Raw genomic sequence first — 576,716 nt, 5'->3', positions numbered from 1 at the left:
AGTTATATAGCATTTCTGTTTCCTTAAAAACTGTGATATCACTCTAGGACTGTAGGAATAGACCTAAGCCACAGCAAGCTGATGTGATTTCATTGATGCTGAAGCTGTTTCTATCAAAGATGTAGCTCTGCATTCACACTTTTCATAATGTTTGGTGTCATGGAACTAATTTAAGTATTTTGGCTTTGTTGACTAAGGGTTAGCTCCTTGTTCTTCTTTCACATATTTATATTTACTATTTTCTTTGTAGTAAATGCCTATGCATAAAGTAAGTGAAGAAAAGATCAGGACAGGAAGAAGGGAGGGGTTTCCTGTAGGGATCTTTTTTTGCCAATACAAAAGAGAAGAATTTAAAATGTGTAAGTAAAAAACACACTGAGGCAGAAAGAAGGCAAAAGACTGTGAAAGAAATTGTTTCACTCATGAAAGGACAGACAGCAGTGAGAAAGCAAGAAATGGTGACACATCACCATCATTGTCACATAGCCCACTAATGTAAAGTTTTACGTATTTTTCTATGGAAAAAAACGAAAAAGGGGAATAAACAAAAGCATTCTTGGACTTTACTTAAAAAACCAGTGTAGAGCAAGTCCATTAAAACTGCCATACCTGAATGGAATTCAAACTGTTCCAAGCCTTTTGCAAATTTTTCACAAAATTTAAATAGACTTAAGCAAATTATACTTCAAACCCATTATTGGTCCTCCCTAACAACACTGTTAATTAACTAACATAAATTAAACTCACTGTAAAATCTTAATAAATCAGACTGCTATTAAAGTACAAGAGAAATTTCAGCTAAAACTCTAGAAGAACATGCCAGCCGATAATACAATTGTTTCATTGAAGTAATTAACACTGCCTAACATGTAACAAAAAAATTCACACCATAGAATCATTTAACATCTCATGTTGGAGGGAACCACAAGGATCATCAAGTCTAAATCCAAATACATACATCCATATATATATATATATATGTATATATATAATCTGCACATTCAGTAAAATAAATCATGTCCTAATGCTACAATGACTCAATCCATTTCCATTTCAAAGGTATTTCACACATCTGAATTTCACTGATTTATTCTGGTGCATTTGATTCCCTTTGAGACTGCTTGGATTCAGCCTTCAGGTACAAACACAATTGCTCAAATTGCATCAATATCAACATCCTCCTCCACTGGCATTCTCCCTGCACTGTTCCCACATCAGGGACGAACGGCACACATCTTTGCGAACTAATGAAGGATCCATCAAAGATGCCACTCCAGGGTTCGATCAGGAGTTCATTTTATTTAGATAATGGAGAAGAGCATCAAAGTCAGTTTGATGCAGTGCAGGATGAATTTGCTTAAAAAGTGCCTAGAGCTACAACAAAAGAACTAATTTCAAGATATCTACAGAAGTGGTAAATGTATTCACTTTGAAAAGAATTGTTTTGTTATTTATGTTTAGACTAAAATATTTAACTCTTTAAAGACCAACAGGTTTTTTAACTTGAATCCTTTTTTATTCAATAGTTTTTAATTGTGAAAGCATCTTGTTAGTTTTATCCAATTAATATTTTATTCACAAAAAAATTCTTTGTAGCTCACTTTTTTGGGCTCTCCATCCTATTGTAGCTCTCCCAGGGCTGTGGACAGATCTGGCTTCAGTGGTAGCTTGGGGGAATGGCCAGGAGCTCTACCAAGAGTGAAATGTCAATGTATGGCAATCAATCCTCAGGATGAGAAAAAAGGCTTCCTTCTCATCTTCTAAAACAGACCCAACTTTTGGTCCCATCTCCAGGCTTTTGAGAAAAATATCCCATTTTTTAACATCATTTCCACTTACCTCCTTGGTCTTGGCTCTGTTAATAGTAGATCTGCTTGTTCTAGATCGACTCACCATACAAATATAAAAGCCCTGTGTGAGAACACAATTGCATTTCATTCTGGTTAACCAGAACACACTGTGCAGTGTTCAGCTGCCTCTGTGTCAGCTGTATGAAGACAGATACCTGGTGCACTGTGGGACAAAGTTACCCCTTCAAAAATTTTACAGCAATTTCAGCTGGTAGAGTTAACTTGCACTAAGTCAGTTTTGTACATCATGTGAAGGCAGCATCCCAGATCTGGTATTTCTCACCCTAAAACTGAATTATTTTATTAAAAAACCACAGTGTCGGTGACCCCTGAAACATTATCTGATGCTGGGAAACAGACATTTTTTTTACACTTGCATGAAACTCAGGGTAGCACTGAGATCATCCCAAATAAAGCTCATTCCATAAAATAGAGGGCTGTTTTGTACACAAATACCTTGGGGATCTTTTTGTTGTGCAGCACACTATGATATTGTGTAGACATCCATGAAACTCCCTGTACCAAAACCACGCATATCTGAGACTTCCCATTTTTGGACAAGGCTAGGTGTGAATTTAAGCACATAAGGACCAGTTAGGAATGGGACATCTACAATTCACTAGCAAGCAACAAGGACATTTTGAAGGGTGATGGAAACAGTGTATGGAAAAGCTGTTATGATTCAATATTTTATATTTAGCAAAAACTATATGTAGGTGGTTTTATAAGTGTTAATGAGTTATTGTTGGCTAGGATACACATGCATTTATTGTAACAAAAGGAGCTTGGAGAAGAGGAGATAGCTAATCCAAAATGGGGACTTTGGTATTCCCAGCTCCTGTGGCTGGGCATACAGATGCACACAGACTAACAAGTTGTGTTAATGGAGGTGCAGGGATGGATACATCTCTTTGTACATCAAATAAAACATTTTTTCTGCTTATTGTGGTCTGGAAATGATTGCAAAATTTATCTGCAAAGCATCCTGATTTGGGGTTCTTGAAAATCTATGCTTTTACTTTCAATGTTTATAGTGAATTGGCTTTAAAGTTAATTCAGAAAAAAAAAAAAATAAATTGTTATTCCTAGAGAAAGGAAGTGTAGCCAAAGCTAGGGTTTCATCAGATATTTTCCTTCACATTCAAGTTTTGTCCTGTTTGGCTATTCATTTAGGATTCCCAGGCTCTTTTATTATTTCTGTAATCCTGTATGGGAGCTGTTATCTACAGGTTTTGAATTTATTATCTTAGGCTGCACAAAAGGACCAGAAGATAACCTCCTCCCCTACCCTTCTGTTGCAGTTGACAGTGATTTTAAACATTCCAATAACAAAAAAGATCAGAGCTAGGAGCCAGCTCCTAGCTTTTTTAAAGGGTATACACTAGTACTGTGACAACCCAGAGTTGGGAATGGAAGAGGAAAAGAGAATAGCTGGTGGAGGGGAGGGAAGAGAGAGCAAGGAAGGAAACAGGCAGGAACATCCTTTTAACATAGTACTGCACTTTGGTATATCAACCAAAGTCTAAAATAAAAAAAGGAAAATTCAAAGTGACTCTAAGATGTGAAGCTATTTCAATCCAAAGAATGCCTTGGAAGGCAAGCCAACATTTCTCGTGTTGACAGTGACTAAGGCAGGACTAGCTGTAAGCTTCCCTGCAGCTATGTTTGTCCTGTATCATATGCTTCAGGGCCACCCATGTCACAAAGAGCACGTGTCTCAGCCAAACAGTGCACCCTGATCTATAACTTACTGCACATGTTTTTTATTTCTCTCTCTGCAAATGAGAGAGATGGTTATAGAAGAAGAAAATTGTTCAGCAGCGGTGAAGGTCAGAAGCTGAACAGATTTGTTTAACAAACCATCTCAGTACCATCTCTTTAATCCTCTGAGAGAGGAATAGAGCAGAAGTGCTGGTAAAGTTCAGTCTACTTCATTATTAATTTGCCTTTTTTCTTCTCTATTAACTCATGTACTATAACACTTTCCATTTCTAAGCAACAGCCTGGGGCAAAGCCAGGGCCTGGCCTTAAGCGAGAAACAAGTGCTTGTCTTACAGGGGCTCTCCAGCAGGGTGAGGCCATTGAGATTCCAGCTGGAAACAACTGCACCTTCCCCCTCACCCTCACCCCTGCTGCCCCAAAAAAACTTACAGGAAATGCAGCACAGCACTACTACCTGCAGCATTAAATCCATTTCCCATTTCACACTTGGGAGCTGCTTACAGTGTTTACACAGATGTGTGTTTGCAGGTGGATGCACTTCGACATCTCCCTGACTCTGGAGATGAGTAGCACAGCTTTAGCATAATACAGTATAATCTGCAGAATTTTGCAAGTGCAAGTGGTTGTGCAAGGCACACCACCAGCTGGTACCTACTCTGAGCAAAGTCTGAGTGTAAGTGTTGGGATATAACCAGGACTAAATGAAAAAAAAACACCTTTTGGGCAACAGGATTGCAGGTGTTAAATTTGTTCTTCGATCCACAGGGCAGACCTATGTACATGATAATCCTCTAAGGATTCCACACACAGAGTGTATACATAAATCTAACCTGAGAAATCAGTAAAATGCCTCCATTACTGACAACAAAGCAAAACTGACAACAAAGTTGGAGAAGCACTATTATAAATAGTTAATAGCAAAATAACACACTGATTTGGTCTGTGTAGTACAACCACCAGCACATGTCAGCTAAGAATATCTGAAAACTGCAGTAGAATGCTTTGTTCTGATGAGTTGGAATGGAGGCCCGGCAGAAAATAAGGCAGCAGAAGTGCCCGGGTGTTCATGGGGTTTTAGGTGGGGTTATTTGGTGAGGGGCTTTTTTTGAGACAACAGGGGCTCCTAATATAGGCCAGCCAATCAGCTTCTGGAGATAAAATTTCTGCTCCACTGATTTCTGCTGTGTTTCTGGGGAAGTCTTTCCAAGTGGCCTTTTTTCACTGCAGCTGGCTGGTCTATCTACCTGCAAGCTCTGCCTCAAGCCTGAGGACACTTCCTCAGGTGACTTTTTTAGCTTCTCCTGTTTCAAGACTTTTACAATAGGTTTTCTCTTGTGAAGAATCCAATGCATCGCTGGAAAGAAAAAAACCCCACGTTTAATGGCATATTATTTTGCTAACTTCTGGGGAGCAGAAACCCTTGCTACTACTAGAGTAATAGACTGTGGGAGGTAAAAAGGAAAGCTCTTATCCCCCCAGAATTTCATTTGCAGCTCAGAGTCAGGGAGGCCCATTAAGGTGAGAACCTAGTGTGTCTCTCACTGTGCTGAGCTAGGCACTTAGGTGGTGTGTGATATGTGGTTCTCACTGTCCAAATCCTTCTCCTCAGCTCATGAACCTTGTGAGAGCTCACTCCTTAAAAAAAACCTACAGAGATAAACACAGCAAACATGAAAAATAGCATGCTCTCACTGGAAATACCCTGATGATGGCTGTTCACTGCAGCCATGGGTGGATTTCAGATTCAGAAACTCCTGTCTTCTGCTTGCAGGGTAAAAACTTAGCCACTATGTTAGCACTGATACACAAAGTATCTTGCAGCACACCTGCATAAAATCTTTCCAAAGTTAATATAAATTATGATTACTCTTCCAGAATAAACTAATTCTACCTTTCCCCCAGGCATATTATGAATTCTACAAAACAAAGACCATCCTACAGGCTAAAATGGATTCATAAGCCGAAATCGCATATTTTTGTTCAAGTAGCCTGAGATAAATTCTTAGAACCACATTCCTTTTTATACTAATGGATTCAATTCAGATTATTATTATTATTATTATTGCATGTTTCTACTTAATTTTTGCTTTTGCTTTTGTTCTCTGATTTCTAACTAGTCATCACACCTATAGGTGACTTCAAATATTTTAAAGAGGTTGAATGTCACCCTATTGTCTTTATTAACCTTATTTCTCATTAGCACATTGGCTGCAGTCACGTAGAACTGATGGAAAAGACAAACGCATAAATCTTTCTAAAACTAATTTCAGAATACAAAGTCTTTCCTGGGGACTGTTGGAATCTGGGTTTTATGCCTTGCTAGAAAAGATGCAGTGGCCTTTTGACACAAAAAGCCTCTCATTAAAACTCAGACATTAGTGAACTCTCTTGATCAGGATTGATTTCTATTTCATTGTGGTGTGATTAATGTATGAAAAAGAAGCAGTATTTGAGCAAACGAGCTAAGGGTTACCCATTCATGGGCAATAATATCTGCTCAATCAAGAGACCTCACAGAAGAGCTTTTTGTTCTGATTAAGATATATACCCAATTAAAGGTTCCAAAACAGTTCCCACTCAAATCAAAGAGAGCTTTCTCCACCAACGTTGCTTGGTGTTAAGCCTGCAGAGGGGATGTTTCTTCATATAGGAAAGTTTTCCCAGATCACTGTTTTCCTTGAGGTAACTTACTAGCTCAAACAGGAGGACCCTGAGAAAATACATTGCCTGAAAGATTTCTGAGGAAGGAAATTTGCAAAAAGACAGAGGTCAGAAGTTATTTATAATTATTTCTGCAAAAGATACATTTATTTAAGTCTTAGCTGTGAATCACACATAAGGTGTATATACACAAGGTGTACACTTAAGCATCCACTGAATAATCGAAAGATTGGCTCTTACTTATGTTTGAGAGTGCATTTAAATAAATAAATAATGTGGGCTGATAAAGATTTGTTTGTTTGTTTGTTTGGGTTTTTGGGTTTGTTTTGGTTTGAGTTTTTTTTTTTCCTACAAGTGCTGGTGAACTGAAGTATCACTAGAGAACTATCACACTAAAATACCCCTTGTAAGAATGCTTGAAAAATAATTAATTTTAAGAAATTTTGCAAGAGTTTTGGAAGGGAAGTAAAGCAGTTTATCTGAACAGACTTACATTGATAGAGGCATTAATAGAAAATACAGCTAGTGCCAATAGCTCTTTGGTACTGCAGAGCCTCCATCTGCAACATATTTACAGATGTCACAATGAGCTGGGATTTCTTTCACAATTAAATTAATTTTTTTTACATTAATGTGTCTATAAAATATTTAAGTCAAATGGATGAAGTGAAATTCAAATAATTTCAAGCATTAACAAACAAAACACATAAATATTTAAAACTAGTTAGAAAACTAATCATGGTAAGAGTTGTACACTTAGAATCAAGATCCATCCATCCATTGATTTTTACAAGACTGTAAATAGTGTGTAAACAGTGTGAAACTAAGGTCTGGGTCTAACTTTAAAAATTATTTTAACTTATACTGCTTACTGGAGCTGAGTCTTTCTGCTTAGTTGGTTTAATTCTGGTGAATTAAGACCCATCCTCTTCAAAAATATACAAGTCTTTCAATATTTAAAGGTGCACTTTTTTTTAAAAAGAAGTGTTTAAATTGTAAAGTAGTTAAAGGACAAACATTAGCCTTTAAGAAACAAATTAGCTAGGGTACTAGAAAATTCATAGGATTAAAGGAAATTAGCTTTTCCTAGGTTGCAAGTGATAAGAAAAGAGGAAATAACTTCAGGTTGTTCCACGAGAGGGCTAGATTGGATACTAGTAAAAATTTGTTTGCTGAAATTGTTGTCAAGCATTGGTCCAGGTTACCCAGGGAGGTGATGGAGTCCTTATATACCTCTGTGAGGTGTTTAGAGATGTGCAGATGTGGTGTTTAGAAACATGGTTAAGTGGTGGATTTGGCAGTGCTATGTTAACAGTTGAGAATGATGATCTTAAAGGTCTTTTCCAACCCAAATTATTTTATGGTTATTTTATTTTGGTTAGAACACTATACATGTTGCCAGTACATCCACTGCTACACCTACACTATGTGCCTACAACAAGTTTCTGGCTTCCAAGAGGGATTACAATGAATGAAGAATCTAACTATTAGGACCAGGTAGATCTGTACATACTTAAAGAAGGGACACCTTGGGCAATTTTCAGATTTGAAGTGAAGAACTACTGGCATTTAGAGACTTTTGGTGTAAAGCAGTTAATGAGTGAGAGAATTTGAGGCTTTGATTTTGGACTTTGGATATAAAACCCACTTAAATACGTTTCTGGACCTGGCCTGTAATTGCTAATGCCACATCTCTCTGTATATGTTTTTCTCAAACTGATCTTTTCTTTATTCAGACCATACCCAGTTTTTGAGTGAGTATTAAATGGCATAATGTTATTGTATCCAACTATTGTGCATGCTCATGCTTTTGAATGGAGAATTAATTTTAACACTGAATATCTTAAAGAATGCCAAGGAAATCTTGCATAATGCCAGCTTCAAAAGAATTAGTGGGCTATGGTGAAATGAAACATTCCTGGTATCTCACAGTTTTGATCCCCTTGGCTAAGCCCTGTTTGCATTTAATAATTTCTTAAAAAATTTAAACATTTCACTTATCTAACATTATACTCAGAAATTACTAGAAACCTTTAGTTAAATATAGCACATTAGCACATTTTCATTCCTACAATATTCATGCTTATTTTACAAATTTTGTCCACCCAATATTCCTGACACAAATAATCTAAAGTTGAAAGCATCATTTCAGCTGCATGTATCGTTAGAGTACCTATGGACATATCAGCACAGCATTTTAGGAGTGCTGCACTAAGAGAAAACCATAAAACAATCCCCATTTAAAAAAGACTGCTATCTAGGTAGAAAACAGAAGAACAACCAAAATCCTACAACAGTTTAATACAGACTAGTCAATACACAAACAGTAACCTTTTTTTCTTGTTTCTGGAGTGCAGAATTGTTCCCTAGTCTTTTGTCTGTCTTTCTGAGTGTATCCTTTAAAATATTTTCTCTCATTATCCTTACCTGCCTGAAGTGAACATTTTCAATCCTCTGTTCTCACCTCAGAAAGAAACAGTCAAACAGTGACCAGGTGTTATTGTCATGCAGTTGGCAAACTGAGATGAATAACATTCTTGAGTTCTATTTTTTCAGTATTTTAAAATTCTGTATGAAAGTAAAAGAACAAACAACATGCTCTTGTGTCTAGGTCTGCCTAGTTTGCTTCATGTTAGGCTAAGCTGGAGATGTCTGAGCTTAAAGAGGAAAATAGATGCAACTGACCTTCTCTGAGCAAGAATAATTTCATCTCTGTTAGCTTCCCAAAATATCTGTCATCTCAGTCTCCTCAGGTCTGAGTCAGCACCTCAATCATAGACTAGAATTATAGAATCATTAAAGCTGGAAAACACTTCCAAGATTATCAAGTCAAACCTGCGACTGAGTATCACCATGCCCACTATACCATATCACAAAATGTTACATCTACTCTTTCAGGGAAGAAATTTTTCCTAATATCCAACCTGAACCCCACCTGGCTCAACTTCAGGCCGTTTCTCCTGTTGTATTGCTTGTTGCCTGGGAAAAAAGGTCAATCCCCATCTTACTACGACCTTCTTTAGCATAACTGTAGAGAGCGATAAGGTCTCCCCTCAGCTTACTTTTCTCCAGGCTGAAAATTTCCAGCTCCTTCAGCCACTCTTCATAGGATTTATGCTCAAAAATGTCCCATATTAATCTTTTTCTGAATAAAGAATTACCATCAATCAGTCAGAGGTTCACCTGACTTAGGGGCTGTTTATATGCTTGTTCAGGTTAGAGGTTGGTGTAGTGAGACTTCTGATTGTCAGCTGGTTTTTATATTCAGACACATTTTAGGTACAAGGCAGTAAGAGCTGGATTCTTGCAGATGAAGTGCTATTTGCTGCCACTTACCCAGGGAAATTGTTACCTGTGCTGTGGAGTCACACTCTATTCCTGTCCAAAGGGGTGAATTTGAAGCACCCATGCCAATAATTAATTAATTACATCTTAAGCTCCCCTGCTTGCCTTTGCTTTAGAAGATCTGAAGATCAGTCTCCTCAAGGTGGAACTGGTGAACAGCAGAAATGCTTTTCAGCTGGTGAAAGTTGTGAGCTGAGCTCTGTTCACTGCTCGTGGCATTTCAGCCCACCACCAGAGCACCCTAATATGCTGTGGTGTTTTGCCCCAACTTCATCTATCAGGTAATATAGCTTAATAACCAGGTTTTGGTAAGACTTTGGAAACAAGGGTAAATAGTTATTCAAGTTTAGTGAACAAGAATTGTATTTTGGCTTCATGGTCCTCAAACTGTTCTCCCAGTTAGTCTACAGCCAGTCCTTTGCTGTATCTCTGGGTTTAGACTGAAACAATGGGTCCTGCTGCTCACAGAAAGTCTCCTTGTCAAGCTAGATGCAACACTGAATGCAGTGAAATACTCTACCTTGCAAGAGATGAAAGAAAAGGAATCAGAGAAAGTGACCATGACAATACCCTCAGGGAAGGAAGAAAAGAGGGAACCCAGCATGGAAGAACCAAAGTGGAAATAGAGACGATTTTCACATTTCCAAGGCTTTAAATAGTAATTCTCCTTTCCCTAATATTAATTTCTAAGGTATTATCTCATGTCAGTCTAAAAGTTCCTGGTGTTCAGACTGAAAACCACTCCAGACTCAACTGTTACATGACATTTTGGGTACTCTATTACATATATATCACATGCATCATTCATCCTGATTTTGCCAGCATTTTATTTACTGTTCTTGCCTCCTTCTTATTTGAAGAGGACGTCACTGTTTTATTTGCCATCTGTGAGCTCCATATGGTCATAGCTAATGAAAGCAAGTAGTCTAAAAAAGATGACACCATTAAATAACCTTTGTTTGATTAAATACACAGTCTACTTCTTTTAGACTATACTTGCCATCTCTAAATGTCAAGATAGATAGTTTTGTATTTTCTGTAGACCACAGCGTTTGGGATAGCTGAAAAAAATATTTGCTGTCATGTTACAGATGCAGTGAAATTTCCTAAACTCTCCAGAATTAAAGTTCTGATGAATCTTTCTCACTCACATAAGACACAGTCATATTAAAAGCTTTCCCTGGATCTCCAGTTCCATCAGAAAGAAAAAGAAAGCTGAAATAGGCCATCACTTTTTTTTTGTCTTGTCTTGGACGCTTGGGCCCCTCAATCCACAGGGCTTCTCTCTGATGCTGTGATCTCATTTATGAACCCACTCATCTTGTTGGGAAGAAGATCCTGGGGATCCCCTGGAGTGCTCTCAAGGACCACAAACGCCACTGTGTTCACCACTGAGCTGTGTCCCAGCATAATTCTCTGAGGAACATACATTTTCTGAAAACTCATGAGAGAAGAGGCCAGGATTTACACCTGATATTTTACACTTTAGGGATATAATTAAGGCTGGCTTACATCTGCAAAACCCCATTAAAGCTCTGGCAGCCAGAGTCAGGACCTTTTAAGCCTGTGGGTTTCCAAGTTTGATTTTTATAAATGAAGTTGAAATGGATGCCAGCTTTATGTGGCTACAGAACTGCTACTGTACACATGAATAGGGATTTTAATGATTAGTTGAAATCCCTATGGTGTTGAATGAGGTTTTAAATATTGTTTTAAAATGCATTAAATGAAAATAATTAAATAATGTCTTGCTTTTACAGTGCAACTAAAAGAGCTCTGTAATTAGAATAAGGGGTAATATACAATATTTAATTGTGGCCCTGGTGTTCTTTATAATGAAGTTTGAGTAATTAGTGGCACGATGACTGAGTACTTATTACTTAGTATGAGGTTTGTGTTCCATTACTCAAAACATCAATTACTGTTTCCCCATGACAGCTGTTATGGCAATGTCTCTTTTTTTCCTTTTCCTGTGACTCTTTTTGCAGATTTCTCAAGTTACCCCAAACTCTGTTTAAGCTTTTCACTGTCTGTCTTGATTATTTTGACATGTAAGGCCATAATCCATTGTCATCTATCTAATACAGCATGAATGGCTACCAAAAAGGAGTTTTATTTTTTCCTTTTGATAAAACTCCTTATAAAGGCATGCTGCAAAAATATCTGGTTCAACCATTTTTGTAGCATAACTGTCCATATATGAAGTTTTTATACCTATTTATTACAGATTTTAAAGGGCCTTTTTCTATAATCTGGAAAGCTCTTGTGCAAATTTGTTTTGATATGCTCTTTCCATGATTTTCTCTGCTCTTCAAGAATTGAGCCCATGGGAAAACACCACCTGAGATAGATTGATCTTCTAAAAGGTTTTGAAATGCAAAAAGTGAGTGTTAGGTGTTTAATTAGGAGCCAATACTGGGGAAATGTTTTTCCCATCACATTTTTGTTTGCAAGTATTCTATTATTCCCCTCAACACTGTCTCAAGCTTCTCCTATATCCATGAATAGTCTGAATTCTACTACAATGAGAGCAGGTTACTCATAAATGTCTGGGTTTTGTGACTGACATCGCAGTCCTTTGTTTTCTGTCTGGGGAAAAGGCTGAGAGTCTTTCTTGTTATATATTTCCCTATCTTAGACATGTAAGGGAACAGGCCAGAGTAGTATTAGTAACTGAAAAGCTGGAATTTTAATGGTAATGGGATGGTATTAATTGTCTCTTTAAAGGCTGAGCACTGCTGAGCATTTCCTGACTACATCTGAGACAGCTGTTCTTTGTTCAAGGCCTGGTACCACCCAGGCCTTGAGGACTGATGTAGTATTTAGGGTGAGCATGACAAATTACAGCCTCTTCTCAGCAAAACTGATGTGTAGGGTCATAGCACCTCCTAGCTAGCCAGCCACTCCACAGCATCCCACAGACCCTGCTGTCAGTTTGCTCTCAGGCTGTTTAATGGTCACATCCACAGGCATTCCCTTACGCCGTGCACTGTAAAGGACGGTCTACAACTCTGTGATTAGCAAAAAAAGCCTTTCTCAGGTGCCACAAGCAATGACCTGTCATGATAACTCATAAGTTGCAATGGCACATATTCCATTTCAATGACTGAGGTTCATATTGTGAGTTGAGGGAAAAACAGAGGTTACTGTGGTCTGGACTGAACTGACCAAGGCAGGGAACCCAGCGATGAGCTAAATATAACCAACAGCAAAAAGGCTTTTCTAAGATGAGCAGACTTAACTGTCTCCCATCATGGCAACCTCTTTCTAACACCCAAAAATGACAAGGGGGAAAGAGCCTTTTATATAGGTACAAACAGATTAAATACAGAAAATTGTTCTGCCCTGCATCTTTTTCTTCCCTTCTGCTGAAGAATCAAACTGATTAACATAAGAAGTGTAGTGGCTGTTAGATTATACACTCGATTATGCACTCTGCAGCATTTTTTTGTTCTTTTTTTTTAAATATATTTTTCATTTTGTTCTTTTTGTTTGCATGCTTTTATTATACATTTAAGAAGCAATGAGAGACAACTTTCTTGTACAAGAAGTCATTTTCATGAGAAAATTGAGACATGTAAATATTACAAGTTTGAGGCATAAAATCAATCCTGAAAAGATGCTGATTTGCACTTGCTAGCTTGTTTGAGCTGGGCAAATAAGTATAGAACCTTCTCTGACAAACACTGTTGCTTGTGCTCAGATTGACTCACACAGTCAATTTCATTGACTTCAGGCTAACTTTGCTGAATGCCATCAGTTCTTATTGATTTAAAATAGGTTTAAAATATATGGAATACATATATAAGATGAAGGCAGACTAGACCCAGGGAGAGCATTGGACGTGAAATGAAAAAGGGGAGTATTAAAAAGAGGAAAAGAGGATAAGGCATAGGGCAAGCTTAGTTTCACCCAAGTTGGGTTATACAAAAGCTTGATGTGTAGCCCATGTTAATTGTACAAATTTTCTTCATAGTCACAGAGAGGAAGTGACAACTCCACAGAGATATTAATTTCAGAAATCTTGGAAAATTATTTCAGGAATGAATGAATCACCCTTCGGGGCATCTGTGTCTCTGCACTGAGTTTAAAGGGAGGATAGGGAATGGTAGAGGAATTTTATCTGTGAAATAAATGCATTCATTTGAAAGAAAAAAATTCTACCATGGAGCAGAGGAGAGCGTATCACTATCCTAAAGACAAACCAATTACAAATTGTGAAGATTTGTTTTCTTCTAGATGCTTTATTGAGCTTTAAGGTATAAAAGATTTGAAAGGCTTTTTCATAGAGTAAGACTATTGAATTCTGTCTCTAGCTTCACTCATTTTTAATCAAATGGACTTAAGTGTTTTAAAGTACCTGAATGCCCATATACAGAAAATAAACCAGATGTTATGTGTCAGAAGCATCTTACATGCAATCATGAACATTTGCATTATCACCACTTGATCCACAGTGGGTGTATCCCATAAGACTGGTAAGTCCTTCAGTGTGGGCTATAATCACAGAAAAGATGAAGCATCTAAATGAGAATTTTGATCCCATATAATCTTACTTTGCAATCTTTAAACTTCCACCCCATTGTGGGCATATTTTCTGTTTGATTTCTAACAGCTTGCTCTGCAGGCATTACCCTGCAGAATTACTCTCCTCTGAAACATCAAGCACATCACTCATTACCCAGAGACATCTATAAATAGATGCCATGAAGCTGTCTGACCACTTGCTAATTAGGTGCTCCAATGTCTAACTTTTAAGTAGCTGGATACCAGCCTGGTATCAAAGACTCAGAGGTGGAAGCTTAAGAGCATTCATTCAGTAAGGAGACACATTAAACTAATGCCTAGGAAAGGACATGATATTGGGAGTAGGAGAGTGTGTGATTGGACAGAATAATGGTCAAGGAAGACAGAGACAGGACGCAGGGGAGAGCAAAATGTTCTGTCTGATGCTTGTGACCATAAGGTCACACTGGGAAGAAGTGTGATCAGTGGGCTTAGGAGGGAAGACAACCCTGCATCTGTCTTGGCCCAGCCAGCTGCTCTTCAGCTCTCTGGTCCTCACCAGTGATGGATTCCCAATGAGGACAACCTGCCTTCCCTTGGGACTTCCTCCTTCCTCTACTGACTGTGTAGCTAACATTGCTCACTTATTTAAAGGCATGTTCGAGTGCCACCTGAGCATCTTGGCCCTGTTGCTTCCAACATCTGAGCTCTTGATTGGCAGGAGGTGGGAGCCTGTTTCTGTTCCCATGTCAGACTGAGGAGTTTAAACCTTGGTCTCTCATCCCCACTGCCCTAGGAAGATACTTGTAGCTTAGAATGAGTGCAGGAATTCTTTTCCCCTCCTGTTCAAGTTTCAACACTGCCCGGGGGAAAATAAATCAATAATTCTATAATCAGAAACAGAGAGAACAAATATAGTCAGCTGAAAAAGGACAGTTATCTGCCTTGGAACTGTGTGCTTTTTTTGACTGAGGAAAAAAACAACCCAAACACCTATTTGCAATATCTTGAAACAGTTGCTGACTGCCTCACACAGTTCCTGCCTGGGTGAATGTCGCAATTCCTAGCTGGAGAATCAAGAGTTTTCTTCTCCTTTCTTTCTGAGCCTTGAATTTCTGAAATGAACCATTAACAGTCTAGTAATGTCTGCCTAACACTAGGAAAACCACTAAAATATATATGAATATTTTCTCATACATGGCTTCTTTTGTAACCCAGAAATCTCATCTGTGAGTGGTTTAAGAAACTGATTCTTCCAGATGTCCAGCAGCATGCTGTTCCTGTTCTCCAGAAACGGTACAGCCCTCCAGCAATAGCACTGTGAGTGCTCAGTGGGGAATGCTGGACTTGTGTAACAGCAGAAAATGTTAGAGTGCACTCTGGGATGGTAACACATCAGATCCAATGGGGTTTTTTGGAGGCATTAGGTTTATAGTTCACGTGTCATAGATATTCTGGCCATGTGCAGTAAGTACGAAGCCACCTGCAAGAATTTAACTTGCTGAGCACTTCCTAAATCTTAAAAATGCTCTGTACTGATCCTTGACACTCCATGCAAGAATAGACAGTGAGAGTTTGTTTTGGTTTCCATATCAAGGTACAAAATTCTCCCCATGAGGCAAATGGGCACAGACCACAGACGTCTGCCCCACCTTTGCAAAGCATTGTACTGTATAATCTCTATGCAACTCAGTCCTCTCCAAGATTTGGTCCCAGCTGTCAGTTCCTGTTTGCTAAATAGTAATATTCTTTACCTTGTGCGTGCATTATGCTTGCTGCATGAATGTAAAATTTTATTCTTATCTAATGATCTTTTGCATTAATTTTAGTCTGATATACACATGACAAAGGCTCAAGTCACTGGTTGCTGAGCCCCACTCTGCTTTTAGCTGCCCCTGAATTGTAGCTTTTACTTTCCTAGACTAGTTTGTGATAGTCAGGATTAGTTTCCCAGAAAATACAGCTTTCCTGTTTCACATGAATTCTGGGAATAGTACCAAGAAGTTATGCCATCACTAACGGCAATAAAAAAAGGAAAAGCAAAATTTCTCAGGTATATGATTGAAAAGCAGTTCATATTATCTCTGGTTACTAAAGGGTATTTTATCAACCTCCAACTTCCCAACTTTGATTTTTTTTGCTTTTGAGAAGTTTGTAACTTCAGAAGAAATCTTACTACATGTCATTTTCCTTCTCAGTGGTTCATCAGCATCAAAGATGCTGACGGTTTCTCTGACTTGACACATTCTCCATCCACCTCTTCTACAAATGCTTGTAAGATGAATTTAGCAATGTTTTTTGTACTCGCACAACTTGATGACAAGAGGGTATGAATGGTAACTCTGCTGTCATGATGTCTGCTTACTTCCCCAAGCCAAATTTAACCAAGCTGATTCCTCATATCCACCATATTAGGTTGTTCTGTTTGAACAGATCTCCAAACATGCATATCAATTTGGCTTTTAACCTCAGCTGAGACCCTCTTCAAACGTCCCTGAAGTATGAAAATAAACTTTTTAAAGAAAGGAACTTGAAAAGGTCAATATTTGACTATTTGTTATGCCGTAACAGTCATATCCACGTGGACACCTTGTTTATTCTACAGAATCTAAAATGTCATGAGACATATACATTCAGTTGCCATGACTGCTCACCACGTGTCCAGGTTGGTTGTCTGAGATAATTACCCTTAATAGCAAGTAGAGGCAGGCAGACAACCCCAGCAGGCCAATCAGTCAATCTGCTCCAGAAATTCTTTACTGGCAAATGAGCCTCTCTTAGTGGGCCTCTGCTGCTTTCCACTGACTGGAAAGAGAACATACAGTAGACAGGTCAGACCTTCCTGATGCCTGTCTTAGGAAAAATGAACCCCATTTCAAATCTTAGGTTGGGCCCATGCCTATTTGAGTAAAAACCTTGCTTGTGTGTAATGCAACAGAATTAACAACATCTGGGCTACCTGATTGTTAGAACTTCACTATGTATCTTATCCTGAAAGTTCTATGTAGATTCTGCTCCTACATGCACTGGGCCAAATAGAAATACAACTAGTGAGAACAGTGTAAGTCTCCAAAAATATTTAAGTTCCTAACTAATGCAACCTGCACAATGCAATGCAGAGGTTTATTTGCTGATCAGTCTGTTACATGGCTTCTTACTAAATGGGAGTGAAATTAAACAGTTTGCAATAATTTACTAAAGAATAAAATTGTTCCAAAAATTCCTTTGGGGACTGGAAACAGAAAACTTTTATTTGATTAATATGTGGATTGCATTAACATTTTAGTAGACGCCTCACCGAGCTAATCAGGAGAAAATCCAGGCCCAGTTTATGCCCTGAGCCAGAGAAGGGACTTTCCATCCCAAGACCACCGCAGATCAGGCAAAACACATTTGAGACACTGCTGATATCTCTGGCTTACTTCTTCTAGAGGTTTAAAACTCATCCACTCTACTGTAATCAATTAGTTCCACTTCATTCATGGTATTATAGGCAAAGAGAAAGTATTAATGGGAGGGTGTAGTTAAGATCAGGTTGTTTTTATGTAAAATGCAAGTTGCTTTTCACAGTAGGATTATACCTTTATAAAGGGTTTGTGTCCCTGAAGCAGATACAGAAAATGAATGGTACACTTTTGAGATTAAGAACAATGAAACTAACCAAAAATCTACCCAGAATAAAAGATGTTGATGGTTTGAATCAAAGTATCAGGATTCAGCTCTATCAAAGATAACCTGATGCTATAAAACTACTCAGGTAGAGGTTTGGGTTGGCACTTTTGCATCGAACTAGGAACATTGGCTATAAAGGTCTATGCAAAGCTCATTTGAGAAGTTAATGAGCTGATGGGCAGTTTGTAGGATGCTCAGCTATACATCAACTAGAAAGGAAGGTCAATACCTACCTTTCCAGGTTTTGACCTGCTCTGTGCTTCCTTGAACATATTTTCCTTTATTATAAGAGAAAGTATCTAATATTTTCCCAGCCTTTTGAATTAGTGTGATCTAAAGCGTAATAAATAAATTTGCAACACTCATACTCATTTAAATTGTTTACAGTCATTCCTTACTGGGCTTTTTCTGAGGCATCCTTCCCCAAGTATTGCTGTCAAATATGTTACCAGATTCAGAAATTTTACTTCACACCAATCAATTCACTTTTAGAAAAGAAACCACTATTTTTTTAACTTAACTTGCAAAAAATGCAGACATATGAAGATCCAGTTCAGCTCATTCTGAGATTTGAGATAGATACAGATGAATGCAAAGATCAATGTTACAGAAGTGTAACAAGCAACCACTCATGAGCTCTGCTGTGGTGTCTGTCAGGATGCATAGTCCTAGGCAATTTCAATAGTAAAATAAAACATTTTACCTTAAACTTCCCTGTGAGAATGTAAAGAGATCTCCCTGCATCTCAAGACCTGACAGGTAGGGTGCTGGGGACGTGTTAGATTCAGTTCAGAAGAGAACATCCTCTTATCCCCCTGAGTACAACAAGTTCATGACCACAGCTGGAAATCTGGGCCAGGCACTTTCACTGCCGCTTCTTTTATTTCTTTGGTTCATTAGTTGGTATAAAACTACCAAGCAATACTAATTAGGCTGCTAAAAAAAAAAAGAAAAAAAAAAAAAAGAGCAAGAGAAAGAGTAAGGAAAGATTAGGAGGGTACACTGCATCTTGTATCATGATCAGTTAACTGTGAAATTACTGCTTATCACCACTATACATTTTCTATTACCCTATAGACCTTTTCAAACTCAGTAGGTTGCTGGTGGAAAAATAAAATTTTTAAAACTTCAGGTTGAAGTCAATGTTAGGCAAATATGCATGTACGTATTACAAAGCAGGAAACAGAAAAACCCCACCAGAATTTAGTTATATTTTTATGTTTTAGGATAAAGTACTTATTTCAAGTAATTATTGGTAAAGATGGACATTTGGATAATCAGAAATTTGCATTAAGATATCCAGGCATTCTAAGCTCTGTACACATATTCAGGTCTGAGTGTCTTATCAACACTAGTAAACAATTCCTCCTGCACCATGCGCAGCTTCAGCAGACTCCAAATCCTGTCCCAAAGAGTGTATTTTGCACTGAACATAAAAGGATTGTGTTTCTCCTTTAAGAGATATGTTCTGCACATGATTAATTGCCACGGGGATGTGATATTGATCTAGTCAGAAAACTATTTTAGAACCAAGATTAGGAATTTAATTCACAGAAATTCCAGTAATTCATTAAAAATAAGATCCAGAGGTTCATGCATTTTTTGCAATCATATGATATCATGATAAAATTGATAACAGCCCAGATGACATGTACACATACACAGCTTGACTTGTACAGCACAACTAAGCCAATATTTCAGCACAGCACAATATCTTAAGTACAAGAAGCAAAGTAGTTTCCTACAGTAAACATTCCAGAGAAATGAGATAGCTAAATTTGAAAAACACATAACTATTCACTTTTTAAAAGCCATCTTATTTTAATAGCAGAGAATGTAATGGCACATTTAGTTTATATAGCTGTAGTCTTAATTTCTGAAATACTTTAAGAGTTGTGCTAGTTATATGAATTATAAAGATGTCTTGATGTTTCATTATAGGGATTAGCATATCAATACTGAAAAATAAAAGATCAAACAGCATCTCAAATTTTTCCATAAAATACCTTCCAATTCCCTCAAACAACTAATTTATTAAATTATATCTCAGAGCCCAGATCTTATAACAAAAGGTAGCAGTCTACAGGCAAGAAGAAAGATGTACAGAAATAGCATTTCTAACTAAAGAATATCAATTTAGGAATGGAATGTTGTCCTTGTCTATTACTGGTCTTCATTTTTGATCTGATTTAACTCCTACTGAACTTGTTGAAAAGATTTCCAATTACTTAAGTGAAAACTGGATCAGTAACTGTGTTCCTTAGTAGATGTGCAAACTAAAGCAGTTATTGGCATAAAACAAAATATTGAACAGTGACCTCAGTCTCAGGTGAGATTAAATGCTCAGAATCTCTCAATAATAGCTGTGACAGTTAATAATATGTTTATTAGGCTATCCAGAGCATTAAAGTTTAAAATTTAAGGTTCCCTTGCAAGTGAACTGCACAATGACATCCAGGTTCAGCAGTGCTGGACACTTCTGGGATGGGGGATCCTAAACTGGAGATCAGGCAACATGGACAGAGATGGAGGCTAAATGGACACTAAACTCTACCTGGGCAGGAGGCTTTCCCCCACAATAAAAGCTGATTAACTTTTCATAAAAAGAATCATGGCATGTAAGATGACAAACCAATATCAGAGGCATGTAGGCTTCTAAACAAATACCAGAGTTTGGTGGTTTTAGTCAGGATTTACAAGCTTGCTCTGCTAAGTCCCCAGACTGTCTCACAGGGGTGCCACATGCATCTGAGATGGGAAGCACGAGCACTGCTGATCTCTGGTATAGCTCACAGGTGTGAATAGGCCTATGGGGTTTTACCTTGTCTTTTATTGGTCAGATTTTATTTTATTGGGCTTTTTGTTGGCATCAAGATTAATTGTGGAACATAGAAAACCTTCAGCCACACATCGGGGCTTGGAGAAATGTGTCAAGGGGCCATGTGCTCTTTAAATGCAAATATTACATGGGAAAAAAAGTCTTCTGAGAAAGGTAAACAATGAGCACTTAAAAGCACTAAAGTACTAAAGGTACTTTAAGCAATGTAAAGGGTATAAGAGAAGATCAGCACTGTTAAAAATGACCCTGTTTTTATTTCTTTTGACATTTGTACCTGGTCACTCGTCTGAAATGGCAGACAGGACAAAAGCACTGCAAGCCGGTGTCTAGTGACTGTTATAGAGCTAGAACTCCACTGAAGACTTGCCAGCATGTATGAAAGGCTTAGGTATTTGAATGGGATTGTGTGATTTTATTTACTATAACCTAGGGAGGTCAGCGGTGGAATGACTTTGGATCAACAACTAGAAGATGAATTTGGCTACTATTGTCTTACTGCAAATCAGTATCCTCTTTTATGGGTGTCAAGGAAAAAAAAGCAGGCAGCACTTTAATGCTTAGTCCAAGTACAAACCTAACAGCTTACTTAATGTATCCGTTATCAAATGGTTTTCTCAACTATGAAGCATGATATTAGTATAGAACATTACTTTGGCCATAAAAAAGAAGTTTACATAAATGTAGGAGACCATGGGGAAAATGGCATTGATAAATATCTCTAAAAAATTGATATAAATGTACTATTCATGTACTCACAAGACAACTTTTTTTTTTTTTTTTTTTTTTTTTTTTGTAGAAATTTTGTAGATTCTAGAGGTGTATTTTGTAGAATAGCTTCTGAGGTGAGATATAAATTCTGCACTTCTGGCAAATATTTCACACTATGTGTTTGCACTTTTAGTCGTGGAGTGTATGATATTGCTCTTATCTTGTTTCAGTTATTTTGTTCTATATAGAAAGCAATATTTAAAGTAGTATACTTATAAAAATAGTTCCAAAATGGCTTCAGGAACATCTCTGATGCAAATTTCTTCTCTATTGCTTTGTGCAAGCAGTCATTGTGATTCTATTTTCTGCATATGAGCTCAATTATTGCAAGTTTACAACTAAACCCATATAAAAACTTATAAATACCAGAGTAGTAACTGTATGAGTTTTATTTTCAAAAATACTAAAGATCTTTTATTACATTAAACATAATGTCAATTTCACACGTACTACAAAAAATTGATGAACCTTCATGCATTTTGAGTTACTTCCAAATTTTAAAGGACTATCTGTAAAAGGTGCAATATGAAATGTGAAATCATACTAAATTTAGACAATGGCTCCAGAAAAATACTTTTTATCCTGCCCACCTCTAAGAAAGAGGCTAGGCCAGGGTTACTCCTAAAATTTTAAAGCAAAAAGCAGAGTCTAATTGGGACAGGATAATTGGTGTCAGATGGAAAATGTGACAGAGGACTAGTGAAAACCTGAGAAAATTACTTTAATATTTTGAGCATATATCTTGAAGACTTAAAGACAGTGGATAAACACATATTGACTTACGATTTTAATTATATTCAAGAGTTATAGGTAAATCCTGAGTTTCTTGCAAGGACTGGAACTTTTCCGTGACAAGGACATGCTCACAGCTGAACTGATTTCTTCTTCTTTTGTGTGACAGTAATGCCTCCATATGAAGGAATTAATTTTCATGAAGCTCTTTCCCAATTTTCCACAAAAATCCTAGGATGTCTTTCCCCTCTGTCCTCTCTCCTACCATCCTTTTCTGCTAAAAACCACCAGGAAAATACCAAGATAATGTTATAAATGCAATGGCAAAATAGGGTTAATACAAAAAACGATTTATTATAAAACAATTTCAATCACAAACAACGAGAGAAAAAAAACCACAATAAAATAAATCAGCCCAGCGCTGGGTGGACAGGGGTGGGGTCTATACCCAGAGGTACAGATTTACCCAAATCCACGAAGGAGGGTAGACTGTCCGAGGTTTTTATAGGGATTTTGTGTCCTGAGGCCAAAACTCCGATCAGTTACTGTTCAACAAAGAGTTTAGATGGTTGGTTGAATGAATTTCCTGGAACAGTGGAACTGAATCAATAGACGACTGGGCAGAGTCCATTCGCATATGAAAGGTTCTGAGTGCTTCTTGATTGTATCTTCGGTTGGACTCTCAGGGTGAAGTGTCCAAGTCCGGTGCGGAGTCGATGGATATCTCGGCTGGGCTCCTCTCATTGTCTGGCCTGATTGCATCTTCAGTCAGGGCTTGCAGGAAGGGGTGCCCAGGTGCGGTGTGGAGCCGATGGGCATCTCAGCCTGGCTCCTCTCATTGTTTAGCCTGATTGTCCGTGTCCTGCTCTTTCTTTCAGGCTGATGAACGTCGCCTAGGGTCATTACCGCCTGAATGGGTAGTTACTGCTGGGTTTGGGGGAAATCCTTAGGCCACACTATATTTTATATAATTTTTACATTGTTACAAATACAGTTATATACTTATTTATTCTTTCACGAATTTTTATCCAAGGTTACATTTATCACAATAATGTAAATGTAAAGCAGTATTTTTATGATGTCTCCAAAATGAAAATTCAATTTAAAAAAGAGTTCTTCAACGTCTTATCTTGTAAGCTTTTGGTAGTACCAAGACTATATTGTGCAAGTTAGGGTCAAACAGCCCAGTATGTTCCAGATCCAATCTAGACCACATCTGTAGTAGTAAACATAACTAGCCTCAGCCTCTTTCCTAGGTCTGACATCAAGTGATGTGATGTGACGTAAGCTGTAAAATCAAGAGAGTATTTTCATATCCAGTTCTCAGAGATGGAGGAAATTGAGCAACTGATGAATAGAAATTCATTAGGTTGACTCACTGCTTTTCTTTCTTAATATAGCTAGCTACTCAGCATGTATCACAGAGTCACAGAATTATGGAACTGTTTGGATTCCAAGACACCTTTAAGGATGATCAAGTTCAACTTCCTATGCCATGGGCAGGGACACCTTCCACTAGACTAGGCTGCTCAAAGCCCCAGCCTTGAATACTTCCAGGGACGAAGTATCCACATTTTCTTTGGGAAACCTGTTTCAGTGCCTCACTGCCCTCACAGAAAAGAATTTCTTCTCCTCTCACTCACTGCCCAGCCTATATCCATATTTGGGATTGTCCCAACCCAAGTGTAGGACATTGCACTTGGCCCTGTAGAACTTTTTCCCTCTGAATGGCATCCCAAGCTCCAGAGTACCTACCAGCAACACCACTCAGCTTGGTGGCAGTACTTTCCGAGAGTACATTCTCAGTATCTTCTGAGAGTACATTCTCAGTACCTTCTGAGAGTACATTCAATCTTACCATCCAGGGCCCTAACAAAGATATTAAATAATACTGGTCACAATACAGACCCCAAAGGACATAGATTGTAACTGACGGATTTTCCAATTTTACCAAATCATCTCAGAGCTGAGTAGAATTACAAGTGGCATGGAAAATACTGAATGCAATAAGCCTACACAGCAGGATTGCTATGTTTTTATTTTCTGCTTTCCCCCCAGTATTTTTCTAATAAAATTCCATTTCTTTTTCAGTGCTACTAAGCATTGAGATAGGAGTATTATTTTCTGCTTCTTTTTATTGGATTTTATTCAGCATTTTATTACACTGTGATTCACTATCTTTTGCCTTTTCTACAACCTTTGTTAGTCAATTCTCCTCTTGACATGTGTTTTTAAAACTTACTAATATCAGCAAACTGTCATCTAATTATTTTTTCTTGTTTACAGATAATCTGTGAATATACTGGGCAGTTGCAGTGAGGATCTCTGTTTCCAATGGGGAGTGATAGCTCAGTTTTTCCCTGTACTGTGAAAAGCATTTATTACTGCTCTGGATTCCTGTATTTAATCATGTTAGAACATTCCTTTTAATTCATATGAGTTATTTCTGTAAGAGTACTTGGTGAGTTCTTGACAAAGGAAATTATCGAGTCTGTTACCTTTTGTTATCAGAACTCTTTTAGGATGTCAGTTCTGTCTTGAGCATTTTCTGGGTCTCTCTAACATCTTAAGTAATATGAATTTTCTGTGAATATCCTGTATGTTGCCTATTTAATGCACTTTGCACATTGCCTCATGTAAACACATTTTACCCTGTGGGTCTCCTCTATATCTTCTTTCTAAACAAGAAACAACATCCTGTTATGGTTATGTGGTTTTCTTTTGGACATTAAATAGTAGGGTGGAAGACTGGGTGACAGGCTACAAAAATCCTGGATCTCAGTACTGTATAAAGAGCTTTTTTAGTGAAAAAAAAATTGTGTGCTGTGTGAAGGCAAGCCACAAGCTGCATCCCCTCCTACATGCCCTTACTTGCTGCTCTACAGATCAGCCAGTCACGTCTAAAATGTTAGTCTCCGCATCTACCTCCGTTGTGGCATGTACCCTTTCAACAAGAGCATGGGCAAACCTCCTCTGTTCCTCTTCTATTTTCTGGCCTTTTGGTTTGACGATTGCTCTGAGCAGGTCACATAAAATCATTGTCATCCTAGTTGTATAGTACTAGATGTTTCCTATTTAAAATGAAAATTGTGAACATCCAGCAGGGCATCAACATTTCCTGAAACACTGAAATTTTTTATTTGATTAGACTATTTCCATATTATCAAATACACTACATTCTGTGTGGTATTTCCCATATAGTTTCTGCTTATTTGTTAGTGTGTCTCTAATTAATCTTCCTCCCATTTCTTTATTTTTATTTTTATTTTTACATATTTATAGCAGAATATGCTAGATAAAAGCACACAATTTACCTCTTCTTATTTCTGGGCTTTTTATAATTCCCCCACAAAATTTTATTTTTCAGTGCCCTATCTAACTGGGTATTCATTTATTGAGAATTTTCCCTCATCACTACTGTCCTCTCCTTTTCATGAGGACACACAATTCATCAACTCAAACAGAACTGTCCATCTGCTTCTGCTGGATTCCTGTGCTCCCACCAAGACCATTTGTTCAACTTCCGTGTTTTTTTTGACTTTTCACCTTTCGTTACCTTGTTCTATTGGGAAGGCAGGCAGGCAGGCAGGCAGGCAGGCAGGAAGGCAGGAAGGAAGGAAGGAAGGCAGGAAGGAAGGCAGGAAGGAAGGAAGGAAGGCAGGAAGGAAAGCAGGAAGGAAGGCAGGAAGGCAGGCAGGAAGGAAGGAAGTGGCGGAAGGAAGGAGGTGGCGGAAGGAAGTGGCGGAAGTGGCGGAAGGAAGTGGCGGAAGGAAGTGGCGGAAGGAAGTGGCGGAAGGAAGTGGCGGAAGGAAGTGGCGGAAGGAAGTGGCGGAAGGAAGGAAGTGGCGGAAGAAAGGAAGGAAGGAAGTGGCGGAAGTGGCGGAAGGAAGTGGCGGAAGGAAGTGGCGGAAGGAAGTGGCGGAAGGAAGTGGCGGAAGGAAGTGGCGGAAGGAAGTGGCGGAAGGAAGTGGCGGAAGGAAGGAAGTGGCGGAAGGAAGTGGCGGAAGGAAGGAAGTGGCGGAAGGAAGGAAGGAAGTGGCGGAAGGAAGGAAGTGGCGGAAGGAAGGAAGTGGCGGAAGGAAGGAAGTGGCGGAAGGAAGGAAGGAAGTGGCGGAAGGAAGGAAGGAAGGAAGGAAGGAAGGAAGGAAGGAAGGAAGGGAGGGAAGGAAGGAAGGAAGGAAGGAAGGAAGGAAGGAAGGAAGGAAGGAAGGAAGGAAGGAAGGAAGGAAGGAAGGAAGGAAGGAAGGAAGGAAGGAAGGAAGGAAGGAAGGAAGGAAGGAAGGAAGGAAGGAAGGAAGGAAGGAAGGAAGGAAGGAAGGAAGGAAGGAAGGAAGTGGCAGAAGGAAGTGGCGGAAGGAAGGAAGTGGCGGAAGGAAGGAAGTGGCGGAAGGAAGGAAGTGGCGGAAGGAAGGAAGGAAGGAAGGAAGTGGCGGAAGGAAGGAAGTGGCGGAAGGAAGGAAGGAAGTGGCGGAAGGAAGTGGCGGAAGGAAGTGGCGGAAGGAAGGAAGGAAGGAAGGAAGGAAGGAAGGAAGGAAGGAAGGAAGGAAGGAAGGAAGGAAGGAAGGAAGGAAGGAAGGAAGGAAGGAAGGAAGGAAGGAAGGAAGGAAGGAAGGAAGGGGCGGAAGGAAGGAAGAAAGGAAGGAAGGAAGGAAGGAAGGAAGGAAGGAAGAGGCGGAAGGAAGGAAGGAAGGAAGGAAGGAAGGAAGGAAGGAAGGAAGGAAGGAAGGAAGGAAGGGGCGGAAGGAAGGAAGGAAGGAAGGAAGGAAGGAAGGAAGGAAGGAAGGGAGGGAGGGAGGGAGGGAGGGAGGAAGGAAGGAAGGAAGGAAGGAAGGAAGGAAGGAGGGAAGGAGGAAGGAGGGAAGGAAGGAAGGAAGGAAGGAAGGGAGTGGAGGAGGGAGGGAGGGAGGGAGGGAGGGAGGGAGGGAGGGAGGGAGGGAGGGAGGAAGACTACTTCTGTCCCAGAAGTTTTCACAATTTCCAAGAACCTAAAAGCCTTCTCCAATATTTTTCCTGATGTCTCAACAGGAAGGCTCTGAATTTCCCTTCCTTTATTTTCAACAGTGTGAGTGTTTCTAGCCTTGAGTTGGGATTTCTCAGCAGTGTCTTTAGAGGTACTGTGGAATAAACTTTCCTTCTCCCTGGAGGACCTAGCTCTGGATCCCAGAACCTGCCCAGAAGATTTTCTCTGCAGGAATTACTGTAATGTGACAGGAGAAAACTGAATAAAACTAATACAGCCTTAGACCATGAAAGCTTGATGATACAGAATCATCCTGGGGATCACAAGAAGTTTCTCATCCTTAAGTAAGCTCATGCCAAGGGTGCAGAGGGACTTGTCCGTGACACATGAAGAGAGTTGCATGCTCTAACAAGACTCATGGCTTCTGCAAAGTGAGTCTCCCCAGAGTGCATACAATAAGAAGGTGGAATAAACCCAGAGTAATTCTTTAATGTAAGTTGGAAAAACTAAAGGTTGAATACTGCAAGGTAAACAGTGAAATAAGGTGTTTTCAATCTGTATGTCTGAGTGTAATTTTAACTACAGATATTTTCGCAGCTCTGAAGAGGAAACACTTTCCAGTTCAGCAAAGGATCTGAATGAAGGGAACAAATGTGGCAAAACAGTGTGTGAACACAGTAGATTCTGCCAAAAGAGAAATCCTTGAGGGTAAAGGAGGATGAAGGTGAACTCTCAGAGTTTTTATTGGATTAGTTCCAGTATAGTGCTGCATGTTGAAATGAACAGCAGTGAGGCTTGAAACAATTTTTGGTCAGGAATCTGGATTTTTCTCCACAGATCCACAATGCTACAGAATATGGATTGCTTTTATGTCATGTTCATTAGCTGCACCTTGGGTTCTATAATAATTGCAAACTTAAGTAGCTTTATTGTATTTAAACTCTTTTAAACTTAACTGTCTTTGACAAAATACATAAAAACTCCATGATTTTTTTCCCTCATTGGAGCCTGGAACCATCAACAAATTAACAAGAATTGATTGATGACATTGAGACAACTGAGTCAGAACAAAATGTCAGAGAATGTAAAGGAAAGAGACAAGTGAAGACTGCTGTGGAGAGATGTGGAGAAATGTGTTTCTCCACCTTTTGGAGGCTCTGAGAGCTGGTGATGAACTAGGAAACCCAGGTTCTTTGGAATTGCCATCATCTTCTCATTCCTGTTACAATGCCAGATATCTGCAAACCACTGCAGAACTGACTTAACCTCAGTGTGAGCCAGAACTAGAAATCCAATTCAGTGTTTTAAATCAATGAGGAAGCCTTGCCAGAAGTCTTTGGCTCCAAACAACATTTCATTGTCAAGAGGAAATCCAAGTCCAAAGAATTGCACGAGTAAAATAAAAAATAGTGCTGACCAGTGTGACAGCAGATGTATATTTCTGTTAATAAAACAAACTTAAAATTTGTAGCAGCTCACATAAATATAAAATAGCATTTGTGAAAAAATATAATGAGGAACATTTTAATTGAATAGCCATATTAAGAAAGGAAAACTGTGAGTCGACCTAAAGCTTTTCCATTCATCAACTTCACAATTTCCTCTGTCTCTGAGAACAGGATATGAAAATATTCTCTTGCTTTTGCAGCTTACATCACATAACAAATTGGAATATTTGTAAAATATGTTCTAACAGAAATCTCAGTTTCTTTATCAAATTTCTAACTCAGCTATGGTATGTCTTTTTATCACTAAAAAAAAAGACTAAGATTGATGAGTCTTTGTCTATCAAAGAGCTACTATAAAGGGTAAAAAATGAAGAAGCTTTGTAGGATATGAATGAAAGTTTTCAAAGAAGGCTACAGCTTCATCACTATTTTTCAAATAACCACCCTATTTTAAGCTCATAGCTCATTCCTTGACCCTCATGAAGCCTCCCCTGAGCAAGAAAATTTAAACCACAGCACAATGTCTTAATGCAAGCCTGAAAAAAAACAATGTCCAGTTCAGCACACAGAGCCCCAAACAGAGCTCTTCAGCACTGAGTGCTGTGAACCCAGTCTACTGTTACCTAAGGAAGCATCATGTACAGGAAAGCATGGATTATGGGGTTCAGTGCATTTAAACTGCTCCAAGACAGTGTGTTGTAATCCAAGGAAATCTGTTGAGGAAAAATGCTGGGAATGTGCTACTTCTGCTCCTCTATTACAGGTACAGAAAGCCTGTAATATTTCTTTATATAAAAAATAACAAAGGATGGTGTTTGTAGAGGGGTAATTATACTCAGACAAATGTTTAACTGTATTATACAAAGCAGCTTAGCATGCTATTTGGGATCTCCTTAAAACTAGGACAATTTCCAGGCAGAACTTCATCTTTATTTCAACCTAGTTAGTGTATTGCAGGAAAGGGAGCTGTCTCCTGACACCCCTGAAAAGGAACAAACATCTCACACAGCAGGAAAACTGTGAATTGATTAGGTAGGAAAAGGATATGCTAATACAAGTGTATGCCCATGATTTGTGTAAGTGCACTGATCAATCACCTGAAGAATAATACTGCAGTTGTAGAACATATGAGACTGAAAACCTTTGTTGCTGCTGTGTAAGTTTCTATCCACATTGTCTAATCTCAGTCATTAACAACTTTCAGGAGTTATTATCCATCAGGCTTTTCAGGCTGCTTTACTGTTCCACAGTAATTTAAAGTTTGAAGCTAAATAATCCAATTACTTTTGAAAACTTGAAAAGTGGAGTAATAGAATCCCCATGGCAAATAATGAAAACCATTCCTAATTTTGTAAAAGCTCTAACTTCAACACCGTTATCAGACCATGAATGAAATTTCACATTTGTATCTGGAGAAACACAGCTCCCTTTTCTGTAGAGCAGGGGAAGAATCAAAATGTACTCAGTCAACAACTTATATTTTGTGCACCTTTACCCATAAAAGGGTGCACAAAAGGGTTACCTTTTGCCCCTCCTAAAATAAAAAGGAATATGTATTCTTTTAATTATTACGGACTTCAAATTAGACTGTTTTTCAAATAGACCAAAAAATAAATTGCAATTTTTTTAGATAAACTTCTTTTAGATATATATTTCCATACCAATGGCTACTCTGGTAGAGAAGCCACCAATGCAATGGTTAACACTTGAACTTTGAGGATGCTTGACAGAGCATCTTCTTGGCTAAGGTTCAGTTCTGTGCATCAGAGTGAGAGGCAGGGCAGCTGCCTGCAGCCAGGGCCTCTCAGGGATTTCACTCCAAAGGATGGCAGGTCCTTGCAATTAATTATAAAAAAAACACCTTAAAAGTAAAGCAATTTGCAATCTTGGGAAGGATTTCTGGTTGCTTTTAACATTTTGGAGCTTCTATTAGTTTGAAAGATTCTTTGAGTGAGCATCTGACTATCACAATGCTCCTGTGATCTGTACTGATTTCTTGCTTTTTTCCTAGGAACATGAGGCTGGGAAGGAAGTCTTCAGTCGCCAAGGACAACAGCTTGCTATTGCAGACAATTGCTTTATGTAGTAGGTCTTTGAAAACTCACCTTTCTCTGACTTAAATCAATCTTTTTCCTTGTTTTTAATAAATGGCCATGCAGAACATCATTACGTTCATATTTACAAGGCTCTTGACTTTTCTGACTCAATATACTTACTGAAAATCTACAATTTTATTTTTTTAATGTCCAATCTGTTATATTCTCATATTTAACTGGTAGACTTCTATGATTTCTGCCTGCATCATTAATAAACTGACAGAAAAAAACCCCTGAAACTATCCTTCAGGAACATTGGTGGGGATAATTCCCTAGATTCATGATTACTCTTTTGACAAAATCAGTCTCCTCATCCTCGTCTTCTTTAAACTTTCCTCTCCTGTGGTATTACTGTCTCAAATGCCACCATAGCACTGTAGTGAATGTGAGATACATTAGTTCCTTGTCTAAAAAAATACTTTTCTAAGAGAGTGTTATTCTAGCATGCATAATGTGTTATGCTCTTATAGCATTTATTTATGGGTTATTAATATATCTTCAAATTTATTGTAAAGTTTTGCTTACAGCTGAAATCAGCTGATGTTATTCCATATCTTCCTGTTTTGAAATAGGTAATTTTCCAGTCATAAAGCACCACTCAACAGTGACAGTAAATTTTAAAACTTCATATCAAGATTTGTGATCTTGCACAACAATTTTCCAGATTTTGTGATGATGATTTTCTGATAGAAGCATACCATGTTTCATAAATGAGATTTCTACACTGCTTGAGGTAATTTTTAAAAAAAAAAATTTATGCATAGGTCCATTATTTCCATTATTACTGTCTTCACTTGCTTAATCTATCCTATGGTTCTCATTTAACTGAAACAGCTAAGGGAGATGGCAGGAAGAAACAATTAAATCTTTTTGAACCTGGTTATTGTTTAGGATATCTCCTCTCATTTTCTTTCTTAGAAATACAGCAAAAAATATACCAGGCCAAAACGGAAATCCCTCTGCCTCAATATAATCTTTACAAGAATACATTAAGCATTTGCCATGATAAAGGTAATAACACAAAAGTATAGGTGCCACTATCAAGCTTTCAGGAACTGTCACTGTGCTCTTCATTTAAACAACTTGAAAAAAATTAACTCTGTTTATTCTAACTTTGAATGTAAAACCTAAACTTGTTTGACCCAGGGCAAGTCTGAACTGCCTCCTTCCTGATCTGTAAGATGTTTGCTGTCTTGTTTTGTCTCATTTCCTACTCCTGATTATTCCTCATGCTTTATCAGAGGAGCACTTGAGACTGTTAGAACTAGAACCCTCACCTTTTTTTCTTTACTTGAGATTCAAACTCTGAAGACTTTTTGAAACTTTGCTTTAAGGAAAGTCCAAACTACAGCACATTAGAGATCCTATTCTGTACCATTTAGGTCTTCAAAGATTGTTTGTTCCTTTGAGAATGAAAATCTTAGACGAAAAGCTAATTTTATGCCTACATAAATTTACAATAGAGTGAAGCCAACATATATTATTCCGTTCAAGATTGTACTCTAAAGTCAGTCTTTATATTCTCATGTGCTTTAGAAACCTCACCTTAACCAACAGCATTTCTTACTCATGTAATATTTATGTGACTAAATCTTTGAGCCAACATTTCTAGAAATACCTTGACCATGTAATTCACTTTTATTGTTTCTGCTCACCAGTTTGTATGTGGGAAGTTAAAAATCTTTCATTGCACAATTCCCTAGAGTATTTTTGTTTAGCAGTATTTCAGAGATGTCTGTTCCAGTTCCCATCCAGTCCTTGAATGCCACAAATTACCTCTAATCCTCAGAATACATTTTACAGTTTTCTTCAAAGCAATTTTTTACTCAAGAAGATTCTCTTCTGTCTGTATTTTATAACCATCATATTTCTCTCTCATCTGTTCAATATTTGAATTCTACCTTTTTCTTTTTAATTTTTTCTTTTTCCCCAAAACTTGCACAACCCACAGTGGTGGAAATCTTGAGCTGGCACATATTTCTAGCTGACAGAGGTACAGTCTAAAAACCTTTGATACTAATGTTAACTTACACAGCTTTTAAAACTTGAAAATCTCATAGTCTTAAGTGCTTTTTAGATACATCTTTTAAGAAATCTGAAAATACATGAATTATTCAATATATTATTTCGAAATTTAGTGTCAGGTTATAGGTTATTCAACTTTAAAACTTTTTTCTTTCGTCATGTATAGTGTCAAAGACATTTTTGCACACATTTCAGCAGGTGATGTTTTCCCTTTGAACAGATACTGACATAATAAAGAAAAAAAAATTAAAAATATGTACATGTTCATATGATGAGAATGATAAACAGCTATATGCCAAAACAATATTCATATGATAATCTAGCACCATTGGAAGGTGTCTGGAAATTCTGACACTATAAGGCACTCATACCTGAGAGTTCTAAACAGAGGCTTGGTGCATTTCAGAGGATGAGAACCTGTGAACTGTTTCACACACAGACAAATTCTCAGTGTATTTCTAAATTGGTTCTCTTTCAGGGTTCTCTTGCTTTAAGGTGCCTACAACAATGTCTGACAAGATTTCACCACTCTGTGGTGCAAAGTTGACGCTACTCAATGCATGCCTAGATATGCAGAAATTCTTTGCATTTCCTGTACCATGCCAGTACCTCATACTGATCAGCAAAATTCAGTCAGAACAAAGAACGTGTTTCAAACTGGAAGAAGTCATTCAGTTACCACCTAGGGCTTCCTACTCTTAAGATTTTAGTCCTGTGGTTGCACTGCCTGAGCCTGTATGTGTTGTGTTTTTACCAACTTCTCCTTTCACCAGTGTGTGCCTCCCATAACCCACACCAGATAAAGCTGCCACTTCATCAGTTCAGTGAATCAGTCATGTCTAGAAATCATGCAGAAAAGGAGAGTCCTGTGGTTAAGTGATTGGAATGACATCTTGGAACAACCACAAAATACATACAAGACCATAAAACTGTACATATATTATACACACCTGCAAGGATTTTTCACAGACATATGTAGCATTTGTTATCATTTTCTATTGAGCAATGAAACGAGTCCCCAGCAGGTAACTTCAGTCTGATGCCTGAAGTTAGATGGCCTTGACCTGAGAGACAGATTCCAGTTCAGAGTAGTCATAATGGGCATAAATACAGGTTCTTGAGGAATACTGTTGAAGTCAATGGGCTTTAAGAACATACTTAGGCCTAAATGTGTTGATGGTTGGCAGATTTTCCTTCTGAAGACTGATTTCTTATTTAGAAAGAAAAGCTACTCTTCTACCTTCTTTTGCTTCCTTTTAATCAGTTTGTGACAACTCTAGGGCAGATAGTGTCTCTGGGAGTGGAATTGAAGACTGGCTTCTCTGTGCCTCTGTATTTGCAATGTTTTTCTTACAGTCAAGACTTCTGAAATCTCCTGGATACTCTGTAATCCAGGCTTTTGTTTAAAAAATTGAAAGCTTCTGTGCGTCATAGATACAGAGAAAGTTTTGAATACGTGTTCAAATTTATCTTGACAGTTTAGCAATCAGGCAAAAAGAAAAAAAAAAAAAAAGGAATGAAAATCTTTAAAGCATAATTACTTTTAAATTGATCTGATGATAATTGGAGTTTCATTTAGAAGTTTTGAAATGTTGAAAGAGGCAATTCTGATCTCCATAGTGCAATGGGACAAAATTTTCACTGGAATCAAACACTGCAAAAAAAGACTTATTAACAAATGCATCCTTTAATTTCAAGAACTTATGTACAGACATTTCTGCCCTGACTTTAGCTGGAAATATGATTTGGCCCAGGCAGGAAGCTATACTATTCCATCTCTCCCTGTCATCCTCCTTAGCTGAGGCAATTGCCAAAGAATAGGTAATGAATAAGAAGAATACTGAGGAAGAGGGGTTCTGACATTCAAAGTGAGCTAGAAGAGTTATCTCAAAGTGGAAGCAACGTTTTTCAAATATTCAGAGTTGTGGGCAACTTAAACAGAAAAGTCAGACACTTCAGGTACAAGATGCTCATTCCCTTATTTTTCCTTTTCATGTTTTCTTATGCTAGCTTATTCCAAAAGAATATAAATTTCTAGATTTGCTTGTCTATTCTCCTCTTTTATGAAGAACACAATTAATAAAAGTACTGAGCAATCAGAAGAATCTTTTTCAAAATTCACCAAGTTTACACAAAATCTGGACACACTTTCAGTGATTGCTATTTGCTGTACATAAAAATATCCCATCAATCTTTCTCACCTGCTGAAAGTTTGAATAGAATCTTATTTTTTTATGGATGCATTTGCCCTCTGCCAATTGTTTGTATTCTGTAGGGATGTCTGGTCCCTAAGGCAGCTTCAGGTCTTAAATAGACTATGTCTCAGCAGGTTAGCTACTTACAACTGCAGCCACTTGAAAACAGTAGCAGTAGGAGAGCCAAGTGAGATTATCATACACGTTTGAGAACAGAACAAGAAGTCAAGGAAAACAAAAGTCTCTCACAGAAATAAATACTAGAAAAAGAGTCCAACTACTGAACATGTACATTTTAAGTTCTTTTTCTTCCTCCAAACAATAAGAACAATGCTGCAGAAATGGGAACTTTAAAGACTAAGTACTTTTCAATTACACCAAATTGAAGCTTGATCAAGATAAGGATTTTCTTCTTAGTGCATGTACTTCATATTAATATTAGTGAGGGTGAAGAAGGAGATTTTACAAAACACATGGTAAGTAAGATATGTACTAATATCCCCAGTGTAATAGATTTCACCCAAGTCATTCATTTGGCAGAGTAATTCCTGATGTTTTATTTGCTTAGCTCATGTCTAGATTGTTATTCAAAATTTAAATCACTAACACCCAGGTAGGCTATCCATAAACCAACCAAATTAGGGAAAAAAAAGTAAAGAAGGGAAGGTTTGTGAGCAGAAATGCTCTCCAGAGATGTTGAGTTCACTCCAGACAACCAACAAGGGAAAAATAGCAACTTTTTTATAGCAGCTACTGAAGTCTTCAAATAGATAAGGTTAGGTGAGCAAAGATAATAGCAATGATATAGCATGGTCAAAATATATTTCTTATTGGAAAACATGCTCCATGTACTTGATTTAGTAAATTATTTATCAATAGGAATATCAATTGAAAATTAATTGATATTTCTGTCTGATAGGAATCATCCAAAGGGTCTTTCATTAAGAGATCTTACTCTACTTTTTATAAAAATTGTTTTTCATGAGTGTATGTTGGTCCTTTTTATGCTTGTAGAAGAGATTCCATTTCTTTTACAAGTATTGTACTATTTAGCTGTCTAGCAGTGAGGAAAACATTTGGTTTTTTTTCTAATTCCAATTACATATATTTTAATATAGAATATCTAATTGCATTATACATATATAATACTAATTACAATATGTGACTTTGTGATTCTGTCATTTAAATAGTTTAGTATCCAAATTTTTTTCTCCTGAATCTTTGAGGGGAGTTTTGATTTGTGAAAACAGTATATTTGAGCTCATGCTTTCACTTTAATTAGAGTCCTCATCAAGAAATTCTATCTTCCTGGTAAGGAAAAAATTTAAAAACAGGACCAGTGTTTAAAAAAAAAATGGGGTTTTTTTTGTAATTCTAAACCTAAATTTAAGCAGAGTTTCTCTGCAGTGAAGCAGGAAAGTTGGATCATCAAACGTTCTTTGACTTGAAGGAGTTACATTTCTTTCAATACAGTGCAAGGAAAATGTTATCAGTAGTGCAAGCAGATACCAAAGCAGGAGGCATAAATGTTGCTGCCTGTGTTGACCCTTGCATTTACCCAAAATTCAGGGTCCTGCAGTTTATTTCTGTGAGAAGGAGGAATAAGTGGAGCCACATAGCTTTGTTGCTCTCCTGTTTTATTACGAACAGAAAAGACTAAGGTCTTTTACTCTCAAAACAGCAGGAATGAAAAGGCCAGGGTTTCCTTGCTTGCAGTTCCAACCCTCTTCTAGACTCAACACCCTTTAATAAATAGCTTCATTTCATAGCAGACAGCTGAGGAAAGGTATGAGTGTTTCTCTCTTTTTATCTTGGCTTCCTGTTTGTTTTATTTGTGGTGAACTATGGCACTTTTAGTAATTATCTTCAAGTTATCCCAGCAGTCTGCCTTCCTGTCCTTGGCTGTTATCTGACACTTGAGAAAATCCTGGAGCCACAACACCTAAGTTGACATTAGGGTGCTCACATTATTACAAACCTAATAAATGTCTCTAAAAGTTAAGGGAAATAATTAAACATGAAACTTTGCTTGTAGCTAAATTGAAAACATTTCATTTATTTTTTTCTTTGAGCCTCTCTCAGAAAGAAGAATATCTGGTCAGGAACCAATTCATCCACTTAGCCTTGGTGACAGACAGCAATCACATTCAACTAATTTCCATGAATGAAATAGCTGTACCATTGATTTATGTGCCATATGGGGGCACTTTTTTTTCTGCTTGACAATATTATTTCCTCTATGATAGTCAATATATACAGCGATTTTGAATGTCAGGTGTCTGAGCACATTGTCCCACAGCTGGGAATTTGTCTGCTTGGGCTTAGGGCCGACTGAGATAATGTGCGGGTGCCCAGCCTTGGAGAGTTGTTGGCAGAATCTCTGCTAAAAAAGCCTCAGTGGAGGCTCCTCCTGAACGTGTCTGCTAAGATACCCCAGTGAGGAATCCCCCTCCTAGTCCAGGAGCTGGTTTAAGATGAGGCTTGCCCCCAAGGTATGGCAGTGGCTGGACAGCTGGCTGATGTGGCAGTGCCCTGCTGCCCCTCGGGGTCCCCTGGGGGTGTCTGCACTCTCCTGGCCCCCAAGGAGCAGGCAGCCCACACTAAAGGTTCAGTAAAAGGCAAGAAATCCACCGTCAAAGGAAATAAACAGCTTCCAGGCACCAGCACTGGACGGGAGAGCACAAGTTCAAACAGCAGCCAGAACAAATGATTGCTCTGATGGAGAATTCGGGTAAATTAAAAAAATACAGGAATGCATGTCCTGAAAATTGTGTGTACCACCATCTTTCTTTTCAAGTGTACCCCAAAACATTACATGCTTACAACATACACTACTGCATGCTCTACAAACTTTGCCAATCCCTGAAACACATAATAAGGTGATGTATATGAGGATTTGACCCTGAAAAAAAAAAAAGTAAATAGAATCTTACATTGTATCTCCTTATAATGGATGGCATATTAATTTTAATGCCATTTTTTAAGATGCCTGACTTAGTTCATTTAGCAAGCCACAGATTTTAATGAAAAAAGTATTTTACTGTCTCCAATAAGAATAATAATTGAAATTATTTCAACTACATTATTGTTAGAGGCCTCAGGTTTAATGAATTCACATCAGCTTCTAACACATTTACACACATCATAAATCCTCTGTCTTTTTTCTGTGCCTTGTTCAATAATACTTCTTGAAATATTCAGCTTAAGGGGAAACGCAGTCTCAGAGACTCTTTTTTCTACATATATATTTATAAAGAATCAACTCTTTCTGATCAAAGGGTGATTTATTAACAGAAGTGCATAACAAAAGGAATAATCCTCCAGGTACTTGATAACTGCTTACTTAGCATGTAAACTAGATGTACATTGTATTTTTTACATTTTAAGTACAATTCAGATCCTGTTCCTGTTAGTGATACCTTACTCCGCAATTTTTTTTATTAAATCGGTAAGAGTGCTTACATGGCAACATGACACGTGTTGTAAAAAAGTAACATAGAATCTGATCAACATTGATAAAAAAATATGTTAAGACTGAAAAACACTATTAGCTTTGAGGAACATTTTCAAGACGAAAATGAAAGTAATGATGAAAAACCCTACAGTACATAAAACTCTGCTGGTGGGCTAAGTCAGAAATTAGTTATATTGAGCAAGATCAGAATGAAATGCAGCCAAACTGAATGACCATGAAGACTGAATCAGTGAATGGTAGATTCATGTACAACATGAAGTGCCATGTTGACAGAGATAGCTCTGAGAAATTATTTGTAAATTTGGAATTTGTAAACTTGGTGTTTATACTTGGAAAGTGCAGGTGGATTTCAGGGAAGAGCATGACACACAAGAAATATGTCCAACAATATGAGGACATAGAAAAATTAAACTTTAAATCTAGAGTGTACAAAGAGAGAGAGACAGAGAGAGAGAAAGGAACAATATACTTCTCTGGAGATCCTATCAACTAAATCATAGACTTCTGGTTACCTGTTAACTCAGGTAAGCTAAACTCAGGGAAGATTGACCAAATTGTTCTAGACAATGCAAAACACATTTTATTAGCTGAGATAGAGATGTGTGGCTTGCTTAGACAAGCAGGAGGAAAGCTGAGTGAGGGTGTCATAGCTGTCTATAAGTATCTAAATCTGAGAAGAACAAGAGAGATTCAGATCTATTTATGCTAAAGCGACACTTTGGCAGAGGTATGAATGAACCATGGCTACATTAACTGTAGATTATATTATTTTCAAGATTAGATTATTTTCAAGCAGCACAGTGAAGTGCTGAAGAGGTTTCAAGCTTAAGAGAGAACACCTTCCAGGTTTTTTTCAGCTTCTCAGTTCTATAAAAAGGTTAATTGATACATACATAATATGAGACGATCCTTTGGAAGCTGGTCACCCAAGAGTTCCCTTGTTCTCTTGAGGTACCTGGAGTAGCTTGGAGGAGATAACAAAGAGTTGCAAAAAACAGAAATCTACTAGGATGAGGTCATTAGACACCAAACTACAATTATTTTACTAATCTATTTCTTCGCTATATTGCTCTGAAATATGAGATCATTTACTGTTGGTGGAATTATTACCATTTTTGTACAGAAAATTATATACTACTTCTATTGTAAAAAAACCCCTGAACAATTGTAACAGTATAAAAATCTGTTACAGGAACAATTATTGTAATGTCACCCTTCATAGAGTCATGCCTGATCTGAGTCATATTCTGTATTTACCATTTAAAATGGACACAGAATGGATTAGTGCAGAAGGGCAAAGGAGTTGTGCAGATTTTCCAAGCCCTGTAGACAACATCGGAGGAAAGTGAATGCTCTAATACACTGCTTCTCAAATTGACAGAGCTTACTGGAAACAAGACCTTTTAACTGATGACATACAAGTGAAAAGCTAATTCAGTTCCTTAATGACTTTCCAGCTCCTTCATTGGCCCACTGAAACTCACATGGTTCTTGCCACTGCAGTTGGTGAACATTTCCCTATGTACTGTTCTGTCAGGCATCTTCTCTGCTACATTGCTAGTTCTGGAAATTACACTGAGCTGCAGACAATCAGAGATTTATAATGCTCTTGTTACATTCACTTCGATGACTGATGTGACATTTTGGATGTTCTCATGCACAGCATTTACAATGAGGGAACTCTGAAACCAAAGTGCTGTCAAAAAGCTGGAGCACGAGCAAGGCTTGTGAAGCTGCAAGTGACCAGGTTCTGTGGCAGCTGCAGTTATGGATTTTCTAAGGATGTTTTTTCAGAGAGGGAGACTTTCTATTCAGGTCCATAACAAGGGGTGGGAGAACTTCTCTAAAATAACCCTAGATTCTTTGTGCCTTGCTCTGCATCCTGCACTTCTGAGGCTCTGTCTAAAACCACAGCTCACAAAATCCAGTAACCATGTCACATATCTCGATCAGTATGCCAGTGATTCTCCATACATTTCTCTAAGCTATTGCTGTCTTGCATATGGCTACAACACTTCACACACATTGAAAGGCCAGAAGTTATAATGTTTTGTTGCTGTTGAGTCTGAGGAGAGCTGTGTCCCCAAGTATAGACAATGAACAGCAAACTGTAGAGTCTGATGGGGAAGTGCTTTCCAACCCTTTATCTGTGCTACCTTCTGCTAGATTGTTCCCAAGGGACATGCCAATAAAGAAGGCTAAGCCTGACCTTCCTCACTCATTTCAGGCTCATATAGTGCCTTCTGGCCTTAACAGCCATCTCTATGTTGCATATCATATGGGGAGTTTTTAGGAATACCTGTTATCCTGCAGGACTTGGGTTATGTTTGGCAAGGCCATTTCAGGTCTTAGGTCATAGGTCATACCCCAGGACCCTTAGTTCATGTGCTCTTTTAATCCTGCTTTCCTTCCTCTGTAAGGGAGCTGCCTCCTATTTTGTCTCAGCACCCACACCTAATCTCTCTGAAGCACACTAGTACCCTGGTTGCACAGATGTTGGTTTATTCCTGGGACTAGATTTCTCTAAAGCAGAACTAGGGCATGATTCTGATAAATGATATCTGGTATCAAAATGCAGCAATGGCAAGAATGGACCAGATTTGCTCCCTATCATTCTGTGAGTACCTCTCAAAAAGCTTCTTTCTTGTGCACTTCCAAAAGCCTTCACACAACTGTATTCCTGTTCTCACGCCACACTCCAGGCATATAGTCTGTGTCTAAGAGCACTGTGCAATTTGGAAACAAAAATGAGTATACAAAGCAGGTACATAAAAAGAACAGCTGCCTTCTGGAGCCAGCATTCCAAAGAAAAAATACTCAGATGTAAAGGATAAAAATAGGATTTCATTTGTATTGAGAACATTGTGCACTACTGGGAATCAATTGCTCAAAACATTTTATTCCTAGGTCTGCTTCTTTTACTTGAGCCAGCTTCAATTAGGCCAAGCACTGTCACAGAGCACTGACATTTCAAATATCTTTATTTACTTGAGTCCCCAGGAATCCCTCAGTGTCCCTTCAGACAAAACACGCAGGTTAAATACCAGCTGTGGCAGGTTATTTAAAGAAAGGCAAGGAACTGGAACACACTGCTTTCTGAAAAGCAAGAGTTACATGGCAGCAGTGGTATCATATCAGCCAGGTGCACAGAGGAAGTGTGGCTTAGATGGTGCAGTGAGGACCAAGGAACAATGATAGCCCTATTCCAGGTGTTCCACAAGAGCTCTTCAGCAACTACCTGCCAGGTTTGCATCCCAACAGATGAGGTTTAGCTTCATGCCCAGGATGATCATCAGTCTGCTCCTTGTTGTTGTCCATTGTTGGCTCAGGAATTGGCCTCAAGTAAATAGTAGTTCTTTGGATGTCTGTGGTTAGTGGAGGCAGTCTCATATATGTCTTTAGTTTTAATAACTCCTTTAGGGTATCCTTAGTTTGAAAGCCTTCCTCTTCCTTCCCCACATTCTCACTGGTAATGATAATTTTCGCTATCAAGGCTGGGCTGAGCATTCCCAAGGGCCATATAGCAGCTTTCAGAGAACCATAGGATTGATAAAGTTGGAAAAGGTCTTTGAGATCACTACTTACAACTTTGCTGCTGAAGACTTTCTTTAAAATCTTTTAACTGCAACAGCCAGGACAGCCAGGGCACAGGATTATAAGCACTCAGTCTGCTTGTGGAAATTTTAAAAATTCAACTCAAAGTTCATTCTTAAATGTTTTTCTTTTCTTTTTATACATGAAAATTCATAGTAAGATTATTTTGATATTTAAAAAATATATTTGTTTTAGTATTCTGCCTCTATAGTATTTCCCAGTGTTACATTAATGTACAATGGATACTTTTCTTATGACTATACAAAAGTAAAGATGCCACAGTGTGAATTGTAACCAGCCCTACAGATTTGCTTGATCTTTTTCCTTTGGAAAACTCCTTTGTTCTATTCTATTCTATTCTATTCTATTCTATTCTATTCTATTCTATTCTATTCTATTCTATTCTATTCTATTCTATTCTATTCTATTCTAATTTTTTTATCTTTAATTTTCATCATTTTTACTGTAGAATGTTTTTGAAAGGCTTGGATAAAATTATTTATTTTAGTTTGTTTCCCTGGGTAAAGGAGTTAAACTAACTGTCTAAAGGACTGCACTTGACTAGCACCACATATGATTGTTGGAAACCTATCATTTAGGTTTTTATGGAAAGAATGAGGAGCATAATGACTATTCCTGCTGCACCAAGGCAAAATATCACTACATCTGAAAGTTAAGAAAAGCATCAAGGGGAAGAGTCTCATCATTTTCTACCTTGATATACCATTTGCTGTTTCCACAATGATCTACATTTAATAGGAAAAACCTGTAACCCTTCAAAAAGAAAAACAGCCAAAGGAAAACAGTGTCTTTCAGTATACAGCAGACAAAGTCACTAAAGGTATAGCAGAATACTTTAACAAATACAAGGTCATATGAGTTAATTAGGCTTTTTTCCTCTTCTATTTAATAAGAAACAAAGTTACCATGGAGACTCACTGGATAATGCATTCTATTTTGGTATAAAAACACCTTTTAAAAAGAACATATTAGTGAGGAATTTTCAAAGTGAATGCTCTGGAAAAAAAACCTCACATGAACCCTTTACTTATTCATTTTCTTTCTCGTTCTTGTCTGCTGTAGTTGTTCTGTCTCCATTGTCTGGTGGTTGTCTGGGAAGAGTTCTCTGTTCTGTCCATAGAACAAATAATTGGAAACTGGTGAGGCAACAGCCCTGCTTGGTTAAATTGCAACACAGCAGGACAGGTTATCTGTGAATCTGGTACTCCTGGGACCCCTGGACTCTGTGAACCTCCCTCTGCTGAATTACTTTCTAATGCCATGGACCCTAAATTCCCTGTGTCTAAATTGCTCTATGTTGTACTATTGTCCCTAATCTAGCAGCCAGGTTCACAGGACAGAGAGGAGACTCCTCCTGGAGTTCTCTGTGTTGGCAGAACCAGGCTAGAAGAAAAGGTGTGAAGAAGAGTAGTTTCCCTTCTGTTTTTTTTTGTATGGCATAGATGCCTAAAACCTGCCTCTGACAGAGCTTCTAATGAGACAATTTTTTCAATACTATTTTTATCTTGATAGATGTTGTGAAGTGTGGTTCTTGGGCATAAATTTCCTCTTCTACAGATCATGCTTTGAAAAAGTGGCTGACTCAAGGCTCACTACATTAGTTGAAAGGTTCAACAAGTTTCCATAAACCAAAGGGATCACCATTATCATTTATAGTTATTTTGATATGAAAAGAAGCTTCTCTCATGGAATATTTGGAGACTGTGACTATAATTCTAAGACTTTGAGTTTTAATGTTGTAGGTTTATATTTCTGTAGTTTTTTGTTTGAGTTATTGAATGATATATCTTTTTCACCCGAAGGAACAATCCCAAAAAAAATTCTGATTTGTAATTAAGTTTACCTTGACAACAGATTTTTTTATGTGAACTTTCATATTAACACAGATAAATTTCCTTCTCCAGTCACAGAAAAGCAATGTGAACAGATAATAATAATAATAAATTATATCATATTTAGAAGTGCTGAAATGCTACTGATTTTTTTTCATTATTCATTGTTTCAGAATACTAGTGTTTAGCAAAAATAGATTAATCTTTCTCAAAACCATGCCTATAAATGAATTATAAAATTCATATGGCAAGAATATTTTGAAGGACAATCAGTACCTGTAAACTAGGCTAAGTACATGTTGAAATGTAAATAGCATATGTATCCTAATAGATGTGAAACACTCCATAATGCTAAAGATACTTTTTCTCATTCATTACCAATTCCTTGTTTTTCTTTGCACCTAAAGTAATTTAAAGAAATATACACTCATACTTCTACTTAAATGTTTTGTTAAAATAGTGTACCACTCTCAGCTTTTCAAGACAAGCATAAGACCTTGAATGTAAATTGGTTATTTTGAAATTTATCACAAAAGGTCCTTATCAAGCAGGCAAGGAGGCCAAAACCTCTAGACAAACCTGATTGCCATCTCCAAACGAAGCAGGTAGAAGTTCCATGGAACCAAGCATAATCTATCACAGAAAAGGCTTCCTTGGGGCACTTGGCAGAAGTGAGACCATTCAGAGGGGAAGTATTTTTTCTTAAATTTATTCCCTGAAGGACAAAAAGGAAATATTAAATAATACTTAATGACGGCACAGAAAAATAAAATTGCCCACTTTAACTAAATTTTCAAGTCTGATTGATGCTGTATTATTTCCAAAGCTGCATAGAAGACTGAGAACTAGATATATGCCCATAGTTTCTTAGAAAAATGCAAAATAGCAAGTAAAACATTGAAAATATTACTATCTTTGATGGACTTGGTAATTGACTAGAAGAATTTCTCTAACACACAAACCAGATAGAAACTTTCAAGATAACACACTCAAGTTATTAATAGTTATAATGGAAAATTTTAAGAAAGTGTTAAGAACTTAAAGTATCTATAAAATAAAATTAAAATAAAATTCAGGAAGGAAAAACATCAAAAAGAGTAAAATTAGCTGCATGTACAAGAGATGACTAGAAACTCTATGGGAAACTAAAGAGAGTTCATTTGTGCAAGAAAGGTTATCCAAAGACTTGAATTCATTTCATATGTGCCTTAGGATCAAGTGACAACTAGTGCCCCTCACGTTTTTCCTAAAGCATGACTGATTAACACTTGTAAACACTTGTAAAGGATAACAGTGCCACTGTAGCACTCTTGTACAAAGTAATTCTTATACAAGATTCCAGGCAAAGATGTCCTCTTTTGCAATCAGATCCATGTATATGAGAACCACTTCCAAGAAATATTCCAACTGATAGTGATCCAGACAGGAAACAAAACAAAACAAAAAAGCATCAAAATTGCTTTAGATGCAGTATAAAAATATTGGCTTTTTCAGCATCAGTCTTCATTTAAATCAAGCTCTTTAGCTCTATTATGAGGCTGAACACGCTTCTGTCAGGGTTGACTTCTCACAATTGATTTAACAATACAACCTTGGATATCTGTAACAAAATCATTTAGTACTGTTCATTTTACCAGAGAAATAGGAATTCCTCAGCTACACTGCTGGTAATAAAACATGCACCAGATATGGTGCAAGTCATCCAGTGAGAATGTCTTCAGTTGTTTAATTTTCTTATTCTTTTAATCCCCAAAGAACTGGCAGACATATGGCTCTCTGAGGTACCCAGTACTTGCATGTTACTGACATTTTTTTATTTTGCTTGTTTTGTTTTAATCTCTGTCTTCTTTTACAGGGTCATTGCAATCCCTCCTATGATTTGCTGAAGAAAGTTTGTTGTTAGACTTCCCATACTTGCACTACTTGTCTTCCTAGATAAAATGTTTTTCTCTTCCTCTGCACAGTAAACAACTTCAATTACATTGTAGATGAGCAAGGAGGGACGTGACAAGATACCTAGCTCAAACTGCCAATTTTTGGGGATGTGGTTTTTCTATCATGATCAGCAGCCTGAGAACACAGGGTTTGATTTTCAGTATTTTAATAGTTTTTCTAATTTCAGTAATTTTTAGTCATTTACAGAATTTACAAATGCATCGATAACTTTAGTGTGAGTTAAAATATGAAGTAAGAAGATATTTTGTAGGGAATCAGCATGTGATGAACCATTTCAGTCTGTTAGGGTAGGAGAGTGCTTTTCTTTAGCAAAAAATTTTGAGAATTTTACTGGGATTAGCTGGGAGTCTTTGACAAAAACAACTGTAATTTTATAGATGGGCATGTACCTATACATCCAACAGAGAATCACTTTGTGGCATTTTAAGGATTTGCATTATATATTTATATATCCATATTTGTATATATTTTTCTTTTTCCAAGGGTTTATCCTGCAGACTCACACTGAAGTTCACAAGTGAACTAAAGCAACAATTTCAAAATAGCAAGTTATTCTGACAGAAATAGCAATTTAAAAGAATCACGAACACAAAAAGCCATGACACAGCTCAAAATTCCACACCATTTAATATTAGTAGTGGATTGTGACATAGCACCCAGATCCTCTGAAAGCCTGACTGCACTGTTCTGCTGTATGCTGGAGATGGGGGTAGAAATTCTACTTCAGCAACAACCACATTGTATTTCTCCTCTATTTTCTTCAAAACCCATGATCAAGTGTCCAAACTGTTCTTGTAAATAGTTTAAATTAAGTTCGAGTTCTGATTGCCTTCAACTCCACCTGCCCTTGTGGCTTGGTACATCAAAGTGCTCCTAGGAAAGGTCATGGCTTCTTTTCAAAAGGAACCAAAGCATTTGTTATACCTGACATCCTCACTGCAAGGTTTCCTAAAAGATTGCCAGATATGTGTGCATGAGTTTATATATATCTATATATCTATATATCTCTACATATATATATATCTGCACCTCCTCTTCCTATTATAATTGTTACCACTAATAATAACTACAATATAGGCAATACTATGATTACTAACTACTTAATTAATATGAATTAATTGGGGCTTGGGTCTTCCCTGTGGCAGTGAAGGCACAGTTATCCTTTCTTGTAGAATAGCAGCAGGATTTTTCCAGTCTGCATACCCACATGTGCAAAGCAGAACCCCAGGCCAATGAAAAATAGGATACATATTTAACCAAAATCACAAACAATTTCCTCACAGATCCTTTTAGTGATTAAAGTAATTTACAGTATTCCTTTTCACTTGAGCTTCTTTCTAGTTCATCTGGAATGCAATCACTTTTCAGTGCTGTGATTTAGAAATTTGAATTTTGTTTTTCCATTTTGAGTTTATTTTGCTTTAAAACAAATTCTTTGAGCACTGATTGGAGTAATTTTAGGCATTAAGTGTGTTTTTTATGAAGTATGTCCTCATTGGAAGCACTTTATAAAAACAAATCAAATACAAAATAAATACACATTGAAAAAAAAAATAATATCAAAAAGAAATACAACTCAGAAGTGAATGATTACACCCTAAGTGGAAACAAACCATTCAAGATTTGTTGATATGAAAGGAAAAACCCTAAATTCCACAATGTGTACCCAAATTCAAAATTGAGCAGTCAGAGGGTCTATTTCCAAATGAATTATAGTCTGTTCTGTGGCTTGCTTTTGAACTTTTAGTTAAATAGAATATATTCTCTAAGCACCAATAAAATAGTAAAAACATATGTCAATTTCCCATGAAGGGAAAGCCACCATTAGAAATTTGGCAAATATAGTGCATTTCATTTAGTGTTCAGAATGACAGCATAAAAAGTCAGTACAGCATGTTGAGGCGAAGAGATAAAACACTCAGCAGCTTCATCCATTTAGAGAAAAATAAATGGAATATTGGCAGATTGGGAAGGAAATCCATTGAATAGGGAAAGAAGAAGCTGCTGTGCCCTTCAAAATGTGTCTTGCTCTGTGTCACTAAGGCAGGAGGATACACGCTGTAGTTAAGATGCAAACATATCATAAATCTTTTGTATGATGCTTAAGTTATGCTCTTTCTGTATTGCGAAATACGTTTGAATTCTCATTAGAATAATTCAGCTACTTGTAAGAATCCAACCTGACAGTATTTGTTGTTAACTGTTTTCTATGAGTAAATCACAGGAATTTAAAAGTTGATGAAGGAATTTCTCAGAAAAAGATATTTCAATAAAACTGAATGTAGCCCATTAAAGATCATCAACTCCAGACAGTAGTGCAGAGTTTTGTAGTTTTAGACTTATGTAACTATTTTGAAAAATGTTACACATTTCATTTTTCTTATCTAATTGCCACTTCCACACACCAATGTGATGAAAAGAACTCACCATTTTCTTGTTTCAAAGTAAGTGTCTTGGTATTAGAACTTGACCACCTGTGTGTGTCTGTGCCGAAGTATAAGAATAAGCCACTGTGTTCTTGGGTTGATCCATTTCCTTCATTCCTTCATGGGCCTATCCAAAATCATTCACAGTACAAGGAGAGAGGCCACTGCTCCAAGGGAAACCACAGACAAGTGGCAACCTAACAGTAAACTACAATTGTTTGCAGCCCTCAGAAGAAATATCTGCAAGAATTCCTGGAAAACAGTGGTTGCTAATTCTACAATAAGGAGAATGGTTTTCTATGAGAATTGAAATACATGTTTACGTGGTTCTCTTTTTTTCATTATTTTCCTCTTGTGCTGAAGGACACATCTAGAATTTTTTTTCCATAGCAGTCAGTATTAAATGTTTGAAAATCTGGTTCTGTATTTGCACAGTATGCAGAGAATGTCAGCTACATTATAACCCAAGCTTTCTACATTACTACATTGCCATTCATATCCTAGCCCATGCAAGTAAATGGTCATGGGCAGTGGGCCATGCCCAGGGCATACAGGTGGGACAGGACACAAGCTTCTGGAAACAGAAATGGAGCAATTGCACAAGATCCCCCAGACCATCCCCATCTGCACGCCCTGCCTGGCACCACTACAGAGTTTAGCTGGTAGAGGTGGGCATTGTAAGAGGCTGATCTTATTCTGTGCACATCATGGTGATTCAGAGACAACAAGAAAAGAATGAGTACCCTGTGGAGATTCTGTGTGCAATTCTACCCCCTAAGTTCATGCCTGAATTCATTCAAATTAATGGCTCTTTCCTGTTTATAAGGTTTATGCAGCTATTAAACCCTGGAGGCCTGAACTGACAGCAGCGAACTGAGGAAATCTGTGTGCTACTACAAAGTTCTATCATTGTATTGTTATGTTTTACTACAAAGTTTTAGCATTGTATTGTTATGTTTTACTTGTAGTCATTTCATATCTGCTGGTGATTTACATCCTTACAATAGAAAATTCTGTTACATAGCTCACCTCAGGACTGGCATGATGGCAGAGTTTTATTGCTATGTTGGTCAGAGAAGTCCATATTTGAGCACAGCTTGGAAAAGTTTGCTCTCAGACAATGGAAGACCACCATACAAGAGATACAATCAAAGCTGTATGTGGTTAGATTAAATATGATTGGAGAAATCAATTGATTTTTGTCTTGAATGAAGCCATATAATAACTTCCATGTTTTTATTGCCTGATGCAAGAAGGTAACTAAAGAATTGAATCATGTTTAACTAGATGTTGATGATTATCCTATGAGAATGGAACCATAGTTCATAGAGAAGATTGAAGATTGGTTCTAGTTTTTCTATTTTTGTTCCCATGCATGCTGTCACAATGTTCTGATAATGGATTTTGTAGGTTACTTGTCTTGAGCAGGACTTCAATTGTCATAAAGCCAAAGAGTCCTTCCTTTGGGGCTTAGGTCAGACTATATCAGAAGTTGATAATCCCAAAGTCACATCGAAAATACCTTGATAATGTGGAACATGTTTTATATAACAGTTAAGACCACATAGTAGAGAGGTAATCTTTTCTTATCTTGACAAGTTGTCCAAAGGAAGAAGGGCTGAAAGATACAGTAGTTTGCTATATTTAGTCCCTCACTGCATGGAAGATTGATTGTAATAAATAATCATACTTGTAATATACATTCACATAAAGCAGAGAGACAAGGAAAATCTAGTAGTCTCCTGCTTTATTTTGGGAGAGATGTTACTTTGCTCTCTTTATATGTGGTCAGGCCTTTTGCATGCTAGTGCAAATGTATGGACAGAAAAGAATATTTATACAACACTAAAAGATCAAGTTGTGAAATCTGTCATTCCTGCCTGTCTTCTCAAAAGAAGAAACCAAGCGGCAGTATTCCAAAGCATCCAATGAATTTTAAGTTTCTTAAATTTTCTATTTTTATGTATGAAGCAAACTGAGCAGAAGAAATAAAATGACTTCTTTAGCAGCTGTGAGTACTAACCAGTAGAGGTGAGTAGTAAAAGAGTCACTTGAGTCTCTATACTTCTGTAAAACTGGTAAAACCTAGTTCTTGCCTGTCTTGCTAAATTTTCCATCATAAAATTTTATTAGTGCTCATTATAAAGATGGAGCAGTAGGCAATACTCACATGAAAGAAAACAACTTTTCCTTCAGCTACTAAGGCAGAAGTAAAGGAAAAAAAAAACCAAAACCCTTTCTGCTGCTGCTATCTGACCTGATAATTTGATGCAATTTATTTATTGATTCAATTTCAATTATTACCTTGATTGTTTTTGCATTAGTCCATTACTAATTAATCTTTGACAGTAATAGTAGCTTTAGTAGTAACTTTAGTAGCGTTAATCAATGATGTATATATTTCATTCTAGATTAGCTTATCTTTTTAATAAAATTAATAAAAAAATCTGTTTTCATACATCAATTTTGCTTCCATCATGGATCAGTTCCTCTGAAGCAAAGTTGTTCAGATGAGGTATTTGAAGTTTTATTTCTAAATTCATACTTTTGTCTCTGACAAGTATGGCATGCTAGTCACTGATAGAACTGTGATTTGTTCAATGAATTGCTGTTTACGTCACTCCCAAAAAGTGGTTGCCTTAGGTATGGTATTGCTACCAACAGCAGACACAGAATAAGCAACTGGACACCTGATTTAAAAGAAACTAAACTGGTACAATATTATAACCTGAGTGCCTTTTGTCTCAAAATAAAACACTCAGTGCTTCACCCCTGGCAGGGTAAACATCATTTTATCATCCATTTCCTCTGTAAACAAAATAAAGTATTTTTATTGAAAATGAAACAATGAAATATATCAACAATTATGTAAAAAGAAACAAGAGTAGTAGTTTATTCAATTCTAAAGCAATAATGATGCAAATAGCCAATCAACATTGGATTTTAATATCTAGTCCACAGGCTGGGCAGATCTGTCCCACCAGCACGTGCCCTTGGAGCTGGTCAGGGAAAGCATGGCAACAATGCAGAGAGGCAGCAAGTGTGCCTGTCCTGCCACATGAAGGCTGAAGCCAGGGGTGTTTCAAGGCAGACAATAATGTGACAGAACAGTATCCATCTAGGGATTACCTTATGTTTTCACCTGCACCATTTGCTACCTACAATATGTGGTACATACATACCAATACTCGTGTGCATGAACAGACCCAGCCACTCAACAGCACCCTTCAGACACACCAGTGCTTTCTTCTGTGTGCTTTCTAGGAGTGACAGTTTGTTGATGACATCAGAGCTGATAAGGCATCTCAGCTTTTTCCATAACAGCCACACCCAACCCTGAAGCTGGGCATTGGGATTTTGCCTCCACATAAAGGACGATATTACCTTGAAGTGTTTCCCGGCCCATCTGCAACAATGTGAATGGTCAGTCTGCATAAGGTCCTCTAAGTTTTCCTTCAAATATTGGGCCAACCATTCTGCTACATTATCATCACCAGTTCTGCCAGAATTTCACGTAGGTGATGTGCTCCATCAGAAAACTAGGAAGATGTTACTCACCCCAGACTGAGAGCACAGTGCAGTCCTATGGGTCTTGCCATTTCATTTACCAGGGAGACATTCAGCCAGTCTCTCATGTTGTACTTGTGAGATATCCTCCCCTCCATTACCCTTCATTGAGTCAGGGTATAGCAGAGTAATCCATATTCCCTGGTGCTGCAGTTGTTTTTGACAAGTTTTGATATAATTACCTAATAGCCAGAAAAATCTGGTTTAAATATTACACTGAAGAATCCGTACTAACTAACATCAGAAATTATAAATCTATAATAAATCAGTGGTCTCTGTTGTTGAAGGGGAATTCATGCTCAATAAGCTTTCTACCCTTTGGAAGGTCCTAGAGGACTTAGAGGATTTAGTACATAAAGGAATTTATAAGAATCTGATTTCTTCCCCGATAATGCTGTGAGAAGCCCACAGGGCACCCAGAAAAAATTGTCATCATCTACTAGGCATAAATTTGGATTAATGCTGGAAATGTGTGCCTAGGAAATAGCTGTTTTAAAGCAGTTAATCACTCATATAAATGTAGACTGCAAATATAAACAAATAATATATATGAATCTTTGTTACTGCTCAAAGACACAATGTATAATTAAGAATACTGTCAACAGATGTACCAAATTCACCAAACTCTATTTTCCACTGCAAAAATCTTTCTTCAGTGGCACAAATTGGGCAAATAAGATTTACGAAAAATTGAAGTGAAACCTATGGAACCAATGAACAGCTTTGTAAAAAAATCCTCTTCATTTTAAAGATAAAAAATATGGGGGTTTTGAGATGTTATTTTCTTATATTGCAAATATCTGTGTACTCTGAGTGTTTGACAGCTTAACGCAGAGTCTTTTTCTCAGGCATTAAATACCTTATGAATAAAGGGGATGAGTAAAACATGGAAAAAGTTCACCTCTTGCCTCATAGCAAAGGAAGACAAACAAAATAAATTGTTCTTGTTTTAAACATTGAATGAGCTAGGTTATTTTAAACCTAGCACTCAGCTGGTGCTAGGCCAAACTAATGTGACTGATGTCTTTCATATGTTAACAACAGGGAAATGTAAGTTTACATGCTGGCTGCAGAGCTACCTTGAACACAAGTTACATTATGTAGACCCCAAGTCAAAAATTTAGCCTGGATCATAACTTGATGCGATTTATTTAAGATTTGATATTCACCTATCTGACAAATTTTCTCCTTTCCCTGAAATCAAATTTTCCATTAATATTTGAGGGACAGGACTTGAAACAAAATGTTGAAAAAAAAATAAAGAAAATTTTTATTTAGAAGACTGTGGAATGCCAAAGTATTAGGGGAATGCTGTCTTAGAGAGTTGTAAATATTTAAAGTATTTGTGCAGAGCATAGAAACTGATGTGAAAAGTATGTGAGCAGTATGAGGTCCATAGCTTTGCATCCCCTGGGTTTAGACATTACAAATGCAGCACAATATACCGGGGAATGCAGCCATCAAGTCTCAAATAGAGGTGGCTGCTGGTGTGCAGCACAGAAAACTGTCTCCAAAAATAGGCTGAGAGGAGCAACCCCGTGTATCTGAGCCAGTGGACACACAAACAAGGTCAAACACATAGTCTGGATGTTACCCCAACTCAGAGACTTTTTTCCCCGAATATTATCCTCATGGGAAAAAAGAGCTACTCTTTGTAGGAATGCATCTTCTGGCTGTGCCCTCCCAATAACAAGATCCCACCACTGTGATCACCATGCAAGGATGAGCTGGCCACCTTCAGGGCAAAACATAAGATACGTTTTTGTTATACTTCATGCCACATGCATATTCTTCCACATCTCAGAGACCCTCTTGAAACAGAAAGGAAAACCTTGGAACTATCAAATAGGTCAAACACGGGAAAGAATTAGTTTTGGGAGAAACACAGTTTACCTATCTAGACTGCATGACTTGTGAAGGCACCAGCAGCTAGTTTTGAAGATGGCTTAAAGGCATTAGTAATAAAGATATATCCAGCTCAGATTCTAGCACAGTCACTAGTTTTTATTGTGCTGAAACCAGTATTTTACCTGATATTCTTACATGGGAAAGATTACAATATTGATGTAATTATTTCTTGGAAATGAAGGACATTCTATAAGGTAGAAAATTCATTAAAATATATAAGCTATCAGTCTGAGAGATCATGTTCATGTACAAATACAATTTGTTCCTAAAATTTTATGGATTCATAATTCTTGACATACTGCAGCTGATGCTATTTATGGTTAGTGTTTCTTAAATCTTGGAAAGCCTATCCATGTTTCCCAAGAAAAATCTTTATGGGTCTTTCATAGACCAGGTTTCCAATTGACTAACAGAGGTGACTATGTATAGAAGGCTCATTGACATTCTACCAGTTCAAAGAGCTGTCAGTGCCAAGAAAGTTGTTGACATTAGCAGCTCTCCTTTCTGTAGTCAAAGTAACTCAGAGTAGAGGAACAAGTTTTATACAAATACCTGTATACATTGACATTGGTGATACATCTTTCTGTGGGTGGACATGCAATGCACAATCGATGTCATAAAAAATTATTTCATGTTTCCCATTTCCACATCATCTCAAGCTGTTTTGAAGCTGCTCCACTAATCCATACTGTTTTCGCCATTTCAGTGGTAAGAAATTGACTGAAGAAAGCAAGTAGGATCCATGTACTACTTTTATTTAAATTCTCATTGTATAGAGGCACATTCTGCCAAGAAACAGTACAGTCAATATTATATAGTAAGAAGACAGTAGTTTTTGTGTTAATGCATTATGATGAATACTTAGGAAAGTAATCGAGAATGTAGATAAATTTGAATGTAGGTAAGTTTAATTTCATATATTTTGGTTTCATTACAAAGCTGGACATTAATTCTTAGAGAAAAAACTAAACAAATGTTTAGAAGTGTTACTCTGTAAGTTGTAAGTCTAAGAAATTTTTATAACTTATCATTTGGTGTAGCTGGAACATGCCTGAAAGAGACTCCTGAAATCTGTCAAACCTTGTTTTCATGATTTTGCAATCTGTGCTCCTCTTTAACACATAAAGTAAGGAGTAATTTTAGTGTCACATAAAGTTTTAGAATTTTTTGTAAATAATTAAAATAATTTTAATTCATAAATTAAGAATATTGTTTGAAAGTTAATATACAGTTTCACCATATTGCTTCCACTTCAGAAACAGAATTTTATGTAGTGCCTGCTGTGATTGTATAGGCTCCCCACCAGGACTCAAAAGGAACAAAAGGGCCACCCACTGAGAAGAGGCACTACAGCTGTGAAGCCTAGCTGGTTTAAGGAGCAATTATGAAAGCTGACTGGAAAGGGAATAAAACACTTGAAACTGACTCCTACTATAAGGAGTGTGGCATTTTTCTTTCCCTTCCTTGAAAAAGGTGGGAATTAGGAGCCTTGTTTGACTTGAGAAAGGAGTTACTTGAATGCACAGATCTGAAAATGCTTAAAATGGACTTTCCCTATGCGAATACCAGACTTTCTCCACTTTATGCTCAATATGATTTTAATATCTGGAGACTTCAGAAGAAAACTCTGATATGCACCTGTAACACCTACCTTTTTAAAACCCTTTTTGGATTTACCAATGGTTATTTGTACACATAGGCCTCATTGTTGTCTTACATGCAAAAAGGGTCATCAATTTGATTACTGAAAATTAAACACTGTGGATGTGAAAGTGAAACTACAACTCCACTCTTTCTATGTTTTTTTCTTGAAACAAAATAGTTTGAAATCTTTTAAGGCTCATCTGCCTTACCTGAGATATTTTTAAAACAGGATGAGCTACTGAATGATGAAAAGAACAACTTTTCCAGCATTTCAGATTATGAAAAAATTTTTGTACCACCCTCTGTTAGAATGTTTTTCTACCCATTGAATTACTCATCTCTAAGTTGTCACAATCCATGGACTGTGAATGGTGTGAAAATCCATACTACTATAAAGTTCCTTCCAAGTACTTTAACGCATTAGATTGCCTGCAAAACTTGAAACAGACTTTTGAGTGTGGTTTTTCAAATATGTTGCTCCAAGACTTTGTACATAAAGTACATAGAGAATAAATCTTTTCAAGTTGTTCCTTATTTCTCTTCAAGCAATCACTAGGAAAAGTTTAATCCCAAGTATATCAAGCTTACCCTTAGGAGATGATGATTCATAGTCAATCAAAAACATTTAATTAATGCATGCTGTTCAGTACTTTAGAGAACTACTAACACACTCAAGAGATATGCACTATATCCAGTCACATTCTCACATAAGAGATTTCTTAAAGAAGAAGAAAAGTTTTGGCACCAGAACAATCTGAAAAATGGAAGCAATGTATGGGCAGGCTATTGAAGCCTTTCACTGTTGTCATGGTTTAACCCCAGCCAGCGGCCAAGCGCCACATTGATGCTCGCTCAGTACCCCACCAGTGGCATGGAGGAGAGCATCAGGAGGGTTAAAGATGGAGAGCTCATGGGTTGAGATACAGACAGTTTAAGGGAAAGCAAAAACTCTGAATGCAAGCAAAGCAAAACAAGGAATCAATTCACTGCTCCCTGTGGGAAGGCAGGTGTTCAGCCATCTCCAGGAGAAGACCAGGGCCCCATCATGCATAACAGTGACTTTGAAGACAAAAGCCATTTCCCCAAACATCCCCACTTCCTCCTTTTCCCACCAAGGTCTGGAATCTCCCTTTGATTAGTTTAGGTCACCTGTCCTGGCTGTGTCTCCTCCCAGCCTCCAAAACACCCCCAGCATCCTCACAAGTGTGGCAGCATAAAAAGCAAAAATGGCTCTGTGCAAGCTCAGCTCAGTATTAACAAGAATATCTATTATCAACCCTGTTCTCAGCACAAATCAAAACACAGCTCCATACTATCTATGAACTATGAAGAAAATTAACCCTATTCCAGCCAAAACCACCAAAACTGTCTTCTCATTTATTACTGATAAAAGCTCTCTGGCCCTGTAAGTGTGATTTGCCTTTAAAAGAATGGAGGTGGAATGGTGTGGAAACAAATATCTATTAACCTTAACTAAAAAATTCTGAATAAAAAACAATATCCATCAATTATAACTTATGGTGCTTCAGTTTTCAAAGCCCTGTGCAGACACCAGTTCAGCGTTGTAATATGAATTCATTTGCTATATACTACAATTTGATTAAGTTCTAATCCTCATTCTTGTTCAGTCTGTAGAAAACATACTAGAAAATATCAATTTTTCAAACACCACAGAATGCCTGTTTTCTGTATCACCTTTTTTTTAAATAGTATTCACATAAATAGACTTCTCAGTGTCTTGAAGATTTCCTCCAGAATTATTACATGCTTCAAATGAAATTAATATTTGTCCTAACTTTGTGGATGACTTCTGATTTGTTTCCACTTCTTAGCCTCACTCTGCCTCCCTTGAATTGCACTGGTTTTAATTCAATTGTCATCCCCCATCCTCTGATATTTAGGCTAAGCCATTTATTTTTGCATGAATAACTTTCTTAAGAGCAAAGAAGACAAATGCATAAAATAATAAAAGCAAAATTCTTGTAGAATTTATAGTATATGTTGGGTTTTTTTTCTGTACCATGCTGCATCACTTTGAGCAATGAATTACTTTCATCATTAAATAAAGTCCCACCCAATGACACTAAATTCTAATAAAATCATGAGCTAATTCCCCTTCAAAAAAAAAATTCTTTGGTAATATGTCCCTTAAACTTCATACACTGGTAAAAGCTCTGTCTAATGACTTGCACTGTCTGTCAGCTCAGAAACTTTTTAGTTTCACTATGAAAATAGATCCTTGTTAAGTTGCACCATGAACTTGAATATTTCCAAAGAACAAATTTCTCTGATCCATCAGGAAGGATATATGCTTCACACTTACAGAGCTTTCTTCATCGGAGGTCAAAACTCTTGTGCAAATGACCATAAACAGACTATTCTCTCCTTTGTTTAGCCAGTTAAACTAGTCACCTTAGCTGCCCTTGTGTTACTGGAAAAAGGCATTTAACTCCTACATGCATTGACATTTTTCTTAGGATGAGCTGAATTGTTTCTCTTTTTCACATCTCTTCCCATAAGTGTTTGTGGTGTGTTTTATTATCTTCAATAAAGGAGGGCTTTCAGCAAGGTTAAATTCAATGAAGTTAATGTCCACCTTTTTGTGTTTATTCTGTTGCTGTCTCTGTAAAACTCATGCTATTCTCTTCCCTGTGTTATTCAAGGGAGAAGGTTCCTTGACAAGTGCTCCAGTCTAGCCTTGTCCTACACATTCTAAATTGTGATTCAACAGTTTTCTAGAAATGTGCAGATGTTGTGTACAAACTGGAACTGCTTGCTCACTTTTCTAAAATCCCTAGAACCACCATGACCTTTTGATACATTTGATGCTTGAGACCTTTCTTGGCCTACTGTGTATACATGCTGATTTGGAGATTCAAAACAAAATGGAAGACAACATGAAAACATTCATTCTTCTGAAATCTTAGAATTAAAATTATGTATACACAAGAAAATGGAATACATCAAAACAGTCCACCACAGGAGGATAGTGTTTTGCTATACCACTGAAAAAGAAATAGAGAATTTTTGAGGTAGAAAACTCAGTCTATGTGAGTATAAACAGCAGACTGTGCTGCATATATAAACAAAAGCACTGCATTTAATCAGAAAAAAACATATACAAAACCTCTGCATTAGAGTAATCAAAGTATTTTTGTTACAGTCAGCTCACTGTGACTCCGAGTCCGGTCTGGCTGGGTGAGTGTGGCAGAATAGAGGGACTGGAACGATGGCGTTGCCAAAAAAAAGTCAGTGATGGTAAAATAACAAACTGCAGAAATTGCACATTCTGGGGGCAAGCTCCAAAGACCAAGGGATGTGGCAAACTTAACAATAGATAAGGGTACCTGAGGGTCCAATTGCAAACACAGACCAGGGACATGACCTATTATGGAATGGTCCCCGTAGCATCCTAATTTCCATCCTTTCAGTATCCCGTATCCCAGGTTTCAGGTTTATGCCTTCTGTACAAGTCACCTGATCTAAGCTACTATCCATCTCAGCCAGTTGATATGTTTTATATGAAAATTTTACCTTTATGAACAACAAGAAAGCAAATAAGCACAGATCATAAGTCATTTAGTTTCATCAACTGAATGAAACTCCTCCACAGATAATTACTTTCCCTTCAGTCTCATATTTCTCTGAAAACTTGGTGTGTTAAAAAGTATAGATCAGGGTTTTTTTCTATTTACACAAGGTTTATCATGGTAATACAGTCTGCCATTCTCTAGACAGTCACATAGCCAGATAGGAAACAGTTGGCTAAAAAAAGCCTGATTCCAAGCTTTCCTTATATGGCACATCATTGGCAAATGCCTCTCATGGATATCACAAAAATGTAATTATAATGTCATGGGGTTTTATCATTCAGATACAGTCAGTATTAGTCTGTTCAAGTCTACTGCATGGGACTTTGAGTCTAGACAAAGCATGAAAGCAAAGCATTGGCTGACAATGCTTTTTGCTGTTTCAGTTATCCTCATCAGTCATATGTTAGTGTGTCTGTATCATCTCCCTGATCCTCTGTTTTATCGTGAACAAAAATGTATTTTCAAACTGACTAGTCTTTGATATGGTGCCAATGCTGAGAATTTCTGGGACTTCCAAATAACAAGTTTCTACCCTGTTGTTACAGATATATTGGTAATATAAACGAATATGCCACAATATCTCTGTAAGCAGCAGCAGAAGAAATGAATTAGAAGTATATTCAAGGGAGTAAAGAACAAAACATACTGCCTGGAATTTTGGGAATTTCCTTTAGTGTGACCACTATGTCAAAGATGTGCACAATATAGACACTAGAATGTTAATGATAAGGATAATTTAATGATCTGTGACATTATGACTAGGAGCCTGTGTAAATAGCAGGACATACTAGGGAGAATTTGGAGTATAAAGAAATTACTGTGCTTGGTTTACTGTGGACGCAAAGTCAATATTGATGAAAATGCAGATACATTTTATAGTAAACTGTGTTCAGGGAATGAGGCCATAGCTTACAAGACCTTTAGTCAGTGGGAAGAAAGGACAGTAGTCACTAAACTCCAGGAACAGAATTATCCTTGTGCCCTTGTTTCACTTCTGGAAATCTTTGTTTCTCAGATTTAAGTACTATGATGCTATGGAACATAAAATGTAAATATTAACCCAATTCTGCCAGAGGAAACATAGCAGAATTTCTACTCTCAATAAAGCCTAGCTTTACCAAAGTCGTATATATAAAAGCCCATCATGAGACTCTGTTTCTTGCAAGCCTCTAGTCTGCCTTCAAATAAGAGAAAACTTACATGTTGAATTTGATACATTCTAAGTCAGTTAAAACACCTTAAACTTTATATAATACCTTATGTGTATTATAATTTCTATATGCATATAATATCTAAAAATAACTTCCACCAAAAATTTTATGATAGTCTTAGGAAGAGAGGCTACTTCATACCAGTTACTGAGGCTATCTGTTGCAGTTTAACTTCACAGATCATTTCAATATATCATATTTAAGATGGAAATATAATAAAAGACAGCAATAAGTTATGTGTAATACTTAGCAATCAAGTGCAGACAAATGAAGTAGGCATTCATGGTCTCAATTTTCTAAGAAGCTGAATACTTGCTAATTACAGAAGACAACATTCTATCCCATTTCAAATACCTTTTTCTTTATCTTTGTTTCTAGGAAACAATTAGCACATTATAGGGAACATGAAATACTTAAGTAATGCATATTTTGTTATTTAGCCTTCCTTTTTACATATTAACCCTTTAAATGTATATTTTCTGTGCTTAGTGAAGAGAGGAAATATTTTCTAGCATCCATGAAAGATATTATGTTTAAGATAAAAATCCTTTCCATATTCACACAGTTGAAAATGCATTGGCAGTCCAATCTACACAAGCTAATTTGTTATTATGTCTCACAACATAGAATGAGCCTTTTAAGCATTCAGGATTTCTCTGAAACTATAAGGATTGATATTAGCTATCCATGGGTGCATTTTATGTGGTGGTACCACATTTGCTGGAAAATAATTTAAATATGCATAACATGTTAGGTTTATGAGGTTTATTTAAGTATGTGTAGTGGTTTAAGTTCGCCAGTTTGAGTTTCCCAGACAATGCAGCAAATAATGTTGTGTGTTTAGTGCTGTCTAAAATCACCAGTGTGCCTACTAAAATTGTTTACTCATTTCCCACTGTGAGATATGAATTAGGAGGAAGGCGAAGCAGGCTCAAAACTTTAAAAGTATAAAGAAAACTTTATTAACAGAACTAAAAGAATAATAAGAATCAGAATAAAACCTTCAGAACACTTCTTCTCACCTCCCCACAACCTCTTTTCTTTCACACTGACAACATAGAGACAAAACCTGGGATTTTCAATCAGTTACTACTTCTACAATAGTTTTTCATCAGTTCTTGTGGGGAGAGGAGTTGCTTTTACCATGCCATGGAGACTTCTCCACAAGAAACTGTTCTCTCGTTCTCTCTCTTAGCTTTTAATTTCCACAAATAACAGCCACCCAGAAATCTGCAATCGTGAAGTTCCCCCCATTTTCACAGCCTTCCTACAGCCAAGTCCATGGGCCATGTCAAGTTATGGGGTACTATTTTAAGGATGAGCTGTTCAAAAGCAAAGGTTCTCTTCATCTATCTCTGAGATCATCTTCATCTCTGCAAACAGAGGTCTTCTTCTGTCCCTTGGGTAAAAGGGTTTTTATCACTTTCATCTCTCTGTTAAGAGTTTCTCACGGGATCACAGCTACTTTAACATGTCTTTGCTTCATTATGGATGCCTCTGCTCATATCTACAGTTTGAACACTCCATCCCCCCATACTTTTTCATGAATTAAAGGGGATATTCCAGTGTATCATATCCATGACCTTACTAGAAGAATTCAAGCCCAATACTAGGGCATCTCCTCATTCTCCTTCCATCTGGGACTTGACTCCTTTACTGACATTGGTGTCTTCCTGTTCTACAGGTCTTCATTTGTCCTTTTCTCGAGAGAGAGGATTGACGCCTGCAGGCCTCATCTGTGCACTGAAAGAGTTAATACCTCACCTGGGGCCTGTGATGGTCATGATCATTTCTGCTGGGCAGTGGCCAAAGCAGTCACGGTGATGGATTTCAGGCTGCACTGGGGGCTCTGCCAAGATCTCAGGGGGCCCAGCCAGAACGGTGGGCTCTGGCCACATGGCTGGACTCCAGCCTCTGCTTCCTTCAATTTCAGCTGTGGGCCAATGGTTTCCCCTCCCTCTGCCCGGCAGCTGCTCCTCTGCCCTCTGTCCTCTGCCCTGGGCTCCTGGGGCCCAGAGGACCCTGGCTCGGCTCAGGCGAGCAGCACGGACAGCGCTTGATGCCAGCGAGATGCTTCAGCCATGGCCCAGCCCAGCTTCAGCCGGGGCCCTGTGGCCTCCCGTCCCCTGCCCAGCCACCACTGGGGTCTGGCCCAGCCCCACCAGGCCGTGTAGGCCATGGTGGAGTGCGGCTGGCCCCACTGGGGAGCTCTGTTACCTCTTCAAGGCTGGAAGCAAGAGAGAGGTTTCCTGTGCCTGCCTGTCTTTAAAATGTGAATCTCACAGAGGTGGACCCAGTTTCTAAACGGTTTAATAGGTTGTCAGTTCTCAGAGCTAGCCAGCTATTGGTTTTTGCCAGGCATAGAGCTCTTAGCAGCTTCTCTCAGAAAAAATCATTTCCGTGGGTGGCTTCTTCCCTTCTCACCAAATGTCAATTAACGCAAAACCAGCATGGTATGAAATATCAATAATTCATTTGTTAAAGGAACTGGCGATTCCACAATAAAAAAAAAACTTTGGCAGGAAGGTCAGCTTAAGAAGTTCTTGCTGCCTGCTTTAGTCATGTTCCTGTGTTCAAAAAATGGGTTGAGTAACCTTAAGCCCATATTAATTCACTGATAAAATGGACACAACGAAAAGAGCAGCTTGTTCCTGCACAGTGTTGGAAAATACAGGCGTACAGGACGTAAAAACGTCTTAAGTCAACATTGTTGATTAACTCCTTAAACTATCAAACTGAGGCCCCACCACTCAGAATTGTCTTCAGCCTCTGCAGACATTACTAAATGTAAGGTGCAAATCTGTGCTTTCAGAAATGAATGTGAACATTTCATATAATATCATAGATAGAATTTTCAAATTATTATATACAATTAAGATTGGTAAATAGTGGTGGAATTACATTCCCTTGTTATTTAACAAAGAGTATGCTTCTAGGGAAAACATTTTTGACAAAGCGATAGACTGAGGACTATATACCAGAAAGCAACAGCTCAGAAAGGGGAGTCTGTCAGTGGACAAGCAGCTCAGAATATTACAGCATACCTTGTAAATGTAAATGCAGAGGATTATTTGAGAAGAGTTCAGTGATTACATTTTCCCTCATTATACACCATGAACAAAGCAGAATATTACACATAGTTCTTGTATTTACACTGAAGAAAGTCATAGAAAAATTGCACTAGAAACAAGAAATATAACTCAAATTATTCAGAGCTAGGAAAATCCTCTTCATTTGCACACTGAAGGTGTTCAGCTTATCAAAAAGAAGTGTAAATTATTTGTGCACATATAAACTGATATTTCTATGAGATAAAATATTAGATGTGAAAGTGATCTGTTTGGAAAAAGTCTTAAAAATCCAGTTCCATAAGTTGCTTACACACTTCAGCTTCTAAAGGCACTACTTCTTGCAAATAATTTCACTCTTACACAATAAGAATTATTTGTATAAAAATATCTAAAGTAGTCTCAGAAGCATAAGAAATAAGAATCTAGGTGTCTTGGATTTTGAATTATTTTTTTCTCATTTCTAAATAAAAAAGAAATAAAAAGGTGTGGCTTTATGAATGTACTTGGAGAAGAGGGGGTGTTAAATATCTATAACCTCATGAAGAAAAAATAGTGAAAAAATGACATAGTATTCAGAAAAGGATGATCATATAAAATTCTATGCCATTTTTTAAAATAACATCTTCTTTCTCCCTCTATATGTCCAGGTTTTTAAATTGCTACCAAAAAAAAAAGAAAACGCAGAGAAAGGTTTTCCAGTATTTCATTAATCAAAGCTGTCTGAAGTTCAGACTGTTTTAGCAGCAAAATGTATCATCAATTTTTTAGGAAGTACATTATTATCATAAACAATAAAGTGTTATTCTAACACTAAAAAAAACACAAAAACCAGCACACATCTAAGAGGTGCTTATTCTTAGGCGAGGGCTGTTTTCTCAGATTTGCTGGTGTGAGTAGTGTCAGTGAAGATTCACTTTGGTAAAAAACAGGAAAATGTGTACAAACATGCAGTGCTCAGTTTCTCAATGTTGTCCATTTGAATTTGAATTATGAATGACTATTTCCTGATGATTCATTATTCATTTATGTTTGTTTAAGTAAAAAAATCCCCAACCTAAGAGTACAGGTGCAGAACAACACCACCGTATTATTCATCCTGAACTTCCTTTAGAAAAATTATTTAAGCAGCATGTCATATTTATGACTTTCAGGAGAAAGGACCAGTGTAATAAAGCTGCTACACAGAGCTGTGGCAGGAGACTGATTGTTTTTTTTTCTGGCACCACTCACACAATCTGGATAATGGCCACCATATTGACTTTCACAGTGTAGGCTGTGAGAGGACAGGATGCTAATCTTATAATGCTTGTACAGTGACTCATCCTCCACATAAGTAATAGAGGCAGAGGACACTACTGTCTTTGTAGTATGGCTTTTCACAGGAGGCATTACCAGAATCTGTAGGGTGAAATATAGGTGGCATTGGGGAAGGAAAGAAAATTAGAAAATATGAGTAAAGAGGGAGGTTGTGTAGAATTGCTGGGTTTAGCAGTTTCAGCTCTGTACTTCCTCAAAAATGAAGATTATTAATTACCTGTTCTCTTAGCCTGGTAAATTATTAGAGTGGAGATTTAAGGACACTAAATCTGCACATTCCAGAAAAATAAATGCTGCTATGGCCTTCACAATTTCAACTTTTATTTTAAAAAATGGGGAGGAATATAGGAAGATGAGCCTGGATCATGCAGGAGATTGAGAGGATAATTGGGGAAGGAAGGGTGAGAGAAGCTGATTTAGTTGCAGTAGACAGTAGCATAGGACAGAAGAACTGTCTGGTTTATGGAATGCCTCAGTGCATTAGGCAGGCTTGAGCAATTTCAGAGTGGCAAGAATTGCAATAGGACACCTGCAGCTGCTGTAGGGGTTTCGCATGAGTACATATATGATATTGGGTAGTGCATTTGTTTTTAAGACCTGGGCTGCCTATATAATAGGATTAAAAGGCAAAGCCTGCTACCAGAGGCGGTCATGTTCTTTGCCTTTCTCTATCACTGCTGTTCATCTGTGTGTCATTTCCCCATGGTTGCTCACTGTAAGATCGGTGAAAGAGAAAGCAGGAAAAAACACAAGACTGGATGAAAAGAGGATGTTAAAGGAAAGGAAGGACTATTGAGTAATGTCAGCAGCCCTGATGAATGTCTAACATTCCAGAAAGGCTGCTAGAGACGTGAAATGCATGTGATTTGGAAGATTAGAAAATAAATCTAAGCGTGAAAAATGCTTTTGCCTGTTGCAGTCTTTCTCCTTTTCCATAGAAGTCTTTTAAGATTAGCTGTTGATGCAAGAAATGAGTACGGACAAAACAAAAAGAGCTATATGTCTTTAGAAGGAGGAGCTCAAATGAAATACATTTAGCTTCAGTCCTGAATACAGTGATTAAGAGAAGTAGTAAAGAGCCAGTGTCCAAAAGAATGAGAGTAAAAGTGAAAAAGACTGCTCATTGGATATTTTGGACAGAAAAGCAGGCTTGCTATTGATAATACCAAAACTGAACTTTTCATGACCTTTAAAGCACATGCCCATTTCCTCTTTAGAAGGCACTTGGGAGACATAGGGAAAGCACAAACCAATGAGGGAACATTAGATTACTAAGAGGGTTCTGTGTAATGACAATGAATGGGAGTAAATACCCGATCTGCTGGGATGGCCAGCACAGAAGAAAGAAGGGAGCAGCATAGTGCTACAGAGAAGCACTTCACTTCAAGGGTAGGAATGGTTTGGAGGTGGCCTGCATAACTGCATGCTGTCATCAGAGCGAGAACTTTGGAGAACATTTCAGAGACAGGGAGAGATATGCAAAGCATCATTTCTAGGAAAATGGAATTAATCAGTTACCATGCACCTTAGTCTGTGGAAAAGCCTAGACAGCAGCAGGAGACACTGAAGAAGAACAGCAAAATATACCAGAAGAATGTGAACAGAAGGAGAGCTAGAGTAGGAAATAACCTTGAGATCAGCAGAAAAGCTATTAAACAAAATGCAAGAAGAAATCAGGAAGAAGAACAGGAAAAAATTGCTGAAAATTGCAAAAATTGCTCAAATTAAAATGAATAAAATAAGCAAGGGACACATGGACTTTGCTTTTGTCTAAAACATTTAGTAAAGGATTTATGTGAGAAATATTTGGGGCTTTGCGCTTACCTGAATGCATATGATTTTTAAGGAATAGGAATTGGATGTTGATTTGTCTTTCAAAGAGTATCTGCTACTCTGAGTTCCTCATCTTGACTGAGGCTTCTGAAGGTTACAGTACTATGCCTACTGTACTATACCAAAATTATATGACAGTAATTTTATTACTTGTCTACAACAACTAGCATGGATATAATGTAGCTTTGGGACATTCTTTGTATTTGTGCATGAAAAATCATTTAAGACAGACATACGCAAACTTAATTCATTTGGATCTGGAAAATACACCTAGGGTGCTTTGGGCACCCTGCCACCAGGGCTGTATGCAAGCCAGAGCAAATCTGCTGACAGTTATCTTTCTGGTTGCTATAACAGAGGCACAGAAGGGCTTTGCCTCCCTCATAGCTATGACACAACATTTAGTAAACTGTCAGAATGATCTGAATAGTGGGTCTTTTATCTTCGGTATTTCTAGGTTCATTTTGTTTCCTGAATGTCTCTTAAAAAGTGAAGAGGTTCATGAAGGACAAGTTACTAAGAGCATTCAGGATTAAAGCAGATTTGATTTGCTGAACTTTTGGACTAAAATTGTTCTGCTTTAGTCTTTTTAACTTGACTCTTGATTTCTGTATGCACAAAATCAAGAAAAACTAAACCTTATTATTCCTGGCCATGACATTAATGCTAAACAAATAATTATTAACAAAAATTTCATTAGGCAAAGAATATAAAAATAAGAGGATTACTTTTGTATGCAGAGGGGGAAAAAAAGAGCAACTAGAGCAAAAGAGTCTAATTAAAAAATGAAGAGGAAGAAAATTAGCGATGATGACATTGCTGAGATGCTGACTACTCAGTTTTTAATGAGGAAAAAAAAATGGGGGAAGTAAGTATAATTAAGAAATAATGAAGCTTCTCTAAATACACCTGTTTATAAAACAGAGGTAAGAAGGTGCTAGAATGTACAATGGCTATATTTACCATCATATTGCTTTGTACAGAAAGTACTGACTGAGGTCAGATTTTCTTCTGCTTAGACTGCTCAGACTAGCTATTCAAGGAATACAAGCGTTATATGGGGATTTCTAGAGAAGTTATAAAATTTAACCTAAAATAATCTAAAACAAATTGTCTAATTCACTATGTTCATAAAGAAATGAGAGAACAACACAGACATTTTTCTGGCGTTACACATTCATAATTTTTTTTCCTGGTAATTAATGTTTTCTTGCCTCGATATTTGTCTTCTAAAAGAGCAAATGGGTAGATATTCAAAATTTGGAAACAATGATTGCTGGGGTGTGTCAAACACAGCATCACCAGCCAGAAAAAAGAAGTGATAATTGTGATGTGTTTAGCAGTGGTACTGCCTCACCTTAAGCACTAAGTATAATTCTTGGCCCCAAAAATTAAAAAGGGTGTGAAGGTCCTTGAATATATCCAGGGGAAAGCATCAAATCTGGTGAAAGGGCTGGAAGTAATGTCTTATGGGAAGCAGAAAAGTACTCTGGGCTTGTCTAGTTAGAAAAAAGGGAGTCTGAACCTTGTTGCTCTCTACAGCTTTCTGAGGAAAGGAAGCAGAGAGGGCATTTATGAACTCTTCTTTCTGGTACTTAGTGCCAGGACACATGGGAATGCTTCAAGGCTGTTTTGGGCAGGGTCAGATTTGAAATTAGAAAACATTAGTTTATTGAAGGGTAGTCAGACACTGGAACAGACTTCCTAGTCAGGTAGATAATGCCCCAAGCCTGTCAGGGATGAGGAGGTGTTTAGACAATGCCTTTAACAACCAGCCCTGGAGTAATCAGGCAGCTGGACTGGATGATCACTGCAGATCCCTTCCAACTGGAGTATTCTATTCTATTCTATTCTATTCTATTCTATTCTATTCTATTCTATTCTATTCTATTCTATTCTATTCTATTCTATTCTCACCTAAAGAAGTCAATCTCTGATTTCAGACTTAATTCACAGATTAAGACTGTGAATTAACTCTACAAAGAAATTTTGCATTTCTACATATAAAAATTTTGCATTTCTACATATAAAACATGTGAATTCATGAGGGATATAAACAAAAATAATCTTGTACATAATAAAGTGCAAGGATCAAATTAAGACGGGATATTACCTTCAGTACTCTAAAATTTCACTGGGAAAATGAACAGTCATATAAATGGATGGTGGTATCAACTTTTACAGGATATTTAGGAATTAAAGGTAACTTGGTATAAATTGAAAATTACTTGACTGTATTGTCTTGATAGCCAGTAAACAAGTCAAACATCAAGTTTCATATGGAAGAAAATCTAAAGGGAGTGGGTAAGACCTCTGTACCTGTTCATCTACAAAAAAATTAGATCTATGTTCTATAGTAAAAAAGATGATTTACATTTCAGAACTTTTTTTTGTTTGTTTTTGGTTATTTGTTGGGTTCTTTTTCAGTTTTTTGTGGTTTTTTTCAAATGAAGCATAGATAGTTCCAGGTTTATTTTACATAGCCAGGTCTCAAAAGCCAAATTCAGTTCTCATGTCACCCAAAACTCCCAATGTGCCTAAGATCTGCTCTCTGTGTTCAAGACTACAACTATAAAGAATACTAGGATTTTCTCTTGCAAATAAAAACCATTTATTCTAGGAAGTAATGTTTGCACAGTGCCTATTATGACAGGATGTATCTCTAATTGGTGTCACTGGTAACATTTAAAACACAAACGCATTAAGTGTACCAAATGAAAACAGTATTGAGTCTTTCTAATTCAGTATCAAATAAACAAAAAAGGAGCAGTAGCACTATTTGTTCTCTTCTTTTATAATTCATTGAACTAATCAATAAAACTTAATACATTTATATCAACAATTATATCATTTATATCAACTATGGAATAACAGTGAATGAAAATCAACGATATGAATTGAGCTGAACCTAAATAAGTTAAACTGAAATCCAGCTCTAAATACCTTGACCTTGCATTGTACCCAGATCCAAGCATTGCCTTGTTCTCTCTTCCCTGCGTATACATTTTGCAACATGATATGTTAAAGCATGAAAGTTGGTATGGTTTGTGAGTTCTGCTGTAATTGAAAACCTCTTAAACGTTTTTCATGCTTCAGCCCCACACAGTCATTAAGGACCACCCACTGACTCCACTCCTCACAGTGGGGTGGGGGAGAGAATTGGAAGGGTTAAAGTGAGAAATCTCATTGGTGGAGATAAAAACATTTTAATAGGAAAAAGAAAAGATTCACAAACTAAGCAAGACAAGGAATTCAGTCCCATGGGCAGACAGGTTTTCAGCCATCTCCAGGAGAGCAGGGGCCCATCACACTTAACTGTAACTTAAGTAGTTAAACATCATAAGTTTACATGTCCTCCTTCCTGCTTCTTCTCCCAGTTTTGATGTGAAAGATTGGATTGTCCCATTGGTCACCGAGGGTCAGCTGTCCCAGCTGTGTCCCCCCCCACCTCCTCTTGTACCCCCAACCTTCTCATTGACAGAGTGGGGTGAGAAACTGTAAACCCTTCTCAGGAGTAACTAAAATATCCTTCCATTATCAATGCTGGTTTAAGCCCAGATGAAATCTCATGGAATAATAAATACTGTGCGCTTCATTTTTTTATTTTTTTTTTCATAATTTTGAATTGGGTTTTTAACTACTCCTGGTTATTGTGCTAATACCTCTGCTGCCACACTCCTAAACAAGAAGACCCTGCTGCCAGCCTTCTTCAGGCCTCACAGCTCATGGAGATGACACTTTAGACAGCTCTTCTCTGGCCAGACAAACACCATTTCTGAGCTCTTCCAAGGACCACCTTGCCACATACTGATGATGCCTACCCTGTAATGCACATCATGGACATTTTTTGCCATCCCTTCTCAGCATTTCTGGCCCTTCAGTGGACAATGGTAGATAAAGAAGATCTGTCCTTCTGAAGTCCTCAGGGAATGCTAGGTTGTTCAAGGATATTTCTTGCTGGTGACTCATCAGCAAAGGCAACCCCATAATGGCATGCTTCAGTTCATCAGGTTTGAATATTTGACAGAATTTGTGATGTGTGCCAATAAAGTGTATGGTAAGAAAAATAAGACTTTTCTTTTACAATTGGTTTTCAGTTTAAGCATTCTGCTTTCACAGTAACAAGTTTTTCTTGATTATCAAGAACAAGCAAGCAAAGACTATCCCAACTAATCGTCATTCTAGGCGACTACATCCTCTTTGGCAGTCATATAGTGCAAATAAAGAGTGGGCAAGCTTACCTTTTTTTGATGTATTACTGTAAACTGTAATTCTCAAATGACAGGTGAATAAATTTTACATACTTGTGTTTATCTTCATTTATCTCAACTATGATTCATAAAAGTGAAAAATAAAATGTTCTTAAAAGATTGTCTCACTAGAGTAACTCTTTCGATCTTACAAGAAACATATTTATTAAAGGTGGAGCTTCATAGGCATGGCAAGGTAAATAAGCTGCAGACAACTATTTATCACAGGAACTGTCCAGCAATTATCCTGGAATCAACAGTCAGCTATAATATTTTACATATTACTGGGGGTGTGAAGCAAGAGGTGCAACTATTGTTCTTTGCATTGCTCTTTTTTGCTGAACTTATGGTGTGCATCTCCTTCCTGTAACTCTTTCTTTCTTGCTTTTCCTCGCAACACTCAGCAGTGTCCAGCCTTTACTTTCTCAGGGTGCTCTTCATGAATGTGTTATCCCCTCCCAAACATTCTACCTGACCCACTCCATTTCTTCATAAAACCAAGTAGCAGACTAGCCAAGATAATCGGTGATAAGAACACACACGATGTATCATGGGTGAACATGTTGCAACTTGATGCCAATTAGGTTCACCTTGCCCTTCTGTATGACAACTGAAGCTAGTAGAAGGGATGGTGACTAGAAGATCATCTGTCATGCATTTAAAGTTAGTTTAACCAGCGTAACATTCAAATTAACATTTTGAGAATTAGGATCGGTGATTTCTGTCTGTAACCTCTCAGTAAGTCCACCCTCCATATAATTTATACCTTGATGTTTATTTCCATTCCATTCTAAGGAACCATGGGAAGATTGTATAGGTGGAGCCTAAAAGGTATGTTACAGAGTGTTTAACTATCCACAATAGTAGAAAAAAAAATGTATATAATATGTATAACAACTTTAATCAATCTTATTTCTTACAAAAGAATAAAATTAACCTCTCTCTTTTCCTCCTGGGAAACTAATGCCAAAAGTGCTAACATGGTTTTCCATCCTGCAGTTCTATGATCCAGTCTATCTCTTTTCAGAAGTAAGGCTTTATTCATCTCACCTATATTTGGATTTTTAACTGAAATTCTAAGTGCATGGTGGTGTACATGCACTAAAATGATTCTGTATTTAACAAAGAGAGATATTTGCAAAGGGTGACCCAGAACTTCAGTGGGCATTTCACTCTGTGTGGATTAGAAATGGATGTGCAAACACTTGGCTTCTGGCCTAGGTAATTCAGTTAAGTCTAACATTAGCTGGAAAGAATCCTTGATGGAATCTGAAACTTGTGGAGGCACATGGCTGTTTTCTGGCTCAAAAAGTATTAGTGAGAACAGTTAGCAAAGCCTGCAATGGAATCAGGGTATTAGAGCTCCTCCTTTAACTATTCTCTCAATTCTATATATTACCTGCAAAAACTAAAAAAAAATTAAACAATGTAGGGTTTGTTTTTTGTTTTGGGTAGTTTTCTTTTTTTTTTTTTTTTCATTCATTGGAAGAAAAACTTAAATTTGCATTTGCCTGTTTCTCAGCTGCATTCCTCTGGTTACTTACAGTTCTGAATTTGCTACCCTCTGGAAAGGTGTAACACCAGGAAACATTAACTTGGCATTAGCAGTAATTCCTTCCACTGAATACAGATATCACACACAAAAAAAGGACTACATAGTTTTGTTGATTTTTTTTTTGTTTTTTTTTTTTTCTGGAAGTAGTGAAGAAGCAAAAATGTAACCATACTCAGAAAATACAGAAATGTGTAAATACAGGATATAGCTGAAGTAGCCGAAGTTGTTCCACAAGCTTCTGGCTTTGTGAAACAGGAAAGCTGTATAAAATGAACATAACTGAACAGTGAGAACAAACAAATCAAATAGTGAGAGCAAATACATGATGAATAGATCATTAAAAAGGGTAGTGCATGTTTCATTGTGAGTAATTTCAAATGGCACTAAGAAGCATGTGATGGTGCTATAGGAAACAATGTCATTATATCAGACATAGTCTTCTTAACCTGACTATTCAGAGCTGTTGAATGTGTCCAGCCGTGGAGAGGTCAGAATACTTAACTTCTATAAAATCTACGCTGTCTGCTATAGGTCACAGTAATCTGTTCTAGTTTTAGCAACCAAGCTAACTAATTTAGATGCCTAAGTCAGAGTTAGTAAGAGCAGATGTTCTCCATAGCTAATTAACGGAAATGGGCATCTTCAGTGAACAGATCAACTCATCCTGGGGCATCTAAGCATCCTTGACAATCCATGACCTGGATGATGTGACACAGCGTACCCTCAGTGAGACTGCATGACACAGAGTTGGAAGAAGTTGCTGATGCACCCGAGGCTTGTGCTGCCATCCAGAGACACACCAAAAGGCTAGAGAAATGGGCTGACAGCAACCTCATGTTGCTCATCAATGAGAAGTACAAAGCCCTGCAGGAATCCCAGAAGGAGCAATCCTAGGCACCCATACAAGCTGGCAACCACCTGGCAGAAAAGTACCATTGCATTTAAGGTCCCAGGGATCCAGACGGACACCAAGCTGGACATGAGCTAGCAATGTGCCCTTATGGAAAATGGGAATGGTGTCCTGGGTTGAACTGGAAGCACTGTTGCCATCAAGTTGAGGGAAATGATCCTTTCCTGCTCCTCAGCACAGGTGAGGCCACACCTGGAGTGCTGTGCCTACTTCTGGGCTGGTCATTATGGCAGGGATATGAACATAATGGAGAGACTCCAGCAAATGACCACAAGGAAAACTGAGGGACCAGATCAACTGAAAAGAGGAAAGGCTGACATAGCTAGGACTGTTCAGCCAGGAGAATAAAAGGCTCAGGAGGGAATTTTATTATTGTATATAAATGCAAGTAGTGATAAAGCAAAAAAAAAAATGGAACCAGAACCTATTTGGTGCTGCCCATTGACAAGATCAGAGGAAATAGCCAAAAACAAACACAGGATATCTCCTCTGAATATAAGGAAATACTTTTTCTCAGTGAGAGTGATGGAGCACAGGTTGTCCAAGGATGTTGTGGAGTCTCCCTCTTTGGAGATACTCAAAAGCCGTTTGGACATGATTCTGGGAAACCAGTTCTGTGCTTGGGCAGGCCTGGCTTGGGCAGATGGGTTGGACCATATTATTTCCACTGGTCCCTGCCAAACTCAGACTTTGATTCTGTGAGGTAAGTTTGCATATTCCACACTCAACAAAAGCTTATTTCTCTCACTTCATTATGAACAGAAAAGATGGTGAACAGCCAGGTCTCAGAGGTTCCATTTCCAGACGTATGAAATTAAGTTAGATGGCTTTAATGATTTTCACTCACAGTTACCCAAATCCAGATTTAATTGCTTTACTAGACATCATTAGGACATATCGGCATAGGCAAGCCCTTAAGATGACTTCTGCTTTTCTTAAAATTTAACTTTCACCAGTTCAGTAAACTGTGAACAAGGTCAAAACTAGAATGTGGAGATTACACATTGCATAAATAGCTGTTCAGATATATTTACTGATCTGACTTATTATTTTTCTTATGAAAATGAATTCACAGGGGAAGTAAAATAAAATTGCACGGTGTAAGCACAGCAACTACAGCATAATTGTCATCAACAAAAGCTTCCACACTGTTGTAACATTAGCTTTCAAAACTTGTCCTTTGAATTACTCTTAGTAAATGTTATTCTGTAGGTAATTTCATTTCTAAGTGGAAATTTTGCAAACTTCCTTGAAGTAGCTTTAAAACAACCAAACAACACAGAAGTTAGTCAACATGAAGTGTAATTCTGCACTGGATTCTCTTCCTAAGGTATGAATATAACAAAGTATTTATTTGAAACCACTCACTAAACTGATATTACTTCAAGCTTTGTAAATATCAAACTAATGAAAAATTACTGTACATGTGAGTATCCTGAATTTTTAAAATACTTCCTCATTTTGTTCATGCAGATAGGATCAGACAGTGTAAAGAATTGTAATTCCTCAGCTGAAAGTTACCATTCCCATTTATCACCCTCCAGAGCTGAAATCCAGTCCTTGTCATTGAGACAAAGAATCATTCAGGTTGGCAGTGATCCTGGGAGGTCTTAAGTCCAACCTTCTGTTCAAAGCAGAGTCAACAGTGAATTCAGAGCAAGTTGTTCAGGGATTTGCCCACAGCAAATCCATGCTGACTCTTATGAATTACTTCATTTTTCTCTGTGCACCCAGAAGTGGCTTTCAAGCAGACTTTTTTAATGATTTTCTTAGGGAATAGACTGAAGTTCACTCTATCGTGCCTCTTTCTACTTTTGAGTACAGTACATTGTTTTCTTCAGTCATCAGGAGTTTCCCTACTCCAATCTCATTCAAAAATGATAAAGCTTCCACCCTCTGCATCCTTGAAGGTGTCCTGTTATTTCCCACAGATTTTGATGGGTCAAGATGTCTAAGGATCAATTATTTTCCACTACTGTTATTTCCTCTCCTCCTTTGACTCTAGGCACAAAGACACAAGCACAAACCAAGGCCCCAGCAATTAATATTTCCCAACTGTGCACACAGTAACTGTAAATTGAAGGAAGGCAACTTCTTATACACCATCATAAGACATCTAAGTATGTAATAGAGATGAGGTCCTTAGGCAGTTGTTCTCAGAAACTTATACTGAGAGTGATCTAATTTCATTCAGGCATCTAAAGTTTAACTGTATGCAAACATAGTCATGACAATTTGAACAACCTTATCACAGGATCAGAAACTTATAAAAAGGAAGGGAAGACCAGCTAAAAACAGTCAGAAATATTCACCTCTCACTTGGACTAAGCTGAGAGGCCTACTCAGCTGAACATCAGCACCCTTGGACAGTTTCACAACCCGTGGTACAAATACCTGCAATAAACAAGCCGTAACTCTAACCCAGAACCAACAAATAGTCTTGCGGGTGTTCTTGGTGACTATAGAAACAGCATGATGGTAACTGCCTTTGAGGCAATTTGTCTTTTGATGAATGTTGATTTCAAACGCAGTTTCAGCTTAAAAAGAGTCATAAGTGGCCCACAGTGTGGAAGATAAAGTGTGCAGTAAAGCTAGGACCTATTTCAGACAGCATTGCCAGCCAAATAAATGAGTGCCAGATTTAGTAAGATTTAGATACCTAACATCTGATCACAGACCCCATCTCCTTTGTGTACACAAGGTAACCCTGGAAATTTTTAATTGTATAATATTTGAAGATCTATTAAGAATAAAATGACACATCACTAATGTTTTCTGGGGTTTTTTAACTCTTATGTAGAGATAATAAACTTGTGAGAAGCTTATTGTAGCTAGTGGTAAGTGATTTTCAAATACAGATATAGAAAGTTAGAACCAAAGATATAAGCATTCCCAGGTATGCTCCAAATACATAGTTATGGGATAATACTTGAAGACTCATATCTTTTGGATGAGAATTTTGGCTTAACTAATTTTCTTATTTTTCTGTTTTCACTTTGTGGGAAATTCATCATTCATTTCTGTAATTTTTTTTTCTAAACCTAATATTATGGAGAATTTGGATGAAATTAATATTAATCCTTGGTGGAATAAACAAGTACTATTTTAAAAAGTCTTAGTTCATGAATAAATATTTCAAGTATGTTGAGTTTTCTTTATAAGCAATTCTTAGCTTGCTGGTTTTGTCACAGAAACATTTACACTCCACTAGATGTGCTGAAGTAACTTAATGATTCACTAAATAAATGCATTCATTACTTATTTAGCATAGTACCAGATGAAAAGAAATCAGCCAGTGTAACCCACAGATTTTCCATTTTGTTAAAAATTATCACAATAGTATCAACACAGAAAAGGAAGCAAGATATATTTCTGGAGTTTGCAAAGTGAAGGGGTGAAATTTTGTATTGCTCCTTGTGCTGAAGCTGGTGATGGAACTTTCTTCCTGTCATAAATGATCTGGCCTAAGAATTTCCACTCTAGTGTCACTCACAGAAACATTAATGACTTTTCAGTCCTACTTTTCTATTTTGTGTCAGTGTGCTGCCTAAGTTCAAGGCACCGTCTTGGAATATATGTATGCTCATAAATTAAATCAGCAGGTGATCCATGTTTAATATTTACACTGCAAACAACTCGAGATACTTTAACACCAAATTACATTTGTATTATCAGATTACTGTAGAAAACCTCTTGGACCAGTTTCTTATCTAAAGCAATACATGTTATGACTTTGATTTCAGTGGTGACCCACTGAAATGAAAATTTTACTGAATTAAGAATCTAGCTTTTAATGGAAGAGAGGTAAATGTTGGGCACGAATAAGAGCAGAAGAATGCTCTTTTGACATTTTTATCAGACTTTATTTACTTTCTAAAGATGGATTACAGAAGAAGAAAACCTTCCAAGGTTTGTATTAATCTATCACATGTGTAGTCTTTTATATTACAAGGAGTTGCAACATCACTACAAGCAATAAATAAGAATATTTAGGTGACTAGTTGCACAGCACAACCACTCAGTTTCCATTAGGAAGAGGCTGTTTGGATGCTTTATTGCACAATTTCCAACATAAAATCTAAAAAAACATGGGTTCATATATTTTAATTTTCCTCTATACCTTCCATTTTTATTTTAATATAAGAAAAGAACAGTGATATAGCAGAAATTCTCAGTCACATAAGCAAGCTTTCCTCTTCTGTTTTCTTCGGGATTCATTAAGGGTGGTATTCACACAGTAGGCATAAGAAATATGATAAGAAATCGTCTTCTCCCATAGGACTTCTTGTCTCATTGTATTAGTGCATCATTTGTTTTACAGCTTGATTAAAAATAAGTGTTGAAAATCTTGTATTAGTTATTTTGAAGTGCTAAGAAACTGTAGTTTAAATTTGGTTTCTATTGCATCTAATTTATTTGAATAAGCAAAAATAATCATATTTTTGTGGCTATCCTAAATTCTGGTCAAAGAACAAAAACTATAATCAGACACTATGAACACTGAAAAGATGAAGAAAAAAGGGTGAATAGTGAAATATAATGTAGCCACATGAAGAGTTTGAGTGGTTCAGAATCATATTTATAAAATAATTATTTTTATAAATACAACAGAGATCAGTAAAGTATGTGAAATTTCTTTGTTGCAATATGTATAAAAGCCACAAAATAAGACATATTTTTGAAATCACATTAACATTCAGATTATATGATAAACAAGAGTCATAAATCTGAAAAAAATTCACAGGAATAAATATGTACAAGCCAAACAGAAGTTGAAAATGAATACAGTTATTTTTATTCCAGGAAGAATTTTTAGTACTTTTATGGCAGTGAAGACTTCTTTATGTTCTGATGAAAATTATTACATATAATGTATTTTTATGTGTTTTTTAAAGTTCTTTCCTCAGTTGTGTTGTGTCTAAACAAGTAAATCACATAAAGCACTATCACAAATAATTGTCTCAAACATAGGCAATACCTGAAAATCTCTCCTTAAATTTGTTTATGATAGCTATGTAGAGAATACTATCTATTTAGATATGCCTAGTAATGCTTGAAAAGGCAAGTAATTGCTCACCTCGCAGTAACCAGCTCCGTAGGATGCAGGATTTACAAAGATTCCATTTTCTTGTGTATCTGTATTCCAGGTATGAGACATGTAATTCTTTCCTAATAAACTAGTAAAAGACATGACAACTTTATGAGCTTCCCATTTTGCTCGTTAATAAAGACACCTCATTGTCAGGAATCCAAATTTGTCAAAACAGAAAACATGCTTAAGAAGCTTAGCTACAATAATATGAACAGCATTCTTCCTTTTTTTACGTGGTAGAAACTTGGTGAGTTGCACAGAAGTACCTTATTTGTTGAGATAAATAGGAAGCATACTGCAATGTAAACAGAAAGAGCTATCTATCAAATCTTTTGTATCTAAGTAAAGTATTTCACAATAGCACAGTATGGTATCAAAATACAGATTGAACTCCACAGCAGACATTTGCAAGTTCAGTCCATAGAAATTGGCACAGGTTCTAGATCTTCTTCATTATTAAAATGAGCGCCATTTGAAACCCAGTCAGACTCTTTGAAGGCAGCCACTTTTCTGAAGATGTTAAAAACATTTCAGTGGAAATGTAATTATTGGCCTATTCCAGACCTCTTGAGGAATTAAAAAAATCAGTATAAACATATCCATTGCATTGACTTGAGAAGGAGCATCTAAGAAGAGAAATGTAGAAGGAGATATATTAATTTGAGAGTAAATAAGTTTAGTGGAGAACCTAAGCTGAACGCTTTCAAATAAACCTGTCTATGAGGAGCTCAGGAATTATTTTATTTTCTATTAAATAACTCTTAAACAAAGAAATCTCCAAGAAAAAGTGAAAATCAGAATAGATACTGAGAATCTACTAAACCGGGAGCTCAGCACGTAGCATGAGAAGCACAGATATAAATTTTGTCCCATAAGTAACCTTGATAAATAAACCTTGACCTATTACAGAGTGAAAGGTAGTGCTCTACCTCTTGGTGTAGAGCATCCACACCGATGCCAGGAAAAATTGTTTTTATTCTACAGTGTAAGGATGGAACAGTTAGAAAGTAGAGGACCAGTTCAAAGGATTAAAAGAGAGGACAGAAATATTTATTTCATGTTGTAAAGTCATATCATGAAAATTATTTCCAAAGGGAATTTTTTTAAAAGCTGCAATATTCGGATTATCTGGAATAATAAGTTACTGGGACTTCTAAATTTGTCAAGTTCCTATATTGTGAGACTGAGTAATCTCAACTATGGTTCTTTCTTCTTAAGGAACAAAGTTATTTGTACTCCCTACAGGATACTATACAGCAGTTGTATCTATTTTATTTTTAAATTTTATCTATTTTAATAAAAGAAGCAGGGACCATTCCCTGATTCTGAGGTCAACATTTCAGCTTCAGCTGCTGCACATCTAAACTTCACATTGAAGGTTATAGAACTCTACAATGCACGAGATACCTATCATCTAAATACCTAACTGAGTTGAATTTATGAGGTGGTACACTGATGACTGCATCCATCACCAACAGGTAAGATTGAGCTCATTTTACATCAGACACCAAAGAGGATACAGTAGAAACTGTTTTTTATATCCTACGCAGACAGCTGTGTTAGCACTACTCAGTTTTATCCTAGTAATCTACTTAACAGTGTGTGTAATCTCTTAATCTGAGTGGTTTTGAACCCTTGGTTTCCAGTTGCAAGGATACTGTCCCAGCCAGGCTGGAATGATAATATATTGAGACAGTTGGACCTTTAAGAAGTGCAAAATTGATGGAAAGTCATACAACAAAAGAAATTGACTTTCCAGTTGAAGGATAAGAATACTCCCAAGGAAGGCAGATCCCCAAAGATGCTGAATAGAGTTTCATGGCAAATTTCATGGAGATGCTTACTATGCAGTCCTGATTTAAGCTCTTATTCAATCACACCCTCTTATTCACTGTTTCATCAGTCAGCTCAAGGCTGTTCTTGACCCAGGAGATGAGAATATTTGCCAGTGCTGGAGGAAAAGATATACAGGGATAGTTGCTTCAGTGAAAACCAGAGAAAAAAGAGTGCCTCATTTATATCTTCCAAGGCAGACTTTGTTAGGAGACATCTTTTCTCTACAGAGAGACAAAGCCCACAGATAAGACAAACCACACTGGTGCAATCACTAGGTTTAACAGCAGACAAAGAATAACACAAAGTCTGGCCAGTCAACCAGACCATTACTCTGAAAACACAGGGGGGAAAAAAAAATAGATGTATGTGTCCCTCCACACAGTATTTGTGCTGAGAATGCAAATGGATGCTGGAACAAAATTATATTGTGGGAGGGCAGCTATCTGAGAGAAGAAGGCAGAGCAAACAGAAATATTTTTCAGAGTGTCTTTGATCACCAGAAGGTCCAAGCAGGATTTTATCAATTTTTCTAAAGACACATTTAGCCAGAAATTTATAAGGTAATGTCTCTCTTTTTGTTTTCAAATAAAAGAATGAAAGTCCAATCAATAACACAAACCAGTCACAAACTGAACCAACTATGCCTGAAAAGAAAGCCTTAGGCTGAGTTTAAGCAGAGCTTAACTTAAGCGTAACTTCAAATGAACCTACCCAGAATATGAGCAAGCAGAATACTCTTGTAAGTAGGGAACAGACAGTATCTAACCTTTTAAAGTGTCTTAAAAAAAAAATAAAGGAAAAAGTCAGCATTTTGAGAAAAAGAAGATATGAGGAAGATATCTTACTTATAATTTTGCTTGCCTTCACATAAAATAAAAAGGTACAGGTTAGCCAGCCCTGCCCACTTCTCATGATAACAGCTCTCACAGACAGTGGTGGGTGCAAAGAAAGCTGTCAAGAATAGGGAAAATATGAAGAATCTTTACAGATTAAAAAAGAAATGAAAGCAAAAATATGATACTGTGGTAAGATCTGTTTGGCTCTTCTGTTAAACAGTGGAGAAAAGCTCCATGAAAGAAGAAATTATATATGTGAACTTTATCTATACCCAACACAAGTTAAAGTCAAGACTGTCCTTCTTCCCTCACATCTACATCAAAACCAAACAACTTGCAAGCTATCTATAAAGAAATTAAATATAGCATTGATGTGTCTGCCTGAAGTTGGAAACTGCGAGTAATTGAACTGTGCAGAGGTTAATAAAAACACAATGGGTATCCAAGGAAATAAGTCAGAGCTGTGAGTCTTGATGAGCCTTTTTTTTTTAAACATGCAAACCTTTGGGATGCAATGTGTACGTGGCACAGCGAGACTGACAGCTCTGATCAAATATAACATAAGCACTGTTCAAACATTGTAATTTAGTTATTACTCACCAGGTCTGTATAACCTGTAGAGAAAATAGTCTGATGCTATACTACATCGTATTATTATAAACAGGAAGAGATACAAGTTATTTCAATGTAAGAAAAAAAAGAAAATAAATGGAAGTCGATGAACCTCTATGCAAAATATATTGTATTAATGCATTCTTTAAAAATAACTTCTATTTACTCAGTGAAAATAAAAAAGGTGTAGAATGGACAAACTTGGATCCCATAAATGCCAGAGTTTCCATATGCAATTACAGCTGTTCCCTTGTGTCTACATGTTATGACAATGTAATTGCTTGATCGCCTACTAATTTTCAAATGATACATTAGAAAATCTTGCAATAACTTTTAAAGCTCTTATGAGGCATATTTTATAAAGAATGTTTTTTCTGGGGAACTTTCCCTATTTACCAGGTATCTTGTAAATAAAGGTTATTCATGGTCTTTCCCATACAAAAAATTTGTGCATTGATAAAAAGATTTCTGAAAAAGTGTATTATATACTTTCATCACAAAAAATTACATGTAAATGTGAAATTGAAGACAAATTTGTCACCCTACAAAAGTCTGTAAATAGCTTCAGTGAAGCTCAGTATTCATTAACAACTTCCCACCCTCTTTCTCTCTCTAACTGTTGTCTTTATTGTTGTCCAAGGAAGATTGACTACAGATTGATAATACCAATGAAACCCATAACTTCAGCTGGGGATGTATCTGCTGAAGAAGTTTTCAAAATTTCTTCCTATAAAACACTATTTTATTTGTCTTGTTCTATGGAACAAATGCAAAACGCCCTTAAGTAGTGTGTTTTTTTCCCTTCACCTGTATGTAGGAGTAACATCTAAAGAATGACTTATCATTCATACAGTGAAGATATCATGGCCAGCAGCCAAAAAAATATTAGAAGTTGCCTGCTAGGCAGGTAATCTAGTATGTGTGGGAGGGAAACAGGGTTGTGCTAAGCTTCTTATTTAACCAACTCCTAGGGACTGCTACTGACCAGGAACGCCACAAATTACATGGAAACAGGAACTCTGCAGTCAGTGAAGCAGTTCATCTTAGAGAAAAAAAAACAAAGAAGCTTGCAGTCCTTTTCTCAGCACAGGTCAGCAAGAGTCAGCACAATGATGTTGGCTTTCCACAACATGTGGTCCCCAGAAGGAGTCAGATTGACTCCTCCTGGTACAGAAGTCTTGACAGAGATTAAGCTCCTGGAAGGGATCTTAATCATCCAGGTCTCAGAGAGTGTCTGCTGCTTCTCTCCAAGACTGCGCTGGAAGAGATGGTGTCCTCAGCTGTATCACATGTGCTCTACTCAAATCATTGAGCTACCAGGTGAAGCTGCTAAGACTGCGTAATGTTGGAGAGAGGGAATGGGAAGAAGTCTACAAGTTCTTAAAGAATATTTGTCAAAGGTCATCCAGAAGCTACATTTGAGTGGGTGGTGGCTGGAAACATGTGACTTCCATCAACAGAAAGTTCTTTCTGTTTCTGTGCATGTGGAACTGAAGGACACTTGCCCCAGTGAACAATAAACGTCTATTATTTTCTGCCTCACCAAGAATAGGACTTGAGAAAGAAGCCTCATGATGGCAGGGACACGTTTTTAGTGAGAAGGTGGGGGGAGGGAAGGCTTTAATCACTCCAAGATCTACTTCAGGGGTAGCACAGTGGTGTGTGAGTCCAGGAGTTTTCTGGAATCCAAGAGGACAGTCTTTCAACACAGGAATACATGAAATTAGCTGCAAAGGTGATCTGGTAAGTCTTCTACAAACAAATAAGGAAAAATTGATTGTTGACATAAATATCAATGGTAACTTGAGCTGCAGTGAGCACGTGGTGATGGGAATTCAAGATCCTGAAAGAATCAATGAAGGCAAGAATTACCATAAAGACCTTTGATCTCAGAAAAGATTTTGACCTGTTCAGGGATCTGCTTGGCAGGATTTCATCAGAGGCTGCCCTGAAGAACAAAAAGAAACCAGGAAAGCTGACTGATCTTCAAAGACATCTTCCTTAAAATGCAAGAATGGCTCCATTATGGTGTTCTAGAACTTAAGCAGATACAATAGAATGTCAGTCTGAATTAATGGAGAACTCCTGATTGATCTCAAATACAAAATAGCAAGAGTACAGAAGGTGGAAGTAAAGACAAGGTATCTAGAATGAGGACAAGCTATACCAGAGGATTACTGCTACAGGGAAGAAACAGGGAAATCAAAAGCTCAGTTGGGATTCAAATTGGCAAGGGACCTGAAGGACAAGAGCTTTTAAAGGTAAAACAAAAGCAAGAGTAAGTAATATGTGAATTCATTGCTGGATAACTTGAGGGGAAAGTGACAAAGGATATAGAAAATGCTTAAGTACTCAGTGCTTTCTTTGTCTCAGACTTCACTGGCAATGTTCCCAGTCCCTGGTCCCTCCCAGGACCCTGGGCCCAGTTGCAGAGTTTGTGGCAGTCAAGTACTACTCATGCTAGAGGAAGAGTGAGATTATGATAATTTAAACAAGCATGCCATCCACATGCATTCAGTACTGATGAGGGAGCTGGCTACTCTTACTACAGGGCTGTTCTATACAATCTTTGGTCTTGATGATCAGGGAAAATTCCCGATGACTAGAAAAATGCAAATATCACAATAATCTTCAGGAAGGCTGAGAAAGAAGATTGTAGGAACAATAGGCTAGTCAGCCTCACACCAGTTTCCAGGAAAACTGCAGAACAAGTCCTCCCAGAAATAATTTCTGGCACATGAAGGAGATCAACATGTTTAGGAACAGTCAGTGTGGTTTTTCAAAGTAAAACATGTCTGACTAATCTGTTTGCCTTCTGGGGACAAGGGGAGAACGCTGAATGCTGTTTAACTTTGTTTTAGGAAAACTTTTGACATAATCTCCCATACTAGCTTCATAGAGAGGAAACAGAGGTACTGCATGGGTGGACTACAAAGTGCATGCAGAGCTGGCTGTAGCCAGCACCTCAAACTCCACCTGGCAGTTGTGGCAATCCTGAAGGATGGGCAGATACCTGGGATTATTGTAAGGAAGCAGCAAAAGTCCCCTGTTCCACAAGTAAGGGGGAGCCAGGAGCAGAGTACTACAACACAGGCAGCAGGGCAGGAGCCTGGACATAAAGAACTCAGTCCACCAGCACCAAAATGAGGCTAGTTGGGTCTGGCTGTGGTATCCAGCCTCAGATATTGTGCAGTGATCAAAGCAGTCTGTAGTGAAGAGGAACAGGTCAAGCCAGGAGTACAGTGCACAGATTAGGGGCCAAATTTGGACCGTCAGGGCTCATGATCAGGCACAGGTATGGCTGCAATGCAGTGGGAAATGTAGCTCAGTTGGGAGCCAAACAGTTGAGCTGCAGCTCTGAGTAGCTCTCAATGCAAGGGAGACAGCCTTTTCTGAGGCGTTTTTTCAGAGTTGTCTGGGACCATTCTGTCCAAGGACACCAAAGGAAGGGGAACAACCCTCCAGCCCTGTGCTATCCCTAAGTTGACCCTGAGCCCAGTGACCCAGACCTCCAGAAGGGAGGATTTTCTCAGGGCCTTCACATTGATACTACTGCTGTCTTTATTAAAGACTAGAATGACAGGATGGATCTCACTTTCAGTTTTGTGAATGATGTCACCAAGAGGAACAGTTGATAAGGTGGAAGGCTGGACTTCCATTTGGAGTGACTCAAGAGGCAGGGGCACTTGTTGACAGGTAGAGCAGGAAGCAGCGGAAGCTGGCTGCCCAGCAAGGGAAAACTAACTGGTAGCAAGGCAGGCAGGGGCAGACCTCACTAACAAAGATCCAGAAGGCTGTCATTAAATCTGGATCAGGATCAGGACTGGACAGAGCAAACAGGTGTAGCTCAAAAGTCTGCTCTCACAAGGCAGGCCCAATGCCATGTTAGATAGGCCCAAAGTCAAACCAGAGATTCTGGGCTGGGGTCAGGATTAAAAAGGTACAAGATCAGGCACAGATGTAAATGCTACACAATAGCAATGTAGCACAGGCAAGGCACAGCAATACACCCTCTGCTGAAAAGCAGTTCCCAAGGGAATGGAAGGGTGTGCTCTCATTTCTGTCTTTCTTTGCAACAGCTCTTTCAATGAGGGAGCTGACCTCAGTCTGAGCCAGCTAGATTCCTCAGCTCAGCCAAGTAAGTTGCTAGAAGTGGGGAAATGTGCTCAGGAACCTGGCAGCATCTTATGAAATTCAGCAAAGGAAAATGCAAAATCCTGTATCTGGGATATAATATTGTAATGGCACAGGCTGACTAGAATGCAGATTCGTAGAAAGGAACCTAGATTCAGGATGATGAGTATGAATAAGCAGTGCAGTTCTGCAGCAATGCAGGCTTAAACACAAATAGGTTGCATTAGTAAGAACCTAACCAGCGGGTTAGTTGAAGTGCTTATTCTCCTCTCCCTGGCACTTGCCAGACTACATTTGGACAGTCGTGTCAAGTTTGGGTGTCTGCAGTATAACAAACACATTAACAAACTGGCAGAGTCCATCAGAGGCCATCAAGATAGTTAGGAAATGAGAGCACATGCCATACAAATAGAGCTTGAGAGTGCTGGGCTTATTCGTTTGTAATAAAAGAAGGGTGGGTGACAGCTAATTGCTGTCTTCAACTATGCAGTAGGTGAAGACAGAGTAGATGGAGCCAGATGGCTTGGATATACAGAGTGAAAATAGGAGAGGCAATGAACAAAAATTGCAGGAGAGAAAATTACTGTTAAGTACAAGGAGAGAAAAAGTCACCGTGAGTATGGCCTAACACTGGAAGAAGATTGCCAGAGAAACTTCAACTCTGAAGATACACAAAACTTGGCTGGATAAAAGTTCTTCAGCAACCTAAATTACTCATGGTGTTGAGGATTGGAGAAGTCTGAGAAGGGAGATTTAGAATAGGTCAATTTCCAAGGACCCTGACAGCCTAAATCTATGTCATGCACCTCATTGTCAGCTTGCATTCTAGGAATGCCTTAGAACATATTTTGAAAACAAGACTTGGAATGGTCAGACTCATGGTCTGTATGTAATTTTTATGATAATGTTATAATAAGCCTGTAACTACTGTTCACTATGATGAAGAATAGATATTGATGTCTCACTGTCCACATAGAAAATAGTGCCATGTGGGCTTCTGCAGGGTTGACCAAGGTTTGATACTATACAATAATGTCATTAATGATCTGGATGATGGAATGCAGTGTGTGCTTATTAAATCTGCAAACAATACTCAGCTGGAAGCAACGGTGTACCTTGCAGGACAAGATTAGAATTCAAAATTATCTTGACAAACTGTAGGAAGGGTCTGAGAAAAACAGGATGTTATTGAACAGACACAAGTGTGGGGCATTACTTTTAGTAGACATACTAAATTGCACAAATACAGGATGTGCCTCATCCAGCTTGTTTGTACTTTTGCTGAACATGATCCAGGGGTAACAGAGGATCACAAGCTCAGTAAGAGTCAACAATGTCATGTTGCAGCAATAAAAGCAAACAGCACTGGCATTTTTTTTCTTTAAATGTTGTAATCTGCAAGACATGAGAAATAATCTTTCCCCTCTTCACAGTACTGTAGGGTCTCAGCTGTACTAGCCAGCCCAGCTTTAAGCACTACCTCAGTAAAGATGCTGAACAAGTAATGCAAGATCATGACTTTAAGCCCTATTTGGATTCTGATGATGGTAATAATTTTGACTTACTTTCCTGGTAAACATCCTGTAAACTGTAAAACTGTAAACATCCAGAAATGCATGCTTTTCCCAGGTATCGCATCCCTTCTTTTACAGTCATAGATGGAAATTATTAAGCCATTATCAATAAAATATCCAGAAAGGTAATGAATTCAACAGCATTCTACAGAATGACTAAGTTGGAAGAGACCTCCAAGATCATCGAGTCCAACCCATGCCCTAACACCAAGCAAGGTAAAATAAATAATGCTTGGAAATTGAGGAAGAAGTGTTTCATAGCTCTTTCTTTTCTCGGTGATAGATGGCTTTTGTTTCTGGTGGTCATGGTTTTTGGGGTTTTTTTGGCAGTAATGTCAGAAAACAAAACAACTATCCTAAGTAACACCTTCTTTTCATTTTAGTGAAAGAAAACAAAAAATGAAACTATTTCCTTTGGATAAATCCTGCATGCATTTTCACACAGAAAACTTCTTGAAAATCAGTTGCTTTGCAGGAATGTAACAAATATGTTTACTAGGTTTTTTTGGGGGTTTTTTTGTTGTTGTTTTGTTTTGGTTTGGTTTGGGTTTTTTTTGGTTTTTTTTTTGTAAACTATTTCCAGAGTTACAGATATAACAGCTAAATACATAAACTGGGAAGATAATCATAGAATCCTTAATTCATAGAATAGCCCAGGTAGGATGGGACAGGGTGTGTTCTTTAGCCTGTGACCATCTTTGCAGCCCTGGTTTGGACCCTCTTCAGTCTGTCCATACCTTTCTTGAGTTGTGGTGCCTAGAGTGGGACTCTGGCTGCATCCTGACAAGCACTGCATAGAGTGTGAAATAATGTCAAATAATACTCATAGTTACTGTAGGTTACTCCAGATAATATCAATGATCTATCAATAAATTGTTCGGTGTTCCCTGCTAATAAAATTTGGCCATCATTCACATATACATTGTTGAGATAAACTAGCCTATCTATTTTAACCCTTCCATCCATCTCCTCCTTGGTGGATTATAAATGTTAAGTCCTTAAAGATATAATTTAATGGTATGAGGTTGGAAATATGCTTCTAATAACATAAAAGAGCTTGGGATCCTTTTTGTCTCCTATTGTTGTTCATACTGCAGCATATAGACAAAGTGAACAACATTTTTTCTGTCTAAGCATTTATTTGGTTTCAAGTAGCTAAAGTGAAAGCATGCAGAGCACATAAAATAAACATAATTTGTTGATGAATTAGGTCTCTTTTCTTCAACAAATATATGCTTCATAGCAACAATTAGTTCATTGCATTATGGCAGTGTTTCCACCAAAAGTTAATTTCTATCATCCGTTACTGTCTAGAAACACGCTAAAAGAAGCATGTCAGAAGTAACAAAAATTTACATGTTTCAACCCAAATTAGAGTTCAGCACATCATGCTACATTAAAAAAAAAAAAAGAAAAGAGTGCTTGAAAAAGAGTAGAGAATGTAAGGGGAGGAGAGAAGATCAGCACAGCTTTTCTTAAGACCCTAGCTGTTGTCCTGAAAAGAGATTTTTATGGGCCCTCATGTTACCACATTCCCATTATGCAAGAGCCAACAGCATACACTGAGGCATTTACAGATCAAGGAGTTGAGCTATCAATATCAATGGAACAAAAAACAGTTATGGAGAACCAACAGAGAGGTCAATATTAAAAATTGACCTTTATAATAACTATTCTAATAATAATGTCAATACTAAAAATTATTGTATTAATTTCACTACTAAAAAGGCTGTCATGGTTATGCTCGCAAAGTATAAGAAAGATAAGAGTAAGATGTCCAAATGGAATATGCAGCTCAAACTCGTAGTTTTAAAGCATGTTTTGTGGAACAATCACAGAAAAAACTCTTTCAAAGCCAAGAACCTAAGCTATGCATGCAACAAATTGTGCTGTATGTTTTCTGTAATAAAACATACAAATCCTGCTATTTACATCCATGCAACTTTTACTGTGATTATACACTAATAAAAACAATTTAAAAAAGGAACACTTGAATACATATGAACATATATAATATGTCATATATATATCTTCACTTCTGTTTTATGTAGATTTGGTTGTTGTTCAACTAATTCTCGGACTATTAACTCTTTTTACTCTAAAAGCTTATATTTAATGAATTCTTCTCAATAGAATTTATAACCATCAGAACAAACATAATGTCTATTCTATTTTTAGTACTCTGAGTGTAAAAATCTGAGAGATTAATATAATTAATGTGTATTTTTTATAGATAATAACTATATTTTTCAAAATTTCTACTGAATTATTTGGATAACCTATTGCAATAAAACTAAAATAACTACTTGAAATCATACCATCTTAATCTGCTTCACTATGATTGAAATGTAGAGAATCTCACTTGGAAGGTCTGTTAGAGTGTTTCTCAAATTGCACAGGGTATAACAAGACTTGCCTCAAGAAATACATACAAGTTATTTTTTTAATATTACTCTTTTTCAAGACTAAAGTAAGAAATTGAATAAAAAGCATGTAGAAATTATTTACAGTTAGAGTAGCAAAAGATTCTTACCGATTATTTTTACCTCTGTTTTCATGCACCCTGTCACATGTAAGTTAAAAACAGTGAATGAAACACCTCTGAGCTGTGTGGTGTGAGTGACGTTCTGGAGGGACAGGAAGCAATCCAGAGGGACCTTGACAGGCTTGAGAGTTGGGCCTGTACCAAATGTGAATTTCAACAAGGCCCAGTGCAAGGTCCTGCAGCTGACTCAGAGCAATACCAAGCACAAATACAGGCTCAGCAGAGAATGGATTGAGGACAGCACTGAGGGGAGGGGCTTGGGGATGCTAGTGGATGAGAGGTTGCATATGAGCCAGCAATGTACACTTGCAGCTGAGAAAGCCAAATATATCCTGGTCTGTACTTAAAGCACTGTGATCAGCAGGTCAAGGGAGAGGATTCTCTGCCTCCACTTTGCTTGGGTGAGATCACATCTGCAGTACTGCATCCACCTCTGGTGGCCCAAACATGGACCTGTTGGAGCAAGACCAGAGGAGGGTCATGATGATGATCAAATGACTGGAGCACCTCTCCTACAACAACAGGCTGAGAGAGCTGGGGTCATTCAACCTGGAGGAAAGAAAGCTCCAAGGGAGACCTTATAGCACCTTCCAGAACCTTAAGGGGGTCTGCAGGAAAGCCAGAGAGGGACAATTCAAGAGGGCATCTAATCATAGGACAAGGGGGAATGGCTTTAACCTGAAAAAGGGTAGGTTTAGGTTAGATGTTAGGAAGGCAGTCCACTCTGAGGGTGGTGAGACACTGAAATGGGTTGCCAAGAGAAATTGTGGATGCCCCATCCCTGGAAATGTTCAAGGCCAGGCGGGGTGGGGTCCTTGGCAATCTGGTGTAGTGGGTGGTATCCCTGTCCATGGAAGGGGCTTGGAAGTATATGATCTTTAAGGTCCCTTCCAACTCAAACCTTTCCATGATTCTATTTGGTGCAGACCATTCCTATAGTTTGTCAAGATCATATGCATAGCAGAGAAAATTTAGATGCTGTGATGGCCTTTCTGTTTACATTTGCCAGGGGTTTTTTTGCACTTACAAGAAATCCTGGTTTTCAAGAGAAAGGGGCTAATAGCACTTTCTGATCCTGGCACAGGAACAAATCACATTATCCTTACTCATGAGAATAATCTAATTAAACACAACAGGAGTCCTCATGTGGACACAGTAAAGCAAGCATTATTTTGATGCCACAGTGGCAGACAAATGAAAATCCTCTTCTTCTTTCAAACATGGTTCAGTTCTGATCTATATAATTTCATTATTAAAAAACCCACTTATTTTCTAAGAGACAGTGTAAATATATGCCTGTACAGAACAGCCCCTATTTACTGAAACAGTTACATGTTTTGTAGCCAAGAGTCTGTCTTCTAAAGCATGTTCTTTCAAGCTTTCACAGTTGAATGATTACATAATCTTTTTACCCCAAAAATGAAGTAGTATTGCTAGAATTTATTTTAGAACTGAAATAAAAATTAAGCTAAAACTTTAAAACTTTAAACTTTATTTGTCAGTTTTATCTTCTTCCCCATCTGCTTGTGGCAAACATTGGAACATGGATAAAGGCATTTTTCTTTGTTTTTTGATATTATATTTGAGACCACCTTCTGGCATTTATGGACAATGGAATCAGAGAAAACTTGAAGAATATCACAGAAAAAAAAAAAAAAAAATCCTTCCTGTCAACTATTACAGCTGAGAGCAAATTATGCTCTGGAAGCAAAGGGATTGCTTTCTCTCATTTCAGTGGGGAGCAAGTGTTGTAAGAGGTACAGAAAGAGAAAGGATCGGATCCTGTCATCATCTTGCTTTTGTGAAGGATGAAGGAATGCATAGCATCCTTTTACTCCTGCTACACCTAGTCTGGGCCTGTGTCAATGACTGATCTTGCATGCTGACCTAAATATGGCTACAATTATACAAATTCTACAATTTGCTAATGCAGAACACCTTGCTGGACTGAGATCCAACTAAACATCTCATGAATGAAATTGTCACTGAGAAATTCACAGTCTTTGGAATGAAAATGTCAATATCAAGAAGATGAGACAAACAATATTTTTAAAGGAAAGATATGAATCATGTTCTATAGCTGTAAGTATTCTTTAATTTTCAGTCTGATGAGGTGCTGGAATGGAAGCAAATGAACACCAGAGCTACAATTACTAAAGGGCTGAGATTAATGTTTCAAATTTGTTTTTCTTTCAGAATGCAAGTGCTACAATAATGTTCACATGAGCTGATGAATGGCTTACCTCAATGAAAGTTTACTTATCAAAAACAAACACTGTTGATTAGAGAAGACAGCTACTTCTTAACAATGCTCCAGCTTATAAAAATAAGAACACAATTTTGAAAAATTTATTTGTAAAACCAAATATGAGTTTACGAACTAAAGAAAGTCTCTCCTATTAAACATAATGTTGGGAATTAGCCTTCTTTTAATGTTTTTTTCCCCTAATACTATATATAGTATATTATGCCATTTCACCAGTGAAAATGTTAACCAGTTCAAACAGAATATTATATAATAAAGGATTTGACTAATACAACTTTTAAAGAAACTCATGATTGCAGCTTTATCAGAAATTCAATGTGGAGGAAAAACACTGATAGTTGTATATGGAACAAGCTGTAGTCAGGAGTTACTGCAGCAGTTGTACATAGGCAAATGATGGAGTCTTCCATGAAGAATAGCATGAAGTGTGGAATGGAAAATAAAATGTATAAAACCATATTTTGTTATCCTTCTTTTCTTGTGAAAAAAGTTTATGTGGTTATGTGGTTAGTTCATCTGTTTCACCACAAAGATGAAGAAGTCATTGACAAATTTTAAGCAAATTTAACAATGGACCACAAAGCTTCAAAGTTATTTTGGGATTTTTCAAAGTCAGTAAGTCAACAGAGATACAATTTAATATACCTACCAGTAGAAAAGCAATTATAACTTAGCCTCCTACCCGTTTGGCAAGGACAGGCAGTAACCATGAGATGAATCAGAACAAGAAAAACGGTCAACCCATCATCCAACATGAAGTTTCACCCAACAATGCTATTTGTAGCAACATGTCTCACCATACAGATGTAGATGTGAGAATAATCAAGACGACTGACTGTCATGGGTTAGCTCCTAAAGGTATTACAATTTTTAGTAATGGTTACAGAGTCCCAGGCTTAGGTTTCAGTTTTGCAAAAGCAGTCATGTATTCCTGAAAGCAATTTAGTGAGTGTGTATTCAGCTTTTCTAGTTCTGCTGTGGGGCCGGTGAGAATGGAACCTTTGGCACCTCCATGAATATAAAAAATGAAAGTACACCTTTATTATGAATCAGACAGGACTGCTTGTGGCTGGTGCAAATTGTAAAGGAATTTCTTCCAAGAAAGTGTTGTGCTTTCTTATCTCTCATTAATGACCTTTTGGATTTTCTTCTCATCTTTTGCAGCTTCCTGAAACAATGTTGGTTCTGTGTTTCACAGCTAACCACTGTTTTAGTCATGTCTACATATCCGAAACACATACTGACAAGCACCTATGAACTTTGGCAAAAAGTAAATGTATCTCTAAGATAGAGCAAATGCATCTTAGTACAGAGCTGAAGTATCCTCCTTCCTTTGGTGGAGCTTACAGCAGCTGCAGTAAGTAAGGATGTACTGATCCAGTTTTGCTGATTCATCGTGTTTTTGCAGTTTATTACCTAGAGACGGCTGTAAGGAGGACCAGCAATCCAGCCAAAACCCCAAGTTTGGGGCTACAGAAGAGTCAGGATAAAAGGTATTCTATGACCAAGGGCATGCTTTGTTCTAAAATCAAACTTTGTGATGTGAGTCACTATGAAACCATGACCATCTTTCCTTAATAGTATGGATTAACCCCAATATACATAGAGCAAATATATACAACTTTATTCAACACATACAACAACTATTAAAATAATTTGAGTATCCTCAAGGCGCCGGGGGTACTTCTATATCTCCAGCACTAGAGAGTCCTGACAAAAAAGCTCATTGCCATGAGCATCACTGCAACCAAAGGGCTTGGGAAAACTGATGTTGATTGGACATCACCGCATGGACCACCATCACCACCACCGCTAAGGAAGAACAGTGTCCGAGGGGCGCGGCACGGCCGTGCCCGTGGGGCCGGGGGCAGCGCACCCGAGGAGGCGGCACCTGCCGTCACCGCAGCCCCGGCCGTGCGGCGCCGCCACCCGCCCCGCCCGCAGGGGGCGCCCTGGGGCGGCGGGGCGCGGCCGGGCGGGCGCACGGGGGGCTCCACCCCGTCCCTTCCTTGCGAGATCTCCCCGAGCGGGAGGGCGGCGGCCCGCGGCGCACGGGCGGGAGGCGGCGGCCCCGCGCACCTGCTCACCTGTGCCCCGGCCGGCTGGGGGGGCCCGGCCCGGCCACTCCCCGACGGGCTCGGCGCAGGCGCCCTGGCGGCTACCGCAGGCAGGGGGCGGCAACATGGCGGCGTGAGCGGCGGCGGGTTCGGCTCCACAACAACAGCGGCAGCGGCATCGCTCGCGCCGCCGTCCGCCCCGCGCGCCGCTCGCCCCCGCCGGGCCGCACCGCGCTCGGCGCCGCCCGCGCTCCCGGCCCCGCGGCGGGGGGGCGGGCCCGGCCGGGCCGCCCTCCGCTAACGGGGCATCGGCGCCCATAAAAATTCCTCATTATGGGGGAGCGGGGGAGCGGCTCCTGGCACGGTGCCGGCGCCCCGGGCCGGCTCCCTGCGGCCCCGCCGGGTGCGACTGCGGTGGATGCGCGGCTCGGCCCGGCCGGGCGGGGAGGCGGCGGCGGCAGGTGCCCGTAACGGCGGGGGGTAAATGGCGAGCGAGAAGCCGGTGTCGGGGCCGGACCCGCAGCCCGCGGGACTCATCTCCGTCGGGGCCGGCGGTGGAGGCGGTGGAGGCGGCGGCGGCAGCAGCAGCAGCGTCGCGGTGATGGGGGAGCTGAGGGCGTCGGGCTCCGGGTCCGTGGTGCTCCCAGCGGGGATGATTAACCCGTCGGTGCCGATCCGCAATATCCGGATGAAATTCGCCGTCCTCATCGGACTCATCCAGGTTGGGGAGGTCAGCAACCGGGACATCGTGGAGACGGTGCTGAACCTGGTAAGCGGCCGGGCACCCCGCCCCGGTGACGCCCCGGCGGGCACCGGCCCGCGCAGCCCACCTCCTGCCGGGGCTGCCCCCGCGCCCCACCCGACAGGGACCTGCATCCTCCTAGCCCCGTGTCCCTCCTACACGTACGGCCCTTCTCCGGCCATCCTTCCTTCCCAAACTCCTCGCTAATCCCGCGACCTGCTCATCTCCTCGTCCGTCGTGCGTGTGACAAAAGCCCCCTCAGCGCTCCCTAAACTCCAGGCAGGACCCTACCTAGAACAGACAGGCCACTCTTCCCCTTCCCAGTGCCTCGTCCCGGCCGCCTCCTGCAGAAGTGTAATGTGTGCAATTTACAGTGTGAAAAATTAGGAGATTAAGTAATTTACAATTTCGTGTTATGGACGTTGCCCTTTAACCTGGTAGCTTCGTTTTGGGAAGAAGAGTGGCATGCATGTAGTATCTGTTTTTAATTGAGAAACGTTTAAGAAACCCAGCCTGAGCTGGTATCTTTTCTTGGTGGCTGAAACATGTGAAAGGTTTAACCCTGTTAGATCAGAGCTAGTTGAGCATTTTATGTAGAGAGAGGGGGAGGAGGGAGATTTTTGCAAGGATTTAATACGCTTTAATATCTGTAATAAAGAGTTAGTTGTATTGCAGTATTGTATTGGGTTGCCCATGTCTTAATAACCTGCCCTGCTTTCCCAGACACGTTCTTGTCTGAAAAGTAAGTGTTGCTACTTCGGTCCAAGGTCTGTGCATTGCAAAATACTATTGTACAGAGGTAAATAGCTGAAACAAGGAGAAGATGCTAAAATGTAGCTCCTTAGTCAGCTGCTCACTTCATGGAGTGAAAGAGTTACTGCAGGACTGTATGACTTAATGTTTTTGCGCTACCTACACCAAAGCCTGAGGAACCTACAGAAGCCAAGCGAGTGCATCTAAAAATGAATCACTTTCAATTATGTGCAATTTGGTGCTGTTCCTGAATGCAAGATTTGCTGCAGCAAAGCTTTTGAAGCAGTTCAGTCAATGAAATACCCTCAAATTTTGCACATAGAATAGGATTAGAAAAATGACTGCTCAAAACTGAATGGCACTTAATTGAAACTGCCTTTGTTTCAAATGAGTTTAATGCTTCTAACCTCCAATCATTTTATACAAAGTCGTGTAAATAATATATTTTGTTTCAAACACTTTAAAAAGATGTATTCTTCTGTATCACAGTTATTTGCATTTGACCTAGCACAGACTGAATGGAAAAGCTGCAGCATGCAGGGAAGGATGTTATTTGGTCAGCTCATTTTAATATTTATGGCTTGTCTGAACACACAGGGTTAAAACTGATAGTTCTGTGAATATGCCAAAACAGTTATCCGGTATATTTCCCGTTCCTTTCTACAAGCTGTTTGACAGCTTGAAATGTGACTTGTAAATTTTATTTTTGTTCTTTGTACAAGTATGGTACAAGTCATCATAACTTCATTGGTTTATTACCCATTTCTTTAAAGGTAGCACTCAAAATAAGTTAATGACGTGCACTTATTTTATTAACTGCCTTAGTACAGATCATGACAGATACAAAGATGTTTAATAATTTTCTGGTTTTCTTTCTTCTTTCATTCTTACTGATATTTAAGCTCATTTTAATTCTGGCTGTTAGTGCACCAGCAACTGGATTAACATTGACTGGAGAGGTTAAGCATATGTTGTGGTGTCTATGTGGAGGACATCCATTGCTCTATATAAGATAGACCTACTAATCAGTTCCACTTGCTGAAAACATTGTTTATCTTTTAGAATAAACACAAGAGTGTTTAACACTTCTCTCAGCACTGGGAGACATATAAGAATGTGAAACTGCTTGTGAGTCTGCTGCAGCAGCGTTGCATCCTGGATCAGTCATTACTTAACAGATGGACTCTAATATACAACAGTCAGTACTCCCAAAGCAGAGAGAGGCTGTATTGTATTTGTAATTGTTTTCTACTCAAAGCAGTAGATGTTTCAAAATTATGTTTTTATATTTTAAACTTAATTTCCTAACATGCTAAACAAGCAGTGAATATGGCAGAAACAAAGTAAAGCTGATGGCATTTACCTAAACTATTAAACATTGTCTCCATTAGTATTAAGTATTATTTTAGTAGCAACTTGAAATAAAGCGCAGTTTTCTATTTTAGAAGCATTATTTGGAGGGTAGCTGGGGGCAGAGAGAACTATTTGGTTAGGTAATTTTGTTATTTTGTTTTTCTCCAGTCTTTACTTGTACTACTCCTGAATGACTTTTGATGCAAGTGGGATAATGAGTGAACAGTGATCTTGTTTTGCTTCATTAGTTGATATGTTAAGTCTCTGAGAGAAATATAGCCTATACTGTGCCATATTGGGTTGCTATAAGCCATTTGGTAATAGCTTTTTTAGTATAAGGATTCTGCATAGCTGAGACATTTTATTATCAGAGAGAATCAGAAGTTAAAGATGGAGATGCTTTTTAAATTTTCTTATCTGAGATTATTGCTGTCTTTTGTGTAAAGCTTAAATAAGTCTATTTATTCTTCCTGCATCTGCATGGAAGCAGCAGTAAATGTCCAAGACAAAACTTTTTTCTGGTGTGCCCTTGTTACAGAGGTCATCACTCTTCTTTCTTCTTGTGCTTTTAGGGTTTCTCTTGAAGAGTTTTTACCTTTAAATTTTTGTTTTGGTGGCCACACACTCTGATCCCTAATGTTGCATTTTGGACTTAACTCATGTTAGTGCTTTCTGATACTGATAGCCATAGTGATTTATTGCATATATGAGGTGGGGAAGTGTATTTTTTACAGTGTTGATAATCTTTCTGGTCTAATATCTTGTTGGATTTTTAGCTTTGCCAAATTTTGACAGTGAACTTTCAGTTCAGACAGTGTTTTGTTCTTGGGCATGCCTCCATTGTTTGAGATTAGTTGTTTCTCATGATGCTTTTCTTAGTGTTTTCTCAGAGCTTGCTGTGTTTAAAGTTCTGTTAAACTGGTGAACTTGTTTAATGTAGTATCACTTCGTACTGTGTTATTTTTCAGTGTTTAACATTATAGTAAAATATGTAATGGAGAGAGGGTTCAGCCTTTTATATGCCAATGCCTAGGGAGGACTCAGTTATCCTTAGAAAGACCTGCTGGTGTTAGTACTGTGAAGGTCAGAAGATCTTACAAATCTATGAGCTGAAGGCTTTTTTAGAATGATTTTTCAGAATACTGTATTCTTTTTACATTTATGGAAATAAGAGGGAGTGCCTTGTTGTATCACGTGCATTCTTCTGTGATGGTACTTATTTTGGTTTTGGTTCGTGGGTTTAATATGAATTCCCAGCTCAGCATGCTCCCTCTGAGATGTGTGTTCAATGACCCTTGTGTACTGCAAAGCACCAGACTAGAAAGGGCTTTCCTTAAAAACAGTGTAATCCTCTAATTGCTCTAAGGGATTTCTCTTTGGGGATATTTTGACACCAGTTCTATGCTTCTATTGATGAGGAGGTCTTTCCCCTTTGGACAGCTCTATTAGTTTTCTTAAGGTGCTGACAAGGATGTTTTTATTGCATGGTAGATGTGCTTGTTGCTGTTAGACTGATGTTTATGATAAAATTCTACACCATGTACTCCAGATAATCTGATATTAAAGTGGAACTGGGTCAGTCTGTCTACCTGTATTCTTCTAATTTGTCTACTTTTGTTTTTCTTATTTCCTAGTGCAAAGTTTCCACATATGGCTTTAATTAATTTTCTTTAATTTACCTTGACTGGTCTTTCCTACGATTATTTTACTGACCTGCTTTCTCAATTCTCTGCTTTTCCAGTATTTTAATGGTCTTGGAAATTTTTTCTTCAGTGTATGTTTTGAACTGATGCTTGATTGGCTTTCTCTGATCAAACACAACTATTTGAGTTGCATTGTTTCTTAGCTTTTAGGGACCTTTCTCTGTTCCAGTTTGAATTTCCTAGCATTTGTGATTTTGGGTTTTATAGTGCTGATTCTATGGCAGTGCACAATCAGCAAGGTGAACAGGAAGCTGAATGATACTAAAAAGTTGTGACTGGTGCTGAAACATGCTGCTCGTTTTGCCTGTGCGTCTTGAACAGATGATGTGATGGAGATTTGAGCAGATTTCAATCTGATACAGGTGTAGCTGACCAGGGTTCTCCTTGTGCAATCTGGAAAGCTTTTATATATGTTTTGTCAGGCTAGAGAGTGCTTTTAAGAAGTAGGTCAAACACCAGGCTTAGTTCAAAAAGTCTTTTTCTGTTCTTGTTGACTGCAGCCCACGCTTCTGCCTAGCTCTTCTCGTTTTCTTGGCTGTTCCATCCTACTTCAGTGTTAGTCACCCATCACAAGAGGTAAGCCGTTTCTTAGTGCTCTGTCACATTGTGTACTCGTAGGAGTGGCATTTGCAGCTTCAGAGCAAATGGGTTGAATTACGTGAGAGATCCTTCTCTCCCTGTGGGCTTTCTGTAGTAGTGGTCATAAGGAAAAATGTAAAGGGAGGCCTGTGTAAGAAAGGGGGTTTTTGTTTTTTTTTTTTTTTTTCTTTGGTACTTCTTTTCTTCAGAGGTTGGTTGAGGATTTTCTTAAGTTGTAGTTGGCTTTGGTGTTTGAGCTCTTTGAATCAATTTACAGTTTTGGTTGTTTCCCATGGCACAGTTCTACTTTTATGTAGGGAGAAAGAAATACTTTTGTTCATTGGACACTGTTGTAGTCTGAGAAAGTATGAGCTGTAGCTCCTGAGCTGTAGCTTCTGTCATACGACTTCCGTTTTTCTTGTGGAACCAGCTTTGCTGGCTTGAGAACCTTATTCCATTTTCTTGGTGAAAGCTTTCTCATTTTGAGTATAATTCTTTGCTGATAGATAGTACTAATCAAAAAAGTGAAGTCTGGGGAAATTTTGAAGTTGGGATTTTTGAGGGGATTTTTTTTGCTTTATGTGTGAATTTTGGTTTAGGTAATACTTAACTGAAGGTGGCAGTCCTAGTCCAAGTTACTGTCTGTTCCACTGGCCTCTTGGTATCCTGCTCATCTCTCCAACTAATCTGTGTTTGGACATACAAGCTACCAGAGCCATATCTAAAAAGAATATCTAATGTGAGAATTTGTCATAACATTCCACGGGCAGCTATTTTAGAGTACTGTAGCTCTTGTCATTCTTTAATCCTTCTGTGGAAAACTTAGTTTTGGCTACAGAAAATCTTGGAATGACTGAATGTTCTTTTAATTATTTTATTAGAACTGATTTTTTGGGGGGCTTTTTTAATCTAATCTTTGATAGTAGGTTTTTATGGCTGAAAAGTTTTTTCAGTCCTTTATCAGTCAGAAAGCACTAATGGTATCTCAGCAGGTGGCTTGGAATCTGCTGTGGTTCTTGTATGATGGGTTGATACATTTCTATAGGTGATAACTTTTAAAAATCTGTCATGTTGGCATGTAACTGAGTGTTCCTTAATGCTTAACTCTGAATAGCTATTTTCTTCTTAGCTTTACATCTTTATTTTACTTCTCACTTGTCTTTACAGGACTCAGTTCATGGATTATAAGAGAGATGAATACCTAGAGGCTTTTTTTTTTTTGTCACACTGAAATAATAGTTGTGAGACTGGTATTGAAAAAACACCTGCAATCCTTGGTCTTTCCTCCTTCTTCCTGAGACCCTACCTGTGTTTTATCCCTTTGCACCAAGCAAAGGGTTAGCACCTTTCTCTATCAAGATGCTATTTTTATGAAATTGTGACCTGATTCCCCATTTAAGCCATGTGTTTTACAAGACTAAGCATTTAGCTGTGTATTCAGTTATACACTAACCTTTCTTTCCGGCCTCCATATTTTCCCCTGTCCCTGCTTTCAGATGAGCACTCAGAGGGGTAGAAATTGGGGGCATGGCCCATAACACTGGTCTAAGAAGCTGTGGTGCAGTTTTTTCTTTCATGTCAATGCTTTTCAGTGTGTGTTTACTCATACATCTCAAATATATTAAACACTTTATATAGTTCATCTTTAAAAAAAAAAACAACTGAAAACTAACACCCAAAACCTGCGTAATCATCTCTGAATTCCTACCAAAAAATTTGTTCCCCTTTTGCATTGTATGGAATTTAGTCAAAGTGAAGTGAAATCCGTGACTGGGTTAGTACCAATACAGAATCTTTTCTGATAAATGCTGTGCACAGTATTAACACAATGTTAACTTAAGCTATCTAAGCTATTTTAAATTAACCTCTTAGTCTTACCTGTTCATTATTTGGTTCTGCACCTTTTTAATTTAGTATTTTGTCCTGTCTCAGTAAATCTATTTCAGATTAATTTGTGTTGCTCTTCCATTAGTGTACCCTGTTTTATTGTACTTTCCACAAAAGAGTATCAGCTGCCTCATTATATATGTAATGTGCCTGGTGGCCAGAGGATCACTGTAGTAGTGTGTGTTTATGATGATGAAGTTCCATTTATTTTTTAGTGAAATTTGATCATTTGTTATTATTTATTTTTTTTTATGGAAACACCCCATTGTGGAGCTTTATTAATTCTTGCATAGACAGAATCTTTAAGCTTTCTTTAAGTCTGAATCAAATTTAGAACTTGCTTTTATAATCAGAGGCAGCAGTTCTGTTGAAACATCAGTTTTGAATTTGATGACCTACCTCCCACATCTGTCTTGTGAGAGTTTGGCGTAGATGTACTACAATGTACTCCAATGATACAGTATGATGATACATGATCATCAGCATAGAGATAATGAAAAAATTTAAAATATTTTTTTTGTGGAGAGTCACATATTGCTTCCTTAATGATAGAAACATCCACTTCAACTATAGGATTAATATGGATTTCATCTATTTGAACTATAACTTCATAACTTCCAGTTTAAGAAGATAGTTAATGACATTAATATCTAAGAGAAGGATTATCTGTTATTTCCAATAGAGAAGCACCTTGACTTCTGACCAACTAGTGATTGTCTGCTAAATAATTTTCACATTTTAGCATTTTTTTGTACTTTTGACATAGATGGAAAATAATAACCTTTGGTAATTAAGTAAGTCTAAGTAGTTTTGGTGTTAGTGAGGTTTACACCAGCAATGTCAATTCATTTATTTTAATGCAACCCTATAATATGACTACCCTGCTTTGCTTTAAAATTGGGTTGCATCACTGAAATTGTTCCAACATGACAATTCAGTGAAAGCTTGTATAAATGTGAGTACTGCTAATGCTGCTCAACAGCTTACAAATGCTTGGCATCTGTCTTTGCAAAATGATGTTTCTTTCACTGCCCTTTTGTTTCACAGTTGAAAGCCTTAACTATGCAGAATAAGTATTAAGTTTTGGAATTAGCTGGAAGTGAGATACAGCAAAATACTCATAAGTGAAGTTGTTATTCATACCATGCTTTTTGTTACCTCATGGCTTTTGTAGTACTGGGACAGTGTAGACAGAAGGATGAAAATCATCATTCTTTCAGCAGATTCTTCTAAACCAGTGAGGCATTGTAATCAGTTTTATGTGATCTCACTTCTCTTTTTGCTTTATAAGCCTTCATATTCTGTGACAAATACTAAATTACATAAAGTTTTCCAACTTTTATTGAATTTTGATTGCCTGCTTTAAGAGCCACTATAGCAGGTTTGGTTTTTTTAATTTTGTTTCATAAAAAGAAAATAGTTTGAATATAAACACAAATATGAATTTGAAAACCTGTGCTTTGACTGAGAAAGGATCCTATACAAACCTGTGGCAACAGACTCCTGCTACAGAGTTGTAGAGAACAATAAAATGTGCTTTCATTAAATACAGAATAGTAGCCATGAAATATGCGTTCAAGCTAGTAATGAACCAGCTGAAGCCAAGTTGTTTCATATTGCTCATGTCTGACTAGTCAGAGTTTACCCTTAATTTTCAACAATATTTAGTGTAGCTTGCTGCATAGCAAAAACAAATAAAAAATAAATTCTTGGTTTATTTGGGAGCAAAAAAATCTCCCTATGTCACTGTTAATGTTAGAAAGTAATTAAAAAGAAAGAAAAAATAAAAAAAAGATTACTTTGAAATCAGGGTTGCATTCCTGCTTAAAGTCAAATGTATGTTTTTTATGCCTGGAAGAACAGAAAAGCTGTCTGCCCCTTCCAATAGGACACACACATCAGAATTGAGCCACACAGCTATGTCAGCTCCAGTTGCATAGCATCCTCATAATGAGAGCAAACCTCCACTAGTAGTTGTGAAAATGCAGGGAGAATGAGCTTCCTGTCAGTCTGGAGTATGGACTTGGGGATTCAGCATCTTTGCAAAAGGACATTAACTGCATTTGTTTAATTGCAGGAACTGGAATGTTGAGAGGATGGGTAAAGAGTTTGTGCCTGTAAAGAAAAGAAAGCCTATTTTATAGGGAAAAAATAAGCTTCATCACTCTTCAAATCGTAATTTTTATGTCAATAATGAAACTTAATGAGGGACATCTGAAAGCTGCATCTTTGGCTATGTTAAGTTATGGAATAAGGAAGAAGGTAAAGAACCTTACTAAGTGCTGTGGTGCACTTTCAAGTCTGGTGGCTTTTGCTGTTTTCTTGTGAATTTGAGAGCTCAGATAAAAGCTCAGCACCCTCTCTTTCCCTTCTGTTGTTCCAGTGAAATAAATTACCTGTTTTTGTAAATGGCAAGATGTGTGCAGTATTTATGAGTCATATCTGTGACTGATGGCTTCTTGGCTGTTAATATTCGTCTACTGAATAGCTGAAACTTAGGGAAACGTTGGTGTAAGGCTGCATTGGATTGAATAAGGTGTTCCAAGCAATATGCTCAGGAGATAGGAGCTATGTCATTCCTATGTTTCCCCTCAAGAAACTTGTGGAGCCCTTGGCCCATATTTTAGTCTTTGGGGTTCTGAAAATCTTCTTTGCTGCTGCTTCTGTATCTTCAGCTATGGCATACATACCTTCAAAGAACCTGCAGAAGTCTGTCTTTTGTTTGTTTTGTTTTGTTTTACGTGGCTTATTAAGTGATTTGAAAGACTTCCTCACTCTATTTCTCATGGAAATGTTGCAGTCTCCATTGCATCTTTTGATACCTTAGAGAGCAATTTGTGAATGCAGAAGTAAACTTACAAGACCTTGTTAAGAGTTCAGTCTACTATCCAAGGGTGAAGTGAATTGAGTCCATCTGAAAATAAACTTTATCATGCTATCCTGGGCTCACAGAGACCACTGAGATGGGTCTGGCACCCTTATGTGTACTCCCTGCCCACCTTACCCCCCCTACAAATACACATTTCTAAGATCTCTTCAAACCTTCTCTTCTTAAGGCTAAATAATCCCTCTTCAGGGATATAAGAGATAAGGCTCTCTTCAGCCTTTCTTTGTATGTCAGATGTTCCAATCCCTTAATCATTCACACATTTAGATCTTTATTCTCCTTGTGTAGATAAGAAAAAGTGGGAGGTGGAGTCTGAGAAGCCTTTTAATTATAGGAATCCTCTTCCTCATCTCCCAGTATGAGCTGCAGTATCTACCACAAATAATCCAATGTAGCAATGCCTAGCTCAGCAAAGGACAATTTGCACCACATGCAGCCAAGGAAGAAAACAGACCTTGGTGAGCCACAGCAGTGTGCATTTGCTTTTCATCTGTGGATGAAACACAAACCCAAGTCTGTCTGTTAGTTCTGCAAATCACTGTTATGGTTGTATGTAAGCTTATTTCTTGGATTTCAGAAATATAAAATATAGCTGCATTTAATATTTTTCTGAGAAAGTACGAAGATAATGGCATAATCCTGAGTTAATGAAACTTTGTGGCTCTTTACGTATACTATAAATACTGCCTTATTCAACAAATTAACATGAAATGAAATTCAACTAGAAGAGCTGTTAGCATAGTTTTCAAAGCTATAGATGCTTGATGTTAGAAGGAAAAATAGAAATACAAAATTCAGTATAGAACCAAGGCTGTTGAAATTCTACAATGGGTTTGTTGAAAATAATAGATTCATGACTATATATAGTCTAAGATTTATATATTAAATATTCAATAGCACTTCATGTGCATATAACTGTATGCAAGTTAGAAACTGTAATATATGAAACAAAGATGATTGTGTAACAGAATTTTTATAGTTCATGTTTCATTTCAAGCATTTATTCAAAGTAACTTATAATGTACAGTAATAAACACATTGTAACTAGAACAATGTGTAGGCTTAGTCACTGAGAGGTAGTCAGTCTTTCATACTTGATACAGTACAGTATTTGACATTTTTAAACATAGTGCTCACTGAATAGGAGCTGATGCAGTCTTTAAAATGGGTAGTTGTTCAGTGAAGTTGATAATTGCAGGTATTTTCTAAAACCCAGAAACAGGTTATTCCCAGTGCTCACAATTGCGATTATTTCCCATATTATTAGTGTAGGGTTTTTTTATACTTTCATGGCGAGATTGGATGGGGCTTGAGCAACCTACTGGAAGATGTGCTTTCCCATGGTAGGGGGATTGGAATTAGATGATCCTGTTCTGTAGTTCTGTAGTTCTGTGATGCTTCTATAATGGGAAGATGAACTATAGTAAAATTGTTTGTTTGTTTGCAATTTTTTCCTTAGTAAAATGTGATTGAATTCCATTGAGTTCTCTATTAATTCTGTTTGTTCTCTATTGAGAACAAATTTGCATCTACCCACTCGTTGCATGTCCTGTCTTAGTTAAAAAAGTAGTTTTCAAGTCTGTAATCCGTTTTGTCACTTGAAGTTGTAGTTTAAACTTTCCTTTTTTCAGAAACCCAATAGTTCAAACTAATACAAATACATTTATAATGTATTAAGAGCCTTTAGTGTACCTAAGCACCTAATCAAGAAGGATGGGAAAGGGGGAAGCAGAGGTTTCAGCTGAGTGAGGCTGATTTTAGGCTGTTGAAGGTGATACTTTTTTCCAGCTGAGTTGTAAAAAAAAAACAAAACAGAAATGTATCAAACTTACCAAACTTGTTAGTTGTTTAGATGGTACTGTTAAAGGGAAGATTTACATTAAAAAATAAAAACCTAACAACATGATGGGAAAATCCTGAGTACAACAGGTTATCTTCTTTCAGTGATGCAGTGTCTGTCTGGATTTACAGAGACCTTGAAATGACTTGTTACATGATGTTTTATTAATTTTTGAGGTGTCTGAGGGAATTATCACCATCTGTTAATACAAGAGTCTAAACTGGCATGTGGATTTCAAAGTGCTTTGTGTTGAAATTTTTTAAGTAAGAAATAGTCTCTTAAAATTAAATGCACTTAAGAGGTTTCACAGTGTAGATAGAGAATACCTTTTATAGTCTAGATTTAAGCTGTTGGATCATTTGTCACAGCTTTGGTTTGTGGTCCTAGCCTGAAGTTAGGATGGCTGCAAGTACTTGTATTGCAGTTTTCCTCATGCAGGATTTAGGACATAACTGTCTTTTCAACTTGCTTTAAGTTAGCAGAGCTATGTTTTATCCAGAAGTTACTCCACTATGAAAAGAAAGCAGCACATATATTGTATTTTATTCTGTCTGAGATCATTGCTACATTGTGTCTTGTACCAGAAATCTGGTATTATCCAGAAGTGCAGAAGAAACAGTAAAAGTCTTGAAGTGTCATTACAATCTAAATCCTTTGTGGAAGTCAGAGAAATCTTGGAAACACCTTGTTTAAATTATTACTTCAAAATTCCTCTCTCATATGATCCTTGTGGAGTTGTAGTATATTTTACGCTTCCCTTAATAAGAAGCTGATGAAGCAACCTAAACGTGTTTGAGGATAAGCACTGGGTTGTTTTTGTTTAGGCAGCCCATCTGAAATGTCCATGTATATTTGTTGCATTAGTTTTTGAAAAGCCACGGATTTAAAAATTTTCTTATGTTTGCATTCTGTAGAGCATGAATGGTTGAGGAGACCACATAGTTCGTACTACAAGCAGGATATGGCCTAGCTGCAGCTGTCAGTACAGCCAACGTGAATTTTGATTTAAAATTCCTTTAAGAAATCCTGAAGATTGCCTGAGAGATAGGGAGATTTGTGGTCTAAAAGCAATCCTAACTTAAGAAAAACTCTTTGGCATTTCTGTTTATTTAGAAAATGGAAATACAGCTAAACAGTCTATACTTAGTGTAGCAAAATGAGATCTTTAAAACACCATAATTAAAGGCTACTCGAGCATTATTAAAAATTAATACAGCCAAGAGAGTTATTGAGAAAAGTGGCATTTAGCAGTAATTGTTAATACATTTTGGTACTGCTATATGGTAAGAAGCTTCCAGCTTCATAGTTTGTGTTCTGTTTCTCTTGTAATATTTTTCATAATTTTTCAATGGTCTTTTTCTTCTCATATATTTTTAAGAATAACTATTCTAGGTCAATAGGTTTGTAAAAGCAAAGACCTGCCCAAAGTCTTTTATTGTATAAGTATCAAAATAAGCTGTAGAACAAAAATAGTTTAAGTAATAAAACTGATCTTTGGGGAATAAAATTTCATATTAAAAAACTGTATTATGATGCTTCATGGGGATAATGTCTGGGATAATGCTCAGTTTTTGAGGGTGTGGGTTTTGGGGATTGGAATGGATAATCCTGGTCTCAGAGGATGTAGTGGGTTTATGTGTCCAGGCTTTGGTATTGAAGGGGCTACAGGGGTGGTTTCTGTGAGAACCTGCCAGAAGCTTCTGTGTCTGATAGAGCCAGTGCCAGCCAGCTCCAAGACAAACCCATCAGCAATGGTGGCAGTGACTGGGCAACAGATTTAGAAAGAAGTTACTTCAGAGGAGCGATTGCAGCTGGAGAGAGGAGTGAAAATATGTGAGGAGAACAGCCAAGTACACAGCAAGGTTTGAGCAAAGAGAGGGAGAAGGTGGTCCAGTTGCTGGAGCAGACATTCCCCTGCAGCCTGTGGTGCAGCCTATGGTGTGGCAGCTATTCCTCTGCAGCCCATGGAAGTCTGTGAGGGGTCAGAGATCCACCTGAAACCTGTGGTGACCAGGAAGCAGAAGGATGCCCAAAGAGGGAGTGGCCCTATGGAGAGCCTGTGGTGGAGCAGGTTTTTTGGCAGAACTTGTGACCTCATGGAGGACCCATTCTGGAGCAGTCTATTCCTGAAGGACTGCACCCTATGCAAGGGACCCACTGGAGCTGTTTGTGTAAGAACTGTAGCTTGTGGAAGGGACCTATGTTGGAGAAGACCACAGAGGAATGTGTCCCGTGGGAGAGGCACTATGATGGAGCCTGGGAAGAGAACAAGGAGAAAGAAGTGATGGAGAGAATGTGAAACAGACAAATGACAGCCCCTATTTCTTGACCCTCTTTGTCATTTGGGGGTGAAGTTGAGCTTGGGAAAAAGGGAGAGGGATGGAGGAAGTGTTTTAAGGTTTGAATTTTTTGCTCTTGATTTTTAATAAATTTGTTTCCTCAAGTCATGTGTGTTTTTCCCATGATACTAATTGCTGAGTGATCTCTCTTCTTGCTCTTATCTTGACCCATGAGCCTTTTGTTGTATTTTTCTCCCCCTGTGCAGCCAAAGAGGGCAGTGATGGAGTGGCTTGGTATAAGCCACCAGGTATAAGGAGACTGTAAACCTGTAGCTTAAATACTTTCATTTGTAGTTGTAAACAGAATTAAGGTTCTACACAGGGATTGATCATTATACACTACTATTAAATTGTCTGTATTTCAACAAACAGCTGCTTTTCAACTTTTGAAATGTGGACATTCCTAATTGCATTGACATTTGCAGTGGTGAGGTATAATTAAAAAAGGTGATTGATACTTTTGAGTGATGAATAAGGCTTATGCCTAGTGGTTGTCCTAGGTGCATAGGTGATACCTCCAATAGAATCTGATTAGTTATGTGAACTGCCAGTGGCATGTGGCTCTTTAGTAAATCCACTGCTACCTCTGACAACCCCTCTTGTTTGACAGAGATTAATCAGCCTGTTCTCTTATGCAGATTGCTGAATTTCTCTCTTCATACATGTGAAACTATTAAAAGGCTTCTTGGAGGACAGTGATACTAGTAAACAGTTTGTATTAAATTAAATTTTGTCACTAATTCCACATTCCACTACATGTGATATGGATGGAAATGCTTACATTTACTCTATAGATTTTATTTACACATCTTGGGATTATTTCTTACTATCTAGCACCCCTTGTATGACGCACCTGCTGGAAACGCTAGCCCAATTTTCACAGAGAAGTCTCAGAATGTGCGTCTTGTAGGATTTGTATCCTGTAGCTACAGTGTGCTTTTAAAGCCCCTAGGTGAACAGAAAGAAAACTGTGTAACTTGTTCTCATTATGACAAGTTCATAGTGGGTGACAAGTTTAACCCTGACTTGTAATATTACAAGTCAATTAAGTGTGTTAAAGAGGAAATTAAATGTTTTCTTTTTCAAGCCTTACCAGGCAGCTACTGCTATTTAAAATTGTCTTGTATAGCAGAAAACTGTCATTTATTTGTTATGGTGGTAGACTAGTAAGTTACAATTTAAATTAAAGAAATGGATGGGAATTTTTTAAGTTTGTCGGTTCTGGGTATATTCAAAATGCACCCAACTAATTTAAAGTTAAGCATTACACTGCCATGGCATAGTTACTGGGGGATTTCTATTTTAAAGAGGAAGCCTAAAAGATTTTTCTTTTTTCATGGAAGAAAAGATCAGGGTCATGTTTGAATGCCTTCCTTCTTATCACTGTCAAATAGTATTTTCTGTTTTGGTTAACTGCCAAGAGTCTAGTATATATGTGTGTGTGTGTGTTCTACCCAGAAATGTTTGATTGTCTTCATCTATATTTGGTAGTTATACCATGGATGCTTACATAATATTTTCTTTGTGTAGGTGAGATTAACATTGTTTAATTTTGTGTGCTTTTAATTTTTAATTGTGTGCTTTTAAAATTGCAGAGCCATTCCTTTTCCTTTGTCCAGGACCAGTTAAGTCACAGATGTCTGGCACATTTAATTGCAAACTACCACTGAACTGCGCACACACAGTTTAGTTGGATCATATTTTCTGTTTTAAAAATTCATGTCAAAAATGAAAGAAAATGGAGTGTCTAGTGAGCATCAGTAAATTATAAATGTAAATATGAGTATTTGGAGGCAGTTCTGTGGTACGAATAAACTATTAATGTAGATGTTATTACCCAGTTTTGAATCACAGGATTCTGAAGTCTTAAGAGATAAACTACAAAGATTGGTTAAAATGATTTTAAAAAATAGCTTTGGATCAATTACAGAATGGTAAATCATGGCTCACAGAACAATTTGAAATGGAAGGCCTCTTATTATTGTTGGTCAAAACTGAGGAAGCATGTATTCAGCTGTAGGCTCTGGGGGAGGGCATGATGGAACACATGCAGATCTAATTTAATGCCTTCCAGGTACAGGGGTTTTCTTTTGTTTTTCTGTTCACATACTTTAAAAGATTTGGATTTACTTTCAAGAATGTGAGGAGGTTGCTTGTTTTTAAAAATGTTGCATTATTGGATCTCTTGTATTCAACAAGTGGTTCTTTGTGGTTGGCTGTGTTGGTGACATTACTTACAGGTGGAGAAAATTTTCTCCTTTGAGAGGAAGGAGCTCTACAGAACTGTTTACAGTCAAAGCATCTAAAAAAGCTACATATCTGTCCTAAATAAGATAAAACTGGATAAAAAAGTGGACATGTCTGTTTAGTGAAGCACTGTTAGTTGTTCTAGACATTTGCTGGCCAGTGATTCCTTTATCATTGTTCACCTAGTTGGACTTTACTTTCTTTAGAATGGAAATTTGAAATAATTCACTTTTTAAGTCCCATCCCATCTTCACTGTTTAAATAAGATATAATTTTTAAATCTCCTTTTGATCTTCAGTAGTAATAGTCAGTATAATCCTTATAAATGTATCAAATAGTGGTTTATGACTTTGCTTGCAAATTAAGTAAAAATTGAATTGTCATGAAAAACAAGTATTGAAGATGCATTGCAATAACTCTTTGTGGACTGTGGGGTAGATATTAGCAAGGGAAACAGAAACTAAGTATCTGATACAAGCTTTCAGTCCTATTTTATTTTTGTCTTTGTAGGCCAATTCAGTTTCCATAGCTTCACTGTTACAGTTTATCAGTAGTTAAAATTATTTTTTCTCAAAATTCTGATTTTAAATCATTCTTGAAAGTTGTTATCATTGCTTATTGAATGAAAGTAAGGCTACTGTAGTCTTTTATCCTGAGTAAATATTACATTATTCTGTACTTTAATTTTCATGAGCGTCAAAGCTGTATCTGTTCTTACAGGATTTTGTGATAATTGTTTGGTTGGATTTTTTTCTTAATGGATTTAAAATGAAAAATATGCAACCATTTCTAACTGTGCATCCCTTAAAATAAAAACCATACTTTTCAAATAATCTCAGCAATATCAGAAACATTAAGTATTTCTTCTGGCTGGAATATTTCAGCAGAACATTCTTTCATGAAAATTGATGTGCTTACGTTGATTTTACTGAACGACTTGTCATATAGAACAGTGAAAAATCAGTTTCAGGGTTGTGGGCTGATTTTGTTCATTGTTTGATTTTTGTTTTAATTTCCTTAAAATAAATATTTTTATGAAAATGGTGGTGACAAACTAAAAAAACTCCAAAATTGCAAACGCTAACAGGTAATGAAACAATCTCACTTGACTGGAAATCAAGTAATTATTTTTAAACTACTTTTAAATTAACTTTCTTTGAACTAAAATTTAAAGCCAGTTGTTGGTACAGTGGGTTAATAACGGGGTATCAGGAAGTCTCAGCTCTATTTATGGTCTATTGAAGTTTCCTTTTCATATGGCTTTGGAATTGGCCTTTAAAGGAGGAAGCGGATTTGCAGGTGTTGGACAATAAGCTTGCTCTGTCCCAGCAAAATGCTCTTACAGTCCAGAACAGCCATATCCTGGGCTACATTACAAGGAGTGTGGCCAGCAGGTCAATTCCTCTCTACACTCATGAGACCCCTCCAGAAATACTGGGGCCTCCAGCATAAGCAAGATTGAAACCTGTTGGAGCAAGTCCACAGGAGGGACATGAAGATGATTGGGGGCTGGAGCATCTCTCCTGTGAGGGCAGGCTGAGAGAGCTGGATTTGTTCAGCCAGGTGAAGAGAAGGCTCCAGGGTGATCTCAGCAGCCTTCCTGACACTAAATGAAGCTTACAGGAGAGCTGGAGAGAGACTTCTTAGAAGGGCGTGGACAAGGGGCAATGATTTAATTAGATATTATGCAGAAAGTCTTTACTATGATGCTAATGAGATACTGAAACAGGTTGCCCAGAGAAGCTGTGGATGTCACATCACTGGAAGAATTCCAGGCCAGGTTGGGTGGGCCTTTGAGCAGGCTGGTCTATTGGAAGATGTCCCTGCTTATGGCACACAGGGGTTGAACTTAATAATCTTTCAAGGTATCTTCCAATCCAAACCATTCCATATTTATATGAGCACTCTCTGGCAGATGAGAAATGGATATTTAATTTGCTGAGAGGCTATAAATAGAAGCTGCAGTCTGTCCTTCATGTCCCTCTTGAGATGTTTCTCTGGGATCAATTTTTTGTTGAGAACTCAAGTGGAGTATGCAGTCAGTCTACTTGAGGTCCTTAGTTAGCGATCTCTTTTACATTTTTCCCAATTCCTTGGTGAGTGAGATTTAAATGTAGTTGAAGTAGGTAGTGGAGGAGAGGAGTACCTGTGACCCTGTGTAGGACTGTGTAGGGAAGTGCGTTATTGTTGTTTCAGTCAGTTAAGCCTATTAGCTAGGATTTGTAAATACTAGATTTACAAATCTAGAATCCTAAATTTCGGGTGTTTCTGAAATACCTGCTCAGTCATAAGATGAAGGGCTATCTTTAATCTGAGCCTCATATTTCTTGTAAAATGGAGTTTATGTGCTAGTTACCTTCCTTTTCTGAACTTGCTCAAAGTCTGGGAAGGGTTGCATGAGTTCCAGATTCAAGCATGAGTTGTGTTTGTGGGTGATGGTTGTCATCAGATTGAGATTCTTCTTCAGCTGTGAACTGCATTAAGGTTGGCTGTGTTGAAGCTTCTCAACATGAGCTCTGTCTTGATCTGCTGTGTTCTCTCTTTCTCCACACTCCTTCCATGCCAGCATAGTAAGTTTGCTTGCGTTTTCAAGTAGGTTGTACCTCCATGGGATCTGAACTTCACAGTAGATTGTTGCCAATCCATTTTTTGTTTCACCTTTTCAGAGAACTGCTGTCTCCACTGGAAAAAATCCTAGCTTTAATGGTAGGTTACTCTTAAGCTGGCTTTTTCTCTAGTAAGAATGGAAGATCAGATCACTCATTCACAGTGGGGGTCATGACTGAATTTCTCCCCAGATGAGTTTAATTCATTTCTGTTTTGTTCACTGCCTGTCAGAGGCATTCATCTGTATTCTAAATCTGAGGAAAATACCTTCTTGTTAGGACAAACTAACGTGTTGAAATTATCATGTGTTTTTAAAGTTGCAGCTGTATTTGTTTAGAAGATACCAAAATTGTGTTCTGTTGTGTCAAGACTTCATACAAAGCCATGAAAATGGATTCTATTCAAAGTTGTAAAATTTTCCTTATTGGACATCAAAAGGTTGCCTGGAGGTTTTTTATCTTTTCTATCAGGCTGTGTGTAGTCAAAAAATACCCAATAACAATGCTTTTTTGAGAAAGCAGTTTTACTTTTTGCATGCATTCTGAAAGATACTTCCAGTGAAATCATGTGATACTGCACAAGGATTACTATTTCACTTGGTACAAACTCTTGTTTGTACTTTACAGATTTAAAAATAAATAATTAAGACTTACAAAAAGTTGCTCCTTTGAATATCTTAGTATATGACTGTCAAGTTGGAAAATTCAAATTTCGTTCTATGAAACTTACAGCATGACAAGACCCAAGATATTTTGCAGGATTAATTTTAATTTTTAATTTTTTTTTCATTTTGCTGAATTAATTTAGTGCATTGGCTAATGCAGATGAGCTGTTGGAAACCCAGTGATGTGAAACTATTAGAGGAAGAGTGCTGGACATGATAGGATCCTACAAGTCTTTGTTGATACTTAGCTATGGCTATGCTTTGATTGCTTCTTTGAAATGGAGTTGTCTTGTTTTTCAGATAACCTGTATCAGAAAGAGGAAAGATCCCACATCAGCTATTAGTGCTGGTACCAGGGACTCAGAAGACCACCACAAGTGTCCACATGGTTTGAATTTTAGAGGAAGTTAGTTCAGATTAATTTTAGCCTAGTCCTGTTAGCAACTAAAACATATTTTATTGTTGAAGATCTGCTTCAACTTGATTTTTGTGACTACTCCTAGAGAGCATCTTTTATTTTAGTCATCTAAAATATAATTTGGACACTCCAAGTTCACATTGTGATATGAAGATGAATGCAGCTTAATGAAGCAAAGGCTGCATGTGGAAAGAAAGGAAAATAGAAAATTTATTCTCTCCTTCCCATCAGCAGGCAATGTCCTGCCACTTCTTGGGAGCAGCACATATGGCAGTGGCTCTGGAAGGCTAACACCATTATAACAAAGACCCCCCTCTTCCTTTCTTGTAGCTTTTATTGCTGAACTGTTGTTATATGTCATGGAATATCTCTTTGGACAGTTTGGGTCACACTGTCCTGTCTGTCCCGTCCCAAGATCTTGACTATCCCCAGCCCACTGGCTGTTGGGGTGGAGAGAGGGGACAATGTTGAAGAGAGAACCTTGATGCTGTGCCAGCTCTGCTCAGCAGTAGCGAAAACATTTATTGTCAGCACCTTTGTAGCTACAAATATGGAGTACAGCACTCTGAGGGCTGCTAAGAGAAAAATTAACTTGCTCTCAGCCAGACCAAAACCATAATTTTATATCACAGAATAGTTAATATTGAAAGAGACCACTGGAGGTCACCTCATCCAGCCCCCCAGCTCTGGCAGGGTCCCCTTGAGCATGTTAATCAGGATTGTGTCCACATGGCTTTTGAATACCTCCAGGGAAGGAGACTCCGCAGCCTCTCTGTGCAGCCTGTTCAGTGCTTTGCCACCCTCACAGGAGTTTCATTCTCATGTTCAGGTAGAACTCCATGTATTTCAGTTTTTTTGTCTGTTGCGTCTCATCACACACATGTAACTTCACGTGCATGGCCTTCTGTAGTCTTCCTCAGGAGGTGCTGACTGTGACTCCTGTCTGAAGTAAGGTTCTGTTCATTTGAGTGTGCTTTGCTATGCATTTAAACCCATGCATTAGAGTCTGCTACAAGAAGATAAATGGTAGGAAATTGGTGCTGCCTTTACCAAATGAAGTTTGTATGTGTTCTGCAAAACTGAGTAGCCTGAGTCTGTCAGTACGGCTGTTAATTCCTCGACAGAGTGCCTCTTTTCACTGCAGATCTTACTTTGTTATTTCGAGACTGTAAGCATTTCCTTTCACCTGACAATCCTAATTTTTTTCGTCAAAAAATACTAGCTTAGAACTCACTGTTTATGCCAAAATGCACTAAAGATTCATCTAACCCACTGCACTATTTTTCAAGAGTGGGTGCATTGATAAGAGTTAAAGAGCAGGGAGAGCTTGTAATAAAGACCTTTTCAATTGCTGCTCTAGCCACTAGCAAAACATGGCTCTGAGACTTTTTATTGGTCACCTTTGCACAGGCATTGGTTGATGCATTTCTTCTTTCTTCCTTCATTTAATTTTTTTTCTGCTTTGGAACATATATAAAATATGTGTTAGCCTGTATAAAATATATTTAACATGTTTTTAGTGGGAAGAAGTTACAAATGTGCTTGTGTTGCATTTATTTTAAAACCTACCTTCTCCACTTTAATGTGATATGCCTTAGCTCTTAAGTTTCAAGAGCTATTGATTTTTTGATTGTACTACCCATTATTTAAGAGTCTTTCATTTTCTTTTCCTCAGATGCTGCCTTCTAGCCAAGGAGTCCTGATTTAGTTAGATCTTCTAGTAGACTACTCCGTATTTAAGCAAAAAAACAATAAAAATGGTGAATTGAAAAATGTTTTACATCCAGCATTTCGGTTCTTAACTGGAGTGAAAAGTGTTTTCTAGAATTACGCCTTTCAGTCTTAGCTACTGTTGGGATTTTGGGTTTCTTATTCATGAGCTTTCTGGAGCAGGCTGAAGTCATAATCCCTGAGTTTTAAATCCCCTAGTTTTGAAAGCATACTGTTTGGTCCTGTGAGTTGTGATTCGCTCCCCCTGCTTCCTTCTTTAGTGTGTGATACATGGAACAAAACCTTATATGTGTGGTTTACTTTTTCCTTCTGTCTTACTGGGCCTTGCAGCCCTGCTGACACTGGATAGATCTCTTTGTCAAAAATGATTGTAGTAATGATGTAGGGATGCAAGAGAGAGTATTTTACTAGAACTAAATTTTATGACTGATAATTTTTTTCAGTAGAAAGAGAATCCTGTGGAGTTTGCAAAGGCCATTACTAAAATTAGATTGGAAGACTTGCACAAGCCTGATGTAGATGACATTGGTTGCTTGCACTTAGCTGAGATTGTAGCTACAGTGACATCCCCGGAATCTAGTAGTGGTACTACATTAATTCTTTCGGCTGGATTTAGCTACCTGTAACTTTGTTACCATGACATTGTTTATCAGATGTTACTGAACTTCAGTGATTTATCAGAAGTTTTTTATTTAAGTGGAATTCTTTTCCTGATGTTTGTGTAGCAATCACTATTAGAAAGTAAGATAGATAGAACTCCTTTCTTGGCCTTGTACAGGGCATGAGAATCTCTATACTCAATTACCACTTCACAATAGGCTTATTTTTTTTATTCTGAAAGTTAAAATACTTTAAATGTTAGATTGCCTATTCTTTTCTGTGACTGTATCGTAAGGACATTTGGAAACACAAAGCTACTAATGTGTTGTTTCTGGTATTTTTAAACAACATCTCAAGATGCTGCTATTTTTTCATATTCCCTTGGTTCGTGGCAGGAGGAGAAGTACGGCTTTTTTTGCCTAGGTATGTCAAATTCCCAGGTTTTAATGGTTCAACCTTGAGTGTAGTCAAAATGTGGCCGTTTTTCAGTGTGTTCAGTTTGCATGTGGATCTGGTCAGATGATTGTATAAGTCTTCACTGGTTTAGCTTCTCCTAATTTGGGGAACTTTTTTCAATCTTTTTGGTTCAATTGTTTGTAATAGCCTAACATGCATTTATGAATTGCTTTGAAAATTTACTGTTTTTTTCACACTTTTAGACTAATCCTGCTACTAAGCAGTGTGTTAACATAGGTCTTAACTGATCAGTGCTCACAGTGATGTCACCAATTAAGATGGATTTAGATTGCACCACATGACAGAATGGGGAAATACCATAGTTTTCTGTGTTTCAGCAAAACCTAAATGAAGCAAAGTAAAAAACAAAACTACCATCCTGTAAAAGAGAAGATGGCATCTCTTGTCCTGTGATCAAAGCACTCTGCTGAAGGGCTGTGGAAAGAGTAATTAAAGATACTTTGGAGTAGCTCGTCTTTTCCTGAAGCTGAGTCATACACCTGTTACCAGATTGTGAGATTGTGTAGTTTGAAGCATATCAAGCCACATCATGGATTCTCTGACAGCCCTTATACTGAGACTCTGATAACTTGAAATGTATCATCAGGGGATGATAAAATGAAGTTGGAGTTGGTGACGATTAGAGTATGTAATAGGTACCTCATCTGAGGCTGTCATCTCTACAGATGTATTTTATAGCTTTTCAAAGAAGGGAAGGGATGGAGAAGGACTGTCATATAGATGGGAAAATGCATGAGTTAGAATCTTTCAGTTGACCTTAGAAAAGCTTTTTTTTCCATTTCCCTTGTCGCAAGAGATTAGTCATTTATTTAGGAACCAAATTAGATCTCTTCAAGTTGGTGATGCACATATTTTCCTAATCAACTAGTGATTAATTTTCAGTTAATCTGAGATCCATTGTTGTGTAGTCAACATTGCCTCTCTTCTTGTAGTATTAGTGGTACTGACATATTCAGATCAAATCTGGGATTTGAACTTTGTTGTTTTCTTCTTAGAGCTTTACAACAGTTTTGGATTTTTTTCACCCAGACTTTTCTATTACAATCTTATTTTTGATTGGCTATGCAAATTATACTGGTTTAGCTGAGCAATTTTGCTATACTTGATTTAAAACATATATTTAATTTTCTAATAGAAAAACTATGAATAGATATGATTTCAAACTCTGTTTAGAATAAAATCAGTGAAACGTCAAGTTCGTTATTTTTCCTCTTTAGGCATTGTGCATATTTTTGCATTGTGCAACTGTCTCCTGGGTACTGTTTCTTGTTACAGGACAGTTGCCTAGTTAAAATCAGAGGGTGTATTCTTGGTTAATTTTTTGACCCACATGCAATCATTTTTGAGTGGGTGGGTTTTTTTCTTGGTCAATTGGGTTTTTTTCTAGCTTTGCTTAAATAATAAAGCTTTTATTGCAAAATAATTCTGTTTAGGCAAAAAGTAAGCTTGTTCTCTTATTTTCATAGAGTTACTAACAGTGATATCCTTCCTTGGAGACTGAAGACTGTATCAACTGGAAGTCCATTTCATTTATTACATTATCCTTAGAGGTCATAGTGCTTTTAAAAAGATAGAAGTAATAATCTGTTCTTGCATCTTTCAAAAAACTGCCATTTGCTATGCGTGAATCTGAGTAATGGCTTTTAAGCATGAGTAATGGATTTGTACAGTTAAGTGTTGTCAAAGCTGTAACTTGAAAAGCTTTATAAAATAACTTTTTGGTACCAAAAGCCAAGTAGGATATGCTATGTATTCTTATGGTAGTTTTATAGGAAAAAACACTCTTTAAACAACAACAAAAGTTTTAAATCCTTGTCTTTAATTGTTTGTCTGTTCTGCACTGAATACCTAGCCTGAGGCTTATATTTTGTTCGCTGCTTCAGTGATGTTATGATTGAGCATGTCTAAGGAGACTGATGGAGATATTAATTAGGAGTGATTCCTAAAAGAAAGTGTTGAACACTGGAGGGCAACATTACTGTTTGCTGGAAGCAGTCAACCTCTGCATGTAGGATAAGCTGTGCTCACACTCAGTGCTCTATGCTGGCTACCTTTTCTATTTCTTGCCCTGTTTTAGAGTTTGTCACATGTAAGTTAGAATTAATGTGACTTTTAGAGTTGATTGCTAATGTGGCCTTTGCTTTGCTGTTTCCTGCAGTGTAGTGATTTAATGAAATTGAGTACTCAATTTTAGTCAAACTTTAAATTACATCCAGAAGTGTAATCTTTTAATTTATCATTTATGTCTGCTTAATAATTGAAAAGTTATTTTCCATTCCATAGTAGCTACGGGGTTTTATCATTGATTCACTGAGTATTTTCAGAATGCATATCAGAAGTGTAAATTCCTTTACTAGACAGCTGAGATGTGTGTCAAACTGGATTTGGATGGCAATTGAGTTTCATTCAAATATATGAAACAGCATTTTTACAAATTCTAAAAATAATATTGCTTGTTTTATGAAATTTTAAAAATAGGAGTCATATTCCCAATAGTTTAGTATTTTTCAACATATTGATTGGAAATTTGAAAAATCAGTGAGGTCAGTGTTTTAAAGCAATTTACACATACCTGTAGTATCAATTAGATACCTGTGTGCCTCTGAAACAGTGACTCCACATCTCCTAAAGATTTTTTTTTTTATGTGTATGTCACTTATAAACTTATTATCTTATAAACTGTTTTTTGGTGTGCAGACTTTGTGTTATTTGCAGCTTCTTCAGATAAAAATTTCTGCTTTCCATGAAATAGGATAAGCCATTATCCTTTTGCCTTCTTTAAAAATATAATGCTTAGCTTGTGTTGTAGCTTCTGTCTCTGCTTGCTTTGACATACTTGTCTTTTAATTAGTAAATTCTAGTTTCTGATGCAAACATGTTTTTTGCAAAGATGCTGCCAAATAGCATTTTCTTACTGATGTATCTTTAAAGTTAGCTGTTTGTTCATGGAGCTGCTTCAGCATATCCAAAATTATCTTTTGCAGGTAGAGAATTGTTTGTTTCTTTACCTGAAGTCACGTGGGATATCTTCTTGTTTATGTGTAGATTTGGTCTAAAAGTTTGCATACACCAGATTTTTACAGCATATCAATATATGTGTAGTTATTGAAATCAGTGAGGGATTTGCATTCAAATTTTTTGACTAGGTATGCATGCATGTGCAGGAGTTAGAGCTGTGAAATTCCTTTGCAAAAGTTAGATGTCGAGGTGTTCATCTCCAGCTGACTGCTGAAACAGTTGTCTGACCTAGAGCTTCAGTCTGTGATTAAAGGAGACTGCCACGGGTAATTCAGTTCTGAGACGGATTCAGTCTCTGACATAAAACTCTATGGGCAGTACAAGGTGTGTGCTTTTTAGATGCTGCCCATTGAAAGTGCGTTATGGTGTATCATAAGGGTGAGATTTGCCTTGGCCACATTTAAGGATTGTCAGGAATAATGTGCTCAATTCTTCTGCTGCAATAAATATTTAAAAGACCCTGATGTTCCCATCTCTTCATAAATATATTCTAATAACATTGCTATTGAAGGTTTGGGAAAAAGGCATTGTGTGAAGTATGAATGAGCAGCTGATGGGTAAAAAAAAAAATCTATTTTGGTAGAAATGGGTAGAGAGGAAGAGAGCAAAGAGAAATAAGGTGACATTTGAGTGACAGTGCAAAGAAAGGATTTGGAACACAGGAGATTTAAGAGGCATGATTTCATCAAAAGGAAAGATTAATATGCTTGGAAATATGGATGATGTGCAAGAAATTATATAAACCACAAAAACAGCAAATAAAAATAAGGATAGTTCTAAAATTTGAGGAGTGGGAGGAGGAAAGAGGAGAAACACAGTTTTCTAAGGAAGGGGCAGTTAAACACTAAGCTTTGTTTTTGACTGAAAAAAATACTATCTTGAGCAGTTTCTTTAGTCTGAGGATATGATCTTGACACTGTTTTAATATCCTTGGTTTACAGTTTAATTTTATGCATGCAATTCTGAAAAATAACAGAGGAATCTGGATAGAGTATGGGTAAGAGTAGAGTATTTGTGAAAGGTATTCCAGTCTACTTGCATTTCCTTTCTTTAGATCAGTGAACCACTTAAACTGGAATCATGCTGTGAGTTCTTCCATTGTTGTCCAGTGTGCAATTGGAGCAAAGGAAGCTCTTATTTTTTCTACAGATCTAATCAGGTTTGACTCTGCGTCCTTCTCTTCACTCTGTCAAATTCTTTGTGCACTTCTGGAGTCACTTTTTCCTTTATTTCTGCATGGGCTACCCATTGCAACTCCTCTGAGAACATTTGCCTGTTTGGCTCCACTTTGCACACACATCAAGACCCACTGCCATAATATCATGATGAAAAGTGAAATTTCCCAAATCCAGGAAATAACAGCAGTTAAACAAGAGGTAGCTTGTTGTATTAGAAAGCTGATATATCTTAATCTTCTGCTTGGTAGAATTACACATCTAAAAACTGGTTGAAGGAAAATACGGTTTTTGTGGTTTGGCTGATTTGCATAGATTTGAAAAATAATGCTTATACTTTTAATGGTTATCTTATTATTTTTTTTAATAAGCTGTCCTTATTTAATACCTGCAAATAATGGCTTTTTTAAAGATTAGCTGTAGTTTACCTCTGCATGTCCTGCAAGAATAAAATATGATTAGGACAAGTGTTTGTTTTACAGGTGTCATTTAAATGACACACACTTCATTTATAGAGTGTGATTGTATGCCTTCAAAAACCTCAGTAACATAATTAAAAGACTGATAAATCTGTAAAGGTTACAAACTTAGCTTTAATTATTCTTATAGAGTGTTTTTTTTAACAAGTAAGCTTTGTTCTCGAGGGATTTGATTCCCTAAAAATAAGGTGTTTTTACTTCAAATGATAGTGTAAATGCTTGAATTTTAGCAAGGTATGTATGCTCAACATAGATGCTGAAAGCTATGTTTGTACAGGTTCAGTTAGTTGCCAGTTAAGAAATTTGAGTTGTTGACCTGGTATTCTATTTTAAATGTCTTACTTGTCCATTTTCTTTTGGAACATTTCAGAAATGTTTCTCAAGACTCTTCTCAAGGAAGACTATTGCTTTTGACTGGAGTCTAAGAACCACTTTAAAGAACAATGAAACTAGGATGTTAGTTCTTCAGGGGTTTTTTTATAGTCCCACATGTATAGGATAAAGAAGCTCGTGGCATTAACTTCAGAAATTTGTTCCTGAACTGTATCTGCTAATCGAGTCAATGCTTATCCTCACACAGAGCTTAGAAGCAAGGAAGACTGTCTTTTTTCATTCTTTCTAACTCCTAGAGTTGTAAACTTACATTACCTTCAGAGTTTGAATTACTTTCTTTTGCTATTTCTGTAAGACTTTCATATAGGGGAAGAAAAAGGTTATGTGCCACCTGCAGGGTACATACCTTATCTCTGTCAGCAAAGGTGGAAGCATTGCCTTTGGCTGTTCTTAAGGAGCAGTCAGCCAGGATCAAAATCCAGCCGCAGTTACAGTGGTGGAGCTTTAAGAGCTTGTAACACAGGATGATCGCATTGTATTTCTGTTACAGAATCACCCTTATGTCCTACTTTGTCCATCATCTTTTTTGAATCTTTCTTCATCCATGTATCAGTTGTTGTACAGCACATAGCCACTTTCTGCCTGGTGAGCTGCAGGGCTTTATTTACCTAGTGGTAACTGAAGAAACTTCTTTCAGCTTAAAAAAAGTAGAAAAAAAATCACTATACTGCTAGATTTTAGAAAATGTACTTTACTGTGTAAATTTAAAAAATATTAAGATGAGGAAGAACTAGATCTAGCCACTGATGAACAGGTCTTTGGACTGAACAAATTGGTATTTAGATAAAGTGTTGAACATTTCAAAAGTAAAAAAATTTTTTTTGGGGGGTTATGGGGGAGAGGGAAGGTTTGTCATTTACTCTTACTCTGTGTCACTTTTTACTCTAAGAATTGCCTAATTTCTAAAGTTACACTGTAAAGATAAAGTAGGCACAAAAAGTTCTTGCTTCTTCCCTGGACATGAGTGACTGTAAATTAAACATGAAATTACATTTGCTTGGGAATAAGGTGTTTAAAGAAGGATTTTAATTTACTGATAAGATTATTAAAGATTTTCTGTTAGAAATGAGATTGAACTATAATTGGGGACTGTGGGGATTATTTACATATACTGAGCATCCAGAGAAAGAGCACTGATTTGCCCATACTCATTTCTTTTCAGATTTTATTTATTTTCTTCTCAACAGATAGCTAATAAGTAATAAAATTAACAATGAAAATCTAGATAGGGAATGAAGGTTTTTTTGGCTAGAAGACAGAACAGATATGGGTGGTGTAAAATTAGAAAGGTAAGTGCAAATAATCCTGAAGAACTGTATCAAAGCAGTCTTGCATCAGTGTAATAGATTTGTTGTGATGAACATAAAAGTTGGAACATCCAGAGTCTTCTAAATTTTAAAAGATTATGATGCTTCAGAATATCACAATTGCATCTAAAAATTTCTGTGAGAGAACATACTTATTGTTACTGTAATGGTATGAAGCTGAAGGAATCAGACATGTCTCTATGATGCTGCAGTTGAAAAGTCTGGTTGAGACTTAATTTTACCTACTTGAGGTGATAATGATTTGCCCAAGGTCACTCTGGGTATTGGCATTTATGAGGAAGGCATGATCTTATTTGACTAGCAGTGAAGAACAGTTACTTATAAGGATTTATGTTAGGAAAGCATATAATTTATATATTTATGAGTGTTGCAATTTACAGTTCATGAAGTTGTATTAAACTTTATATGTAAAGTTATAAATAGTAAACCAACTGTGTTCAAGTATTCAATATAATGACTGTTAAAAGATGCCTAAAACCAAAATGTTTGTTTTCATGTACATATTCTGAAGGTTGTTGTCCAAGGAGATTGATATTCAGTCTTTAAGTATCAGATTCTATTTCGTTCCTTTTTCTTCACTTTAGTGATAGAATATGTGAAGTGATTTTGAAATAATTATTTTAAAAATACAGCTCCTGTACATGACATTCTAATTCTTGTTCTAAACAGGTTCAATGCTGGCTTTTTTTTGAGTCAAAGGTTGATTAAATAAAAACTTTCTAAAGCTTTATGAATCTAATACAGGCTCCAACTAATGTGGTACTAGGCCTTGGTAGTTCTTCAACAGCAGTCTGGTGTTTCAGTGTTGCCTGCAGTCTGCTCAGTGCAGTATGATGTCACAAAATAAGATTGGAAATAGTCCAAACAGTGCCTGTAATGTCCTCCTCTGCGGTAACTAGTGACAGATAAAATCATCAGTCTGTTGTTTCCACTTGCTGATAAATGAAAGCAACATCTGTTACTTAATGAGTATCTTAGGGAGCTGAGAAAAAGAGGGAATGTTAAAGACTTTCTTCTTCCTCAGCCCACATTGACCTGTATATTAACCTAGTATGCTTCATTTAATTTTTATCAAGGGAATGTGTAGTTTCATTTGGGGAGATGGGTGTCTGTTCTTGGGCTTTTTTCTAAATAAAGTAGGACGTGTCCTACAACATGAAGAAGTTTAATTGTTGGGAAGCAAATGTGCAAGCAAAACTGTGGACCTGATTCCATAGCAGTTGCCTGACTTTTGAGGGAGCTGTTACTTGCATCACCCTCCTCTCTTGTGGAGAGCTGCTTGGCATGTAGCATGGATTGACCTTCCAGCAGTCCTTCAACAGTGTGACAGGTGTGTGATGTGTGCATTTTCTCCCAGGGATAAATAACTTAATCAGAACAGACTCCCTCATTTGAACTATTATCTTAAAAATAAACAAATAAAGAAATTCCTTGACCTAAACTATTATCTTGAGGTCTTTGTTGCTCCCAGTTCAATATTTGCAGCATTATTCCAATTTCAGGGTGATTCCATTGAAGGTGAGTGTGTGTTACTGAGCACCCACTGGCTGCATGAGTCAGCTGGGATTTGCAGTGCGGTGTTCCTTGCTGCGTGAGTGAGTCAGCAGCATGCTCAGCAGCACGAGACCATTCTTTATTCAGCATTTACCTGTTGTGCTGCTTGCTTGATCCCAGTCCACTGGCCCTTGCAGGAACTGTACATGTTGTGCCGTTAGCAGCAGCTAGGAAGTACAAGTCATCTTCACCAGCCTTCCTAAGGAGTTTAAATATGAAGACATGCATTTATAGTATATAATAATGAATATGGGTCTGAGGACCTCAGTGGAGTTTCAGGTCAGTATATCTGCTAAGTATACTGGCAAGCAGCTAGAAATCATTGTTCAAAATAAGAAAGCATGTGGGTGAACACTGAAAACATTTCAGTGTGTTTTAAGGAGCAGCATTTTCTGAAGGAAACTGTGTACATGAACACTTAATATCATACGGTGTTTTCAGCTTGATTTTTCGCCAGAAGCTGTCGTTCTAATTGGGAACGGCGGGAAAGAACGACACGGACTCTCAAGGGAGTGTCACAACAGGAGAAATCTCCTAGTTTATTGCTCTAGGCTTGTTATATAGATTAGTTCGTGGAAAGTACTGAAAGGAAACTCTTATTGGTCAGTAAATCACCACATCACCATCATTGGTCAGTGGGATTCACCACCCCCTGACTTTCTCCTGCAAGGAAAACAAGAGGACAGACAAACAGCACCTGGCAGTTGTTTTCTGTTTCTGAGGATTGTTTTGAAATCCTCCTATGAATTCTCAGGCTAGCTTCTCAGGCAGGACTGAGAGGCCATGGGGCCTGCAGCCTGCTCCAAAGCTAGCATCCATAAGAAGCTCTTAAAAAATTTGAGATACCATGATATAATGAGAAATTCTTACACGTGTAAAGACTGCTTAAAATGTACAATGAAAAGAACAAAAATAAGTGCCCTGATATCGTGCTGAAGTGAGGTCATCAATGAAATTCCATAAGGATCTGAACTGAGGCCTGTGCTCTTAATGTATTGATAAATTATTTAGAAGAATGAATAATGAGGTGTCAAAGTTTGCAGATACTACAGAATAATTCAGGATAAGTAAAAAAGTTCAACTGATATAATGCAGTTCAATGTAAATAAGTATGTATATGGAGAGGGAATAATCCTAATACTACATATTGATCTAATCTTCAGTTGATCATTACTATACAGAGAAGGAAACCTTGTAATTGAGAGAAATTAATAAAAATGTTAGTTCAATCCTCAGTCACAGAAAGGGAAGTTTAAGGAATCGTTACAAATGTAGTTGAAAGGAGAAGATCAGAACAGCATGCCGGTAGGGTAGAGTTCTGCTGAAATAATCATACAGAATTGAACAGATTTGCTCTTGCTTCTAACTAGGAGTTATGTTAATCTAACAAGTAAAAAGCATTCAAAATTCAAGATGCTTTTCAACATCATGTGTAGTTAAGTTCTGAGACAATTTGCTATAGGCTTTTGCAGCAGAAGCCATCACATACAAATATATATACCCACTAGCTCAGGAAGTTTCAATAAAATACTGGAGGTTCTGGAGAGGAAATTAGGCCAAGTGATGTATACACTTACCCTATGCTTATATTTTTTCCATGGTATCTTTTGATAGCTTGTTAATAAACAGGTATTTTACTAGATAGTTTTTTGTTTTTTTTTGTCTGATCTTGCATGGCAGTTTTTATGAACTCTTTCAGTATGAAAACCTTTATTCTGGCCTCAGGCTTTAATTAAACCTCTAATTAAATTCTTCTGTGAGGGAGAGGTGAGAGGAAATACAGAAGTAATATCTTCGATACATCTTCTCCTATGTGCAGTTTTCTACTACTCCTGCTGACACTGGTGATCTGACATTAGCTCTGATATTCTTTTTGTCATACAGCTCTATGTAGGTGGGAAGTGTTCTGTTTGCTTTCCTGTTAGCATGCTAATCCTGTTCTCCCACTATAGCACTACAGTTCCAGCATGCATAGTACTTCTTTAATTCTTTAGCTCCTTTTATCAGATTGAAGAAGCTGAAGGGGAGCTGTAATGGCCTGCTAGAAACAGAAGTTTGCTTCCAACTTTGCTGTGGAGCAGGACAAAAGGCTTGAAGCTTTACTTATTTTAAGGTCTATCTAATATATAAATTAGCCAGTTTGTAAGTATTATTCCCCCTCCTCTAAACTAATTTATATTGGAGCAGGATAACCAAACTGGTTAATGAAACATTATTATCCTAAATGGGAACTTCAACTAGGAGAACTTAACTGTAGCTGTCCCTGTACCGAGGAAGGAGGCTGTTCTGTGTCATGGCTCATTAGCTTTGGAGACAGTATCTGTGAAGTTGGGATTGTTTGGGGCTTGCTAAGAAACAGTTTGGTGTTAAATAAGATTAAGTCAGAGACATGCCTTGTGTGAAAACTGCAGAGATTTTTGATGATCTTTGGTTTTGATGACATTCATTCATCTTGACCTGACTCTTCTAGAAATCTGTCTGCAATACAGTAAGGGAAAGGCTTCATTGTTATGCTTCAAAAATTGTTGGCTGCAACTTTAAGCACAAAATTGTAGGTGATCTTTTTAAAATAAAAAAAATAAAAAAAAAAAAAGAAAAAGAAACTCTAGAATATCACTAATATAAATAATCAATCTTAAATTTTTAGTGTAATATTGTGAGAAGGCTGCAATGGAAGGGCAAGGTCAGTCATTATATGCTTATAGCATTTGTTTTCTAGGCCCTGAAGAGTGTGCCGTAGCATGTTCTGCTTTTGTGTAGCTAGACAAGGGCAATTTATCATGTGCTTAGATACATCTACTTCATTATCTGAATTTGAGATATTGTAGGTATTGTAGATAGTTAGGCTGAAGTATAGGCTGAATTTTCCTTTTTTCAGCCATTTAGATTTTCAGCATAGACTGAAAACCCCTCATGATCCTTTCCTAATTCTGTGAGACAAACTCCTATGTTAGCAGAAGATGACTTCTTGTAGTTCCTGATCAGTTTTGGAAAATTCAATTTAATTGCCATGATGTATTCATAAATACGTTAATAACGAAAGGAAATCTTGGGACAGTCTCCATGCTTTCTTGGATAGTGGTGAAGGATGAGGAAGAGGTTGAGGTACTTAATGCCATCTTTGACTCAGCCTTTAATAGTAAGACCGGTTGTTCTCAGGGTACTCGGACCCCTGAGCTGGATGACAGGGAGCAGAATGAATGATCGAAAAGGAAATAGTCAGCAACCTGCTGCAACACTTAACCCATGTGTAAGTCTATGGAACGGATAGGATCCATCCCAAGGCTACTGAGGGAGCTGGCAGAAGTGCTCACTGAGCTACTTTACATCATTCACCAGCAGCTCTGACTAGATGGGCAGGCCCCAGTCAGCTGGAGTTTAGCAAATGGGATACCCATTTAACAGGATGGTCAGAAGGAGGATCTGGGGAACTGCAGGCCTGTCGACCTGACCATGATGCCAGGGAAGATCATGCCAGGAACAGATCATGTTGAGTACCATCACAGGGCATGCACAGGGCAACCAGGACATCAGGCTTAGCCAACAGAGGTTTGCGAAAGACAAGTCCTGCTTGACCAAGCTAATCTCCTTCTGTGGCAGGGTGACCCACTTACTGGATGAGGGAAAAGCTGTGGATGCTGTCTACCTAGACTTCAGTAAAGCTTTACAAACACTTTCTCACAGCATTATCCTGGAGACACTGGCTGATCATGGCTTGGACAAGTGCACTCTTTGCTGGGCAAAAAACTGATTGAATGGGCAAAGTCCTTGAGAAAGCCTGGTGGCCAGACACCAATGGTGTGCCCTAGGGAACAGTGCTGGCACCAACCCTATTTAATGTCCTTTCAAGGATGTGAACAAGGGGATTGAGTGCACCCTCAGTCAGTTTACAAGTGAGACCAAGCTGGGTGGGAATGTTGATCTGCTGGAGGGCAGGAAGGCTCTCCAGAGATCTGGATAGAATGGATCAAAGGGTTGATGTCAATTGTATGAAGTTCAGCAAGGAGAAGCTCAGTGTCCTGCACTTGGGTCTAAACAACCCCATGCAGCACTACTGGCTGGGGGCAGAGTGGCTGGGAAGCAAAAAAGGACCTGGAGGTGCTGGTCCTTTTTCCTGGCTGTTGGCCAAGAACAGTCCAAGTTCTTGGCCAACAGGACCAGGGCAGTGATTGTCCCCCTGTACTCGGCACTGGTGAGGCCACACCTTGAATCCTGTATCCAGTTCTTGTCCTGTCACTGCAAGAAGGATGTTGAGGAGCTGGAGTGTGTCCAGAGAAGGGCAGTAGAGCTGGGGAAGGGTCTGGAGTGCAAGGCCTATGAGGAGTGGCTGAGGGAGCTGGGGTTGTTTAGCCTGGAGAAAAGGAGGCTCAGGGAAGACATCATTCTCTACAACTACCTGAAAGGAGGGATTAGTCTCTTCTCCCAGGTAGCAAGTGATAGGATTGTGAGGAAGCATCCTTAAGTTGTACCAGTGGAAGTTTAGACTGGATAGTAGGAAAAAATTCCTTACAAGAAAGCTTGTCAAGCATTGGAACATGCTGCTGAGGGAAATGGTTGAGTCTCTGTCCTTGGAGGTATTTAAAAGATAGGTAGATGTGGCACTGAGGGATATGGTTTAGTGGTGGACTTGACAGTACTGGGTTAACAGATGAATTTGGTGATCTCAAAGGTTTTTCACAACCTAAATGATTCTACATTACATATTTGTAGAAATCTACTTAAAATAATTTAACAAGCTTGTTAGTCATTCTTAAGACTGAAGTATTTAGAACTGCACTATATGACTGAGCAAAGGAAATGACTGATTATTTTATCTGCACTTTTTTTCTGAATTTTGAAGAGTGCAAATAATACAATGCACATGAGTATGCAAATTGAAAACATCCTTGAAATCATGTGAAACCATGTCTAGGTCTAAAGTGGATTTTATGTATTTTGAGGTGTGCATCTCTCAAGCATTCCAGTGTTGCTAATACAACAAAAGTAAATTTTGCCTTTAGTATAACTGTTTCTACTCAAGTATGTGTACACCTGAGGCAATTAGAGCCTGTCTGAAGAAGTGACACTTCTGAGTAGCTGAAGTCCATGGACAATTTATACCAGAGCAGGGACAGCCCTGAGTTTTTATTACTTAATGAGCCATTTACTGACGGACATAAAATGCATAATATGAATAATATTTTTCCTAGATTCTTAAAAAACTGCTTGATCTAAGATCTAAGTAAAACAAACAAACAAACAAAACAGCAGCAACAACAAATATTAGACATGTCTTTCATGCAGCCCAAATTAGGCAGTTTAACCCCTCATGTCTAGACAAGCAATATGTTGTTCTAAAATGAACTTAATCTGCTGAACAGACCAGAAATTTATTCTAGTTAATGTTTCATTTAATTTCTATACCTTTTTACAGTATTAAATTGTGGATGGTGTGGCACTTGTGGGTATGGCTAAGAGATGTTTGTGAGGTGCTGTGTTGATGTTTGGCCTAGATGAAAGGTCTCTTCCAACCTTGATGATTTTGTGTTTTGTTGCGTTTTGTTTGCTGTTGTGTAACTTCTTCATCTGGTATGTCTTTGACTTAAAGACAAGGACATATTACATGTATTAAGAGCATAATATGTTAAAATATCATCCAGTCACCCAAAGTTTAGTGTTTAGTTCTAAAAGAACATTTATTTTTGGAATGACAAAGTTGGCTGTTTTCTTAGACTATCTTGGCTTATGTTAGCTTAGATATATCAGTGTTGCAAAATACTTGAAGGATTTTTTGTAGGGTCATGCAAACACATGCCATATGTATTTCCTAATTTCTGTAGATGTTTTTACAGGAGACTCATTATCCTGATTTAAGAAAAAGCAGATAATATACTTGATTTATAGTGTTCACATAAGAATGCCATTGATGAAAAGTTTTCATTAACTTTTAATATTTGTACTAAGTCACCCCATCCTACTCTGGGGTTCACATTTCATATTATGGATACCTGAGCAGTCAAGGGGATAGCTATATGAGTGATTTAGCAAGCAGTGGTGTAGTATCAATAAATAATCTAGAATTTAAAGCTTACTAGCCATGATTTTCATCATGTACCACAGTGTACTATGGTGCAACTATTATCAGCATTAAGTGGTTGTATATTTATGACACATCATTAAAAAGCACGTGACTAATTGTCCATGAAAATATGTATATATACACATTTAAATATATTGTTCACTACCTTCATTGTGTTCAGTGTGTATATGTGCTATTTTTGTACCTGTTCTGACTCTTTTGTTTGAATTAGAAAGCATGTGTGTAATACAAATCAGCAGTGTAGCTGTTCTTGCTAGCAATCAACAGTTTTCATGTTAATTGTTCTAGAATATGGTTTTTCCAGTCTTTTAAACTTCACCTTTACTTTGCTTCAAAATGAATCAGTATTTAATCAGGACTATTTTTCATTTTCTAAGAACAGATTCAGTATTGTTATTTTATACTAGGCAGGCTGCAGAGCCTACAGTGTGAAGTATAGGAGTGGCATTCAGAATTGAGAAGAGGATGCCAAATGAAGGGGGTACTATGCATGCTTATGCAGTATTGTTGCATAAAAGTGTAGCAATGCAGTGAAATCAGTGATAAAGAAGTTCTGTATCATCGTAGTCATCCCAGTTTGCACAGAAGAACCACCTCCTCAGGTTTTTTCATAGATGCTTTTACTCAGCTAGATCTCTCATTTCTTCCATACTTCTCTTTTTTGGGTTCCCCACTGGAAGTATGGGAAAACAAAATTATAGAATGTGCTAAGCTGGAAGGGGCCCATCAGGGTCATTGAGTCCAGCTCCTGGCCCTGCACAGGCCACCCTGAGTCACACCATGTGCCTGAGAGCATTGTTCAAACCTATCTTGAACTCTGTTAGGCTTGGTGCTGTGACCTCCTCCCTAGGGAGCCTGTTCCAGTGCCCAAACACCCTGAGTAAAAAAACTTTCCTCATATCCAACCTAAACCTCCCCTGATTCAACTTCATGCTGTTTCCTTGAGTCCTGTCACCAGTTACAAGAGGGAAGAGATCGGTGCCTGCCCCTCCAGTTCTCCTCATGAGGATGCTGAAGATCACAATGAGGTCTCCCCTCAGTCTCCTCCAGGCTGAACAGACCCAGTGACCTCTGACACTCCTCATACAGCTTTCCCTCCACATCCTTCACCATCCTCATGGCCCTCCTTCAGATGCTTTCTAATAGCTCAGTGTCTTTTTAATATTTTGGTGCCCAAAACTGCACACAGGACTCATGATGAGGCTGCCCCACAATAGAGCAGGGTGGGACACTCCCCTCCCTTGCCAAGCTGGCAATGCTGTGCCTGACAGGACGCACCTGGACCACCTGGCTGCCAGGGCACTGCTGACTTACATTCAGCTTGTCATTGAGCAGGACCCTCAGGTCCCTTTAGACAGTGCTGCTTTCCAGCTACTCATTCTCCAGTCTATACACACAGCCAAGGTTTTGCCATTCCAGGTGTAGAATCTGGCAGTTTTCCTTGCTAAACCTTGTATGGTTTGTCATTGCCCATTTCTCTGATTTCTCAAGGTCTCTGCAGGGCCTCTGCCTGCTAGGGATTCGACAGCTCTACCCAATGTGGTGTTGTTGGCAAACTTAGTATTCCTCTAGGTCCTGTGTCCAAGCCATTAATAAAGGTGTTGAAGAGAATGGGGCTGAGGATGGGGCCCTGCAAAACTACACTAGTGACCAGTCATTAGCCTGATGTCACCCCATCCACTAAAACTCTTTGTGCCTGACTTGTGAACCAGTTGCTCACTGTTCCTGTAACATAGCTATCCAGCTGAATGTGGACACTTTGTCCAGAGGGTTACTGTGAGAAAAACAGTATCAAAAGCTTTTCTGTAATCCAAAAAGATAGCATCTACTGGCCTTCCAAGATCAAGTAGGTGGGTTACATGGTTATAAAAGGAAATCGGTTTTGACAAGCAGAACAAGCAGGACAGCTGGAAATTCTCCAGATTCCCAAGACCATCACAAGTCATCAAGAGAGGCTTTTCAGTGGCACCGGTGAGCTGTTTGAGGATTCTTTGATGAATCCCACCAGGCCCCATAAATGTGTAGGGATCCAGCTGGAGCAGCAGATCCTGGACAAGGTCAGGGTCAACTGAGAGTTGACCATTCTCTCCGTCTTACAGCAAGGGGTCATATTTTCATGGTTTCATTCTGGTCATCCTTTAATTTGCCAGCACTATTTTCAGACTACTCCCAGGCAACACTGATAAATACTATTAATAAAGTTGTTACCATGTGAGTTTTTTCCTAGATGAATATGATTTTTCCCTTTTTGGGAGAAAGGGGGGATAAGCACTATTTAACACACTTCACTGTTTCATATGATGGATGAACTGTTTGCCTCTGCATCTTTTGTCTGAAGACATTTCCTCTGAGCACAAGATACTTCTGACAAGGAAGTTTGCCTTTTCTGTCAATTCAATAGGTATCCTCAATTCTTGCTTGCCACCAGAGAATGCTCAAAAGAGGTGCAGGATGAGTTGCATTCAATCAAGCTTTTTTTTCCTGTTCAGACCTTTTGATTACTCTTTTGCACAGATGTTCATGTCTTGCTGGACTACAGTTTCTTGTATGTAGGTGCAGGGCTATTAACATATCTTTCATACAGACTGCATGCCTCACTTAATATAGCTGGTCATTTATCAGTGCCACGTGGATGTGGATGTAGAGGCATCTTACTAAAGGATTTAATAATTTCTAACTTGTTATACCACCTCACTTAATGAGGATATGAAGATGAAGCATAATTTTATTTAATGGATACTGCTCAGGAGACTCCTCTAGGATCTGCCTGTGCCGTAACGTAGGCAATAAGCACAACAATAATCTGATAAACACAACAGCTTAGAACAGTTTTATTCTAGTCAAAAGCCTTTAACTGGTAGCAGCTCCATCCTTCATAAACTTGTCAACAGTAGCAGGCATTTTGTCTGTTAAGAGATTATTTCCATGCAATTACTGGTAAGATTGTACAAGATATTTATCACCTGTATAACATATGGAATGTTCAAGTCTCCTTCTGAAAGAGTATCTTTCCATTATTGGTCAGCAGAGAAAGACTCCACTTTTCTGTAGCAGTTGCATTTTTGCTCTTCTTGTATAAAATGGACAGTAAATAAAGCCTTAGACCTGCTGGGAAAATTCTTTAATTCCAAATTCAACACAAAAGATGTCATAATGGCTCACATAGTCTTTTAGTGGACCTCAAAGATTTTAGAACAGATAGATGCAATGTCTTTTATGGTATCAGCTCTTCATTGACAGCAAAGCTCATCCATGATAACTATTCATTTTGAAAGAGAAGCAATTTAGTGGTTGGTGTGTCTTATGTGGAGGCGAGGTGAAAAAGAAATACTAAGTATCAAACAGTTTCAAAAGAACAGCTATTTTTTTTTGTGGCAGTGCTTGTTCTAAAATAGAGTACTGCTTTTAGATTCCCTGCTGGCATTTACAGATCAACATAAATTATTCTATGAAACTAGCAGAAGTCTTTGGTGATTATTTTTAAAGATGTAAGAGTTCATACTCTCTTAAAATGCGCATTTTGATTTGGGCCATTTAGCTTGTGAAGTTTCACATTAGCTAAAATCTGAACATGTTTTAAAAGAATCTGTAAGCTAGCATAGGCCATTTTTTGATTATTTCATCTCTGTATTTGTTTCTGCAATAAAAACAATGAATTTTGTAAGATTTTTACTCTTGTAACGCTTATCTTGTGAGCAATGCAGGGAATTCAAGTCAGTATCTGGGAACATGAAACATGCAGGAGTAGCTCTGAGTTTTAATGCAATGGGATATGAATATGCATATCTAATGCAGATCTTAGCACAATATGATTAAGTGTCTAAATTTTGTAGCAGGTGAAAAGAGATTTTTTTCATTTGCCTAGCATCCAGATGGTACATGGAGGAAAATAGGTTAATCCCTATTTTGTATACAGAACTAGTACATACTGATTAGCAGATTTCTTTTCCATGGAAATTTCAGTCTGGTTACAGTAGAGCTCTGTTCTATTGTTGCTCCAGCATTTCTGTTTTTATAAGGATATTGCATAACATCTAGATCTCTGTGATCCCAAAAGTCTTGAATGCTATGATACAGCTTTTCTTAATTAAATCCTTCATAAGAAGCACAGTATTAAAGGTTGTTTTGAATGTAGTTCACTCTGTCATGGATGTTCTGCTGTGGACTATCAAAAAGAATATTCTCCTTCACTGAAAATGGTATTTGCAAAAATAAGATCCTTCATTCATGGTAGAAAAGAAACAAGGGAAGTTTGAAGGTAATCATGCTTGAAAGCACTGTCCTGATCCCTTATCTTAAATATTTATATCTACTTTGCTTTGATTTAATAGCAGTTGTAGAATTTGCTTTGGAAATTTGTGTGTGCATCTATCCAAAGTTTTTTCCCCACAGACTGTATGTGCTTGAGAGAAACCAGTCCACATAAAGAGGTCTACAGTGACTTACAGAGAGTTACGTAGGGCAAAGTAGATACTTTTCAGCTTGTGAATTGGGAATCACTCTCTAATACTGAGATGATGTTGCCAGCAAGGCTACAAATACAGAAGAGGCTTCAACCAGTCTTTTCCCAGAGCAGTGGTTGGATAATTGGTAGACACCAGACATGGAATAATTTTGTTGTGAGGCAGCTGGAATAATTCCAGAAGAGTCAGGAATGTCTGTCTTAGTTGAAAGCAGTCACAATCCTTTTCCAAAGAGATAGTCAGACTTTCCATGATACAGTCAGTTTAATCGAAAAAGTAAGTTTTAGAAGTGTGGAGGGATTTTTTCTTGGTTAGATTTGTTGGGTTTTTTTTCCTGTTCTGTTTGGTTTTTTTTTTTAAGTAAGTCTTACCACATTACATTGATGGTCCTAAGCTCTTGGTTTGTAAGAGCTTTCAAGTCTTTACAAACTGTCATACTTACTGCAAGTATCAAAGGTGGCTTCTTTTTCCCCCCATATTGTTAGAATGCACTCTTATGATTTTTTAATCTTTTTTTGTCAACAGCTTGACTATTTAAACTTATACTGTGAAATTACTATGCATTCCATATACAGATAATGCAATGGTAATTCTAAATGTTTAAAATGGCTTTCAGTAAGAGGAGTTCAAATTAACTTTTTCACTTAAAATATACAGACAGGAAATATTTCTAGGTCAAATGAAGTGATAGCTTAAACAACCATAATGGCAGGTTTCCAAAACAGAAAACTTGCCTTTAAAAAAATAATACTTTTTTGCATTAAATATTTTAATATTAAATTTCATTTCTTAAATGGCTTAAATTCTAATTCTAGAATATTAAATGCGGGCCTAAGAAGGGGCTGATAGTGTCTATGGAGGAAAAAAGTCACTGTTTCTTTTGTTTAGAAGTCAGAAATGTAACAAACTTCACTGTTCTCCAGTAATCCTACTGGTAAAGCCTGTTTCTTGGATTTACATCAAAATCCATGGTTGTTTTCAGGGCCTAGTTTTTAGAACCTTACTTGTTTTTCTTGTCTTTTCTCACAGGAGATTTGGAAAAGGCCATAGAGAAGTTTTTCTAGCCTATAAAATCACATCAGTGCTTACAATTAGTTGTCTGATTAGTTGTCACTGAGGCAAACTGCAACCCTAGACAGAAACCACAGGGATTTCTAATGTTCCTGCCCCTTTTTTTTTTTTTTGTTTGTTTGTTTTTCCTGAATGTTGATGGCTTTCAAATAAAAAAAAACAACCCATAGATTCTTCTTGGATTATGTGACTTCAGAAATCAGAGCTAATTTGAATATAACCATTTAGTGGTATACTTTCCTGAAATCTCTAATTGAGTAAGACTTTTTTTGTGGGGTGGGATGTGGTAAGAGGGGTAGGTACATATCTAAGCCTTTGGGAGTTTGATAAAGAATTTTCTAAAATTAAGTCATAATCCTAATTCAAATAATTTATTAAAGTGATACATGTGTATTTTCAGAGTATCAGAACTGTATTAATTTTATGGTGTTTCAGCTATCACTGTATCTTCTACTTCTGTGCTTTTTCAGCTGCATTTCGAAAGGAAAGTTCAGTGCTTTTTGCCATTAAGATGTTTTAATATACTCCTAAATAAAGCCTCATTCTGACCTTGAAGCTGCCTTTCTGTCAGCGAGCATCTAAAAGCTAGGATTTTAGAACTGCTTTTGTTGGTAAATATGTGTAATTTTAGGTGTTCTAATTGCAGTTCCTCAAAATCTTTTCATTTAAAACAGCTACTGAAATAGTGCAGGCAGTTTGAGACTCAGTTAACTGAGTTCCTAGTTCTTCGTGACGTTAGAACATGTATGTCTGCCTTTTCACTTATATTCATTGATTAAAAAGGGATGTGGGGTTTGGGTTTTTTTGTGTCCTAGGCTATTTCAGCAATTTGAATGAGCTGATAATGATGAAAATACTACTAAACTTTAATAACGAATGGACTAAAAGTCTAGTTGAGACTTCTTTGTTGAGTAATGGTTTAGTCCTTCAGCAAACAGATTTTAATACTTAAGCAATGACTTTATTCTGTTTAGCTGAATTTATTTGTTAGAAGCCTTAATCAGACCATGCATTACTACAGCAGGTTTACAGTTTATATGGTAATTTCAAACGTAATTTAAAATTTAGTTTAATTAATCTTTATTATTAAAGAATAAATTTCTCAATTATTTAAGCAGTTTTAGACATGAGGAATTGAACTGACTTAGAGACATGTTATTTTCTTGGTTTAGTCTTGAATGACTTACAGATATGGGACATTCTCTCTTTTTGCCGGCGTGGTGAAATTCAAGCCAGGCTCTCTAAAGGCAGGGACAATTTTTCTTGTGTATTCACAATGCTGCTGGTTTGAGTTCCTTCTGTAACTGTTCTGATAGAAGAAAAATATTTGTTAAGCATCTAAATACAGGCAGTTATTTTACAGTAATAGAAAGGGGACATTTGTTACAATAAGTAATAAGAAAAAACAAAAAAAAGGTCAGTTGGTGTTTGCTGTTTGGTTTTTGTCTGTCTCTAGAGCAATTACTATGCTGCTTTATATACAGAGAATCATACTCTGCTGGAAGTCTTGGTAATGATCCTTCAGGGCACAGCATCTGTAGATCTTCTCAGAAATGTTGCTGCATTTTTGCAAGCAAGTGTAAGCTGCTGCTTTGTCTCCCGTCCTCTTTCTTCCTGCAAGGACAAGTACTAGGTGTCTGGGGAGAGAGGAAAAAGGAGGAAGACCCAGCAAGGTACTAGGGTTCTGCAAGACATGCAGGATGGAAACTTTAGTGTAGTCCAACCATGTTTTTCTTTTTAGCAGAAAGAAAAGGAAGTCTTAATATGTATAAAGAATACTCACTTTAATCAAGCAAAATCTGCATCTTGTGGAGAAGGTAAATTGTGCTAATCCTCTCCATACATTGCGCATTAGAGGCAGAATTTTTGTAGTCTTTTCTTTAGAGAAATGACTCAACAATTAGTTTTGCTTTGATATTTCAGAGTTATGTTTTTGTTTTTGGTATATGGTTGTTTTTTTTAAATCTGACTTGCTAATAAAGGGAAATTCACTGGCTGCAATCTTTGTTAATTAGGAGTTTGTGCTGTGTGTGATTGTGCTTTCCCGTGCTTACTGAAGGAAACTTGAGAAGTACTTCTCTAATGACTTGGCATTGGAAAGTTCTAACACTGGTCATTGCCATTGGGTAGGAGTAAACCATCCCTGTCCTCTCCTAAACTGTATCTGCATTGGCAAATACTGTTTTCTTAGAGAGCAAACAGTGCAGTGTTTGAGACTGTAACATCCTGAGAAAAAGTGTGGTCTATACCCATCAAACTTCCTTACTGTAACAGTAAGAATAGGAGGATGGGAAGTTTGTTTTAGAAAAATAAAATACTCTTTTCTGGATTGCAACATTGGAAATAGAGTTTGAAAAGACAAGATAGAATATGAATCATGCTTTGTCTTTCAGATTAGTAATTGAGTCATTGATTCATTATCTGACCCACCAACTGAAAAGAACCATTGATGAAATTAGTTGGTTTGAGCTTTTTTGTTTTGTTTGGGGTTTTTTGTTTGTTTTTGTTTGGTTTTTTTGTTTTTTGTTTTGATTTTTGTTTTTGTTTTGGATTGTCATGCCATAAATTCCATGTTTGGTGCAAAACCAGCATTTCACTTTCAGATTTATATCATGTCTGGCTATGAAAACCTATTTTTTATTCTTAATTTCATGACAAAGTGAAAAAAAAATGAAAAATAATTTAAAAAACTGATACAATACACAGAACATTTCCATCCTTTTATCTTGAGATAATACTTTTCCCCTTCTTTCAGAGAATTTTTTTTAAAAATAGCATTTCAAATGTATTTAATTAGCTAGAAAATATAGTTTCTATCCAGTCATGAAATCTTCAAGAGCATGGACAATTAAAAAAAAAATAAACATTGAATGGCAAAATATTTACTCTAGATACATCTTACTGAACCTGAAAATTATGGTGTCTTCCCACACTGACCACAACAAGCAGTTAAACTTGTTTGACTACTTTTTTCCTAGACCATACTGTCCTGCTGTAATGTCATTTGGAAGTCCAGCTATCACAGTTGTTTAAAGACTTAAATTGAAGGGTTAGATTAATTAGATGAAGAAAAGCAAGTGGCTATGAAATTAGTAATAAGTCCAAGAAGTGTAACTGCTGAAGACATTAAGTGAAATATGCAAATTTATCATTATTATTTTATTTTGCTCCTGAAAGTCATTAAACTCTCGTATATTGTGATAGCTCAATTTTAATCTCTGTGTTTTGTTTCAAATTAAAAAACAAAAAGGCGAGTCTAGTTCAAATAATTGGTACAGACTTTGTTTTTACTGGGGTTCTCAGGAATTTGGAACTAAAAGTAGTAATTTTGGCCAAAAGAGATTGTCATTAGTTTATTCCAACTTGAATAAATACTTAAATATTTATACAATCTTGAATCCTTTGAATGGGTTCCTGCAGTGATGCTGCAAGTTCCTTCTCAGTGATTGGAGCAGGAATGAAAGCTAGAGAGGACTGCAAAAGTGGAACAGCACAGTCAGCCCAGAGAAGTAGGTTGCTCCAAATATCCCAGCATTTTGCTGTGGTCTCCACTGATCAGCAATCACTCCTCGTTCTGGTGTTTTTCTAGACATTACCATGTGCTTCAACATCAGTATTATCCTGTAATCTGTGTGCCTCTCTACTAAAGCATTGTCATTCCAATAACCCCAGACCTCTGACTGTTTCCAGAATTGAGGCAGGTTCTGAAGAGGTAACTTAATCCTTCTTGCCACTCTGAATTCCCTTTGAGTATTGGTGTCACTAAGATGAAGGGGAGAAATGATTGCTCCAGCTAACATCATGGGAATTGCCGAATACTGAACAAGCATGAAGCTATTTGAAGGAGAGGAGGGCTGTGTGAGCAAGGATGGGGGGAGAATTCTAGTCTGGTAAAATTTTCAATACTCTACTTTATGGAAACAACTTCTCAGTGACTCTGTTGCAGGAAAATGTACTGCATTAAGAGCAAGAAAATGCATTCTGTTATATCTGTTTACATAGTATTAAACTAGTTTACACCATTAATAGCTTTTGCTTAAATAGAAACGATGTCTCTATGCTTTCTCTAGATTGCATTAATTTTACAGTAAACTAGCAGGATGAAAGAGCTGAATTCATTCAGAATAGTTGAATAGGCAGAAATTTCAGGGCCAGAATGAATGTAGTAAACAAGGATGAAATATATAGCTAAAGAAGAAATGCTGTCTGTTCAGTTTGAATGACATATATAGGTAAAGTTTTAGCTGAGTAAGCTTCTAGAAAATGATGCATGTGCAAAAGGCAGTTTGAATGCTTGACATGTTGCTTTTTTAAAAAAATGAAACTTTCATGATGCATGTTTTCAGTCTTTTCTTTGTTCTTTAAGATTAGAAATCTTTCCCAGGGCAATTTATTTTATTTTTTTTTTCAATATTACTTTCTTCAGTTTAATCTAAGGAAAAAGATTAAATAATCCCAGTCTAAGCAATGGTATTGTAAATACTCTTTTAATTTATAGAAAGGAAGGGGTGGGTTGCATGACTGCAAGAGAATGTAAGCAATATTTATCTTTCATTTTGTTCTCTAGTACATATGTCAGTCTGCTAGACATTCTACTTTATAGAGGAAAGGGAAGTCTAGTTGTGGACTAGTGTGTTTATGCAACTTTGTTTCATTGTGGTGATAATTACTGTGGCTTTCATGTCCATTTGTTATTAGACAGAAAAAATGGTTTGAGTTTAGCTGTATGTCAGCTATACTTGGTGTTTAACAGATTGTGACCTTGAAAGAGAAGTAATTATTAGATGTTACGTAGGCAGATTTTTTTCATAAGCTGCAGCCTGAACACCCTGAGTACAATGCTAGAGTTGTTCTACTGAAACTGATCTTTTGTGTGCATGCTTGCACATGCACCAATCAAAACAGCAAAGATTTCTGTTCAAGAAAGATTTACAATAAAAAGTATAGTATTAAAAAATGTGTAATAGTGCCATCTGCTGACCCCTGTCATAGAATAACTAAGCTGTATGAGTGGGCACTGGAAATGTCGCTGTTGAGGGTTGACCTAAACTGAGAAATGAGCCAAATCTGATGAGAGGAGTTGATAAATTTTGAGCTTATGCTAATGAATGAAAATCAAAGCCGGATAAAACTGGAAGTGAACATTGAACACAATGAGAATTTACTTAGGAATTTTTGTGTGTGTTGACAAATGATGAAATTTCACAATAATTAAGGTCAACCTGATGCTTTCTTGCTGTTCAGAAATTTTTGATTTTGTTGTGACTGTCAACAAAGAGATTTTCTGTCATTGATGAAACAGATGCATCTAGAAAATTCATCCAGCATGACGGCATATAGAAATTTATGGCTAGAAGAGAAGAAGCTGGTAAGACTTTGTTTCAATGGCAGTGCATTCTTCGACTGTCTTAAGTTGGTCACATGGCTGCCTTTATTAAAGACTCATTTGAATTTACTGAACCAACATAAGAAAGATGTTGCAGTGGGTCCAGAAAAGGGTCATAATGATGATCAGAAGGCTGGAGTACCTCTCCTCTGAAGACGGGCTAAGAGAGTTGGGGTTGTTCAGCCTGGGTGAGAAAAGTCTCAAGGACACCTGGAGCAGCCTTCCCGCATGTAAAGGGGCCTGAAAGAGAGCTGGAGAGGGACTTTTTACAAAGACATGCAGTGATAGGACAATTCTATTTAAAGAGGGCAGCTTTTAGATTAAATATTAGAAAGAAAATCTTTACTGTGAGGGTGATGAGACACTGGTACAGGTTACCCAAAGAATTGCCCCATCCTTGGAAGTGTTCAAGGCCAGGTTAGATGGGGCTTTGAGCAACCTGGTCTTGTGGAAGGGGTCCCTGCCCATGGCAGGGTATTAGAACACTTAAAGACTAGCTGGTCTTTAAGGTGCCCTCCAACCCAAACAGTTCTATGATTCCGTGATTGTCAACATCTTGTGGCCATATTCCCTCTGTCCTGCTTCTATCCTGAGCACTTTTCCTGAGGTTTTCATTGTAGTATGCCTGCTCTTAGAGGAACTTCATGTAAAGATTGCTTTCACAGTTATAAAGAAATGTATTTACCACTTTGGTTGAGTTGAGGAATAAAATGGAGGGTGATTCTTAAAAGTATTTGGGTGCAATATCTGAAAGAACAAGGGTCTTGGAAGTGAAGTTGATCACAGAAGATTGTTTTGAAGTCCTGCAAACTGACTAGAAGCCTGGACTGTGAAGGTTATTGCAGGTCTTTTTGTACATGTTTGGAAAGAGAGGCAATATTCAGTATTAGGTTAAACATTTGTGTGGGCATTGTTTTTATTCAACATGTAGCAATAAACGGTTATAGTTGCAATCTTTCATGTAATTAGAAAAGTGTTTGAGAGAGAATTATACTAGCCTAAGTTGATCTTCCTTTATATTGCACTATAGTAAAACCAGTAGAGCGCTGTAGTACTCTAAAAAATGAGCAAAGTGAAAAAAATTACAAACTTACTGATTTTTAAAATTACTTCAAAAAATTCATTGTTTAGGATACTTCTATTCCAACATAAGACAAGAATTTCCTCAAAATAATTTTGGATAAGAAAACCTGAATCTGTAATATACCAGTAACTTGTGCCTTTCAGCAATATCCATTTTATTTTGTTACTGGTTTCATGACTGTTCTTTTTATTCCAAATATGAGAGGTTTTATGTTTAATTTTTACTTTGCATGCTTTAGACATTGGATCTTTTACTTAGGTTCTAAGACAAAGAGTTGTATTTTCCTCCAGTCTTAAGGAATGGCAAGAAGGATCCATGGGTCTACATCTTCACCTCAGTCCCTGAGGGTGATGGAGGAGCTAACCCTGGAAACCATTTCCAGGCACATGAAGGTTGAGAAAGTCATCAGGAGCAGTCAGCATGGTTTAACCAAGGTGAAGTCATGTTCATCCTACCCAATAACATTCTAGGACTAAATCAATAGGTGAGGGAAGAGCAATGAATATTATCTGTATCTGAACTTCAGTGAGGCTTTCAACACTGTCTCCTGCAAGATCCTCATAGGAAAGCTGTTGATACGCAAACTGGGTGAGCAATGAGGTAGCTTGAAACCCCACTGAATGGCTGTCCCAGAGAGTGGAGATCAGTGGCTTGCAGGTTATCATAAAGCCAGTTACCAGCAGTGTCAATATTGGGTCAATATTGGGTCCAGTCCAGTTCAACATTTTCGTGAATGATCTTGATGATGGGACAGAATGTACCCTTAGAAAGTCTGCAGATGACAGACACCCAGCTAGAAGGAGTGGCTGATACCCCAGTAGGTCATGCTGCCATCGATAAGCTGAAATGGGCTGACAGGAGCCTCGTGGTGTTCAACAAGGGGAACTGCAAAATAATGCACCTGTGGAAGAACAACCCCATGCACCAATACCTTGCAGGGGGAAATCAAATGGAAATCAGCTTTTGAAAAAAGGCCCTGAGGCTTCTGGTGAACACCAAGTTGAACATGAGCCAGCAATGTGACCTTGCAGCAAAGAAAGTAAATGCTACCCTGAGCTGCATTAAGTAAATTACTGCCAGCAGGTCAAGGCTGTTGATCCTTCTCCATTATTCAGCACTGGTGAGGTCACACCTCGAGTTCTGTGTCTGGTGATGGACACCCCAGTGTAGAAGAGAATTGGAGATGCTGGAGAGAGTCTAATAAGTCAATAAAATAATGAAGGAACTAGAATCTCTTTCTTGTGAGTAAAATCTGAGACAGCTGGTATCTTTCATCCTGGAGAAGGCTGAGGAGGGGTCTTATTAATGTATATAAATACCTGATTAGAGAGTGTATAGAGGATGCAGCAAGTATTTTTTCAGTGGTGCTCAGTGACAGGTCCAGAGGCAATGAGCACAACTGGAACACAGGTTCCTCCTGAACATCAAGAAATATTTTAATTTTGAGGCTGACAGGCCACTGGCACGGATGCTCCAGAGTGGTGGTAGAGTCTCTCACCTCATGGATAGTCAGAAACTATCTGAACATTATCCTGGCCAACCTGTTCTAGGTGGCCTTGCTTGATCAGGGGACCTGGCTGTCCAACTTCCAACCTTAGTCATTTTGTGATTCTGTGATATACCATTGAATTTTTAATAATGAACTAACAAAATAGGCATAACTTGAAACCATGCTACTTATAGCAGCTCAGAAGTAAAACTTCTATTGGATTACATTGCTTCTTGCTTAATTGTTTTTTAACCAAGTCATTGAGGTGTTATTTTGTTTTAATTTTTTGGCTTTTGGTGGTATTAATCTGGGATGTAGCTGTAAAACAAATATAACAACTCACTCCCCTAACCACCCCCTAATCCAGTAGTCCTAACAAACCTTGAAAAGATGCTTTGCAAAAGAACACTTTACATTCTCACTGAAGTCCTTAAGTCATAGCCTTGTGGCTGTGAAAAATTGTAAAAGATTGGTGAAGGCCAGTTGTCTGGGTGACAGTGTCTCTTCCTGTCCCTGTGATCACTGAACACTTCTGTGTATCTTCGTAACATACAACTCTATATGTGATGGACTGAATAGTTCTTTGGATTTCACTGACTGAGTTGCCAAGATTTTTACTGTCAGGAAGGAGTACTTACATAGACAGCTGACATGTAGATATTTAAATTAAGAGCGTGTTTAAGCTGTGCTGAAGTTCCAGCTGGCATACCTATAAGTCCTCAAAGTTCTTCCATATTGCTTCTCTTCTGGAAGATGAAGACCATCCAGGTTTCTGAGCTATCTCCAGTTGACTTTGCCTAACAGGCCCATTTTTAAAGAACTTCTTTTTTTGGTATGCCTGGATACTGTTCAGAGTTTTTTTCTGTTTATCTTTTCCAAGTTCTTCTTTTACATTTCTGGAGAATCACAGATTTCCTTTTCACTTCAACTGCACATAACTATTTTTTTTTTCTTTTAGTACATATTTTTTATAGTAAAGAGGGTAAAATTTGTCTCCCTGTTCTTTTTCTTCCTTCTTGTTTAACAATTTATGCTCATGTATTTTTTCTCTTTTTTTGCTCTTTTGAATTCTTTTTATCTTTTGCTCTTTAACATTGTTAAAATTATTTTAATTAACTGTCTTTCTATTTTCTTTCTTAATCAAAGTGCCAAGACACCTTTGTAAACTCATCTCTGAGGTGTTAAAGTACATTCTTCAAACTTCACTGCTTTGTCCAAATTTGTTTCACTTATTCTGGCCATATTTTACACTATTTTATGTCCATTTAGTGGCCTTATTTTGATTTTTCTCTTTGAATGTAAACTCAGTTTAATAAGAAATCAGTTGATGATGAACCCCCTTGTTCATTGACTGTATGTCTGGCATGCTGCTATTAATACAACTGGGCTTTTATTCTTATTAGCCCCTTCTGGTTTTTTTAGAGTACTGTGTTATTTTCTTCCCAGTATTGTAAAAGCAGGACTGACTTCTATTATACTATTGATATCTGGCTTGCAGAATACTTCTTAGGGAAACTTGAGGTCTGTCCTTTAGTCTAAACTATATTTTAAGATTTAAATATAGTTTTATGTTCTCATTCAATTAAAAAAAAACAACAAAACCCAACAACAAAACAACTAAACAACAAAATCTCAGCATATATTTGATTATCTTGGAGGTTTTGTGGTAAAGGCCTCAGCTATCAGATAAAGGCTAGTTAAATTCATTATAGGTGATAATAAAGAAATTTGCCTATCTTTACCAATACCTATCTGAAAGGGCAGTCTGATGTGAGTTATAAAAATGTGATTTCCTCTTCCCTGCTCCCTGCTACTTTTTCTCTTATTTTTGACAGCAGTAAGCTTAGTTTCCTGGTGGCAAGGATATGCTGACTTGGGGCCCCGATACATTTGTTGGAGAGAAGACTTTAAAGGCTGATGTGCTTCAGTTTTGGGGGGTAGATGGGTGGTATTTGAGGGGCTTCTTTTTGTAATGCTCTCAGTAATGGTCATTGTTTGATACTTGCTTTGTAATTTGTGTTTAGCTTTGGCTTGTGGCTCTGGTATGGCTGCTTTTCTGCCTTCAGGTTTGCCTTTCTCTGCACTTAATTTTCAGTTATAATTCTTTGTTGTTGCTAGGGGAATCTGGGACTGTAGTAGCTCTTGCTATTTTACAATCTTACAATAGGTCTAAGTGCTCGCAACACAGTAGGTTTTCTAAGTTATTTACTTTTGCTCTCCAGTGAATTTTTAGGTGTTAAAACTTAATTTTCCTGTCTTCTAAAATCCAATAGCTAGCTAGAACTCTAAAATTTTCATGTATTATTACATTTTATTACTCATTTTTAAAGCTATTTCTTTTTGGAACATGGCCTTAAAGATTATGAGTGCATATTATTTATAAAGATGGAAGTTATGTTTTTTCAAGGAATTTTAACATGTGGTAGCTGCTCTGTGTGAGTTTTTTTAATGTTAACTGAGGTCAGACGCTTGAGGGGAATTGCATCAGAACGTGAAGGGATTTCACACTTGTATAGCTTAAAGAATAGTGCAAACTTTGTTGCTCCCAAATTTTTCAAGTATTTGTTTTTGTGTTTCTTATTTCACTAGGTATTACTGAATACTTCTAAACTGTTTTGTATTGCTAGAGAGAAAGAGAAGCAACATAAAATTAAAAAAAAAAAAAAAATAGGATTGGACCTCTTTCGGTTTGTTACAGATTTATTTTTCCTTGTCTCTTACATATTTTCCAAGCACTTCACTAAATCTAGTCAAAGAGCTTTAGTCCTAAATAGTTTTGTCACTGCCTGGTATGCCAGAAATATGAGAAGAGGGCTGGTCATGCATGGTAGAATGTGAAAACTAATAGGGTTAACTACCAGTGTCTAACTATTGCGTAATGCCTTCACCGTTGTCATGCTGTGGTTGGATGGTCTTGCCTACTCATGGAGGTGCCTTTTACAATTCTCTGACTCTCTGGGTTTTTTTGGGCTTTTTTTTGGTAATATTAAAAATGAAAGATTATATGTTTTTTTCAATGCCCTTGTATTTGACAAGTGTTTATGAGCTGCTTAGAGCTTCCAAAAGACTCAGACTTTCGAGTTCTGATTGATGAAATTTGCGCTCCTATTTATTGGTGTAGGAACTTCTTAAGGAACCACTGTAAGAATATAGATTCAAAACTTTTCATGTGCACAGTTGCCAGATGGATAGTTTTTACAGGAGAAAAGGACAAAATCTTGAATACCTTATGAAGTGTGTTCTTCTTTAAGGGAATCTTCATTTCTTTCTTTAGGCAATTTCTTTGAATAAATGCCTGGTTCCTCAGTAATGTGGTAGGCTAAGCAAAAGTTTTTTTTAATATAGTTGGAATCTTGAAAAGACAGTATTAATTTTGCTTTTTCAATACAGAAATATATTGAAGTTAAATGAAATTCAAAGTTGACTCAAAAATCTGTTTAATGGAAATGTTTTGAAAATAGTATTTCTAATATAAAGCTACACTAATAAATTTTAATTGTGCAATCAAAATGATTGATGGTTTGACATTAAAAAATCTTTCATCCTTGAAGTGTTTCTCTTTCCAGATCTGTTAAAAGTTATTACAAAGGAAATATTTGTAATAATTTTGTTTAGTGATGTGTGACAGTCTCTATGTAAATATTTTTCTTACCTATGAAAATTTGTTGAGTGCATAAAAATTTTATTTTTTTCAGAATTACATGTGCACAGAGAAGGGAGTCAAAAGGAAGCTAGCTGGGCCTTGGGAAAAGGCACATTGTGTATCTCTGGTTGCATTACAGCAAGGTCATTTGGAATAGGCACAGAGAAATGAGACACAAAAGCCTGTGGGATACTGGAGGGTCTTTTGTTAATGCTTAATAAGCATAATGTAAGGGCAACTGACAGTAGAAGCAGGTGGAAATGCTGAACGTAATTATAAACACTGATCTGAGAACTGCCATTGGTAAAAGTGAGTGAATATGCTGAGAGCATGAATATTTTACTTTATAGGTTTTACCATGAGATTTTTAAAGTCTACTTTGGAGAAAATAGAGGGAATGCTAAAACAACAAATCTTTATGTCCTTCAGCTAAAATCACTTAGTATCTAGGATATGTGTATGCAGTGTTGAGTGTGCTTTGTAGTTATATATGGTACACAAACAGCTTTACTATAATTTACGAATTCCTAGCAAATACATGACAAATAAGTCACACATTATTATAATAGCACAGACTGGTTTTGTGTCTAAAAAATCTACCATTAGTTCCTTAAATAAACCCAAGAAACCAGTCTCAATAGTTAAATCTTTATGCCAGCAGTTTCTGCCATCAGCAGTTTAAAATGTCTTTCAATGAAAAAATGGTTTACTTTGATATGACATTTCTCTAAATAAAATAGAATCGCTATGTGATCATAACTGAAAATAGTTTTAGACAAGATTATGTGATTCTCTCTAATTTTTGAAGACAAAAATTAACCATCTCAGTTCTGGTCCTCTGGACATGTCTCTACAAATAGTCATAGTACTTTTTCTACCTTTTTTCCTTTACTTGTTTATTAGCTTCAGAGAGCGTTCTCACTTGGTGCCTTCACTTGATTTCCTTTTTCCTCCAAGTATTATATCTCTAATGCAGAAAAGTATTTGAGGTGAGGTGAGCCAGCTTGCATAGAGGGATTGGCTCAAGTCCTTGTCCCATTAATCAACCACACCTTCAAATCTGTTACTGCATACTGATTTACAGTTAGTATGAAAATGGGTTATGCACTGCTGAGATTTAAAGGCGGCTATTTTCTCCATTGCTAATCCAGTTTTTCTTGTAGTTAAAAAGTCAAAGCCTTAGGTGCCCTTGTATGGTGCATCTTATGATCTGGTGGGTTTTTATCCTTACAGAAGCCTGAGTAAATGGCATTGATCTCCTAATAAGTGAGCAAAACAGTCTTCATTTGTTTTTTTTTGTTTGTTTGTTTTTTACTTAATTCATTGCCAGTTTGTGGATGCTAACTCTGAAACAGAGAGCCTGTAGAAATTACAGGCCACATAGCTTTCTCAGTCCAGCCTGAGAAAGTAGCCTGGGAATTCATAAGGGGGATTCAAAACAATCCTCAAAGACAGAAAACAGCCTTGCAGGTGTTGTTTCTCTGTTGCTTGTTTTCTTTGCAGGAGAAGGTCAGGGGGTGTGTGCCCCACTGACCAATGATGGTGATGTAGTAGTTTACTAACCAATAAGAGTTTCCTTTCTGTACTTTCCACGTATCAGTCTATAAAACAGAGCTGAAGTAATAAACTACGAGACATTCTCCTAATCGACTCCATGAGAGTGTGTTGCTCAATCTCGCTGTTCCTAATAGAGCGACACCAGTTAGCACAACCTTTGGTAGCTGATTTGAGTTCTGGGGAGAACTAAATAATCAAACACTTAGCCAAGCACTTTGTTCCATCTGCCCCAGGCTGGAGACTAGCGGAAAGTTCCTCCAGCCCCAGGTTGCCTTATTGTCCCCGTGTGTGGCTGTGGGTTCACCCCAGCTCGTCCAGCAGGCAGCACAGTTGGGGTCACTTGCATTGCAGTACCCATCTGACATTTCTTGCTTCTCAGCTACCTCCTCCACTGTGTTTAACTTGCTCATTTTTTTCCTGCAGCTCGTTGCTTATTAGTAGTTTCCCCCTGCTACACAGGGCTTCTTCAGGCTTTTCCTCAGTGGCAGTCGCTTGGGGTGCTGCTGCTGTGGAGGGACTCACCTGCAGCTGCTGTCCCTGGGGGAGGCACACGCTCGCTGGGGTGAGCTGCTCCTCACCCCAAGAGCATATTGGTGTCCTCTGCCCCTGTGGCTGCTGCCTCAGACAGCAGAGCAGAGGATCAGCATCCTGCTCAGGGGTGTCTCTCTGGGGTGCTACAGGTTAGTCACAGCAGTTTGGGGTTGGCTGGAAATGGCAGTGACCAGGGTAGCTCACATCCACTCCCACCTTTCGATACAAAAACTTGGAGAACCTGTAGTGGATGTATAGGAAAAATAGCTTCCTGTGAAGCAGCAACACTTCCTTTAGGTCCTAAATTTCTGAACTAGGTAACTTTAGGTGATAGACTGAAGGACATGTATTGTGTTTTCATTCAAAATTCTAATAATTATTTTGTGGTAAATCTTGAGAATTATATATTGATATAGGCATTGGAGACCAGAAGCAAGATTTTGACTAATTTAACTGTATTTATTTGTAAAAAGGTGAAAATAAGAATAAAGGGAAAAAAGCAGAAAAAAAAAAACCAAACCTATGTGCTGAAAGAGTAGCCTAGACATAACTATTTTTCAGATAAGTGCCTGAGGATTTCTTTTGTATTGGGAATAAAAAGTAAGTTCATGAACAAGGTATAGCTAATGAAGGAGCACTTAGAAAGCAATGTATGGATAAAACCTAGCATTAATATAGGACAGTCCACATAAATCTCCCTATTTCTTACTTGTAGTTCCATGCATATTTTTATACACTGCTTTTACATTCATGTTCAACAATTAGAGTAATTTCAGTGATTTTTCTTCTGGTGCATCTTTAGAAAAACTCTTCCCAGTTAAACAAGTGAATACAAAAAGAACCTATTTTAGCATTCATTCAGAAAATAATAGAAGTGAAAGCATTATATTTAGGTTTATAAACAAATTTTGAATACTATCATTTAGCTGTAGTCACAGAACAAAAAACTTGCATAATTAAAGAGAAATGGAAGAATAATGTGAAGAACAGTGAATTAGGAAGGAAGAAGATAAGGACATTTTTAAGTATGAGCAAGGGGAGGAGAGACTAAAAAAAGGATCTCCTTTGTATGTTTGTTGAGATTACATGAAAGAAAAATACTTGAGTCACTTAACAATTTGTCAGAATTAAATGGGATTAAGCCTTTGTATTTGCTGGGCTCAGATGCATGGGGAACTCTGGAATGCAATTGTTTTGCTAAAGACTTCAAAAAGTGTGATTGAGAGGTTTTTTTCATATTTATTTTCTTGGAAGCTGTCTTGAGTGCTGCTTAGGAGAAAAAGTTTTTTCAATATGAATTTGTTTAGGTTTATTTGTGATTAAAAGAATGATAAAGTTCTAAAAGTAAGTGGTTGTTCACTTTCTCCCAGCTCCTCCTTTCTTTTTCACCTCCTGTTTTCTAATATTTTTGCATAAATTCTTTTAAAATGTATGCTCATGTAAGTTTCTCTGTAACAATACATATATTGCACATTTTTAACTTTAATTTTAGTTTTATTCCCTGGTATGCATAAAACTTTTTATTTTTTTTCTCATGTCTACTTGCCTTCAAAAGTAATTTGTTTTATATCTGTGAGAGAACATCTTGCAGAAAATGACATAAAGCTCAGTCAAATGAATTTATCAAAAGAGATGAGGTGTGACTTGATCTGAAGTGTGTAAGGACTTCTTTGTGGTAAGATTTTCTGCAATAGAAGTCTTGTTAATTTAGTGACAAGAAACATCAGAAGAACAAATGGTCAAAAGCTGCATGGGCAAATTAAAAATGAGGTGTACATTTTAAATAGAATGAAAATCACTGCAAGAATTTACTCAGGAGTTAGTAAAGTATCCGTGGACTTCTTGTTACACATTTTTAAATAAAGATTTTGGATCTGTTTATATGGTCTTTACCAGATCTAAGCACAAGCAATCTCATGTTTATTTTGGAAGAACTTTATAACTTGCTTAAATTTAAATGTAACATCAAAAATGTATTCTGACAACTACTGCATTATGGAGCACCATTCAGAGAAGAGCAGGCTAGCATTTTGCAAGGAAGCAGCTTAGGGGAAGTAAACACTTCTTTTTCCATTGTCTTTTTTTCAGTATCATAGTTATTTAGTCCAGAGTAGATGCTTGGTGAAAAAACCTGTATTTAATATCAGCATCACGTTCCTTAACCCAGGGTCCCAAATCCCATTTGAACAGGAGTTTTCTGAGCATTGCAGTGTAACCATCATGTAAGTGAATGTCTGAGTATGTTTGTAATCAAGCTCTCATGTGGAAGTAAACATCACGTTACAATAATTACTTTTGTTAGGTGCATGCATCTGACTGTGTAAACTTTTGCTCACTGTCTCTGCTTTTGTTCTTGTCTTTTTTTGTAGAATAGTAGAACATAAGTCTTGTTTTTCCTTCAATTGTAGATATAAGCGCCATATTTTGACATAAGGTATTTTTGCTTTGTGTCCTCCCATCTGATAAAGCCATGACCTCAGTGAGCAATTTTGTATTATAAGTGCCATGGTATTCCCTCTTCTGTATGCAGGAATTAGAGGAAATATTTTTTTTACAGTGGATAGGCTTTTTAATCACTTAAGATTAATACCCTTCTAGTCAGAAGCCTCTTTCTTGTCAAAAGGGCATAAATCAAAATAAAGGGATAAAAGAATGTTATCTTAATCTTTCAAGGTGGAAGACACATAACAAAATGTGCTTGTATGGGTGCTCTTGATATGGAGGGGCATTAGTTATATTTAGATAAAATTTCATCACTAAGAAAGCTTTAATATATTTTTCTTACAAACATGGCATAAAAATACCTAATTATTAATGATTTCTACTAATTTTGTAAAACCATTTTATAGTTTAAGAATTTAATTACCAAATTTGTGATCAAATTTGATCAAAAGTGAATCAAATGTATTTTGATATGTTTCTATTTGAGTGTTTCTTCAGTGTGATGATTGACACAGCAAATAGCCTAAAAATTTAAAAGATAACTGGAGAAAACTGGACTTCTTAATTGCACCAAGTTTGCTAAGCTTCGTCAGAATTGATTTTTTTTACTGTAGTGGTAGCATTGGTTGAATCTGTACACAAGTCTCTGAAGCTTGCATTTAAGTAGAGAAAGTAATCTAGTTTCTCATCTCCCTCTCATAATGAAAACACAAAGTAAAGGCCTTTTATAAGCGTATTTTGTAATGGAAATTTTAGCAGCCTTTTGAATGAACAATTATGTCTTTGTTTCCATGGAGCTAGCACTAAATTAGCTCAAAATCAGTGTGGTGGTATTAAGAATCTTATGTTAGGCTTCTTTGGGGAACTTTCCACTTATCTTGGTCAAGGCAATTTCAATTAGAGAAATGGTCAGAAAAATTTTAACTGATCAAAAGTAAAATTCTGGAGTGTATTTGTTTTATTGAAGCTTTATTTTCTAAATATTTTCTGTGCTCCTCCTTTCCTTGAAGCCTTCCCATCAGCAATAGGAAATGTTTCACTTTTGTGTATAAACACTGCAGTGGTAACTTCACTCACAGTCTCTCACCCACAGGAGTTATGTGATGAAACCCAGGATTCTGGGGAAGTATATTTCTCTGTTTACTGAGAATTTTACTTGAACTCTTTAAAAAATTTTGGTTTCACCTTGTGAAATTGGTCTGGGAATGGGATAGTGGTGTGGTGAGTTTATTTGTTTAAAGTTTGGGGTGGTTAAACTGGGTTTTTTTTAGCTCTCTATATGACTGTTTAGGATGTCTCCAAGTGTAGAATCATAGAATAATTTAGATTGGGAAAGACCTCTAAGATTATCGAGTCCAAACATTAACCCAGCACTGCCAAGTTCACCACTAAATCATGTCCTTCAGTTCCACACCTTGTAAATAACTTGAGTCTTGTAAATAACTCTAAGGGTGGGGACTCAACCACATCCCTGAGTAGCCTGTTTCAATGCTCAGTAACCTTTCTGAGAACTTTTTCTAAAGAGTTTAGTGCTTCAAATCTCCTAGTTTTCCAGGTGTAGAGCCTGAAACTGAAATCCTGAACCTAAAATAATACAGATTATTTTAGGATAGATTTGTAGTCGTTGTTTTTCAGTGTAAGAGTAATTCCAAGTGACTAGTAGATACAGAGAGTGTTATGTATTTTCATGTGTGGGAGTCAGTTCAGGGATTTGAAATATCATCTGTTGTTTTGTGGTCACTAATGATTGTGAAGGTATGTATTTCTCTCATGGGACCTCTTGTTTGTTAAGGAAGAAGTTTCTTACTCTCTCTCTTCCCACCCTGTTAAAATTTTTTCCTAGCACCAGCCCAGGCATTGCTGAATCTTTTCTGTAATGGAAGGAGAGCCCTTAACACAGATGTCACTCCTTATTACCAGATTCTGATCTGTTTTTAAGAAAGTGTGAAGTTTGTATCACAGCAGGGGATTTCAGAAGAAAACAAAATGGAATTTGCATTTTTTTTTCCTCTTCCATTTTAACCACAGACTGGTAGCACTAATGCATCATGTTAGAATATGTAATCAGATTATTAAACACAGTAGCAGGTAAAAAAAAAACCGTCCAAACAAAAAAGCAAAACAAAACTTCAGGAAATCTGAGGAAATAGCAGATGGATGCCAGACATACCCTTTATAGCTTGCAGAATAAAAGCAATGTATGTTTAGTGTCAGATGTTTAACTAGTTATTTCAAAGGACTTTAAAAAATGTTACAGAGTGGGTATCCCAAACACTATAAAATGGCTGATTTTTTTCTAGCTGAGTCACTGTAGACTTCTTAATCTGGCCAATCTGTAGTTTCTTTGTTTTCAGACAGTCTGGTACATGTGTATTTGGGAGATACCTGGGGCTTCAGCATCTGTGACTCTTGAAAAGCCTTTCTAAGATTTTTGTTCTGTAGATGAGTAAGACTATTACACAAGTAATAACACTTGTGTGCTGTGAATACTTGCTAAAGCACCTGGTTCTCTGCTGACCTTCATCCAGACATCTTTTTTTTTTTCTTTTTTTTTCCCCACTTGTTTGGTGCAGCCAAACTTTTCTCACTACCTGACATTCAGCTCAAACCTTGACCATGTTCCACCTTTGTTTAGCAAATAGTGAAAAGAGGATAGTTACAACTATCACGTATTTATCAACTATATTTTTATACCAAGTCAAAATCCTTAAGAATCAGATACCCATCTGATAAGCATCTATGAGTCAAACCATTTTACCTACCCATTAAACATCTTGAGGAGGCTGTGTGTACTTCTATAACTTTCCTAGAATCTTCCCTGTGCCTGAACTTGGCAATATGCATCCCTTATGTATGCCATCTTCAGTTACTGAGTGTTGACTGTATTCCCATTTTCAGTGTGATGAATTCTACACATCTTCAGGAAATAAATATTTGTGGAAAGAAAATATTTGTAGAAAGAAATTGAGAGGTGTGCTTAGTATCTGCAGTTAAGGTCATATCTGCATATTATAAATCACTATTTAATGAAGAGCTGAGAGGTTCATGTAGCTTATACTTCTAGTAGATCAGAACAGATTTGACAGCATGTTTGATTTTCAGTATGTACTTTCAGAATTTTCTCAGATTGGATCATGTCTTTCACAACCATTAGGAAGACTGCTAATGTATGGGCAGTACTTTTGTAAAGGCATCTTAATAGCTTTACTTAGTAACTATGTAGAATATTCTGCTTTCTGTGATTTGAAGCTGCCTGAGTTGTTGTTGTTGATTTTTGCCCTTTGAGAGGATGGAATTACTTTACTCTTTAGTTTTTTTTCTGGATTTGGCAATTTCAAAAGAAAAGGAAGGAAAAATACCCTGTCATACTCCAGTAGCCTAAAGTTTTTGTGTGAAACTGTAAGCATCTGAGTGTAGTGACTTTTATTATAATATGTGATTGATAAGGCATTTGCTTATTCATGTCTTTTGTCACATGATTTCTTCATGTTTTCACATATTGTGAATGCTAAGTCTAGTTTGGTTGTGACCACATAAATCTTAAAATGCCTTTTCTAAAGACTATCATATTTTCATTACTTTCACAGCAACTTTTAATCCTGGACATTTTATTATTTATTAAACATGATTACAAATTGATATTTATTGTCTTGTAATTGTGGTTGCTATTGATGTAACAGTAAATGATTTTGTGCTGCATGAAAGAATAAATAGCATTTAAAATATGAAGTACAATTTAAGTGCTCAGACTGTGAAAAGATTTCAACAGCTTTTGCTAATGTCCAGTCTGAGATTCCCCTGATGCAGCTTCATTCTGTTTCCTCATGGGCTATCACTGGTCATCACAGAAAAAGATCAAATCTCCCCACTCTGCTGCCTGCTTTCAGGAAGGTGTATAATGCCATGAGGTCACCTCTTGTTGATGAGGTCACCCCTCAGCCTTCTGTCCTTCAAGCTGAACAAACCAAATGACCTCAGCCACTCCTTGTAAGGCTTTGCCCTCGAGACCTTTCACTGTCTCGGTTGCCCTTCACTGGACACACTCTAAGAGTGTGATGTGCTTCTGTTGTGGTGCCCAAAGCTGCATTCTCAAGTTGAGGCTGCCCCAGTGCAGAGCAGTGGGACATTCCCCACCCTTGCCTGGCTGGCCATGCTGTGCCTGATGCACCTGAGGATATCTCTGGTCCTTTTGGCTGGCAGGGCATTCTGTTGAGTTCAGTTTGCATCAGCCAGGATCCCTGAATTCCTTTCTGCAGGGCAGTTCTTCAGTCTCTCGTCCCCTACTTTGTACATGTGACCAGGGTGACACCCATCTCACAGGTGGAGAACTTGCTCTTGTGAAATTTCAAGCTGTTGTTCATGGCCCAGCTCTTTAATCTATCCATATATCTCTGTAAGGCCTCTCTACTCGCAAGGGAGTTGATAACTCCTCCTAATTTAATATCATCACCAAAGTTTTACTGTACATTCAATTCCTGCATCAATATCATTTATAAAAGCATTGCAGAGCACTGACCCTAAAATTGAGCCCCAGAGAGCCCCACTAATGGCTGGCCACTACCCTTACCTGACTAACTACAAACCTTTGAGCCCTACCTGTCAGCCAGTTGCTCATCCAGCATATTATGAACTTGTCTAGCCATGCCATGGACATTTAGTCCAGAAGGGGATGGTAAGAGATGATACCAAAATCTTGGCTAAATTAAAAACAAAAGCCACAATGACTGACTTCCCTTGGTCAACTAGTTGGATGACCTTGTCATGAAAGGATATTAAGTTTGTAAAGCATGAATACATAATTAATGAACTGCCATGTAATGAAGTATTAGAAAATGTACTAAGCATGAAACACCTGTACTGCACCTGGTGGCACACCTTTTGAAATAGAAAATACTCATTCAGCTAATTCACAGTAACAGTCAGTCTTCATGTGTCTGTGCTCCTGGCTTTTATGGTTTGAGATAAAATTTGGGTTATTTATTTCAGGGAAAATATGTTTTATGTCATTGATTAAATAACTTTGTTAGTGGGTTTAATATTTATTAATTGAAAAAGACAGATTATCAAATATGTATGCTTTAAGGGAATGGTGGTGTCTCAGATATTAAGACAATTGTTTCAAAAAGCTGGGCATTATAAAATAATAAAAGAAAAATTGAGAAAAAAAAATCAACTTTCTTGTAACATTTTGTAGGATTTGTAAAAATTCCATTCTACCAGTGATCTGAAATAAGCTTCAAATATTACTTAGGATATTTAATTATGCATTAAATGCATGCAGTCAAAAATGTAAATATTTTTATTACATTATTTTTATGCTGCTAGTAAGACTATCACTATTAAGGCTGAGCATGATAAATCCTCTTTATAAAACACATTTTCATGCATTTTTAAGAATCCTGTAGGTTCATTTTTTGGAAGAAATTTATGCAGTTTAAAAATAATTGACAATGAAGTAATATTTAAAAGGAGCTATATAATGTCTTTTGAAAATTATATTGTAAATGTGATTTGGTCAGGAATCTGGAATACCAAGAAATTATTAGATGAGAGAGCTTTGTTGAAATTGCTGTTTAGTCTTCTTAGATATTTTAAATGCCTTGAGCTGAGAGTGCAAGGGTTATGGGAATTTTGATATTAGGGTATTCTACAACAACTTGGTTTCCTTCTGCATACTTGCTGTGTTGTTGTATATTGTTAAGATAGTTTGGTTAACTGTTTTGTTCTGTTTTTATCACCTATGAGCATTAATGAATAGAGTGGTTGACATGGCCCTTCAATTAGAGTGAAACTGGACAAGGAAGTATTTATCCCTCTCTCCCACCACATGAATTCTCCCCGTGGTGTCTCTGGTTGGACTGAGGGCTGGCACAGCCTCCTTCAGCATGGCCACTGCTACCAAAACCTTGGGGTGGAAATTGTGCATGTGTCAAGATGCTCTTGCATGGCAGTAATTGTTTAGCTTGGACCGACAATCAGGTTAGGAGGGAGGCTGGTAAAAAAGCATCTTTATTAATGAGGGAAAAAAAAAATTTAAATTTCTCGATGTCAGTCAAACCTGCAGTTAGCAAAATGTGGATCTGAGTCATCAGTAAAAGGAGGAGGAAGTGTCTAGGCTAGAATCAAATTTGCATCAGTATTGAAAATGGTATTATTTACACTGCCAGCGGTTACTTTTCAGCACAGAAGAGGCATTTGGAAGTTGTGTGACCATACCTCAATGGATGATTCTTTCCACATGGAATTCCATAGGAGAAGCAGAAGGAGGGTTCAGAAGTGAACCCTCGTCTCTGCAGGACTGAGGAGGAAGTGACATATACTGCTTAAGGTTAAAGTCAAATTTGACACCAGAAATTTCACTGGGACTTCTTGGAGGACAAATTGATACAGATTCAGGCGCTTTAAAGTGATAAATGTTTTTGACACTGCCATACTTCATTTGTAAACATTTTGGTTCTGAGTAGGTGTAATTACCTTGTTACAAAAAAGTTAGAGAATACTCTGTTTTTCTTTGGGAGCCATGCCCACTTTATGATTGAGCTTTCAGTTGTGTTCTGGTTGTTAAGAGCAGTCACAATTTTGCAACTTTTCACAAGTTTTAATTCTATTCAGCTAGTTATGATCCATTAGATACATTTTATTTTGTAGATTTTCCTGCTGCCTAGACAAACAAAAAATGTACAGGAAATACAGAAATTAAGAGTAATTGGTAAATTGCGTAGACCTTCAGAATCAGATCAAAGCTATCTTTTGTTTAAATGATACGAAAAGTAGAACTTAATCTGGCTACTGCGTTCAAAGTCTTGGTAGTGCTATGGTTGGAAAAAAGGTAGGTTTTTTTTTTTTCCTCCCTCTTGTATTTAACTTCTGTCACTTCTGCTATGGAGAGGATTTAAAATGTGACCTTTTTTGAGGAGGTAAACCCCAACTATATCTTAAATGGAAGTTTCCCAAGAAGAACTAATGGAATAATTAGTTGTTTTGTTAACTGAAACAACTGAAAGAGAAGTAGTTTATTTGGAGAACACAATTATGGTTATTGCCTGTATTCAGTAAGTTAAGAATATCATCAAATTTTCCATGTAATAAAACCTGGGAAGAGTACTGGAAGGAGACATGCTTGAACTTTTGATCAAGATTTTACAGTCATTGTACTGACTATGTTCTTGCAAAGTTGTTCTCATCTGTTTACACACAGGATGAATTGGCATTCTGCTTCTGATTATTATATATTTGATGAAAGAGCACGGGAATAAATTTTCTATTTTGCCAGTCGATAATTGTTTCTGAAGACCCCACTTATGGAAGAGCTTTTATGGATTATGATTATTTAAATAGCTGTGCTTTTCCCATTTATATAACTCTTCCATTTCCTCTGAAGTAGTATTTTCACCTGACTTAAGCAATGATTCTGTTTTATACCAGACAAAAGGGGAAAAACACACTCTCCTTGTTAATCATTATGAAGTAAGACATAGGCCTCTGGATTTATTTGTAAAAATTTTAATGTAAATTAAGATTTTGTCTTGGTTTTAAACCAGTAACTAACAAAACAATGACTTACTTTTTGCTGTGAGACATGGATTAGAACAAGAGCAAAACAGGCATAAAACTTAAAAGGAATAAAGAAAGTTTATTGACAAACTACAATAATAAGAACACCAGAATAAACTTCCAGAAAAACCTTTTCATCTCTTATCTACCCACTATTCCCTTGTTCACATGACAACAGAGACAAAAACTTTGGAACTTTGGTGGTTAAAACAGTCCCATTTCCTGCTACAGTCTTTTCACCAGTCTTTGTAGAGAAACAGAAGTTTCTTCCTGTTAATTTATGGAGTTTCTCCCAAGAAAACTATTTTTGTTATAGTTGTCCATTGCTCTGATGTTAGTTTCTCAGAACTGCTGTTATCAGAGCTCACTCCTCCCATTTCACATCACTCTGAAGTGTGTATGGGCCATGAGTCTAGGGATGGCATTTTAAGGATGAGTTATTCAAAGGCAAAAAGTCTTCTTCATCTGTTTCTGTGAGCTTCACTAGAAAACAGTTTTCTCATTGCCCCCCAAGGCTTCAAAATCTTCTAGCACTTCACTGTATCACAATTACTCTACTTTTTACTCAAAATTTACACTTTGAACACTCCATTTCTCCCTGTATACTCTATCATGAATTAAAGGAGTTCTTTTCAGGACTTCATTGTCCATCTCCATAGTTTTAACAGAAAGATATTTCAGCTAAATTAAAGCATCTCCTTATTCTGTACCTTTTCTGAAGCTTCTTTTCTTTCCTGTCACTGGTAGTTTATAAAGTCTCTTTTCATGTTGATCACTTTCTTTTTTTCTCTCTGGATAAAAAGATTAATCCGCAAGTCTCATCTGGGTAATGAAAGAGTTAAAATCTTGCCCAGGCTTTTGTAGATGATTCTGTGGCCTCGGCCGGTGCAGGAGCTGGAGCCGTCTGCGATGGAAAGTTCTTCATAGCTGCTCTGGAGAGTGCAGTCGCCGCACCCAGCCCGCTGCAGGTCCAGAGCCTCTCTCCTTCTTCACCCAGCAGTTTCTAGTGAATTTAGTTACAGCAAAACCTGCAGCCGAGCCAGAGATCAGCTCGGCCCGGCCTGGCCAGAGCCCAGGGAAAACCTTCCGCAGGGCCCGCATCTCCCGGCCGGGAGACGCTGGGCCCAGCCCAGTCCCTGCCCGGCCGCATGGCCTGGGCAGGGAACGGGAGGCCTGGAGCTCTGCCACCCTTCACAGCCAGGAAACAAAGAGAGCAAGAGAGCTCTGGTTTTACATATTAAGGTAGGGTTCACAAGTTGATCTCCCTTTTCAATGGTTAAAATTGCTGTCAATCCCCAGTAATGACCAATAATTGGTCAGGAGAAGAGACTCCTTTCAGTCCCCAGCAACTTTAACTTCCTTAGCTCTCACAGCTACCTTGAAGGTAAAGTCACCTCATGGCATACTTTATTAATTAGTTATAAATAGTATAATTTAATGTTAAATATTCATTGAAATAAAATAATGCATTTTGTAAGGTAAAAATACAGACTAGAAAAATAATCCTTTCATATTGCTTTTCTCAAAGTATCTTTGTTGCTCTTTAAAATTGACATGCATATTTCAATTTGAGTGTTTTACATGAGATCTGAAAAGTCTTTTTGATAGATTCTGCTGGACTTATGGCATTAGATATTTTTAAAGGGTGAACTGTAACCATAGACCCTTATGTTTTAATCCCCTTTCTAAATTGTGTAAGTTGAAAATTGAATCCAGCCATTTGAGAAGACATTGTTTAGAAGTTCTTTCCTTTTATTTACTGCTTAATATTTTATACTTTTGCCTAAAACAAAAATGTGTTTAAGTTCTTTTGAAATGGTACAAAAACAGTCAAATATCAAGTTTGACTGGTGTCTCATTTGAATAACTTCTAATTTGATTTGGGTTTTTTTCTTTCTCATTTAAGTGTGACTGGAATGCTGGTTTTTGGAGGTTTGTTTTTTTTTTTTGCATTTTTGAATAAGTTAGGTATATTAAGTCATTTGTGTTCTAATTTCTTCTTATAAATATGATTGAAGAATATTTTAGGCATCACCAAACATAATTACTTCAAATGACAACTGATTATTTTAGAACTTTGTTAATAAAACATGGCTACATAGAAGGACTGTGATTGGAAATGTGTTTTATTGTGATTAAAACCCTCTTTTCTTATGACTCCTCCTTCTATTTTTTTTTTTTCAATTCTTCTTATTAATAAGTTAGTATTTGCATCTGATGAGTAGAGGTAAATCTTATTTATGTACTGAGAAAATAAAATTATGATAAAATTTTTTGTACTTTGGCAATTTTTGAGGATTTTTAACTATACAGAATATGAATTTATCTTTTAATGCAATTAAGAACCCTTGAATTTCCTTCACTATGTAAGACCTAACCCTGTAATTATTGACACTGCATCTGTAGTTGTCTTGTAATCCAATCAAATTATATGTGATTTTGGTTTTACTCAGTTGCATGATGCCATGAAAGGAATTCTTAGTACAGATGGAGCTCTGTAATTAGATTTGCAGACGGAGGTTTTGAAACTCAGTCCACAGTGATATTGTTTTCAAAATCTGGGTCTGAGTCTTAGATAATAAAAGTGTATCCTGAAGTGTTCCCAAGCTTCATTAGTTGAGTGAATGATGGACAGGACTAGTATCAAAACATGAACAAAAGGTTAAGGTGTGATGGAGTATTTTTCTGAAAAAATATTGTTGCCTGTTCACCATATTTTTTGTAAGCATTTCTTTTGGTTGATCTTTTTTTTTTTTTTTTCAAGTGGAGCAGCCATGAGATAATGTGCTGATGAAAGGATACCTTTTCCTTTTGGAGTGAGCAGAGAGTTTATTATCCTAATTCTTTTTAGTAGAACTATCCTTTAATTTGAAATTTTGTTTAGCAATTATGTTTAAATGTAGCTTATGATGTGAATCATGAATGGGAAGGGTTTGGTGTTGTTTATAGAGAACTATGGTGCTTATGTTACTGCATTTATATTGTGTAGATATTTTTAAGAAGGTTTTTCAGAAGTCTATTTTCCCCTTATCTCATATGGCAGTAATAGAAGTTCTAATTTCATTTCATATCTGCTACCCTATATTAACTATGCACTCTCAAAGACATTATTGTAAATGGCTTGGCAGTGACGTTAGCTTTGTGGAAAATGTTTTGTTTCTTAGTAGCAATCAGAAAAGAAAATTAAATATAAGAAAACATTAATAAGGAAAAATGAGCAATACAATAGTCATTTTTTTGAAACTCTATAAATTAATGATATGTCTGTATTTTGAATGTTGAGTATGAAGTTCTGGTGATTTCCAGTCTCAATATATTAGGAATAGCAAAAAATATGAAGGGTAAGAAGTGTGATTAATTATGGATTTCATAAGAGGAGTGACTTGACAAAGTAGGATTGTTTTGCTTGGAAAAGAGCTGACCAAGTGTATTTGACATATAAGTAAATAAAGGAAAGAATGTGATAGAAAACACCTGATTTCTGCTTTTCAAAATGCAAATAACAGAGGGCTGAAATTAAATAATCCTATGGCAGATGTAAAACAAGATATTTTTACACAAATCATGGGGAAAATGTGGGATTTCTTACTATGGGCTGTGAAGATTCCAACAAGTTGAGGGTTCAGAAACTAATTAATTACTAGAAGAAAATCTCTTGGCCTGTTGAAACAATGACATTATTGCTGGAACAAGAGATTCCTGTGTCAGAAATAATGGGAGGTTGAGAGAAAATTCAGTATACACAGCCTATACTGCTACCCATTTTGTAGATACTTGGACTCTTGTCACTGAGTTTCAAGTACTGAGATACTTCCTGTAATGAAGATCCAACAAGCTTCTTACATAAGACAAACTCTGATTACTAATAAATTGTTTCTTACACTTATTTATCTGCCTTTCTGTTTCCTCCTCTGAATAATTCTTTGTGATTAGAGTTGCACCTCCTATATAATTCTGGCCTTTGATAACTGTGTTATCATCTGTAAGTTAAAGAAAAGATTTTATTGGGTGAAAAGCTGCATAATAAATTAAGAAGAAGCTTGGGGGAAGGCAATTAGGATGCACTTAAAGGCTTGTAAAACAATTCATTATGGTCTGTGTGGTGCCTCCTTTAGCAATTGAGGTTTTGGGTTTTATCATTGCACAAAAAAGATCTTAAATCATTAATGACAGCTAAAACCCTGTGGGAGTCCAGTCACAAACGAGAACAATTTTCTTACACTATTTGAGAGTTATTTAGAGAAGCAAAGGAGACAAATATTGACAAACCTGGTTAAAAAATCCTAGGCTTACAAATCTTAGTATCAGAAATTGCCCTTATAATCAAAGGGAGCTACTTCTTGTAAAGATTTGAAAAAAAATAAATTGGATTAGAAAAATTTTAAGAGTTTTTAAAGGACAATTCCTGTCTTTTATCTTGTGCACTTCTGAGGACAAGAAAAATGTAACAAATAATATAACTTGTATTGATTTTCTTATAAAAACACAGAACCTTAAAGAATGTATGGACTGCTTGAAAATTTAACAAACTTCAGGCTACCAAAACTGAAAAGCATCAGTAATTATATGGCTATTTTTAAGGACTCTGACTATAGATTTTTCCAACCCTGACATCTTAAAGTCATGTATATATATTCTGCATTTTTTTCACGTACTAGACAGCATTGTGCTGTTGCAAATTATGGTATTTCCTGAAAAATTATTATTTTTTCAAGAATTAGTTACATTTGGAAGGGTTCTGCTAGTTATGAATTAAAATTTATATGGGGACATGGGAACAAAGTAAGGTTTGATGTAAAACTATGGTTGTTTATACATTTGACTGTGCTTATTTATAAAATATAGTCAATGGTTATTTGAGTCTTGACAAGAATTAGGTAGATTCTACAGGAAGCATTTGTTCAAGCTCCATAAATAAATCTAACTATAATAGATACTGTTTGGTTATTATTTCCTGAAATCTACATATCTTTTTAAATGGAAAAATTCTGCTTGGCACTTCCACATTTACTGTTGGCTTTAACCTAGTTATGTTACATGCACAGAATTAAATGGAACTATAGCACAAGTCCAGTATTAGTTCTATAGTCATTAAAGAGTCGATAAAGAGTCACAGTTCAGGAATGAATGAGGGCTTTTTACTGTGCCAAACATGGGGTTGTTTTCACCCATGTTAACTTTTTGGAGCAGAGGACTGCATGATAAGTAGTTAACTAAAAATGAAAGATTGATGAAAATTAGCATATTGAAATTGAATGTAGAGCTTCTCTAGTTGGTGATTAACGTTGCCACTGGAAAGTTTCAGAATGCTGACACCAACCAAAATGTTTCTACATATCTCAAAATTATTGATGTAAGCAGGCAGCAGGATGCTGAGAATTAAGGACACAGTTCTGCCCACTGAGCTCCTGCTTTTCAGCCAAATAAAGTGAAGGCCAGTGCTGTGCACATCTCAAATGTTGTGAGATCATTTATACCTGGCATTGTGGTTTACCAGGTTACTACTCTGCTGTTGATCTTTAATGTATGTCTATAGGTATCAGCTGGGAAATGGCACTGTCATAACTAAGTTAATTGGAATTGTTTTGGTTTTAAATATTGCATAGCTATGATTTGTAGTTTCTGGGCTTTTAAGAGTTGTAGAGTGTTTTGTGACAAGAGGGAAATGAAAGCAGTGAAAGACCCTAAAGAAAACCAAAATTTATGAGAGAGGTGGACATGAGAATAGGACACTTTAAAAGTTCATTATTTAATTTTTAGAACTTAAATTAGGTAATCAATAGTTTAATCTAATGGAGAAATGTAAGTATTTCCTTTTCTTACCAAACAACAGTGATATAAAAAGAGCAAGCTGGGTTTATGTTAACTGGTATTTAACAAGATAAGTGGCACATAACAGAGCTCCTGAATAGTGAGGAAAAACAGGTAATGATCTCAGAGAAACCACTTTGCCTTCCTGATTTTACCTCATAGGAAAAGAGGCAGCAGTAAGAGAGCCTGCAGACTATTTGTTTTGGGTTTACAGACTAAGGGGGAATATATGGTGGCTACTTAGAAGAAGATGGTGGGCTAGTACTTGGGGCTAGTGGGCTTTGTCCTGATGGTAGGTGGCTATTTTTTGATCTTTTGATAATCCTGACAATCAACGTTCTTTGTCATGTTTTTCTTCTTGAATTGTTATATGTCCTTTAAGTACCTGGGAACAATCCCACAGACTATTCTGAAATAAACCTTATCATTTTCAAAGACTGAAATTCCATTAACTGTATTGTTGCAATTTGTTCTAGTCACAGGATGCATCTGTGAGTTAACCTGCAGAAGAAAAAATTGCTTTGACAAGTATGTTTGAAAAATAAAAAACTTACAAAATTAACAAACAAATTTTAAAAAAACCAATTTTTCTGAGTTATTGGTAACTTCTGTTGACTAAAACTTTCTATTAGTATTTACTGCAAATACATTCTCTTTGCTCCTGAATGTGAAGTTTGGGAAACAGGTATGTGTGCACTGAGGGATTTTCTAGTTGTTTTCTTTTACAAACAGACATTGCTGTTTGCACAAATATGTTGTGTGATAGTGTTTGCTGTGGAATACAAATCAGATTTAAATCAATGTGTAATTGTTGAAAGTTTCATGTTTCTTAGAGTTTCAATTTTTTTTGGTAATGTTCTCTGATAACCATGTTAAACTTCGGCAAGAGATAACGTATCATTCAAATTACCTAAGAAAAACCCAAAAAGCTACATATAGTTTATGACTGTTGAAAAATAAATAAGGAATGCTGCTGACCTATTAGATTTGGCTGTGCAAGTTTCAGCAGTGAAGCTATAGTCTTATTAGTAGAAAAGGCTACAAAAGTAGTTGCAAAAACCACTTTTTTCAGAGTACATTTAATTTATGACTTTGGTAACTTGCTGTTATTTCACTTTCTTTTGCTTCTCTTCTGGCTTGGAAACAGAGAAGATACCTTAAAGGAAAAAAAAAAAACAACACAAAAACAAGCAAACAAACAAACAAAAAACAGGAAAAAACCCTAACAGAAAAACCTCAAAACCCTACAAATCATACCTAAGAAAAACTCCAAAAAAGCACAATTCCAAGCCACCACCAAATGACTTGCTTTAAAATATATCTGTTTTTTGAAACCAGGAAATTAGAAGCATTGGCTTATACTGTACTAGCATCTGTACCTTGATCTTAAAGTTATTCTTGAAAGTGAGAGAAGACAGGCAAGAATGGGCTATGAAGTATTACAAGCAAAATGAACCAGAAATATCTGTTTAGTGATGCTATTTTTCATACCCTTTAAGCTGTGTTCATTTATCAACTTCTTTATAGTCCTTGAAAATCAATTTTGAATTTTTGCTTTTAGACATGTGGCAAACCTAAGCTACTTGGTTTTATTTATTAAAATAAATGCCAGTAATCATTCCCTTTCTTGAGGTAAGAAATTCCCTTATCTAACTGGCTGATCTCTTTGGTGATTAAGTCAAGATCAGAAGTAATTTGTAAGAGAAACTGAGCTAGATAAACTGAAAACAGATTAGGTACAAGTGTGAGAATGGTTTTAATTTTACTTTATTGAAAATAAACCTGCAACTTTTGCTTCTTTAATTACTTTAATTACTCAGGTTCTTTAATTACTCAGGTTCAACATCTTGAAGTCAAAGTTCATATTCTGCTTTGGCTAAAAATGGTTTTGTGGAGATCAAAATAATAAATAGGAACAGTGTCTCCTTCTAGCGACACATGAAGAATAGACCACAAGAACTTTTGGGTTTGTGTTTTGGATTAGGTACTTCTACATAAAATACTTTTATCAGTCTTCATTTCTGTCAGAAGTGGTTGGATTGTGCTATAAATTTTTCTAAGTGGGTAAGATTTGTCCTGTGTCACACTTTAAAACTTTTTTTTGCATTCCTTCAAAGGTAGGACTTTTTATTTCAAAGAATCTGACACTTTAAAAGCTAAAGAAGCTTTTATGAAGGCAGGCATTTGAACTTTATTAAACTAATTCCTGTCCTACCCCAAAATAATGATTTTTTTTGCAATTGGTAAAGAACAGCTTTAGAAGTTTGTGCCAAATAGCCCATTTTTTGTTTTGTGGCGTGTTTTTTTATCTTTTTTCTCTTTAAGCCTCCACAATACATAGAAAAGGTCTGACATTTTCAAGTATGTTATACAGCCTTTTGATCTCTCTGAGCGTAATTGATAGTTGTCTCACTAAATCATATGTATAGTGGCAGTTGATCTGCCACTGGAGTTATCTGCCTACGGAAGTATCCTCCTCCCTCAAAGGAAAATATAAGAAAATAAAGGTAAATCTGTGGGATATTTTCAAGCTTGGGTAATAACAAGCATATTCTTGTAAGTACTAAAAGCTGACCATGTTACTTCATTCATATAGTCTCAGGAAGTATAAAAAACATTTAAATTAATTTCTCAGATTTCTTTAATATTCTCAATAAACTTACTAGGTAGCATTCCCTTAGTGACAAACTGTCAAGTATGTGCAGTATATTATTCAGAGTAAAAATGGTTTTGAAGTTAAAATGAGAAAGGCTCATTTAAGAGGGGTATGTTAATGTGCAATTTTACATTGCAACATCCTGTTGCAATGATTCACATGAGAATCAGTCTTTTTAGTGCTGCCATTTGGTTATAAATGATATTGTAAGGACATTGGTTAAGATTTATCTGAGATAACTTTAGATGTACCTGTCTGAACGAGTTGTCCTTTTATAGTCAGTAAAAAGTACTACATTCCCTGAGAAAGATTTATTTCATTTTGATGTTGCATCTAAAACCACTGAGATAATCACTTCCCTGAAGCATCTTTTACTTTCCAATGATGGTAAAGAGAATTGTGAAAATTAGCCCAGATACGCATAGCTGTAATTCAAATCTCTAAGGACTACCATTCACCAATTTAAATTTACCATTTAAGAATAAATAATGTGTACCAGTTATGAAACATACTTTCTTAAATTTTTTTTGGCTGTGATTTTCTCTGTAGTTGTATTGATATATTTAGGTTAACAAATGCATATGATCAGCACACATTTCTGTCACCAAACAATTTAATTTATTCTATTTAGCATTCTAAATAGTTTTGCCTAAAGAAATCTTTCATGCAGTTGAAGAAGAATCTTCCTAAAAATCTGAATTAGTTGTTTAGAAATTTAATGTTTTAGTTAACGACCATAAAATAGTAACCTGTTTTCTTCCTGCCTGGTTCCCCTACTGCTTTTTTCAGAAAACTGTGTTTTAATGCTCATAATGCCTGTCAAAAAAAAGTAGCAGTCTGATTCCACATATTTTGAATTCTCACTGGTGATTATGAAATCAGTTCAGTGTTTTTTTCTAGAAAAGATGTTCCGGTTTTGAAAAATTTCAATGCTATATGATGGCTTTAGTTATCAAGAGTTAAATGTTTACTAATTTTCCTTTCAAAACAACTGATTGATTTGGGATTTTAAGAGATTTTCAATCTCATTTGAGTAGGTTATTCTCAGCATTTTTTCCTGTGGAAAGTTGTGCCATATGCCAGATCAGCTGTTTTGTAATGCCTAAAATGAGAGGTGAGTGTCAGGGAGAGGAAGAGAATAATTTTGTTTACCTCCTATATAGCTACAAGGAAAGTTGTTGGGTTTTTGGTTGTTTTTTTTTTTTTAATTCTGGTTGTATTTGTATATGCTTGAACCTAAAATGCTTCAGTTCAAAACAGATGAGGGTTGTTGTCATGTTGACTGTGTTATACCTTCATTTATTTTTGCCTTTAGAAAAAGCAGAGCAGATGTGATAGTAGTTAAAAAAGAGAGAATGTAGGAGTGACTTGGTGCAGATTAGGCCTGGATGTGGTTAGGGCTTTGGTAATTATACTATTGTGATACTTGAATTTTTCAGTGGCAATGTTTCTCTAGTATTAGAATTTATATTATTGATTTTTGTTTAAATAAATGCAGATAGACTCCAACTTGAAGGAAGTTAGAAAATGCTTCTTTGACAGCAATGAACTGCAAACTTAGAGATTTAAATGCATAAAGACTTTGATTTTTATAGTTCTAATATGCTGTCTTTCATGATTGCTGTCTAGAGTTTCCTGAGGAAAGGAAGTGGAGAGGGAAGTTTTGAGCTCTTCTCCCTGGTACGAATGCCAGCTTGCATGGGAATGGTTCAAAGCTGCATCAGGGGAGCTTTATTGAATGTTAGGAAGCATTTGTTTGTGAAGAAGGTGGTCAAATACTGGGACAGACTTTCTAAAAATGTGTTTGGTGCCCCAAGCCTGTCAGTGTTTAAGAAGCATTCAGATAATGCCCCGGAGAGGTCAGACACTTGGACCAGGTGATTCTTCTAGGTCCCTTCCAACTGAAATACTCTGTTCACTTTTAATTTCAATCCATTCTTCCAAACTTTGTTTGAAGAATCTGATACTAAAAAATTCCAATTTTCAAAAGTCAGGAATGTAATTCCAGATGTTCAGTAGCACATGTTTTATTGCATTTTAAGAACTGGTATGAATATATTATCTGAGATATTTAGACAACTTTTATTTGGGGTAGTATTTCTTCTCTGTTCTAGACCAGAAGGGTGTAAAAGACCAGCCTAAGTTCTGCAGAGATGTGACAATTTAGGAAGAAACCCATTTATTGCATAGCATGATGAATGGTAGAAACTTACTGAGGAATGGCCACAATATTCAGAAAAATGGAGATTCCAAGTAAAGCAGCTGCATTTGAGAATGGTGGTGTAGGTTAAGGTAGGAAAATTTTGCAGGGAGTGTCAACCTGTTGTTATAAGCAATCTCAGCATGGGGAATACAGTCTAACTTGCTTATTGCTGGCAGTTCAGTATCACTTTGGGAATTGTTTGTTGACCACAGTCACCATACCTGTAACCATTTTCTGAACATTAGATTGCTGCTTCATTTCTTACAGCTGCATTGTGAAAGATGCAGAATATGACAAAGTACAAACAATATTTCAGGATACTTAATCACAGTGAAAGTGCAATCTTTACTAAATATTAAATATTTCCTTGAAGAATGCGAAGACTTAGTGTTTGACATAAAAAAAGATTGTATTTGAGATGTATGATATGGAAAGAGCACTGATTTATGGTATGGTGTACTGGCTTCTGTAAGGATTTCTATTAAAATGTTCATGTTGTACTCTAGTGGAAATTTGTCTTATTACAGAAGTCTGTTACGGGAGCTATATTAAAAATAAGTTACCTTTTGGAAGTATGATTTAACTTTTTGGTATGTGGTGTTCCATCCACAGTTTTACCCAACTTAGAAAGCTACAAATTAATTATGAATATTTAGTTGTAATTTGGAAGTTTCTAATATGGCATAGTTTTTTGAAGCAGCACCCTCAGGGGCTCCAAGATCTCTTTTCTGGATGATAATATCAGACTTTGGAGCCTGTTGTCTTGTACACATGAGGAAAACTGTAATAATGTTGAATTGCTTTGCATTTACCAATTTTTAATTTTTAAGCATTGTTTCCTGGACAGTTGATATCAGAAGAAACTTTGCAGCTCTCAGCAGTTGGTGGTTTTTAACTGCATTTAATGATTTCTGGCTCCTTAGAAAAGTTTGTCCTTTCATTAGTGTCAGCACGTTACCAGCTCATTGTCACTGTGCTTCTGGTTATTCCTCTTTACCTACTGTCTTCCTTGGGAAATCCAGGTGCAAAAATATTGTTAGAGGATACTTCTTTTGTAGTGAATGTTCTCTTATTGGCTGAATTCCATTTGATTGTGCACATTTTAAAGCAGAGGTGCCTGCTTTATTTCTTGAACAGGAATTAAGCATGTTCATTTATTTCTGTATACTTGCTTCATTTTGTTTAGCTTTTCCTTGTCATCTGGGACTTCTTTTTTATCAAGACTATTAATATTTTTAATTCATGATGAATTTAAGATGACTACTTGAAAGAAGTCACCTCCCCCTACCTTCCTAAATTTTTGCTATCATCGCCAATTAGTTCATTAATTTATTTCCTTTATTAAGGAAGTTGATTTTAATGATAATTATGATAATTTTTACTGACTGAAATATGCTTAAACTGAAGTTAAGGGCAAGCAGGAGCATTTTAATGTTTTCTTTGGTGAAATAAGCAGTCACCTTGATGGGGTGTAAATTTCTTGTTGCAAATTGTACAAGTGAAATAATTGTAATGCCTGCTGAATAGTCTGTAGCCCAGGAGAAGATTCTCCATAGAACCAATTCTATTAGCATTCAGGGTATTTTTTGATGCGGAAACGTCTTGGTCTTGTGTTAATAGTACTGAAATATCCTGTCACTGCAGACTGGTACAGGAGCTTCATTTCAGTCTCTTAAATGTTACATATTAGTATATTGATTTACATTACAAGGCAAATACAGTTTGAATTTTTTTAGTCTGTAGTGAATTATTTCAATCGGTTTTACTGATTCTTTATTAGTTTATTAATTTAAATTAACTAGAATTTTACAATGAATATTGTTTGAGGAAAGGGGATCAGTCTGTATTGCACCTCTTCATTCCAATGGAGGCAGTAGTGGATTTTTTCCTTGTTTTTAAGTCCAACTTATCAAAACCAAATGGTGGGTAGTATATCTAGTCTAGTCTGTCTAAATATTATCACAGAATTTTTGAGGTAGAAGCAAAAGTCTGGAAGTTCTCTGATCCTCTTGCAAAAGCCAGGCCAGCTGAGGCCGGTTGTCCAGATCTGTAACCACATGGCTTTTGGATGTATCCAGTGATGAAGACTCAGCAGATACAATTTTTCATCCTAGATTTCCTCCATGGAAAGAAATGGAGGAAAGTAGACACTTCCAGGAGGTGTTTAATTTCATCTTGGGATAGTCATCTAAGAGAATTCAATTGAATGTCTTCTAGAGGTGGCTGTTTTACTTCTGGCTGTTTTCACCATAATCTCAGAGGGGCTTATCCTGGTGAAAACACAACAACCCAGATTGCTGATGAAGTATGCACAACTTGCTGCTGTTTTCAGAAATAAAAACTCTGCCTGGATTTTTTTAAAAGAGAGTAAAAACTCTGTGAAACTATTTCATGATTCTAAAGAATGGCCATAGAAATACTGTGCTTCTAATCATGAAAATTTTTTTGCCTTCCTTTGGTACACATTGTGTGTTTACCAAATATGCAAATATATGATATGCAGTCACAGGTTTTAAATTAAAGTACTAATTATAATTAGGATAATAGTTTTTATTTGAATGTAATTAAATGTCTCAGGAGAACTAAGGAGGTAGTCTCTTTATATATTTAGCATATTAGAAGCTTTTATGTTACAAAATTATAATCTGGTTATTAGCAATTAATTGATAGAGGAAAAAGTAATTTGAGAGTGAATGAAAAATATGAATTAGGGTGGAAGCCAAAGCTAGTCCTTGCTTACTTGTATTAATTGTCTGAAAATGGGGTATGAAAGAAGTCTTTGAATGATTGGATAGGTTTAGCCACCAAAAAAAGTTTGCATAGTATTTCAACTTGCTTATTTTTTAGAGTTTAATTTGAAGTCAATACCAACTGCTTTTAAATAGGCCACAGAATTGCCTTCTATTAAATTTGAGTGTTGAAATTATGCACTTATAAGAGATAATTCTTTGAATATCTTTAAACCATGTTATTCAAATTTTAATTATATAACTCCATTAAACAAATAGAACAAAAAAATCTTAGAATTATTTTAATATTAATTTATTTCATCATTTTGTCTAATATATTTACAGTTACTGAAATTAGTGTTAACTGCCAGGCTGAGAGAATTAGGTTTGATCAGCCTGGAGAAGGGTCCAGGGAGACCTTATAGCACTTAAAGGAAACCTAAAAGAGAGCTGGACAGGGAGTTTTTACAAGGGCATGTACTGATAGGTTGAGGGGGGGAAGGCCATAAATTGAAGGAGGGAAGGACTAGATTAGATATTATTATTAGATATTATTAGATATTAGATATACTAGAGAGTGGTGAAGCACCTGTAACAGGTTGCCCAGAGAGACTGACCAAGGCTGGATGAGACTCTGAGTAACCTGGAAGGTTTCTGCCTGTGGCAGTTGGAACTAGATGGTCTAGCTGATGAATGAGATGATCTTTAATGTCTCTTCCAACCCAAGCCATTCTGTGATTCCATGGTTCTATGAAATTTCACACTGGTACTTTCAAAGTTCGTCAAAGTTACTAGGGTAAAGTAGGATGCGTGAGAGGCTGTTACCTTCAGAACTGAAAGATATTTATGCCAATTAAAAGGGGTTTTTTTTTTAAAACTAAATTTCATATTTGGTTTAGTAGATTGTCTTGAGATCAGCTTTTTTAAGTTACACAAATGACTGATCAAAATTGTTGAATTCCATTCCTGAAGATATATTTGGTCTTGACTATATCTTTTTTTTATTGGTTTTCTTTTCCCTCCCTCCTAATACATGCCTGGTAGTTGTGCTACTTACTTGTTTAGGACTAGTTTAGGACTTTGGATAGTGTTTTGCCAGTACCTGGATAGACAGGAGTCAGACTGTCAGTACTGCTGTTAACTCACTACTTAATTGAGTGTTTGTTCCTTTCCTGGTGCAGTCTCTTCCTTGCAGCAGCCAGTAGGTTTCCTTGACCACACAATGAGCTGATGTGTGGTATAATAATGTAATTTTTCTATGTTTCTCTTACTCCAGAGCAGATGTGTGGTTCTTTTTCCAGGCATGACTGCATTACTGTTTGGCTTGGACAATGGAAAAGGCAGTAAGGTCTTCCAAACTCATAACTAAGGGCAAATGTTGTCTTATATCGGGAGAAAAAGCTAAGTTAGTTCTAGTGTCTTTTTATTTTTGAGTAGGCAAATTTCAGAGAATGGTGGAAAAGCCTCAATTGCTTCTTGAGCTTTTCGGGTTCTGCACTACATCTGTCAGAGCCAGGCTACCATTTCAATTACTTCATTGGAAGAAATAGTTCAAATACATTTTGATTTTATATTATTGAGATGCTGTATTCAGTGACAAAATGGAAGGTAGTGTTTAATGATATTACTGTGTATATTTTTTACAAGTTTTGTTTTACATAACATGATTGCTAATTTTCTGTTGTAAAGTGCAACTGTGTCTTTCTCTTATCAAAATTACTTCTCTAACCATGTAAAACATATTCTGTATTGGTCACAAAGAAGGTATGAGACACTAAACTATGTATTCCACATTGTAATGCTGCTCTTGTTTTCTTTTTTAGCTGGTTGGTGGCGAATTTGATCTAGAGATGAACTTTATAATCCAGGATGCAGAGAGCATTACGTGCATGTCAGAGCTTTTGGAGCACTGTGATGTAACGTGCCAAGCAGAAATCTGGAGTATGTTCACTGCAATTCTTCGTAAAAGTGTCCGTAATTTACAGACTAGCACGGAAGTTGGCTTGATTGAACAGGTACTGCTGAAGATGAGTACTGTGGACGACATGATTGCAGGTATAAAGTGCCAGCTGATAAAATAATTATTGCATTCTTGACCTGCCAATGTTTTGTGATTATGGAAGGGTGTGGGATGCTTTGGCTTTTAGTTAAAGTGATGTTTTCATTAGTACTGCTATCGAGTCAGAAATATTTTTTTATTAATTTCAGGAAAATGACAAAAATACATTCTTAGTTTGAAATCTCTGTAGATAAATTGTGTAAAGTAACTGATTGTTAATTCATTTGAGAAAATATTGTTATCTTAGTGCAAAAAAAAAAATTAAAATAATTAAAGCCAGTATGTTAGACTTCTTAAGTACAAGGCAATAAGTTAATAATTTAGTTTTTATATACATTGGTCATTTTCAATCATGATATCGGAATTGCTAGATCCATTTTAAACATAACCTCATCTGACAGCATAACAGATATTATTTGCAGGTTTGAATGCTGGACATATGGATTGTATTAAACAATCATTCCATAATGTATTCCTGTGATCCCTAGCACATATTTTCATTTTTTACATTTGTGGGGCTTAGCATCCTGTAACATTTTACAGCATAACAAAAATAGCATGCTTTGTTGTTTACTGAAAATAAGTGATGAAGCTGTTTCCCAGTTAATGTTTTCATAGTGTGTTTGAAGGAGTTTATGATATTCCACACTACATCCTCTCCATTTATGATATCCTCACACTACATCAGTATAATCCTGATTACTTGGATAAAGAACAGGTTTGCTCATCACATTTAAATATAGCATCTGAAGATGGATATATATATGATTACTATCTCTTTTCCCTGAGGTAGCTTAGGCAGTTTCTTTCAACACAGTGTGAAAGGAGTCCTTTAATTCTCTTATAGTTTGTGACTGATGGTAGGATACTTTTAGATTATGCTATATGCTATACTGTACAGTGAAATTCAGACTGAAGTATAACAGACCAATAGATTGATAAATGATGGTTTTCAGCAAATATGTTTTGTTTTACAGTATTTGTAAGTAAGGTATGTCAGAATAGTGTAAGTGTCTTTATTCCATGTTAAATATAACACATTATATGAAGAGAACAAAAATTTCTGTCCTTAAATTTTTCAGGGTTTTACTCATGGAAATAATGTTCTTAGATGAGTAGTCACACCAATGTGTCCAATTTAAGCTTCCATAAGTGGTACTTGTATATATGGTATACAAAACTGTAATGGTGCCTCCATTAGAGAACTCTTTTTTTGTTTTTAAGCTGCCTAGCTAATTGTAGAAGTCAGAAATCAAGAGCATAGGATCTGACTTTTAGGAGCATTTGGGAATTGTAAAATCATTCGGAATTTACAGATATTAGTATAAAGCAGTGGTAGTAAATTAAAAGAAAAAAAAAAAACAGCATAATGGATCTTCTACCTCAGTAATCTTTTTTCTGAGAGTGGTCACACAGTGCTTCAGAAAAAGACCTGCAGAAAAATCTTCAGTAAGCTTGTTCTTTGCTATGCATATATGAATGAGGGGAGTACATATTAATTTAAAATAAATACTGAAAATTAGAATTCTGATGACATTTTAGCTTGGTGGTGTGTTTCAAATTATCTGAGTATTCATCTATATTTCATGAGCAGGGATTGAACAGAATTATACTTCCTAGGGTTTTTCTCTGATAACTGTAAATAGATTGTTTTTGAGAGTTGTTTTTTTTTTTTTAACAAGACATGGAAGCAACCAAATTGATCATTTTGCTTTTATATCTTGATTTCTGTAAGCACCTTAGTCTCCTTTTATAGGTGGTAATAATACTGGTAATATGTCAGAAGTAACAAAAAAGGTCACGTAATGTCGCTCTATTAGGAACGGCGAGAAGAGCGACACAGACTCTCTCAGGAGTCAAACAGGAGAATTTTTCTTAGTTTATTACTCTAGGTCTCTTTATAGACCGATACCTGGAAAGTACAGAAAGGAAACTCTTATTGGTTAGTGAACTACTACATCACCATCATTGGTCAGTGGGGCACACACCCCCTGACCTTCTCCTGCAAAGAAAACAAGGAACAGACAAACAGCACCTGCAAGGCTGTTTTCTGTCTCTGAGGATTGTTTTAAATCCTCCCTGTGAATTCTCAGGCTACTTTCTCAGGCAAGACTGAGAAAGCTATGTGGCCTGTAATTTCTACAGGCTCTCTGTTTCAGAGTTAGCATCCACAATGTAATAACTATTTTGATATTATAAAATCAGTGACAACTAGTGCAGTATCTGAGTTCCCTAACATCCTATGCAGCTGGTGAGGTCCTAACTGTAGAATTTTTTTTGCCTCAAATATTTCTATGAACTTCCCAAAGCCAGGGAATAAAGTAACAAACTTTGTGTTAAAATTGTTTTAATTAAAGCATTAAAGCATTTTACTCCTAGGAAGTTAGTACCACTTTTTTCCCAAAACTAATGCTAATACCCTGTCAGCCCAATGTTTTGAAATTGGCTTTTATCGTCTGTACTGGGTAGAGGTTTTCTGAGTTTTTTGAGGTTTTTTTTTTGTAATTTGCTTCTCTGGAGGTTGCTTGTTTGTTTTTAGGTCATCTCAGTTATTCCTTTTAGAAGCATTTTGATTAGACCAAGAGAGGGTTTAAATAGACAAGACAGGCAATAATGTCTGTTTTATGTTCTGACAGCACACTTTCAGGGCCAGTCTAAGTCTGAAGGCATTCTTCTCCGATTTAATGATAGTAAGAAAGCAGCAAATAAACATGTACCCAAACTGTTGCAATGAGAACTTTTCTCTCTGTTTAGATGAAGACTCTCAGATTCATGAGGTTCTGAGTACTTTAAAACTTCATGTGATTTTACAGATTCTGTGGTGAAGAATAGAATTTTAATCACTTTGAAAGCCTCAGTGCAATCTAAATGGGCTTAATTTGCTTTTCAGAAGCAATTTTTTAAAAAAAAAAAATCATCTTTGTATTGTGACTATCTATTATGTTATACTAATATAGGGAATGGTCAGCCATTTTATCAATTTTATCAATAGTTAAGGAGAAAATATTTTCATAGATGATAGGTGCTTTTTAGTTTTTTTTTTAACAACTGCACAAGGTCTTCCTTGAGGGACTCACTTTTTACAGTTCTCTGTTTCCAGGTGATGAGTAGTGAAGCAGATCATCTGCTCTGAGGGACTCTTTGGGATAATGTGTCTGTAGTCCCATCTGAGAAGTCTGAACAATGGATGAAAAAGTAGCCTGAACTCATAGAGAATAGATATGTCTCACCCAAGTCCCATTTTTTCCCCAGTTCCACTGATGATACAGGCAATTGTTCTAAAATGACTGGGACTGAATTCTTAAGCACTGAAACAATTCCTAGTTTTCAAGCAACAACGTTGGGTTTTGACTGCCCTGTCTTTAATGGGCTCTTGACAAGCTTTCCTCTTTTAACTCATTTCATAAGAAAAACTACAAAATTATCACATTCTCTATTTACAACCTGTAGAAATTAATTTACATCACCAACAAGGGTTAAAATCCACAATTTCATGGCCATGTAATATTAAGAGGTTAAGGAGGCATGAGGGTAGTTTCATGAAGTTTTCTTTCAAATGCTATTTCAGTCCAAAGTTAATGCCAGACCTTTTGTTTTATGTGTATTGTTACTTGAAAGGCAGGCAGGCATTTCTCTATTGTATTTTCATATCAAGTGACTGAATTAAGCATTCCTTCAAGGTTGCTGGTTAATTTATAGATGATATGAAAACTGCTTAGTATGAAAGTATTCAGAAGGTGCCATTAATAGAAATTAGAAATGCATTAAAAATGAGAAGCTGCCTGTTTTCTCCTTCTGGACTTAATATTATTACATACAATCTTGTTTCTGAAATGAGATCATGAAATCCAGTTATATATGTAATCTTATTTAATACTAAAAAAAAGAAGTAGACATTAAAAAAATCTACTTGCAATATGCTTTCTGACCTTTGTCCATTTATAGATGAGTGGATTATTCAGATTAATAAACCAGATGGGACTGATTCTTTCATGAGATTTCTAATAAGTATGAATAAAGTTATGTAACAGTTATTTTTAAGTCTTTATATTGAAACAAGACACAAACCTTCTTATGAGGAGTTTACAGAAATACCTTTAAATAGCCTTAAGTGCTTCAACTTCCAGAGATGTTGTTTGCTTTATCTTTCCTTGTTATCTACTGGGCTTCAATCTTCCAGGTCATTATTTTACCCAGAGTTACATAATTAGGGAGCTTATGTTTGCTTCTCTCCATCAATGTTTAATTCATTACTTATAAATATGTATGTCTAATGCCTGTAGGTTATCCACATCTTCAGTAGAAATAAGAATTTTTCTGTGCCATAAGGTAGTACAGGGCTATAACAATGTTAAAAAGGAAGCACATGTTCAGTGATTTTTAAAACTTGCCAATCATTTCTGTGTTTGACTGTATTAATTTGCACTTTTTTCCTCTATGTAACAAGATTTTTTATTTTTAATGGTGTTCTGATTTTCACCAGACAACTTTGCTTCTACATGATGTTTTTTCTTCTACAAAGGAAGCAAAATTTGCAGTCTCTTCATCTTGAAAGATAGCTGAAACTACAAAATAGGAATTTGAAAATTCTCAGCCAAAGATTAATATTCACTTGTGCTTATCTCCTTTTCTGAGTGTTCAGTGTGACTGCTCCCAGTTTCTGATCATGTATAAGACATGCCGGCTTCACCTTGCAGGCTGGAGGCTACAGCAAAGGGGGCAGGTACTAGGGGAGCTGAGTCATAGGATTCACCACCATCAATTCTTAGTTTTCTTAGGTGTATTTTGTTTTCCCTAGTTCTCTCACAAATGTATGTGGCACTCTTTTTAAAGGGAGATTAAAGAAATGAGCTGGGGGGAAAAAAATCTATTTTGGAGATTAGGACTATACTCAGAATTTATGGTGAAAATGTCTGCTTTTGCCTTTCCTGATACGCAGTTTCGTTCACCAGTTTACTATGTCTTCTGTAAATTAAATGATATTTCATTCTTCACACATGCTAAGGATCAGAGGCTAGTTTCATTGTGGGAAAAGCTAAATAAATAGTAATTCTTTTTGCTCAAAAGCACATATGTATGGATTTGCGAAGAGTAAATTTGTTTTAAAACAATATGAATGTGAAATGTGTTTGGAAAGAATTGTTTCTCTTGAAAACTACTCTTTGTCAGCACCTGTAAGAGTCATCCTTTCACTAATGAAAAAGGATAACGTGCAGTTCTACAAATAAAATGTGACTTACATGTAGAAAGTTATGTCTTCTACAAGTTTAGCTTGGAGGCAGGAGGGGGGTGGGGAATTCTGTGATTGTTGAACAGACTGGGAAAGTGTGTCAGTGCTGATTCTGTTGTGTCATAGCTCTTTTGTTTTTAAAGCTCTGGACTTCACTGCTTGATCTTTGGATTAAATTCTTATGCCTTATCTCTGAATATGAGCTAGTTGGTTTAGCTAAAGGAAGTTGTAATTCTTATTAGTCCATTTTGTTCCAGAAAAAAAATCTGGAGTATAAGGAAAGGCTCAACATCCAACATACTAAATAATTAAAAATTTACTTTAAAAAGTAAATTTTAATAGTCTTTGAAAGGAAGACTGTTTAATGTTCTTACTGTAAAACTTTATGGGTTTTGAGATGTTGTAATGAAAGCTGTATTCCATAAACCTGTTAGCAATTTTGATATCTTCTTTTTATTGTGCTCTGTAATTGTTTTCTTGCTATGATTTTTGTTAGTTCTTTTGTTTTCCTTATGGTTGTTTTATTTTGCTGTTATTTGTTTTGATTGATGGGTTTTTGTTTGGCTGGTTTTGTGAGGATTTTGTTGGTTTGGGTTTTATTGCAGGGGCCAGAGGGAGGTGTTTTATTTTCCCCTGGCTTTCATTACAGTAAAGATCTGAAGCATTATCACTGTAACAAAAATGGGGGAATGATTTTATAGTATAAAATGCTGGGTTTAGGTTAATGTAAAGCATCTTTTAGGTCAACATTTTTTGAAAAATGCTAACTTCAGAGGCATTACTCTTATCCCAAAAATACACAGCAGGAAGGACAAGTTTATAATATGTGATGCATGTTATGAAATGGGGAGAATTAATGCCCCATAAATGTAATACTTTTTTCAAAGTGTGATGCAAAGTTTAACATTAAATCCTTTGTAAAATATTCAATACAAGTAAGCTGGATTTTTAGAATATGTGAATATATTTTAATGGTATTAGTTTTTTCAGCTTTTTTTTTGTGTGTGTGTGTGTATCAAAGCAATGAAATTCAGAGTTCAGAATAACTTTATTTTCCTTTGAAGATCTCCTAGTTGATATGTTGGGGGTTCTTGCCAGCTACAGCATCACTGTCAAGGAGTTGAAGCTTTTGTTCAGCATGCTTCGAGGCGAAAATGGAATCTGGGTAAGCTGTGATCAGATAAAGCATTAAGTGTCATTCCATTAGAGACTGAAGTTAACATAAACTGTCTCCTGGGACATATAAACTTGAATTTGTTTTCTCGTGTTGACTGAACATATGTTCGAGAAGTATTTTTGCTAACTATTTTAGAGTTAATTTGCTCTGGTGTTTGAAAACTGTCCACTTTCCACTGTAGCCTAGAGATTACAAAAATGATTGTATTGATTTTTGTGCAATTTTCTTCTTTTCACAGCCAAGACATGCAGTTAAATTATTATCAGTCCTTAATCAGATGCCACAGAGACATGGGCCTGATACCTTTTTCAACTTCCCAGGCTGTAGTGCTGCAGTAAGTTTTCAACCAAAATTCTACAATTTCACGAACAAATAAATAGCTCCTCATTTGCATTTCCCTTCATTTGGATTCAGAAATTCTTGAAAAGGAAATGAGAGGGGAAATACATGGAAATGAGCAGTGTAGGCATTGCCTTCCAAGATAGCTGTGTTGTTGAGAAGTTGGACTTGTGAGGATGGAATGACAAGCAAAAAGTTTTGTTCTGGGGAATTTACTGTGAAAGGGAAACTTGAAAATTCCAAAGAATAGTGTTGTTTTATTAGAATAATGTAATCAATATTATATAAAGGAGAGAATTGAGGAAAATCAAGCAATTAACTTGTCCATATCATCACAGTTTACAGTGACTGCTTAGTCAAAAATTTTATTATGAAGTTTTCATTTTGTCTAAGTTCCATCTGCTGCTTCCTTTCCATCAGGGCAGTGGAGATAGTTTATAATGGTGAAATTGTATTCCTTTCCAAACCTTCCCAAAGTAGATATTCTCTTCCATTCACTGCATGTACTTTCAAAAAACACCCCTACAAATAAATTGAAGCATTGTATACAGATTAATAGATTATTGAGAGAGTAAATATAAATGGTTAGTACTGGGAAATAGAAATCTGAGCTACAGTTCCCTTTTGGTATGGAATTGTATATGCTCAGGTAGAACGTGGAATCTTCTAACAGAAAATAATCCTGGGATTCATGTTTTCTCATGCCAGTGCATGAAGGCTATTCTAACTGCATTTCATCCATCAATGGCACTGATAATTTTCTTTAAGCCCAAACCACTACATCCATTCCTTGTGTACAGACTTGTCAGGGCGGCAGATTGCAGCAGGGAAGTAAACTGGCTGATAATCACTGTTTTACACCTGGGTTATTTTTTGCTAGATTACTTCTTTGATCTTGTTTGATATGCAGCCTTATAAACAAATGTGTCAGCAAAATGCATAGGGTGGATTGTGTAAAGAATTAATTACTAAGTTTTGAGAGGGAAAGTTCCATTATCTCCTGCTAAATTAAAACCACAGTTAACCTCTTCTACAAGTACATGCACCGGCAAGACAGCTGTTGCAGAATATGAATGTCAACACTGACACATACTGCTTTGACACTTCTGGGCTTCAGAGGCAAACCCTGATGAAATTTCTCTCTTAAATTTAATTTTTTTATCAGAGGTTCAAAAAAGGTTTTGCAGAAGAATTTCAAATTTCCCTTCCTGTCCAAAGATGTGCATCAATAACAGGAGTTCTTGACTGAAATGCAGAGTCTCTTTTCTTCATTTGGATCCTTTCAGGATCTTGTTTCAAATACTAGTCATGATGGACTGAACACCTGTAAATAAAGAAATATGAGTTTCAAATATACACTTCTTTATTAGTGCATGTTGGATTACCCTATGAAGTTCTGGAGAGGGATACATCCTCTGAAGTGGACGATGGGCAGGAATTTATAAAATGACCCAAAAAACAAAGCACTTCACTAGAATAAAGAAACTGGACAGGACCTAGTTCACTAGCACTGAGTTTGTTTTCAGATGTGATGCACAATGTTGACATCAGACAGAGAAACAGCATAACCTTTAATCAGCATGATAAATATCAGGTTGGCCCTCTTTAAAGTTAAGTGCATGCTCCCTTTACATCCAGGACTTCAGTGGCAGTATGAAGGAGCCAAGAGTCTACTGAACCAATCTACGGCTATGCTGCTGAGAATTGCTTCATTTTCCCAGCTGCAGGGCACTTCCCAGTACTGGACTTCCCAGTGTATCTCTAGCAGTCTGTGCAGGTGGCATGTTAGTCACTGCAGCTGGAGGACACCTTGTGCTGGTGGTAGTACTACACCCAGCTGTTGTTGCCGCTTGTCATCAAGCAGCTCTTCTGCTTTAGGCAGGAAACTGGCTCTCAGAAGGCAGGAGCCATATCCCAAAGGTGTTCCTTGAAATGTTCAGTTTTAGTTTTAACGATGAATCTCTATTTTATGATATGTTGATTAATTAGATTTTATAATTAATTTTATTAATGAGATTAATAATTATTAAAAGCTGAATTTATAGTTTAATTTCTGCAGAAGTAATTTTTCTATTTTTGTTCTCTTAATATTGCCCATTCACTAATTTAATTTTGTGTCTTCTGTTGATAAAATCTATGTAGTTAAAAGTTTTAGTATATTAAAATAGATAGAAAAGTAATGCATTAATTCAAAAACACTATTTAAAAGGTTTTTTTCTATATTTCATATTTGAAAGTTAAAGCAAATCTACAGCTCTAGAATGACACAGGATTTTAGAAAGGCATTACTTTTAACAGTATTTCTCGAAAAGCTAATTATTTGGCTTTTTTTTCCTTCCCTCCTTCCAGGCAATTGCATTGCCTCCTATTGCTAAGTGGCCTTATCAAAATGGGTTTACTCTTAACACCTGGTTTCGTATGGATCCACTAAACAATATCAATGTAGATAAGGATAAACCCTATCTCTATTGGTAAGTAACTTATAATGCTGCAATTATGGTTTGTTCTGGCCTCCTAACAACAGTTAATCCTTCTCATTTTTTTTGGTCCCTGACATACTTTCCCCCCGCCCCTTGCCAATTATCTCCAGATTTTAATGGCTGCTCAATGTATACAAACTCTTAGAAAACCATCTGTCCTTTTCACTTTGCAATTCATAAATCCATGGATTCAAGACATGTGCCTTGTAGATAGACCATAAAATCTAGTGTTGTGGTTTCTTTAGGAATTCTAAAATGTATTATTTCTTAGAGCTTTAAATGGAGAATGTTGTATTTTCTCTTTGGTGATAAAGATTCTCAGCTGATGGCAGTACTACAAAATAAATCTGTTAAACTCAGAGTGCACAATTTAAACATTAGCTAAAGGTAATAGCAAATAGATCTATGAATATAAAAATGGCTTCCTGATCACTGCTTCCCCAAAAATGTTAAAATTTAATGTGAATGTAATGCGCATAAAAGCAGCTGAATATACTGATCTCAGAAAGAAATCATAGAATCAAAGAATATGTTGAGTTGGAAGGGACCCATGAGCATCACTGAGTCCAACTCAGCCCTGCACAGGACCATCCCCATCCCAAGAGTCACACCATGTGCCTGATAGAATTGTCCAAATATTTCTTGAACTTCATCAGGCTTGGTGCGGTGACCACTTCCCTGGGGAGTTGTTTCAGTGCCCAGCCACCCTCTGGGTGATGAACCTTTTCCTAATATCCAACCTAAACCTTCCCCAACACAACTTCAAGCCATTCCCTTGGGTCCTGTCACTGGTCACCAGAGAGTTTAGATCAGTGCCTGCTTCTCCGCTTCCCCTCACGAGGAAGTTGTAACTCCAATGAGGTCTCCCCTCAGTTTCCTTCAGGCTGAACAGACCAAGTGACCTCAGCTGCTCCTTGTACAGCTTCCCCTCCAGGCCCTTCATCATTCTCATGGCCCTCCTTCAGGCACTCTCCAATAGTTTAATGTCTTTCTTATATTGTGGCACCCAGAACAGTGCCCAGCACTGGAGGTGAGGCTGCCCCAGTGCAGAGAAGGGCAGGACAATCCCTCCCTTGCCCGGCTGTGATGCTGTGCCTGATGCACCCCAGGACAGGATTGACTCTCCTGGCTGCTAGGGCGCTGCTGGCTCATGTTCAACTTGCTCCCAATCAGGACCCCCAGGTCCCTTTCCAGGGCACTGCTTTCCATCATCTCATTCCCCAGTTTGTTTTTCCAACCAGGGTTTCCCCATCCCCATTGCAGAATCCAGCACTTGTCCTTCTTGAACTTCATATGGTTGGTGATTTCCCAGTTCTCTTATTTGTCAAAAGCTCCTCCCAGTTTTCTACCATCTGCAAACTTGCTTTTATCCCTTCCAGTACTAGATCCAAGTCATTCATGAAAATGTTGAAAAACACAGGGCCTAAGATGTAGCCCTGGAGACTTTGCCATGACAGGACCAATTTATATTATTATTATTATTATTTTTATATAGTAGATTAAACCAAGCTCAAATTATTAAATCAAAACAGGAAAAATTTCCATCTAAACTTTATGCAAGTTTCAGACTTGGCCACATGAAATCTTGTTTCACACACAACCATCACCAAGGGAAAGATACCAAAGCAAATGTTTATTTTCCTTCCACATGCTTTTTAGTCACGTAATATCTTTTTCAGTTTAACTAGGTGAAAAATGTGTCATAAATAACTCAAGGCTTTAAGTGAGTGCAGTGCCTTTGTGGTGTGAGACAGCAGTTGCATCAGCTCAACCATGATGTGAAAACTGATTCTTAAAACTGGAGAAGGGAAGCAAAGAAATGCTTTCACATCTACCAGATGTGAGGGAAATTTTCCACTGTTCTTAGGGACATGCTATTAGGAACCCTGTTTCAAGAACTGTAAGCCAGTTTGTTTTTTTCTAAAAAAGATAATTTTAATTATCTCTGTGGATGATGTTGGGCAGCTGCTGACAGTCTATTAACACTTGTATATTGGAACAGTATTGTAGCTATCTTACCAATATAAACTGAGTGTGACAACCGGTATGGAAGAAAATTAGAAGTCTGGCATTTGCATGAGCAATAAATGACAACAAGGCAGAGCAGTCAAATTCCAAGGATAAGGTTCAGAATTCTGTAGCAGAAATTTTAGTATAAGCCAACCAACATCACATACCTAGGTGCCATGCTTATCGAATGAGTAGTCATATGTTAGAAAGCAGGAATTACAGCAGGATGTTAAAGATTGTTGTAGGTTATCAACTGACCATAAAATCCGTTTTACTTGCTGTAGCTGAAAGAGCTAATGTGATCCTTTTAAGGATAGTCTGAACAAACAGAGATGATAATAAAGTTGATGTGAGCCCTTCCTGAAATCATGGCAAAAGCATTACTGGAATGTCATTCACAGTTAAGAATTGCTACTTCTTTTAAGAGACCATAGGAAAAACTGGAACCATTTGGAAGACACTTGGGAGTGAACTGTCCCTTGGAAAACACATTTTATAATGAATGAATTTTTTTTAATCTGAGATCCAGTGAGTAGACTGCAAAAGAGGAAAATTCAAACTTTTAGATACACAGTACTATGGGCACTATCACAATTATAAGGCATATTAAAATAATAATAATACTTATCATAGTTTAATAGATTTTTGGAAATGTTTCTTTAAAAATTAAGTGTAGATTCTTTGTCATAAGGACACTGCAAATTTAGATATTTAGGGCTAACCTTAAGCACGCTTAACTGGGAAGTTTCCATCCTCTAAATCACTTTACTTGTTCCTGCTAAAAAAAGGGGTGGGTGACATAAATATTAAGTAAGGCTTGGAATTAGATATGATCAATCCAGATGCTAAGATTAATTTCTAGAGGGGTTTTTTGGTGTTGTTTTATTTTTTTTTTTTTTATTTTTTAAGAGGCGCTTTCTTTCAGGTAATATATCAAGTTCTGTAAAAGAATTAGAAGGTAAACTGGGGCTGAATTGTCATAACGATTTTTGTCCATAGAACATCCCAAGTGCTTCCACAGTCATTAAATGGAAGAATGGCTAAAACTTCTGAAAGTGCATTCTACATTTTAGTTTTACAGATGTAGAGACAGGGAGGAAAGGAAAAAGAAAACCCAACAAAAAATCAAGCCGTCTAGTATTTTCAGACTTTCTCTGGGACTTTTGGTAATAGAGATAATGCAGAACAGTTACAAAAGCATATAGTGAAATTTCAAAGTTAGTAGAAAGCAGATTTCATCCACACCTTTCAGGCAAGAATGAATTATTATCTTCTTAATATCAATACTATGATCATATGTTAAATTGCTCATAAAATCCTAAGCTAAAGAAGCAGAAATCCCAAAACAGTTCCACTGGTGAATGGAAGAGTGCTCTCTTGCTATGCAAGTGTAATAACATTCAGTACCTGCTTTGAGAAACTGGCTAAAATGAAACATAATTGTAAAGACTATATGAACAAACTGTAGTGAAATTGTGTTCCAGCTGTTATGGGAAGTAATTTAAGGCTCATAAAACCATATGGCTGTTGATGGTATGGCTCTTGTTGTCTCTATGCATTTTATCTTTGGATGTGGCAAGTTCTGCACATGTAGAATTTCTTTGCAATCTTCTAGAGAGCAGTCCTAGCCTACATTACCTTTGGCAAGAAAGAAAATGTCAAGACTAATATTACATAGTATTGTGCTGAGGTAAACAGAACACATTTGAGTATTCAGTTTAACTACTTTTGTATTAGAATTCTAATTAGTTTGGAGGAAAAAAAAAAAAGTAGAATCTTGGCTAAGTTTCGTGTTTATAAAATCATTTATTCTATTCCAAGGCAAAGAGCCCTGATAAGAAAAGAACAGTTTTTTCATAATTTCATTGCTTTCTCATGTTTGTGTGCTGAACTCAAAGACAACTCAGTGTTTAAAATTTCAGGAAAAGTCTGATTTGACCATAATAGGGATAAAATCAGCCCAGGAATCAGGAAGGAAAGGAATGAGGAAAAAATTTATTGATGTAGACATTTCTTCAAGAGAGATTCATTATTTCAAAATGCTTTCTAGCTCTTGTTCAAAGTAGTAAGATGCATTTCACACAGTGATAATAATGTTTTATCAGGTAAAAAAATGATGATATTTACAATGGTTGGATGTTGGTAATTTAAAAGAAATTATTATATTTGACATCTCTAATCAAATAATACTACGTCATATGTCAGAACATAGTGAATCTCTGTATTATTTTAATATCCTTCAGAGTGGGATTCTGTTAAATGAAGACATTTCAGACTGTAAAGATGACTTATATTGCTGAGAAACAAATTTGGCGTTGTGAGAGTTGCAGTTACCTGCTGAAAAGTTCTTTGAATGGCATAAGGCCCTAAGGAGATAAATCAGAATCTCAAACTCTCACAACACATTCAATTTCTCTTATTGTAAGGGCTGTATTTTAAGGTTTTTAACATTCATTTTATTGCACAAAATTGAGCACTGTGGTGGTGCAGGTTGTGTATGTGGGTAATGCAGATTTATGTGTGTATGAGTGATGCTCTTCCATGAGACTTCTCCTTTCATTGAGGGGTTTAGCTGCCTGTGGGGTCATTGTGGAAGCCAGATCATTGGCATGATCCAGGTTAAAAATAGTCTTCAAAAGGTGCAAGTGAATGGCAGTGTTATAAAGTCTTTCACTACTGAAGTCAGTGGTAATGGACAGCATGTCATCTTTCTCTTCATTCTTCGGCTACATCTTAGGTTTATTTAGACAGAACATTTTATGTTTATTAAAGAAATGTTTTTTTTTTTCTTTTCTGCAAAGTGAGTTTTATGAAAGCCCTTATTAAAGGCAGTGGCAGGGAATAATGCTCCTTTTCAGCACAGCAGCTTACCTTGGAGAGGGGAGAGAGAAATGTGTACAATGTAGAGAAGCAGATGAATGAATGAGGAAGACACAGCCTGAATTTGGATAAAAGATATGTATATACTATATATACTTCAAGACTGGAAGTAGGAACTTCTGTGCAAGGATTCGTTAGGGTGCAGAAAAATCATCTATAGCTATTATTACACCTGTTCTATTTACTGTTTTCAAAATTAAAGTATTCTTATTCATTACAACAAAAGTGGCTTTCTAGAATTTGAATGTCTCTTTCTTCCTCCTTTACAAATACCTTCACAGGAGATAAGTGTCTAAGCTCTTTTTCTTTTACCAGTTACCTTTGCAAAGTGGTTTCTTTTTTTTTTTAAGAAGTCCAGAATTGGTCTTTAAAATGCTTTTGATTTCAAATATAAGTGGAGAAATGAGCTTTCTGCATTATCTGTCTTTATGATATTTGTCACAAGAAGGTTTGGAAATCCTTAATTCATAAAATTGCAGTCCTTTATCCATTTGGCAAATGGAAAGAAATCCACAACTCAGATGATTAACACTTCATATATCATTAGCATAATTTATTCATATCTTGAAAAATAATTCTTGTGCATGATAATTATCTTGAATCTAAATTTATGTGTCATACCAGCTGCACTGTTCTCTGAACATCCCCAAAATTGCAAGGCATCTCACAATTGTTTTGTCATGGATATTTCTTCAAAACTTTAATCAGATGTGTTATTTTAAATGATGATTAATTAAGAAACTGAGGGTTAAACGTGATAGATATAATACTTACTGTCTTGGATTTTATGAAAAAAACAAAAGTACTGATTTTTAAAATGTAGCCTGGATTCAATTAAGTGCTGACAGTGAGTAGCTCCCCAAAAAGAATGGTGAAAGAAAATTAGATTCACTGTTCTGGGTACAAAGTTATTTTCTTTTTCATGGAAGTTTAAAGTGGTATTTGAACCTTTTTATTATAAAATGATTCTCCTTTTCTCAATTTCATTCATAATTCTTTCTTTTCAGTTTCCGCACTAGCAAAGGTGTTGGGTATTCTGCTCATTTTGTTGGCAACTGCTTAATAGTTACATCGTTGAAGTCAAAAGGCAAAGGTTTCCAGCACTGTGTGAAGTACGACTTTCAGCCACGGAAGGTAAGCAAGGTTATAATTACACTAAAGAATAACACTGATGATGTGACAATGTGCTTCTGGGAGGAGGGCTAAAATCCCTTCAGTGTTAATCATAATTCCTTATTTATAGGTAGCTGCTCTAGTGTTCATGTGAAGTTACAGTTCAGAATCAATTCAAGAAAAATGTGATAATTTATAGTGTAACACTTCTCTAAAGTCAGCTTGTTTTTCAAAACTACTGCTAAATTGGCTTCAGATAGAGAAGGATTTTGAGTACTTGTAAAATGGCTACATTTAATTACTTAAAAAATAAAATAATCATTCTGTTTCTGAAAATTTTGTGCTTGGTAACTTTGATGCCAATGCCTTGAAAAATTCTGTTGGCAATGCTAGTTTCATTAACTGGCGCTGTATGATATAAGACTCTGAACTTCCTTCCATTTCAGTGCTGTTTTAGGATTTCTCATTTTTCATAGTAAATCTTGATTACATCTCTAGATCATTTTAATGTTTATTTCTACGCTATGCCTACTAGTCCTAGGGGAATGATGATTTTGTGGCCTTCAGTGTTGCAGTTAGTTGACTGAAGCATTGACTTTTTGGTTGTATAAAGCCTTATAAACACATATCTGCTGAGTCTGCTGGAGTGAATCAATTCTGTTTTTCACGTTTTTCCAATTATATGGCCAGAAAAGTATTTTGATGACAGTTCAATTTTCATTTAAAGTAGAATGTCTGAATCTCGGAAAAAAAGTAATTGCTAATTTTTTTTATTATGTTATTGTTAATCAGCTTTTGGGATCTAGCAGATCTTTACTTGTTGATGAGGAAGTAACCTTTCATATTTTACCAAGATATGTTTTTGGTAATTTTTAATACAAATGACTAGTTTTCTTAATGCCAACTCTGGAAAATTTTAGCTTTTACTGTTGCTACTCAAAATAACTAATTCTGAAATACTAGTACCTCTGTACCTCATTATATGAATACCAGTTTCAAATCAAAATTAGCTGATCTGAAGCACATAAAAATATAACTCCCATGTTAGTTTTACATATCTCAAAATTGATGCTTCATACACCTTTGATCACATGTCAGATTTAGAAATTATTTTAAATAAATATTTTAGAATATATTTTTGACTTGTTTAATATATTTTTCCATTGTTAACTTGTGTTCACATGCATATGTTAAAGCACATAATGCATAGTGGAGGAAATATATTTCTGTGAAATATAATTCCTGGCCCTAACAAGTCAAAATTTGTCCTGTTTAACATGCAAATTGATTTTCTTCATATTGTTTAGATATGACATTGGTTTCACTTTGGTACAAGATTTGAATGTGTAGATACAGATTCAAAAAAAATGTGTACTCATTTATAAAGCAGCTAATTGTCCTAATGCTAACTTGAGAAGTGTGATTTTTGCCATCAGATGTACCATTCCCTAGACATTTACTTACAGACACAGGCATTTCAGATTTTGTCAGAAGCATCATCCTCAATAAACTTCTAAATAATGTGGTTTTAGGGTTTTTAATATTTTTTGGTGAATCACAGTACAGTAATAAATTCAAGTCATCTGGTCAAAAGCTTTATGTAGGCAGATCAGAGTTGCTGTGTTCATGTGAAGATCTTCCTGCTATGGCATATGATGCCTTTCACAGTATAATATATAGTCTTAATTTGTAACTTTATCATGTGCCAAGTGGTTACTTTAGGTCTCAACTGGTGTATTTTATAATATTGTAAAAGCAAGCATTTATAAATATATATGGAGAAATTTGGTTATCATACCCCCAAATAGAAAATGTGGGTGTAGTATAATAGCCTGACACCTCAACAGAGCTAAACTAGCTTTGACAATGTTATGTTTAATACGTCTATACTGGTTTTCTGGGACTCCAAATTGATATTTTTGGTAAGTAATCCTCAGTGTTTTTGCTCCCTTGAGTTTGAGCCTCAGCATCAATCCCTGTAAGCCTGTAACAGGAAAGCAGTGTAGTCAAGAGCAAACAGCTTTTTTGTGTGTCTGTGTGTGTGTTTCTAATCCTGAACACCTTTACTAAGTGTAGGAGAGACAGAAATAAGTTCCACATCCTGGAAATCCTTAGTGTGTGACGCCTCATTTCTCTGATTGTACTGTCCTATGGAGTAGGAATATGACTCAGCAGTTGGTGACTAAGCTTGACAGGTTTCAGCAGTAAACAAAAAATTCATAGTGAAGGGTCTTTTAGTACTACTCTCTGCTCTTGTTACAGCAGAGAGGCATGGCCTTTGTGCATTTTTGAGAAAATAATATGTGGAAGGAAACTGCAGGATGAATGTGAAACAAAATTGTATTGTTGACTTCGAATATTAAAGACAGAAAAGGATTTTTTCAACTAAAAGTTGAAGAAAAATTGTGTGTGAGATCATACAACTTGGTTTGGTTCATTGGGTAGTAGTAAAGTGCTGCCTTTCCCTCTTAAAAAAATGTTTGCTAGTGCTAGAGAAACGGCCTAAATGCAGAAATACAAAAGACTATGAGCAAATATACTATTAATCACAAAATCCAATAGGCCGTTTAAAAGCTCCCTACAATGTACCTAAGCACAGATAAATAGCAATGTACAAACCACTGTTCGTAAAATAAAGTTCTTCAGGAAGCTGAGGTTGAAAGCAAATGAGCAATACTTAAAAAAATACAATTTATGGCAAATTCCATGCAAAATTATTAGACATTTTTTTTTTCCTGTTCAGAGGGCAAATTAGATGACTGAGGCTTAATAGGAACCCTTGAAGAATATATAAACATGGTAAAAAGCTAAATTGTTTAATTTCATCATTGTTTATGAGTAAATGGGTATGAGTCAGAGGAAGTGTCTCAAATTTAACCTTAGATTAGGCATCCCTTAGTTCCAAAGGAAGTTGAATTCTAAATTTTCCAAACTTTCATTTGGGGTATATAGTATTTTTTTTCCAAATATATTTTAGATGAAAAATAATACGGATTTTAGAAAATGGATTTTCTCATATTTAGAATGAAATATTACCACGCTTGACTTCTTTGCTATCAAATTGTGATAGAAGCTAGGAAAATTCAAAGGAAGGATTAGAAAAAACATGGAAAAACATATCTGAAACAAAGTAATGCTCTGCTGCAGTGGTATTTTTTCCCCCGTTTCCGTTGAATTATTTTAAAGATTCTCACTTTGCATAAGAACAGATTTGTGAGCCAGTTGATACACACTATGTGGATTTCTGAAGACCTTTAGGCATTATAATCATCTGAAAACATTAAAAGAATTACTATGTGATAAGAGAATTATATTCATTAAAATACAGTGATGGGAGGATATGAATCAAGTGAGCAAGCAGAAATCTCAGAAGAACTTTTATTTTCTTGTTGCTAAGAATGCATCATGGACTTGGTGGAGTTTGTCATCCTCTGTTTAGGAATTAGCTTTGAAAACTTGTATTACTTAGTTTTTCTAGATTGATAGAGAAAAATGCGAGACAAATAGTAAACCATTTTTTTAATACTTGAATGCTTTCCTGGCTAAAGAGAAATTGCCATTTAAGATGTAAATTTAGTTAATTCAAAGGTAGAAGGACAAAAATAAAAGCAGTATTTTACTGGTTTAGCTATGGAGGTGAGCTGGGATAGGCTTTGTGTGCATGTGTGTGTATGCATGTGTATTCAAGAAGATCAGACCTGAGGAGTTGTTTTAGAACTTGCCTTGTGGTTCAGAGTAACAGACAGAGGTAGTGGTCTAACACAGCAGCAGTGCTAAAGATTCAGGAAAGTTGCATGAAAGTTGGCGTGACCTAAAAGAAGCTGCATGTGCATGTATGGGGGTTAACATGGAGGAAGAAAGGATTATAAAATTAGTTTATATAATTTCCCTAAAGTTTAATGTGAGCACCAAAGCTCTCCCAAGGTAGCATTGCTCATTTTAGCTCCTTGTGGGCTCTGTGGACAGTGTTTTAACAAAAGTAATGAATTATTTGTTTTCAAATGAATGAGTCATCTATTAAGCTTTAGCTGCACACAGAGACAGTCTTATAAATTGGTGTTTTCAGAAATGGTTTGAATGGTGCCTTTTGAAAGAAAAATCACAGAAGATAAATAGATAAAACCTGGGGCTTTGGGGTTGTCAGCTGATTTCTGCTACAAATTGCCATACCTGGAAATATGAATAAATACACAAAAGGCACAACTTTGAACAGTACCAGCGCAAAGAATGCCTGCTGTTGGGATGGAAATTTTTAAAATCATCATCACTTGGTGGAGATTATTGGTTAATTAACCACTGAAGGAATGAGAAAATGTGAATATTTTTCTGAGATTTATATTTGGTTGTGTGGGGCTTTGGAAGAGAAGTAATGATGGAAGGAAAAGTCTACTCATGTGGTTTGTACATAGTTTCTGATTAGCAGTTACATGCATAGATATTGAGTTATGAATATTTTGTTGAATTATGGTAGGTCCTCCCTTAAATAGAATCTGATTACGAAATGGGAAATAAAATTTGCTAAGTGAGTTTTGAGTTAGGTTTTTTGGGTTTTTTTTCTGAGGTTGATAGTGACTCACAAAAATTACTTTGTTCATGGTTCCTGGACGTTTCCATACATGACTTCAGAAGCCAAAGCTGGAGCAGTACTTCTTTATTCCAGTATTGCCCAATAAATCTGTTTGCTTAGAAATGCAAGAAATGAGATACTCTAAAGTATCATTGTATGATAAGCAGCATTTTTCTACCTTCTGTTTGTTGTATGTTTAAAGAAAGGCAAAATGAAAAAAAAAATTTAGTACCTGGAAACAGATGTGTAAAAATATATGTTCCTGTATTTAGAGCTATTATAGACTTGTAATAGAATACAGCTCAATTTGATGACTACTGTAATGCTTATTGTCAAAATGTATTTTGCTGCATGCTGTTTTGTTCATAACTCTGTGCTTTTTCTGATTTCAAAATCAACATGTGGAAACATCTATTTTTGTTTTCTCTGACAGAAAGACAGAATTTTATATTAGTAGGCTCTGTTTCTACTATCCCAGCTCAGGAAGAGAGTCAACAAGCCCCAAGGGCTGCAGAAGTTCTCTACTTTGGAACAAAGGGGCTTATCTGAACATGGAAATCAAAATATAGTAATTGAAAAGATACCAAGAAAGGGATAATGATGAAAATGTCAATTATTATTACAAATTATTAGAATACAAAAGGCTATTTTTAAGACAAGCTGACATTTTCACAGAGTCAATTAGACTGGAAGGGGATGTGTTGAGACCCTGTTTCAAAAAGGGACACCTAGATCAAGTTGCTCCTGGACAAAACCTGGATTTTGTCCAGTTATGTTTTGAATGTCTCCAAGAAAAAAGACTCCAGAATTCTTGAATTTATTTGTCATGGACATAATGATTCCTGTTAAATAATTTATGGGAAGGATCACCATAGTAGTATGTGGAAGCACTAAATTGTGGTGTCTTCTCTGTTTTTTTAATGTATTTTTAATGATATGACAGTTGTCCAAAAATTGGTGAAATTATAAATAGAGGAACAATATCACAGCAAGCAATCAGGATCTTAACATGGGCTTTAAAATTTGCTATTGTGATTTTTTTCTGTTTATTTAATAATTTCTAGACAGCTGTGATGCAAAGACAGAGGTTGTGTGGTACAAATTTGTTAAGGTAAGAGCACAGAGCTCTGGATTTCGTGTCAAAACTCAGCTGTGTTTTTTTTACAGAATAGTGTTAAAATTAAATTGAACTATGAAAATTATATTGTGTGTATGCATTTTTGCCTCTAATCCCATAAAGGACTGTAGGTAGGTACATCATTACGTTTAGGCACAGTTCTATTGACTGGAGTTGAAGTCCCACTGACTTGAATTTAATTTTACCTGTTTGCAAGGATTCGTGTTTTTGTGTTAAGTTTATGATATTGGTCACTCTTTTTTTATGCCATTCATTAACTTTATATTTTATAGCATTAAATGTGCCCCTGTGTACTGATTTTTCATGTCTTTCCAGTGGTACATGATAAGCATTGTACACATCTACAACCGGTGGAGAAACAGTGAAATCCGCTGTTACGTGAATGGTCAGCTGGTATCCTATGGTGACATGGCCTGGCATGTTAACACAAATGATGTAAGATTTTATTGGTTTTCCTTTCTCTTCACTTTCCATTTTAAGGTTAATTCAAAAAGAAAAAAAAAAAGTGTTACATTTATTTCTAAAGATCTTTTCAAGTTTTCTTTTTTAAATGTCTCTTTTCTTCTTACTTATTCATCTACTTAATAAAATGTAATATTATTGACTTCTTGGGTTTTTGTATACATGTGCTCTTTTTCTGTACCTTTGACTTTGGAGTGTTTGAGAGCCTAGACTTAATGAAGCAGCAAATATTGCTGTTTCTGGCTCAAAGTTCTGTCTGGAAGGCAGACAAATTTTTTTTTTTGTGCTTTGCCTTCAGTTAAATCTGTGACAGAATTTCAGAGGTTCTTGATTCCTCAACCTGCTGCGCTCTTGTTATTTTTTATTTAAAATATGGTCCTCATTTCTTTATGATTGCTATAAGGATAAAGAAGCCTTAGGGAAATGACCTGTCTTTTGCTAAATTCTAGAGGCAAAATAGGATTTGAAAGGGAGAGTTTAAATATTACATGTTAATTAAAGTAGGAGAGCTCTGCCTTCCAAAGGTTCTGATTTCCATTTTTATTTGGTAGCATTTCTACTTGCAAGAAAAGGCCAGCCTTTCAGTTTTTGCAGAGCGGTTTCTCCTTGGTAATATAAATATTTTCATGATAAGTGAAATGCAATGACTGAAAAACCAGCTGAGGTCTCAGAAGATCTGGTCTGGATTATTGGTTATGTGGTGTGGGGATCTGCAATCCTTAGTGACAAATGCTTAGCAGGAGGAGCTGCTTCTTCTGTTTGTATTTTCTTCACTGAATTCTTTTCTACTTTCTCATGCAAGAAAAGTACAATTTTTTCTTAAGGTGAAATTGGTTTACCAAGCTTTAGATATTTTGATACAAGTCTTAAATATGTGCTGAGGTTTTATTTTCTCCACTGGTTAATAGTAGAAGCTATGAAAGGCACTACTTATCGTTAACTCTCCATTTTTTAACAACAGAAGTCTGTTCTGTCAATAGTAGGAAGTAGAATAGAAAGAGCAAGAAATTCAGGAAAGCTGTATGAATGCAAATGTATAAAATACATAAAAGAGAAAATAGGGGAGTGTGTGCGTATGTTTCTTACTATTTTGCATTACCTAGGAAGGGAAGCTCTTGTTTTAACTATATTAGAACTTTCTTGTTTCATATAAAGTTTGAGTTGTTAGAAGTATTCCCTTGAAAATTCTTGAGCAATTATCCAGCTTATTTGTTGACATCTACCTTCATACCCTTACACTTGGATATAACTTTAGTCTCTTGCAAGATGTCAATAAAATAATTTACTTTAATAGTTTTGGGGAAAAACACTACATAAGTCAGCCGATTATTCTTCTTTCTTTACATTTATGTTGAGCATAAGTATTTGTGTAGTTTACACTGATAGATTTAACAGTACAAGTTGTGAAAACAGAAAGGGTCAGGAGCTGCATATTGTTGAATAAATGATCTGTCTTTCCTATGGACGAGCATTGTAAAATAATCAAGATGTAGTTTTAAAAGCACTAAATGTACTTCTGACAAGATTTTTCATTTGCTCACTGTGTCAAATCTACCACTGAACAATATACATTATGATTAAACATTTTTAGACTAGTAAAACATTCATTACATTTATATTATTTGATTTAACATTAAGGAACTGAGTTGAATATAATTTTTTTAAGCATAGGTTTTGTCTTGGTAGAGATTGTGAATTTATTTTCTTTTTTTCCCCAGATTCATTTTGCATTACCATTCTTTAGTATTTTTATGAGGTTTTTTTGGATATCTGAAGTTTTCTTCTTGTATCCAAGCAAGAACTGTTGAAAACCTTAGTCTACCATTTTCATATGTAGCCTGTGAGACATGGAAGTAAAGACAGAGGGGGCAAAAACAGTGAAACCCTAAAAAAATTGCTTATTTATTTATTTTCTTGTATTTGTTACAATTCATTCCTATTTATAAAAGGCCAAGAATTTACTGGGTTCTTAACTATTTCTGTAATACGGCCAGGCAGATATAGGAAATACATGATGTGCCCATTATGGGTTCAGATCTGCACTCTTCACAAATATATGTTGAATTAAGAGATATGTTTTCATTTTATTGAGCCTCCATATATTGAATATTTGCAGTATGTTTCACCCAAATGTTAGAGGTAAAATATTAATTTGGATGAAAAAGAGGAAGACATTATAAACTTCTTTGTATTAGCTGTTTCTGTTTTAAATGCTGCTAATACTCTGTTTTCAATGAGCCTTTTTTTGGCTCCAAATTCATTATTACTATTTAATGAAATACAAAAACCGTAGCAGTGCCAGTATTTATTGTGTTCATGTCGTATACAACATACCATGGGCAGTGATAAAGGACTCACTGAGCTTATATTCCAAGGGGTATATATAGCTGGGGATTATGGCAAAAAGGTGAAGTGACATGCATGGCACAGTATAACATAATCAAATGTGTGCAGACACAAGCTCCTCAGTAGTCATGATCAGCTCCATAGGCTTTATAGGGTTTATTATTTATAAGATATAGATATCAAATGCAATTTGAGATGTAAGTTAAAGTGAAGAGTTTGACTATTACAGCTGTATGATTAGGAATTTCTCCAGGTGTGGGAAGTGACAAAAGAAACATAGAACTTCTCTTCAAGGTGTGGGGATATGGAGGTTTGGTGGAAGATTTTTATTCAGATGGTTGGATGAAGATGAATTGATGATGCCTTGATATCTTTCACAGAACTTTGCATTTCCAGTGTAGAATAAGGAAGCTGTAGAAGGATCTAAAAACTTTACTTAAGTGATGAAAAGCCAACACACCGATAACATCATAGCACTTGTACTGCATTTGAGAAAAGGCTTCTAATTATCGAGATTATTAAGGTTTAAGTTCAGTCCTTAAATAACAAGATCCATAAGTCCCAATAATTTAATTTTTTTATTTAAATAAAATAGGAGGTTTTGGGCCAAGGGACTGAGTGAAGTAGATCTGTCAATCACTTTGTCTTGGAGTTATTAATGACATACTACCAGGGATGTACAGAAATAGGCAAGCAAACTAGGTGTCTGTCAGGTTAAAAACTGTGGAAATGTGCAATAGTTGGAGGGAGACCAACTGAGCTATGAGTATTGGGTGCTGATTTCTAAATAAATCAGTTAATTAATAACTCAGGTTTACAGATTGCTTGGCATCTGGAACAGAAGTGGATAAAATTACCAGGAAATCAGGAGTTAGCCCACCCCTCCAATTAAAAATAATGGAAATGCGAATGATACAAGAATGAAGTGAAGAATGAAGTGTCAGAAATGGGAAAGTGTAAACTGGGAAGAATGAAAAAAGACAGAAAAGGAAATTACTAGAGGATAACAAACCTAGAACTTTACTTTAATTAGAACTTAGAATCTGTTGTGAGCTACAATAGCTGTACAATAGTTGTACAATTAATGCTTACTTGAGGAATTCAGGAAAATACCCTTATAATAGGCAGGAATGTAGTCACAGAATATTTAAGTATCAACTAGGAAAAAAGTGGCATCAGTATCTCAGACAAGTTCCTCAAATAACCATTGAAAATGGTAATTACTCAACATTGATTGATGTAACACTTTCTGACAGTAGTGGCACAGTGTCAGGAAAGCCTTCAAGGCTAAGCAAGACTTGAATAAAGTAATTGAATTTTTTTATAAAATTTTGCCATTAGGTTTACCAGGAGTTGAAGGGGTGTGATTAACTCAGGTAAATCAAGGAAGGATAAATGAGACAAAATCCTGGATACTTCTTCCCTCACCTGTTCTTAAAGCTGAGCTCCAGATCTTTGTCTGTCCTTACACCTGAGTCTCCTTTTCCTTGTTAACAGCCTGTCCATCTAGCCTATCTAGACCAGTTGATGTAACAGTTCACCATATTTGATTTCATTCCCTAGACTGACAAGTTTTCCTTCAGGTAAAACTCAGCAGTTAAGCAGATGAAAAAGCAGGTTTCCTAATGCAGGTTCTACTGGTTTGCTTATTCAGCTCAAAAAGTGATGCCAGATCCTTGTTTCCATTCAATTAAGTACATATGACTCAAGGAAGCTCAGAGAATAACCTTCAGAGATCCTTGAGCTTCATCCTGTTGTCCTTTTGTGCTTCATCATGTTTTCTGAGATCCTTGAGCTTCATCCTGTTGTCCTTTTGTGCTTCATCATGTTTTCTGGTTTCTCAGGTTCTAGAAAGCTTTTCTGCAAACACCTGAAAAACTTAACCAAATCCTTGCAAAATAGCCACCAAAAAATCACTTCTAATCTGAAATAATATGATGTGGACAGGTGGAGAGCAGCAGAAGGGGGAGATAGTTTTTGGAAGAAGGCATAGAAAATAACTCCTGCGAGTATAGAAGAAGGCAGAAGAAGATTTAAGGTCAAACCAAATCATTATAGGCTGCAGTCAGAGAGGGACACTGTGCAACAGCTGCAAACTAGAAAAATCTATATTTGTTTCTCTTTTTCCTTTCAGAGGTGTTTAGCTCTATTTGCACAACAGTGAAAGAAGGTATTGCAGTGTGTGTTCTTGTGTATTAGCAGTAGGAGTTCTGAGTACAATTACAAGGAAGTTCAAGTGTGTCATATTCCTAGAAGGCAGTAGGGGGGATTATTTTGTACTTGAATGTACTATTCTAATTTTCTTTGTTGTATGTTGACCAATTAATAGAAAACAAATCCTAGCAGCCAGTCATATGGACCTCTAAAACAATTAATGATACAATATTCAAAATTGAGTTGTTCATCACAGGGTAGTAATAAAAGATTGATGATGTCTGGTTTATTTTTTTAATTCCAGCCTCCCTTTATTTGTGGCTTTAGTAGCTGTGCATTAATATTATTTCATTATTAACTGCCTCTTTCTGATACAGAGCTATGATAAATGTTTTCTTGGATCTTCGGAGACTGCTGATGCAAATAGAGTGTTCTGTGGCCAGCTTGGAGCAGTATATGTATTCACTGAAGCACTCAACCCGGCACAGATTTTTGCAATACATCAGTTAGGACCTGGATATAAGGTAATACCAGATCTGAAGAAGCATAAAACTAGAAAAAGAAAATGATTGACAGATATAGTTGGAAGATATGTGAAGCATGTGAATATTCCTCCTAGAATCATCCAGATTTTTTCATGTGATTTGTTTTCAGCAACATAAGACTATTTTGTCAAGTATCTAACTAACCCTAATTTTCTACTATATTTTTGAAAGATGAAAGTTTAGTTTTAAGCATAGCCAAAATATGTTTGTATGTGAAATTAATTACTTTGGGTCATAATCAGATTAGAGAAATTTTGTATTTGGTGCACTAAATACCAGAGGAATAACTTTCTTCTCTACTGTTTGTGTTTAAAAACCTGAGTTAAGGCAGATTAACATTCAACAAGGCATAATAAACCAATTCTTCAAATGCATGGTTTCAGACAGTCCTGTTAAAGTAAAAGGTGAGCTTCTTACTCATGCTTTTGTCACTGAAATTGAGGGGACAGATTGGACAAATTAATGGTGCATGCATAAACTTGGATGTCTATTCAGACATGTCTTGGAATGGCTGTGTATTGTACTATTGCATCAAGAAAAACAATACAGATACTTCACAGAAATCTGCAGAAACTACTTAGTGAATAAAAACTAATATAACCCTAGGTAAACTATAATGAATTTCAGTTTATGCTATCAGTTATTCCCAAGTTTTCTTTTTTCTAATTTTTGAAATTTGTGATTCCTTCCAAAGTAGATTTTCAGTTTTTCAATATATATAATATACTCTGAAAATAAAAACTTTTAAAAGCTATAAGTAAAAATCTACATTTAGATTATAATAGTATTAATTTTGTGTGTTGAAAATGCACACTCTTAGTTATTTGATTACATCTAGCACCTGAATGACAGAGGCAGTTGGAAATGTCTTTTATGGTATGTATCTATGTAGTGTAAATAACCACATATATATATCAGGATTACTTGGAGAAGAAGTGGTCTATTGCATATGTAGTTGATGGTTAAAATCTGCCTTGAAACTAAAAATATTTAGTCAGTTAGGAAAAGTCCATCACCTGTGCAAAAGAGGAGTATTTTATTCTAAACCTTAAACAGTATTTTCTGTGGACAAATATTTCTGCAAGTATTTCTTGGTCATAAAAGAGAAATTAATGTAGCCTTATACTTCTTAATAATAAATGTTGTAAACCTTTATGAATTTATTAAATTATTGGATTCCAGTATGCAGAAGCATACTGAGGTGATATCAAACATGAATAAGGCTTTAGTGTGTTTCAAAAGTGCAAATTATTATGTAATATTTTTGAGTGTTGAAGGGGTCGATAAGGATATGAGCTTTCATGCTAAATGACATTTTCAATAGTTGCTGCACTAACCTTATTACAGTTGTCAAGTTGCCCTGCTTGATTCATAGGCTTCCCTTAAACTACATTTCTGCACAACTGTAGCTTCTTAGTGATTTTTTTAAAATGTCAGCTATATTTAATATTTTGGGGAAATTCTTCCTTCATGTGTCATGGTTTTAGATTTGGGTCATGTACACAGAGCAGTTAATGCCCCCTTGCTCTCTGAAGGAGTTTTCTTCCTTGTCTAAAAATCTGGAAGTATATTTTACTATTTAATACCAGTTAAAAAGAGTAGGCTCCCAGAGCAGTATCTTAGAAATAGCAACATTTGTTTCTTATTCCCCTCAAAAATAAGACAAAACAGAAGACTTTTTTTTTCCCCTTTTTTCAGCGCAAGATCTACTCACAACCAAAAGAGGAACCATGTCTTATAGTTTAGAGATTTCAGGGTGCCAATGATAGCTCTCACTCAAAGTCTACCTGTTTCATATATCATTTAAGTTTATTTCTGTAAATCCTTTCAGATTCTGTGCTGGTGCAAAGGCCCACCAGTTCAGAATTCTTCTGTATGGAATTTAATAATCTAAGAGAGCCTCAATTAATATGTAGCTTGTATTCCTGAGCATTAGAGGTCATGTTCTTGCTCTTACCCAACTTGCTGAAGCAAACTGGCCTTTCAGAAACTTTTCTTAAGTAGTTTACATTTCCTGTTCATTCTAATTGTTGGTACTGTTAGCCAATGGGGAAAATCACCTGATCAACTTTTCCTAAAAAGACCCTAGATGAATTGTGCACTCCAGTTGTGCCAAACATTTTCTGCCAAAGTAGGATTATTCAAAATAATTGAGATTTTTTTTGAAAACGTTTTTATGCAGATCTTTTTTCCTTCTTATGACAGTATGTGGTGGTTCCTTTGATTTTAAATTCATACTTTGGTCCATTATGTCTGAGGATCTGATTCTTTAGAGGAAGCAACCATTCCTCTACCTTCTTTGCTCATGAGAAGAGACTATGATTTTGCCTCTCATTCAGCTGCCCTCACAATCATTCATAATGCACCTAGGCTATCATGACTGCCATTAAGACCTCTGGAAAACAGAGAAATCTGCATAATCTACCAGCACACAGGACAGTCTGTTCACACAAACAGTAAATAATGTTGCAAATGACACCAAAGCCACAAAGTTCAGGAAAAGTGAGAGCTTGATCTACAAATATAAATGAATCTGTTGCACCGTGTCCCACTCCTGTTCTGTAGTACAGGTAGAAGCAACAGGTTTTAGGATTGACTAGTGAAGTAATTAAAATAAGTATTACTTATTATGTATATCAAATAATTATGTAATTATGTATAATTTTTATATTATTTATTGCACATTACATGCTTGTACAGAGTGCAGTAATATAGAAACAATTCATTGTCCTTCCGTGCTGATCTTGCTCAGCATGTTCTTATGAGTTCATTTGGTTATAACCAGCATGCCCTAATATAAAAATTTATTTGTTGAGCAAATGTTTTAGTTTGAAATATTATATTTTCACTTGTAGCAAAAGATTTTTTTTTAAAAAAAAGTTACATTGTGAGTAGAAATATTAAGAAACTGGCACTCTTTGTAGCTATTGCAAAGTAGTTACTCATAATCAAATTTTTAAGGGGAAGAGAGGCAAACATACTGGCAATAGAACCATGTGATTTGTCTCTTCCCCATTATGTCTTCCCAAAGCAATCTGTAACATACCTTGAAATTTGAAGCTATATTTAGTGGAAACATTACAATTCAGTATTTGCATTCCCAGGTTTTATCTGTAATAAGGCATACTCATTTTGAGTCTTGCCATTGTTGAACAGGACTTTTACCTACTCTGTGGACCTTTTCAGTTGTTGGAGATTGAAGAAAGAAAAAGGAAATGATAGTAGCATCCTTGTTTTCCCTGTGCTTTCCCTGCTTCCCATCCTTGTTCCCAAGCAGCAAAGAGAGGAAAGCCTGTCTGTGCTGGGTTCCCGAGGGGCTGATAAACACAATGGAGGGGCAGGGGAGGTAATGTGAGAGGAAGATATGCATTTGATACCAGTGTTTGGCACTGTTTATAAAAGGATGTTCCTCAAAGCTCTGTTCTAATAGCCCTGTCAAATCTGTGCCACTCCTCCTAACGTTCCCATAGTCATTTTAAAGCAGTTTATCAGGTTATTCCATATGTTGCTTCTGAGTTTATTTTTGATCAGTGCTGCAATACCAATCTTTTTGTCATGTAGGGTTGGAGTAAGACTACACTCATTCATGCAGACACAGAACAGAATAGTACCAAAAATTCAAATTTGCCTAAACCAATTATATAGTACAAGAAAATATTTTATGTATGATTGCTGAACCTACAGGGGCAAAATGCAGTGAACAGTAAATCAAAATCTGCAGTCTTTCTGCTAAATGAAAGGGAAGAGCTGCTGGTATTCAAGCTGTTCCTGATCAAGCACAGGTTCTTTTACTGGAGAATACAGTGCTGGAGTAATTCTCATGTCTCTCTGTTACTTCCTATTCCTGTAGGAGCAACAGACGTACTTTATATGGATCCTGTATATGTATTTTACCTTATATAGAATATGTTAAATCCGAGGCTCGGTCTTTCTGTCTTGATACCCTCATGCTGTTTGTGCCAGGTCAGAGTTGCATGTGCATAATAGCCTCTACTACCCTCCTGTGGATGTATCTTCGCATGTCCCCAGTACAGTATGAATATACTGAATTTCTTTTCTCTTTCTGTGGATCAATGCTAGTAATAAAGGAGTATCATATATCAGAATTTTTAGCTTCTCTTTACATTCTGTTATAATTTTTAGGTTAGGAGACAGAAATTTCCAGTTTATGATCACTTTTGTTAAGTTTTGATGGCAGAATATTCCTTTAATTCTTGTTTTTTCTTCAAAAAGTGTGAAGCAGTATTCTGTTGATTCATAACTTATTTGTATCTGAATTTCAAATAGTGATCTCTTATAAATTATTTTGGCATATTAAACACTGACAATGACAAGGCATAATAATGTCAAAATTTGTGTATGAAATTGATTTAACTTAAGCAGTTTAGAACATTGGTAATGAAATGATAAGATTTTGTGTTAAAACACTTTGACTTATTTAAACAGAAAAGTTATGAAAAACTGTATAGTGGAAAAACCTTATGAATTTTGGAATCTGAAAAAGCTGAGAGGTATGAAAGATTTTCAGGGTACTAGGTGTTCTAATGTGGTAAAACATTAAAATACAGTACAAGCATCAAGGAGATATCTTTGGAAATCAATTAAATCACTAAATTATTTTTCCTCTGCAGAAACTGCACAGAGATTTCTATGTATAGTTAAAATGCCCTCTGGGGTGGAATTTATGTCACCTTCCTCAGGACAAATCTGTAATTTGTAGCAGTCATTTCCTGATAAGTGAGATGTAGGCAGCCATATCAACAGAGAGCCAGCTCTCAAGTTCTAAGCATAATATTTCTTCTTTGGGAATTTCTACTTCAGTAAGTAGTGTAACACAATATGAACACATTTCTAGATTAAAACATTTAGTGCTGAGGACTGAATACTCACAGTGTGTTATATTGGTGTTTTTACTTTGGATTGGTTGTAGTCTCATCCTGTGGGCTGAATGAATATCACCAATTCAGGATATTTGAGTTTCAGCCTGAAAGAAATCTCTGGTTCTGAACAGCTTTGCAGTATGAGTGTAATAAGTGAGGCCACTGGGAGTTTCCCTGCAAAAAGGACTCGTAACCCAAATGCAAATCACAGAATCACAGAGAGGTTGAAGATGTAAGAAGCAACTGGAAGCTGCAGGTCCTCTGGTCCAACCTCCCTGCTCAAAAAGGGTCACCTAGATACAGTTGCCCAGGACTATCTCCTGACAGTATTTTAACAAGTCCCAGGATAGAGACCCTGTCACCTTGCTGAGCAGCTTCACAGTGAAAAAATGTTTTCTGATGTTCAGAGGGAGCCTTCTTTGTTTCTGTTTTGCCCATAACTTGTGTCCTTCCACTGGTCACCACTGAGAAGAGCCTGACTCCATCATCTTTTCAACCTCCCTTCTGTTTTTTATATATGAGATCCCCTCTGCCACTTTTCTGCAGGTTGAAGAGACACAACTCTCTCACCCTTTCCTCATGTGAGAGATTCTTCTATCCCTTCATGTTTAGTGGCCATTCATTGCACTCTCTGCAGTAAGTGCATGGCTCCCAGTGGAAGCCCAGCACTCCAGGTGTGGCCTCACCAAGGCTAGTTAGAAGGGAAGCAGCACCTTCCTCCACCTACTAGCAGCACCCCTCCCAGTGCAGCTGAAGGTATTATCCTCCATTGTCAAATGCAGACTGAACCATAGACTTGCTATTTACATGCATTGGCCCTTCCTGCTTGTGTTTTCTGTTATGGTACCTGTGTCTGGTACCTTTTCATCATTGCAGCCTCCCTTCTGCTGGGCGTCACTAAGGTTGGGATAGTGCTGACTGACAGATGTGCTCGGAGTGTTCTCCAGCAGCTCCAGTCTGTTCAGCTTATGGCCCACATGCAAAGGGGTGCTGGTCAGCAGACCTTCTATTGCTGTGTGTCAGTCACTTGAGCAGATGTGCTTTCCCATTGTTTGGCTGTAATCAAAAGAATATTGGAAAATTGAAAATTTTTTGGTCAGAAGAATTTTTTCAGGGTTTCCAGCAGCTCTGAGAGCTCTGAGAAGGACAGATGAGGTTTATGGGGTTACATAAATAGTAGGAACTTCTAATTTGTTTGGAAAGAGCAGCTGATAGCCTATAAATTGACTGTTTTAATTCTAAGATGGATAACCCCAGTGCTGGTGCTTTCAGTAGTTTCATTGATAGAGGATTTCATTCTGGGGGGGAAAGGGGAGATTTGGTAGAACCGAAGGGATAAGGAAAATTATGATCACTAGTGATCATAACATCACAGTGAAAGAAATGACTTGTATTATCTCAGAAATAAATTATTTTAAACTCTGTAAATATTTTAGCAATAATTATATATATATACACACATATTTATATCTTAATTTATAATAAAATGGTGGTCATTGCTAACAAATTTGCTTTCCTTGTATCAGTACAGCACGTTACTGTGTTACTACTAGTTGTCTTTTTGCCACTGTTAAGTGATTGTTATATGCAATTGTTATATGCAAAATAAATCTGACAATGCTTTGCAGAAAGACAGAAATCTATCTTGTGCTTTATTGATTTGTCAGTGTTGCCAAAAAACTTAATTTTAAATCAGATATGAATCATGATATGTTTAAAATAATAAAACTCTTCAGTCTTCATTGGAAAAGTTCTGAATTTGAGAATCATTAATTTGAAATGTGGAATTTATTATTTATTTTGGATTTTATTTTGTTATAAGTGGTTTGTTTATATATACTCCTGACTGTTAATGAAGCATAGATTTTAATGTTGTTCAAAAATAACTATTCCTTTAATCTACGTGATATAGCATTTTATATTCTAATTTGAGTGAGTTCATATAAACTAAAATGCAGCACATTTAATTTGTGCTCTATTTTTAATGTGTTTTATGCTTAAATTTTATTTTAACTTATTTATGGCTGGTTAATGTGACGTTTTTTAAGATCAGTGTAAACACTGATGCTGAAAGGAGAGATAATACATAAAATACCAAATAATGTATTGACACATTGATGTGGTGTAGAATAAATAAAAATAAAAAAAAAAATCTTTCTGATCATTCAGTAGCACTAGGCTACTGGTAAATGCAAGCCAAGTTTAGTAGTTTATTTATTCCCTTTCAAGTCCAATGTAGTTTTTTGCAAATTTTGTGGTGAGGAATTTGTCTAAGTTAATTACTTGGTAAAACTTTTGTTTTTTTTCAGAGCACGTTCAAGTTTAAATCCGAGAGTGACATTCATCTGGCTGAACACCATAAACAAGTGCTGTATGATGGGAAACTCGCAAGTAGCATCGCTTTTACCTATAATGCAAAGGCCACCGACGCTCAGCTATGCCTTGAATCCTCACCAAAGGAGAATCCTTCAATTTTTGTACATTCCCCCCATGCTCTCATGCTTCAGGTTAGTGCTGTCAAATTGATGTTCTGTGACTACTGTTGGCTGAACACCACTCAGAGGTTTTGTCTGCTAGTGTACAGAGATTGTTCTTTTGTGCTGTCAGCTCTTAATATAACTTTCACTTGAACTGTTACTTCTTTGCTCCCATTCTATAGCAAGGAAAAGAATGTTCCATAATGAATACAGACTTCATACTATAAGGCAGAGTTTGCCATAATACTGAAAATTTTCTGTTTAAAGTTTGACTTTAAATATAGTGATTATAATTGAAGTATAAGTATCAAAACAAAATTTTTAAAAGTCTGCACTCAAATTGGTGTTAAAGTGCTCCAAAATTAACCGTCCTTTAAAACTGAGATTAATTATGGTTTTTCCTTTATTTTATATATTTAGGATGTGAAAGCTATTGTAACCCACTCCATTCACAGCGCAATTCATTCCATCGGAGGGATCCAGGTTCTTTTTCCTCTCTTTGCCCAGTTAGACAATCGACAGCTGCATGACAGTCAGGTGGAAACAACAGTTTGGTAAGCCTCTTTTAACCAAGATAGAAACTAAATTAAGCTAAATTTTTCCTCTTTTTTTTTGTGGGAATGTTCTCTAATTTTTTTCTACATTTTATCTTTTTTTCTTTTAATAAAATATTATTTTTAAAAGAAGTAGTTTACTGTACAAAACTGATATGATTAACTGATGAATTCAAATCACTCTAGAGTATTTAAGTTTAATTTTATGACAGTTCATCCAACTTCTGAAAGAAATCAATATGCTTTTACTTGAGAGTGCAATGTTGTTTACCTTCTCAAAGTCTTGTCATTTGAATTCATATTTTATAACATTCAAAAATTAATTAATATGTGGTAAGAAAGTCATAGAGCTATGATCAGGCATTTTGTGACCATATTACAATTGCAATAGTGACTGGGGACATGCCAAGAGAATTTTTAGCTGAAAGTGAAGTTTCTCCTCTGATACTATGGAAGACATCTCTAAGTTGAAAAGCCTTCACAAGTGCTAATGATTCTACTGGAAGCCTAAAAAGGACTACCTAGGAGTCTGTTAATACCCATGCTGACTTGGAATCATAGAATCCTTTAGGAAAGGACCTCTAAGATCATGGAGTCCAACCATTAACCTAGGACTGCAAAGTCCCCCACTAAACCACATCCCTAAATGACACATCTGCACGTCTTTTAAGTATCTCCAGGCATGGTGACTCCTTTCTCAGCACCAGCTCAGCTATGGCTACTTCTGATAAGATCTCTTGCCATGTCCTTGTCGCTGTGCAGGCTCCTGTCCTAGAGGAAACACAGGATAGCTAAACTTCTCCAGAATAATGTGTGGCCTAAATCTTTGGGGTAGCAGATCTGAAAAGGTAATGCTGAACGACTGGTACAGTGTTTCCCTGGAGGATTATTTGTAACCAAGGCCTGCTAGAAAGCCGTGTTTAGGGGCAAGATAAGCTGGCTTTTCTATTTGAATTAGGTGACAAAATAAGTTTGTAATGCAGAGCACGTGGCTTATTTTCTTGCCTATAATATTCTTCTATTAATTATTCTGGATATTTTTTATTACATTGGATAGTTAAAAAATAGTTAACTGAGAAAACAATTATCTAATACTAAAAGTGACAACAAATTTGGAAGACAGAAAAGCTGGTTGTGTATTGGCTAATGTGGAATATTTATTTTTTTAAATCTCTTTTACGGGATGTCCTTTCCCTTGAAGCATTGTAAAGTAAGGGAAATAGAAAAATAAATGCTTGGTTTGAAATAAGCTTGGGGGAAAAAAAAAAACCTGTATGTTTTTATTTACTGGCAAAGCAGAAGACAAAAATGCTTTATTCTAGTTTAAGGAAGGTTATGTGTGTATGTATCTTCACATAGGAATAAAATCTATGTTAAATTCTTTAATGAGCTGAACCTGTATTAGATAGCAAAGCAATAACTAGATCTGTTTAAAAATGAAAAGCTAATGTAATGTAAGCTTTAGAAGTTGAGATAAAGACTGATTCTTCCCAAGTGTGTGGTCTACCCAGCAAGTGAGAACATTCATAATGTTTAATTGAAAATGTACAGAACATTTCTGGAGTTAGTTGAACTGTAAGTAGAAAAAAGATTGTTCTTGAATAAGTCAATGCAATTCTTCTATAATTAGATTATATTCTAAAAAGAGATCTAATTCTTTGTGCTATATGATTGTAAAGTGCATAATACAAGAATATGTGATCCTAACTCAAGAACACATTGAACAAAAATTTAAGCAAATGTCTGCTTGATGAGGTGTAATTCATATGTTGAATTAACATGGTTTTGGTTTATGTACATTATTTCCTCATATTTTATTTAATGGTATATAGGTTTCAAGAAAAATAATGCTGAAAGTGAACAAGGAAGTAGGCAAATAAGAGAATAAAATATTTTTGGGATCAAAGAAAGAAGGTAGTGGGGAAAGAATGCTAAACATGAAAGGGTTCATTTGAGAAATGGAATAAGGAAAGTGATGGACTTAATGAGTTCTTTCCTTTTTCCCCCTTATTTATTAGATTAGTGTCTCTCTATGTATCTGATGCTCAGTTTTACCTGTCTTACCTATAAAAGTGTACCTACAGCAACAGAGGGCTGTCCCAGTTCTACTGCTTTTTGAATCCTTCTCACCTCTCTCTCCTGTAAATATGAAAATCTATTTAATAAGCTCAGTGTTCTCTATTATTTGATTTGCTAATTGGATTTTTTTAATATTAGAGGGGCTTTATTGGCAGAAAAAAAACCCACCAAACCATCTGAACATAAAAAAAAGAATTATTAAAACTATCTGTATTTCCTAAGTAAGACAGGTACAACTGTGCATCTAATTTTTAAGATTTATAGTTTGATAAGAAATAGGCAGGCTTCCTATCATTTTCTGCAGATACGAAACAGCCCATCTTGACAGGAATTAGTTTGATGTATTGACTTTATTTATTAGCTTAATATGAAAAATCTGCAAGTTTTCAGTATGTTATTAATGTCTTCATTTTAATTAAACATGTAGTATCCTATCTTCCAAACCTCTCCTCTCACATTGTCTTTCAATAATTTTCTTGTCATAGATAACACAGATGTTTAAACTCAAGAGTAGATCTGGAGGTAATCCTTCCTGAGGTTGTTGCATTTGCCTTTATGCCTCTCATGGAGAGCCAAGGTCCCGGTCCATTGCTGCCTCCAGTGTAAAATTCAGAATTTGCATTGTTGAGTGCTGGTAACCCTCTCCCTCTCCATTTTGAAGAGCAGAATGCTGGATATTGCTCCTAAAATTTCACATCACTAGTGTGAGCTAGCTGTGGTCAGATAAAATCTTGTCTACTTGAATTTTCCCAAGCTGTGACAGCTGGAATGTGACTTGTCAAATTGGTCTGCCTGGACAAGAGTTTATAATGAAAACAAAGCCACTGCATTGTGCAGCAGCGATCTGTTGTAAACTCCTGAACTGCTGTACCTCTGCATATGCCAGAAAATCCAGGGACTATTAAGGGTGGCTAATTTATTACTGGAGTCTGTGTCCCAAAATGTTTTGCCTGTAAGCAGAGGTCTCTTGCATCTCTAGTTCTCTCACATAGCACCTATTCAACTGACTCATGTTTGTGAATGAAACCTCATTAGCAGTCTTATTAGCTTTATCATATGTTATGAGAAAAGAATTGAAAAGGCGTAAGAAAGAAATCACTTCCCCTTTCTCTTCAACAGTCTTACAGAAGGAAAAAAATATTTTTAAACTGGCAGCTAAGGAAGCACTTTAGAGAGATGCCATAGCTGTAGCCCATGGAAACATTAATTGTTGATGTATGATTTTCCTTAATACCACTTTATGCTAAGATTAATTTTCAATAGTTATCATGCTAACCACCTGTGATGGAGTTATTCATGCAATCTTTTTGTATTTCTTTTGAGTAGTTGAAAATAAAGGATTTTTATCTTTATAAAGGATTCTTTCCCAAAGAGAATCAGACAAAACAAATACTGGCATCATTTTCTTTTATATATATTCTTCAAGTTAAATGGTGTGTAATTAATAATCATACTTAGGTCTCCAAAGCAACATGCCTGCCTTAACTAAAGGTGTCTTTTGTAAAACTGAATCTAGATAACTTTGTAATACACAATCCAAGATAAAGGCAAATCTCACAGGGAAAATTATCATAGGAATGAGTAGTCTAGAGAACCTGATATGTGTAGTGGTTTAAAAATAAAATAGAATAAAATAACTGCAACAGAAACAAAACAAAACAAACAAAAAGCCAAAGCAAATTTCACTTTAATCCTAGGAGTGCAAATTCCTGACTTCTAAGGTACTTCTAAACAGTATCATAACCGTTGGAGGTACTGCATCATCGTGCTTTGGTCTATCACCTTTTTTTTTCTCTGTTTTTTTAATAATGGAAAACTACTAATTTTTTTTTGGTTTTTTTGAAATTAGTTATGTTTTCAGTAATTGTCATAGTTCTCTGATTTAGTGTTGGTTGACACATATAGTTTCATTTTCGATCTGTATCTTGGCTCCACTGCAGACAACTGATCTCTTCTAGGAAAGGCATAATATAGAAGAGATGTAGGAATGGGCTGATGTATCTTTTATATCTAGGAGTGTTGAAAGTAGGAAAGAATGGAGAGAAATTTTGTGTGACAGTGCACAGAATTTTGCAAGTTTAATGTCTAATGTCAATTACTGTGCAGCAAGCTGATTCATGTTAGTTGCTGGCAAGTTTGTTAAATTCTGTTTGTAAAATTGTTCAACTTAGATGACAGTCTTCTCATCAACATTATTTTCCCTCTGTCAACAACAACCTTTTTAAAAGAATGATTTTGGCAATGTTTCTATGATAACTAATGATATTTGATATATGATAATGATGTTTCTATGATTTCTAATGATAAATATTTTCATATTTCATATATTCAGGTTTAATTTGTGTTCAGCTGCCAAGGTGAATAAAGTGAGCATCACTAGAAATTGTTAAAACTTCTGGATACAGTCCTCCGAATTAGGCAGATTAAGTTCTTAGAATGCAATATTGAGGGGGGAAATGCATTACTTCAGTATAGATTTTTGTATCTAGATACACATTTCTTTGAGGGCAGTCTGACAATGTGGGGAAAGAGAAGTTTTGAAGAGGCTGGGAAAATTTATCTGAGAATTCAAGCAGATCAGATGCTCTCTCTCATAAAGGATGTAGGGTGAAGAATGTTACATGTGAAACCTGTATTGTATGCAATAGCTGCTACTTAGTGCGGTTTCATTCCTCCCTCCTCCTCCAAAAAGGAAGTTTCATCTAAAAGAAGTCTAAGCAACTTCTCTGAGGGAAAAAGTCCAGAAAACAAAGCCCAAGCCATAAATACTGTACAGTTTCTCCCCACCCTCCAAAAAAAAATTATCCCCCCCCAACCCCACAGACAGCATGTAGTCTGTTTTCTGCCTCTGATCATTTTCAGGTAGTAATATCCTTCAGTACTGTACATGCAATGAGAATTTTAAAAACTTCCATTTTGATTTCATAGTTCTTCTATGAGTTAAAATATTACAGATCTTTTACTTCATTTCTTGCATAATAATATGAGCAAACTGCTATTTAAATTCAATTATTATGTTAATTTTTATCAATACTGTGGTCCTATACAGTATTCATCTCAAACTTCATCGTGCCTCTTTATGCCTGCCAGATGGTTCTCCTTAACTGCTGCATTTTCTGGTACTTGGATTTTTTTAATGTGCTTGAAGGTGTAATGATGCATTCATGTGTGCTATCCCAAGATTTGAATTACTATATACTGCAGTCAACTCTATTATTTATGATGGCAATCTTGGATAATGCAGAAGGATTAGAAGTTAGAGTTCCTGCCTGCAGACCTGAGCTGACTCTGTAGAGCTGGATTGAGGTATCATTATGTGTCTGGATCAATAGATGTTAAAAGCCCTTTTGGAATTGAGTAAAAGCATAGCTCATTCACAAAGGCATTGGCCAAATTAATACATTTCCCTGAAACTAGAAACACTGGCACCACTCTGCAGCTAAGGTAGATCTGTGCAGAGGTAATGTGGGCAGGCAGGATTAATTAGTTCAGCTATAGCCAGCATAAAGATGGTTAATATCTAAAAAGTGATACTTGGGCACCTGAATCACTACACTTTTTTTGAGTCCATCTTTCTTACATAGAACCAGCTTGTCTGTTTCTGTGTCTGTGGCATGGTTAGGTATAAACTGGTCACTTATGGTTTCTGAGTTGGCTTGTGATTTATGTGTGCTTAAATAGAGGGAAAGAGGAAAAAATATATTTATCGTTATGGTGTCAATGTGTCTTAAAACTTGCATTCAGAGTCTGTCATAATTTCTAAAAGTTGTATAGAGATTGTACTGATATCAGGTAAATAACTCTAGCCCATGAGTTTACATCTAAATTCATAGAATGAACAAGTATACTGTGATACAAATTTAAAGGCTTTTAACAAAGTACTTCTGAGTATAGAAAATAAACTTAAGTCTGCTCATGGTACAAAAATCTTTACAATCCATTTTAAGGATATTTTTTGATATTTCAATGTGATATTAATGGTATTTGCTATTGTAATTTAAATTCTAATTCTGCAAAGATGTATGCTGTTTCTTGACTTCATGCATAATGGCTTGTTGTCCTAAGGTTATTCATAGAGGATGGTAGTAAGCACCGTCTATCTAAATGGAATTTTCTTTCACCTATTCAATTTTTTTAAAAAATCTAAATTTATATCTTCAACACTATGTGAGCTGCTTATGAACTTTCATGTTATAAAAATGATTAGATTCTTATTTTAGATGACAAATACAGTAGACACTTTTGGTTGGGGTAAGAAAAAATTGATGCATATAATCTGAAGTTGATGTGACAAGCTTGACAAGCTGTTTTGATAAAAGCTTTGGAATACTGTAAATACATATTATCTGTGTACTTTTATTCCTGACACTCTGTAGAGCATTTTGTATGTGCTTTTAGATGGATTATTATGACCATTCAACAATGAACAGAGACAAGACACTATTTCATGCTCCCAGCATGTGCTTTGGCTTCTCTGTCCTTTTGCACTGGCAGCTTTACTCATCAAATAGAATAAATCTTGTTTTCCTCAGCACTTTGATTATTTTTTGGTGCTGTTGTGGATTAACCAACTCAACTTTTATTTCAAAGTAAGAGATTCAATTTGAAGAGCAAGTGAACATTTAGATGACTAGATACTCTGAGAAAAGTTGCAATGTATCAAATGCAGATTGGACATTTTCTTTAAGTCCCTTTTTCATACCTGCAAAATCCACAGTTGTCACTCTTGCCTGTGCCCACTACCTATGCAAGAACTTTTGTAGTTGCAGACACTTGTCTGTACAGCTAGGAACTGTTACATCTATTTAATTTTTAGAAAAGGAATAATGATTTTATATATGAATTGTATATGCACTACAATATATTCTGTCATTTACCTTTTTGAGATATTTGAAAAGTAATTTTAAATACTTTCTGTCACAATTTTTTTTCTTTCCCCCTTTCCTCTGGGTTTTTCAGCAACAGATGAGTGTATTTTTGTTTTATTCTCATCACCCAAGAGTCAATTATGATTTATTTTCCCTGTGGTGGGTTGATCTGTCATATGTTTCCACTGCTGGTTTTCATAACATAGTTTCACTTTCTTGCCAATTCCATCCCATGAAGTCTTTCTTATCTCTTGTGTTTCTATACTGTAACCTTTTCTGAACACTTTCCCTCCCTGTACTTTCTAAACACTTCACTTGAAGATACTGCTGGGATGGGCTGTTGGGTGATTTCCTTGTAGCCTCTGGAGTCTCTCTTCCTTTCTAGTCAGAAGTTAGACTTTCCTCACTGGATGAAAAACAATCCTTAACCTTTATTTGGTCAGGCAAATACTATTCTCATGTTTGGCCTTTAGAAAGTTCAAAGGAAGCTCTCCTCCCTGCTGTTCCACTGTGGTTTGTGGGCATCATTGCCTGTATTTATGTTCAAACATTTTATGCCTCATTTGTGTGTTAATAGTGACTCTAGGGACTGAAAGTGTGGAATGAGGACATACCTAGTGGCCACAAACTTTGCTGTTTAGAATAGTTAGTCTGAATAGTGAAATGTTTGACACAGCCCCTGCCTGCGTCGTTCTAGCACTGTCAACGGGACTCCACTCAGCATCTTCTGCCTCTTTCAGCTGCCAAAACATTGGCTTGAACTGAAAGCTCCAGGACTATTTAAACATGGGATAGTCATGGTCAAACCAGGAGTACTGACTTGCTTGTGCTGGTGTACTGGTACTTGTTTGAGAATGAATTCCCACTCCCGCCATTGTAATATGTGAAAAATCACTGGAGAAATTTCTTGAGAGGAAAAATAAGATTTGTATTCTTTTAAGGAATTGTTCACCACCTTAAGCCTATTTCTGTTTACTTAATAGCTGGTGATTATTGAGAAAGCAACATTTTTAATCTGAAAAAAATCTTCTTTACATGCAGTGCTACCCTATTGGCTTTCTTGGTTGAGCTTCTTAAGAGTTCCGTAGCCATGCAAGAACAAATGCTTGGTGGAAAAGGCTTTCTAGTCATTGGCTATCTCCTTGAAAAGGTATGTTTGGAGGATTTTTATCTTTGTTCTTAGTATTTCCACTGTCATTGTGGTACTTTCAATCACTTGGCTTAAATGTCTGGTGGAATAAAATATATTTGTGATACACGTATTACAAATTAAAAATGTTTTATAAATTGTCTACAAGAGTCTGTTCATCTTCCTCATCCTCTTACATACCAGTATTGACCAGAATCAGTTTTCTCAAGGTGGTTCTGTTCTCTTATTTATGTTCTTACATTAAATCTGTTTGTGAATCACTTTAAAGTATTTTCATTTCTGCACTTTCTGTCCCCCCAAACTCACTTAGGAAATTCTCTTGGTTCTAGTTTGTACAGAAATAGCAGAAATGTCATAACTTAGATTTATTTTTTCATGTGTGAGTAGGTTAATAAAAGTTAAATTAATCTTCTGTGACTCAATTCTGAAATTCTTTAAATAGTTGCCCTGTGTTTTGAAGAAGAAAAACTGTAACAAAACCTAATTTCTGAAAGAAATAGTTGCAGAGGGCATTCCCTGTACTTGCTTGTTTTCAGGAGTGGTGAGCATTTATCACAAAACTGAGGTTCAGTTGTCTGGGGAACATCACCTGCCTCCCTGCCTCATGACACCCTGTTACTGGGGTTTAATAATCTCAATAATCTGAAAGCAAACTACTGCCAACTCTACTAATATACTGGTGGTCCTATGACTGGAGCTCATGGCTCTGGCATTCTTGGATGTCTACTACAGGGCTTTTATTACCATGAGGTCAGCATAGCAGTCTTTTAAGCAGAAGATAAAAATCATAGTATCACCTTTCAAAAATGCTCTGAATTTTGAAGAAGAATGAGAAGTAGTTTCTCTCATTCTGTTTACTTTGTTCTTTGTGGCTAGGGAAATACCTTCACTTAATACATAAAAGCAGATTTTCTGTGCTTCTGTTTTCACTACTAGGCAAGTGTGATTTAGAATTTCAAAGAATTAGCCTAAGGTGGTGTTTTTTTCCGAGGGTAGGTTTTCTTGTGCCATAACCAGAATGAATTTACAAAGTTGTTGGCTTTGGTTTGGTAAGTTACAGGCAGACCTGTGATCCCTCATGGGTGGCTTTCTCCTGAATAGAGCACTGTGGTTTACACACATGGAATACATCAATTAAGAATGTTATACACATTTATTTTTTTTAAAAGTTTGCATGCTCTTTTAATTAACACCTGCTATGTTCATTAGACTTGGGCATGTGAATAGTTAAAGGATTTCCTTTGATCACAGCATAATTCTTAAAACATATGTTGTTTTCTGGATGTTTTTTACATTATATTCACTTAGATGCAGTATTTTTGAAAGAATGTATTCTATTTTTTTCAATATATGCTTATATTCTGTTGGCACACATGGTGGGAAAAAATCATTTTGTTTCCTAGTCTCAATTTTATTATTTTTAAATTGTCTGTTGTATCTGTTGTTCATTTGCATGTCTTCAAATACTTCAGAGAAGACAAAGAGCTTTTTTTTCTTAAATCTCCATATTCCCAGACCATACTTACAGCATTAAAAATAATTGAAAAATATAATCATAGAATCATTTAGGTTAGAGAAGACCTTTAAAATCGAGTCCAATTGCTAACCCAGCACTACCAAGTCCACCACTAAACCTTGTCCCTCAGTGCCACATCTACACACCTTTTAAATACCTCAGGATAGTGACTCCATCACTTCCCTGAGCAGCCTGGTCCAGTGCTTGACATTTTGTGGAGAAGGCAAGGAGAAGGATGTTTAGAGTTTTTTGCTATTTATTAATCTGTTAATTAGTATAGAAAGAAGTAAAAGTCCTCATGCCACGCTACTACATAGGAGCAGGTCTCAACAGTGATTTTACAGCATATGCTATGAAACTGAAAGAGTACTGAAATTTGAGGAAACCATGAACCCAGCTCCTTCGAACACCTACTCAAGTTTAAGAAACAAATGCAAGTCTCTCAATAATGTGCGTTTGCACACTGAGACACCCAATTTCAATAAGACACTTCTTTAATTTAAGAAGAAATAAGGACTTCAGATGAAGTAGAAATGTAGGATCCTGACTGGATTCTAATCAAATGAAAACAAACCCAACTAAGCAAAATACCAAAAAACAAACAAACAAAAAAATAAAGTTATTCGTGAATATTTTAATGTGCTAAATATATCCATTAGAAAGACCATTAATAGTGTTAGAAAGTATAAAGCACAATCTGCCTTTATATTAAATGACATCAAAACATGCAAGGCTGCATGTACTTACTAATGATGAGCCAGGTGAAAATACTGCTTCGTAGTTCTGCTATAATTATATTAATGAAGAGTTTTTCTTTATCTTTTTATTCTTTCTGATTATTTTCTCCCAGTCATCTAGAGTTCATATAACCAGAGCAGTTCTGGAACAATTTTTGTCATTTGCAAAATATTTGGATGGATTATCTCATGGAGCACCTCTACTGAAGCAATTATGTGATCACATCCTTTTTAATCCTGCTATCTGGATACATACCCCTGCAAAGGTAATGGTATGCTTGAGTAATGTTATGACTTGCCTACAACAAAATTAAATGCCTGTATTCTTTTATAACATTCTACTTAGGTTTTTGGTTTTGCTCTTTTGGGTTTTCTTTTTATAAACATGTAACGGAAATGATTTTTAGATCATGAAGTCTGTACACTGCTTAACTATATACTCCAATGTCTTTTATAATTTTTTAAAAGCAGTTAAATTATTGCCTAAGGTCCTGTCTGATTCTATGAAAAGACTGCTTCAAGAAACCCAGTTCCTTTTTCAGTGATTGCATTACATTGTTTTCCTGCATATTAAGCATAAAATTTTGTATTTTTAATTGCAGGCAAAATGTGTTTTGTTACAAATTAACGTAAGCTCTCATTTTAATTCAAACCATGTATTCTAGTTTGATAAAATCTCTAAAATGTTATTGCTCATCTCTGGTAATAATGAATTACTTGTTTTCCTAAGTAATCATAGTTGAGATATGCAAACCAAAGTGAAAAGTGGCATTGTCCTAAAAACTGAAAATATATACTTCTCGTATAAAAAGTCAGAATAGAAAACAAGCCAGTATGTTTATCGTTACTTAAGTCATTCCTAGGTACCAGTGCAGGCCTTGTCCTAACCAGCGTTGTAATTAGTCTTCCAGTTTTTTATATCATATCCAGAGTCTATTCTAAAAAGACCCCTACAATTTACGGTTACTGATACAGAGATTTATGTGGGCGACTGTTTCATTCCTCAGGTGCAGCTGTCTTTGTACACCTACCTGTCAGCTGAATTCATTGGGACTGCTACAATCTATAATACCATCCGCAGAGTGGGCACGGTGCTGCAGTTAATGCACACGCTGAAATACTACTACTGGGTGGTCAATCCTGCTGATAGCAGCGGCATTACTCCAAAAGGATTGGGTAAGTGCCACACCTAAGGAGGAAAATAAAAGCATTTCTCTCATAGGAAGGTTTATGATGTAAATGTCTGAAAGCTCCTTGGATCTGTTTAGCAAGAAGGTAAATAATTGGCAATAGTTGATACCAGAGGTCATCAGTAGGAGGACTATGGAAGTACTTTTTGGTGTATCATAAACACATGCTGATAATTTATGTTTATATGTATTCCCAAAAGATTCCAACTCTGGTCTCCAGTCATGTACTATATACTTATGTGGGCATAACTTAGGAAATATATTAAAAAGATTGATTTTTTTCTTCCTCTGTAATGAAGAGGAAATATTACATGTATTTCATATGCCAAAGAAAGCTTTGTGAGGTTTGAGTCATTAGTAGTGTTAAGTGACCTTGAAAACAGAGTGGAAACTTCCAGTTCTCGCTGCAGAGGTCTCTGAAGCTGTATTTCCAGTTCAACAATATTTTTTCTCTGTCATTATAAAATAGAGATTTATTCAACTTTGCTTAAATTGATTCACTTAGCTTAGCAGAGGAGGTACTGAATGACAGCACCAACAAAATGCAATAATGGATACTGCTTGAGCACTGCATGTTACAGATGTGTATTAACCAGAACAAATCATTCTAATCCTATACATTCTGGCTGTAATGCCATTACGTTTAGCTAACTACTTGTGTAAAGCAGGAAGGATTTGGTTGAAAGTCCCTGAAGAAATACCTGATAAAGGTGAATTTATTAATTATTGTTATTGTGTAAATATTAATGTCATGCTGACAAACTGAATAACTGGGGAATGTTTCTAGTACTGCCACATATCCAAATATTCAGGAGTATTACATATCTAACACATTAGTTATTGGAGAATTCTTATTTGTAAGTGAGCTGCATGCATAGGGGTTTTCCTCAATATTGTTTTTTTTAATAAATAAAACCAGAAGTAACGATTCTTTTCCTAGATTAGGTATCCTAATGGGCAGTGAAGGTGTTGAAGGTCACAGAAAGAGCTGCTCTAGGATGTTGGAACACATTCATAGTTTTCTCAAAGTATTAATATTAGATGAAGAGTAGTCTTAAAAAATTATTAAAATTTATTTTAAAATACTTAACAAAAGCCTTCTGTTCTCTGTTCATTTACACTAAAGTTTGAAATCCTAGATAATGAAAATTACCTGTGGTAGGTAGTTAGTTAACTTGAAATCTATCAGTGATAAATTATATTATCCACTTACACTGATTCTGGATTCCTGCTGCCAAAATAGAATTAACTTCTTTTTTTGGTGCCTGCATTGAGGATGTCTCCTTCTGACCTAGATATCTGCTGATTATGTACAGTGGAGTGCAGGAGTCAGTTGCCTTAATACAGGTTTCTAGCATCATTTTAGTCTCGGTGGGGCATCTCACCTGCCTCTCGGAAGGATGCAGGTTTCCTGTGTATCCAACACCAAATCTGCTTGTTTTGGTAGATATTTTGTATACTTTATGGCATGACAACTTACAATGATAAGTATGTTTAGGAGGCTGTGTCTTACCTCTGTTGACAGGCACTTGAGAAATGCTTTGTTTGAAATGTAGTTGCTTCTTAGACTGCGTTGCCTCTATTGGTTAGATCTCCACTAACCTTGGTGGAAGGTTAGAAGCTGGTCTTGTGTGGGAACTGCACTTGATGTCTGAAATTAGGGTGAGCTGAATCCTACCCTGGGAGTGGCTTTATGCAGATTCATACTTTCAGAGATCTGCTCTGTTGAGGTTTACGCTGCTGTGCTCCTTTGGTACAGTTTTACCATCAGACAAGTTAACTGTATCTGAGATCAGTGAGGAATTGGGATGTTCAAAACTCAGATGATCAGCTAATGTACACTGTGTTTGTCACTGTTGAATACCCAGCTGTTATGAGGTGAAGTTTTCAGGTGTCAACATTTACAGCTAGATAGAGACTTGGAAAATTCCTCAACTAGCTAGAGAGTGGAAGTTTGAGAATACAGTCTACTTGTTATGGCTGATGTTTTTTTGTTTTTTTTTCTAGTATATTTATTTAAATTTTAAAAAAATCCTGTTCTTCTGTGTTGCAATGCTACTACCTAACAACACTTTGAAAATGTATTGCATATTACAGATTGCTTCCTTCTGGCTAGGTTTGCTCTTTGTGGAGTCAGTGACATTTCTTTCTGTAGGAAGCATGGATTGTTTTTATCTTGCCCAGATCTGTCTCTTTGCTGTTAGCTGTATTTTTTGAGTATTTGTTTGCGTAATGCTTTTGGATCTTTATTTATCAATAACGGAGGGGGCTGCAGGTAGGCACTCCTTGAGCTTTATTTCCAGTGTCAGCCTCAGGACAAGCTGAGACACAAAAGATGTTGAAAGCTCATGCCATTACAACAGCAGCCAAAATTCTCTTGGTTACAATGCCTTTTAAAAAACTTTCTAGCCAGTAGGGTAATGTTAAAAGCTTAGAAGTGTTTGCTTAAGTCAATCATTAAAACTGCACATACACTTTGCTTCTAACAATGTTTGCTTCTTGTAGCTTAAAAACAATGGATAAAGCTTCATTATTAAACTTACATTTTTTTATTATCTTGCTTATCATATGTCCTAAGGCCTGCCTTTACACAGCTCAAAAACACAGCCTTATTGTTTCCTGTCCTTGCAGGTCTGTATTCTTGCACTCTTCCATTCTGAAATCTGTTTTCACACAGCTTCTGAGAGTTTTCTACCTTTTTTATTTCCCACATAATACCAGTTGCATAGCCTCAAAAATATATAATGTATTCACCAAAATCTGAACAGAAGGCATGAGGTACAGGAGGATACAAAATTAGGAATGAGAAATGAATCAGTTAACTCTAAATTAAGTACAGATATGGCTGGTTTACATCCCTGCCTTTTCTTTCATTCAAAGTATAGTACATTCTCCTCTCATTTGTGTCGGTTCCAGACACAATTCTTTTTTTTTTTCATCTGGAAGGCAACCAGGTCAGTTCCTGAAAAGTAATCAGGCAGTGTAAATTAGTGACTGCTTGGTGTAGCAGTTTGAAAACAAAAATGAAAATTTCTAAGGCCTTCATGCAGTAGTTGGGAAGGTGTTTTATAAATTGAGGCCATGCATGTTTTTAAAAAACATGTGATCTACTATATCTTAATTTTCTCATTTTGTCTTTAGTTAGATTTATAGATAAATTTGACTTTTTGAAAGTTTAATGTCTTCTTTCTTCCTTGTTCTCTGTCCTCTTCTTCTTCCCTGCAGAAAGCCCTGTGTAATTGATAAAGCTACAAAGTAGTAGTACTTATTTTTCTGTTTTTAAGAGTGGCTTTTCTTGTGTTGCATTGAAGAATGTCAGCCTATCAGAGAGGTGGATCAGTGACTTAGCAACAGATATCCAAACCCAGCACAGCTATGGAGTTTTCTCCATGCAAATCAGCACTGGGGATTTTTTTGTTACTACGTCACAGATAGCTTCTGCTTCTGACTAACAGACCTGTAATAGCTGTGGTGATTTGCAAGCAAATGACTGTGAAGATGTAATAATTGCTGAAGTGATGGGTTGCTAAATTTAATTTCATATTAACTTCATTTCATAAAAGGTTTTTTTATGAAATCCACGTTAGTTGCTAACAATTGATAAAATTCCTGAAAATAATGTTTAATCACATAATTATCAATCAAATAATCAAATAATCAAATAATGTTAAAGATGCTTAATCACCTGGATATTGCATCACTTTTCATTACCAGATGGGTTTTTAACATTGATGCATGTCTGGCTGATTCAGACAGCTTATAGTAATAGAATACAGTCCTAGAAGTAGCTGTAGTTATTACTCTTAAGGCTTTTTTATTTTCACCTCTGTTTTCAGCATCCCATAACTTCACCAATCTCAATAGTTAAGAAAAAGTAACTCTTCCAGGATTTTGGCTTTGTGGTAATTTTTATTAGCCTGCCTGCAGCCCCTACTGCCAGAAAGTCTGTAATTTGTTGAAATGTAGAATAATGTATAAAAAATTTTGTTAAAGTAAGAAAGTTGCAGTGTAAGAATACAATTATGTGAAAGTTAAAGTTGCTGTGTTATAAGTAGTATTTGATATCTCAAAATGGAAGAATAGGACTAATTTTCTATAAACATTAATTTTAATGTATGAAACAGAAAAATGTCATCATGTGAGTAAATTACAGCTGAAATTCTAGGCTGACTTGACGTGAGACTTTTCATATTTGGAGAAGACTTTACTCATGCCATTATCTGAAATTTGACTGCATGTGCTAAAGTGCTTTCAAATAATTTGCTGTCGTATTAGGAAGTAAGCTTATTCATGCAGACATTTTAGTAGTGTGATGTTTTCTTGTCTTCTAGGCATGTCATCTTTTATGTGGAGATACTGAAACACTTTTTTATATTAGTAGTTTGATTTACTATTACATGCTGACAATTACTCTTCTTCAGGGTTTTATTGCCTTCCGCTGTCTTAATAAGGCACAAAGTGGGTGAGTTTTCTGCAGTGACAGTTTAGTCACCTTATTTTAAAGCCAAGGGAGCTCAATATTGAAGTCTACCATTTGGCAAATGCTGCTTTCTTTTAAAAGTGAAAGCTTTTCTTTTGCTTCTCCTAATATGGGAAGTATAAAAGCTTTTTAAAAAATTGATTTTAATAAAAATTTTAAGAGGCTCACATACGTATTTTAAATTTGGTTTTGTATCTTCTCTTACTGTTTTCTGTTTCATGCTGGTATTCCTTCTTAGATTCAGAATACTGAATTTATATTTGTGTTTTCATTTCCTTCTGAGGTACTGGAAACACTGTTTCAGAGTGTAAAAGTATCAACTTTTCCCATAATTATTCTTAGTAAGTTTTGTATTTTAGATGTAGATCCACACAGGGGACACAAGTTGTCTGTTTAAAATTACGAGTTACACTTTTCTTCTGGTGTTGTTTGTTTCAATTTTTTTTAAAAACAGCTTAAAAAGTCAAACTAATTTCCAAAGAAAAAAATCTAAATTTTATTATTTATTTTTCCATTTGGACTATGGTTATAGCTGTTACCTTGATTTGCCACATGCACGCCTTTAATATTTTGTTAAATCATACAGAATAAGGATAATAGGATTGCCCAGCTATTCCAGTATCATACACAAAACAAAGCAGACAATGTAGTGAAAATTATTTAAAATTTATAGCTGTTTTCTGTAATTATATTATTTTATTTTATGTTGAGTTGGAAGGGACCCATCCAGTCCAATTGCTGGCCCTGTATAGGACACCCCAAGAGTAGCATCTTGTGCCTGAGAGCATTGTCCCAGCTCTTGAAGTCAGGCAGGCTTGGTGCTGTGACCACTTCTCTGGGGTGTCTGTGTTGTATGAGGGAAATGTGCATTTAAGTTCCCAGCTACTGTGTGGTTTAGTTCATTCCTGAACTGAGTGGCCAATCATTTCTCTCTACTGCTGTTTCCTTCAGTGTTCTTCACACTCCAACTCTCCGTGAGTACTACCTTTATTAGTAGCATCATGTATCCTTACTGAGAATCTGTGGTGGTTAAAGTACAAGTTACGTCATGTTAAATAGTTTTGAAGAACGTTTTTCATGTCCAATATTTTTGAACATAATCTGTGGAAGTGGGAATTACAGAAATTATTGTGAGGAGAAAGTAGCTATAGTTTTTCTTTTTGTAGATAGAAAAAGTTCCATATAGTTATTTCAAGAGCTGGATTAGAGAGGAAATCAGTTCTTGTTAGATTTGCAGCAGAGAGAAAATCAGGTGCTCTGTGATCCACATATCATGTGATGTTATTTATGTGTGCATGGAGATGAGATTCTGCTATCTGTATCATGTTTTATTAATTTAAGGAGTAGAAAAATCATGCTTTTTACATACTAAAAAAAAATAAAAATCAAAACAGATGAAAAAATGTTATATTTGGCTGTTGGTAGAACTGATAATACAATTTTATTCCCAAAGACAGAATTGGAAATCCTTATTTTTGTTATTCAAAGCTCCCAATCGGTTGTGGTTTTTTGTTGTTGGTTTTTTGGGGTTTTTTTTGAGGGTGGATTTTGTTTTGGTTTGGTTTTTTGGTCTTTTTTTTTTGTTGTTTTTTTTTCACTGCAGTACTGTTTGTACTTAACTCTGTGAATATGTTTACTTATTTCCTCTTATTTATTTCTGGTTTATGGGCCTATAATTTCTCTATGCTTCAAGGATGAGCTGGATAAAATTATAATTTTTTTTTCATTTATTTTTGTCTGGGTAAAGCTGGCTAACTCTTATTATGAGTGTATATTTTAAAAAATCTGACGCAAATGATGGGCTCTGTGAAAAATACATACATAAAGAAATCTAAAAGCAGGAAATGCTTTAATGACTCATCCTTGTGTGGGATAAGGGAAGCATCCTTTCTCCTTGCCAATTAAAAAGAATGTTACTATTTTGTATTAGGGATTTATGGTTGCTGTACCAGATCTTGAAAGGATTATCTTCATAATTGATCTAATTTGAGATTGGTTTTAGTCTTTAGCAGCGCTGACTATCAGTGTCTGAGTGATGATGACACTGAATTGTCTATATGCAGTGATGGGCACAAAGATTAATAGACAGTAAAAAAAATCTACTTGTCTTTCTCTGCCTCAGTATATGTGTAGATAATGTATACTTTTTTAATTGTGTGATAAATGACATCATTGTTTGGTCAGTAATACATTTTTCAAAAAGTCTTCAACTAGGAATGAAGTAATTTAATTAGCAATGAAGTAAAAAAACTATAGTGGAAAATCTGATTTAGGTATCTTTAGAACTTCCTATTTAATTCTATTCAGTCTGTGTCAGATGATCATTGCATCATATTGCTGCAGTCGTTTCTTCCATTCTTTGTAGCTGTCTGGTGGTTACATAGCCTCCAGTTTCTCCAGCCTGTCCTATTTCTCTTTGCTAGTCCTATTTTAATTTCTGAAAACAGTGGAGTCTTTTGGGTAGCAGCTAGTCCCCTTTTTCTGATTCTAGAGCAGTGAAGCTTCCTGACCCAACTAAAAGGCAAGGAATAAATAGTACTAGCGGACTGAAGGGAAAATTGCACTTTACCTGCTTGGCATAGCCTGCAAGCAACAACTCCTTTGGTAGCCTTTGCATGTTGAAGAACCCTTTTCAAGGTTGTCACACCTCTCCAGGGAAATGAGTGGGTGGGTACATGAAGAAGGAGTAAAAAACTCATGTGTTTTTGAAGAGGTTCCCAGTTAAATTGGGATATCTTCTTTTTGACATGTCCTTACAATTTCTGTTACAGAAATGTTTTGCAGACCTCCCCATTGCCTATATTCTGTTTCCATAATTACAGTCTTTCAGAAAAGATAAAATGTCAATTTTTTTTTTAGTCTTGGTTTTCAGATATTGTCTGATATTGAATCCCAATTAGGTGTAGGAGGAAAGAGGGTGTAGAAAGAAAGAAACTTCTGTGATGCTGTTAGGGAAATTGAATCCGCATTTAAATTAAGGGGAAAAATAGCTAAATTATATAAAAATATTATATTTATATATTTATTAGATAAAAATAGCTTGTTGATAACAAACACTCCATTGCTAAAAGTTCATGCAGCAGTTAATATAATTGCATCTAGTACAAAAAAAAAAAACCCAAAAAATCCAACTGACTTCTGTTTTTACAGTGGAAAACAAATGTTTCATGGTGCCAGTAGAATTAATTAATATAAACTGTTCTTGTATCTTTGAAACTAATCTGTTAGAACATTTTACTACAATACCCTCAGTGTTTTTACAAACAGTGGGTGGAGGGCTTGAGATTTATTTGCTGTTTTTCTGAGGAGTACACAGTTCTTCTCTTTCCACTCCTAAACAGGGAAGAAAGCTTGAATGTATTAGCCATTCTTTTTGTTCCTCCTAGTGAAACAAATATACATTCCCTTAAGGTTTTCCTTTGTTGCAAAGTTGAGTTACTGTGTGTAAACCAGTGGCTTCACTTCAAAAAGTATCACCAAAGACAATTAGAAAAGATCTGGATTGGAAATAATAATGAGACGTAGACTGTTTTTAAACTTTGATCTGTGTTTATCAGTATAAGATGGAACAGTATAGGCTATTGGAAAAGTATAGGCTGATGGAAAAATAATTTAAGTAGCCTTTATTTTTACTGGTCAAAATTTAAGACTGTCTATGCCATGCATTGTCTGAAAAGCAGGAACTTAACAGAATTTCCAGTTCAAATTCAATATTTATGAAAAAGGAGAATGGGAAATACAACAGAAATAGTTTCAAATTACTATAGTTGTTCAAGTTCTGGCTTTTTTAGATATTTCTGTTTTCATAATACACTTCATCAAGCACAGTTGTTTAAAGTATTATGGATTACATTTTTTTTCCTGGTTTAAATTTAGTATTTTCTTTAGATAATAGTTTCTCTTTGGTTAAATGTCTTTAGTTTTCGCTACATGTAATGGTTACCACTATTATTTTATAAATCCTTTCTCTGTTGGTTTTCATTCAGATGATATTTAATGTAGTTAAATGTTTAACAACTAACAAGCTGCTTATCACATATTGCTGCCTATCTACTACTATCACCTCATTACTATCTTTCATCTTCCTGTTTCTTTTTAAAAGCTGTGTAAAATATAATGTGGATTTATTTTTTTCCAAATGGAACATGACTTAAATATATTGTGTTGAAAATGTGATTCTGAAAGGTTATAAATGATATAATTTGCAAATATGAACTTTTATATAAGAGTAGAGTACTAAATCTGTTGTAGGAACTGTGATTTCCTTAAGAAGCTGCAGTGATTAAAGGAATTAGTTTATATTTAAAAGTGCTATATTTTGTTTCTTCCAGATGGTCCTCGGCCCTCCCAGAAAGAAATCATATCATTAAGGGCATTTATGCTTCTGTTCTTGAAACAACTTATATTGAAGGTAAAATGGTCTATTCCAGAATGAAACATTGACATCTGTTGTATACTTGTAATAGTATCTTTCATAGTAGAAAATCAGTAATACCTGTCAAGTATTGTGTCTTTTCCTGGTTAATTTAATGTTCATGCACATCCTTCTAATCAACAGAGAAGTAGTAAATACACACAAAATTTTTTATTAACCTCACCAGACTCTGCCATGTATATTTTATTAAATGCTTAATATATTTATATTCCATATATAAAATATTTTAATTGTCATATTTATTATATTTTAATTAAAATATAATTGCAATTATCAAACTAATTATTGCTTTAACCTTCTCATACATTCTACCACCGGTAGAAATGATGTAGGACTCTTTCTCTCTGTTACAGCTGAATGCTGCTCTTTGAGGGGTAATCTGCCACTTGAGACTAGACAGAAAGCCAGTATTTTCTGTCCTGTCTCACAAACTGGAGGAGTAACAGTAATAGTTTGTAGTATCTGTGGGCCCACACTAGAAGAATCTGACCTCATTCTGTTTTAAACTGTAAATGCAATAAAGAAAAGCAGTAGAATGATAGAATTTGGTCTTGTAGGTTCAGATAAAAAAGCTGTAGGATTATTTGGCTAGGTCCAAGGTTTGTTTATCCAAACCTGAGGAATGTATTTACTCTGAATAATGGCCCTTTTTTTTTTTCCTTAGGATCGAGGAGTGAAAGAAGATGAACTGCAGAGCATATTAAATTACTTATTAACAATGCATGAGGTACATTTCTGTAATTACCTACCTTTTATTGTAACTATTTATACCAGCTCTGTGGGAAGCTTGTTGTTGAGGTTAGTTTGTAGAATAACGTTGGTGCTTGTCATACAGGATGAAAATATTCATGATGTGCTGCAGCTGCTAGTGGCACTAATGTCCGAACATCCAGCATCCATGATTCCTGCCTTTGATCAGAGAAATGGGATACGGTAAGACAGTGAAGTGAGAAAATACATTAAAAGTAGTTCCAGTATCATCACTCTCCAGTTTGCTTCTTTTTTCACATAAATATCACACTTGCTGATCTTTTAAACTTCAATTTCATTAACTTATGCTTTATTTTTTGACAAAGTGAGTGATTTCAATATGTTGGAGGAAAAAAAGAATTTCCACTTAAGATTACCATTATGATATCTCAAAGATACTGCACTGTTTTACTTGCTTCTCAATCTCAAATAGAATGTGTAATTAAAAAGATGCATCAAATAGCCATGTATCTATCTCAGAATAATTTTAAATATTCTTTCTTTGTATTTTTAACATTCTCCGGGGAGAGGAAGAGAAAAACAAGAAATCATGCCCTAGCCTCTCAAATTCTGTCTGAAAAAAGTAGAATTAATTTATTTATCTGTTTGGCTGTAAAATTAATAACTGATAATTCCCAAAGAAGTATTATTTTTGCAGGGGTTTGTCTAATTTGGAAATATAATTTTTTTCAGGGACTAATAATTTCCATGTTAATAATTTATTATTTACTATGACATTTTATTTTGTGCTGTTTTGAAAATATTTTTGAAAATGCCAGGGGTTTGTAAAACCCCATAACATCTACTACTTGTTAGATTCAAGCTCCGTTTTGCCTAAGTGCCAAGATCTTTGTACAAAGATATGTACTTAAAGATATGTACAAAGATATGTACTTAAAACTGTCTGAATGACAATGCTTGTTGAAGGGAAGACTCATGGTTAGGACTTTGCTTTCTGCCTATAGTTTGTATTCAAAGAGAGTTCTCTCCCTGTCATTTTTCGAAGAAAGGTAAGTCTGATCTGGAGGACTGGAGACATCTTTATGTAACTGATATTGAAAGTGTTTGATGGTGCATTCTTTATGTTTGAAAGTCTATGTTCAGGAACTGGGGAGAATGCACAGAATTACAACTTTTAATTGTTTAAAAAACAAAACAATACATTCCCAAATCCATACAAAAAGTTTGGTTTGCCTAAGATGCCAGAGGACGAAAGCTCCAGAGGCCATTTGATAATGATGATCTTTTCTGAAAAAGCACTCATTAGTGGAGAAAGATTAGAAAGTAGGGCTAAAAGCTGAAGCCAAGCTAATTCTAATGGAAAACTAAAATATAAATTAAAAAACTTGTTACAGAACAGTGCAGGGCAGAGGTAATGTTTTCTGTCTCTTAGCGACTTCAGATCAAGACTGGCTTCCTTTCTGAAAGACTGCATAATTTGTGTTTAAACTTAGAATATTAATTTTATTAATTAAATATTAATTAAATATTTAATAATTAGATCAGTTAATATATGAGGCACGGGGGTTTCTTTTATACAGGATTTAAAAGCAGAGGGTGTAATGAAAGGAGATTTTTACTAGCATCCAGGTACTCCAGGATATGACCTTATGTGTTCCAATTTGCTTCTCTTGTCCTAAGCTCAGACTGTCTTTTATTTGCTTGTTCCAAGAGAGAAGTATAGGATGTCACTTTCTGTTATAAAATGTTGAACTGAACCAAACTGCACCATGTCTCCAACCTGAAGAATTCATGATCAAACTCTTACGTTGCACTTGATCCCTTCAGTATATCCTATTTTGTGTAAATTGTTGTTTGTATTTATTTCTTTCTTTATAAATATCCTTGCTCAGTGAAATACAAGCTATATATGTGATGCTTATTAATGCAATCTATATATATGATGTTTGAGCTTGAATGTGTTTTTCTTTTTTAGAGTAATTTATAAGTTATTGGCTTCCAAAAGTGAAAGTATATGGGTGCAAGCTTTGAAGGTCCTTGGATATTTTCTTAAACATTTGGGTCATAAGTAAGTGTTGTTTTAAAATTTTTGTAGTAGTGTATTTAAATTCTTGTTCTTCATGTCTTTTTGTCATGATTACTGTGTATTTTTTGTTGGTTTTTAGAAATTACTTCAAATTATTAGTTTTTCTGAACAATAATTTGTACACTGTTAGCTTTAAAAATCAGATTTTTTTTTTTCCAGTTAACTTGCTATAACTATGATGTTTGAAACAATGCATTGGTTGTCTTTTAGATATATGATATGCTGAAACTTAAGTCTTAAAACAAGGGAAAAACAGTTTCCAGAAATACATCTTATAACTAAATATTGCATGTTCAGCTAAAGTTAACAGGAAACATATGAGTGCAATCTAAAATTTGCTTCTGGAATTATCAGTGTCATTGCAATAAAATTTTCAGGGCAGCACTTCTAAAAATAGTTTTAGAAGGATGGGAAAAATGAAATAGAATATTTCATTGACATGGGAATGTTTCAGAAGGAAAAGCAGATACATCAAGCAAGTGGTGTTTAAAAAAGGTGGTAAGGACATATCTCTGTGCAAGAGATACTCACACAGAAAATGTGGCAAGTTAAAAAGACCTGCTACAAAATGGTCTTACTTAGTCTAATCTTCCATATTATAGTGTCAAGAAAGCGCTAACAATCATGCAGTGCTGCATAGCCTGCTGTTGCCCATTTTTCCCCTTCTACGTGTGGTGTTAATATCCCTGCTGGGATTACCCCAAAATGGCATTTTAGCAGGAAGCTGTGTATTATAAAAATTAACCATGTGCTTCACAAGAGACTTCATCATGTAAGCCTCATTTGAAAGGGAAGGAGGTAGGAGTCCAGCCCGAGTGTGGTATTGCTAGAAATGCTTTTCTCGGTAAGATCAATAAAGTATGCCTGTATAATTGAGAGACAGTTAGCTGAGAATATGGTTCTAAATGGGATTTTTCCTTTGGGACCCAGCAAGTCAAATACTGTTCTGGGAATTAATAAAGCAAATTGATAGTCCACTCAAGAATCTCCAAGGACTTTTCAAACATTACTTAGTAAAAGTCATTCACATTGATAGGAGTTGAATTAAGTATGATACACCAGATGAAGGTTTGACTTGTCAGAAGCCTGGTTTTATCCAGATATTTATCTGGTTGTATCCAGATAAATACATTTGTTTAAAATATTTATCACTTATGCAGAAAATCGTGTAGCAGCCTATGTCCTGGATGCATCAGGCACAGCATGCATGGCCAGCCGGGCAAGGGAGGGGATGGTCGTGCTCTGCTCCGCACTGAGGCAGCCTCACCTTGAGTGCCAAGGACAGTTCTGGGTGCCACAGTATAAGGACATTAAACTATTAGAGAGTGTTCAAAAGAGGACCACAAGGATGGTGAAGGGCCTTGAGGGGAAGCCGTATGAGGAATGGCTGAGGGCACTTGGTCTGTTCAGTCTGGAGGAGACTGAGGGGAGATCTCACTGCAGTTGCAACTTCCTCAGGAGGGGAAGGAGAGGGGCAGGCACTGATCTCTTCTCTGTGGTGACCTGTGACAGGGCCCAAGGAAATGTCCTGGAGCTGATTCAGGGGAGGTTTTGGTTGGATATCAGGAAAAAGCTTTTCACCCAGGGAGTAGCGGGGCACTGTAACAGGCTCCCCAGGGAAGTGATCACAGCACCAAGCCTGACAGAGTTCAAGAAATACTTGGACATTGCTCTCGGACACAGGATATGACTCTTGGGGATGGTGCTGTGCAGGGCCAGGTGATCGGTGATCTTTGTGAGTCCCTCCTAACTCAGCATATTCTATAGTTACAAAAAAAAGAAAAGAAATTTTCCAGAAGCTGAAATTTTAATTTAACATCTACTTGCAATTATATAGATATATCAGTGTAGTTTCCATTGTTGAATGAACATATATACTTAGCAAAAAATTAACTTTATTTTTCATGTAATTGGAGTGATTGAAATCCCTTTGAATACTCTGTGTAACTTTCAAAGTTTTTTTTTAATTTTTAGACCTCTGAACATCTGCAAATGTGCATATTTTATGTAGATTTTAGCAAGTAAAAACACTCTTCCATTTCATGTTTTACAGCTAGTGCTTGTGCCTTTTTGTTCACATACATATGTGAGCATACACATGACTTTATGAAATGAAAGTCAACCACAAAAATTATAAAGTACTTGTATTCCTGTTTCACAGTACAGGAAACAGGCATTGCACTGTAATAGACTGAAGCAGAATTGTATAAAAAGATGTTACATGATTTATGAAGTCTAAACCAATACAGTATTACTACCAAATGTGTAGGTACTCAACCAGTCACTGTTGCTGTAGTTCTTATATTCCTATATGCATCACAGATCAAGCTATAGAGTAGAAGTAATTTATTCTCAGAAATAACCAGTAATGTGTTAGATGAGAGCCTGAATAACTAGATTGATTTTTCTTTATGATCTGTGATGATAGACTACTTTGACTAACCTTAGCATTTGACAAAATCCTTTTTTTTCCTCCTGTGTCATATTTGATTCTTTCTATGCCACCACATGAAATAATAGTCCATTGTTTACTTTTGGGTTTTACTCACACATTTAAACCTCCCAATGGATTTCTACTTCTATCTGCTAAATCATACCTTAAAAAGGTTGAATACGTGCAGGTTTTCTCATAACTCTCCCTTCTGTGCATAGAAAAGTACACACAGTTGTAAGTTGTTGCTACTCTCTTTTGTGGTACTTTGAAAATTATAAAATAATCTATTAATTTCAAAATTTCTAGAAAGAACACATTTAATTTATGTGGTATTTCACTGGTAATCAGGAAAACACAGTTTCTTAGCTTTTGAATTCATATAAGTTTTAGAAATGTTACTGTATCCTATTTAATTTTTTTCTGCTGCTTTAATATAGATTATTATTTATTTTGAAGGATGATTTTTATTTCATATCCATTATAGTAGTAGTTAAATTTAAATAGTACTAGGTGAATTTAGTGATGCAAAGTATAAGTGCTCTATTTATGATGTTATATTCCATTTTTAAAATAGGATATTTCAATATATTATTTATATATAAAATAATCATAGATTGTTATTTAATTATAATTAATTATATGTTAATTAATATAATAATAATTATCAAATTATTAGTTAAATATTGATGTTTATATTAATTAGTAATACATCATACAATTAATATTACATGTTTTTATTATATACTTAAAAGAGTGGGGTTTAGGGACAAAGGGAATTTATTGATGTGAACTGCTTCCTTCTCCACTTTTCAAAGATTTGAGTATCTTTGGATCTCAGATATGAAATACACTTCAATCATGTAGAATTCTGTAACTTTTCAGGATTCTTTTTTCTTTTTTGTTGCAACATGTGTTAGACGGGGATTGAATTATTTAGGCTTCTTGAGAGAATGATATAGAAAGAACAAAGGTGGTACTGAAAAGTCCCTATATACATATACATATATATACACACACACATACATATATATACACACATATACATATATATATATATATATGAATATGTATGCATTAGTGTTAAGACATACAGATTGCTTGAGCACTCTGAGGGAGGCTGGCCCAGATCACCCACTGTGGTTCCTCCAGCCTAACTAATTCTGTGATTCTGTGATTAATGCTGGAAAATATGAATGCTGGATTGTCCTGAGTTCTTGTGGCGTGACAAAAGGTGTGTTCTTCAATGATAACATTTTAACCAGCCTGTGCACATCTTGAACTTTCCTACCCTGAGTAAGATAGGAGTTGACTTTGAGAATGGTGTTTGATTTTATGCAAAAGCCCATCCTAAATACAGCATTGTTTTCTGAGAACCTTTGTATATTTGTACAATTGCTTTCATTGTGGAAAATATCTTAAATATATATAAAATAACACGTTGAGGGCTTTTTAGTACTGTGTCAAAATATTTGGCTTTTGGGTTTTTTCTTGCATTTACTTAAAATGCTCATCACGCTTGGCATGTGCCTGATATTTTTGTTTTCTCTTACAGGAGAAAGGTTGAAATCATGCATACTCACAGTCTTTTCACACTTCTTGGAGAAAGGTTGATGCTACACACAAATACAGTAACTGTTACAACATATAACACACTTTATGAGGTACAAATTATTAAATGTAAATATTGTTGTTTCTGCTGTAAGAAGTATGACTTAAAAATATCTGTGCTCTATAATATCCTGATTCTTAAGACTTTTGAGAAAAATTTTAGAAAGTTTGAGAAAGTATTTCTTGGTTCATAATGTATTTTGCCACATTTTAGATGTTTTTATTAACATTGTCGTAATTTTTACATAGGCCCTATAAAACTTCCCACTTCTGATAGAAGGGATCCTGTTACTTAGAATGTTCATTACTTTTAACAAAAAAAAGCTAAAACCACAACAGATACTGCAGACCTTCAATTGCTCATACTTCTCCATTGTTTGGAGAGTTTCTTTCCATTGAAATGGAAAGTGCTGAAGTCAGAAATGCCTCTTCTTTTTTCTTTTTCATGTCACTCATTTTAAGTTTACAAGATTTTGAAGAGTGCTGTTTTTCCTTTTTTAACCGTGACAAATGATAACTAACACAGCCACTTTAATGTAGCAGATACTGCTTGAGGTGAATAAGTATGGTTCTTGTAGAAGCTTCAGTTTCAATGGTGAACAATTTCGTAAAACCAAAATATTGAGAATGTCAAGTTGGTTGAAACGCATGTCTTCATGCCTGCACACTTAAAGCTCATACCCAATCTTCAATTATTGCTAAAATGGTGACTTAGAGTAGAATCTCTTGCAATTTCTGCAAATCTTACCCACTAAAAATATTTTTAATATATTTTCTAGTCACAAATAGATTTAATGACTAGATGCTCAGGGTAGGTTCCAGAAAAGAAAAAAGAGACTAGAGGAGTGCTTGGTTTTCAGGGTTCTAGGTCTGAGTAACATAGAAAATTTTTCTCCTATGATTGTAAAAACCTAGACATCATCTATTTGCCAATAACGTAGATCCAAATTCTTTGCTATTGCACATTACCTTTTATGGTTTGGCCACTTGAGCATCAGAGTCTAGTTCCTGCATTCAGTCTTCTGAGAGCTTCTGTGATTGGTATTCTCAGAAAATGCATAACTCACTGACAAAATCAAAGTCCTCATGGAGTTCAGCAACCACAGGCATTTACATTTGAAAAAATAGCCAGAGGAAAGGAGAAAAAAGAGGTTGAGCGCTGTAAGTACAGAAGATTTGCTGAGAAACTGATGCTAAGGAACAGATATTTTCCATAGTCTCTCATAAAAAGCAAGGGCATAATTGCCCTTTATTCTGTTTTAAATATCAGTATGTAAAGACCTATTCTAAGATACTGTTATGACTGATGTTAGTTTGATTATTTTCTAATGAGAGAGCAAAAGTTCTTCTTTAAAATAAATTTTACGATCAAAATTACTCTATTTTGAAATGCATTTTCTTGAATGTATTTACTGAGAATTCTGTGTTGATACCACTGAATTTTTAGTTTGTTCTTAAAAACAAAGTTGCATACACATGTCCAGTGACAGGTATCCCAATGTGAAAGATTTGCAGTGTTGCCTCAGTACAGATTAATTAGGTTGTCAGGTACAATTCAAGCGACAGGAGAATGCTCTGTCTTCATCATTATGTGAAGCCCCAGGATTATTCCTATGGAGTGCTATCTCTGACTCTTATTCTTTACTATCTGGAGGAAACCAAAGCCAGTTTTAAGGATTATTTGGTTTGGTTTTGATGAAATGTATGAGAATAACTGTTGGTGTATGTAGCTTGTGAAAGGTATTTTCATCTGTGAATGTATAACAGAATGAGAATATAAATGGAATATATTTAAAATACTGTTATTATGTATTGAGTTTAGCTAATCAGCTACAGTACAACCATTAAGGTCTTTATTCCTGCATAGAGGAATTGCTTTATTCCATTCTTCAAGATTTAAAATATTTTACCTAAATTTTTTATATGACATTGCATGTGACCACGGTAAATGTTCTTAACAAATTTTAAAATTAACAAAGAAATACTGTATTGTTTGATTAAAAATGGTAAAAGGAAGTTAATATTCTGTTTTAGATTTTGACAGAACAAGTATGCACCCAAGTTGTTCATAAACCTCATCCAGAGCCAGATTCGACAGTGAAAATTCAGAATCCAAGTAAGGACAATATATTATGTTTGTTTGATAAATGTGTCACCCAGAGGCTGTGGGGTTTTTGAAATGATGGGTCAGAAAGTGAACAATTCATTCATGTATTTTAGATACATATTGGTTTCAGTTGCCTTTTGCATTAATTGCTGTCAGCAACTATTTCTTTTTTTAAACATTGGTAAAGTGCTTTACATAACTAATTTATTCTTTCAAAGTGATTCTTAAGGTGGTGGCAACGCTGTTAAAAAACTCCACACCAAGTGCAGAGCTGATGGAAGTTCGACGCTTGTTCTTATCTGATATGATAAAACTCTTTAGTAATAGCCGTGAAAACAGAAGGTATGTCAATACAAATAGTATTTTCTCCTCGTTGATTTCTGGGTAATAACAATTTGTTGTACTCTGTGTAGAGTTTTATAGTCTGTAATAAATTAAATTTATTTAAAATAAATTTAATACATTTGTGGTAACCTTTCTTAGTTCAGTAACTAATACTGGATTCTGGTCTGTAGTATACTTTTTTTTTTCATACCTGAAGTATTTTTCTGGTTATTCCTAACATTGGATTGATGTTAAGTGATGATGTTCCTCCCATCTTAGCCATTGTAATGTTAAAATAAAGAAGCTTTGTTTGGATATATTTTGAACTAATTATTTCACTTTAGATGTTTACTTCAGTGTTCAGTGTGGCAGGACTGGATGTTTTCTCTGGGATACATTAACCCTAAGAACTCGGAAGAGCAGAAGATCACAGAGATGGTTTACAACATTTTCCGTATTCTCTTGTACCATGCAATAAAATATGAATGGGGAGGCTGGAGAGTGTGGGTGGATACTCTTTCTATAGCCCATTCCAAGGTAAGGAACAGCTCATAGATGTTTTTGTAAATGCTGATAACCCCCAAAGGCAGTAGCAATATAAGATGTAAAGTGATTTAGTGCCATCTGGTGGCTCTCGGTATTCATGTCAAGGTGGCTTTTTTCCTTGTCACTTTGTAAACTGTACTTAATATGTTCCTAAAAGTGTTGCTAGATTCTGCCCAGTTCATCTAGTGTATATTCCTCCACGTACTCTCTTTTCTTTTCAAGGTCACATATGAAGCTCACAAGGAATATCTAGCAAAAATGTATGAAGAGTATCAAAGGCAAGAGGAAGAAAACATAAAAAAGGGGAAGAAAGGGAATGTGAGCACAATCTCAGGTCTTTCCTCTCAGACAACAGGAGCAAAAGGTGGAATGGAAATTCGAGAGATAGAAGATCTTTCACAAAGTCAAAGCCCAGAAAGTGAAACAGATTACCCCGTCAATACAGATACGAGGGACTTGCTCATGGCTACAAAAGTGTCAGATGATGTGCTTGGAACTGCTGAGAGACCTGGAGGAGGAGGAGTGCATGTGGAAGTTCATGACCTTTTAGTTGATATAAAAGCTGAAAAAGTAGAAGCTACTGAAGTAAAACTTGATGATATGGATTTGTCACCAGAGACACTGGGAACTGGAGAAAATGGTGCACTGGTAGAAGTGGAATCTCTTCTAGATAATGTATATAGTGCAGCTGTTGAGAAGCTCCAAAACAATGTTCATGGAAGTGTGGGTATTATTAAGAAGAATGAGGAAAAAGATAATGGTCCATTAATAACTCTGGCTGATGAGAAAGATGAACCTTCTACTAATAATACCTCATTTCTCTTTGATAAAATACCTAGTCAGGAGGAAAAACTTCTTCCTGAACTTTCAAGTAATCACATTGCCATTCCAAATGTTCAAGAGACACAGATGCATCTTGGTGTAAATGATGATTTGGGATTGCTTGCACATATGACGGGAAGTGTAGATATAACTTGTGCTTCAAGTATAATAGAGGACAAAGAGTTCAAGATTCACACCACTTCAGATGGAATGAATAGCATTTCTGACAGGGAGTTGTCCTCATCATCTAAAGGATTAGAATATGCTGAGATGACTGCCACAACTCTCGAAACAGAGTCTTCTGGTAACAAAACTGTACCTAATGTTGATGCAGGCAGTATAATATCAGATACAGAAAGATCTGATGATGGTAAGGAGGCAGGGAAGGAGATACGGAAAATCCAGACTACTACCACAACCCAGGTAAATTTTAAGTAGCCATGTAGCCATGTCTGATGTAATCACTGCTCATTGCTAAGGGGGAGATTAATAGTATGAGATCTGAGAGATATTTTAAGTATAATTCTTTAATTATATGAAAAAAGTACATCTTCCTGGCCCATTTTCTTTGAAAATGCCATAATGTGAAATCTTTCATGACTTTATTGAAAATATATATTGCATATACTACTTAAATAGCAGTTATTTCCTACCAAATCAAAGATAAACCATTGACTTGGTTTAAATGTGTGGACATTAATCTCTTTATTAAATAATCTCCTCAAAAAGAATTATCAACTGAGCAACCAGCAGAAATTCATCTTCTAATCTCTTCTTTGGGTGCTATGAACTCTAAACTGTCCATGGTTAAATACTTTTTCTTAAATGAAGTTAACTGTAATAAAAAAATAAAGTCGTTATTAAATAAAATACAAATGGAAAATTATTGCTTTGTTGAATAATGAGAAATTTTATTTTAGCATGTTTACAGTGGAGCTGGCAGTTGGAGTTTTGATTGCTGTAGGTGTAGTAACTACCTCGTTAGATTTATCTCCTTGAGACCACTGAAAAAACAGGCTTACTTAAAGAGCAGCCACCTAAGTAGAGATACTTACATTCATGCTTATTTATGCAGCAGCAGCAATGCAGATCAAAGCCTGTTCTTGCAGACACAGTATTACTGGCTAGATAAAAGCTCCCCAGTTATATCACAGTTATGGTACCACTCTTGCTGCTGACATGAGGGTTACCTGCAGTTGTACCTTAAGGAGAATGTGTTTGACTGGAGTTGCTAACCTCAAATACTGTAAATACATGTCTACAATTGTCTCCCTGCCTTGCCAGTAACTGTCTTTCATTCAAATGGACTGAAAGAAAGCAAGCAAATTGTGCAACAGAGATAGGAAGTACTGCTTACTTCTAAAAGCAGTTAATACTTTTATTTATAGTAGATCAAATATTGAAGGGTATCAAATTCACTCTTTCCTATGTTTCTAACTAAAAACAAACTAATAATTTAAAGATAACTCTAAGAAAAACATAGGAAATGCAAGTAACTGTAATAATTTTATTCCCAGGAGGTCAGATTATATAAAGGAAACTTTTTCTGCTCTCATAATTCTGGCTACAGCAGATCAGTATCAGACTAAATAAACAAGAAACTTTTCAGCTCGAGTGCTATGTCTGTTTTTACTTTGCTAAAATAATTGTTTTGCAGAGTTCTCTTTTGTTTTAAAATTGACAAAATGGGATTTGGGAGACTAGGAGACTAGACGTAATTCTCTAATGATTCTGCTAAAAAGACCAGATAAATTAATCAGTTTTGAAAAATGAGGAGCTGTCCAAAATTACACATTCCTTGAAGCCACCACTATGTAGTTTGTCCATGTTTTCAGTCAAATCTTCAAAGAAAATTGTGTCTTTAGCCCAAAATGTAATTGTTACATATAAACAAAATCTTGTCATTGACCTTGAATGGACTACATTTGGTCTTTTCTGTGAGACTTCAAGTGAAGAAACTGAGATTAAAAACTTGGTGAGTAGCTGAAAAGGGGGCCAGCCACAGCCCCTCAGCACTGATTGGTTTGAGCAATTGGTTTGAGCAGCTCATTTACTGCCTGCCTTGGAACATCACTATCTCCTGTGGTTTTGTGGCCACATGGTTTTATCCTTCATTTCTCAGGTTCTGTATTGCGTTCAAAAGCACACTGCATAAAGCTAACATCATTTTTTAACCTCTTGTTGATGTAGGCAATACAGGGTCGATCTGTCACCCAGCAAGACCGGGATTTACGTGTTGACTTGGGATTTCGAGGAATGCCAATGACGGAAGAGCAGCGACGACAGTTTAGTCCAGGCCCACGCACAACTATGTTTCGTATTCCGGAGTTTAAATGGTCTCCCATGCACCAGCGGCTCCTGACAGACTTGCTTTTTGCACTAGAAACAGATGTACATGTTTGGAGAAGGTGGGTTGTTGTTTCTTCTTTAACTCCTGATCTGTGTTTCCATCAATAAGGAAAAATTAGGCGTGTTGGAGAGGGGATGGTGGGGAGGAAAAGAGTTGGTGTTAGCTGCAATGCCACTTCTACCTTCTCTTCTTACCCCTTTCCCAGTCTGGAACAGCTCTATTTCACAGGTATTAATTCCTGTTTTCTTGAGGAATTGTATAAATCCTGAAAACCTAAACAAGCTGAGCCATTTTTCCAGCTTACATTGAGCATTAGAATCTACTGCCCCTGTTCCAGACAGGATGACTTCTGCTAATGGCCATTTTCCTAACTGATCAATTAAAAGAGAGCTTCTCTGCCTGCAAGGTGTATACATAAAACCTCTTTCCTGTAACATTTTCCAAGGAAACACTCTATTGAAAAATTTTCTTTTGCATGTCAGCTTCTGGTTGGGTTTAGTCTTGGTGATCATATAATATTTTATGTGATTTCCTAGTGTTTTTGTACATTTTGTACATGTTAATAGAGGTACTCTGTAACTATAATATAAGAGAGACAATTTACTCTAATTTCCACTACAGAATAGTTCATTTTCACAAACCTTGAGCATAGTTTTATAAAAGGAGCAGTTTATATTTTATTTAATTTCCAGTCAGGTGAACTGTTCTGTGATATTCACTTGGAAATAGACAATTTTTGATGTTTTGCTTTGGACAAGTTTATGGGAGGAGGTTGTATTTTGTGTTCAGCTAATGCTTGAAGGTTAAAGTTCAGATTGTATCTTTTCAGTTGAAGTCTTTAATTTTTGTTGGCTGGCTAACAACAAATGTTGCTTTGGGGAAGGACCATACTTATAGACTGCATTCCTCAGTATTTTTACACAGGAGTTTTATATTTTTGGGGAGTGACTGTTTCATAGGACAATTGCTCACCAATTAGGAATTGCTGAGATTTCACCTACTCTTACACACATCCGTGGCTTCCAGAGCTATTATTAATGCTTGGTTTATTATCAGTTAACAAAGTTAATATGAAATCAAGTTATGGCCATGTTATCAAGTTTCTCCTTTAAAACCATAGTAGGTGTTATTACCCTTAGCTGTTATCAAGGGTTCTTCAAATGGCACTGGTGCAGCATGGTGAACTCAATATGAAATAGTTGCTTTCCTGCTGCAGAAACAACTCCACTGCTTTCAGCAGAACTGCCTGTGAAGTACTGGATGATAGGAATAAAAGGTTAGAAGATGTTCTCAGCTGAGTATTTGAATATAATCCTGTGAAAAAAGAGATAGCAATCAATTTGTTCATTAAACTAGCCTTGTTGATATTTTTAGGCAATTTACATGCAAAGTTTTTTAGACCAGATTTTTCCTTTTTATCAAAGAAACATTCACAATATGGTTGCAAAGAACGTATTTATCTAAAATTTATTTTAATTGTTTGTTTTTAATCCATCTTTTCTTCCATCCTTACAGTCACTCCACAAAGTCTGTGATGGACTTTGTCAATAGCAATGAAAATATTATTTTTGTACACAACACAATACACCTCATTTCCCAGATGGTAGACAATATTATTATTGCTTGTGGAGGAATTTTACCATTGCTGTCAGCAGCCACATCCCCAACTGTAAGTACAATATTTCCACCTAGTGGTCGTATTAGAAATTGTTGTTAATAATGCAAACCGCTATTTTCAGCTGACCCTTCTTTAGGGACTCCTGCCCCCTTTCTGCTAATTCCTTCAAAAATTTTAATTTATGATCAAACTGTTACACTGTGATATACAGAGTGTTTATAACATTTTGCATTTGAAGTGCTAATTTTATCAGAAAAGCAGTACATAGTGAGAATAATATCTCATTGTTATTTAATATTTCATTTAAAGGGATGACCATTAGGATAATGATTCCTGTAATAAAACAGCATGCTTTATGATGTCTACTCATTGATATTCATAAACATTTTTTGCATGGCCACTATTAGTTTGCATGCCAAATGAGTCATCCCCTCTCTGCTGTGTTTACTTCTTCCTTCAGTAGGTCCTTCCCCCTTTTTTTTTTTTAATCTTATATTGAAAATAACTGATACTTTTATCCCCTGAAAGGTGTAACTTCTTAGCAGATTAAAGCTCAGGCAGGCAGAGTATCATCACTAAAAAGGGAGGAATATTTTATAAATACTGCATTATTGACAAGAGTAATTATGTTATTCGAATGGGATGCCTTGTCTGTGCATTTAATATTTGTGACTATTTCTTTCATACTAAATGTCATCTTCACCATACTGCAAAAATTATCTTTGGTTAATATTGGTATTTGAAAGGGGAGACAATGAGACCCAGGAAAGACAAAGACACTCTTCTGAAAAAATGTAGGTAATAGGCACTGGAGACTGCAAATGAGATTTGCAATAAAATCTCAAATCATTTTTTCTAGACATTCAGCTATTGAGATTACTTTTTTCTTTACTGTTACTTCTAGTTAAATATTTTTTTGCAGATTTTGAGTGGTATGAATGTATATGCTGTCAATTTGCTAAGCATTAATGTGATTTTCAGACAGGCAATTAATGATAAAATGCTGTCTCTTTACTATTTTCAGTGTTAAATGGAAAAATATTTGCTATAAACAAATACATATAAGTTAAAAACTACAATTAATGTCTGTAGTCAGAAGAATAATATTAAGGTCCTGATTTTGCAGGTGCTTCACTGTAAATATTTACAAGTATGAGCAAGTTCATACTGAGCCATCTTGAAACACAGGCTGCACTATCATTCTTTAGAGGAAAGGACATTGGGGGATGTTTTCTTAAAGCAAACATTTTAGGCATCATTTGAAAATGATGGTGTTTTGACATTTTTATATAAAAATATAAAACAGGCATAACATCAATTAGGCTTCACTTCCACTGAATGCTATTTGTGGGTTTTAACTCTTGTCCTGGTTTATGATACTGCAGAACCATTTTATGGAATAATAATTTTGAGGTTCACCATTCCCCTCTATTTATTTTGGATAATATATATGTGTGTGTGTGTGTGTGTGTGTATAGACAGTTACCTGACACAGCTTTAATAATTACATATCCATTTGTTAAAATACTGTGTGTCAATACTGCCTTGCTCAGTAGCAATGATTTTTATGCACTGATACGAAAGACTACATTTTCAAATTTGGGTATTATGCCCACATTTCTCCACTATATGGGGACTGTGTGTCTTATGAACACTTGAATGCTTAATTTTACCATCTGTCTAGGTCAATAAAATAAAAATAAATTGTGAAATAGAGTAATTCACTTAAAGTTTGGTTTCTGGCTTCAAATTGAATGAATCTTACTATGTCAAACTAAAAAAAAAAAAAGGATTCTTCCTGACCATTCAACTCCATTCCTGTTCCTCATTGCCCATCCATAAAGATTAAAAAGAAGGTGGATTGATTCATCACTGTGACAGATATGAACAGTGCAGCTCATCTTCCCTTCTTAGAGCAGGTGCTCTCCCTCAGTCTTGTTCTGAATCACAGTTTCGAAGGGAGCAGATGTCCTGCTGGGTATCAGACCACTTGTGAATATCCATCATATGATGAATGAAAAGAAGTTTCACACTGATTCTCAGACTTCTAATGCTTGTGCATCCTTGAACTGCTATGCAGAAGTGGATGGATTGCTGTTTCAGAATGTATTTCTTCTCAGTCCTGAAAGGGCAAAGTAGGCCACTGAAAGCAATCAGTTACAAAAAGCTGTCTCGCCCTCCTCCTTCCAAAAGCTGCTAATGGGAAGAGAGAAGAGGTTTGAAATTGGAAGATTGATATGACATTTCCACTGCATAAAAACACTTACAGCAGGCCTGCTACTAGACACTTCCTGCCAGATTAACTCTTAAAAGGGGAAAGGACCTGTAAGCTTTCTCCCTCACTGATCCAAAGACACACAGAATCACAGAATGTCTGAGGCTGGAAAGGAGATGCGGGAGGTCACCTGCTCCAACACCCATGCTCAAGCAGGGCCATCTACATCCCGTTGTCCAGGACTGTGTTGAGACACCTTGTCTCTGAGGATGGAGACTCCATCACCTCCCTGAGCAATTTGTGCCAGTGCTCAGTCAACCTTTCCATGGCAATGTGTTTCTTGATTTCCATGTGGAACCTACTGTGTTGTAATTAATTACATTAATGAATAACTTTCTATCCACAAGGTACAGAGTTCATATCCCTTCCAACCCCAACCATTCTGTTAGTCTGTGTAGTTCTGTAATTGAAGCCAGGCGTTAGAAGTCCACTCAAGCCATATTGCACTGCTCTTCCAAAAAGAAGCTGTCTGCAGGCTACATAAGCTGCCTCCCTGGGTCAGCCCATGGGCCCATTTGCTTTAGGATTCAGCCACCAACAGTGACTGTTTGCAGCTTACATCAAAATTCAGAACTCTGAGCAAGCACATTGATTGCTCGAATAACACTGTTTCAGCATTTAGGACTTGAACAACTAGAGAGGATGTTTGAGCTGTCATATTTAATAACCACTGAGGAATTCATCCTTCTAGACTTTATCTAATCTTTTTGAAGCTACTTACGCTTTTAGCTTCCATAATATCCTATGGCATTGAGCCTGACAAAGCAATTATATAACCTTCAAAGCACTTCTTGTCTTTGTTTTACTTAAGCCTGCTTAAATGCATAAAGTCACTATGTACTTTACTGTTTATACTATGAAAAGAGTGGTTAATCATGTCTTTATTCAGTTCCATATCCTTTATGACTTTGTAGGATTGAGTCATACCCCCTGGTGTACCTGTTTGAATCCACACCATCTTCCTGTTGTTTAGTTTCTGATCCTCCATATCTCTGTTCTGAGGAGCTTTTCTGGGTTGTCAAAACCCTGACATTTTGTAGATCCTGTAGAATACATATATTCAATTTATCAACAAGTGTAAGCTCATTTTTACTGAATTTTACCCTTCTTCACTTTCATGAATGGTGGCACTGATATTCCCACTGAAGATCTTTTGGGGCCCATATTGAAATTTTAAAGTAGTAGTTCTTACTTATTTCATTTTAGTATCTTTTATTTGTGGTATAGGTCATGTATTTACATCTTCTTATAGAAAATTAATTTACTTTTTAGTCTGCAATAATGAAACATGAAAGCAAAAAAACTATAGAACAGACAGTAAAGGTCATTCCACCCTTTAACTTTGGGATGACTGAAACAGGGATAGAATTCATGAAGAGATTAGGGTGAATCTCAGTATTCACTTGAAGTACATATATGTGGCCTAGATTTCTAGCCAATGGAGATCTACCCAACAGAAGCAAATGATTCAGATATCTCAGATGTAGACATCTACCAGATCCCTGTAGGGTCTGGCTGGAATGATTGTTAGCTTGGAGCTCAATCCAGTCTCTTTTCATGAGATAGCTTGTTTTCTAATGGAGAAAGACAGAAGCACACAGTTCCATTTTCAACTGTCTCACAGTCCTGCCTGTGCACAGCTCCTTGATTTCAGTGAATCAGTGGGAGTTCAAGCAAATCTGAGTTCATTCTGGGCCACTCCATCTTAAGCAGTCCTAAATTCTGCTGCAAAACTCTCTTCTCAACAATCTGCTATAGATTTAGCTGCTATTACGTGTATCCCATTGCCTCTGATTTTTCTAAAGCACTTCACCTATTTCTTATTAGTAGAACAGATGCTGAATATTACATGCTTGAATTAATTAAGTCTATTTGAAGAACAGAGCCAAGCATAAATTTAGCAAAATGACTTTCAGAATGCTAGAGCAATTGCAGTTTTGGTTTGGTTTTTTTTTTCTTTTGTACAACAGATTCTATATTGTGTTCTCTCCCTTGCTAGAAAAAAGTAGGACTGTCACAATTTACTTAAAAAGATGAATATTTGAAAAACTTCCCATTTCAAAAGACTTTTTCCTTTGCATAGTTCAGATTTGGAGAGAAATGGCAATTCTTCTGGGCTGGGTGGAAGATTACTGCATGATTCCTTGCCTGCTGTAGAATGAGCAGTCTTAACTATAGAATTCCCTCACTCTTGGAACTCTTATAATAGAAATCTACCTTCTATCTTGTGGGGTTTCTTTTTGTTTTCTTTTTGGTGTGGTTTGGGTTTTTTATTTGTTAGGTTGGTTTTTGTTGCATTTGGGTGGTTTTTTTTGTTTGTTTGTTTTTTTGTTTGGTGGTTTGGTTTTTTTGATCCAGACTAGGATGATCTGAATAGAAAACTTTAAATGTAAATAAAAAAAATTAAAAAAAGAGAAAAGAAAAGGAAAAAAAGTCATCTTTCCTGTAAATAAACCACTGACAAATGGGGAACTCAAGAGTGCAGAGGTTATATGTTTGTATGGCATACAGGGCAAAGTTTACCAAAAAAAGTAATTCACAATAATCTATTCCCACAATTTTTAATATTTTACTCAATTTCATTTTTACACTACTCTTATCCCAGGGTCTGTACATGGGCTTGCTTTAAATGCTGGTGTTTTTAAAGTGTTGCCAATTGTATATATGAAACAATCTGAAATTGAATCAAATATTAACAAAAAATATGAGCAGATTTTTTGGTTTCAAATATAATCTGTAGTGTCTTCTAATTTTAATTCTGATGTCTAGTATATTAAATTGGGAATATTAGATAATTCTGCTACAATTATGGGGAGGTCATAAAATAAAAAATACTGATTTCCTTTTATTTTCTCCTTTCTGTTGGGGATGTCTTTGAGGCTTTCTAAAATTAGCTACAATCATAAGGAAGACATTATTAAGATGCTGTGGAAGTGTGAAAACCAGGACCTGTAAGGGAAAAGGTTTGCAGAAGATGATTTCTGTTAATAGAAGCAGGTTTACAGATAAAGCATTTTGTGTACAAGCTAGCAATTGGATGTAATCACTGCTTGATACAAGGATGGCAGCTGTGGCAAGGATGTGAGGACATTAAGCAAAGCAAAAGTAAATTTGAGGAGTTTAAATATAAGTGACAATTCAGAACAAACTTCCAGAATTCAAAATATCAGCTTTTGAATTGTGATCTGAGAGCTGCTGGTGTTACATGAACTGACCACAAAACTCCATTAAACATTTAATGATGGCCTCATTAGTTCTGTGGATTAGAAGCTGAGATGTATGACCTGTGTATAGCATTAGTATTAGTTCAGGACTTCCGTTGTTCCACGGGTACTGCGTGGTCTACAGCAATTCTGAGGATCAAAGGTGATAAAACTGATATGAGAATCGTCAGCTACTAATTGAGAGATAATAGTCACAGGTTAATTCCCCAGCTGCATCCAACTACGAAAAGATGAAGACACATTTAAAAGCTGGTTGAGTGTGGTATTTACTGGCCCAAGGAGGAAGAAAACAGTTTGTTTCAGCTTCTTTTTCTTTTTGTTAGGTTAGGTTCTTCCAATGTCTAAATTGTAGCAATGATAACTGACATACTCTGAAGTGTCTTTCTATTTTTAAAACAGAAGCAGTGAAAACTTAAGAATTAGTTCCTAGCCCACTGTGATAATAGAGAAAGTGGTTCTACCTAAAACCAAGCCATAAAAATTTAACACACTATCTAATTGTGAACAATGGAATTTGAAGGTCATCTGAGTGTCTAAGTAAATCCTGATATTTTTTTTTTCTTGTGGCTCAAAACCAATGTCATACCTAGTTTGATACTGGTTTAGGTTTAAGACACTCCCAAATGTAATATTATAATGATCTATCTTGTAATGTATCCAAGGGAAGAGCATTATGCATGAGGAAACAGGTTGTTTGTTGTAATTCATATTTGTTTTTTCAAAGCAATTTAAACATATTTGCCTCCTCATAAAAGGATTAACTACTTTATTACATTTCAGTTGAACGGCTTGTTGTAAAATGCTCATATCTGTATAATTAGTTTAAAATTACTTTATTTTGCATTGCTTCAAAAAATTATCTACTACATAGAAGATGTACATTGCTTTGGAAGGATCAGTGTTTACATGAACTCTATAATAGTACAAGATTTAAAGTTTTCCTTGTGCATAGCTATATTTGACAAGTCTTTATTTTCAAATGTTCATGCTGAGCTTAAATGTTTTGCTGTTTTTAAATAGAAAATAAAAAAATGTATAATTCCAAGATATTAATTTGTTTCAATTTACCTTGTATTTTTAGTTAACTTAAATAATTTTCTTTTTCTTTTATTGTTGTGATCTGTTGTCTGTTTTGTCTGTTGCATGTCCAGGGTTCTAAGGTTAGTATTGCTGCTGTAAGTTTCAGTTTTTTGCATTTTCAAAAATACCTTATTTTTGATCATTTGATATTTTGGCTTTTTTTACTATTATTATTCTTATTATTATTTTCCTATATCATACAGTGGGATGTGAATAGGAGTATATTAGGTGTAGCAATTAACTTTTCCTACCATATCTCCCGTAATAACCTAATGTGTTGTAAATTATGGTGCGTGCTGTTAGCTCCTGACCTGCATGTAGCCAGGTCTGTAAGCTAATTTAAGTTATAAATGCAGTTGTCAGTAGAGAAACTCTTTATGTCCTGAGTACATTCACTGTAAGGGAGACTCTGTACTGCTCTTAAATTACACTGAGTAGTTATGGAATGGTGATCAGTTCACTTTTAAATGAGTTTTAGAGACAACACTATCTAAAATATTGGTGATACTAGAAGGCAGCTTGATCAATAATGGAGTATATTTTAGACACTATTACAATGCCAATGTGCTGTAATTTAACAAGTAGAAGTGATGGTAAGTTTAATGTAAAAAATCTTAGTCATTTATTTTCGTCCACGTAGCAGAATTTTAGGGAGATTTGTAAAAAAAAAATTTAAAAAAAGTTTCTTTTTAATTCAAAGTTTCCTAAAATATTGCTAAAATACACTAAAGTCTTACAGTAAGTGAATTTCATACATAACCTGCAAAAACAAAAAAGCAGTAGGTATTCTGAGAGGTTTAAGACTGTGATTGGCACAATACAGTTGAAACTTGATAAAAATCAACATCAGGCAGTCAACTGGCTGCAAGTGAGACTGATATTATTTCAAGCATAAGTTCAAAGTTCAAGTTTCCACAACCACATAAGAGTTTTTCTAGCAGACTGTTATGGCTATAGATTTTTGCAAATATATTTTCTTTGGATGAGTGCTTTTGAAAAATCTTCTTCCAGTCTGTTATAAAAAACCCAGCAACCTATTTTTCAAAATAGTAGGAAAAAATTACAAACTAAACAGTGGAGCCCTGGCCAAAGAAGGTAGGAGATAGGCTGAAAATCTTTCTTCTGAGAGTTGTCATTTTACTATTTTTCTAATATTATTAGGCAGTTCAGATAGATGACATCCCTTCCCAAATCACTCATGTGACCAACATGCTATATCCTTAAGAGAAGTTAAATGAAGAGCTATCTATCATTATGGTGACACATGCCACTTTGTATCTTTCATCTTTCAAAACAATTGTTTCCTTAATACTGTTTGGCACAGTTTTGTTTGGCACAGCACTTTTATAATTTTGATGTAAAAATATTCTTAAAAGTAAGCCATAGTCCTAATGATGTTTTAGGAGTATGGAAGTAAAGGATTTTTTTTTGTTTTCTGTGGTTTTTTATTTCCTTTGCAAGGAAATGATCTTGAGAGCACTATATATATATATATTTTATAAATACTTCTAAGCAAATTAATAAAAGTAGAGAAGCACAATGAAAGTACTTTTCAAAAGGACTAAACTGTGTGCTCAGAAAGTCTTGCAACTGGAAAGTTTATTGACAATCAGTAAGAATCCTCCACCTTTAAACAAATTTTAAAATAGTATTTAGACATACAATTCTGGATGAAGACAAGTATCATGCATGCCTGTTTGCAGTTTGCCTAGCTCCAGAGGTAAAAGTGTTAAAATAGATATTTATTTTCTGGATTAAGCTGGCTGTTTCCTCACTTATCCTTGCTGTTAATTACTTGAAGGCATTTGAAAACATGACTCTGGACATCTAAGTGTCTTTTCAGAGAAAAATATTTTAGCTTTCAGAAATATTGAGCTCATTCAGAAATTTTCTGCTGATTCCCACTAAGGAGAGTCCAACAATACTATAGGAAATAGGAAAAGGAAAGAAACAGCAGCTCTTTGGGACATGTGAGCTGCATGCCATCCCTTTTAACTTCCCCTCTCTTGTTGTTGTGAGGTAGCAAACATAATTGGAGAATTGGACTCTGTCAGGATTCTATATGCTGAAAAAAATTTCAGGGAAAATCGATTCATGGAGACAGAGTGCAAAACTGTATGTTTTTCCCACTTCACTCTCCACATTTACTTGTTTATCTAAAGGAGCATAAAGAAGTAAAAGGTATACACTAAGTAATTCCTTTAATCTGTTACCTGTTTGCGTAGCCTATGGAAGAACATAAGAATATGTTGCACCCTCTTTACACCATGCATTGTTTTATTATCTGCCCTTACTTTGTCTTTATGTAATTGCTAATAACTTTCTCATTCATATTAGACTTTTTCTCGTCCATTACAGCATGTAAACATAAATAATTTTCCCACTTTTCATGAAGCCTTACTTTGAATTTCACTCACAGCTTATGTTAGTGGTGTCAGTAGGAGATTTTAAAATAACTTCTCAGTCTTTCTGCCATTAAGCATAACAATTTAGATTTCTATGTGTATGTGCTGTCTTTATATTTCAGTTGTGTTCAAACTGTTTAATTCAATTATCTCCTTTTAAAGACTGAATTGGAAAATATTGAAGTGACACAAGGAATGTCAGCAGAGACAGCAGTAACGTTTCTCAGCCGTCTGATGGCAATGGTTGATGTACTAGTATTTGCCAGTTCTCTAAATTTTAGTGAGATTGAAGCTGAAAAAAACATGTCTTCTGGAGGTCTAATGCGACAGTGCCTAAGGCTGGGTAAGTCAGCAGACAGGATGTATTAAATAGTTACTTACAGATCAATGAGTTGCGATGGATCAAATAGTGACGTGTAGGAAAGGACCTTGTAGGTAGTGTTTGATGTGATAAAGTAAAAATCGCATTTATTATCGATTTGATACGTTTTTAAGGCCGATTCAATTTAGTCATAAGAAAGATATATCTGAAAATGTTCTTCCTCATGTATTTCAAGTTGTAAAAATACTAAATTTAAGTCAGTAAACAGCCAATTTTTTTTCTTAAAGCTGCTTTGATACCTCCATGTTGCAGTTCTTCTTATCCAAGTCTCCATGGATTTGTAGGACTTTGTTGGCTACGTAAAATAAAGAGTGGGATACTTGTGCAGACACTGTAGACCTCAATATATTTTGCAACAGTATGGCATTTATCTTCACTGTTTACTATTATTCATACCACTTATTATGTTACTGATAATTTTACTGCTCCTGGTATAAAATTTGTGAGCTATTCTCAATTCTCAATTTTTTAATCAAATTTTCAATTACTGCCTACTAGTAATCAGTGCTAATTGATGTTCTACATATAATTTTGAAAAAATATTCTAATTTGTCTCATTTTCATTTCTTCTTTTAGTTTGTTGTGTGGCTGTGAGGAACTGTTTGGAATGCCGGCAAAGGCAAAGAGAGAGAGTAAACAAGACATCATTAATTGGAGGTAAAACTCAAGATGCTCTTCAGGGTGTAACAGCATCAGCAGCAACCAAGGTAACTGAGCCTTAAGTAACCAACAGCAATGATGAAAAGTCTGAAACACCACTTTCTTAGATCATAAAATAATTGTAACTGCCTTCTCAAATATTTGGCGAAAGCTTAGGTTTTTCCTGTTAACTGGTTTATGGTAAAAGTGTGTGAGGAGGCTTATTTGAAAGATGAAAATCTTGATGCAGGAGTATGACTGGAGAAATTCCAACCAGCTTTTGCAGTCTTGCTTGGCCTTCTTGGAAAAACAAGTCCCCTTACTCACCTCTGCCATTTATACCTGCATAGATTTTTTTATTCCATCAGGGTACTCTCCAATTCGGATGAAATCCTGCAATTGCAGCTCTGTTGGTGGAATATCTGAGTTCCAATAGCTTCAACAGACCTTTGAGTACATATTAGGCATCAGTATTTACTATCTGCTTTTAGAAGTGAATTTTATTGGTTATTCAGTTACCACTGAGTTTTTAGTGTCATTAATTCATTCTTCTATTTTTAATTTTTTTTTTAGCTTTTTCACAGCTTTAAGACTTTACGGATACAGAAATTAAAATCTGAAATAATTCAGCGGGGCCCATGACTAAAATACAATACATTGCATGCTGTAAAGGATCCCTTCTTTTTCTGCTATTATATTTTCATTACTAAATCAGTATTTTTTCATCTCTAAAAACTTTTTCAAACAGTTTTTACAAAATTAGCTCCTTTCACAACATTATTTCATTAAATCTCACAAAGACATTATATTTTTCAATATTATCACATTCAATGCAAGGAAAATCACTATAAGAAGACTTTTAGGTGTTCAGACCTCACATGTAATACATTTTATTTTTTAAAGGAAGCATGCCATTTTGTGTTTTTTAAATAGTAACAGTTATTTTATAAGTAGTCTGCAGTAAGTCTCAGTAAAATTAACATTTATTTTTATATTTCTCTTTAGCATTTTCAAACATAACATGCATTTTAGAAATAATTTATTGTTCTGCTATGAAGCAACTGTAATCTGAAACAGACTAGTGAAAATTACTATCTTAACTCTGTCTAGAGATACAGTCATTCCAAGCTACTGGAAAGATGTAACAATTTATATCTAAGTAGTATTAAGACAGTAATTCAAAGCATCACTTTATTTCTATTTTTATCTGAGTATTATGTGGAATACCATCTAAGATTGATGTACGAGCTAAAACATATGTCAAATTAAGGTTCTAACAGAAATGCTTTATATTTTGAGATAACAAAAATCTCACTACTTATTTTTAGACTCCCCTTGAAAATGTCCCTGGAAATCTTTCTCCCATAAAAGACCCTGATAGGCTTCTTCAGGATGTTGATATTAATCGTCTACGAGCAGTTGTTTTTCGTGATGTGGTGAGTAATATGTGCTGTAATTCTTTCTTTTGAAAAATCATCACTTCTGTTTTGAAAGAGATTTTGATTGTACCTGAATTAAAAATATCCTTAATGTGTGGCACTTCATAAATAATCTGCAAGCTATCTGCTTGGAACTTGGTAACTACCAGCCACCTTCTGCACTTAAAAATTATATTGATTAAGCTATTTGAGATTAATAGTTAACTGTAGTAGTTAAGTAGTAGCCTTAATCTTATACTAGCCAATCACAGCCAAGATAAACAATTTATGACTTATGTTGGTTAAAATTTTATTGCAAAAGGTGTCAACTATTCGTCTAATCGGGGTAGAAAGAAGAATTAGTATATATGTTACAGAAATGCAGCAAACTGGTTTGTAAACACAATTCTCACTGCTCCTGAACATATTTGTGTATGTAAACATATATAAAAATGCTTTTCAGATTTTTCTGCCATGGTTTTTAGCACAAAACTGTACCACAATGTACTTGTTTTTGAATGTAGTACATTAGGAATTATTACAGTATACCTGCAAGTACATATCTTACATTTAAATTCTCCAACCTGATTTCAAAGTGGCAATATTCTGTTACCTATTCTTTTCTTAACTAATTTAGAAAAGAATTAAAGAAAGCATGTTTCTGGAAGTTCTATGAAATAAATTAATAGGAGAATTTCTAGTTATTTTAAGACTTGTAAAAACATGTAGCCAGGTTAAATAACACCCAGAAAACATGGAAAACAAGCACTGGATTTGTAATAGAAAGTACATACTTATGGAATTGAGAAAAGATGAAACCACTATAGGAGTAGATAGAAACTAAAGTTTTCATTTTATCATGTTAAGTTTTACACTATAATAATAATAATAAAAGACATTTCAGTTGAACTAGAGTAATTTAATCTCAATCAGGGTAATATCTAAGCCATAGATGGCAGTTTTCCTTGAATAGTAGATTACATGGGATGAGAAGAAAGGAAGACAGTAAAGTTATAGTGGTCCTGGCTTTCACTTACCTCAGTCTCAGAAACCTAGGATTGCTGCTGACAGCTCCTGTGAAAGGGAAAACAGAATATACAAGCCGTAATTTATTTCTGGAAGAAAAACAGTGGTACATTCTCCCTGCTTCTATGTATTACCAGAAGCTGTTATGCCTGCTTATGCATCCAGTGTCAGCTAGAGAAACATAAGTGATCTTAGATTTCTCTCTCAGCAATTGTACCCTTTACCCCCTTCTGTCAGGGCCTTCACAGTCTCATCCTTGAGGCAGCAGAAGACAGTTGCCCCTGCTGCCAGAAAGTCTTTAAAGCACTCTCAGAGTAGAGTCAGGCCTCTGTTTTGAAAAGTCCAAGACTCCTGAGATTTGTGTAGTTGCCAGATCACCTCCAAAATTCAGGACTTATAAAGTGCTCTGTGTGTACTACTCCACTGAAAATCCACTCAGCCTTCAGTGTTATCCAATTGCTGCTATGCTGGCAGAAGCAGCATTTCAGAAAGGTATTATCTATTAAGCCTTGTGATGATCTTGTACGAAAATTCTATGAAAATATTCAATATTCTAGATGTGTTTCTTTTTCCCTGGCACAGGACGACAGCAAACAAGCTCAATTCCTAGCTTTGGCAGTAGTTTACTTCATCTCCGTCCTGATGGTCTCCAAGTACCGCGACATCCTGGAGCCACAGCGAGAAACGGCGAGGTCTGGGAGCCAGGCAGGTAGAAATATCAGACAAGAAATAAATTCACCAACAAGTACAGGTAAATTTGTTTTCTTCAAATGTTATGTAATTTATTTAATTTTTTTTTTAGTACTGTAATTCTTTCACTACGAAGTATTTTTAGTGAGTAGCTTAAGATCCTAATAAGAAATTATATATTACTTTCTTCCAGTATAATAATTTGGGGTTTTGAAATACATATTTCTGGTATTCTCTCTATTTTCTTATATGGTATTACTAATTTTCATTTGTATATTTTTTAATATTTTTATTTTTCTTAAATTGGAAAACAATTTTAAAGAAACAGGGTTCTTGCTGGAGTCAAAGATGTTAAGTGCAAGGTAGTTCACCAAAAATCTTACTGAATCTGTTACATGTTAGGAAGAACAGATATCTTTATACTAGGAAATGAATAAACAGAGAATACAGCTGCTTGTCCGTGTGAGCTCCTTTTGTTTGAGCGAGGAGGTTTGTAAAAGACGTAGTAGTGGAGGGCTGAGTACTTTCTGGGAGTCCTGCTGTATTGGTGCCTGCATTTAAAAGCTTATAGTAATAACAGAATAAAAAGAAAACATTGCTATTGCCTTCTTTGACTGAACTGTTTGTGATTTGTTTTAGTAGTAGTGGTTTTACTGGCACATGTTCTTCAGCCCGAAAGGAGGGAGTCTGTTAGGTGTCAGAACCTGTTAGAAATGAGGGATGCAAAACTTACACCACTTTGTTTCAAAAAGTTTGCACTCAATCCAGTATTTTATTTTTTCAAGACTGATTGGATTGATTATAACTGTACCTTCTGTGTTAAAAGAGTTGAAAACAGGAGCTTCATTTGTCCACAAATTTTTTTGGTGTTTTTGTTCTTGTATTGATCTTTAATTGCTTTCTTCATTTATGGAGTTTCTAATTTTCATTCTTCATAGAATTTTTCTTCCAATTTGTGTCATATTCACATTTAGTCATTATGATTCATCATGATGCTTTAATTTGCTAAGTTTACGTAATTTTCTGAGGTCAATGTGCTTGTAGGCTTCCCATTTTAAAACTACATGAACATAGTCAATTAAGAGAAATCATAATTCTTTTTGCCTTCCTGATTTAATGTTATGGTTCTGAACTAAGAAACTGCTGCTTTCATCCATGATTGTCTTGCCTATTTGCTTGTATATATCTATCTATCTATCTGTGTCTTTTTTTCCCTATAAATGTTGCTCTTGAAGTGCCCAAATAATAGGTATGCTGCTTCCTATCTCTTGATACAGAACTTGTTTTTTTTTCCTTTAGAAATGCCTTTTTTTGTGTTGTTGGTAATACCATATTTGCATGTTTCAATGAGATAGGATATCTGTCATGGATCCACAGTGGACCAGGCCACACATGAATACTAGCTGGCTCACATTTGATTCCATGATTTTCTCCACAGTTGTGGTCATACCATCTATCCCTCACCCAAGTTTGAACCATGGATTCCTTGCCAAGTTAATTCCTGAGCAGAGCTTTGCCCACTCATTTTACAAAGGTAATATTAACATCATCTCCTAACCTGTTTGGGTGTTCTTATTTAATGTAATGCACTTCAAGAACTAAATGTGATGTTACTGTTGATAAATAAGTATACGCCTCAGGTTACATGGAGATCAGACCTGATGATACCTTTAAAACTTTAACTTTCTGCCTACATTTTTCTAGAAAATCTCTCTCCCATTTTTACTACAACTTATTATATTTAATTATTATAAAATAAAAGGAAACAAACAAAAACAAAAAAAAAAAACCAAACAGTCAGGAGAAAGGAAAGGATATAGGAAAATTTAAATGCTTTTGGTTTGTGGTTATTCTGCTACAATTAGGTCCATAAAAATAAAAAAATAAAAATAAAATCAGTCCTGTTTTGAAAATATTGCATACCACATGAAGTATAAAGCAGATTTGTAGTATTCCCTTTCCCTGTATCTTTTCCTGTTCTTTTGCCTTCTTTTCTCGCTTTTTTTTCTCGCCTTCCTGATGGTATGTAAACCTCTGATATTGTATGTGAATTATTTTATGCTTGTTAGTTAATGTGCTGTGCTGTGTTTCTCTTGAAGGAAACCAATTTTTCTACCAAAGCAACTATTATATGTTTTGGGCCTGATTTGTTTTGTTTTGTTTGTTTGTCTGTTTTAATAGATACTCTCTCAGGTAGGAACATGGGGTTTTTTGTAATTTCGTGAAAAAGAGAGGGTTACCTGAATGTAACTTTAGCCAAGCTTGCATGTACATTTCCACAATTTGCATGCACTTTGCTGTAAACACAGAATGTAAAAGAATTTAAAAAATATAATCTGATGAAAATGTCCTTAGTATAATTTTGTAAAATCTCACTGGGTAGAAAGACCAATTTATAAAAAGCATAAGTGATTTAGAATGCATCCAATTTATAAAGAACAGAATAGCTAACATCCAACTTCAGTAATAAGGTGACTTATGCTTGTCATATGCTGTTCTGGGAGTATTATGTTAAGATACTTTTTACATCAACTTAAATTATCACTATGTTAACCTGGCATTTCTTTAGCTTTGATGTGTGCATGTATATTTATTATAAATTGCTTTGGTTTCTAACAGTGTGTAAGCAAGGGTTTGTGACTTTGATTCATAAGATTATTGTCTGCCATACAAAGAACAAGATATTTTGTATTGCTCAATATTATATTAATATATGATATTATTAGCTATTGTGCTTGTTTTACCTTGAGTTCAAGTAAAATAGTTTTGGTTTTGAAATAGTTCAATAGAGCTACATTAAAAGTGTGAGCAGGTTAGAAAAAAAAATGTTTTGGCTTAAAATATAAATTATTCAGTAAAGGAAATTTTATCTGTGGTTAGTTATTTTATTTGTTGATATCATCAGATCCTTAAGGGTTTTTACTCTGTAGGTCTCACTGTCATACTCTACAGCTTCACCCATTGGAGGAAAAATAATTCCACTTTTTATATTGTGAACACAGTTCTTCAGTGTTGAACATGAGCAAAAAGTAAAATGAAAAAGATTTACAAATGCTGTCGGAAAAGGCCAAAGGTCAAAACATATTTTGTCATTCCAAGAGAATCTTTCATTCCAGTGGATAAGCCAATTGGTTTCTTTTTAGTGATGTGACTTGCTTTCAGATGTTGTCAGGAAATGTAATTTTTGAATATTATTTTGCATTTTAAGGTATTTTTACTTAATACAGAGTGGTTTAGTGTATTGTTAAAATTAACAAGACATTTTTAAAGTAAAGTCCTACTTATTAAAAAATTGACAGAAATTAATTGTTAGCTGGAAGTGAAGACATATTTTATTAATTCCATATGGCACTAGTTGGATATAAAAAATTCTTTGTTTGTTTATCAAGCAAATTGTATCACAATTGTTAGAACTGTATAGGAAAAGATCTTTATGAATTCAGGAAGAGGGATTGATTCCTTAAAAGGAAACCATTTCTCCATTTTTAGTAGAATCTAAGTATCTGACCAGGAAGAAACTTACCAGGGAAAGGGTAAGGTAGAATTAGGTATATTACCAGTATTTAGGATAATGATTTTGTTCTTAGTGACACTTTTTTTCTTTTTTTTTTCCCTTTCCTTTACATGGGGCAATATCTTTAGTTAAAATCTATTTAGTGTGAGGCCCTACTTGTCTCAGGTGCATTACAGTATGTGATCAGCAAATGCTTCCCAAGAGTAACGGCAGCTGGTGTCAAGTGTGGATTATAAGAATTTTAACATCATTTTTTTTTTTATTTGAAACTTTTCCATTATCATAATAAAAAATATTAAACTTTGCCTTCTTTATTGATATTACTGTGTATGAATAAAAGTATTGAAATAAAAGGCCTTGAAGTATATTTTGCAGGGAAATATATTCTGCCCTTACTTACAAATGTTTGTAGATGGCAAAATTATGTTTCTTTTATTATTATTCAGATATTGCTCATAAACTAGGTGTTATGGTGCTTGAAAAAAAAACTTCATACCCAGGAAGGAAAAACTATTACGGTAGTGTCCATGACTACCATTTAACAATAAAAATATTTATTTCTTTATAATATTCTATACCTCTGTATTTATTTTTCCTTCTGACCTGATCCACGAGGAGACAAAAATATATCTGTATATGTAGATTTACTCTTATCATAAGTTTGTTGAAATTCCTTGTGTTTCTCCTGTTTGTTTCCAGTAACTTTAAAGGATCTCCAGTACTTCTAAATTAGTCAGGGTGTAGTCAGACAAAGCAGATCTTGCAAAATTAAGAGAAAGTTCTCTCTCTTCAATTTAGATGATATATAGCATTACCCTTTAAGTAATTCATTATCAGACTCTCAAGGGAAATGGCAGATCACAACTTTTCTCTGTCATCCGAAGGTTGTCTGAGAAACATAGTCCTACAAAAGTAAATGCTGCAGACTCACGTCTTCCTCTTCATAATACCAAAGAATTACTTAAATTAAAAATTAATTAATCAAATAAGCAAAATAGGGAGATTTAGTAAAGATGAAAACAGCATTAAAAATGATTGACCAAAATCTCTGTATGGGATTTTCAGGGTTTTGTCTCAAAATCTTCAGTCATTCATGCATGAATTCTACTTCCCGGAAAATATTAGTAGTGAATCACTATTTGAGCTAGTCATCTTCATCTCCCTTAAAAATAGGTGAAGAGAGGTTAGGGCATGTTTAGGGTACAGTTCATCTGACCTGCTTTGAGATTTACTGGTCACTAGAAATGCCTATCTTTCTTCATTCACTGTAGCTGTCATTGTATACCTCTGTCTTGGTCGGATCAATCCTGACTCCTGTGACATGGCTTAACCCAACTCCAGACACAAACACGGTATTATGACAAAAGCTGTAATCAAATTCTTTGATGATAGGCACTTAATCCAATAATGACATTATGTGTCTTAGTAATATCCCTGTCCATATCTATAATTTTTTACATATATGTTCATATGTCTTGACTGTGTTAGTCAAGACATCATTACTGGTTAGCAAGACCTACCCTTGTGAACTTAGCATAAAGAGCTAAAATTTTCATTTCTAACATGGGAGCAATTGGAATAGCTTAGAAAATACTGGCTTGTTCTCTGATGATTTCTCTGCTTAGATAAGGATATTTTCCCAAAATCAGTATGAAAAAATCTGTGTTATGTCTGGAACATGTGAACTAGAGACAGAAAAACTGAGAGCAGCCCTTTCTTTTATGAGGCAGAGGATAATCAGTACATACTTTGAGAGAGAAATACCTTTTCATCAGAATAAGAGGAGAGATAGAGGAACATGGTATCTTCTATTAATAAAAGCTAATCAGCCTTACCATGTAAAACCAAGTAATTTCTTCAAATTACAGCTGCCAATTTCAAGTAGATTTAGCTATAGTGGTAAGGATCACTTGAAATGAGTTTTTTCGCTTCTGGTTGTTATTGAAGCCGTCCTTGCTTACCTTGAAGGTTTAGTGGGATATCCCTTTCAACAGTGTTTCCACATCTCCAACAGTAGAAAAGTGTGAATCTTTTTTTTTCCCTTTTACACTTCAGCTGATACCCTGTTAATAACTGAAAACACAATTAATGTTAACCAAGAAATGAATAGATATTTGCAGTTGAAAATTGATGTTTCCATTTGCATTATTCAGGAGTTTTTCAGAAATGAAAGTGTGGCAATGGTGCAATTCAGCTTATAACATATTGTGTGAAGCAAATCAATATGTAGGGTATCAGAAACTTCTACCAAAAATTGATTGGCTTTTCCACTCCCTTGTTATCATTGCCTGTATTTTTCCCAAAGCACCGTAAAACAAAAGATTTCTTAAAGGTATGTGGTGTGGATAGACTGGAAGCTATTGATTTATTTTTCTTGACAGAATCAACTATATTAAAATGTTGCAGAAACAGCTTTCTCTTTGAAGACAAAAAAAGTATCCAGTTTTTCTGGTCTCCTAGGTATATAGTACTCTGGGAATTACATTTCTACACTGTTTGTATTTCTAATGCAGCAGCATAGAGACTTCGAGACTATTTTTAAACTATTTTGCATAAGGATAACAGCCTCAGTATGCAAAGTGGACTAAAGGACTAATTTCCATTGTCTTTGAAAATATTCTTTGCCTCAGGAAGTCCTGACAAAACTCACGTCTCCATCCTCCTCAAAATCCTGTTGTATATATATTTCCAAGAAAGGAGCATGCCATGAGGAACCTAGGTGATAATCATGATTATGATGAAATTCCAATTCTATTGAATTTCTGCCTCCTGCTCAAAATAATCATACTGCTCTTCTGATGAAACATATGCTCCTCATTCCAACTACATCCGAAAAGACAGGCATTTGAAGATCATGAGTTAGTAATGAATACATCTTAATCTATTATTTATTGCCCTTTACCCGCTATTTAAGGCATCATAGTAGATGTTTGCACATATATTTCATTATTAATTGATCAGTCATTATTTATGCATGAAGCAGTTCTAATGGGGACTTTTTGTAAGTTACATCAGTATTTATTTTCATTTGTCTGTACAAATTACAGATGTTTTAAAAGTGTTTCAAAAACTTTTATTTTTTAAAAAGCAGTGCTTAAACCAAAATGTTTTAATATGAGTTTCATTGTCTATATGGAACATACTCTGTGCTCCACTGCTAACTTCTGTTGCTGGATGCCGTAACCTACGTGAGAGATTTAAATTTCTTTCCTAAGAAACGTTTAATTACAAAACCACCATCTTTCTCGGCATGTGTCAGAAATACAGATATTATCAAAAGTACCGCTAAGGTAATTTATTTTTAAAATTTTGTAGGTTTGAGTTTACAAAGTAGAAAATAAATTAATAAAAATATAAACTGAAAAAATTAGAGAAATTCACCTAGAAAAAAAACAAAAACATATTACAATATTTTGTTTCAAAATGTAAGTACCTGGTTTACTCTAAAGCTAACATTTCTTTAATATGATTTCTCATTTTCTTATTTTTATTGTATCTTCTTAGTATTTTTTAGTTAACGTTTTGGTAATGCTTTGGTTTAAGATTGCTGACATTTTGTTTGGCAGCCAGGTAATCAATCAGACTGATGTCTTATCCATCCAACATTGAGTGAAAGACCTTTGATTAGTGGAGAAGAATTAAGACATTGATTAAAGACATTGGCGAAACAGATCAAGAGGTTGTGTCTGTCATATACAGCTCTTTCAATGTCCTTTGTATGGTCAAGGTAGAAAGAACTGTCCTGTGTGCCCACCTTAGTGACTGCAGGGAAAGAAACAAATTATAAGACTTCTGAGGAATTGAGCACATAGAAAATATTTCCAGTGAACAAAAAGAGAAGGCATGCACTTACGCATGTCCAGCTGTGAACAGGGGCTGATGATAACTGTCCTCTTCAATCACTTCCCAATCTTGGTTTGCCCACCCTAAGTCTCTCCTGCTCTATTCCTCTCCCATTTCAGTGCCTCTCTTCTTTTCTTGGTTGACCGCTACATCCCTTCTCCTCAAAAATCCCCTCTGGCTAACAGGAAAATTCCCAGCCTTCTGTCTTAAATCTCCTGTACCAAGATCTGTGCCCTTCCAATTGCCAACCCACCCTAGAGTATTTCCTATCTGACCTTCTTCGGTCCCCTCATTTTCAGCTGTGTTCCTTTGCCCTCAGCCACACATACGAGAGCCCTGAGGTATCGTACCTGTGGTTTTCCTCTTCCCAGCCAGAGGCTGCCATGGCGCGTGCTCTAGTTCCACCTCTTCGTGTGCACATGTAACAGCACGTTGGCATGCTGTTAGACAGCTGAAGCTGCACTGTTGCATTGCTGTCCTTGTGGAAGGAAAGGGACAGTGTTTGGTCTTGCAAGCATTTCAGAAACCTGGATAAAGATGTTGGCTAAATAACAGATGCAGGCTAAATGCGGGCTGCATTTATCAAATGTTTTTGTAGAGAAAAGACTGATAGTGAAAGAATGGAAAATTGTAATGCTAAGTAAGGCTCTTTTCCCTCACATTTTAATAATACAATTTACAAAGAAACTTGTTTAAAAGTACTTTAGAACGGCAAATGAGTTCTGCTGTGAGCATTGTTCATGTTGCTTTGCCTCAGAAATAACAGAACTCCATGAAGTCTGTTAGTGGGACATGACCAAATTTGCCTATTAATGCACAGTTACATGAAGATTAATACCAGCCAAGCTGCCAAAATGAGTAGAATCTACAGGGTTGGGCCATGACCAGGATCACTATAAGGGGAAATTTTACTCTGGTCTGCTTATAACTTTCACAGAGAAATAAAAATGCCAACAGAAAAGAAGGTCCTTAGTAGCAGATAGAGAGCAGATTGGAATTTTAATGCTTCTTTTAGGGGGATTCTCCTCACTGTTGCGCCTCAACCTCCAGGGGCATTTCTACTGCAAGTCAGTTCTTGCTTACTTCTCTCAATATACTTTTAAATCAGACCCTTATTTCTCTTTGATTCTGTTCCCATATTTAGTTTCTCATCTCAGTTTAATTGTGCTGCTTCTTACACGTGAAAATTAGTAGACTGATGTTGCAGGGAAGAATTTTTCCACTGTCTTTATGGCCTTGAGTTTAGGAATTGATTAGTTGACTCTTCCACCTATGGAGGAAGCTGTAAGATCACTGCCTACTTGGAATTAAAGCAAATTCAGCTTTTAGGCGCTGTTTCTTGAAGTTTGTAGAAGACTACAAAGGGTTTATAAAAGGCAACTATTAAGGTTATCACCAGTGCTTTAAGACAGCTATGCAGAAAATAACTCATAAATTTTTCAGAACAAATGCAGACAAAGCTGGCAGCAAGTCCTATATGAAGATTGCCTGAACCCTTCCACTCCCTAATGTTTCTCTATTGTTTACAGCAGAAATCTGACCATTATTTGGGATAGTACTACTTCCCAATATTTTTTGCAGCCATATTGTAAGCAATTAAAAGAAATTATTTTCATTCATCTTACTTTTGAATATTTCAGCAGATTTTTATCTAGTAGGGAGGTTTAACAATATTAAAAGGCAAGAAGATCACAGGAATATACACTTAATTTTTCCATCTTTTAAAAGTAAATAAATATTAAAATTGTGATTTGTAGAATAATTTTTTATAATGGCAAAATTGTGTGTATTTACCTTACATATGGAATGGCTCATTATTAGGTCAATAAACAGGGGGAGTGTGGGTTGTATATTTTAGCCATATGGAAGCAGTGCAAGAGCTATTTAGGTAACTCAGTAGGTTAAAACAATTACAATACACTTCATAAATCACAAGCAAACAAGATATTTTAGGGAAGGAGCGTGACGGATGAGGTCACCAGATATACAATATGTCATTTAGTTAACTTGAGCCCATATTTTTCCCATAATGTAGTAGATGAACTCATTAGTTAGAATGAAAAACAGTAAGGAGGAGGCATCTGGCTTCCAACTGCCTGTTTCTGACAGGGTTAAGATCACTAGATCTAGTAATGATTCTGCTTTGTCTACTGACATGGCCTTGTGCTGTAGAAAACTGATGAGGTTTGCTGAAAATTTAGTGTCTTACTGTCACAGTGTTAGAACGTGGACAGATGCAATCAGTTGTGGCTTTGTTTCTGTTCATGTTTATCATTTTGCTAAGTTTATTTAAGTATTTAGGATTTTTATAAAAGAATAGATGCTTCTGGTTTAAGATTTTTCTAAATCACTTCATGAAGTAGTATTTATTTCTGCATTTGCAAGGCAACAGAAATTCTAGGACATGGTGTAAAAGACTAGAGAACAGAACTTATGGATATGTAGTTTTATAACTAAAACTGGTCAGGTTTTGTGCCCTATGCTAATAACAGTAATAGTAATAATAATGTTGATCCAGAAGGTCTTATAATACATCTTTACGGCCATATTTATGTGGATTTCATATATCCTAATTTGCTAGGATTCTTATCTGAAAGGCATTTAAGAAGTCTTATCAGTTTTGAATTTATTTTTTCTGAAGACACAAAAATAAATTAAACCTTTTAAACGGTTATTCATTTAGCTTGTTTGATGTTTTAAAAATGAGAGTTAATGCACTAGTACACTTAGTAGTTTTTAGATATTGTTGTTCTTTGTCATAAATCAGGCTGAGCTGAATTGCCTTCGTGCAGCATATTTGTATTAAGTATTGGAGACGCAGTAAGAAAAGTAAAGATACAAATCTGAGTTTTGTGGAAATCAAGTATCCATACAATTTCCTGAATATAGAACAACTCCCTTTGGTATTTTTGCCCTAAATCCTTTCAATTAGCATTATGTATGTAGCTTTATAGTATATCATATTGAAGTGTTATGTCCACAAATACATAATTTTACTTCCATTTTTAGGGTCAAATGATGTAGGCCTCCCAGCATTTTATTTTCGTTTGGGAACAAAGGTTTGCAAGTCACCTGCTGAGTAATTAAGTACAGTTCTATTTATAGCATCTCAAAATTAGTTCTATTTTTTTTAACTTGCTATGCTGATTGGAAAACTTCTCCATAACCTTAGTTATATTTTGATGACTGTCACTTTCCAAAATAAAATTTATTTGGTGTGATTTTGCAGTGTTTTTCTCATGCCAACCCTGCCGTTTTTTTTTTTTTTAGCTTTCATCTACAGCTTGTTATAGCTGTTGTATAACTTCTCAGTATTAGTTTGGCCAGACTATGTCAGCCAAACTCATTTCTGCAACAGTAGATCGCTGTGTATCTCCATAATGGCACTTGCAGATTTCTCAAATATAAATGTGTACACAGTATTCCATAATGAATCCTTCCAGAGCCTTCTCTAATGCTGTTAATGCTTAGCTGTCACAGGAACTATTTATTCCAAAAAGTTTGGAGCCACATTTGCCTTTTCTGTGGGAGTATTGTATTGGTAGCTAAATAGTTACCGAGTAATTGATATATCCAAGTTCTGCTCTTCAGACATTTACAGAAGATGAATTCCATTTATAATGGGAAGCTCTGTCATCTTCTCTAGATACAAAGCTTTCCATTATTAAATGTAATTTTCAATACTGCCATAATACCTTCTTATAATTGTGCTTCTGTGACCATCAGTTGTACTTCATAATTTTGTCATCAGCAAATTTCACCACAATGTTTTTTTACCTGAAACCTATTAAAAATTTGAACAAAATATCTCCCATGGTAGTTTCTCTCAGTCTGATGAGTTTTTTTCCTTTTTGCTTGAAAGTAACTGATGGCTCCTTCTTATCCAGTTTTTTTTCCCACATTCTAATAATTTCCAGGGTCTCATGACTAAATTAAAATCTGTTGTGACAACCCCAGCTTTACTGAATTTACTATATTGACCCTTACTTACTCTGAAATATAGGTATTTAAAAAGCTCATTTAAGAAAATAATTTTTTAATCTCATTGCATTCCATTACTATTCTTTACTCCAAAAAAAATCCTGAAATCTTGTTTTCTGTTGAAGGTTTGCAGTTGTCCAGCTGATTTTTTTCCTATCTCTTAAAAAGAGAAACCTTGTATGGTTTTCTCTAGTGATGTGTTACTATCTCCAGTCATCTGTTTGGCAAAAGTGCCAGAAGTTTGGCTACTAGACCAGTAATATCATGCATGGTAATATCATGGATGTTTCTTTCAAAATTGGCTTGGAGTCAGTTAATTACAACAGATTTTAAAATCTTTCTTCTGGTTTACTCAAGGTAGTTGACTTTCCACAACTGCATTTCTATCAGGTTTTCTGTCTTTAGTTTTCTGTTCAGCACTGACCTTAATGAAAATTGAAGCTGGGTGTGACCTAGTTTCACCATGTAGTGGACCATCGTCTTTTTTCAGTGCCCCCTTTTCATTTGCATAATAATGGAGCCTTATGCCATTTTATTCACCATACATTTCGTGGGCAACAACCTGCTTTACTGGCTGTCCCAGTATAATCTTCCCTTCAGTTGAGAGGTGTTGTCTTTGTATGGATGGAGTTTAAAGAGACAAGCAGAAAATTCATTAGGATCATTCTGTGGATCAGATGTCTTTCTGTGCCAAATATAGGCAGTACTAAGTAGATACGGATCTTTTTGCTTCCTGACCTGGCAGATGCTAAATGCATTTGATGCAGTTCATAAATCCAGTTTTTACTTCCTGCTTCACAAAGAAGAGCTCATATCTATTTGATAAGATGTGTTTAAGGCACTTAAGAGAAAAAGGAGGAGGAAATGGCTTCAGTGTTTATGGCTGTTAAAAGAAGAAAACAATGCTCCTTTATAATGGCTGATTCTCCTTCACCTTTTTAAAAGCCTCTTCTGTTCTTTCTTAATACTTGTAAATAAGCAGAGGTTTGCATGACCATTAGTTCAAATGCATAAATAATCTCCTACAGATTTTTTTTTTTATGTGCAGATGCATGTACCCCCACTTATACCCATATGCTAAATATGTATTTTACCTGACTGTACCAAAAATCAATAGTGAGTTATGAGATTGTTATTAAAGTTACATTTCTGAAGTACATTTTTTTTGCAACAGAGCTTCATTCAAATACATGATAAAATATTTCCTATAATATCTAAACCACTATATCAGAGCCAATAAAAAAGTGTTCTTATTTCATACATAGGACAGCTAAATTTTATAATCAAGACAAGTAATTAATGAAAATAGTGTAGTTTTAAAATAAACTTAAAAAGCATTTTGTCAAAAAAAAATACCGTTTGTTTTTCTCTAACCAAAAGTATGAATGTATAATTTTCTCACAACTCTAGACTTTTGTCTAAGCATAGCGAATAATTCTTATTTAATAAAGATTTTCAATCTGTTTCACTGAAGTAATTAATAGAAGTACGGTCTTCTCGGTTACAAGATGTTGTAGAATCCTTTTCAATCTGGAAATGTTCCAAACTCAGCAGATTTCACATGCCTAGCTCTATGAAGCTATAGTTATTTTGTTCATTAATTTGTTCCTGAATTACAGAATTTTACCTTCTGAGGGAAAAGAAGAGGTATCTAAAAAGTCAATAATAACACTTTATTTTTCATGTATAAATTAATCTGTATTCAGTGCAATGATATGTATGTAGAAATGTGTGTAATACACATTTTAAACAAAACACAAAGCAAACAAATGGTCTAGCAGTTTTCTTTTGAATTGAAGCTTAATATTTAATGACACCAATACAAAAGAATAAATTTTAAAGTTAACTGAAAGCATAAATGATTGCAATTTTGCCTTCTAGTAGGCTCAAGGGTCAAACAATTCTTCAGTTGATAGGTTATAATTTTTAATGGTTTTTTTTTTTTGCTGGCAGTATTTTGCTGTTTGATTACTATGTGAGTAGTGGGCTGTAGTTTCTAAATGTCACTGAGTTTGTATAATGTGATTGTGGGCTTCCTTTTCCAAGCCTGTCTACATGCCAAACAGCTGTTGAAGGGAAAATGTTTTCTATGTAGAACTAGTTTTTAGCGTACATGGTAAAATACCATGATATGTGGTCTTTCTAACACATTTCTGTCATATAAAACCTTATGATCATATTTTTAGGGGAAAATACCAAACTAAATTTTGTTCATAATCTCTATTTTGCTGCAGAGACACCAACTGTATTTCCAGAAAATATCAAAGATAAAGAAACACCAACACCGGTTGAAGATATTCAGCTGGAAAGTTCTATTCCTCATACAGATTCTGGAATTGGAGATGAACAGATGCCCAGTATTTTGAATGGGACAGACTTAGAGACCAGCACAGGTCCTGATGCTATGAGTGAGCTGTTGTCTACTTTATCTTCAGAAGTGAAGAAATCTCAGGAGAGCTTAACAGAAAGCCCCAGTGAAATTCTGAAACCTGCATCTTCAATATCCAGTATCAGCCAAAGTAAAGGAATCAATGTCAAGGAAATACTGAAAAGTCTTGTGGCAGCCCCTGTTGAAATTGCAGAATGTGGCCCGGATCCAATCCCTTACCCAGATCCTGCACTGAAGAGAGAAGCTCAGGCTATTCTTCCCATGCAGTTTCACTCATTTGACAGGTATATAGTTGGACTCATTATTTTATATTGATGTAATTCAGAAGTTTGAAGGGCTTTTATTTCTTCAGGAAGGTTATTCTACTTTTGGTTTGTATTAAAGAATGTTAAAAACAACTGCACTGTGTCGCCCTTTCTGCATTACCAACAGATCATCAAGTATAAGACAGAAGTAATTCACCTTGTTTTTCTCTGTCAGTGAATAAAACTCTATGAAGTACTTGGAAAACAAGCCTGTTGCAAAGAAATATATGTGCAATAAAATCTTTTTTTTCTTTAAAACAGCATTTTAGTGAGAAGGAGGAGGGGTAATATCTGCTGATATAGAACAGATTGTGCAGAAATCCAGTTGAATATTCTTTCAAAGGCTTAAATCTAAATTGGATCCATCACTGAACTGTTTTCTGGTACTGAAATGCTTTGACCATGGCAAATTGTTTTCTTGGTCATGGTAGAAACCAGTTTCCTTTTAGGTCTTTAAAAAACAGAAGTTGTTAAAGCTCAAAAGTTAGCGCTTAAAACTAAACTCGTGAACATTTCCATGAAGAGTCTTTTGTTTTGTTCCTTGGGCTGTATCTTCCTAGTTTCTAATTAATATACTTGCCTTTAAAAGTCCAGTCCCTCTCAGTTATCCTGAGCATAGAAACTGTGATGTTGTGCAATTCTCAGCATCCTTCCAGAAGGTTAGTCCCATCCACTGGGAGTTTAGACCTAAGTCTTGTGAGTGTATTTTCCATCCTTTCAGTTTCTTCATAAAAATATTTTTAAAATGTTAAAAATAGAATCAAGACTTGAAGATAATTTAAGACATGTCTTGAAAAATCTAATATATTAGTTTATCAGGCAGTTACAGGAGATAAAATACTGAAGGAAATAAATAAGGCAGAAAAGAGTTATATTGTGATTTATTTGGAAAAAAATCTGTATTTACAGCACAGCCTAATGTCTTTTATGTAAGTACTAAGGCTGCTTTTCTGAAATAATTCAATTAACAATCAGATAGTATCTGTTGTAAGAAAGATGATTTTATCAGGATAGGAGAGGTGAAATATACTTTAGAAGCTATGAATATATCCCTTTTTAATAGTATTTTTAGGTCTTTTCTAGAGAAAGCTCATTTAAAGAGCTTTTTTACTAAGATGTTTTTTTTTTAGTTCATCAATCTGCATATTTTTATTTTAGATTGATTTCAATAAGAAGTGAAAAATATTTTTTTTCTATCTATATACAGTTAGGAACTTTTCCTTATCCTCTATGACAAACCACCATATTCCAGAACACATTCTTGTACATTAAGCAGTATTAAACATCATGCTACATGTAGAAATAATCAACTTAACTGTGATCACCAAAAAAAGGTTACTTTATCTTAAATTTCTACCTGGGTTAATAAGAAAACTATTTCACTAGAGAGCTCTGGTTGATTCACAAAATGCCAGACACCTAAATTAAAAGGAGCACATCACCTCATGAAATGTCTTTGTCACTGTTAGAGGGAACTTGACATCAAGGTGATTGAAGACATGGATTTTACTCTGCATTTCTAAATTATAGCTCCATAAGAAAGCATTATGAACTCTAAGGGCCTGCACTTGGTTGGCCATAACCTTTATTTAATGCGAGCACCTCCATTTAGTTGTTCTTGCAACAACGTGACTGCTTGTACCTTTTGAACATCATTTGTAGTAGTAGTAGATAATATAGAATTATGAAATTATTTAAGTGCCTCATGTCTAGGGCTTATAAGTTTTGATAGATATTTCATACTTAATAAGTTTAGCAGCTAATGAGTTTAGTGGTTTGCTTTTTCCCTGACCTGTTACTCTGCTGATCAAATTTCATTATTTCCTGTACGAATTGCACCACTCTTTGTATCTTAGTAGCCTACATTGTATATGTCAGCCTTTGGAATTGTTCACTTCTTCAGAAAAAAAGGAAGTGTTAATAGGTGTTAATTGTCTAATTTTTAGACAAAATACTTTACATAATTTTTTGGTGGGTTATTTTTTTTTTCATCTTAAATTAATGATCCTGCTGTCTGATTTTAGTTAATGAGGTAGATGATGGTTTTTAGTATAACCAGCAGCTATGAAGGGAAAAATGACAGGTTCAGGCAAGTCCAGCAGACTGGGAATGTTGCATTCTTTTATCCAACTAAATAAATGTTTTTGAACTGTGGGTATCTTGATAAAAATACAGATGTAGCCCACAGGACCTCAACTGACTGGTTACACTCTATGGCTGCATTATTGAATGATACCCTCTATTCAAGCAAGTATTCCTCTGTGCAGATTTTTCGTATTTCCAGAGTACTTACTTGACCACTGTGACAATCCTTGGATGGTCATGGTGTTACTTTTCCAAATTACAAAGGTGGAGCAGATTCAGATCCTGATCCTATAACTTTTCATGGGGGATGAAACAAGGGTTAGGGGGGGGAAAAACTTGAATAGTATATTGAAACAGTAACTGAACAAATTTAAGTATTAATTGAGAAAGCAGCATGAATTTTACCTAGTGATGATTTCTGAACATTTTATTTCCTGTAGTATCCCAATAACTTGGAAAAGTGAAAAAAAAAAAAAAATACAGCAGGATTGTCTTCCCATACTTGCTCATGTAAATGACATTTTGTTTACTAATATATCAGTTAAATAAGATAAACTGTTTTTTGGTTTTTTTTAAAGCTAAAACTATGCCTGTAAAGCATATTTCTGTAGGCTCTTGTGTTGCTGTAGTTTATGCAGCTTTTGGTACTTCACTGAGCAATGTGGCTGTTGGTCATCTTTATTGTCCCTGAGGAGAACCATGAGCAACGGAGTGTATTGTTTTGTCAGGTTCTATTTCTTTCAGGTTTTATAAAATAAGCACAGTGATTCCATATTTATAAGCAAATCTAGGTTAGAGAAATGTATTTTTCACATTAATCTGAAGATATCCCTTAGTCCTTATGAGGCTAGTTTTTTGGTTTTTTTGGGGTTTTTTTGCATTTGGATGTCTGAGTGCCTAGCAAAAGTTGAAGTAATTTTCTTTAATTGTGATCACGGATGAAGGTAAACACCATGTACAGTAAACTCCTGTCAAGAGACTTGAAATTAAGAACTGTATTTTAGCATTTACTATGACATGTTTTGCTCCCCATGTTCTTCTAATTACACATTGCTAATGTGTCTGTAAGAGTTATTTTGTAACAGGCTACCGCCTATTCTCCCGTGGAATTTGCACAGTTGTAAATGAAACATAAAAGCAGAAAAAGTGCCCAGCATGTTTTATCAAACGGGAGCTGTGTGTAGCTAATGTATGCAGCAGTTCAAGTGCTATCAAATGTAAATGATGAGGTGATATTGATGAAAGGAGGGGATTGAGGTCTCGGGGGGCGCTGATGACGGATTGAACAGAAGCGGCCTTGCGCCGCACGTAACTCAAGTCTGTCGTCTTCACCACTCAAAGCCGTAATGGGAGGTGGCAGTCTGAAATGAGTTGCCACGGCAAAGAGTATTATTTTTGAAATGCTTTCACACAAATCACTAGGCCCTGCATACAACTTAGTTTCATGCTTTAATGTCATCAGGAGGCACAAATTGGTGTGTCTAATTGTTTGCCACCTGCCAGCAAAATGAGCTGCCAGGCAGCCAGACGGGTTTGATTGTCTGTCAGCTCTTCAATAGATTGAGAGTGACAACATCAAAAATTTCACTTCAAACTCTGAAGCTTTGAGCAGCTTTTCAGAGACCTCTTCCCCACAAGTGCTTCTGGACAACTGCATTTTTCAATTAGTTTTCAATATATTGCTGCCTTCTGCCTCATCTGTCTTAAGGTAGCTATAATTACATTATGAGCTATATAAACAGATTTCTGGGACACAGGAGCCTGGATCCTCAAAGTTATGACATGTCTTTTAGCGTCAGACCGAATTTTTTGAAAATGGCATCCAGGTTGACATTTTTAGAAGCAAACACAAAGGGTTATTTCACCTAGATTTGCGACTAATGGAGCATAACTCACCAATAATACCTTTTTGCCTTCTCATCTTTTGTCTGACAAAATTCAGTCGCTTTTACTGATTTTTAGGGTTTGGGGATTTCTTGTTTCTTTTTCGTTGGTCAATTTGCATTGGTCCCACTAGATGCAACCTAGACCATTATGGTTTTTGAATTTGTTTGTGATTATACTCAGTTTTGCATTTTGAAGCTTACATTTGTTCATCTCTATTTTTTTTCTAGTAGAGATTTCTTAGATAGGCGCTATTATTGAGAGTGCTTGTGGCTTTGTGTCTCATTTTTTCAAACTGAGGTAGTTTACGTGTATATTTTCTCTTCTTAGAATTATTTCAATGGGAAGAATGCTGGCATAAGCAGAAAATCTTGAGTTCCTAGAAATTAAAAGATTAGTTATTTTTACTGCTATTAAAGATGTGTGTCCATTTTAATCCATTATCATTTCCTAAATGGGAAGAGTATAGGCTTGCTTAGTTTACTTCTTGGTGAAGTCTTTAGAAGGTATTTGAGAATATTTTGGAGAACACATCTTTGAAGTATTTTAGTTTTGATTTTTGCAGGTTTTTGGGGGTTTTTTCCCCCTGACAGAAGGACCTTGCAACCAGTTTTAAAGGTGCTAGAAGAGGTGGACAACTTGTGAGATCCAGTCAGGTCTCATACATGTCCTTCCCATTAATACAGAGACAGGTGGTCTTCAAAAATATGTTAAATTTTATGTAGGTATGCTATATTTAGATGGATAACTTAAGAGAATCTATGTGTTTTTCTAGAGTACAGCAGTGGGATGTTCTTTTTTCCTTTTTTTTTCTTTTTTTTTTATAGTAAATGATAGAATGGGAAAAGACAAGAATTGTGAGAGATGATGCACTGAAGGTTCAAATAGAGAAGGTTCAATGTCTATCTGTTATATGATTTCCCGCCTTTGGGAGGTCATTGGCATGCAGTAGTCTGCTAATTCATTTAAATAGGATGCCATATTCATGTTAGAGTCATTAGATTCTCTAAATTATGGCTTGCTGAAAAATAGATTTGATTTTCCTGAAATCTTATTAAAAATTAGTCATGTATAAATACATTTTAGTCTTCTCCCAGTAAAAATGGTTACTTTTTAAAGTGAATTACAAATAATTGAAGAAAAATAGAGCACCTTTCCCATGAATCAAGAAGGGACAGGTACAGGCATTGTCTGTTCTTAGGCACTGCATTCCCCATTACTTTAGGTGTCAAAGTAGCGTGTGAATGTATGAATGAAAAACCTAATCAGTAGTGTGGGAATTAAAGGACTCATCTGGTTCCAGTTCACTCAAGGTAATTTTCATTATCTTTGTGCAGTGGAGACTAGTCCAAAGAAAATACTTGACAGCTTCTCAAGAATATATTTTTCTAAGATAGCAGTAAAAATACACTCCAGAGAATGAGGTATGGTTTCAGATCCTGTTAGAGAAGAGGGCTGAAGTTAGATTGTCTGTATTCCTAGAGTCACTCATTTAGTAAATATAATAAAAGACAAAGGGAAAGCTCATTGTCACCTCAGCTGTTTGTTTAGAAAAACAATTATCCTAAATTTATGAATATATTCAAGTTCAACCAAAATAGAATTTTATTTGTTTATAAATAAATTCATTTATTTTCATCAAGCTGTAATTATATTCTCCATGTCTATCATTTTGCAATCTATACACAGGTAGCTCTTCCAAAACTCCTCTTATCACCTGTGTAATGTGAGTCTTTTCATATTCATGGGACTGTAGGTGTACGTGGCCTGAAGTTGCTGAGGAGAAACCAGCATCTCCCTACTCTCTAATATAATTCACTTGCTATATAGATGAGAATTATACTGCATTTTTGTCTTGCTCTTTATCCCTATCTGCCTTCTTTCACAGGACTGTTTGCAGGTTTTTAGCTTTTTTTTTTTTTTTTTTTAAACATACATAGAGGATTAGGTTCCTCACCCATACTTATTTATACCTCATATTGATTGTTTCTTTGGGTTTTTTTTCTATATTTAATTATGTTCCTGACATTTAATACATCACATGTTCACTTAGATTCTATTCACTTTCTTCAAACTTATTAAACTTCCGGTATTTCCCATTTCTTTGTTTAGCCATGACCATTAATCTTTCTTGATAATTAGCTTTTTTATCTTTTAAAGTTTTCCTTGTTTCTTGTCAGTATTTTAGAACATTTTAGATGCTTCAGGTAATTTATCCTGGATGCAAAGGATGAAATTTCTTTGTGAATAAGTACTTACTCCTCTGCTTGATCCAAGAGCGAGGATCAATGATCTGCAAATCCTTGTCCTAAAACCACACCTGAGATGATTTGCTTTCTTCTAGTTAGAAACAAGCAATTTTTGTTTAGTAGATTAGGATCGTTTCATGTACTTTAATATTTCGAGGTTTTGGTGAATGTGTGGTATCAAAATGATTGAAAGAATCTATAATAGATGGATATTCAGTGCTAATATTTCATTTGCGTAAGTCCCAACAATTATATCTTTCTGTGAGCCCTCCACATCTCTTCTACAACTCATGTGTATACCTCACAACTTTTTAATCTCCTTTTTTTTCTCCATGGCTGTTTACTCTGGGTTAAACCTTTCCTCCTGGGTATCACATGTGTCTTATCTTAATCTTATCTTAATGCAGTCAGCCTAATAAAAGGTTGTTTATAGCAGGATTCAGAATGTGTTGTTAGTGCGCATAGTAACATTGCAGGCTCAGGTCAGAGTCTGGGGGTGAAATCGGAAATGTATGTTTGATAGAGGACTAGATATGTACAGAGATATGGCCAATATAAATAACTTTCAGAGAATAAATATTAAGCTTTCTTTTCAGAGATTAAGTTAATCTAGCTGTACGAGCAAGGTAGCATGTAATATAGCAGACAAATTGCCCCCCACTTTCTAGTGTGATTTCTTCTGAAATCTCTGAAGTTGCTGTTTGACACAGAGCAATTCTGTGAAAAAATTGACTGAAGTCTGTGCTGCTTTTTGAAGAATGCTTGAAAAATCCTCATGCTTTCTGCTACTGTGGGGGAGAAGGAGCAAGAATATTAATTCAGCCTTAAGAGATTTCACATATCCCACAAGAGAGTAAAGTGATTCTAATTTAATTGCTGCTGCTCAGATAGGTAGCTCAAGACATCCAGTATTGAAGGCTTATCTCTGACCTTTATATTGACCACAGTGATTAAGTTGGAAAGCCTTTAAATTTTAAAATGGAAAAGAGATACAGAATGTGAATTGCAAAGAGAAAATATAGAGCTGTATAACCTGATTTGTCCATCACCAGCACTGTGTAGCTAAATATTTAAATAAAGTCAATTTGAGAAAGTGGTGGGGTTTTTTAATTTCCACTTTCTCTTTTTGCATTTCAATACATTAATGGTATTATTTTCTGTCTAGTTATTTCATGCAAATTTCTAAACCCCAGAAGAACCCTGGATCTATTTGCTGAGGTTATTTAATGAACCAGCAATGCATAAGTAGTATGTGGGTGGAATCAAAAACACTCATCGTAAGCATGATATGAATTATGATGACTTCAGGCTCAGGTTTAAGACTGGTAAAGGAACAGTGATTAGAAGCCACAGGTATGTTTAGAATTGTAAACCACCCAGTGAACACAGAAATAAAATCAATTGCTACAGACAATTACTACTAATTTTTTGCTGACTAAATCATTGGAAATCATTTGAGACAATGATGATGGGATTCAGGCAAATGTGGGCCAGTTTAAGATATTTAGGGAGTCTCAAACACGTTTTACAAAATGAGGCCTAAAATGAAAATACAGAAATGTGTATAACCTTTTCTTCTAGTCTGTAGATTTCTGTTCCTTCATGAAAGCAAAACCTGAATGCCTGACAGATACATGTAAGACATCTATCACAGTAAATTCATTCTTCAAATCATATTATGTTAAAGTATAATACCTCTTTCATAAGTCCGATTTGTTTTATTTGCCTATTTGCTCTGTATGTGCTGTTGGAGTAGTTAGATTGGTTAAAAGAAGACTTTCTTTACTTGAAGGGCAGTCATTCTCTTTCACCTTTCTTGTTGTGTTGTCCCTCTTACTGTTTTGCACATTTTTGACCACTCTATTGTATTTTTCATACAGCTTTTCTGTCTGCTCCATCTAGATGTCATTGTGTATTCACTCACTGTATTTTTTATCAGTAGGAATGAGACATTTTGACAAGGTCACCGTGTATGACATGTCAGAAAGCTGCATTTTCATTCAGTCTGGGATGATGTAATCTCACTGATTTTCCCTCTTCTAATGGTAGAGAGGTTTCTCTTGATAGCTCTTGATAATTTGTTATTTAATAACACCTGATCTATCCTAATGCAGTGATTTAGACATACAAAACAATGCCAACCATGTGTAGAGCATTATATCTGTGGGATTTTTGAAGGGTTGTCCTTCTTACTATAAAAGCTGTATTTCAGTCCTAATCTACACTCATTAGGAGTCCCTTCCAAATCAAACTGATCCTATTACATATGGGAAATAAAGCTGACACATATGGTCTTGGACACTGAAAAACCACTGAACTGTTTAAATATGAGGAGGAAGACCTCAAATTTAGCTTCGTCTTTTAGAAAAGTGGCAGGAGAATAGGAAATACCTCCACAGTGATTGTATTGCCAATTTAGCAGATACTAATACCAGGCTTTATATGAGGGGAAAATTGTTTTTCTTAAAATAAAATGCATGCCTTTCACTCACACTGTCTCACATTTGGGAACACTGGAATGAGTGTGTGTCTAAGGAGACTGTTCAGCAGCCAGGCATCCTTTAACTTGTATCCAGATATAAGGTCCAGGATATGTTCCAATGACATGGAGAGCATGGGATGACAGCTGACAAGTCTTCCTCACATCTCCCATGTTCTTCATATTTTGGCCACTCTTTCCAGGTTTTGGATATGCCATTTTTATCTTATGGACCTGCCAACAGCCTCTCTGACCTTCCCAAGCTCTTGGAGTCATCACTCTTTACAGTTTTTGTCAGCAAGGTCACCTTGTGAAGTTACACATTTGCCTGTTGTCTTGATGACCTGATAATCCATGTCCATTAGAACAGGCCAGTTCTAAAATGCCTTTTCCTCCTGTGTGTTTCCTTCTTGTGCTCCAACATAAAAATACTCCCATTCATTCTTCATTTGCTCTTTCTATTGCAATTCTCTACAAAGGTAGTGGGTAATGACAGTGGTTTCCTTTTGAAATTAATATAACTGGGAAACACTCCCACTTAAGAAACAAATTCTAATTTCTTCTTGTGTTTTTATGACACTACAAGGACTTTGCTTTTGAGTACTTATTCAGTATTATAACCCAAATTCAAATATTTGATTGAGTTATTAATTGAAATAGAGATCTTTGTATGTAGATTGGGGCTAACTCCAGGAAATTTTGTGGTGTTTTGCAGCAGATTAATCTAACCCCTGTAGACCCAGCTTTGTTCAGCTGTAGCTGCTGCTATGTAAACACTTCGTATGAGCAGTGATTGTAAGATTATTAACTACAGACAAAAGCAATTATTTTAGGGTCACTTATCTAAATCAATAGCTATTGCATTGTTCAAACTCATCTGCTCCTAATGTAAATGGGCTGAGACAAAAACCCATCGACATGCCTAGGCTTACCTCTCTAACAGTAGGTGCTTCAGCGTGGAGGCAAACTGGTGTTCCAAATGCAGACTTCAACTGCCAGTCCTCTAAAGAGAGTGAGGAAAAAAATGCTTATGGATTGTTATATACACTGTCACCACCAGTCTTTAAAATCCAGGGTGACATATAGGAACAAAGGACATCACTGTAAAACATGGTGCCACACCCTGTGATTCATTATATACCATCATATTACACAAAAATGTAACAAAACAGTTACTGAAGTAAGTTCTTGAGCAAAATGTGGCCTCATCACCCTAAATGATTGCCTTTACTTGCTCTTTTTATATCACAATGATTAATTTTAAAGAGTGTGTCTGCTTAAACAGAAAATATACACAATTATGAAAATATATTGCTCAATATTATACAAATATGCTTTCTTTCAGGTTTGTTTTTCTCTCAGGTTTGCCACTGAAACAGGGTTTTAGAGATAAATGGAAATATTTAAAAGAAAAATGTAAATGTAATTGCTTCCACTATGAGAGCTGCCCAGTGTTGAAAAAATATTGTCTCCAAGGAGCAAGTCTTTTGGTCTTCACACTTAAAAAACCTCAAAGTGTGCTTTCAAATTAGGTTAAAAAGTATTTGTCTGAGTGCAATGTTGTCTGCTTATATTTGATATTATGTTGGATTTTTGTATGAAAGCCATGTTCTCTTCTTAAAAGCTTTAAATTCTCAAGACTGCTTTTTAAACCTCAGCAATATCAATACTGTGAAAGCAAGTATTTATTGTGTTGCCTTTTTGCTGTTTAATGTACATCATGTGCTATTGATTAAGATGAAAGAAGGCTGAATCTAAAATTGTTTCTTAGTCATCTTTGTGAAAGACTGATACATTCATGGTGCTGAGGAAAACCTACTGTATTCAAACGTGCAGATGAAAGGCAAAAAATTGTTATCTTAGGTAACTTCATAAGGATCAACAAATTCAGTCTTTATGACTGCATGCATATAGACTTCTAGTCTGCTGGCATAATTTCTGTCAGCTAACATTATCTTTGCAAATCTAGAACACATTGCAGTGTTCTACTGATAGCAGTATATAGCAGTTGATAGCAGTGTTCTCAAGATATTGAGATGGTGGTCTTTCCATTTTTTGGGTGCTGGAAGACAAATTAGGTTCTTTGGAGTCACTTGAAGCTGCAGAATAAGGATAGGAGTATGGTTTTAGGGCCTGTTAACAGAGTTCTACACTATTTCAGGAAGATTAAGAAAATTTGCAGTATTTGTTATTTCTCAGCAGCAGCATCATACAACAGCCTAAACCCATCACAATCAAAACCTCTTCCTGGCTCGGTTGTGCAATTTTAGTAATCTGTTGTTTCTTTTTCCACAGGAGTGTGGTTGTACCAGTGAAGAAGCCCCCTCCAGGTAGTCTGGCTGTTACCACTGTTGGAGCTGCCACAGCTGGGAGTGGACTGCCGCCGGGTAGTACACCTAATATATTTGCTGCAACAGGAGCTACACCAAAAAGTATGATTAATACAACAGGTATTGTCCTTAAATATTCTTGTGACCCTCATTTTGTCCTTGTTTTTTGTTTTGTTACCTTCAGTGGTGCTTTGTTTTTTAATCATCTTCATGTTACTGTTCTTGTAGTTTCAAAATAAAACCTGGAAAGATTAAACCTTGGCCTTTATTGGATACAGTGTTTTCTCTTGGTCTATATTTATAATCTTTGATAGTGCACATTGGACTTGCACAGCCTTAAATAAATTAATAATTAGCCTCAATATTGTTTTATAACTGTAGTTTAGAATTGAAATGAGCTAACTTTTCTAGTGCTCTGCAGTAGAGGATGTTTATGTGATAAATACCAATTAATCCCTCTTTATAAAAGTAGAGACAAGTAGCTACTCAATAAACATACTATAGATTGTAGAGGTTGAATATTTTGGATGACTATTTGTCAGTAAAAATTTTGCTCATTTTGGAAGGTTTTTTAGTAAGAAACTACTTAATTTAACTGAATTCATGCCTTTTCTTATGACCTGTAGAAGGAAGACTAGACCTTCTTTTTAAATAATTTTTAATAGTAGTAGTGGGATTCTCTATCATGAAGGAGCCTGTTGACAATGGAGAGTGGTTTCCATTGAGAAATGAATCCTTACTGAGAGCAACTGATATTTAAATTAAAACTCCTTTGAAATATCTGGCTATAGTCTTTTTTCTTTCTAAAAGAAACAAAAACACTTGAGAGAAGAGCTCTCTTCAAGGATATCACAACTTCAGTCAAGGGTTGAGAATGTGAAAATCTCTCTGGGGTTGCAGCAAATAGAGGGGGATGCTTTTGGCATCCTTCTGCTTTATAGAGTAATATGAACTCATTTTTTTTTTTCCTCTTTCCTTTTGCAGATTACCTTAAATACCTGATAATAGAACTTTGATTTTTCTAAGGATAAAAAAAATAAATAAATATGATCTTAAAACCTAATTTTCCTGAGGCAGATGGGAGGAATGAAAAGACTGAATAATGTTATTGCTTCTCTGAGCAGTTCCATTTGTGTAGACACTTCTGTTAATCTAGAATGGATTTCCTTTTAGGTATTCTTATGTTGTGCAAAAAATGTCATGCACTGGAAACCTTGTTTTCCAAATGATGCTGAATAGTATCATTAAGCTTTTCAGTCCTCTTACTGATTAAATATCTGAACTATTTTGGCTGGAATGTAGTAGCACTTGTTTGTAAGTAATTGCATTTTAAAATCAGTCATTTCCCCACTACTGTTCTTCGTAGAGGGCAGTATTGCAAAAGCCATGGTACTATGGCACTGTGGATTAAAGGCTCCCTTTTTTGACAGAGCTTACAGTTTCTTTTTTCTTTTATGATTTTTTTTTTGATCCTAATCTATGGATTAGCTTGATTAAATGAGAAGTACTGATTGAATGGAATTTCAGCAAGTAGGAGGCTTAATTAGAACTATATATGTACGGAATTCTATAATAAAGCATTATATGAAGATTTGAATTTTTGAAGATTTAAGTTTTATATCAATGTTTTAGAAATGCTAAACATATTAATGACAGTTAAAAAAAGTAGTATCCCATTGAAAATACTTAAATAAATATTATTATATTAAAATGCTCATTTTGCCATTTTTAATTAAGCTATGCCTATGGTAGTCAGAACAGTGACTCATGTAAGTCAGTTTTTGAGACATACAGACTATCTAAAAACTTTCTGGTTTATATACTTCTAATCTATGAAATATGTATGTTATTAATTATTTAAAAATAGTGTATAGAATTTAATTGAACAGTACTTTGTTTGGTTTTTCTTTACTATGAGAAATAGAAAACAGAATGCAATTTTTTAGAAACACTAGATGTCCCCCCAAACCTATTTACAGTTGTTTTTACAGTATGTCACAGATACTCTAGAAATACAGTCATATCTATGTGATGGGTAGCACAATTTATAAGGTATATTCTGTGCTGGACTTAGGTGAAAGGTGTTTTTTTTCATTTATTCATGGGTTATAGTCGGTGTTTACATTCCATCTGCCATTGCTATCACAGTCAATGTCATGTCATGACTTAATGAGATGTATGTTACTCAAGTCCTTTAGTGCTGTGAACGCATCTATGGGGAGATAGGTTTTCTTCCTTCATGTTTTTATATAAGAAGCTGGCTTTATAGTTTCTTAGACTGGATTTCTGTAATTCATATCCCGATTCTTACTTTTATGCTAATCTAATAGTACTAGGTCTGTTCAATCTTCTGGAAGCCTAGCTGGTTGAATTTAGCAACTGCATTTTTAAACAACCTTAATGAAGGAAATTTCATTTCGGAAGGGAAAGGGAATAAACAATAAAAATCTGTATTCCCTATATATATGAATTTTAAAATTAATAAATACACAAATGCACACACAGAGACATATATATGTGAAGGCTTAATCTTTCTTAAGATATCCTATTCTCAGTTAAGTTGCTGTGATTTCTAGGTTGGCACAGATAGCCTACCTTATAGTTTTGTGTTTGTCAGTGTGTTTGGGTACATTTCAAATTTGTATTTAATCCAAGACAGAACACGCAGTGTAAGCCACAATCCATCTCCCAGTCCCATTATTAAAAAACTGCCTAAATCAGTTCCTAGTGTAAATCCTGAACCTCACCAGCTACACTTTAGTGTCAGCAAGCCCACTGAATCCTGCTTGCATTTTGATAGTGTGTTGAACTTAAATGTTCTTAAATGATCTAGTCAAAAATCCAATCTTTGCCTTCTTTTATTATTAGTAAAAAATATCTAAAGACAAATTTTATTATTTATTATTAGTAAAAAATATCTAAAGACAAATTCAATCAATCAATCAATTAATCATTCCTGCTGCCTGAGTATTTTTCACATTTACCAGCATTTACCCTTTACTTCACTGCTGGCTGGCTACTTAAGCAGTTAAGAAACCATAAATGCATTGTAGATCTCTGTAGGAACTGAAAAAATATAAAAAACTGAAAAATAATATACACCTGTGTAATGCAAAGGACAATGATGTAACAACTGCTAAAACTGACCATTAACAGGGCGTTAATAAATACTGGTTTTGAAAATGGCCAGAATAATGTCACTGATCTCTAAACTGGTCTTCCTCACTCTTCATTGCTAACTTGGATAAATCTTGTTGCCTGTCAGCTTCATCTCTGGTAGCATTGCAGTCCCTCAGGCTTTGAACTCCAAGTACGAGACTGTTTGTAGCTACCTCTCCTGCAGTGATATGTTGCAGAAGGACTGTGCAGAACAGGGACAGCATTTATCACAGCACTCTCACGTTCATGGCCTCTCTGAGCCTTTGCTGCTTTGCTTCAGAGAGGCTGAACTCACAGCACCATTTCAGCAAACATGATAGATTGGCATCCAGAGTCTAAGTTTAGCCCTTAGCTCTGACCCAGATCACTTAAAAGTATAAATGTATGCTCTGTGTGCATCTTTTTTTTTCTGGGCAGCTGTTCACAACCCATTGAAATGATGCCCCCATTGCCCTCCTTACTTTTAAGATCTTACAATTCTCCTTGACTCAAGGAAGGAAACAGAAAAATTGTAATTAGAATCTTCATACTCCTCAGACACCAATTTCCCCCATTACTTCCTGAAGTGATGTATATTTTCTATCTTCCCTGTATTTTTTTTAATTTCTATTTTAGTTTCTGCCTGTAGTTGCAACTGGGCAGCCAAGTGTGCATATATAAATATATTTTAAGAAATATTTAAAATTTTATTCTCAAGCTCATCTTAAGTACACCTTTATTTTGGAAAGATCTTGCTTTTACAGTATGATGTAAAATTATTTTGAATTTTGGAATATAATTTGGGAATAGTGGAAATGTGATAAGGATTTATTTTGCCTGATTTTCAATAGATTTCAAGTTTATTATTTTTATACCAGCAAAGTTAAGGTATTAATTTTTTGTTAACCATATAGAAAAGTTTTCACTATGTTAGAAAAAATAACATTTCCCTACTTAGGAGTAGATTAATAATACAAGGACTATTTTAAAAGTTTTCTTTCTTAAGACTGAATTAAGGTTTGTGTTTTTTGGGGGACAGGTGCAGTAGACTCAGGATCTTCTTCTTCCTCTTCGTCATCCAGCTTTGTGAATGGTGCTACCAGCAAAAATCTGCCAGCTGTCCAAACTGTTGCTCCAATGCCGGAGGATTCAGCTGAAAACATGAGGTACACAAGTTCTGTCTTTTAATATTAGTTACAATTTCTCTCCCCAAATTACTGTAAAAAAATAACTCATTTCATGTGCATTACTGTACCTGTACATGTGCTACCATGTATGTACTTTTTGGGTACCAAGGATGTGTATACTAAAATAACACTTCAGCAAAAAGTCTGAACTTTTCAACTGAAGGGTCTAGCTTGTTCAAACTATGCCAGCCACTAATACTTCATTAAAGTAATTTTTCATCTGGCTGGTTTATTTTCTTTATTCAATAATGCCAGTACATATTGGAAAGTAAGCAGTTTGGTAATGGAGCACTAGGAAGTGGAAGGAGACACATAACCTCTCCTGAGCAAACAAAGACCTGCGTTAAACTGGAGAGGACAAAACCAGACCTGTATTTGAAAATGATAAAAAAATTTTACTTGTTCTGGAGTACTCTGCAAATACTGTGGAATCTATGAGGCTGACACACTGCTGACTCTGACATGACATTTCCATTTACTTAAAGCCATTTAAAAACTGTAAAGATTAATCAAAATATGATCATCCTCTTTCCTAAAGAAGCATACAGAAACTTTTAAAAACAGGTGTGATTTGACATAATTTTACTTCTATTGTGAAGTGTACTTACAATCATGGTCTCTGTTTTTTCCACAGTATCACTGCAAAGCTTGAAAGAGCTTTAGAAAAGGTGGCCCCTCTCCTGCGAGAAATTTTTGTTGATTTTGCCCCTTTCCTATCTCGAACATTATTGGGTAGCCATGGACAAGAGCTGTTGATTGAAGGTACTGTTCTGTTATGAGATTGTGTTATTATAGGTATTATTAATTTAATATGAACAATTTTTTTATTTTCACTAGACTTTATATAACTATTTTTGATAAATGAATTACTCAGTTGTTAATGCATTGTGATTTCACTTCTTTGCATTTAATTTCATTTAAAGAAGTTAAAAGTGATAGCTTTTGTACCCTTTTGTTCCCCTGAGATGCTATGTAATGATACATCCTCTCATGAAATACTCCCTATAGTTTGCCTTTCTCTCCTAAGAATAATTCAGTGCTTCAACCTGAATTCAGACTTTGAGAAGCCAGTGAAAATACAATTAAAAAGTGTAAATTACTCCCACAGAAGAAAGTAAGAAGAAGACCATGCTCCAACATTATTGATGCCCATATCTGTATTTGGTAGGGCTGTTTTTGTCTGAGGCAGGTCAGTTGGATTCACAAAGGCACATAAAGAGCTGTCCCTAGAGGAGGAATAAACACTGATAAATTTTTTAAAAAAGTATCCTTGACCACTTTCAAGAATTTTTATGGGGTTTATGTGCTGTCTGCACTACTTCATAGTTAGAAAATTTGCCTCATAAAGGAGGCAGGAAGTAATGTAGAAGTTACACAGAACATGCAGATATGGCAAGCTCATGAAGAAAGTAATGAATCAGTACTGATGCAGCTAAAATAGAGAAGGGAGGATTTTCATGAGCATGCACTGCTCCCAGGTCATGTACTCAGAGGAGTATATTCAGCCAAGTAAACTTTTTCCTTGCAGGATTTTTCTGACACACAGATCTCAATTGCTGTTCATTGAGAGGAAAAGGTCTCCTGACAAGGCTTACAGTATGTAAAGATCTACACAGAAAAGACACAGCTTTGTGTTCAAATTCCAAACCCCCTTCTATTGTGTTTTATCTTCTATGTGTTTTATCTAAATATTGGTGTACAGTTTTTCTATGGTATTTCCATGATTACATCTCATAGTGTTGGCTCTTGTTACTAGAAATATTTACATCTTGTAACTGAAATTTTCTAGACCCTTTTCTTCTTTCATCTTCTTATTGTTTAATAATACCAAGGGATGGTGTAGTAGCTTAGTAATACTCAGAAGCTTCAGGTATTTTTTATTGTTAATTTAATAGTTTGTGAATAAGTTGCACTTCTCACTTAATGACACCTAAATTAATGGTCTGAGACTCACATTGAGATAACTGTAAGATAATTTATGGGATACTTTCTTAACTCTCTTATTTCAGTGAAGTTGGTTGCAAAATTTGTAGCAGTATTATCCTTTTCCATTTGGCAATTGATTAATTGCACTATATGTTTTATAAAGTATGACTAAAATTGTCTTGGTTTTACCTGAGTTCTTTCACTGATTAAAAAAATTCTTCATTGAATCATTCATTCAATCATTCATTGAGTCATTCTGATTTTGTCTTTTTGTCAGATCCACAGCATGAACAAGTCTATAGCTGTTCCAGGATATGACAAAGACTGAAACACTAGAGGTCACAGGAATCTCACAACTATACAGCAGTATTTAATCTCACTGCTTATCCAGAGAGAAACATGTTTTGTTGGATTGTTTCTGGCTTATAGCATGTTTCTGATAATGGCTTGTAGTGTCATTCCATATTTTGCCCCATCTATAGCTTAGCCACACAATTCAGAATCAGAAAACGTTCTCAAACCAAACACTGAGCTCCAAAACAAGTAATGTCCTTTCCATCATTTTTCTTTAATGTTATATCTAACCTTCTCTTCAATCACTCTCTCATTCCTGATTTCTAAAAACTAGTCCTTTGTTCCCAAGATATTGAAATAGCAATCTGGGAAGTAAAAAAATCCAAACACACCATAGATCTTTACACTTCAGGACTTGAATTTTTCTTTGCCACCTCCAAAATTCTTGGGCTTTTTTTCTTCTCAACAGAGGATTCAGAGTTGCTTTTATAGTCACTGTGTACTTCTGATCTTTTCTTTCTTCATTGCCTCAACGAGATTCTTTTTCTCAGCTAAACTGAATTATTGCCTAGTTAAGTTGCCTTTGAAAGAGAATTTCAAATTTGCTCTTATTCTGGTACCTGATTTACTTTGAGAAATTTCCTGTTATTCCTTACTGAAAGCCAGTGGTAGTCTTGAAGTATTTGAGAGTGCTCTCCAGGTAATCACTCAAAAAAGAGGGATTTAGTGATGTTTTTTCAGGATATGAGAGTGTATAGAATTCCTGTGGGGCTTTGATAATTGAAATTTGATTTCTTTTTTACTGGAAGTGGTAATTAACTTGACACTTTTATATACAATGGTTTAATTTGTTACTTTTTATGTAAAGGTTTTAGTTATAGGAATCAAAAGGAGCAAATAAACTTTCTTTAATTAAGTCTTAAAGCGCTTGTCTTTCAAATTGATCACCATAAAAATATCTATTGCATTCTGTGAAGCAACTTTCAAGCTTGACATAATAATACCTTTCCTTCTTTGCTGTTTTTCAAAACCTCCTTCTGGTATGAAGTTTTTCCCCTATCACATTTTGCTAAAATCAGAATACTGTCAGATACCCTTGATGCTGAGTGCTTTTTCCTGAGGGTCTTCCTAGAGCTCTTGTGCATATGTGTGTAAGAAGTGCTAAATCATTTTCAGATTTGGTAAGAATGTACAGTCTTGTTGCTGACTGCATGCTGAGGAGCACAAAATAAAAGGAAGCAGAAAGCAAAATTCATTTTAAAACTTCTAAAACAGGTTAATCATGCAGATTTTTTTAGAATATCTGATGGTTTATGATAGGTGCTGTCAATATATTTTTGGAAATGTATATACAACTTAGTTATGATTTCACCTTTTTGTTCAGCTGCCTCAAACCTTTGTTGAAAAATCTTGAAGTCATATCCTTTTACATCATCATTCTGTCCCATGGAAGACTGGCTGACCTATTGTTTGAGTAAATTATACTTACTGTCTTAGTGCCTTCTTAACTTCTGATTGAAGCTGAAATGAACAGGCTGCAATGATCTTGTCAGTCAAGAGCAAAAACTTAGGCCACTAATACTAGAAATTGTTAATTTTTCTTGTTCTGGTAAATTCCCAAATGTGACTGGTGACAGAGGAACCCTATCAGGTAGTAATCTGACATTGCAGAATATACTTAATGGTAAAATTCTTTATCTCTTTACTAAAATTACTAAATTACTAATTACTGATATAGTTACTTGCTCCTTTTTCTAAAACCAATTCTTTCTTCAAAGGTATCTTATACTCAACTGAATTTCAAATGTTTCATCAACTTCTCAGAACTGAGAATCAGAATTTTATTTGTAGAAAATATTGTCAGTGATGGGTTAAAAGGAGCCTTTTTGCATTTGAATGCAAATAGCTTCAAACAGAGTATACCAGAACCAGCCCAACACTGCTGTGGTTTGTCAACTGAGGCTCTTCCAATGCCTCAGAGAACAGAAGTTGCAAAGGTTAAAATTGCCCGGACAGAATCTAATTGGAAACAAACACGCAATATGTGTAGGTCACATATTTGAGCTTAGCAGAGCTCATGGTGGAGTTCCATTTAACACTTGCACAGATATGTTTTCGCTAACTAGTTTCCATATGGTCTGCAAATTTCCTCCATGTAAAGTGCATGACAACATTCTAGCTTTTAGGTGAAAATGTTACAGGCATATGTAATCCGATCTGTAGCTGAAAGAAAAGCTATATCCTCTTTTTGTCAAGCACAGATGGGTAGAAGTATTTGCACTACAGCTATTCTTGGAGTGTCTGGAACTGTAAGAGTATGTCCATGATTGAAACACAGTCACATAGAATGCTTTCCCTTCTCTTGAGTGAGGTACCAAAGAAACTTCACTGATGCTTTTACTTTGCTGTATCAAGAGCTGGGTAGAAGGTCAGCCAGGTAGCCCTTCTCCGAGGGATCTTTGATGAATTCCTTTCTGTACATTTGATATGTGTCCGATACAGGCACAATTAAAGTCAGATGACGGAGAGAATGTTTTTGCACTGATAGGAGCAGGATCTGTTCCTCCTCATTAACTCACCACATGGCCCTATGAAAATATCCAGTAGAGGTGGTGATGGACTAGCTTTGTATCGTGTTTGACAGAAGGCTTCTTGAAACAATTGAAAAATTGCCTAAAACATTCCTTTGGAAACCACAGATAGAACTTGGGTGCTAAATGACACTACTCTAAAAGCTCCCCAAGACCTCAAGTGTGACATTACTGTGGCATCCACCAATTCTGGCAGAATTCATTTCTGATTTTCTTGAAGAATACTGAATTTTATATTAGGAAAAGCAGGACAACTATTTTCCTTTAGATACTATGGTAATCCAGAGATCCCTTATACTTTCTGGGGAAAATTTACTTTTTTTGGAGCTTAACATGACCTTTGTGTTTCTCTTAGAAACTTTTCAGAACCTTTGTATTACTGTGTTCAGGAGCACAGATGCTGTAAAGTAGGAAAATTAATGTTCTTGCAGAACTTTTTCCCCCTGTACATATTATTCTCTCATTGTTTTATCTCATTCTGGCACATCCAAAACATTTTAGTTTGTGTGTCCAGGCACGCTTTCTTCCAACTAACTAAAAATATGGTAATTGCCCTACCAGTCTGTAGCACAGCATGTAGTCAATATTTTGAACTAAATAAATAAATTAATATTATCAAGTAAGAGGAAAAAGGAATAAATAAATAATTTTATGATTTTGAAATTTGTATTAAATTAACAGCATGTAAATAAAGCCTTAAGCTATTCATGGTGCTAAAATTTCTATAATCCAGTTTTTCATCCCATTTTACTATTTTTAGTGGCAGTCTTTTTTATAGTGTTGAATTGTTCCTGGCAAAACTAAGTGCTTAGGTGAAGATACGAGAAACAAAGGCATTGCATTGGAGAGATATGTTGAATCATTTTCTGGACTAACCAAAACTCAAGAAAAGGCCATATTTCAACACAGCCAGAAGCTGAGTCCAACTTCTAGGAGGGAAAAACAGAGACTTAGATCCATCCTAAGGATTCTAGGAGATGAGATACAAAACTAAACAGAGAATGGAGGAATTGGCAAAATAATTGGGATGCTGGGCTCCCTTAGCTCATTGCTGAGGCAATGTCCAGTGCCTTGGAAGAATAGATGAGGAGGTGGTTTCATTTGTGTGCACAAATTTGGTTAAACTCCCACTATCTTGTTCTGTAGTCAGCACTTAAAGAATGATACATACACTGCAGATGTATGAAGTACAATATAAGGAGCTTGATATGTTCAGTGTATCAAAAAGAAGTTAAATACTACAGGATGCCTTAGCATTTCCATCAACAAAATGCCTAATGAGGGTAAATATGATTGGAAAACTTTAGTAGGGCTTACCCTCATTTATTGTGATTGATGCTAGTCATAGTCATTATGACTATTTTAAAAATTCTTTCTAAATAGTCTTCAATCCAGCTTCTCAAGAGGAAAAATGTAATGTATTTGCTGGATGCTTTTGGAGCTTCTTGTTGACTTCTGAGCATGTGAATCACCATTTTCTCTGTGCCACATCGTGGAAAGAATGATAGTCTGCATTAACCTTAATTTACTTTAACATTGTCAGGATTGCATTTGTTCAGCTGGTGATAGACAGGTGTACCTCAATGTCAGCTAGCCACCTGCAGAAATCAGTAAAAACCAGTTTTTCCTTCTTCTGCAGCTGAATGCATCTTAACTCTAGATGCAGTCAAGAATATACCATTTTCCCTTGAGGTATCAAAGATGGTCGGTGCTTTTGTCACTTTATGAAATAAGTCTTCTGATTTTTATATGTGTGATCGTGTGTGTATATAAAAAATTATTTCCATTTTTTTATATAAGAAGTTCTTTAATCATTATCTTGAAGCTCATTTTTGTATGAGACATTTTCTCTGCATAATTAATTTGTCTTTTCAGGGAAGCCTCATGTAATGCTCATGCCAGCTATAGTTTGGTCTCAGATTTCAGAGAGCTCTTGCAATTATATGACTGCATAGCTGTATATGTACTTTAATCTGATTTTTTTGAGAACATGAAACTTAGGTGATTCTACTGAGCGAGGAGGATCAGCCTTTTAGTCCCTTGATAACTTTTCAATGTGTTGGCTGGTTTCAGCCAGCTTAACAGAGGTTGCTTAAAAATTGTTATTTTTACACAGTGTTCCCAAATATAAATATCTGTTTAGAAAAAATATACCTTATCTTGGGTTAGGGTGTATTTCTGACTCATCTTCAATATTTTCACTGCACTATTATTTGAGGTATGCCATCATTGTTTAATAATGGAACGGAAAACTGAATTGTAACTCAAAATAATCGCACCTCATTAATTTGTATTCATATGTACACATGTAATGTGTAAAGTACTGTGTTGGTACAATACTGTGGGTATTGCAGCATAAGGAGCAGGAAAGCAATTGATAAAGCAGCACTGTGGGAGCAGTAGGAACTCAGCTTTATTAGACATCAGGGCATCCCTGTTAGAAATCAAGGTGATTGTTAAAACTCTCTGCCGAGAGGTCAGGCCAGTGTCATTTGCAATAGGTGTCTCACTGGATGTGATCACTCTGTTCAGTAAGGATGAGGAATCTTATGGATTATTTGGTTTGTACTGGGTCAAGAACTCTGAATTGATTTTCCAAGGCTAAGTTCATAATGTACTTCTTTGCTGTGCCATATGCCGCTCCTTCCTTTCCGTGTGCCGTAAGTGTCTAAGTGTACCTTTTTCTCTGTCTAGGAACAGGTGATGCTGCACAGTGCACTTAAATCCAGTTAATTTCCTTACAGTCCTCTGTAAGAAAGTTTTCTTGAATTTGTGATAGTAGGATTTCTATTCATAGATTCCTTTTTATCTTCACCATGAAGACGTGCAAAAAGTTCCCAGAAAAATTGCACTACTGTCTGAAATTAACCCATTTTTAATAATGATTTATAGATAGTGCTTTTCTTCGATAAATTTGTTTTCCTTTTTTACTTTAAGAATTTCTGCAAGCAATTAGCAAGATTAGGTTTTTGCCATGAAGAAAACTGTAGGTTATTTTGAAACAAGACATGAAATTCCCCAATAGATATAATTTAAAATACTGCTGCTGGCTGAAAACCTGCCTGCACACATTGTAATCCATTCATAAGCAGGAAAAAGAGAAAGTTCATGAATTTCAAATTGACATGCTATTTATAGGCATGTCAGAAATTTGTTTCAAGAAATTCTCTGTCTGTGGTTGGTATGATTAGCTCATAGTATCTGACTGAAAGGCTCCACAGTGTGCTCATGCCTCTGCACACGCTTTGGGACTGCTCATGGATTTTAGTAAAAACATCAGTCAGTCAGGCACACATGCAGACAGAAAACAACACCAGTTTTCCAGAAGACTGTATGATAGGAACAAAGAAATGCTGAAGGGCTAAATGCACATTCAAATCTGCCTATTTATTTACACCTGCTCCAGTCAAAGTTCAAACCTTTGATACTTCCAAAGTTTTTTTAGAGTAGGCTACTAGTGACAAGACAGATGCCAATTCAGAGAACTGAAGAGCAGGTGCCACAAAAGAAGTCTCTATTATTTATCCACATTGAAATCTTCAAACTATAATGACCCAAATGCAATTTACAGAACATTTTTCTTTCACATAATATACCTTTATGACATCTTTAAAAGGATATCATTACAAACACCAGAAAGAGGATACACATTAATTCAATTTTGATTTAACTCTTGATTTACTGAAGTTCCTATGTGCAGAAGTATGTTCTGAACAGATGTTTAACATGGCAGGAAACATTATAGATCAGAGATCCAGATAGCAACTAGGAAATGCATAGCATCTGGCACCTTTTTGAAAGTAAACCTGCCAATAATTAATTACACATATGAGCCACTCTATCCCTGTCTAATGAGTTGGACACTTACTAAGATGTATTAGACTATGGAACAGAGGTTAACTGCTCATGCCCTCTCCTCTGTCTCTGACTTGTGTGGTCCCAGTATAACTTAAGGGTAGAAATTATTTTTGGCATTCAGATTTTATGTCATTGATTATATTATCATTATTGCATTGATTAATAATCAAGGTGTCTTTACAATCCAAAATGTAAAGAGTTCTCATTAGACAGAAATTGGGGTTCTTTTGTTGCTTTGACAATGGAGGAAAAAAAAGACTGAAATTGTGAGACTAATTGTAAAGTTTAGTTAGGAGAGTGCAGATGAAAAAAATTGATAAAAAATGCATGCCTTCAGGAAACTAAAAGCTAGTAATTGTGTAAAGTAGTCAGGTTTGCTGGAAAGAAGCTCTGAAAGTTATTAATGAAAATATAGAAGCCACTAGATGTTTGAAGTTACTAAATTATTGTTGAAAGTGCTATTATAACACTTTTATTATTAAGAACCAAAGAGTACTAATCACCGGTCTTTTAAAGCACATAAGTAAATGAACAAAATACTGGAGCCTTTGAAGAGTAAGAAAATGATTTAGTTTGTGATCCCTGAGTCCCATTTTCTTCAGCAGTATTAGCCACTTTCTCATAAATTTCTTTTTCAAGCTACTGGCCTGTATTCCAGTTGCAAGCCAAAGGGCCTAGAAAGAACAGGTCTTTTTGCCTTAGAATTCTAGAAAAATGCCCTCCCTGATGTCCATCTCCGTGTTACTCTCCTTGATAGTCCATCTTGTTTGTAATCCAGTTTCTGTCTTCTTGCTTTAACTTTCAGCTTTACTGGAAAATGTTTTTCCAGTGAGTTTTCCTACTAGCCTTCTACCAATAATAAAAAAAAAAAAAAAAAAGCCAAACCTGTAGCAAGAGAACTATTTAAAGTTATTTCAAGGCAATAATTTTTGAAATATTCTGGAGAAAGTTCTTAACATGTGCAGGCACTGCTGTAATACAGCCTGTAGGTGGACTCATCATATCAGGTATACAGCAGTGCTGAATGGTAACCCTGGACTAAGTTGTACAATTTTATTTTTTTTATTTTTTTTAAAGCCACCTTTTCCCCCCTTATTATTTTCTCCTCTACTGTCCAGATCCAAAGAAAAACGAGGTGGTATGCCAAAATGGTATTCAGTATCTACAGGATGTTCATGCTGTGACTGAAGCTCTCCACAGGCAGAGGTTCTCTGGTTCTTATTCCACTTAATTCATCATTCAGAACTCAGCAGGGGACTCTGCCTGATTTTGGACTTGAAACAGTTAGGCTGGTATTTGCCCCAGCCCTTGTCCTCTGAAGGCTTAAAAATGGAATCAATCTACTTTATTACACCGGCAGTGTTTTCCAGAGAACTACCTAACTCTGGTAATCTATAGAGTGCAAATAACATCTCTGTATCAGATATTTCCCTGAAAGATGTATTTCTCGTGAGACATAGTAAAATAATCCTTTTCCGTGTAGTCTGAGTTCTATGACCAGGTTCTTTACAAAATTGATCTCATTTAAGGCTGGTCACAGTTTTTCTGTATATATTCCTTAATTTTCTGTCTATTTATTATCTGTTCTTATGACCCAAGCTGAAACATTTTAATTAGTGGCCAAATTTACCAAATTTTCTTACTGATCATGATGATTTAAAGGCACTTCTTCAGTTCATCCTGCTGAGTATGGATTTGCTTGTTTCCATGCCTTCAAGGCTTAAAAAAAGAATCTTGCACAAAAGGTATAGACTCAATTAATTTGAGAAACTGCTGCATTTGAATTTTAAAAATATACCAGTTTATAGAGCCTTTCTTGATGGGAAAAAATGTTAATTTTAGTATAAACATGAGTGAACCATCTATCTTGATTTGCCTAGATATTAACAAACTCCCTACATACCTGGGATTATTTTTGCAACTAAGTTAGTATAGCTTTACTGTGTTCAGTGCAACTTTATGTTAAATTTTACCTCCTTCAAAAAAGGGTCCTCAGATCTGCTAAATATCTATTCTCTTATGTCATATTTTTGTTTGATGGTGTGTAGAATTTTATAATTCATTCTTTTTATACTTCTTGTCTGTGGAGATTTTCTTGCAATGAGAAAGCCTCATGCTGAAAGAACTTGTCAGACAACAGAGACAGTTGTGATATGTCAAATTAAGATGGCAAAGTGATGTCAAAGCAGGTCTAGGGAGAGCCCATAACAGTGTTACTGTCAAGTAAATAAAGAAAACTGAAACACAAGAAATACAAGTTATTTCAAGAGATCTATGACTGTGGAAGGTTTTTTGTGTTTTGAGAGGCACTGTTTCAGAATGATTACCATTTGTCAGTAGGGCTTCCTTACAGAAGTGAGATCTGATGGCTGCCAACTAAGGTCAGCAAAGTTCAGCTTGGAGATTTTTATTTTCCTTTTCTTGTTATCAAATTCTCAGGAAACATTTTTATTTATACAAAAGTATATGTGTAGCAAAACTCAGGAGATCACATCTACTTAAAATAAGGGTTATCTTGGCCTTAGAAATTTAGGAAGCTGCATGAACTCTGAGGTTTTGTTATTCTCCTTATTTGTAGCTGTGCTGGTTCACTCAGTGTGGCCCCAATGTTGCTGAAGAGAAGAAATATAAGGAAGTAAGGAGGATCAGTAAGTGGTCTTATTGCAATGCAGCTTAACCTTTTCTCACCATTCTTTTTTGTCATTCACCAGGCACATATTTCAGTTTTGTCATGCCATGATGGTAATTCTCCCCTAATAATAGGAAAGAATGTAACAAAGAACTAGAAGGAAATAAGAGAAAGAAGAAAAAAAAAAGTAATTCCTATGTTTACCATAAGAGGAGAGAAAAAAAATTAATAAGCTCATAAAATAGGGCATCAAATAGGAGTAAGTTATAGACTGAAGCTAAGAAAAAGTTGATAAACTTCAGGAGTAAAAATAAAACTTCATACCTAAGGAAAATATAACATGGAGTAATGCCTTTTCAGGGAAATTCTGATACTCGAGAGGCTGTTATTTGGGGTCATACCTATGATATATCTTTTCCTGGATGTCCCTTTTAACAACCTTAGAAAGACTTGGAAAAGGTTCTTGAGATGAGCAGGAAGCACCATTGTTGTAGTGAAAGTATAAAGTATAAACATTTACTTACGTTAGTGAGTGAAATTAATTTCTCCTTGTATAGTTCTTTGAAAATAATTAACTAATTTCAAAATGTACTTCCTCTAATTCAGATTTGAGAAGAGGTGAAAGACTGAGGAAAAAAAAGAGGAAGGAGAGGTAGATGTTTCTTCATTTAAATAAGAAAAATCTCTTTTTTCCATGTATTAAATATGTGGCAATTTCTTTGGTATCACTTGTTTTCATTTAGTAATTTTTTTTACAAATTTAATCACAAAACTGGCAACTTTTTCAGGAAAAAGACCACATGGCAGAACTTCTAAAATATTTTAAATTGTCCCATTTTAAATTAATATTTAAATTTCTTTATCAGTGAATGTTTTTCTTACTCCTTCCATTGAAAAAAAATTTTCCTGGCAGCTATGGTAGAAATTTACTGACAATTCTGAACCACTTATTTGAATAATATCTTAGTATAAAGAGGGAAATCAGAAGACTTTCTGCATAATACATTAATTCTCACAGTGGACTGTTTGGTTTTGGAGGAAAAAAGTGGAATGCTTTCTATCTAGATTTCTATCTAGATTCTTTCTAGATATAATGGTTTGGGATTTTCTAGAACCTGTAATTGTAGGCATTTTCCAGGCTTCTCTTGAAAAAAAAAAATGTTTATAACTTACTCAAGTCAACATGAAAATTAAGCACATTTTGACATAAAAGAAATAATTCCATTTTACAGACCTTTTCAAGATTAGAGATATTTTAGTTTGGTCAAACTAAAGTTTGAGCAGTGCAGTGTGATCATTGACTTGGGTGTTTTTACATGTAGTCTAGAAGAGGACTTTAGAAGATGAGAAAATACATTTAATTCACAAATAAATTCTAGTAAATATGTATCATACCATTAAAAAACTGTTGCACTTAAATTTAACAGGGAATTGTTTTCTTATAATTAATATTTTTGTTGAATTTTTTTATTTACAAATATTTTTGTGTTATTGGTTTTGTGTTGTTAATGTTGATTAGAACAATTTCTCAATCAATACTTGATAGACTGATGTAAATTAAGATAAATTAAGATAGATCTGTTCTGTTATAGAAGTTGGATAAGCAAATTATTTCACTATGTCACAATAATTGGAAAGATTTGGAAGATATTTGGAAAGAGTTCTGGCTGAAAACATACTGTTTTAAGAGAATGACAGTGGAACACAAATGCATATATTGAGTACACCCCAATGGAGCACTGGCCAAATGAAAAATTACCACAGACATTAAATGAAAAACTGAATCAGTTTTGGAATTCTTCTGTGGCATATTAACTGAACAGTGGTAGTGGATTTTATTTTATAGATTAAGTGGTTTCCTTTTCATTTGATGAATGAGAATTTGTGCACCCCATGACTCAAAAGGAAAATCCACAGGTTAGCATGAGGCTGGACTCTTCGGAGTAGAGTGGCACTAGCATCAGCTTTGTCAATATCATTCCAGCTCATTGGATTACTGTACGAAAATCTGTAATTTTAAAAAATAAATCATGTATGCGTTGTAATAAATCCCCTCTCTGTGGGTATGCTCTCAAGGGTTTTTGTCATTCTGTGATTCCATCTGGATGCTTTCCACTTCATATTTAGGTTCCTTTTTAGTAACTGCAGTGGTGAAGAAGTTTAGGTTTTCTCACTTTAATAACGTAATTCAAGAAACTATTGCATACCTTTCTTACTCTGTTAAGTATTGTCCCAATATTGAGGTCTGTTTTAGTTTACAAATCTGACTAAAAGGGCTGACCCTTTTGAGTTGGGTTTGGACAGATGAAAATCTGGGGGGTTTTGTTGACCTACCACTGTTTATTTGAGGTGTTTATCCTAAGATGTCTGTTCTAAAGATTTACAATATAATTTAAAAGGCATTCCATTTGATACCCTGAATGACACCTTTCCTAGATTTCCAGGTATCAGATATAAAGAATATTGCTTGTATTGAGCAGTGTCTTTGACCATTAAAAAAAAAAAAAAAAAAAAGTTTAAGAATTTTAACTATTTTTATCAACTAAAAAATTGAGTCAAACTGTATTTTTCTGTGTCAGTCTTCTGTTCTGTAAAGGAGATTTGCCCAAACAAAGAATGGTCTGGGGTACTAATACAGCCATCCTTCATGGTCCCTAGAGTTGGTGATAATGTCAGTCAAGGCTGCTGAAGGGATTGTTAAATCCATAATCCTGACTTTGATATTTTAGTGAGTTATTTTCTTTGGAATAGTGTTTTCTTTCATCTAGTAAAAGCAAAGTTATAATTATTTTGCAACATGGCTGTTACTCCCATCTGCAGACTTTCTACAAAGTCTGAATATTTCCCAGCCTTTGCTTTTCATAAATGAAGACCATTAGTGTAATTTAAATGCCTACAAAATATGTGACATATGTATGGTTCTGAAACCAATTTTGAGTATAATCTTGCAAAACTTTGCATTCTGTTTAATACATATCTTTCTCCCTTTCCCCCCAGCCCCTCCAATAATTGCTTGGTTTGGAATAAGAACATCTGTTGTTTCAGTTTAAGTTTTGCATACTTAGCATTTACTTTCAAATTTTTCACCAATCATCTATTTTCTCTCCATACTCTCTCCAGATCTGTAAGGAACTCCCCAGCAACTTGATAATTCATGAAAAACATTAATTTGAATCTAATTTTCTCTGTGTGACATCCTATGGAAGAGAGGGAATAATGGAGATTTAAATTATCCAAATAACCTTTTTTGGTCAAATAAAGAGTCCTAAGGTTGTTTCTTGGATAATAAATTGGATTTAGAAATATATTTCAAGAAATAATGTGCCAGATTTTGCTGGCAGAAGAAAGAGGGTTAGAAAGAGCAAATAAATTTTAAGGAAAACTCACATTTCCAACCAAAATACCACCATCAATTTTTTTCCTAGTAGTTTCACAGCCAAAACATGCTTTAGTTTCTGTGCCCAGTGAAAAGTGTCCTTGGAAGTTTGTTGTGCCAATCCTAACAAATGCTGACCAAAGTATAAGGGAATAGTCTTATCAAAAATGAAAACCCAATTTATGAATGATAATTACCAGTAGAAAATTCCTACTCTGTCTCATGGCACAGAAATCGCTGAGGATTATGGGAAGAGATATCATAGTATGAATTACCCATAATTATTATTAACAATTTCAAACAATTTGAAACAATACAGTTTTGTTTAAGGTACATGGAAGACTATATCACAAGGAAATAGAAAAAAAGCTTACCTTACAAAAAAAAAGAAAAAGTTACAAAGAAGAATTAGTGTTTTCTGATTTTCTTTTTTGTCTAGTTTTAGGTCTTTTTGCTCATTCCTAGGTACAATTTACAAACTTCTCACATGTTACTAAAATAATTGATATAGTAGCATGTGTGTATTTTTCCTAAGCATCTTGTACTAAACAAAGCTCCTATAGTTTTGATGATATGATGCAGAGAAGTAATAAAGACCAATTTTTCTCTGTGAACTGAGTTAAATGGATTAAACTTTCTCAAGCATTTTACCTAGCCATATCTGAGATTTTTCAGATAAGCAGAAGCTATGACTGAGTGAAAGATTTCTGCAGGCTCTAAAGTTTTGTTAATTGCATCTTTTTTTTCTAAGTTGAACATGAGCTATAAAAACATTTAGGTTTTGTTGTTGCTAGTATTACAATTGATTCCAGTTCCAATAAGGTTTTAAGTTGACACAAAGTAAAATCATTGAAAGAAAATGTAGGCAAACCTTGATAAATACCAGATGAAATTGTGGTGGTATTCGGTTAGACTCATACACACATTGTATTAATAATAATAAAAAGAAGTTCAAAACCATGATCTTATTTCATAAGGATTTTTTTTTAAATTGATTTTATCAGCCTACATTATATTTCTTCAAAATGGAAATTCACACTGACTAGGTCAGCATGGTGACTTGGAAGTTTTGAACCCATGACTTCATTAATACCACAAGCATGACTAAAACAGTATAGTTGAAATTAATCTTTTTCAGACATTAATAAGTCATAGTGAAAAGAAATAATTAGCATATCTTTGGGCCAGCAGAAGAACACTGGAAAAGAAGTCAAGTAAACCAGAGCATTTCAAGATAATTGCCAGGCATACATCATTTATTCCAGATTAACCAAGGTCATGCACTTGATGCTCCCAGTTTTTGCATCCATATATGTAGTCATTGTTGCCATCAAATTGCTGAATTTTGATGGCTATATTTAATGGACTGAGAATAGACCATGAAGAAAAGTACTAAGAATAGCAAATGTAAAAAGTGCATACTCCATTCAGTTTGACAGTGACCTTTTTAACCTTGCTGTATGCAGGAAATATCCACTTGTATTTTAGTAATTACATTAGCTTACTTAATGGCATTTGATACAGATGGTATAGGAAGAACTTATCTGCAGCTGAAGAATGCAGGCAACAGTTTTAGTTTGAGTGGCAAATAGTTTTTCTCATTAGAGTTAAGGAGGGGGAAGAGAACTGAAAATAGATTTGTATGCTCTCTTCAATCAGAGAAGCCATTATTTTTCCAAGCTTGTTATCTTTCTTTTCCTCATTATGTTAAAACTAATAAAATTTTGAACACACTAAAAACCCTGTTGAACCCTGCAAAATGGTAAAGAGGAAATAAAAATACAGTTGATAGCACATTTGGAACTTAGAAAATCAATTGGAAAATTGATACTTATTCTGATTAATACTTCAAATTCTATTTTTAATTTTATGAAGAGACCTCAAGCAGTTTATGCCTTCTGTACTGTCTGAAAAATGGGAGAACTTTTCTACCTCTCTTTTAATTTTTGTCTGTCAGGATATAGACTGTGCAGTGAGGGAAATATTTTTGATTCCTGTGCGATGCCAGAAGAAATTAGCCAATTCACAAAGTTTTGACTCCTAGAAGAGAGGAGGGTGCAAATTTAGAAACTGAAAGAGTAATAAAATTATCTCTTTTTTTCTGGTCTATGAAGGAAAACTTTAATAGGACAGGGATTGTGGTTCTTCCTAAACTTGATCCTGCAGCTTTTGATGATGTGGGGTCTTCATAACACAGAGACTGCATTCTGACAGTTTTTCCTAATAGGCAGAAATGGATCTGTCCTCCATTAGGCCTGATCTGTTTTTATCATTCTCTACTATTGACTGCACAACAACTCTGACAGTAGATTTTGAAGATTAATTGTGTTTTTCATAATAGGAAAAAAATCGTTATTTACTTGAAATCTTAACTGCTCAATCTCCTGATTGAGCAAAAATGAAGCAAAAATGCGAAGCACAATAGAGCGCTTGGCAGCTAGGATGGAGGAAATGGGGCATATAAAGGAGGGCACACACTTTCCCTTGTGGTTCGAGTCAAGAGAGTTCCTTAAGTAGGATTAGGGGGCTGATAAGTAAGAAATTTATAAAGCGAAATGGTGACCCTGCTATGAATGTTTCACATTTCTGTATTCTGTTTTACTTCAAGGAATGTATAATATGAATATTTAGAGGTGAACAGAAAGTATTTCTGTTTCTATTTCCTTCTTACTGACCATCAGGGGGCACAGGATACCCCATTTTCTTTCTGGGACACTCCCAATTCTGCTTATTTACCAGTAGAGAGCTGCACGCTTAATTTCTTCAGTAGACTGAGACAAACATCATTAACACCATGACCTTCTTTAATGAGGCCTTCCTATCTCACTCTGTATTTTCTTATGAGAAAAGTGCTACAGTCTCTAAGATAATTATTTGTTCCTTTTGGACATGGAAACCAGCCTCTTTTAATACTGGTGGTTATGAGAGGTGTTAATGGCTGTTACCAATGGGTTGTTTCATCAGCAGGCAATTAAAGAGCTGGTTATAACTAATGGGCCTGCTGATGTGCTAACCAGATGTCAGTTCTGTATCCTTCTCTTTCTTTCTCTGAATTTCATCAAAATCAGTTTGATTCCCCTTTCCAGTGCTGGCATGCTACATCCAAGCAGTTGATTAGATGTGATATATAAAAATTATCAAGTAATGTACAGAGGAGTAGTGAAAAGACATCAGTTTGAGGTCAGAGACCACTTAGACACATGCCATTATTGAGTTATTAAAAAGTTAGGCAGAGTGTATAAAAATTCTTCTTGTAAATAGATAATCTTGATCTAAGCAATTATGACTCCTTTAAACAGTCATGCTTTGTCATATCTGCAGCTTTGTGTTATTAGGACTAGAAAATCATTGTTATCTGAAGCTAATCATGGTTATTTATCCTAGCTTTGTGCCATTTTAGGTGTGTTTGTTTCGGTCCACACTCCAAAATTTTTTCATTTTGTTTGAAGATGAACAGGTAGCATAAGAATCCTTGCCTTTGAAAGTTAAGAACTTCTAATTAAATTAATTAAGCCAGAAAATATTCACTGTGTGTTTCTCTTCAAAGCATATATTTTATATCAAGTTTTCTTTTTGAAAACATTATGAAGATACAAAGACATTACTGCTGATATGTAATCACTTTTATGTAATTTAGTTGGTTTCTTTTGCATAAGTGTGTATGGTGCTCATTCTGTATACATTTGTTCTTTTGATGTAAAATCAGAAGAAAGAATATGTACAGATTTAGAAGACTGTGGCATGAGGTTTCGAAGAGCATTACTTTCCCTTAGTCATGTTTTAGTACACCTGAGATCTGATTTTGAAGGATGATAAGTGAGTGCGTGACAGAAAGGGGTTTTTTGGGCATTTGTTAGTTTTTTTTTAGTTTTGTGTTTTGTGGGTTGTTTGGTTTTGTTTTGATTGTTTGTTTCTGTGGTTTTTTTTTGTTTGTTTTTCTTTAGTTTTACAGAATAAGGGGTGAATTCATAACAAACCAGACAACATTCTATGATGAAATATTTGATGTGTCTGTCCTACCTGCATTGGCTTAACTGTAGGGTTCGGTCTTATGTTTGGATTTTCTTTGTCAGCTTCCAAACAGTGGAGGTAGCCTGCAGGTGATAAGTATCTCATTAATCTTTCTGATCCTCTAGCACTTGAGCATCAGAATAGCTGATCAATTACAGCAATTGTCTCCCTAAATGAGCTTTACACATCTGCCTCTTATTTCATTAACTGTCTGCCCCTATATCTGATAGAATGGAAGCCTAGTGGCTTCTTACAGCTTGTTCTGTGTTACTGTACAATAAGGATGGAGTTGTTAGCAAAATGGGCACAAAAGGCTATTTATCCACTACTCTAAATAAATATACATGCTATCGTGTAGGAGTACTTTTGTCTCTAATCACTGTTTGTAGAAACCTTCTTAAAGCACATCAGTTTGCTTTCTGGCCACCTATTTAGTCCTTACTTGTAAGCTTATTTGTAAATTTATCAGTTTTATAACGCAGCCAAAGCGTTTCCACGCCCTTAAGCATCATATCAATGTCTATTGTTTTAGATAACAGAAGCTAGCACAAGTAAAGTTAACAGTAGAAATGAAATTTCCTGCAAGTGTCCTTACAATGCATCTTTAAATACTCAGATATGGCATCTTTCTCTCAGAGAGTAAATTTACATTTCCAAAGCTGCAAGCATTTGCAATAGTGACAATATTATTAGGTTTATATTATTTAAATTAAGCAGAAAACAATGAGTAACAGTTAGACTATATAATTCAAGGGTTTTTTTTTAAGAAACATGCCCTAAAAATTATGGGGTTTGATTCTAATGAAAGTAGGATTTCACATGAATGCCTATTTCATTAATACTCAAGCTTTCAATTATAGGATAATCAATTACCAGATGAAAATTAAAATAATGTCTAAGCAGAGGCTTTATAATTTGCTTGTTATTAACTGATAATTTTATTCTTACGAATTTACATGATTAAATATTCAAAAGCTGTTAACTTTTGTTTATCATACATTAAATTGCTTTGGATTATATTTGTTTGTTTGTTTGTTTTAATAACTAACCTAAATGCCAAAAAGAGTTAGAAGACATTCTGTCCTGAACTGGTCTAGATTATTCCAGGTGATTCTTATGAACATTTAAATATTTGTGAAGCTGAATTTCTCAGTTAATTGTGCTTGAAACTTGTTTTAGTCTGTTTGAATTATAAAAAAAAATATACATTTTACATATTTTATGGATTTCTGGAACCATGGAGCTATTATATCAAAATACCACCATTTTTTAAACTAATTCTTGACTGTTTATTGCAGGTCTTGTTTGTATGAAGTCAAGTACTTCAGTGGTTGAACTGGTTATGCTGCTTTGTTCACAGGTAAGACATTCTCTGGTTTTGATTGTATTAATTTCCTTGTGTAATCACTGGCAGTCAAAGAATTGTATCTGGCAGTTTGTTTCATTCTTCCATTTCATTACAAAAAAAATACAAATTAGTTTCTTCTGGTAATATATAAATTGTAGCTTTTTTTTTTATATATATACATTCTATAGTTTTTTATATTCACAGGGTATACAGTGTATATTTGTATTTATTTATTATGCATTTTGAAATACATGACATAACACTGAATATTTTACATAGCTGGCAGTATATAAAAAGCAGAGGAACGTGGATTAGGTAGTCCTCAAGAACTGCAGATGCAGAACTTTTCTATATAAAAATTCTGTGGTTAATTATTGGGGTTTTAACACAGCAGTAATGGGTTTCTCAAATCCAAATTAATTAATGTTTTGAAATGCTTTTAAAAAATATTGAAATATTGAAAGCTAAACTAGTTTCTCATACTGTTTGGATTATTTATATCTTAATTTTTATATTATTTATTTTAATAGAAGTGTTATAGTGTTATTGGTTAGTATTGTGTATATACCCTTTTACTTTAAACTGCCAGTAAGAAGTTATCAGTCAACATTTTAGAACTTCATTCACTTTGTAGAATGTAAGAAAGATATGATTTCCCAACCAATCCAAATAACTTTACAATTTTTTATACTTCTCTAAAAACTTATAACAACATTTCATTGACCAGGTTCCCCACAGAACTAGTTTAACTCAAAACAAGTTTTTGTATAGAATGCCCAGGTTAATGTATTATATAATTGTCAAAGGAAATCATTCCTTTGTAGCTTTTCTTGAGCATTCACTACTGCGCACTGACAGCATACACCAAAAATATACTGTAAACAAAGGCGTGTCTTGGGACAATTGAAATAATAAACATTTACAACTGGTTTTGGGGGAGAGTGTTCCAACTTACCTTGCCTGTCTGTAGGTTGCATTTCTTCAAGCTTGTGTCATAAGGAAATCATTAAATCTTGTTTTCCTTTTTTTTTTTTTTTGTCTTCCTTTTTTTTCTTCCTCTTTTAGAGGGATAGCAGTTAGGGAAAAGTAAAAGAAAAATACATCCCTGGCAGGAATCCTCAGTGGGATTTCGACTTCAAACCTTCTCTAGCAGGGCACTTGAAAAATTTGTTACCTAATGGTGATGTCCTGGGCTCCAAGAAAATTCCGGAAGATCCATTAAGGCTTTTGAGCTCAATGTTCATGTCATACAACTTTTTTCTTTTATTTTTAGCAGCTCTTGAAACATTTTTTCGAGGGAAGGAATAACTTAAAATCCTTTCTTCTCTAGCCTTTGGTTTTACTGCAGTTCTCAGGAATAAAGTGGAATGTAGCATTAGGGTCTAGTGTCTTTGATGGCCTCATCATCTAATCATAGGTTTAACATTACTCATTTGCTGGCTCCAGGAATTCCTGCCATTAAGGGCCCTAGAGATGAAACTTTGCCTCAAATATTGATTGAAAGGAAGAGAGAGAAATTTAAGCTCTTTCTCTGATGCTCTTTCTTTAGACATCTCAGTAGAGCTGTGTAACAAATGCAGCAAAAATCAATTTGTTATTTTTATGACTACTATACATGTTGGATTTTATTTCAAAGTATTTTAAAAATAAGATTCACTTTATACCTGGAATAATGGGAAGGGGCTAATAATTTTGAAGCTTCAAGCATTTATTTATTTTCTTTCATGTTTGCTTGGAAGAACTCTTTCCCATCTACCTAATTACTTGGGGAAATTGCAAGCTTTTAGTTTTTATACCCCATCTGATACTTCAGGGTTGTTTCCTTGTCTTCTAAACAAGGAGGATTTTGTCTCCAGACATCCATTTATTAGTAAGTACTTCAGGAGCTAGTGCTGTAGTGTTTGTCAGGGCAGTCATGGTAATTGTTTCTGCAGGAACTGGTCAACAGGGGGCCATAGTGGTGCAAATTGCAGTCTCCTCCCCTCACCTTCCTGACCTCTGGAATATTCTTCTGAATAGTAGCATGTCCACAGAGTATAGTGGTTTATCCTATAGGTGTAAAGGAGCCAGTCTGTACTTCTATTCATCTACGGGGAAGATGTGTTTGTTTGTTTGATTTTTGTTTTGGGGGTATTTTTTATTTTTTTGTCTGTTTACATTTTAAAACTATCTGTCAAAAGAAAACATGAGATAAATGCTGTGAAAATACTAATACATAAAATGTCTGGAAGAAAATGACAGACAGCCAAATATTATCAGCCAGCCTAAAGTTATCAGGACTTGGAATTAGGATTGTAGATGTTGGCCACAGCAAATGAGGATAACTCATCTCTATATAAAGAAGAGATAGTGCTACCTGAGTTTTTCCGTGTGACAAATTAAGCAACATGAACTGGAAAGACTGCATAAAGTACATAGTTTGTGGGTCTTTAATAATCCCAGTGTAAACAGGGCTTTTCTTCCTAACACTGGTAAATCCTACATATTCGAATTGAATGACATTTTACAGATTATGTGGGGAAGTTTGAAATGTGTCACTCAAAAGATAGATGACGATAATAAAAACCTTTGAAAAGTACAATTCTGTTTGCACAGAACAGAGTAACTTTAGACATTGAAAAGGAAAGGGAAACGCAAAGTTTGTTTTCCTTTCATTTGCTACAGCAAATTAGATGCTTTTATGCTTTTTATGTTGGAAATTCCATGTTAACGACTACAGATTAGCAAGGATGTCAGAATTTTTTTTCTTATCTGAGCTCCTGAATAAAATCAACATTGCCAGCGGCTCACATCCAAGGTATGGTCTAAATTTACATGAAATATCACATTACAAATGTCTGAAGGTACATGTCATGGATAATTCAGTTCATATGGGCAGCCTTTTAGGCTCTGAGGGATATGCAATCAAGACTTTTCCCCAAAGGAATTTGGAGTTCCTGTGAAAAAGACGTTTTAAGTTTTAAAGGAACTCCTGTATGGATGTTACATCTTATGTAGGATTGGGGAAGAACAAAATGCATTAGTCTGTGTTTTCAGGAAAGAAAGAAAAAGAAAAAGAAATCTTTCTTGTACTGCAACTTGTATTATATTTTTTTCCTAGTAACACCTACTGCACTAGATTAAAATTTGGGTTAATTTGAAAGCTTTCTTTTCCGTATTTCTTATATAAACCATAATCACACATCCAGGTACTTGGAAAAAAAATTCTAGATAGTTGATAATAAACATATAATAATTTCCAATGTTACTAAAATAGGTGTTTTTATTTGGATTTAGTCTACTTTAACATAAAATGGATGAAGATGTGTTTGGTTTGACAAGATCTGTGGTTGATTAGCTGGTCTTTGTTCCCTCAGCCTAGGTGAGCATGTCACAGCTGTGTTGCTGTTGGAGTGGCAGATTTCTTTAATAAGCCATGCCGTTTAAGAAAATTGCATCAATTTTTGCAGTGTAGTTCTTTCTTACGTCAGATTTAGATTCCAATTACTTTTTTTTCATATTCTTTTTATTTTTTTTCCTCTCTAACCAACACTACAGTAATTTCTAATTACTTCCAGATCTTTTGCAGATTCTTCTCTTTGGGGAAACAGCTTCTGAAGAAACTGAGTAGTTGTGTCACAAAGGAGTTTTATCTCATGCCACTTGTATTATTCTATATCTTATCTATTAACATGGAAAATTTATTTTCTTAAAAAGAAAATACTGTCTTATAATTTAAGACATCTTGTTACTCAAACTGTTTAAATATATAATTATTATAAGGATAAATGCCTCACTGCCTAAGTGGCAGAAGAAATTCAGTACAATATCAAGAAATGAATCCCACTCCAAGGATAGGAGTAAAAACAAATGAAATAACAAAAAAGTACCCCAAAGATGTGCCTGGCTGGTGTAAATTCAAAGGGAATCCTCAGAGAGGAAATTTAGTGGATGTTTTGTCTCTGAGACTAGGGAAAGACCCATCAACCAGGCACTGCAGGGATTTCAGTAGTCACCAGCACATCTAAATGTACATTCTGCCTCAAGGTATGGGATAGCTCTTCAGAAAGTGGAAGTTGCTCAACACAGAAACCAAGAAAAAAAAATAAAAAGCAAGCCTCCAACTTTTACTGTTCCCTGCAGCTGACCAGAAGTCTGAAATGTGCAATTCATATAGTAGAAGTGCACAATTCTTGATACTAAACATACTGTATTCAAGGCTTTCTATAAGATTTTAAGGAAGAATTGTCCAGCTTTGCTGTGCAGAAACCTTTCACTTTTCATTATGGATTTCCCTTTTTTGTAATATTTCTTGTCTGTTTACTCTTGTTACCAATATTATATTCAACTTCAATTATACTTCTTGGTCTCTCTCCAGAGGTATTCCTAGAATTCTCATAGTCTTTGATTTTTGCTAAATAAGTGATAGCCCTTTCAGAGTAACTGTGATAGCAGAACAGTTACAGAAGTGTTTGCTATTTGTCTTTTTGACACCACAGGAAAGGTTGAAGATAATTTAAATAATAATTGCTTGCCTTAAATCTAAGAGGAAAAAAAAAAACAAACAACCTGCAATTTAATCTAAGTAGGAAGTTAAGTTGGATATAATTTCAGTGATGAAATTAGGGTTGGTTATGCAAATTCCTGTGAGGATATAATTTTTTAATTTCTCTTTTCCTTATCACAAAACAAGATGGGTGTTTTACCTTTGCTTGTGTTTCCCCATTTGCTCTGCTGCATTATCCACTCTCTCTGTTTTTGTACTAGTGCAAATAGGAGACAATACTGCATATAATGTCGCTGCAAAAGTCTGAATTAAAATTTGATTTTATAGAGGGGAATGATGAATAGATTCATAAGTGCAAACATACAGAAACTCATTGTTTCAATAATCCTTTTTTTACAGCATATCTTTAAAACATTTACCTAAACAGAGTTCTGTGTCTGCTACACTAATTCCATCCTGCAGCTTCTCTGCTAACCTCACTTTTGTACCAGTGCTGATATTTACAAGACTAACTCACAAACACATGTGAAAACTGCTCAGACATTTGTCCCCTGGTTTAGTGGGTTAAGCTAAGAGCATTATTCACAAGCCACCGGAGCTACTCAGAGAAAAGGATTCAGGATTGAAAAATTGGGAACACAGAGGAGAAAAGAGAAAACACAACTCATGTTTTCACAGCAGCAAGCTGTAAATTCAGATCTCTGCATCTAGTGCAATCATACTCTTGGACTACAGTTTTTAGTGGTCAGTTTAGGCTTCTCTCTGGCCACAATCACACTTGCAGATGTATCTTCTTCATGCCTAGCTCCTTATTGATGCTGATCCTTTTCCTCAGTATATGTAATGGTGGAAACCGTCACATCAAACCAAACATTAACTCTGAGTAAAAAAAGTTATTTTTAGTTGATTATGCTTCTAAGGTAGCCATGAAACCAATAGCCTATAGCAGGTGGCAGATTGATGGCTGGCGGTCTTGGAAAGACAGACTGCCTCTGTGACAGTCAAGATACAAAAGAAAGGAATTTTGGCATTTGATGGGAGAAGTTAGAGCAAGAGCAGGAAATTAAAATGAACAAAAAAAACCCCATGGATTTTCATATGCTGGACAAGGCACTAGAAATGTGTATGAAATTGTCAGCAATGTCACTCCAGAATGAGGCTTTGTATCTTCACATTTTACCACAGGCTCAAATTTAATCTCAGTAACCAAAATCTTTGTAGAAGAGGCGAATACTTTATATAACATTCTATCTGGACTATCTATTCCAGTCTATCTGGACTACATAAAGGTCCATCAAGAGGGAAGCAATATTTCTACAGTGTCCTTATGCAGTATCAAATATGGTACAGCTTAAACACATACTTAATTCTAATGTCAGTTTTGGGTTCTTCTTAATCTACCACATGACCTATGCACAAAGAGGTTGTTATACACACTTAGTGTAATTTCTAAAAAAAACTCTAATACAAGCTACAGGAGAAGCCAAAACATTTTCCCTTTATATTGGTTTGGTTTTTGTTTTTTTTTCTTTAAAATTAAGTGCTTTGCTGGGGAGAGAGTTTTTTGTGCTTTTTTTTAGTTTTTTTTTCCCTCCTGAGCATTTCTCATTTGCTTTAAGGAATTTTGGTAAATTATTTGGAAAACCGTTTTCCAAAAGATGATAGTTTTTCATTACCTTTTTTTTTTTTTTAAACACTAAAAGGGTATAATAGAATTTTCTTGTATTGTCCATGTGTGGAATGTCTTCCAGCCCAATCTGTCTTCATCTCTTGGTCATCTGCTTCTGATAATCTAACTTGCAAATGGAAACCATTAGTATATTCTTTCCTACTTGTTGAGCGATTTTACTTTCTTCATCGTTCTGTGAGGTGTCCTTGCATATTCCCATACATTCAGAAAACTATTTCTGTGTTTTGCTTTTAGTAATTTTTTAGTAAAAAACAGGATGTTTTCTTTTTTGTCTTGTACCGGAGTTATCAAGGAACTTCTGGTCCTTTCTCTTGCTTGTCCATGTCAGAGTACTTTTGTCAAAAAATATTAAAGAATATGCATCAATGAGATGCTGATCTGAACAACTTCTGGATTCATGGCAAAACAGGCAGAATCAGAAAACTGTAAGAATCAGCTTCTCTGTATTTAATGTGCCAAGGTGTCTTCCCCTGACTTCTCTGTAAAGCTGCCTACACAATTGAGAAGGATCTTAGATCAGGAGGAAATACCTAGAAAGTCAGAGTGAGTTGGTATTTCTTAAAGGGCTGAGAAAGGATACAAAGCTCATTACTGGAGCCCATCATTAATAATAAATATACCATAGTTATCAGGGGGTTCACTATAATGGAGACAATATGAGGAGTACTTTTCTGTACATCCAAAAATTCATTTATTCATTCATTCATTTATTTTGGGAAGACTTCAAATTAGTTATCTATCTCTAACATCAAAGAGTGATTGTGTAAAAAGTAGACTGGTGTTTAGGATTAATTACCATACATAGCATACATGTTGTTAATAGTAGTTTTAGCACCTCTTATTTGAAAACATATTTTTCCAGCCAGGAAGTAAGCTCTAGAAGTTGTGGAGATATGTGTATCTTGTAGCACATATCTTCGGTCTGTATTAGAAGATACGCAGAATTTCTTCAAGATGATGAAGGTTAATTTTCTAAATAAATTTGGCCATTTCCCTTGTGCTGTTTGAATAATATAAATGTTTTTGCAATTGTAGTTCTTTTTTTTCTTTTTTCTTCCAAGACACCAATGAAATGTTCCTCTGGGAATGTTTGACTTAATTTTCAAGATAAATTGGGCAATTATCACTGGTGGTCAGAAGGGCAATGAGTCTGTGTGTTTCCAAGAAAGAGAAAAATTCACATATTATTTCAAGTCAAGAAAATAGAGGAAAAATGAGGCTGTAGTCTTGTGAAACTGCAATCTAAATCCTTCTATTACCTTTGTTTTATTAAATTCATATTCACCTAAATGGTGTTATGAAAGTTTCACATTCTTTTCCTTTCTGGGATTTGGCCAGAGGCCAGGAGTATTCCAGTACTTGCAGATTTCCTTCCAGGAGGATGTCGTCAGTCATTCTGCAACTTGCTTATTGTGGGAAATAGCTGCTTTTAAAATGTACAACCAATCACAAAAGCCTAAAATTGATCCCAAATTTATTGAAATAGTAGACCAAAAGTACATTTTATTTATCCTCTATCAGCAGTGTATATGTGAGTGTGAGAGAAGTGTACAGGCAATGTTACTGGAATTCTTAGGTGTGATTCTCATTCCAAACAATAATGCAAGGTTTTCAGACTCAAATATCTTTAGGTAAATTCTTCTAGGACTGGTAGGAACAATTCTATGATCTTAAAACCAGTAGAATCACCTCAAAATTGTGTGAGACTGTGTCTTAAAATCAGTTTTCCTGTTTTTACCTGCTTTTACCTGCTTTTAATGGACATGGTTTTCTGCCACAAAAAACCACACAGAACATTTCATACATCGTGTAACATTTCTTTTGAATATTTCCTCCTAAACAAAGTAAAGCAAGTTATTGGTGATTTTTGGATAAGAATTTGTTGGTGATTTTAGGAGGTAACTCCACAACATGGAGTTCAAACCCAAGCTAAATTACATGTGTGCTGTGAATTGCAAACATATTTTTATAGTTTCCATTTCCTTCTCCAGATGAAAGCTAGCACCTGTTCAGCTCCATACAAGATTTTCCACCAAATATATTCAAGGGTCTAGAAAGAAGAAAGTTGGTATAATAGAATTTCATCTGTCTCAATAAGTTTTAATTACAATGCAGTGATCAAAGAATTGAGGTGTCGACTGAGTTATCAACATCTTAGACAAGAAAATTCACTAGATGTTCAGTATGACAAAAAAAATTAATGTCAGATCAGTTTTAGACATGGAGAAGAGAGAAGTCGAATGGAGATGCAATTGATTGACACAGCACCACCTGTAGTTCAAGGAGAATTGTAGGATGATTACTGCACCACATAGTTCTCCATTCAGTAACTGCACTTCTTTGAGAAACTTGAAATTTATGACACAAATTTAAACTTCCTTGCAGAAGGTGGAAAGGGTGAGAGAATTCTCAGAATTGCCATTCCTTTTTTTAATAACTATACTACATTATCACAAGATTTTTTTAAGACATGTTCTAGACATCATGAATAAAAATTTAAAAATTGTTAGCAAAATAAATACAATATGAACTAAAATAAGTTCTCAACATGCCAAGTCTAGTTGTTCCTTTTTCACCCCTCCACTACATTTTTCCAGTGCAAATTCTGCATTATCAATTTAAGATGCCTGGACTGGTTGGTTGGTTGGTTGGTTGGTTGGTTGGTTCCTTCCTTCCTTCCTTCCTTCCTGCCTTCCTTCCTTCCTCCCTCCCTTCCTTCCTCCCTCCCTTCCTTCCCTCCCTTCCTTTCTCCCTTCCTTCCTCCCCCCTGAGACTGGAGAATTTTAAAGAAATATGACTTAGAAAATACACTCAAAAGTAAAAATTGTAATGATATCAGAGAGTAAATGAATGTACATCACAACTGTACAATGATGTGAGTAAATGAATGTTTTATAAGAAAACCAACTGAATTTCAAGTAGTATCTGTACTATGTTATCCATCTCCTGTCCTCTACATGAAGAGTTTCAGAACAGGTTTCAGTCCGAACCTTCTTTTAAGGAGATGGTACTGATGCATTCTTTATGCAGTGACACTTTTCAAGCAATGACAGAATAGATTAGGGGGAGATGTTAAATGTGTACAGGAAGGTTGCAATTTCCATTATCCTAATAATTTAGTACATTTTTAATGACTGCAATTAATATAATTTTAAATAATGTAAATTATTTACAACAAAGCCATACTGGAAGTAATTGGACTGAATGTCTGAAGTCATAATGTTTAGTGATTATGTGTGAAGACAATTTTTAAATTTATTTATCGATGAAGTTTAAAACTAAATTTTGGTTATATATTTAGTACAAAGAAGAGATGTCATAATTCTTGAACACTGTCATTGTTAGACAGCCTCTGAGTCTCTTACACCCCGCCTTGTTCTGAGTCATCCCCACTGCCCTACCAAACAAGAGCCCCAAGGAAAGAAAGATCCATGGATTCTTATATAGAAATACTTGTCTTGGACATGATTTAGTCAAAGGCTTCTGTTACTTCAGCATGTAATTGCCAGCTGCATTTTTGAGGCATGGAAAAGGCTTCAAGCTCTTGCTCTGAGGCTCAGAAGATTCATGATATGAGCTACACCAAAACCACATGAGATGTAGTCTAGTCATTCAAGCACTTAGCTGATAATAACCCAATGACTATGCTGTGATTCCACTTGGCTGTAGCATAAATCTTCCAACTACTGTCCCTGCATTCATTTCATTTAGTGTTTTTCAGCTTCTTGCATTTTGGGGTTGAGAAAAATTCCTTTAGAATCCAAGAAAATATAAACAAAGTTGCTCCGCATCTTAATCCAGTTCTTAAAGTACATGATGACATGAAGGGCCATTGCAAAGGCAACTGTAATGCTGGCATTGAAAACTGTTCGTTTCAGTCTATCATTTGCATCTTTTAAAAACAAAATAGAAAAAAGAAAACCAGATGCCTCTTCATATATATAAGACATCTCTCAGGATCATGAATCTGTTTTGTTAATTATGCCTAAAAGTGACAGGACATTGTGGCAGTAATAATTATTCCCTTGTTTGTGGATTAATGGAAGGTTGAGAGTCTTTAATCAATCTTGTAGTAGGTATTTCGTATTGAAACAATGCATGAACCATGAATCCTAGTTTCTTTCTGGTTCTGCATCATTATGTTTTTCACTTGTTTTGGGTAGATGGGCAAGTTTCAAACATTTTCATCATGAATAATTACTTTGGATAAATAGATGAGTTTTTCCACCTATGGAGATATAAGAAGAGATTTGTTTGCTTTGATATAGGTATCTTCTTAGTGGCTTTTTAGGCAATTTAAAATACCACACATAAAATCCAGTTAGCCATTTTTGGATGTCCTGCAGAATCTGAGACATTTGCACTGAGCAGGGAGATCTGACAAAATACTTGCAAGCCCAATACTCTTGGGCTTTTGCAGACACAGGTAGACCCTCTGTTTCTTTTTCAAAATTTAATTACCATGCTTTCTTTGACTTCTCTTAGGAAGCCTTTATTCCTCTCTCCTCTCTCTTTTCAACTTCTTTCCTGATTTTTAGTCATACCAGTTCTGCTTTCCTGACTGCAAAGTCACAGCAGCTGTGGTGCAGAAAAGCCTCTCAAAAGAAAATGCTAATAGTGGTTTTTATAGTGTACAGTAAAAGGCTCTGATAAAAAATAAAAAATGCTACACTTTAAACAGTGTCTCTAACCCAGAGATTTGTTTCTTAAGATGTCTCAAGGTGCCTGTTTTAGGTAATTGAATTCTTTCATTCTTAGTTTCTCAGAGTGATTTTCTACTCTACAGAGATGATTTAACTGCTTCCAAAAGTGATATTATTAGCTTCAGTTACTGGATTTGAAAAATAACAAAATCAGCAGCACTGAAAAAAGGACCTGTTACAATGGTTTTCCAGCTCATAAGCTGGAGGCTTGAGTGCTGATACTCTGTCTTCCCTAACCAGGAGTTACCTGCTCAGCCTCGGGTCAAGAGTATGTTCATTTTAGTAGCTTGCCTTTTATAAAACCAATAATGAGTATTAGATTATTGTTATTGGGGTTTTTTTAAGATGCATGACTTGGTCAAATCTGTGAATTTTCATATAATCAGTAAGAAGCACTTTGCTGATTAGTGACTAGATTTCACAGCTATTCTTTGAGAAAATTTTCTTATCTATGCATAACCATCTTTTTTCACCCGTATTAGGAAACAAGAATTATGAATTTCTGCCTTATTTTTTACTGTTGGAAAAAATTTAATGTAGATTGAATAGTTCTGTAACTGTAACACTCTACCCATTGACAACATGAAGTCTTAGTCTAGGAAATCTCTCTGTGTACTGTAATCCAGCTAATATACTTTGTTTTGTTTTTCATTATGATTCAGAGGAAATACTTACTGTTTTTAAAGAAAAATTTTAAGGAATTATTGCAAAAGAAAATAATCTCTTCTTAGAGAGAGAGAGAGATCAACCCTTTTCCATCTCAAGTATCAGAATTCTTGATGTGATAGAGGCAGTGGGTTGTATGACAAAAGCTATTTGTGATGCATTGTGAAGCTTCTCTTCAACTTAGTGGTATATGAAGTAAAATCCTGTTAAATTTAATATCAGCTGGTTTAAATTGGTTTGAAGTTTCATCTTGGGAATCCATGGTAACAGTAAAACAATTAAAAAATTAGGTTGTGATTATAGGCTGGTTTTGTTTTCACTTATAATTGGAAAGAAGCAAAAATTGAACACTGAGAGGATGGATTTTACACAGATTATTGCCTATCCTTTATAATAAAATGTGCAAGGTGATGCAACATGAAGAAGGTACTTTGTTGCACTAATCATTGGGCAACCGCATGAACTGGAGAAACAAAATGTTTTTTCATATTCTGTAGACAAGGAAACTAAAGCTTGCTTAAGGGTGAAACAGAAGACATGACCACCTAACATTTATTTGAAAATCTGAATGAATTACAGTTTTTAAATTATCAGATCATTCTTTTGGGGGAGGTGGGGGGAGGTGGTGCATTTAAGAAGTTCTGCCTAAATTCAATTTCCTTAGGAAGTCACCAGGGTCAGCTTCAAAAAATGTGGTTTAAAATCCTTGGGTTTTGATTATGTTATGTTTTACCTTCTTAGGAATGGCAAAATTCTATTCAGAAGAATGCAGGACTTGCATTTATTGAGCTCATCAATGAAGGAAGGTAATGAATTTCAAAGCTTTTGAACAAGTAGTCATTTTGCATTTATTCCATTGGGTGATAATACTTCCTCACCATCTGCTCCAAAAAGATTGTGAAAAGGCTGTGTTAATTAAGGTATTTATTGTATAGATACTTTATATAGTAAATATTTAATTTGTAAGTGTGTAAATTCTGAAAAATTTGTTTATTGACAGAAGGAAATAGAATTTCCTTGAACTGTATATAAGTTTAGGGTTATTTGAGAATTGAACCACCATTCTCCAGAGCAGCAAGGTTGTTTCACCCAGAGAGTCCAGGGAGCCCAATCTGTAAAACCATCTGCTGCTCCATCTGTTTTAGGAGCAGAGCATTCATTTACAAACGTACTTCTCTACACTATCATTTCATGATTATTTTATCTAGAATTTCCAGTCCAATTTGAGTCCTGTAAACCACACATGACATTATGTTTATATAAGTTTCCTTGATTTTGTAATTTTTTATGAATTTTTTTACCAGTCCTATTCCTTACCTAAAATTAAAGTAATTTTAATTCTATGTGTTCTGCTCTGTGCATTGTTTCTCAGTACTTCCTGACAGCAAGCTGGGAAGCAAAGGGAGACTCTTTGGCCTTTCTGGTAGAAGAGTACCTAAGACGAGCTAAACCACTTATGCAGTGTTTCTGATTTGTATTGGCCAATACATTAAATCCACTTGAATCTACACATTTTGTTATATGCAGCTAAAAAAAAGAAAAATAAATAGCAATACACCTGTTGAAGAGATGTCATTTTATGTGTGATTTCTTTTTTCACCAATGATATCTCATTACCAAAGTGAAGTATCAAGTCTTCTCTTTATTGTAGAATATTTTTTTCTATCTGATATTTCGGTGGTTAAGTCATGCATTTATTTGAAATGAAATTTAGAAAACATCAGAGTATAGAAATATAGGAGTATGAGTATTAAAAAAAAAAGTTATTACCCAGTATTTGGCTGCTGTAAATTCTCCTGGATTCCCTGTGCACACTGAAGTTATGGTGCTATATAGCAGTAGAAAATGTAAGTCCCTCCATTGGAAATTCTTCTTGCTGTGAAGTGCAAATATGAGTTTTTACACCATAATAGGGCTCACCTGAGTGGGTCATGGACTACACATTGTACAAGATATATTACCTGGCAACAGACTAAATAATTATAGTAAGCTTATTATTTAAGAGCCACTCCTGAAATCCAGTCATAGGAATGTCTAATCAAACTGCCCTTGGACACATGTTCCTTGCTATACTTTTCTCAAAAAGGTGTTTTGGAATAAGTGTGTGTGTGTTACTGGAATACTCTTCTTTGCAATCAGCCCGTCCGTTTTTAATTTACCCTTTTGGGAACAAAGATAACAATCCTTTAACTGAAAATTGTTATAAATATTTATTCTACTTAATAGCTAAACTTGTGAATGCAATTCATCAATCATAGCTAGAGAATGTAATTGTGCAGTTGTCAACAATTAACAGGACATAAAGAGTTGATGAATGTGCAGCTGAATTAAAGTGCTCCCTAGGATAACCTGAAATTATAAACTGGATCATTTAAAGGAATCTAACAAAGGATCTTTATAATTAAAACAAAGCAGGGTTAATGGGATGTAAAATTGCATATAATCACTGTGCAATAATGATTGAATTTTAAATTATTAAAAGCAAAATGAAGACTAAGAATCTTTTGAAGGACTTTCTGGGTAAGCTTTTGAGAGACCTGGGAAATAAATCAAAAGTTTTGGAAAAGACTTTTCTTTTGAATGTGGATGAAAATATTTAGATGTAATGTGGAAGTCCACAGTTTTAATATCTCCAGTTAGACATCTATATTTTAATTGATGCTGTAGGTTGATTTTTTGAGTACCTAGCTCTTGTTATTTCTTCCTGAAATAATTTAAGTGCCTTTTAGATCTTTGAATGCATTAGGAATGTTATTAAATAAAATATTTCAATTTAGGTGTAGTTTAAACAATTACAGATATATTCCTGTTAGTTTAACAAACTGCATTTTCATTATAAATTGGATGATTTACTGTTTCTTGGGCTTTTTGGTATAGATATTGTTTTTTTTAGGAAGATCTGAATAACACATAGTTTCGGAATTCAATACAGAAACACTGATATAGCTTTCTAAAAATAAGAGTGTTGCAACAGCTTTTAATGTAACAAGAGATCTGACTACAGATTTAAATTAATTCTTTCAAGGTATGTAATACACCTGAAAGATTTAGTGACATCCTGGTTATGATCTTGAACTTTATGCTTCTATTTAATCAGTCTCCTGCTATGAATGTGTGATGTTGAGGGTATCACACATGTCAAGAGCTTCACTGACAGCAGCTTAATTAGGATTTCAGATTTACATTGGTGTGTACATATAAGCAGGCTTCACAATTTTAGAGCTGGATGCATCTGCAATGTTGGCTGTGAAAGGAGACATTCCTTAGGAATGATACGTGAGGGAGACTATGGCCCACATGTAAGTGGAGTAGTGATGGATGAGGTCAAAAGAAAATGTCTGCTCACTGACAAAAACAGGAGATAAGAGCACCCACCTTGAGCAAATATGTATACAAATGCATACATCTTGGGCAACTGGGAGTAGAAATTATTCCACATGCAATCACAAAACTATGACATCATTGGAAGGAATAAATAAAATTTGGTGGGACAGCCTGCACTGTGACAAAAGTGCTGCAATAGACAGTTTCCCTGGAAAAGATAGTCAGAGAAAACGAGGGGGTGTTGCCTTCTCTGTGAAGAAGGAGTTTAAATTATTGAAGTTCTTTAGTGGGATGGAAGATAGTCTGGTTGATAGCATGCAGGACAAGATGAGAGTCCTGAGGAGAGTCATGATGGTGTTACAGACCACTCATTCAGGGTGAGGGAAAGGAAGAAGCATTCTCTAAACACCTTGAAGTGTCTGGATCACAAACCCTAGTTCCTCATGAATCTTTAACCTTCCTGACAACCTCTGGAAGTGCAACAAGGTGGGATGCATGTAGGGAAGACAATTACTGACGAGTGCTGGGGGTGACTTCTTGATAGAGGATGAGGCAGCTCAGAGTGACACATAGCAGGATCTGCTATTTACCAGTAAGCAAGAATTATTTTTGGATGTGATTAATTAGAGACACCTTTGTCTGTACTTGCCATGAAACAGTGGTATTCAAGGCCCTGAGGGAAGTGAGGATTGAGGGTAGCAGAATGCGAATTCCATGAGTGCAAATCTTAGCCTATTCAGGAAACTGGTCAGTAGGATCCCATGGGAGGCAAATGTGTGCCTCAAGGTAGCTCTCTACAAGGTGTCAGACTTTTAAGTACAGCATTATCAAAGTGCAGGGACAGGAAAAAAATGTAGATATAGCAAGAGAGTGGTTCAGGCAGCAGAAAGAAATTATCATAAATCTCTGATACAAAAAGAGAGTACTCAGGAGGTGGAACTAGAAGATGGCTAGAAAGGAGGAATTTAGAAGCATGAGCACGTAAGGAGTATTGTCAAGAAGGCCAGTAGTCAGCTGGAAATTAAACGTGAAAGAGATATCATGGACAACAAGAGCTTCATTAGTAGACTGACAAAGGGAAATATCTTGTTGAATGGGGTGGATGATTTAGTCACAGATATGACTGAGATGCTCAATGCCTTATTTGCCTCAGTCTTCATTAAATTTTATCAAGGCTCTGCCTTTAGTGAAAGGGTTCAAGGTGGACCTCCACCAACAGTGGATAAGGTTTGAGTCAAGAATTCCTTGAGACAACTTGTCCCATACAAGCCCATGGTACCTGATGGGGTGCATCTGATGGTTGTGGAAGTCTTTGCGAGGCTGATCACCGATCCAAGTCAAGGAAACTGGGGCAGCTTACAGGTGCCTGGAGAAAGGCATATGTTACACCCATCTTTAAAACAGTCCTCCAAATCCAGAGAAAAGCTTGTCATTTTTTCTCCTGGCCCTTGGAAGACCATGTAGCAAGTCCCTTTGAAACACATTCTGTCTGCTTGAAAGAGAAGGTAATTGAGAACAATCAACATGGATTTACAAAAGCTAAACCATCCATGGCTGGTTAGCTTTTGGAAAGCTAAAACCAACCTATTTGCTTTATATCATAAAAAAGATAAAACAATCAAATTTGTGGTCACAGGAATAAGAATGAGCACCATTTATCTTGACACTAGAAAGGTCCCACAAAACTCATGCATCAGTTAGAACTCTACATTCTGAATGCATGGACAGCTAAATAGATAACAGACTTACTGCTTAAACAGAGTCCAAGGTTTGTGGTTGATTTGCTGTACCTTAACTTGATGTTTTTGACAGAGTATCTCAGGGATCTATCCTGCCTAAGAAATGGATTTTATAGGTCATGATCTGTTCATCTTTCAGAGCTGAATTACTATCCTCATCATCCATTACCTTCCCCTGTTATGCTTTCAAAATATTCACCTCTTTAAAGAGATTATCTTGTTCCTTTCATTTAAATATTTTCCTTTACTTTTTACATAGTTTCTTCAATTTAGATAGAAGTAGTCTAATTCTAATATATATAATAATATATAAATTTAAGGCAACATGAGCCTATATTTAATCTCAGATTTAAAATTGTAAACTTTGCTCCTGTAATTCTATCTCTGTACCTAAGTGTGCTTTCTGCCTTTAGCCATGAAAATACATATTTTAGCGCCTGTGTGGACCTCTGAGCATATTTAAAATTCACAAGAAGCCATTTTCTTTTAAACCTTGTTTTGTTGGAATATTTTTTTAAAAATAATAGAATGTTTAAATAGTCTGGAAATCAGTGTTTCTTTAAATTTTGCTGATTCAGTCCTGGAAGGAGGCTCATAAAGAATTATATTCTTTTCTTGTTACCTCAGCTGGGATTGTAGGGTAACTGCATCAGATTTTCTTTTGAACATCTCTGTTGCAGTTTGGCAGTTCTGATATTTTTGGTTTGTGGTAAATTAGTTCTCAGCCATTATTCACTGTCTGCAATACTTAAATGTTCAGGCATGTGTTAAAAGGTATATAGTGCCACTTGGCATATTTGATTTAGGATGTGCATCTGCAGTTGGGTCTCTTAATAGCTCTCAAAGAGCTGATCTAGTAGTAGGGTCCAAAATGGATGCTGTTCCTTTTTTCTGTTTTGATAATGATCTTGATTACAGGACAGACTGGGGACCTGACCTGAAACTTCCAAGAAGGCGAGATAATTGGGTCATCAGATCATAAGGAGCTCAGGGCTACCACTTGCAAAAGATTCTGGTCTGATGTACAAAATCCAACATATGAAAATGCAGTCAGAAAATAACACTGGGGAAGCAGTAGCACTTAGAAAACATAAATAAGAGCAAAGGAGTTTGATTGTTCTGTCTTTGACAGATATAACCAAATTCTGCTGCTTTATTGTCATCTTCACCAAGTGTAACTTTTGATTGGAGGAATTTTTTGTTAATTCTGGGTGGCCGTTTTATGGAAATCTATCCTAGATGTCCTCTTCCTTTATTAGAAGAGTCCTGTCATAGATACTTATGTAAAAGTGGGCACTGAATGTCTGTATTTCTACTCCAGCTAAAGTGTGAGCCTGTGTCCCTTGTTTAGATGTGCTTCTTCATGATCTCATGTTCCTTAATATAGTCCTTGTCCTACCTCCAGACAAGTAGTTTGTGTTGGACAAAGTGTACATTGTTATGGTAACCATCTGTGTACTTGTACTTGTGTACAAGCTATAGTTCTTAGATCTATTAGAGGTTTTCTTGCCCTTTCTAGAATTGCCTGATCAGGTCATATCTCAAAGCAGAGGCTGATCCTGAGATAAAGGCCATCTCAGTTATAACTGCTGGTCATGGGTGTTTACTGGGCAGTCACAATTACAAAGAGACAGATTCCTCTTGATTTAGAAAATTCTTCTGCAAGTCTTTATGGAGAGTGGAACAGATTTTTTGTAGTCACCTCTGAGTTTCACTGAATCTGTTACAACTTCTGTGACATTTCTGAAACAATTATAGTTACCCTCCATGAAATTTGTCTTGTCAATGTGCTTATGTTGTAGTTGAATAGCCAGTGTTTGCATGCTGTAATTTCAAACTTTTCTCTAGGGAATTCTTCATCATTGCTGTCTTGCAAGAAATGAGACCTCTGTCTTAGACATGACTTTGCAAAATTTATAGGAATTTACTTTCAAAGTATTCATAGCAGTACTGCATCCTGTGGAACTTCAAGCTCTTCAAATTATTTATTTATTATTTATTATTATTATGAACTATCCTATTGCAGAAACCAAGTGCAATGACAGGTTGCATTTCTTATGAATGCCATTAAGAGTAATAATTGTCAAAACAATTGTTTGATGAAAACATGGCACATTTCCAGGCTGTGTTTTTTGGTTTTTGTTTTTTTTTAAATAAAGCTATGGGCATATGATGAAAGTAAGTCAGAGGAACATCTGTTTCTCTGGACATGTGAGTTGGCAGAACTTCAGGAATGAGTAGAGATAAAAAGATCTTAGCTAAATTATAACAAATGTTCATTTGATAATCTTTTTTGAAAATTGCTGTTTGGGAATGATCTGGGATTTTAGTTTGTTTCAAATAAAGGAAAGACTGGGTAACACAAGATCAATCCTTTTGTCTAGCAGCATGAAAGCTGTAAGTGCTCTCTGTGTGAGATTATTACTAGGAACAAATGACTGCAGGATAGCAAAGTCAGGTTAGGATATTTAGTGAAATAAGAATTTTCCCAGTTCTCTTCAGTTCTGATAGGTGTACAAATAGCCTCCCAATCCACATTTAGATGTTTTGCAAGCTTTTTATGGTTTTTAGAGGTTTCTAATACAGTTTGTGTATAGTCTTCTCTCAATTACTATTTCCAAAACTCTAAAAGTTCTCCCAGGCACTGGCTATTTATCTGAATTACTTCATGGAATGTGGTACTCCACAATCCAGCCTTTTTAAACTCCATTATCTGTAAAACTGGCTTCTGATTGGTTGCACATACTTTTTCACATCTTCCTTTAACCGGTAAGCACTCTGGAATTCTAAAGTTACTTTGCTGAGGACAGAATTCTGGAAAGCTAGATGCATGGATTTAAAATAACTTCCTACCTACTCCAAAACAATATTTACAAATAACTCATATTTATGAATATTCATGTCCTGAAACTTGCTCTCAGTCTGGTCTTGCTCGTAAGTCTGAGATTCTTCCATTTTTAGATTAAGGAGACCCTACCATTTATTCCTATAGATACTTAATCCTTGTCATGCTTTTTATGAAGTACTAGGTTATTTTAATTAGAGATTTTTCCATATCTTCAGCTGAAAATTCCACAGTTATCTGAACAGAAAGCCCATTTCTCTTTAGAAGGATTTGAGACACAAGTCATTTCAGACTCCTTTGCTGGTGGATTCCCTACTGAAAGTCTTTTGATTCAGTCTAAAACAAAGTCAAACCTGTTTCCTAGTAAAGGAACTTTAACTGTGGTTTGAATATTTGGGGGCATTAATATAAATTAAGCTTGTCTGGGTGAAGAGAAATCATAAGTTTCATATGAAACTTATTGCCACACAAAGAGGGGGTGAGTTTTTTTTGCTGGTCATCAGTTCTTGGTTGAGATCTGATCATCTGGCAAGCATGGTTGTCTTCAATACTGGTAGGAGTTTCAGTGGTGCAACTGAAGAAATGGTCACGTAGGATAAAGCCAAACATTTTTCAAGGTCAATTTTTAACTTTTTTTATTCAAGGCTTTTTTTTTTTTCTGTTGGTTTTTTTTTGTTTGTTTGTTTTTTGGGTTTTTTTTTTTGTAAATCATAAATTACTGGAAGTGAGAATAAAAAGTACAGCAAGGCTGTGGTGAAACTTCTCATGAAACTCCTTAGCCTTTTGGCAGTATTGCTTAGGTAGGTTGTACATTTATAAATATGATCAGAAGGCCTGATTCCTCACTGTCTCAATCTTAGTGTAGCTACTAGGTCTGCTGAGGGTGGTGCTTGCTGAAACAGGATGAGGATTTACAAGGGTGAATGAGAGCAGTGGGTATAACTCAGTCACTCAGGGATAAGGAGATCTCACTAAAGAACACAGGGTTTTTTCCCAAAGGAGAGTAAAAATTGGAAAGCTCTCAAATTTTAGATCACCCCTTTGATCTTGCAAGTATACATGAATTCTTGTGCCTCAAGGTCCTTCTCAGTGGGATTGGTCACTTCAGTAGAGGATGATGGTTAGGGAAAGATCCAGAGGACAGACTTTTCCCCAAAAAAAGAGAATGCTCTGTAAAAAACTGTGGATGGGAAACCTAGTTGGGCAGATGACAGAAGTATCAATCAGGATATACTGGGTGGGTTTTAACCTGCATTAATATAAATGTTATACAGTGTAATGTACTATATAAATATTTTATAATGTAACAGTACATGGAGTTCATATTCTTGAAAATACATGCTAGAAAATATATGCATCTTTTGGAAGTATCTGAGGACTGAAATATCACTGAAATTTTCTTGTGCAAAATCACAGAATATAGGGCTAAGAAAAAGGGAAAAACAATTCTAGAATTGTATCAGAAAGGATATTTATTGAAATAAGGCAGAATTCATGTTACTGTGTAAATAGTGTCTAGAATACTGCTGACAGTTTTGGATATGCACTTGCAGAAAAGGTAAAATCAAGCTATGATATTAGTAAAACCCCTCTTACCAACTGTTTTGCTATACACAAAAAATAAAGAGATTTGATTTATTTAGCATAATAAATAGGAATACATAGAATATCAGAAGATCATCAGAAGGAAGGATTGTGTAAACCTAAGGACAAGGTTTATGGAAAATAAGACAGTAAATACTGCTAAAGAATTCATTTGGATTGGAGAGGAAAAGGGTTTTAAGCATCAGAGAGTCTTCCAAGGTCTGTGTAGGAGGAAAGTAACTCAATCACATTTTCATATACTGAAAACACATTTCATGAAGTAGATTTAATGAAAATAGGTGTCATAAACTCATAAACTAAAAACAGTTTTTGAAAGATTTTGAATGATTTAGCTGCCTGTTGCAATAAAGAGTGAATTTGCTGACCTAGAGATCCTTCTTCTTTTCCCTTAGTTGTAGTGTGTGAAGGGAGATTTTTAATTTTTTTAATGTACTGGGAGCCTTTGGTACTACTGAGGGTAAGCTTTCTCCTGATTTTGGATTATTTCTGAATAATTTCTTTTTCTATTTCCTTTGAGAATCCAAAATAAGTTGTAGGCACTTTTTCTCAAGCCAGAAAGTTGGAGGTTTCTTTTTTTTTTTTTAGTAATGTTATGCCATGCATGTGGTTGAATTATTCAGAATTTAGATAAATTAGTTAGTATTCAAAGGATGACAACATTATCATGCTTTTTCATCAGGTATAAAACAGTTAAGACAGTGCATTGAATAGTGAGTGCTGTGTCTATACAGATCTGAGATTCAGAGTTAGTTTGCTCTGATTTAACCCAGTAAATCTTTTACTTAGTAAGAATGTAGTTTGAGAATACATGGTATCTTTCAATTAAAACTTAAAACCAATACCAAAAATTATTTTTTAATAGTGCTTTTAAAATTGAAAAAGCACAGAAGCAAGTAGCTCAGCAAAAACCTTTGTAAGACATTGCTTCTGCAACCTTGTAGTCACTGCCTCTCAGTGATGACACATTTAACGGCTTTAATTTATTATGCTTCTGTTTTCAGCCCTGCATACTTGCAAATCAAAACATCCAGGTCAAGGCTTCTTTTGTAGCCACACAAGATTTTTAAATGATGGCCTGGATTTTTATCCTTCCTTTTTTCAAAGTCTGTCTTTCTGTCAAGTGATTTTAGGACTAGCATGATTATTAATGGCCTTCTAGATAGAAAAACATAGTTTACCCAGCCTTTGAAGTTCTACCTTAGGTGCATACAAGCCCCTAAGGTAAGTGAATCATAGTACGTCCCTTATTACCACACATTGATACCATATTATTTAGTTGATGATTCACTTTTAAGAGGCTGTTTCCTCACTTTTGTGATAATACTAATTCGTTAAATCTTTTTCTTGAAGAAGACTCAGTCAGTGATAGATATGTGAGAGTGTTTGAGGCAACTGGCAAGACACTGTTGAAATAACACTGAGATATCCCAGGTTGCACATTTGTGTCCAGATGGCTTTTGAATTTCTCCAGGACAGGAGACTCCACAACCTCTCCGGGCACCCTGCTGCAGTGCTCTGTCACCCACAAAGTAAAGACATTTTTCCTCATATTCAGCAGGAGCTTCCTGTGATCCATGTTGTGTCCACTGCCCCTTGTTTTATTGCTAGGCACCACGGAAGGATCTGTCATCATCTTCTTTTCATCCACTAATGTTCACTCCTAATCCATATCTGAGGGCAGTCATTACATCTTGACAATAAAAATCTGAATGCTTAACAGTAATAAAATACTGAAACGTATCTTCCAGCAGGGTAGATTAAAAAATAAGGCTAAATTTTGAAGACTGAAGTGTAGGCAACTTTAGTCTTTCAGCTTATAATTAGAAAAAAAAACTTTTTGCTTTAGAAATAACAAAGGGTTAGATATAATTAAAAAGGTTATTAAAAGCATGAATATCCACTGTGAAACCTTGATCCAAGTTTTTTTGTCTTCATCTCTAAAACAGAGGCCCAAGCATTGTGGTTTCCTTTGCCATGCACACTTATTAAATATTAGTTCAGGGTTAGTCATTTCCTTAATTCACAGATGGTAGAACACACCAAAGGAGGCAAAAATAGAGTTCAGATCTTTCCATCTTACAGGTGTAAGGTTTAGTAATCGTGACTTTCATTTCTAATTTGTGGTGCTTCTAACACCAAACACCAACTTAGGGTTGAATTTGCTAGAAATTTCACAGCCTTAATACAAGAAACTCTGAAATTCTTTCCCTGTTGCTGCAAGAAGGAAAATCCCAGGCCATGTTCCACTTTCACAGGAAAAGAAACACTTCTTCCTCATCCTAAACAGACCTGTCAGGTCATTGCACCCTGAAAGAGATTTTCTCCCTGCTGATAAGAAGAGCAGAGTAATTTTTAATATAATGGCCAAACCTAGATATGGGCGATAGGGACAAAAAAGCAGTTGGTTCCATTCTTGCTGACCAAAAACATGTGAGCATTTTTAACAGCACAGTGTTTATGCTGAAATTTTGTTATGCACCTCCTGTTATTTTGTGGTCTTTACAAAAGTCTTAAGTTAATGTGGCTGTCTGACATCCTCAGTCTCAATCCACTCTTAATCTGATTTTTGGTCATTTTTGAGTAAGATTTGACTATTTCTGATACCTTGAAAAGATGGAAACGTGATGCACTTTTCACACTAGTGTTTGAAGAAATATGTGAGAGATATTGACATTATTTTGCAATTCTAATAGAATTTTAAATCTTCAGTAATGAATTTTAAGGACTGAAATTGGATTAGCTCTGTTTGATGTTTCCAAAGGTACAAGTAAGAGTTTAAGCAATTTTCTAGATCTTTTCAAATGACAGTGCAGTATTCATGTTGAGACTGCTGTTAAAAACATACTCAAAATATATTCTTCCATAAAGAACTTTTGCCTTCAATAATGAATGGAAAACTTTTCTCCCATTTAATGTGATTTCTTTGTGTCTTCACAATGCAGGAAAATTTGGATAAAATTATTTTTTTTATTTCAACTAATTTGAAAATGTAATTGCAGAAGTTTCATTGATTTTCCATTTCAAGTAAATCTACCAAAATAGTTTATTTGAAGTACATCAAATAAAAAGGCTGATTCTGATTTTTCTTATTCTAGATTATTGTGTCATGCAATGAAAGACCATATAGTGCGTGTTGCAAATGAAGCAGAATTTATTTTAAACCGACAAAGAGCTGAAGATGTCCACAAGCACGCTGAGTTTGAGGTAAGCCTGAGAGCTGGCGCATTTCTGGTTCTCTGTTTTCACTCAGTTGACACCTAGACTATAACTCCATGCAATAAAGATTTTATTTTTTTTTCTTCAGGGGAAGAAATTTACATTGAAAACATTTCAAAACTGGTTTTTAAAAGCTTTGGTAAATGTCAAGCACCAGGAATGGGTTTAATTTCTCATCTTGTCACTGAAATTCATAAAAGCATTTACAGCTTGAAGAAATGCCTTAATCAGAAAGTCTAATCTGATACGGTAGACCCTTTGGTTCACAAAGAACTTTTCTGATTTATTGAAAATAGTAATGCAAAACATCTTATTAATGTATTTGTTGATTATTACAAAAGTTTGTATGAGTTCAGTAAAAAGGCAAAGCAATTGTACATTTAAGATACATCACAAAAAATAAGAGATAGAAATGTTTTGTTGAACAGAATTAATATTTAAGGTAGTTTTCTTCAAACAGTTTGAATTTTGGAGCACTTTAGAACACTTTTTATAAAGTGAAATACGATACTGCATATCTTTCTTGGTAGTTAGGAATCATTAACTATCGACAGTAAGATTCAGTATTGGAAGATGTAACAGAGCAGTTGACTCACAGAACTCTTCAATATCTATATTTCTTATTCTGAAAAGGAGTCAACACTCAATTTCTTTTTCATCAATGAGTGGTCAGGATATAATTTAAATTACATTGCTTGAAAGTGATCCAAACGTTAAATCCCCTGTTTTTTAAATGTCTTCAGTTCAATAGGTTTTCTATTGTTTATACAGGATTAATTTTGTTCCTATTAAAAAAGAAAAGCATGCAAAAGTAATGGAGTAAATTTGAAACTTCATTTTTTATATGACTTTATCAAATATGGGTTTACATTTTTATGATGTTTCATACACTTCATCGTTTTTATTGTTTCCTAACCTGTCTTGTGTTTGCACACATTTGTGTAGAAGTAGGTATATATATATATAGTCATGTATTTCACATCTTTTACTGCTCAAGGGACCTAGCATTAGGATTGAGATAGACAGCCTTAGTATTGATGATAATAAATAACTATATCAATTTATTAATCTGTCAGAAAATGTCAACAAGCACCTGGTGGCTAGAAATAAGACCCAGTAATCTTAGTTTTGATGAGGTTTTTATCTCCTTGGAACAGCTCTTTTAAATGTGTGCTTTGATGTACCAGTTTTTGTGCTCCTTGACCTAGCTGAGAGCTGTGAGACACAGAGATATCTGTTGTCATTTTGAATACACATAACCTTTACTTCATTTTGTCAGAGCAGACAGCAGACACTTGTCATACGGGATTCCAACAACTTTATTACCAAGCTTATACTGGATATTTTGAACGTAGATAAAATTGCATTTACAATTAAGTGTATGTCAGAGTGAAGTTTTATATTGCCTCAACAATAAATAACATTTGATATCTATCAGAGCATCATGCAGTAACCTAAGATGACAATGGAAGATTGAGTTATCTGTTCTTTGAAAAATACATTGAGGTATAAGATCTGTCAGAACTCTAGACAAAATGAGAATATTCAATTAACTTCCAGCTTCTGTTAGCAAATAGGATTTAGAATTATTAACTAAATTCCCTAAAGGAGTAGCCTCAAGTCTGTCTTATTGTCTGGTAAAGAAACCAACACATTTTTCATATATGAAAATTCTCATTACATTTGTTGTAGGAAAGAACCGAAGTACACATTTTAGGTGACTAAGTTAAAATCTGCAAATCATAAAAGGAAAATGTAAAATGTAAACTTTTAAAGTGAAATTCACAGTTACTTAAATAAGGTGATGGCTAAAGTCTGAAAGAATGCTTTATATATTGTCTTTAATAATGGTGGGAATATAACTGAATATTTTATTTTTCATCCTACTTGAAAGCAGTAGGGACAAAGAGATTTCTGGTAGTTTTCTGCTACATGATTGTATATCTGTCATTTTGTTTTAATAAACTGTAGAGGTATATGTTCTGGGGTTTAGTACATGTTAATCATTGCTCTCATCTAGAGAAGTGCATGACTATTTTATTTTATTTCTGCCCTTTAAACTTTAATTGAATCATTATGGGTGAAATTATTTGTTCCAAGCTGCACCAAGTTACTGTGTCTCCCACATAGGCCATGGACCGGCATGAATTTTATTCTGTGACCCCAGCTGTAGTCACAGCCAAGAGAATTCCTCTCAGAATGGGTACTTCACAGTTAACTTTCATTTTGTTAACCTTTGTAATTGTTCAGGAAGAAAAATGAAAATTTAATTTTACTGTCCAATGAGCTGGTGAAATATTAACCTCATTACTAAGGCAGATCATTGTACTAATTGGTGCCTCCCTGTACAAGAAGATAAATTGGAAAATGAATTAACCCTTTATGAATTAGTGTAACCATTGTTCCTTCCCGGATAGATTACTTGAAATGATGTCTGTAAACACAATAGAAAGATGACTGTTAAAATCTTACTGAATGCTAATGTGATCTGTACTAAAAAGGTAGCATGCAGAAATATTAAGAATAAAATATAAAGTATGAGGTTAACTTAATTTTAATTGCTCTTTTGAATACTAGAAAATTGGTTTCTATTCAGCACTATTACAGCACTGAGTGTTGGTTAAGTGTTCTAAAATGGTGCGCAAAAACTGTAAGTGCAAAAAACATGTCATAAAAGATACTTTTTAAATTAGCTATTCTGAGAATATTCTAGCCTTTGTGATTTATACCTAGATAATTATACTTTTACTGGATTTTATTTGATTGCTCTCCTGCATTCCCTTTCTTTAGACATTTTGAAAGAATTTTTACAAGGAGGAGAAATTGAGTTTGAACTTAGCATGATTTTGAGTAAAGAAATGGAAAAATATTGCCCTTATCCATAAAGAAAGGATTTATAAAAACAAAAATACACTATAGAATTCTAGCAGTTTATAAAAAAATTCATGTGAAGCTCAAGGACCACAGCATTTATTTTTGAGGTAGTTTTCTCTCAAAGGACACATGATGGAAATATTAGATCTTTTTCAGCTTAAAAGATGAGTGATTTTTTTTATCTGGTAGGGTTTCTAGAATTGGTAGTATGTTATCAAAATTTTGCGTGTTGTGCTATGAAATTGAAAATATACTCTAATTTTTTAGTTTAGCATTTGTAGAAATAAAATAATAATTTTTTTTTAATTTTATGTGTTAATATAATTTAAAAATCAAAAACAGCATACATAATTTTTTCTTGTATATTGTCCTATGTATGTTAGAGGTGTATTTTATACACCTGAGAACACACGAAACATTTACAAAAGAAAGGCTAACTTTTAAGGTATCTCCACGGCCATGAATATACACATACCCAGATGTATGGCTTAATGTTTTTAATTGCAATTATGTTGTCTTTGGCCTTGGTGTTTCAGTTTTTACATGTTCTAAATGAGTACTTTTTCATGGATAATATTTAGTAGCAGAATATTTCAATTGAATGGTGTCATGATTTAGTACTACAGAAAGATTTGGTGTCCTCACCTAGACTCTCCCAAAGCAGACACTGTTTAATCACTTCCCCACCCCTTCCATGGTTGTGTTGAGAACTGGAGGCACAGGAGGTGAAAATCAGGACTTGAGATAAGAACAATTTACTGGAAACAGCAATGAGATAAGAAAGAGAACAGTAACAGCAACAATATTATTAACAAAAGGTATAAGACAAAGAAACTCAGTAAGTAAAACAATACTGGACCTTTTCACCTACTACACCTTTTTCCCAGACCAGCCCGAGAATTTCTCTGACTCCTGCCCCTGGCAAGTGACATGAGATGATATCAAATAGCACTAGGGTTTGGACATGCTTCCCTCCTAGCTACTGTAAAAAATTAACCCTGTCCTGGAAGAAACTAGGAAAAATGGCACGTCCTGTTCTTCTCAGAAGTATTTTAATGAGTTCTTTTCATTTTCAGAGTTTAATAAATAATAATTTTAGGGCACTCATAAGTAGCCTGTCTTTAATGAAGCGTGTTCTTTCATTCCCAGTCACAGTGCGCTCAGTACGCTGCTGACCGGAGAGAGGAGGAGAAGATGTGCGATCACCTCATCAGTGCTGCAAAGCATCGAGATCATGTCACGGCCAACCAGCTGAAACAGAAGATACTCAACATACTGACGAATAAACATGGGGCCTGGGGAGCTGTTTCTCACAGGTAAGCTGCAAATGTAGAAAGTGTAGGGCTTTAAAGGTTACTTGCAAAGTTTGAGAGAAGCAGGCATTGCGTAACTGAAATACGATTTCATTGGGGGGTTAAATGTATGTACATGTAGTATATGCAAAGCTGAACAAAGTGCAGCTTAATTAAGTGGATATTTCTGTTAAAAAATTAATTTAAAAAATCTAAAATATATAATTTCTTAAGTATGTTACTGATACAGTATTTGAGGTTTTATTCAGAGCTGTATTGAGTCCTGGTTTGAAAAATGTTCATTCTATTCAACACAGCAGTGAAATTAAATGTTTTCATACATCATGCCAAAAAGAAGAGCCTTGCTCTTCTGAGTCACAAAAATAGCCAGTGGCTAAAGTGCTGACCCTCATGTGGAAGGCTCGAGCTGAAATTGCTCCTTTCCTTCATCCAGAGCAAGGTCTTGAACCTGGGCCTGTCATGTGAGTACCCTGTCTGAAAGTAGAGTCTGCAAAGTCTCTCTCTTGTTTGTGCATTCTAGCCACAAATACTTGGTTATTTACTTAGAGCGGAACGACTCAAACAAAGGAAATCAAGTCCTCCTCCCAGATAAACAAAATTTTACAGCTTGATTTTCTATTTAAATTCCTCTTTGTCTGCTCTGAATCATGCAGAGAAGAACAGAAAGTTCCATTTTACTTCTGATAAAGCTTTTCAGGAAAAACACAGTTTAAATGGATAATACAAAGACTTTTTCCTTGATAAATATTCTTTAAGAAAATATATTTTTATTTATATTGACTATATAGTTAGGGTTTAAGCCAATTAGAAAAGCTGCCAAGTAATAAATTTGACGTGTCAGCAATAAGGTTTAATATAAATAGCACATATTCTGTCCATTCTTTTTGTAATTCTGTGTAGTTGGTTCTTGCAGTTATAACATGTTTAAAACAAAAATGAAATTTTTCATGTTCATTATCCCTGTTTCTTCCAAAGAAATTACTTTCTCCTGGATGATTATGGAGATGCATTGATTTTATAAGATGGTAAAAAATTGTGAAAATTCAGTCTTACAGAAACTCTGTTGTTTGACACCAGAGACGTTCTGGTGGAAATGACAAAAATGACAAGTAGAAAATTGTCATATGGTTAATTCAAGACAGGCTTAGTCCATTAGGGATGCTCATGTTATCTCTAGCTGAGGCTTAAAACTGTGTGTCTGGACACTTGAACATACTGAAAATAAAGGCAATTTTCACTCCTTTTAATGTCTTTGAACAATGAATAACAATTTTGAATAATGTTTTTTCTCAGCTTTGTCAATGGCTGCACTTTGCAGACTTAAATCAGTTCCTGGTGACTACCTTTTCCAGGAGGCTGTGTCTTCTTCAGGCCAAATAACTTCTATCTCCTGGATTGCTTATGGCATCCTAAATGGGAACAGTCCATTGCTGCAGCTTTTTTTCTCTCGGGTCTATGATAGTTTCTGATGAGCCATAAAGTAGTACATAAAGTATCTGTGACAAACCTATGGAATTTCTTACTCTGAACGAAGGAAATTCTTATTTCATCCCTGTAATACAGCTTGTCCAGTGTTGTCTACTTCTCAATTGCCAGCAGAGCTGCTTTCCCCTTTTGGCACTTGCAGTGCTTGGTGCAGTGTTTGACTTGGCTGTGTTTTAGCCACAGGCAGTGGCTTAAACTGGAGAAGAGGGACATGGTGACAATACAAGATCTCCAAGTAGGGTCCCCCATTTGCAGGAGCAAAATGGAAAAAAAAGTTGGAAAATGGCCTTGCACTGTAAGTCTGGCTATGTGTGCCGTGGTAGCTTTGTGATCCAGCACACCAAGTGCACCTTCTGTCATGGGACTAGTGGACTGTGAATGGAAAGGACTGGAATGGCATCAGGGAGACAGAGATGCTCAATGGAAGAGCCTCTGAGCCTTGCTAGGGACCAGCGGCACTCAGTGGGCAGGTCTAGAAGACTTTAATGACTGAAAATGCAGAGGCGTCTCATTAAACTCCTCAGCCACAGAATGCAAAAACTGTTCTTAATTAAATATTCCAATACTTTTTATATGATGGAAATGACATGGCTTCCAAAACCATGCACATCTCTAGTCTTGGCTGGCACAAAACACAGCAGGACTCAAGTCTCTGTTTTTAGTTCCTGACAAGGAGTTACAGCATTAGCAGTCTCTTTATAAACTCATGCTTCTCTGTGCCATGAGACATACCCCCTCACTGGAATACATGGTTACTTTAAAAACACACAAAAACCACATCATCACTCTAGACTTCCACATTTCCATAGTGATTTTAAAATTTCCATTGGGAAAAGTGTTCCCAGTTCTGAAGACACACTGCTGATCTCCTGTTCAGCTTGAGAGCTGGAGACCCTTCACTGAAGTGGTGAATTTAGGGAGATCCTTCTCTGGGTCAGATGGAGCAAGGTAAGAAATAGGCCATCACTTCTGCACAATAAATTCTTGTGTAATAGCAATGCCTTTTGACATCCAAAATGGATAAGATAGGTGGGAAAATATTTGGGCAGACATAAGTGTGCTATCTGCACAGTGGCAGCTACCAATTTACTGTTAATTGCAGCTGCATAAAGTACAAATATAGAATCATAGGATCATTTCACTCAAAAATAACCTCTAAGATTATTGGATCCAATCATTAACATAACTCTGCCAAATCCACCAGTAAATGATGTCCCTAAATGCCATACCCACGTGTCTTTTAAACAACCCCAGGGATGGCGACACACCCACCTCCCTGGGCAATTTGTTCCAATGTTTCACAGCCCTTTTAGTGATTAAATTTTTCCCAATATTGAAACTAAATCTCTCCTGGCCTAACTTGAGGCCATGTCCTACTGCCCTATCTGTCCTGTATGTTTTTGTTTATCTCTTCTCAAGATAAAGCATCTTGATCTTCTCAAGATAAAGCATCTTCTCAGATGCTCACATTACAAAATATGATGGTTTAATTTCATCAAATATGGCCAGCCCAGCTGTAGAGAAAATTATTCCTTGTGTTTGCAGTTCAACACAATGAGCTTCTAAACCTCCCCAGCTTTTGTGTCTTTGCAGAAAACAGCAACCAGCATTTACTATTTCATCTGTAGGTGCCACAAAGCTTACCCTTTGTTCATTAAGAAACAAAGAGACTATTAAGAACCACAGAAGGTTAGTACTGAGAGGAAAAGCAAGAGGTCTGATGTTTTGCTGTATTCTACATTCCACACTATTTGTAAATTACGAATTTTAAATATATTATCATAAAATCTTCCCAAAATGTCTGAAGAAACAAGAATGAAGTTGAATGGTATGAGCCAACAAAATACCATATGAGACTTTGAATTCTACGTTAGGTTCTAGTTATATATGAACAGCTTAACTAAAAATATCATAAATTAATTGGTGACTTGCATTTCAATTGCTTCCTAATTAGCTATTAATTTATGAAGGTGAAATTAATTATAGGCTAGTACTCCACAACTTGAATAAATGCCTACAAACACAGTAACTCTGTACAACAAATTCTTGTCTGTATGTTAATTAATCAGTAGTTTGAATGGTCTGAGAATCTCTTTACTCTTTCATCTCCTTCTGATTAAAACTGGTAAATAATAATTTGAGAAAAAACTTTAATTTTTGTTGCTTGTCAGTGTTAGCTTCTTTCCTTCTTCACAAATGTTTTCCCTTAATATCTTAAAGAGAAACCCAAAGTTCTTTTTCTCAGTTTCTTCCAAGTGTGAGCATCAAATCCTCTATGACAAGTGGAAATTTACTGAATCATCTTATTTTCATCTACATATATCAGATAAGGCATAATAGATTTCAAAATAAATCCCATTAGTTTGTTATAAATCCTGTTTGTGCCCTTCAACAGAACTAATTCTGCTTCCTGCATTTGGACAATTTGATAGTTTTAGGTATCCTTGTAATAGCTTACCCTAAACATACTTGGTTTTTTCCCCTTTTTTAGTTTCAGCATTATACCAAAATTAAAATTCTGCAGATTTTTCCCATTGAGATGAGAAATTGATGAGCTGGTTATTTCCCTGATGCATTGTCACTTGTTCAGAGGGAATCTGCAACATCAGGAAGAATCAAACAGGGTGTTTCATAGCTTAGTGTTCCAAGCTTCTTCAAGCCAGCACTTACCCTCAGTTTTTTCAGGGTTATAGTTTTTGTGTCACAACATATGCTTCCTTCTGCCTTCTCTGTCAGCTTCATATGGTGCTTCTCTTCCTCCCCATCTGTGTCTCTCCCCATACACATCGCTTTAAAAAAAAAAAAAAAAGTTTTGTAAAACTTGTCTGTACACACAGTTCAGATTCCTTATCAACTATGTGCATGCCTGTGTTTTGGCCCATAAGCTGTTACTGTCTTACTTCAGCTCCTTGGTTTTATCAGATACCTCAATTTTTCAAAATCTTTTATTCAAGAATACTGAAAATACATATATATATATGCTTTACAGTTTGTATAGTTTTAAAGCAATTTAGAAAAATAAAAGGAGTTCAGAGTTCCAATTAGCCTTCAAAATCCAAATATGAAATACTTGTCATAGATATTTTCATATGATCAGTTTTGATATTCACAGAAGGACTACTATAATGAGAAAAATGACATTTAAAAATGAGGCTTGGTTCTCTTGCTTTCTGTGATTTAATGAAGGAGGTTCCACCTACATTAAAGCAGCTGTAGCAAATAGAAAGTATACCAGGGCTTTTTCTGTTCAAATCCATCTTTGGTTAAACTGGACACCCATAACAAATTAATCATTCATGGTGGAGGGCAGAGCTGTCAAACTCATTCTGTGGTGAAGACCAAATTCGTCTAGGGAGACAGGCTGGAAATGAAAAGTTTCTTGCCAGACAGCTAGTTTTATCTCTCCCTGCAGTGTGTGCTTCTGAAGAGATTGGGTTCTGCTGGGGGCCAGAGGGATGAGAACCGAAAGAGAACTCCTTTTCCCAAGCCTATGGGGTTGGCAGTTAAATAAGTTGATTCTGGAAAAATGCTGTTTCTAAAACAAATGTTTCCAGTTTACAGCAAGGGGCACCAAATCACGGGAATTTAGTAAGAAGTTGTTTCCCTTACAGCCATCCTTTGGCATTCTCTGACTCCATCTCTGTAGTAGCTGCTGGCTTAAGAAATTCAGAGATGCACAGAACCTCTTCTAACCCCCACTGCAAATCAGATTAGTCTGGTTTAGCTATTCATTCATTTCTGGCTCGTTTTAACTGCTAGGCATAAATTACAAAGGGAGCTTTAGAACAGTGGAAAAGATGTATGACCGGATCCTGTCTACTGGATCCAGAAGCATGTTTGACATGCCCTTTCTTAGAGTGCCTTTTAAGGTTCTGTATTTTTTTCCACATACTCTGTAAAAACTATGAAGTTTCTGTTTCTGGAATCGGTGGAATTTTAGTGGTTTTTTTGGTAGAATATATTCTTCAAGGTTGGTCTGATTGAACTGCACACTTTTTAGCTTGTTTATCAGCTATCCTGTTACAAGTTCCAGATATTTAGTTCTGAGATTACTTCATCACAACAAAATATTAAGAAAATTATTTTATATTTTCTGTTGGTTTTAATTTACTACAGTATTTGAGAGACCTTGAATCAGCAAATGTGTCAGCAACATATCTTCAGTCCAGTATTAGTTATCCATTTATAGCAAGATTTAATCGTGAGTGAGATGATTTTGTTAGTCTGATCACTCTATTGTAGTAATTTACATTTCAGTCCACTTTTTAACTTTCTTTTTTAACTTTTTTATGCTTTCAACTGTGTGGCTGCTCCACCCATTGCATACCCTCTTTCTTCCTCCCTCCCTGACTGCTTACCACTGTGGTGGAAGACAGAGAAAATTTGAAGGAGCTCTTGCTAATGGAGCTGAGGATTTTGACAAGCATGATGGAAAAAGGGGGATGGAAGTATTCTGTATCCTTTTCTAATAATAGGTGTAGGGTGATATTTGCAGTATAGAGATACCTGCCAAGAAAGGAGCACTGTATAACCAGAGATGGGCTGTACAAGTAATTGCACAATTTGCTTATATGAGATTTATTCAGTTCCGTACTTGTGCAGGGTTGCTTTGAACTGTGGTGCTGTTCTGCGGACTTTTTTCCCACAGCTGGAAGAAACAACATAAGAAAATATTTTTTTTGGAAAGAGGTAATATTTTCAAATGTTGAGAAACAAGTGGTGCTCAGGAAAGGCTTGCTCAACTCTATAGAGTGACTTGTTTTTCTCTAGGAAATACAGTACATTTAATTTCATTATAAAGAAGGACATCTTCTGTACTTTCCCATTATGATTTCTGCATGATGAGGATGTTTTTCCTCTTTCTTCTGTTGTCTTTTTTTTTTTCCTGCTTTTTTTCTGCTTAGATTTGGGGTTCCTCTAAGAAAAAAAAAAGGAAAGCTTTGTAAATTTTGTTTTTATTTAAGACTTAGGAACAACAGATCTTTAGATGTCAATAGTTTCTTTAACTGGAACAGTAATCAAAATACATAACCAGGTTTCATGCAGTCAATTTGCCACTATATTTATATTTATATTTATATTTATATTTATATTTATATTTATATTTATATTTATATTTATATTTATATTTATATTTATATTTATATTTATATTTATATTTATATTTATATTTATTTATATGCTACCCTTAGCAAACTGAGTGAGACTTCTGCTCCTCCTAAAGTCTGGCCATGGATTTAGCATGTCCATGCACACGCAGCCGTTCAGCTTCCAGGGTACCAGTCACAAGAACAGCCATAAAGGTTCAGACCTGTGGTCCATCCAGCCCCGTAACCTTCAACTGTAACTGAATGATTAAGAAACAAAAAGATAAGACAAGTAGATATGATGGATCCACCTAATACTCAGACTTCTTGAATTTTTCAGCTCAGGATTTCCTGAGGAATCTGGAATTCAGTCAGTCTTGATTTTGAATTTTCAATATCTCAGTAGGGCTTCAAAGTACCTTCTGCCTTCATGTATTCCTCTTAGTTCCTGCTGCAGAAGCAAACTCTGCAGGGGTTATCAGAGGACTGGACTAACATTTGCTGATATTAAGCAATTTTTCTAGCACCTGTTCTCCTTTTTTTTCCTGCTTCCAATTTAGAAAAAAAGTAGAAATTCATTAGAAACCATGAGGGAAGAGTTTCTCATTGCTAGATACCACTTTGCTCGCTTTTCCTCACGTCTACCTGGTAATACCTGTGCAGTATAGCAGTAGATTTCCCATCGTCCCCGTGTAAGAATAGAAAGCAAAAAATAAAAAAAGAACAAAAGCCATAGATCTGAAGATTCTGAATCAGAAAATTTTATGCTTCTGGGAAGGCTGTATTTTCTCAGAAATGAAAATTCTTTGACATATTCTTTATTTTCTGACAAAAAATGGGTAAGAGCCTATTCTTAAGTCTTTTTTAAGTACCATTACAATCCAGGGTTCTTTCCCATGTGATGGGTCAAATATATTGCAGAAGATGAATGCCAATCTGTAGATTTTTTTTTTTCCCTAAGAGAAAAATCTGTAGTGTTCTGGTAGACTTCTCTGACATTTCTTGAGACAATAGAAATACAAAGTTTAACCAGAAATGAAAACCCAGTGGAACAATTTTGATTCCCTTTGTCTCAAATCTTAATGTGTTGTACTTTTTTTTATTTGAAAAGTATTTATGTCCAGCAATACTATTGTCAAATAATTTCAGAAATTGAGAAGTTTGAAAAGGAACTGAAGTTTAAATCATCTTCAGGCACCGAGGAATGTGTAGTGTGGTACATCCCAATGACATCCTTTGCATTGCCCTTTCTTTGTGGGGTATAAAGTGGAACTCCACAAACATCTTAGCAAACCTGTTCCTTGTCTTTGAGAGATTTATAGTTGAATTTGCATGTGCATTTTTGGATCATTTTCTTTGCTAAAAATTGAATTAATTATACGTTGTTTTAAACCTAGCTCTTGTCTTCTCAGTTCCTTTTTCCTCATGGCAACGTGTAATCAGCTAATTTATGTAATATACTGATCTGTTTTTTCTTGTCTGCTCTGTTGTTGAGCTTATTTTTCTCCTCTGTTTTCACACTAGGGAAAAAAATCAACCCTTTTGATGACTTTCCCTCCCCTCCCCACCCTCCAATTTTTATTTCTCTCTGGTAGAACACCTTCCTCATTCAAAACATTTTAGAGCTTTCCTAAGCCAGTGCTTGGAGCTCTGTCTTGCAGTATTGCTGCAGGGGAGTGACAGGCAAGTGCATATGGAACTGCTGCTCCCAAGTGCCACCTAAGAAGGAAGACTTGTCTTCAGGTGTACAGGAGGAGCATGGTTACTCAGGCACAGAAGCCAGAACCAGAGTTTTGTCCCTTCCCTCTTACCTTAATGTAGTTTAGCAGGAGGTTTCCTTGGGTTTGGTGTTTCTCTATGCATTTTGTTAGCACAGTCTGTATATTCATGGATATTAAACTATGAAGATCATCCTTAGGCAACTCACATTTCTGATTTCTGAAAAATATTCCCAGCATATGTCTCTCTCTCTCTCTCAATTGATCAATTTTGGTTGGTTTTGTTATTTTGGGGTTTTTTTTGTAGATTTTTTTTTTTGATTGGTTGGTTTGGTTGCTTTGGGGTTTTTTTATTGATTAACTTTAACTTTTTAAAACAGTGAAAAAATAAGTTTACACAGATTTACTTTGATTCAGAAACACAATATGATTCACAACACAATTGAAGGAGATTGCTGTACTTGATTATTGCCACATTCTTTGTTGATAAAATAGATATGGTAATGCTCTGTATAATTCTAAAGACTAATTACATCATTCAGGTTGAAAGTACTGTATAGGCTTGGTTTTATTATCTGATTTTACATAACTTATGTAGATTTGGTACATTTGTTATTAAAGCATTTACTTTTCTTTATGACTGTATTTTTCCATAACCTGTAAGCTCTGGTTTTATTCAGTGGTGATATCTGTTCACTCAGAGTTATGATGTCTATTGTAGATCTATTTCTAGTACACTTAGAGACACAATATATCTGAAGATGACAGATTGCAAACTTCTCCCAGCATTTGGGCTCTCCAGTATATTGGTATCTGTTGTCAATAATATGGACTGTTGGATAGGTTGTAAAGCTCCATTGCTCAGGAGTGTTATATTTTGAAGTCATCTGTCATGGATGTGTTGTAGAGATAGGAGACTATTTATGTTTATGGCATTTTAAGTAACTCAGTAAGACCCTTTAAAATATACAGAAAAGGCTTGTTTACTGTCATCACTGCTCACTTAATCCTGTGACCTTGACATGATCGTATGGCCATAAAGCTCCCTGCAGGTAGTTCAATAAAACAGATGAAGATGAATAAAACAGAGTCCAGTGATTGTTTCAGCTTCAGTAATATACTGTCTTATGCCATAAGTATTTATTGAACATTCAGTAGTGCTGAACCATTTTAAAACCCAGTAATGTAGCAAATTATCCAATTGTTTAGATTATTAGGAAATCCACCAAAAAATTCATAAACCACATATATTCTGTTTTTAATTTAAGAGCACTAACCATTGTTTGGAAAAACAGTCTTTATACACAATACCAAAACACTACTGCTTAAATTATTTCTTAAAATAAAGTGTCCTAATTTTTCAGAGTCCCATTGTTTGTTCTGGTTTTTCTCACTTTTCTCCTGATATCAAATTATATTTATTGAGTGGGGATGCTTTTGGTTTTGTTACAGTCACAATCTGAATATAGGAAATATTCATGTGAAAGAGATTTCTTTAGATGATTTACTAGAGGCTATGTTTGCACTTATGGTAGGAAGCAATAAAAATGTACATAAAGAGGAAGTTAAATTTGATGTCTCTTAGGCTCAATTTATAAAAACTACTGGAACCTTTGGGATACTTTGTCATAAGAGTGCAATAATTTTTATGCATAATAGATCTTGTGCTATGTGAAAACATGGAAGAAAGTAAAGTGTGATATATTTGCCTCATGGTGAGTGTAAGTGTTGTTACAGTATTAAAAAATGTTCACTTTCAATTTTTTTAATATCTAGACATTAAAGTTTCCAATTTCTGTTAGGTAGCAATGCATTTGTTTTAAACACATAGTAGTCTTTTGCACTGAATATTGCCCTATCCTCTTCTACATTCATGAATAAAATGTGAAGTTTTCAAAGCTGATGACAGCTGAATAGTAGAGGAAATTTATTTAGTAAACTTCAGATGTTATTTTCAGTGGTAGAGTTTCATACTGAACTGTAGAGCTAAAAGTTATGAAAATTGAGTGAAACCTGTCAAAAAAGAAGAGCAGCCAGAAGCAAGTTTTATCTCCAAAACAAAAACAGATTCTAATATCCTTTATTATTTAATCTAAATTAAGAAGCACTGGAAAGAATGAGAGGAAGTGAAAAGCTACCACACATTTTTTTGGCCAAATGCCAGACAAGGTTGAATAAGAATTAGTTTATTTCATAATAATCTGTTCATGTGAGATCATGATGAATTAGTAAAAAGCTCAGTTAGTATACTTTTAGAGCACCCAGATAAACAAACTGTTTAATTGTTTCCCAGGTATACACTACCTTTCATTTTGAACAGTCTTGGAATTAAAATTTAAAAAAAAAACAGATTGGAAATTTGTGAAATGGCCAATTTCTCTGGGAATGTTCTCAGTGAAAACATGGTCTGTTACATTTTAACAAAGCAGGTGTTACAAAGTTTTGAAGCCTGATTAAATAAAACCAAAATATTAAAATTAGCATAAAAGATAGGTTAGAATTTATGAACAGTTCAGTAGTGTTAAAGAAATATTACCAATTGTCTTTTAAAAAAATGAAATTTTTTTTATACATAAAAATTACATTTTTCTTTGAGGTATATAATCTTTTAGCTTATCAGTATGCTGAGCCTTAGTTTTTGACTGGTTTTTTTGATATATGATGCTGTTTGTGTTGTTCTTGCTTGGCAAGGAATATATTATCTTCATTTGAAGGAAACAGACATGTTTTTCTGAAGCATATACAATAAAAAAATTGCTGTGCCTGGCTTCCATTGGGCATTCATTCATGCTCCTTTCTGAATGGAGATCCAGTGTAAGCCATGTGCATTAATTTTCAGTGTGTTTGTTGCAGAAGCTAAATCTACAGGTCTGTGTTGGATTTTGTCTATGGTACTCCCTGTGTAACTGTATCATTTGATAGCCTTTTGCTAAGCTGTGAAAGTGTGTGGCTGGCAGCTCAGCAGGGACTTTCAAAATGTTCTGCTGGACACCACTAAATTTCAAACAGAGACCTTTTCTTAGGAACACCTTATTTTGAAAGTACTAGAATATCTCCTTTGTTTCAGTCACACTGAATTTCTAAGGGTGGCACTTTCAATGCAGTATTTATTTAGAGGATTCCCCTTCTTTAAAAGTAATACACAAATTATCAATTTGTGTACACTAAAATTAAAAAACTGTACTTCTAGAAACTTTTTTTTTCTATTAGGATTAAGAAAATATATTTACTTTTCTTTTTTTTTCTTAAATTTAACTTTTCAGAATCCTCACAGTAAAGTTGTAATTCTACTGTTTTTTAAAAGACATAAAATCTGTAGGCAAAATCTGAGCTATAAAAATTAAAAGGTCACAATGGGCATTCCATAATGAGTAAACACCTATAGACCTCTGTGTCATTCATGGTTTCAGTAACATTTATGAGATGTTAAATCACAGGCAAATTTTGGGGTATCTCTTAGCAAATATTTGAGATTCCTGGCCATTGACATCTTAGGCTCTCCATTGGCTGCAATAGTCTGGATTTTTTCTTGGTTTATCCCCATATTCATCTGTATTACCAGTTGTAAAAGGCAGGATACATACCTGCTACTGGTACTCTTTACACCCTGTTAGAAATTCATAGTTAAATATCATCACCAACATTAGAGAAGCATAAAGGTAGGTCAGGGAATGATGTAATTGGTGTGCATATAACTCAATGATTATATCTGCTCCAGAAATTGCAGGCACTTGGGCAAGAGATGAAGTAGGGCAGGGAAAGGAAGATTTTCATTCTACCTAACAAATACTGTCTGACTGAGAAATAGTTTTAGGTGCGACTGAAGAGTCACTTCCTAGATCCTCTGGGTTTTGATCTGACAGAAAATAGGAAAGCTCTGTAAGCGATGGTCCTTTTCCTCTCCATTTTATAATCGTGTCTACAATGGATAGTGAAACTATAAAGTATCAGCCAAGCATTTGGATTACCTTTTGAGCTGAATTTCAGTATAGTAGCACATTCTTCACTGTTTTGAGAACAAAAAAGAAAGGGGTGAATCTTCTCACTTTCTGTAGCTGTGTTCACCACTGTTCAATTTGTTCTTCCTCTGATGGGTAAAAAAAGGCAATCAGCAACAAAATAAAAAATTACTAATCCAACATCAGTGGAGAAACATTATCGTTTGAAGTCCTTTATGAGCTGTAAGAATTTTTAGGAATTCCAGGAAGGATTAGTTGTTGTAATAGAAATTCTAAGCTGTGATATGTCTTCATATTTTACATTTGAAACAAGATGAAAAGAGCCTTTGGGGTCTTTGTCTGAAGGAGGAAAAGATTGATGGTATATTCCAAGATTTACTCTATGCTTGCACAACAACTTTTTAAACCATCCAGAAATAATGAAGGGGGACTTATTGTCGTGAGGTCTGTGGACTCTTCCTGTTTTTTGCCTAAACATAATTGTCTGTGCAACTCAATTTAGAGCCCATTATGTGCCTCTATTTAGAGTACCGAGGTGTTTCTTACCTTCCAAAATTTTTCCTGTAAATTTGGATCACTGAAGTTTGCAAATGATGCTTTGTTAGGTACATTCATAGCTTGTGCTCTCTAGTACAGGATGAAAAAAGGGGGGATGTAAAATGACTATTTTATCTGGATATTTAATGTATTGAAATCAAGAATTAAGAGGTAGAAGTACTGCAACATTCTGTTTCATTTGTGTACTGCATGAAGTGACTGTGCTCATGCATGCATTTGTCCCATTGTATGAATTAAGTTACAGAGTCTGAGATTTTCTTCAGCACTGCTGCTTAATTATTTTTAGTTTTGTGGTGTAATTATTTATTTGCATTTTCAGTCTTAGAAATTATATGCTTGGGCATATTTCTTAAGCATTCTTGGGTAATGCAGGAATATTTTGCATGTGATTTTGAGGGTGGGTGAGAGCTGTTTATCTGTGAGTCAGGAAAGCAATAGGAGTGAAAAAAATGATGTGTTATTTCCATGATCTAAGTGTTCTGCAGCAGTAGCAGCAGCTGAGCAGCTCACTGTTTTTCAATGCTACATTAACTTTTCCATTAATTCTGGTGCAGTAAAATATTAAGCCCTTAAGCATTGCAAAGTTGCTGCCTGATTTTTGTTCTTTACATGGCCACTGTATATTTGCATGCTACAGCCATTATATGGATAATCACCATCATTACTTTTCAGAAGGTCTTTTTCTTATTGTACTGAATACTGTTAGATACAGAAAAGCCTTAGTAAAAGGAAGGATCTTTAACCACATTCACTACAAATGCTGTATTTTTTACTTATTTGTTGTTGTTATTAGACAATGGCAGCCCAAGTGTCAAGGAGATATTTTACCTCTGTGTTTTTCCTTTGTTTATTCATTACATAAAAAAACAAACGTCAAAATAAACCCCCTCAAAAAAAAAAAAAAGCCCCCCAGAGACCAAGAAAGCCTTACTTTTTCTCTAGAAACAAAATTTTAAAACTGTTTAATTTCATTTCCTTCCCTGTTAGGAGAGAAATTATTAAATACTATTTTGAATGAAGATGAATTTTTTGTTATGTTATGAAAATAATTCTATTTTAAAAATGGTGGATTTTTTAAAAAGTGAGTAACATACGGATATTGGAATTAAAATTCTTCAAAATTCTTGTATTACTTTAAATATTTGTTGAAAATATACAAATTTATGGGAATAGTGGATTTACTAAATGTCAGTAATGAACCAGACCAGCAATTCATGGTCCTTCCAACTAAGACATACCGAACATTACACCTATTCTCCCCACCTGAATTCACAGAACAGTTCATATGGGAGAACAAGACTCTTACTTTAGCTGTGCAAGCAGTCATTTTATGCCCTAAATAATGAAGTTATAATCTTGGTGGTGCCAGTGAGGTGACATCTCAACACTGGATAAATCATATGAGTCTTTATCTAGCCTTGTTTTCCCCATCTGTAACACATGAATCATGGTACACTGCTAACACTGTGATTTGAAATCTGTTGAGGAAAAGCACTAAAAGTAGAGCTTAATAAGTGTCCTTTCTTTTAAGAGAATGGTCCTAAATATTTAGTACTGTTTTGCTTTATTGTTAAACATGTTTTAGTTGTGTAGTTCTTTAGGTTTTTCTGTGTCTCAGGTTCACTGTGTTCACTGCTTTGATGGTTAAGTCATCATCATCTGAACCAGCATCAGCATAACAAGATTTGTGTGATGGCTCATATAGAATCCATTCTAGCTGCATAAGCTATTACCATTGCTCTTAAGATCTGTTTCTGGCATTTTTGGAACAGAATGAATAGGCACACCTGATTTGACTAGCGAGCTTCTTACTCTTGTATTCAGTTGAATGATTCTGATTCTTTTCTGTGGTTTTCTCTCCCACCTCTGTGGCTTACAGAATTTTTGTGGTACGAATTTTCTTTTTTTTCTTTTTTTTTTTTTTTTAAAGGTATTTTGATGTCTGGTATTATTTGATTTCAGGTACATGTGGGAAGACGGGTTTAATATCAAAATGCTAAAGATAATAATATCTTGTATTACATAAATGTACACACAATCCATATTGAGCCTTAAGTCTACAAAGAAATTCAACACTGGTTTCATGACATTAAATTTACAAAGAAAGTTTAGAATTTATTGTTCATTGTCTACATGATGAAAATATTGCTTTTCAGGAATTTCTCTTAGTTTCTAACTTAATGATTTAGGAATTTTTCACAGTTTTGTTTAGTAAGCAGCAATCTAAATGGCATTGTGTTACCAGCAAGTTCTGAATATGCACTTACTAATCTAAACCCTCAATTAGTTCTTTCCTAAATCTTGTCCCTGGACAGTATCCTTCCAACACAGGATCATGGCTTTTCTATTTATTTCTCATATACTGCTGAGAAAATTACCTTACACTTTTATCCATGGTGTGTTTCCCCCTAAAACCTGTTCAGTGTCTTCTCTGTATTGCTGCCCTGGCTGGATAGTGTATCTGTATTTACCAGAGCAAACAATGTGGCACTCAGAAATGTCTTAAACAGCTCATAAGAGGGCTTTTCAGGATTAGGAAAAATGGGAATAAAGAAAGTAATTGGTTCAAACTTTGAATATTTTTTTTAATTAAATAGTTACTTGTGCTTGATGAAATAATTTGGAATAAGAAAAGCTATATAATTAGAATTGTCTTACAAAGTTAAACATTTTTTAAAAATTAATTCAGTATTTGTATCAGTTTGAATGTGCTGGCATAAAAATCAATACCTATAGATGAGCAAATAACATATAAAAATAGTATGTTTTGAATGCTGAGGAATAACAGCTCTTAGCACAATATGCAGAATAGAACAGCCTATGAAAATAGTATTGTATAAATATATAAAGATCTTTGTTTCATTAAATAGCTGTTTATACTTAGAGAATTTATTTTTTCTTTGGTATCTTAAAAAAAGAAATCATCATCCTCCTGAAGCATTAAGTGTTTCTAGATTTGGGAAGCAAAATAGTGAATATTTAAACTTGAAGGTTTTTTGTGTTCTGGAAACTAAAATCGCTAGGAATCTCAAGATACTTGATGAGAAGACAAAGGGAACTTTTATGATCTTCTCTGGTATGAATCCAGTTAAAGGGTTACCAGTGTTAGTCAGACTGAAATGGAAAGGCAAAAGGTTATTACTCAAAATACATTTTAGCAGTGATTAGCTGTTATCTGGAAAGAATATAATCTACTTCACTCAGTAGAATGCTATTTTTTGCTGAGAATCAAAGTTTACAAAATAAATTTCAATATTTTTTAGTATGGCAGGTGATGAATGTCCTCCTGCAGAGGTTATATCAGAAAATCAATATTTGTAAAATTGAAACAGTATAGGTTTGTATTGATCCATGTGGCTAAATCAAAATGAAAGGCTTTGTAACAGCTTTCTTAGACAGCCTGCTATCCAGTAATGGCAAACTATCAATTTTAGCTTTCCACTGATAAATCAGCTTGAAAATTGGATGTCAAATTTTTTTTTTTACTGAAGTAGTGATTTTTTTCTTCCCTCTAACCTTTCTTGATGGGTTAGATTGGTTTATAAGACTAGGCTCTGCCTTTTTGAAAGCAGTTGTCAAAACTGACATTTAGATATATTTTGAAACAAAATCTAAACTCTTAAAGCCTAATTTTGTGTACTAGCTGGCTTGATGGTAATGCTGTGTGCACATCTCTGTGTAAACAAATATGAATATGTTTCTGTGTGTAATACTGAAAATGACATTGATTTAATACTTCAGGTATATATGTTTCTCCCTTTTCTGATCTCTTGAGTTCACAAAGGTCAGGTCTTCAACTGCAGCTTTTAGAAACTAATGCCTCAGAAACTATTTCAGCTTTCAATGGTTAGGATGATTGATTTTTCTTTAATTGACTGATTTTCTTTTTTATTTTGTGTTGTGAGACTTTATGAAATGTTAACACAGACATCTGTTTCAGCTGCAGGTCCTTAAAACCTGCATGGATGTTCTTTGTTTTTAATGACAGAGGAAACAGGATACACATTTTCTTAGAAAATAACAAAATCCTTTGTGATGGTGGGGGGAAACTCTTTAATTTGGGTCACATGCAGTAGTGCTCAGTGGAAGTTAACATTGCCATACCTCCATGTCCGTACAGCAGAATATAAGTTAGCTCGAGCGGTTATTGATTGTGAAGTTTGCTGTTGTATAATTACTTTTGGCTGTAGAAAAATGTGGTGTATATTGATCTAGATGGAAGCATTTGACTAGCAGTTTCCCTTGGCTAGCAGTGAGTGTCATCTTTCAGCCATGATAAATGGTAACACTCTGGGTCAGCATAATTACTTGGTGGTGAAATGAACCTCCTGTACCCTTCTCCTCTCACACCAAGGAATCACCGTAATCATCTTTATCTTAAAGCCATGATTTACTGAACTAACCAGCCCCTTAATACAGTCCTCTCCTCCCCATCCCACAGTATGCACCTACATTAAATGTGGCTCTATACTGTTATTTTAAACTAAGCTATTCTGTTCTGAATCCACAAGTATGGCTTCTTTTTTCTTACCTAATCCCTGTCAGTTGACCTGGACCTGCAGGAAGCCAGCTCCTGCAACAGTCTTTTAATCTTAATGCTTAGTATTCATGTGAAAAAAAAAAAAAAAAATAAAAGAAAGAAAGAAAAAAAAAAGGAAAAATATTAAGGTGTTCATCGTTTTGACACAGTGCTTTTTAAGTCTTGGAACCAAATGTTATTAATGCACTGTTGAATTATTAGTGTACTGCAATGAAAACTGCCATATGAATTTATTGTCAGTAGCCCTTTAATTTTATACAGTAATGTACACCCTGCATGCGCTGCCTTTCGAGAACAGATGATGATATTTTTTCACTATATGCTGCTAGAGCAGTTTCATTTAAAAATAATTTTGACACATCATTTAATAGCAGTTTTAAATGTAAGATTTTTTTTTAAGCAGTAGCCATATTTCTCTTTATATGTATCTCTAATAGGTGATAAATACGTTATCAGAAATAGGGAAATGGTATTTACTGCTGGAACAGAAAACTGAGATGATTTGTATTGTTTGGCACCTTTTTAATAGGGAGTTTTCAATTTGTTATCAATATTTCATTAAAATTTCGTATCATGTAGTTTAAAATGGATTTGTGTTTACTTGCCAGTAGTGTAATATGGCCCTGGGGTAATGACTTTTTGTTAAGTAATGTTAGTTAAAGAAAATCTGGCAATAGTTTTAGATCATTTTAAGACAGCTGTGAAGGGTTTGGATAAAGGTCATTTTCAATGATTGTGCTTAGTTAAATAAATGTGAAGGGTTTCACAATGGGAATCTTGCTTTTCAGTCTCCTGTCATAAATTTCCCCTTAACACATCTGGGAATAGGAAGTAAAATGTAGTTGTTTCTGCCTTGAAGGCGATGTATTTTATATTTTCCTTGCTTTGTTTGTTTTCCCCTTATAATGCTGTTTATTCACATAACTAGAGTTCAAAGGTTTTACTTTGTCATAAATTAAATCTCCTATTCTCTGACAGTTTGTGGGACCCGCTGGATATAATTTTCAAGTGGTTGTAACTCGAAGATTTTTTGCTGAGATTTAGTCGTTAAAAGTGTTAAATTTTCTGACAACTCAGCCTCTATTGTGACCCTGGTTCATTGCTTGCTCTCTCCCTTGGCCACAGCTGGCCTCTTGCTGTTCACAGCTGAAAAGTGAAATCAATGCTGGGTCTAACAAAATGCAGATGAAAGCCATTCTGATCATATATAGTCATTTCCCGTAATTTTATCAGCCTTTGGTTTCCTAAATGATCTCTGGAAAACATTGTTTGTTCATGTGAATACAATATCGAGTTTTGTGATAAAATGTCCCTTCTTTCTGAAAAGTAATACTTTCTTAAGCATTACTTGTGATATACAGCTCACACTGCCATAGCATGATCTTTTAAAATACCGCTCTGGTTCTTTCCCCTTTCCCTCCTGAAGGGAAGCCCGTGAAAGAGCTGCTGCCTGCATCCTGCCAGCTTTGAGCCTTTGGAATCTTGCGAATTGAGGTTTTTATGTTCTACAAGTCTCAGAGCTGGAAAGTAAGAACGCTTACCATGTGTCAATCCACATTTCCATTGATCTTGCGTCCTTTTTATTTTTATTTGAGCAAGATTGGTAGGAAAGCTATGCTGCAGTTAGAGGTGGCAGCGTATGATGTAGCTCAATGCTCCAAAGGTCACAGAACTACAATGAGTTTGATGGAAAACAGCCTTTCTCTTTATTTTAAGTGGTTCCTGCTTTGATTACAGGCATTTATTATAATTATCAAGAGATTAGTCTGTTGTTATAGAATCCTTGTAATGGAACCATTTAAAAGGAATATAATGGCAGTTTATTGGATTTTGCAAAGGAAAAGAGAACAGATAAAGTGGTGGTTTTTAAATGGATCAACCGCTGCCTTAAGTATACTAATTTTTTCCTTTTGTTTAACTTCACATTTCTTTTTGGTTCACAATTTTCAGTTACATACTAAATTCTGAAAGTATTTTACTTGTAACATTTTCATTGCTGTCTAATCCCATGGAGTTTAGTTGTTAAAGACATTCCTTCCAAACTGTTCTTAGACTATACATATCATAGAAAGTTTACTGTCTGACTCAGCTGCTTTGTAATCATATTCATATCTCTGTTTAAAGAATGGCAACAAAAAAGGGGTATTTTTTATCCAAAAATATATAAAAAAAATTGTATTCTATATTATATCATTTGAAGTGCAGCTAGGTTGATTTGTCTTTTATACTAGCAAACTACCATAATATTGATGAAACCTGGTGAATTCCTTTCATGGGTTTATCAATTTCCCCTACTTAACAGCATACAGTTGTATTCACTGCACTTAGTCAAAAAGAATAAAGGGTAAGATTATAAAACAGTCAACTTATCCAAATGTTACAGAATAATACTTGCAACATGGCTGTGAATGTAAGAACTAGATGACATTGGAGAAAATTAAAAGCTCATAAGCTTAGGGAGTTTTATATTAGAAGCTAGTTTATATTTCAAGACCTATGAATTTTTTAGTATGTGTAAGTATGTCTTATCCTTTGTGTGAAACCTTCTACTAAAGAATAATTACAGAGCCTAAATCCTTCTGCTGAAAACATTCTGCCCTATGCTCGTTAGCTGAGCAATGTCACAAGTTACTTAGTACTGCTGTTAACCTGGGAAAGCAAATTTATTCAGACCTAGTTGATGTGGGGCTATTTAATGGCAGTGGGCAATCAGCCCCAAAATAACAGTAAAAAAGCATATAGCAGCAAACTGCAAGAATAGGATTACACGCCTGCTAGCTACTCCAATATTTGTCAGCTGCCAGCAGAGGAGGCCTGGGGAGGAGTTTAGTATTTCCCCAGGTGACTTTACCATGATACTCCCCCAGCATATCCTCCCAGCTTTCAGCAAATTGTAGCTCAGGGACTTCCTGAACCAGAGGTGATATCCTTGAGTTTAATAACTTTTGGTGGATTTTTTCCCATCTGTGAAAGGAAATGTCTTATCCTTTTAAGAACTCATTTAAACTTCGGCTGACCACAATATCACATAGCATGGAGTACCCTACACCCCATACCCTTGAGTATGTCGTGTGAGAAATTCACACAGAGTGTACCGTTTGTTTTGAACTTTTTGCTTGATAACTCTATGTTCTCTCTAGGCCTTTTCTTATGAGAAACAGTGCGTCCTTGTTATCAACTCACCATCTTGGTGCCATTTATAATATTAAACATCACTATCATATGCTTCTCAGTTATGTCTCTGTTCTTTAGCTGCGAGGCTCCAAAATGGCCTTTTTTTCCTTCCTGGAGGCTCCTCTAGCAGGTTGTAGCTTATTTGGGGGCAGGTCTCTGTTAATCCTTTCTGCTGGAGCTATTTTACTTTGTGTAATAGTCAGAGAGAAGAGAATGTTACACATATGTAGTTGTTTCTGTCTCATTCCCACCCACCCTCCTTCCTGCAACTGTAATGTGCCAGCCAGGTTGTGGCTTTATTGGCAAAAGGAAGCCAGCTGGGAATGACTAAACCTTCCTCACTGATTCACTGTTTTCAGACGGGGAAAAGCATAAAGAACTGGAGCAGTGTTTAAAGAGATGAGCCTGTGTCTGAGCCAGATTGTAATTCTATGGTCATAGCTCTTTCATTCCCCATTCCAATTAATGTTTTACTAGTTTAAAATGAGCTGGCATTATCAGAAAAGGCTGACAGTGTTCCACAAAACTTTGGTGATTCATGGGGGAAGCATGCTCAGTCCACCATAGCTTTTCTTGTATGATTGTATTTTCTCTCAAACAGAATCAGCTGTAATGGTCTAGGCACAAGTATTATTTGTGCATATGTTTGAGAGAGAAACACTTTTTGGCAAAGCCTGTAAAAAATCATTTTGATCTGTTGTCACAGGCTTTGAGAGTATCACCATATCATTGCAGTCATGATGTTATGTTGTGAATGGCATTCACAATTTTGCCTTTGGATTTTGGCATTTAGGGTGTACATGTAATTCACAGTGATGAATGGTGGTTCCTTTATTGTTTTGATACACAATGAGAAAATTAAAAAGAACTTTTCTTCAAATATTACTTGAAAATAAGGGAAAGCGGACATGATTCTCCCCTTGTGCATATACCTTGAGCACTCTTAGGCAAAAAATTAATCTAGCAAGTAAGACTTCTTAAAGCAAGGAGAGATTCATCTTTGTCTTTCTACAAATTTCCATATAGTCCTAATGCCTGCTGGTGCTTTAGAAGTATTAAGACTATATTACACTAATTTTTAATTTTTTTTTTTTAATTTTGGTATGATGTCAATATTCTCATATGAAGCAAAGGTAGAGCACAGATTTTATTTTTGAAAAAAATTATGATCTCACACCAGAAAAGTATTTAATATCAGAAAGAGCAATGATCTGACCTGATTGCTTTCTTTCTGTTTAATTTCATAAGCCTGTTGCAAGCAAGAGATGTTCACTGAACAGTTTTTATAAATATTTATAAACATTTATAGTGAAAGCACTAAGTATTATAAATAAAAGAACTATTAGAAAGATGTATTATTGAGAGTCAGTACTGGACATCATGTTTCCTCGAATGTGAGATTTTTAATTTGCTTCTTGTCTGCTGTACCAGCCATGCTGAGGCCTGTGCAGATATTTATGTTATCAGCAAAGAGGGTTTTGTTGTTCAAGGACCAATGCTCCTGCTGCTGGTTAAAGGCTGGTCAGAAAGCACCAACACTCTATCGTAAATAAATTTTGGCAACTGTGATTACTGATAGGGTATAAATTCCAAATCATACTGCCTTCTAAATCACTACAGTCAGAGACACACTGGAGTTGTTAATAGTGTTTTCTGTAATTATTTATCTGTTGAGCTATACAGCTTGTTTGAGTTCCTCTCTGGGATTAATTCATAACACAGTTTTTAGTGTGGTGGAGAGTAACGCTAGAGTATTTTCATAGCATTTTACATAGATGTCATGGTAGAGTGTCATTTTCCAAAGGTCTTCCTGAAGCTAAATAAAGGAAGTATTACATATATTTTCATGGTTTAAGATACATTGACGCAGAATCCTTATTTGCTTATTTCCTTATTTGGGAACACATTTTTGTGTGTGCCTTTTTGTTTCTCTGCAAAACCACACAAGAAACTTTAGACAGACTAAATGCTAAACTAGAAAGAAATGTTGGTCCATAATTCAGCTTTATTGCTCTAGGGGAGGATATTGCTGTTAGAATGATAGTAGATCTGATACATTTTGTACCTTAGTTTGTATGTGCAATTTGGACCCACATCACTAACTGCAGAGCATCTGCAGAAAGAAAAGGGTGCTTCAAGTCAATGATAATATGAGTGTGACTAAATCAATTTAATTGAGATGGTAAGGAAAAAGAAAGACTTATGGAAGGTCGTGTTCTATAAGTATCCATCAACAGAACAAAATAAAGAACTGAACTATTTTGTCTTCTGCTGATCAGACTTTGATCACTGTGACTAGTTCACTTATACATTAGAAAAAAAATAACATAGCTATTGAGCAATGCAGAGTACAGGCCTGCCATGTGTATTAACCAACCTGCTCACAGGTTGCTTTGGTTTCTTAAATAAAGTCTGATATACTAGGCAAAAGCTATTCTAGAACTGTACAAGACTTATGAATTTAATTAAAAGTCCTTTAAGGCAGGAGATGAGAATAAACTCTACATTTATTTTCTGTAAAACAGTTTAGTAATCTTTCAGAGTGATTTAGCAGCTCTTCACACTGGTGTCAATTAAATCAATTTTTTGCTGGGCATCTTGGAAGCTTGTTACTGTTTGTCTTTTGTGTTTAGTAGTTTCCTTCTTAAAAAAAGAGCAGGAAAAAATTTAACAAAATAACCTCAACTAAAGTCCTATTTTAATGTAATAAACAGAATATTCTATATATCTTTGCTAATCACTTTTGAATCTGTTGTATAGAAAAGTGCATTGATATTCTACTATCAGCATAAAATGTTTTTTCAGATTTTGGTGGAATTAAGCCCCTAGAATAGTTCCCGAAACATATCTAATTTTAAATATCTTGTTGACATTAATAGGATTTTGTATAAGCTTATACTTAACAGACTCCCTTTTATAATTGAGCCTAAAAAATTATATTTCTTCCATTAAAATAATTATATACTACCCCGGAGATTCAGTCTCTCCAGAATAATAGTCTTGATATTTTATTTTGAATTATATATAATAAAGAGTGCTCCAGTTTTAAGTGTTTAACTGTAAGACTTTTTCAATTGCTTTAATGATATAGTCTGGTTTTTGATTGTGTCAGGCCTTTGTTTATTGGTTGAATTTATATAGCTTTTGTTTCCTGAATTTCTATTATTTATGCTCATTATTTGATATCAGTTCAATTAAGGCATTTACAGTATGAATCCGGGGGTTTTGAATGCTAACCCCCTGATTGTCCATTTCCATTTTATAGCAATAAAATGATAAGCCCATTCTTCAAAAGTGGAATTTTGAATAATTTTTTATCAATTTACACAAAGATGATTATTTCTGTAGCTTTTGCCTGGTTTATCTTTCAGGACTCCCTTTATGGGGTTAATCAGATGACGAAAAGATACCTCCATGTTACTTTTACTCCCAGTAAAATAACACTGGGACAAGTCAGTCGGCCACATTCTCCATTTGTCTCATTTAACAGGACCCAAATAGCCTATAATTCTACATTTTCTGAATCCTGCCTCTTGGATTTCACTCAGTCTTGTGTGTTCTCTGACGTGATCCTTCCCTCAACAATTCACACAAATCTCATCAGATTTTTTTTATGAGAAACCCAGGCTTTTTACTTTCTGTAGTGTTGAGACCTTGGTTAATTGATACAAGAGCACTAGGATTTCTATCCTATCTCCCAGCCTTTCCCAAGGTGAAAGTAGTTCTCTCCATTGCCTGCGGAATGGGTCTGGGTTGATTAGTTGAATGTCAATAATGTTGACATCTTAAGTTAGATAAAAGAAACTCAACTCAGCTATCATTTCACATAATTTGACAACCTTAATCTTCCAGTAAATTACAACTGTTAATTGCTGGTATTAACTTCCCAGTAATTGAACTATGTCTCCCAGATTGCAAGAAAGGAAAACAAATTTTGAGGTCACACAGGTACTTTGGTCCCTGTAGAAAAAGCAGTTCTCAAAGATAAGGTGATCATCAGCTTCTCAGCATTTTCAAACAAGATGTCTATTGAGCTACTCAGGGGAGATCTGGAGCAGCTAAATGAATTGAGAGGTTACAAAAGTATGAAACTGGTGAAGAACAAAGAGAGTAAACTATATTTTTGCCCGCTTTGGACATTAGAATTTGGAGAATCTCTGAGGGTGAAATGACTTATGCCATGGTTCTTAAGCCATATGTGACTTTTCAACAGCTCTTCAAAATGCACTCTTTCCAAGGACATGTGTCACTGAACTTTTCCACAAAATATTCCTAATTATCGAGATTTACAGCTTAGAGAAAGTAAACCAAAAAATGCTATCACCAAATTACCTTCAAAGCCAGGTATAGACTGTATCCAGCTCCGTTTTGTCCCCCTTTGTCCCACTTTTGAACTATTCTTAGAATTTTGTCTTTTCTCAACTCACAGTTTGCATTTCACACTTGTGCTTTCTTGGATCAGGAAATTTAGTTACCCATGCTATGGAGGGAGAGCAGCACATCCCTCTGTTCCCAGGTATATAATTCCTCCCCGCATCGACTGTCCAATTCAGTGCTGAATCAGTAAGCTTTCCTTTCTGGTGTCATGATAGATGGGTTTGAACTCCTTTCTCATTTCCCATCATCCATACAAACTGTGGTAATAAAGTCTCGAAAAAACCTCCAAACCAACAACCTCCAATGAACATGTAAAGTATAAAATCTGCTTAATTAGCAAGGTTGAAGATTGTAATTCCTTATGGTGATTCTACACAGAAAAGTGGAGGAGGGTTGTATAAATTTATTAAACTCCTGCTGCTGATTTTTCTTTAACTGTAGTATTCAAGAACACACACCCAAAATACAGCCAAATACACATTCTGTAATATATTTTTAAAGAATATCCCTATAGGGAGTCATACTTACTGTACAACAGCAACTGAAGTGTAAATGTGCATGAAAAATGCAGAAGATACACATGGTCATGTCCCAGATTTGTGCTGCAGACGAGGGAAAAGCATCTGTATCTCATGACTGTCACACAGAATTGTGTAACAGATTAAGTAGGCAAAAGGAAGGAAAACATTAAAAAGTATATCCAGAGTAACAGACTGCCAAACACTTTGTATGCAAAAATTTTTTAGAGTATATCCTACTTGTTTGTCAGAACCCTCAAAAATAGCAGTTTATTTCAAGATGGAAAACAAAGAAGTTATAATTTGGTGTCATCTTTTTTTCTTTTTTTTTTTATCCAATGTCACGTCTGCTTCTTCTAGTATAATATTTTCAGAGACCAAAATAAATCACTAGGTCATGCTGATGTATTTTGGGATGTTTTATAGAAGAATGTTTCTATACTTCTGAAGAACCTCTTGACTGTCAAAAATAAAGTATAAATAGAAAAGTTTTGATTTACTTGCCAAGCTGGCTTTTTGGCTTTAACAAAAATTCCCAGGAACAAAAAAGATCAAAGTTAAGATTACTTCAGTATTTATTTGATAGTATTATAAACATGGTCTCTATTAAAAATTCTATAGCATTCATAGCCATGCCCCTTGGCAAATGTTTATTTCATCAATACAAGCTGTACTTGGGGATAGGAATAATTGTTTATACACCAGACAAGGCATATCAACTGATTGGCCTGTCATGTCTTTCAGGTCTTAAGAACAACATTAAGGTAAAGCTAGATATATGCTTCTTCTTAACTTATGCTTTACTTCTGGGTGATAGGTGGAAAAATAAATCTGTACCAAAAAACTTGCAGGAGATGTAAAACTTCAGGCTTCTATTAATTTTGAATTCAAATACTTCCAATTAACAAGCTCGAATTGGCATTTTGCAAAAATAATTATTCTTTTAAAATACTGTATTATTAGACTTGTATTTTAATAAACAGCTCTGCACAATGGAAATTAAAACAATTGCCTAGATAAAGCTTTATTATTTATTTAGTAGATTTTGATTACTGTTGCTGTTTGTTGTTAGGCCTCAAGGAAGTTAATTATTTCATCTCAATGCCAGGTTAATAAGTTAGCTGTCTTTAAACAGTTGCAGCTTGAATAATTTATGAAGATCTGAAACAGTAACTCATTATGGGTGTTTAAGAAATAGTATATGTATGTAAAAAAAAATAAAGCTGTGTCTCCTAGTTTTTGAATAATGCTTTTAAAATATTTGGAGAGAACATTTTCTGTTTTTTCTGATTAAAGACTTTGAGAGACTAAATTTTTATTCCTGTATTCCATAACCTTCATGCTGTGACTTACAAACAGGAGTAACTAATGAGATAACAAATCCTAGCTGTCTATCTCAACCATGCTGTTTCTGTTAAAAGCACAGCTCTGGATTTTTTGACAAGTCATTGCTGGTTTGTCTTGAAATTGGGCTGTAATTTGTATGCTCAGTAGGTTCTTCAGTAGTTCCTTCACAAGAGATTCAGACACCTTAATCTGTGCATCTGGAATGGAGCAGACAGCTGGGACAGCATCCTCATCAGCAGTCACATATGTTATCCCTACTTACAAGTCTGAGCCTTTAGTGTTTGACCTTTAAGTAAGCCAGTGAGTCACCAGAGTTTTCCAGAGCTGCAACAAGCTCTTTTACTTTGGATGCCCACTTGGAAATCTGGGGACTGTTTTTCATTAGTCCCAGCACACTAATCCTAACTGTACAAAATTTTAGCTACTATTTAACTCTCTAGAACTGCAGACAAGTCATAAAGGCTCAGAATTTTTTTGAGAAGTTAGGACCCTGCTGTCCCTAGATACATGTTTAATATCATACATAAAAAACTTGAAATACAGAGTGACTTATTTTTCTTGTAAAAAGTCACTGCTTCATTAGAACATTTGCAAAATCTCAGGACTTCTGCGCTGTACTGATGTAGGCTGTATGGGGGTGACATTAAAAACAACCTCCAGCTTTGTTTACTGGAGTTTCTTAATTCAGTGGTATTATTGTTATTCAGAATTCAATGGGAAAAGAGCTCCTTGTGTTTTAGGGTTTTTCTCAATTTCTCTCCAGGAAAAATACAAAAAACAACCAAAATAATCTGGCTGTATTCATTACACTCAGAACTAAGCATGCTATTATCTACATAAATAGCAAAGTTAGTGCCCATGCAGAAGGCAAAGGAGTAGGGTGTCTCTGTGAGATTTGAATATATTCTTCTCTCAATCTTCCCTTTTCAGTGCTACAGGTGAACCAAGCAAATAATACTTAAAGACCCCAGGTAGGGAAGGGTTTTGGGGGGGAGTTGAGATTAGGGTTTTTTTAAATTAATTTCTGTGGGAAAAAAATGAGTCAGACAATAAGAGGCAAAATATAACTACAAGAAAGAATTCTCTTACTTTCCAGTGGTCATAACACCAGTTTATCTGTTTTGTGCAACCATTTTTCATCTTCCCTGGGCAGAATTGAGTCACTATTCTTCCTACTCAAATACACTTTAATATTCTTGGCTGAAAAGGTGAACAGAAGTAGGTAATTGTATTATCAGATGAATCCATTCTACAGAATTGTTACTGGAAGAATATTTAATGTTTGAAGCTCAGAGGATAAACTACAATTGAAAAAAAATCCCAAAGTTAATTCTGTAAATATCTTAGATATCGTAAGAAATAAGAAATATCTTAAATATCATAAGAACTGTATCTATTAAGGTTAACATTGTTTGGAAAACAGCATCATTATAGCAAAATAATGGTTGTCCTAAAAGTTTTTCTTTTGATTTAATTTATTAAATCAGCATTTTACTTTGTTAAATTAAGAAAAAAATTATTTTTAGGATGTTTATGTGATTTCTTATGGATTACAGCTGTAAAATCACACAATACTTTCCAGACAAAAATAATATTTTTTTTTACAAAAAATTGTATTACTTCATGAAGTCTCCTGTTTTTGTAGTCAGAGGGTATCCACTTTAATTTTTCTTTTAGTCTGATATTGTGTTGCACAGATGATGTGCTTAACAAACTAAATAATTTTGCTAACAGTAGGTAATGTGCTTGTAAAAACTGTAGAAAAATTAAATGGAAATTTCATTTTTAAACCCATTTAAATTAGAAAACATTATTTTGATCAAATCTTCTGGAAAAAAGTTATGACAGGCTAAATTCCAATGAAAATACACAATTTTTTTTCTTTCTTATTTTTCTAAATTAATAAAAGTCTTCAAATGTTTTTATTTTCATATTGTATTTTCTAAAAGCAGGAGTGTATGTTAACGGCACGCAGCCTATTCCAGATGTGTTATAGCAAACATACTAGTCAAAACATGAAACAATTTTTTTTTTTTTCTTGAAATTCAATGATCCTTTGCTAGATCATGTTTTGTGTCAATTAAATTTTGAGACATTTCTACATTTTGAATAAGAAAATGATCATGCACACTTTTCATGGAATATATTTTACTTAATTTTAGCCAACTATAATTATGCTCCTAGTCTAAGCCATTCCATCTGTCTCTTTTTTGCAGCCAGTTAAGAAAGACAGAGATGATCCCCAATTCATTCAGTCTTGGAGTTTGTTATACTGAGGCAGCATGGCAGTACTTGTGAAATCTTACTAAGTACCCATTGTAATGAGATAGCATGACATTAAAAAATATACATTAAAAATAAAAATGCCCTAAACCACTCTAAGTTCTTTCAAGGTATTTTCCAAATGGGAATTTTACTCAAATTTTCATTTATCTAAAACTATAAAATGGCTTTTTGGGCTTTGGGTGTTTTGTTTCCGCTTTCTTTGGAGTGGCAGCAAACCACATTCTGAAACAGAATTAAGGTTCCAAACCAGAAATCTGAGTTAAACCAGAGTATTGTTCTAACCACTTTTCTTTTCTTTTTTCAAATACAATCTTTTGTATCTTAATTCTAACCCTAAATTTTGTTTCATTTTAGCATTTCTAAGTTTACAATTTATTATCTCTAGAATCTGGTGCAATTGCATTCAGTTGTTACTCATATTTTGTTAATAAAAAGCCCTTTGTGATTCTGGTGAGTCAAACACTGACAATTTATGTATCTGCTTTGTAAGTTGCTTCAGTTCTTCATTCCATGCCATTGGATTCACTAAAAGGAGCCAAGTATATAACTTTAGGAAATTGTTTTGTTTCATTTCATTTAGCTGTACTACATGTAGTGTCCTACTATTGCCCATCAGTACTTGGATAGATTTGCCAAACTTCTCTCTCATTATTTTAAATTTATATTTTATGTTAAATCAATAATTAAAAAAATTCTACTTATCTTCAGTTTTATTTTGTAGACATTTGAGGTTTTTCCACTTCCATTGCTATTTTTAAGAGTTATGTGGCTTTTTTCTCTCAATTTTTTCCCTATATTTAGCTTTATGCATGGTTAGCTTTATTTCCCTACACCTGCTGCTTCTTGGTAGAAGTTTACTACTATTTAATAATACAGCAGCCATTCCAGAGTGAACAACTCATTCTGAAGAGCTAAGCTTTACAAAAAATCTAGACAATCTGTAAACTGTCCTTGTTTGTTTGTGTATTCATTATCATTTTTTTCCTTCAGACTCTATGCAATACACCAAAATCCATAATCCTGAGATTTTACTGCCTTAGAAGTTTATGGTTTAAGTAGTGCCATTGCTAAAATGAGCATCTCCATTGTCACAGCCTCCCTTTCACATCTATTGACATTACTCTCCTTTCTAACATCTCATCTATCTGAAGATTAATTCAAATTGAGAGATTTCTGTTTTCAGCTTTTGATGTGTCTTCAGATTTTTCACCAAAATTAAGATACAGAAGTTTCAGGAGCCGGAAATTTTCATTAAGTGTGTGTATTAAATACTCCTTTTTCCAGTGCCTTAAGAAAGTAAAAGCTGCATAAATCAAACCCTCCTTTCTGAAAAGGGTGTTGCCCTTTTAAACAGTTCTTAGAAAGTTCTTCTCCATAAATTGGGTGGATCTTTAATCATTAGTCATCTTCTGATAGTTTTTCCTCTCTTTCATTTGTAGCAAATTCTCCGTTGTCTCAGTTTTGTCCTTCATTATTAATGCAAGACCATTAGTAACATGATCATAGTAGAGAAACTGTTAGCAGTTCTCTTTCAGCTTTTCAAAGGTGACTCCTCTGCTCCTATTCTGATGATCAGTAGTACTGTTTGCTGTTACTTTGAGTTTCTCTGTGCTCTATTTCATCCTTATTTCAAAGTCCAAGTGGAAAGCCTTCCCCCTTTTTACCATCTTTTCCTATTTTCATGACATTAGGTGTTTCTCAGATTCACTACATCTTTATTCCCTGTGTTAATATTTCCATGTTTTAATATTATTTCCAGTTACTGTATCTATTTGCAACACCACTTCTGAACCTTCTTTGCTCCTTTTTTGTTACAGAAGACTTCTGCTGCATGGATCTTCTAGCAAATAGGTTTATATTCTGGCTTTAAACATTACAAAATATTGCAAAAGTACTTACGTATTTTTTGTATTTCAAATTTCCCTTTACTTACTTTTTTTAATGTCATTCACTTTCTGTTCTATTTATTACATAAGGGGAATACTTTATGCTTTCCAAATATACCTTTTTTCTCCTCATTTCTCAAAACAGTCCTAATTCCACACCGTGAAAAGAATAATTTTTCTTTTTTAAAATATGTCACATAAAAGCAACCAGGACTAATTCTTGAAATTATAGATCATCAATTTCCTGCCTTTTCTAGTATTTTTTGTATTTCTAGTATTACAAAGACTGGATTCTCTGAGATCCTTCCAGTTGTGACCCACCTCTTTTTCAAAACAACTTTTCCCCCTTCCCCCATGTCTGCAGGCCTGTGCATTAATATATTCAAACTTAATCTCTTCCATCTGGCAGCCCATCCTTTGGGCTGCAGTCTGAGGATCTTTTGTGGATGTGTGTGCTGCTACTCTCCACTGTTTGTTTTTGCCACTAGTTGCTGTAGGTGAGCAAACTGCACCTTGTTCACGAACAGGGACTGGGTTTCACAGCCATGCAGCTGTTGTCACAGATGCTGAATGCACACAGGATGGACGGAGACTTACAGTTTAGGACAGCTTGTATTCATAAGTCCAAGAAGAAACCCTTCCCATGCTCTTCATTGCAGCTATGGCCATAGGAGTTAACAGAAAATCTTTTCAAAAGTTGTCTTTTAAATGTTCAAGCCATGGAGATGTGAAAAGGCAGGGAGAGCTTTGCTCTGCAGGCTGACTTGATATTCCTCTTAATTGTTTTGCTGAGGAATAGCATAGCACTCGACAGTTTCTCCTCTGAGAGGATAATTGAGCTACCTGAAACACTTTAGTCTGTCTCAATAATCTCTGTCCCCATATACGTGGAAGGTGTGTGTGGTATGGCAGAATATTATGCAGAATTCTGGGCAGATCTGAGTTTTAGAGCACCCTGCATTTGAGAGACTTCAAAGTAGTTTGCTCCAAATTTATCAAAGTCCATCTTGGCCACCCAAGACAGCATAACACCAGTTTGCCTTTCCCTCCCATGCTGGCCAAGAAAAATGTATTTGAAGTACAGCATACACCTCAAGCTGCCAAGTGGGTACCAGTGATGACAGTGAAACAAAATTTGTAATCCTGCAGTATGTAGTACAATAGGGCTTGTTCCATTAAAACATGTATTTTCTTTGTCTGTATTAACTATATGAAATACTGCACATCTGAAATTTCGGATTAAGTTACAACACCATACCATTCCAAATAAATTTTTTCATTGTTAGTAGCCTTGTAGTATTACTATTTTCATGCCACTTCTCATTATGATAAGAAAGGTTTTATTATATTGGATTATACTGTAGTTTGAAAGGAAATCATCTTTGACAGTTAAACTCATCATGCGGAGTTCTTTGAGTCGTGTGTTTTAGGGTACATTTTAAATAGCTGTTCAGTTAAAGGGATATAGATATATTTCTGGTTTTTTAAAAGTCTTTAGAAGTAGCTCATAAATGATGCTATAAACTTTTAGTTCTTAAAAAAATTCATTACATTGTGCTTAATATGCACTTCCTCATTCAAACAAGCCTGATTCAAAATGTCAGTTGACTGGTATAAGAAATGGAGGAATGAGAAATTACATGTAATCTAGTTGGCTGTGGAAATAAGGATTATTAATAGTATGAATTATAAGGAAAAGTAAAGCTTATTGAAATATTGTACTTGTCACAGAAATAAATTACTAAAATTACTTGATTTAGTCAAGTCACTTTGGGGAAAAATGCATTGTAGCAGCAAGAGTTATGGGCGATTTGTAGACATGCTCTCTTCTAGGACTGACTTGTGCCTAGTACAGAATTAGAAAATATACTTCTGTTTAATTTACAACCATCATTTAGAACTACCTAACAGCTACCTAAAGTCCTCAAAAATCTTAAAGCCTGAGTAATAGCCACATGATTAGAATATAAGTATTTCTAAAGTACTGTAATCTATGGGCTAGACAATTTAACACTGATTCAGTCCATAACGCTGGACTTCTAAAGCAGGTTAAATTCTTAATTTTAGGCTAGAACTGCTGCCACAGTCTGCTCTTTACTAGTATTTTTAATCTAACCTAGAGATGTAATAATAGAACATCTAAGGAAAATCACACCATTTTTTCTGCCTGTTACTCAAGTGATGCAACTCATTCAGAACTTCCTGTAAGTAGAGATCCATCATCTTTTGAAGTGTCTGGTTTCTTTCTAACAACAGAGTAGGAAAAGTATCTTGTCTTTTTGTTAATGATGTTGCTCAAAGAGTCAAAAATAAATCTTTGATCACTAGTTAAAGTCCAGAAACCTTTTCTTTAGGGTTGAGATACAAACTTCCAGTACGTGGAAGCAAGTGTGGGATAGACTTCTGTAGAAAGCTGTAAGAAACTTCAATTGTATTTTTAAAAGTCATATAATTTGTGATTCGAAATTATTCTTCTTTTTTCTCAAAAATTTTAATTCTGCATCATTATTAAGTATTTCAAGCTTCAGTCCCTGGTGAGTTTGTAATGTTTTTTGGATCTGCAAAATAGACTTAATCCTATGACAATTTCATCACTTTCTTACTTAACACGTCATTAAAATAGTGGCTTTAAAATCTGGTTTACTTTAAATTGAGAATATACAGTAATCTTCAGACTGATTAATCAAAGTAATGAATTGCCAGATTAAACACAGAACAAATTAAAAATGTAGTTTTTTGGTCTTCGAATATTTTTTAATTTCATTACGTTTTTCATTCTTACATAGATCATTCTTATCAACATAAGAGTTTTTTTTAATTGCTGCCAGTACACATCATTTCAGAGATCTCCTTTTTTTTAAGAGTTTCATTAATATTTTTACTTCTGTCTTATCATGACTTACTCTGAAATGGAATTAAAGTGGGTACATTTCTTGCCTTTCAAAAAACCACTGAAGTTGCCTCTGCACTGCTTGTAAATTAGTAAAAATGCCTGTTCTGCAAGGCAGAAATAAATGTTGGACCTTCACAGAGAACTCAAGAAACATACAGTGAAAATTCCATTCAGATTGCAAAAAACAACACCATTGACTAAAAATTACTGTGTGCTGCTTCTAAAATGTGTTAGTGGCTAGAAGGTAGGATGCTAGATCCACTCTCTGTGGTGCCCTGCCCTCCAGAACTGATCCAGGTCTCATGACAGCAGTTAGTAAAGTTGGACAATAAGTAATGAAAGCACTGAAAAATGTTTTTGTCTGTGTAAAGAAATGTAAAGAAATTTTCACTGTGAAGAATGAAAACATCTGTCCTACATTAGAATATTTCTACTTTTCCTCTGGAAATGTCTACCAGAACATAGCTTGTCAAAATGAAGGAAATATAGAAAACAGTGGCTGAAATAACAACTAGAAAAATCCAGCAAAGACATAGACCATACTCATGAGTTGTAAACTCTCTTGTCTTTTTTTTTTTGTCTTTTGATCACACACATCCAGGGCATTACAGATAGATTGAAAATGACTGGTTTAAAGCAGTGGCTCCCTAGTTAGGGTCTACAAGGTCTTGTCCTGCAGAATGATTTTAAGTGTATAGTGTGTTCAATTATGAGTTTGATGATAAGGATGAATCCACAAACATTTTGCATTCTTCCTAGTGATCCAAAAAGCTTTTAAAATGTGGGCTTAGAATGCAGCTGTGCCCAAATAACTTAAAAAAAAACATATGGGAGGTTTGTGTTGAAAAGGTCAAGTTGTCTGGAAGTAGAGCTGGTCAGTTCTTTAGAACAAAAGTTGAATACTAGATGGTTATATATGTGTACATTTTGGCTTTAATATAGATTAACAATGGCTTATATAATTCTACCGGAGTTTAATATTCTTTTGAATGTAAAAAGGCAATGTAACACTAAGAAGGCCATGGTTGTTAATGGCTTGTATTAGCTGGGAGCTATAAAATCATCCTAGTACTCTGTTAGTGCTGGAATAATAATTTACCAAGACAATTACCACATGGTGGAACTTTTTTGCTGCTCTAATTCAGTGTTATTAATAATGAATAAAATTGCAATTTTCTCAGGTTGCTAGGGGCAGTGGGGAATTATTTCAATGAATATTTCAGCACATTAGTTTAATCATAGTTCCACAAAATTCAAGTGGGCAATATTTTATACTTTTAAGTTCAGTCTGCTAAGGGACCATAGTCATTAAATTGCAAACTATTTGCACTGAGGTCCATTCTATGATTTACAAGCCTTGTTAAAAACACTGTAAAAGAAAGCAAGCTGTGCCATTAATACTTGTAATTCGATGCTGCATTTGTTAATGGGTTCAGCGTGATTAATGTTTTTAGCAGCGGGCAGAACATTTTGAGGCAGGCAGTGCTGGGGTTTATAATACATAAATGCATGTAAAGAAATGCTAGAATATTGTAAGTTTTAGTAAAACATGTTTTTACAAGATTGTATTCCACAAATGGGAAAGCAGCAGTGAAATTATACTATAATGTATGTAAATACAGTTCAAGCTGTGGTAGGTGCTGATGTGTGTGTTCTTTATTTTCCAGCCAACTGCATGACTTCTGGCGCTTGGATTACTGGGAAGATGATTTGCGCCGACGGAGGAGATTTGTTCGCAATGCTTTTGGGTCTACTCATGCTGATGCTCTCCTAAAAGCTGCTGTGGAATATGGTCAGTATTAACTCAGCTTAAAAATACAGCTCATGATGCTTTCTTGATGTCCATGAATGCCTGAGAATCATGTTCCTTCTTTCTCAAGGACAGTGCTGAGAATTCCTAGGACAACATATTCTTAGAAAATGAATTCTTTCAATTCTTACACTTTAATGAACCAGAAGACTTGAGCTTGTGAGCTGTTAAATTCCTTGATCCCCAAGGGATTCACATTGTACTTCTCTAGCATTCCCAGACGCTAATTTTGAGACACTGGTAAAGCAACTAAACTTGTCTCTCTGGAGTGACTGAATTAAATAGCTCATCCAACAAATGTGTCATAATAGTTCCATGGGAGACATTTTGTGAATGAGGAATTAAAACATATCAGAACTTTTATTCTAGCTTGCAAAGTTCAGCCAAAAGTATTTTTTTTTTTTTTGTAAATCATGAACTGCATTAAAACTTGTTAACAATAGTAATTTTTAAGGTTTACTTGTGATTTCAGTAGTGAACTGAATAGAGAGAAGCTTCAGTTTTAGAAACTGAAGAATTAGATAATATTTGGTTTTCATGGAGATGTAGCTGGAGTATAAAAGAGGAATGAGGTCATGCTTACAGATTCCTCTACAACATGTTAAAGTGTTAAAGTTTCATATGTTTGTGGCTTCTGTACAGCAGACTGAATCTGAATACTCAAAAATCTAAAGCAAATTCATTTCTCTGGTCTAAGCTGGGATACCTCTCTAGCATAGCAATGACAGAAGTTTTTTAAAGAATATTATTATAGTTTTCTGGTTTTGTTTTGGTTTTTTGGGTATTTTGTTCTTGGTTTGTTTTTGGTTTTTTTTTGTTTTTGTGCTGAAAAGAAAATACTATGATTCTTTAGCATTTAGGAGTAAAAAATTTAAGTAATCATTCACAAAGCAAGTTGAACCTTTCATCTGATGTTTAGCCAAAGGCTAAGGGTGCCAAAAGTTCTGAATATGACAGATATAAAGCTAACTCTGTATGACCTACACTTTTCACCAACTTTGTGGTTGTTGAGGCAAATAGCTGGGATCCAAACAAGGTTAGACGTATGAATTAATCTCTGTGTGTGCAGTTATACTACCAAGTGTAACTTAATCTTTACTTAAAGGTGAAGGCTATCATGTGCAGGACTTCAAGTCATAAACTTTCCTTAAGCTGGGTTAAAGAGGACATTTCCCCCATTTGTATATGGTATTTCATATTTGACAAAGGGTTATTTTCTCCATGATCTTCCAAAACATCACGATAGAGATTTTATGAGAGTCGGGTACAAAACTGTGCTAATTGTTGTGTTGCTTTTGAAAGGCAAATAATCACTAAAACCGTGGACTTTGTATGTATATAACACCTGTTAGTGCATTCACCATACAGGAAAATTAGAACTCAGATTTGTACACAGATGGTGCTCATCAAACTTAGTGGTTACATAAAAATTAACTGTAGACTGAATTTTTCAGAATTTAGCTTTTCATATACGTATTAAAATCAACATGAAATTTTAAACTAGTATGCATTTAAGTATTCATGATTTCTATCTAGATGTATTTACTTTTCAGAGGATTAAGCCTTTGGATTTTAATACTGAAACTTCTAGCTGACCTCTCTCTGTAAGAAAACATCCTTAACACTGATGTTATTTTTATGCCTCTTGGTGTTCCTAATGAGTTGAATAATTTATGAGGTTGTCATGTGAAAAGGATTTGGTGCAGTTTGATGTACTTCTAGCCTCTGGTGTTGGAATGTGATTAATAAAGAACTAGAGGCAGATTTTATTTTTTTTTTTCCATAGGCCTTAACTTTCATTGTAGTTGTTTTTTTTTATTTGCTTTGTTTTGATAATTTTGTTTGGAACAGTTTGATGATAAAATGCCCCTAGCGTCCAAAACTGAACATGACATTACACTACAGAAAGAATTTAAAGCATTGAAAACAAAATCAGTTTTTTTATACATCAAATGCATAGTTTTCCAATACCAGATTTTATTTCCTGACCTCAGATACTTCATTTGTGGGAAATAAAGTATTCATCAAAGCAAAATTTGTTGGGCTTTTGTTTCAATTTTTCATCTTGACTGATAACTCTAGTACAAGTAAAGCTGCTTTGAGCATCAGTAAAATAGTGGAAACATCTTACAAGTTTTAGTTATCTACACTGACTGTCCGTTATCATTTAGGATTCTGTGCATAAATACTGCAATGGAGGAATGTTTAGTCAAAGCCTAAGTCAGCAAGCTCCTCAGTGTCTGCGATCAAAGGCATCAACTTAAATAGGTCTGATCAGGCATTGCAGAAGAGGGCAGCCAGTTCCAGCCTTGGAAAATTCGCAGAGCAAAGATGACAAAATTAATCAGTCATTTCTTTGGCAGTAAATAATAAGATATGCTGAGGATTGCAGATGAGAGAATTATCAGATTCCTTGGAGATGTGCCTGCTTAACACCTGATTTATGTGAACTTGGGCAGCCATCAAGGTATGACCTTGATAGATAAAAAAGTGCTTTACAGGTCTAGTATTAAATCATATTTAATGTTGGATGTATGGATACTGTAATTATATTATATTTGCAGTCATTAAGGAAGCAGTCTTGGAAATGTAAACTATGTCTATGATCTATATGTTTGTTTTAGAGCAGTAAAACAAATGTTAAATTCTACCTTGAAGGCCTAAAAAGAAAAGTGTTAATTTTAGGTGATAGTGACTTCTTCCTGTAGGAAATATTCAATGTTGTTCTACTGGGAAATAATATTTTCTCAAAAAAATTCTGCCACAATGAAGTTTCTATTTAACTACAGTCTGTTAATTAACTCTTCTATGCATGTTTGGATTTCCATTTTTTCATAAAATATCATATGCAAACATATATGTATGAGTGTGTGCATATGTATACATATGAATATATGTTCAAAATACCTGACAAGTAAAAAGCATTGCAATAAGAAATTGTAACATATTTCTATGCCTATATAAAACTGTGTGAAAAATTATAGCATATTACTATAATTATATACTTAGCTGTCCCTTGAGACTGTTCACATCTCAGTCATAGCAGCATTTACAGGAGATTGACCAGAGAATTTTTCCTTTTGGATTAGTCTCCTCCATTACTGAGATTTTAATATTAGGCATTTGATTTGTTTGTCATCTGTTAAAATTACTTTCATACCCAGATTTAAAATGCAAGCATAATTAGTTCAGCGTTGTGTCTGCTGTGCCCTTGTGTTTTAGTGAAATTCTTATCTGAATCAAAATTTAGATTAATTTCTCTCTTTTGTGTAGCTGAAAGGATGCTACTTCCTGCAGTATCAAAGTGCAAGCTATAATGGAATTTTAATTACCTGGAACTTTTAGTAGAGTTTTAATTTTATAATGTCAATAACTTAAACAATTCTTATTCTAAGTTTATATGGAATTTCAATGTAAATAAAGAAATTGTAACTGAAAAGAAAGAAAAAAGAAAAATTATTATATACCCTACTTTTCTTCCCCAAATTTTACTACGATTTTACTACGATGTGAAATATGCAGATATGACCCAATTCACAGGGATTCTGTACATGTGGTGAAGGAACTGTCTCTTCTAGTTAATCACCTTAACAGTTTACAGTCATTGGAGATTAGCATAGAGGAGACACTACTGTACCACCCTGCCAATGAGACAGAATACTGGTCCACAAAGGTCAGCATAAGAGTAGAACAGTTCCCTTATTAAGATTTGGGTCTTCAGCCTTTAAAGGTAGTGGTCCACAAATAATTTGTACATAGAGGGAGTACAAGAAAGGCTACATTTTCTAGTATACACTGAAGTAAATGAGCATGAACTCAGAGCCTAAGCATACATGTATAAGCTGGTCAAATATATCTAGGGTATGTTCTCAAGATTATTTAGCCTGTTAAGCTGATTAGCATGATAGATACTAAATGCTTAGAATGAAAAACAAAACAAAACAGAAAAAAGGCCTTCTCATTGTAATACGTTCAGGTTTTGAAACAAAACCACAGATCTGTGTAATACAGCTTTTGAACTTGCATATTTGTTTGGATATCTAATTAACAACCTTATTTCAAGGGCAGTTGTAGCTGAAGCAGAGTGTAGCTCCTTCTGAGATTTGTCACTAGTGCTCTAAGTTTCACCCAATACTATGTTTGCTCATCACTAGAAATACATTCTTATCACAAAAACACAATTAAAAAGCATCAGGTTTTGGAAATCTGGAATTTTGAAATCTGAAATCTATTTACATGACAGCAGATGAATTTTGATGGACCTTCAAAGAATGGCAGGAAGGATTATTAGCAAGCAAAAGGTACCTTAGAAGAAAGGCTGTGTACGTTCCTGCTATGAAAATGAGGGACTGAAGTCCATGGGAACTCAAACAAGGGATTGTCTGCAGAATGGGGCATCTGGGTGTCCCAGAGATGGGAAAATTCAATTCTTTCAGGGTCCTCAAGGTTAGAGAAATACCCCAAGAGGAAATTTCAGAAACTCTTAGCTCTAGAGTAACCCCACAGTGCTGAGCAGTCCAAAGCAGTTTGTTTCCACAGCTCCTGAGTTCCATCTCATGGGCTGCTGGGCTCCCAGCCTTCTGCAGGCAGCATTAGAACGAGGTAGAGGGAGGAGTGTCTGGAGAAACTGGCAAGAAGCTATGCTCCAAATGTTGTTCCAGAAAGCTAAGACAGTGTTTTAGAAACTTACCTGACATTCTCAAGTAATAAGACATATGAAGAAACCAGAATGTCCCATGAACTCAAGATGCTCAATTTCATCATCTCTGTTTAGAAGCTTTGTTGTAAAATGAAGTGCCTTCTAGGAAGTCTGAATGCGCACCTAAAAGCTAGCCTTCATTTCCATCCTTCATTTCAAGTTCTACACTTCAATATATTAGATTGTTGATACTAATGGCATTGCTCAAAATGTAAAGGTGTCTTTTGTTGGTGAAAATACTACCATTTTTGCAGCAAATTCAAGACTGTCTGTCAAAGTTACTGCATAAATCATATATATCTAAAAGAGTTAATTTACTTTTTCTCAGCTTCATAAGGTTCTCAGATTTCATTATACTTTATCTTTTAATTTTTTTTGTGCATATTGAAAGTCTTGTGTATTTCCAGAGCAGTTTCAACAACACGAGTTTCAGAACCAACCATAATAAAACCTGTGTTTTTTCAGTAACTGGTTCAAAACTGAAAGCACGTTGAAGTCAACTGATAGTGAATTACTACTTATCAGAGTTTTGCTAGCTGGCCAAATGAATGCATAAAACCCAATTAGTTTCTTAGGTGTATCAATAATGAGAGAATTACATATGTACCATGTAAGAGATTAAAGATCAAATTATGCTTTCAGTTTTGTCTATGAAATATTGCTTTCTTATAGTGTATCTGTATGAATAGCTTTGTAGTCAGGGTTGAGTTTTATAGATCCTTTTGTTGAGTTTTTTAACATTTTCTTTTACTTATAAACTGGTCTAGACATCTGTTGGCTGCCAGTAACAGAATAAAAGGCAACTGGAACAAACTATTTTTTTACTGTCATGGTGCTCAAACAATGGACAGGTTGTCCTGAGAAGTTGTGGTCCCCAGCCTCGGAAATATTGAAAACCAAAAAGTATTTATACACGACTATGTGGCTCCCTTGAGTCTTCCCTCCTCAAGAAAAACAAATATCTACAGAATATTTGGATCAATTCAGTAGTAAAAGTAAATATAAAAGAGTATCTTTGTCTCTCTTGTATTGAGGAGACCAGAACTAGATGCAGAAATTCAGGTGTGACATCACCAAGGCTAAGCAGAGAAGAAGGATTACCTTCCCCCACCTACTGGCAATATTTTGCCTATTGCAGCCTAGGATAACACTTCCCACTGCTGCCAGGGCACATTGCCAGCTCTTGTTCAACCTGGTGTCCCTCAGTACCCCCAGCTCCATTTTTGCACAGCTGCTTTCCAGCTGTGTGACTCCCAGCAGGTACCGGAGCCTGGGCTTGTTCCCCCCTGATGCAGGAGTTAGCACTTCTTGTTGAACTTGATGAGGTTCCTGCCATCCCGCTTCACCAGCCTCCTGAGGCCCCTCTAGCATACCAGTCACTCCTCACAGTTTCTTGTCATGTGCAGACTTGCTGAGGGAACTCTCTGCCTCATCATTAATGAAGATGTGAACAGGTATAAAATGTTTCTAATATCGCTTTGCTCATGGTCAGTATAATATTAATTATGACTGAAATTGAGTTTGTTGTGACTGTATAAGCCAACACAGTATTTTTAATTGTCTTCTTTTTTCCCCCCTCAGCTAATACACTATCCTAAAAATTGGTCACACACGCCCTAGAATTTCATAAAATACGTTGTTCTGGGGAAATACAGGGTGACCCTTATCTAAGATAACTTCCCAAACTGATATTCATTTAAGTAATGCCTCAAATAAGAATATATAAGAGCAACTGAAAGAAACCTTGTTTCCTCACCCCATTCATGTACACAATTTTAGTCTGTAAGGAAAGACAAGATGACCATTAATTGTCAGTTGACAAAAATTGAGCAGTTTTAAGAAACAGAATCGATTTTGTGGGCAGTAAAACACACATACTTGAAGTTCAGTGGTAAGCATTTTAAGAATATGCATACAGTCATTAAATTAATCCATAACAATTCTTCCATGTGCCAAGTCCTCTACTCTTTAGCCTAAACAAGATCATGCTGCCATGTGAACCAAGCATGTAAAATTTCTGCTTCAGTAGAAGCACCTAAAATAATACTTCTCCTGTTACAAAACTTCCTTTCAGTACATGAACTAACTTCCACATTGATTGTAAAATCTCCGGTGTACTCTGAATGAGTTTATAGCTAAACTGTGTGCCTGAAGGAGTCACAAAAATCTTGTTTTTAAGCACAGCAATTTAAGATTTTCATCTATAGCCTTATAATTGTAGCCCAACAGTGCCATCCACTGCTTCACCAAATAAACTTCCAAATATATCATCCTCACAGGATTTTAGGGAAAATATTACATGGTAGTTTTGTTCTCTTAATATTTTATATAGTCATTACAAGATACATTTTTGTCTAAAGAAAGTCTAGGAAAAAGCTCACATTGGATACTAATTGAAGGATCTGCAAAGCAAAATCTTAATAATGAGAATAATTAAATCTAAAATACTAGATTTAACTTGGTCTTATTTATAACATTTCCCATCTCACTCCCCCCAGTCATAAATATGTTCTCATTAAACATATGCCATAAATATATGGCATAAATACCATTATGGTGATCCTTTTTCTTAAAACCCACTGTAATGTAATGAAAGGCACCTTCAGTATGTAAATGGTAATGGAATTTGCTTAGGTAGAGTACTGAACACTGCTGTGTTGAATTGTACTGAGCACTCAGTTCCTGAGCTTCTGCTCTCTGACTAGGTCATGGAAATGAGTTGCAATTGCATCCTATCAGTACTTTGCAGTCTCTAAATATCTTCTGCCTGTCGTATGTTATTTCTAGCACAGGAATTATTATGGCAGCTTTATAATAAGTTTTAAGTACAGATTCATTAAACAGTCATTTTTTTATAATTATTTGCTCAACTTCTGAATGTTAGAAGCTGTCTCTTGACCTTAATTCAAGTTTTTCAAAGACCTAAATAGGGAATGAAAGCTTTTCCCTCTAAACCTCTGTGCTGGGTTTCAAATGCCTTTCCTCTGAGATTTTTAGGTTATCTGGCATGACCTGGGTTTTAGCTGCTGTTTGAGGTCTGAGCTAATAGATTTTACTGCAGAACTTGCTGGCTTTTTACCAGCAGTTAACATAACTAGGTAATTATGTTATATTTCTTCATCTGAAAGTATATGACCCCAGAATGTTCTTGAAGTCATGAAATTGGTCTGCAAAACCATTCCTAAGTTCTAAAAATCGCAACCATTGTCATTCTTAGAATTCTAGCTCCAGTTTTCTCCCTTCCACAGTTAAATTTTAATGTACAAAGAATACACAATATCTCTCTGTTCTGCCAAATGAAAGTAAATTATTTACCAAACCTAGTAAATTGCTATGATGAGAAATGTTTTCAAACTTGTGTGAACATTGTATTTGTTCTATTTATTCATTTCTATATCTATTTGACAAAGAAAGTTCTTGACCCATGAATATTCAGTGAATCTCACAGAAACATTTCAGAAGAACATTCTGTCAGTGAAAGTCTAATAATAGTCCTTCAGAGGCCTTCAAAGCTGGGTGAATGTAGGTTTGGGGATGCAGGTTTTAACATGTGCTTTTCTAATTTCCTATTTTCTATGCTTTAAAACTCTGAATTGAGGAGTAATAGCACTTCAAAAATCTCCTTTGACAATAATTAAAAGCACAAAATACTCCTTTTCTAAATTTCCTCCACTCTTAATGTGTTCACTGCAGGATTCCATTCTCCACTTTGTAAGTGGGAATGTAAATCATTTGTGTTTTCTGCATTGTTTCAGCAGTGCTACAACTTTTGCATAAGGATAATTGGATCTCTAGATCTGTAAAGACTGTAGATCTAAAAAGACTTTATTGTCCCAACCTTTCTGATGGTCAGTGAGAGATGTGACATGCTTGTAGGCAATGGGCTCAGGTTTTTGTGAGCCTCTGGGCTACTTGCAAGGGTTGAATCAACAGAAGAGTGTAGGAATCTGTTCAGTATAGGTGATTCCTTGTCTTTCCCAAAGAAAAGGAAACTGGTATGTTTATATTCTGAAAATAAAGGAATTTATTTTCAGAGACAGTATATATTTTAAGCTGCCTAACTATTTTATCATCTTTTTACATTGCACTACTTAACATTTATCACATAAAATCTATTTCTATTATATTACATGAAAATTCTTGTAGACATTTTATGTATAGAGTAAGATTTGTACACAAGAAATGAGGATTTAGGTATATATGTAATGTCTATTCCATATCCTTAGACAGAAGTAGTAGAGTGTATTCTTCAATACCACTTACTTTGTGTGTTTGATTATTTTATATAATACGCACAAAAAGTGTGTATGCTTGTATACAATACACACAAAAAGAAATACACACAAAAAGTACCAGTGTAATGAAATAAACTGGATTTTTTTGTGAGTTTCCATGTGGTACACGTTACAGGCAGGGATGAGGATGTACTTTGTGAAAGAAAACCAAATACATTTTATGGAAAAGTTCTTAAATACAGTACTAACCAGCATGATAAGGAAAATCCCTTGTTAAGAACTCTGTCAGCCAGCATATTATGCATATTTCCAGTTGTTTAAATTTCTTTTTCATATCATGTGCATTACATAATGAAATCACATTTTTCTTATCCTTATGCCTGTAGATGTGCCCATAGAGTACCTCTCCTGGTGTGTTTGCATAACACCCTGAACACCATCTACAACAGATATACTTTCACAGCTGAAAGAACTATGCATAATACTCAAAAAGTCTTTTATTGGTATTCGGCTTTTGCCGAATAGCACAAATCATTCAATCCTGTGCCCTTAAAAAGCTGATCACATTGTCTAAATAGCATCTCAGCTCTCATCTAAGTGGAATATAATGTTGCTAGTGCTTGCAAATTTATCATAAGCATAGAAATTTTATAAGTATCCCAGCAAGGTTTGTGCTCTCTTGTAATATTTGTGAAGCAGAATGAAAGATATCCCAGTCCCCACATGGCAGCTTAATAGAAAGTGAAATAAAGTACTGCTCTCCTTTTTTCTTTACTGCTGACTGCTGCTAAGATTTCTGTGGGTTAGCTCTTCTTTATACTTACTCAGGCCTTCTACCTGGGACAGTGATTACTGTTCACCCATTTCAGTTATCTCATTGAGCTGTTTTAATGATAGACCCTCAGAATCTGCTGTATCTCTCATATCTTGTGTGCCACTTCTCTTTCACTCTTCATCCCCTGGTCTGCATGAAACAAAGAGGTTCTATAACTTCAGCTATTTTTGTTTTTAAAAAAATTAAAAAAGAAGTAATAGTTAAAAAAATAATCTTAATAAAAAACGACAACAAACAAACACAAAAAGTATGGAGTAAAATTCTGTTGAGTAAAATTCTGTTCCAAATCAAGAAAATATCAAAGCTTTGATTTTAATTTGATAAATAATTGCTATCTGGATAGATAACTTGGATAGATAACTGCAATTGCTATATAATTACTAGCTTGAAGGAGCTTATGTATTTACAGCGGCCTGGCCCAAACAGAAGGTCTGTCTGCTGCTGCTAGAGTGTAGTCCCTTAGCAGCTCTAAGATTTAAACACAAATATCCCAGTGTTAGAGCCACAATGAAGCCTCACAAATGTGCATATCCTGTGGGTGCTGCCCTTTGTCTGGTGTTGCTGTAGGCATTGATCTATGCTGAAATAGAAGCAATTCTTCCCACCAGTTGCATTAGCTGCTGAGTGAAAGTATGTAAACCAGTTCTGAAGAAGAGGGAGTCTACATAAGGAAAAAATTGCATTTGGACAGATAAAAACCATAGTGCAGCACACTGAAGCAGTGGGAATCTAGAAAGTAAATCTAGATGTTCTAATGACATTTTTATATTGACAGATTTATTATTTGTATATAACATTGACAGTCCTTTAAAGAAACATTATGTTATGTGACATTATGTCATGTTTAGGGAATTTTTGTCTGTGTAAAGACTGCATAAGATTGTTTTATGTATGCCTCAGAAGAGAAGAGTTTCACTTGAAAAGATTACCATTCCAGAAAGATAAAGTAATTTCAGATATGTTGGCAAATGGGTCTCTCAAAGCACTGATCATGAGCTGTTGAAGCTTTCTTCTGTAAATAAGTAGTCTTGATAGAAATTGAAATGGTTGCATAACTGCTGGAATTATGATAGCTACTCTAAAAAATTTTAAACTTACTTCCTTACACATTTATTACCTACGTTAGAGAATAAATTTTTTTTAGCTGTCCTATTACATCTCTGTACAGTGGCTGTTTCCAAAGAACCAATCTTTTTTGGATCTGAGAGCAAAAGCTTAAGTGATGAGGGGCGAAATTGCCTTCTAGCAAAGACATAATCACTCCTAGCCACAGAAAGGGGGAATTAAAATCTTGCAGATGTGTAGTATGCATTTTTTAAAAAAAAAAAAATTAGCTTTTGACCAGTTTGGAGACTCTAACTTTTAAATATTAGGTAAGAGTTAGAAATGTTGGGATAGAATACCCTGGTTTGGGTTGTAAAATCACATTTCATAGAATAATAGAGTGATTGGAGTAGAAAGGGATCTTAAAGATAATGTAGTTCCAAACCCCTGTCATAGAAGGGTTACCACTTTCTTTTCATGGAATTACATGAAATGCCATGCCATTTCTTCCGTGTCTCTGCATTATCAAGTGTTTGTATTTCCAAAGAGCATTTCATTTCTTTCCAAGGCTTTATCACTGTTAGCCTTTTCAATCAGATTTTTCTTTTTTTTTTCCTTTTTTTTTTTTTTTGTGAACAGGAAACAAAATTAAGGGCAGCATATGTGGATGCATTTCCTTAGTATGGATTGGGCCAGTTTCGAAGTCTGACAACATTGATCTTGGCTTTTGGGTCTGCAAGCAGATAGTCAGAACATGTTTTTTCCTAGGGAATGTGCACTTAGGAACTAATCTAAAACTTTCCAGACATAATCCAGGCCTCATGATTAAGATGAGACATAGGCACATTTTTCACTTTTATGTCATCTTAAAAAGATTTTATCAGATGCTATGTCAAAAGCATAGAATGCCTCATTTAGGGAATGTATTTCATTGTTTCATTATCGTGTCATACATATTGAAATTCAATCACCTTTTGTTTCTTGCCTTATTAATTAAATATTTCTATTGGAATAGTTTGGTTACCCTCTTCAGTGGCCTGTCTTAAGGAACGTTTGCTTACATGTGAATGCCTTGAATTAAGAATAAATGAAATTCCTTTTTGCTGTCAAAACCAAATTGTGAAAACACATTGCATGGCTTTGAAAATCAGTACACTCTATTAGCAGACCTGTCAATATAAAAAGTGCATTCCATTTCCACCTCTTGCTCTAATAACCTTTTCTATGTTACTCAGAGGCAGTTCACATAATCAGAGTATATTGTCAGCTTACTGGAGTTGGGGAAGCATGAAATGAAAATCGCGTTAATATTGATCCAATTCTCTTACTTGCAAGTGTCCTTGATGTCCTTTCCACTGAGCAATAACTGTTGGTGTGATGCAGATATTTTCCTCTCAGCTATTACTGTACTTTTTTAAAATGGCTAGAAACACACCTAGGAAAATTTTATCGCTCTTAATTATTTTTCTTGTATATCGTCTTTGCTTGTTGAAATTATCCAGAGAAGAATTTGGTTTCTTTCTGCCATTTATCAAACTACAGTATATGCCAAGATGCTGCCCTTCAAACTATCAGGGATTTGTAAAGGTTGTCAGTCATGAAATATGAATCCATTCCTCTGTGTACAAGTTACAGTGGCAAACGACATCTTAATCCAAATATAAACATTTGACTGTTAGTTCCCATTAGAGGCACTTCCTCCAGTTCCAGTCAGAATGGGGACTGCCTTTCAGGATCCTGAAATGTGTTGGAACATTTGCTGGACTGGGAATATCTGACTCTGTCACCCACTGGCTGTTTACGGTCGGTGCTGAATCAGTGCAGGATCCCTCTCATACGCTCAGAAATCCTGAAATCTCAAATACATACATGACAGTCTTGATAACTTCTAAAAATAAATTTCATGGCCGCTCTGAATCTCAGATTTCCTATCTGGGAACCAAAGGAAAAAAGAGTACCCAACGTGGTACTTTAACCTTTATTTTTATGAGAGACCCTTTTTATTAATATAAAACATTTTGACTACAAGTATTTATTTTTTTTAAAGCACTCAGCCTCATCTGAGAAACATGTTTATTTTGGCCTTGCCTGTATTCTCAATCTTCATTGCATAGTCTGTCAGTCTTGTTTTACAGTGCAAAACATCTGAGAATATGAAAAGTGAAAACATACAAAGCAGTTAAGTATTTATTTACAAATATGAAGATGATCATTAGATCAGACATTACGTATAAAAATTAGAGAAAAGTTGATTGAATGTCTATGATTACATTTTCAGGTATTTATCCATTATAGAAAACAAAAATGTTATTTGGTTTTACTTTTAGTGGAAGAAATTTCCAATACAAATATATGCAATTTTTAATTTCTATGCAATTTTCATAGGTTTTTTTTCCTCATTTCTTCAAAGATCCCTAATAATGAAAATGTGATTTAGATTTCTCTGGTTTTTATTAAATCTATTAAAACCAGCCTTTCGTTATTAACAGTCACTTCTCTGATTCTCTGGGGAAACTAAATTATACACCAGTCAAAGCTGCTCGTTCCAGAAAAACATTGCAATTTAAATAACAACCTCAGCAGGCACAGGTGGGGACAGCTTATTGCAGTTGGCTGTGGCGTGCCAGCGTTGGGCTGCTAGGCAAAGCCAAAAATTCAGTCACTTTAGCAGACCCGGGGATAGCTGGTACATGTTTCCCATGGAGTGAGGGCAGCCCGAGGAAGGCTGGCTCCGTAGTCCTGCAGGAAGATACTAGGCTGAGATAGAGTGGTCACCATGTCGATGATTTCATCTCAGTGGATTTTGTAGAGGTCGGTTTCCAGACTCCCAGGCAGCTGCTCTCCGTAACTGTGACCACTGCGAGGGTACCAGGCCCTAATCAAGTTACTGAAGATTAGCAATGAAAGCTTTATGTGTGTTAGAATACATAAAGCAGGAAGACAGATTATCTAGCAAATCTCTTTTTCTAAGTATTTTCAAGTATTATTAGTGTTGAACGAACAAAAAATGTAGATAGTGGTGGTACATTTTAATTTTGCCCATAAATAAGATTGGTTCTTCCTGTAAAACTTAGTTTGTGCAATAAAGAAAAAAATCTCTCTCAAGAAAATGCTTTGTTCTTCCAAACTCTGTTGATAAATTATATTTCACCTGTGATACAATTTCATGGTTCACATCATGAACTGTCAGGTAGCCTCCTGTGAGGAGCTAATTCTGAATTTCTTTCTTTAATAAAGTAGTGGTAACTACCTTATGTGATGAAAATTTAGCAAGAAAATCAGTGTTCTGCAGAACAGTACACACAGTAAGATATGTAAGGAGCAAGAAGCAAATTTACCCTTAAAACTTTCTGAGGAGAGCTAAGCTTCACAAAAACTCCACTTTAGCCACTATAAAAGAGAGCTTTTAATTAAATGCAGCATTTTACTGTAAAGAGAACAGACTTTACGTATGTCAAATGCTCCTTTAGAAGCCACATAAAACTGTAAAAGACAGTATATGAGAAAGGTTTCTTATAGAAAAGAAGAACACCATCCCATGAAGCAGATTTCCAGATGTTTGGAAACATTAGAATTTCCTGTCAGAATATTTAGGTAACATTAAAATGAGGTTAACTTTCCATTCTGCCATCTCTCTTCAAAGATCAAAGAGCACTCACTACATAAATTGCCTTATCGGTAATTCGTTGAAGTAAACTGTGGAAACAACTTTATAAGAAGCAGTAGTGTCCTTTTGTTGGCTACAGTATTACCAAGCAAACTTTTCTTAAAAATAACCATGTCTTTAACCTCATTTTTTACTAAATACAGAAAGAAAAAAATATAAAACACTATATTCAGATATATAGTAAATGAATAGAAGAGAGATCTAGAAACTCCCTTGTTGTGTTCACATTGCTAAATAATAGTAATTAGTTTAATTTTTACTAAAATAAGTACATAAACATTAATTAAATCAATAATATTTATCATATTATTTTATCAATAATTAAATCAATAATATGTGTTTGTGCTGATAATTTTAAAATTTTATTTATGGACAGTTTTTGTGGATCTGGACGCTTACAGTGTCTTTGAAATGTAGATTGCATCCCTAGAATCTGTTGTGACCTATAGAACCCAGTAGGGAATTAATTGATTTAGTTGAAAATAGAGACTCAAAAATTCAGATAACATAATAAAAACACCCACCCCACCCACCCTTGTTTCATGAAGTATATTAAATACTTCTATTGGCTGTATCTGAAAATTGACATGAGATTCTCCTGCTCTAATTAGGGAAATTATTGGGTTTTGAGGGACTGTGGTAATGGTTTTTGTGGCTCTTTTGGGGTTTTGTTTGTTTGTTTGGGATTTTGTTTTGGGTTTTTTTGTTTGTTTTTTTGTTTGTCTGGGGTTTTTTTGACTGCTTAATAGTTTCTGTTTAAGGAAAATTAATGCTACTAGAAGAGAGATTAGTATATTATTGGCAGTACTGAACAAGTTTACTGTGCAGTTCATACAGTCTTTCAGACATATAAAATACACACCTTCCCATGGATATTGAGGTTTTGTAGAGGGCCATTGGTGGGTTTCTTTGATTTATTTTAAAAGAGTTTCAGTTTAAAGGGTTTTCAGTTTTCGTGAAATTACAGTAGAAAGACAGTTTGTAGCATGCAGATTTACCAAAATAATCTAACAGATGTAATGAAAGAAGGATTTTTTTAACAGCTTATCTAGTCCTGTGCCTTTTGAAATATGTTTAAGACAGAGCCTTTAAGTTTCAAGAAAGCAAGTCACCAAATTCAGCTGGACTTTAGTGCAATCTGAGTGATTTACTGCCTTCAAAATTTGCAAAAGCTAGTTTTAAGAAATACTTAGCTGCTTGCTTCAAGGCTCCTTTCCAAATCCCAGTCTATCCCTTAAGTCTATTCCTTAAAATATCCCTTAAGAAGGAACTTGATAAGGACAAGAACTGATAGCATCTGCCAGTTCTAGTTCTGTGCCCTCTGGTGTCACAACATTGCTGTCTTGAAATGACATCTAGTTTTGTTTTATTTTTTCTTGTTTTAATGGATTTGAAACCTATTCTAATTAGACTTAATACAATTTCATTTTGTGTCTTTAAAACAAAGACTCTTTGTGTGCTAAAAATTTTGAAATGTAACATCTGGCCATAGATTTAATTTAACAGTAATTTTGTTGAAGCTTTGAAAACAAAATTGAGTTTTGATTTTTTTTCCAACACCCTGAGATATCAAATATTCATTTATTCATTTCTCCTTTTTATATCACTGTTAACAATAATAGACATAGGTTTATGTAATATAATTTCTTATTCAGTTTGTTGTCTGGTTTTAAAGTTGTTTTTCTTCTTTCTCTTATATAGAGAGTTTCTCTTGTTTTAAAACCTTTTTGAAGTCGTCTTGAAATATAAAAATATAACATCTGTGACAGATCTGTTTTGAACATATTTCACATTTCAGGATCCAAGGAGATCTGGTGGTCTGTGGTATTAGCTTGTTAATTTCTTGATGAATGGGTAGAAAGGCCACGAAGTGCACTCAGTACAGCACGTCTTCCGAAGATAGATGATCTCAAATAAATTCTATTCCAAATCAGTTTTTGATTTGTTAGGTGTTAAACCATTTCTTTGTAAGGACAGTGTTTACAAGCCTTGTAATGAGACAGCCCTGTGAGACCTTACTCTTCTTGCTGTAATTTTGATAAATGGAACTCTAATTCATAAAGGATATAGTGATTGAAGGGCAACTCCAGGTCCTGTACACTTTCATTTAGATAGATGTTTGGTACAGTACAGCAAAACTAAGGTGCACTCAACAGAGTGATAAATTTTAACATCAGCCAAACCAGAGGGGTTTTTTTTTCCATCAGGACAAAGAAGGACTATTTATTATATTTCATAGACATAAATGTATTTTTAATATTATAAACTGGAATGGATTTTATATATATTTGTGTTGTTGCTAAGCTCCAAATTTGCCAAACTAATTTAATGCCTTATACTCTGCCATGTTTCTTACACCTGTGTCTGGCAATATTTCTGTAATCTGGTACACTCACCACAAGGGATTTCAAATGCCCTAAATTTCAAGTTCTTTGGATGTAGTTTAAATGTTAGTAATAATTTGGAGTTTGGGACTTTCTTTCTGGTAAGTTTAAGAATATATTTTCATGCATAAATAATTGTATAGAATTGTCATTAATTACTTAGTTACTGCAGAAATGATTGACTCTTACTCCAGATTAGTACTTTTTAATTAGTTAATTTGAAGATTATCACATTTTATAAAGCTCAGAAATTTACATAAAACTTATTAGAGCTACCAAAAAGGAAGAGAACGGTGTTTTGAAGCTTTCTTCTTTCACCATGTTAGTTCATCTCAGGCCTGCTCTCCTCTAGTGTCACATGTTTCACAACAGGAGTTACTATTTGTGTCAAATGATGCTCAGCTCCCTTGCTGTAAACAGAAGTGTATTAAGATCCTGACCTACTGATTTAATATGCAAAACAATTCTGATGTAATGAAACTGAAAATCTGTTACAGCACGTTACATTTTGAGGTTTCTTCCTAACTCCAACCATTCTTGTTTCTTTTTGTGAGTAAGAAAGAAAAAAAAATACAAACCAACCAACCAACAAAAAAAAAAAAAAATCCAACACTTGTGCTAATATTGAAAACTTTTCCAACAATCAGTTAAATGAACCAGTCTTAAATTGGGCAAATAATTTTAGTTAGTTGAATTAAGTAGAAACCTATGCAAGTGAAGTAATGATCAGAGCCTAGTAATTGAACACAGCAAAACACAGCATATTAAAATACAGCAGCACTGTCTTAATCGCTATCAGAATGGTCCTAACAGCAAACAAGTCCCTAATTTTGAGCTTGGTAAAAAAAAATGGAGTTTTGCTTACTTGTTTCTCTTCACCTTTTTAGAGTTTCAGAACGTAGTTTCAGAAATAGCAATTGAGATAATAGCAATAGTATCCAAAAGGTTAATGTTAGGCCATGTAAAACATGAGTTATCTCAGCCTGTGATGAAGTGGCATGTTAGCAGTGATCTTCAAACAGCGTAAACACACCCACAGAAAGATGTGCCTCCAGCATTTTTATTTGTGTGTTGTGACTCTCCTGTGCACAAACTAATTAAAAGACTCTAACTAATCATAAGAGTAGGAGGTAAAATCATAACGTCTTCCCAACTGCTTGTAATAACAAAACTGCCTGATACATCAATTCCATTCCATGTATCTATCTTCACCAACCTGTCTGCTTACTATATTCCTCTTAGTTGTCCTGTATTACTAGGGGCCATGAGCCTTATTGGGTTTTACCACAGTATTTTACATCTGCCATAATAGTTTTTATCCTGTTTAAGTTCAAGCACTGTGGAAGACAAACAAAATCCACATGTGTATAGTTTTGCCTATTTTCACACTCATTCTGTAGCTTAGTAGGAAGCAAATTTCCAAATTATCCTACAAAAAAGAGAGATAGTTTAGGGGGTTTATTTCTTGACAGAAGTGGAGATGCCCAGGTCTTGTATGGTCCAAGGTGAAGATGCAAGGTTTTCTGTTTAAGAAAAAAAATAGAAATCTTTCTTGCCTGAGGCTACATTCAGTCCATAGTACTGAAAATAAAACTTATTACCTCTTCCCAGCTAAGAAAGAAATACTATTAGGAGGTCACAACAGTAACATGAAAGGTACTTATAAAACCTAATTATGATTCTGTCGTTTGACCACACTTGGATTTATTTTTTACATCATAAGAATAAAATCAGGCAAGTTTCAGTAAGATATTTCCAAAATGCATTAAGTTAAATTTCCTGCCATAAGGAACTATCAGGTTGAATAGAAAAATCCAACTGTAGTCAAGAAAAATGAAAATTATCCATGAAAACCTTTGGGTAACTGGCACATATCCATGTACTGCCATTTTTATTGTGTTGCTTAAAAACACACACACAGATGTGCACTGAAGTTCCCTCACCATGCTTGTCTTTTTTTTCAGTCTTTTCTGAATCTCTGCATAGCCTACCTGGTTGCTACCATGTATCAGAGATAAACCACCTCCTACTTCATCATCCTATCCCTCCTATCTGAAAAGATAAAAATCCTGAGAGATTTTGATTCCTGAAAGCAGCTTATTTATTTAGAGTAGGTAGCTTGTGCTCTCAGGTCAGTCAGAGTCAGGGCACCAGGAACCCAAAAGAAATTCCTGCTGAATTTGTTGCAGGTGGAAAACTAATGGAACAACATTGAACACAAAGTAAATAGCAATTATTAAAACCAGGAGAGTCTTTGTGGAAAAGTTTGTATTTTGTTCAGGACAGGACAGAGAACAGAATAGTGCTCCATATTTTGTAAACCTTGGTAAAGTTTTAAAAAATGGTCCTTTTTTTGATAAAAAGTATTTATACTGTAATGTTTTTACTACTTGGCTGTAATTATTTTAACTTTAAAATGTTATTCAGGTAAATTCACAACATTTGTAACTTTTTTTTAGGCACTGAAGAGGATGTAGTGAAGTCAAAGAAAACTTTCCGAAGTCAAGCTGTGGTGAATCAGAATGCAGAAACAGAGCTTATGCTGGAGGGAGATGATGATGCTGTTAGCCTGCTCCAAGAAAAAGAGATTGATAACCTTGCAGGTAATTATACTTTTCATTAGAACTAAGAGTCAAAAGGCTCTTTTAAGCTTGTTAGTTCTTAACCTTTGCAGTTAATGTCTTGATATTGACAGCTCAGCATACAATCACAGAATGAACAGATTCTTTGTATTTCAGATTTTATTGCTTCCTCTCTACTTCCGTGAGGTATGGGCAGTGATTACAAAGCATTTGCCTATTGCACAGATGTGACTATTGCCTATTGAGCAGAGATGTGAGAAATAGAAACACCTCAAGTGCTTTTATTAGTGAGGGTGGCTTGTTGAAAAATATGAATGCGAAACTTTTCTTTTTCATTTTTTTTTCTGTGTTAAAATGTAAATGCGGACTCATTCCACAAGTCAGGGTTTTGTGAGTCAGAGTGTGTTTGTGCCTGATCCCAAGTGCCACGCAGCTTGTGCAGAGACACCTGCCCTCCTGCTGGCGCCTAGTTCTCTCAGTGATGGAGTTAAGGGGGATCTGCAGTATCTCAACCCATCTGTGACAGTGAGAGAAAAAGTTGCCTGTTGCAAGCAAGGACTAAGAGAGAGAATGAAGCTGTAACCAAGCTATGAACTTTGGGAGTTAGCATATGAGCTGGGAGTGAACCCTCCGTAAATATGCACAAGAGAGCCCTTCTGGTCCTTGCCTGGGTGAAGGAATGCAGTGAGATCTGTTTCATCTGTCTTCTAGCAGGTTCTGTTACAGCTCTGTCCTAGAGGTGATGCTACCTTTCCTGGGTAGTCTAGAAAAACAGGCATGTTGAAAGTTGAAAATGCACTCTCCTCTCAGATGGGATAAAACTGAGAAGTATGACATGCAGTATGAAATTTTTCAGATTGATCTACTTAGGCATATCTTTATTAAACTACTTCACAAAAGGAGAGTTTTGTGATGTCATGGTTTTTTCTGCATAACTGAATTTCTAAGTGCTCCTGCACTTTATTCTGATACCATAGTGAAAATCGGTAGCAAGGATAAGATCATAAATAGATGGTTAAAAAAATAAAAAGCAAAACAATCAAAAAAACATTAAAAAATGAAAAGGCAAAAACCCCTCCAACAACTCTTTACATGGAAGTTAGCCTCATGCTTTCGAACTAGAGCAGAGCAGAGAGGGGGGAATAGATGCTTTTATTTGGGAGCAAGCATCAGTATATGATTATCTTAGTTAATATGTCGCTCTGCTTGCTTTCTCAATCAGCAGCTAACTGCTGCTGAGACACTGTTGTATAAAGGTAACACAGTAGTGCATCAAGCAGGACCATGAGTGGGAAAATTTGATCAATGTCCCTTTCTTTTAGAAGGAAAACTCTGTACTGCTTTGGCTAAGTTCTTATAGCTAAGAACAGTGCTTCCAACTAAATATGCATGCAGGAGATTAAAAGGCTGTTTAGAGCCTGAAATATGCATTTGAATTGAAATGTTGATTAAAACTGCAAAGTGGACAGGATAAATTCTTACCCAGTCTGGAAATTCTCAGTCAGATATGAAGTTCTTCTCTGCCACAACACTGACATTTCGTTCAAACACAGTGATGCAATACTATTCCTATAGCTACATCCCTCTGCAGAAACCTAGTATTTCAATGTGTCCTTAAGAATTAATGTGCAGTTTATCCTTTTACTCAAGATTGCAGCTTGATGGCATCCCTTGATCCCTCAGGACATGGCACAGTAATTCTAGTCCTTTGCTTTTACCATTTGTAAACTGCGAGATATTGTCAGTATTGCAAAAGCAGAAATAATAGTGAAAAAAAAACCCCAAAAAACTCTTGAAATATTGACAGGATGCCCTTGTGTTCCCTATCAATGCTAACAGAGCAAGCAAACTTCTTCCAAGTGTGGTGAGGTGATGTGATAATGGTGCCATATGGTACCAAAACCTGTGAGCTTCTCAAAAAGAACCCACGCTCCACTGTATCAGTTTTACTATTAGATTAACTGCAGCCTTTGCTACTCAACTCTCACTCATCTTTGGTGCTGATGTTGAGAGTTAATGATCACATACAGTATATACAACTTCTGTAAATTATGCATTGGTAAAAACCCCCTGAATCCCACGATAACCTCTCTTTAGCTGCTGATTTTGTATGATTTCACATACAATGATATCACTGTTTTTCCTAGTTTTCAGTATATAGAATGTGGCTCTGAAACTTGAGTCCAGCAACTAAAATCAGGAAAAGCAGTAGGCAAAGAAGGTGGGGTTTTTGCCTAAAGAGGTTTGAACAATCTCTGATGGCTCTGAAGAGCAGGTCCAAATAAAGCCACACTGTCTGTTCTTGTCTAATTCTAAAGAGTTATGTACATTTAGTAGACATGATCTAGAAATCTTAGAGATCTGACTGGTTATGGTATAGCACAGCATCATTTATATCTAGTTACTGCTCACAGTGAAATGACACATAGGAATTTCTATATTCAGATATGCCTCCAATTTAACTTTAAAGCTTAAATCAATTCAAACCTGATTTACAATGCTTTGGATTGTCTCAGTAAGAGATAGGAATTAAATGAAATCTTTATAAACTAGGTTTCAATTGATTTAAGATTGTCCACATTTAACTAAAACAATTTAGCCTTGTTTATTCCATGAAACTAAGGCACATTTTAAACAGATGAGGACTTGGGTTTTAGAAAATTTTTAACTAAGAGGATATAAATAATACAATATTTTGATTTGTGAACTTAAAACTGAAAAAAAATGAAAGTTTGAAACAGATTGAGATTGTTCATACTAAGTTATCTGTACATACCTTTTGTTCCAGAGACTCTTTATAGTTTTTCATCAACCATGTGGCACAAATCAATGTAAAGTTCACTTTGATAAATTGCATATGGGATGGAGAATTTATAAATAATTATAGCCTGAATATTTTTATTATATAATCTTAGTATTCCATATGGTGCAATTGCAGTTGGTCGGATTTCATTATATTAAATAACATTTTAATAAAATATAAAAATCTGATTCCATGTTATTATGGTCTTAGGATTATGACTTAAAAGTTTGCATCACAATTTTTAACAAAAGCAGTATTGAAACTGTCTTACAGTATAAGTTAGCAAAAGACCTTGTTCTCGTTTTAGCATTTATGTATTAAAATATTTTACATGTTTCTGTTTCAGTTTTAGCTCCTTTTCTTCCAAGACTGTTCACTTCAAGAGGCAAGTCATATCTCTGTTAGAACTAATGATTGAGATAGCCCAGTCAATTTTAACAGTTTCCTAATATATTGTGAATTTCTGGATAATACAATCAAATCCACTGTAGTGACTTGATATTACTAACTCTTGTCCTTATCCATTTTTATTTCCTAATGCTACAGTAGGGCTCTTAAATACTTACCTTTTCTCTTAAGATCCTGGAAATATAAATTTGCTAACAGTTTGCCTCCTGCTTTGAAGGTGATTGTTTCGAAATGAAAAATATGTGGGTGTGTTCTAATATTATAAGCTTGCATTTTTACAGGGAGATATTGTCGAGTAGATATGCGGTTTTCTTTCAACAAAGTTTGTTGTTTGGGTTGTTTTTTGGTATTTTTTTAGAGCACTGATCTTGCATTAAAATAGGTCATTAAAAAAATAAAATAAATGTTGATCTACCCAGGTTTTATGAATTCTATATTTTAGGAAGACGTTCTTTTCTCTTTGTTGTGAAGATGCATTTCGCTTGCTGAGACTTGTTTGTGTGTGTTTGAGAGCAGAATTTAGCCTTAATGACATTTTTGAAAGATACATGTTCTTAACTGGAGCACACTTCATCTCTTTTGTCATAGAGCTGGTGACAGCTGCAAATATACCCCAGCTAAGCAAGGGATCCTTGATGGAATCTTTTGCTACTCTCTAAAAGAGTATTTTCTAGAAAGAAAGAAAGGAAATAAAAATAGGAGGATATGATGCTTTGAGCTATTTTAGGAAGACAAAGGGCTTTGGCAGGCATCTGGTTACTTGCGTGGGCTCAATCAACTCAGAACCTGACTTCCTCATCAGCCATAGTGAATTACAGCCTCACAACACTCTTGCAAGAATAAATACATGTTATTTACTCTGTTATATGAGGAGATTGAGCAACTCATCCAAATAAACACAAGGAAAGCCACTAACTGCCTTTAATGAATTTTAGTCTTGTTGTATCATAACCTTCACTACAGAATCTTCCCTTCTTCTTGGATGTCTGCCTTGAGGTTGGAGGAGCCTTCCCCCCAGTGCAAACGGGTCAGGAATTTTGAGACAGATGCAGCATCCCAGCACTGCCATAACTTTTAGCAACTTTGAACTTCAGAGTAGAAATATTTCTAGAAAGCAGCAGTATTACTGATAAACAAGAGCTGATCTTCCATCTGAGCCAGCATGAGTAGTGAGTCCACACTGGCTTGAGGACTAAATGTGAAAAGCCTTCTCTCCAGACTTCTTGGGATTGTGCTGAGTGTATTGACTTACTGCCCTGTGCTAAGGAACACACTAGGTCAGGGGGATTTGACAGCTTGTATTATTATTAATGAGATATAAGACCTTTAACTTCCAGGTCATCTGTTTGATGTCCAGACAAAACTGGAGGCAACCAAACATTTTCAACGTCTGTTTTGTGGCCTATGCAATATAAGCCTTTTGTCTCATTTCAGACAAACTAACAGAAATCATAATTTTGACTGATTTCCAAATGAAAAAAATATTTGATGCTGTCACTAGAGGAAATTGGAATAGTGCCAAAAGTTGTACTACATAGAGTTACAATTAAAGTTGTACATCAGTACAAAAAAAAACTTTAAAAAAAGATAAATAATTTAGCCCATGGGGAAATTTTCTATTCTAGATTTTAACAAACAGCTCATTTACATTTCTGAAATTATTTTGAAGTCCTGCAGAGAACCAGATGCAGCATTTAAAACACTAATACATCAAGGAACTGCATCTAAAGCCACAAAAAAATTTGCAAAATAAGTATTTTTTATGGAAAACTTATATATTTTTGACTCATCTTAAGACATGTAATATTCATTTCATATTTGTACACATACATTTTGAGTTATGGTAACATTTCTTTTGGCCAAAGTCTGACAGGGAATTTTCTTTATCAGAGTTGACCAGTGTAGACAATCTCCAGTAAGCAAAACTGTTTGAAACTTTTTCTTGCCTATTCCTAAGGAGTAAAGGAATATATTTTTTGAGTTTACTTCTGTTGCCATTCTCAAAATGTTAATAATATATGTAGTATTATTTCTATTGCTTTTGTTAACAGACAAAACAGACAAACAGTAGATTTTCTTGATTAAAAAATAAATAAATAAAATAACACAAACTTGAGCCTCTATTGAGAAGGCAGATTTTTAAATTATTATATTTTTCAGGCATATAAAAATAATTTGTTTGAGGCCAACCAGAGAAATTTTTGTTGCATTATCTGCTGTTAGAGTAATGGATTGAAAGAAAGAACCAAATAGCATTGCTATTGTCTCCAGCAGTGACCACAGCCTGCTCAGGAGGTTTAGGGGTAGAGGAAAGGAATCATCTTCATCCTTCTCCCTCTGGGAGAACAAGGCCCAACAGTGGTTCCAAGGGTGATCTCATCTTCCCTCTCCAACCCTCCTCTTTCTGCCCTGGTGTGTCCTCTCCCGTGGGGCTGGAAGAGCCCTGTTGTCCATCACATTCTCTCCTTCTCCTGCAGCAGTTGCCATCCACACACCAGTGGCTCTGATGGTCTGGAGTGGCCCAGAGGGAGAAAGCAGCAACCACGAGAGAAACCCAGCAAGGACTGTAGCAAGTACACAGTGGTGCTTCCCGATACCTCTCTCTCAGCCTCTAACAGCTTGTACCTCTGATACTTCCAGAGCCAGAGGTGGTTGTTATTAGCTTCCTTGCTTGCTTCCATCCTTCTTTCTTTCCTTCCCAGTTTATCTCTCTCTTCTCTCTCTTACACTTTCTGTTACTTTCTTTTTCTCTCTGTCTGGAGGTGGCTAAGGTACCTTAAGCTTTGACATACTTTATGCTTTTTTCCTTTAAGAAAGTATGTATGTGTACTGCATACAAATAAGTCAGTTAAGTAACAAATATAAAAGTTTCAATAGAAAATACAAAAAAGTCTTAATATCTCTTAGTTTTTCAAGCTTCAGAATAGAAACTCCTCACTGAATTCAGAATGTGCTACTAAGTAGTTTTTTTTCCTTTCAAACTTCATTATTATTGCAAATTAGCGTTCAAGATAGGAATTTCATTGGGGCAGTTCCTTGTCTGGGAAAGCAACAGGCATGTGGAAGAAGAGTGATTCCATTTCCCATTTTGTGATAGATACGTAACCACATAAGCCTTTTACTTCCAAACATGGAAATTTAATGCCAGATTTCTGTAGTTTCTGTTTTTCATGTGTTCCGATTTTGATCCTCGAGTCTAAGTATAAAAAAGAAAAACATATTTGTATGAGTTTAATTTGGAGTATAGATTCAGACATAAACTGAAAACAATTATACTTTTGATACGTAGTTGGCTTTCACACTGAAAAAGGCACACAGTTTCTATAACATACTATTTTTAGACAGCTCAGTGTTCATTCTAATAATTTTTTCCATATTACTATCCAAAATAGCTTGATATTTTATAAGGTGGTTGTCACTCACATATGATAGTGCTCCTAAGCACAGCTTTGAGAAGCTCTTCTCTTTGTACCTTGGTACACCCACTCTAAGTCTGAGCATCTTCAGCTTTTAAAATGGCAGCCAGATTTCCTGCTTTCCAAGCTTTAAAATTAAATCTGTTCAAACTCTATTGGATTGTATTTGAGTGGTTCTGAGAGTGCTTCATGCGTTGTTACTGCCCACTGATACCAGTCTATTTAATTTTTTTCCATAACCTGCAAAATTCTTTTTATTTGAAATTTCTAAGGCTGCAAAACTAGACTACAGTGGAGGCTATGACTTCACAGGTCTGTAGCTTCTCCCTTTTCCTGAGGTGCCACAGCCTGGATGGAACTGGTTAATTCATCAAAGGTCAAGTTGATGAGCTACCTGATATATAGGAGACTGCAGAAAAACAGACCTAGACATAAGGAAACCACCATTTTGCACCTTATTTCATCCTCACTATGCAGTTGGTTGCCATGCAAAAATCCATTTATTCTTCATAGGAATGTATTGGGACTGATCCACCATGGATTAGTTGGTGGGTCATATGTTTAAGCTAAGCACTTTCATTGACCTTTGGACTGGACCTTTTTTTGCCTTTCTTTTCTTCCTCTGGTGTTACAGAAGCAAATTGAAAGATCAGTCAAGAAGACATTTTGGTTAGTGTTGGTTTAATTAACCACAAATTGTACTAGAGGCAGCCTCATCCCACGCTTTTAGCTTGGCTTTCTGAAGAAACAAGATTTATGTAAGCACCCTCTGTCAGTCTCTGTCTTTGTGACTTCTCAACCTGGAAGCCATTTTGAACAAACTTTTAAACAGAAGTAAAGACTTGAGAAGCAATAAAATTCCAGAAACGGAATCAGGTTGTTAAGGAAAAAAGCCTGAACGACAGAGCCTGCCACATCACTTCTCCTTTCAGTAGGTACCAGAAGATCTTTGTGGAAGAGTCTTCTGAATTACCCTAACTGTTGGACTACAATACATGCAGTCAACTAGTAGACACTGTTGCACTAGAGTTGGTTCTGGTGTTGTTTAGAGATACTCATATTTTCAGAAAATTTTGAAGTTAACAACTGTTGCACCTCAGGTGATTTTTCCAAACATACCTGTCAAGTTATATGCTGATCCAACAACTTTTGTCTTTATTCCCACACAGATATAGGAGTTACAATCCATATAAGTGAACTTTAAAATATCGTGAGCTATATCAACATAATATTTCTGTTCACTCTGGTCTCAAGAAATAAAAGACTTACAGTTTATCTGAAGAGCTTTTCCATAATGGAGACAGGAAGGAATGAAAGCTGAAGGGCTTATTTCCTTAAATTTCTAATCAATTGAGCCCTATGGGCATGACAAGGTACACAAACTGGACTGTGTAAGATACCTGTCAAATCTGGTTTTCTCAGACTGGCATCTGGGATTTGATCCCTTGTGTTCCTGACTCATTAGCTCAAATTCTTGTTTCAGTGGTATACCATTATAGCAGGCTTCTCTCTGTGCTTGCTCCTTTCTTCTTTAAATGAAAACCAAATACATTCTTCTTTTGGACATTAAATATGCTTTTCTAAGGTGTATTTTTTTCTGTTACTTTTTTATTAAATAGCTAGCTATAGTGACTCTCTCAGAGAGAAAAATTGTTACTTATGTGGGCATGCTCAGCATCACTTAATTTTTTCTAGGTTGAAAAGTGTCTTTAAGTTTTACCTGAGAATGAGGAGGGAGCTAGTGCAGATCTTACTGCATCAGTGAATACTCACATCTGGGTGCACTGCTTAACAATCAAGTTCTTAAGTTTCTAAACCATCTTAATTTACTCAGTTCTTCCAAGGTATAGCTTCAGGCACACTGTATGAATCTAATTTTGAAGTGGCAAATGTGTGCATTGCAGTAGTGAGGTCCCTATCCCAAATATTTACATGTCTAGCCAGGTGTAAATCATTAAGGGGAGTCTTGACTATTATTAATACCTGATCACCTGGCAGGTTGGCGCTTGGACACGTTCTGGAAAAATTCTAAAGCCATGTAAGCCATTTGGAACGTCAGTGCAGTTCAAAAGTTTTCTTGCATGCCACAGAATAAATCTGACTTTACCTGCAAAAGGGGGAAAATGTTGCTTTTCTGAGTTACTTTAGGCTGTCAGACACACAGCTAATCGCTCCATGGGACCTTCAGTGGTTCAGTAACTCTGACTTTGGTTTCATGTTGAGTTTGTCTTTGCATATTCTCTAACTGTTCTATTAAGTTGTTGCTTTCTATGACACTAGGAACAATATAAAGAAATAACAATTCCTAAGAATGTTGGGAGGCATGTTTTCTCTCAGGAAGAAGTACTATTTTATATTTTTCTTTTAATGAGAACAGGAAGGTATAGAATTAAAATAATAATAACTTACCTGTGAAAGTGCATATGTCACTTAATTCAAATATATAGGTGAGTATATATGTTTGAGACAAAATTTTTTTTTTCTTCTCAAGGAGCACTATTTTCACAATCTCATCAAAACTATGTATTTCTTTCTTATTATTTTATTCACAGTTATAATATGTAAGACTGTTTTTATTTACATTTTCTTTTTAATCAAACACATTTGATTGCTGTTATGTCAACCACTTAAGAGAATTGAGTTGCTGTAATTGTTTAGTCATTGTTGAAAAAGACCACTTAAGTTGATCTTTGATGTTAGTAGTAATAGTGCTACATGCTTTATGGAGGAAAGGGGGAAAGTGGGGAAAATCTTGAATATCAGGGCGTATCCACACTGGCTATGACATTTAAACAAACAAAAAAAAATCAGTCCTTCTCTCACAATATGAAACATATGATTGTGCAGGAGTAAAAAGCCAACAAAATAAGCTTGGATAGCTCTGAAAACAGGGGAATTGAATGTGGGATATTATTCAGTGATGGAAGAGAAAACCAAGATTATAGTCATATTTAGAATTAGATTCTGGTTTTTGCATTTAAAAAGTTATGCAAATTATCTTTAATGAAACTGTTGAAAGTGATGTGTAAAGGGAGCTGTATATGTACATTCTTATAAGGGCCTTGGCTTGAGTGAAATTACTGCCTTTAAGTATTTGCTATAGCGGAGAACAAATTGGAGGCAGCCATCCTCATGTAAGTTCAATATATTTACTGCAGAAATACTTTTAAAGGGCAGTTTGAATCAGATTTATGATGACAATGGGAACAAAGACTAAATTCTGTAAATTGTTTAGGAATCTTACCTTGTTTACTTGTTATTTACTTGGCACTGCATGTGTTATATTAGATGTTAATTGGTTGAAATATTTTTCAGAGTAAAGAGCTTTCCCCAAAGGATTCTAGTACCTATACTTCTTTCTTTCTACTTCCGTGCTCTGTGACTTTCCTTTCAAGAAACTGAAGTTTTTGTGTGCTTGTTCATGTGTTACATCTAAGTTGTTTTTTTAAGTAGAAGGATTTTTATACATTTCAAATACAACTCCATGCCAAATACACCTGGCTTTACAGTTGAAGTGCTGAGGAAATTGTCTCATTTCAGGCACCTTGTAAGTGATTTTTAGTTATTATTCTTATTATCTAAAATTCTTGTTTAAATGTCATATCAAATTACAAAATGTAAATTATATTAACTATTTTACATAGTAAAAGTATTGGTTTCAGTTAATCTGTGTTGAATATATGTATATGAAAAAAATATCTATATGTTTTTTTTCTTTTAAACCAGCATCAGTTAAAAATTAAATATACCAACATCAACCATCTTTTTTTCAGAGCGATTACCAATAGATTGTAAAATTGAATTGTTTGAGCTGATTGGATATGTTTTCAAAGTACTTATCCCAGCTAATACTTTTTTCTTTATGGGTTATCACAAAAATTTTACTTTAAAAGTTAGACTTTTAGGCCTGCTGCAGGTAAATTTCTTTGTTTCATAATTCAGCATATAAAAGCATATACCTTATCCTCCTTAGGAGTAATTGTGCCCAATCTTCTTAGCAAATATACCTCCAGTGTCATTTTCAGGGTCATTAATGTAATACATATTTAGCTCTTACAGCTAAAAATGACAGTTTATGAAAATGAAAATGTTTGAAATAATAAGTTCAAAACATCACTCTTTAGCAACTTTCCTTAAGAGGTGTAATTTTACTGATATTGCATTAGTGGATAGCAAACTTTTAAACCTAATGGAACTTTTCATTTGGCTTGATTTGCTTTACTTGAATTTGAAAAATACAAGAGCTAAGTTACAAGAACAGGGAATTAAGTCTCTGTTTAACAAAAAATACACAGAGGAGAAGGGAAGTTAGACTCTGCTTTTATTCACTTTTATTCACTGGGACCTTCTAATTTCACAATCATTTACTTTTGGAAAGAAAATATTATTTTAAAAGGTAGATGTGTGGTAGAGTTTATTTTAGAAATGTAAATCACATGTGCTGACCACAGGGACCAGGCAAAAGGGAAAATACACCATTTGAAGAGTGAGTCTGAAATGATTTCTGGGCTCATTTTGAGGCCAGGGTATCTCTGGTAGGTGGCTGCCTTTCTTCTTTCGGGCGCCCCGATCACTTCTGAGAGGTGTGGAAGAGGCAACGAAACGATCCTTAAAGAGTGATGCTTTTGCTTAGAGTCCCAAGAGCTGACAAGCACCCTGGACACGGGTCCCCTGCACAAACATGAGCTTGTTGGGCGAAGCGAGGCAGCCACAGGTTGGCTTTTCCCCCGGAGCGGGAAGGGAAGCGCCCTCGGTGCCGCCTGCGGTGCCGGCGCTGGGCGGGGAGCGCCCGGCAGCATCCCCGGGTGCCGCTGCTCCGGGTGCCTCTCCCCCGGGCAGCACAGCCCCGAGCCCGGCCTTCTCCCGGGCCGCAGCAGCGCTGGAAATGAATATTTACATCCCCTGGAAAAGCGCAGCTCGCCACCGCCGAAGGGCCGGGCGGAGGCTGGAGCCGAAGGTCGTTATCCTTCCCGAATGCGAATGAGCCCGTCCCGTCCCGCGGCTCTTGGCTCAGGTGTGCTCAGCTTTTTTTTCATTAGATTCTCAATTGGGTTTGAGAAGGAGACCCAGAGCTTCTCGATAGCTCGGTGCCATATGGAAAATCTGCGCTATTTTGATTATGCTCTATGTAAACATTTTAATATCGGATACTTAAAATCCAGAGACTGTCCCAAAGGGGATTAAAACATAATCCTCTCTCTCTATAGCTGTAGTGGATTAATTTCGTATTCTCTCAGTGGCTGGCTTGCTCCCTGAAGGCTACAACAAAAAGATTCAGTGCTCCTTAAACATGCTATGGAATTGCAAGTTGTAATTGGAGATTTCCAAAGGACAAGTGTAAAAATGAAACACTGCTAATACCGATTTTTTTTTTCTTTTTGTGCTTTAAGTAGAGAAAAATTCTTTAAAGATTTTTTTAAACTTAGTTTGAACCCCCCCTTTCCTGAAATCCCATAATGTGACTGCTATTTGCTTTCTGGGTTTTTTTTTTGTTTGCGTTTTTTTCTTTTCTTTGTTCGTTTGGGGCTTTTTTGGTTTTAGGTTTTTTGTTGGGTTTGTTGTTTTTTGTTTTGTTTTTTTTTCCCCCGGAAACAACACAAGAAAACCTTTTCTCATCTGGAAAGTACGACAGTGCTTTTTCCTTGACGCATTGCGATACCTCTGACATGTTTACCTTGCAACAAATCTAGGGTGTCATTTGAGTAGAATGCAGGGCAGATGCCAAGGTACCAGTCTGGGAGGGAGCTCGGAGCCTTTTCTCGGGAGGAGTAGAAAGCCAGAAACCCCCAATTTCCCCTGCTTTCAATAAGGGGCTAAGAAGTGACTGTTGCCTTTCCCTCCACGTTTCACCCCTGCTTTTGCAGCTCTGCCCCCGCTCCAGTCTGTGAGGGCACATCACCCGCTAACCGAGGTGCACCATTGTCTTCGCCTGAATGGCAGATTATAGGGTTTGGCCTTTTGGCCATTAAATAGCGGTGGCTTTATTTTTATTTTAGCCACACAACACCAGGGAAAAGAGGTAATTGGATTAAACTGATGTTCTTCCTTCTGGGATTCAGCAAAGCCCACAAACGCCTCCTTAAAGTGATAGAATATCAGGTCGTTTCCAGGACGCGTCTTTCGAAGGCACTTTTCTCCCCGCACAAAGGCCCGGGAGCCCATCACCCTGCGCCGGGCCGAGTGTGCCCGAGGAGGGCCACAGGAGGGGTAGGGCGCTCTGCTTGAGAGGGCAAGTGCTTCTGCAGGGCAGGGAACCGCCGGCTGCCCAGACCCCCCTTCTGTAAACACAAAGAAAGAGGGCCTGGGGAATAGAAACCCAAATCCACTTGTAATCGTACAAGAGAATCGGGCGTAATTACTTGAGCAACCTAGATGAAGATTGATGAGGCTTTAAAGCGGCGTTTCGGATCGATCACCCTGCCCTTTGGAGCCTGCAGCCGGGCTTCCCCGGCTCGGATCGGCTCCTTTCCCACCGCCCAGGGAGGGAGAGAAGATGGAGTCGAGACTGGGAGAGCAGCAAGGCAAGCCCAGCGCATGTGATTCCGATCAGCTGACTGGGGTCAAGAGGCTACCTCGGTTATTAGGAGATGGAAAACAATAAAATGAAAGAAAATAGAGTTTGTATCAATATTATCCCGTCTGCCACGCTGGGCTGCTGAAAGCTGTCAATGAAACTGTGCATTTTAGCTTCCCCCTGTACGCACAGCAATCCCTGCCTTCCTCTTTATTTATTTTGCAACGTAAATGACAAAATATTGTGCAATAAGGGCTCAAATTGGGTGTTACAGCAAAGTAAAGCATTAACAACATGACAGTTAGGTGAGCCTAGACAGGAGTAATTTGGGCCAAGTGAGTAAAAATTTGAAGTGCTGCTTACAAGAGCTGGTAGGGAAGTGTGCGGGCAGTGCTGCGGGAGGAGGAGAGGGCTCATCCGAGGCTTCGGCCCCGGTGCGAGCCGCAGCCCAGGGCTCGGCTCGGCCGCGCCAGCGCCCGCACGGCGCTGCTGGAGGGGCGAGCAGCCGGGAAAGGCAGCGGAAGGCTCACGTCTCTCTGCCCTCTGAACAAGAATCCCCTTAGTGCAAGGGAGATATTTTAGCTGCGTAAAACCAAATCCTGTTTAGTACCTCCTGAGATGGTCCTAAAAGGTGCATCAGTCAGGTGTTGTACCCAGCTTCTCAATACTTCTCAATACTGGAGCTTTATTATTTATATGTCAGACGCGTGTTTGTACATGTATGTTTGTCTGTCTATGTACGTGTATATAAATAATCCCACAGGCTTTCGTGGTTAAATCTAGAAGAGTATTTTATATATATTTTCTTCTAAGCAAGTAAGCTGCCCAAACACGGCCGCTGTCAGCTTTAACAGAAGATTGCATTGATATTGAAGATAAGATAGTGAAAAAGCGATCCTCTTGTCTTTTGGATTAAAGAAGGGTTGTTTTTGGTTTTGTTTTCCTGAATTAAAATCTAACAATTTGGGTGGAGAAGGCTGCCTTTTACAATAGGTCTTCCCCATCCCATCTTTTCAATGCCCGTGAAAGCGTCTCGTCAGGGAATATATTTGAGCGAAGTAATACAGTAATTTCAAAAGGATAAGCGGCAGCGAGTTGAAACAAAAAATATCTTGCCGTAAATGTATTTAACTGTAACGATGCCTTTGTGTGTGGGGTGTATTGAAATAGGTGGGGGGGAAAAAAAAGAAACCGAACAACTAAACAAACACCCCTGACATTTAGCGTTACTTGTCCGAGTTGAGGTTGAATCCAGAGTTTAAAATAATGCCCCCAGGCCTCGCAGGGTCATTGTGGCGGGCAGGGGCTGCGGGCTGCCCTGCCCTGCGCCCCCGGCCCGGCCCGGCCGCCGCGGGGACCCTGCGCTGCCAGATCGAAGCGGTGTGGAACGAGCTGCCGCTATCGCACATAAACAGTGATAGTGTTAACGAGGAGCAAAAGGGCATGAAAAGAGAGGGGACCTTCTTCTGAGAGGCAGCTATTTTTCACCCTAACCCCTCTGAATTTCGCTGCTGTGATTTATCTCGCAACCCCGGAGCTCACAAACTCGCTTGTGCCCCGGCCGCGGAGTTCAAAGCGCTGGCCGCGGGCAGGAGGGGAATGAACACGGCGTTTACAAACTGGGTTTACGAGCGGGCTCGCCGGGCTCTGGCTCGGCGGAGGGAAGGGCCACCGGGGATGGGCCGGCCGGGCGCCTCCAACCTGACGCCGCTGCCCTTGCCTTGCAGGCCCCGTGGTCCTCAGCACGCCGGCACAGCTCATCGCCCCCGTGGTGGTGGCCAAGGGGACGCTCTCCATCACCACCACAGAGATCTACTTCGAGGTGGATGAGGATGACTCGGCCTTCAAGAAGATCGACCCCAAGGTGAGTGCGGCGGGCGCGGTCCCGGTCCCCGGTCCCGACACACGTGAGCCGGGGCCGCACCCTCATTCCAAACTCCGCTCCTGTCTGCCGCCTTTTGCTGCATTAAAAAAAAAAAAAAAAGGCGCAATGTATTAATGATGTTAAATCCTCTATTACGGCAGCGTGCGCGTTTTCCAGCAGCCTTTCGCGCGGTGCCTTTGTATGAACGTGGTCAGATTTAGTAGTTAAGCCAATTGCGCTGAAATCCCCGGAGGGAGCAGCCGTCCTAGCCCGCAGCCTTCCCGAGACACAGCGGAGGGTTTTACGCCTTCCGAGGTTATCGGAGAATCCCGTTATTTCAAAAACGTTAGTTTCCACGTAAGAAAATACGGCGCATTTTGTAAACACTTTGTAACTGCTGAAATGAAACTTAATGTTTGTTTTCTGGGGGGAAAAACAAAATGGGGAGGGGGGGTTGGAATAGACATGTACCGAAGACTTGGTTCCTGGGAAAGCTCTGGTTTGTTTTTTTTTTTTCCTGAAGTCATTTACTACTACCAATTCCCCAGCGCCGCCCCCCTTCCCCCTCCCTTCGGTGAAAACCTCCAGCCCAGCCGCAGCAGAGCAGGGGTGCGTGACTTGAGCGGAAACCTTTGCGTGGCTTTCTCCCCGCGGGGACGGTGCGGGGGATGCCACGCGGGGGAGGAGGGGGCAGACGCAAGGGATGTGTCTAACAGGGCGCTCCTCTCGTCTGCGTCTCTTTTTATTCTTATCTCCCTTGCTTTATTTCTTTGCTATTGCTCTGGAAAATGTTGGAAGAGAGGAAATAGAGGAGGTACTTTTACAAAGACCTTGAGGTTTGGGGTTTTTTTTATGCAAAAATACTATAAATAATTTCCAAGAAAACTCCTTGTCTGAATACGTTTGCAGTGAAGTGATTTCTCTCTGGCGAAAAATTTGTCAAACTCGGAACTCTTTTCGCAGTGCTGGGATAAAAAGTTTCTCTTCCAATCTCTGGGTATAAATAACAGTTTCTCTAAAGTGCACCCGCTGGAAATAGTTGCTAGTGGATGTCACACAGGCGATCGGCCTCTTTCAGCACTTGTTGACTATTAGGACCCTAATCAAAATCCGAGTTGTTAATGTGCGTTTTGATTTAAAAGCCATTTTAAAGAAATGCATCCTGACAGGGACCAGGCAGTGCGGTACACACAGGCGGCTTTGGATTGCGTGCAGTTTTGTAAGCACGCACATTATTCCTTATGAATCTCTGAAAGCTCAGGGGCTTGATTTCTGGGAGTGCAACTGGCAGCCTTATCACATTCGGAACGGATTTGGAGGTCAGAAGTAATATTGTTGTTCACTTTATTGGTGCTGGCTCTCACCTATAAATTTTATTTTCTGCTTTATTAGTACCTGCACCAAATTGCTGGTTTTATCAGGATCACTGATTACTCAAAACACTGCTTCACAGCTACGTTGTGTTTCCTCAGCTTTGTTCAAAAGCCAGCAGAAACACAACAGCACCGTATAATAAACCCCTCAAAACAGACTTCTTTCCTGACGGCTGAAAAAGTGTAACTGTATTAATAAGTACGCTGGTGTCTGACAGTTGCTGATGGTGATCTGGAGCTAAATTCCAATATGTTTGTACAACCACTATTTCCCTATTCTACAAAACTATTCAAAATGCAACGTCAGGAGTCTGCCCTTAAGTTTTCTGCTGTACAGGATTTAAGCAACTATCCACAGAAAGGCAAAATCCACAAAACATATCTGTCCCTGGTTTTTCAAGTGGAGAACTTGATCCAATATTGAAACGCTTACCCATATGCATTTTACTTCATTTATTAGCTTGTAATTAAATAAATCAGCAACAGAAATTAAAATCTAAATCACAAAAAGTAATTATCCAGTGTATTTCAAGTGCATTTTCAAATATATAATTCCAATATTCAAGCGTTATTATATAAGCAGAATCCAAATTTCTTTTGAATATATTTAAATAACATTTCAAGTATATTTATGGAATGTTAGAAATAGAACAAGCAATATATATGAAACGAAAAATGTAAACTTGTTAAGTTCAGACACTTCAAAAGACAATTAACAAAAGTACCGTGATAAAATCTACCTTTTTAAATGGTATCTTCTTTTTAGCAGAAAATGTTCTTGAAGTATCCAAAATGGCAATTTAACTTCTGTTCACCAAATCACAAAACACCAACATCCACAATTTCAAAGACAATGTGATATCACAATATTTGATACAAATTAAAAGGTACATTAGGGTTTGTTCAGGTGGCATATCCAAATAGCTTTTACTCACAGAAGGTTTACATAAAAATACCGGGTTTTGTTATAATCCATTGGTACCGTTTTTAGGCAGAATGGTCACAATCAGATTACGGCAACTTTTCCTTTCCAGGTAGCACACTTTCCTTTCTTTATTTGTTTTGTTTTGGTTTGGTTTTTTTCCTTTTTGTTTTTTTCCCCACGGGGAACTGCAAAACTGTGACGAAGAGGAACGATGCTTGCTGTTCTCATTTGCTTTTCTTTGTGAAGAGCCTAAGCTATATTCCTTTTTAAAAGAGAATATTACTTGCATTGTCAAGTGGAAATATATGACTTTTCAAACAGGCATCTTAAACTTCATCGGGAAATTAGCAGATTTATCGGTCAGCCCGGTTTTATAGTTAGCCTCTAAAGTTTCTCCAAACTTTTCGGGTTGGTAAGTATTTCCCTAGCCAGTCGCCACGTTTGTTTGGCCGCGTTTTCCAGGGCCGAGTGAGGTTTGCCCTGAAAGAGGTCTAAGTTGGGCAAGAAGTAGTGCGGGCACCTCCTGCACTGGAGGCACGAGATGAGCTGCAGTAAAATCCCGTTGAGCCGGTCCCCCAGGCACGACTCGTCCCAGTCCGATTCGCGGGGATGCTTTTCGCATTCGTAGGAAACCAGAGTCTTCATGTGATAATTATTCAGGGGCTGGCCCGGCAGCTCCAGGTGACGGTCCCGTAAGGTTTTGAGGATGGAGAGGCATTTCTTCCTGCAGCCGCCCATCTGCAGTCTGTTCTCAGCTTCCGCGAACTGCAGCACCCAGGCATCGCTCTCGGCCGAGCTCTGCTTGCCGGCCAGAGAGTGGCACTCCTTGGACAAGAGGTTGAAGCCTTCCGCCTTGACCTCCGCCACCCGGTTGGGTCCCGGCCAGGGGATGTGGGGAAGCGGCCAGTGTGCAGCACTCCGCGGCCAGATCCCCGTGCACTTGAACGCGGGAGTGATCTGCACGACGTACCGATCCCTGATCCTCAGCTTCACTTCGCTGGTGTCCGCCACCATCTTTACCACGTCTCTGTAACTGCACTTATCCACGGCTTGAGCCACCAGAGTCTGGAATCTGGACCGGATTTTGCGAGCGGAGAGGTAGCCAGACGCCGTGATGAACTCCACCCAGAGGGACATGCTCCTCTTGCGCCCGTCGCTTAACTTTAACACAGCGCAGCCCGGCAAGGAGCCGTCGTCCACGAAGTTGAAAACCCCCATTTGGTTAAGATACAGCACGACTTCAAACTCCGTGGGGGAGATGACTTCCAACCCCTCGTAGCGATTGTCCATCTCGTTCAAGGAACTGATGAAGCGAGGCTCCTGCACCTCCACCTCCTTCAGCACGTCCGACACCACTTTGCAGACTTCTCGGATCGTTTTGGCGATTGCAGCTTTCCTGGCTTGGCATTTCTCATTGTAGTATTTATTCAAATGATACACCAGCTTGGCCTGGGCCGCGATCATGTTGGGGCAGAGATCCGGATTGTATACCGGAGTCTCGCAATAGGCTGTGGGATCCAATGCGGCTGCTAAGGCTGGAGCCAACTTCAGAGGAGAAACAGGCTGCCGCACTCTGAAATGTAACAAATGTTTTTCAAAATGCGCCGGGGCTGCTGCTCCTCAGATGCTCTCTTCCTGCTTTTTTAGATCAGCCGTCTTGAAGTGTGTGTGTGTGGCGGGGGGGGTGGGGGGGGGAGGGGGGGGAAGGGAGGGGGGAGCAGGCGGGGGACTGGAGGGGGCGATATTTTTCCTTCCCCTTTTTTTAAAGGGTCCGTGAGTGAGAGGAAAGCATCGAGAGCAGCACCTTTCCCAGCAGCAAGAAAAAACAAAAGTTGCACTGAGACACAGCGAGGGTTCCAGTAGTCAAAATAATAAAACCTCTTCGTATTTATTTATGTTTTCCCGTAGTAATCACCGTGTGTATGCAGGGCGGTTAATCAGATGGTGGAAAAAAGTGCCGTGTGTGTATGTCAGAAGAAGCTGGCTGTTGGTTTGTATAAGAGCCCAGATGCACTCGTGTGGAAATTATAAAGGCAGGGCCAGGCAGGCGGGCGGCCAATCGCCACTGGGCTCGTCACTGCAGCCTCTTTCAGCTCAAACCCGGCTAATTAATCCCTCTCTAGGAGATAGATACGTATACACAGCCACACGCACACACACACGCACACGCAGGCACATGCAGAAAGGTAGAAGGTTACTGGCTGAAAAGCCTCCCCGGTCCTCTGTACACTCGGAAATCAAGAGAAATCGCTCTCCTTTGGGTGTAACTTGAAGGGTATTGACGTTACGAGAGGACTTGGCAAAACTGTGCCGCTCAGTACTGAATCCCTGCGTTCCTCCTCATGGCCGGGACGTGAATGCAGGTGTATTAATGGGCATCCATCAACTAGAGAGTACAGACCGGGCTCGCTCGGGCAGGAGTACTGGCGTAAATTCATTAACCCCCACTCGGCGTCACATCACGCTGTCCTTTCCCTCCTGATAGTTGTCTGTAACTGCAAGCGAGAAGTAGGTTTGGAATTTTTTTATTTTTTTTTTTTTCCGCTCGTGAACCGGCCACTGACCAAGGCAGCGGATTCACGGCAAATTTAGTGTTCTTTGGAATAAAATATCGCTCAGAAGTCCACGATTTGTATTGTTTTAAAGGATCTTCTGATGGGTTCTAATCGATTTTGAGGTTTAATGCATTTTGGCATTGTCTCTGCCTTGCTTTTTGTATTTGTACCTTATGAAGGGAGAATCAATCGCTAAATATATCTGTCAGGTCTTTTTCACGTTCCTTCCAAAAATCAAGTAGCAGAAATAGACGGTAAATCTCCTTTGCCAATTCTTACCGTCGTTTTTATATTCTGTATTGCGTTCTGATGTGTTGTGAGGAGTGGATGTTCGGCTGCTTTTCGAGACGCACTATAAGTACCTATTAATTTCAAACCTGGAGGATTTATCGTACAGCGAGCTGTGCTAGCAAGCTGCGCTTAGTAAATGTGCACACGGGAGGCACGCTAGCGACTGCAAACATGCTGGCTTGCTTGTCTGACAGTTTGGGGTTTCGCCTGTGTGATGTGTAATTAGCAAATTCCGCCTTCGGTACTTTAAGTGTTGGTAATCGAGACCTTTATTTGCAAATAAGCTGGAGCGGTAAGCTCTTCGGCTTCACAGCATTTACTGAGCTTCACTTGAAGAGAGCCCTAAATTTTATGTATATATGAAAAAAAAAAAACCAATGAAAAAAACAAACCGTCAAAGCTTTTTATCGGTTGGACTCTTTAGACTACTGACCGAGTACCTTTTCCTAAAGTAACTGTCACAGGCATATCAGTCGCTGAGGAGAAGTCATACCACAAAGAACATTTCACGGCATTTATTCAGCGTACGAGTGCGACCAACTTTATTGCACATAGCGGAGAATTTGTGACTGTGCTCTTGGCCCCCTCGGTCTAGCGGTTTATATGGGTGTTCCCGTGCCGCTCCCGAGAAGGAAGCCTACCGGAATCCTTTCCTGCTCTTGAGTTGAGCAGGGCTGGGGCTGTCGCTGAAAAACTGCAGGTGACAGGTCGTCCCGAAGCAGCTTACCTCTTCTCGGCCGCAGCCCTTGGCCGCCGGGAGAAGGGCGACCGCTTTCTGGCTGTTTGGGGCGGAGGGGAGGCAGTTTCCTCCCGGGCTCTCTCCCTCCTCCGCTCAGTTTCCCGGCCGGGCGCCGGGCGGGACACGCGTGCCTCCCCCCGGCCACGGTGGCTCCGGCGGCGGCAGCGGCACAGAGAGCCCGGCCCCGGTGCCTCCCGAGCCGCCGCCGAGGACCTCTGCCGCCGTCCCCCGGGCTGCCGCCTCCCTGCCTCTCTCCTGCCCCGCGGGGCGGTGGCGTGCGCGGCCGCGGCGCTGCGGGCTCCGGGGGCCGGGTGCCCCAGCCTTCCCCGGGCAGGCGCCCCCCGGAGGTCGGGCTGGGTCCGAGGGGACAGGCGCCCGCCTTCCCGCCGCTCCTACCGGCGGCTGCGCGGGCAACCTGCTCGGCGACAGGGGCCAAGGTCGGCCCTCTTCCCTCTTCCCCCTGCCGCGGGGGCCGGAGCACGCACAGCCGGCTCGGCGGCACCGCCGCCGGCCCCGGCAGCGGGCGGGGAGGGGGAGGCACCTCTCCGGCCCGGCACATCCCGCCTCACTGCCCCAGGAGGGGGCCCGGCACATCCCGCCTCACTGCCCCAGGATGGGGCCCGGCACGACGCAGCCCGCCCCTCGGGGCCGGGGGCGATGGCGGTCGCGCCGTGCCCTCAGACCCGGGGCGGCGTTGGCCGCAGCAGGGCTCGGCTGGGCTGTGCACAGGAAGGAAAAGCGATCAAGTTGGGACCAGCTCCGGCGGGCGGGTCCCGGGGACCGACTGGTGCGGGGGAAGGCCCGCGGCAGCCCCAGCCCGGCCCCGGTTCCCGCCCCGGGCGGCGGCCGCTGGTCCCGGAGCCGTCCGGCTCCAAAGGACCGGTGCTGCGGTGTCGGGGTCGGCTTCTTTGGGATGGAAATGTCAAAGATCCCCTTCTCGCAGGGTCACAGACCAGCGCTGCGTAAAACCGAAAGTTACAGCGGGCGGACAAAAGGTTGTCCCTTCCTCCCTTTCCGCCGAGGGAACAGCCCTTTCCTGCGGTGGGGGCACCCCTCAACTTCCCAGAGATGCAGGAGCCTCAGAGCTGCACGTTAGCGATGGGGATGTTCCGGGTTTTGCTTATTTTTGCCCCCTGGGTTTTAGCTTGGCAATTCCAGCTGCCAAAGGCAAAATGGAAAGGTCGTACCTTTAAGCTGTCAGAAGTCGTAACATTCATATCGTGGCAAAATTAATTTAAACAAAAAGTACGTCTTAGATACTAAATCAGCGTTTTCTATGTGTAGTGCTAAGATTAAGCTATGATATTAAGTAATGCAAGTTATATGTATTTATTGTATCTCGGTGGGTATGAGAAATATTAGATTTAGGCTTGACTGGGTGGTGGTTAACACTGAAGGTCGCTATTAACTCTGCTCCATCATTTTGTTTCGCACACCAAACACTTGATAGTTTAAAAATTTGTATATTTAGGCATTATGGACACCACTGAAATGTGGCTGTTGAAGTGATCCAATCGTTTAACATGACAAGAAGTCAGTTTGGTTTAGATGTCGAAAATTATTATCTGTGTGACTATATGTGATATGAAAGTATAGATATTTTTCAAAGCTTCTGACCACTTACTGCAGTTAATTTTTCTCTGTAGTTATTAATGCATCCTTGGTAAACTGCAAAAGGAGCACTTTTTCAGCAATGAATTTTATTTCTACTGGGTTTATTGAGTATTAAGTTGTTTTGGAAAATCGGGATTAAAGTCACCTCATTAAAATGATGATTGATCATTTGTCATGATAATGGTACCATATGATATTGGTGACTTTTACCAAATTGCTGTTTTCCAGATATTTCCCCTAATTAGGGGGTACTATAACAGTATTTGTTGAGCTCTGCTTGTTATTTCAAATCTTTCAAACATTGTCTTGTCGTAATGCTCATGTTAGCCAAAAAGCCAAATGGTGTTGAAAATCTTTGTATTCACCCACATCCCCAAATTGCAATTTGGAAAAAAAAAAAAAAAAAAGTTGCCATACATATAAATTTAACCAATAATTTTTTTTTTCATATGGTGAAAAGTGTGAGTTAAAATGCACATGAAGATGCATATCTACAAAAAGGGCTTGCATGGATATCACTTTATATTTCTTATTATATAGCGGTACTCCACACACAACTGCTCATGAATTTTAAAGTTTTATTTTTTAATATCTGCCAATTGCACTAGGGATGTAGGAAGAAAAAAAAAATGAAGCTGAGTTGATTAAATTATTTATCCCTACTGCTGAAGTGAGTTTGAAGGCTCATTGAATGTATCTGATTTCTTGGCTCCTCTTTCTCCCCTTCCCCCCTCAATTCTTCCTGGTTATTTCATCCATATCATCCTGCCAGCAACAATAAATTCACTTTTTTTTTTCAAGTAAGAAAACTAAAGACAGATATTTGTGCTGGGTTTGCTATATGTGTCACATTTTATAAAATAGGCAGCATCTTTTTTTTTTTTTTTGTGATAGAAGTTGACAGTACCTTCAATTTGCTGTATTCTTATTTTATAGTTTACTTTTTGCCTCTACTTTCAAATTTAGTAACAAATGAAAAGTTTAAATGTAAGTTGTTATAATGTTTTCAAAATTGCAACTTTAATAAATTTATACACTTCATTACTAAGACTTGTGGGTATCAAGCTCTGCATATTTTGGTACACAAGCATTTTTCCTCTGTTGTGAACAGTTTTCTGCAAATTTTTAAATTGTTTTTTAAGAAATTATGAAATAGTTCCTTTTACACTACACAATTAACATTCATTATTGTTAAACTTTACTTGTGTGTATTTGCTTCCTATTAAAAATTAAAGAAAAACATGAAGAGAGTTTGTATTACTGTTGGACTTGGTCATCCTAGGTCTTACAGATGAACTGTTAATGCTTTAAATTCCTCTAATCTGAAATCTGTTAAAGGAAAGAAACAGTAATTGATTTGTTTTCTCTAAAATGTTATGTCTCAAAAGTAAACACGGAGCTTGCACAACTGTGATTTTGGCTAGAATTGCAGAAACATGTAAGTAGGAAAAAAATACATTGAATTATTCATTTGGTTGACTTATCCATCATCTCTCCAAATGCAGACATTCCTTATAGTACAGCATTTTATTTAATTAGTCCAACATTGAGTTGTTGGGTTTTTTTTAAAGATCTCTATCTTGGAGAATGTTCTTTTTTTGCTGAACTGCTAGAGGAGTGTGGAATCAGTGGGGATTAGCGCCTTTTAATCTACTACATTTGTAGTGGGTCATCCAGCACTGCAGAACTCTCATTACTCTCTGTTGCTGTATATGATTAAGTGACTGAAAATATTGAACGTTGCCCTTGAAAATAAAGCTGTATGTGTTGGATGAGCAGCTTCTGAAGACTTCATGTCTAAACTAATCTTTCCCCTCTGTAACTTTAGCCTTGAAATACAAGAGAGGACTCAAGTGTTAGAAAATTGAACTTGAAATTGAAGTATGGGAGCATTTAAAATGCTCCATTATATAAATTATGGTATCACACAATATGCTGAGTCTTAGGAGTAACTCAGCATCTTATTAGCCCAGTCAAAATGGGAGGATGGTATGTCTTGAACATACTTATTTTTGTGGCTGGTGCTTTTCTGTAAGCTGGTTTCATACTGACTAGCAAACTAAACTACATCGTCTCATCGATAGCTGCTGAAGATACTGAAATTAGGAGAAGACATTGCTTAACACCTTTGAACACTGGCCAATAGGAAGTTTCAAGCAAGCACGAGTTTCTGTATACATTTGGTCATATTATGTGCTTATTGCTAATTTTCATGCTGTCAATACTTTGAGCATCTTATGTCCCTCCAACTCAAAATGAAACTCTTTCCTCTTTCTTTACCATTACATGTGTATGGTAAATTACCTGTGTAACTGATTTCATCTTGATTTAGCTATAAAAGGACATACCTAACATATTTCAATGCAGACTTATTTAAGTTTTAATGTAGTGTATAGCTCTCCAATATTTTCTTTCCAAATAACGGTGAAGGGAGGAGTTGAGTGAGTTGGTCGTAAGTGATTAATACATTTCGTTGAACCTTATGAAGGCCCTGATCCTGCAAATAACTGTCTGCACTTCATTGTGAGCCTAAAAGCACCCATGATATCATGGGCAGGATCAGGGCCAAAACACTTGGAGGTTAACATTTGAAGAGGATGAGATACAGTGAGCCTCTAAAATATCTAATGTATCAAATGCACGCATTGGTGAGGAAATATATTTTTGGCTCAAATATCTACACTTCTGTCGAGCAGAACTTCCCTGTTAATTGCATTGTGCTTTAGCCATAGTGTTAAGATAGCTTCTTGAGAAGGGACACTGCTGTTTTGTCCATATTTTCACAACATGCTGTCACAAAAATGCCCCCCCAATATACTCTAAAACCCTTCTGAGGAGGGTGAGGTTATTCAGAGAAACAAATGAAAGATTATGCTTTCAGAATCTCCATTAAAACTGTATTTTTTTCATCTACTTTCACATATTCAGGACTATTTCTAAACTCCCTAAAGCTACAGAGTCTTTCAGTAATCTTAAATACAAGCAACCTACTCACTAAGAATACTTATTCTTCCTAAAAATATCCTAACTATAACTGTAATAGAAACATGTCAACCAACTTATTATTTAAGGACGAAGAGGTGATATCTTCTCAGGAAAAACATGATACTTGGATCTTTTGGCCTTTAAAGTATTTTCCCACCACCACTCTGAACTTTTACTTTTTTTTTCTGGTGGAACATTGTCATTATAGAACACAATATTTTATCTAGGGGAAATTTGAGCCCTCTATTAAGAGCACTTGAATTCAGAAATTTAATCTACATCACCTACTGTCCTTCCTACTTTTCCCTGCAGGTTTTTAGGGCAGCTCTAGGACAGAATATAAAGAAGCGGATCCTTTGTGGCATAGTGCTGGTGTGCCTGAAATGAGAAAGGTTATAGAAATAGCATATAGTCTTGTAATTTCATAAATATCCAATCAAATTGTTGAAAGAGAAATACTGGCTTGTGGAAATACATTTATTTTTTATTATTTTATTTTATTTACTTTATTTTAAAGGAATATTGCCATCAATTTTTTTAATAGTTGAAATAGATTTTGCCTTTTAGACAGTTATCATTTATAATATATTAGTGGTATTGAAAAGAAGATAAAAATTTACAATGTATCTGTTAGGATAGTGACAGTATTGTCTCTTTAGACTCCGTAGTTTTAGATGAGGCAAATGAGATATCTTTATGAGTTCACAGTTACGAATCTTACTTATTTACTGTTTTAGTTTATGCAAAATAATTATTTTATAAAATTAAAGAAAACTTTCAGGGCAAAAATGGTGAGGTTTTACTTTTTTTTAAGGTCAATACTGATTTTAGTGGAGTTACGCAGTGTGTATAGGCCTACAAAGATAGAAGTTATTGTGATCAACATGGTTCTATCTTATTTTCAGTAAATATTTTACCATTTCTACTTCTTGTTTTCTTCTGCAAATTATTTCCAGGAATTAACTGGCTCAAATTTTCACTTCGTTTTTTTTTTTTAAAGAACCCTGTCAAAAGGAACAATTAATAAGTGCAGAATTCTTACTAGCCCTCTGAAGCACTGGCAAGTACATGGCATATGCTAGACTGCCATGCTTGCCATTTTCACCTATGCTTCAAGACATTGCTTCTTTAAATAGGTAAAAAATGACAGCAAGTATGTTGGACAACAGTTTTCTCATTATATTCTGTTAGTACGTTCATTACATATTATTAGTCCTTAATTGTAAAGATGAAATAATATAACCATTTATCTTGGCAAGTCCATTATTTATAATCTGTGCATTAGAAAACTGCATGGATCTACATGGATGTTTTCTTCTGTATGTATATTCAGATTTTTGACATAGGGGATGAGAAGGAAACTTTTTAGGCTAAACCTATGGCTAACCTAATCAACCCTTTGTAGGCAAAATGTATCTCAGCATGGTAAAAAAGTCCTCTCTATCCCCACCCCCCAAAATTCAGTTCTTCATTTGTTTTGTTCACCACGCTGCATTAACACAGTTTTCCCTTGTGTGCATCTGCCAGTGTACAATTTAGCCACGGGCATCTGTAGGCCTTGTGGTGATCAGTATTGCAGGCAAAAGCCATATGTGTTTAAATAAAAAAAAAAATCTCTTTATTTCATTTGCTGTTTTAACTGGATGGATAACTTCTGTGCCTCAAGACAGAGGAAGAGAAAATACAGAAATAATTAATTGCCTCTATTCTTGAGGCAGTTTCATTTTCCCTCTCCAATATGGAATGCTTGTCAGCTTCCCTGATAAATGACTGCATGTATTTGCATAGATTTTACATTAACACAAAAATTAGTTTTATTTGTGAAAAACTATTTTACATAATAATGCAAAATCTAGCAGTATGGGTTATGTTTCCAAACTTGAGAGACTGTGGAGAAATGAGGGTTTTTTCGTGTTTGCTTTTTTAAGTTTTATTTGGTTTGTATTAGTTGGTTGTTTTGGTGGGTTTTTTTTTGTTTGTTTGCTTGTTTAATGTCAAGGTATATTATTTTTAGTTTTGCATTTTGTTTTTGTAAAAGCAACCAAGTCATGATCTCTTAATGTTTGTAAACCATTTATTCAGTCTTTCATAGATGGAATTATTGATGGTGATATGAAAACAACTTTCTTCATAGACTTCTAACCCATTCCATTTATTAAATACACACTTAAATATGAAAACATTTGCAAAATTTCATGGAACTGTTTTGAAAAACAAATATTGCATCAAATTTAGGTATTAAATGCACTATGAGAATATAATTTAAATTTCTAAAGCTGCTATTAAAATAGTGCTCCATCAGGTATTTTTTCAGAGCATTAATGTACTGCATTAGCTTGTATGCCAGTATAGGACTATTTTTTTTCCCTATATCTAATAACCTGTCTGGTTTAAGCAATTAGGCACTCCTAGCTTGGAGTGGGAGTACTATACGTCTAGTTAAAAACTGTGTTTTATTCACTATTTGTCATGTCCATAAATAAAATCTACAAATCAATCAGTCTGAAATATCTCTGAAGGAAAATATACTGCCCTAATTTTAAGCCAATTGTATTTATTTTCAAGTGACATGATTTGGATATTTGCTCACAGAATAAACCTGGTGTCTTGTTGTCTAAAGGCAGCTGCTAATTGTATATCAGCCAATTCTCCATGCTGAAAAAAACACAGATGCATTCACTGCTGTTATTTCATTCTCATAAGAAGAAGAAGAAAATACTGCTTCTTGTGAAACATGCTGTACTTGATGGCAACTTAAGGCAAAAGAGTGCCTTTGCCACTTCTTAAATCTGGGACACCCTAGGTGCCAGCTGTCACTGCTCAGCTAATGATGACAAATGCCCCTCTCTATGCAGATTGCAGAGCTTGCAGGCTGCTATGAAAGGCAGTCAGATTACCTTTCTTCAGATAGTAACTTAACCTTTTAAACTCAAGTGTCAGAATGAAATTATTAGCTGGGATAGTTTCAATATCTGTTTCTTTAAAAAGGGGGGAAAAATGGAAAGAAAAAAAGGCAATGACTTCAAATAATACTGTAGAACTTGTATTCGCAAATCGTTTTTGCTTCTCTGATCTTTTAAAAATAGGAAATTGCTGCCACTGTGCCTGTGAGCACTCTATGGAGTTTGCTGTCGTTGAATGCATAAATGCTGAAGCTGACCTCTCGGTTGCACTACACAGAAATGGGGCCAAGTGGGACAAATTCTGTCCTTGCTTACATCCACACAGTGCTACTGATGCACAGATCTGACAGATCACAGGTTAATGGATGCTATTTGTAATAGACCTTAATTGATCTTAGGTATTCTGGATATACTCAGCTCTCTCTGTGGCAGTTCATGTTACCACTCTAAGTCTGTGAACTTCAGCTGGATTCCACTCTGTCAAAATAACCGAGTATCTATTCTGTGGGTAACAGTGGTTTCACAAAACTCAGTGTCACGTGATTAATATTGCTAATTTAAATATATTCTACAGTCAGACGTTTGGAGTTCCTTCCTGGGTTGTCTTAAAAGTAGCTAACAGATGTGGAGATGTTACATAGCTCTTTAACAGCACTTCAGAAACACAGTACAAGCACTGAATATGCCACTTAAAGGTGCAGGGTAATTTTTGGATGCGCACACATACATCTGTCTGCGTTTTTATGTGTCTATTTCCATGTGTTTATACTTGAATACTTAAAAGTTATTAGGCATAGGCACATTCATGTCAGTATGTGCACACATGCACTATCCTACATGAGTAACAGCCAAACAATACATACTTCCATGTTTATATTAAAATGCTGACATATATGAACATGTTTAACTAGAACATTATATTTGCCATTAAATCAGTCTGTTCAGTGAATATCATATGAAGTGCATATGAATATCAGTTTCCCTTTGTGCTAGAGCTTATTTTTATTACAGTAAACAAGTATTTTCACCAGTATTTTCCAAGAACACATCTCCTCAGCATTGGGCAATAATGGACAACTACAGAAAAGATGGGGAAAGACTTTTAATGAGATGACCAGGAATATTATGCTATATGGATGGAAAGAAGTAAATAGTGAGGACAGGAGGAATGTCCCAGGTACAAAAAGTTATTATGATTTGCAGAAAGTATGGGAGGAAGAAAAAAATGTACAAATTTACAGAGAAAATTGAGATAAATGTTGCAATAATTGCAATGTGGTTTATTCTGTAGTAGTCATTAAAGGAAAGGTAATCTGATTCATGAACATAATACTAATTAATATTATTTCTTCCAGAAAATAATAGATCTCATTGCTGATATGGGTGTTCTCAAAGAGCTTCAGTCAGCACTTATTTCTTTTGATAATATGATGTGTGAAAGGGAGATGGTGATTAATATTATATTAGAAATGTTTCTTGTTGAAGTTTGGGGAGGAGTGTTTGTTTTTGCCCAAGTATGTTAAATTTAACATCCTGTCTTGTTTTGTTACACTGTGTTTCTTTTCTGTAAGTCATTATGTTCAAAGTATTTAAAACTATACATTTTATTATTTTTAGCAAGTGTAGCGCAGTCTGGGAAATGAAAAAGACAAAGATCTAGTGTTTCATACTCGGCTTTCTCAGCTTGTTGGTTGAATAGGCATCAAATGAAGTCCAATGCCTATACAAAAGAAATGTTCCTTGTTTGGATTTGCCCCATCTGTGTCATCTGGTGGCTTATGCAATAGGAGGTGTTATCACATGAATCCAAATGCACAAGCCAGTTGTTTTATGGACTCTTTCTGTGCTTGGAGGAGTTTATAAGTTGCCCACTCTATTGTGTGTCACTCCCAGATGACACGTGTGCATTCTGCTGAGCATATTTTGGGGGTAATTATAACTAATGAAGCCTGGTACACAGCTTGTTCACAGAGTGATTTATTCTGCTCCTGTCTGATTCCTGAGAGTTCTGTAAAATGGTTATATTGTGCCCTCCACTTTGGACATGTATGGGAGCATGTGGTATTGAGTCCATCAGAGAAAATTTGCTATTCAGTGTACCACAGACTAATTATAAAGATATTGGCTGGCTACATCTGTTTAAAAATACAGAGTCAGATTGAAATTATAAATGGGATCTGTAACTTCAGGGATATTGACTTTTTTATAGCTCTTGTTTAGTCATTTACTCTTTCCAGACTTGCAGTAACCCACTTAGATGTACTGCTGTTAAATGGCTCAGAGTTTCTCTGAACCCCATAAGTTAAGGTTAGGTTCCCTTCATACCTTTTAACAAAGCAGATTTTATTATACAATCTGAGTTTTGATAGGCAGTGATATTTGTGGAATATGTGGAAAGATGGATTTAAAAGTTGGAAGAAAATGCCTTTGTAGCTTTGCAGGTTTCATCAAGCAACAACAAAAATTCATTATTGAAGCCTGGGTGTCAACCTTTATTTAACCTTAGATCTATCATTCTCACGCTAATTTATCTTGACTTACCAGTCTCTCAGGCAAGTAAATCCACTGATATTAGTGGGATTCATCTACTATACAAGAAGGATACATACTTTTTTTTTTTTTGCCAGGATTATTCTAAAAATCTTTTTTTCAAGATGCTAACATACCTCTGAAATCATAGAGTAATGGTGTGCACAGAAACTTCAGGGTTTGTCACTTCATCTACCAGATTCTCAGCTATCCAAGGACGCTGGATGTCTTTATAAGTATCTTGTCATCAGTGTTCAGAAATGATAGTCATCAATTATATCTGTTTTCAGTTATATCAGTTTCTTCTATCTTCACTCCTAACTTTGTATCCAAATTTGAAAGAATTTTAGAATTCTGTTTTTTTTTTTTCAGTACTTCAACAAAATTTTCTTTCTTCTTTCAAAAAGAAAAAAGGAGATGTTAAAAGTTATAATACTGCTTGTAGGAATGGGAGAAGGGATAAATACTTATTTTGGTATACATTTAATAAAAAAGCATTTTGTAAGGTGGAAAAACAACTGACTAGAAAATACAGTTCACATCCTTCTTACTGGCTGCATGATAGACAAAATAGTGTTACCGAGTATGAATTCTTGTTTTAATCTGTTTTTGTGAATGCAACCTGGGATGTCTCAAGACAACATTAGCAGCATTGGGGGTGAGAAGTTCTTCTCTAGTTCTGAGGAGTGAATAGTGTGAGATAACATTCCTTAGCTATTATGTTAGGCAAGAGGATGCAGTCAATGGCAGATTACCTGTGCCCTAACCTGTCCCAGAAGTTTATAGTATTGATAGCAGTTTTCAAAATCAGTAGGATTTTGGATCACTGGGAAAGGAAACAAAATAGAATTTCCACCTAATTTTAATCTTGATAACCATGAAGGTAAAAGTGACAGAAGGCCTGATGATGGTTTCATTTTTTTTTCTAAATTTGTGGGTTGCAGTGTTATATACCTGAGATAATAGCCATCAGAAGGTAAAAGTGCTGTTTGTATATGATGAGTGTGACTATATCTGTATATAAATATGTGTGTTGGAGCAACAATTTGGAAACTGGCTGGTTTGCTGAGAACAATTGTATCATAAAGTAGCAGTTATGCTCCACTTGTTTTAACTAAGCAGTATTTGGTTTTGGTCTTTATGCTTTGTTCTGAACTTCCTCCATATACAAAAGTTTTGAGGAAAATTTTTACATGATGATTTATAGTAATATAAAGTCTGACCTGGATTTGGCTTCTCTGATGATACAATTGTGATAGGTTTTGACTTTTGGGATGAAGCACATAATACCTGGTTACCATATTACAAGAGGCCTGCTGAATTGTCGTCACATACTTATAACTGAAATTCTCAGATAGGTTACATGTCACAGATGAAAACAAGGATTTTGCATGTTTTGTAAGGCTTTTTAAGTTTTCTCTGTTAAAGGACTGTGACAAAGTACAATGACTGGTATATCAGAAAAGCCATGCCTAAAAATAAGCAGTTGTTTTCCTTGGAGAAAGATAGGCACAAATTTAAAGACTAGTTAACTGGAATTACGGTTTTGTGCTAGTCAAATATTGCAGTTTTTAGGTGTGATGTTGGCTGCTAAGTAATCTACTCATGTTTGGTCAGAGTACACCTGTTCTATATAATTTTAAACATTTAATAAAATATTTAAGACTAATGGTCCAAATCAAGTACTAGCTGAAACGATGACATCAGATGTAGTTGGGTCACTGAAGCTTACATGTCATTCTTTTGCACTGACCAAACTTTCAGTGCAGGAACTCGTCTTAGTTGGTCTCTGGAAGAGTTTGTTTCAGAGCAGAGTGTGGCCTTCCAAAATCTGGTAATTGCAGCTCTATTTTCATTCTTTGTACTGTTTTGCTTTCTTCTGTAAGCAGCATTAATTTTATTTCAATTTTTCTGCTACTTTATATGAATTTTGCGACAGAAATTATTATTTAAGCCACCTTGATTCTAGAAACTTCTTTATGCTGTGCCACTCCATGGCTAATGAATATGATATGCTTATCAGGTATGGGTAGATTAAAATAGTTTTTCATATGAGTATTTAGGAAACAGTAGTAAAGTAGTACTCATTTGTAGCTGCAGCGATAACTGGCAAAAAAGTTGAGGTGCTTTTTTGGTGCTTTAAATTCTTACCTTGTTAACCTCACCATTGTTAGCAGCAGACTTTTGTTTTTCCTTGTAAGCCATTACTTTCCACTTTTCCTGGTAGTGTCCCAGATTTGTGGGACCGGGCTGCCTAGTTGGGCTGTTTTCTAGAAATTCTGAAAAAGTGCTGAGGAAAGAATGTTTGCCATGTTCCATATGTGCTGATCAGTCACACAGTGGACATATTGGACTGCTTGTAATGCAAATTCTGGCCTGTTTGAGTTTACTAAATGCATAAGGAATTTGAACTGCAACCTCACACTGACCCTGTGGTACTGTATGTGTTGTTCAGACAAAATTACAGTGATTCCATTAAACCCTCAATTTTTATATCACTTCAGTGAAGTTTATACGACTCTGTGGAATGGAAGAAATAAATCACAAACAAGAAGACAAGCAAAAAAAAAAAAAAAAAAAGCTGTGCTTTGCTTAGAAAAAAAATTGACTGAATGAACTGAAGATCGGGGCAAAGAGATAAATGAGAATGAATTTGAGATGGAAAACATGAAAACTTTTCAGTCAAAATTAATTTAAAAATGACTAGTAAAATTTTCTGCATTGAAAGGATTGGACTAAAAAAACAATATAAAACTCCAAAGAGGGGAGTCAGAACACAGGACAAATTAGGAACGAAGAAGTAGTTCTTTTCTTAAAGAAGTTTGAAATAAAGTAGAAACTGTAGGGCTTTCTTCACATAAATACCATGCTAAGCAGAAATACTGACTTTAAAAAGTAACAACCTGTACACTTAATCACAGCTGGCCCATGTGATAACTCTGATGTGAATATGCTGTAAAATGTCAACATTCTCCAGAATTACTTGGCTGAGCTCAGCCTCAATGTAGTTGCAGCTTTTATGGGCAGAAGTCATTGCTTTGTGAAAGCAAATGAGGTAGTTTTCCAAGGGCTGCTCTCCAGAGCCCCAGACAGCGACAGCAGTCTCTTCATCATCCTTCACTGACCTAAAGGTTAACCTGTCCAGAAGCTTGTGAAGCCTATACAGTAAAGGAAAGATTTTTTCGTGTGGGAAACAATATATCTGAGAAGAAGGGGACAGAGAATCCAGAAGTTTTGAGGGAACACACATAATGAAGTTCATGGCAAACCTTAAAAAGTGTAGATAGTTATATTGACACCTTGGCTGGTATTTCTTTACCTTCTAAATCAAGTCCTAATGAGAAGGATTGAAGAAGACCTTTGTATATGTGCAAACTGCTGAACTTGCTTCTTTTGCATGGTGCTGTATGTTCTTAAATAAATGTTACTAAACATGGAACTTGTGAGAGCTGCATTCACAGGCCTATGTTATTTGTTACTGGTCTAGTTTAATATTTATAGAGTGGCACACGTTTCTATGTTGCCTTAGAGATATAAAAATGATGTTATTCTGGCCTCCTTTTACTGTCTAGTTTTGGCAAATGCAAGAAGTTGTGAAAGTAAATAGAAAGGAAACACAGTGGAAAAGGTAAAAAGATCCTAATGAATAGAGATGGCTACTTCATCATGTAGGAGGCTGGTATATCTGCTTTTTTTTAAGTTAGTATAAAATGGCATTTCTAAATGGACAGTGATGTAGGGAAGAAGTTCTGTTCAAGGGTTAGGACTGGGAAAAGCACCAGTTGAAAGACAAAGCTAAAAGGTGTGAGAAGTAGATTTACATTTGATGTTTTTTCTGAGGCTGCTGAGAATTCAGTCAGAGGTGTTTGAACAAAATGCAGTGGCTAGTACAGGAGGGAATACTTCACTTTCCCTGTTCCCAGGTGGATGAGTTGAGGAGCAAAGGGTAGGCAAACTGCAGAGTAACTGAATCAAACATGAATGGTGTCAAGGTTTCCCAGGAATGCACAGTCCAGTGCATGGACACAATAAATTCAGGTTCAAAATTTACATGTATATAAGAACGTAGGCTATATTTCCAGCCCAAGAAAACCCAATAAAAAATCTTGGCAATCAAGGGCAGGAAGATGATGGCATTAGTGTAACATGATAATGTGGTACTTTTTTAGACATGGCAGCAGTAACATATCATGTCACCTAGTTGCAGTATCAAGCCTGTACTTTCTCACTCCTTTTGATGCACACAGTGCTACTGTGGGTTTTTAGCTTTGAGAGGAGGAGCACTAATGTATCTGAGTCTTCCTTTTGTCTTGAGTCTTCCTAATTTTTACAAATTGCCATTTCAGCCAAATACCACCCTTCTAGTGTGGTGTTTCATTGATACTTGGTGGTATAGCAGAAAGTTTGCTCATATTTTTTCAAGTGTTCAGTGAAAGATTGATTCATCTTTTTAATCCTAAAGACTGCAAAACTGTCAGAGCTCTTCATAAATGCTAGCCTGATAGTCTACCTAGAATACCTTAACACAGAAACACAGAATCAATTATTTATAGTCCTTGTTCAAAGGAAGAATTCTTAAGTATGAATTTTCTCCCTTCAACAGCAAGAGGTATAAGCTTTGAGTAGAAGGTCGAAATATCTAATTACAATAATCAAACATAAGTCCCCAAAAAGACTAAAGTATAATATTTCTGCATGAAATACAACTGGAATTTAAAGGGGATGAAATTGTGGCATAAAAGATGACTGATTTTATGATTTTTGTGTGACCTTAATAATAAAAGCTGACTAGTTTTATAGTTTTTGTGTGACCTTAAGCAAAATAATACTTTGCATTCAGGAAGTGGTCAGTTCTGCACAAGTACAATTTGTTGTTTCAGGTTTTCTGCTTAGCTGGCTCATAATAAAAGTATGCAGACTGGTGGGGTTTTTTAGTTGTTTGTTTTGCTTTTTTGTTTTGTTTTTTTTTTACTATATGAGTGAAACAAATAAGATGCAGTGGCTGTAATTCCAGTTATTAAATCTGTTCCTTTATTAATGGTAACCATTAGGTGGTTGTTAGTCTGGCTTAAAGGTTATACACACACAAAAATGGTTTTGTGAAAGAAAGCAGCTTTGTCTAGAATAAGGGGCACTGGATGTAGTGCTCTGCATAGTACATCTCCCAGAAGCTCATAGGATCTGTTTACCTGGTTGAAATTCAAATTGTTTTATTATGGTGTCAATTCTTTGGTTTTGGCAGCACTTCTAAAGTGTCTATACACAAAAGGACTACCACAGTGAATGAATGCTAGTGTTGACACCACCTAACAAGCAGGGATTATGTGTTTACAGAAGAAGTAATATGATAGGTCAAGTATAAGAGGCACTTCTCAAGAGCACTTCACCACATAATGAGTGACTGACTAGAAAGTGCAGAGCTGCCACTCTTTGGCTTCGTTTCGGTGTTGATGCCTGCCTCTCTCCTCCAAAGCCCTCTTGATCATGTTCAGCTGCTCTGTTCTCATGTGGTGAATAATAGTAGAGTAAAGCAGCTTTTCTGTCTCATTTTTCTTGCTAATTTACACATTCAAGCCATTTTTTGTTTGCTATCCTTATTTGCTATTCCCTTTTGTCAAGGCACTGTTCTCTTTTTTGCCTCAGGCCTAGGAACTAATTTGAGCTTCTATAATTACTTCATGTTTTACACCTGTCTGCATATCATGCACCCCTTGTCTCCGTGCTTAAGCTGTATATTTCCTTGGAAGGAGCAAAAAAAAAAGGAAGAAAGGCTAGTTTTCATACACAAGGAATCCCCAAGTTTCTCCTCTCAGTCATCCTACAGGAGAAACACAATTAAACTGTTGAGATGTTCTCAGCAATGCAGCTGACCTTTTAGGTTCATGAAGGACAAATGAATGCTGTCTGTTCAGACAGTTTGTGTTAAGACATTGTTGAGCAAAGAGCCCTGAGCTTTGTTCCTCTTGAATGAAGCAATGGTTGTAGTCATTTTAAAATCATTAAGAGCCTGAATGCACGGTATCATTCTACAGTGTTTGCTCTACAGCTGCTCTTCTGCTTTAATAGCAGCTTATTAAATTTGGGTCAAGCACACTCTGAAGAGTATCACAATGAAGAAACTGTTCAAAAAGTTACCTGTTTAAAAAAAAAGGCAATTGATTAGATTTTTAACTTAAGTGACAGCTGCAATTCATTGCCTGTTCTTTGTGGTGTCCTGCAGCCAGAGTGGAAGCCTTTTGTAATTTGGTCTTCATTTTGTAAAAGCTTTCTTGAATAATCCAGGGTTGCTTTCCACTCTGAGACCGCCTCAATCCAATTAGGAGTTTAACAAGGGTCAAATTAAGGAGACTTTACACTTCATGTTTGCATCATTAGCCATAAGACTGTTTTGTGTGTGCGCGACTGTGTGTCGAGGGAGGAGGGGAGGCTGCAAGATGGGGCAGACACAAAGCTGTCATCCACCATGTGGTGCATCCCACCGCTGAATGAAGGCACAGCAGGCTAGGAACAACATTTCCAGTTGTCTTTTGGGGCTGTCGTCATGTGGATTTCAGCTGGTACATAGCTGTTTGGGGTTACAGGTGCTAGCTAGAGCCGAGGAAGAAGAGCGCATTCTGTGTCTAGTCTTTTCTCTCCTGGTAGTCTATTGTTATCGGACAAATGACTGGGAAGAGATGAAGTTAGAAATCTCTTGAGCATTCATTATTTTTGATGAGATGACAACTACCCCAGTTCCTTGTTCTCACTACTCATGCTGTTTCCTCTTATTTTTCGAAAACATTTTTTTTTTTTTTTTTTTGCATGTTAAGTGTATGATACAGTGTGAACTTTTTTATATCAGTAGTTAGCAGGCTTTCAATAATCAGATGTGTGTGTACAGGACTACAAACATACTATTGCATTTTCCACAATAACAAGTAATCTAAAAATGGTGCCATTTTGCTTATGCAATTTTTAACTACGATTACATTTTCCTAATGAATTATTTATAAAAATTCTCAAAAATTAAAGAGAAAGCCATAAGACACTCTTTTCTATACAAGATTGTTCTTAATGACAAGAAAAATTCTCCTGCTAATCAGTGTTTAGACATGCAGGATATTGCTGGAGAACTGTTGCAGTGTCTCTTTGGCAAATGCTTTGTGCTGCTACATACAAAGTAACGATTTATCTAAAAATAACACTTTCATTGTTCCTCCCCCCCTAAACCCATTAATAGGTACTTTAGTATCATGCGAGTTTTCATAGTTTAATCCCTTTTCAAAAGCTTTTCAGAATAAAAGCTCTAAATGGTCCTCAGTATTAATTTGATGTGACTTCTGTACAATATGGTTTGAAACTCTCAGAAGCACATTTTTACAGCTTACCCCTTTTCACTAGATCAGTGTGTGGAAAATACCAGCTAAATGTTTCATGGAGTCTGTGCTGTAAGCCTTTTTTGTTGTCTTGCAGATGCTGTAGCCTTCTAGTGATTTTTATTTAGCACCATCGTTATTAGCTAATTCTTAAGCCAGATCAAAAACTCTACATAGATTATTGCTCATTGAATTTAAATTTTAGAAAATGCTCCTTAAAAGATAATTTTAAAAAAATATTTTGACCTTTCTCTTGAATCTCATTTGTTGAGAATTTACCTTCAACTGTAATCTGTGCATAATAAATGGTGATTACATTTAATGTAGTCTGAATCAGATCTTTGCTTACATTTAGATTGGAATAGCTGGCTATAGGGTTTAGGACATCCATAAATAATTACATTTTTAAATGCTCAGCTCTCAGTGAAATATTAATATGATGTGTCTGATGAAAGTAACAAGAAATAATTTAAAATTTGTTCTGTCAACCTCTATCAAAATGGGAAAGTATTTTTAGTTTGGATTGCAGTGGGCACAGTGACTGATGAAAAAATTCTTAACTTTACAATTTTTTCCTAATGTATTCCTCCTGTGGTGATTTTGTTTCCTCAAAACCACTGCCTAATTTTGGAACGAGAGGGTTCAAATAGTAACAAACAGTGTGGGCATGTAATTTGTTTAGCTTTGTTTTTCTTCCTTTGTCACCCCATCTTTAAAGGCTTTTGCATAAATTAGTATCATGAATTAAGTCAGTGTGAATTGTACGATAAAAGCTTGTAAGGAGATATTTGGGCTGTTCTGGCCTCTAGATAGCCAAGAGGATCAGGATAATATGATATTCCAAATGCCACAGATTTTGGTTCCTTATTACTTGGTTTCTTTAGTTCAAGGAGAACCCAGTCACTTGAATATAGAAACATTTATTCCAAGTACTGTATGCCTTGCCTGGGTAAAACAGGTTGCCGAAAGATAGCTTAATATTAAAGAAAGCTTCCATCACTGATTTATAATATGTTTCTTCCTGACTGGCCATTATGTGTATCTGTTCAGCACATACCAGTTTATTGTTTTCTTAACCTGGTTATCTTCAGAATGGTATTTAATTTTATAATTTCGGCATCCTGCTTGAAAAGATGCTCTTTACAAAATTTTGACAAACTCAAATGATGAATCATAGTGGTTATGAAATAATTACATTAATATGAAACCTATCTTATAGTCAGATATTTTGTGCTTCACGGGCTGCAAAGTGCTTTATTTGTTCTTCAAAATTAAACTAGTGAACACCTTCATCCGTGCTTAGTAAAAGTCCTATTTGGCTTCCCGGTAGATCCTTTTATTATAGTTTTTCTTATCTGCTTTGGAGCATAAGTGGTCTGCAGGGAAAAGGAAAAGATTTCAAAGCTGCAGTGACAGAATTCGCAGGTTGAAGGAAAACTGTGTTTATGATTAGTGAACATTACAGTCGTTAGTTCCTATTTATCTTCCAGAGAACACAATGATAGAAAAAAGAATAAATTAATTTCATTACTTCAGTAGAGTGTTTTACAAATGCATGTATGTACTTTTGTAAAAATGTACAACTTTTGAGAAGTTAGCAGAGAAGGCCTTAATATCACAAACCTTCAACCCTCTCCACCAGGATTTATATAGCTGTAGGAGAAAAGACAACAGCATGATTTATGCATCCATGTAAGTTTCTAGGAGATCACCCAGTCACCATTTCATGCCAGTGTCACAGAGATCTGAAGATGTGAATGGTAATCAGGCTGTTCAAGCAAAGCCTAAAAATAACTGTCAGGTTTGAATTTTAGATAAACAGGCTTAGAACTTACTTAAAGTCAAGAATTAAATATTTCTTCCTTTACAGTAAGTCTGTATTCAATAAATTCAAAAAAGCAATGAAGCTTTGAGGGCTGCTAATCTAAACTTTGAGATTTCCTGTGTTGGTGTGTACATTTAAACTGCTATTTAGTGTTATACAAATGCTTTCCCCATTTTAAAAATTATATTGTTTCTGTGTTGGTGCAAAACATAGTGTTTTGCAAAACACAGTCTATCATAAAGTCTGTCTATATTGAAATATGAAGTTATTTTTCTTGTAACAAACTCACCAAATACCTTGTTTGTTTTGTTTTTCCTTCTTACTTCTAATGTACAAAACCAGTTACTAAACCTAATTTTTTACTGTAATTTTTAAACCTAATTTACTTTACTGTAAAAGTAACTTCATTATAAAACCGATTAGATAGTTATCGAGAGCAGTGTCAGAAGCCAGCTTTATTCCTTTTAGGAGGGCTATACACTTCTTGTGTATAATGAATTTAGTTCTATTGAAAGATGCTGGATTGACAGCCCTGAAGACCAAAGTCCTTTATTTATGCATGAGCAGCAACAGTTCTGCCTTTCCCACACTGCCCTCCTGATATGCTTCACCCATGACCTGAAGGATCCCCCTTAAGGGTGACAGCTTCGTAGCCTTCATGCCCATTCACTCTCCAGTCCTCTGCTGAGAGTGCCAACAAAAATGCCAGGGTGGGGTGCCTTTTTGGTGTGAGCATTTGATAATTGCTTTTCAGGTTGCAGTGGACATCTCATTTTCCATAGATTATTGAAGAGCAGTCTGAGGGTTACAATTCTCAGGCACATTGGGGTGATGGCAAAGTAGAGGTCTTTCTTGAGGTAATTAAAGGCAAGAGCAGGATTTGGTTCAACTATTGTATGTAGTCCAGTAAATTAGAGTTAAGGCCTCTAGTCCTTTACCAATTTCCTGATTGAGCTAGTGCTCTAGAACTTTTACAGCACTACTAATGTTTTTCAGACCCTCTTTTTACTCACTGAGAAGAAAGAATGCTTTCTTCAAGCACAGGTCACAAATAGCTCAATTTTCTTCTGGCTTACAAATGCAAAGCATAACTAATTTGATAGTGGATTGTACGAAGTTTAATTTGACTCAAAGGTCTTGTGGTTTAAATGAGTATGTTTCTGATCTCATTTATGGTAAACTAATTTTAAATTCCATTTGAGTTACGCTAGATACACATGTGGGCCTAAGCACAGGATTTGGTTCCATGTGTATCTTATGTATTGGATGTAGGTCACTAGTCCTTTCTGAGGCATAGGATACAAATGTGTATGTAGAATTATAATGATAATATGGCCTATTACTAGCAGAAACTCTTAAATTTTTTCCTTGTAATAAACGTATTTTTGATGTTTTGCATCAGCAATACATTTATGGACAAAATATGTGCATCTGAGCTGCAATTCAGTTGTCCATTTTTGCATGTATTTTTAGAGAAATGTACCAGGAGTTTAATTTTATATTGCTAGTTATTCCAGAAAGTAACACGCACATGTGTTTACATAAAAAAACCAACAAAAACATTAGAAAAAGAAAGAAAAGAGTAACTGTTGACTTCTGCTAAATGTGCATATTTTCAGTATTCAGTGGAGTATTGAAATATTCCAAAATCTAAATAAGAATACAAGAGGCTTGCACATGAAGAGCTCCACATATGAATTTATTTTAGAATAGACAATTTAAATGTTTGCATAAGCTAATTCAGTGATATATATATATATATATATATATATATGTAAAAGTCATTAAATGAAAGCCATGATTCTGTGTTTTGGAGTAAGAGAACTTACATTATATACACAGAGATACATGCAAAGCCCTCATCATATTGCTAAAGATTATCCATGGCTCTTGGGGGGGAAAATGCTTCAATTTCACCCTGATTAACTCATATTGTCAAAATTACTGTGTTCTTGACAACCTCTTTTTAAACAAGCCAAAGTTTAAAATAAAATTATTTTAAAATAGTTTGAGTTTGGAAAATATTTTAATTAATTTTAAGTAATTTAAAACAACAGCCAATCTATTTATGAAAAAGTTTATTCACCGAGAAAAGAGTAGATGAAAAAAAACAATCTCAAAGCAATTATCTCAAGGGATGTAAGCTCCTGAAAAACACATTTTGTTTGAGAGCATCACTTCATAAAGTTGTTTATAATACTGAATTATTTGTTAAAAATATATAATGGTAAAACAGTAATGAAATCACATATCAGTATTATAGTGATCATAAGTTATTTTTCTACCCCTCTGCTCATTGATAAAAAACTGGGGAGATGTCTAGGAAAAAATATATATATTAAAAAATATTCTCCTCAGTTTCTGGACCCTGCATTGCAGGAAGGAAATAAATTAGAAAAAAAAGTAGATTTTAATTTTATATCAAAGAAACCCTTGAGGTGGAAAGTTAGGGAAAGCTGCATTGGTTTGTAGCACACAAAATGTCGCTTGAATTTTGCTGCTCAGTAGTTTGATATACTCATTTGCTGATGCGAAATGACGAGGGCTTAGAAAGCAGGGTTTTGTTTTTTAGCTGTCTGCAGACCTAGTGGGGCCTTACAGAACCCAGTCAGCAGGTCATTAACTCTGGAGAAAACAGCTTGCATTAATATGCTCTAATCCGGTATAATTAGTCAAATTACTGCACGCCGACCGGCTTGTCATGTGTTGTCAGATTTGGCATGCAGGCAGGATCGCCAGGGTCCCTCTGGAATGCCACCCTGGATCAGGGAGAAGGGCTCGTTTGTAGTAGTGGATTTCTTGATGAGGAAAGCAAATGAAATCAGCAGCCATGGCCTTACAGAAAAGAAAAGAAAGGGGAAAAAAAAAACCCTCAACAATCAAAAAAACCGATCTTTCATAATTTTGTTGAGAAATAAGGAATTCATGTCATGGGAGCCATTCGCGGTTGATATCCACTGTTAGAAACAGGAGCTGCTCTGTTGCCTCTCAGAACTTCTATGTATCTAACAAAACTGGAGCTCCGCTGCACTATATAAGATTAGCATTCATAAAAAGGTTTAAAATAAATGATTACAAGAGGATCAGCTACAAATTACCTACCACACTGTGACACAGATTATTGAACTACCAGCGTGTGTGGGTGCTAGCGTGTGTATGCGTGTGCTCGTGCGTGTGCATGTGCCCCTTTTTCCAGTAGGGGAGGAGGTTATTAAACTATAAAAGGGCCATATTAGCATAAATTTACAAGAGCTCTTGTTCTGGCGGCATGATAAAAACCTGTGTTACCTTTGCATTAACACTGAATTGCTTGTTGTGCTTTTGGCAATGACAGATAAGTCAGTGTAATTCCCCATCGCAACGGAAATGATGCTCCAGATTCCAAACGCATCCTGAAGATGTCACTGACAATAATCTTCAAAGAACGGCCAGTGAAAGTGGGCTGTATGTTTGCAGGATGATATACTGCAAATGACAGGAAGAATTATGTGAGTGAAGACGAATCTGTAACATATTATTAAGCAATTTCACGAGAATAACAGGGATAAAAGGATAATGGATGAGGGTGTCATTATTACCTTCATGTAGAGGAAAAGCAAAAGCAAAGGTAGAGAGACAAGATTAATTGAGGAAGGGTGAAGCATTCATTGCTCATCAGCTCTTTTGTACTCTCTGCTCCTGAAATTCCAGACAAAAAAAAAAAAAAAATGCTCAGGGCTGCATTTTAATGCAGCTGGCAAGCCAGAGCTGAAAACTGACAGGGCACTTTTTAGTCACCTCCCTGCTTCCATAAACACACAACGGCTATTACTCCTGGAGTCTTCCTGTGATCAGAGCAGTAAACTGGTGGGATGTTCTTTTTTTTTATCACAGCTACTGTTTTTAATTGTGCTTCTGAGCTCAGCAGTTTCATCTGTCGATGGTGTGGGACTGAACAGGTCGTTCCCTACACATTGTTTGCATTGCACAGTTGCAAATGGAAGCAGACATAAATATTAGCAGAGGGGCTTCTTCTGAGCACAAAGGCAAGCTGGGGTGTCCTGTGACATCAGTGACAACATAAAATTATGTCAAGTCATCAAGGTTTTACAGGTTTTAATATACAAGGTGAAGAAACGGGAAGTCATTTGGCAATTGTGCAGTCCAACCCTGCAGCGTTAACTCAAGTATAATTCCTGTTGAAGTCAAGATTTGCTTACTCAGAGAGTTATCACTGGGTCAATAATTTCAATTACCATCCTTATTTTCTATACATTCTCCATGTAGCAGCTGATTTTATCAGCAGAATATAGCTGATTCTATAGCAGCAGAATATAGTTTTTAAAACATGCCATTTGCTTTTCAAAATCGTAATACAAACTACAGTTTTAAAAGTCATTATAATATTGTATAGATATAGAATATTTTCACCTGTTCATGCCATTATCTCTGGGTATATTTTAATTTAAAAAAGGAATGTCAGAGACCTGAATAATTAAGAGCGTATAGCTATTTATAGTCAGATTATGGATTCTGCGGTTTAAGCCTTCAAAGATCAAAGTATTGAGCCTGCTTGATTTTTTTTTGTGTTTATTTAATAATAGTGGTTTATTGAAGCAAACAGTTGTTGTTTGTTTTTTTCTTTAACTGATTAAAATTATTTCAAAGTTTTGACACCAGAAGAAAAGGAAATAAATTAATTTCTCATCCTGTCTGTTAGGGACCTTTTTGGTATAAGGGAGACAGAGGAAAACCTCCAGTTTGATAAGAAAGAAAAAAGGGGAGTGTGGGGGGGGAATATGGGAATATGCCTCAATTCATTGCTGTTTCTATAAATAAAAAATTTGGTTTGATTTCAAAAAGTTGTGTGTTTCTTAGACTGAACTATTCCCATACAGTAAAGGGCATATACAGGATTTCAAATAGAATAGCTAAGGTCAACAGCACAGGCCTACTCACTGTCAGAGTCTGGAACTGAGATGCTGTGGGAGAAGAATTTTTTCTGCTACCTCTTGTGTAATGAGTTAGCTTGGGAGGGGACTTCACTGTAGTAGATTTATCTATCATTGATAAATATGTGTGTGAAAAGTGTAGACAGCAGTTTTGTTCAGTGTTATGCTTTGATATATTAGCACAAAAACATGAGAAGGTTGTTTCAGCAGTGTGAATGTTGTGCTGCCCAGGAATTAAATGATGCTTAAATGATTAAATGAGATTCACAGGACCATAGGAATATTCTTGTTCATTACAAAGATTTTTCGGTAATGTACAGGATCTCAAGCATAGACCTAGCACAATATCTATTGCAATAACCTGCTTGAACAATGTGACTTGGAAACTGGGTCATCCCACATGCAGAAGACATTTCTGTGCTTGTTAGGTCAGACCATGTTCCTTTTTGTGGATTTTACTTTTTTTAGTGTATAATACAGTTGCTATATAGAAGAGTCTAAATTCACTGTCATTATCAATAAATAATTTTCAATAATTATCTGATCAGTGATCAGATAATCCTTGTGAATTTTCCTATTTATGTTCAACAGACTTGTTGCTAATGCAGATTCGGACTGCGTAATATATCTGACTGGAGATATCAATTTCAGCCTTTTATCTTATATTTTAAATTTAAATTAAAAAGGTATTGTAATTAGAACACAGTGGTAGTGTCTAGACAGCTCAACATCAGTTAAGTCTTTTTCTAAAGCACATAGTAAATTTGTGGCTCTATAGGAGGATGCAAAGATTCTGCTCCTAACACTCACATCTCTTGTCCTGAGGAAGATAATTCAGTTGGTCCATGCCCTACTTTTCACTTAGTTTGGCCTATTCAGTTCCTGTGTTCAGCAGCGTAAAAGGAGTCTTGCAATAAACTGGAAAACTGACCAAGAATCATGGAGAAAGTGGGAATCTAATTGTGCTCCTCTTGCTCCATCACTGCTTGGTGTAATGTTTGCTTGACTTTACTGAGCCTGTGTGTTATAAAGGAGAAGGAGGTAGAGAGTGAAGGCATTTGGCCTCCAGAGATTTTAATTTGCTGTGACTAGCATTTTGAGCAAATGCTCAAAAGAGCACAACAGAATGCTTCATGACTCTGTATTTAAACTAAGCCATGAAGAAATGTATTTAGCTTTGCAGGCAAAATGCAAACAAAAACAAATTTACATTTTTTCCCCCTCTACTGTTTTGCCTACCAGTCTTTTGAAAATCTTGTACACCTCAATTTTACCATGTGAACATGTGGCATACACCTCAGGTGGCTTACAGTCACTGGGGACTTTATGCAACCAGGAAAGAATCCAGTTTGACAATGAGATTCTTAGGTGAGTTTGCTTGACTCATCATTATAAAAGAAATCTCATTCTTTTATGCACAAATCGTTCATACATGGGCTGAACTAAGCAGGGTGGAACCCACTGACTGTAGAACTGTCTTTATAGAAAGTTTTGGACAAGTATCTGAACTGATGTGTTCATACCAAACTGAAGATTAATTTCCCAGGGAATTCCCTTGTGCAGGGAACCAGAGGGATGATCTGACAAGACATAGTGATGCCTTCATTGTACAGCATCAACCCTTTTCAGAAATACACCTTACTGTGTATTTACAGAATGCAGCAATATTGTAGATCAGGATATTATGGTTATCTTTAGTCTATCCAATGGCCCATCTCTTTATTTTATTGCTTAATCATTTGAAGAGAGGGATTTGTTCACTTTCTCTCTCCTTGTTTTGTTGTGTTTACTGCTGCTCCCCCCACTTTTTAATTATGTTCCTCCAATCAGAGTCTCATTTAATCCAAAGCTGCTGAAATCAGTGGAAGGAATGTGGAGCAGCTTTTGTGGGTTTTGGATAAAACACAGTCCTTGTAAAATCAAGTAGCTCTACAACTCTCATCAAACCTTTTGCAGTTCAATGTCCATGAAAACCCTTGGATGTTAGTGGTTCTGGACACATGAGTGTACTACCATCCTTATCGAACAGGGTCATTTATCACTGAAGAAAATTCAGACAGTTAAAGAATACAAGTTCCATTTAACTTGAATTGTGCTGCTATTATGTTATTGCTTATACTACCAGGTGTTTTATTTGAAGTGTTTGTTGAGATATATAATGTTTTGGTTCAATATTTTAATTTCCCACTCCTTGCCCTCTAGTGGACAAAGGAGCTCATTATTGTCATATCCCGACACATCTGGGACAGTAATTGCCCATAAGCAGGTTTTTCTTCTTTAAAAAGAGTGATGTTTTCAAATAAAATATATTTTGGGTTGTTTTATTCTCTAGTTGGGATCTATTTAGTTTGTCTGTACTAAGGTGGAAAAATATTACTTCCTGGTATTATTCCCTGTATGCTTCTACAAAATTGGAATGTTTTTAGGAGTGTTTTGCTCGGTCTCATAAATAAATATCTCAGCAGGATCAAACAGATTCTTCCCATATTCTAAATTTTTAACAATAAGTTTGAAGAGTCATTTTTGTGGATTCATTCCACTATAAAATGGCAAAAAGTATTTGAAGTGTTTGGGGTTTTATAGAACTAGTTGACATTGTCCATTGTGAAAAATTTATGGTTTTTCATAAATATTAAAAATACCCAAAGTTTTCCTGCTGGCAGTGAAAGCTGTTCCAATAGCAACCAATTGATTTTTAAAAAGCTCTTCCAAGAATAATGCTCTCACTAGATTTTTTTAAAAAAAATAGAGCTTGACTCCCTTATTCTCCATGGTAACTCCATGCTACAATGCAGTGATGCAGGGGACTCATGTCAATGTTTTACAATTGTGTTGGAAGGTTGAAATGGCCAAAGGGAAGGTAACTGTTTTCATTCACTGAGGCATTTCACAAATTATTGTGGCCTTGTTTTTTTTATGTTTCACAGTCTTTTAAATGAATCATACATGGGCACTTAAGGATAATTGGTTAAAACCTAGCAGGAAAAATGCATGCATTATTTCTCCTCCTGAAGCAAAAAGGTGTTTCTTCTCAGCAGTTCCTTACACATGGGGGAAATTTTCTTTCATGGGACAAGCAATTAAGGTCACTCTATAGGTTCCTGATAGTGGGCACTTGGGTGTCAAAACAAGTTTAGACTTTCTGAAGTGGTTCCAGGTTCTGCTTCAAACTTCCAAGGGTAACAGCTGTTAAGAGCACCTAGCATTTTTGAAAACAAAACAAAAAGCGGCATTAATATCTAGAATATCTAACGTGTCTTACTTAGATACTGCTTCTAGAATGAGAATATAAAGAATTCTCATGTATTTTCTGTAGTGTTAAATTGTAAAATTATTTCTAGTAATTTGTGTAAAATGGATTGCTCTGTCAGCAATGCTGACACAACTCATTTAAATAATTTGGTGAGATGGCATAAGAATAATGTAGGAAAAAATTTCTTCCTGTGCAGGCTTCCTCTCCCTCATTCTGCTATATCTTCATTTTTCCTAATGATTTTTGGCAGAAGAGGAAGGCAAGTGATAGTGGTAATTTTGCATTGCTCTACATTTTGGAAGTGTGTCCTCAACCTTGTCTTAGCTTCCTGCCCTACCTTCAAAGGAGAGACACATCTTTTAGCTAACATTTGAGAGTACAAAATGGAAAAATTGCAAATACACAGAGGAAATACTGCTTTTTCAGGGGGATTGTATTGTTTTAGCATGTACAAAAATGCTCTACTACATTCAAAGAGGATATATAGATTTAAATTACTTTTGTGTGCTTAACAGAGATAGCCAAAAGTGAATATAACATTATCATAAAATGTGGTGATTAACATTAAATTTGGATAGAAGAATGTTGGATTCTTGTAATGATAGAAAAAAGGTTAATATTTTAAAGTGAGGCTAAAGGTTGACAGGAGAAAAATTGAGTTAGTTTGCAAAAAAGAAATTTGTTTCTTTAAGTGAAAATTGGGGTCAAGAGGCCAGCACTCTCTGCTTCAACATGAATGAAATAAATTAAATAATACCACCATAAAGCAGCAGTGTATAAGCTAATGATTAAATGGTACATGGTGGTTTTGAGAAAGATGCTGTCTATAAGAAAAATATCTATAGGAATGCTCTTTCAAATCAGTGGGCTTGTTTTGTTTATTTGTTTCCATTGTTTTAAAATAGAACATATTTTTTTTTTAGTTGGATGGTTTAAAATTTATGTAATACCTTTAATTATTAACAAAGGTGGTACACTGATTTTCAGAAAAAAATTACATTTTTAAGCATTTAATTCTGTCTAGCAGAAATTTCTGGCATTTCATATGGATGTGCTTTTCTGTAGCACTTCACGACCCAACTGGTGTGAGAGATTAGATGATATTTCACCATCTTAAATCAACAGGAGTTGACTGTGTTTCTTTGGTCCCTGTATAGGTGAATAAAGATAAGGTATAACATCAATCTGTAACTAGTCATATACCAAAATATACCGAATAAAGAAGATAGGAAATCAATCAGTCTCATTTCCCTTCATGTTAATCTATGCCTTTGACAGGCAGATCTGTGCTGCTAGTCTACTATCATCATGTCCAGAATGGCTTACAATTCTTTCTCTAATAATAAGGATAGTTTTCTTCAGTCTCTTTAACAAATTAATAAAAATAAAATTAAACAAACAAATAAAAAAAAAACCACAGAAAAACCAACCAAACAAACAAACAAAAAGACAAAAAAAACCCTGAACATGTTTCTTATTTCCTGCTCTCTGAAGGATTTTTGCAGTCTAGGTAGCTATGTATCAAAATAGTAACAGTTTTCCTGGCATTACTTGCTTTTACTGTCACACTTTTCAGTCACACTTTTAAGATGGATAGGGGATTGTAGGTTCAATTTTATTTGCATTTATACCTATGTTCCTTGCAGAAGTGCATTAATATCTGGACTGGTCACAGGAGATATTTCCATTTGTGTGTATGCAGCAACCTTCTTCTATTTGACTTTTTTCTCTTAAGTCTGCTGATTGATTATGAATAATGGTCAGCTCTGCTATGTATCCTCCTGCAAGAGTTTGCAGATTGATTCCCTGATGGGGTGCTTTAGGCTTTGCTAGAAGGCTGAGAATCACCACTTCTCCCTGGCATTGTCAGTGGCATCTGAATCTGGCATTAACTTTTTTTTTTTTGTTTTTATCAGCTTTAGCTGTAGCCTTTAAATTGTGAAAGAGATGATTCCTTTCTTTTTTTTTTTTCCAGGAAAGATGATGCATAGCTGAATACCTAGTACCTCAAAATGGAAAAAGAAGTCTTATTAGTACTCAGGTTAAAAAAAAATTAATGAATCCTACTGGTTTGGCCATCTCATTCATAGAGAGACATGAGGGTGTCTGTGCCTTTAGTCAGCATATATTTGGCAGCTGAATCTAGATATTACCCTTCTGTCTGGGGTCATAGTTTGTCTTAAAAGAGTTATGTATGAATTTTCTCTAAATTGTAGCAGAGGGTCATGAATTAGTGTCTAAATGTAGGCTTGACAAGATTATTATAGTCTGTATTTCATGCCAGAAACAAAGATGAATAGAGATAGCAAGCTTTTAAACAGACTTTCTGACGTCTATAATGTCAGCAGAGAGTGAATGAATGGCAGGATGTAATAACAAATCTTCATTTTTTATTATTTTATAGGGATTAAATGGACCTCTGCTCATTCATAATTTCTTCTTAAAATAATTACTAAGTACTACATGAATTACCCAATTTCCATCCCAGTTCACTTTCAAATAATGCAAATTGTTTGCTAAAATATACATACACTAAGATACATACACCAAAGTGTAAACATACTATGATTTTCATTTAGGACTAAATAAGATACATGCAGTTAATGCTTTGCATTTTCATTTTAGCTGGATGTTTGTTTTTGAAGTAGATTTGTGTCTAGGTCTAATAATTTGTTTTAATGCCTTTTGGAGGAACTACTTTTTCAAGTTATTTAAATAATAATTTTCATCCTCTCTTTCTATGGATTTACTGATCATTACTACAGCAGAGATCTATGTTAGCAATTTTTGATTATTAAATTTCTGGAGCGGAAATCTGTGTTGGCAATTTTTGAATGAGAAAGACAGGATGCCTACCAGTACATTACTGCCTGTTCATTATAGCCCTTTTGAAGATACATGTTCAAGGTTTTTCTTTTTGTTTATTCACAGACTGTGTGCAAATAGGGATGAACTAACTATGTTGAGGCCAAGGGCTGTAATACTTTTGTATAAATTGTTATTCTTATTTATGAATATTCATCCCCATTTCAGGAGCATAAACAGTCTTACCATTTGTACTTTGTCAGTTTTCACCCAAATGAGAATAGAAACTGTAGAGTAGTGGCTATGAAGAGATACAATGCTCCATGAGCCCAGTTGTATTTGATATAATAAAAACAAAAACCGTAATTCACAAATTTTCATAAATATAGCTCCGCCAATGGTTGCAGATAGATATAGATTTATGTCTGTATGCATATTGGAAAATAGTGTATATCCTTAGCAATAAGTGTAGCAAAAACATATCCAGGTGCTGCAAAAACCATCTTGTTTTTACTTTTTTTTTGTAACTGCTGGCATTAATGTCTATATTGATCTTATTTGTGTTAGAAGAAAGACAGGAACAGCTCCACTAAAGGAAACAAGCGAGCAGTGCTAGCAGCTTTAAAAAGTGTTCCCTGTGTCTACTCCCCTTCCCCGTGCCAAAAAAGGTTTGTAATTGAAACAAAAAACATTGTTTCGATCCTTTTTTATTATTTATTTTTTTTCTTTTTTTTAAAAAAAAAATTTCCCCCCTTTTTCTTTTTCCTCGAGCCCTTCCTGTCAGGCTGCAAGCGTGAAAGTTATTTTCTGGTGGCGTGATTAGATTGGGGCTGAACTCTCCAGCTGGCAGGCCTGTCTGTGACTGGCGGCGGCCTGTCCCCAGTGCTTGTCATCTCCTGACATGCCTGACAGGATGGGGACAGCAGCCCCAGACAGGTTCATTAGATGGTGTTTTCTACAGCTGGGCTAAAAATATAAAAAAAGAAAATAAATAAATAAACTGGGGAAAAAAAAAATAAAAAGGCCATGCTTTGTCAAGGCCCAAGCTGTGGGGGCCTTTCTTGTTGGTTTAAACCAAGGCCTTGTTTTGACAAATTCTGATCTGTGCGGTTTTTAGATTTTCTGACACATTTTTGTTTTCTTCCCCTTTGGCCTGCGCTCTTTGCACTCTGCCTTGTTGCTGCTTCAAAATCTTAACGCTGCCTTCCCGGGAGAGCAGGGAGAATGCTTGTGGATGGCTTGGAAGAAAAATAGAGCACTCCAGCGAAACAGCAATAAGTGTTCATTTCCATGGTGATCAGCCCAATGGCACAAAAAACAACCTTGGGACTCTCAATAAGCCAATTACAAGAAAGGTTAAGGGGTTTATAGTGCCAGAAACATGCCATCTACATGAGAAAATAGTATCATTACTAGCAATCTATGCTGTTAAATACATTGCTGTCTGGTGCTGCCAAAAACATAAGCTGTTTATGTTATTTTGGGAGTTTTGGAAGCTGCTAGAGTTTTCCAAAGGTATTGTCAGGCTTTGGTGCAGTACATCAAAAATCTGCATGGTTAGATTATAAAACAGTTAAAACCAGTAATAAAATGATTTGAAAGCGTTACACATATTGGATACCACAGTGTTACACCAGATGGATTCAGACTATGAATTTCCTACAGATTTCTATCAGATTTTCACTTTAGATTTTTATCATAAAGACAAAGGGTTTGTACATCATGTATAATTAAAGAGTCTTCTCTTTAAAATTTTTGAATTTAAAAAGATAATGCCTTATTTTTTTTCTGCTGCAATTACAAAATGCAATTTGATGCCTTTAATTTATGAACTGGTGACTGTAGATTGACTCCAGGGTTATCTGCTCTTTTTCTTAGGGTGTGTCATTTAATTCTGGATATTTTATGTAGCTACAACATGCTGGAATGTAAAACACTACTAGCTACTGGGGGGAAAAAGAGAAAAATATTTACTATTTTGCTTACTTTGCCCTTCTCCTTAGGAGTGAGGAGAGTATCACAGCCTTTTATGTTTTCTGCATTTAGCTGCTTGCAGTGTGAGCAGTGCGGCTGCAAACCAAGCCCTTCATTCACAGAAATCCTACCACTTACCTTTCCTTTGTATTGTTACTTACTGCTGCTTTAGTTCATGGTCTCTATGACAACTGTTTAAATTGGGATGGGCAACTGTCATCTGGAGTATTACTGAAAGAAAAGTGTTAGTGAGCACACAGTTCCATAGATAGAGAATTTCAATATAATCCAATTTTAATTGAGCTCCAGAGACTTTGATGTGCTGCCGAAGGTTGGGAGAGAGCTATTCCAGGGAGAAATTAAAGCAGCCCGGCAAGGCTTCACTACTTCAGACTGTCACCATTTTAAATAAGCATTAGCATCAGACTTAACCTTCCCCTATGAAAGATCTCACTTTTTTCCCCCTAGGTTTTTTTTTTTTTTTTTTTTTTCTTCAGTATGTATAAAGGCAAAGACACTTTCATCTTTTTATATACATTTCTATATTCCCTTGATTAAGTTTGAAAAGCATGTACTGGACCTGAGATACATCTGAGGCTGTCTATTGGACCTTGTATTACAGTTCATAGAAAGAAGTCAAAGCAGAGTGGGGATTATTTTGCAACAGTCAAATGGCATGTGTTGGATTTTCTAAGACTCCTCTCTAAGAGTACTCTCTAAGAGTAACCCATCATTATATTACAAAGTTGAGTGGGGACTTATTTTAGCTTGGTTTCATCATTAATTCCCTTTAATGTAAATAAATATAATATTTCACTGTAGATTCTCTGAGAAAATGAGGGTCCTTCTATATCTAGCTATGTGTCCACCGTCTGGGTTTTTTTTTGCTGTGGTTGTACAATTTGTTTCATGCATAACAGGCAAAAATAGTCATATAACAGTTAGAATAACAATTTGCAAAATTTGTTTTTGCACAGTCTTGGGATTAGAAGGTGAGTGTAAACTTCTGAACTGTTGGATTAAAATGATTGCTTCATTTAGTGAAACTGTTACAATCCTTCTGTACTATTTCTCTTTCTCTTACAAATGTGTATACAGAAAAAACTCTAAAAAAAAGGAACTTCATAATAATATGGTAAAACTGAGGATCATTATGTATTTCCCAATATATTAATTTACATTGGACAGCATTTAATGTTCAAGAGATAAGACACTTTTCTACATGACTAATTTTCCTGGCTTTGAATTCACCCTCCCCCACACTCTTTATATCTGACTTCCTTGCGTTTCAGTGAAAGTGAAGCAAATTTGTGAGATGCTGAGCTCACTTTCTGGACAGTCTCAGTACTCTCAGCTTCTACTTCAAGCAGTGGCATTTGGAATACTCAGTTACAAGGAAAAGATGCATCTTGGGAAATTGAGTCTGTTAAAAATAGATTGTTGCATAGGGTGCTTGTATCCTTTAAAAGAAATGTGATATACATCAAATCCAGACTTAATAGCAGTAGAAATAGAACCAATCACAGTGCAGGCAGTGATCTGTTCATGCAAGTTGATAGGGTTTATTTTCTTCTAAAGCAATTAGCCTCTTTCCCATAAACAAAAAAATAAAAAACCAAAACAAACAAACAAACAAACACAAAAGGTAAGAATCTAGTTTAATAGGAGAATTTGAATAGTTAGCTGTTGTAATCAATTTTAAAAAATGGAAATATCTAATCTCTTTCTAAAGCTTGAGTTCAATCCCATTTTATTATTTTTTTAATTAAATAAAAGTTAAGAAGCAATTAATTGAGGCTACATGAGAGAACCCTTTTTGACTGGGATTGGTGCACTTTTTCATAGTTGCATAGTACCCAGAAGTCCATAAAATTTAAATACCTTCAGTGTCGGAGCAGCCTGTAGTGGATAAAAACTGAGGCACATTCCCACAAAGTACCTCTACATGCTGACAGGTGTTGCAGTAATTTCATACTGGGAACCTGGAGTTAACCACAGGAAAGCCTGTGAGTATGCCCAAATTTATGACATGCAGGTTTGCATTCCAGTTGGCTAGAAATCCAAAGAGGAGGGAACTGTATATCAAAAGTGCTTTGTGCAGACTCTGGAAGACTAAATGTGTTCCTCAGAATCCATTTTTAGTAGCCAGCTGAGTATATATTCTTAATATTCTTCCTAGTTTTCATTAGGATTTTTTTTGAGTAGGATTAGAGCCTCCAAAATATTTTAATTACCTATAAATTTGACATTTAAATTGTTGAAATTAAAGAAGTTGATGGCTAAATATGGGAAAGGAGACCTAAAATATACAGAATGCACATAGGAAGTAAAAGTGTAAATCTGGCTTCATTCATTGAAAGAAATACGAGAATCATTTATGGAGTTCATATACACAGCTTACATTTGATACATGTCAATATTTGTAGTTTTTATATTTTGTGTGGAGTTATTTAGCAGAGCTTAGTTTTGTTATCTGATAAAAGCATATTCTCTAAAACAACCATAGAATACATAAATACATTTCCTGTAATATTAAAGAAAAAGTATAAAGTGTAAACTAATTAAATTATTATTGAGTATAACAGCAGGCAGTTTCCAAACACTCTGAGTTAAAATTCTCAGAAGAAACTTTGCTATTCTTTCCTTACACAGACTTAGTAATATTAGATAACATTCCGTATGTAATACTGAAAAGTACAGCAGAATTTTGGTTGCTGTTGGAGCTGTGGATTAGGTTTTTCCCGGTGCTATAATTTCTTGACTTCTCCAGCAGTGCAAAACAAACTCATCTTAAGCACTTTTTAAGGGGATAAATAAAGTTTGCAATATATTATGGTATTGCAATATATTATGAAGACAAAGATATGATGTATGGTGTATGCTGATGCATATATATATATATATATATTGATGCATGTTCACAATTATTCACAGGCTGTGTAATTGTATTTTGGGAGCCTTACAAGTTGACATAACATAGAGTAGCCCTAAGTAGCCCTACTCTAAATTCAGACTCCAAGGAAGCTGATTTCCAGGGGTCACTGGTGCTCCATACCCAACACTTCATGGCACAGCTGAGTGTCTGCATGCAATCCTGTGCCATGTGCTCTGGGTTGACCCAGCTGGAGCAGGGAGGTTGGACCAGACAACCTACTATGGTTCCTTCCAATCTGACTGATTCTGTGATTCTTTGAGCTGTGGAATTTTGAATTTCTTGAGGATTTTGCTTGACTGTTACAAACTGTATTGAAGAAATTTTGGGGGTGGTGACAACGTTGTAGATGTACAATGCATATCACTGAATAAACGAATTATAAAATTAATTTTAAATCTATTGCTAAAATTTCAGGAGTAGAATGTCCTCTGGTTATATTCCTAAATATTGGAATTAATGAAACAGCTTTTGTATATGAAGTAGAAAACAAAATATTACTGGCTTTTGATCAATCTTATATAGGAAAAGATATTAGGAACATAAAAAAAAATAAGCCTGGTAATAGAAAAAAATTGTATTCTATTGACTTTTATGGATCTTAAATCATGTGCATTCTGCACTGAATAAATCAGATGCAAAACTGTTAAAATACAAGATGCTTTCATGAATCTCCTGTATGACATTAAGTTCACATCTATAAAAAGAGGGACATACAATGTCTTTCTACATTCTTTTGGTAAGGAATGGGTAATGTTGAACAAAACCCAAAATCTACACTTTTCCTAAGACCAGTTCTAATTCCTTCAGTTATTATAATGTTAATATTTTGAGATTTTATGGTACATTTGAGTATTTATGATTTTTTTTTTTTTTTGCATTGCACTTTTGAATAGATATATTCAAGTTCTGGAAAAAAAACAACAAAACAAAACAAAGAATTTTATGATGGTCTTATTCTTGGGAAAGAACATGTCACATGTTTAGGGATACCATACATTCTTTATTCCTCAAACTATTCCTATGGCTTTTTTTCTTCTGCTTCAACTTTTCTCATATAAAACTCTAACAAATTTTGTGAAATCCACCAATAAGACAAGTGTAATAAAGCTCCATTTTTTGTCAAAGAACTATTTATTGAATAAGTATTCTACCTTGGTTTCAACTTACTAGCATTTCTTAACACTGTGTTCTCCCTGAGTTTGTAAATATTAAAAGTCTATTCTTTCTGTACTTTTTCTGAGGAGAATGGACTATTTGAGAGAAAAATAAGCACTCCATTTTTATTCCTTAAAATAAAAGTCTGGTTTTGCTCAGATCGTATCAATTTTATGTCTTTTTTGGCATGCCCACTAAACTGTAATTTGTGCAGTTCTAATTGAATTAATTTGATTTAATTTCACTGTTAGGGCAGAACTGCTCAGAGCAATTTGAGTCTGAGATCACCACTCCCCAGTTTGGATTGATCTTTGACCACAAAATGCAGAGTGAGAATGGAAACATAGTTCTGTTAACATTTCTCACTAGATTTGAGTCTGACATCCCATTGTTGCCAAAGTCAACAAAAAATTATTTTAAACCTTGTGAGGTAACTGACACAATCTGCTTCAATCCTGTGGCTACCAGAACTAATTGTGCGATTTTGCCCCATTATTTGTTTCTTCAAACTCTGTGTTTCGAGTTGGGCTCTAATATGGCACTAGAATATATTTGCCTTCTGCTTCTCCACATGTGCTGTTGCCCCAGCCAGCCCTATCAGCTTTATATGTGGTTTTAAAATTCTTAAATCAGTGGAGCCTCTGCTTAAAAATATAATTTCTGAATATGCATGAAAGTAGAGTCTAAAAAAGGCCTCTGCCTACCTTTCCTAAGGTGATAATGTCTAAATCTTCTACCTCTTCCTGATGCTGTTCTTCCCAAGAATGTCACTCTATTGCTGACATTTCAGGAGTTGCCTAATTTGACAATCTGTTTTCATGTTGCATAGAAAGGAAACTGTGCAAAAGCACAGAGATCAAAATTAATGATAAAATAATTGTTATTCAGCATTTTGTTTACACTTCTCCTTCTATTTAAAACTGTGCGCTGGTGTTTCAGAAATGCAGTGTTAGAAATGGTCCATTTAGAAAATATAAGATATTGGACTAGGGTTTGGTTTTTTACTCTAATTACTTTGCTGCAACTACTTCTCAAAAAATCCCAATATCCTTTCCATTCGTTGCCTAAAACACAAAATCATAACATGCAAAACCGTTTTGCTTATGAAAAGAGGAAAATGGCCTTCAAGTGGACCAACTTCAAATAATTTTTCAAATGACTGCAAATGAATGTGGGAATAAGAGCATCTGTTGCTTTAAGCTGAGAGAGCATTGTTTTAATGGATAACGAAGCTGGTATGCTGACCAGAGAAATCAAATTTAGAAAAGGTTTGGATGAACAGAACCTCATGTTTCAAGACAAGGGGCCTCTTGAAAGCTTAAAAAAACATTGGAAGTAGAAGTACAAGCTGAGAATATTTGGCAAGGAAATAAAGTCCAAAACCACAAAAATAATATCTGCATTTTTTAGATCCCTGAAGAGGAAGAGAAAAATGAAACAGGAGTGCCAATATTTATTTAAAAAAAAAAAAAAAGTTCTAAAAAAGATTTTTAAAACTGATGTGAATTGAGAAATTATAATGGCACATAATACTCAGCACATCCTGCACAGCATTACGAAACAAAACATTACAAAAGCTACTTGGAGGAAAGCTTTTAAGGCTTATAAATAAACTTTTTACACAGAAACATGTTATAAAGAAGGGGAAAAGAGACCTTAATGTAGAGAGAAAGTGAGAATGTTTTACTGGACCAAAACGTGCAAAGAAAAGATGATTATAATATTTTGGTGAGATTTTAGAAGTATTTAATATGATTATGGGAACTGAAGCCAAGAACATGTTCTTAAACTCGCCTAAATTTATAAAAAAGTAGTAAGTCAGTGGAACACTAGGACTTGAATTGTCCTTTCTGCCTATTTACATTCTCTGTTTCCCATTTTAGAAAAAGCAAAAAGGCGTTTCATTATTTGAACTTATCCGATTTTGAATTTTCTTAATAAAGTTATTTTTACTCTTGTCTATCATGACATGATAGATATGTTGTAGTGTATACTTATTTTTTCTGCTAAATCTAAAAGTTGATCATACTCTGTACTTCATCAAACAGTTTGGAATTATAAAATGCTTACTCAGTATGGTATTTCATGAACCCTGGGAGTGGGATTCCATGCCATAAAGGTCTGTCATCTCAGTCTTAGAGTACATGAAGCAATCCTGCAGTCTGCCATGCACCTATAGTGAACTCTGTGCTGTCAGATTGTTCTGAAGAAACTTTGCTCTATGTTCATAGGAGCCATTTGTCTTAACCCATGAAGGCCTTCATTAAGAATTTCACTTGCAGCAGATTGCAGTGCTAGACAGCTCTTGAAAAAGGGGGAAATCAAAATCCCTGACAGGACAGAATGATTTTCAGTAATCAATTTCCTGCGTTTCTAACCTCTAAAAGCATATAGTGATCCCAAACTAATTTCTAAATGCCTATTTATTACCTAGGCCAGGTGCATAACCACACTTCTGTGGCTGGCTGTAGATGGCACTCTGATGAAATAACCAAACACTGTGATTTGTTTTTGTGAAGTCCTCCATGTTTTGCCCACCATGGAGAGTGTTCAGTGAAGGGCAGCTGGGCTTGTGAAAGCACTAGAGAACATTTCTTGTGGGAAACAGCTGAGGGAGCTGGGGGTGTTTAGCCTGGAGAAAAGGACACTCAGGGGGGACCTCACCACTCTCTACAACTCCCTGAAAGGTGGGCCAGTCTTTTCTACCATGCCTACAGTGAGAGGACCAGCATTAAGCTGAGACAGGGGAAATTCAGGTTAGATATTAGGAAAGCTTTTTTCATGGTTTTTTTCACCATTCATCAAACAAACCCACAAAAAAGACCTACAAATATATTACACGTTAATGGTACATGAATTTTGCGCTAGCCATAAACAAAGCTCAAGAAATGTTGCAAGTATCAATCGACACTTTCATTGAGAAATCGAGTTAGAATTAAAATATCCTGAATTAGAAATGTTGTTTCAAAAGACAAATTATGAACTTCCACTGGAAACAATAGATTCAATTCATATACATAGTCATTAATGAATCAACCCAAAAAGCTATTTTAAAAAAAGGAAATATGTAAAATTCTTTGCAACAGACAGCAAAAGTGATCATTCTTATGGAAAAGTTAGTGACTGAGAATAGGTAGGATTTTACAGGCTGTTTTCCTTGATTCTTCATAGCATCTGATTTTGTGATTACTTCAATTCCAGAAACAATAATAAAAAAAAAAGGGCCAGAATATCCTTTTGCATGCTGTGTCTGGTGCTATGAGATACCAAAAAATAGTATAAAGCAGCAAAAATATGCCACAATACATAAGTGTTCCTTCTGTGGAGATAATCTGCCAGGGATTCAAGTAAAATGGACACTAGTATTCCTGGTCTTCTGGTTAGTGCAAAATTCCAGCTGTTAATTAACAATTCATTATCAATAATCGAACACTGAAGAATGTTTATGATTAAAATGCATTGATTCTTAATTGAAAAGAAAAAAAAAGTCTTGATTAAATAAAATTTAAATAATGGAGCCTTCATATCTGATCCAAGTAGGAAAGCACATTGGTAATGACTCTGCTTCTCTTCTCTAGATCTTTCCATCTTCATCCCATGGTGCTTCACTAACCTAATCTAAATAAGTGTCACCAAGAGATGTTTTTCCATATTACAGAATCCTGAGCTTTAGAGACTTCTCATTCCCTTGTTAGCTGAGAGCTTCATCTTGTGGCAATGAATTCTAGCAAATTGGTATCTTTAAAACATATACATATTCCTAAGTGAAAATATTTTACGAGGAGAAATGAATTTTAAACCAAACAGCTGCAGCTGATATTAAAATTGAAAAGTGTGCTTAGTTCAAGTGTAGATATTGGCTGGTTGTTTTTATTTTAATAAAAGCAGATTATCTGAGATTATCTAGAATTCTGGGCTTAGTCAAGATTTTTCAACTATTAAAACATACCTAGGCAGAAAGCCTTCACAAATGTTTTTAGGACAAAAACTCATAAAACTATCAAAATAAGGAGTATTGACTTTAAATTGACTATAAACAATAAAGTATTGGAACACATGGAAATTTTGCCTTCAGATAACATAGTCACATAATTTCAGTGTATTACCATAGTGAAATGGTTCTTCCCATGCTTTTATGAATAATGAAATACACAATACATACAATCTGTAAAATATGTAAAATAGCCAGGACTTCATTCATTTCCTATGAGAAAGTGAAATGCTAAAAGTCATTCTGGAAGAAAAAAAAAAATCCAAAAATGCGTATGAGCCTTTTAAAGGGCTCAAATTCAGAAAAATAAAATTGCTTTGATTTGGCTGTTTTACTAGCAGTAAGAAAGAATCATGCCACAATATCAGAAATATCTGCTGTAAATTGTAGATATCTAATAATGAGGGGTTTGATGCACCACATGAAAATGGTGTAAGATGAATGTTATGGAGGATGGCAAAAATAGGTAGTATATCTTGGACAGGAAAATGTTACAACAGAAATACTGAAATAATTCAGATGATTTGATAATGGAATGCTAATCTGATATTTGTAGGACTAATAGACAGTTAAGAAGAGTGCAATTGAGTACATTAATTGAATTACAGACTCCTTTCTTTCCTCTGATTTCCTATTCAATTCTACTGTTTTACTGGACCACTATCATATGTCATTCATTTCATAGTTGGTTGAATGTACCTCTGTGTAGTTGCAATTGCTTTATACTTCATTAATAAAGAGGAGGAAGTAAAAGGCAATCAGTGTATGATTAGTATGCAATGTGCTTTTAGTGTTGATCTATAATAACCAAACTGTGGTATATATCACATCATAAATGTATTATTGTGAATCCTCTAATATATTAATATACAGAATATAGTTAATAGTAAGCATTTCTCTTTACAAAAAAATCAACCAGAAGCATTTTTGATACAAAAAGTGGTTTTCTGAAGCATGATGCTTTTTCAAGGAGCTAATTCTTTGGCAAATTTGCTGGCTGCTGTAGATCTGGTTACAGCTATATACATTTCAAACTCCTCCCTCTGAGAGACTGTTCTCATATTTTTGCTTTTTAAATGCGAGTTCTTTCCTCAGAATTTCTTCTCTTTAATTTAAAAACCTGTGTATTTGCAAAAAATCTGTATCAGATAGCAGCAGAATACATTTAAAGAAGGAGAGTGCTTAAATCTTCATAATCATTGTTCTTATCCACCTGAATTTCACATACATGATACCAGCGGTATCCTAGCATCTGATCTCACTGAAAGAAAATCAAGGAAAATTTGGTTTATTTAGCTTATCAAAAAGAAGGCTAAACAGTAAGTGGACCCAGTCTGTAATTACCAGCACAAGGAGAAGTTACCTGATAGAAAGCTCAGCAACAAAAAGTGTCACAAGATCTATCAGAGTTCAAAGTAAAAATAAGGTGCAGATTTTTAACCATTGCAAGAATTTAGCCTTTGAGGTACCATTCCACAGCTGACCTGTGACTGAATGGAGGGAGCACATGGTCTCTTGCATGTGTCTGGGTGACCTCCAAAGAATCAAGCTCCTTCCCTTCTTCCAATCCGTGTTTAACTGGTGTGGAAAGCTGAATGTGAATGAAACAGTGTCATCAGCCACGATGTTGGTCTGAGAGTTCTGTCTCATCTGAACAGTACAGGGGGAACACTGTGTTCCTCTGACCGGTTTTATCAAGGATTGAACTAACATTTGAATGCTTTTCCATGTGCTGAAGCACTTTTGTGTTGTTGCTGTTATTACCATCCTCTCTGAAATAGACTCATCATGGTTATGAGAAAAAGGTTGTACACCAAGTGCAGACTTAAATTAGCTTTTTAGTATATGGATACGTGTTGCTAACTTGAAGCCGCATCAGTGAAAGGATTGAAGAAATACAATTTCCATTTCCTCAAGCATGAAGGATAACTGACAGCAGCAGCATATGGTCTCCCTAACATTTTCCTGTTCAGAAGCTGGGGGAGGTCATGCTTGTGGAAAGTAAAGACCTCAGAATTGTGAGTAAAGCACTGCGAGCTGGTGTACTACAGTTTCTGTGTACCTTATGGAGAACAGAGAAATTCAGTCTCTTCAGTCTGAAATGTTCTTCTTGCATTCCCTTTAGGGAAGGTGTTCATTGTATTTCTTCCACGGAGGCTGCAGTTTTCTCAGAGGCTGTGGCTTAGGGAAAGGCACAGTCTACAGAGCCTGGGAAATGTGGATGGGTGTGGTGAGGATCCCCATCCCAAACAACTGACTCCTCTTAGGAATGCTGTGGCACAGCTCACCTGAGCAGAGGTACAGGGCTGAAAGGAGCCCTGAAAGGCTGAAAAGGATTGGGAAACAATTGTTCTACAGTGCATGATACTGATGAGACAAGTTAATAAAAATGTCATCGAATTAAATTGTGTCTTTTTTGTCTATTTTTTGAACATCTGGAACACCGAAAGAAAAGTGGCAAAGATTATTTGATATTAATATCTAGTCTTATATTAATACACTCAATTGAGAAAATTTAAATCAGTGAAAGCAAAGTGCTAATTTTTAACTATTTTATTTTAAAATATTTTCACATTAATTTAAAATGCAAAATTAAAATTGTTAAATTTTGTCCATGGTTTGGGGTATTTGATGTATCTAACTTCAGAAAAATTATTATGGTGACATACTGGCTTTGCTAATTTTTCTACTTATTAATGGAATGGGAGGGCTTGCAATTTATGACCCTGAAATGGATGTGAATATTTATATTATTTTGGCTGTACTTTGCACAAGGCAGCCTCAGAAGTAAATCTGGTGTCGATAGATATCAGATAGATAACTGACAGCTGTGTCATGCACACTGTTGGATGAAGATACAACTAAGCATAATTGCAAGTGTGTCTGTTTCCCTGTGCTTGTTTGTAGAGCTTGGGGTTTTGGTGTTCTTGAGGAAATTAATTTGATGTGATACATGAGAAATAGATCTTAGGAGTATCAGGTTACAGTAATTACTGATATTCCTCTAACACCAGGTACTCCTTTTCTTACATTTCTTAAAAACGTTCAAGTACATTTTAAGTCGCTGTTTTTAAGTGTTAAAGAGACATGAATAACTTAATTGATGGGTAAAATTTCCTCTGTTCTTATACAATATTTTATTGAAAAAGTCCTGCTAATATCTGTCACCTTGACTTTCTTTATAGGTTCTTGCCTACACTGAAGGCCTTCATGGAAAATGGATGTTCAGCGAGATTCGAGCTGTTTTTTCAAGACGTTATCTTCTCCAGAACACAGCTTTGGAAGTGTTTATGGCAAACAGAAGTAGGTCATAGTTTATATTTGTTGCATAAAATTGTGCTAGTGGTTATTTTGTATTTTATTTTTTCATCTTAAAACTCTGTTCTTCCTTTGATAAAGTGCTTATCAAATGTCTGTTCTATTATGCCTACTCTTGTATGTATCCAGTGCAAATTTTATTAAAATTAATCACATAAATCAATCTCACTGCTTTCTATGCAGCAGTGAGATTTATTTACTGAACCAGATCATTGCAGTGGGTAAATTCTTCAAATGTTGCACAGGAATTTGCTTTTTCTATTGTCTCACCCTTCTTCTCAATTGTCTGTAAATATTTTATGATCCTAAGGTCACCCTAGGACACATATAAAAGGATATCTTATTTTCTAATTATAAAATGAATTACAGTTAACAAGTACCAGGGCAATAAATGAATCCACTTAGTTTTCCGTATGTGCTACTCTGAATCACAGTTCACTGGCTGGTGAGGTGTATAAGTGGTCTTTTACCCTCAGGAGCTCTGATGTAAGTTTTGATTTCAGCTGGAGAGGAAATTAAACAATTCCTTCTTCCTGGGTGTTTTCAGGGGCTAGTTAGAAGAGCAAATGCCATGCCATCTACTGAGCAGCTTCTCAGTCTGATAAGAGAGTTTGTGGGTTAATAGTAAGGCACTGTTCCTCTGAAGTAAACAACACTCAGGTCTTCTGCAAAATGGAAGATTTAATGCTAAAATGTTAACCAGCTTATTATACATAGGTGTGAAGAATGTCAGGAATTTCTGTTGTACCTTGGATCCCCAGGAGGATAAAAGTAGAACTGACTTCTCTCCCCAGATAAAAACCTGAGCATTTTAAAAATATATGCAGGTGAAGAAACAGATTTCTGCAAATGTTTTACTGGTACATATTTTCCTTTCTTCATTTAGCTTCTGTTATGTTTAATTTTCCTGACCAAGCAACAGTGAAAAAAGTTGTGTACAGCTTACCACGTGTTGGAGTAGGAACCAGCTATGGTTTGCCACAAGCCAGGTAATTTAATTAACATAGTTTTTATATTTTGTGTTTATTATATTATACAGTTGATATATTTTTAAATGTCAGTGCTAAAACATTATTCATGTCAAGAAACTAGGTTTTCTATTTTTTAAGGTTAATATGAGAAACATTACCCTTTACTTACTGTATGGCCTGTTACTATATGGAATAGAAGTAAAAGTATTGTAAATTAGACAGTTAGATTTTTTTTCTTTTCAGTTAAAGGAAATAGATGTCTTCTGGTGCAAATACTCATACCTTATCTCTTCAAAATCTGGTTTCCAGTCAGGTTTTATAAATGTATAATCAAATGTTCATCGTTGCTGTGATTATTATGCAGGATGTGAAACTGAACTCGACTAGATCTTTGTTTGATGAATGTAAATTATTTTATCTATATGAATGTGTGGTATTTTACTTCATTTCTTATCAGTGTAGTGGCTGTTTTGCAATTTTCAAATTTTTTCCATTTGTTAGTATAATACATTCTTCTTCTTTCCTTTACAAAATTTAGGAGCGTATATATTTTTGAAAGAACAACTAGGTTGATTTTTAGAGATTTTCACATACTATGGACAGCTGCACTTTTTTATTTCCTCATCAACACCAACATCAAATCAGCCTATGGCCAATAATAAGGCTGGAAATTGTCAGATCATATATTATAAAAGCATTCCTATTAGATAGGATATTATAGGAATAGGTGAGCTGATCTTCATGTGTACTTCATTGTCTTGGAGGGGGGGATATTTTTTGGGTTTTTTTGTGGTTCAGGATTAACTTCTGGTGAAAATGAGACAAAAATAAAGAAATGTAAGGGAGTGAGGAAACAGCATGATATTAAAAAAAGATGGTGCTTTGGGCTCAGGCCCCCATGTGGCTTGATTTGGCCAAATTGCCAGTGTCTTAATCATCAGTGTAGTGTCTGGGATGTGTCTTTCTTTAAGTCATTTCCTACAAACTAAAACTTCAAATTGTCCTTATTTTATCCCTGCACAAAATGTGGAAATACTCTGAAGTGTCAAAGCATTTGTAGAATTGGAGAACTTTTTCATTTCCAGATGAACATCATTCCCTGACATGAGCCCAAGAGTCTCATGATACCTACGGCTTGATCTCCTGAATGTGCTGAAGTTTTTAGGCAAACTGCCAAATTTCTCAAGTTTTCATTGAGATCAAGGCAAAGTTGGGGCATTTATTTAGAAGGTGCATCTTGTTAATATTTGCATTCTTCCATATACTAAAGTTAAATGAAATGCTGTCTCTAAATGGAAAGTAATAGTATTCTTTTCTGAAATAGAAATGGCCACATGTTTTAGCACAAACAAAATGCAAATTTCTCAATCAGAATTTCATATTTACAGTGACATTTTTTACTTTTGAAATTCATATCCTTTGTGCATTATTCAGTGAATAATTGTCTGAAAAAGTTTGTTGATATATAATTATTTAGAAAAGTTTCAGCTTCAATATAATATGCAGTTATTTCCATACCTTTTTGATTAAAGTTCAATTTGAATCGAAAATGGGCTTCAGACTATATCTGGCATGTGGTAGTGAAGTTATTTTTCTTTCTTTTTTTTGTGTAATCATGGCATGATTTATGCAAATAAAGACTCTGTAATCATGTTTTTTTTATTTTTTCCCCTGTCTACATACCCTTATTGTCTTCAGTAGGATTGCAGTGGAGTAACTCAGGGGAAATCTGGCTCTATGACTGCTCTGTAGTCTATCTTTTGTTGATGTCAGTATAGTTTTCCTTCCTTTGAATATGTTGGCTCTGGAATGCTAATTTTTAAAATTATGCTTATTTGTATAACTAAAATAAGGAGAAATTATGCTGAGTAAACAAAAGGAGCTGCTATACTGAGTGAAACATTATGCTTTTCTTTATCATCATAATTTTCTAGATTAACTTGTACCTTAAAATATCTTAACTTAACATACCTTTCTGGTTGTTTTGCTTAAGTTCTTTGGTTTAATTTATGCAAATAATATTTCCTCTCTGATACTACTTCGATAAACATCACCTAGAGTTAATTACAGTATCATAAAGGCCTGCATTCATGCTGGAAACATTCCAAAGAAGTAAATTTTGCTGTGCATAAATGCAGTACATGGCTTTTAAGTGTATTTCTGTTTTCATGGTGAAATCCTGCAATTAACAAAGGTGCAAGGAAGTAGAAGTAAATAGAAATATTTATGATCTGGTGACTCAAAGGATTAGAAGCAGGTGAACCATTATGGCTTCCTAAGACTTTGCAGACCTGCTGTTCAGAGCAAGTCTTCAGTTTGCCTTTTTGCTTCTTTTCCAAACCGCCTGTTTAATGCTTTGATTAAACAAAGAGTTCAAGCCTGTGCTTATTATTACAAAGGAGTAATTGCATCCTTAAAATCAGTCACATGTTGAAGAGTTCAGTCTGATTTGGTAATCAAATTAGTCTGTCTTTGATAAATGCATTTTCACTCTTCCTGAAACATGTTGCATTGATTGTAGTTTCCTTATGACCTTGCCAAATGATACAACTGGGCAGACAATGCTGTGTCTTTTAACTTCTGCAGCTCCATATGAATCTACATAGGTAGAGTAATACTCACTTTTTTGGCATGGTATTATCAGACTGCTTTTTATGGTTCTAACACCTCAGGTGTAATTTACTGATGTCTTTTTATTGAGGGCAACATCACAGCTCAGAAAACAACTGTGAGCCGCCTGATGGTTTCGTAGCGTATAGAGATCAAAGAATTGGTAAAAGACACAGTATCTTCACCACTAACTGACGCCTTCTAGTGAAATTATGTGGGCTATTAATGAATTAGAGAAAATAATGGCTTCAGTGAATAAAACTAAGAAATTCAAATGACTTATTTTTTTCTGAAAAAAATGTATTTTTGGCTGTTACAGTAACCTAATTCAACATCAGGTCAGCTCTGCCATGTCAGCAGCTTGGTGATGGATTTCCAGATCTCAATACAGCTGGTTGCAGAGGTTGAGTTTTGTGAAGGGAGAGAGGTAGAAAAACTAAGATTTGATGCCATCAAAGCATAAAACCCTTTCTAGAATTTTGATTAAAAGTGAATGTTGATGAGTTTCTTGCCTTTCCTTGGGAAATTACTTTCCCAAATATACATATATATTTTTTTTTCTCTGAACAGTAGCAACACAACACATAACATCACGTAGGTGCAAGATATTTAAATATTCTTTGTATGAGATTGCATTGTAGCTAACTAAATGAAAAGTGACTGTGAAAGAGGGTGTGTCACATTCCACATATGGGATATATAACACCCCTTCCTTTACCAAAATTGCATGAATTGTTTTCTAAAAACATTTAAATGTATAAAAATTGAAAACCTGGAGCATTTTGTTCCAATCATAGTCTTCTGCAGTTCCCATTTTGAGCAGATACTTCATCATTCTCTAGCAGCAAAGGAAGCACATTCATTTGTGCATCTTCATATTGGTGATGGCATATTGAAGAAAGAAATGGTTTGATCAAAGTCGGGTGGTTTTAGCAAAACAGAAAACAGTGGGTCTTCCTGTATTAGCTGAAACAAGAAGGTGTGGAACCAATTTATTGTGCATAATTTCTTCCAGTCTCTGCTGAAAAAAATATGAATCTTTCAAACACCGTAGATATGGAGTAAATAAGGACGTTTTTAGTATATTTTGATTTTCTGTAGAGTTCACTCAAATCAGGCATCCAAATGCAAAGTCCAGCACTTGACAGTTTATAGATTTTTGAGGCACCCTAGGAGATTGTGAATAAAGACTAAAAGCAGCTACTAAGCTGTACTGATACATAAATGTTGTTTTGTCATGGGAGGAACAGAAAGTCCGTGACAGAAATGCTTTGTAAATTTAATGATCTCTTTAGTATTTTTATTTTCTGCGTTTATTAATTTGTATGTAGTATTAGTCAAAATTTACTGGAAACCATATGTCTTTGAGAGTTCTATGTAAGAACTGTTGTTATTCTATAATATGCAATATTAAGTATGATTACATTTGGATATTTCTTTAGATAAATTGTTTCATAAAGATTATAGAAACAACTTTAAAATATTTTGCATTTTCTCCTGTGTACTGTAAAGTGTATTTATCTTTGGTATCCTATAGTCTACAGTAAAATAAGGCTAGCCAAACTGGCAAGACCTAATGTACTGTTATTTGGGTAAATACACTTGCATGGTCATTTTTGTATGCCCAGTTTGTAAGCTGAAATATGGCAGATGTTCATAACTTACACACTGGCAATTTAGACAAATAATTGTAATAACTGTACACTCCAGTCACATACCAATGTTCACTCATCCTTTCTCTGGAAAAAGTTCAGTGCATCTCTAGGAGTATGTACATGCATCTTTAGGAGTAGATTGTTCACATATTTTCAAACACTGCGCAGTTTGACACCTTGTATATGACTAAGTTTTAAGAAGATATTCAGCTTCCAAAATCTAGAAATAACTAATATATAATAATATATTATAACTAATAATAACTAATAATAAGGTGCAACTGAAAGCTGAAGCTTTGGGTGTCCCTATTTAGTCTTGGTAAACTATATAAATACTACTACATACATTCTTTAAATTCACTGAACTCAGACTACACATTAGGAATTGTATATTTTGTTGCTGTTGTTTTTAACAGATACAAATATTTCTCTATTTTTACAAATTTATAAGATCTAAATTTCTTTTTAAAAAGGTATTTAAGGAGATGAATTTACTTTCCTTTTAAAAATTTCCGTGTCTTTTTTTTTTAGGCAAGAACTATTTTCTCTAGAAATGAGTTTTTAACAATGAGGCTGCTTCTGCCTGTTGCAGATTTTTTTTCTTTAATGCATCAGTCTAGACTGACTCTAGTCCCCTATATTTTACCAAGCAGGGAGAGTATATGTAATGGTTAATTTAAGACTTGGTGCGTGGTATTTGGTTATTGTGATGTCAAATTGAATATAGAAGAGTTGAGGGTTTCTGCTTTTCTCTTCCTTGGCACATAGTTTGATTCTTTCTCCCTTATCCAGACATGCAAGTTTCAAAAAAAGTGTGGAAATTGAGTATCATAGGAGCTTCTGCTCCTCTTCCAAATTTGAATGAAATGCAATTTGGAAGTCATTATGAAGAGACAGGCAGATGAACATGTGAGCAGATAACTGAGTAAAATTTGTTTCTTTCAGAAACCAGGCTATAAATAGAAATCTTCAAGCTTACTGGGATATAGGAAAGAATCATGGGTAGTTGACCATAGAGGAGGTGCACAAATTGTGTAATAAATACAGTCAACCTGTGTGATGAAAGTGTATGTCACTTCAATGTATCACTCTCTCACATTATTGAACTTATCTCAATATATCCATTTGAAACAGGGAAATGGTATTCCTCTTTTATTCCTTCTGGACAAACCTGGCACCGGGAGCTCTGCAGTTTCTTTTAATCACAGTCTTTTAACCAGGTTCAGAATAAAACAAACCACAAAAATGTATTATTATTTATAATAATATTTATATTTATTTCAATAATAATATTTATATTTATTGCAATGCTGTAGTAGTGATAAAATAAAATATAGTTCCTAACTTTAGCCATTTCTCAAATAAGGGTAACAGTGTCTTCTTGACTTCATTAAATGAAATAAAAAAGCTTCTGAGAGAATCTGAAATTAATCACACTTAAAATGTTGCCCTAGATCTTAACATTTAATGAGACTCTTAAAAAAATCATTCTTTAAATATATTTCCTAGGAGAATCTCTCTGGCCACACCCCGACAACTTTATAAATCCTCCAACATGACTCAGCGCTGGCAGAGACGGGAGATATCCAACTTTGAATACTTGATGTTCCTCAATACTATAGCAGGTAAGGTTTCTGGCCCTTTAATACCTTGTAATATGTTTATATTTGTCAAAGTCTTAAGCAACGTGACTTGATAGAATACATTTATCCCTCTAGAATTCAGCTGCAGCTTTGTGATATATTCTGAAACACACACACATTAAATTTTATCACAAAATGCACAACCTATCACAGAGACTTTAGATTCATGTATTGCTGTGAAGGCTGTTCCTTGCTCCCCTTCTGCCATTTCCTCTGCTGACAGCTTTGTCTGAAGCTTTATTAGAGTCAACAAACCATTGCCAGAGAGTGTCTGGAAATAATAATGGGAAAATGTAATTTCGCTACTTCATCATTCTCAGCAACAGCAACTAGACAGCAGAATAACAACAGTATTCTGCCTAGTACAGATGTCACCTGGATTGTGGTATGATTAGATTACAGCATCTTTTCTCATTTAGTTCTTTGAGATGAAATATAATATCAGATTAGGTATTTAAAATGAGAAATAACTGCCATAGACATCCATTTGTTATTGGCAAAAGAAGAGCTTTTCTGGCAATTGTCATTAATTAAACATTTGCAAAGATTATTCCTTTCACCTTTCCCTTTTCTATGTGTTAACTCCAATGTTAATTTTAAATGTAAAAAGCAGCAGTTTTCTACACGATATACAGAGATTTCCAGGAGGTTGTCTACTGTTATGATTCCTGCCTGTAGCACACATGCTGCTTATGAACCTGCCTGTGGAGAGCCTCATACAGACATTTCACTTCAGTGAGCTTTAATTTGAAAGCCAAATTAAATTCCACCAGGCATCACTTTGTACTCCAGTGTTACAACTCCCATCTTTACTTGGTCCTGACTTTTATGCTCGAGGTTATCCTCAGGCCAGACATAGGACACATGTAAGTGTGAAACCCAAAGGTAGCGCTCGTTATGCTGACCAGTCTGGGGACAGTCACTGCGTTCTTCCCAGTAGGGCAGTGGCAGAATTCAGGAGCTGTCAAACTCACTCGCTTTGAACCCTCAGGCTTTGGCCTCTGTGCTTAGATGGTCGTCATCTTCCATGCATCTAGTCTTACGGATGTTAATAAATGTGTCATCAACTTATCCCAGTGTGATACAGAAGTGTTAGCACTGAACAGTTGGAAATCTGAGGGCATGTTTACCTTGTGCAGTGGAGCAAAAAGCAGAATCCCTGAAACTCCTGGAGATCTGGGCTGGAAAGTCCATATGGTGAAGTCCAGTGCAGGCTCACCAGCTTGGTTCCCGAGCAGTTTAGCTGCTGTCCCGCAGATCTCTGCTGGAGGAAGGAGCCCTGCTGAGTGTTTATTGCCTCTGGTGCAATGCCAGAATGCTGCTATCCGCTTCTGGACACTGGCCTGTCTCCAGCTGCTTCGTGCCTCTCACACATCCGCTGCCCTTCTAGTGGTGAGGAAATGCAGGCGAACCCTTGCTGGCTCCCTGGCTGCCTCACCTAACTTGGAGGATTTACTGGAGAAGTGGGAAGTTAGCCTGGGTCCCCTCAGTCCTTGTCCAATACATTATAGACAGAACTGTCCTTCACTGGTAAATTCCTTTTTTATGTATTAATTTCTTCTGTAAGCAGTGAATTTAAGGTCTTTAAATGAGAGTACACAAGAGATAAGCCATTTTTTGAATAAATTATTTTTTTTATTTTTAATCGGTTTAAAACTCCAAAGTCACTTTGTTTTAGGTACCTCACCAAAGCATCCAAACCTGGAAGACAGCATTATGTCTGAAGTAATTTAGAAATTGCAGTTACACTTACACTAACATATCTATCAGTTAACAAGCTTCAGCCTGAACAAATTCCCTCAGAGTATCTCAGACTCTCAAAAAAATATTTTTTGACCTGTTGTTTGATACTAGTACTGCTGGGCAGACTTTATAGCCAAACACTTGGGGTGATAGCATGAGACAGGATTCTCTTAAGGTCATTTAGTGTCACTCATCTGCCTGATAATAAGATGGCTTGATGTTAGCATTCCAGGTTCCACCTGCTATGGCCAGTGTCTGAAGGATTACTGACTACTTGTTTGGGTTTTTTTTGGTGTGTGTCCATGAATTTATGTCCTATTTGAAAAAACTGTTTAGTCACTATCCCTAGGAGCGTCTCTCTCTGACTCAAGACATTTAATTTCTAGCAGATTTATTGGTAAATAATCTTACAGGTAAATATCATTTGTTCGTGTAATCTCCTTGGTTAATTGCATAGGATGCCTTGCTCATTCCACTGCGTTTTCTACCATCTCATAAAATCTTTCATCAGTATGTGATTTTTTAAAAAACTTGAATAAAATTTATCCTTGGTAGCTGAACTTGCCAATGACTCACACAAAACCTTTTCTGAAAATAACATCAGAGAATGAAAGCTGACTGAAACCCAACAGGCAATTCTACACATGACAATAAACTCTTTATTCCAGTTTGGAACAAAACCCAAAGTTTTCCAACTTTTTGACAGAAGCAAAAAATCCCCTCAAGTTATTTTTTGGAAGATCAACCAGGTTTTGTAGTTTCAATGAAGTCTGCACTTCATCTAGAAAGCTCTGTTCCAAAAACTCCTGAAGTACTTGGGGGTATTTGCAAAGAACCACCTCATAAAGTTCCTGGCAAGCCAGAAACCCACCCACAACAGACTGCACATGAGCTCGAAGTCCAGTCATGGGGGAGAAAGCTTTGAAAAAGAAATATATGTTAGAAAGTCTAGAATATCTCCCATCCCCAAACTGATCCTAGCTCCACCGTTGCATGGCCTTGTACCACCAGGGCATGAGATCTGGGAAACTGCAGCATCGAGAGCTGTGAGGCAGCCTGAGTGACACCACTGCTTTTACAGCTGTGCCTGCATTTCTCTAAGTCTTTTTGAAAGGTGTTCTTCAGAAATATTTCCCTTACAACAAATAGGTGTTTTCTGATGGAGCACTAACAAAATTAATAAGTATACCAGAAATAGAGTACTGGAAGCAAAGAACCTCTACTAACTTGTTTAGTTAGTTTTGATAACTGCCCAAGTACACCTGTATTAAACAGACACAAAATCTTATATGCACTGCAGACAGGACCCTCAGCAGTCAGAAGAAAATACAGGATTTTTTATTTTGTACACACAAATAGAGTACTGAATATACTTGTGACCTCCTTTCCTAAGTAAAGATGTATGTTATTTTCTTTCTTCTTGGAAATCCAATTTCCAATTACAGTCCTAATTATACTCTTTTGTAATGAGATTCCATAAGAAATATTTCCTTATAAGTTACAACTTCTTTGCCAGCAATTGTTAGTGAAGCAGCAATGACCTAGTTTTAGAATATAGCTGTTTATTTAAGCAGCATCTTATTCTCTAACAGTATTACTGTTTTCAGCTATTGGGAAATATATCCATCCTCTTTTTTTTTTATTTTTTTTTATTTTTAATTCACATTGCCATTAAGCTCCTACTGGTTTATTCAGCAAATCTAAGCTGTAGTTTAGTCAGAAACATAGAAGTTTGACATTTAAGAATTGTGGATTATCTGTTGGTAAGTAGGTGATAAGTAAGGTCCTCATCCAAATAGAGGTCCACTAACAAAAGTGATTTAGTACACCTTTTGCCTATTCTTTGTAGCTTTCTTTTTTTTTTTTTTTTTTTTTTTTACAACGGTGCTTAATTAGTCTCTAGCCCTCTACAAAAGAGTAAGAAAGCACTGCACTCATGTTTTCTTGTGAGCCTCCTCTGAAATTACACAAGAAGCAGTAGTCTTGGAAATGTGATGTCCAGAAGTGTGGGTTCTGACACCAGCTTATTTGTCTCGTTATGACATCATGCAGCTGGGTCCTTCCCCACAAGAAGTCCTCTGCCTGTTTATTAATACTGTTAATTACACAGACTGGTTGGCCTCTGTACAACGGAACCACTGAAATAAATATATTAATCTCTTCTTAAATCTCTCCCTGGTTTGCTGGTATGTCTGCCTGGGAAGCATGACCCCTGGCTGTTCTGCATTTCCTTAATGTTTGAAGTATCCTCTTGAAAAAAATCCATCTTTCTATGATGTTATCTTTAATTCTTACATTGTCCGATTGCCCCTTAGAAACATTGCCGTGCTTCATGTCTAGATTAATTGTTCCTACTGTGATGTGTGCTCATGACTTAATAACTTTCTTCTTCAGCTCTCAATGGTCTCTCTTTCTAGATCATTTCCTATCCAATCTTATGTGTGATTGCTGGCACTGACGTTGGCCTGATGTCTTATTGCAATATAAATTCAAAATCTCTCTCCATCTTCAAAACTCTCTAAAGCCTGGTTTCAACCTGTTTCTCTGGCCCTCTAGTTGGCTATTTTCTCACCTCCCTCTTCTGTCTCCCAGCTCTTCACCTCTTTCTTGCCCTTCTTTCTGGCTCGAGCATATTTCATCATGTTTACAGCTCTGGGCTTTCCTCCCTAAGGTAAACACTGCACTCTGCTACTTATCAATCAGTCTCAGTGTTATACTCTCCATGCCCCTGGTTTTTGTCCTGGCTGTGTAGACATAAGCCTTCCTGGTTGCCTCCCCCCTCCTCCCTCTACCTGCTTCATTCTTGGGGGTCCTTTTGTTTTAGCTATGATTATACTAATTGTCCTCTCTGCATGGGACCTGCATATATGTCAACTGAACCCTCTGGGTGATATAGGAAGCAGGTAATTTTTACTATTCTCACTTAAAACATTATTAAAAAGAGTGCTTAAAAGGAGTTTCACTACAGCAAAAGTATCAAGAGGATTTGGAACAAGAAGTTGTTTTTTAATATCATTGCAGTGCTCACTGTTTTAGCTAAAAGTCTAGATTTCAAATCTATTTCTCAGTATTTAAATAATATCTGCTGTTTGATTTCAAACTGCAGTATATTAAATGTGTGCTTGCATTTATATTTATTGCAATTTTAATTCTTTTAAATCCTACATGCCACTGCTTTTAAAAGAAATTAAGAATAATTGCATCCATAATTTTTGTGAGTAATTTCTTCTAGTGGAAAGGGATTATTTTTAAAGGTTTATGGAAAAAAATGACATCCTCAATTAGGTAGTAAATTCAGATGAACTTCTTCCCCCTCACCGATTTTTTTTTTGCCTGTTTAGCATTTTCCACTTTTTTACTCTGTGATGTACAAGCCCTCACTGGTTAATTATGTATATATTTAGCTACTGCATGTGTTGGGCTTATTATTGTCATCTAATTAGATGTAACTCAAACTACTTACTTCTAGAAAAATCATTAAAAATTCTTTCCTAATGACCTAGAGATGACAAAATGTCTGTAAAGTGTGAAGAAGCAGACAAGCACAGGAACATCGCTCTTAAAGAGTGTTAATCCAGATGCTGCAATCATCTAATTAAACAATATTTTGCTGTCATTAACATTTTCACCAAGGAATTGCAGTTATAATTTCTTTGTCAGCTGTCTCTAGCTCACTTTACCTTAGAAACTATAGTGCCATATAAAAACATTAAATTGGATGGTTTAATTAAAAAGTTTTGGGTTTTTTTTTTTTTTAATGAAGAAACATATCCAATATTTCTGAGATCTCATTTACTATGGCTCATTTTTATTGTTCAAGTAGATTAGTGTCACAGGGCTTGCAATATTTAATATTCAGCCTTTAATATTAATCTCTGTAAGCCTACTTGAGGGGAAATCTGAAGGTTCTGAAAAGGTATAGGGACTACCAACAGTCATGCAGGTTTATGTTCTATATTTATTTAGCTAAAGAAAGGACCAAATAATTCTTGCTGGAAGCACCAGACAATTGATGAGATGGCTAAGTATATTCATCTGCTGACTTTACTCTGAAAATAATCAATTGTGAAGCCAGAACAGATCAAGAAAGCATTTCTAATAAAGTGAAACCACTAATATTTATGCATGTTTAGAATTAGGGATTTGTAATCCCATTATAGGCCTAGATCACTGTCCTCTGCTCAGATAAGTGTGGTCTTACCTTGTAGGTTTGGTCTGCTTTCACAATTTAAATTAAGTTCATCTTTTTGAGTCTGTTTTATTTGTTGATATTAAGGACAAAATTGTTGAATTGAGAAAAATAAATCACTAACTTTTTTAAAAAACAAATTAAGAGCTATTCTTGTAGTTATTATCTTCATAAATAAAATATGTTTTATAAAAATCAAAGTAGGAGAGAAGAGAATATTTTGATTTTTCTCACAAGACTTATATTTACCAAATACATAATCTTGAAGGCTTCACTATTTGCAACTTATCTTACCTAAGCTGAGAGAGAAGGTGCTTCAAATTATTTCTCATGTGAGTTAAAAAACTGCACAGAGGAGTTACTGCAGTGTTCTGACATGGAGCTAATGTCATATGATAATTTCATCATTTGTCTATACTACAAGTAACCCCTCAGCAAGAGAGAACTCATATGCCAGTGAGACTCAGGATTGCTTTTTCTTATACTATATTCACACAATTGATTTTCCCATATGGAATGGGAACAGTCAAGATCTTGTTGACTGAATATTGAAATTAAATCTATATGAAAAGAATGAAATAAATATAAAAATTAAATGAAATCGCAATATGAAAAAAAAACTCAATTTCAAAATTGAAAGTAATTTTGTATGACCTACATTTCCTTTCAAAATTTTGAAAAAGGATGTTCTCACTTTTTAAATACTTCTATAAAATGGTTACAATTGAAGATTTTTATTACTATGAGCTCTTCATACAAGTTTTGATTCTGCAGCATCTTCATTTTTACTTAGGCTTTCTAATGGACTACAGTCGAGTCTCAGTCATTCTCTTCCTGGACCTCAGAGTTCTTTTAGTCTGCTCTTTGCATAAACTAATGTCTCTCTATTGTGGAAGGTTTTGCATGCTCTTCTGTTAACTTAATTAAAGATTCTGATGGAAAAACATTTATTGTATGAAGCTGTAGTTTTATATAGCCCATATTTTAAAGCACCCTTAATTTGATAATCTCAAGAAACTTTACAAGTCATATGCAATTAAACACTTGCCAAAGAGGAAAATAATATTCTGATTTGATGGATGTAGGAAAAGAGGCAGAATTGTCTTCCTTCAAAACATATAGAGCCCCCTCCCAAAAGTCTAAAAGAATAAATATTCTAGCAGAGGATACCTTTCCTTTTCCTCCCTTACAAGGATAAATTCTGGTATACTACTTGATTTAGTTGTTTGATACATTATTGTTCTGTCCAAGAGTCATTTTGCATTCATTCATTCATTCATTCATTCTTGATATTATAGAAGAAGTGGTTTTGTTTCTATACATGTTTATTTGTGTAAATAGCAGACAGTGCTGGAATTGCTTGTTTGACAAAGTTATATTTGCACCTTAAATATTCTTTTTTGTATTCTTGTGAACATCTATGTTTTCAGAGAGCAAAAGTGAGGATGCACAACTCCTAAGAATATGCACTTCTGTATACAGTGAAACTCTGTGCAAAATAAAAACATGTTTTTTTGTTCATCAACTTCTGTTGAAAAAATTAGGTGTTTGTAGAGCAGTGAAAGTTTCACATTTCATTAAAGCAGAACTGATTTTTGTGGAGAATTGCAACTGCTACTCAGAACAAGGAAGCCTGTGTTTTCCTGTGCCGGGTTTTGTACCCCAGGAATCTGTCCAGAATCTGGAAGGAAGCAGATTCCTGAGACAGGGCTGTAAATCTGCCTCAGGACTGGGAATTGTTAACCTGGATTATTTTAGTCTGCTAATTATATTATATAAATACACACACACATATATTTATGACCTGATTTTGTTTTTTAAGACTCATGTTGCATATTGAGTGGTTCTCACTACAGCAATAGGATGGACAGTTCTGTACGATGAAATTTAATTTGTCTTATCACTGAACTGTTAGATTCTACTAAATACTAGAGAATAAAAATTAGCAACTTTTCCCAAACACACTTTTCTTTGTGATTAATTCATAACTTTTAGTTCACTGAAGTTGCAGATTGTTCTTATGAAATGGTCTGTCCATTTCAAAGACAGTCTAACCATCTAAAGATGGTTTTTGCACATTTGAGCTGCTGGGATGACAGCAGTGCTTCTTTCATGATTGAAGAAAGTGGCCTGGGATGGTCATCTCTGTCTTTTATATAGGAGAACTGTTTTTTCATTATCAATGTGATTAAAAAATAGTGTTACAGCAAACATGACTTTCATCATTTTGATTGCACAGTTGCTGTGGAACCTCACCATTTCTTCTGTGAAGAAGTACCATAGGGAATGATAGATTAGAATGGACTATCTAGGACAGACCTAGATTTGCAAACCTCAAATTTATCCCCTTGCTGTTTGAACTCTCATTTTATCTTTGCCAGCTATGACAAGTTCCTAGGAAAATAGTAGTCTAGTTCTTTTGAATTTCTACATTCATGATATAAAAATATCTTGATGGAAATAAAAAAAGAAAGTGTTTATGAGGCATTTTAGTTGATCTTAAAAGATATTATTTCAGTTTGTGTGCTGACTTCTGGTTCAAGATAAGTGTATCTAAATGACTGTTTTTTTCTATTCATACCTGATTCTGTCAAAGTGGTGGGAACTGGGAACATGTGATGCAACAAATGTAACCACTAGATTTTTTTCTAGCTGAACAAGCGGACACTATTTCCTAATTCTTAAAACTTTCCTTTTCAATAGGACGAACATACAATGACCTGAACCAATACCCTGTATTTCCGTGGGTTTTAACAAACTATGAGTCTGAAGAGTTAGATCTGACCCTTCCAGGCAACTTCAGAGATCTTTCAAAGGTATGGTTCATTTTTGTTAAAGAACAGTCAGTCAGCCCTTTTAGAAAGACATTTTGCTTTATGTTTATAGTCTGGTTAAGTAAGGTCTTTATCTTAAACTCAAGAAAGTCTGAAATAGACTTCTCTGTTTTAGAATTATTTTATACTGAATCTCTACATTATGCTACTTCCATGTCCCTGACTTATCTAGTTCCAAATCTGCAACTCCTACATACCTTCTGACTAATGGAACAGGAGTGCATCAGACCACTTGATCTCACTAATTATGCCTTTTAGTTTATAAAAGCAGATCCTCTGGAAATAAAATGCTTGGACTAATATTTCACTTTATTTTTTAGTGACTAGAATAATATAATATAGTATCAGCACCTTCTTTTGATTTAATAGTTAGTAAGGGGTATTTTTTATTTTAGATCCTGGAGTATCTGCTCCTGAATATTATTTGTTGTGATTTTTTCCATCCAACACAACTTGGGCACTTAGTGCTTTATAATAAAAAAAAAAATCCTAGGTTTTTGGGGGTTTTTTTGTTGTTTTTTTTTTTTTTTGGCACAATATTGTCATCAATACCCAGCTCTGGTATTCTGGTTGTGCTAACAGACTGCAGGGAAGTCTGTCCTGGACAAGCATAGCAGAAACATATGGAGGGGCTCTACTTTTGGCCGGCTGAAATAAGGACAAAAAAGAGGTCTCAAAACTGTATTGTGAGAAGTATCTTTCCTGGTTGCTATCAGCTAAGGAAGTGTATGCACTGTCTTGCCAGTGAAGGTGGCAAGATAGTGGATAGTCTTGCAATATCCCCAGTGTGAGGTTTCTGTTGTCTGGTGCGTCAGCTTTCTTGCCTCCTTACCACAGCTCCTCAGCCAAGAGGGGGAAGTTGCTTGTACAAATTGAGTGAGGCTCAAAACCACAGGAAGCTGTCACTCACTGCCTTTAGGAGTGAGGCTGGAGAGGAGAAAATGACCCCCAAGGCCTGTTCTGCAGTCCTGTGCTGCAGACCCTGCATTCCCTTCTGCTGCTGGGCAGACGTGAGTGTTTCTGGGGTTTATGGTTTAAGTCTGGATTTTTTTCCTCCTCTCCCTGCAAGCACACATCCTGGGGAGCAATGGAGACATCCTGCCCTGGATATTTGACAGTTTCATCTCTGCTGGAAAGAGTGTGCTTGCAGTACCTCCAGATGTGTTGTAACCATTCCTGGAAGGCTGCTTTTGTAAGACGTCCAAACTAATTTGAGTGGGACTTGAATTTATAATAGTGGACAGAGACACCTAAGTTTACACTAATTTTTTTTTCTTAGACAAATAAAAAAATGAATAAGCAAATAAACCCAGAATTTACAGTACATTCACAGTATGCCTCAAAAGGAAATAAATTGCTTGATACTTCCGTTAGGTTATGTAAAACTTCTGACCTTTCACAGTATTATAGGTATGTTTCACAAATGTGTTTTTCAGTTCAGTAACACCATTGTAACCTGTGCCAAGAACAATAAAAGAACCACAGACATGACTTAAAAAAAGACCTGTGATCATTTTACACTGGCTTGTTCCCTAGCATGTATGAAAGTATTGCTGGTTTAGAGTTGTTCAGAAAGATAAACCTTTCATTAAGGTGCTTACACTTTTCAAAATCTCTCAAACTCACTTTCTGTAAGTATTAATAGCACTTCATGTGGTGAAGTGCAACAAGATTAGACAGTGTCTCATGAGTCCTTTGCTAGGTATTTAGTTTGGTTCAATCCACACTTTTATAGCAATCTACTAAAATTTGTAATTGCTACAGGAAGCGGTGTGATAGCTGAATAGATAGGTTTTCCTCAGGAGTTAGTAAAGACTCATTATGGAATTAGTGCATGTATAGCTTATTAAGTATCTAATTGTTCTGTATCTACTGTTGTTAGTGCTCTCCTCAAAAGGAAATGTAAAATCAAGTCCATGGCTATTTATTTTTCATCAAGAACTCATGCAATGTGCACCTTTTCTAGCCAATTTGAAAACTTGCCAAAAGCTAATGCTGTTTTCCTCTGGAACAGCTAGGGTTTTGACCACTGAAAAGCCTACACAGAGCTAGTCAAGGAAAATGACCTTTCCTTTCTGGCAGTGTCTGGGCTCCATTTATCCCACGGATGTATGAGAAAACGCATGTGAAATCTCTAAAGTGTTGTGAAATACCTCAGAATAAAAGGGTTGTAATTGTCAATTTTTTGCAGGGTTCATTATAATAATATCAAATAGATTTCATTTCACCATGGTTTTAAAAGGAAAAATAGGTTAATGATTTTATTTTAAAATGCAGTGGCCAGTTAGGATGGAATGCCTGACTTGGGCTGTTAAGTGTTGTGTCCTATTTCAATTTTTGCGTTATCAGTAAAAATCTTAAAAATTTGAATGTCTCTGAGGTATTTCCTTGTCAATTCTGTTTTCATTTTTGATACTGTCCTGTATCTCTGAGCCCCTTCTTTTCTTTTCTTGGCGGTAGCCTGGTGCTTAGGAGCCGGAGTTAGTGATTTATTGTTAGCAATATTGAAGGAGGTTGTGCTAGCAAGCCTCAGCCAGACCTCTGGAGCAGACCCACACAGCATCCTTTCCATGAGGAGCAACTTCCTTCTGTGAGATCTTGCCCTGCAATGGAGACATGTTCCTGCAGATTTGATGGCAGATCAGGACCTCCAGATAAGCTGTTGATGGATAAAACCTCCTTTGTCAGTTCCTGACCTTCTGTGTCCCTGTAAATTTTGTCCTTAGTTTCACAAAGCTTCTGTCCTTGATATTTAGCAATTAATAGTCCTCAAACAATCTTTTGAAATTATTTAGAATTTTAACACTATTGCATATACGGTAAAAGCCAAGAAAAGAAATGAAACTAAAAGAGAGGTCACCTACCATGCTTTGTTTTCTTGGTTTAAAATAGTTTTTGTAGTTAAATGTAGGTGCTAAATCTAGCTTTTAAAAATATTTTGTTATTTCTTGCTCAAAGTTCATACAATACTCCAGTGTCAGTTCTGATAATTAACTACACAATTTTTCAATTTTTTTAATCTTTGGCTTCTAGGCTTTCTTTATAAAAGCTTTTATCTTTGTGATATCACAACTCCTAAGTGAACATACATATCAAATGCAATTCATGTGGGTTTTGGAGATGAAATTAGAGGTGTTTGTCTAGCTTACAATGTCAGTGATGGAGTAAAACATGCACCTTTGGAATTTAGCCCAAACTTAAATATATACATTCATGCAAAGCCGTCTTGAACATGTAACTTGTCCTTTCCTTCCATTCCGTTTCATTCTGGTTTTATGTGGCACTCCTTATTGGGATATTTTTAGATCCAGATTTCACTTGTTCTCTCACTACAATTACATTTAAATATTAGTTTGAAAATTCCTCTGTCCTTTTCCTTTTAAGTGTTTGGAAATTCTGTTCTCAAAGCTTTTTGGTTTTTTTTCCTTTTACATATAGTTTTAGATTTAAAACCAGTGTCTGTGGACATGGAATGTGCCATAGCAGTGGGTTATATTGTACCTTTCATGTGATTAGACAGTGTAGGTTCAAGTTTTATTCATTACATATACAAGGTTAAAGGTTATATTTATTGTTTGACAGGATCAAAAGCTAATGAAAGAGGCTGTCATAGATACATAGATTATCTTTTCAGTATCAAACCATCAGGTGATCTGCTTATTTTCTTCTTTGTTGAAATTTCCTTTAGAAGAATACTTAGGATATTAAACATTAGTCCAGGAAACATGCACACAACCCTCACTATATAGGGATTTTTTGTGAGGTTCAAGACACTTAAAATGTAGCATTGTTTGTTTGTATAAAATTGTATGACTTTTACTCCTAAATTATAGTGAATGCATGGTTTTGACATGCTGCATTGTCCCTGCTCATTAAAGTGTAAACGGGAATTTCTCCTCATTTACTTCCAGTCATACATCCTGTTAAATAAAATGATTTCTTCACCAGGCAAAGTAATACTAATATTGACATGTGTATGAAACATCACACACACATTCATTGAGTGGAAAAAATTATGTTTTGTTAATATAGAAGGTGTTTGACTGATGGGTGGTGATAAGCATAACCACTTTTCCTTATTACTGTGCCATTTCAAGAAAAGGAAGTGATAAAGCCCCAAGGCTTCTAAATGTAATAATGCAAATGAACACATCCAAGTGTGAATATTTCAAGGCAACCACACTTAATACTTCCAAAAATGTATATGCTGTGGAATGGAGTTTATGGGCTTATTAAGAGCCCTTCACTGGAAAAATGAAATAATTTTTCTGTAAAATTAAAATTCCCTCTTTATCATATGCAACTCTTCCATCAGAAGAAGAACTACACAAAATTAAAGCCACACAATTAAATGTGTTTTTCTTAGATAAAATGTTCATTTACTGAGGGAAACTCTGGTGCTATGAATCTGTGAGTGCTCTTATATTTGATATTGTTGATATCTGGTTTTCATATTAGGATGCTGAAGAAAAATCGGTTTACAAATTTGGGTGAAATTGAAATTGAATTTTAAGTTTAAAGTCTCATCTAAAGACAACCTATTTATAGGTTTTTGTTCGGTGGGTGTTTTTTAATAAAAAAACAAACAGTCAGAAAAAGCTCAGTCAGTTTTCAGCTGGAGACAAATAAAGCCAGATTCAAGATTCCTTTGTACCCAGATACAATTCTGTGCAGTGTATCACAAAAAACAACAAAAACAACCAAACCCCCCCCCCCCAAAAAAAAAAAACCACAAAAAAAACCCACCCCAAAACAACAAAAAACCACCAGATGAGGTAGCTGCTTCATGAATTAGGGTCAAGTTAAGAAGAATACTTCAGTAGCTAGATAAATAGGATGCTACATTCTGTTCTGCTGTCATGAGAGAATATAGTTCTAGGAAGATACTTGGCCAAGAAGTAGATATTAACATGAACTAACATAATATGTCTGGTAGATGTAAACACTAGATGTAAGTTGTATTGACAATATGTATTGACTTGTTCAAAGGCCAGATATATAAAGAGATTAGCCAGGTGAAAAAAAAATAAAAAATAAAGATGTAGTAGTGTGTTTTTAATGTTAAAGTAAATGCTTGCCTTGTTTTTAAATGGTAAAGAAACATAAAATAAACTGAAGCAGCAGGTTTTAGAACATCAGAAGTGTAGTGGCTGAATAGGTATTGTCATACAGTGGCCTGTTCTGTTTGTTTGGAGTAAAGAATATCTTATGAAAGCATTGTATTTATGTTTTCAAGTACAAACCGTTATTGCAACCATTTTGCAATAAAAAGACAAATGGTGTGTTTGGAAAAAGTATTTTATAAAACATTATGAAAAGAACTTTTTAAATAATGTTCAGAACAATTTATTTGACTCAAATTCAGTTTCTGCATTTGTTTTGTGGTTAAGATATGGACTGAGATTTAGTATATAGATTGAGCTTTGCCTTTGCATTGTTTGGGAAAGTAATTTTAATCTGTGCAAACACCAACAGAATCTTAGTTAAATGGAAATAATATTATTTTCTTCCATTATGTGAAGTTACAGGGATCAAAAAAAAAAAATTATCTGCATTTTATAGGCATGATATTAGATTAAAGCCGAGGTAATTGACCTTCTGAGCTGAGAATGGCAGCTATGAAAAGCTATGAAAAGTGACCAAAACTCCATATATCCTACAGATTTCACAAGAAACATGAGAAACTACTGTAGAACTTGTCACCTAATAGGACCTGTGCCTCATTGGAGTAAAACTAGGTTAGCTGCTAGTTTGTACAACTGAGATTTAAGGTCTTTACAAAAATATCTTTGTCTCCACTGAAGGATGAACTCATACTTTAAGTAGCAGCGTTTTCCCACATGGATGTTAAAATAACACTAAAGAAGCCGGGGCAAACCTTGCAGAACTTACTCCCTCCTATTTTATATATGGAGGGTTTTTTTTGCTTTCAGAAAGTGCCTGGTCTTTCGGTATACAAAAGCTGTTCTATGTATGGTTTCCTGAACCTGGAGACAAGTCCTTTAGATTAATGTGCAGAGAGGTGGTTCATATCAGTGTCTCCATGACTGCACAGAGAAGGGTGATCAGATGTTTCTTGTATTTCTTCACCACAGGCCAGAGATACCTTATGTAAGGCTGAAGTAGAGGCTGCAGACTTGTGTAAGCTCCCAGCTCTCCTTCCCACGTGGTGCTGCATTGAGACAGTTGCACCTTTTCTGGGATCCCAGTTGTCATCTCCACATAAATAAGGCCATGTTTGCACACTGTCCCCTCTAGAGTAGCTCAGCAACTTCCAGCTCACCTTCCTATTGCAAGCTATAGACATACCTAAGCAATCTCCTCATGGACACTATAAAGGCTTGTGGAATGAGAGAAATTAATCCATGTCTCCCAAATCCCAGGCTGTCAGCCAGATCACTAGTTCATCCAGTCGAGGGTCTGTCCTGAGAAGCTGAGATGAGACTTTCTACCTGAAGACAAGCTCTATTTGCCTTCTTTCTCTTTTTTTTCTCCTTCTTTTTCTCCTTCCTTCCTTCCTTCCTTCCTTCCTTCCTTCCTTCCTTCCTTCCTTCCTTCCTTCCTTCCTTCCTTCCTTCCTTCCTTCCTTCCTTCCTTCCTTCCTTCCTTCCTTCCTTCCTTCCTTCCTTCCTTCCTGCCTTCCTGCCTGCCTTCCTGCCTTCCTTCCTTCCTTCCTTCCTTCCTTCCTTCCTTCCTTCCTTCCTTCCTTCCTTCCTTCCTTCCTGCCTTCCTGCCTTCCTGCCTTCCTTCCTGCCTTCCTGCCTTCCTTCCTGCCTGCCTGACTTCCTGCCTGACTTCCTGCCTGACTTCCTGCCTTCCTGCCTGCCTTCCCTCTCCTAATAGTCTTTCCAGAGATTTTCTTATGAAAGTTGCAGTAACATGCAAGAACAGAAATTACTCTCATTAACATTTTAGCTAAAGACTCCATTTTATTCAGACACTGTTTTGTGCATTTCAGGAATTTTCTTCAAATGAATCCTAAATTAATTGAAAGAAAAAAAATAGATAATAACTCTGAAAAGAATATTGATGAGGATGAAGGTAATCCAGAATACAGCTTTTCAGGTTTATCATTTAATAGAATTAATCATAAATGTTCTGAAGGTAGATTATTTTAGCTATTTGTACAGTCATTTTTATATGAAAGTGGGAGTGCACAATCTTACATCATTATTCCTTTTATCTTTTAAATTGAAGTAACACCTCTCATTGAACAACCTAGAAAACATGATGGCATATTTGCATTAGTATTTCATGTGACTTTAAAAATTATTGTCAAATTCTTGAGCGAAACAACCTTTTTATTAAATACAACTATATATATTATATTAAAAATTGTATTTAAAAGTACTGATTAAATCATCATTGAAATTTCCTAGTCTATAAAATAAAATACCTCGTAATTATTTTTAGCATCAGTTATACCTCACAGGCCTTGTTACTGTAGTCAATTTACAGTGAATAATGAAAACACATTGCTTATTTGATGAAAGACTTCTAATCAGCATCAACTGTGTTTTGAAAGGCCAGGAGTTTTCCATATTTTCAATCTTGCATTAATCACCATATTCATTCTCCACTGTGCCTTCAAACCTATATGTACAATAATATGGTGACAGATGACATCTCTGTCTTCCATAGCCTCAGAACTCACAGCAGCATAGGATAACATGCACCTTCGTAGTGGAGGGAAGAGATATTCTCAGGGTGTTTCTTCATTACAAATACAATCTCACCAATTTGTCTGTTATTTTGTGTTTCCTTCTCAGAGGGGGTGAACATTTCATTTTAACACACTACAGTGTGAATTACTGTTTTAGCTCTTCAAATGTTCAGTTGGGACTGGAATTTTTTCCGCCAGAGAAGTGGATGCACAGTACCTTAATGAGGGTGGTGTCAGCAGGTTCCATCCGGTCCCCAAAGCAACCCAGAGCCTGATACAATTTAGCAAAGAGCACATATATCTGCACAGTTTGTCAGTCCAATGGGAAAAGAATGTCTCTTTCAAGGAAGCTGTTGAACAACCATTTCTATATAATGATTACTTAAAGGCTATAATACTGCCAGTGTGTTTCCTGACACCGGCAGGATGTGTAACGAAACCAAGTATAACAAAAATGCAAATATTTATTTTTTCCTATTGCCAGTATTTGGGAAATGAAACTGGGAAGTGTTAGGGAATGGCTTATACTTCTCTTTCAAGAATGTTTTTTGAGGTCTTTCAGTGCAGTCTGCACCAGATAACATCGATCCTTTGGGATTACTCAATCATTTTACACATATGAGAAAACTATTAACATCTTCATGACACAGCAAAGTATTAAGCATCCAGAGTACTTAATGTGAAAAATACTGAAATCATAATGTTTTAAAATGTAAGTGTTCACCAAAGACTGGTATTTAAAAACAAGCTCTAAATCAGAAAATATCTTGTTCTTTGTCAGCCTTTTAAGCAGCCATCTCAAAAAAACATAGTAGCGCTGAAAGAATAAATAACTTGCAGCTTTAAATTCTTTTAGTTACATTTAGTTACATATTTAGTTACAGTTACTAGTGCAGTGAAATACAGATATTTGACCTTGTACTGGTATTTCCTTTCTGAATTACTTTGGACTTTAATTCAGTAGAAAAATTGTGCAGTGAAATAAAATGTAAAAATACTGTTAGCATTTTGAAAAGAGTCAAAGTTCTTGGCTTTACCTTTTTTTTTCCTCATACCCTTAATAATATAAATTCTAATTAAAATTTGATTAATGCAAATCAAGTAATAATTTCAAACTACAATAAGTTTATACAATTATTTGGTGTGGAAGGGTGCTCTCCTCTAACTGTTAAACTCCATGTGTTTGGTTAATTTTATAATAAAGGCTAAAATCTGTATTTTCTTTGTCCCTGTAACTTTTGCATCACAGTGACAAATACGTTTTGCAAAATCTTCTGAGATAAAGTGGGTTAAAAATCATAAAACTTGTACTCCTCAAGTAGCCACATCAAAACCAATCATTCCTACTACTGCCTTACATCTCTTTTGTTTTTCACCTAATTTGTCCTTTAAGTTTGCTTAGAAGGAGCTTAAAATTTTTGAGTAATTTCCACATTCTATTGTTTTCAAGTACAAAGCTTGTTTGGTTTGTACAGTAAAACGTGGCTTTGTTCAGTCAGAAAGTACACCCAGTCCTGAGGACTATGCATGTTTTTTAAGTATTTCTGCTTAGGATCACCAGACACCATCAGCAGTTCCGTGTGAAATCTTTTCATCATGAACTGTGCATTATGAAGTATCCTGTGCGAGCAAAAGTCAGTTTTCATTAACTGTGTGATTATAGTGAATGACAGCAACAGAAATATTAGTTTGGCCTCAATGCATTTTAAATGCAGTTTTAGAAGTCTATTTCCAGAAGAACGTTACTGAACTAATTGGGAAACAACTTCTACTTCAAGAAGGTCTTTGAAAGTTTGCAGATGTGGATCACTTATATTTGTCAGTTAAAATAAGGAAACTCGTAAGACTTTTAGTACACAAAGCCTTTGAAACTAGACTCTAAGCTTACAGCTATCTCAGGGGTTACTACAGTGTGGGATGTGTTTGGTTGCAGAGTCTCCTGTGCAGTGAATCTTAGTGCAGAATTAACCTATGCCATATCAGACATGCTGCCCTTCGGCTGATAATATTTTTGACCTCTTACCACTTTACAGCCTATTGGTGCTTTGAACCCAAAGAGAGCTGTCTTCTATGCAGAACGATATGAGACATGGGAAGATGATCAGACTCCACCTTATCATTACAACACCCACTACTCTACATCTACTTCTACCTTGGCTTGGCTTGTTCGTATTGTAAGTATTTCTGGATCCTGGTTTTCATGAATATCTTTATTTCCAACACCTCTTCTGTCACTTCCCACTGTTCTGTTTTGTTTTGTTTTTATGAAAGCACCTTTGTATTAAAATCTCATTGTTCTTCCCTACCTTAAAATCTCAGAAATTCCCCAGTATATACTTTATGTACTCTTTTGTAGTGATCAGGGGGTCCTTCCTACCCAAACAAACCGAAATAAAATTAAACATAAAATTGTGGTGGTATCAGGATGTACATGATGAGAAAAATACATCTAAAACTCTTTCCACCCCCCCAAAAAATATCTCTAGTTAATACAGAAATCTGATACTGTTCATATTCATTTCTTTTCAGCTAGGGACAGATCCATGCAACATTAAAAAAAACAAAGCTTTTTTTGTAAGAACATTAGGCTGTCACATCAAGAGGGGAATTATATAACCAGTTTTATATTAAAGCAGCATAGAGTAATGTTTTATGCAAATAAACTATGCTTCTAAATTAATGAATATCTCTACAGTTTTCAGAAATGTGAAATGTGGATTCTAACTTCAAACTGTTATGTCAGTTCTGGAAACCTCATGTTCCTATGACCAAAACCAGATCTAGGGAAGGGGACCAAACTTCAAAGATAGAATGAATCTGAATTCAATGTATGTGTTATCACAATTACTTACAGAATAGAGTGTTGATGAGACACTGAAGGTTTCACAGAGAAATCTGAATTAATGAAAAATTGAGTGACCGTGTAATTACTTAAAGTATACCCTGCCAATAAAAATCTGTTGTATAAGGTGTACTCTAAGAACATTTTACATACAACAAAGCAAAACAGAGCCACACAAAGCTTGATAATCGAGTTTTTGCTTATCTCAGCTTCCCTTAGACGTGTTAATTTTTTTTTCTGCTCAGAAGAACTTGTGTCTGTGAGTCCAGGGTATACTTCTTAAACCATGAGAAACTGTTGATTACACTCCTGTACTGGGTAACCACTGTATTTCTTTTAAGTATTGCTAATTTATTCATCTACTGAATACATTTTATGGTACACATGTGCTTCTTTGTTGCCATAAAGTAGATTAAAAACGGTAGTTTTATTTGCACGTTTATCTATTAACTTTGGCTGCTGTACAGCAAAAGATCCCATCTTGCTAGTCAGCAAATTCTCAGAGCTGGAAGTCTGGTTACAGGATGAATGTACAACACACCAAGGAGTATTCATTTCCTGTATTAGGCTTAAGCAATGTCATTTTTGCTACTGTTGTTTATGTATTACTATAGGTGTTCTTGCTCTCTTTGTGTTCTCACCTAAAAGAGCAAGAAAACAAGGTCTTTGTCTTGATGGCCTTGCAATATAGACCTTAGAAATTACTTTTGTTAGAGGAAACAGTGTATCTGAGAATAGAAAGCAGAAGTGGAAACCACTGATATCCAAATAAGAGGTTGCCAATGAAAAGGTGAAAACAACAGATAACTTAAATACAGGGACACTCCTAAGTAGGTATTTTAAAAACTATTTAAATATAATTGACCAGCAAAGAAAAGCAATCTCTAATGGGAGTGGACAACAGAAGTGAAAGAAAGCTAATCCAGGGAAAGTTTAAACCTCAGAAAAGGAGAAAGAGATAATAATATGATAAGACTGGACAAGGCAGCAAACGGAAACCTTAAATAGATATTTGAAAATAAGTGTGTATAGAGGAAAAGATAATGGCAATGAAGATTATGAAGTCATAGTGATCTACAGAGAGATATTATTACAAAATAAAGGATGAAATATGCTAAGGGAGAAGATTGTGCCAGTGAAATTGATAAGACTAGGTCAGATTTCTGTAAGTTCAAGTAGTATTTCTTGCTCATGAATTTCTTGAGCTAGAGCTTTGATATGAGTTCGTGATGAAGACTCTGTAAGAAAAGGTAAATTACAGTCTAGTCCAGAAAAAGCAAGGTGACATTAAGAGATGCAGAGATTCAGACAGAAAAATACTTTCAGTATTTTGAAAGACTGGAGAACAGTGATGGGAAAAGATGTGTTAGTGCAGAGCTTTTGATAGAAAGTGACACAGAGAGTGAAGGACAGTAGTACAAATTAAAACCATGTGTAAACCAAAGAAAAAGAGAAAAGGAAAAGCAAAAGAAAAAGCAAAAAGCAAGGAAACAAATGAAAAATCTATGACAAAAAGTAAATTGAAAATGAGAGTTTAGATAGAATCAGAACAAAACAGTATTTAGTAATAGGGATCCAAGGGGAGAAGCTGCCTGCCTAGACCTAAGTATTGGAGGACACAGTATTTGCTGTAGCTAAGGAAGTATCAGCCACTCTGAAGTATAGATATATAGAGAGAATTGCATAATTACCACAAAACCTTAAAAATTATTTTAAGTCTTCCTCTTCAACTTTGACAGATGCAATCTGGTTTCTGTCAGTTGTCTTCAAAACATTGCTTTTTATATCATATTTTTCAGTCAATTCTGTGATAATCTGTTCCCTACTGCCTTATATTTCCCTCAGTTGCTTTCCCTTATCTGATGTATTGTGGTGGGTTGGCTCTGCCTAGATGTCAGGTACCCACCAAAACTGCTCTACTACTCCCCTCTTCAGCTGGGAAGGAGAGAGAAAGAATAAGGAAAGACTCATGGATTGAGATAAGGGCAGGGAGAGATCCCTCACCAATTACTGACAAAGGCAGAACAGATTAGGGAAATTAGCTTGGGGAAATTAGTTTTAATTATTACCAGTCAAATTAGTAGGATACCGAGAAAATAAAGTAAAATCTTAAAACCACCTTCCTCCCAACCCCTCCCTTCTTCTCTGGACTTAAATCCTAAATTCTCTCTCCTCTTCCCACCAACATGGGGGAATGGGAAAATGGGGACTGTGCTCAGTTTATCACATGTTGTCTCTGCCACTCCTTTCTCCTCTGAGGACTCCACACCCTTACCCTGCTCCAGTGTGGGGTCCGTTCCATGGGAGACAGTTCTCCATGAACTTCCCTAAAATGAATCCTTCCCACTCATGGAAGGACTCCAGTGTGGGTCCCTCCCATAGGGTGCAGTCCCTCAGGAACAGACTGCAACAGTGGGTCCCCTGTGGGCTTACAAGTCCTGCCAACAAATCTGCTCCCACACAGGCTCCACTCTCCATGGAAGCACTGGTCCCTGCCAGGAGCTTACTCCAGCACAGGCTTCCCTGTGAGGCTCATGGCCTTCCTCAGGCAGCCATCTGCTGTGGCATGGATTCCTCCAGGGGCTGCAGGTAGAGCTTTACTCCTGTCTGGACCTCCATGGTCTGTAGGGGCGCAGCTGTCTCACCATGGTCTGCACCATGGGCTGGAGGGGAATCTCCACTCCAGAGCCTGGAGTGCCTCCTGGCCCTCCTCCTGCACTGACTTTATCGGCAGAGCTGTTCCTCTAACATATTCTCATTCCTCTCTCTGTCTTTAGTGTTCTGCAGTTTTTCCCTGGCCCTTCTTAAGCCTGTTATCATAAAGGCACTTTGTTATAACTGACAGGCTTAGCCTTGGTCAGCAGCAGGTCCATCCTGGAGCCAGCTCGTGTTGGCATTGTTGGATATGGCGAAAGCTTCTCACAGAAGCCACCCTTGTAGCCTCCTCCACTACCAAAATTTTGCCACACAAACCCAATACATGTATCAGGCTGTTTTTTTTAAAACACAATGAATGTCTTAGTCCCAATTCTGTCCTGTGTTTTGATATTGAATATTGAATTTTGATATCTCTCCCTTTGTTTCATTATTAATACATATTCTGCTGTGTTTATTTCTGTGTAAATGAAATTGGATATTCATAGTTTGTCGCTAGGTGACTTGACCTCCAGAAGACTCATTTTCTTATGTGCATTTCATCTGGAGCTGTGAATATTTAAGTTGCAGAAGACAGAATAGATAGAACCAAGAATGCCACTTCAGAGTGCCATAGAGTCCAGTGACTTGACCTGAAAAGTAATCAGAAGGAAAAAGAAAAATTAATGAATTCTGGCTTGAATCAAGTAGAATGTGAATATCATCATTAGTTTTGGATTTTTAGAAGAAATAGGATTGAGTTATGGTACAACTGAATGTTCTCAATAATTGCTACTGAAGAAGTTATATTTGTGTAAATCAATTGCATCTTCATGGAAACAGAGACCAGTGCTTGTGGTATTCAAGATGTTCATAGAGAATAATTGTCTTCCAGTTGCTGTTGCAATGACTGTATATTTGTACAAGGTAGAAGAAGTTCTGGCTTTATTATGAGCTAGATTGGATTGAGTTAAAACCAGTTTTTAGTGAGATTCAAAGGTGAGGAGGACTGGATGTCATCCAGTAAACAGAAGTGAATTTGGGTCTTCTTTTTGTTAGATTTTAGAAAGACAGTCACAGATGTATCAGGCAAAAAGTGTGTCTCACTCTGACAAACCCTTACATACTCTCTCTCTCTCTCCTCTTACAAATGGCTGGAAAGACATTTTTGTTTGACATAGGATGTCCTAGAATGACCACATCCCTTCTTTCTCCCTCTTCTACCCCCACCGTAAATGATTCAAATGAGTCTGGGTACTGCTAAAAAGGAAGTGGGGGGAGAAAAGTACTACTGAATGGAAAAATTTGTTCTCACAGCTCAAGCTTGTGTTCAGTGTAATCAAGTCCCCCACGAATTTCTCTCCTTGTTGGCAGTGAACAAGGCGTGAATTTTATTCAGAATATTAGGAGCGAGTGAGATGGAGTTATAATGAAAACATTGTGCTGCTTTATAGGTTTCACAGCAACAAAACCTTTACATGAAATGACAGTAATCGGTATCATAGCATAACAGTATTTAAATGAGTATATTGAATACAGATATGAATTATATTTATATAATATAAGCACTTGACTTCCCGGAGAATAAAAATTACCTTAAAATTATGTTAGAGGTCTGATATAAAGCAAGTGAAAGCTCTGAATTTCTGCTAAGGATTAAGAATCCAAAAAGATAGGCACAACAGGCCTATGCAGGATAGCATAATAAGGCACCCTGTAGTGCTCAGCTACTAAAAGTTTAATCCTTGATTATGAATTTTATTGCTTTTGTGTATTTGTGTCAGATGCCTAAAATAATGTTGTCATGGAAGTTTGGATTAATATTTTTACATAATTTATTTTAATTACATAATTTTTCTGATTTCTGCTTTTTTTAAATCCATCCACTGCTTCTGATTCCAGAACCTCTGCAATGATCCACAGTCTGCTCCACAATAATATTCAGAAAAATTACACATATCTAATAAAGAAAAAAGGGACGGGTAGGAGTTGTTGGCAGACAATTATTTCTGCTCAGATCAAGAACATATGATGTTTCTGAGTCAGGGCAAGCTAGAATACAGCATTTGAAAATACAGCTATTGAAAATATATACAAATAATTGGGAGAAGAAATAAATTTAAAAGCAAAATAATTCTAATATTTAAAAAATGTAAATTTAATAAAATTACAATATTAACAGAATTTTAAGAGAAATTAATATAATCCTATTTCTGTATATGCTATTTTCCATTTTCTAGTTTTGTGTCTGAATCTTACACATTTTCACTGATATTTTACATTAATTTCACTATAAGGAGCACTGGAAAATCTGGATAAATAAAAGCTTATTTTCTTTCAATATTTCAGTTACTTGTGGTAGTTCATATTACTCACCCAGTTGAGCTACTGTTAAATTTTAATATTCTATTTAAATTATAAATCTCTTCCTCACCACACAGCCTTTCAATATTCAGAAATGCAAATAAAGCCATTGTGCAATGAGATTTAGGGTCCTCCAACAAAAAATTATATTGTCATGATTTTGTATTTAATTTGATTATTTTAATTAATTATTTAACAGATATTAGGATTCTCTGATTGGAATAAATGCATGGATGGAAGTATATTTATGAGATACTATTCTTTTGAATGTGTCTGTTAAGAACAAATTCCCCATGTTTTAAGAGGAGAAAATTTGGTTAGTTTTTTCTTCTTTGAAAGGAAACTAGCCTGTGTTGACTGCTGTGCATGATAGAAAAAATTGATTGGGAAGACATGTGGAATAATGGTGGAGAAACAATGGTCTCTGGAAGTCAGAATTCCATCTTTTCCTCTTTTTTTTGGATATTTTCACTGTTTTTGCATCTGTGCTTTCTTTATGTGTATTGTAATTTCTCTTAAGGACTATGTAAACATGAATTTTTTCATATGTTTTTCATCTGGGGCAATTTACAAACAATATGTATAATGTGGCATAATTCCTTCAAAAATTCTTTATTAATGGAGGAGTTCCTTGACTTGTTAAAAAATTTCATAGAAGGAAACAGAGAATATTTAGAATAAAATTCAAATAACAGATGAGTAATAGTGTATTAACAATTGTGATCTGGTGATCATGAACCGCTTTGATTAACAAAATTTCTAAATGATCAGGATATGCAATGAAATAAGTTTGGGTATGAATTTAATGAAAGGGACTTTCTTAAAAATATTCCCCGTGAGACTCTGACAAAGAGGAAGGAGCAACTTCCATCCCTGTAGGCACACTGCCAACTATTAGTTAAATAAGAGAGCTAATGGGGTAGTGGTGGAAATCCAGGTTTCTGCCAATGATCTCAGTATTCAGGTTCTACTGTCAAATTAAGGGTTTGGTCCACTATTAACCCCTTCCCTGCAATTGAATGTAGTGACATCAAAATGGGTTATTCAGGCTGTCTAATACCTTAACTCATCCTCCCCAAAACCTGGTAGCTGTTTCCATTTAGTAAGAACTGGGATATGGTTTCAGATAGAATTAGCAAAAGTAAAGACTCTAAATATTTCATCTCTGTACCTCTGCCTCAAAATAATGATAAAACTGGAAGCATAGTCTATAACAAGCATAGAGCCACTCTTCTCACCTTGAGGCAACATGGAACCTACTGAGCTCCTTCCAATTAAATGAAAACACAAGAAAGATTTAGAGATAGGATTTTTTAAAAGATTTTGACATACCAACATGCAAGGAGTAAGCAAAGCCCAGTTATATAAATAACACGGAGTGTGTTTATGGTGTATGCAGTGAAAGAGGCAGTCATTGTGAACTGGAACTAAGCAACATTAGTAATTAGTAATTAGTCTTATGGTATAGAACTCAGGATCTGTTTGTGCAAAATGTGTTAGTGCCAATAAATATACTCAGATATTCAGCGCAGAAACCAGTGCATATTCAGTGCATATTCACGCAGTGCATGAATACATATAACTATGAGGTGACATGTTTTTTTATAATGTTGCCTTTATGACATATTTTGACCTGCAAAAGGCTTTTGGATTTTGACAGAAACCTGCTGCACGAGTCCTTGTACCGTTTTCTTAATCTGTCATAATTTCATTAACTACAGGAGCCCTTTACAACATTCTTTCTAAATGCAAATGATGGCAAGTTTGACCACCCAGATCGAACCTTCTCTTCAGTGGCCAGGTCCTGGAGGAACAGCCAAAGAGATACCTCAGATGTGAAGGTAAGATATATATACTAAATAAATTGATAAATATGCAATTCCATTGTGGTATTTTGTTTATGTAAACATAAAGAAGGTGCTGTATTATATTTTATATTTATATGTATCTCATTTCTTTATATTCAGTACACTAGATTTAGCGTAAATAAATGGATGTTAATAAAGTTTATTGTTCTAACAAAAACAATCAAAGATTCTTTGAAGTTGAGTGGACAAAAGGTGGGGTTTTTTTTTAAAGAAAAAAAACCTAACTGATCTAATTTAGATCAGATAATCAGGAGATGGAGAAAAGCTCAATAAATTGTTCTTTCCTGCTGTTAACTCAATATTTGGCCCACTCCATAAAACACAGCAGGAATTGGATTTGACCTTAAAGTGTCATATTGTTATAGCTTGCCTAGCTCTGGGTTTGCATTGCCTGGGGCAATTAATAAAGCATTAATGACAAGACCCATTTAAAATGTTGGCTTTTCTGTACAGCTTTAGCTTTTACTTGAATGTGCCTGGGGATATTATGCAACAATACACATTAGATTAAAACAACTTCTACACTATATACAGGAACAGCCAGAGAGCAGGGTGATTTATTCCTTACCTTTGTATTTACCTTGTTAAATACAAAGGGTTATTGTTCATAGACATGGGACTTTATCAGAAGGAAACAAGAATCTAGAAATATTTTGAATAATATGGTCCCTTTTTGATTCTTATTTTCTAGTAATAAAGTAGGTAAAGGCTTCACTATAAAAATTTCTCTTTTTTTTAAAAAAAACCCTCTTTTTTATAGTGAATATGTTTCTCTTCTATTTATATACTACCAATTATACTAGGAAATGATAAATTGAAGGTTATATTGCCATTATATTTTTTTACTTGTCTTGGCAAAGAAAAAAATAAAAAAAATATGTAGATTTGTTGATTTGTTTTTATTCCAGGGCTCCTCTTTACATAAGTATTCCAACAGTCTCAGAAGAGACAAATCATGTTGTTATTCAGTTACTAATTAGAACAGCTAACTGCAAATTGTATGGTCATCCTAACATGCGGGAGAAAACGCTTTTTTAAAGAAATCAACTTGAACCTCCTACAAACTATTTTATGTTTACTCATGCTCCTCTGGAAGTCAATGGGTTTTTAAGTAGCATCACTCTTACCCCTGTAAGAAAAACAGAGGAAATTTCCATATTAGGAAGTAATTTGAGGTAATATCTACTATATTTGATATATCTTGAAAGTGCTGACATTTTTGATTTTTTTCACTTTTCAATGAAATCTAGTTTTTCTGGAATTCTACTAGAATATCTGGGAAAGTGAATTCCAAGGAGTGGGGCTCAAACAAAGGATAAGAGCCTTAAACTGAGAAATAAGGGAAGACGGTTGGAAGTGACTGTAATCTTCTTGTCTGGCTTTAGTACACAGGAGGAGGGCAGTTAAATACATCAAGGCATTGCAAAGGATAAAGGAATATCTGTGGACAGACAGAGAGATGGTATTCAAGTGGGGTATATAATTTGTGAAAGGATTGTGACCAAATGAGTTATCAGTAAAACAATTAACTGAAATGTTTGTCTGAAAATACCAGGAGTCTTGTGAACCAAGTGGGATAATTTAAACTGCTGCTGCCAGCCGTTGCAAGGATGAAGGAATTAAGGATGGATAACAGATGCAAAATGTATTTGTATTACAAACCCCTAAGTTATCCAAATAAAACAAATATCAAAAAGATGCTCAGAACCAGATACCTTCAGAGAAGGAAGGCAAAAGGTGAAGAAATGAAGTAGCTATATTTAATGCTACTGAATGTAAAAAATGGAATTGGGGATAGCAGGTAAAATAGTAAAAATTAAGGGTCTAAATTGCTTTAGGGGAAAGACTGTAAAACAATGTGTTCCAGAATACATTTGGCAGTATACTGTAGAACCCCCAAATCAGATTTATACAGATGTACAAATTTCTGTTATGCCATTAGAAAGAGAAAAACTACTTAAGAGATAAGTTGTTACAGAAAATCTAATATGGGAGTAACAGATGAGGTATGTTAGCCAATAAATGTTTTCTCCAGATAATCCCTGACCTGTCTGTTCAGGGATACATTAGGGATTAAAGATGCTGTTTAAAATAGGGCTTTGTTAATTAATGAAGATACAGGGAAGGTAGGTATGGAAAATAACATTGAATTGATTTATTTTGAATTGATTCAGCTTAAGATGAAAATAGATGAATAAAAGCAGATTCAAAAATGAGCTGAATTTTTAAGAGATGCTAAAACAAATAGAAAGCATTCATAAATTATCTAAAAAAAATTCTATAGAAATTATGGGAGATTTAATACCAGCTTTTGATGTATTGCACCACCAAAATAATTTATTGTATATTAATACAAAGACAGCACTGGAATAAATCTACTGAGGTACACTTCAATAGCCTAAGCAAAATATGTCAATGCATGTCTATTTTGTCTTCAGTTTAAGAAGGAAACTGTAAGATCAACAGGACGGTATAAAGCTTATCATGATACCAAAGGTGTATCCTTAGGTTATAATGACTAGACTATCTCGTGGAATCTAATTTCCACCTGGAACAGTCAGATTCGTCATTCATTCTGAGCTATTATGTTCTCAGAGAACATATGGTTGGGGTTTTTTTCTTTTTCTTGTCCAGTTTTTAGTATGAATTTTTGCTGGACAAAGCAAATGCTTAGCTCTTTCTTTGCTGGAAACCATCAAGTGTAAGGTCTACCTAAACTGGAGTTAGCCATAAGAACAAAAAATGTGTTTTAGGAGTTGGATAGGGGTAGAAAAATGTGTGTATGTATGGGGTAATTAATGCCTGAAGTGGAAACACATAAATGCTATGAATTATGCAAACATGTGAAAGGAAGAATTATGTGTCAAGGAACAAAGAGGTAAACCTCAGAGGAAAGGGATCAGAGTGGAAAAATGCTTAAGAAAGAGAGGATGAAAAGTTAGGGTGAAGTTGAGTATTCTTTGAGTTTGAACATTCTCACAAAGGGAAGCAGTAAACTCCTTATTTGTAAAACTTTTTTTTTTTCAAAGTAGACTGGCAAAGTACTGGCAAGGCCCTTTGATTTGCAGAGTCTGTTTCTTAGTGATCAATCAAGAATGAGTATAGCAGCTAATTGTTGCTGTTGTTTGCTGCTTAAGATCTTAATGAACTTCATTTCTCAATGACATTACATCAGGGCCAACTTTTCCCTGAGGCTTTGAAGTTCATTCTGCAAAATGATAGAGAAATTAACTATTATTAATACTACAAATACCTATTTTTTTCAGATTAGTTTTGCTTCTGCTTAGAATGCCTTGCGGGCTTTTCAAACACTTTAATCAAGTTTTCTGGAACTTGAAAAGCAGTGAGGTTTGGGGAACTACTATGAAGCCCCCTCAAAATTTCTGCCCATTTTTGTCACTCTTGTAAGAGCAGCATCCACTGTCTAGCACAACAGAAAAGCTTCAGCTCTGAGAGTGTGTGTGAATCATTCAAAAACTGGTGGTCAGCTAGTGGCAACTTCTAGTATTTATCCAGCAGTCCTGTTAGAAAGCAGAGATTGTGCAATGGCGAAGATAGGTTGTGTGTGAGTACCGAATCTGAAGGCATGCTCTCAAAGTTTTCTGTATACTTGTGTAGCTTCTTCTGACTCCACATGTAGCTGTACACCAGGGGAAGGGCTTGGCAGTGTGGATTTGCTTGTGATATAAATGCTGTAAATTCTTTTCCCATCCTAAAGATTTTTTGAGTCTTTATAGTATATATTTAGTGCATGGAATGCAGGCCATCCATCAAAGTAGCAGACTTTGAAACTGTTAAGACTAGCAAGTGTTCATTATTAATGTATTCCTTATCATACATTTGAAATTAATCTGAGCTGCTTTAAGTACATTTATCTCTGATTTTACTAATCTCATTAATTATTGTGGCACAGGTTATGAAATAATTTTAAAACAGCATGTGCAATGAATTAATCTAACATTCTTCATTGCTGTGTGTTGTAAGATGGCCACAATTTTTGCTCTCAAGTACTGTATTAAATAATGATATGAATTGTCTTTATTCTTTATTAACAAGGTCTAATTTTAAATATATATTTTTTTCAGGAAAGTGAAATCTAGAAGGTTTTTACATCAGTTACTCTTTAAGAAAGAGGACTTTTAGGTACATTATTTTCAAGGGCTTCTGTAAGTGCTGAAGTAGGTCAATTTTAACTAATGAACTGAGGTTGTTAAGTGCTGCAGACACTTTCCACAGCTACTCTTTTACAGCCTCAATTTGTCTAAAAAAATACATCCAAACCACTTTCACAGAATACTGCATTAAAATTTAGAAACCAAATACCTGAAATTTGCAAAAGAATGTGTATCTCTTTAGGAAGCTACATTTCTGCAGGTCCAGCTCCTTTCCTGCCATGCTTGTGTCCTCCCTGGCATTCCCTCTCTGTTTCTCCCTTCCTTTTCCCTCCTTCCCTCTCCCCTTTGAATATGTTCTCTTCTGGAACTGAATTATTTTACACTGAACTAATGAAGATAGGGCTGTGGCAGCAGTTTGATCAGCCTGAAAACAAGCTGTAATTCTGGCATCTCAAATTGTGGCAAAAAGTAGACCACCTTTGAAAAATGTAGTGTACAATAGATTATTGCTCAACAAAGGATAAAAGATTTAGTTAGACCATTTTGTCCCTTACTCTCAGCTTGTTTTGGTTCATTTTCAAGAAACTCATTCACCTACAGTGGAAGAAACAGAATTAATACAGTATGTGCTGTGTTAGAGTGGAAACACACAAGGGAGAACCTGGATAACAGAGTTTATTTTATTGTGTCTCCCTTTATCAACATCGACCTTCTCTCGAGATAATCAGTACAAGCTGGAGGAAGAATGAACATTCGCGGGCTGACCTTTGAGGAAGCAAGTCACCCGGAAATGACCATAACTTGGCCAGTCAGCTTGCACATTTTTTCCTTTCTAAACCAACCCCCCGTCCTCCAGTTTTTGGTAACATTGACTTCCCGAGAACCTCCTGTTCAGACACTAATCTTTCCTAACACCTCTCAAACTTGTTATATTACTTTCTGAATAGTCTGTTTAGAATTTGGAAAGGTAGCTCTGACAAAATGTCAGTAAAGTGCCGTAGTGTGAAATGGAGGAACTCGACTGACTGATTGACCCAGTACTAGACTCTTGTGGAATTAATGGATGCCAGGGGATCAACCTTTTGGGAGGAAAAGCAAGAAAGCAGGAAAGCAAGAAAGCAAGAGAGAGAGGGAGGGAGGGAGGGAGGGAGGGAGGGAGGGAGGGAGGGAGGGAGGGAGGGAGGGAGGGAAGGAGGGGGGGAAGGGAGGGAGGGAGGGAGGGAGGGGGGAGGGAGGGAGGGAGGGAGGGAGGGAGGAAGGAAGGAAGGAAGGAAGGAAGGAAGGGAGGAAGGAAGGGAGGAAGGAAGGGAGGAAGGAAGGAAGGAAGGAAGGAAGGAAGGAAGGAAGGAAGGAAGGAAGGAAGGAAGGAAGGAAGGAAGGAAGGAAGGAAGGAAGGAAGGAAGGAAGGAAGGAAGGAAGGAAGGAAGGAAGGAAGGAAGGAAGGAAGGAAGGAAGGAAGGAAGGAAGGAAGGAAGGAAGGCAAGCAGGAAGGAAGGCAGGAAGGAAGGCAGGAAGGAAGGAAGGAAAAGAAATTGAAGCTTTAAAACCTTGAAGTGAATTATACTAGAAAAGTGAAAACGTCTGGGTTGAATTTGATTTCATTGGGAGGCCATAAAATGGTATACCCTTAGCAAAACATATTAAACAGAAATATCAGATTTGATGCAAGTGATGTACAATTATAATAGTGTTAATAGCAATCCTCTATCACCTGAAGACATATTTTTAAAGTTTAATTTCTCAGCAGTTTGGATTTGTCACAGGCTTGTAAATTAGAAAATGCATTTGGGGGATGTTTTCTTATATGAAGACACAAGACATACAGTACTGTTAACTATACCATGGGGTTTTAGTATAACTGTTAAAATAAAAAAGAGATCACATTTACAGGCAAGAAATGTCTGTTATAATATTCGTTTTGCTTTTTTTTATACACCCTTCAGAAGCTTTACTGCATTGTTCTTCATGTGAGGAGAGCCAAGCTTCTTGGGCAGTTTGAAAGGCAGCTGACTATTAAATGATAGAAAGCTAACCTGTCTTATTAGAAGTGTGAATGAAAGGGGAGCAGAGGAGGTTACCAGCTGGTGAAATGTCAAGGACAGCTAGACAGAAATTACTGCAAATAGATTTAGATCACTAAAATCCCTATTTTTATTAACTCTTTGAACTCTAGATATTTCTTGTGGTAAAAAATTACCCATGACAGGGAATGTATTCAGAAAGCATTATTTAGAACCTTTAATATATTTTGGCAAGAGCAATGAAACCAATAACATTTACTGAATAGTGTCAGTTAATGCAAAATTATAGGTCAGCTGAGTTGCATACAATAACACATGCATTTAAAATGCTTAATTGGTATGTGAATATTTTAAAAATTCCAGACTTTTAAAAGAACATTGACTTTCTGTGTCTTCTTTCTTTGCATTCCCTCATTTTATGCCTGCTATGACTTGTAGGGGAGCTGTTTTATGGGTTTGTTTGTTTTGATATTTTCTTTCATGTCTTGATTTGCACTGGCTGACACAATGTGTGTATTGTAGGAAAAAAATATTTTGAGATTTGTGTTTCATGAACATTTGTGGCTTGAAACCTGAATTTCTCAAAGTCACAGTAGCTTCAAACCAGCACTTCTTTGCACAGACCTGGCTTTACATTTGCATTTTACCACTAGTGCCACTGAAAGTGCAATAGGAGTTTTTAGAAACCTCTTATCAACTATTTTGTCTGTCAAGCAGAAAGCAGATTGGGAGACAGAAGGTCCTCTGTGTCCTATCCCTTGACGTAAATAGTATTTCTGAGATACATTTTTCCCCTGCTAATTTTTGAGTCTCCTTGTTCCTATCTACAGGGTGAATTTAACAATGACACTTCTAAAGTATGAAGCTGGTGGTTTGTAAAAAGCTGTGTTGCATGACAAATTACACTCTCCTCTGAAATGAATGAAAAATAGCAGATGCTGTCAGAAAAGTATGCAATCTCCATCTCCAGTGTAAAGACTACAAAAGCTGACAAAAACATTTACTTTGGCTTCTGTGTGATGAACATGTGACAAAATATGATATGGCCAAAGTATATAAAGAAGTAATTAAGTTATAGACTGTTTAGCAATAATTATGCTAGCTGATTTGGGAAAGTTAGAGGGATATTTTGCATTTCTGTACCAAAAACAATGGAGCAATGCATCATTGTCCTTAATTTAGGCTTTTAGGAACTTGAAGGCTGTAAATCTGGTAAATAATGCTTTTCAAACATGTAATAAACAATGCAAAGATAAAACAGTGGGTTTTTTTCTCTCTATTTGGGATGGATTGATAGCTAGGATAAGGGAGAATGGACTCAGATTGTATAATGAAGGATTCAGACCAATTGTTAGGTAAAACTTCACCAGATGAAGAACACTGAGACCAGTTGATAGAAGAATTATGGAATTGCTCTCACTCAGATCTGAGACAAGAGGGCAGGATATCTGTCATAGCTGAACCTCATCTGGAATGGAGGAATGGACACAGACACCTCTCTAAATATCACCCTGAAACACCTATTTATTTGAGGTACCTGCTCCCTGTCTGTAACAGAAAAAGCACCAAAAGAGTGGCTGTCTCTAGTCATAATCTTTATTAGAATATCAACTGGCACATACCTGTTTGTAAAACAAAGAAAATCCAAACTCTGGCTGAGAAAAATGTCAATAGGTTTTGAAAATAGCTCTAGCCCTTGCTAGTGTTATCTCTTCCTGCATTCTTTTGTGCATTTTTGCAGCTTTCAGTGGCTTCTTAGTTAGCACGATTCTCTCTGGGCCCCAGTTGTCATCTTGTTGTCTCCTCTGAGGTTCATTCCTGTCTGTTCCTTCCTTTTCCCAGAAACCTCCTGGGCTCCATCCTTGCTGCCTCACTGTCCTTGCTAATCCTTCCTCTCTCTGCCTCTCCCAGTTTATACTTCTCTTAGCGAAACATGCTCATGGACCCTGGGGAAGAGAATATTTGCCCTTCTATCCCCAGCCACTGCCTGCCATTGGCATGAGATAGAGGAGACAGCATCTTCAATTTCGCACAGCAGAATAAACAGTGTACACATAAAAACAAAATTTCTATCATGCATCTCTTTCTTGGCTGTATTTCTATGTTTCTAAGTAGCTAAATACATGAATTTTAAGTTCATGCATACAGGGTGCCACAGGCTTTCATACTGGGCCTGTGTTTTAGTATATATTAATTCATCCTCTAGAAATGAGAAGGGGATATATTTATCTGAGCTATTTTTAAGTGCTGTGGTTTCTTAGTCTAGTAAATAGTAGAAACAGCAAAATTACAAGAGGAATATCAAAAGCTATGAAAGAAAATTGAATGGTTAATACAAAGTATGGGAAATATGTAAGTATCTGGGAAAGGTCACATGAGACATTTCAAGAAAACGTTCAATTCATGCTAAATTGCACTCAAATAAGCAACATAATTGTAGGCTGCATTAAAAAAACCATTGAAGATAATTCTGAGACTATAATACAGTGGGTTAGTTAATTTTTTTTAAATACTATGTTTAGTGTTTTTACTTTGAGTGAAAAAATCCTGAAACAACCTACCAGGAGATGTGTAACTGAAATGATTAGGATTCTAGGGAGAGTGTTATTTGAAGAGGATTTAGAAGTCTGGCACTGGTTAATTTCCAGAGCACAGGAATAAGACAGTTCAAACTAAACATACACAACACAATAAATCTTATAAAGAAAGTTAATCACATACTTTTGTTTATTCTATTTCTATTTATGTTTTCTGCTGTACCAGACAAGGGAACATTAAATTACCCTGAAAGCAAAGAGCAACAAAGATAAACTTACTAAATAGAAATACCATTAAAAATACTCAGTGACTTAAATCCCTTTTTTTCAAGATACCCCAACAACCAAAAGGTTAGTAGAATTCAGTTAAACACTAGATGTGTCTCTGGGTAGCACAAATCTTTCAGGTATGCTAGATGTAAAAGTCCACAGTTACACGCTATGACATTTAAAACTGAAAAAGGGAATTTAGCAAATAACATTTCTTTAATGGAATCATATGACACTGTTGCTGTGACATTGCAGGTTAGTATGCCACTGCATTGAGTAAAAATTGATAGTAATCAAAACTAGTGGTATGTGCTTCAAGGCTTTTATACAAAGTAGAAACAAACTTTGCTAACTTTTTCCTTAATGAATTCTGTTTCACTTGAATATTTGCTTTAAGATTAATTTTGACTATTTGATATTTCTGAGGTTCTTATGAATCCTTCCTTTTTTTAAGGCAATGCTCTTAGTTTGTCAGTGATTTGTGTGGTAACATATGTTGGGTTATGAGTTCTGAGTTAATGATTTGTTGAAGTCCTGAAAGATTTCTGTATAGTTTTCTCCAGCTGTGAGGATCATTCATTCTTCTTTGGGCTCCATTAGAGAAAACCAAAAGGCTTTCTCTGGAACCCGAGATTTAGTAAATCATGTTTTGGGGGAAGGGGATAAGTTTTCTTTTAGAAATACTCTGAATAAATTAGAGGTGTGTATAATAAAACTTAAGTATTAAATTAATCTTTTTTCTTTTAACATTATAGGATATTCAAGATTTCTCTTTCATTGGCTTTTTTTTTTTCTCTAGCTGCTGTTTTATTATGTACTACATCTAATAATTTAATTATTTTTTTCTGCTTGGAATTGCAGCTTGCTTCATAATGAGTTATTCAGGTTCAGGCATGTCTCACTTGGTTAATGTTTTATACCAGTTAGATACTGACTGGATTAGCATTTTAGTCTAACCTATATTACTATACTATGATGTAAAGAAGTAATTAAATTGCCTTCCTAAACATACTTAAAATTGTAGAAAATACACTTTTTTTTTTTTTTCTACTTAATAAATTTGAAAGGATGCTTTAACTGCTCTATTCTCTATGGAGTTGGAGATCAGATTTAATTAGATAAGTTTGTGTCTGCTGTGGGGTATGTTTTTGCTTTGCACGTCTGCAGCCTTTGAAAGGACCACAAAGAGACTCAGATTTCAGGTGCCGTGTCATCAGTTTTGATCGAGTTACACAACTGAATGCCATAATGCTTTTAACAATGTTATTTGGTGAATTTAATCCATATCTGGATATTAGAGAAGAGAAAGCAGGCCTTAAAGCATTTTTGTTTCTATTGCAGTTCAATACTTAATGCTAAAATAACAGAAACAAAGAGCAATATTCATTATATCAAAATGAATTCCTGTTTAGCTGTCCTGGGAAATAGGAAAAACTTCACACCCTAAGTTACCTATAATTATTATATGTTGCAGTTATTGATCTTTCACATTTTAAGTATGATGTATATCTGTTTGAAAGACATTTGTTGTACTGATATTTTTCACTCTGTGTATTCTTGAATTTTTCTTACAGTAGAAAAAGATCACCATGTATTATTTTTCATTATATTGATAATCAACTTAGCACCTTTGCTTATGCAATTAAAGAATGAAAGCAAGATTACAACACTGTTATATCTGCAAATTTTCCCTTTTTACATATTTTTGTTAAATAGTAATTAAAAAATCAAATCTATTTTCATATTGAAGGCTCAGCATAAATTTTCTTGTACCTCTTATTCTGAAGTGGTCTCCTTTACTCATATGCACTGCCTTGTCTAAATTTGTGCTTTTCATAAAAACAGATATAGGAAAAACAAAGTTTTTCATTATGCAGAACACGTTTGATTGCAAGTCAAAGAAAGTGGGTCATAAAATTTCTTAAAAAAAGTGCACAGAAACATAAACAAGACCAGGAATGCTTTAATATGTAGTACAAGAGAGCCTGATCCTGGGAGCACCATTTAGCATCTCTGTTAAATGTGATGTCTTATTGTGTGTTTTCTCCCTTCTAGGAGTTAATTCCAGAATTTTACTACCTACCCGAGATGTTTGTCAACAGTAATGGATACAATCTAGGAATCAGGGAAGATGAAATTGTTGTGAATGACGTTGATCTCCCTCCATGGGCCAAGAAGCCTGAAGACTTCGTCCGTATCAACAGGATGGTAAGCTGTACTTGAATTTAGTCTAAGGGGTTCCACATTCTAGCAAGCTAACCTAATTCTGTTTTTCATCTCTCTAGAAATAGATTTAGAGAAATAAAATAAAAAAAGTGAAGGAGAATTTGCATTCTGTTTGCTTGACAGAACCCTTTATTTTATAGTAGATTTTCCTTCCATGTGCCCAAATTATGGAAAGTTAAATTCAGTTATTTACTCTCTCATGAAAAAGCATCAGACGTGCATGAGCCTGGCAGTACAAAACAGCCTGAAAAATTTATATCTGTTCTTCCACACCATCTTCTACATAAAAAAATAAAAGAATACTATAAATGCTGATATCTTGCAAGCCATCTTGTAGTTGTTATTCACTTGAAGGTATGCACTTCCCGTTCATCAGAGATGAACGGGAAGTGTAGAAATGTGAACATAAGCAAACAACTGCAGTCTTTGAAGAAATTCTGCAAAAGAACTTCTCTGATCATCATGGGACCTTCAAAATTTAAGTAGAAAGAACATTTCTGATGCAAGATTTTTTTTAAAATTTTGATAGACAATTATTTTATAATAGAAAAAATTAATACATGTGTATGCTTTTAGTAATGTTTAGGAACAGCAAGGTATATTCAGATGCTTTGGCCAGCAATACTTCAATTTATGGTTTTGTTGTGGAAATAGTTCTTCCTTAAAATGCATATTGCTTTTCTTTCAGGACTATGGTTGCAGTAAGGTGTGGGTTTCCATACAGTTGCTGAACTGTTCAGTTTATGCATTATTCCCAATAGTGCTTTTGTGGTAGCATTGAAAATCTATCTGTGTTGATTTGTTGGGGGTTTTTTTTCTGATCAGTTTGGTAATTTAATTTTAAGAACTGTCTATTTAAAGAAAATTGTTCTTCAGTAGCTGATAGAAAAAAAAATAGTTCTATGAAGTTCAAGAGAATAGAATATTGTAAAAACAAACTTATTCCTAGATGTAGATGATTTAGAAGTGTCCTCCATTTAGAATAAGTGGTTTGACATATGTACAACAGTCTCTTAAGGAAGTGATGGCAACCTCATCACTTGAGACATATGAAATGTACTACACAACCAGGAGAAATATATTCTGTCATTGATAGATTAGTCTGTCATTGACAGGAAGAAGCTGAACAACATTTCTTGACTGTTTTCTCTTATACCGCATGTATTAGAAAATTCTTTTTAAAAACTAGTAATTGTCACAGCTGATGAAAAGAAGTTCAAGTGCAATTTTGCTAGAAAATAAGGAGGTGTACTAAAAGGATCATTGGGGTCCATTAGAATTCTCAAGTGTGGGATGTGCAGTCACAGGCTGGTGTCTCTGGAGTGCCCCTGTTGCTGCACAGAGCCCTTTTTTGAGTTGTGGTTGTGGCTAAACCCAAACTGAGCCCAGGTGTAAGCACACTATAGTCAACCTAGAGGTTTAGTTTTGACATCTGAAAGAACAAAAGTGTGAAAATGGAGAAGGAAGCTGCCACCTATTAGGGGATATAATGAGAGATGCCTATTAAGGACTTCCATTCTTAAATTTTGTAAAGAATCTTCCTTTTATCTTAAATTGCATTTTATTAATCTTATCTTCCACAATGTTGGAATTATTACTAGGAGGATAAAAGGCACTATAAGAGTGCATAGAGATAAGAGATAATTTGAAAAAATCTTAAGCTTTAGTTTATTTTGTTTCCCTTGTGCAATTCCTTCTTTTAGAAGGTAGCGTAGCAGCTCTCCACTGAAAAGTTTTGTGCTGTTGAAGAAAACAGCTGCTTACAAGAATTTAGAATATAGCATTTAGGCTTCTTTAGGGCTGCAGGACTTGATAGTGAGGTAATGACTGATTCCACATGTGTGTAAGTATGCTCAGACTGCCAGGAGACAGACAAACTGATGGTAAGACTAGAGAAATATCATAATTAAAGTATATAATTGAGTACTTCTCAGATTCTAAAATCATGAATTATCACCCATTTGTATCAGACCCTCCCTCTACTCTTTTCCAGCCCTTTCCTCACAGATGTGAGCATTATGCCATTTTTGTACAGTTTTGCCAGGAGGCAGTTTCTGCATGGCCTTTATTCACCCAATTGTCTACTTTAAGCAAGAGCATGATCTGTAGCTAAAATTCGTCTCTACATAGATACATGCTATCTTCAAATGAGCAGTCAGGAAGCTTGCAAATGATAATAAAGTTAGGAACTGCCTACAAAACAGGAGAAAGAGCCATAGATTTATTTGTTAAATGCAGAAAATAGACTGAAAATCACCTTGAGTGGAAAGAATTGAAGATAATAAGAGGCAGAAGTCTGGGGAAAAAAACCAGTACCAAAAATAGAGCAGTAGCAAGGTAGGGGTGACAATGAACAGCAATTAGATTAGATAAAACTCTGTAATTCTATATCCACCAGAAGTAAATGTATTTTGATGCCATCTATAGAGAATAATTACATTATGGAGGATGTAAAAAGTTGTACCTATCTATAGTCCTTTCGAGACTGCACCTGGAATATTGGATTCACTTCTGGGTGACTGGAAAACAGAAGCATTCACATTTGGATGGAGTTCAGAGGATAAATGTAAAGTGAATAACTTTGGGAGTTTAAAGAGCATGATATATGCATAGTATTTTACAAAGCTCATTATGAAGAGCAAGTAGCTAAAGAAGGATAATCCTTTTCATGAAAATGCAGATAGTATGTGTAGTAAGAAGTAATGGAATTACATTTTGAAAATATAATAATTTGAATGTGTAATAATTTTTCAGAAAAACTTCCTCATGTAAGGTTTTATTAACACATACAACAAACTGCCAGTACCCTGCCTTTTTGGTCACCAAAATGAAACTGTTCTAAGGAACAAATACAAAGGGATTGGAAAGTTTGACATTCCCCACCTAATGTCTGATTCCATTATTTGAACCGGCCAGCAGATGTATTATTCAGTTAGGTCATCCTCAGGCCAGGCTTTGGCTGTTATACAAGAATCTATCTTGTGGAAAAAAAATAGCCTGGGTGTGATGCTAACATGTAAAACACAGCCAGCTTGTGCAAGCCTGGAATTTCTACAGCAACTTAGCAAAGCAAATAGAGAATGTGTTTACAGAAAACAAAGGAATATTTCAAGTAATGGTTATCCCGATCCCTTATCTAATAAAATCAGCAGTAGTAATTTCATTTCAGTGGGAAGAACCTTATTTGCTAGTGCATAAAATACAATGGGATCTTTTTTTCCCTAGCTGATGCTGTTTTCTTATGTTATTTTTTTTTTTTTGGTGCTTTCTGCAGGCATATATTATGTGTAATTCATGTGGGAGTAAATACAAATCCTTATATACTACTTGCACATTTATGAATGTATGCATTTTCTTTAATTAACAGCAAGAATATCATCATTTCATCCTGATACTTAGAAAGAAAACACAGAACAGCCTAGGAAACATCACAGAGGCACAGTGTCATAAATCAGCACAATTTAACCAACTGGTTAACAAGCTTTACTAAAATTCTGTGCAAATGAATAAATAGCAGGCAGGGGTTTTATGTTGTATAATTTGATTGTATAGTATAATTTGGTTGCTTTACACTTCAAACTAAACAGAAGTGGAAGTAGAAATGTTTTTTCATCAAAAGAGATTCCTTTAAACTTGTGAAAATTAGACTTATTGTAAAGACTGGAAAAGACAGTCAAGTTACTTTTAAGACCTATCTTCAACATTTGATATATACATCAGGGATTGTTGTAGCAGTTTTATTTATCCATACAAAGCTAGACTGATTACTATGGAGTTACTCATGAAACATTAATAAAGCACTATGTTCAATGCTAACATGATTATGGTCTGACCTCAGCAACGGTACAAAGGACAGAGGCAGAAAGTGTCCCTGATAACATTACCCTAATGCTGGGCTCATCAATCATAATCTCCCAGTTTACCAGGAGAAAAAAAAAAAAATCCACGCATAAAACCTTCCACAGATGTGCATCTGTAGTCCTACTCAGCCTCTCAGTCCCCACAGACTCAGAGCAGTCCAGGAGCCAGAAATAGAACAGACTCAGTCAGTAAGTCAAGCATGTTAAATCAAGCCAGGGAACACCACTGTGAAACACTGAAGCACAGCTTTTATAAGAAGCATTCTTTAGTTTTGAAACAAAAGATGCAAGATTGTGTAATTCAAAGTTAATTATAATGATATTTTAATTATGGCTTATGCACATATTAAATTACAAATTGCAGTGCTGAGTAAAATGTATTCACTATAAATTATATTTTTGAGAGACTAAACAATGTCTTGTTTTTGTTACACATATTTTGTTCCTATTACATAACTGTTACTGAGATTGAATTTTCTTTCTGTCTCTGAAATGATTTATTTGCACTCCTCTGCTGCCAACTGCATTTTTGTACCATTCCCTGGCTATTCAGAAGCATGCATAAAATTTCATAATTAAAAAGCTTCTTGAATAGTCATTAGAAATATCTAGTATGAAATCTCTGTGCTATGAGAATCTGGAAGATCTTTTCCTCCTAGATCTTTTCCTCCTCACCATTCAGCAGCAGATGATGTTTCTTTTCCACCAGATAAGCAGTAGATAAGGCTTGATATAACTTCCTCAAAAGTAGCTTTGATTGTATTTTTTGTATTGCCAAGGTTATGCAATTAAAACTTACACAGCCAAAAGAGGTTTCAATACTCTTCAGATTTTTCAATGACTTTCAGCAGTGATTTTTTTTTAACTTCCTAAACTGCTGAAGAATCTTATTTATATCATGAAGATGCTTATATAAAGGGTCAGTTTCTCTTTCTCATTCTGAATAACCCAAATCTATATACCGTACATCTGTGTCTCTTCTATTAAAATATTATTTTGCTTAAAAGAACATAACTAAGGTGAGATAGCAGTATTTCCTGAAGTATTTCATAAGAAAAGTCAAAGATTTCACTTTGATAGTCAGTGCAAGGAATAGTAACTGAGGAAGAGAAATATTTGGTGGAGAGAATCTGCAATGGCTGCAGAGGAGCATGGATACGAGAGGAGAGGAGAGAAACCCAGCTCACAGGCTGAAATGGCTGATGATCTGTTTTTGAGCATCTGTAAAATGAAACTGTCAGATTAATTATAAGAAAATATCTTTAAATACGTTACATATAATTTAATAGCAACATGGAAAACTTTTTGGAGTGACTGACAGCATATGGATATGGAGGGCAAGACAGCAAGGCAGGAACTACAGAAAGAGAAGGCGCAACCATTGTCCAAGAAGCAGCATCAGAGATTTCCACTTCTCCAGTGACAAAAAATACCTGGATAGCATATTTTATAAATCCAGAACTTCTGATATTTTACACAGCACATGGTCTGTATTACAATAAAAACCATTGCTTCCTACTGATGTGCTGTGAAAAATACTTCTAATATCAAACTAGAATGAGTAAAAGGGAAAGCGTGCAGTGTTCATAAAGGTCATAAAGAGCTATAGTAAGAAGTAATTTGGTTTATAATAACTTTATTTAGTTTTAAAATCAACTTACTAATACCTCTTTCTATTTTAAAACAGCTATAGGTCAGGTTTCCAGCCCATGGAATATGTGCATGTACACTTGCCTGCAAACACCCAAAACCCACAAAATATGTATACACTAGATAATAGTGTATATATAATTAGTGTATGTATATATATATATAAAATTATATATATATGATAATGCTTGCAATTTACCTATTAGCAATAAAAGTCACTCCACTGGAAACAATAACATGGTAAACACCTTCCTTAAAACAAAACCCATGAAAAAAACTTGACTGGAACGTTGCTACTTGAAAATGACTAATATCTGTTCAAACAAGTTCATTTTGGGAGTGCTTGAATAAAACTTCGTTTTGTGTACATTTTAATTATGATAGATAACAAGATGGATGTTGGCTTGTGTTTAACTTTAAGAATCTTTAAAAAATACTATATAATTATAAAAAATACATAATTATATAAGTAATAATTATTATTATTTTAGAAAAGTTTTCTATAGTTCATATTAAAAAATGCTCATAAAATTACAGCCCTCAAAATAATTTAAATCCAAAGTGCTGATTTTTATGACCATCATTTTATGGCCTATTTTAAGGATATTATTGTTATCTTTTTCTGTATGTTTTTCCTACTGTATCTACAAATTATCTTTTAAACAGAAAATTCCCTCACCCTATTCCCTACTGAGCATTGCATATTCTTGAGAAACCAAACGATGTACCGTTGACAGTGAGCAGCTCATAAATTTTCAGGAGGCACTTACATGGAGGGGGAGTAGCCTCTGCGTTAGAGCAAATTAGGGAGAGGATTCTGCAAGACTAGCTTTGCAGAAGTACTTGGAAGAAACACCAGCAAACCAGGTCAGACCTAATTCAAGAAGCTTTCCCGCACCTAAAATAAATCCAGATTATACAGCCTTGATCCACTGAGGGTGAGGTGAGACTTTGTAGCATTTTGGTAGCCCTTTCCTGAGGGCATCTTTCCGGTTTTTCATGCTTGGTGCCATGCCCCACAGGACGCCCTGACTGGGAGGCCGTGAACATCACACAGCACCCATTTCATCCTGCAGCTGGAGGCTGCATCATCCTGGAGCTGTGAGGTGCTAAGGCCATGAAGAGCCATTCTTCTTCACAGCTCTGGCTCTTCTCTCCACCTGCTACTCTGGTCCTTTATCTAAATCCTGCATCTCACCAGTGTTACACCACTCTTCTGAAATATATAGTTAAAAATAATTATATTCCCTTGCTATAAATTTCCTCAGTTTCTTCAAGAAACTAAGGTTATTCCCTGAGGAATTAAGGACCATTATACCTGTAAACACAGTACAGTAAATCTGTTTAAATAATTGGACAAAGACATGGTATGCAGCTGTTAAAAAGTAGCTCATTTATTAAGTTAATAAATAAACATATTAAATAACCATGCAAAATAGAAGTTCTCCAAACCTGCCAGGGTCAATAAAACCTTCTCTAGAATGAAAATCTGATGAGTAAGAGCTGGTCATGTAAGTGGAAACTGCCTTAGGGAAATATAACATATATGTTCAACTCTCTTAACTCTTCTAACTTGAAAAGGCTGAAAAAAGTGCAATACCTCTCATGAACAAGACTGACAAACTGGTAGCAATGGACAAGGTACTTTTTACCTTAGCCTTCAATAGCAACCTCTCTTCTCACACCTCTTGAGTGATTAGACTGCAAACTGGGGACTCAGGGAGAAAAGTCCCTCCCACTTTAAGAGAAGATCATTTGTGACCACCTGAGGAACCTGAACATGCATCTATGGCACCTGATGAGTTGCATCCCAGAGAGATCAGCTGAGGGAATCAGCTGATCTAGTTGTCAAGCCACTCTCCATGAAATGTCATGGCAATCAGGAGAAGACCCTGGTGATTGGAAAGGGGACAATATTGCTCCCATTTTTAGAAGGGGTAGAAAAGAGGACCCTGGGAACTACTGACCACCTGTGTGCCTGGGAAGGCCATGGAACAGATCCTTCTAGAAGCTGTGCTAAGGCACATGGAGGGCAGGGAGGTGATTCAGGACAGCCAACAAAACTTCCCCAGGGGAAAGTCCTTTCTGACCAAGCAAGTGGTCTTCCATGATGGAGTGACTGCATCAGTGAACAAGGGAACAGTTTCAGGTATCATCTGTCTGGACTTGTTTAAGGCTTTTGACGTGGTCCTTTGCAACATCCTTCTCTCTAAACTGGTGAGAGATGGATTTGATGGTTGGACTGTTCAGTGGATAAGGAATTGATTGGACAGTTGCATTGGCTCAATGTCCGCATAGACATCAGTGGTGGTCTGCACTGGCACCAGTACCATTTAATATCTTCAACAATGACATAGACAGAAGGATCGAATGCACCCTCATCAGAATTGCAGATGTTCCCAAGCTGAGTGCTCTGGTTGACACACCTGAGGGCTGGGATATCAACCAGAGGGACCAGAAGAAGAATGAGAAGCGGCACATGGGAATCTCATGAGGCTCAACAAGACCAAGTACAAGATGCTGTGCCTGGATCAGGGCAACCCCCAGTATCCACACAGGCTGGGGGATGAACAGATGGAGAGCAGCCCTGCCAAGCAGGGCATGGGGATGCTGGTGGCTGAGAGACTGGACATGAGCCAATAAAGTCTGCCTGCAGGTTGGAAGGCCAACTTCATCCTGGGCTGCATTAACAGCCCAGGTCGAGCAGCAGGTCAAGGGAGGTGTTCCTGCCCTTCTGCTCTGCTCTGCAGAGACCCCACCTGGAGTGCTGCATCCAGCTCTGGGGCCCTCAGGATGGACATGGACCTGTTAGAGTGAGTCCTCAGGAGGGTCACAAAGATGACAGGGGTCTGGATTTTCTCTCTTATGAAGACAAGGCTGAGAAAGCTGGGCTTGTCCAGCCTTAAGAAGACTCTGGGGAGACCTTACTGTGACCTTTCAGTACTTAAAGGGGCCTATAAGAAAGATGGGGATAAACTTTTTAGAAGAACTTATTGAGATATGGAAGTGGGTAATGACTTTAAATGAAAATAAGATAGATCAGACAAGATATAAGGAATACATTTTTTGTAGTCAGCATGGTGAAACACTGGACAAAGTTTCCCAGAGATGTGATGGATGTTTCATCTCTGGGAGCATTCAAGGTCAGGCAGGACAAGGCTCTGAGCAACTTGAAGTATTTGAAGATGTCCCAGTTCATAGCAGTGGGGTTGGGCTAAATGACCTTGTGAGGTCTCTTCCAACTCAAACTGTGCACTGGTTCCATGTTTTTGTGATTCTAACACCAGTGAGAGGATGTTAGATGAGAAAAGTGTGAAATATGCTCATTTAAACCAAGCATTGGCTTTTTTTGAAGATTTTGTCTGACCTTTGAGTAATCAAAAGTTCTGCTGTTTCCCTGAAATGCTCTTAATATTCCAGAAGTAAAAATGGTAATTTTATTAATAAAATGCCTAATAATTATTTTTTGTTACTTGCATTTTAATAAATAAATAATATATACGGATCAAAAGAAACTTGAAACATGCAGAGTTCCATTGCTCAAGAGAACTCTTAAGCTGATTGCTGTAAATTGATTTGAGGTAGATTCTAGAAAGTTGACTGGCTTTAAATTCTAAATTCTTAAAAAGCTTTATTACATACAAAAGGAACATAAAAAATGGAGCATTTAAAAGTAAGGAAGTGCTTTGCTTTATTGGTCGTTGCTGTGGCATACTTAATTTTATCTTTGCATGCTAGCATCCTGCACGCTAATTGAGGTAAAAGTCCTATGGAAAAGATTATATGGAATGATGTAGTTGCTGACTATATCATGTCATATGCACACAGTACAATATCATTGAGGATATGACATTTTAAAATTATTTGTTGAGAGGCATGCTCTGAAGCTAAATAGTATTTTAATTGTATTTAGTATTAAGCCATGTTAATACTGTTTTAATAATGATGTATTATGCATATGATGGCTTCTGATTTTGAAAAGGAAACAAAATTTTGTCTGGTTGTCTGCAACATTTCTTCATAGCTTTTTATGGTATGCTGAACTTAAGCCCTTGAAAACTGAACTACATGTCAGCTCTTAAGCCTGAGTCTTCCCATCCATTCTCATCAGAGATAGTAGTCACTAGTTTTGACAGAAAAGGGTCCAGTTTTCCACCAAAGCACAGAAAGTTCCTTTTCCATGAGGAACATTACAGGGAAAATCTCTGAGGAATGGTTGCATGGTTTGCCTTGTCTATGGCTATTCCTGCTTGTGGGGTGGTGAGGAGAGGGCTGCTGCCAGTAAACAGATATCAGGTACTTCAGTGCCTGATGATTAGTTCTGAAGCAGCCTTCATTTGATATAAATAAACAAAATAAATAATCTTTTCCCAAAGTTTATCAGCTTGTAAAATCTGAAATTTTCTCAGGAAAACTTGAAACTCTGTCATAGCTGGGAAGTGTTTTGCTGAGTAGTGGCACTGTGATAAAAACAATGGAGGAATTCCATTTTAGATTTAAGACTAATTATAAATATCTTGAAAATTATTTGGAAGACTGCTTTTTAGAATTCTCTTTCCCATTTCCTTTTTTTTTTTTTTTGACAAATGACCTAACCTACTTGAAAAGCCCAGAAATTATTAAAATACTAGCAGCTAGGAGAAACCCGGTAGCTGAGACAAAAATTAGCATGATATAAAGGTGAAGGAAAAAGAGAATATCATTTTACTGCTTGTCTTAGTAGAATAAGTTAAATTTTTTAATGTTTGAAAGATTTCAAATTTATCAAATAAGCCTGAAGAGAACATGTAATGATGCCTGCTATGTTTTCTCAGTTGATTCCTAATCCTGAATTTCACTTGCAGGCCCTGGAAAGCGAGTTTGTATCATGTCAGCTTCATCAGTGGATTGACCTTATATTTGGCTACAAGCAACGAGGACCAGAAGCTGTACGTGCACTCAACGTTTTCCACTACCTAACATATGAAGGCTCTGTGAACCTGGACAGTATCACTGATCCTGTCCTCAGGGAGGTAGGTGTTTACTGTCATTTAATGCTAAAAACTGCTGTCATCTCACAAGAAATGGTACTTTTTCCATCTTTCACTGCTGGAGAAAATGGATGTGTTTGACTTGATTCAGAATTTAGGCCCCAGGTGATTTCAGAAGCAAGTATGAATGAACTATCAATGAAACAAATAAACCTAATAGATTTAGTATTCAGTTATGGTGTAGGAAATTATAATGGAATGTATAATCTTTAATATAGCGTCTGCTATGTTTTATAATTTACTTGTATTAAGTTCAGTTGGAACCAAAAAATTGGAAAAGAAACCTGGATCATAGTCATAAGAGGAAAAAAAATCTAACATTTACAGTCAGATGATGTTAGTGAGACTGTGGCTGAAAAAGATATATTTTTTAGAGTGACTGCAGCAAATATATAAACTACTTTTGATCACATAAAGTATAATCAAACTGTTATCAAAATAGAAAATGTTTTCTATTTGTTGTGCATTTAAGTAATTATGTTTATATATATGTATGGATTATATATATATTATATATATACACATTATATATATATATTATATATATATATTATATATATATACATTTTCAAATATATACAAGTGAGTGTTTTAAGTTAATCAGTAATTTAAAAAAAAAAATGTTCTAGGTATCCTGATATGTTTCCTTCCAGTGACTGTATTTGTTTTCACTAAGACTAATAATTTTAATGACAGTTTTCTAGTACCTATTAATTTGCATGATGATTTTCTAGTACCATTCATTTGTTGGCTAAAACAATTGAAATTTGATGAAAAGTGTGAGGAAGCAACAGCTGCTAGATGAGTACTGCTGTGATGAAGCTCTACACACAATCTTCCATTCCCCCAGATAGCTGCCATCTGCTGTATGCAAAACAGTAATAATGTACATTGCCAGCCAATGGGGTTTTGTTTGTTTGTTTGTTTCCAATCTTGGACACAGAAGTTTGCAGATTTCAGAAAGAAGTAGATTCTAGAAAGCATTCATTCAGCTAACTACTGATTTTTGTCTTTTTTTTTTTTTTTTTTTAGCAGTGCATTGATGTATTTTGTGATTTTTTGGGAGCAGAACTAAAAAACCATTCAGACCCCAGGCTTCCAAGAACTGGATTTTCACTACATGCACTGCAAAGCTTAGATTTTCTAAACAATTAATATTTCCTTAGTTTTAAGACTGGCTAGAATTGTATTGACTCTCCCTGCCTCAAATATTTAATGTTGACATCTACATAAAAATTTTCTAGATTTAAAATTTTGAGCATGAGAAGAGTCATGCTCTTCTAGAGATAAGAAGAAATAATGCTTTTTAAAGTATAAAACAGGCGTCGAGCACCATGAATACAAGGGATTTGCATGGCTTAGGGTCCTGATCTGCATGGGCAGACTTCTATATCTTGACTTTTAGGGTCTACTCCCACAGGGCAGCTTGTAGGATTGAGGTCTATCTGTCTGTCTGTCTGTGCACCTTATCTAACATTTTATGACATGATGAGACTCTTCAGCTCTCCTGGGGCTTCACTTGCATGTATAACTTGTCATCAGAAATTTAAGAAAATTCATGGAGACATTTTTGTTCACTCACTCGTAAATCTAAAACCCACCCCCTTTAAGTGAATGACACATAAACCTCTTCTTAGGCAGTTTTCACCATGTAAATCTAGAAGCACAAATTAATCTTCATTGCAACAAGTAAGATTTATACATAAAATTCATTGTTAGCAATGAGAAGGCAAAATAACCAGAAAAAAAAATCATCCTTATTTTTGTTACATATGGGTAATAAAATTGTATTCATCCATTTGAAAATCATATGCTTTTTCCTCCAAGAGATCTCAGGAGTCTTGATTTTTGGTTTGATTTTTGGTCATAAGAAAGTTCAAAAATACTTTTAATTAATTTTTAATCAGAATTTATAGTACATGTTTAAATATGGATAGACTTAGACCTGCTTTCTGTTTTCCTGGGATCTGTTTATGAAACTAGCAGACATTCTCTGACCAACAATAAAGCATTTGACATCTTGATGATATAGAAGATCATGTATTTGATGGTATTTTCTGTTATGAATTTATATGATGGGGTTTTTGCTTTTTTGTTGTTGGATTTGTGCTTGTTTGAGTTTGTTTGACTTTATTTTGGCTTTTGGTAAGTATTCCAGAAAATAAATTTAAAGCAAAAAGATATTTAAAAGCCTCTGAAGACCCCTTGTAAATACAGAAATTAAGGATAGAAACACTAGTATCTTTAAAATAGTGAAAAGAGTTGTTTGTTGTATTTTACAGTGGCAAGTGGTGGTATCTGTCATTTTATTTTAGAAACATTCCAATTTAGAATTAATTGCACCCTGCAGTTATGCGGGAAAATGCATCTCTCAATATTCAAATGCTCTTGCTATTTATTTTGTAAATAAACTAAAATACTGTGTTCCTGTGTCAGAGAAGATGGTGAATGTTCTCAGTAGATGGCTGTAAAATAAGCCAATCAATAATACAACCTTATTGACAGCAGCCATTATCAGAGCAGTGGGCTCAAGTATGGCAGTAACAGCGGCCATAACTAACTTCATATTGAACTGAGTCCCAGCTGAATCTCTCCAGTGAAATAAGTCTCCAAATAAAAAATACCCTCCCATTCTGAGTTGATTGAAAGACATAATTTTAAAAGGTGGAGCTCTGTGACCTGTTTATGCTATATCTTGGCTCTTCCACATTCACCCTTTGCTTGAGCACCTCACTTTAACCACTAAAAAATATGATCTTAGCTTTCTGTGAAGAACATTAAAGTTACTTCTGTAGTCATCTATCTACAAAAAATATTCAGCAGTGGAACAACTGATCCCTGCCATTCCTTACATCTCTCATATGCTTTGGGAGCTGTCTAAGAAATCTCTACTGTTTAACATTGGAGAAATGGCCATCCTGTGTAATTGTTCTTTGCAAATCTATTTAATTGCAGATTTTCCATCTGTCTTCCTTTCTTCATTTTCCATAAAGAAAATTCCTAATGATAGAAACCATAATACTGGGATAGCATTAAGTTTTACATTACTTCAGTTTATGAAATCACATACAGCTGCCTCTGTAATACCTCTTTGGCAACTTAAGGTCTGCACTGGATGGGTTAAATAAACTGGTATCATTTCAACATACTGAATTTGATTTTTTCAAACAATTTTGGAATTGCTGATACCACAAAAAATGATTGGTCATGATGACTTACCTCAAGTTCTTACAAAGGCAACAGGAAAGTCCTGATTTACATGCCCGATGGAATAAAAGTATAAAATTGAATTTCATGGTTTCAATCTTTTATGATTAGAAATTGGTAAATTCTCCAGTTCTATCAGGTGTAATGCTCTCTTAGTCACATATTGCAAAATGATTCTCATATTGTAATGAGGAGGAAAAAAAAATGAAAAATATGTAACAAAATAAAATAAACATTTTCTTTTTTTTTTTTTTTTTTTACTTCAACCTTTTTTAAAGTAAAAGTAAAAGCAGTGAGGTGGAGAGGTGGAAGCTGAAACTTGAACAGCTTAAGGATATTGATTCATTCTCACTTGACAGGTGGAATAATGGTTGCAGCACTAACCACAGCAATTACAGCATTAAAATGTCAAGAAATTAGAGGTCAGAATAACAGATAATTTTCTTCCTTTTGTCAGATTAAAAATTGACATTCTTTGACAGCACAGGATTTCTGGCTGAGAAAATTATGACAGTTTAACTCATCTTGTACTTGTAAGGCAGTAATTGATAATGAACTTTACCATGACAGTCTTCTCCTGTGGAGAAACATGACAGAACATCCCTGGTACAAAGCCTGTATCTCTTTTTAATATGTAAACAGTAGTTATATTGGACTTTAGATGTTATTTGGAATTGTCTTTACTGTTAGTTTACATCATAATCCAAATCCTTTTCCACTAGATAGACTTGGCTGACTTCAGGGAATTGATGCTGAGAATGCTAATACAGAAAGAGCAATATAGGAAATATGGTTTATTTATAGTGCTTTGGTGTCACGGGTCCACTTCTTTGGTAAAATATAGTTCGTCCCCTGGTTTCTTCCAGAATATCTGTAAATTTTAGGAGCCCCTTTCTTCCCCAGACACCTGGAAATGGGGGCTCTCAAAAACCCATTGAGTTGTGCTTTTTCGAGTTAGGAACTTGTATAACACAGAGTGCTGTGGCTGAAAGGAAACAAAACAGCCATACTGGCCACTAGAAAATGCAATAGATGAGACAAAATTACTTTTACTTATTACTGTCTTAATTTAATGCCCTGTAGATGAAACACAAAATAATTAAGTGGACAATTTAGTGCATAAAAGGCTAATCACATGTAGTACTGAAAGCACATCTACTTGCAGAAAAGTACTATTTGGGGGTTTTTGATTTTTGGGTTTGTTTGGCTTTTTGGTTTTTTTTAATCATAGCCAGATCTCTGCTTATTTATTTTTTTTTACACTTTCACCTAGTTTGTGATTAGAAATATTTTGAAAAAAAACATTTCATCTTTCAGTTTGCTTTGGACTTGAAGCTAACTTTGTATCAGCTGTGTGTTGAGCTGCAAATCCAGCTTAGTTTACTGCAAATTCAGTACAATGACTTCCCTGTGACTGTTGCATCTTCACCATTCGCTTGCATCTCCCCAGTCCATCAGGAATTATTGCAAGAGTGTAGTAAAGCAAGGCAGTGTGAACCTAGTAGGCTCAGATATTTCTCCTGAGCACCTGTCAAGATACCTGAGCATACTTGCAACTCACACAGCAAATTGAAAAATTATTAAAATTGCTGGTGTTTGACAGGCAGTTGCTGTGCCCATAAACTAATCCTGGTAGGACAGTTTTTCTGGCAGCTAACAGAGCATATGGCCTATGCAATATTTATTTCTTTGCTGATGACTTGATATTTAGCATATTTAAATAATTTGAAAAGTCATAATGATGTGGTGTTCTTGCAGTGCTTTTCAGCTACCCTCATTTCTGGGTAATATTTTTCCTCTTATATTTTCTTCTGTTATCTCTTTCTTTGATCTGACAGGAATAACAAAGCATCCCTCTGGATCTGCTATAATGAAATATGCCCACAGGAAGCAGAGTAGATCACATCAGTTTTCACTTCTTTTTTTTTCTCTTTTTTTTTTTCCCCTCCTTGCTGAAACACTTTTTGCTACTACAGAGGGCTGACATGATAGGGCTGTCAAGACTCAGCAAGATAGATATATCTTTAACAAAGGGAGCTGGAGTTCTAGCCCTTCCCCAGTGACTGAACCTGGCAAATTTATGAGGAAAAAATTAACACACTATTCTAATAGCACTATATAACACTTGCAAGGTAGAGCCAGCCCTTTCCACCAAGTGCTTGCTCTTCCTTTCTCTCAGAGTTATTGCTATTTATTCTGATTTCATTTTTAACTTGTAAAGATTTTTTTTCTTCTGGGAGCTGTTTCTTTGATGTGACAAGAATATCAAAACCACCCCTATGGATCTGCTTGATTGAATTGTAGCCACAGCACTGGCCACTTATATGTTCACTTGTATTTAATTGCCTCCATACAAGGGATGGTCTTTGCTTCCTTTCTAGGAGCAGTCCTGTATAAGCATGAATATGTATTATGGTGAAATTAGTTGGAAGCTGCATGTAGTATCTATATCTGCTTCTTTCAAAGTTGGGTTAAGGAATTCAAGTAAAAGCTGTCATCAAAGAAATAATTTTCCTGTATGCTAAGGGCCCTATTCTTCTCTAAGAAATGTGTATTGAATTCTGCTGACTTTTGTCAAGAAATCTCCTTCTTATTCCCAAATAATGTTTTTCCTAGACATAGAGAACAAGGATTTTTTTTTTTCCAAATTTATACTAGTTTGGGGGGAAAAAACCTTTATTATTTTGGACTATTTTTGGCCTGTGTGTTTCATTGCATTACGAGATTATCAACAGAATATTAATGGATTTTTTTAATGTTGCACTCCAGGAACATGTATGATATAATATAATAATTTGTATGTCCTTCTTGTGAGTTTCAGAGCTCTGTATCATTCTCTAAGTGGAAGAGCTTTTATTTGCTGTTACTTTGTTATGATAACCCTCTGTCGGTCAAGAAGCAAAACACAGGGACTTTTTGAGGTTAAGATATTTACTTCTGTAGGTAAAGATTCCTGTAGAAGACACAAAATATAGGAAAATTCATATTAAATAAGAATATTCAATGAAGAATATAAATTGCATGAGGTCAGTTACCACACAGTAATTGCCCAATGTATAGACTTCTACTTGGATAATAATGTGTACACTTCCATATGTTTGTTGTTCAGAGGAAAGGGCTTTCAGAAGGTATTTGCTTCAGAACAACCAAAACATTTTGATTACGCATCCAATTTAACTATGAAATTACTTTTTGGGAGGACCTACCTACCCTAAGTAACACAAGCCACTTATGACAAGGAGCCAAGAATCATATTCTGATCCATAGGACTCCATGTTTAAAAACATCCTTTTACCATTGTTCAAAACAATTATCCACAGTTAGATTAATGATTGGTTGTGATGTCTTCAGTTAATGAATATATTAGAGGTGAGAAATAGTCAGTATTTCAAAGAATCTGTGATGATCTGAATTCATGAGCGTTCCTGGATCATGCCATTACATGTTTATGGGAATTCAGAACCTTTTCAGAATCAAGAAAAGACACAGTCAAAGTAAAACAAATGGCATTTGTTTGTGGCATACCAGTGGGGTTTTTGTCCAAAATGGCCAATTAGAAGGTTTAGGCTTTGTTTATTATTTATTATACTTGTGATTAAAATGTTCTTTATCCAGGCAGAGCTAAGCACTGCCTCTAAACGAACACCACCAGCTTTACACTGAGCATTCAAATGGAAGAGCTGATGGTAACTTACTGAGCTGATGAGACATGAATCAGCCTATTTATTACATATTTCAGATCATTCATACATCAAAGGAATACTGCAGTGAGTTTGTAAATAACTTGTATTCCAGAAAATACCTTCTAATACTTCTACCTACTTGAAGTATTATTTGGAATAAATTGTTTTTCCCATTCTCATCTACATTAGAAATTCCATGTGCATTTCAAACCCTGGAGTCTTACCCAAACTGAGTTTAATGTTTTGCCAATGTGAAAAGAACATTAACCACAATTGCTCTCTTTTATTGCATAAATATATAAAATATAGATCTTGTGCACGAAAATTTCTTCTTTATTGTCTGGGTTTGTTGGTTTTTTTTTTCTCCATATGGATGACAGGTAACAATTATTGATTTTTAAAATTAGCAACAAGCATTTTCACATACACTTAAAGTAATGTTTTATGCAAGAGAGAGAGATGTGGTAAAAATTACTGCAGCCAATTGTAACAGAAATAGCTGGAAGGGGCTTCTTTTTTCCTATTAGCACAGATTTCAGTTGTATTATGCTGTCATTACCTCAGCATAAATTAACCATTATTCAAAACATTTCCCACAGAGTAGTTTATTGGAACAGATATTACTCAGTCTAAGTATCTAGTCATTCACTTAGAAGGATGCAAAGCTGAGCTTTCTAAACGTTTTAAACATATTGATAATGTGCCTGTTTAATGCCATTCTGAAGCCTGTATACAGTATATCTATATTATTGTTTTCAATTTATGTCAAGAACAAAGTGAAGTTTTGAAGAATGTGTTCTGGGAAATAATCCAAACAGAATTATTTCTTTATAAACTAAACCCTGCAAATAACTGAGAACATTTATTTTAAATGTAACAGTATAACCTTGTTCCAAAACTGAAATTCTAATATACACTGAAACCTGATGAATACTGTATGTGACACCTTTCAGTATGTACGTTTTACCTAATTCTCCATCAGTCCTTTTTCACATGTGAATTCTGAAGGTTTGCCTGTTCTCTGAAATAGATCTTATGTCCTGCAGTGGATAAATTGAAGGTTGGCAGATGGCTGGAGCCTCATCCTAAGCACAATTTGTAGTAAAGATATAGGCTTTCAGAATCTCAGTACACCTTTTTAGGGTGAGAACAAGACAGATTTGTGATAGAAGGATGAAGCTGAGAGCAAAGAGATAAGCCTGAATTTACTTTCTGTTCAGATGAAAAATGAAACTACTAATGTTATATTGCCACATTCTTTACTTAATTTTATTTCATTAACAAGAAAAGATTTTATTCAAGGGGGTTTTAGATTTCTTTTTTGTCAAAGCAGAAGTAGATCATGAAGTCACATTTTTCATTTTGTATAGTTGTATGTTTATAAAAAAAGAACAAAAGACGCATACTAAATTTGTGCTAGATACTTTGGTTTGCTGAGCCTGTTCTACTTTCCAAGCATTAAAAATGTCTTCAGTCATCATGTTTTATTCCAATAATAAACCAGAAGAAAAAAACATCACAGCTAAAATGCATTCTTTGATGATTAAGCACCCTTTCCTCTTTTATTACTGCCCAGCTTTCAGAAGGCCTGTTCTGCTGTTTGCTCCCCTGTTTTCCTCATTTTCTTTTGTGTTTTCCTGAAGGGGAAGTTTTCAGTTGTAAAAATAAGTAGAAATAAATATGATGTGTATGTTCTGCATCATGGCTTTCTGAAACATGTGTAAGTCATTCTTCTGGCAGCAAAGATCATTAATTTTTTGCGGTATTAATAACATTTATTTTCCACAACAATCATATTCTCTAGACTTAATCTTATACCTTTTTTATTTACGTCTACATAAAAGATGGGAGTGTCCCAGCAGTTCAAAAGATGACCTGCTTATGATTATCTGAATTCTTGTCAGCTACTGGTCAAATTGCTGCAGGGTCTGAACAGTTGCTAATAGAGCCCCTTTCTTTCAAGTTTTGGTTAAACTTTCTCATGGTGTGTTATTTCCTATGTGGGTGTACCAAAAAGATCTCAGAGAGGTCAGGGAAGAGCATCCCAGTGATGAGAATACAGGGAAGACTGACTTAGGGACAGGATTTCAAGAGCTTGACAGAAAATAAGAGTCAAAGCAGATGTGTGACAGAAAGGCAGGAATATGGAGAGATGCTTGTGCCAGCGTGTACAGAGATGTTGTTAGGTCTAGTGCCAGATTAACTGGCACTTACAGGGTCAAATTCAGATGTGAACGTTTACACATAGTGGCAGAAATTTCCAAAGGTCTGTAGGCTATAATTTGACTCTCATAAGAGGTATTGTAGAAGCCTCATTAAATGGATCACCTCTAATTAGAGTGAGCAAACTCTGTGAATATGGATTTTTTGGAAGAATGTACAATGTGGGAAGATGGAAAAAGCGAGACTATTTTCACCTGTATCTTTTATTCTGTTATGTTTTGTTGTGGTGATAGCTTCAAGCATAACATGAAAACAACTGCTTTTTAAGTAACTGCATTAACCTGTGCCTCCTTTGATTACATTAACTTCCATTCTATGTTACTGTGATTTTTTTTTCTGTTTTAATTCAGTATATATTTATAAATTTTTAATTTCTGAAAAATTAATGTAGAATTTGGTAGAATTAATGTAGAATTTGACGATGCTTAAAGTAAATTTAGAATTTGGCTTTTTTAATTGATACATTATGTATGAAATTTTTTCCAGACAGTCAGGTCTTTGGAGCTCTTCATTGTTTAAGACCATGTCTGAGTCATTCATCCTTTGGTGATTTAAGTAGACCAAAGTCAATGGCATTAAAATTTGTGGTCAGTAGGTGTCCTGACCACCTACCATGTATAGATTGCTATCCAGCAATCTATCCAGCAAGCATAGTTTACTACAGTTCCTACAACCAAATCCAGTTGCATGTAAATGACTCCAAGTCACAAAAATCAAATATTGTCCTAAATACTCACAGTCCTTTTTTATTTCCTATATTGCCAAATTTGTCAGGAGGTGACACAAAATGTGTGGTAGTTTTACAGAATAGAATGCAAAAATATGTGTATTTCCTAAGACAAAAGGAGAGTATAGAGGAGGGGAACGTAACTGAAGTGGAAGAGTAAGGAAAAAACTTGAGACTTTTTCTTATAAAAAGGATGAATTCAGTTGATGGACAGAAAAATCATGGAAGAGGTAGAAGTATTGATGCATTTATGTTCTTTAAAAAATCATTCCCTCCCGAACTAAGCTTGTCATTACAGAAACTTTACTTGCATTTATTTTTATTTTTCAAAGGTTCAGTTGTTAATTTTTAGAGGCTCACGATTTAGCTGTTAAAATAAAAAGCATAGTTAAAATCATCTGTAAGTATGCACTGTAAACGCTCTTAGTTACAAACCAAAATTAATTAGATAAAAATAGATGAAGTTTCAAAGTTTCAGTAATAACTCCTACAGGTATTACTGTTGTTATTTTAATGAATAGGATGCCTATGCTTCTTAAAAGACTCTGTCCTCCTAAAAATGACAATTAAAAACTTACAGTGTTTCAAACAAAACAAAAGATGAGGAGAGTTAATAAATAGAATTAAACCTGATGAGGTCACAAAAAAATTTTCTATCTGCACAGAGTAAAATTTTGCAGTGTGTAAGAAGCAGTACACTATTTGGATGACATAAGCATCTCTCAAAACCATGGGAAATAGGCCAGTACTACTTCCTTGGCTTCAATCCCAATTACTCCCCAAGGACTTAACAAGACTAGGGTGCTTGTATTTTATTCTCATCCTGGTTAGTTTTTCCTTTTTCTTCTGGCAGCTGTGTGGGAAGCAGCAAGCCAGGCTCTTTCTGCTTCTGTGACCATTCATGGCTCATGAAATAGTCATCCGTCTTAAAAGTCAGGGATCCTTCAGAATTATTCAATCCCAGTGTTTCCTCAAAAATACCACAGTTTTTTTCACTTGCTGCATTGGCCTGTTGAGAGCTGTGAGGTTAGGCTGACTGCTTCTTCTTTCCAGAACAGTCTGTGGAATATGGACAATTATGCTCAGTTTTGCTGTTTTGTCCAGGCTGCACTTTGCTTCATGTATTTTTCCCCAGGAGACCTTCATGAAGAGTAGAAGTTTCTTGCTTCTGCCTCAATGGAAAGTAACAAGAAATTTTTCACAAGTGCCTTTTCTCTTCATCTTTACTCCTGTACAGGATCTGGAGCTTTATTATTGTAGGACTATGAATGTGTAATACCACTGTCTTCATTTCCACAGAACAACTAGTTTCTGTTTTCAGGTCAGCATTCTGGTCAGTGTAAATGATCATGGATCAATGATGTGTGGGTTTAAGATCTTTTCAAAATTATTTTTAAATAATAGAACCAAAACAATATCAAATTTTGTCCAGAATAAAGTCTTGCATGTGCCATAGAGTTTAACTGGACATGTCAGGGTGGGCAGCCTCTCTGTCTGAAAGAATTAATAATGAGGGATGGAGAGGGAATGGAATTGCATGGGAAGGTTGGCATTTACACAACTCCTGTCTTCTTGAGGGAAGGAGCAGGATAAGACAAACAACAAAGAGATGAAAAGGACAGAATAGACATTTGGAGCTTTTGTTGTGGAGGAGGAGGAAGAGAGAGGTTGGATAGGCAGTCACTGGGAACCTTATGGAAATGAATGAATTACCATACGAACAGACAGCTCTTGGTATGGTTAATGGAGAGAAGTTATATTTGTGGCCTTCCCAAAACTTTATGGGATGTTTTAGTCTTGACCTTTGGGACTTATTTTTTAACTAGTGAATTCATTGAGATATTGCATAGTATAATCTAGTTAGGCATTTCTAAACAAAAGCCGAGACCATTTTACGTTCTTTTGACTTGTAAAATTTAGCAGACTTCTAAATGCTGTTGTTGGTGTATTGAAAAGTACTACTGGCGATTTTTAGCCTGGCACAGCTGGAACTTAGTCCTTCTTGCTGTTACACACTGCCTTTCACATGTGGAAACAATTGTATCATCCCAGACAGAAGCAGCAGTTTTCTATTTCTTTAAAATGCCTCTAAATTTTAGTGACTGCCAATTAAAGGATGATAATGACAGTTTGGTTTTTTTTTTTTTAATTCTTTTACTTTATCTTTTGTAGACTTTGAAAATCTGTAGTGGCTCCAGTGAGAACCTGTATTTAAAAATTCGGAAGACTTTTATTTCTTAGTCAAGAAAATGTAACAAATTTATCTGTGCTTTAGAAAAGCCTTGAAATAACTATTCATTATTGGATGCAGTGCACTTAGAATCCTAGGAGCCTTTTTAAAAAGCAGTGCATTTTTCATAAGTTTCCTCTGTTTAAAAGAAAACAACAGACAACCATCCCTAAGATCTAAAAATATGAATTAAGATTTCATCATCCTGGCTTGTATTTCATATGCAAAAGTGAAAAATAAATTAGTTAAAGGATGACATAATGGAAACACTTGGCTTAAAAGCAAAGACTCCTGAGTAAGAATGACAAGAAATATGTAAAAGCTAAGACTGTAATGGTAGATTTTTTTAAAAAAAGAAGACAGAAAGATGCAGGCAAGAATAGCTTCTAAAGGACTGTAAGTAACAAGAGGAGCTTGAATTTCATAAAACTTTAAACTGGCACTACAAACTCAAGAAGGCAAGAGTTTGGGCAGACTAGAACATAATGTTCAGAGTCAGGTCTTGCTAAGGCCTAAAAGTGAGGACTTAGTAACAGGAGTTATCCCATGGGAGTCACATTGAGGAAATTAATCTGGTTTGGTTTGGTTTGGAAATACAAACTAGAACACATCTGCAGTTTTGTATGTTGTAATGCTTTGATTACCATCCTATAAATGAGTAACACAAAGGAGTAGTATCAAAAGGGAAATTCCGTGTTGCAGGTGTACATTTTAGTAATTTGCATTCCAGAATAAAGATGTCAAACAGAAGTTTGTTCCATAGACCCAAACACCAGATGTGGAAGATCATCTAGACTGGCCTCTCAGCCAACAATTCACGTGGAGCTTTTTCCCATTTAGCCTTTTGAATCTTTTGACCATTAGGGTTGGTGTCTGAATAATGAAGAGGATATGGAAGTGTTTCCTTATATAGGTAGAGTTTAGGTGATAAGAAATTCTTTCAGACAGTCACCTTAAATATTTATAATCCAAAAAAAGCAACATTTTTTTTTTTGTTTTAAAAGAAATTAATGAATGTCTTTGGAAAAGATGAAATTGTTTTGTCAAATTGAGAGGAATCCTTGTTTCTGAGGTTGCTCATTAGATGCTCATTGGAAAATGATTTATGGGAAATTTTCGGTATCTAAAAATAAAAATTCCTGGTTGCCTAGGTTTCAAAACCTTAACTAGTTATGTCATTAAGTTACATATTTGATGAAGTATTGAATCATGCTAATATATCTCTTACAAATTAATTTAACAGTAAAATACTTTTTAATCTTTGTACTGAGTAATTAAAGATCAAAGGAAGCAACATTTTGTTTTGCAAACTTAATACAGATTTGGAAGAGTAATGATTTCATTTGGCATGACATCAATGAACACAAGAGTTTCAGTAAACATTACCGATCTATATGGGACAGAAACAACTACAACATAAGAAATACAGTAGTTCAACTGAAGACAATAATGGCATGAAATGAGAATAATACAATGGTTTTTATGTGGTGGATGACCTCATTACTCTCTAAAGCTACCTGAGGAGGGGGAGAGGAGAGGGAGAAGCTGAACTCATCCCTCTGATTTTCAGGGACACGTTAAAATGGTTCAAAGCTGTGCTAAGGGAAGGCTACGCATAACATTAGGAAACTCTTCTTTGCTGAGTGTGTGTGTTTGGGACAGACTTCCTAGAGAGGTGGCCAATGCCTGAAGTCTCTCAGTGTTTAAGAGGCATTTGTACAATGCCCTTAACAATGTTCTTTGTCTTTTGGTCAGCCCTGAAGTGGTCAGGCAGTTGGACAAGACGATTGTTGTAGGTACAGTCCAATTTAAATACTCAAGTCTAGGCTAGACTATAAAAAAGAGGAAAAACAAAATTATCCTGAATGAGTTTGTAAACAAAATTATGAATAAATATATTAATTTTTTAGTTCTGGGATATATTTTGGGGTTTGCAGAGCATGAACTCTACAAGCAAAGGGATGCTCCCTATTTGCCTTTTTATACAGGCAAACTTAATGGAAGAAAAGGCTGATTGTTTGTCATGGACTGGGAGCAAGACCCACATTTTAAAAAAAATATCAGAGCTGTAAAAAGAATGTGATGAAATGAACAGTGTGGCCTGAGGAGCCCAAACAATAACACGGACCTTGTCAGAAGAATTTTGAGTCAAATCTTTTTACTTAAGAATAGAACAGATATTTTTTTTAAGGTTTTAGTGTAATTTTGTTATATATATATATTTGATATAACTTTGCTATATTAGTGCTAAATTCCTTTGTCCCAGGCAGCGTTTGAAGGGACAAGAATGAGAAAAATTATAGTATTTTTCTTTTCCTTCTGGTATACTTAGGAAGGGAGGGGAGTACTTAATTCCTTGATATCAGCCCTTTTCAGCCTAAGGAAGTTCTCCATGATTTTCAGGGGAATGAAAGCATTTCTGCTCAGGCATGTGGGAGCTTTACTAGTGAGAGAATGCATGAAAGAGTAAGGAACAGTTGTAGCAAAACCTGTCCTGCCTGCAGGATATTCGCCTTTATGGTATTTTTGCTTCATCTGCTCTGTTTTTGTTTGTGAGATGTATTGAATTTATTTCCCACTTGCAGTTCATTAACCAAATGCTTGCTTAAGCTGGCAGAGTGTTTAAAATGTGTTTTTTTTTCTCATGAGAGTCATATTGCAGTAGCAGGGGCAAGGATGAGGGAGATATAAAGGTGAGAGAGAGGAAACTAGGTATTGCAATTAGTACCCTCATGAGGTAAATGTGAGAGGTAATAGGCAGCACCCCCTGAGACAAACAAGATCACCGATGTGATTTGTGCCTGTAAAGAGAAAGGGGGATCTTACCTTTCTCATTCTCATTCCTTACATAGCACTGTCTCTTTTCACGGGGGAATGAGGAAGAAGTTCAGGGATGGACAGCTCTGGGGGGAAGCTGAAGGTCAGCTTTGAGCTGTTGGTGTTCTGCTAGGGAGCCATTTAATTGCACACAAGATCCAGTGAGATACCTCCTGTGAGGGGAACGAGCTTAAGGATGCCCCTTCTCCATCGTTAAATTAATAAAGTAGTGACCTGTGGAGAAAATCCATTTCAGTGCCCATCTTTCAATCCCTTGAGTATCCTGATTAAATAACTGACTGTACTGAAGCCTCCAGAGCAGTTGAGTCATTGTTTGTGTTTAAACTACAGCACTTCTTTCTTGCAAGCATACAGTAATAAAATGGAATTCAATAGTCTTAATCAACTTACCAAAAATCCTGAAGATATTGGTGCTGCTTAACATCTGTAGATGCAAAGAAAAAAGCAATATCTCTCACCACTCATACAAAACAAAAACACTTCAAGCTGTTTATGCTACCCACCAAAGGGCTGTCAATCTTATTTGCTGTGAAGAGGACAGTGCTTGGGGGCTGTTGAGTGTGCTGGCTGCGCAGGAGGGAGAGTACATAAAGAACTCCTGTGTTTACTTGGATGCAAAAATGAATTGAACTTTCAGGAACGGCAGTGTTGTTTGACTACTGTTGTGGTGCATATTTCTCAAATGCCTACAGATTTTCACTCTTCATTGGACTCAGTCCCCATGCACAGGGGATAATGGATTAGAGAAAAATTTCAATATGATAACGAAGGATAAAACACACTAGGATTGGGGGAAGTAAGTAAAAAAAAGAAAGTAATAAAAAACATAGAGAAAAATAAAAAAAATTAAGAAAGTTTACTGATCATTGTGGTAATCAGTGACAATTAATAAAACAAGAGTACTTCACACAAGAATAAAATATTTTCTATCTGCAGCATGGTTTGATTTTTAGGAATTTCTTTCTTCCCTTCATGATTTATAGTAAAAGTGCTCATGCTTTTATGTTTCTTGTGTTAAATAAATCACCAGGCATCTCAGCAAAGGGGATTTAAAAAATGAAATGGACTATTAATATCTGCATTTCTAAAGAACCTTTTTAGAGAAAAAGTGTGTTAAAAATAAACTGGTTCATGGCTTACCCTTTTTGCAGATGTCTGTCAGCAAGCAAACAACACCTTGATTTCTGTGATGTTTCAGACGAGTCACTTCTAGCATTTGCATTTAGATTAGGACTGTGCTTCTGAAATGAATATGCCAACCACCCCTATTTGCCATGCTTTCATTCAAGCTGCAGAGCAGCTTTGGAGTGTGTGAATTGGCTCCCAAGCCACAGAAGCTGAATGTTCCAGGGGTGCAGCTGGCAGAGCTCAGTCACTTTTGGGGTCTGCAGCCCCCGGTGGAGCCAGCCTGGCCCTGCTGTGACTTGTGCAGGGCTTCCTCAAGAGGAACATGGCTTCTTCTCCTTGGCATGCAGTGATTGAACATGTGAATAGTTCAAAGCTGCATGTGGGAAGGTATGGATTGGACAGTAGGAAGTATTTCTTTACTGAGAGATTGATCAGCCACTGGAAGAGGTTTCCTTGAGACACGGTTAGTGCCCTGAGCCTGTGAGTGCTGAAGAGGCTTTTGGACAGTGCCCTTAACAACATGCTTTAGCTTTTGGTGAGCAGTCAGACATTGATCAGGGCGATCACTGTAGGTCCCTTTTGAAAATAATCTTGTCTCTCCTCTCCTCTCCTCTCCTCTCCTCTCCTCTCCTCTCCTCTCCTCTCCTCTCCTCTCCTCTCCTCTCCTCTCCTCTCCTCTCCTCTCCTCTCCTCTCCTCTCCTCTCCTCGAGTCTCCTCGAGTCTCCTCTCCTCTCCTCGAGTCTCCTCTCCTCGAGTCTCCTCTCCTCTCCTCTCCTCTCCTCGAGTCTCCTCGAGTCTCCTCTCCTCTTCTTTTTGCTATGCATCTCTGTTTCTGTTGTTTCACTTCTTCCTGGTGGAGACATTGCCTTTGACCACTAAAAGTAATTTTTACACCTAAAGAAACAGAGTGCATTATTTAGAATGGACATAAATAATATAATATATATAAATAATAGGATTATTTAGAAACATACTTGTATTTATTTAAATTAGAATTAAGAAATAAACCCAGATACTTCAGTAGACTGAATAGTGAGCAAAGCAGATGTATTGAACTCTTAATTCCATGGGAAACTGACACTAAGACCTCATCCTCCAGGATGCATCCCAATGTCCTTGTGAATGTGCAGTCTACCGTTAAGCATAAAAATTTAAACCAATAAATTATTGTCTTTTAGAAAAATACATTGAGGATATTGATCACTGTATTATTCATAAGATTTGATTATCTGATATATTACTTCTTGAACAAAATGTATGCAAATATATAATAGATATTTTTAGATTGGTTTTAAATGACCATTATTAATTTCTATAAAGCTGTGTTTTGTTTGAGTGTATAAATTAGCTTACAGTGTGAACTTCAACTAATTTTAGACTTGGAATTACCAGCAAGTTTGCAGATTTTTTTTTTCCTCATTCTGGCCAATTATTATCAAATAGTATGCTAAGGGCCATTTTATTTTTCTGAATACGTGATCATATCCTAACAACTACTCCCTGAAGTGTCTGGAGTACAAATCTCATTTTATGTGTATTAAAAACAGTAGGGAATCTCAAATCAGCTCACTAAATAGCTTTTCCGCAACACCTTATTGAGGAAGAGAAAACTAATATAATTGCTAGTTTGCTGTTCTGAAAGCTTTAAATCTGGCAGCCACTGAATTCCAAGCTTATATTGTTTCTGCATGAAGGCCATTTGAAGGTGAAATGAGAATAAACTTGATTTTATTAAAATTTGTATTAAATTGACTAGAATGTTTGTCTCAGGGAGTGGTGTTGCACTTTGCAAGCAATACTCAAGATCTGATGGGAGAAAATAAATTGATTAATTAGAATGAAATGTTTAATACCATTAAATAAATCTAAAGTTTGATGATATACAGCTCAAGAAAAACGGTGGTGTACACTTACCAGTTTTCAGATTAGATTTAGATACAGCCAGACTTCTCTTGTAAACAAATCAATGTATTACATTATTATTCACAGATCTGTTTTGTACCTGCTTTCCATTTTGTGTCAAGTTATCTGATAGGAAGCAGCATTAGGAATACCCTTGGGCCAGTCACTTTATCTCTTTGTGCTTATGTTTATCTTTTGTGTTAAGTTTTGATGAGGTTTTCCTGTCCTTTGTGAGCACTGTGAGCTCCAGAGAGCAATACCAGTGGTAGCTGTGCACAGCAGTGGTGCTGTGCAGACTATAGTCTCAGTGCAGTAGCTAAATGTTATGGGTATTTTTTAATAAACATTGTTTAGTTTCTTTAATGCCTCTAAGAGGTGTCAGTTTTACAAATGGAATTTTGACTGAAAAGGATAATATTACTATCCTTGGGGTGAGGGACAGGTGGTTGTCCTGTAAATGGAATCCAGAAAAAATATTCCCTGAATATCAAGGTCTTGTTTCTGCATTGGTTCTGGTTACAAAAGGACTTGACATTAACTTCATTTTTTTTAAATTATGGGAGTGTAGAGTATGTGAGTGTTTACCAGCACATCTTCAGCTGTAAAATAACAGCTGCTTTTGATCGTTACATTTTGAGTGTCCATTCCTCATAATCTGAAAAAATCATGTGAGTTTGTTATTGTATTCTGCTTCCCTTTCTGCTCCTCTATTGCCTCCATTAATCTACTTGAACTGAGAGGGAAAGCCAGCAAAATTTATTTGTGCAGAATTTACAGGCAAACAATCAGAATTTGCCAAGATGGGACAACATGAAAGTAAATGTGTAAATTACAACTGGATTGCATTGAAAAAAAAATTAATAATTCATTTCAGTGCTCCTGTGAGAGAACATAAGTATCATTTAAGGGATCATTATATGGGGTAGGAGAGGAAGATCAAGGTTTTTTTCATTATTGCTGCCAAATACAATTCACACTCTTATTTCAACACAGAATTCTTTCAGAAATTAGAATTAAATTAACCTTGATAATTATTTGAAAAAAAACCTGAAAAATGGAAATTACTTTTCTGAAAATATCAACAGATATGTGTGGGAATAGATATTACACTGATATATACTGATATTGTTAGTATTTGTAATTTTGAAAATGAAATTCACAAACAGGTATAATTCCTTTCCCTTCTTCTCACCTGGCAAATCAGTTCTGAAGTACTGAACGCAATAGAAAATACCATCTTCATGTGACTTGAAGTGAATATTGTATTCCTGTATAAAAAATGTTTGCATGGGTAAAGGTATTTACACATTGTGTAGAGATACTGCTCATATGGTACATATAGATAGCTGCTGTATGGACCTATACACATATATACACATATGCCCACACAAATGTGTTGGTTTTGTATAAAAGTCATCTGTGATTTTAAATTAATCCATCATTAAATGATGTTAATAAAACCTGAGATGCTCACAGGTTCCCAAGAAACAGTCTGTGCCTTGGAGGCTGAAGTTCACTCTGAATTAGTCAACAAACAAGAAATCACCTGTACCAGTATAATTACAGCATCAAATGTGCTGGGGCTACAATCCACTGAATGTCCTTCAGCTGCTTGACTGGACTTTGCATTAAGTTTCTTTTTCAGCAAGTGCTTTTTTGTGGTATTCCATTATATACCTGTCAGTCTAGGGCATTAGGAGTGGTGGACATCAGTGACCTGTTAGGAAATCTCTCTCCGACATCTGTTCTTACATCTATACTGCGAAGTGGAGGAAAGCACAGATTGGTTTGTACGAATGACAAAACATGTACATTAAAAGGATTCTTCTGTATCCTGAAGTATTTATGGTGCTTCTTACTGTTCTATGTCTGAAAGAAATAACAAAATTTACCAAGATAGTAATGTTTCTGGTGAGTTTTCATGTTAATTCTGAGTAGGCAATGAAAAATTCATAAAGCTCACAAGAAAAATATTAAGGGTCAGTAGTTCAGGCTATAGTATATATATGGGTACATAATGCACTGTGCATTTCAAAATCTGACAGTTTGGTTTTCTATGAATGCTTTATTCTCAATTTTACAAGGTCAAATAAAATAATACCTGTCTGAAATATAAGGAGTATTCTCTAACAGTATTGTTTCTACAAGCAGCAATCTTTTTCCAAAGTTTTTAAGAATATATTTTAGATATATTTTTGTTTGAATTAACTGCTTGAGTAGCAGAAGCATTTCAGTATATGTGTTGTATTCTATTACCTAGAGAATTAGTCAAGATTTATTCTGAAATTAGACTTGTCTGAAAGAATGCATTTAAATTGCAAAGTTTTCACTTCTAACTCATGAAGCCTGAAAGCCCATGAAAAAACACAATAAAATTAAGGATGAAATAAATATTCAGTGAATGTATGCAAATTGGAAAGATTTCTACATTAGTCTTAATGTGCCTGACAAGATTTGTTTCTGGCATTTTTTTTGTTTCCACCTACTAATGTTGTTGAAATAGTACTTATTTATTTTTTATTATATTTCACACGTAAATTTTATTTCTCAGTTTTCTTTCCTTTCCCCCCATTTAAGATTCCAGAGGCTTATTTTATTAGAGATCCTCATACTTTCCTCCTTACAAAGGACTTTATTAAGGTATATATGTTCTTTTCTGTGCAAAAAAAAAAAACCCCAAAAGCTCTCTCAAGACCTGAACTGCATGTCCTCACAGGTTAACATTTTCACATATAACGCCAGTTACTGGAGATGAGAATGGTTAGTTGGTTAACTGAAGCATGCTTGAAAGGAGAAGCAAAGCTTGTCTACAAAATACTAACACTTGGATGAGTCTGCAGCCTGGGAGGAGAGCACCGGGTGAATTTTCTGGACTTTTTTCATGGCTGACTTGGGATATGCCTGCATTGTCACACAGTGTGTTGACCTCTCTCCTTGACGCATATTGCTCCTGACAGTCCCTCTCCTTTGCCCGCAGGCCATGGAGGCGCAGATACAGAACTTTGGACAGACGCCATCGCAGTTGCTCATTGAGCCCCATCCACCTCGGAGCTCTGCCATGCACCTGGTGAGACATGACTGCTGGCTGGGAATGCATTCCCTTTGAACCTTAGGATCCCTTGTAGGTCATAAAGTGCTCATTAAAGCAACGCTTTTAATGGCCCCCATTGCCCGTGCAGCCATACTTGCTTCGTGTAGCAACAAATCATAGGGCTCTAGCAGAGCAAGGTGGAGGTGTGACTAGCTTTATCTTCACATAGTCCTGGGTTTTCCTTACCTATGTGGATAAAGAAAGCCTCATCTTAAAACATCTAAACTTGAGAAATACACATTTGCATTCTTGTTTCTGCAAGTGGAGGAGACTGAAAGACTGCAGGCTTTCCTTAGAGTGAGAATGTTTTCTTTTCAACGATGCATTGTTAGGGGCTGATTTATGAACCTTGTCTGCTTGACAAAAATGAAGTATTGGAGTTCAAATCGTGCTGGAATCCTCCTGTCTATTCCCCCAGGAGAATGAAATGTATAGTTTGAGTTTCAATTCAAACTCCAAAATTCATTTCCATCACATTCTTCTCTATGCTGCTTGCAAAGAATTGTATGAAATAGCCAGACTGAACAAGACAGATTTCCGTGCCCCTGAATGCCTTTGATAAAATGCTTAGAGCTAGATTTTTTTTAAAGCTTTGTAAATCAACAGTAATACATGGAGTAGTTTCAATCATTTTATCTATATATATAAGGAAATCTCTTTATCCAGCTGTACATTGTGAAAGTGGAAATTGATTGGAAGTGGTTGTTGTATTATTTTATTATTTTAAACTTAGGTAATATTTTTTTTGCATTCTTAAGATATGGATAATATATTTTTAATAATTCAAGGTGATAAGCAGAAAGAAATATTTGACCTTTTAGAAATAGTTCACTTTGTTCTAACAGTGGCTGAAAAAACCCCAAACCTTAAAACCAGTACTCAATAATAATTCTTGTCCAGGTACAAACAATTCTGTCATTTGTAGAATCATGAAACAGGTTTGGGTTATTATAAACATATTAGGTTACAGACTCCCTAATAAGAATACACTTTACATAGAATTAAATTGTCTATGTTTGGAAGTGCTGTATTTCATATAAGGAATTCATTAAGAAAAATGTCTGTGTTTTTGAGTCACTCTTAAAATTTCTTTTTTCAACTGTTGTAGTTTAGAAAATTAATATTTACTATGTATTAATTGATTAACTCATTAGGACATATCTCTATTTTATGAATATTAACTACTGAATAATTTTACATTTTACTGTATGCTAATTAATGCTAATGGTCATTTTGTACCCTATAATGATAACCCTTACCATACCTATTCTCTATTTATCCTCGTGTAATGTTCCAATAATAGCTTGTGATCTTGCTCTCCTCCATCACTAGAGTAGATGCACAGGTAGTGTTGTTTTCCCTGTATGTGCACATGCTTGCCTGCTCTTTTTTAACCTTGTTTTCCCTCAGACCTCCTCACTAATTGTGTTATCCCTTCTGTTTTCTTCTGCTCTCTTCTCCTTTCTACTCAACAGTGTTTCCTTCCACAGAGCCCCCTCATGTTTAAAGATCAGATGCAGCAGGATGTCATCATGGTGCTGAAGTTCCCATCAAATTCCCCTGTCACACACGTGGCAGCCAACACGCTGCCCCACCTGACCATCCCTGCCGTGGTGACCGTCACTTGCAGCAGGCTGTTTGCAGTCAATCGGTGGCACAACACAGTAGGTAGGTCCTCACAGGCACATTTCATTCAAATTTGAAGACCTTAACAATGCAGCTTTAATTCTGAGTGCAATTTAGCTCACTCGCCTGCCTGCACACCAAAATTTACTGTTTTGTCTGGTTTTTGTGAAATAATCACAGCTCTGTTTTCTCTGGTGTCATTCCTAGAAACACTCTCCTTAACAGCAGCACATCACCATGGCAGCCAATCGATTTGTGGTTCCTTCAGGATCAGTCTTTGACATAATGCTTTTCAGGAGACTGCTGTTGCTCTCTACACAGCAAATATTAGTATGTCCCAGGTTTCAGGAATACATACTGGCATGCCAGAGAGGATACATCCCTATCTGCTGCTTGAGAGAGATTTCAGGATCTTGTCATAAACCTTCCCCTGGGTCTCTGTTGGATTATCCAGTTTAGCAAGCCTAAACAGCTGGACATTCTCTCACAAAAGCCCATCCACAAAAGGGCCATCCCAAAATGCCCTTCCAGACCCTTGGCTGACCTCTCCATGTTGCCATTAAGACTGACATGTCCATATCATCTGGGCATGCAGGTGCTAAGACTGTTCCAGGCATCACTAAATAGGTGGTGGGGCCATGAGGTACATCAGCGAACAAGAAGGCTTAATTTTCTCAGGTAGTTTCCTGCAGTGATAGCCCTTATGCTGCAATACCTGGAAACATTTCTAATACTCCATCAGGTGCAACTTCATTACATGTAAAAAAACATTTTTTCCTATTTTTTTTTAAAAAGGTTAAAATCTAGACGGGAAAAAACCCTACAACATTTTTAAAGTATTTTGTGACAATGTCCTCAATGGAAGGTTCCAATGTCAGGAATGATTCAGAGGTGCAGAAACTGTCCTGTGTTGTTCTAATACGCCTTTGACTAACATCAATTGGCTAATTCCTAATTATTTTCCCTCAATCTTCAGGGATTCTGTCCAAATACTCTATATCCATCATCATTCATGTCTCCTCCATTTGAGGAAGCTTATTTAGTTCTGGAGTAGCCCTTTCTCGTCCAAATCGTCAAAGTCAAGAGAACCCAAAATTCCAACCATACTTTACTGTGAAGGAATTAATCTCATTAATATTGCAGTATGCAGGAGTTCGAGGGTTTCCTTAAAATCTGTCATTTGAAGTCCTTTAGTTTAGCTGAAGCTTTATTGGTCCTCATGATGCATGTGAAAGTAAGGTCTTAAATTTTCCTCTATACTCTTGTAAAACATAAGTGATGTTGCAAACATTCAGAATTCAAGGCGTAAATTAAATTTTACACCATCTGTAAACCTCTGGTCTAAATTGCGGAAAAAAAAAAAAGTAAGGAAGAGTTTCTAAATATATTATAATAGACAGTGAGGAAAATGAAACTGTTTTGAGTATCAAACCTCATTGTAATGATTTTCTTAACTTTTACGTCCTGCTTGGCAGTCTTGCTTATTTTGTAGGAGGCTAATCCAGGACAGGACATCAATTTCCTACTGTTTCCATAATATTATTTTAACAAAGCATTACTCTAGTATAAAAGATAGGTTTATATGCAGAAATGTATGCACAAACTGCTTGTTGTCAAATGTATGTAGAGCTTTGGAATTAATAAACAGCAGGAGGTATTTACATAGACATCTGATAATAGAAGTGAATGAATATAAGTTAATACCAGTAAAGATCTGTCCCAAACTGCTTGGGTTTTGAAAGAAGAGACAGAAATAAAATATTAATAAAGCAAATAGTAAAAAAGTTACTTTCTAAAAATATATAATAATCCAATAAAAAATTTTTAAACTGAGAAAAGTCATGTCAAAAGGTTTCTATGTGCTTTATTCTTCCTCTCATGCATAGGCCTTCGGGGAGCCCCAGGATATTCTTTGGATCAAGCCCATCATCTTCCAATTGAAATGGATCCATTGATTGGTATGTCGAGATGAAAATGTAGCAATATATTTGAAATTGGCATTTTCAGGAATTATTGATTAAGCTGTATTTGTATATTATGCTTCGTTTAACACAGAAAATAGGAAATATTTATTCTTGTCAGTCCTGGAGAACTAAAAGCATTAGCTATTGATGCTGAATGAATTACATGAGTGCTATTTGTTATTAACATCACCAGCAACTGGTATTTAAGAAACCAATTAAGTCAGTTACATTGTCAGCCCATATCTATAATTCTGTTCTCTTATCAAGTCACATTAGTAAAATAAAGCATAAGGGTCCTGTGGAGTTAGCTGTTTTTTTTTTTCTCCAGCCAGCACTATGTTTATCAGTGCAGATGCAAATCCATTTATTTTCATTCACTTTATGATTTGGATTTAGTTGACAATACTAATTTAATAATGAAAACACTTCCTTTTAAATTGATAGTATTTTTTAAAATCCAGAATTTTTGAGAAAGTGAATTATTTGAGAAATAGCATCTGCAAAAATTGTTTGATTGCAGGACTTCCTAACGATCATAAATTTTCATTAATTGCACTTACTTTGTTTGTGCTGGGGGAGGGAGTTCAGTAATTTGAAACAGAAATTGGGGATAGGGAAGGTTCTTAGGGGCAAGTATGCAGCATTGTTGAGAAAAAAGTACATTTTTAAACATAGCCAAAAATAAAGTTCCTTTTTTCTCTATGTCAATATTCATGTTCAAAAGATTAACATAGAAGTACATCAGGAGAGTTAGCTTTCTCGTTCTATGTGCTTCATTTGCTCTCATATAATGACAGTGGTTTTCTCTTTAGGTTTTTCTCTCACTAGCTAAAGCACAACTGTTGCACCCATCTGTTCTGGAAATTTGAGTAATTTGCTATTCATTACCTTTCAGCTGGTGGACATAGAGGGTCTGGTAATTTAAATATGTGTTCTTAGAATGTATGTAAACATGATATTAACTTCCACAAGCAATTTTTAAATAGAATGGAGTGTGGGGGGGTGGTGGGTTGGCTGAATCTCTTATTTCATGAAGTTGTGAGCAGTTTAAGTAGAATAGCAAACACTAGGGAAAAATCAGATTATTATCTGCATTAAGTTGTGTTCTTATGTTAGGAGAAACATATTTCTCATAGTGATTTTTACCTCCCTAACTCTGGCTAAAGTTCGTTGTCAAGATTCCCTCCATAACTACTGTAGAAAGACAAACTCTTCTCTGGAGTTGTCTAGCACTTAGACAGCTATTACAGAGTGAGATGACTTGTCATGTGAAAAAATGTCTTCTTTCTCCAGTGAGACTGGAAGGAGTGGATAAAATTAACTTGAATTACATACTCAACTTTCAGAAAGTTAATATTGAGGTGGAACACACTTTTATGGTGTTGCCATATCTTGTCAGTTCTGTCACAGGAAGGATAAATCACATTTGCTGGGGACTCCCAGAGGTTAATATGCTTCTAAACAACTCCGTTTGGCAGCTGGGTTGGTGGGATTTTGCATGAACAAAAACTTGAATGAAACTCCTCTTTTCCCTCTGTCTGAGGGAGTTTCTATGTGTCATTGCCTCTTTTTAAAGTACCATCCATGGCCTGGGTCCCTGCTTGAGGAACAGATGATAAGACTTAGTTTCCCTGGACTGGAAAATCACATTAGGTTTGAATAGATTCGTGGAATCATAAAATATGCTGAATTGGAAGAGACCCATCAGGAGCATCAAATCCAACTCCTGGTCCTGTGCAGGACCTTCTCTAAGAGTCACACCATGTGCCTGAGAGCACATTAGCTATTGTGTGTATATTAGCTTGGACTCTGTCAGGCTGATGCTGTGACCACTTCCCTGAGCAGCCTGTTCCAGTGCCCAACCACGCTCTGGGTAAAAAAACATTTTCCTGATATCCAATCCAAACATCCCCTAACTCAGTTTCATGCCTTTTCCTTGAGTCCTGTCCCTGGTCACAAGAGTAAAGAGATCAGTACCTGCTCCTCTGCTTCCCGTCGTGAGGATGCTGAAGACCACAATGAGGTCTCCCCTCCTTCATTGGTTGAGTCCTTATGTCTTTAATCTGGTTAAGTATCTGGAGGTGTGGGGTTGTCAAGGCCACACAATACAAGCTGTTTTCTGTAGAAGAGATACAAGCCAGCAAGAATTGGCTCTCTGCAGTATAGTTAATATTGATTTCATATTTTATATGGACTTCTGCCACTTTCCCCTGGTTCAGTTTGGCTTGGGGGACTACTTCTGCAGAACACTAAAATTATTACTACATATTATGCAGTACATCAGGCAGCTTATAAGAAATTGTCATCTCCTGTAAAATCTTATCTCTTATTCAAGTAATTTTGTATTTCTGACACCCATATAGACAGCTCTAAATGTTCATATTCAAAATGCTTACTCAACAACAAATTCACAGTTCATTGAAAGTTAAATGTATTCATTTTCTCCTGTAAATGGATGACAGGAAGGTGTTGGAATGGCTTACATGTAAAATGTGTTTTGCATTTCGTTACAGCCAATAACTCTGGTGTGAACAAACGTCAGATCACAGACCTTGTGGATCAGAGCATCCAGATCAATGCGCATTGCTTCGTGGTCACGGCAGATAATCGCTACATTCTTATCTGTGGTTTCTGGGACAAGAGCTTTCGAGTTTATTCCACAGAAACAGGTGACCTCAAATACAGCTCTCTGGCTCTTCCTGGGTCACAAAGTGAACAAAGACTATTGTCTCAATAGTACCATATCTATTACTTGTGCTTACACGTCAATAAATGATAAATGGCAGTTTGTAAAATCCTTCATTATTGTTTCAGCATGATAAATTTAAGATTTTTTTTTAATGGGAGATAAAGGATGTAAAAGGAAATAGAATGCAGTTCTATTAATAATAACTTTTGAAAGCCAGTTATTTTCAGGAAATTTATCAAAAGGATCAACCAAAATTTTTGTAGCAATATTTCATGGATCTATTATTTCTAGCTCTATTTATTTCATGTAGTAAGGAATTAGGTTGAATATCTTGCTACAGGAACCAATATTTTGTTGCTTTGTCTGATTACTTAGCCTAATATTACTTAGTATATTGCTAAAAATTAATTGTAATAATAGAAAGGATGAGGTGATAATCATAGTGAACTTTAGTTTGACATTAACATAGAACAAATACACATTTTTAACATAATAATGTAGCACAATTATGGAAAAGTTCATGTGCAGTCTTATGCATATCACTCATGAAATTCATAAATACTGTTCTAATGCCATGGCTTAAATGCTGATGGAGCCGTAACTCCACTTAATATTCAGTGACTGCAGCACTGCCTTGATCTTTAGAGATAAGGGTTAGACTATGGATTAACACAGAGAACAGCCTTCAGTAGGAATGGAAAAAAAAGGTGGGAAAAAAAGTTTAATCATTGTGATTTTTTAATCTCGTAGCATTTAGTGAACTTTAATTACGGGACATGAGACCAAAGTTACATTTGAACTGAATATTAATTATGTAGTTAATGATTTCTAAATGCTGCAAGTACCTCAGAAAACTGAATTTGTATGACTTTGCATTCCCACCAGGAAAATTAACTCAGATTGTGTTTGGCCACTGGGACGTCGTGACTTGCCTCGCCAGGTCGGAGTCCTACATCGGGGGCGATTGCTACATCGTGTCCGGGTCTCGTGATGCTACATTGCTGCTTTGGTACTGGAGTGGCCGACATCATATTATAGGTGACAATCCAAACAGCAGTAAGTATCCTTTAAGTAACACCTCTCTCAGAGATTTTCTGTCACTCCTGTTTGTTTTAACATTTCTTCTTTCAGCTTCAGAAGTAATCACCAAATATATCAGTAGCTTTGCTTACAAGTTGAAAGCTGGTATAAGAGAGCCACATGCTAAACAATACATGGATTGCTAGCTAAAAAAATATTTAAACACTCTCTGTATGTTAAGAGATAATGGGATGGGAGTATAGTTCCTAAGTTTGTAATTGCCTTTATCACTTATAGCATCATGTCATCATAAACTAGAACAAGATGGTTGTGGCCTTTAAGTGACAGGACATATATCACTATATTTTGACTTGCCGTTCCCTGGAAATATTTTTTGGCATTTTAACTTACTCCTTTTGTGCTACAGCATGCTATATCAGCTGTTTGCCTCTTCAAAAAAGGAATGTTTCACATGCCATGGAATTAAATGAGACTCTTGAGAAAGGTCTTTCTATAGTTTGGGGAGGCAATCTGACTGAATAAAAATAGAAAAAGATAAAATGTCAGGAAAAGTTTACATTTCATTTGCATGGGACTAGCTATCAGTGCTCTGCAGAGTGAGCGGGACACAATAATAGTATTAATTTATATAAAAGGGCACTTAAAGTGCACCACTAATTTAAAGATCCCATCACCCAAGCCAGAGATATGGCTGCAGCTAAAGAGCAGGTTTGATCCATATACTAGAAGCATTGAAGTGTTTTATGTGACACTTAATCTGTTTCACTTAAAGAATTTTCTGATTTCTAATGATAATTTTCAACAGAAGGGTTTTGTCTTTGGATAAAAATGGAAGAATCTGTCGCTATCAGTTTTGATCTCTGATTCAAATACTGACTGGAGGCAGTACTGTCAGTTACAGACATCCAAGTGAATGGCTGGTAGAAAAGTGGTTTATTTATTTCAAAGCAAATATTTTGTCAATTTTGCAGCAGGAAACTTTTTATTGAATTTTGATTTTTTTTTTTTTCCATTTGTCTGTAAGCAGAGTAAAAGGGAGACAAATAAAAGCCTTGCTTTCACACCAGATTTTATTTGCTTTTATAACAGAGAAAATAGAGGGGAAAAATAAAATGGTGTTCAAATAACAAGTTTCTCTAATTTTTGTCTGTATTCCATTATTTTACGTAATTCTCCAATATAGATAAATTCAGTCAGACAAGGATTTTCATGTCTTTGCAGTCTGTTTAGGTTGATGTAATTTTTCCCCCTGAAAGAAAAAAATGTAAGATTTTTCCCTTACCTCCTTTGATTACAAAGTGCTTGGACAGCCTTGCAATTAGCATCTCCTTTCTGGCTCATACAAACTGCTTCAATTCTTTTCCAGACAGAATTATTTTAGTTCTGGTATTATTCTGTCATCACTTACATATCTGAATGCACAAAAGTGGTACTTTCTGATATCTCAGATTTAATGTCTTAGCTGTATAACTTTGGAATTGTCTGCCTTGGAGGTCTTTAATTTTATGAAAGGAAGGATATGACCCGGCTGACAGAAATAAATGAAAACAAAAATTACTTGTATGACTTTCTCTCTGTCTCTACTATATGGATAATGCATTGTTTTGCCAAAGAAATGGCGTTATGGTCAGATTAGAGACTGTGATGCAGATAGTCCTGTCCAGTCAAATGAAATCTTACAGGCACAGGCAACAGAACTCAGGAAGACTAAGTACCAAAGACTGCTTCGAAATACATTGGTATAAGTGGTAGCTTTGAAATATATTGATAAGATTTCTTAATATTCATGTTGAAGACATGTTGAAGATTCATGCTGGGGAAGAGTGATGGCATTTCTGTTATTTCTATCTCTATTCATTGGATTTGAACTACGATGGAGATGCTAATTATATACTAGTATATACTGTATTATAACCAGAACTACATGTGTTGGAAACATACCATTATTAACAGCTGCTTTGACTTTTCATGAATATACATTAATGGGGATAGATTACAAAAACAAAGGGCCTTTAAAAAAAAGGCCTTTAAAAGCTTCTACAATTACTAATGTTTCTGCTGAAGTAATGATAGTTGTTTCTACTTGCTACCATGAGCAGACATGATAGCTGTCATATGACTAAGATTCCCTTTAAACTAATTTCCAAGTGTGAAGTATTCTCAACAATCCTTATGAAAATATGTTTGGAGTTTTACAGAGGTAAAGCCACCAAAGTAATAAAGAAATATTTCCTACTCTGCTCGTCTATAGCTGCTGTTTAGAAGGTTAGGATTTACCCTGCAGGGAAAATGAAAGCGATATGATCAATGTAGATCCAATCAAATTACTTAACATCTTTAGAATGAATTTCCAGAAAGATGTAGATGATCTTTTCAGAGGGGGAAAAAAGGGGTATTGTTTTTTCTTTTAAATCTGTCATCTGGAGATACAGATGAGATGTTTTATACCACAGGATATAAGAAGGTGAAGAACTCAAAGGAAGATGTCAGGTATAGTAATTATCTAGGTTAGATGTTTGACTTTATAATTATCTTTTAAGCTGAAAGACGGTTAATTATCAATTCCTGCTTCAATACATCCAGTTACCTAAACGAACTTTAGTTGTTTCAGAAAATCTTAGAGGGGAGAAAAAGCAAACCTCCAGTCCTAAACGGTTTGTGTGGTATAACATTTCTACAGAAAAATGTAGATATTATTTCATTCAAAAACATCAATTTATTGTGGAAACAACAAACATCACAAACAATCATTTATGTGAAATACTCTCAGGCAAAAGATTGTCAGATCAAATTTCTTACAGATTCTGCTAAAATACGTATTCCAGAATCCATAAGGTAAATGAAATCTTTACTAAAAAACATGTATGTCAACAACCTAACCTGTCAGACTTCTGTAGAACCTTCTGCTGAAATACCTGTACAGGCTCAGTGGGTCACCTCAGTTTGGTCTGTGGAAATGCAGAACCAGCTCTTGTTGAAAGACGAGAATTGAGAAAATATGCAAGTGATTGGTCTGGCCCAGTAGTTAAAAGCTTGCCTGTGAGAGTATGGTAAGCTTCATTTTATAATTTTAAAATAATTTTTCCAATCAATACATTTATTAAGTTATAATTTTTTGTTCTACATTAAGTGTCAAATATTAGTATCTGATTTAGTTTGAACTTGGCACAACTTCTTGGCACCTCTCACAATCACTGTGAGAAGAATGAAGGTTTACCAGATTTTAAATGCATTTTTTTCTATACAGTAGGAAATCTTCTGGTTAGTGGTTAGTATTTGTGCAGGAAGTAGGAGACTATGTTCCCGACCTCTAGAGACTGGGGGAATTAAAGCCCTCATTCCCATGTTCACAAGCATGTGCTGACTATCAGCTATAAGTTGACATAGGACGGGCCCCTGAGAATCTCCAGATTTGGTAGGAAGCAAAATTCTTTTCTATGCTCATACTTATGCATGTCACATGTCATGATGATTGGATATAGAGATAAATCAGGAAATCAGGAGCAACATGCTGCATTCCTTCAATGGCAGCATGCAGGGCAAATCTTGTCCCCGTTTGTACTTCCTCTGCTTCAACATCGTTTTCATGGCCATGCCATTGCTAAGCTCCAATAGGAGTGATGTTGGAGGTCCTGTTAAGGCTAGACTAGAGGGTGGTGTTTGGCAAAGCTTCTGGAAAGAAAGAGATGTGGCATGATTTCCTGAAGGGAAGTTCAATGCAGGTTTCATGCATGTTTGACATTCCCTTTGTTTCTTTATCCTTCCTTACTTAAGTACCACCTTTTGGAAAAACATGGAACCTAATGAAGCTTAGTCCTCTTGCCAGGGTCTGACATATACTTTCTAAGCCAAAATTGCCCATCTGAAATAGCTAATCTGAATCTGCACCTTATTAAGTTGATGACCATGTTGTATAAATCTGCTGCAGCTGCGAGAACAGTGAAAGGTGTCTGTTTTCTCTCAGTAAGATACATGCAAAGGACATAGTTTGCTTATTTTATTTGTTTGAAGTGATATGGGAAATGTAAATCTTTGCAGTTCTCAGAGACTGAATAGAAAAATTATTGTGATGGAGTTTGACAATTTTTGTTTTGATTTTTCTTCTTGTATGATATATTGAGATTTGTTTTAGCTGAGTGCTAATTTGTATACAAATTTCTTCTCACATGGCAACTGTATTAGTCATCACAAAAATGAGCAAAGAAAGTACATGATATGCCCTGGAGTTCATCATGTATCATTATAGCTGTTTCATTTTTGTATTTTATGATTACTTTATTGAATGTCTCTTTCAAACAAGTGACTTTGAAAATGAGAATTATCTCAGTCTTTGAACAGATATACCAAAGTAGATGATAGAATTGCAGAAAAGTGAGGGACAGATGCTTTCATCTGAAACAGACACAAATTCAGAAACTAATTTGGAAGTGATAAAAATTAATTTGCACACTTTAATTGGAATCAGACTACTGCATGAAAGAAAGGGAGGGTAGGCAGTTTGTGCTAAATGCTGATTGAATTTTTTGTCAGGTAAGTATGTTGGACCTGGCCGCTTATCCTCTTGAGCCTCTCCATGCAATATATTACATTCACCCTCTGACTGGTGTTCTTTAAAAGGATCAATGCTATTCCTGTTTTTTTCTCTAGAGCCTGAAATTTCATTGATCTTGGGACTTGACATTTCTCATTACCTATTGTAGCTTCCAAGAGGATGGTCACAAGAGGTGTGGGAGTGTTTTTCTAACAGCAACTGTACTGACCATTGAAAAATGCTGTGTCTATCAGCCGTAAGATGGGTTTGTTTAGCATTATGACATTATCTTCACAGGTGCTAAAAATATATCTTGTTCCAGTGAGTGTATTCAGTATATAACTGAAAGGGAGGGTAAATTTTACCATAAAATATCTTTGTCAAATCAAGATACTTTTTTTTGTGTGTCAAGAAGTATATCTTTATATGTTCCTTTTACATAACATAATTTTGAAACAATTTGAAGTTGTGAATGTCAAGGGTTCTGCAGGACTGTGTCTTGAAAGAGCAGTTATTCTAAACTCAGAACTTTTATTTGTTATTTTACATCCCTCTACATTTTTATATGCTCTAGTTTAGCCTTGAAATGGCAGCAGTTTAGAAATAGTCACCAGTGTGCTCTGCATCAAGAGGATTGGGTGGCTGTCTGAAGGCCCTGCACTGGCACATGGGCACCTGTGGTATCTGCTTTGTCTAAGGAGTTATTATGGTACTTGTAAGTTTGTACAATTTAGGTATTAATTTTTGAAATACAGTATCTTAGCACTGCTCTGCCGGAGCAGAAGCTCTTTGAAAACTAGTTTGTAATTTTTACTGGCACCATCTCTGGTTGCCAAAAACATCTCACTTTTAAGGCTGCTGTGTAAAGGTAAAAGAGTCAATAATCCACCTGAGTTATCTCTAGTATTTTATCAGCTGATGTCATGCTATGCTGAACACTCCATGGGAATTGTACAGTGCAGGGTGGTTCAGTAACTTGCCCAAGACCCCAAAGGAATTTAGTGAAAGAGACAGGAAGAGGTGCTACAAATCCATAACCTCCTGTCCTCCTCTATATTTTACCTTCTGGATTAGTGCAAGGTACCTGAAAGCCCACTCACCTGGGTGAATTGTATGTAGCTATGTACAACATTCCTCAGCCAAATAAACCAGCTCTGCTTCCCAGAGCTGAGAATATTTTGAATATGCTAATATTTTCCTGACAGCAGTCTTTCTTTTACACTCATTGCTCCCTCATGTTGTGGGCATTGTTATTGACTGTATTCTTATTTGAGATATTCATGTTTATTGGTTGTAGCATTATCTTTTAATTAAACTCCAAGATGTTTTTATCTGACAGCAAAATTTGAAAAGGCTCTTACATTTTTACTTCCATGAAAGCCATTGTATTTTCTAAAATTCTGTTTTCTGATGAGGGTCCTTGAAAAGTCCTAGCAGTAAAACAAATAGCAAAGTAAATTATTTTCAGCAAGTAACTCAGGTATAGCCTTGTACTTGCTTTTGTCAAAGTGAGAGATTAAATAAAAGCTAAAATTTGCCATGTGCTTTCATGTTTCTTTATACAGAAGACTCCTAGATGTGTCCCCATAGAAATCCGTACATAATTCCTGGAAAAGGACAATATGAAAGAAATAGTAATACTGTATTTTGTCTTTCCATCTTCTTTTTTTCATTGTAATGCAGGAGCACCATCTGCTCCCAAAGAACCTTACAATAATGTTTTAAGCATTATATTATTCAGCAAGAAGGCAAGATGTGTTTTATTTTAGACTTTCTAGAAGAAACTTTCTTGTTTGGAAATACAGCACATATTTGTTTTTTTTTTTCCTTCTGCCCTCTAGTAATTCAGTTCAAAGGTTCTCCTTTGGGGAAATTACAGGGAGTTTACAGTGATGGTATCTCAGTTCTTAGGTAGGATATTTTCACCTGCAATTCCCTTAGAGCCTTTGACCTCTGGCTGCATCTATCAGTGGTGATGTGACAGTGACAGAATATTTTACTAGATTTTGAATGATTCCTGGAGTTCACAGCTTCTTTCCTTTGCAATAAAATGTAATATGACTGAGGTTCATGCCACAGCTTTTTCTATAGAAAGTATCAGTGAATAATTTTTCTTTTGAGCCCTAAGGGGGAAAAAATTCCATTTTCAATTACTGCTGGACTGTTGCTCCTAATATTGATATTCCATTGTTAATTTGTATTTACTGAAAAACAGGACAAAATAAGACTCATAGATCTATGTTTCAGGGAAGCTGTTTCTTATAAGTATTTTCCTTTATAAATCAAGAAGTCAATAAAATATGCTTATTTGGTGTATTCTGGAATTTTACAGTTCCTTGATATTATAGAACTTTCCTAGGAAATACTGAGGAAAATGTCCTGTTTAAAATTGCAGTATTTCTTTTCCTTCAAGAATTTTAGTCATTTAATAATTTCAGTCATCCAGTTTGATGCAGTCTGGTGACACCTCTATAATCATAGCTTGAGCCAAGATGGCTGTTGAGCATAATCCTCTTTTTTCCAGGAGGACATACAGAAGGAAAAAAAAATGTGGAAATTTTTGGATTTAATTAATTGCCCTTTTTTATTTTTTGGCTTTTATTTTATGTACTTAGAGAAAAGAAAACCTTGAAAAGAGATGGGGTTCTCAAAGCAAATGTGATGGTGAAATTATAAAAATAAAAATATAGCTTTGATGAGCTGCACAAAGCACCTTTCTATTTCTTCTGACATCCATCCTTCCCTAGCAGTAAAGCTCAGTTTTCAGTTCACATCTTTAGTTTCCAGACTAAAAAGATCCTTTTCTTGCAGTATAGATTAAAGCTTGGGAAACTAGGATTTATTGAGGTAGCTATTTGCATTAGAGGTAAGAAATTTTTAATGTGTCTGTACATTGGCATAACAAGAGCTGTTAATTGACCCACTCTGTTATGTCCAAAACTGAAATCTGTAAATCCATGGTTGGTAGTTCTCATCTTGTTGAGAAAGATATTAAAATTCATGGAATTGTTATTAAATTTTGATGACAGAAGATGTTAGGTTTTGACAAGAAAAACTGCAGATTCATGCTAAATTTTTGAGAACTATGATTCTGTACATTTCTGGAAACCCAAATTTTAAAGCTAGACAGGCAAAGAAATGGATTGCTACAGTGGCTAAAAAATGGCAAGCCCATCCCTTCAAAGGAACTTATAAGGGTTTGGTTTGGTTTTGTTAGTGGGCTCAAAAGGAATGACCAAAAAGGGTGATTTATTCTTTAAGTACGTAAGAGGGGAAGATGCCAGAAAGAAGACCTGAAGCTAAAGGAAAATGCTGACACAAGAACAAAGAGGTCCTAGGTAGACAAGAAGAAGTTCAAACTGTAATTCAGAATATTTCTCTCCTTTAGAGTAGGAGGAGTCTAGAACATCCTTCCAAGTCACATACCAAGATATCCATTTCATTAACTGTTTACATCATGTGTCTGCAATAAAAGACTAAATTCATTGACCCACAAAAGTCTATCCAAGCCTCCATTCCTAATGCATATCTTTCAGAAACCCATGCAATATTTTTTAGCTACCAAAAAGTTCCCTTTTGATTTAGTGTTTAACTGCATTTCCACTTGGGAAACTGCATTTTATTGCACAGTTGGAATGTGTGCAGCCATTCACCCATTGGGCCTCTCTGTGCCATTAGCTGCAAGATAAGTTTCTGGGCTATTGGACGTCTTTTGTGCCTGTTACTCCCAATTAGTAGAATCAAGTTATCTCTTTGCTGCTTATGCAATGAAGAGAGAAATCACTTTTAACTCTGTGCAGCTTCCTGTCTTACTCTCCTGTGTCAGTCAGGTGACCCTACTTTGAGTTCATTTCTATAAACATGGATACAAGACTTTCATCTTTCTGGTCTCCAAGTGGCAAAGTAGTTCTTGCCTCTTATTTGCTGGTCTTAGGTATTGCACTGGAAGTTCACATGGAGGGAGTTTTCCATAAATCCTACTCTATATCATTTTTCCTGGAACAGAATCTTCCCTCCAGTGAACAGAGCTTGTGCTTGTCCAGGAACATCAACTTCCACCTGGCTGCATTGAAAATAAATAAAAACACTTTTTGCTACTTTTTTTTTAACTAGACAGTGATATAATCATGATATACAATAATGTTTTTCTCTTGTCATTATACAGTTGCCCATGAAACTTTGCATCAATTATTTTATTACAAACCTATCTTAACAGCCAAGATTTATATTATCCCATAGATAATATTATTGGTTAGTATTTGATTAAGAATCAATTTCTAGCTCCTAACTGAAAGGTGATTTCCAAACCCGGATTTTCAAAATCCTTATATGTGGCACATAGTACATACCTCTCTACAGAAAAACAATTTAAGATTTGTCATTGGCCCAGCTTCTGTGCCACCTATGTCTATGTCATCCACAGTCAATTGCATATAAAACTGGTTTGATTCAAAACACTAAGACAAATATGTTGAAAAAAATAAATGGAACCTGTTTTAGTATAGCTGTCTTTACCAACTGTACCCCTCTACCTTCCAAAACCAGGTAAGACTTCAGTCCAACACTGGTATTAGTGGTGGCTGGTATTAATGAGATTTATGTTTCCAATTCTTGTTGATAAAAATTGTGGATTAACAATTTTGTTATTTTATACAGAATTAATGTTACAGTAATTTATCTGTAGTTCCCTAGGTAATTTAATTTAGTAAGTGAACTACAATGGCAGAGCTCCAGTCCTTTTGAATATCTCAATTTTCTGTATTTCATTTGTGCAATGCAGATATAATGATGTGAACTCTGTTATCTAGCAAGTTGCTAATTTTTTGTTGCCAATTGACTTTCTTAGCCTGGCAGAGCAATATGAAATACTAACCAATTAGGTTGTCAGCATCTGTTGCTATTATTAGAAACAATAGAAATTTTTATGTTTGTCATGTAAACACTCTATAAATGTCCACTTGTTTGAAACCAAAATAAAATATATTTCAGTCCTGAACATATATACATATATAATATATATAAAATATATATAATATATTTTATATAAATAAAAATATATCATATGTATAAATAAATATATAATGATGTATACCAATTACCATTTTTAGGCATATTTTAATTTGTGACCATTCCTTGTGTCTCTGAATCAATATTACCTATGAAGCAGTAGTATGTTTCTAGTACAGTCTTGTTCTTCTCTTCTTTTCCTACCCCCTAATTTCATGAAACACATTAGGATAATTATTAAAGGAATATCCTAAATTCTTTAGGTTCATAGTGTAAGTCTGGAGATATATATGTTCGACAGCAGAATTTTACATCACAGCTGCTTTCAATAGCACCACACTTAGTGTTCTTTCAGTTAATTCATTAATGCATTGGGAAGTTGTGGTTGTGAAGCTTTATGATATCTGAATATATTTTGCTTGGTATCCTAATTATGAGATATTTAATCACACTGCACCTCTCATGCTTAATGATTTCAAGCAAATCAAAGTTCTTTTGTTGATAAATCAAATCTGATTTGGCATTCCCTTGTTTTCTTTCTCACTTTTTTTTTTTTTTTTTTTTTTTTTTTTTTTTTTTTTTTAACAGGTGATTATCCAGCTCCTCGTGCCGTTCTAACTGGTCATGATCATGAAGTTGTCTGTGTGTCGGTCTGTGCAGAGCTGGGACTTGTTATCAGTGGTGCTAAAGGTCAGAAACATTTTTATTATTTAAGTCTTAACATTTTTAGAGTCTTTTTAGTGGTATTTCAGACTTCCCTCAAGCTACATATACTTTAATTATCCCTAAGATGTGTTGTAATTCTAGGAGAATCTGAAGCACTTTTCTCTGAAAATTGTTGTTTACTATCTGCACTTACAAGTTTAGACACAAATTAAGTGGATCATTCCTTCCAGCCATCAGTTTATGCAGCTATTTCTCAGATCTGGAAGAGTATTTTATAAAAATGCATACAATAATTCTAATGACATCTATTGATTTTGAAGAAACCTGTTGATAGAGACAGGCATGTCAGGAAGGGCCAGCACAAAATTCTCCACCTTGATCTTAGCTGAGAGGTACTTTGTAGGCTTGACCTCACTCTCCAGGGAAGCAGGATCAGTTTGCTTTGGAACTGTGTGCAGCAATCTGTCCAGTAGGATTTGTTGCAAGGTTTTCTAAATAATGAGCAGTTGCAGGTTTTCCTGTTATTTATCTATGGAATCCAGAGCACCCAACAATTGCTAACACAAATGTTCAAAATACTTTCCCAAGCCTGCAGCAATATCCTGCATTACTGGTAACCAATGTAAATAAATAAAGCACCAGTCTCAATGAGTGTTTGCTTCATTCTTCCTTACTCTGTTTCTCCTTCCATTTCACTGCTTCTGCCCATCTTCTCCTACTTCTCCTTAATTCCATGCCTACTTTTCTTCCCCCATTGCCCTCTCTCATTCAGCTTCTTAACTTGTCAAACTGCATGTCTTTTTCTCTTTTCCTTTCCTGTTTGGCTCTACTCTACTCCTACATTTCCACTCTACTCCTACATTCCCGTCCAGTGCCTTGCTATCTCCATCTATAGTGATGCCTGTTTTAGTCATCCCCTTGGATATCTTTGTAATCATTTTTAAGTTTGCTGCTTCTGAGGGTGAAAAGGATGTGATGCTTGCTCTGCCAGCTTTTGCTCACAGCTGAGCTCCTGGGTTATTGCTTTTTATACTGTCTTGGAGCATAACATTTATTTTTAAAGCTGAGCGTGAAACTTTTGAGTGAAGCCGTTTTTAACAGGAAATCCTAATGGGTCAGTAACTCTTGTAATGGCATACTACATAACAGTCATAGGCAAAGTCAAGACATTTTCAAAAGAATGTACAGTGATGCTGGAGCTAAGTCTTTTTATTGCTATTTCTTACCCTTTTAGGCAGCTTCATACACTGTGGCTATCCACCCTTTCCAACTATCTCTGCAAATTTCCTCTTGATATAGATGGAATCTGTACTCAGTTGTCTTCTGATTCAATGACTATTTGCTACTTTGGTAACTTACACATTTTTAGAAGCAAAAGCTGATGGACAACCAAAGATTTTTGAATCAAATACAGAATATGTCTATAATTGATTGAGAGAAATGGAGACCCAGTCTGTCTCTTAGTCTTCCCATGCTCCTCCTTTTGCAGCTTTAGACCATATAAAAATGCAGAGATAAATAATTTTTTTTTAAATTGCTATTTACCAAGATACGCTTCTTTAAAAGCTTTTGCTTCAGATTGTTAGTTTCAGTCCCTTTCCAGGTTCTGAGACTGCACCTCATGGTAGTGTTGTGTTGCCCTGCCCTCCAGCCTGAGCTCAGCCTGTGCTTCCTGATGGGCAGCTGTTCCTCTGGAACTGGCCGTGGCACTGTGATGACACAGGCAGCACTTGAGAACCTACTGAAGCAGGAAGACAGCATATTTAGGACTCCTCTGTGGAAAATCTTGTGAATCAGGTTGATGCTTCTACGCTCTTATCCAAGAAACCCAAAAAACAGTGGTCAGCCTGTACGCCCTTACAGTGGCATCCTAAAGCAGATGTGCCTTTTTGTGCCCATGACCATTCAGCTATGAAGGCATTTTCTTTTGAAAAATCTAACAAGATAATTATTCTAAAGGTGAAGGCATCACTTTTTGCAATATCCTGGCACTTCAGTATTTCCAAAGCTGAAACTCAACAATTTGAGAAAATTAAATATTTCCATTGCAGTGGTATCCCTTGGATACAGCCAAACTCAGGGTCCCTCTGCATAAGACTTTATGCAAGCACAGATAAAAGCCTGTATCAGAGGGTTCACAGATAAATGAGCTGATGCTGATTTATTCTACCCGGGCAAACCCAGCTGCTGTGTGAATTTTAAAGAACTTAGAAGGACTTAACATGAGATGGCTGAGTATGCCAATATGAATTTACTTTCAGGGTCATGAATCAGTTGTATAAGGAAGAGATTACTGTGCTGTCCAGGATTATCCTGTGATTCATAAAAGAAAACATTCAGAATTTCCGGTGACTCATTACATTTATCAGAGAAGAGACACTTTTTCTTAGTAAGGATACAGATCTCACTTTCAAAAAAAACTTTTCTCATTGTTCTTGAAATGTAAATAAGCTTAGTTTTGTGTGTTAAAATGTACATTGTAGATTTCATAGCTGTTTGTTTCTTTCATGAGTGCAATAAAAAGACATTAAAATCTCATATTAAAATCTCTCTGGACCAAGTGGAGTTATAGTGTGATCCTCTAAAATCTCTCATAGTCCAAGTATCACTGTAACTCTGTGGGCTTTCACATGGCTCCCATTGCTGAAACAAATCAGGACTGAAATCTATGCATATCACATGTTCATTGAGGGAGAGGATCTGCAGGAACTGCCATTGTCTATAGGAGAAATATGCAGTAATATGATTACATGCCCTATGGGAGTTGTTCCCACTAGTCACTGATGGGGCCACATCTGTTTAATGTGAATGGGCAGGCTAAAGACAGTTCATGTTGTTGGAGAAAATCACCAAGAGTTAAGCTTCTGAATGCTTGGGAAGAGGAAAGAGTGTTTTAGAAGACAGATCAAGGAAAATTCCTACCAGTCTAAATAAATAATACACTTCTGGGCATATTGTATTTGTTTTCTTAACATGCTAGCTCTTGCATTTCCTTTTCTATTGAGCGTTTTAAATTCTTTAAGTAAACATTGCAGCTTGTTATATCTATGCAACACTAATGTGGTATAAATGTGTTTTATGCATCATTTTTGTGCACAGCCTATATTGTTTGTATGAACAGCAAATAAATTATATATTATGTTTTCATATACAGAAGGTCCTTGCCTAGTACACACAATTACTGGAGACTTGCTGAGAGCCCTGGAAGGAACAGAAAACTGCCTGTACCCTCGCTTAATTTCAGTGTCTAGTGAAGGTCACTGCATCATCTACTATGAACGAGGACGGTTCAGCAATTTCAGCATTAATGGCAAACTCTTAGCTCAGATGGAGATCAATGATTCAACCAGGGTAAATCTAAATGCAACCAAGCATTTGTTGTGTGTTGCCTTTATTTATTAAAATAAATTGGATTTATTTGCCATATGGTTTAGAGGAAATCATATATGTAAAATTGCTGCCTCATGGTTAAGCCATTCAAACACATACCCTTTCATCACCATCTCCAAATGTGAAAATGCACTTCAGCTTTTCCAGAATAAATAAGAACAAATAGTTTATGAGCCCACAATATTCCCAGAATTTTTGTTTGGAATTAAATTTCAGTGGGAAATATGTCTTTGAAACAAAATGCTCTGAAAAGTCCTCATTCTTCATTTATTAGCCAAGACATGAATTCATGCCTTCAGGGCTCTGCTCTGTCACAAGCACTTGAAGCAGCATTAGGAATGCAGATCGCTGCTCTGCTTTAGGTGGTAGTGATAGCACAGAGTATTGTAGAACAAATTATGGTATGTAGAAATGTGCTGAACTCAAGCATTGGCAGATTCAGTCAAGGAGCTTTTTTGTTATCTATCATGTTTAATACCACAAAATTGTTTTTAAAATTTGATGATGCAAAGTTTGTTGGTTTATTTTTGGACTAGGGAGAAAGAGGAGAGAAAGCATTTTGCTTCAAATTTAAAGTGGGCAGGCAGAACATAATAAATGCTTTTAAGTCAATTCAATTTTTAAAATATTGATCCATTTCTGTAAAAGCTAACTGTGTGCTTAGGATTTTTCTTTTTCTCCTGAAGGCCATCCTCCTGAGCAGTGATGGGCAGAACCTGGTGACAGGAGGAGACAATGGTGTAGTGGAAGTATGGCAAGCCTGTGACTTCAAGCAGCTCTATATTTACCCTGGCTGTGATGCTGGCATAAGAGCTATGGATCTGTCTCATGATCAGAGGTGAATTTGTCATTCATATTTGTATGTAAATATTAATATTCCAGAAAGAATACATCTCCATGAACTTTTGAGTATATAGTATGGAGTTGTTAACAGGATGCGTAAGAAACAATTACTCCAGTTGTTTTCCTGTTAATTTATCTGATTCAACACTTATTCTGATACTTGAGTCTCATAATGTAAGCACTTAACATTAAGGTGAGGTCTTATTTCATTGAAGTTAGTAAGCCAGACACACAGCTAGAAAAATATGGCTAAAATTGCATTAAGAGCAAAGGAATAGTTGGGTTGGGTCAGAGTGCAGTAGCAGCTATTAAATGCCTTAAAACCAATTGCAAAAGTTTGAGACACATTTCTGATTTTCAGCCAAGCTTAAGAACTTCAGACAGTGTAGCCAAAAATGCCTTGTTCTTTTAGCTTTTTTCTGCCTATGGAAAGCTATAGCTCAAGAAAGCAAAAGGGAATTAACATCAACATCTTTGATATCTTTTTCAGAACTCTGATTACTGGCATGGCTTCTGGCAGCATTGTAGCTTTTAATATAGATTTTAACCGGTGGCATTATGAACATCAGAACAGATACTGAAGCACGGTGAAGAACTGAAAGCCCAGGTAAAGCTGAGAGCACAAGTGCTGCAAAGAAAGGTGTAGTCTCTGGTGGAAAACCACGTCTGCATTGACCTCCGTTGTACATTCCATTACACCCAGCAATAGCTGTACATTGTAGTCAGCAACCATTTTACTTTGTGTGTTTTTTCACAACTGAACACCAGCTGCTGAAAAGCAAGCTTGTATCATGTAAATTATATGAATTAGGAAATGTTTTGGTAATTATTTCATATATCTTTGTTTATTGAGAAAAGGTAGTAGGATGCGCCACAAGAGACTTTTGAAAATTCTGGGGAACCTTGTGTCCAGTTATTTCAATGTTTAGGCTTTGAACCTAACATGCATCCCATCTCCAGCCTCTTTTCAAGCTGAGATTAAAAAAAAATATGTTTGATACTTTGTACATCAGATGCACATCTTAACTTTAAAGGGATACTTTTGTAAAAGTAAAACCTTGTATAAAGAACAAAACTGTTTCTTAATTTTATTGTGGAGTTACAACTTGCATGTACTTTAAACCTGATGTCTTGAAGGAACAGGTGCATTCACACAAATCAGACTGAAGATCTGCCTAAGGGTACAGCTTGTGTTAAAGGGTTGAATTTGGGAGCAAACAGTAATTCTGACATTTTCACCAACACATTTTTCACTTTTTGAATCTAAAGTTTACCCCTCTTAAGTGGAGTTCTGCTCACGAAGCATTTGGATAAAAAGCCATCATTTGCCATATTTATACTTTATACAATAGAAATTAATTTCCTCCCTTTTGAATTTAAAGACTAGACAGAAGGGGAGCAAAGAAGGAAGTTCAGTTTAATGCTTTGTAATGTTTAATGATTCCCAATACAGACAAAGTGCTATACTTCTGGATTATTAACATTTGGCACATAAATCATGGGCAAGAGAGCCCCCACTGATTTTTTTTCCCTAATTTTTAATCTGAGTAGCTTGGTTTATTTGACAGCCTTAGCCTCATCTCAAAGGTGACTGAGGTTGTTCTTTTCAGTTCTTCTGAATATCTCACCTGAAGCCACTCAGACTAAGGAACTTCATCTTTTACAATACTGTAATGATAACTATCAGAATAATTTTCTGCACATTGTACTGATCAAATTACACACCCAGGGGTATATACACTTTAATTCATGTTTCTTCTTTGTATATTTGGTGACTGTATTGTCATAGATGTACATATTGTGTCGGTAGGGCTATGAGGCATGTAACAGGAATGTAATTTTCTCAGAATTTACACTCACTTGCAGTCATTTATTTAAAAAGATAATGGATTCTTTGTATTGGCACTTTGCACCAGGAACATATCATTATTTATTGATGTGATTACTTATTTGTTATCCACCTTGTATTAGTAAGTTTAGCCCTGAATTTCCTTCTTCATTGTTGTTTGTATTTATAAGGTTTGGAAATCATGGGGATCAGCGTAATGATTAAGTTATTCATCACCTGTCTGTAAGCAATATCTTGAGTTTGTAGCTTAGAATTGGGAGACTATTGAACATCTGGAAGACAAGTTCATTTCATCTTGAGATCATGGTGAAATATTTTGGATATATAAATTCCTTAAGCTATTGTAACCATGTTTTATTGCAAAGATGTAAAATATGCCAGATGTGTGTGAGTTGGAAATCAAAAAGAAAAATAAAATATGCAAAGAATTCAGTGATTGTTTTTCATTCCAATGAAACTTTTTTTAAAAGCATTCCCATTATCATTATGAACAAACAATTATTTTTGACAAATTCTTACTTATGTGCTGATTATATGCCAAAAAGTATTCACTTCTGGGTGGTTCTTTTTCCTGGGATCTCAGGGAAAAAACCCCACAGGTTACAGAGTGACCGCTGCAACTCTTTTGATTGTCATGAGAGAAGCTTTTAAAGTTACTTTGTTCAGCAGAAGTAAAAAAGTAGTAGAAAAAAATCCCTTTAAGGGATATTTAGGATCCTTGTGAGCAGGAAATAATCTCATGTAATAGATCCCACAGAGAGCAAAGATTTGATGAGAGAAGTTTTGGATGTCTCTCAGTATCTGATAACATGGAATAAATTTAATCTTATTTTGGGCACTGAAAGTTACATATCTAGACTTCCTGCACAGCATAAGGGAACAGGTGGGGTAAGTTACCTTTTGGAAATGCTGAGTACCCTGCAAAGATTACAGCAAGTAAGTGGAGACATGTGGATATCTATATGTCAGATGTGCAATTTAAGGTAGCAATGTTAAGCAAAATACTTTCCTAATAATTAGAAAACTCCCAGAAGTTTTCTAATTCTCAACAGCAGAATAGCAACCAACATTTCAGTTTGTTGCCCTACTTATTTCCTTTAAATTTAGAAGGATTGTTCTTTAAATAATTATCAAAATGAACTAAAGCAAATATTTGAGAACCTTGTTAGAATACTATACATTTTAGCAGATATCTGTTTATATCAATCAGCTTTTGAAAGTGTTTCAACCTAACTTGATTGTTTTGAAACTGTAGGAGATATGGGGGGAGGAGAGGATTGGTATGTTAATAGTGTCCTGTGAAACAGTTTATTGATATGTCACAACCTCCATTCCATCATTATACAAGTGTCACCTCTAATTATCTATTTTATTCAACAAATTGATTTCAAAATACACCATTTCAATTAAACAAAAAAATGGATATTGCTATTATTTTAATTAATGTTTTTTCATTAAGTCTCTCAGCATTAAATACAATCTAGTTACATATTAGAAGCTTTTGTGCCCACTCAAACCTGTACATGAGAAATTTGTTATGGGTTACAAGAATAAAAAACCACTCTCACTCTATAGCATTAATAAGCAGAGACCCAAATAAGTCAGACTCATAAAAAAGCCAATAATAATAATAAATAATAATAATAATAATAATAATAATAATAATAATTTAATGTTACTGCTACTACTACTACTACAGATAATGATAATTGTGCCAAAATATTGAAATTCCTTTGTTTTATTTATTGATTTGTGTTAATTACATTAGTGTACACCCATCTATTTCAGGGCCTTTTATAGTAAGCCAGCAATACACACAGATCTCCAGTTTATGTCACAAGTCTTTTCCAATGCTTCAGCTGCCCATTTCTGTAACTCAGTAAATCTTGCCTTTTTTCTCTCTAGAAATTAGAGCTACTGATCCCAGGGAGTCTCTGAGAGCTGCTTGTGGAACACGAAGCAGCTTTGGCCAAACCAGTAAAATGCAACGAATCTCTCAGCTAAGGGAGATGCGGCTTTCAGGATACAACTGTGCAGCTAAAATGCGCCTACGATGTAAATGGCGCACAGTTATTGGCTGCCTTTCTGCCAGTTCATCCTCGGTTAAGCACCGTGCTACAAGTCATTGCCTTCCAGGAGAAATGATGCAACAGCTGTGAGGCGTATTCCTCGTCCAGATCCTACCACTGTTGAGGAGAATGCTGCTTTCTCTACATGAGCAATAATAAAATAGAGGCTTCTGCATATTTACCCCAAGGAAAGACTAGTTAGGCTCAATTTACTGGCAAAGCTTTGGATAAATAATGATTATGTTGATAGAGAATCTTGCGGGTTGTGTGTGTAGAGCTAAAAGTGCTGCCTGTGAGCAGCAGTTGTGGAGAAGGTTTTTATAATGCAGTGCATCAACCCTGCTGACAAGCAAGCAGGATGAAGCAAGCCTCGTGCTCCCAGGGATAAAAGCATTTGAAGCAGACACAAGGAGCGAAGGGCTGACTTATGACAACAGCAAGAGAACCACCTCCTGATACAAGATGTTTAGTGCATATGAATATTTAATTTGGATCCTTAAAGCTGGAGTTTATGCTTACAATTTTCAAGGGCTTTACTGTGGATTGGTTTTATTTAGGCTTTGGGGGGTGTGTGTGTGTGTGTGTTTCTTGCAAACTCTAAAAATGCACAGACTAAAGCTGGTATTTAAAGGAGGAAAAAAGTACTGGACATTTATATGTCTATGTAATATGGTACAGTTTATAGACTCCCTAGCCTAGTGATTAATTTTGCAAAATTTACAGTTAAGTTTCAATATCTGAAACCGATAAGAAAAACAAGTCTGGTGATTGCTTTCTTACAAAGTTTATAAACTGTGGCCATATAATTAGTTTAAATAAGGATTTACATAGATGAAAATCTGCCAAACAGCTGACTTGGTTTATGGGTCTTTCCATGGTGAACAACCACATTTTGGACACTGGAAACAACTACATTTTGAGATACTGACATGGGAGTGACTCAGTCCTTCATCAAAAGAGTTATTAATTGGATGGCTTTCATGTAATCATTGTTATTCCTTTTACACATTTGAAAACTCATCAAAGCTATCGAGTCTATCTATCTTTCACTAATGATTGTGATAGCAAATAATCTCATTATTTTAATTAATCCACAAATTACTTGTAAAGTTCTATTTTCCGTAGGATGATGTCACAGTGAAGACTCATAATTTGTTTCATTTTTCCTATTACTACATTGGCCGGGATTTTTAATTTTGATCAGGTTTCTTTTTTAAAAAAGGCAAGAATTGATAACTCAGAAGATACCCCATCCATACCCTTTAAACTCTTTGGGGTAAATTACAGAAGGCTCTGCCGTGAGACATTTTACATTAGCTGAACATTTAACCTCAAGCACACAGAAGTTAAGTAGTCCCTATTATTTAATTTATATTTTTCATGGAGGGATAGGTGACACATATAGTATTTTCATCAGGAACTTCTAGAATATATATATATTATTATAGTTCCACCTTTAAAGTCCCTCAGGTAGTTTATTTGCCTTGTGTAACATCCCCAGCTAGAGGAATTTCTACAAAGTCCTCAGCTCATTTCAGAGGACCAAAGTGACACCAACCAGTGGGCAGAGTGGGCTCAGTTTGTTCTGGACTTGAACCACTTATGTCCTTCTCTGGTGTGGGTAATTTGCCAATGGATGTGAGTTAGCTTGACTGATTAATGAAACTGGATTTTGTATCAGATGGGCTGGAATTCCCGAAACAACGGCAAATATGTTACACGGACTGATTTCATGTTTTCATCCCAGACATGCTCAGTTTCCAGGTCAAAATGAGGAGGATTCCCTCTGCTGTCTCAGCCTCCACACCCCAAGTTTCAGGTGGAACCACAGCGCACATCCCCAGCAGCAGCAGTGCTGCCAGGCCAGGCGAGGTGCTGGGTTACACCTGTGCTGGGGACAGCCTCAGGGGATGCTGGGGGACACAGAGCTGTAATTCTGGCTGGGCTGGGCTGGTGTTGCTGTCTGAAGCCATCACACCATCCTGTTGCTGATGTGTGAGAGGCTATCTAGGTGTGGCACCCATGGCCCTCGTGAGCGGGGGCTGAGGGAAGAGGGTCCTGAGTTAAGTCCTGTTACTACTGACACCCTCTCTGCACCTTCAGTTTTATCTGCTTATTAATCCCATACACGTCAAGCCAATAGCATGAGAAAGTAGGGGAAGAGGAGCCTGGGCATCAAACCCCTCCTCTGAGGAAGCCATGTTCTCACTCAAGGCAGGAGGAGAACAGCATTTTTGAGCATATGATGGGGATTTGATACGATTTCATATTAAAGTGTGTTCCTTGTGCACTGGACACTTCCTGAAACTGACAGGGGCAGGAGAGGGACAACACCTACAGTTGACCTAAACCCTCATTTGCAACTGGACCTTGTTGGACTAAGGTAGTTATGTGTGTTCTGGTACAGGCTGGCATTTCAACTGTGCATTGCAGTAAATGATACAAAACAGCTTTCATGGATTTACAGGCAGGTAGCTAGCCTAACTCCCTAATAAGACTCACAGGAAGGTAATGTCCGGTAGTGGTTGACTGAAAAACGTATTATTGGAGAGAAAACCATGAAGATATAAAGGGCAGTAGTATAAATGTCACAACAGATGAATATACAGCAACATTTTAGACAGAAGAAATTTTATTCCAAAAACCAGAATATATCTTCCAGTTTAATGAGTATCCTAAGTTCCAGTGACGATGTATACTGACTGCAGATCTTTTGCATATGTTCTGGGCTTGTCCAGAGTGACACACAGTTGGCAACAGATGATAATTAGCAAATGCATACAATCCTTTTCCAGCCTGGAATAACTCATTTGCAAGACTGGTTGAGGAGGTACTGTGGTTGCTCTTGTCAAACATTCTCTTCTCAGTGAACTTTAGAATACTTCACCTTAAATTTTTCAGTCAAATATTGATCTCAATGGCTTTTGACATTTGGACAGAGGAGATTTTATGAAAAACTTGGATTTTGAAATGCATCTCATACAGTCTTAAATAATGAGTTCAACATAATGTGGTAATACGTGTAGCAAGTATTTTCTGTGATAAAGTAGATCTTCTCTAAGCACGGAAAAACATTGTAAAAGAAAAAGTAATTTTTATATGTAAAGCCATTTCTGAGAAGACTCTGGAACTTACAGGGGATTTTATACTAATATCTTCTCTTTATGTACAGAGAACAGCTAAATAAGATTTAGAACAACAGAAAAAAAAACAGGTTTCATAAGCAATTATTTTTTACCATCTACCACTTATCCATTTGTGTGCTATTGAGGATTCTTCAGTCATTTAGGTATAAGTTGCTATGTGCAAACTACATCTAAATGTGCAAAGTATATCAAACACAGGAACCTCACTGTTCTGTATTCTCTAACAGTATTCAACCAAGGACAACAGCCAATTTTAGCTCAAAACCACATTTTTGGTGAAACAACTTTCAACCTCAAGCTCATCTGAAATTTTGCCTTTCTTTCTTTACACATTTTGTGCAATCTTAGTTTCAAAATATTTATTATATTTATATATTTATATATAAAATATATTATATAATATATAAATATTATATATTTATAATATTTATTGTATCTATTATGTAATTCAGAAAAACAGAAGCAAATAAGCTCTGCTACATCCCAAGGTTATTATTATTCAAAATAGCTGTTACTAGAGAGGCTATTGGACCTAATAGGTCCTAATTGGACCTAATAGGTGTAACCCAAACTTTAGAAACAAAAATAAAACAACATAAAATTATTTTTCTATTTGCGTAGGTTGTCTAGATGTGGCAAGCCACGTGTACTATTAAAAATACTTCAGCTGATGGCCTCTATTTTAGTTAGTCATACACTCAGAGCTGCAAATACGAAGCTGTGCTTCATATAAAAATTTTTATTAAGGAGGTAAGTTTACATGCCACAAATATAAGCCACTTTTTTTAGCCAAGTTCACTCAAAAGTTGTAAGATCAGTAAATCTGAAGAACCCTGTGCAGTCTTACTGATTTTATTGCAGAAGTGCAGGAGTTATCAAATACTGCAAATTTTTCAATAAGCTTTTTTTTCAGGATTTTTTAAAAATTTTTTCAAGGTGATGGATAATTAAGAGGAGCAAACTCTTAAGTCAGCAAACTAGGATTTTCAGGCAGCAGGTGGATAGTTTATATAGCTCTGATTTTCAAAAGACTTTCCTCGTAATGCTAGATGTGCCAACAGGGCTGGCCAGCAACTGGATCATATGAGGCAGAAAACAAACGTGGAGAACTGCAAGCACACAGCAAGGTGCTTCAACAGTCCTATTTTCTCATGGGATAATAAGAATGGACAACTCATTCCCTGGCATGGCTTTCCAAGGCTTTGATAAGAGCACCGTATTGTCCTCTTCTCAAAGGAAAGACATCAAGTTGGCCTGAAGAAATCATACAAATCACTGCTGTTCAACATTCTGTTCCCTGAAGTAGGAATATCCAGATGAAAGGAACTGGGAGCAGCACCACCATCATCTGAGTAACGCAAGTGCTCCCAGCTTCCTAACAAGTAAAGCCATGTTGCTGACAAGCACCCTATTAGCTCTGTCTTTCAAAGCCTTATCTAGGGAGACTGCTGTGAAATCAGGGAAGAAAATAAGAATTCAGCTGTCATAACAGCCTGAGTGAATCACCTGACTGAACTCTCTATCTTCAGAAACCAGTCACTGTAACCGAGAAGTGGATCTGGAGAGCCCACCTTCATGCCGGTTCCAGCTGATAAGTAGAAAGTGACACTTGGTAGTTAGGCTAAATGCTTCTCAGAAAGCCCATATCTGAATTAAGGAAAGACCAGATGCATTCCTTGATTTCACAAACAAGTTCACTTTTCCTTATCTATCCACTACACTAAAAATCAATGTGTAACTGAGAATGCAATGGCTAAAAGGACTCAAGACACCTATTACACAAGACACTTAAGCTCAGTGTTATTTATGGTAGAAAATTACACTTGCTTACAAGATAGTTGTAATAAAAGGTTTCTTGAAAATTCAAGCTTGTTTTATATGTTTCAAAAAGTTATCATCACACAAATCTTATGCAAAAGAAGACTGACAGGTATTTAGATACAAAAGAGAGACATTTTGAATTGACTTTACCACTACTAAATCTAGTTTACAGTGCTACACTGGCTTATAAGCCTGGTTAAATTCCAGAGGAACACACTTCATGGCAACATTTATCTGTATATCACACTTGACACTTAATTTATCATAGTTTTCTCTGTGTCTTCCAGCAGAGAGGACAACTAGGCTGAAGTCTGGATTTCTAACAAAAGTCTGGTGTGACCCCTATGAATTAAATCATATAATCATTAGCATTTGAAGTGTACCATGTTGTAAAAACACCTTCTGACAACTGAAACTCAAAGCTTGCTGATTCCTGTTTGGTGTGTTCCCAAATGAACTGATTCTCATTGCATGAGTTTGTGTCTTTGAGCTGCTTACCAACACACAGGTAGGTTTCAAGTCCGTAGGATGAGACCTGCTCTGCATGGAAAGGCACCTGCTAAATCCAGGGTATTTTTCACCCAATGCTTCAGTTGTCCAAGATCAGATATCCAAATCTGTACAGGCCACCAAAGGGTGCCTTTATTGCAAATGGAAATGTGTAAACAGGCACCTGTGGAGAGGGAACCATTTGAGCTATTGAGATACCTAATTTATGTGTCTAAGATGGCTAATGAGAGAAATCTTTCTGTGGTAGTCCATACATATTTCTCTCCACCTGTAGCAAATACAGCCTGGGGTGACTGGCTCAGAAGGAAATACCTCATATCTATAGAATTTAATGCATTATAAACCAATGTTGTTCATCCAGTCCCTCCTTTCCATTTGATCCTGACAAATTTGGACTCTCCCTGCCCTGCAGGCAGTCGTCTCCCACCTGTCAGGTAAAGTGAATCAGGAAGTAGAAAGAGATACCTTCTCCCCCTTTTTTTGTACCCCACTGTCTTCATTCTTGATTAGATCAGTTCCTTGGATGTATTAAAGTTTAGTCACTCTGTCCAACCATCACCTCTGAGAGCTGTGTTACAGCTATCACCCAGAATAATGTTGAAGGGGATAACGTGTAGAAAGGGGGAAAGTGAAATAGTGGAGGAATACAAAGGACCTCAGGAGTGGGAGGGGCTACAAAACCTGGCATGTTCTGCTGAGAACGGGTTGTCCCTGGGGAAGGCAACCTGAGGCACTGGTTGTGTACAAAGTAATATCAATATATAATACAAATCCAGGGAGCATCTACTTCAAGTCAGGTAAATACAGGGAGAGGGGGTTTTCGGGCTGGATCTTGGCAACAGTAGTTTCAGCATGATTTTCTGTCTCCTGTGGTCCTAAGTGCCTGTAACTGTGATTTCTGTTTTTATGTTGATGAATATTTGGATTTGCATTTTACCGTATCCTGATTTGAATCAAAGGCGATTTCCTACAACCTGCCTGCAACAAAGAATCCCTTACTGGAATACAGCAAATTCAAACTGCAAGATGAGGACTACAGAATAAGTGCTAAATTTGCCAAAATCCTATGGAATGTACACAGAGAGCTCAGCAGCCCTCTGTAAAAGGTGAGCAAGTGAGAATATGTTCTGGAGATCTGGTGAAGAAGTGACTCCTAGATACAGGTAATAGTCAGAAAAATTCCCTTGTGTTTGAGGACCATGCTTGGACCCAGAGATGTGTCCTTAGCTTGAGCAATTTCTGACAATACAAAACTAAGTGAAGGTCACGTTGAGGAGTGAACATGTTGAGGAGTTCAGTGGCAACAGCAGAGGTTTGCAGCCAGACTTATGACCTGGGCAAAGGAAGGGAAAAGTGGAAAGGAGAGAAGCCTCAGCATGTTCCAACAGGTCCCTGATCTAAAGACAGCATGCTTATCAAAGGACAAAAAGTGAAAATACAGCACCATGCCCTAATGAGAAGTCTGAAAATACCATATATTTTCTGTGTTTTGTAAATAATTTTTTGTAAATATTTTGTAAATGCCTTTTAAGCTCAATTGGCTAATGAATCATACAGCTCTTAGAATATCCCAGTTTCTGTTCCTTAACTGTGGAGCACAGATGCAGCAAAGAGTTAGAGAGAAATTAATTTGCTAAATAATTTAACTGAGCAGGGTAAGTTAAGTAGGCTCCCACAAAATTAAATTCATTATAGCAAGTGGGCCTTACAGGTAGCACAAACACCTGCCTGAAATACCTGAGAATCTCCACAGAGAAAATTTCAGAATGTCCTGTGAAACGGTAAAAATTGTTTTGTGTAAACTGTTGTACATTTTATTTGTTAGATTGTGTTTATTTTATTGTTGGGGGACAGAAAACTGGTTATTAAAAACGTTTGATTTCAGTCCAATGTTTTTTATAATTTTACTTTGTCAACAGATGGGGGATATATTCCAAACACATAATGGGTTTATTACTTTTCAAATGCAACTGCTGCCAAATCTCTAACATTAGAGTCTTCTCTCAGCTGTAGCATTGTGAACAACAGGATAATTATATTGAGATTCACAAATGTTTATGGCATTTTAAATGAGAAAAAAATTATTTATAATTAGTATATTTGCATTAGGGTGTAGGTGTTGTAATAATTCAACAAGTATTGTCATCAAAGTAGAATGGTTTGGTGATAATATTAGTCACAATGAGCTTCAAAAATGGCTGTCGACATTTCTTCTTAGTCAGCTCTGATACAGAACTGTATAAAAGACCAAATGCAATATATCACAATTTCTAAGGTTGGTTTGAATTATACTACTGACATTTTATTATATATATTGTGTTGACCAGCTTTAAAAAAATTTATGTAGTGTTTGTTTTGGAATGGAGGTAATTTCTGTGGTTATGGATTAGTAGTGCAGCTTGGCTTTTCCCACTCTGTGTTACCCCAGGCTATAGCTAGAGAATAATTTTTGTTTGATATTGCCAACTTGGAATTTATAGGTGCACAGCTCAAGCCACCAGTTGCCAGAGGCACTCATAAAACCTTCTTCCTAGCACAAACTATCAATATATAACCTGATCAGGACCATGCACTGAAAATAATGGCTCTTTGTTTCCTTCCAGCTGCAAAGCGCCATTGCCGGCCGTGCAGGATTTGGTTAAGAGGAAAGCAATGATAGTTACTGTTCTCTGACAGATGCCTCAGCAATTTCAACCTGCTGATATTCAATGCAATGAAATAGCCCTACTTGGAGCCATTCTACAGAGAAAATCTGGCCAAAACTCGCATTTGGTCTGAATGAGAACAGACTCAGTAGCCCGTTGTCTAACATGGAACTCTGAAGTGGAGGAGAGGTGAGTGTGAAGGTCCTCCTCCTCTCCTTCCTCCTCTGTTCAGTCCATACATTTCTGGCAAAGTGGAATTTCTTCTACAAATCACAAATTTTCAGGAATCTGACAAGTCTGGAAGAAACATCTTTTCATGTAGCAATTTTATCAGAGAAAGGAAGCTCAGAGTTGTGTCTGTAAGGTGCAGATACGAGACATGAAGGAGTCCTTAATCCAGAGCATTTTTTAAATGTCAAGAGCAGTTTGAGGAAGACTGAGCAGGATCTGATGCCTGGGCAGGTACTACACAGACTCAGGCATGGAAAGAGTTCACCCTTCATCAAAAATGTTCAAAAGAGGATTTTATTACATTCCAGTGGTAACAATAAGCCTCTCCTAAACCACAGGAGTTATTATAAAAAAAAAATATTCAAGTATCCATTCTTTATTCATATCTGCCATGGGAAGACCTTTGCAACATCAATGAAAGCTCAAGTAAGCTACAAAATTTATGCTGTATGGAGAGGAGGTTTTTAATAAAGGCATAAAAGGAGAATGGATGCTAAGCATGACAAACATCTGCACAAGAACAAAGCAGGTGAAAACCATCTTCATCTGCCCAGGCCTACAAATGCTGTGTGTGCCCTTCCTGCCACAGAAACAGGACACTATAGGCTCAGCTTTCACCATCTCTAAAGATTTAGCCAAAAATGTGGTAGAGTTGAAAAATACATCAGATTGTATAATTTAGAAGATCATAAAACCGGTAGGAGAGTTCGAAAATTATTTAGATTTATGAGCTGATGGAAATTACTTAGACATCCACATGGTCAGAATCTCTTCCATGAAGTCAAACTGCTTAAAGATCAAAGTATTTGTGTCAACATTATCAGCAGGCATAAAAAAATTTTAAAAATAATAAAAAAAAAATTTAAAAAAAAGAAGCCATGACATACAACAGATGCTCCTTTGTCTGCCCTCAAACTGTCAAGAGTTAGCAACTTTCAGTGCTATTGGGCAGGGCACACACGACATACACATGCAATAAGGACATGTAATATGGTCCTGGGGAAAGGACCAACAAGCCTTTGTGTGGAACACCAAAAATGAGAAGAGTTGAACACACCTTTGCTGACTTTTGTTCTTCATATTTATAATTTGCATGCTACACATGCCACTGTATGTAGAAGCTCTGAACACTGGGAAGTTTGCACATTTCCAGCAGCAGTGGTGCTTGATAAGCATGACTAAACTAATGCAGAAAATGAAATTAACTACTGATGTGCCTACATATGATATTATACATCAGGTAATGAGGCTCCCACAAATTAGAGTGTTGGATATGACTCTCTGGAACTTCAGAGCTGTCACTTCAAGGTGTAATCTCCATTGTGGCTGTTCATTCTTTCATGTTTTGAACTGATGGTTCACGAAATAAGGATAAATCTGAGGGATATTAACAATCCATACTAAATCCTGTACCAATCTATATTTAATATGAACCAATTCACTCTTTCATTTTTTTTTTAATTTAGAAATAATGGGATTTCTGAAAGTTGTTATTTCATATACAAGGTTTACCTTATAACAAAACTCAAAAACTGTTTTGCAGAAATCTTGTGTGTAGAACTAAGCCTGCTCACAAGCAGGTAAACATTGCTGTTACGGTCCACAGGCGATGGGGCTCCAGTGATTCCAATGGAAAGACAAATGCTCTTATCCTGAGAAAACCTCTCTCAAACACTTCTGCCCCAGAAAGACTTTAACCCTTCACAAGGCTGCAGCCTTCTACTTGTAAGCCTCCCTCATTAAATTCTTTCCCTTAAATATTTCTCAGCTCACTCTCAACACTCTCTTTTATTTTACAGGGCAATCTAATGTGAGCAGGATGTTCAGTATGTCTGAGCTGAGGCAGGACCAAAGTGAAAGCCACAGTGAGCTCAGTTGAAAGCAGGGAAAGAAGGATATTTAAAGCAGTGTTCAGCAAACAAAATCTCCTCCAGGAGATTCATCACCTGTAACAGATCTCCAGATGGAGAGGAATCCCCCTTCTCCTCTTATGGAAAGACTGGCTACCAGAGGATCCAGCTTTACTACAGTAAAAAACTGCAAATCCTTCCCTCTGACCATGGACATTACCTGGTTACACAAGACTCTGCTTGCAGGGTCAAGAACCACACATTTTCCTTCTGAATCATGATGTACATTGCAATGTGTCTTTCAGGATTTTTTCTGAAGTCCCTTCCCAGATGATGATGGGAATGGGTCTGCCTCCCATGCACCCACTGAGGTCATGGTCAGTTTCATTGTTCCCAGAGAAAGCAGCTGCTGAGGGAGAAAGATAATGGGGACTGCTCCCAAAGCCCAAAGACAGCTCTGAACACAGAAGAAACATTTTGAAGTACAATCTGAAGCAGTACCCTATAATATAGATTTAATGGAAGAAATGCTCTCTAGATCTGAACAGTTTCACCTCAGCTTCCCTGGGGATGAACCTTAACTCGTTTGTTTTTTTTTTTTACAGAGCTGTCCTTTCAAACAGCAGAGAGGGAAAAGCCATTGCCATTTACCTTTGTGCTCACTCAGTTTTTTGTCTAGGGCAGACATGGGACAGCCTTACACAAAACAGCCTATTTTCAGCTGGTTCAAGCATGGTTATATGGGCTGCAGCTACATTTACAATTTCCATTCACACACACCCTCCAAGAATCAGTCTTCACATTACTGTGTTACTTCTCCACACTGACAGTACTTTGCAGTACAGGGCCACCTTCAACATAAAAACTGTAAAGTACTCTACAATACCAGGCTGCTTATGAATTAAGTCTTGCTTGCACTGGCAAGCAATTCCTGCAGTGAGTTAAATCCCTCTTCCAAGCCCCTAAATAAATTCATGAGACTACAGAAATCATCTCGAAAGATATGTGGGACTCCTTGTATCCCTAGTCCTCTGTCTCCCCTCACAGATGTATGCAGTGTTGATTATTGCCTGTATTAAGACAAATTATATTTAGTAGGCCCAAAGCTGTACAAATTTTTTAAGCAGCCTAGCTCTGTGTCACTGTGTGAAGAAACTGTTCTACACAGGCAGTAGTTCACAGTTATTGCTTGGTTCTTTGCTTTCTGTTTTTATGTTTAAAAAAAAAAAAAAAGCTTCTCTGTAAAACTTGGGATGCAATAAAAATGAAGATGAAGGAAACAAAGGATTTTTCAGATGGTGAAACCAGTCAGACCCCTGATTAATGGGAAAAATCCCAGCAGAATTGAATTCTTTGATTCTCACATTTCTCTATTAAGAGAGACTTCCCAGGAAGCTCATTCTCACATCAGCAGTGTACCCGATATCCAGGGAGTAAATGAGCAGGAACTCACTGCAGTGCCAGACTTCTATCAGCCATTAGAGCAGCAAAAATTTACAGCATGAGGCTGTGTAATAAACCATACTTATGGTGATAAATCAATTCTCAGAAGAGAGAGAAGAATGTGCTCCTATGGGCTGATATTGTTAAAGCACAGGAGAGGACACCAAAGAAAAGAGCCTTGTGCAAAATGTAAACATACCATGATGGAGCTGCTGTGTGAGCTCTGCCAATTCACAAAGCATTTTCCTGCATTGTCTGTCTTTTGAGTATGATATTTCCTTTTCTCTCAAGTATTAATGCATGTGAAGGGTTCTGGCATTCTTAGGTAGGAGGTGCTGCAGAAGCAGAGGTTTGCAATAATTTTCTGAATAGGCAAAAATGCTTAAAAGGCATTTCAGTGTTTTACAGGACTGGAACAGGGCTGGTGAGAAATACACATTTCTGGGGGGAAGCATAATAATTATGTTTTAATGCAGAATGGTCTAAAGGTGGAAAGAGCACAATGTGACTCCTTTCAAGTTATGTGATAAGCTGGAACCACACATCTGCAAGAGACTTAACAGGAATAAAGTAAGCATCCTGATAACAGATCTTAACCAACTATCATGTCCTCACCAGCACATTCTACCCTCCTTAAAAAGGGAGGGGAAGAAATAATCTTAATTAGGACCAACATTTCAGGCACATATTAGAGAAGCTTTACAGCAAGCAACAAAACCAGTTTTTGTCACTGGTGAAAATGCAGATCTCATTTACCAGATATGCAAGACACAAATCTGAATAGTGGGAAATATCTGTTTAATATCTTCAAACATCTGTTTTTTAGCAACAGATCAATCAAGAAACAGAAGGTGAATGGAAAGAATATGCTGTGACCTATTTGTCCTTGGGAATAGACAATGGGGCAAGAAGCAGAAGGTGCTCAGGTGTGACTCAGTTTGCACAACTCGGATGCCACATTCACTGCAAAGATAATTGCCCTCGGTTCCTTTTACTGACAAAGGACATAAACGAGTTTCAAGACCACAATTCCTCTTGTTCTAAGGCAAACACTTAAAATAGATATCTGCTGGTTTAAAATGCTTGTTTCCCTCTTTTGTCTATAGAGTTCAGAATTATTAACTTGATAAGTGGAGACACTTTAAGGTGGTATGAGGAATCTCCTCCTGAAATTCATACCAATATGAATTTTCTCTTCCAGATGTCCTGCCACAGTAGGACCTGTCTCAATGCCGTGGTAATTCTTTACAGAAATGAAGCAGTTAGGAATAACCTCATCTATCTAAAGAAAGGACATTTGAGAATGATGCTTTGACCTCAAAATAGTTTTACACATTTCCATGTATTATTATTTCCATGCTCCTGTTCCAAGCATAAGCCAAAATTTATTGTGAAAATGGTCTTTTGCATTTTGCACCCAGCTGTTCACACACCTGCATGAAAGCCTCTGCTTTGCATCTGAATTCTAAGTGCATCTGAAACCCTAAGGGATCTGAAATTTGAAAATGGCTGTTGTAAAAAAAACATCCCTGAGAAAACTGCAAACCTCCTTGCAATGCTAGTTATGAAACAGTGCCTGCTTAACAATGGAATTAACAAAACTTGCTGGTATTTTGGCAATCTCTAAAATTTTCAGATTCAAAAATGGGACTGAGTATATAACAACGAGCAAGTCATTGGCCAGGACTGGAAAGCATATTGCTTCCTGCTGTTGATAAAATGCAGCACCACCTTAGGAGAAGGATTGCATGAGCTAAATATTTTTACAAGCAATAGCAAGACAGGACCATGAAGCTTAGTGACATTAAATGCTAACATAATATAAATATTTAACAACCTCAGCTTCCAAGAAAATTCAGTCCACATGAAACATAAATTAGGATAGTGTATCATGAGCCTATTCCAGTATTAGCATTAATGAGATCTAAACTGGCCAGCCAAAGCCAAAATAACAAAATAGTTGCAAGAAAACAGTGGCTAATCTATCTGCCATGCTGTCTTCAGCTTGTCTTATGAAGGTCTGAGTCCAAGCTGCAGTCAGTGATACTTACCCTAAAGTCAGAGAAGATTAGTAAGTCAGGTGTCCTAGTCCACTGTACTGGGCTGAAAGATAAAGTGGAATTCATTTAATCTGTTAATCAGGATTCTAACATTCAAATGCCCTATCCTGAAGCTTTTTCTAGCTGACATTGAGTTGAATGATAAAGTTAATATCAGTTGACAGTTTGCCAGAAGCCATTAATATAAACTCTCAGTTTTGTTTCAGGGCTTGTTAATTTTGTTGTGGCCTTAAAAGATGAAGAATCCAAGTAAAAACCCACCATGTTCCCTATTCTTTCTTTTTTCCTTTTATTGAAATTTTCTCTTCACGCTTTTTTTTTTTAAGGAGCAAAAATAAAACTAGATCTTTATTTATTCAATACTCTGCACTGTTCCTGGATTTATTTTTGAAAGTTGGTAAACTCCTTCCAATTTAAATTGATTAAACAGGTACAGCTGAGTAAATGGGCAGAGTTAGGCTGTAAGTTGTATGTTTTCACTTTTAAATTACGTGTAGAAGAACACAGAGAAAAAAAGCAAAGAAAAAATATGCAAAGAAGAGTTCCCTATTTTCAGGTTTAAGAAAGTATAATTACATGCAAGATTTGTTTGCTGCCACATTTTGCTCTCACATAGCAGATCCTGTGGTCATCCGTGGCTGACTTACACCAATGGCCTGGGATGCAGAGCATGCATCTCATTAAGCAGCGCCTCTACGTCCTTTGGAAGTATTCTGCATCTCCTGGTACATCAGTTAGATGGATTTTCACCATTTGCTGTCCATAACAGGGAGCAGATACACAAAAAAACCCTACCAAAATGCAGCTGGAATCCTTCCATAATTAAGTGCCCCTTTTCTCTTAACAATAAAGAACATCTCCAGTCCTATGTAGCAATCAACATCTGTAAGTCTAAAAAGAAGGAATGTGGTAATTCTAATATTTCCCTACCAAAACTACGTATTAGACTGTAAGCCAGTTCCTTTGTGAACATGAAATAGTTAAGGTACTGTAATGAACTTAATGTTTTTTAAAAAAAACCCTAAAACAACCCAACTAAAGCCACAAAAAAACCCCAAAAAACCCACAACAACAACAACAATACACCCAGAGGAATTTTTTTGTACTCAAAAGGGATTTTATGCAGTTTTCATTAAACCATGAAGAATAAAACAGGCATTATTTTCCTAATAGTGGCTTTCCCCATAGATATTTGGAAATATTAAGTATATAGCAATATTTACACATATGCAATGGAAAATGAAATTTTTTTAAATATTAAAAAACCAGTATATTGGCTTTGTGGAACCTGGAAACAAACAGACGTCTGCCTATTCTTGAAAATAATGTATTCTTGAAAAAGATGTGTTTTTCTGCTGGAAAGAACCCGCATAGCCTAATTTGAAAAGGATTTTTGCCACCCCTGAAAGAAGACTGGAAATAGCTTCTGTATCTTCCCTAAAAGCTGTTGAAGGTACTTGTGGTACAAAGTACAGACATACTTCTTTCGTTAATGTATACTCAATGTTGTTAAGCACAACTATTTTATTGCTTCTCTTTATTTCATGTCTTAATTTTGCAGCACTTAGAATCTCTCTGTAATAGGAATTTAATCCACTTTCACCAGAGATTTTCTACAGTATTTACAGTAACCCTTGTTGAATTACTTTCATCCACATTCCACCTGAATGCTTTCCCTTTCCTGCTTGTTTGCTCTAGGTAAACACAGAACACAGACTTACACAGTGAGATCCAGTTCTCAATTTTATTTAATGGCTCAAACATATTTTCCACATTAGGTTGTTCATTATATCTCAGTATTTGTTCATAGATTCAGCCACAGATCCAATAACTATGTGACAGAAGTGATATAATATGTGTGAACCCCTTCCAACACATGCAGATAAATGCAGCTAAAAATATTTTTTTCTGCACAGGGAAATTTTTGAGTAAGCAAATGGGTAGGATCCTTCCCATTACAGTTAGCAGAAGTGCAGGATGCTGTCAGGCTTACTATTTTATCATGTACAGTTTCACACCCTCAAGCCTCTGAAATCCCAGTTAGAAGACTAGCAGCGCAGTTCTCAAAGCAAATATTGTGCTGTTTCTGACTTGCAAAAGTGAAGTCTCTGCCATGCTAGGAGTAAGAGGTGGTAGTTCCACACTTTGTAACAGGGATGCCAAGGAAACCACTTGCTGGATGCACAGGGGAGCTGCTCTGTGATCCTGTGAGCTCCCAAAAGAGAAGGGGTGCCAGACAAGGGCAATATTCATTGAACAACAAAGCTGGTGAAGGGTCTAGAGCTCCTATGAGGAGCAGCCGGGGGAGCTGGGGTTGTTTAGCCTGGAAGAAAGGAAGCTCAGGGGGGACCCTGAAACTGGAAACACGTAGAGGTTACCTCAGTATAAGATATCATGTGAAAACCAGATTAAATGCCTAAAATGGAACCAGCTTATTTGGGGGTCATGGGAAAATTAAATACATTTTATAGACAAAAATTTATAAATTTTAGTAGCAGAACTGGAGAGACAAAATAAACATCCTTTAGAAAAACTGTGCCCAAGACACCCAGTGAGAAGCTTAGAGGATGTGACAAAGGGAATTAAGGGAAGCGATGGGACAACTACATCTTGTGTACATGACCTTCACATGATGTATAGACCACACAAACCAACATGTAATTTCAATGTCTGTACATTTCCTTGCTAGGGTCCAGGGTGGCTCGAACCTCAAACTGCTCCTGAAGAGGTTCTCAACTTCTACCTACAGCACTGAGAGGTGCTTCAGGGGGTCCCTCCTGCAGACATTTCCTGTGAGATCAGTCCATTGGGCCTGACCATATGGACAAGGATGGTGCTAAAGGAGCTGTCGTGGTGAATTTCTCAGTGCTGCTCTCTGTGCAGTGGAGACCTGAGGTCGGGCTGGAGCTTGCTCAGCCATTGCAGCAGTCATGTCAGCCTTTAGCTTCAGGTCAGCTCTGGCTCCAGAGCTTGCAGGCAGCCCACAGAGCTATGGCTGTGAATTACTCCTCTGCATGGCTTCTGCAAGCTGGATTTCACTTTCTTCTGCTACACCAAAACAAAATCTGATGTTTGTATATTGCCCATCACACCCTTTTTTATCCCTTGTCTCAGGCTGTAACAAGGGTCAACTATCATTTTATCCTTTCACGTCACGTTATCAATTAACTTGAGATTGCTAATCACAGTAAAAAGTGACACAGGATGGAGCATTGCTAGTCTAAAATGTAGGTGGAAAATACTGAAAATCCCACCAAGGTACAGCTGATGAAACTTTTCAACTCTGACATTTTCTGCATGGGAAATATCCCTGTGCTGAACTAACATTTTGCTAAAATCAAATCAGTGTTCAGCTAATGAAAGCTGGTTTTCATTTATAGCACCTCAAGACTTTTTAAAAGGTCCACCCAGCAAGAATTTCTGTTTAGCAGCAGTCTGGGGAAATTTTTCACTAGCTCTCCTTAGGAGAAAGCTGTCAAGATCCTCGAAGCTCAGAGTCCTGAACTAGAGTGTGCATCCACACTTACTCAGTACTGAACAGCATGGTGAACAACTGAATGAATATACCAGTAAGCAGAATTAATTTTTAGCCACTTTTACAGGAAAGCACTTTGAAGTTTCAAACATTGGTCTTCCCAATTTTAAACTTGACTCCAAGATTAGTTTTGTGAATTGAGAAATTAAACAGGCTGGTTTTATAAAGATCAACACAATCTCAAATTTTCTGTCTCTGTTTTACACTAAGAAAACGTTGCAACTGAAAAAGATTGCAAAAAATCAACTCCTTATCCCAAAATTCCATCTCTCCATTCCATTTCTCCATGTTTTATCCTTCATTAATTAAGACACTGACAATCGTATATTTTTCCTTGTCATATATTTCAGCCGTTTTTCAATCGGGTTGAACACAGGTATCAGGAACTTGAAAAGGGTGAGTTACAGGGAAAGGATAATCACACCACTTTATCTAAGCTATAGAAACCACTTGAAGAGCAGCAGTGAACCATGGAATATATTTGTTATCTCTTTTCACATCTCAAGATTTCTTCACACAAGAGATTGTTATAGTGCAATAGACAGAGATGAGCAGATCAAGCAGGGAGAGGACTATGCATTGGGATCGAGCAATTGCCTGTTCTTATACCAAAGGTAAAAGAGATTGCAAGATCTCTCTGATGCTTCAGATAGTCCAACTCTTTTCTACTTTTGTCGATATGTTTAAATACAAGATTTATGGTGATCCATTCTGAAATGGATCTTATTTGGCAGTGTAGGCAGGGGAAGATTAAACCAGAACAGTGACCTGGGGATAGACAGTTTCTCAAGAAGAAAAAAAGAAAATCATAACAGAAAAGAAAAAGGTCTTCTCTTATTGAGAAGACGCTCAAAAGAAAAATGCTCATCATTTCAGGAGGTGCAAGGAACAGGACTGAAAATTGTCAGTTGTCCATCTCAGCATACACAAAACTGAGTGTTCAGGTCCTGTGTATTTGAGCAGCCAAACGCACAAGCTGGCAGCTAAGATGGTGCTGCTGCGCTGAGCACAGAGGCCTTGCAGAGAGCAGCACGATGACAGCAGGTACAAGCCCCCTTCCCACCCTCAGCATTACAAACAGGTGACCTTCCCCAGTGCCACTTCCTCTCCTCCTCATGATAATGCACCATTAGCGATGAGATTTGTATCTCTAGCTGTGTGCATTTGCACAGATATGTGTGTTTGGCTCATTCCTGGTTATGCCTATTGGTTCCTGATCATTAAAAATAGATTCCACTAGGGAAATTACACTCATGTGCTTTAGCCCTGGCAGTTGAGGATGCTGGAACAACTCTTCAGTGATGCATTTTTTGTTTCCTACTTTGCTTTTTCTCCAGGGCACCTAGACAAGAAAACAATTGTAGTTTGACAGCTGTTTAGTCCATGGTAGCACAGCAGCCAAGACCAGTCTGAAAACTGGCTAACCAAACTGGGCAGCCAGAAGGGCTAACCTGGGTGCATCAAGCACAGCAATTGCAGCTGCTTGAGGGAGATGATTTTTCAGCTCTGCTCCTCGCTGCTGTGGCCTCACCTTGAGAAGTGTGTGTCATTTTGCTTGCCACAGTATAAGAAGGGAGTCAAACTATCAGAGTGTGTCCAGGGGAGGTGACCAAGATGGGGAAAGGCCTTGAGGGTAAGACTTATAGAGAGCAGCTGACATAATTTGGTTGGTTCAGCTGTGATGAGAGAAGGCTGAGGGGTGACCAGATTGCTGAGCAGTGACCTGACCACAGTCTACAGCTTTCTCACGGGGGGCAGAGGAGGGGCAGGTGCTGATCTCCTCTCCGTGGTGACCAGTGATAGGACATGAGGAAAGAGGAAGTTCAAACTGGACATTAGGAAAAGGCTCTTCACTGAGAGGGTGGTCAGTCAGCCACAAAGAGCAGACTCCCCAAGGAAATGGTCACAGCAACAGCGACAATAAAAGGAGCACCTGGATGATGAGTTTAATTATATGGCTTAGTCTTCCTGATAGACATCAGGAATTGGACTCCATGATCCTTTTGGGTCCCTTCCAATTCAAGATATTCTGTGATCCTATGGCCCCACTAAGTCTGCTGTTCTCTGTGTAGAAGTATCTCCAGTTATGGCTACTTGGGTTGTTCAGCACAAAAGACTCCTTCTGCCTCTCTTGAAACCTCACAGCCTGTGGCTTTCCATTTAGGCCCTCAGCAGAGATGTGAAGCTGTGAAACTTCACTGAAAAGACCATATGAGAAGAGATTTGTTACCATTAGCAAGGGCAGTATTCACTTACATGAAAATGTATGCAACTGTTTTCATTTCTTTCCACACATATTTAGTATTATTTAAATTAAACTCATGCTATTGATTTCTTCCAGAGGAGCTAATGGAGCAAACATTATTTGGACCATACTAAATGGAAACATGGCATGCACTTTGTTAATGGACTGTGCAGATTTTTGTGAGGCAGAACTGAGGAAATCAGTGCACTGCTATTTCTGACTTTGCTGGACAGATGTTTTTAGCATAATGTTTGCACACCAAAAAGCCAAGTCAGACAACTGCAAAGCCTGGCATTCAGAAAGGACAGTGAGAGGTTTGGCTGGGGAATACTGTAATAAACTGTGAACAGTGGATGTGTA

At 36.0% G+C, this 576,716-nt stretch overlaps 2 protein-coding genes across 10 annotated transcripts; one reads left to right on the top strand and one right to left on the bottom strand.

Annotated features, from left to right (window-relative positions):
- The first annotated feature begins 94,418 nt into the window (after positions 1-94,418).
- On the top strand, positions 94,419-555,233 carry NBEA (neurobeachin). Of its 8 annotated transcripts, XM_088067902.1 has the most exons (59): positions 94,419-94,703; positions 175,230-175,461; positions 181,760-181,860; positions 182,111-182,206; positions 184,561-184,682; positions 190,589-190,715; positions 196,715-196,834; positions 201,739-201,885; positions 209,096-209,293; positions 209,684-209,817; positions 217,806-217,914; positions 220,281-220,433; positions 221,175-221,343; positions 230,169-230,248; positions 230,937-230,999; positions 231,108-231,205; positions 232,959-233,051; positions 237,056-237,164; positions 239,146-239,227; positions 239,437-239,560; positions 239,887-240,079; positions 240,311-241,333; positions 243,101-243,318; positions 244,776-244,929; positions 251,529-251,552; positions 254,025-254,205; positions 254,821-254,951; positions 256,212-256,319; positions 257,910-258,078; positions 259,456-259,551; positions 271,590-272,028; positions 283,042-283,196; positions 287,254-287,380; positions 288,036-288,163; positions 307,385-307,446; positions 319,721-319,785; positions 331,588-331,696; positions 335,732-335,898; positions 371,391-371,515; positions 390,857-391,000; positions 394,129-394,167; positions 405,848-405,984; positions 455,308-455,425; positions 456,327-456,429; positions 462,186-462,301; positions 470,955-471,067; positions 480,782-480,922; positions 488,310-488,429; positions 499,455-499,607; positions 509,980-510,147; positions 531,082-531,171; positions 532,671-532,863; positions 534,708-534,779; positions 537,299-537,454; positions 538,360-538,530; positions 548,642-548,743; positions 551,874-552,070; positions 552,796-552,947; positions 553,443-555,233. In XM_088067902.1, exons 1-59 carry the CDS (start codon positions 94,419-94,421, stop codon positions 553,531-553,533), a joined length of 8,892 nt encoding a protein of 2,963 aa, XP_087924028.1. In that variant the 3' UTR covers positions 553,534-555,233. The 8 variants fall into 8 exon arrangements, with proteins under 8 accessions (XP_087924028.1, XP_087924011.1, XP_087924007.1 ...); XM_088067885.1 differs by lacking the exon at positions 394,129-394,167 and having other exon boundaries at positions 283,042-283,178; XM_088067881.1 differs by lacking the exon at positions 394,129-394,167 and having other exon boundaries at positions 532,686-532,863.
- Positions 405,986-409,932, bottom strand: MAB21L1 (mab-21 like 1). Of its 2 annotated transcripts, XR_015774645.1 has the most exons (2): positions 408,098-409,932; positions 405,986-406,081 (listed from the first exon to the last, which is right to left on the bottom strand). XR_015774645.1 is itself a non-coding variant. In XM_005516307.3 (1 exon), the coding sequence occupies exon 1, from the start codon at positions 409,744-409,746 to the stop codon at positions 408,667-408,669; it is 1,080 nt and encodes a 359-aa protein (XP_005516364.1). In that variant the 5' UTR covers positions 409,747-409,932; the 3' UTR covers positions 407,796-408,666. The 2 variants fall into 2 exon arrangements, 1 of the variants encoding a protein (XP_005516364.1); XM_005516307.3 differs by lacking the exon at positions 405,986-406,081 and having other exon boundaries at positions 407,796-409,932.
- Positions 555,234-576,716: the final 21,483 nt, after the last annotated feature.

The sequence above is a fragment of the Pseudopodoces humilis genome, chromosome 2 (genome assembly GCF_049639895.1).
Source record: "Pseudopodoces humilis isolate 2021_Gansu_Grassland_sample_001 chromosome 2, ASM4963989v1, whole genome shotgun sequence".
NCBI classification, from domain to species: Eukaryota; Metazoa; Chordata; class Aves; order Passeriformes; family Paridae; genus Pseudopodoces; species Pseudopodoces humilis.
The sequence above is the reverse complement of the archived record's forward strand: the minus strand, read 5'-3'. Positions and strand labels throughout refer to the sequence as shown.

Coding starts and splice junctions, on each gene's coding strand:
- NBEA (XM_088067902.1), top strand. CDS start 94,419: ATGGCGAGCGAGAAGCCGGTGTCGGGGCCGGACCCGCAGCCCGCGGGA. Junction 190,716..196,714: donor ACGACTTTCAGCCACGGAAG/GTAAGCAAGGTT, acceptor ATGTCTTTCCAG/TGGTACATGATAAGCATTGT. Junction 254,952..256,211: donor CAGCATCAGCAGCAACCAAG/GTAACTGAGCCT, acceptor ACTTATTTTTAG/ACTCCCCTTGAAAATGTCCC.
- MAB21L1 (XM_005516307.3), bottom strand. CDS start 409,746: ATGATCGCGGCCCAGGCCAAGCTGGTGTATCATTTGAATAAATACTAC.